This window comes from Artibeus jamaicensis, unplaced genomic scaffold (genome assembly GCF_021234435.1).
Source record: "Artibeus jamaicensis isolate MK-2021 breed Jamaican fruit bat unplaced genomic scaffold, CSHL_Jam_final contig_797, whole genome shotgun sequence".
Classification (NCBI taxonomy): Eukaryota; Metazoa; Chordata; class Mammalia; order Chiroptera; family Phyllostomidae; genus Artibeus; species Artibeus jamaicensis.
Genome location: NW_026521977.1, coordinates 25,309,465 through 25,861,584, shown reverse-complemented (window position 1 = coordinate 25,861,584; position 552,120 = coordinate 25,309,465). Strand labels below are relative to the sequence as shown.

General features: G+C 40.8%; 1 long non-coding RNA gene across 1 annotated transcript; it reads left to right on the top strand.

The window, feature by feature from the left end:
• Positions 1 to 199,653: 199,653 nt before the first annotated feature.
• LOC128628553 (uncharacterized) lies at positions 199,654 to 466,248 on the top strand. The gene is made up of 4 exons (XR_008392966.1): positions 199,654 to 199,738; positions 255,042 to 255,170; positions 463,394 to 463,485; positions 466,178 to 466,248. It is a non-coding gene; the product is annotated as an uncharacterized LOC128628553 (long non-coding RNA).
• The last annotated feature ends 85,872 nt before the right edge of the window (positions 466,249 to 552,120 follow it).

The following is a 552,120-nucleotide window of genomic DNA, read 5'->3' as shown; positions in this document are numbered from 1 at the left end:
CATTCAGCTCTGCTTCCTACCCTCCCCTGAGGCGGTCTATTGTTTCGCTATAATAATCAGGCTTGGGAACCTGTTTTAGGTTTCTTTATTCTCCTCTGATTCTCAGTCCTGAAGAATGGTGAAATCATTTCATATTTTTCTCTATTTCCAACTGGTCATCTAAGCTGGGGGCCTAGAATTTCTCCTAATGAGGATAATGTTAATGACAGTGATGATGATGGTGATGATGATAAGAGTCATTCTAATGACAACCAACACATTGAGCAATGACAAAGTTCTAAGCACTTTATGTGAATTTATTCATAAAAACACTGTGGGCTAGGAAATAATATTAGCGTGTCCACTGACAAATGAGCAAACTGGGACAGAGAGGTGTGAACTAACTTGCTCAGTGTTCGTGTGGCTGAGTTGGGCTTTGGGTCTTGGCAGCTGAATTCCAAAGCCCATGCTCTTAACTATGAAAGTATATCGCCTCTCGTCCCCCAACACTCTCTTCACTTCACCACCAGTCCCAACTCCACACTCTGACTCTATCACACATGCGTCTCTTCCTCACCCCTTCTGCCCCAGCTCAGGTTGCCATCCTGTCCCATTCGAGTGATGTCCATGACTTTCTGAGTGGTTTCCTCATCTCTGGCCTCAGTCAACTGTACATCTTATTGAGTATCTTTCATAATTTATCATTTTTCTCTTTAATTTAACAAGTTACATAAGAATACACTGTAATCATAATACATTCAAACACTACATAAATATTTTATGCAAAAAGCAAAAACTCCTCTTTACATCTCTCTTCCCCAGAAGTCTGGTTTATATTCTTATAGACTTTTATATTGCATGTTTAAATAGCATATGGCACATTTTGTACTGTGTCTTGCTTTTCTTACTAATTTGTTTTGTATTGCTTAGTGTCAAGGTACCATAGTTTATCCATTTATTTTTGGATATGTAGATTGTTTCCTATTTTTCATTATTACAGACTCTGATAAATGGGTGATTTTATCACCTTCTTTGTGCTTTTCTGAAGACTCCAGCTTTTCCACAGTGACTTTTGTAACTTTATATACATTCTCCCTCTTTGTCATTGGATCTATGAATGAGTTCAGAGGTCATTTTGTTAAATTCCCTTTATTCTTACAAAGGCAAAAGTAATTCCCAGAAAAGAAAATCACAGGTGGGCCCAGCTTAGGTCACGGGTCTTCTGTGGTCCAGTTAAGACCCGTAAGCAAAGTCGTGAAAAGCAAACATGGCTGGCAGGGGCCTATACATACGCGGATGGAAGAGGGTGGGACTGGCCCCAGGAAACGTTTAAGGGTCACCTGGATTCCTTTCTGTGAAGCTGCGTGCTTGCCTAGAGGGTATGTTTGGCTCCTTTTTCGGCAAGTATTCACTGAACACCTCCCACGAGCCTGCAGTGGGAGGCTCATGCAGCCTAGCCCAGGAGGCATGACACTTACGTTGTGGTTGGGGGAAAGAAACAATAAACAAAACGTATTAAGTAAGGTATACTTGGTTTACAAAAGTTAGGCAAGAATATCAACAGACAGTACAACCGGCCCGTAGAGAGTTTTCACCTGCTGACACTGCTCTCAGGGTTCGGAACCAAGCGGGCAGGACCTGCAGCCGCCTTACTGGGGAGGTCTCTGCCTTAGCGCTTCCTGCTTTATCACTGATCTGCAGCGAGCGTCGCTTCCCTTTATCATCCTTCCATGACGCTGTTTTTTGCTAGCCTGTATTGCCGTTGGCTTTGGACCCCAGCACTAGCTAGTAAATCCTGGCGATCAGGTACTGCTTATTAATGTTGAATAAATGAAGGAATGAACTCAGGGATACACAGGCAAATCCAAATTTTTCTGACCAGCTTATTAGAGTGTAGCAAAAGTGCCTACAGATTTCTCGGCAGGAGGAATGGATGACCTTGGTTTTATTTTTATTATTTTACTTTATTTTCAGGAAAACCATTCCTTCTATTTACCTCCACCTACCTTTACCTTCTATCTTCCCCCACCTACCTAAAAATCGGCAGCCTTTGCCACAGCAAATTGTGCTGTGACTACCTTTGAATCTGTTTGTTTTGAAACTTTGCAGCTGGGTTTAACTTTCTATTACATACATGGTGAAAGGCTTAACAGACTGTGCCCTCCCCTGTTATTATTAGTTTACTTGGCTCGTACCTTGGACCAGTCTGAGAGCCTACCTTCCGAGAGCTTTTATTTTAACCCAATTTCTGTTTTCCAAGGAAGACTTTTTTAAAAAGATTTTATTTATTTACTTTTAGAGAGAGGGGAAGGGAGGGAGAAAGAGAAGGAGAGAAAGATGGATCAGTTGCCTCTCCCACACCCCCAGATGGGGACCTGGCCTGCAACTCAGGCACATGCTTTGACTGGGACTCAAACCTCTGACATTTTGGTTTGCAGGCCGGTGCTCAGTTCACTGAGCCACACCAGCCAGGGCACAAAGAAGGCTTTTTAATCCTAGCAGGAAAAAAAGATCGTGACTTTCTAGAAAAATCAGAGAAAGATTAGGGTCTAGCCCAGTCTTAATTGAACTAATGATGATAATCATAGCAAATATCCATTGAGTGTTTACTGTATGCTTAAAACCACGTGTGTTAGAATAATAGTCAAACCTTATGGAATGGCTGCCATCTGCCAAGCTTTTTCCTAAATACTTTACATGCTTTACCTCACAACAGCCTTATGTGAGGCAGGTTCCAGCACTATGTCCATTTAAGAGATAGAAAAACCAAGGCCCAGAAAGGTCAAGTACCCGCCCAGGGTCACACAGCCGGTGGGTAGAAGTCTTGGGGTTTATTTCCAGGCAGCCTGGCTTGGATGGCTGCGCCCATAACTACCTCACCTAACTGCCTCTTGGTGCGATATGTTTGTTTCTTAGATGTGTTACGTCATATCTGGAGTCTCACTGTTCCTTATTCAGGCATATCTAACCTCCTAATTTAATGCGGGCCTTGCCAGAAGAGATTTACATACTTATCAGAGGAATCTACTTTATAAGATTATTGTGAAGATTAAACAAAATGATAGAGGTCAGTGCCTAGGCCAGTGACTGGTCTGTAACAAGCGCCCAGTCAGTGTTAGCTTCCTTCCCTTGTACCATCTTAAGATCTTATTCATATGTTTCAAAAATGAATGATCCTTCATCATTGCACGGTGCTTTCTGGAGGTTAGTTTGCTCCCTCTGAATGTATTCCCAATGGTGGAAACAGAGAAACAGCGGAAATAGTGGCAGTCATAACAAATCACCACAAATTCGGTGGCTTCAAACAACAGACACAGCTTTCTGTTGTCTATCAAATCTCTCCTGCATGTCTCTTATAAGGACAATTGTCGTGGGACCTGGGGTCTGCCCAGATGATCCAGGGTGATCTCATCTGTAGATCCTTAACTTAATTGCATCTACAAAGACCCTGTTTTCCAAATGAGGTCCCATTCACAGGTGCTGGAGATTTGAAGGTAGCTGTCTCATTTTGGGGAACACGTTCAACCCAGTACAACGGGTTCAGAACAGATGCTGGGGACTCAGGCAGCCCTGGTTCTGGCTGTGCTACTTAATAAATAAGAGATTCTCAAGGTGCTGGTCTGTAAAAGTATTTTTTCCCCCTCTGCAAATCAAGGAACAGTGATCTCTCTTTTCTCTGCCCTAATGTTGAGAATACGATAACCAAAGCTGACACCCTTTCCCTTAAGTTGCACTGGGCTTGTATTAGGGTTCTCCAGAGAAGCAGACCCAGTAGAATGTGCGTACAGGCAGAAAGAGATTTATGATAAGGAATGGACTCGTGATTGTGAAGGCTGGCAAGTTCAAATCTGAATTGTTGGCCACCAGGAAGGGACCCAGGAGAGCCGAGGGTGCAGTTCCAACCCAAAGGCAGACTGCTGGAGTCTTGGCTCCCAAAGATCCACCCTTCCCAGTATTCTAACCGTGATGTTGACCCCAACCTTCCACATTAACTCTGGGCTTGCTCATGGGACTTGCTCCCGTGGATGAACATCAACAAGCATGATGCAAGAAGAGCCTCGATAAGCACTTGCGTGTTGGGGCTTATGCCACAGCCATGGGGGGGGGGAGATGTGGTCCAGCCTCTATGATGAGGAAAGACCACCAGTTATCCCAGCCGTCCCAACTGAGCCCCTCCCCCAGCTCACCCTACAGCCGCAAGAGGTTGCCTGAGTGAGCCCAGGAGAGACCAGCAGCAGCACTGTACGCAACCACAGAACTGCGCGATGTTAAACATCGCTGTAGGCGGGTGACCAGCAAACTTTTTCTGGAAAGGGCCCCGGGAGGAAATATATCAGGCTTGGCGAGCCATGCAATTTCTGTCACAGCGACTCAAATCTGCCATGGGAGTGACAGCAGCCATAGGCGATATATGAACAAAATAGGTGTGGCTGTCTTCCAAGAAAACTTTATTTTCCAGAACAGGTGGTGAGCTGAGTTTGGCCCACGGACTGTGGTTTACTGGCCCTGCCACAGGCCGCTGCGTTTTGGACAGTTTGTTTGGCTGCAGTAAATGATGGGAACATCCTGCCATGGATTCCATTATTCCAGGTGTCCTCATTCTTGAGAACGTCCCCCCGTTATGACTTCATTCCTGCCGACTCCCCAGGGTGGGTTGCCCTCATTTCTCAGCCTGGCACTAGGAAAGTGAAAAAGTCAGCAGCATGTTTTTAGTGGCCCCGTTGAGAGGTTCTGGGAGGGCCAAGAAGAAATGGTGGGGGAAGCGCCCCTTTCACAGGACGTGAAAAGTGCCAGCAGCCAGGTTCCACAGGAGCAGAGGAGTCTCCCTCCTCCTGGCCCGGACCCCACGGCTCCGTGAAGTCTGAGCAGGGTGACTGTGAGCTGCATAAGAGGCCGTGGAAGTCAGTGTAATGGAAATCGCGCAGCCCGATTGTCTTGTGATGTCATTAGAAAGACTCAGCTGTCCCCATAAAATGGTGGCTTCTGACCCCCTAACCCACGCTTTGCCCAGAAGCCTCCGATTTCCTGGAATTTCTACTAGAATTCCTAAAACTCTAAGTCATGGCTTTGAAAAATCAGAATTACTACCTAATGAATTGTTAATTATCCAGGGAGCAGGAGAGTCCCGCTGTCAATCATGGCATTTGCCTTTACAATTTTTGTGGTGGTTGAATGACATCATCCCTGTACCTGGCACATTCTCACCGTTCAACTAACGTGGCTATTACAGATATGAACTCACTGTCGGTCAAGTCAATAGTTCCCTCCTTTCTGAGATTGTTATGGAATATTTATTCTATTTCCTGAAGTGCCCCCACCTCTGCATCTCACTGATTTGCCTACAGTATTTTTGGAATAGGCAGCATGATAGTAATTCATCTCAATTTAAACGGGAGGAAATTGAGCCTGAGGTGCTAGGGTATTCTTTTTGTCCCCATTATCTTAATTCCTGTCCAACGAAGCTGGTAAGAAACAAGTATACTTACTCCATATCCTCAATTTACAGCTGTACAGAAAAGATGCAGGGCTGCGGGGGAGGGCAAGAAAGAGCTAGCTGACATCACGGTGTTCCAGGATCGTCCCCCGGGAAGCAGACACGGAAGATTTGCATGAGCGGGTTCATGGAGACCAGCTCTCCGGAGGAGGGCTGTGGAGAAGCCAGGGAGCAGGCCTGGGCAGAGGGGAGGGCGGGTGTGACTCGCCCTCGGTCCTTCCTGGGGGAGCTCTGAAGCTGGAGCCACCCCGCGGAGTTGGCCCAAACGAGGCAGTCAGGTCGGGCCTTTAAATCCACACCTTGACCAGTCTTTGGCACCTGACCTTGGGCAAGGCTGCTGTCTTCAGTTGAGAACAATTCCCGGAGGGGACGCTCAGCTGTGAGCTCTCAGCTATCGCCACGGGAGGTTTTGGGGGGATCTGGGTAGAGTCCCACAGTGTCCACAACGTACAGGTTCTGCCGTGTGCCCAGCATTGCGTGATGAACTTTCACGTACGTCATTTCATCTCAGCCTCACCACAACGTGCAGAATAACGAATGAAGAGAGCTATGGTATTTTTAGTGCCTCTGTAAGTTCAGTGGTTTACCAACTGTAGTTCACACAACTTTCTTAAGAACCCATCAAGGTTGGAATGACCTGTAGCATCTGGTGGAAGAGAAATCCGCAGTTCAGAAAAGCCAAGTTGGCATTCAGGGACATCAGCCCAACTTTGTCTCGTATCAGAGAGAAACACCTCCCATTGGGCGGTGCCGGGTTGCTTTATAGATGGGGACCTGGAGGTTTAGTGAGCTGAAATGACTACCCTGAGGTTCAGAGCTAGTCAGGTCAGAGCTGGGGCTTCGCTCAGTTCTGTGCGATGCCCTTTCCCAGGGACCACGCCTGCTCTGTGTAAGTGATAAAGCCGTACACTGGGCAATGGGAGGAAGACCATGATACAGTGGACAAAAAAGGCAGCCAAGATGCAGCCCAACTTCTCGGAACTCTGTTCACTTCATCCCTGGCGCCTTGAGGATTTTTAAAGACTTCCCTGAAAGCTGCAGTTTGTGGACTTCGAGTATCTTACTAGGGCCTGCCCAGAAGGCTTTAGAAAACTGTATCTCTGACTCGCTTTCCTCCACCTTCCTCTACTCCTGTGTCAGCGGTTAGAAGTTGCCCATGACTTTGAGGTGGGTAGCGGGAGGCTAGATCTTACTTTGGGAATTCAAAGGTACGAATGAAGTCTGGTGCCTTTGGCTGTGCTGTTTGCTGCGCTTGGCTTGCAGCTGGGGACCGGTAGATGGTGCTCACCTTCTATACCCGAAGAGGCTGTTCGCCTTGGGCTTAGTTGCCTGCCTCCCTTCTTTCCTGTGTCCTCTATTAACAGTTTTAAGAGCTAAAAGTTATTGGGAGGTTACTAGGGGCTTGGTAAGTTACTATGCTAAGTAACATTAACATAGTTTACCTAAATTATCTATACATAAATGTGGGAGTGACTTCTCTCTCGAGTCCTCCCCGCCCTGGGCCATGGACACACGTGAGTGAATAAATATGGCCAAGACAAGATGAGATCTGTTTAGGGAGGAGAGGAGTGGGCTGTGCCCAGTTTCTCAGGGGAGACAAAGGCCAGCAGCAGCCAGGTTCTCCGAGGAGAGAAAGGCCCCGAGCGCCCTCTTCCATAGCCTTTTATTGGGTTGTAATACACAGGAATACAGGGCAGCAAGGATCAAACAGTAGATAACACTTCAAAGAGGTCTGAGGGCTTCAGAGTCTGTGTCAGTGTCTGTCAGGAAAAGAGTTGCAGAAACTTTGGGAGACATACTCATTTCCTCTGGGACCCTTATCATATGAATGAAAGCACTCTTAGCAGAGCAGATTTCACAGGTTAATCAGCAAGTCTTTGTGATGCCAGATTTTCCCCCAGGGCACGCTCTGGCCAAGCAAGGAGCTGCACCTCTCCCCATCAGGTATTCAGGCTTAAGAGGATTAGAGCCAGGAAGCCCTTCTCCCAGAGAATATGGGGACTGGGGCTTTGACAAAGCTGGGGGGCGAGAGTCCATTGCTCTCTGTTGCAGCCCCCGAGTGCTTCCATGAAGGCCTCCTAGGTGATCAAGTCTGTCTTAGGTTGCCTCCCCCCCCCCCTGCTGTGAGGGGTCTTACCCGTCATTGACTTCCCACCAAGCTTTGGGGGCAGGAAGAGGAAACTGAGGCAGCAGTTTGCTACCAGAAACAAGCTTTGTCTCCTGTGGCTCGCATTCCAAAGGTCGTCTCTCGCCCTTAGCCACAAGGGGTAGAGATACAATTCCTAAAACTAGGCAGAGCGGTCTACAACACATAAATTATTTCATTTAATTCTTACCACAATCCTTTAAGGTAGGTATGGCTATTCTGAATTTACAAATGATTGTAAGTAATTTGCCAAGTAATAAAGCTGGTTCGGGCCAAACCAAACTAGAATTTAAAGCAGGTGGTCTGATGTAGAACTCGGACCTCTATTGTCTCCTCAACCATTACGTTATCGTGACAATTGGGGTCTGTGGCAGTTTGTAAAGTTGTCTTCATTTTAAAACTCCTTATGTTCTCACCAAAAAAAAAAAAAAAAAAAAAAAAAAGTGATGGATGTGTTAATTAACTCAGCAGTGAAATTCTTTTACTATATATGTGTATCATCACATTTTACACTTTATCTTACAGTTTTGTCAATTATATCTAAATTTAAAAACCCTCCTAATATTCTTATGAAATAAGTACTACTATTCTATGTCATTTTAAAAGTGAGAAGATGGAGACATAAAAAGGCTAAATAATCACCAAGATGCTGCTACTTAGTGGGACCCAGAGTGGCGTCCAGATGTTCTAGGCTGTGAATTCCAAAAAGTTCCCCCTTCTGAGGGAAAACAACAGTGAGAATATTGGTCCACTCAGACTCCTTGGGGTGCTAGGATTTGGGAGACACCCTCAAATTCTCTCTCTTTTTTTCTTTTTTTTTTTAAATTTTATTTAGTTATTTTTCATCAAATTCTCTCTTGAAGCACTTTCTGCCACATGGAAGAGAACTCTTCTCAGTGGGCTTAATATGCTGGAGGCAGCCCAGGCTTTGAGTAAAGCCAGGTTCAAAGCTGACCCCTCCCTTTACGGATCTATGTGACTTCAGCTCAGCTGTCCTGCAGTGGAACCTCTCTGAGCGTCTGCTCCCTGGGCTGTAGATACGCGGACGCCACAGTCCCAGTCTCGTAGTGATTTTCAGCCTCGCTGCGAGTCCGAGCTCCCGGCAGGGAAGGGTCACTTGAGGAACAGTGTCCCCTGCCCCTCCCTCTCAGAGCCCACATGGAAGAGAAGGCCCAGGAGGAGCACTGAACATAACTTTTCCTGAGGCATTGGAGTGAAAAAGGACTTTATATTGCGAACTTCGGAGGTAGCGTTTCCAGCAAAAAAAATGAAAGTGGGCTCCGCCACGACAAAGGGGAGACCATTTTTTGAATACAAAAATTCCTGGCACCAGTTCCTAATTAGGCCTATTTTATGTAAATGAGGTGTCCAAATTCATATGGTTCTGATTGGTCAGAATTAGCGTTCTGAGTGGTTGTTAAGAAACAGTTCGGATTGGACATGGTAGGTCTCAGGTCATTGGTTGAAAGGCCAAACCAAACTCCTTTATAATAATCGTTGATGCCTCTGATGTAAGGAAGCAGCGTGTAGTGTGGCAGTTCAGTCAGAGGTTCTTCCCCAGTGCACGTGAGAACATGAGATGACCTTGAGATTCTCATTATTTATAAAATGTGGGCCTTTGATTGACCATGGGGAGTCCATATCAGCAGGTAAATTCTTTCTCAGGGTCCACAGAGCCTTTAAAATGGTGACTCTCTTAGAGCGTCGTTCGGATACACCAAAACTATGGGTTTGGTCCCCAGGTCTGGCCGTGTGTAGGAACCAACCAGTGAATGTGCAAATGGGTGGAACAACAAACCTATGTATGTCCCCTCCCTCCCTCCCTCCCTCCCTCCCTCCCTTCCTTCCTTCCTTCCTTCCTTCCTTCCTTCCTTCCTTCCTCTGTCTCTCTCTCTCTTAAAAACATAAATAAATTTAAAAAATTGATGTCCCCCTTTCTGGAGATGCTTGAAAGCAGAAATTATTTAATGCATTTATTTGTGGATTTGCTTAACACCCTTTTCCCCGTCTAGACCAACACCCTCCAATAGAACTTTTTCTACAGGGATGGAAATATTCTAAATCTACAATGGCCAACATGGTGGCCGAGTCTCATGTGGCTTTTGAGAACAACAGGTCCATAAATAACTTTTTTTTTTGGTAATAATATTGGAGAGATGCTTAGTAACTTAACTCTCATTTATATCAATTAGCCTGTGGTCAAACTGGTTTCGTTACATGTCATTTGGTTTAAAGTTGTAGAAACTATTGGTGGCATTAGGTGAGGACTTGCTATCCTTGAAATACGGCCGGTGAAACTGTGGGGCTAAGTTTTCAGTGTTATTTGGCTTTCATTACTTTAACTACACATAGCCATGTGCAGCAGGTGGCCACCTTGTTTATTGTACAGCAAAGCTCTAGAGGTCCCAGTGATCACGGGCGCATCTTCAGAGCTGGCAGAACAGGTGCCCTTGCAAAGTGCCGATAAATATGTTTCAAACGGGTAAGTGCGAACTTTGTAGCTGTCATTTTTCTGGGAACTGGCAGGGTGGTTGAGGAGAGAGGTGGCTTCTTCAGGTCTAGACGGTTTTTGTTCCAGGGCTGAACTCGGTGGTCAGACGGTTGCACCGATACTTTCCCTGGTCTTTTGCAGTTCTGGAATCCACCCCCACCTCTCACCACTTTCTGGCCCTTCTCAAATGTAAGAGGTGGAATCAATGGAATACATTGTGGGGCAAAAGTAGTTCACAGTTCATATGGAAAATAATACAATAATTAATGAATAATAATGCAAGAATAAACCGTTCTGAGTACTCACAACTGTAAACCTACGTTTGCCCCACCCCGTTTACTATATTCTTACTTTTCTTTCTTTGTCCAGTAGATGGCGATAAGTCTCCACTTTTTTTTTTTTTTAAACCGAGCATTAGCTCTAGCACCGTCTGTGTGGTGCGAGGAGGGCTCAGGGGAGGATTGGAACAATTCACACTGCCCTTTGGGAGGTGTTAAGCACCTCTCAGGGCGCAAATAGGTGTTCATCTCCACCCAGAAGGGCTTCTCTGGAGCTCTTACAATGGTGTTTATCCCCAACACAGCAAGCACAGATATAAACTTGATATTTGTAACAAAAGACCTTCTATTGTGTTCCCGGAACAAGGAAGGAAGGATATAGGGACCTAGTCTTCATGGGTAAGGGGTGAACCCCATCTCACCGTACTTTGCAAGGCCTGGACATGTCTTAGTGAATTTCGGACCACACCTGGGAGCTTCTTAGCCTGGCAGACTGTGGAATCAGACCCGTGGAATCGGAATCTGCATTTTAACAAGCAACCCAGGTGACTCCCATACTCTTTCCGGTTTGAGAAGTTCTGGCCTTCGGGATCTCCGATGGAAATGATTCCTCCCACCAACCCATAAACAGTTCTCTTTAATTCAGTGGGAAATAATACTCCAGCATTGCCGTCCTGTGCCATATCTGGCAGTGTTATTATTCCTAGAGGACTTTCATATAGTTTCCTATTTGGTCGCCGTACCTTTCTAATAATACTTGGGCTCAATCTCATCTATAGCTGAGGTAAGGAGACTTGGAGGTGTGGGAGTCCCCAGTAGGAAGGAGACAAGATCCTGGTTTTCCAAATCCACAGTGATTGGATTTCAGATTAGTAATAGAAATAATAGCTAACATTCAGTGCATGCTATGGGCCAAGTCATATGCTAAATGCTAAATGCTAAATATATTATTTCACGTAATCCTTATCATTCTAAGGGGAGAGTACTATCATTGTCACCGTTTCATAAGTCAGAATACTAAGACAGAGAGAGAGGTCAATACCCTTGCCACAGGCCATGGAGCTGCTAAATAAATAATTGATTTAGAATTATAACTCAAGCCAGTGAGACTCCAAGCCTGAGTGCTTCTGCTCTCTCCGAGGGCTGTATGAATTCCTTGTATGTATGTCATTTTGAAACACTTGACTGTGATTCTAATCTTTGAGTAAATCATTATTTTGAGCAAATCATTATTTTGAGCTTAAAATTGATCATTGTACCAGGACAGTTTCTTTTTCCCCACTGTTTAGCACGTTTTCTTAGTACTTGCATTGGTTTCCTGGGGCAGCTGTAACAAAGTACACAGACAGAATGGCTTAAAACAATAGAAATGTACTCTTCCCCAGGTCTGCAGCTAAGAAGCAGGAAATCGAGGCATCAGCAGGGCCGTGGTTCCTCTGAGATTTCTAGGAGCGAATCCTTTCTGCTGCTTCCTGGCTTCTGGCGGTTTGCTAGCAGCTCTTGGCTTTCCTCGGCGTACAGCTGCGTCCCTCTGAGCTCTGCCCTGTTTTCATGTGGCCCTTCTTCCCTGGTGTTGGAGTAAGGGCCCGCCCCACCCTAGTATGACCCCTGCTTAACTAATTACATCTGTTATTACGCTATCTCTAAATCAGGGCTCATTCTGTGGTACTGGGGATTAGGACTTCAACTTTTTTCTTTTTGATGGAGAGGGTGCACAATTCAAACTATAACAATATCTCATAAGGTAGAAAATGTGTTCTAGAATCAGAGTGTCAAGGTTCGAGTCCTAACTCTGCCACATACGCTGGGTGATTTAGAGCAAATTGCTTAGACTATCTGACCTTCACTTTTCTCCTGTCGATGAGGAGAACCTCATAGGGTCGTCATGGATCAATACACCTAAACAATGTCGTTGTAGCAACGGCTGGTGCCTCTCCCAGATCTCTTTACCAGCCGGTGCATCCGTTCCGAGCAGTGGCTACGAGCTCGTACTAGTGACTTTCTATGTATAATTGTCCTTGGCCAGCAAGACCCACTTTGTTGGAGATAGCTGGGAGGTTGCCCCCTTCTCCCCTGACCCCAGGTGTGCTGACCACGGCAAGACTTTTCTGAGACCACATCCTTGCTCAGTTCTTTCCTGTCGCCGAACTCTCTTCCGGTCCCTCCGAAGAGCATGGCCTCGGTAAACTCCATGCATCCGAATCCCCGCGTCAGGCTCTGCTTGCAGAGGACTCAACTCAACACAAGTGCCAAGGATGAAAGCATGAGATGGATGTTATCATTTTCAGGGAGACAGGAATTAACCTACCAATCTTCCTGCCTTTTTCACAATTTGCTACAGCAGTTGTATTTTCTTTTTCCTGCTATTAATCTTCTAATGCCAGTAATGGCAAAGTTTTTCCTGTTGTAGATTGCTCTGCCTGGTTTTAGGAATTGTATCTCTACCCCTTGTGGCTAAGGGAAAGGGATGAACTTTGGAATTCGAGCCGCAGGAGACAAAGCTTGTCTCTGGTAGCAAATGCAATCTCAGTTTCCTCTCCTTGCCCCCAAATTTGGTGGGAAGTCAATGACTGGTAAGACCCCTCACAGCGGGGGGGGGGAGGCAACCTAAGACAGACTTGATCACCTGGGAGGCCTTCATGGAAGGACTCGGGGGCTGCAACAGAGAGCAATGGACTCTCGCCCCCCAGCTTTGTCAAAGCCTGAGTCCCCATGTTCTCTGGGAGAAGCGCTTCCTGGCTCTAATCTCCTTAAGCCTGAATACTTGTTGGGAGAGGTGCAGCTCCTTGTCTTGCTAGAGCGTGTCCTGGGGGAAAATCTGGCATCACAAAGACTTGCTGATTAACCTGTGAAATCTGCTCTGCTAAGAGTGCTTTCATTCATATGTTAAGGGTTTGAGCAGGAATCCCTAAAACTCTGTTCCTGACAGACTCTGACTCATACTAAGCCCTCAGATTTCTTTGAAATGTTATCTACTGTTTGATCCTTGCTGCCCTGTATTCCTGTGTATTACAACCCAATAAAAGCCCCTAGAGGAGTGGGCTCAACGCCTTTTCCCCCTGAGAAACTGGCCACTGGTTATGGCCTTTTTCCTCTGGGAAAACGGCCACTTCTCCTCCCCAAACAGATCACATCATGTCTCGGTCATATTTACTCTCATCTGTGGCAGCTGGGGGGATTTGCAAGGAAAGTCGCCCCCACATTTTCCCATATACATCTGCTCATTTCTGGGCTGAGGCTGTCTGGTCCACACCCAGGGGAAGCTGCTCCTTCATGCTGGGTGTGGTCTTCACTATATGGACTGTGATGAGCACTTCTTTGCTTCACGGTGTCATCTTGTTTCCTGGTGCTTGCTCCTCTGTCATTTGTATAGAGAGCTGTGTGTTTTATAACAGAATCAGGGATTAGAAATTGTTGTTAGCCTAGTCCAACACAGTTCCACCTGTCTGTCTTCGTGTTGGCTGGGTGTGCCTCAGCCCTGTCTGTACTGTTATCTTCCTAACAGCATAACATTGTCATCATCATCCACTCTGTGAATGACGCATGTGTGGCAGGCAGACAGTAGATAGTATCTATGATAAGATGGATATTAGTTCAGACTTCCTAAGACTCTCTGAAATGGCGAGGGACATCTCATTTTATTAACAAGGTGCAGAAGGTCAGAGAAGCTAGGTCACTTGTGACCATGCAATGGCTGAGTCAGACTTTGAACCTCAATCAGCCAGTGGGGAGCCGAGTGTAACAATCAAGTTCCTTAGGGAAAGTATGTTTTCTAGAGCAATGAAACCATGAATCACTGACTTTCTTCCCATGAATAGCACTTTTAAGAGCTGGTGTTCTGGGCCCTTCCCAGCAGGGCTAATTGATAACTCCATGAACATTTCCTTTCTTGTTCTCTCAAGCCTGGGCTTAAAGTTTCCCCAAATCTTTCTACTTGTACCTGCCATCTGATGCTTCATTGAGCTTCTGCCCCACCATCCCTACCCCTGTCTCATTCCTCAAGTGCCAGGCAAATTCACACATATTATTCACACTTTTCTTTCTGTCCCCAAGACTTTGGTTTCCCTAGCATTCCACTTATGTCACCCAAGTCCCAAAAATTCATGAAATGTGCATTTTCAGACCTACATTTAAGTCAGGGCATATGAGATTCTTGCTTGTCATTGACATTGAGAAGGGGGTATAGAGGTTGTATCATTTCTCATAGTTTATTTATAAGGATGCCTTGGAAAAACCCTCATTAATTAAACTCCTGAACAGTGCCTCCTTCTTTCTGCTTCCTCAAAGCCCAACCATTCATTAGGATTAGATTATTCTAAAATTACCACTTGGTAGCAACCTGTAGCAGGTATCTGAGTTACTTTACAAATCACAGAGGTTCTATGAAATTGTGCAGGGAAAGGCTTTGCAGATGAAAACATCTCCTGATGAACTTATCACTCACAGCAGTTCCTAGTCAGGCACCTTCCCTGATCAGCCGTGATAGCCCCGTGTATCACCCAGTGTCTTGGTGGGTGGGGGTCAGGCTCTTGATGACACATCAAGGGTGAACACCCGGTTAATGCAATGTGAATTCAATGTAAGTCAGCTGCAAAGTAAACCTAGAAATCCTGCAAGAGGTGTAGGATTTCATAAAGTCAATGGAATCGATATTAGGAGGCTGTCTGAGTTACACGCATCCTGTTTGGCAAAGCGGGGTTGCAGAGAACCCACAGTTAGTAGTTGGGGCAGTTGGACAAAGGAGGGGGCTGCCTAAGCTTCTGCAAGAGAAAAATGATTAGAGCATCAAATGTGTAAGAGAATTTCTCAGGAACGTTGGGGAAGACTTTAAATGTTTCCCAAAATGACTCTGATTTCCTCCCGCTGGGAAAGTCAAATATGAAATCAAGACCGCCCTGTTGTGCAATCACAAAGCCGTGTGGGAAATTATGCCAAAGGAATCAATACACGATTTCTTCTTCCTTCTGGAATAATAATGACCGAAATTAGGTTAAATATAAGCAAACGTAAATCAATTTCTGTAACTATTCATTTCAGTTTTTAACAGAGGCCCCCTCTGTAAACCTGTTTGTCACTATTTACTGTGATGTTTTGCTTTCCTCTTCTGGGACACCAAGGTCAGTTACCCTTGGGGACCAGAGAACCTGCCCACAGGAGACTTATGGTCTCACTGGCGAGGCTTTCCTGACACACTGGGGACAGCACCGTGAGGAGAGAGAGCAGGTCCCTTTGCCAGGCTGCAACTGCAGTTTAGCTGGGGGAGGTGTGGGTGGGAAAAGGAATGTGAGAACATCACTTGCCGTCAAGAGCTGCAGAATCCTTAGCCTGGCCCTGGCCTCGCTTTCTCTGGCTCCTGACATGCCTCTTGCCTTCTGCACAAATCTTCCTGCCTGTTGGTAACTTGTTGACAAGGCTCTTTCATTGGCTTCCTGAGGGAGCTCATGAAAAGCACGTTGGGAATTCAGCAAAACACTGGGACTCTAACTGCTCCTGAATGAGACGGAATTAGAAAATGGCTTCAAATTGGGAACTTAATTTTCAATTAGTGTACATTCAGGCAGGAGTGGGAGGGATTAAAGGATGGCAGCTTGTTTGGTTAACACGCATTTTAGAAGACACCCTTGCAGGCTATTAGCGTCCCCCTCCCCTCCCTTCTCACTGCTCTGGGTGCTCTGAGCTCTGAAAAACCGACTGGGACGCAGATGGCGGCAGCCGCAGCCTCAGCCACAGGAAGTGGGGTGCAGCCCGCTGCCTCTGAGACCGGCTTCTGTGTGTCACCCTTGCTGTGGACCCTGTGAGGCCACAGGTAAGCTTGTCACCTCTAAAGATGTGTATGCCCTTCTGATGGCTTTAAAACACACATCCAGAAAAAAATTTTTTTTCTCTCCAACATATTTGATCATAGTATGAGGCTCACTATTGGGCAAACATACTCAGTGTAGGTTCTAAATTTGGGGCTTGTGATGAGAGAGTGGGGTTGAAGGTGGCGAGGGTGAAAGCTACAAGAGAGAGGCGTGAAGCTGGGCGTCGGAGATGGCAGAGGCTGCCTCGTACCAGGGAGGTGAATGTTCTGGTGCGCCCTCTGCTGCCTTCCTTCCTGTTTTTACACAACTCTCATCCTTCCCCCACCTTTCCCCTTTTCCTAATCAGGATACTTCACTAGGCTCAGAGTGTTCTGGCAATCATAGCCTGTTCCCCTTGGCCAGCCCCGTTTGCTCCCAGTGCTTTGGTCCCTGCGATGAGTTAAGCGTGGTGATTCAACGTCTCCAAAGTGCTGCCTCAATTAAACATGTGCGCACGTACCTGGTGTGTTTACAAGCACCGTAACGGAAAGTCATTAATTCAGGCAGCAGAGCAATAACTTCATTAGGAACTTTGTTCTGTCATTAGTAGGCTGGAGGAAGTGTGCTACAGTGATTGAACATGGCACTTCAGACGTCACAGCGAGGCTGCTCTCTTCTTGGCAGGTGCTTTTCATCCTTTCATCTTCCTTCCAACTCCTCTCCGATCCAGCAAAGCTGGCTGCGAACACTGGAAGCAAGTGTTTCATTTTTATAACAGACACGGCCACCGGCTCCGCAGATCTGGCACTTGGGTTTTCCTGACTTCATCCTTGACCTTGGCTCACATCCCAGCCCCAAGCTGCTGGTGACATCTGCTCGCTACAGATTGGCCCGAACGAGCTCCAAGGGCCTTTCCTGAAGGCGCTCTCTCTCGGGGAGTGCAATCCCACGCCAAGGTCTGCAACCCTTTCTCAAAGGCTCCAGTGTCTTCAGTCACCCCTGGTGGAATCCTGCCCAAGGTCAGACTCCTCTCCAGAGCAGGGATCACCATACAGTGTTTCTTCATTAGTCTCATCACGCAGATGAGCCACTTTCGTTAATCCTCTTTCTCTGCCAACCGAGCTGTAGGCATTTTCCAAGAAGTGTGGGACTTTTCTTCCAAGAAGAAAGGAGAATTAGAAAATTAGTGGCTTCAATGCTAACACAAGCTTCCAGACTAACGAAAAGAGAATGGGAGGAACTTTTGAAAAACAACTTCTACTTTACAAATACCGGTGAATCCTGATAGGGCCAGAGGCAACTGACTTATAGAAATGAAACTGAAAACTAGCATTTGGGGGCTTGGGGTGGTCTTAAAAGTCTTGTAATCTTTTTTACTATATGACGGGTGAAGTTATGATCAACTCTGACTTAAAGAGGCTAAAGAGCGTGCCCAAGTAACTCCCTCGGGAAAGGTAGAGCAAGGTCTCCGGCCCTGCCATTCTTCCAGTTTTCTGCTTCTACACAACACAACACACAGCAGGCCCCTTCTTTCCCTTCATGAAAGCAGTTGAGGTTTTTGGTGAAGATGTCAAAGCTCATCTACTTAAGATTTTAAAAAATGTCAGTAGCATTCTTCCCAGGATTTAGCGGCATTGATCCTCATAACACCCCCAGGAGTTCAACCCAATTAAATATTATTTTCCCTTCGTAAATGGAATTAACAACACAGATAGGTTAAATCACTTGCTTAAGTCACACAGCTGGAAAGTGGTGGAGTTGGGACTTGAACCTGCACCATCAGGATTTGTGGCATGTGCACTAAACCATCATGCTATTTCACCTGTGAAAGGTGGCCAGACGCTATGACGGGACTTAAGGAGTTTTGAAAAAACCTGTTCAGTTTCCTCAAATACTTTACCAACCTGTTGAATAATGACCTAGATTGATGTAATTCAAAGTATTGGTTTTACTGTTAAAAATGGAAATAATCCTGGGACCAACATTCTATTAATACTGATTAGTAAATTACCCTTAATTTCAAGTAACGTTTTATAAGTGTCTACTATTTGCTCTAACTTATTTACTTGCTCCATTAGCACCATGAAATGGGTGGCATCAACGCCATTTGACAGGTGAGGAAACTAAGGCTCAGCTAGGCTGCGTGATTGCCAAAGTCGCAGGGAAATAAAGTAGGCGAGCCAGGACTTGGGCCAGGCCTGCCTCGTTAGAACCCTAGTGCTCTCTGTAATACTTCCAAACAACACGAACCCGTCAGGGGCTTGCTGGCCGGCAGAGCACGTTCTAATAGGGAAAGGCCTGGCATTGTCCCTGCCAGGATAGAAGGGGGATCCCCCGAAGGGAACAAGGGCAGATGGGAAGGGCTCTTTTGGAAAATTCCAGCTCTCTCATTTTGCTTTCTAGAGAAAACGGAAACAATAACTTAGCTAACGTTTGGGGAAGCTCTGGCAATGAAGGTGTTAATATGCTGTGTAGTTACAATTACGCCGTACCTACCAATTATGGGAAAACTCATCATTTTACGGTAATGCAATTACATTAAATAGCACCCGACATGTCAGCGTAAAGACTGGGGCAGCCTCTAATTATCCACTGTACCCAGACACCTCAGCCTGGATCAGGAGTAATTGGTGTAATGCAGTTTTGCATTTCAGGGTGGGCCCCAGTTTTCCTCTGAAAAGATGTTCTTGCTTTTTGATCCTCCCCCGGGCGTGTGTGATTCCTCTGGGTTTGTCATCTGGAAGCTGATGCGGTGTTAGCAGGCCCAATGAAGGGGTGACGGCATTTCCCCAAACAAGAAGGTACAGGGGAGGCCAAAGGGGAGGTGGTGGACCCTTTGAAGGCCAGAACTATCTTTCTTCTTTTTTTCTCACCATTGCATGGGGCAGAGAATGAGGATAGCTAACTTTTCCTGCATGTCTCCCATGTACCAGGGATGATGCTGGGTACTTCCCATGTTTTATGATTAATTCTCAAAACAACTCTATAAAGGAGATATTAAAAAGAACTAAGGGCCACAGAGATGAAGCGACTTGCCCAAAGCCATAGAATTTACAAGCCCTACAGACGGATTCATTCTGTTTCCGAAGCCTGTGCCCTTTCCCCTTCTTCCTAGTAGGTGACTAGTGAATATTTATTAAGTGAAGTTTGGAGGGGCAACACATATTTGCATGTGAGGATGGTTGTATATACTCCCTGGTCTATTTCATCAGCTTCTTCAGAATTAAACCTCTAGTCTGGTTAATCTCTAGAAACTCTCCTTTCCTTCTTACCTGAAAATACAAATTCAATTCTTTCCAGTATTTGGAGAATGCCTCCCAGTGACTGGTGTATGTATGTATGTAAATTAAAACAGAAGTCAATCAATTGTTAAGTTAACTTGAATGAATATCCTCCGGGAAGACCCAAGCAAGCCTTAGGAAGGAAAACTGAGCTGCCGAGAGGTGAAGCGGCCCAAAGCTATGATAAAGCTAAAAATGGTCTTATTTTTCTTTTCTCTTGGATGTCTGGATGTGGCAGTGATCTGATTTAAAAATTAGGGGAGTGCAGCAGATGGCATGATTTATATTCACATATAAAATGCTTTTCCCGAGTAATGTGGAGTCCCCGGTGGGGTTTTAAAGTTTGTATAATAGCAGTAATTATTTTATTGTATTTCATAGACGGTGTTTTGGTCATTCCTGATTGATCCCATCTCACCCGAGATACAAGGCAAGAATAGACGCCCCCATTTAAGAGACGGGGAAATGGCAAATGGAGATGATTGAACAGTAGAGATACCTTGGGAGGCATCAGCACAGCTACTGAGGCCCCAAGAGCCCAGCCTGATGGAATTCAGTTTACACTCAACGCAAACAGCCATTATTACAGTGGAGGCCAGTAACTGACAGGTACCAGCCCTGGGATTTACAGCTTCCTGCTGACCGATGGGCCTCGCCTTTTTAAATGAATTTTCTTTGCTTATAGAAAGTCTCCTTGGAGAGGCTTTTATTGGTCTCTGCAGAGTCAGAGAAGTTTAGCTTTTCCGTTCAGAACTTAGGATAGTCAGTCAACCTGCAACTGGGCTTCTTAATTAATATCCAGGAGAGAGAACTGTTACTTTGGGAAACCCGCAAGATATTTCACAGGGAGGGTAAATTGGATTGCTGTGAAGGACCTGCTCTTCCACCCGGAGAAGCTGGGGGCGGGCTGGGGAGCTGGAACCTGGAGAAAAGAGCATTTCTCTCTCAAATTCTCTAAAAACGGCTCTGGTGGAATGGTCCTGGCACTGCTGTGGACCCTGGAATAACCAGATATCCAGATGAAGGCATAAAATTTTCAGCATTAACCAAATTTCCTCTATAGTTTGATCTCAACTGTTGACTATCTCATTCGAAAAATCTTATTGTCTCCCTTTTATCTTCAAAGTCATCAATGCTTGTGATAGAATTCAAACAGCCACAGGCGGTGTATGATAATAGTGAAGGACCCCCTCCCTGTCCCCTAATGCCCCCCCACCACAGCCTTTAGGGCTAAAAATCATGGTTAGTTTCTTGTGTTATCCATCTGAGATCTTTTTAAATAAAAGCAAACATATATTTATATATGTATAAATCTTACTCTTCATACATTTCCACACCTTTTTAAAAGAGAAATTAGCACTTTCCCTGGCTGGTGTAGCTCAGTGGATTGAGCATGGGCCTGCGAAGCAAAGGGTCACCAGTTCGATTTCCAGTCAGGGCACATACCTGGGTTGCAGGCCAGGTCCCCAGTAGGGGACACATGAGAGGCAACCACACATGGATATTTCCCTCCCATTCTTTGTCCTTCCCTTCCCCTCTCTCTAAAAATAAATAAATAAAATATTTAAAAAAATTAACACTATATCTTGAGCATGGTTCTATATCATTAACCATAGATTTAACTGCGCATTTAAAGTTTATTGCAAATCATTATAGATGTACCATTATTTACTTCCATTCCTGTTATCATACATTTTGGGTGGTGGTCAGGGTTATTTTTGTTTCTTCATCAGTTTGAAAAAGTGTTGTTGTCATAGCAAACAATGCTACCCTGCATATTTTTTAGAAACCTGAAGACCAGAGCTGAAAGTATTGTTAGAGGTCAGAAAGTTCAAGTTCCGTTATTTGCAGGTGAGAGAATTGAGATCAGAAGGAAGAAGAGAAGTGATTTCTCAGAATTATAAATCCAGTTATGGTTTAGCTGTCTCTATAAATCCTGATCTCTTTACTCTGGAATCTTCTGTGTTCTGAAATTTCAATGAGTGTTGAATATTCCCTGAATAGGTTGAAGGCTGCGTTTGCCATGCTAACATCATGCAGTCTTGGGGATGCTGAACACAGATGTACATGCTGTGCACTGTGCAAAAGCTCCCAGACTGGTAGGTGAGCAAAGGCTGACCTGGAAGGTGAGAATGGCCATACCAGCTAAGCCCTGAGCTGGGCCTTGGTGCTGCACCTCAATGACTTTCCCAGACTGGACACCCTTCTCAGCATTGCCCAGGGGCACCGTGCAGGCTGGCAGGTTGGGGCATGTTTCGCAATGATACAATAGCCTTCATTTTAGTGGAAATGGAGTTTCAGTGTTGTTTGCACTTTCTCATCCAGTCTTCCCTGGGGCTGACAGTTTGCATTTGATAGATGCTGGGTGGGTGGGATTAAAGCTATTAATAGCACATGGCCATAGGCAGGTGAAATTTTTAAAAAAGTGTATGTATTTATTTTTATCTTTCAACTACAGTTGACATACATTATTATATTAGTTGCAGGTGTGCACCATGGTAATTAAACATTTCTATACTTTATGAAGTGATCACCCTGATAAGTCTAATACTTACCTGACACCATAACTTTTACTACATTAGTATTGGCTCTCTTCCCTTTTCTGCACTTTACATCCCCATGACCTTTTTGTAACTGTCACTTTGTACTTCTCTATCCCTTCGCCTGTTTCACCCCAGCCCTTCAACCCTCCTCCCCTCTGGCAACCATCAGTTTGTTCCTTGTATCTATGAGTCTGTTTCTGTTTTGTGTGCTTATTTTGTTATTTACATTCTGCATGCAAGTGAGGTCATATGATGTTAGTCTCTGTCTGATTCGTTGCACGTAGCATGACATCCTCTAGGTGCATTCATACTGTTGCAGGTGATTTTGTTCTTTTTCACGGCTGAGTCATGTTCCGCCGTGTGCATGTACCAATTCTCCTTTGTCCATTAACACACAGATGGACAGGCAGGGTCCTTCCGTATCTTGGCAGCTGTGAACAATGCTGTGACAAACATAGAGGTGCAAATATGGGTTTGAATTTGTGTTTTCAATTTCCGCAGGAAAATCCCCATAGGTGAAATTGCTGGGCCTTATGGTAGCTTTATTTTGAATTTTTCGAAGACCCTCCATACTGTTTTCCTTAGTGGTTGCACCAGTCTGCATTTCCCCAACAGTGTACAAGAGTTCCTGTTTCACTACACCCTCACCAAGAGTTGATGTTTTTTGGTTTATTGATGATAGTCATTCGACAGGTATGAGGTAGTATCTCATTGTGGTTTTAATTTGCATTTCTCTGATTAGTGACATTGAGCATCTTTTCATAAGTCTGTTGGTCAGATGTATGTCCTCTTTGGAGAAATGTCTGTTCATGTCCTCTGCCTCACTTTTTAGTAGGGTTGTTTGGTTTTTTGGTGGTAAGTTGTATGAGTTCCTTATATATTTTGGATATTAGCCCTTATTAGATGCATCACTGGTGATTGTCTTCTTCCACTCAGTAGGTTGTCTTTTCATTTGGTTGATGGCGTTCTTCACTGTGCAAAAACTTTTAAATTTGATGTTGTCCCATTTGTTTATTTTTCTTTTTTCCCTTACCCGAGGAGCCATCTACCAAAAAAAATTATGCTAAGAACAATGTCAAAGAGTTTACTACCTATGTTTTGTTCCAGGAGTTTTATGGTTTTAGGTCTTACAATCAAGGCTTTAATCCATTTTGAGTTTATTCTTTTTTTAAAATATATTTGATTGATTATGCCATTTCAGTTGTTCTATTTCCCCCTTCATTCCCCTCCACCCTGCACACCCCTCCCCCACCATTCCCCTCCTTTAGTTTATGACCACATATCTCAAGTTCTTTAGATTCTATATTTCCCCTACTATTCTTGCCCCCCCATCTATTTTCTACCTACCATCTATGCTACTTATTTTCTGTACCTTCTCCCCCCTTCTTCTCCCACTCCCCTGTTGCTAACCCTCCATGTGATCTTCATTTCTACGGTTCACTCCTGATCTAGCTGTCCTCTTAATTTGCTTTTGTTTTAGGTGTGGTTCTTAATAACTGTGAGTTTGCTGTCCTTTCACTGTTCATCTTTTTTATCTTCTTTTTCTTAGGTAAGTCCCTTTAACATTTCATATAATAAAAGCTTGGTGATGATGAACTCCTTGAATTTGATCTTATCTGAGAAGCACTTTATCTGTCCTTCCATTCTAAATGAAAACTTTGCTGGGTAGAGCAATCTTGGTTATAGGTCTTTGGTTTTCATGACTTGGAATACCTCTTTCCAGCCCCTTCTTGCCTGTAAGGTCTCTTTTGAGAAATCAGCTGACAGTCTGATGGGAACTCCTTTGTAGGTGACTGTCCCCTTATCTCTTGCTGCTTCTAGGATTCTCTCCTTCATTTTAATCTTCGCTAATGTAATGATGATGTGCCTTGGTGTGTTCCTTCTTGGGTCCAACTTCTTTGGGACTCTCTGAGCTTCCTGGATTTCCTGGAAGTCTATTTCCTTAGCCAGATTGGGGAAATTCTCCTTTATTATTTGTTCAAATAAGTTTTCCACTTGTGGCTGTTCCTCTTCCCCTTCTGGTACCCCTATAATTCGGATGTCAGAACGTTTAAAGATGTCCTGAAGGTTCCTAAGCCTCTCCTCATTTTTTTGAATTCTTGTTTCTTCATCCTTTTCTGTTTGGTCATTTTTTTCCTCTTTCTGGTGCACTCCTTTGATTTGAGTCCCAGTTTCCTCTCCATTACTATTGGTTTCCTGTGCATTTCCATTCATTTCAACTAGTTTAGCCTTCATATGTTCCTCTAATTTGTGACTAAAATCAAGCAGTTCTGTGAGCATCCTGATCACCAGTGTTTTGAACTGTGCATCTGAAAGTTTAGCTATTTCTTCATCACTTAGATTTATTGGCTCTGGGGCTCTGAGTTGTTCTTGAGCCATGTTTTGATCTGTTCATGCCTGTTAAGTACAAGGAGTGGAGCCTTAAGTGTTCACCAGGGCGGGGCTACCCAGGTCGCTGGTTCGCGACGCTGTATGTGGGGGCGGGGTCAGGGAGGTACAATGGCGATCCCCTCTGCCACTTCCCGCCACTGGGGCCTGCATGATCTGTCTCACCGCTTGCTCCTTCACCAGTTTATCTGTGTGTGAATGTGTGACCGTGGTCAGCCCTCAGTGAGTCCATTGCCTTGCACCCTCAGTGGGTCTGCCTCCTACTCCACACCTGGGATCCGCCCACGGCTGCTGGTGTGCCCGGGTAGTGCGCCCGGGTAGGTCTGGTGGATCTTTCCTGTCTGACCCCCGCTCCGCTACTGGCTCTGCCCCTCTTACCGGTTTGGCTGAAGGGTTCGTTATTGTCAGACTTCCATGTAGTTTAATTTTCTGTGTTTTGGCTGCGTTTCTGTTGCTAAAACTTCGTTGTTTTTAAACTTGGTTGTGTGAGAAGGCATAGTACTTCCACCTACGCCTCCATCTTGGCGGAAGTCAGAGTTTGTTCTTGTATATAGTGTAAGAAAGTGGTTTAGTATCGTTTTTTTACATGTATCTGGGCAGTTTAAACTTAATAGCTGAGTGTGGCTGACAGGGAAGTCCCTATGGGCAGAAGGTATTCTTGATTTCTTTATGGTTTGATACTCGGCTTTCTGGAGCTAAAGACATTCCTGACTTTCGAAGCAACTGGTCCTATTTGGGACGAGCCTCCTTTTCAGACAGGGTGTGACCTGGGCCTGCACACTCCTCACTACCTGCTTCCCTGTCTGTTCCTGACTCTGCCTCTGAGGTACTGGTCCACAGGCTCATGACACATGATGACAGTTCAGCTCAAGACTCTTCGCCCCATCAGCCCTTAAAAAGTTATTCTACTTTTCGGGTACCAATTCCTATTTTTGGTATAATGACCTAAAAAATATAACTTTAAAACACACACAATTAAATATCTATAAGGAGTACTATTCCAGTATGACATTTTCAGACAGATATACCAATTGATTGGACCAGACAGTTTCTGGTCAGAGAATATATGGGACCCTAGGACTCATGTACCATGTTTGGGTGACCCCAACATGTTTTCTTTGCACATATAGGCCCAGTGAGAGGAGGGAAGAATTCATATCAACTAGGATGCCTCAGTGTATTAGGTAAGGGCATTATTTCTCTGGGTTTAGAAGCCTTCTTGTGTTTGGACTTTATTTTACTCAAATATAGCTCTCTGGGCTGTAACTGTACTTTGAGTGCAGTTTGATGAAGCAAATGGTGTAAAAGGGAGAATAAGCCTCTCCCTGGATAGGCTCCCACTCACCCTCCTCTGCCCTTCACTGCCTGCTCATTATCCCGTGTGGCATGTAATAAACTGTGCTTGCACTGTATCTCATGTACCAGTTGTGTTTATTTTCAAGTGATGGTTTATTACTTGTACAAACTTGACCTCCCTGTTCAATGGATATATTATTCTATCTGCGTAAATCATTTGGATATCACTGGTCAGAATGAAGTACACTAAAATATTTTTCCATTAAAATGAATGAAAATATTGTTTTATTTAGTGGCAGGACTTTCAGGAGTAAATTAGAGTCATTAATCAAGAGATAGGTGTACTGAATCCTGGCCCACTGCAGTCAGGAATCATTGTTTTTTCACTTTTATGTCAATGGCACTGTATGCTAGCATGTAGTAGGTGCTCAGTAAGTGCGTAGAATGAATAGATAGGTCTACTTTATGAAATTTCAGGGCAGACATTTGTAGGTAGACCCTGCAGAGGTTGTGAAGTGAAGTTTCTTCTTTTCAAAAATGGATATGGCTTTGGGTGTGTGCTTGTTTGAATTGGCCAGAACAATGATGTAAATTTTTAAAAAATGGAACTTAGAAATGTGAATATTTACTTTGCATGGGAATGATTTTTAGTTTTAGGTATAGTTGGTATACGATCTTATATTGGTTATATTAGTTTCAGATGTACAATATAGTGATTCAACATTTTTCATATGTGATCACCCTGCTAATTCTAGTAATCATCTGTCACTGTGCAAACTTATCACAATATTATTCCCCTTCCATTTTTCACCCACCCCACTCTGTCTTTAGTTTCCATTTTTAAAAGTCTGTTTTTGTTTTATTTTGTTTATTCATTTAATTTTTAAAATTTCACATAATAAATGGAACCACATGGTAATTTTCTCTGCCTTACTTATTTCACTTAGCATAATACCCTCTAGATCCATTCACGTTGTCACAAATGGAAAGATTTCATTCTTTTTTTATTGCTGTGCAATACACCATTACATATATTTATACCACATCTTCTTTATCCAAAGTCTGTTGATGGACCCTTAGGTTGCTTCTCTATTTTGGTGTGTAAATAATACTGCAAAGAACATAGGGCATGTATACATCTTTTTGAATTAATGTTTTGGATTTCTTTGGATAAATACCCAGAAGTGGAATTGCTGGGGGCGGGGGGGTCGGTGTATCCATTTTTAGTTATCTGAGGAATCTTTCTGTTTTCTATAGTGGCTGCCCCAGTTTGCAGTCCCAGCAACAGTGAGTACAACACAAGGGTTCCCTCTTTCTAAATCCCTGCCACCACATGTTGTTGACTTTTTGATAATGGCCATTGTGCTGGAATGATTTGATGTTGCACTATGGTTTGCTTATGAATCTTGGGAAAGAGTAATTATTGGATGCTGAGGTGGGTTAGTCCATGAGGAAGGTAAAAGAAAGAAATATTGGGGTGACTGCAGAGCAAGAGGAGTGGAAGAAGCATGAAATGCTGGATAATGGGTGTCAGGAGGGGCTGATCAAAGCTAGGGAGCAACCATCTATTGTAGTGGCCTGCCCAGGAGGGGAGCTAGCCGGTGAGTCAACAGGATTAGGGAGAGCAAGTAACTAAGTAACTGAGGAGTAAGAACAAAGAAATTCATATTAACTCCTATCAGCAGTTCCGCCTTCTTGCTTCTGTAAGCTGCTTCCTGCTTTCGAGCCAGAAGTAAGGGTCCCAGTGACCGACTGCCCCCCTCACCCTATATAAGCCATTACTCCCCGCTGACTGGGGCCCAGAATTTTGAGACTGACTCCTCTGGGTCTGCACGTGTGAAAATAAACTTCCGTACACCGGAAAGCAGCTGAGTTGTTTTCTGTAACACCATGAAAGACTGGAAAGCTCTGGAGCTTCAGAAAGGGAGCAAAGGCATAGAGCAGGGAGAAGAGCTGGTTCTGAGAGATTTTCAGGCAGAAGGGAGAGGAGGGGGTCAGAAAGCATTAACTTGTGGAGATGTTAGGGAGTTGGTGCAAAGGTGGCTCAGCCTGAAGAGGCCGCAAGGTCTGGGCTTTGCTTTTCTAATGAAAAAGAGAAGTGGAAAGAGAGGAAAATAGAGGTGTATAGAGGCATAGAGACACAGAGGGATGGAGAGAGAGAGATACGCAGATCAAAAGAGAGAAAGAGGGACAGAAGGAGGGGAAATGGAAAGAGAAGAGGAAGAGAGGGAGGGAGAGAATGAAAATGAAAAGCAAGACAAGAAGAAACAAACATAACACAGACCAAGACAAAGAGATACTACTCTGATAAGGCAAGGTTGTGATGGAACCAGGAAGTGAAGCTTATTAATAACTTGATGAAAGAGTTGGAGTCCACCTTAATGTTATCTCCTAAGGAGGGGCGTGCCCTTGGCCTCTGGCTGCCTGTTGGTTTATGGCTCTCCATGGGCTGGTTACATACTCTTATTCTCCAACTGACTAACTGCATAGACCTCAGGCTAAAGAGACATAGGCTAACCAGAGGCACTTTCTAGAGATGTGAGAAGCCAGGGAATTAAGGCCCTGGTCATGAGAGGGAAACCGGCAAGCCAGCTAGCCAGCAGACACTTTTCTGATGGAGGTGGCAGGAAGGCCACTGCTTTGAAAATATCTGCAGAACCCTGTGTGATGTTTTCCTGGGTCTTTTGTTTTTGTCCTTGGTTTTTCAAATAAAGCCTATTGTTGTGATAAAGAGGTTTCTCTTTTCTGGGTATGGGTTGGGATGAGGATCTTCCTGTTAGATGTTGGGAGTCCAGGTCCTTTCTTACGCTTTGGCTGCTGAGTGTCTGCCTTTGTGCCTCTCAACAAAGTGATCAGTGGAAAGCAATGTAAACGGGAACAATTCAGTGCTTTATGTAATGACAATGTAGCAGGGCCCTGTGGAGTGGGAGACCCTGCTACTCTCGGGTTTGGTGAGTGGGTGGAATATCTTGCCTCAACTCTGTGCCTAGTGACTCCATGAGACTAGCCTGCAGCTTATTCTGTCTCAGCTGGAGACAGAACTGCTCTGAGTTTGGGGACAGTGACACGAACGCTTTCCGAACAGCTGTGGAGAACTGTATCTTTCATTGCGTCACTTTTTATATCAGAGGAAGGATGGCGAATGTCCGTCAAGTAACCCATTTGTGATTTTGTGACAATGAGCACTTTAGAGTTGAAAGCGTATGTCACTTAGGTGCATCCCTGAGATTGGGCACCAACTGTTAGGCCTAATCTTTCAAGGCCAGCAGACTCCCAAAAGACCACTACACATCGGGAAACAGAAAATAAATATTTGCATTTTTGGGTATGTAAGTGGTGGAGGCTATCTCGTTTTCCACAGACCAGAAATCAGCTAAAGAAAGAGGCCTCAATAGCCATTCACATTTTTTGTATCTTCAATTTCCATTCTCAATTAAAAGACAGTAAACTCTTATCTTGACTAGAAGTGCAATTAGATCCAATAATGAAATCATCAAGTACTACTGAGGTGGAACTTGGCAATAATTAGTTTTTTGATACATAAATACAATTTCCAAGTGCAATTTATCCCTAAACCCAGGCTGCTGATTCAATTCCCCGTGTCTGCTACTACAAGGGTACGTGCAGTGAGGTGTCTTCCAGTTTCTCAGGGCTGCGTCTCTCCAAGGAGAATGAAGTGAAATGGCTGATATCTGAAATTTCTAGTTGGATAGGGAGAGGAGATGCTGTGGAGCTCTCCTGGGGAGTAGAGGTGGAGGCTGTCCCCCAGGATCTGATTGACATGTGAATCACTCAGATCAACCTGTTTTCCAAAGGGCTGTGGAGGAATGTATCTTCCATTGCCTCACTTATATCCATCAGGAGGCAAGCTCATCTCTCTTCTTATGTTTTTGCTGTGTCTGCCTGTTTCTCTTCTCTTCCATGTATGTATGTTATATGTATGTACGTATGTATGCATTCATTCAATCTTTATTGAGCATCAACTATACTGTATTAGGTTCTGGATGTAAAGGTAAAGACAGTAGACACAGTTGCCATCCTCAAAGAACTGTTAATCTAGAATGTGATGTTAAAGAAACACTTGTGCCCTGGCTGGTGTAGCTCAGTGGATTGAGCGCCAGCCTGTGAACCAAAGGGTCATTGGTTGATTCCCACTCAGGGCACATGCCTGGGTTGCAGGCCAGGTCCCCAGTGGGGGGCACTTGAGAGACAATCACACATTGATGTTTCTGTCCATCTCTTTCTGCTTTCCTTTCCCTTGCTCTACAAGTAAATAAATAAAATCTTTTAAAATAAAATAAAGAAACGCTTGTTCATACCATGGTTGTGGTGCTATGGAGAGTCCTAATAGAATGTGAAACGAGGGTTCTACCTAAGTCTGCGGTTCAAGGAGGATTTCCCTGAGGAACTGAAAATGCATCTTTGATCTGAAATGTGAACAGGACTTAGGCAGGGAACTTAGAGAAGACCATCCAGACAGAGCAAACTCCAGAAGGAAATTTAGTGCAGTATGGAAATGGAGAAAATGCCAGTGAGGCAGAAACAGAGGAAAAAAACCAAAGAAGGGGCCAGTGGATGAGAGGAGATTGTGTTTAGAGAAGGGCCAGATCACTCAGGGCTTTGCAGCCCTTTTTCAAGGGTTTAGGTTATGAGTTCTGTGAAGATGATAGAAAATAGAGGAGTGATAGGATTTTACCCTTCAGTCACCAGGCTCCCCTAAAGTTCAATAATGATGTAACTCTTGATGTGGAATCTTGAGTTGATTGTTTTTCAGGTGAGTTTTCACCACCTGTCAACAGTTTCTGAGATTCCAGCTGGAAGAGAAGTGTAGCCAGTGGCAGATCCTCCACCTGTGTCTTGTGATGTCAGAATTTCAATGCTCCAGTGTTATGAAGCCCTGGTGATCCTACTCAAAGGCACTTTAGGCAAAGGTTAAAGATACATGATGTGGATTCATCAGATGAGAAAAAGTCTCAGCTTCTGTGTGAATGAATATATTTAAAAAGCATTGGAAGAGAAATATTTAGGCTTCACTGTCTTCCTAACCTAAATCCACCGAAAAAGTACTTGGGTCATTTTAATTTTTTCCTTTTAAGCCATGGCCATTGAAGGGCCTTATGATTGCCTGTAGGGTTTTGGTACAAAATTCCAGAGTGAAGTATCTGTTACTCTAGTTTTCTAAATGAATGGAGACCATACCTTCAGTTGCCCCAGTGTGTTGGTTACAAGAGGGTGGATTGCTATAAAGGAAAGACCCACCATCATAGCTGTTTAAAGAACAACAACAAAAAAGGCTATTTCTTGTTCACATAACATTCCTGATGTGAGCAATTCAGCTCATGAGAAAGCTCTGCTTGTCTTGGTCACTTGAGATCCCAAGTTCCTCACAAGTTGTTACTTCTCTGTCCTCTGGGACAGTGTCATCAGCTGCATAAATGACACCTAGGTCATTGCTACTTCAAGATACCAGCTGATGAGAAGGTGGACTAGAGCTTTGCAGTACGCAATCTCAGATATCTTAAGTAACGCACATCACTCTGTTCACATTCCATTGGTGAAAACCTTGTTCATAATGAGAACTTAGTCACCCACGATCATGTCTAATGGCAAAGGAGACTATGAAATGTAATCTGCATGGCTGGCTACAGTTCTATTACTGTGGAAAAAGGGAGAGTGGCTTTTGATGGACAGCTACCATACACACAGCATGGTAAATTGGTAGTAAATGGCCCCAATCCTTCACATCTCCCTGTGTTCACATTCTTTGTGGTGTGATATTGAAGCTCCTCCCACCAAGAGATGGAGTCTGTGTTCATCCCTTGAATTTGGGTTGGGCTTGCGTTTTCTTTAGTCAACAGAATACGGTGGAAGTGGCAGTTGGCCAGTCCAAGCCTGAATCTCAAGAGAGTTTGTGCACCCTCCAAGACCCTCATCTCCACAACTAAGGCTACCCTAGGCAAGCTCAGAAAGCTGGTTGACTCCCAGAATTATGAAAAAGCCAAGCCAAGATCCACAGAGCTTCCTACCTAGCCCATAGTTAATATGGGTTATATCTGTGTGTCCAACTGAGACCAAAAGAGCAACTCAACCCATAGACCCATGAGTAGAAAAAAATGCTTACTCTTTTAAGCCACTAGGTTTTGAATGGCTTTAGCTATTTTCTTAGTATCTTTATATAGCCTGTGGATTGGTGAGAAAGGAAAGGTAATGGACATGGTGCCAGTATAAAAGGATGTTAAACTAGAAGTTTTGATTGAAGTAATGAGATAAGACAGCCCCAGTCACCAAGATAGGTTGTGATGTAGATCAACCAGTAAACAGTGTGATGTAGAAGTCCTAGAAATTTAGCTGTTACCAGATTGAAGGCATAAAAGGATGTTGAACAGAGATAGGGAAATAATTTTCAACACTTGTTTTCTTAGAGCTTATTCTCTAAGGGAGAAGCTACAGTGGAGTATCTGTTTCTTCCCTCAGGACTAATGCAAGAGACTTCAACTAGATGACTCCGACAGCCTGACACGTGTTCTCTGCAGTTGGAGGGCACAGTGGGTTAGTGTCTGCCTCCATCTTCCCCTGGAAATCCTGAACGCAAGAGGTAAGTGGTGAGCATTTTGATATGGTAGTCTAGAGACTCACTGTATGTTGTGATTGGTACATAATCCCGAAGTTTGTTTTAAAGGAAACATATGTGGGAATGTTTTGTTTCCCCAATAGACTGGATGTGGACTTCACATGCAAGAGAAACTGTATAGAGTCACCTGAGACTTCATCAGAAGGGACTCTCTAGAGGGCAAGTGCATCGCAACAGAAATGGAACTGGGAGTGGATGCTGAGTGTGTGGGGTAGCACAGGGAGGAAGCGACTCAGATAGAATGTGTAGGCCTAGGTCAGTGGTTCTCAACCAGGGGTGATTTTGCCATGTAGCAGGCATTTAGCAATGTCTGGAGACATTTTTGGTTCCAGCCCAAGGGCAATGCTACTGGCATCTAGTAGGTAGAGGCCGAAGAGGCTGCTAAACATCATGCCATGCACAGGAAAGTTCTTCACATCAGAGAATTACTCACCCCAAATGTCAATAGTGCTGAGGTTGAGAACTCTGGCTTAGGTCAAAGTGATGTTGGGGGCAGGGTGTCTGAAGAATGAACAAAAAGTGGCTACAAGAGAAAGTCAGCTTTAAATACCTGCTTGGCTCAAAGAGCACAGAACTATGTGAGGTGTACGTCGGTCATGTAAGAACATCCCTGACCCCCAACACCTCCTAGCTGCCCTGTTTCCACCTTCCACTGCCCAACCCCCAGCACCATGGCACCGGAGTCAGAAACCTTAATTATCAAGAGGAGGAAGTGCAGGGAAGTCTTGTGCCGTGGTGGTGAGAGGGACCACAGCCCCCTTTTCACCGACAGTGGCTATTCTGCAGCAGGCCCCAGCTACGCAAGGGCAGATTTATTGTTAAATTGGGTTTTGAGTTTGAAATATTGCACAGGACAGGACTTTAGAATTATCGAGTTGAGATTGTATTTACAGCTTAATGTAACCCTAGGACTCCCCGGAGTGAGCAGAAAAATCTTGGGATCTACTTGAAATTTTATCCAGAGCGTTCTAAAGGGATTTGGGGATGACAAATATAATAAAGTTGCCAGTTACATTCCCTGGGTCCTTTTTATATACCCATTACCTTAACAGTTACTGAATAACCACTGTAAAAGCTGGGAGCAGTCATATATATGATCTCATTTGATCACCAGAATTGAGGAGAGGATATAGTGATTGTCTTAGTGATTGAAGCAGAAAGGTTATTTTTACTTCACAGCGGGGAAGCCAGGGCTTAGGGATGTGAACCAGCTCGAGCAACTTGCACATCGAGGGAGGGTTGTTTGGTGGCCCTGGGGGTGGGTGTGCAGCGCGTGGTCCCCGTGACATCTATCTCGTCGAAGCATTCATTTTCAGAACCCTGCTGCCTTAGGGGTAGAGGGCAGGGGGAGTCCCCAAAGTTAGACTCAGGTGTGCAGCAGTATGTTACATTTTCATGTCAATGTGATTGGAGGGCAAGAGTTTTTAACGCAAGACATATCCTTTGGAGGCAGTATTTCTGAGGTGTGGGCATATGAACGGGGGGGTGGGAGTTGCAGAGCTGAGTCCCATTCCAAAAGAGGCTTTTTGCAGCCTGCTGAGTCAGTCAAAGGTGTGCCCTCTCCCCCTGCAGGTCGACTGAAAGGCTTCTTCATGGCACTTCACATAAACCTGCGTAGCAGCCTGTGTTGCATTGGTTTAACATAGTTATTTTTTATGTTTTTTTTTTCTTGCCAGGGAGGTAAGCTCCTTTGACCTGAGGCTTTTTCCCCTTTATTTGTTTTTATATCTGGTAGGACCTAATACGTAGTAGATATTTAATAAGTATGAAATAAACAATTTATTGAGCTCAGATTCTTACCTTCAAAGAGTTTACAGTGTACACTGGGGAAACCTGAATAAAAGGAAGTTATAACATAGGATGAATGGTGTAGTTTGTTTCAATGGACCTTTGTGTGAGTACCTGGACCAAAGATAATGCCTGAAGAACTCTGCATCAGGTGGTTAACAGTGGTTACATTGGTGAGGTCCAATTATTGGAGACTTTTTTTTTCTGCTTAATGTATTTCTAGAAGTAAGCAGAAGTGTTTCAGTCATTTAGTATTTAGTCAGGGAAAATAACAAATTATATAAATAAAAAATGAAAACTGTATATAATGCAAAGTTTTATGTGGTTAGTTTCATTTTCTTTTTTTTTAATACTCACCCAAGGACATGCTCATTGGTTTTAGAGAGAAGAAAAGGGAGGAAGAGAGAGGGAGGGAAACGTCGATGTAAGCGAGAAACATTGATTGGTGGCCTCTTGTGTACACTCTGACTGGGGACTGAGCCTGCGACTTTTTGGCTCACAGGATGATGCTCCAACCAACTGAGCCGCACTGGCTGGGGTGTCTGTGATTAATCTGGAAATGAGTCCAGCATGCAGACTGCATAACAGGAGTCCAGAGGGCACTTGAGACTGTGGACTGGAAAGGTCATGCAAGTTTCTAGGAGAAAGACTCTGAATCTCACACGTTATTCAGGGCTTCGAAATAGATTTCCAAAAAGCAGGCAGATCCTGATCTTCCCATTTGATCCCAGGATCTGTTGTTGCTTTTAGGTGAGCCAATGCCGTGTGCTTTTGGAAGGTGGTACCAGCGCCTGCCTGCTAGTTTAGACTTCTAAACCGCTTTTAAATTTAATGGCTTTATAAAAGGTCTGCAACTCCCTCTGAAGAGTTTAATATATTTATAAATTCAGTTTGTATTGCATTCCAGCATATTGCAAATAATTTACAGTGCAGTCCGGCTCAGGGCATAACTAATGTAGAGGCGCAGCTGTGCAGACGACTTTTCCTATCAGTGGATGATCGACTCTAAGTGGCCCCATTTGGATGTGGGGAAATCGTCCAGATTTTAAAAACTGCTTTGGTGCAACTGGGAGGGTCTACAGCAGTGGCTTCTCTTACCCGGAAATCATTGCAATAGTAATAAATACAGCCAGCCTCATTGCTACTAGTTATTATACCTAAAAAGAGTGAGCTGGTCATGAAGTTTATGGCCCTTTTGTCTGCTTGCATGGACACTTTCCTGAGCAGTTGCCAAACAGTGTGGAAAGTGTGGAAAGTGGGTCAGCCAGCCCAGGGGCCCTGAGGTCAAGAAGCAAGATCTGGAACGACCCAACAGTTGGACTAAGGTTTTGAATCTGGGTCAGTTGCTTCATAAGGATGAAATGTGTAATGGTTATGTTTATGCCTTTTACTTGTGACTCAACCTCTCTAGTAATTTTTTCCTGTATCTCCAGATCCTGGAAATCAGCTCTGTTCTTCCCCAACAAACCAGGAGTGAGGTTCTTGCTCTCAAGGTCATGTTTCTTGTACAAGATTCAGTCTACCTGCACCTGGAGAGTCCTAATTACATTGACTCCATTGGCATTTTGGGGGATGAAGCAGCAAGGCTGTTTGATGCTAAACTTAATTTAGAAACCAAGATGAATATTGTACACAGTGCTCTGTTCAGCTAGGTTGAATGTGAATGTGTCCTCTCTATAATTTTTATCCATTTTTGTCAAACATTAATTAATGACTCCCTACAATGTGCTAAGGGTATACTTGGTGCTAGGGATAGAATGTTATCAAAAACCCAACCAACCAGCCAACCTGTCTTTTGTCTGTCTTGTTCCCTCAGCCTAGAATTCCCATCCCACTCACGACCTTGGTACTTTCCTGTCATAACCAGGGAAAATATAAGCACTTGCTTTTATTTTAAAATTGCATCCTGCAGGGTGCTAATATCTGACAAAGTGCCCAGGAACTGCCGTAGAAGGCAGGGGAGAGAAACCAGGTTGTTAGAGAAGATTCTGGGCTGGTTTATCCCAGTCATCAACATGGGCAGCTCCTGTTTGGAATTTGGAGTTTCTGATAGGCTAGATGATATTGTCTGGGCAAATATTTATTCCCTTCCTCCTTGTGCCTCCGTGGAAGAAGACTTACTTACACATTGGTGGTAGGCTTGGCTATATGATTTGCTTTGGCCAATGGAATGTAGGTAGAAATGACCAGGTGCTTTTTCTAAGCCTAACCCTCAGAGAGACATTACTCATTCTCAGTCACAGGAGAAAATGCCAGGTAGTTTCTTTTCCTCCAGACTGATCTTCAGAATGAGACATGTGAGGCATGTTGCCATAAAATAAACACTTCTTACTATATGACACTGATATGTTTGTGCTTGTTTATAAGGCAGCAGCCAGTGATTGATACACACATCTAGCTGAGATCTCATTTGGAGTGAAGGTTTGTTCATTCATCATTCACTCATTCAAAAAATATTGAGGGCCCTAAATATATCAGCCAGGACACCACTGGAATAGGTAGTTTTTAATATCTATTGGTTTTGCTCATACTTCTGCTCTTTACATTTGATGTAAGAGGTTTATGGTCATTTATAATAAACGGACTGTAAAAATACAATTAAGACCATAAAAAAGTACTAAAACATCAGTTTTAGAAGTGACACAAAAAACCTTATAACAAATTAATATCAATTATGTGCAAAAAATAAATGAGCAAACTGTATATAAATAAAGATAACTGAAAACTACCTTTTGCAGAAGAGGTGTCCTATGATGAGCAGATCGGCTCCCAGCATTCACTGTTCCAGTTCCTGCTCTGGGAATTGTGTGCCAAAGAAATACAATAGGAGTACCTAACAGTCTCAGAGACAAAGGGGCTGCAAGGACAAAGCCAGCTTTCCTCTGCCCTGTGTGACTAGAGCCTATCTTTCAGGCCAGGAGAAGGTGCCAGAGCTGATCTGAATGTATTTAGAATGAATCTTCTTAATGATCTGTCAGGTTCAGTGGAATTGCCAAACCCGGGCTTTAATAATTTCCTGGTTTTTAGTAGCTGAGCCTATAAAGATGATATACAGGCCACAGAGGATGGAGAGTGCCCAGGGTACCGGGGGAAGGAGGGGACAGGGATTGGAGCTGCCATCAAATAGGTGGCACACGCAAACCCATCCATCTGTGCCTCTTGCTTGCACACCTGTGTTTGCAGCTGGAGACAAGGAGATGGAGAGGACTGAGGTGAAGCAGTGAGGGATGAAATGAAGAACTAGACAGAGCTTGTGTGTGTAGGGGGGATCTTTTTAACTGGGAGAGCCTCCCATTCTGCCTTTTGTGAGAGAGGCGCCATCCTGTAAGAATTTCAGATGAACACTCCAGCAACGAGGTATTCCAACGCTGGAGACCAGCACTACCCAATAAAAATATAATATGAGCCACAGGTGTAATTTTAAGTTTACTAGCAGCCACTTTAAAAAATGTAAAAAGAGAGAAGTGAATTCATTTTAATAACATATTTTTATTTAACCCAATATATCCAAAATATTATGAGATTAAGTTTTTATCACTAATTGTAATAGGGGATTAAAATGGAAATGCAGTTTAAAAATCACATTTCTAGCATGCTTAAGTTTCTGGGTCTCAACTGATACCAGCTTTCCCTGCTCTTTAATTTAGCCACAACTTCTATTTTCCGACTTAGTTATTGCTTTCATAGACCTCTCTATTTCCAACATCAGCACTAGTAGTTGGCTTTCTTGTCACCCAGCAATATTTTTCTTTTATAACTCCATGAAAGTCACTGAATACAGAGAAGTGGTGGCCTTGAAATGCAGAGGCTGGATGATCAATAAGCTCAGCCATGAAATGACTCGGTCCAGAACACCAGCTTTGTGACCCATGGTTCACATTCCTGCTGAATGGCCTCAAGAGTTATTCCACATTCTGGACCTTTCATATTGTCCTCAAATATTAAATCTAGAAATGTTCAGCGTCTACTCTGCAATTTTTCTCATTTGAGCCATACCTTAAACTCCCTCCACAGTGAAGAAAGTCAAGGGTAGGTTCAGAAGATTTCAATGAATATTTAAACACAGTTTCATTTTCCCTTCTGAAGGATACTCCCAGGGCTAACACCAACACAGTTCCAAATGTTGTTAATATATTCTAGTAAAAGAATTAAAAAATAGAAAAGTATTCCTTTGCATATCCTTCATTTTCAACTTTATAAACAAACTGCTGGAGTTTCACTCCTGGCATTACTAGGGTTGGCTTTTCTGTAACCTGGAATGAAAAAGGTATTGGTTTATTTATACATGGCATCAATTAATATTGGAATGTAGGTGTGTTGAATTTAATAGTTTTCTTTGACATGGCAAAGCTCAGGGTAAGTGATGAACAGATAAAAGAAGATGTGAACAATCCTACAGGTCTTGTGCTCTTTGTCCATTATCTTATATAAACCTTAAAAACACCCTTTTAAGAGAGTCTTGAAGGGGGTCTTAGAAAGACCCCTTTAGGGCAAGGAGGCCTTATCCTCATGGAACAGTATTGTTTACTAATCATGCTCAGAACCAAACAGGTTGGCTGTGTTAGAATTGTGTAGGCAGCCACTCACTCGCTGCTCAGGATATGTGGGAAACCAACAGAGTAGATCCTCGTGGAAATGGTCCTCCAACATTCTGGTTTTGTGCCAGGTGGGACAGCTTCCTTGTCCTTTGAGACTGACTTTAATGTGCATACGGCATGCATACAATGCTTTCTCTGCTGGGGTAGAAGTGGGGTATCTGCCTGGCAAAGACTTCAGTCCAACTTGGCTCCCCAGCTCAGACCACACCCCTTGCGTGTGTATTGGAATGGGTAGTGGGAATGGGAGGGGCTTTCTGAGATGCTCTCCCATATCAGATCAAGCCACAGCAAACCACCCCAGACCGAGTATGTTCCATCGCTCACCTCCCTCCAGGTCCTCACCATCCCCGCATAGTAACACACACACACACACACACACACACACACACACACACACACACCACCACCACCACCCCCTTTCCAAATTTCCTGCACAGTCGTGAACATCCCAAATCATTAGCATCTGGGGGAGAAAAAACCCTGAATGTTAAAACAAGCAAAACAAAAACCTAGGACCATTCTCATCTCTCCTAGAAGAAAAATATTTATTTCCTTCTGGAGGGTATAGGGAGGCGTTAAGGAATGAGTGGACTGTTCTTTGCCCCTGACTGAGCTGCGATACTATTAATGAAATAAATATAAAGGAGGAGAAATCCCCAGAGTTGGGTTTTCATAATGAAACAGGTTGGGTGATCATATCCTGCTATGTTTTTTAAATTGTTTATATTTTTATGGAAGGAAAAATTGAAGCTTGCTCAGGTTCTTTGTTTACCCAGGACTCCATAGGGAGTAAGTGGCAAAATGCAAATTAAAATTGGGGTTTTTCTGCTTCTCACAGTCATGATATTTTTCACTGTACCAGAGCATATAGCTTTTAGGTCAGCACTAACTAATAAATACATATTGAGAGCAACAGAAAAACAAGGCCATTTAAATTCAGTGCTGAGGCATGCAGTATGCAGGACGTGGAATGTGCTGTGAAGGAAGGAATACGTCCGAATCCCCTCTTTGTTCCTCAGAGCTGTCCCTCTCCTCTCATCTGAGTGAATGAATGCTCAGCCCAGCAGAGCTCAGGCAGCTGTTGGACTTGGGAGGGTTAAGGGGTGTTGACTTTAAAGTGACCACAGCGGAGATGGATTCCAATTCCATTAGAGCTCAGCCTAAAAGCACTTTCCTTTCTTTGAGGGAAGCAAAGATCAAGTGAAAGACAGTTGGTAGACCCTTCACTCGCTTCCTGGAAGCTAATGGACCATGAGAAGAAGGATGTTCATGTACCTGTAGACACAGCCAAAGAAGTTGCTCTTAAATGGCTGCCTGGAGATCACAAATGTCTCTTTCCTTAAAACACACTTTGTCCACACGGCCAACTCAGGGAGTTCACACATCATTTCCATCTTTTTCTTCCAGCTTGATCCAGATTTAGGAATGGAAATGATTGATGAATTGATTCATTTAATGAGCAGCAATTAATTAGCTCACTTAAGAATTTCAGAAGTCCATCTGAGACCCTCCATCTCCCAGATGTGTTCTTATGACAATCAGGGGTGACAGATTGATTTAGTCACTTATTTACCTGTTTTTCCAATCAGGAAGTTTGTGTGCTTAGCAATGTACTAGGTTATTATTTCCAAACACGTGTTTTTTGTAGCTTTCTCTTTTTAACATAGCACCGGGCTGAACATTGTTTAACAGGGTATTGGAAGCTGAGTTAGAATAATGGATAACTATCATATCTCACTCATATTTCATGATTATACTATGTTAAATGTTGCTAAAATAGATAACTAAAAGAAGGGAAATTTAAAGAGAAAGACTAAGTAGACAATAGTAGAAACGAGACTGGGCGCCTGCCCATCAAACGGTGAGCCTTAGCCACACCTGTACCCTCCATGGCACCTAGCACGGTGCCTCGCGCACACTAGCTGCTCAGTACACGTCTCTGCAGTGGACTGAGGCCCTGTGCCTGGCAAACGCACCACTGAGCTGGAGGGTCTCTCTGTTTGGTAGCTCTGACTTTTCTCTCTGGCTTACCACCCGTCTCCAATCGGGAGCTGGGAACATCAGCTTACATTTTCTGCAAGGAGCATCAGAAATTTAAAAATTAATAGCAGTAAAAGCAGCATTGATGATAATAATAATAACAGCAATGGCTATTTATTGAATGTTTCCTATTTTCCAGGCATCATTTCAGGTGAGAACACACATCATTTTCTTTTTTTAAATATATTTGATTAATTATGCCATTACAGTTGTTCTATTTCCCCCTTCATTCCCCTCCATCCTGTACACCTCCTCCCCCACTACTCCCCCCTTTAGTTTATTACCATGTTGTCTCAAGTTCTTTAGATTCTATATTTCTCATACTATTCTTGCCCTCCCCCCCATCTATTTTCTACCTACCATCTATGCTACTTATTTTCTGTACCTTCTCCCCCCTTCTCCTCCCACTCCCCTGTTGCTAACCCTCCATGTGATCTTTATTTCTATGGTTCTGCTCCGGATCTAGCTGTCCTCTTAGTTTGCTTTTGTTTTAGGTGGAGAACACACATCATTTTCTAATTTCCAATCCTCACTATGCCTAAGTGGCATACGTTTCAATACTCTTTTTACTGATGAGAAAATAGAGGCTTAGAGGGGTTAAGATCACTTAGGTACATGTGCCAGAGCAAAAAAAGGAATGCTAGTATATGACACCTTGTACATACATGTTCCTCTGTGTTACACTGTCCATTGACCCTTTATTCTCAAAAGTGGCTCACAAAGCCATCCAAATGCTAATTTGTGCAACACTTAGCTACCTGATTGCTGATCAGGACTGACTGTTTCGGAATGGCCTTTCAAAAGGGCAGAATTACCTCCTGCCACAGCTGGGAAGACAAGAAATTGTGCCCATGCAGCCATCAAGCCTTCCAATTATATTTTTTCACTTCACTCCACAGAATAGAAAAAAGAAAAAAGAAAGCAAAAGGCCAGCCAGCCTTGCGCTCTTTCAAAAAATCTTTGAACTGTGGATTTTCATTAACGCTTCATCCAAGATCTTTAGGATGGGACGCAGGGAGGCAGGAATGAGAAAGACCCACAGAGGTTTGGGAAAATAGGATCATGCGACCATCCACTTGATTGCAAGACACAAAACAAAAATCATTTAGAACTCTGTCCTCCCAATTCTAATGTTGCTGTGCTTACCTTTCTTGGTTATTCCCTAAGAGGTTAGTAAAGGTTCAGATCTTTTAAAAGGATTCTGCAGGACGTCCCTTGTGAGTGAACCACTTGCAACCGGCTGAAGAATTATAGTCCAGTCACTGTGTGGCAACCAGTTCTGTGCAGGCTTAGACCAACTCCATGCAGAGGCAACCTAGGCGCTCCCCTTTTTCATTTCTGGCCACGGACCTACATGACAGCATGATGGCAGCCACCTGTAGGGAGAGGTGCAGTCCTCAAGTGCAAAGGAATCACTTTCCTATGGTGCATCTTATGAGCAATGGCAGACAGGAACTGCTCAATAAAATGCTCCTTCTTCATTTTCCTGGTGGATGGTTCTCAGATGCACATTGGTAGGTATCCAGGAAGGTTTAGTAACTAGTAGGTCACCGTGGTGGCCAAATCAGTAACAAATCCTTGTGTTGGTCTTTCCTTTTATTCTGTTTCACTTCCTCTATCCCTTCTTTTTGCTCTCAGGGATGTTTCTAAATAAACTATGTACACATAATCAACCTTCACTTAAGACTTTTTAGGGGACAACTAGGCAAAGAAAGATTCTAAGAGTAGTAATAATGGAAAACTCAAATTTGCATAGCATTGTACAATGTACTAAGATGTTGCAATGATACCCCTTTCATCTGCACAAGCATCATGCATACACATGCACACACATATGTAGTTTATAGCACATGGACTATTATTATTCTCATGTCCTGGATGAGACAGCTGAGATTCCAAGATGTGAAGCTGTTTACATAAGGGCATAGAGAAGGAAATGGCTGAGCTAGAAGAAGAATTGTTTTCCGAGCCCTTAGTTTAGTGTTTTTTCTACTTTGATCACCTTCAGAGTCCTGGAATCACTTGCCTGGAATTTTGCAAACTGCAGCAGTATTCTAGAATTTTGCCTTTGTCAGCATATTAAAGTGCATGATGTGTGTTGATGGAATTTACCATTCAAATGACTGGGTGTGCCTACTTAAGTGCAGTTATGTAGTTCCTAAGGCTTTTATTTTTTAATATATATATTTTTATTGTTGTTCAAGTATATTTGTCTCTGTTTTCCTCCCCCCCCCCACCACTCCAGCCATCCCCACTTCTCTTTCTTGATCCCACCCCCCATTTGGCTTTGTCTATGTGTCCTTTACACATGTTCCTGGATAAACCTTCCCCCTTTCCTCCCATTATCCTCTCCCACCTCCCTTCTGGTTACTGTTAGCTTGTTCTTAATTTCAATGTCTCTGGTTCTGTTTTGCTTGCTTGTTTGTTTTGTTGAGTAGGTTCCACTTACAGGTGAGATCATATGGTGTTTGTCTTTCACTGCCTGGCTTATTTCACTCAGTGTAATGTTCCATTCATGCTGTCACAAAGGACAGGAGTTCTTTCTTTCTGCTGCATTGTATTCCATCATGTAAATGCACTGTAGTTTTTTTATTTACTCATGGCCACTTAGGTTGCTTCCAGAACTTGGCTATTATAAATTATGCTGCTATGAACATTGGGGTGCATAGGTTCTTTTGAGTTGGTGTTTCAGGATTCTTAGGGTATAATCTCAGCAGTGGCATTGCCAGGTCAAAAGGCAGCACCATTTCCAGTTTTCTTAGAAGGCATTTCTTAAGCAACTGTCCAGTTCTTTTATTTCTATGGGGTGTGATTTGGAGCCAGTCTATCTTATAAGCAGCTGCCTCCTCAGAAAAATAACATGAGACAGCTGTGATAGCAAACATAGCTACCGTTAATTGAGAGTCAGCATTGGCCTATGTATTTTCCATGATTATCCTGATGAATCCTTACAGGTCCTGTGAGGCAGTTACTGTTAATATGCACAATTTCAGAGACTGAAGCCCAGGGAAGTTAAGTAATTTACCCAGGATCACACAGTTGGTAATCAGTGTAGTCAGCACTCCAGGGCAGGCTGACTCCAGAGCTCACTCTCTTACCCATTGTTCTATCTTGCCTAGGTGAAAAGGTGTGTTTACTATTGCTCATGTGTCATTTGCTATCACATGATAACTCTACTGGCCAGTCCCCCCAAGTCTGGGTGAGGCTGGTGAGAGAGAGACCCTCTCTTCTGCCAGAACCCACTTCCTTGACTCTGTTTTACAAAACATAGCAAGCCATGACTATACTGAAGTTATTGCTCTGCTTATAATACTAACATTAAACAAAGACCCCAAGAAGAGGATTATTTTAGAACTTGCTCAAGTGTCTAGAGTCTCTTACAGGCAATGGCATATGATTTTATAAAGAAATATAGGCATTGTATTAAGAAATCAGTTCATCTATTTTGAATCCTCATTAATATGTATTAGAAGTTATTTCTAAAAGGCTAATCATCCTTAGAGTTAAAAATTAAACATCAAACTTTAAATGAGCTCGAGGAATAGGGTGAAGAAATAAAATGAAGTCACTGTGGTCAAGTTGCTAAATTATTAGCTTTAAGTGGGCTGAGGCATAAGGAAACCATTATTCTGGTTTTAACTGACTTTAGGAACTTAAGCTTTTGAACTTTGCAGCACTGCATAAATACCTGGAGGCCTATCAGTGTGTTGTGCACTACTGCCTGGACATGCACTAGACCTTCAATTAGCCATCTGAATGACCTCAAGGAGAAAATGTTCCAATATTTAGGCCAGTGGGCATCTGATGATTACCATTTGGGGCCAATCTGGGGGGTACTGTTTACTATACAACTCTCAATTATGCATATGTACATCTATAAATAAATAAATAAATAAATAAACAAACATGTGTGTATACATACAGTTATAGAATAGCTCCAGGTACATTGTAATGTACTAATAATAATGAGAATCAATATCATTGATTCTCGAACAGGTGGGGGAGAGGTACATTGGAATCATATGTTGGAGGGTTCCTCTTCAAGGTGATTATAGCAATTTGTACTTTTTAAAAAGCCGTATATAAAGGAATTTCCATTTTCCCACATCTTCCATCATTTTGGAATTAGTTACCCAGACTTTGTAATTTTGCAAATCTGACAAACAGAAAACAGATCTTTCTTTTGTTTTCTATGAAATTTCTTAAATTAAGTTTGTTTATGAAATACCTTTTGATCTTGATGGCCTTATTGATAAGTTCACTTCTCTCCTTACATGCTGTCTGCCATTTAGGCTGAGCCATAAAAATTGATGTGACATGAGAGAAGGGAGGGGGTCTACCTGGGACAGCAGCATCCGCAAAGTAAGGATGAAGGAAGGTCGGATGAACAGGTAGTTTCTACCCAGGAGGAGAGGGGAGAGCAGAGGAGACAAAAACTGCTGTTCCACCATCTCCTCAGTGGCATGGCATCACCGAAGATGAGGCTAATTAATATCTCATAAAGATAGAAAATACATGTTTTTTTTCCTGCACATCTAATTTGCTCTGTTTAAAAATGTTGACCCATGCCACCAATATCAACATACCTGATTTCCATCTACTAACTAAATACTTTATCTGTACTGTTTCCTTTAATAATCCAAATGATCCGATGGGTGGTAAGGCAATGTAAGTTCTCCTTTTACAAGTTAGAAACTGAGATTAGTGAGATAAAGGAGCCTGCCTGAAACCACGTTACTAAATGGTGGCATTGCTACTCTAACCAGTGGTGACTGACTGCAGACTGGCACACCTGGCCACGGAGTGACCCAGATTTCTATTGGAGCACCCAGTTGAAGAGTGTAGTGGGCATGAGGGAGACAGGACGTGTTTGAATTCTGTTCCCAGACTGAATGGCCAGATTAGTTTATGGGACCTTGAGCAAGAACTAGTGTCTTTCAGCAAGGGCTTCTGTCATGATTTCCTGGGATGACAATAGCCAGTCCTCACATAGGCAGACAGAGGGCTTAGGAAGCCTTCAGGAATATGGTAGGTTCAATCAGCAGGTGAATGAGTGAGAGGATGATAGAACACAGTCATTAAGAACTTGGCTCTGCAGCCAGTTAGATGAGGTTTTGAGCCCTGACTTCTGTTACATCTTACTTTCCTGGCCTTAGGCAAGCCATCCCTCCTCTCTGAGCTCTTTTAGGATTTGGGAAAATAAAAAATTCTGTATGCTATTAGATTTGTGGGTTAAGTGAGATACTGTAAATAAAGCCAAAGTGCACTGCCAGGTTTACAGTTCGTGCTGCATAATGAGAGTTTTTAGATTGATGAAGAGAAAGCAGCAAGGGAGATCTGGGTGGATGCAGCGACAGGGAATAATGCCTAAGAAAACTGCTCCTGACTTTTGCAATATGAAGTCATGGAGAGCATAGTTTAGCAGAAGTAGCCAATGGACATATGTGGATTTTAAAAGACAGATCTGTCTGCTCAAATATTGGCAAAATTTTGTCTCCAAAGCCACATCCACACCCGTACACCTGGGCGCTTTGTGCTGCTGCCATGCTCCTGTGTCTTCCTTTGGAACGAAGGGAACTGAGACAATTTCTTCAACTTCACTCTTGAGAGAATGTCCCCTTGGAGACCTGTTTCCATGAGCCTGAAGGGGATTCATGGGATTTGGAAAAACTTGCTAGTCAGGTCAGTACTGCTTTGGTTGGTTTGAAGTTTCACTCTTTGGAGTGACATGGTCTCAAGGCTTCTAGGAGAAATTTTCAAAAAATGGTGAACAGAACGAAAACTGGACTCCAATTGGGTGAAGTCTTACGACTTCCTCGTGGGTGGAGAAGTGTATGATATCTGAATGGGGCAAAGAAATATAATGCTTTGTAACAAGGAGCTGTTTTTTAAGTAGATCATACTCCTGGCCTGCTGTTCCCGGCCACACTGGTTGACTCACTTCTGCACTGTTGGGCTGGATCAGCACTGAGTGTCCCACACTAACACTCCCAAGGTGGGCGTGTGACAGCCCGCCTGGGAAATGCCCCTACATCTCTTGGCCTCATTTTTTCCTGGCATCTAACCACTAAACTAAGCTAATCAACACAATTAAATGGCCATGTATATTGTATTGCCCCAGGGTTCTGTGTGAGTATTTTTTTAAAAATGGTTAGGTTCTCTGTTGAGGGCCTAAAAATAAAACCCTCAGCCTCTGAGGGAGCAGCAGGAGAGAGAACTCTGTCGGAAGTGCACTGAGTTACAGAGAACGTGGTCAAGAGGAGGTGATGGTTTCTGTGCTGTCTGCTTGAGCACAGAGCCATTATGATGCATTAACTCGAGAAAGCAGGGGAGACCTGGTGCCCGGATGAGAGATGGGCTGTGAGGCAGCTGCCAGAAAGGTCAAATGCTCATTGTCTTTGTGTCTTGGAGAGCCTGATATTGACTACACAGCTCTCTGGTTTCTTCCTTTCTACCAAACTGCTCTCCAAGAGCCATTAGCTCTAAGCTCTTTCTCTCCTGGGAGGTGGCAAGTACCCTTAAAAATGGTGGCTTTTGTCAGTTTATTGCCCCTGTGGAGTGAAAGAGGGGAGCAAAGCCCGAATCACTGTCATACGTGAGGGGAAAGGGATATGGCACCCTTGTTTTTAGGACTAAAGGATTAAGTGCTTTACCTGTTCTTTAGATATCCATTTCTTCCTTTCTCCTCTTATTTTATAGAGTGGTAATGACCAACCCAGAGCTTCTTTTGGTCTCATCCTACATGTTCCTGTGTTCTCTTTGTCTTTGCTAAATTGATCCTCTGCAGGGGTGTCCAACCTGCGGCCCGTGGGCCACACATGGCCCAGGATGGATATGAATGCAGCCCAACACAAAACTGTAAATTTACTTAAAACATTATGAGATTTTTTTTTTTGTTATTACATGTTGCAATGTATTTACTGTGTGGCCCAAGACAACTCTTCCTCTCCCAGTGTGGCCCAGAGATGCCAAAAGGTTGGCCACCAAGGCCATTCTGGGCCCTCAGATATTTCCTAGCAGTTATTGCCATCAAACCAGAGGAGTGAAGAAATTAGTCTCCATGTGAGAGAGACCCAGAGGCCTTCAGTCAGCAGGTCCTTCTTCGGACAAGTCCTACAAGCCTGTGAAGCGTATTGAACTAGGAGAATCCACTTTGCTGGAGATTACAGAATTTGGACTTTATCTCTTAGTCAAAGCACAAGAGTTGTTCATGGTAACCCTTTAATGAATGCAGGAAAATCATAGAAATCTAGCCCCCTCATGTTTTGAGGTGAAATGCTATGTGGAGGCTCATGAAGTGAAGCCAGGTCTTGGTATTACTCACCCCACCTTCAAAAGTCCCTTGCTCTAATATCAGCATCAGTCGTTCATCCAGGAATCCTCCTCTCAGACCTAGGGTTATACGTGTTGCATGTTGAAGCTTGTTTTTCAAACACCTCTACCTGGGATGGTATATGTTAGCTTTTGCTGTGTAACAAATCACCACAAAACATAGTGGCCTAAAACAGCAACCATTTATTTAACTGATAGTTCTGTTGGTTGGGAATAGGGGCTGGGACCAGCTAGATGGCTTTTCTGTTTTTTGCTGAGCTCACTCAACTATCTTAACTCCCAGACTGTCCTGTGGCTGATGAATTAGCATGGCCTCATTGCGGGTAGCTTATCTTTGCTCCTGTGGACTGACATCCTAGAGGAGGCTAGCTCAGGCTTGTTCAGAGGGCCACTGAGCAAGATTATCATAGAGTGTGGAAGCTACAAGGCTCCTTAAGGTCCAGGGGTGTCCAACCTCAGGTCCGTGGGCCACATGTGGCCCAGGGTGGCTATGAATGTGGCCCAATGTAAAATTGTAAGTTTAATTAAAACACTACAAGATTTTTTTTAGTTTTTGTTAGTATTTGTGTATTTAATATGTGGCCCAAGATGACTCTTCTTCTTCCAATGTGGCCTAGAGACACCAACATGTTGGACATTCCTGATAGGCTCTGGAACCGGCACAAACTCTTCTGCTACATTCTATTGGTCAAAGCAAATCACAAGGCCAGTTCTGATTGGAGGAGAGGGGAAATAAATTCCTCTTGATAGGAGGATCCCCAAAGTCACTTGCAAGAAGTGTGGATAAAGAAAGGGGGATAATTGAGACCATGTTTTATAAGCAGTATTCTATAGCCTGGAGAAGATTTGTGTTTCACTTGGGATAGTTATTTGGCCAATCAAGGCTTAGGTTCTGCAAGCCTGAGGAAACACAAAACTGCTTTTTATAAAAATTTCAAAATATAGGTGTAGAGTTTAGCGATCTCTATGAGGCTGGGTGAAGTACCCTCTTTGTTTCTAATTACCAATGCAGTTCCCAGTGCAACTGGTTTTGGGGGCTGTGTCTTCATAGATGTTCTCTCTGGTCCTGAGGCCATGCTAATATCACTTTTGTTGTTAGACCTTCTATTATTGCAAAACTAATAGCATAAAATATTGCCAAAAGACAACACAACCAACTCTTTATTATCTATGTTTTGATTACATATGTTTTGATATAACTCAGGTCACTCAATCTCTTGCTCTATTGGTATTTCTTTATTCATTCTGTTCCCCCTTACCATGCACGTAGATTTTACCCAAGAGAGTGAAACTCTCTCTATTTCGGGGGAAGTTTGAGCCTGGGAAGCCTGGCTTGCACTGCTCTTCTTGGATGGATCTCGTTGAGGATCTGCTTAGCCTGTGTGTGGGAAGAGATGTAGGAAAGTGCCATGGTCAAGTTGATTGTCCTGAGTCAGGATTTCATATGGAAAATACATTATAAATCCCTTTTCCAGGATATCACATACAACTGAATTCAATGCAAATGTCAAGAGAAATCTAGGAGATTTTGTTAGATTACTCATTCTTTTGTACTGTCCCTCTCTGTTTTCCTCTCTTAGGTGAAGAACTTGAGATTTGGCTGCGTAACACTTGCATGGTGGCTTATTTACGGTTTTTGATAGAGCCCCTTGTATACATCATTGTGTTTTATGAAACCCTAATATATTCAGATGATAAATCTTCCCTTCTTCTTTTCAGAGGAAGCTTCCTACAGGACCCAAACTGTAGTAAATATTTAAATGGTAATGCCTTAAAAGCATACCATGGGGTTTAAGAGTTAGTCTTCCAACAATAAGGGCCTACCATGAGACAGGCACTGCGCAGGTACTTTAAATATACGAATACATAAATAATTTTCATTGTAGCCCTTTCTTGTAGGTGTGGTCATTCTTAATTCATATATGAAGAAACTAAGGCTCATAGCAGTGAAGGGACTGACTTAGAAGAGCATAGAATCAGTACGTCACTAAACCAGAATGGAAACAAAGGTCCACGTGGTTCCAGAGCCAGTTCTTTTTATACTATAACGAGATTATGTTTTAAATTTTATTTTTCAATTACGGTTGTCATTCAGTATTATTTTATGTTAGTTTCAGGTGTTATGTTGGGATTCTTAATGTGTCAGTGGCCTTTGGCTGTTGCATCATGGCTGCCATCATTTTATAGGAATATTCTCACTTTCTCCTGGAAGAAGAAAGGAAATTGATGCCCTCACTTTCCATCTTTATGATTTCAAGGCAAAGCTACGAGATAAAAATAACATTTTTAAAACTTGGGGAATGGCACTGACAGAGTGGGGCTATGAAGTGGGTGGGGCGTCCATAAAGCTGCTTCTCCGTTAGTCTTGAAAGAGTGCATCTTAAACCTAAGATCCATGTTGTAGGAATGCACATGACTGTACATTTGCCCAGCAGCAGTGCCTTTTAAAGAGCTTGGAATAGGGTGGTGGTGAGACCGCCAGCTTCTTCTCTCTTGACCCAGGATTGGATCTTGGCAGTCTTACTAAGTCCTTGGTGATATTCAGGTCAGATTCCAACTTTCTCTTCTTAATGCATGTCATTATTGTTATTAATATTATTGTCCATTGAAGTCAGTTACCCCACAGCTCCTCCTGTAAATCAGGTGATCAGCCCTATGTACGCAGGCCAGCCTCCTTCTGCCATGTTAGGCTTCTAGGAATACCTTCACTCCAGGGCAGGCAGTGCTTCAGTAGTTTGGTTCTGGCTGAAAACCATAGCTTGACTATTGTAGATAATGCTGCCATGAACATAGGGGTGCATCTGTTCTTTTGAGTTAGTGTCTTCAGGTAAGTCCCTAGAAGTGGAATTGATGGATCATAAGGCAGTTCCATTTTTAATCTTTTGAGGAAACTCTGTACTGTTTTCCAGACTGGCTGCACCAATCTGCATTTCTACCAACAGTCCACGAGAGTTTCCCTTCCTCTCCATTCTCACCAATACTTGTCATTTGTGCACTTATTGATGGCAGTCATTCTGATGGGTGTGAGGTGGTATCTAATTGTGGTTTTAATTTTCATTTCTCTGACAATTAGTGAAGTTAAGCACCTTCTCATATGTCTATTGGCCTTCTGTATGTGCTCTTTGGAGAAGTGCCTATTCAAGTCCTTTGCCCATTTTTTTAAATGCAATACATTAATTGTTGACTGTAGGTACAATATTGCACAGCAGATCTCTAAAGATTATTTATCTTATTCAAATGAAACATTATGCCTGCTGATTAACAATAACTTTCATTTCCCCTTCCTCCTCAGCCCCCACTAACCACCATTACAGTCTGTGATTCTGTGATTTCAGCACTCAGATATTTTCCAATGCAATGGGCTGCTCACTATTGTAAAGAGAGAAGAGAATAGTGGTGAGCCTTGAACCTGGAACACTTATGGGAAGCGCATGGCTTCAGGGTGCAATGAAATCACATTGAACAACACATAAAGCTTTAAAAAACACAGATAAAGGGACTATATTAATTATGATTAAAAACTTGAAAATAGCCATAAATAATATTAATTAAAATAAAAGCATGCAAAATATTCAGTGCTTTTAAACCTAATTCTGGACCTAACAATTTCAAAACAGTGACAGTTTTGCTGAAAATAATGTCTTAGATTAAATGGTTTTTATGCTTCTAATGGACCCTGTTGTCAACAGTCCCTAAGAGGAGCTACACAGGCCTCTTTCATTTATGGGGTCTTCTGCTTGTGTTCTTTGTAGAAAGTCTAGAATTCTATTTTCTAAATTAAATTTATTGGGGTGACATTGGTTAACAAGATCATTTAGGTATCAGGTGTACATTTCTATTATACCTGATTTATAATATTGCATTGTGTTCTGTGCCCAGCCTCCAGAATTTTGGATCTGGGTAGGAGGCTTTGGCTTGGGGGGTAAAGGGAAAATATGGGAAAGTAGAGGAAAAAAATTAAATAAGGCAAACTTAAATGAGCAAGGGGACACGTAACCACATATACAAACATAGAGGAAGCAGTAGGCAGATATAAGAATACATGCATCACTGAAGGAAGCAATGATAAAATAGACGTATTGGAACCTCTGCTTGATAGGGGATGATTCAGTTATAATGGGTCATATCTGTTGAAGATAGTCATATCCCTGACTTGCAAAAACTGTGACTTTTAGGCAGTCCTATATAATATTGGAAACAACTCACCAAAAAGTGTCGAGTAAAGCCTTTTTAGTTCTCTATTTTTTAGATATTTTAAAAATTATTTCTGTCAGGTTCCTAGACTCCTATTGCGCCTGGTCTTCTCCGTTGCAGAAAAAAAAATCCTTAGACCAATTGACACCAAATAGTTCACTTATTTATTGATTGACTGATGATTGATTTATTCATTCAGCAAATGCTCATTGAACACTGACTATGCACTAGGCACTGTTCTAGCTCTGAGAATACAGGCACACACAAAATAGATAAATATTTCTGCCTTCATGGAATTTATGTTTAATTTGGAAGGGAGAAGGCATTAGTAAATAAACAAATATAATAAAGTACATGTATGTCAGATGGTGGTTAGTCCTACAGAACCAAAAAAAGGCCAAATGGGCGAGGTGGTGCAGGAGTTGAATTGTGATTGGGTCATCAGGGAGCATGTCCCTTGATCAAAGTCAGGAGGTGAAGTGAGAGCTGCATGGCTGTCTGGGGGCCTGTGCTGGTTGGCCGGGCGGGACCACTGGGCATAAGGAAATGTACCACTCAGAGAAAGGAAATATTAATAATGGCATTTCTGGTGAGAATTAGGGAGATGGTTTTGGTACAAAGACCTTTCTGGAGTCCCACAACTCATACCATGCAAGTCGGTGCTGGCACTGCCTAGGGGACAGGCCAACCCAGAAGAGATGTTTTGAGTGATTTCTCGCAATGGTGAGGGCTGTGCTGTGTGGCAGGTGACAGCCAGTGAATGGATCTGCTGTGAGAGTTGAAGGCCCCCAGCTAGGATGCCAGGAGACATTTAAACATCATCAGGAAAAGGAATAAGACCCTGCAGAGATTCATCCATTTTCTAACCCGTAACTGGTCTCTTTAGACCTTTGACCCTGTTCTGGGTCTGGGCATTAGTCGGTTCTCTGTAGGTCTAGCAATGATCCTATGTCCCCACGAATCAACTCTGATGATAGATGTTGGAAGAGGAAGGAGCTCTATCTAGTTTGGTGCAAAAAGTGAGAGGCAATCAGGAGTGGCTCCAGTATTTCAGATGTGATGATGATCTTGCTTACAGATCTTGCGCCTTTCCTTCCTAAACTCTGGGTACTTATGTCTCAGACACCAAGGTGAGGTGTTTAGTGCTGGCAGATTTCTCTGTCCTATGTGGCACTTGTATGTCATGCTGTATCTGTAAACACTCTTGGTCTGAATGCCCCCATTGGTTTTCCCAGAGTGCCATTCCATTTGCTGACTTGACTCTTCTAATCTAATCTGTGGGACAAGCAAATGTTCCCAGTCAGGGTCACCATCAATGTCGTGCAGATTGTGCCATCCACCAGGGCACCTAACTGAGGCTGCAAATGGGAGCTAAACTCCATCCTATGGTTTCCTCGCCAGGCTATGTGCCCTGCCATGGAGTAGAATCTGGTCTGGAGGAAGGCGTTTTTTTCTACTTTGCCCGGAGGTAACCAGTGTTAGTCAAAGTGCGTTCCGTTGTGGCAGCAATCACCCAAAAGGTGCACCTTTTCTAATTCACACAATGGAAACATCGGGCTTGCGCTGGCCCAGTTCCAGTTTTCAGTGGTATGTCTTCAAAGAAAACCTCTCTCCGTCTTTCTTCCTACATGCACGAGCAGACACACCCATCAGATCTTGTGCATTTGCTTGGTTACATGCACATATACCTCCCTTGTCTGTAGTTAAGAAAAACTCATTTCGTTTCTCAAATTCTGTTTCATCAAAGTTGTGGGCTGGTGTAATATTGGGAACAAGTTGAGGTTATTGTCCACCTGCTTGCTGTGGAATGGGTGATTAACGATCACTGAAGTAAAATCAGACCTGATTCATATTCCTTTTTCAATGTTTTGACTAAATCTTAGGGTTCTAGGGACAGGGAGGGCCTCACCAGGCCACCCCTCCTGTACCAAGTGTGTTATGTAAATCAGGACGAAGAGGGTTGTTTGCCTTGCAGAGGGTCAGGAAAGGCAGTTTGGAGTGGGAGACAGTGGGCGAGCCTGGAAGCCACGCCCCAAGTGGCAGATACATGGCAGGTTTGTTACAGAAACAGCTGGGCTTGCTCCCAGGGCAGGGACATGGACGGCCCTTCCACTGTTGTGCAAGCTAGGAACTGTACTTACTTTATTGTTTTGGGGTTAAGAGCAAGGGCTTTGAAGCCAGATTTCTAAGACTGAAATTTAAATGGTACCTATTACGTGCTGCACAAACGTGAGCAATTCCCTTAACTGCCCTGCGATTGTTTTCTCATCACCATTGTTGACAATTTTTGTTAATCACTATCACCGTCAGCAGCAGCATTATTGTTGTCTTCGTCTAATTCTGGTCCCTGTGTCATTGGTGGCTTTCCCCCACAGCTGAACACTGTGCTCCTTCGGTCTGTATGTCACTCTCTGTATGTCGCGGTGCCTGCCAAGTCCTGCCTGAGCACCAGATTGGGTTTTCCTCTGAGTCTGGGTTCCCCCTGAGTAGGCTTCCTGGCTATCACCTGTGTACAGGCTGTTTCAGTTCAACGGGATCCAGAGTTGACAGACTATGTTCCCTACAGGAGGAGAGACTTAGGGACTTAATGTGTTCAGAAAAATAAATTGGATGAAAAGAAAACGTTATCCTAATAAGCTTTGGACTTACTTGGATTAGGATTTAAAGAGACTATATAGGATTTACATACATCATAAAAATGATAGCTATCATTTTTGAAAATATGCTATGTACTGGGTACAATGATAGATTTTTAAAAATATAAATATCTTAGCAATCCTGCAAGATATGTATTTCAATGAAAAAATACGAGGCAACTGAAATACACAGTAATAACAAATTTATGAAGGGAATGCTTTCTCTGACACAGTTTTACCCCGTATATTGGTTTGATCATTTTTCCTGGCCCCTGGACGCCCTAAATCTGTATGTGAAGCATAATTTAGTCATAGATAGTAAAGATGGCATTTTCAGTTGATGCATTTGATTACTTGCTTACTATGAAAGTAACACATAGTCAGTATACAAAATTTTGAAACAATGGCTGAGTCACACGCCGAAGGCCAAGAGGATCTGGTGGGTGGCAGTCAAGCTGAAGCCTTCCCCCAGGAATCTGGGCTCTCGACTACTGTTTTGTAGGGGACCGTGTCCCTGTGTTGGTTTCCTCTGGCTGACTCACATACCAGGCCAAATTCATTATTATTTAACATACTGGCACACCTCAGTTCAGGGCATTTGCTTGTTCTGCACAGTCCCATCTGTCTTCAGCATAGGTTAACAGTATGGAACTTCTCTCGGCCAGATAAGCAACTAATTTTGGAAATAGTAGCATACTCATGATAGCAAATATAACTGGAAAAGCCAGCGATGCAAATGGAATAGATGTCCGTACATGATAAATGGACTCCTTTTAAAGAATAGCTACTGAGCTGTGAAGCCATGTCTAGCTTGATGACAATGCTGTCATTTTATATGCACATTGATGAGTTTTCTGCATACTGCTTGGCCAGGGTAGGTCCCAGGTCACCTCCTCCTTTACTTCCCCAAACTTCACTCCTTTAATTCTGGGGGAGGGTATTTTCTTTTGTGAATTATATGTTAAGATGATGTTGGATAAATACATCACTACACTTAATTTTCTTGGTAAATATTGTTTTATTTTTTGTTTTAATTAGATTCAGTGTAAGCCCTATAAGGTGATAAGCAAAAATTCCTATCAGGGCTTTAGATCTTTCATCCATAATATGAAGAGTTAGACTAAATCAGCAATTTCCAACTGCAAGAATTAACACAGGCAATACCTGACTATTTAGTTGCAGACACTGACCTCTTGTCCTTTAGATGATCAAGTAAATCAAATGACAATAGCCACTATAACAATTGCTGTTCAGTGTGAAGGAATCAAAATTACACCTATTTTTTGTCAGATCGGCCGCAGAATTTTAGTGATTAGTACATGTGCACCATGTGATGAAAAATATTGCAAACCACTGGGCTAGATAATAACTAAAGACTTTTCCATCTCTCAGGTGCCTTAAAGCTTTTCCTTTGTCACAACAGTGAGAGACATTTCAGGACCTGAGATCATGCTAACAAAAATGTCCTTTTGGCAGGATTGGGTAGATTCCAGGAAAGGTTGCTAATTTATTTATTTTTTGCCAGTTGCAGGAAGTGGAATGTTGTGACCTTCTACAACTGACAGCCCTCAGATAATATTCATGACGTACTTGAAATCATAAGGGGAGGTGGTGTTCAGCAAAGGCATTCAAATGAGATGAGGTTGGGAACGGGCCCCATTGCTCGTGGTTGAGGTGGAAATAAGTGGAATAAAGTACCCTGCCACAATCATGTTCGAAGATACCTCCAGTTGCAACCTGTGGCTTAGGAAAAGGATATTGCATTTATTTCCTCTGCTCTCTGAGTCTGGATGGGAAGGAGACGGGAGTAATGACTGTCCAATTTCGTGGCACGGAGGTGCTCCTTTGAGGAGGTAGGGCAGGCTCAGCACGACAAGCAGTGGGCTGGTGGGAGGGCCGGGAAGACTCCCTTTGATTCCTGGTTACCCTCTCACTGCTGTGTGACCGTAATCATGTTACTTAATTTCCCTGACCCTACATTTTCTCGTGTACAAAATGGAAATAATAAAATGTTCCTGAGAGGTTGGCTGTAAATAGGAAGTTTTAATGCATCTGTTATACCTATTGCTCAATGAATCTAGGTCTCCAGTCTCATACCCCAAATTTTGAAATCCAAAATTTGTGAACAATTTGTGAAAATTGTTTTCTTGAAAGCTTTTTGACAAACCTCAGCTGGTCAATCATATTTCACTTGGTAGAGAAGTTTTACCTGGTCCTGTGAAGCTATTCATGGTCTTTGTCCTGTTCATTTGATTATTCATAGGTTTTGTTGTGTAAGTGTTTATTTGTGCTGTTTCAAATCCTTCTTGGGGGGGCTACATAATGTACAATGTTATATCCTTCTAAAATGAAAAAAATTTCTGATTTTCAAATATACATGGTCCCAAGGATTTCTTTTAAGGGATTTAGGTCTATATTTCTTTACTGCCTTTAAAATGAATGAGTATTAAAAAGATTTTTTTTGGATTGGTTTATTCTTGCTAACATCACACTTGGTCATTAAAATAATTTTTAATGGGCCCTGGCTGGTGTAGCTCAGTGGATTGACCACGGGTCTGCAAAGCAGAGTATTGTGGTTTGATTCCCAGTCAGGCACATGCCTGGGTTGCAGGCCAGTTCCCAGCAGGGGACACACCAGAGGCAACCATACATTGATATTTCTCTCCCTCTCTCCTTCCCTTCCCCTCTAAAGATAAATAAAGAAATAAATCTTAAAAAAATAATTTTTAATGTTTTTCCATTTTGGGGGACAGACAGTTTTATATTTTATTAACTAAGATTTATGTTTATTAAGGGTAACTTCCCTAGAGTTCAGACTTGACAACAACCTTGAGACGTAGAACCCAGTGGGTCTTATGATAAGATAAAAAAGTATTCCAAACTGGTTCAGTTTGGCCAAGTTCAAAGAGGTCCTTTTACTCTCTTAATAAATATCTGGTAAGAAGAGTTACATCCCTAGAAATTGGCACGAACAGTAGGATAAGTGACAGAAGATGGAGGAATGAAAATTAATTGGTTCTCAGCTTCTGTGAAGTTTATTCAATGAGACATCTTTTCAAAAAAGTACAATTTCCGCAGGGTTTAAACACGCTTGGCTCAGCTTTTGGTCTCTTTTCTAGAAAAGTGACTCTTACTATTTAAAAAAGCAAGTCAGATGCTCTCTTGATTCTTAACTGCTCATTCACTCCTCAACATCAGAATTCTTACACTTAGCACTGCGTTTTCTTAATGTACTGCTAGGGACTGGGGAGGCCCCGAAAGTCATCAACGTTTATGTAGTACACAGAGGCGGGAGCCAGGCTCCCTTCGTGGCTCCCTTCGGGCCACCGAGGCCACCGAGGCCACCGAGGCCACCGAGGCCACCGAGGCTGTCCCGTTCTGTGGCCAAGAGCGAAAGGCCCCTGCTGAGCTGTAACAAAACCAAATGGATCAGTTGCCTGAAGTGTCAGTAGCTCATTTAAAACAAATTCCAGGTTTAATTGAGCCTGTATCAAATAGATCATCTTGTATGGAGAGAGTGCTATTGTAGCTTAAGATGTGAAAGAGCGACTATCAGTAATAATCCATATACAATAAGTGGTTGACAGACCAGTACAATTCACATGCTACAAAAGACAAATTATGTTGTAGGCTACATAGTCACTGGGTAAAAACTAAAGTAATGCATTTAATTGTCCTTTGGAGGGCTCTCTACATTATTTTTGTGAATGCAATGGAAACATTGAAAAGCCAAAGGAAAACAGGAAATTATCTTACATGAAAGTTGGCTTATTAATTTTCATGTGAAAATGTGTCTTATGATGTTTACAGCAATGTGATTTTAGAAGCAGTGAAAGTGTCTTAAGTCAGAAAAGGAAGTAAGCAAAGATGGGGTCAGAGAAAACATATTCTGAACCTTTGAAGAGATGAGGGATTGGGGAGGTAGAAGAGAGAAAAGCAGAGCCCATGGTGATGGGAGGAGACTTGACCTGGGCTAGTGAACACATGATACAGTATACAAATGATATTTTTAGCAAAATGTACACCTGCATCCTATGTAATTTTATTAACCAAGGTCACCCCAATAAATTCAATGATAAAGAAAAAAGAGAGCTCATAGAACAGAGAATGGTGGTTGCTGGGACTGGAGGGTAGGAGACATGAGCAGTTGTTAGTCAGAAGGTACAAGCTTTCAGGTTTGGGTGAGTAAATTCTAGGGGCCTAATGTACGACATGGTGACTGCAGTTAGTCCTGTATCGTATACTTGAAAGTTGCTAAGAGTAGAACTTTATTGGTCTCACTATAACAACAACAAAAATGGTGATTATGTGAGGTGGAGGATTTGGGTCACAGGCCCACTTACTGTGGTAAACATTTTGCAACATATGCACACATCAAACCATCACGTCGTATGCCTTAAACTTACACAACATTGTATGTCAATTGCATGTTAAGAAAGCTGCAAAAAGAGAAAGAGGTGAAGGTTTGGCATGTCAAGGTGATTGATTTTGGTTCTCAGACCACTGTTGGTGAAATTATCTTCTAAGATAGAGGAATATATACGGTTAAATATATACAGGGTCTTAGGTAAAACAGGGAGGTAGTGGAAGTCTGTTTTAATGCCTCTACTTTATTCTCCCCCTTTTCCACCTGTGGAACACTGGTACCTTCCCTGAGTCCCTTCACTGTCCTTTCTCAATCCAGCCTTCAAGGCCTGCAAGGCTCCATAGTACTGTGGCCTCTGTGTCCTTCTCCCCCATCTCTGCAGCTCAGAAACACTGACTTTGTTTGGGTTCTTTGAAAACTCTGGCATGGTAGTGCCTAGGTTTTATTCACTGCTCCATGTCTAGTGCCTAGCACTGTGCCACGACCCACAACTATTTCTTAAATGAACAGATGACGAAGAAGTGAGTGACATGTTATTGTCATTCTAGTTAGTAGCTGGTACAAGCTACCCTCATTTCTGGAATTGTCCTTCATTCGGTAAGTATATATTTAGTATTTACAATGTGCCAGGGGCTGCTAAACAAGAATTACACTGTGTAATAACTGAGCCCTTCAGAATCAGGGTGACCTCTCAGGGTAAGTTACAACTCAGGTGTGTTTGGAGACCTAGATGTGCAGAAATGGTGGAGGGTACAGCCACAAAACTCTACCTTTTTGCTGCTTTTCCACCAGACAGAAGATTTAATCTCCAGGGAGGCAGAAGTGCTTTTGAAACAGAATTGAAACACAATGTTCTTTCCGGGAGGAAGAAGTTAATGTCAGCCACTAGTTGTGTTTGAAGAGTGACATTTGGAGATACATGTGTCTTTGCTGCCTTGAGGTTCATGAATGAAGAGACCTGAGGCTTCACTGACTCATCTTCTGCCCCCGACTGTTTCATCCTGGGCATGACAGGAGTGAGGTCGTGGGCTGTTTGCCAAGCCTATTCTAGGTCTGAAGGCATTAGGTGTTTTACAGTGCCGTTTTATAAATGAAGCACTTGAGTGTTCAAAACTTCTTTGGCAAAGAGTGGCAGAATGACCATCTTTTCTTGAGTGTAGTCCAGAGGAAAGGCATTAGGAAGGAGCTAAATTAGAACAGATCAACTTCTGCAGAGGAATTATCATGGAAGAAATATTTCATGTTTCTTTTGGGTTAGCAGATGTGTACCTGTAGCATGACCTGGGACAAAGTGACTTTTGCAGAGAATTTTTTAAAAGTCTTCTCCTTTTCAATTAATAGAAAGTTGGTGCAACAGATAAATATTTAGAGGCATGTTATGCATATGTGTGTTCTGTTTGGTTAACTTCTTTATTTTTTTCTCAAAGACAACTAATGTGAGTGTGAGTATTCTGAATATGCGGTGTTGGTTTTTTGGTTTTTTTTTTTTTTTGCCGAAATGGTACTAAATTGTCACAGGGTTTGTCATTGGCATGGGCACTGTGTTAAAGCAGACATAACTTTGTAACCCCAATTGAGAAGTCAAGTTTTGAAATTTCAGGACAGAAAATTAAGACTTAGGGCACGACTGTTTTTCCAGGAGAGGATAATTTGCATGAAAGTAGCTCTATGATAAGTCACCTCATTTGTTTGTTTCCTGAGCTACACACAGCACTATTTCCTCAAAGAGGCCTTTGTTCTAGTGAATTCTACAGAAAGAAGCCCAAGTTCCTCGTTTGGATGAAGGCCTTCATCACCTGCACCTTGTCATCAGTCTCAGATGATTTCACAGTCACAGTCTTTGAGGCTGTTCTCTCAGCTGAATTATCATCTGTTTAAATAGTGTTCTGCCTCCACTTGACACATCAACAAACATGATCAGAGTCATCGAAGTCATAAGCATAAAAGGCCTCTTAGCCCTCCCTTGCCTTTTTTTTTTATCATCTGGTTATTACATCTGTGGTTAAGTGTAAGCTAATATATTATTTTTTAAAAGAGGTTTTATTGATTTATTTTTAGAGAGAGGTGAAGGGAAGGAGAAAGAGAAGGAGAGAAATTTCACTGTATTATTGCCTCTCGTGTGCCCCCTACTAGGGACCTGGCCCACAACCCAGGCGTGCGCTCTGACTGAGAATCAAACCAGCAAACTTTTGGGTCACAGGCCCATGCTCAATCCACTGAGCCACACCACCCAGGGCAAGAAAACATATTCTTTGGATCATTTACAATCATCTTCCAGTGTTTCCTCAGAACACTAATCTAGAAAGTTGTTCCATGTTAAATGAATTTCCAAACAGGGCATTTTAATTTGGAAAATTCTGCATAAACTACCACCACTCTCAGAAACTCACAACCTAGACGAACAGGTTAAAGTCTGTAATAAATGGTTCCCACTGTGGGAAGTTGGTCTTTTAGTCCGAACTATTGATCGGCTTGGGATTTCGTTCTGGGCATGAGGGTATATGTCAGCTCATGACACATGAGACCTGGGGGTGACGACCACTGGGGTGTGTTTGGCGGATCTGACAGCTTCGGCTGGTCTCCTGTTCCCTCTATGATGCTTCCGGGGCAACTTTTCTATTCCACTGAAGAGAACAGCTTTCGGGGACAGAGGACAATTTGTCTGTTGGCAAGAGCTTAAATGTAGTTCTCCCTTCCTACTAAAATTCAAACATGCGACTAGACTTTGGGGGAACGTGGAATTTTGATTCTAACGTTTGTTTATAAGCTTGTTAGGAATATGAAAGTTGTGGTCCCCTTGCTCAATAAAGTTAAAAAATGGTATAATACTATATATTGTAAAATAATGTATATTATAATGACATCATATAAAAGTATCATATAATGAGAGTATAGTCCTCAAAGAGGAGTGTTTTCACTGGGCAGGATGGCCTCATGAAGGTCAACGTGTGGGCCTGGTCAGAGTGGGGCTGGGGGTGCGTCGGCAAGTGGACACTAGAGAAACCCTTTGAACTGGTCAGGGTATATTCTTATAAAATTTCCGCTTGGCTTCATAATATGTTGAATGTGTTTACAAATCACTTGGTGAATTCATAGAATGTGTTATTCTACTTCAGAAATTTTCATCTTTGTCTTGATTTTTAAAAGATTTTATTGATTTATTTTAGAAAGATGGGAATAGAAGGAGGAGGAGAGGGGGAGAAACATCGATGTATGAGAGATACATCAATTGGTTGCCTCTTGCATGCCCCCAACTGGCGACCTGGCCCACAACCCAGGCATGCGCCCTGACCAGGAACTGAACCTGGGACATTTTGGTCTGCAGGCCAGTGTCTCAATCCACTGAGCCACAGCTGCCAGAGTTTCCTCTTTGTCTCTAATGTGAGTTCCTGGCTGACCTCCATCACTGCCTGTCCTCTCCCGTTTCACTCCATTTCTGTTCCTAACACCTCATCCTCAGGCCTGATGACCACCCCCCCGCCGCTCCCCCAGTTTCTATGGTTTAGCGAAGAATGTAGAGTCCCAGCCGGCTTTTCATCAGAACCTTCACTTTCCGAGGTTGAACGTATTCCCTGTGGTATTAGTAAAATGGAGATGTGTGTGGCTTGCATGACTAATACAGATGAGTCCGGTGCCACCTTCTTCCTCGTCCCAGTTACTGCTCCACCTCGACCAGAACAGGAAGTGGTCAGCCCCTGCTTAGTGGTCCTTAAAATGCCTCTTAGGAAATTGGTTGGCACCTGAGCCAGTGAAGCCACCTAAGGACTTAAACTGGTTTGGGCCCCTTGCAGGAAGCAGCTCACACTGTCAGGTACGAAGGAGAATGGCTTTTCCGCAGGAAGGAGCTTGGATGGCATGAGCAAGAAAAATAGCCCTGAATGAAAAGGTGAATAAAACCCTCGACAGTTTGAATTTCCATCGGAGGAACCTGGGAGTTAAGCATTTTCTTTCTTCTCCCTTTATCTCTTGTCTGTCTCATATTTCAGTTTTATTGCCCCTCTTTTGCTGGGCATGGTGCTGAATTATGATGAGCCCCGACTTCGTTTAACCTTAGCTATTTCCTGACTTGCACTTTTTTTTAAGGTAGGAAATGATGCAGATTACTTCTTTCTCTGCAGTCATGACTACTATTAAATCTTTTACAATAGTCATGCCTAATTTTTTATGATGCTTCCCCCTCACCAGTGCACTGGCCAATGTGTCTGGCGAGAAGAACAGAGGCACCGTCTCAGGCTAAAATAACATCAAAGGCTGGAGCTAAGACCCAGTAAACGTTCTTATTTTGTTGGAGAAGTATGTCAGGGTGGTCCAGAGTATCCATGGACAGCCTTCTCCTTGGCAGAGACCAGGCTCACTAGCCATCTGTTCCACCCCTTCCTCTAAAGTTACCAGCTGTACTGCCTGAAGGTAGTTACTTAATGTTACTTTCATTTGCTCATTTGTCAATTGAGGGACTAGCAATACCTGTCTCATAGGATTATTCTGAGTAAAATATGAGATAATGTGAAAAGTTTAGTACAAAGTCTCACATATATGTTCAATTAATCCTGCTTTTCTTCCCTTCTTTGAATAGCAGCAGATGCTACTTAATGTTCCAGGAAGAGGTCGGTAATTCTTGATGACAGAGTTATGAACTTTGGTTCTTTTCTTATGTTATTTTTTCATGACAGTCTTTCAAGGGACAGTGGCTCTAAAGACCTGATACTTAAGAAAACATATAGTAGTGGAGGAACGCATTTTATTTGAGACAAAGCTGCAGATTGTCTGGGCAGATAGTGGCAGATACAAGCTGAACGACACCTGCCTATTCAAACAAATGTAAGTACAGGTGAGACTGTAATGACCAGTCCTTGGTGGTGGTCCTGGTGGTGGTGGGTTCTGAGAAGTAGCCAGCCACTGATTGGAGTGACTCAGAGAGTTAAGGTGAGGCTCGTACCTTAAACTCGGCTTGGTTATCAAATGCTCAGTACATTTCTGTTTTCATCAGAAGGCTAGTTTCTGGATGAGCTCTAGAAATACGAATGCTGGGTATTGGGGGTGTGAGGAAGTCAAAAATGGAGATTCACACACTTGGAAGCAGTTGTGCGTGTGTGCATGGGGGTGTGTTGGTAGAAAGCGAGGAAACGCTACGCCTATGCTTTGGATGTTACAGAAGCATTTAGCACTCACAAGAAATAGAGTGTGATGGTTAGGGGCTCCAGCCTTGGAGATGGACAGACTAGTATTCAAATCCCAGAGCTACTACTTGTTTTGTCAAATGTACTTACTAGAAAATGCAACTGAGATCAGATGTAAGGATCAAACTATTTATAGTCTTGTACTTTAGGAAATTTTGAAGCAAGGTAGGTTGCAAGCCTAGCACGTCAGGGCTCTGGCTTCACCTCACTATGATCTTGGTCCTGCCCTTCTTAGGCAGCTGCCCTTGGCTCTGCCCTTCTGGGTTTAATTTTCAAGTGGTTAGAAAGAGGTAGCAGTGGTTCTGGGTACCACATTCAGGCATGAAAACTTGTAAAAGAAGAAGAGAGAATTTCTGTGTCTCTTCTGTAGGAATGAAAAACTCCTTTTTTGTTTTCTGGTTATTTTTTTTATTGTTGTTCTAGTATAGTTGTGTCCATTTTCACCCCAGCTCAGCCCCCTGCCCCCCGCCCTCCTCCACCTTCAAACATACCCCCTTGGCTTTGTCCCTGTGTCCTTTATACATGTTCCTTGATGGACCTTCCCTTACTTTTCCCCACTACCCCTCTCTCCCTCCCCCTCTGATTACTGTCAGTTTGTTCTTTTTTTTAAAACCCTTTTCTATAAGCCCAATAGCAAACTGTTCCTCCCTTTTCATTGGCTAGAGAAACTTACATGTTCATTTATAAACCAGTCAAGGGGGGAACAAGATTATTATGATTAATTTAAGCTAAAAAAACCTACTCTGGGTGCTTGAGAGGAGGATCACACTGACTCACCTGAGCAACATTTCTCTGTTAGGAAAGAACAAGAGATGGAAAATCAACAGTGTCTGCTGCTACTTGGTAACCCCTTTGTAATTAAATTTTCCAACTGTATCATACACATGTGTCACTTACTGAGATAATATTAAATGAACTAATACATGTAAAGTCCCCAGCACAATACCTGGTTACATAGTAAATGTGTAGTAAAGTGACAAATAGATTGCAATTGGGAAAAACATGTTCATTGACTGCACAACTGATTCAAAGCTCTTATTGCCTTGTGTGGGTATATGTTCCTGAGAAACTTTCTGAACTTGTTCCGACTGGCTGAGAAACCAAAATAAATCTTGAGATCTAGATAAAGTCATTTAATGACTTTTGGAGGGTCAAATCCAGGTGATAATGTCCCTGAACATGGGCTTTGTTCCATTTTTTAAAAAGATTTTATTTATTTATTTTTAGAGAGAGGGGAAGGGCAGGAGAAAGAGAGGAAATGAAACATCAGTGTGTGGTTGCCTCTCATACCCCGCTACTGGGGACCTGGCCTGCAACTCAGGCATGTGCCCTGACTGGGAATTGAACCAGTAACACTTTGGTTTGCAGGGGCCACACTCAATATACTGAGCTACACCAGTCAGGGCCCATTTTCCTATACAGATAGACTGAGTTCCCACTCATGAGTGGGAAAATTCTTAAACACGGTTAATGTGCCATTGTGGTCATTTGAACATGTGTGTGTGTGTGTGTGTGTGTACATACACTGTGTATGAATAGCTTCAGCTATTATTTTGCTTTCAAGCCGCTTGGCCGAGCACTTTAATTATCTTTAAAGTACCAGTAAAGTATGCGGACCACGGCGACAAAGCAGGATCGAAGAAGGGGGAAGAGCAGGGCTGCTGTGCTCTCCAGCCCCAGGCAGCACTAGTCACAGAAACTTCAGTATGACTGGTGTCCCCAGAACTGTGTAAGGCACAGCTTGGACGGCTCTGTGTGATGGCCCTATCCTGTTCAGAACAGGATTCATACTTTGCAAAGATGGCCTGGGAGAGCAGGGCACATGGCTTGTACACATTTGATTAGTTCTCTTGCAGTTAATTACTCCTGGTGAAATGTGTGCAGGGTGGACTCTTTCTTGCTCAGTCAAAGACAGAACAATTCTCTTATTATTATTTCATCCAGGGTAAGTTTGTCACATGCTAAGGGCACTATGATGCTCTGATATTAATTGCCACTTGGAAGATGTGGCTATACTTACAATTACACATTAATTTGCATTCTTTCTTTAAAAAAATAAGTAGGACAAGTAATTTTTTAAAAACACAGCTTTGAGAACGGTAGAATGGCATGGTGGTTAAGTCCACCAATTCTGCCACAGCTGCCTTGGTCCAAACACCAGCTACCTCGCTACCTGTGAGATTGCTGCAGTCTGGGCGTCACTTTCCTCCACTGTGAAATGGAGAGAATCATGGAGCTGATGAATTAATCTCTCTAGAGACCTTAGATCAGGACCCGGGCTAAAGGGAGTGCTTCATAAGAGTTAGTTGTGATCAAGTGTTAGTGGAGATTTGGAGAAATTGAAACCCTTGTACACCGTTGGTGAAAATGCAATATGGTACAGCCTCAAGGAATGTCAGTGTGGAGATTACTCAAAAAATTAAAAATAGAACCACCACTTGATCTAGCAATCCCCCTTCTGATATGTGTCCAAAAAAATAGAAATGAGGATTTCAAAGAGATATTAGCACCCCATGTTCATTGCAGCACTATTTACAATACCAAAGGTGTGGAAACAAACTAGATGTCCATCAACAGATGAATGGGTAAAGAAAATGTGGTATATACATGCCATGGAGTACTATTCATTCTTAAAAAGAGAAAGAAATTCTGGAATATGTGACAACATGGATGGACCTTGAGGATATTATACTCAGTGCAATAAGCCAGACACAGAAAAACAAACACTATAAATAAAATTCCACTTACATGCAGTATCTAAAATTGTAGGCCTCATAAAAATCAAAGACTGGAGTGATGGTTAGTAGGGGGCATGGGTTCTTACTACACGCAGGTGCGCACACACACACGCAATCATAAAAGTCATCCCAAACTCCACTTGTCAAATTAGCAACAGTGAAACATTTAAGGAAAGGGAGGCATATTCATTATTTAAATAAAAAACTCCACCAGAAAAATCAGTGTTGATGTCCTTCATTGTAGAGGAAAATACATTCTTTTAAAATCATGTTTTAATTGTTACTCTATGACAGTTGTCCCATTTCCCCCTTGGCCCTCCTCTGCCCACTCCCACCCACCCCGCTGCTACAGTCGGTTCCCACACTCTCGTCCATGTCTGTGGGTCATTCATACATGTTCTTTGTCTAGTCCCTTCCCCTTCTTTCCATCATTATCCCCTGGAAAATACATTCTATGAAGCATTTTCAAAGAGTCTGATTATTTAACTTCAACTCATTATTGTTTTTGTTGTAACACATACATAGAGTTATTCTTTAATGAAAAGGGTTAGCTGTGATCATCATCATTATCACACCTTTGTTTTGTAGAATTTGGGCCTTCCTGGATATCTGATGCAATTCACGTTTTAACACTGATATGGCCTTTTACCACGAACAGCATGCTTTTTTTTAGCAGCATTTTTATATCCATTTTTTCTTTGTCCTCACAGCAACCTGTCAGCTGGGTAAAATAGGAATAATTATCTATACTTCCATCACAGTAACTATTTAACTCCATAGCACTTTTCTAATGCTTTCCTCTACTAGATGGAAAAGTTCTCGTGAATACAGTATATCAGTTAGGAATGCAATTAGCTGTAAATAACAAATATTCAATAATGGCAGCTTAAATTGTAATGACATATATATTGACATATGTCATTATATATATAATGACAAATAAATATATTTAGTAAAAGTTCTGAGGTAATATTCAGTAGCTCAATAACAGCATTAAAGATCCAAACTTTTTGCATCATCCCAAGTACATTGATTCCTCTTCCTGGTGTTCGTAACCTCATGGTCACAAAGTGGTTGCCACACTTTCAGGCACTGCGTCCCTAGCCTCCCAAGCAGGAAGGAGGGGAGTGTTTGGGAAAATGTCTCCTTTTATTAGTGAAGAAAATTTATTCCAGAAGTTCACTGGATGTTCTACTATGCTGTATTTACCAGCACTGAGCCTCATAGCCACTCTAGTTGCAAGGGAAGCTGGAAAGAGGATATTTGGCAAAAGAAAAACAAATTATGCTTATCGTTTGGAGCTAGGTACATTAAAGCCTGAAAAGAAGTAGAGTTCTTCCTTACTTCCCTCCCTTCCCTCCTCCTTCTCATCCTGCCCTTCCCCACTCCCCTGCTTCTCTCCTCCTCCTCCTCCTTCTCTCTCTCTTTTTCTTTTAAGTCTTGGAAGACGGTGGTACAGAAAGGCCAATGGCCATGAGAAAGAACACTAATAGTCACAAGCAAGGATTTTTCCTGATCCATTTCTTTTTTAAATTCCTGAGCCTAACACACAAAAGATATCAAAAAATATTAAAATAAATAAAACTCTCTCTGACAGGTAAACTGATGCCTAAGTAGTAAAAAGTATATGATTTTCCTAAAGTTGCACAGCTAATTAGAAGAGTAAGTAGAATTATAACTCACCTATGTGCTAATTTCTGGCATGGAGTTCTTCCTATTAGAAAAAACTGTTTTTTTTTTGTCTCATTACTTATAGAAAAGTTAATGCAACATATTTCTATTTGTTGGATGTTTGATAGAATGACTTAACTTACACAACATAAATGTTTCTCCTGGATCTTAGGTAAGGGTTAGCCCATTCAAATATATTTCCCCTGGTAAGATTTGGCCAACCAGGTTCCTCTGTGGATGCCTGATGACTATGGAGTAAGATTATTAGCATGTAATAACCGGTATTCAAAGCTGCACTAACCTGCGTTGTTTTATTTACTTGTTAAGATGATTACATATGAAGTAGAAGCATTTTACAACCTAAAGAACTGATGTTGTGACTCACTATGTGCCAGACACAGTGCTACTCATTGAAAATATAATGTAAATATTATTCTTTTTGTTTTTCTGATGAGGAAACTGAGTCTTGTAGTAGCTGTGTCTTGCCATAAGTCATAAAGCTATAAAGGGGCAAGGCTGGGATTCAAATCTGGCACAGTTAGACTTTAAAACTTGTGTGTTTCCCACTGTCTCAAACTCCTGTGCAGGCTTGGGTGCTACAATAATCACAGTTAATGAGCACCCACTGTATACCAACAAGTCCTCAGTAGTTAGCTAGAGAAGAGTATATTTCTGGATAATTTTGGGCTTCTAAGTTGTTTGAGAATTAGCATTTTAATGTTTTACATGTAAAAATGCTTTATAGGCCGAAAAGTTTTATGTAACTATCTATTATCATTATCCTTATGTCAAAATTCAGGTTGACATTCTTGGAATTTTAATGTAGGCATTTAAAAAATGTTGTATGGTAGTTTGCAATTTTTTGTATTCACATAAAGAAGCAAAATGTACATTATGAGTTGTTTAAAGATTCCAGAAGCTATTATGCATCATAATGTGTACTGAAGTTAATTCTAAAGCATAGCTGTAGCTTGTTTTATTTTATGCCTTGGCACTTTGCTTATAGTATAGTATATTTATGGGTTAGAATACCTTTAAATATTCTGGTCTTATGTCGTTTTTTCTTTCATGATAAAGATTTTAAATAATATTTACTGTGTTTTTAAAATTTTTTTTAGATTTTATTTATTTATTTTTAGAGAGAGGGGAAGGGAAGGAGAAAGAGAGGGAGAGAAGCATCAAGGTGTGGTTGTCTCTTGAAGGCCCCTACTGGGGAGCTGGCCCACAACCAAGGCATATGCCCTGACTGGAAATTGAACTGGCAACTTTTTGGTTCTCAGTCCCGTGCTCAATCTACTGAGGTACACCAGCCAGGGCAAAATTAATTATTATTTTTTTTGTTTAATCTTTACTGCATATTTTCCATTACCATTTAGTCCCCTTTTTCCATTACCATTTAGTCCACTAGCAGTCACCACACTTTTTCCATGTCCACAAGCCCTTTTTTGTTTTTGCTCAATCCCTTCCCCCTTCCTAACCTCCCCCTTGCACCCACTAGCTGTCATCTGCTCTCCACCTATGGACGTTTACTGTTTTCAGAAACATTGCATTTGAGGTGCAAAGCTGTTTTATTATTTTGTTATAGGTTAGCTTTTAAAAATAATCATCAGTGTCTTACTGACCTGGCTTGTGTTAAAGAGTCTTCTGATTTTATAGTTTTTAGCTTGTTGAGTGTTGGTTTGCACACTGGCCCCCTGTACACATAGGGTGAAAAAAGGCCAAAGAAAGGGCTGCCTGGCATTTTAGGAAAGCAAGGGAACTTACTTATGGGCTTGTCTTGGGCAGCTGCAAGACAAGTAGATCTCTATCCCCACCTGCCAGAATCTTAAAAGTTTATACAGAGGCTTGAATGGGGGTCTGTCACATATTCAGTGCAGATGGTCTTAACAACATCTTACTGGCGTAAGGTGACACCCTTGAAATGGCCCCAGTTAGGGGACTGGTGGAATGAACATAAATTCCAAGAAAGTGGAGGGAGTGAGGTACCTCCAGTTGCCAGAGTCTAGCTCTCCAGTCAACCAGGGGTCACATCCTCTTGATGACCTCCTGTAACAAAGAGATTTGTAGCTAAAATAAACAAAGTACTATGTGAAATTTAAAAACCTTAAGTATAGGTCTTTATCTAAGAGGTATATTCATTAGCCCTATAATATTGCTGTTATGGTAGGGTACCTCTTTACATATTGAAAGTTTACTATTAGGAGACAATTCTCCATAGGACACTTGTATTTTTTAAAAATGTATGAGCAAAGGCATTGACTTCCTTTGTCCTGAATTAGCTTTTCCAAGATGCTTGTATAATGATCACCCTTGGAAGACAGCGGACGTCTGAAAGGAGCAAAGGGGAGAGTGTCCTGTAGCCCAGGAAGATAGAGAGAGTGCCTAGAACACAGGCCAAGCAGCCTTACTGCCCACGACAAAAATGAGGGTTCTGCAGGCTCCGCGTTACTCTCCTCTAAGACACCCCTCTTTGTATTGCCCTGTGGGAACCGGGATTTTTGGATTTGGCACAAATGCTGAGACTCCGGTCTACTGCTATCACTATGACTTATAAAGTCTTTTCTTTCTGACCTAGGAGTCTCATGTCTTCTGTTAGCACACAGAAATGGTGGCAGGTTACATTATAGCAGGGGCATCAAACTCATTTTTAGCAGGGGTCACATCAGCCTCCTGGTTGCCTTCAAAGGGCTGAATATACTTTTAGGACTGTATAAAAGTAACTACTCCTTAACAGTTAAGAGAGAGCTGGGCACTGCTCCCGGGTGGAAACAGGGTGCTGGGCTGGATAACAAGGTGGACGGCCGGATCGGCCCGTGGGCCTTGTGTTTGCCACCTGTGCATTACGGGATAAAATCCCAGAGCCTTCATAGCTTTTGACAATTTGCAAACAAACTATTTGCCCACACCCATCTATAGGAGCAATTTTAAGACAGACTAATTCTTTAAATTTTTAATTTTAAAGAGGATTTAAACTTCAGAATATCTCAGACTGATATAGTAAAAGCCATAAATAAAGGTTAAAATATCATTATAGTTGAATCAGATTTAAAAAAATTCTCACCCGAGAATATGTTTTATTAATTTTATTTTTAAAAATTTTTTATTGTATTTTTTCCATTACCATTTTATCCCCCTTATTCCCACCCTCTGCAATCCCCATGCTGTTGTTAGTGTTTGTGAGTCTTTTTTCCTTTTTGCTCCATCTCTCCACCCCCTAAGCTCCCCCCAGTGGCTGATACCCTGCTCTCTATTCTTTCACTTATATGTAGAATCTAATGAACACACTTATTGATTTTAGAGAAATCTAAAGGGTGGTGGAGAGAGAGAGAGAAAGAAAGAGAGAACATCGATGTGAGAGAGAAACACCTATTGGTTGTCTCCTGTAGGCACCATGACTGGGGATTGGTACAACCTAGATATGTGCTGTGACCGGGGATTGAACCCTCAACCTTTTGGTGTACAGGATGATGCTTCAACTAATTGAGCAACCTAGCCAGGGCTATTGTCATATAAGATTTAAAAACCAAAATAATCGAAACATTGCAAATAAAGTTGAATTCTATTTTCACTATATATATTTACATACTCATACACAAATACGTCATTCTAGTTTGTGTTTTTTTAAAAAAAACTGTGTAATTTGTTTCATAGTGTATGATCTTTCAACCATCTTTTCTCACTCAGGTTTGGTTATCTGCTCATGATGATAAATAATGATCCAGTTCATTAACTTTCTTCTGCTTTATTATATGAATATAATGTTTTGTGCATCTAAACACTATTGGTTAGACATTTGGATTGTTTCAGTGTTTTGATATTACAAACAAGGCTGTTAGGAGCATCTGTGTGTCTTGGCACAATGAGGGCAAGTTTCTCTAGGACACTAATCAAATGTGGCAGAATCGATGCTGTGCCAGTCAGGGCCTAGGAGAGAGAAGACAAGCTCTCCTTCACTCTGTGAGAAAACCAGCCACTGGGTGCAAGATCCAACCACTCTGAAACTGCCATGCCGTCAGGAAGTCCAAGCTATGGACCTGAAGAGGCCATGAAGAGAGACAGAGAGAGAGAGAGAGAGACAGACAGACAGACAGACAGACAGACAGAGACTCTTTGCTCTTCCAGCCATCCTAACTGAATTGCCAGACGTGAATGAAGAAATCACCTTGGAAATGCCAGCCGTAGCAAATGTCACATGGAACACAGACAAGCTGACATGCTGTCCCCACTGGGCCCTACCATAACTGCAGAATCAAAAGCAAAGAAATAATGATTATTTTGAGTCACTAAGTTTAGATATTCAAAACATCCATTTTTCTTCTAGGTATTTTTTTTTTTTGTGTTGATTAGAAAGTATTCTTTATACAGCATGGATACCTAGTACTAGTGTTTAAATGAGGAACCTCAACTCATCAAGGTATAAACCCAAATGCACTTACCCGTTCTATTAACTGCTGCCACTGGTACTATGTTCAGGTCTCCCCTAAACTAGAACAATGTCTTAACATCTTCATTACTTTTCAGCCACACTCTCTTACTAGAACAGATTTGCAGCATTTTCTAAGATTTCTCCCTCTTCATTTTAAACGTAAATCTCTTATTTGATTCAAAAAGCCTCTAGACCTCCCTTCTGATTAGGGTAGCCTTGCAGTGCTAGAATTTTGGAGTGTGTGTGTGTGTGTGTGTGTGTGTGTGTGTGTGTGTGTATGAAAGACATCTCTCATCTTGTACACCGTGGAATGTTGGGCAGGCAGGAGTGGTAAAGTGGGCAGAGTCTGCCCTGCCCCACAACTCCTAAGGTGTTGATGCTTAGTTCTTTCCTTGGTTGGCTCTAACTGCTATTTGACCTTGATGCCTGTGGGTTCTCTAGGGCAAGGTAATGGCTCCAACAGATTCAGCTGATAATGGCCTCCCTTTTAAGCAGCTGCTGAAGGCATTGGGGTTCCTTACACAACTGGCTATGATGCGGACACTGGCCCACAGTGTCTGCACCATTATGGATGAAATGAGACATTCACTCGGACTACCGAGTCCTGTGGAGGAAAAGGGACAGCATGGCTTTTCTCTCAAGGGGAGCAAAAGCTGCAGCCTTTGCTGTGACTGCCTTTATTGGGTTTCTCAGCACATTACATGATGGTCCTCATTTACTATGCACAGGTTGCTTTAGGTGGTTACCTTTCACAGAGAACAAAGGAGCCAATGCTACTAATCCCATCACAGAAGAGGGATATTTGCAAATGAAAAGGGGAAAGTGGTTGGACTGGTTACACTCATCCTAGGAAGGTTTAGCATGGATTTTAGGAAGTTATTTTACAGTAAATGTTTGCTACAAATCTGGGTGAGGGAGTTTTTAGCAAAAAGCAAGACTCAAAGCAGTCTAGGCACATTGCAGGCCAGATTCCCCACAGGAGAACCTATCTGTGGGTGTGGGTCCTGTGTATCTCCGAGGGGGAGCTGGGCCCACACCGTGCAGAATGGTCTCCTACAGGCTACAACTCCCATTGATTTTCAGTTGGCAGCTTTGCAGAGTGCCCCTTTGCCTCATGATGTAGCGATGACCAGCGAGTCTGTAACCCAAAATCTGAGTCCTCTTGGAAACCTGAATTCAGGGTGGGAACTGGGGAGTCCAGGCCTTCCTCCTCTTCGCCCTGCTTTCTCCCACCATCCCAATCCTCTCTTTTACTCTGTTAGTGCAGCAAAGATCATCAAGTTCAGTGACAAGGTAAACGTCCTACCAGGAAGCAATATGACCTTCGAGCAAGTATTGTCAGAGTTTACTAATCACTGCCCTGAGTGTTCCCTTGGTTCACGGGAAAGGAAGCCCCTCCTCCCCTTCCCTCAGAGAGAGCGGAGAGGAAGGGAATAACTGTCATTTAGGGACAAAAGACAACTTATTTTGTTATTTTTCATATTTTTAAATTCTTTTCACTTACTGATTTTAGAGAGAGAGAAAAGCCTGTCAATTTGCTGTTCCACCCATTTATGTGTTCACTGATTGATTCTTTATGTGCCCCGCCTGGTCCTTGAACCTGCGACCTTGGTGTATTGGGATGACATTCTAACCAACTGAGCCACCCAACCAGGTCTGGGAAAAAGACAGCTTATAACTCCCTTCCACCCACATATAGATTAGGGTTTAGGGGTTATGGTAATTACCGTCAGTTCTGCGGAAGCTGCGTCTCTCGGCGAGCTCTGAAGGGAGTGACCAGTCCCAACGGCTGGAGGTTTCTGAGCTGAAACATGTGGTTTTTGGATCAGTCAGGCCTTGCTGTTCCTAACAGCATTCTTTAGTATAATTAATTTTTTGTTACCTGTATTGCGAAAACTATTCCCAAACTCTTGGTTGGCTTTTGATTTCATTTATGGTGGTTTAGTCTTGCAGAAGTTTTAACTTTGATGTGGTCAAGTTTATGTGTTATCTAAGAAATTCTTTCCTGTTCTAAAGACATTCTACTGCATATTTTTTCTAATAGTTATAAAATTTTGCTTTTTACAATGAGGTCTCTTATCCATCTGAAACTTACAAAAATTTGGATATGATAATATATGGATACAATTAATTTTATCATTACAGAGAAAGCCAGTGTTTCCAAAATAATTTGTTGAATAGTCTATCCTTTCCCCAGGAACCAGAAATGCCAGCTTTGCCCTATATCACAGTTCCACCTGTGCACAGCCCTGCTTTGGGCACCTTTATTCTGTTTCCATAGAATATTATGACTGTTAGAAGCCATATGACTTAATTACTATGACTTTATTTTAATATCTGGTAAGACAAGTCTCCCATCCTTTTTCCAAGAATAATTTTGATTATCCTTGGCCCTTTCATATGAATTTTAGAATTAGCATAGCAGTTCTGTAAGAAAATGTGTTGGAATTTTGATTAGCAATGCATTGGATTTATAGATTAATTAGGGTATGGACTAACTCTTTAATGTAAAAAATAGATTAGCTATCTGAATCACAACTGTTTCCATTTAGTGTGTAACTAATACATTCCCCTTACTTTGCAGTGTTTTTGGGTGAAACTTTGCCTGTTGTTATGGTCAATGACTAACACAAAGCCTCTCTCATTTGTGGAAATAATAAATGGATCATTTGTGCCAGCTACTTTGAGACTTAGAATGTGTTTGGGGATGCTACACCATTAGCTATACGTTTTCCAAATTATGAAATTTTCTTTGTGGTTTAGTGTGAGACTCTACTGTGTTAACAAGGATGACTAATTTGTACTTATTAAAGCTGCACTAAGGCAACATTTTGCATTTTGTGTGGTCCTATATTGGTGATCTTTGTATCATTCCGACTTATTTGTTGAGGATGGTGGAATGAGTTATGTCTTTAGATTTTTTTATTTAAACCACTTTATTGAAGTATGGTCAACATACAAAATCTGTGTATATTTAATGTATGCAACTTGATGAATCTGGAAATAAGTATACATTCATGAAATAGCACCCCAATTTATGCCATAAATGTCACCATCATCTTTAAAAGTTTCCTCTAGCCTACTTTATTTATAATAACAATAATAATTATGTTGCAATAATAAGGCAAGGTAGTAAGAAGCTAGGCAAACTCCCTGGCAAATGGAATGAGGAAACTGAGACAAATAGTTAGACAAACAAGGGACAAATGGCCAAGCAATTAGCAGACAGCTAATAAATCACAAGATCTTATCTTCCTTAACCAAAGGCACTTAGGAGCAGGTGGTTGACATCTCTGCTCCCCAACCAGAGAGTGAGTAGCTTAAATCACCGTAGCCAGGGAGACAGATAACAGGGACCCAATTAGCACCAGCCAAACCCAGAAACAGAGGAAGTCAGGGAAGTAAATAGCAAAAAGCCCAATTAGAGCCAGAGAAATCCAAAGTAGAGGTGAAGCTAACCTGAAAATAATCTCATACTCCACTATACTCTATTTTGATACATCAGCCTATTGAGGAACACACCTGGAAAGCTGATGAATATTATGTTGACACCTTCTCTAAAATTCCCCGCCTGCAGAAAACAGATAAAAACCATCAAGACAAAGGACCCAGTGAGCACTCTTCCTTGAGCACACAAGCACCCCTTCCCCTGGGCACCTGATTTCACTTTTTTCCTCCGGAGGTCTAAGGGCCCTCCTCTTTCCTCTGTGACTTTTCAGTGAGCCAAGCAGCCTAACTGTGGCCTGCTCCTATTGCTGGGATCTTGCTTTTTCTATTCTAAGCCCGTTGTTTTACTGTCCCAAGCTTTAACAAACAGACTCACAGAATCACCTGGACTCTCATCTTGAAATCTTTTCTGCATGAAGTAAACAACCCACATATTCCAAACTGTGCTGGGACAGACCCACATTGGCCTGGTCCCTCCCTGGTGACAATACAAATACAATGTAAGAGCAAATTTTCAAGTACACAATACAGCTCTGTTACCATAGGCGTCATGCTACACAGCAGATCCCTAGGACTCACCTGCATAACTGCAGGTGTGTACGCTTTGACTAGTATGTCTCCATTTCCCCTTCCCACCAGCTCCTGGCAACCACCATGCTACTTATTCTCTGCTTCTAACAGTTTAACTATTTCAGATTCCTCATCTAAACAGTATGATGTAGTATCTACTTCTGTGGCTGGCTTATGAATATTTTACTCAACACAATGTCCTCCAGGTTCATGCATGTTGTTGCAAATGGCAGGGTTTCTTTCTTTTCTTAATGCCAAATAACATCCTATCATACGCATATACCATGTTTCCTTCGTTTGTTAATCCACGGGTGGACATTTACCTTGTTTTCACCTCTTGTCTGTTTCACCTCTTGTAAATAAAGCTGCCATACATGTGGGAGTGCAGCTATCTCTTTGAGATCTGGTTTACATTTCCCTTGAATAACTACCTAGAAGTGGGATTGCTGAACCATTTGGTAGCTTTATTTTTAATTTTTGAGAAGCCATCATACTATTCTTCATAAAGGCTATACCAGTTTATAGTCCCACCAAAAAAAAAAAAAAAAACCATTGCCAAGACCAGTTCAAAGGGGGCTTACTGCCTAGTTTTCTTCTAAGAGTCTGATAGTTTCATTAGTGTACAGATTTTTCACAGTCTTGATTAAATTTATTCCTGAGTATAGTGGTACCTTGATCCTTGTCCTTAATTCATTCTGGAACTCACGATGGGTGCCAAAACCAATGAGTACCAAACAAGTGACGAGTGATGGAGCGTTTTCTCCTGAGGGTAGGAGTCATGACTCATATAAGTTCTAGCAAATGCAGTGAGTACCACCAGGTACTGAACCATTTTTTTCTTTTCCAAATGTGATGAGTACAGGGATTGATAAGTTCTGAAAACAAGTATCGAGGTATGACGGTATTTTGGTTTTTTGGTGGTATCTTAAATAAAATGATATTCTTAATTTCTCCTTCTAACAGTTCATTGTCAATGTATAGACACACAACTGATTTTTGTATATTAGTTTTTTACCCTGTAAGACAATAGAAACTTATTGCCTTATACTTTTAGCCTAGAAGTGTGAACTCAAGGTGCAGTCAGGGCCATGCTCCTCATTCCCGGCCTCTCTCCTACTGTCTTGTTGACTTGGGACAGCACGGCTCCAAACTTCACACGATTTCTCCCCGAGTGTTCGTCTGTCTTTTCATATGCTGTTCCTTTTTATCAGGACAGTATTGGCTTAGGGTCCCATATTATTCCAGTATGACCTCATCTCAAGTGATTATTTCAGCAATGATTCTATTTCCAAATAAGGTCACACTCTGAAGTACTGGGAATTAGGGCTTTAACATACAAATTTGGGGGCGACTCAATTCAAGCCATAACACATCTGTTAGAGCACATGTTACATCTTACTATTATTGTGATTACTTTGTTTTACTTTTATTGTGATTACTTTGTTTACACATCTCTGTAGAAAAGAAGTTCCTTCAGGGATTCCTTGTAATCATTTAAAAGTGATCTTGGTGCTTAGCACATTCCCATATGCAGAAGAAGTCAAAATATTAGTTGCATGGTTATTTTAAGTGGTAGACTTTGATAACCCAAGGTCTGGGATTTCTATTCTCTTTTTATTATACTGGCATCTAATATTTACCACAAACTTTGGTTCCTTGGTTGCCCCAAATAAGGTATCTTTTATTTTTGGCAGGTAGTTGATATGACTTTAATTTAATCTAATGAAACAGTGTGACAGAAAAGTAAAACCGGGCATTTCTTTATTGATCATGTTATTTGGTGATGTGACCAAAGAAATCAGTTTTTAAAAATCCCTGAAGGCATTATCATTTAATGTAGGGATCAAGTTAGAGATTGCAGAGACCACACTTAGCCTCAACAGCCCCCATTTTCTGTTACCTTGCTTTAATTTGGAATTAGAAGTGATTGAACGCAGGAGGTCACTGGGTGCATGACTACATATCCTTATTCTGTGAATTCATGTTGAAGCCAGATGCTTAAAAATAAGTTCACTGTAAGGTTTGGATATAGAGTTATAGTACATATTTATCCTTGCTTTATGATCATCCAACTCCTGAGCCCCTTCTTCCTATGTTTGTGTAATCTCCCCTGCCCCCACGTCGAATCTTGTTAGGAGGCTGAGCTGCCTGCTACTACAGAAGGTGAAAGTGCCCAGTGCCTACTTGTCTAGCCTTGCTGCTGTTCAGGTCTCTTGAGAAGCTGTCTGGCTATAGTGCTGCAGGGAACTCAGAGGTTGCAGTGATAATGGTAGCAGCAGTGTTTGGCGCTGCTTGAGATGCAATGGTGTATTGGGTGACAGAGCCAATGGTGTCATCCCCAGACCAGTGGGATGGCATCTTTTTTATGTTGTTTCTGTCTGCATGGATTCAACAGGGCTGCCATATTGCAATACACGACTTACCTGGCCGCCCCTGACCCTGGTTCTTCAGTCATCCTGGTGAGTCTGAGACATACACTATCCTTGAAATAAATTTCTTTTCTTGATTAAATTGGCCTAATTTTCAACTAAGAATCTTTTTAAAAATATATTTTATTCATTTTGCCATTATAGTTGTCCCATTTCTCCCCTTCATTCCCCTCCACTCTGCACACCCCCTCCCATCCACATTCCCCCCTTTAGTTTATGTCCATGTGTTACAAGTTCTTTAGATTCTATATTTCCCCTACTATTCTTGGCCTTCCCCCTGTCTATTTTTTACCTACTGTCTATGCTACTTATTCTCTGTACCTTCTCCCCCCTTCTCCTTCTCCCACTCCCCTGTTGCTAACCCTCCATGTGATCTCCATTTCTATGGTTCTGCTCCTGATCTAGCTGTCCTTTTAGTTTGTTTTTGTTTTAGGTGTGGTTCTTAATAACTGTGAGTTTGCTGTCCTTTCACTGTTCATCTTTTTTATCTTCTTTTTCTTAGATAAGTCTCTTTAACATTTCATATAATAAGGGCTTGGTGATGATGAACTCATTGAATTTCACCTTATCTGAAAAGCACTTTATCTGCTCTTCCATTCTAAATGCAAGCTTTGCTGGATAGAGCAATCTTGGTTGTAGGTCTTTGGATTTTATGAGTTGGAATACTTCTTTCCAGCCCCTTCTTGCCTATAAGGTCTCTTTTGAGAAATCAGCTGACAGTCTGATGGGAACTCCTTTGTGTGTGACTGTCTCCTTATTTCTTGCTGCTTCTAGATTTCTCTCCTTCATTTTAATCTTGGCTAATGTAATTATGATGTGTGTTGGTGTGTTTCTCCTTGGGTCCACCTTCTTTGGGACTCTGAGCTTCCTGGACTTCCTACAAGTGTATTTCCTTTGCCAGATGGGGGCAGTTCTTCTTTATTATTTGTTCAAATAAGTTTTCCAGTTTTTGCTCTTTCTCTTCCCCTTCTGGTACCCCTATAATTCAGATGTTGGAATGTTTAAAGATGTCCTGGAAGTTCCTAAGCCTCTCTTCATTTTTTTGGATTCTTGTTTCTTCATTCTTTTCTGTTTGGTTGTTTCTTCCTTCTGGTCCACTCCATTGATTTGAGTCCCAGTTTCATTTCCATCACTATTGGTTCCCTGTGCATTTTGCTTCATTTCCCTTAGTGTAGCCTTCATTTTTTCATCTAATTTGTGACTAAAATCAACCAATTCTGTGAGCATCCTGATTACCAGTGTTTTGAACCGTGTATCTGATAGGTGGCTATCTCTTTGTTGCTTAGAAGTATTGGCTCTGAGGCTTTGAGCTGTTCTTCTTCTTGAGGCATAATGTTTTGGTCTGTTTACATCTGTTAGGTATGAGGGGCAGAGGCTTATGTGTTCACCAGGGCGGGTCAACCCAGTCTCTGATTTGTGGCTGGGGGTAGAGTCAGAGAGGGAGCAATGGTGTTTGTTCCGCTCTCTCTCTCGGATTTCGGTCCCCTCTGCTGCTTCCTGCAAGCAAATTGGGCCGTTCAGGTGCTGGTTCCTGGGTGTGTGCACTTGTGAGCATCCTGACCCTTGCTTAGACAGGCTTTTATTGCTTTTCTGGGAGCATTACATGGAGGATAGTCCTCATTTATTATGCACAGGTTTGCTTTAGGTGATTACCTTTTACAGATAAAGAAGGAAAGGATGTTGCTAATTACTTCAAAGAAAAGGATATTACAAATGCAAGGGGAAAAGTGGTTGAACTGGTTACACTCCATCCTTGGGAGGTTTAGCACAGACTTTAGGAAGTTACTTTAAAGATAGGTAGTAAACATTTTCTGCCTCAATTCAGGGTGAGGAAATTTTGGCAAAAGCAAGCCTCAAAGCAGCCTAGGTACAATGCAGGCCTGGTTCCCCATGGGAAAGACAATCTGTGGGCCTGGCTCTGGTGTGCCACCTTGAGCCTGCACTTTTCCAAATCAGGGCCGAATTACATTCACCATTGCCATGTGGATCTGTTCCCTGTATTCATAGATGGAGAGCAGGATGACATCTAAGGTGGGGGAGGTTAGAAGGTAGAGGACTTGAGCCAAAAGGAAAAGGATTCATGGATATAGACAACAGTGTGGCGATTGGGAGGGAGTGGGGTTATAAGGGGATATATGGTAACGGAAAAAATACAATAAAATTTTAAAAAAGAAATAAAAATTACAAAAATAATTCTGCAAGTTCACTTATGATAAGTGCTCAAAAGATAAATACAGAAAGGGATGGGTGAATATAATAAATTGACCTGGCAGAGTCTAGAAAGTCCTAGAAGGGTCATGGAAAATTTTGCCAGTAATAATATTAGCTAATATTTATGTGCAGATACTGTGCTGAGTGGGTTACATATGCTCATTAATTTAATCTTCATCATTAACCTATGAGGTAGGTACTTCTACTATCTTGGGATGAATAAACTGAGTCACAGATATTGTAAGCAACATGCTCAAGTGTCTATGGCTACTTACTGGCAGAAAAAAAACACTTAAATTCACTCTTAACTGGAATGAATCTTGATTGCTTTGTCTGCCTACCATTATTGAGTTAACAATGTCCTGATTTTCTCTGGAGGAATTTCTGTTTTCTCATTGTACCTGAATACTCTCCTCTAACTAAGGGTCAGGCCAGGCCCCAAGTTAGGACCGACTCCCCAGCAAAACAAAATGAAACAAAACAAAACAAAACAAAACAAAACAAAACAAAACAAAACAAAACAAAGAGCTGAGGATGTTTCACTTTGCTCGAGCCAAAGAACAGCTTGTCCTTCATTGTCTGTTACCTTAAGTACTTAGGCTCCTTTGGCTTCTGTTCGTGAAAGCTGTGCTTTTAAGCTAATTATTGTTGCTTTGCAGTCTTTGTTTGTGTGAGCTACTTCCTACCTTTCTGATATATTCATTTTTCTGCTTAAGTTTCTGCTGGTGTCTATTGCTTACACCCAGAGCACCCTAACAACAGGGAGGAATCAGCCAGGAGAGGATGAGAGGAGGCAAGCAATTCCAAGGCAGAGCATGGACTAGTGTGTCTCCGAGGTGACAAGCTGCTTGTATTTCTGAGGAGCTTCATGAAAGCTATGTGGTTGGAGGTAATGAGTGAGGCAGGGAGTGGCCCAAGTTCAAAACTTGGTGGGGGCCCTATATGCAAACACATGCCATGGGCGGAGCTGGGACTTTATCCTAGGAGGAATATATATTTTTTTAAAGTAAGACACATACAACTAATATATTTTGCCAGCTGGACTCAGTAGTATAAGCAGAAAGCATTTTTATTCTTTCTTGCCAGTTTCCGTTAAACTTAATCCATGAAGTCCTTTTCCCCCCTAGATTCTGGATGGCACCTTGGCTAGGTAGCATTACTTTTCTGGTTCCTCTTAGATACAAATAAATTGTCTATCTTGTCTAAGTTATGAAATTCTGGTTCAGTCTAATATCGAAACTCTACATTTTCAGCCAATTATAAAATTCTCTCTTTGTCTTAGCCAAGGCAGCCTTCAAACTGGCTTTTGGGGTTGGGTGTGGTCTGGCTTCCCCACATCCCTCTTCTCCTCCCTCTTGTCCATTGGATGTGTGATCCCTGGCTTCTCCAGGGTGGGAGGTAGGGGAGGGGTGAGGCTATCTCTTTCCTGGAAGATTCCTCTAAGTACCTGCAGTTTCCTTAAAGTCAACAGTGTTTCTCTTGCCGGGCACTGATGATCTTCCCAAACCCCTGTCTCCAAACCCTAACTGCTGCCAGTTTACGTACAGCCTCTTTCTCTTTCTGCTGGGCTCACATTCCACCCCAAGTGGTCATTCTGAATGAATCCCTTTCCAGGGCTGGGGGAGGCAGCAGGCAGCCTGCAGGAGGAGACAGACTGGCTGCATCACTGTCCTCCAGGAGCACGGTTATTTCTCAAGCAGCCCCAACGACTCTTTGCTCTGCCATTAATTAGGCTGACCAACTTTTTGGTTTTACATGTTTTCAGTCATGCTTTGCTTAAGTCTGTGCTATCCAAAATTTCAGGGGCTAGTGCCTCATTCTCCAAATGTTTCTTCTGAAGCTCCTCCTTACTTAGGAGTCCCCCCTGAGAATCCACCAGAGGGTTCCTAATCAATCCTGAATTGGCTGGTCCAGCCCATGGGGCTGAGATGTGCAAGCCTCGATTTGGACTGTCTTCCTTGCAAACCTAGTACCTTGTTTTATTGTGTGGGTGTAACCGGCATGTATTATTCTTGACTTCTGGGCTTCGGTCCAAATGGGGACAATAGGAAAAGTGCCATTTTAATATTCTCTTCCAAAGGGATATGGTCACTTATTGTGACTTTAATGAATACAGTATCCAGTCGCATTACTGCCCCAGCCCCATGCAAAACAAGCACTGACCATTCTTATATAAATAAGTCAGAATGTTTCCTAAATTTGACCAGATTTCAGTTTCATGGCTCTAGACGGTATTAAATTACTCAAAGAATTTTTCCTAATATTCTACAGAAAGGCGGGAAAGGGGCTTTATCTTCTTTTGTTTAAAAAAACACCCTTAACCAGCTGTCATGCGCTTGAATGTGGACCAGAGATTTATAAATACTCAGTTGAAATTTGTATGTATTGTATGAAGTGCTGAGCAAGTGCAAGCCCTCTGACCTCTTTCAAGAGGATCCTAGCAAACAGCAGTTAGGAGTACACTGTACTTCCTTCCACTCATTCCTAGCTTTTCAGGACAGAACCTGAGCTCCACTGCAGCTTGTTCCTTCCTTTGCTGTGTGACTGTCAGGACTGCAAGTGATGTGCCTGCAGGAGAGAATTGCCTCCTGGTGCACCTGGAGACGGACTTTAAAAAATGTTTCTTTCTCCTTCCTTTTCTCTTTCTGTTTACTCAGCATTAGGAGACTCTGCTGTTAAACATCTACGGAGGAAAGCAAATTGTTTATGGGGGCTCCAGTGGGATGAGTCTAACCAAGAGCAAGTAGGCAATGGAGCAAAAAAGTGTTCCCAGCATTAATTTATTAAGCACCTATTGGGCCCAAAGAACATAAAACACGGTGACTGCCTGGTAGAAACTTTTAATCTGGTTGTGAGGCTGGGATGTACATGCGCTGGAAGTTGAATTCAAAGTTAGTGATATCGAAGGCACAGTCATCCTATACTGTTAGCCTTCAGAAGGCAAAGCTGCCGCCAAGGAAGTGGTAGAAGCTGCAGCGAGAGAGCTCTGGGCTGAATGTAAGTTTCTAATAGAGGTGACCAAAGACGGGTTGGACTTCAGGAGAGGTAAGTTTCTTGTCATTCGACGTGTGTAAGGCAGTATGAATGAGTACCAGCAGAAGTGTTTGTAGAGGGCCTTACTGCATCTAAAATAACTCCCACGACTTTACCATACTCTGATTCTGAGTCCTGAGGGCAGTGAGCAGGCATGGGCTCCTGGCACACACGGCGGGGAGAATTTACTGAGGTTGAGCTATGAAAGCAGGAGCAGGTGGGGGGTTGAGGGTACGGAAGAGAAGGGAATGCAGGCTGAGGGCATACTGTGAGATTAACGAAAGCTCTGGCACCTTTTCTTGTCCATATATTACAAAAAGAAACTACATTATTTCTTAACCACATTTAGAGGAAAGCTACATAGGAGTTTAGAAACAATGTCTTAATGTTTTTTTGCTGGCTGAACATTTGGCAGCGCTGACCCATAAAGTGAAGCCCGAGGGATGGGCTAGAGAGTTTGTCCAGCTCAGTTGCACAGAACTTTGCTGAATGTGTGCTGGGTTGCAGACATCAGGCATTGGGGGCGCAATATGGAAAGAGACACAGTTCTTCTCTTGAAAAGCTGAGTGTTGGACAGAAAATTTTATGTATTGTAACAAATTAATTTATTATTTTTATTGCTCCAGTCAATGAAAGGGAAACTTTGAGGCCTCACTGTCATGGGGTTGAGGCAGAGGGCTGCCCTGTGGGCCGAGGAGGCCATGGAGACACCTTATTTACTCTTCTCTTGGGACGCAGGTTGTTGGTGTGGCCGCGGTTCTTGCAGCAATTGACAGCACAGGGGTGCAGGCCGGTGTGACCCTGGAGGCACAACATCTCACCGCAGTGGTGTTTTGGCCACCCTCCAGCTGTTTGCCTGCAAAAAATCAGATGCTGCTGGCCAGGTGGAATGCCCTCCTTGTCTTGGCTCTTAGCTTCAACATTCTCAGTGGCATCGCTGGTCTCAGCCTCGATGGTCCTGCCAGTCAGGATTTTTGCAAAAATCTGCATCTCTGTGTCTCCTGGGGAGGCTGCTCTGTCGACTCGTTGAAGAGAAAGAACAGAATAGAGGCTTTCCAAAAGCTCATCCGAAAATGTTGTCAGATGCAGACCTATATTTAATTTCCTCAGAGTTTTATGATCACTTTAATAATCACCATATTTATTGAGTACCTTCTAAGTACTAAATACAGTGGTAGTCTCTTTCCAGTTCTCATGACAATCCATCGGTGGAGACACTATGATTTCTGTTTTCCAAGGAGGAAGCTGAAGCTTGGGGAGCCCAAGTATGCAGCCCAGCCAGTTGAAAATTCAAGCAGTCGCTATATTAATCGAATGGAGAACATATTCTAGGCACTGTATTAGGTCCTGGTCACACAGCATCTTATGGAACTCTCACACCACTACAGAAGAGAGATACTACTGTCACCTCCATTTTATGGGTAGGGAAAACAGGGGCCCGGTTAAATTAAACGAATTTCTCAGAGTCACACAGTCAGTTTTATGGACTGAGCATTTGTGTCCTCCCTAGATTCCTGTGTGGAAATCCTAAGCCCCCCAATGCCATGTTGATAAGAGAGGGGACCATGCGGGTGTGATGGAGTCATGAGGGTGAAGCCCTAAGACTCCTTTACAGACGAGGCCCCAGACTGCTCCCTCGTTTATTTGTGCCCTGTGCAGATGCATCTTCCCAGCCTCTAGAACTATAGAAACATATTTCAGCTGTTTCTAAGCCGCCCAGTCTATGGTATCCTAGCCTAGCAGTCTGGACGGACTAAGACAGCCAATTAGTGCAGAGCGAGGATTCAGGCCCAGCCTGCTTGGTTCCAAAGCTGACAGTCTCTACCACTGGCTACCTCCCTTTTCTGTGCTTCGCAGTCAGCAACTTCACTCTGGCTCTGCTTTCCTCCTCCCTTTATCAAAAAACAGAGTGAATGACAAAATCATTTTGAGCATTTTCTTGAAAGGCCAGGCATGAACTTGGCTGGAGGAGAAATTCCCATTAGAATTCTGAGGCTCAGCCTACAGCAGCGGCACCGGGCACTGGGGAGGTAAATGTGCCATGCTAATTAAGCAATTACCGAAACTCATGATTAAATCATGAGGTTGCCTTTCTAAGAGAATCCCTGGAATAAGTAGTGTTCATTTTGCCTGGGAGCCTGGTTGATTAGTATCTAAAAAACCCACCTTCTTCTCCCAGAGAAGTGATGGAGAAGCAAGGAAGGACCATTTTGTTCATTATATCTTTGGATCCCTACAAGGACCCTTTGGGGATAGACAGGGGAAATTTGGTGTGGGATTTTAGTGGTCAGTTAATCAGATGTCTCCTTCTTTTGAATCCTGGGTCATTTGTAAAATATATACAATACATAGCGTTCGGATCACATGTCTTGTGTTCATGGCCAAATGCCTTCCTCGTGTTCCCCTCACCCACTGCAGCTGGATCTTGGGATATTCATTTGCCAAGCAGGGAAGGGTTGGGCTTGTAGCCAGTGGAGCAGAGAAATGTAGCTGCCTTCCACCAGGTAAATGCAGGTAGCCTAGAAGAGGAAGGTCTTTCATGAAAGGGACCTTCCCCTTTGTACTGGGGGAAGGCTCACTCACCTTCCTCCAGTACAAAAATGTAGATGACTGGATGCTTGCCTTTTACCACTTCGCCTGTTAGATGAATCACTCATACTCCTGGGAGAAGCCAATGAAGGTGTAAAGGACAATGGTTTCTACCAAATGCACCCAAGAGGTATTTTATCGGCTGACAATATCATAGGGAGAGCGGGCATATCATTTTTACTATGCTCACTGATCTTGTTTTTCCATTCCATTGCCCTCTTCTGATTTAATAGGTGGAGAATTTGAGATTGGGAAGGTAAAGATTTGAAAGTGACACTTTAATGACAAAACCGGGGCTGGACTCTTGAGATCTTATCTCACCGCGTGCCAGTGGAAGGGAGCTCAGAGCTGGAGGGAGGGTCAGCCCCTTCATGTTATAAATGTGACAAGTGCCTTACAGAGATGGCAGGTGACTTACCCAAGATCAAACTCCCAGAGTTAGAAGCTCAGACCTTCTGATTCTTTCTGGTGCTGTTTCTAGTGCCTTCCAGAATTCTTCTTAACCCTGTGACATTTGTGCTGTTGGCTTGTGAGCATGGTCTTCAGGATTGCCATCCTGCCCTTGAGTCTTTTTTCTCCGCTGTGAAAGGTAATATCTGCCTCTCCACATTCTTGTGAAAATCAAATGAAGCTGGTTCTGTGTCAATGCTTTGTGACTGTAACATTCTACAGATATTGGCATATTGCTTTTGAGACTGAAACTCTCATTTCTGTCTTCTTAGATAGTCCTCATGTGAGCCAGCAGGGACCCAGGTGGCTCAGAAAGCAGCTGAGCTTCTGGGGAAACAGTGTTTTAGTGTAGTGGTTCTCGAGTCTGGCTGTAGGTTAAAATCTCCTGGAGAGCTAAAATAACAACAACAAACGAAAGCTAACAAACTCATGACTGGGAACTATCCCGGAACCAATTACATCAGAATCTCAGGGGTGGGGTGGGGAAGATCCCCTTACTTACTGATATATTTTCAAAGCTCCCCAGGCATTCTGATATATAGAAAGGTCAAAAGCCATAACCTCGGTGATCTCACACTTGTTTTAGAGCAGTGACACTCTCCTGGAATGCAGAGATGATGGGACATTGCATGTCCAGGCAGATCATCCATCTATTAAAATTGGGAATCCAAATCCAGGTCTTGGAGAGGCCCTGCGTGAGCCCCCTCACCCCACTGATGACACTTCTTTACCTGTGTGCAGGGTTTTCCTTGTCTTGATGCCATTTGATTTTTATGGTAGCCCTGTGAGGTCAATGCTATTTCACAAAACAGGAAAAGCAGCTTCCTACCCAGTCTTTATTAGAAAGCTGATCTCTAGTCTCCGTTCTGACAATGGCAACTTCCCATTTGGGGAATTCATGGGAAAAATCCATTTTGATCAAGTGAACTTGTTGTTAACACCCAACCAGACCTGTAGTTTATAATTGTGCAGGTTGTGCACTGTCCATCCCTAAAAAGTGCCAATTTCATTATAGTTTATGTGACTGGTACCCATAGCATTTGGGCAATACCCTAGCTGGGTGGCCGTATGTGGTGAACCTCTCTAATAAAATGTCAAGGCTTCTGGAACCCCCCAAAACTTTCCTGATAGGTGAAATGCTGAAATAACCTAAAATCAGGGTGACATCTATTTTTTTAACTGCCATTATCTTCTCCAGGCTCTTCATTTAAAATGCACATGTCCTTAGGAACCAGACACTATTCTATTGACTTCCTCTTATGCATTATGGATTGTTCGTTCACATACAATAGGGATTCACAGCCCTCACGTCGTCTCCTGTGATGTAGGCATTATTATTTCCAACTTACACAGGAAAAGACTGAGGTTCACAAAGGGAAATTCGGTCACATTGTGTTGACCGAATTTCCCAGCAATGAAGAGCTGGAACCCATTTTTTCCAGATGCCAGACTTTCCCCCACTATCCCCTGCTAATGAGAGGAGTTTTGATGTTTATTCTCCTTGATGATGTGCTTCTAAGAAATGTGTGCTTCACAACAAATATTTTGTTAGAGGAGTCCTGATGCTGCAGCGTCATCAGCATTAGCTAGTAATGCTTTGGGGTAATTTTTCCCTCCTTCGCTGGAATCATTTATGTGCTGTTTCCTAAATAACCTTTACATGATGGACAAGTTTCTTTTTGTTTTAATTAGTATGGATGCCAAGGCAGTGGCATCTATTAAAATATCTTAGTTTTCGTTGAAAACTCACATAGAGGAACGTGGCTAGACTATGTAATTTCTTCCTCTTTGAAAATTACAGTCTCTGCTCAAAATATTCTTATTCATGCACTATAGGGAGGAGAGAGAGAAAAGAGTACGGGCGTTAGAGTCACACAAGCCGAGTTTGAAGACAGACCTTTTACTTGCGTGCTGCTGATTCAGAGTTTCTTGGTGTCTCTTAGCCTCAGTTTTCTCATTTGTAAAACAGGGCAATGAGACCGACTTTGAAGGATAAATCTAGCAGGGGTGTCCAACATTTTGTCTTCTCTGGGCCACATTGGAAGAAGAGTTGTCTTGGGCCACACATTAAATACATTGTGACATGTAATCACACAAAAAACTGCTCGTTTTAAGTAAATTTACGATTGTGTGTTAGGCCACATTCATAACCACCCTGGGCCTCATGCAGCCTGTGCGCCGCAGGTTGGACACACCGATCTCCAGCATAAAGCACATAAAAATCTTTTAAAAATGTTCTATTTACATCTCTCTTGCATCAAAAATCTATTATCCATTAGGTAAAGTAATTAGTTAGTCTCATTACGTCAATAAGAGGATGGGGAAGTACATTCATCTAGACTGCAGAAAAGCCTTGGTAGATGGGGCTAGCAATGTCCATCCATTTATTAATTCACTAATTCAGTCACTCAGGGTAATCTTTCTAAAGCACAAAACTTATTGCCTGCTCTTCATCATAAAACTCTCAAAGGTTCCCCATTCCCTACTAAATAAAGCCCAAAGTTCTTGGCCTGGCATCTGAGATTTTAGTTCCTTTTCCCACTCTCCCCATGGGCTTCCTGGAACAACCTCATTCCCTGGGCTCACTGGGCTATTTCACACCCCAGGGCTCCCTTGGTCTGCACCCCCCCACCCCACACTTGTTTGTGGCCAGGGGCAGTCTTCCTCCCCTCCAGGCTTTTCCTCTTCGGAGAAGCTTCCTCCCACCTGCGCTGTTCCCCACAGACACAATTCATCAGTGCTTCCTTTGTCTTAGTACATCCCTCAGTTACTGCAAATTCCACAACCTCTTCTAGACTTGAAGCTCCAAAGGACAGGGCTGGTGCCTTTTCATGTCTGATGTCTGGTGCCTGGTGCAGTACCTGGCACAGAGTGGCTGCGAGGGACTAACTGGCAGTGAGGATGCCACCCCTGTTTAACGAAAGGCGTGCACAAAGCTCTCTGGGGGCTCCAAGGAGAAGACCCCCAGCTCCGGGACGTGCTAGTTATGTGACCTGGGAAAGTGATTTACCATCTAGCAGCCTCAGTTTCCTTACCTGTAAAATGACAAACAATAGGATCTACTTCATAGAGCTGTTGGGTTCTATTGATTAAATTAAATGTAATTCATTAATGTATGTGAAATACTTGTACTTAGAACAGTGTCTTCCATAAAATAAGCACTCAGGAAATTGTTGGCTGGGGTAGTTATTCGTTTTTACTAAGAAAATAAAACTTATTATATAATAAAGTTATTTTTATTTTTTTATTGTTACTACAACAAAACCATTTTCATATACATTTGCCTCATTTATGCTACACAATAATCCTGTTATTTTTATTCTTATTTTACAAATGAGGCCATGATGGTTAAGAGAAATGAGCTGATGGGAGCAAAATCACATGGTTAGTAGGTCAAGTTGGGTGCCCTCACTGTAGCTTCCTTCTTGGTTCATGTACCTCGCTGTGACCTACCACTGGGTCCCCAACATTTCCATCCCGTGGGAAAAAGCTTTCTGTCCTGAAGTTTCCTGCTGAAATGTTCTTCGAGGCGGAGTTACCTGCCAAGGACTTCACCTATTAGCATATCACCTGTTAGCACATCACAGCTGTGTTGTCAATGGCTTGAGTTGGATTGTGGTATTAGCTAGACGGTCCCTGGCAAAGCAGAAGATGGCCAGTGAGTCCTGGTTGCAGGTCAGGAGATAAAAAGAGAAGGTCCAGGCACGTCAGTTCTCATCCATCAAAGGCAGGTCTGCGGTGGGTGGTGAGGAGCGAGGGTTCTCAGTCTGACCTGTGAGATCAGGACAATGACGGCTGCTCTACAGGCTGTTGTGCGGAGAAAATGAGGTACCAATAATAACTAACCCTTATTAAGCCAATACCATCTATTTGTATTACCTTCATCATCCCCAAACAACATGAACTAGTCAGTAGTGTTAGCTCCATTTTACAGAGGAGGAAGCTGAGGCACAGAGAGGTTAAGTTATTTGTCTGCCAGCTAGTAGGTGGCAGTCAATTGGAGTGCAGCTGCTGTGCCCTGTGATGGTGTAAGGAACACAGTTAGCTGGAGGGAGATTTACCGTGAACTTTCCCTTTTAAGACACTGGGTCTACTTTGTATTCCTACCCTTGTAGATTTTTCTATAAAAGGACTTCTGAAATTATATAAGCTTCAAACCTGGGTCCACCCGTGAGCCTAACTGGAGTGGGTACTCAAAAGAAGACGGCTGCCTTCTCTCATGGATGGCGGGGTTTCAGGGGCAGGAGGAGGAAGATGAGGAAACAGACAAAGTAAGAAAGTGGGGACCAGCGGTGGGGGTGGCATTTAACCCTCTTTCTGGCTGATCCCCTTCTCAACACAGGTTGTGACTTTTTTCAAGGGGCTCTGCTGGGAGCAGGGACCACAGTTCCCCGTTCCTCTTCCCTCCGGTGCCTTGTGGGCTGCCTGAAAGCTTAGCGAGCTTTTTGCTGACTTCCTGGAGCTTAATTTATATCCAGCCAGTGAGTGGAGCTAAAGCTTCATGAAACAGCTGCTTGTCCAGCACATCTGCTTTGAAATTCCGGCTTGAACGCCTTCCCTCTGTGTTTGTCCGGGTCCCTTCTCACCTCGTGGAAACTGGCCCACTGAGGAGCTTACCTCAGCCAGTGGCAGGAGGGTCACACTTCCGGATAGCCTTGGTGTCACCCCTTTCCACTCCTCTCCCACCCTGCTCTCCTTTCACGGCCCAGACCCCCGGCATTCTTGGGACTAAATCCCCGTAGTATCAGCAGGGTTTTATTAAACTTCCTTACCTTGGAGAGAAGCAGGGCTGAAGAAATCCTTTCTCTTATCCTTTGGCGCAAAGAATGAGCACACACAGACACTTTAACTCCTTAAGCCCATCAGGTTGTTTAAAGCCAGTGGTTGCAAACTCAAATGCCTGCAGGGGCCAGGCAGGAAATGTTCCTGGGAAAGGTGAGCTGGATGAAGACCATGGGGACCGGTGGGGACTGTGGCAGACTGGAGAGCATGCTGTGCTTTCTCAGGAGAGGCAGCAGGGGCAGCTGGAGTCATTGAAGCCTGGTGGCAGTGCAGGCCCGGGGTTGCCTAATTCTCTGACAGTTCAGGAAAGTGTAGAGCTAGATTTCCTGTGAAATTTCCTAAGTTTTGAAAACACTCTCTGGGCTGAACAAAACACTTCTGCACGCTGTGTAGTGTGTGAGCGGGCAGTTTGAGAACCTTGGTGTAAGCTGTGAGGACAAGTCTGGTTCTAGCTACTTTTCCTTCACGACTCCCGGCCACTTGGTCCTATTTGATTTCAATGGAAGTGGCTGTTGATCCGGAGACCTTATGGTTGGTTTGAGGGAGAAGCTATTTGGGAAATATTTGGACCTTTTTCAGCGAAACCTGAGCACAGCATTTGCTTATTCTTCCATTCAGTACATTCATTCATTATTTAACAAATATTGAGGCACTGTTTAGACACATAGCATACTCTAGGGGTACAGGCGTGAGCACGGCACGGCTCTCAAGAAACTGGAAGTCTGGTAAGAGAGGTGAGTGAAACTGGTGCTCTGACTGATTCTGCAGCATCAGGGTATGTCGTAGACCGCTCTGCCTAGTTTTAGGAATTGTATCTCTACCCCTTGTAGCTAAGGGCGAGAGACGACCTCTGGAATACCAGCCACAGGAGACAAAGCCTGTCTCTGGTAGCAAATGCTGCCTCAGTTCCTCTCCCTGCCCTCAAAGTTTGGTCAGAAGTCAATGATGGGTAAGACCCCTTCCAGCAGGGGGCAACCTAAGCCAGACTCGATCACTTGGGAGGCCTTTATGGAAGGACTCAGGGGGCTGCAACAAAGAGCAATGGACTCTCGCCCCCCAGCTTTGTCAAAGCCCGAATCCCCATGTTCTCTGGGAGAAGCACTTCCTGGCTCCAATCCCCTTAAGCCTGAATACCTGATGGGGAGAGGTGCAGCTCCTTGCCTGGTCAGAGCATGCCCTGGGGGAAAATCTGGCACCACAAAGACTTGCTGATAAACTTGTGAAATCTGCTCTGCTAAGAGTGCTTTCATTCATATGATATGGGTCCGAGAGGAAATGAGTATGTCTCCCAAAGTTTCTGCAACTCTCTTCCTGACAGACACTGACTCAGACTCTGAAGCCCTCAGGTTTCTTTGTAATGTTATCTACTGTTTGATCCTTGCCGCCCTGTATTCCTGTGTATTACAACCCAATAAAAGGCTATGGAAGAGGGCGCTCGGGGTCTTTTTCTCCTCGGAGAAACTGGCGCCTGCTGGCCTCTTTCTCCCCAGAGAAACTGGGCACAGCCCACGCCTCCAACCCCAAACAGATCCAGCATGTCTCGGCCATATTTACTCATTCACGTGTGTCTGTGGCACCGGGGTGCGGGGGGGACCTCAAGAAAGAAGTCGCCCCCACAAGGGTATTTAATAGCTGCCTAAGACACATGTAGGGACATGGATGATGGAATTCTTAGCTCTGCCTACGGGAATCAGGGAAGGATTCTCAGAGAGAAATAGAAAGGCATGAGGTGAAAGCAGGGGAGGAGGTGGGCGGTGGATTTGAAAGCGAAGTGAACAGATAAAATAGATAGTGCGTTGGGAAAGCCTTCCAGGTAAGGCGAAGCAGGTGTGGGTTTCAGAGATGTCAGGTAATCTGTGCAGGGAGCTGGTTTGCAGTGACTGCAGAAGAGGCTGGATGTGGTCTAGAGCCAGGCAGGGAATGGCTGCCAGCAGGACTCTGGGGAGCTACTGAGGTTGTATAATCACGAGTGTCCCACGGTCGTATCTGTTTTAGCAAGATCATTGTGGTTCCAGTGAGAAGCATGATTGGTAAAGGCAGGTTAGGGGTGAGTATGTGAGTGTTGGGGGAAGGGGAGTCATGGGGCGGGGTGAGGAGTGGAGAAGGGGAAAGGTCACAATATTGGTTCTTAACCCCAGGTATGATACTTACGGCGAAGCCCATGCCAAACTAGATAATTCAGCATTTCTGGGTTTGAAACCCCACTTTTGGATTTAAAAGCTCTCTAAGTGGTTGAGCATTGCTGAGCTAGGAGACCACTGCCTGGTGGGGGACAGATCTCAGGGAGAGAGCTGAAGGTGTGGGGAATCCTTGTGTCGTGCTTGGGACTGTGAAGACGGTAGCCCTTGCCCAAGCCAACGGCCCAGTTTCATAGATGAGCAACTGAGGCCCGAGAGGGACATTTTCTGTTACGTTAGATAAGGAAGCCTTAAGAAATTAAATAATTGATAAGTACCTTGTATTGGAAAGGGCCTGGGATTTGAAGTTAAATGGCTCTGATTTAAATCTTGCCTGGGTTACTCATCAGCTATGTTGGACAAGTCATTTGACATCTCTCAATTTCATTTCTCATTTTTAAAGGAGAATTAATAATGCATTTTGAAGTTGTGGTGAAGATTGGTTTTTGCAAAACCCCTAGTACAGTGCCTGGCACACAGTGGTACGTGATTAATAAATGCTGCTACTGTTCTGATGATTGTAGTTCTGAGGAACCAACTCCTTGTGTCAGCTATGGTTTCCAGACTATTCTGCTAAGAAGACTCAAGGAATTGGATGGTCAGCTATGAGGAGAGGGATTGTCAGAAAGGAAGCTTATGGGAGCTTTAATATGAGCAGAGATTCAATGGAAGAGTGGATTGGATTTAAAATCCCTTCCACTTCTCCCCTATGCTTATTTTTTAAAAGCATGTGGTATTAGCCACTAAGTTATGCTGCCTCCTCGTGCACAATTGTTTCTGCTGTTTCTAAAAAAATAATTTTGATTCTACAATAGTCTCACAAGAAGTTGCAAAAATGGTAACAATTTTCTGTGTAACTTTCACCCCATTTCACCCCATAATGACCATATCTTATACAACCAGTTCTGTTGTTTATTTATTTCCTACAAAGCTGTACTTATACTGCTATTGTTTGTTACTCCTCTCACTTAATACAATAGCCTACAGACTTCTCCTTTATCGTAAATTTATGGTAAACATGTATTTTAATGTCTCGATGTTTCATACTCTAATTTAAATAAATTCCTTGCTGTTGGCCTGGCAATAGTATTCCAATCCATTGTCTAGGTTGTTTCCACTGTTTTGTTACTATAGTGTTGCCAGAGAGCATCTTTGTGCATAAGGCTATTATTCCATATTCAAGATTACTTCATTAGGATAGATTACTGATGGTGCGGTTGCTGGGTCAGAGGACCTTTGTGGGGAAAGGTTTTTTCATATGTACTTATGGGTAGTCGCTGAAGGAGAGCTGCCTGAAATAAACTGGAGGGGCCAGTGCTCCAGAAGTTGAGGGTGGGAATTCCAGAGATGACTTCGAACTGAAAAGGCTCTGAGTGACTGCATCTGAAGCTTAGTGGAAACCAGAGCAGCAGATTCCCACTGAGACTCAATCATGCTGCGTCCCCTCAACTCCTGGCTGAGAGGCCCAGAGCCCAAGGGCTTTGCTCTTCCTGCCGTGACTGCCTGCTCAGTGCCACTGCTGAGATTCGCCTCTAATCTATGGTGCCCCAGCTCTGGGCTCTGTTTTTTCTTCCCCGTTTCAGACCATTTCACTGAAATCTGAGTAAATGATTGATCACTTTAAAGCAAAGAACAAACGGACTTGCTGGGCAATCAGACCTCTGTCCAGCTGGCGTGCTTTGTGCACTCAGTGGTGGGAGTGAGGCCATCAGCAAAGGATGGTTGGGATTTTCTGTGCTGTGACAGGCAGAGCAATCCCAGTGGTTGGTTTGGGCTGCAGTTAAAGGCTGACCAGGAGCACTCTCGGGGTTGGGATGGGGTGTTTGGTTCCTTAGCAAAGGCAAAAAGTTCCCATGCAGGTAGAGTGGGCCCATCAGGACGAGAGCTCAGGTGGGGGAAGAAAAGCATGAACTGAACTGGTGGCCAATTCCCCTAATTCAGGTTAGAGCCTGGCACTTACTTGTTTTCCATATTGCAAAATGATCCTTTCTTACCTGTGAATAGTGACTACCTGCAAATTACCCCACCAGCACTGCTGCATTTGTTGAATGCCTACTGTGTATGTGCCAGGCACTGTGATAGGTGTTTTACACATGTTAGTTTAATTAATCCTACCACAGTATTTATCTCTGGGGAATGGAGAACCTGAGGCTCAGGGAGGATGATAGGTAGGATGAGTGCTAGGGCCTGAATTCAGGACTACCTGTGTTATTGCCCTTGTGGTCCTAAATTTGCTGTTGTTACATGAATACACTTACAACAAACCCAAGGTGTTTTTTATGAACAGCTGCTCCCTACCAAAATCTGTGTTCCTCTCTTTTTGTGGAGCACACTAACAGACGGCATTCCTAGCCTCCCTTGTGGATAGATGTGGCCATGCAACTCAGTTCTACCCGATGGAAGATGAGCAGAAGTGATATGTATCACTTTCAGTGTTCTTGCATTTGTAGCTGGTTGTAGTGGAGATTTTCCCTGGGGTGACAGAACCCACATGTGAAGGATGGCAGCCTCTGTGAGTGTAGTTCCCTGCATGACTATGTGGAGCAGGACCTCACCCCCATTCCCACTGACAATCCATTCACCTGCCCATTTGGATACATAAAGAACATGTAAATCTTTTGTGTTTAGACATTTTTGGATCTATTTTTACAGATATTAGGCTATCCAAATAATACAAAATGCCAACTCCTTTATCTTAAAAATTCAAGAAGACCCAGCAGTTCCAAATACAGGTCAAAAGGATTTGCGGATGGAGCAGGCCTGTATACATGGCAAGGGGTGGGTGTCCTCCTTTGGATGTGCTTAATGAGGTTCCAGCAGTGCAAAGCCAAATGAACTCAGAGTTACAGGGAAAGTCGATAAAGGTCCTGCCCCCTTGTTCAGAGATTGGCCTATGTCCTTCCCCTTCCCTCCCTCCCTCCCTCCCTCCCTCCCTCCCTCCCTCCCTCCCTCCCTCCCTCCCTCCTTCCTTCCTTCCTTCCTTCCTTCCTTCCTTCCTTCCTTCCTTCCTTCCTTCCTTCCTTCCTTCTCACACAAGACACTTTTCCTAGAAATAGTAAGAATTAGATTTCTATTCCCATTTTGTGAATCATCAATTTTATTTTGTGGTGGCTCAAACTGAAGTTATATTAGATAATAATAATCACAGGATTCTACTTAATTTAGGGCTAGAGGATCCCAGAAATTTCTTTAACCCTATGTCTTTTGAAAAACTTTCTAAGGTATTGAAATGGAGTCAGGAGGTAATTTGGTGTCTCTCTGAATCCTATTGTTTGCTATAATATCGCATAGATTAAGAGTTCTATCTAGAAAAGGATGGTTTTAGAGCTTATGGATTGGATTCAGAGTTGGGACAGTGACTTTCTTATGAGGCAACTCAGGTTCCAACCAGGTGCCTGGCTGGAATTCTTTGGGTATATTTGAGTGGAAGGGCTAACAGTTAGGGGACGTTACACTGTCTAAAGTATGTTGGAAATGAAAACAAGAGCATTCTTTCCTTTGTTTATGCTTATCCTCTGGTGTTCAGGATGGTGTTAGCAGTTGGTGTGATAGTGTGATGGATGATAGAGTGAGGAGAGAACCAGAGACCATGCTAAATACATATGAAAATATTCCAAGTAGTTTTTTTTGAGAGCACAGTGATAATAAAATCATTTCTGTTTTTAATGATCATAATTATACCGTTTTCCCAGGAATTGGCTTTACTGTCATTATCACTTTTAAGTACCCGCTGATAGCATCCCTCTTTCTCATCCCCCAGTGGCAGTTAGTTGTGTGTGTTTGTATTACACCAAGTAAATATGTCAAATTAATTATTCAATTAGTGTATCGACTCAGCAGCAGTTTATTGAACACCTACTCTGTGTCAGGCGCTGCAGAGGACATCAGGGATACAATGATGAATTTGATGCAAATAACTGATAGGCTGCTGGGGGAGACTTAGAAGTGAATCAGCATTTGCAGAGCAGGGTGATGGGTTAGGACTGAAGTATGCCCGCAGGACAGGCATCTAAATCACACCGTAGGTGGTACCCAGGAAAGCCTCCTGAACAAGTGATTTTACCAGTATCCGTGGAAGCATACCCATAAGGAGAATTGGTAGATGGCTGTGCAGAGGGAGCCATTTAAGGCAGAGTAATAGGCGAAGACTTGGAGTTGAGAAAGAGCAAGATGCATTTCAAAAGCTGTTGAGTAATTTTCTTGGAGATGAGTGTTGGGGGAAAGGTAGGCAACACTTTGTAATATTGAGAGTTTGTGTCTGTGTTGCTAGTTTTTTAGTTCAGGGGTCATGCTTTATATATATTTATATCCCTATATCTGGAACACTAAGGGTTGCAGCAAAATTTTCTTGAATGAATGAGGGTTGGTTAGTACTGTGTCACTGATGTCTGCTGGTCTCAATTCTAAAAGCTGCTGGTCTGATGTTTAACCATAGAGACTCTCAAGACAAGATGGGCATAGATTCCTCCAGCTATGAAAGAGCTGGAAGCCTCTTTGCAAATAGCAGAAAAGAACACTAAATATTTAATGCTTAAAAGTTAAATATTATTATAAAAGTAATTTAATATAAATGGCTTTCAGAAAATCCTTATCCATATTTCATGATTGCAATGGGTGTCTGGGTTCTAATGTTTGTGAGGAATTAATTTTAATGGTTATATACTCTCAATTTCCCTCTATTTTTTCCCTCAGCAGACCCAGAGGTCCATCAGGAAAGTGAAGAGTTAGATATCAGATGTCATTGTGGACAGAAAGAGACACAGAGCTCTGAGCTGAGGTCTCCAAATGACAAGTTAATAGGCATTTGGGAGTTGCTGAGTGATACATAAGTAGTGATGCTGTAAAACCCCAAGTATAGTGTTGACTTGGTGACATGATGCCTTTATTCCCTCACTGAATAGATCTCTGTGATTCCGTAATGCTCATTATGTTTCCTTATAGCAGTGATAAATGACTGTGGTGCTGCCTCTCTTCATTGAGTGTCTACTGTGGGTCAAAAACCATGCAGAGGTTATTATAATTTACTGCACTAATTGTGGAAAGTTGGCATATTATACTCCATTTTTCTGATAGAGAAACTGAGACTCAAAGAATAAAGTCACTCAAGTTCATGTAGCATTTGGCTGTTTCTTGTCCCTTTGGATTGTGAGTTCATATCAATGGAGATCTTGTCATGTGCTCTTCTGGAATCCCAATAGCACAGTGAAGGTTACAGAGTGCACAGGGGCACTTAATCAAAACTTGGTGAATGAATAAACAAATGAACACAAGAGTCAGTACTATAAAATTATTTTATTATAGTAAGCACTTGCTACCCCACAAAGGCCTTTTAATGAGAAATCTCTTCTGGGATCGAGGGAGTGGTTGGTTTCCTTCAACAGGAAGGTCCTCAAATTAGTTATTCTCTTGGTGCTTTGCAAAAGGTTTGGAGTGCAGAAGTGAGCACTGTTGCTTCCTCTTCTCTCGCCTTCAGGTTTCATAGTAGTAAAAGGGGAGGAGCAGAGACAAGAAATGCTGACTAAATTTCTTGATTTTTGGTCTGGGCTTATCCTCTTTTTATGCTGAGAAGGGTTGCCCTTTGATAATATGGAAGCCCTAGCTTTCGTTGTAATAGACTGTAGAATTGCATGATTTTTCTGACACTTGCATTATATGTTGTGGGAAAATACTCTTTGGTATTCTATATCTATGACTTCTTTGTCTTGAATAAATGCACCATAGATTGATGCATAATATATGCAAAGTCATGCAAATATAGCCAGCCTTCCTAAATGAGTCATGAGGTTACCGCCCTTTGCAGTTTTCTGCTGAGGGCCCGTGGTCACCTGATAGGAGAGATCCATGTGGCTCTTGTGGGAGGTTTTGGCTGAGTGCCAGAGCACAGCCCGCATTTGCATATCCCGCATTTGCATATGACCCGCATTATGGGTCATATCCCAGTGGGGGGCCTCATGGGTCAGTTTAATGGCCATTGACTGCTTACCTTGGGACAAGCTCTGTACTAGGGGTTGGGAGTCCTTGCTAAGATTTGAGGGGTCCTGTGGGGAGATGGCTGTGGAAAACAGAGAGCGAGGCAGGCAGCAGGGCCATGCAATGCTTCTGAGAACTAATTACTTTGAGGAGAAAGTGTGGGGGGTTGGCAGGGCTGCTGTGGGCAAAAAACTCTTTTCAGAGAGGGACCTGGAATTCCGAGAGGTTAAATAATTCTCTCCATATCCCACAGCTAGGAAGGGGCAGGACTTGGATCAACACCTTGATTTCTCTAATGGACAGTGATCAAAGTCATGGGCTGTGGAATCATAAGACCTGGCTGTGAACCCTGAACTCTCTCTTACTAGCCAGTGACCTTGGTCATGTTACATTACTTCCTTGGGTCATAGTGTTTTTAGCCTCTTGATGCTGCTGCTTCGAAGGGTGGTTATGAGAGTGAAATGATGTAATATTGGTGAAGCAATGATCACCCTGCTGGGTGTCTGCTGAGCACCTAATAAATGGTAGCTTTTAGAGTCTGGGGAATGTTTTCCTTTGTGAAATCTCAGTGAAGTGGTGAGGATTGGGAAACAGGGGTCCCACAGGGGCCTAACTGTGGTGAGCTGTGATAGGACAGTTGAGTGAGGACTTGTGGTTCTTAATCCATTAACATCACTGGGGGAGATTTAAAAGCCTAATGATCTCTGAACCCAGAGAGCCTGATCTCTGCAGCAGCATTATTATTTTTAAAGCTACCAGTGGTTCTGACTGTGCAGCTAGGTTGACAGTCAGTGGATTCGGCAACCATAGGAGGCAGACAACCTTGATGGCGAAGCACTCTCTGCCCCCAGTGCTCCCTCAGTGTGACTGGCTTCCCAGCCAGAGGGTCACTAGTGGCTCATTGATCACTTGAGAGTGCTGACAGTGGAGTCAGGGTGCTAACTAACCCAGCAGCCACTGACTCTGCCCTGAAGGGACGTGATCAAAGGGGCCTTGCTGAGGTCAGGCCCGAGGTTAACCTGTGGTGGCAAGAGATGACGAATCCAATACCAGGTCAGGAGGGGACACCAAAGTGGCCGTACCTACAGGACCAGAAGTGCACACACCCCCCCCAGCTTCCTAGGCTTCCTCTCAGCCTGCTCTCCCCAGATAAACTTCCCCAGAACGGCCGTTCCCAGCCATTACACCATGGCATGCTTGTATGGCCTAATCAGTATGATTCATGTTTTGTTACTCTAATGAAAAACGCAGATTTACAAATGGTTTATGAAAAAATTTAATACAAATATCACAGGGAGATGAGTTTAGCGCTGCTTTTCTTGTTTGCCTTTGCAAGCAGCCAAGGACAAGCATGAGCCGCCGTCTGCCTGCAGCCGCCTCCTTTCTGCTCTTTCGCATCTCGTCTTGCCCCTCTTCTCACTCTCCGTCCAGCAGTCAGAGGAATTTTCCTAACGTGTAAATCACCTTGTGTCATTCTCCTGCTGGAACCTGCTGGCGCCTTCCCACCATACTGAAAATAAAGTGCAAATCCCATTGTGATCCGTAAGGCCCTGCATAAAATGAACACACCTTTCCACTCATGCCTCACTCTCCCCTCCTGGGCCATTACCCCTGAGCTCTAGAAAATACTGAGTTCTTCGCCATTTCTGGGAATTTGTGCTTTCTGTTCCTTCTGCCTACGATTCCTTCATCCCTGCTCTTCATCCATGGGTCCTCGCATGTTACCTCATGGAAGAATGTTACCTCACTCATTTATTCATTCAACAAACATTTATTGAGTACCCCCCATGACCCTTATGCCCTTCACTGTGCTATTTGGATTATAGGGAAGAGTATGATGAGATCTCTATTGATATAGAACTCACAATCCAAAGAGACAAAAACAACCAAATAGTACATGAAAGGACATAGTCCGAGGGCCTTGCTGAGGTCAGGCCCAAGGTTGACCTGTGCTGATGAGAGATGACAAATCCAAAATAGGTCAGGAGCGGACGCCAAAGCAGTCATACCTGCAGAACCAACAGTGTACACATATACCCCAGCCTCCTAGGCCTCCTCCCAGCTTCTCTGTCTGGGCTGAAATAGCCTCCTGCACGGCCGCTTTCTATCATTACCCCCCATTGGTTCCCCCCACAGCAATGAGGGCCACATTTAATGACTTAATCTTCCTTCGGATTTGTGCAGCAGTGTATGGCAGCTATGGTCATAACAGAACCACCACAAGGTCAGGGCCTTGTCTAACTTGTTTATTATTTTAGTGCCAGCACCTGGCACAATATCTGACATGTAATAAATAGCCAATGAATATTTGCTGAAAGGAAGAACGAATAGTTTAGTAATTCTGTCATTGTTACTTACATATTCTGCGATACTTTTTCAAGAGGGAAAGGAAGGGGTGGAGTGATAACTGATTGGCTGAAGGTTGCACATAAACAGAGTAAACCTCGGGCAACATCCACTTATGCACACTGAGTATCTGCCCGGTGTGGTCACTGTTTGAGTTCAAAGCAAGGCACCAAGTAGTTCCCTGCTCCTAGGAGGCTTATAGCAAATAATAGCAAACAACAACCAAAATTATTCCAGCAAGTAGTAAGTTCTACGAAGAACTTACGCATAATAGGATAATGTGGTCAAGAATGATGGGAGGCTATTCTAGAGAGTGTGGCCAGAGGGGGCTTCACTGAGGAGGGGGCATTTACGAAGGACCCCAGGGAATGTTGCCTTCACTACCGATGTCATATATCTCATGTACATGAAAGAAGAAACTTTCAAAGTCACCGCTCTAGGAGATACCACTCAAGTTTTAATTAGAATCCACTTAAGCAAGATGCTGATTTGTTCCTTAATAGTGATTAGCACTGTCTTGGTTAATTAACAGCTTTTAGACTTAGAGGGGGAAATAGCTTAATTATCTGCCTGACCTTGATTTTGTGAGTGCTGAGTCAAAAAGAATGAAAGGGGCCAGGATCTAGCTGGGTATTGGAGGCAGTTGTAGACCAAGTTTGATCTGGCTATGAAGAAATCCAGTGGGCACATGGGGAATGGATTTCCTGGAGGGTGGGGATAATTCCAAGGCTTGGGCTTGTAGGCTTCTAGTGCTTTCACACTTTATGGCATGGTCCAGGCAGCTATTCCTATGCTTTTGCTGGATGCTCTGGACCAAGAAATTGGCATGATACCCACCGGCTTTACTTGTTTGCCTCATCTTCGCCCACTGTTCTAGAGACTAGACTAGAAAGCTCACTGGAGCTAACCTCTTCTCCTTTCTAGCTTCCTGGCTAAAGGGGGTTTGGACACCATCTGAAGCTAAAAAGGCCCCTTCTAACAGAAGCAACAAGCTTTTCACACCCTCATTTCCTCCTCTTCATGCCAGTCTCTCTTAAGCCTCAGACAGTCAGACTCTGGAAAGTTGTGGATGAAAGCGATGGGCTTTTTTGCTAAGTCAGGCAAAGGAGTATGTGTTCTTTAATTTTGACTCCCCGAGTCCGTGTGCTCCTTGCCATCTCCTCCTTCCCTTCCCCTTCCATTCAGGCCAGCTTTGAATTAGAGTTTCAGATCAACTTTCAATTCTCTTTTAGCAGATTTTTAATTATTCTGAAGCCACACCGAGAAGAGGCCGGTTCAGAGCCTCCAGGCGGCTTGGTTCATCTGCAGATCACGTAGGTATAATCTCTATGGCAACTGACCTATGATGGGTAGGAGCTAATAGAGCTTGGAACCAAAGGTTAATTGCTGTTTCATTTCTGTCCCCCCACCTCCACCTTATAATTTCAACATTGTGGATGGAGGTTCTAATTAGAATCAAATTATCAGCATATTGAACATCTTTTTTTTTTTTTTATTTTGGTGGCTGAAAAATTAAGATAGCTGGCTAGGAAAGGGAAAGTCATAGATGGTTTCACTGGCCCTGATGGCTCCTCTTCCCGCCTCCAAGGTGGGCAGACAGCTTTAGATGATCCAGCGAATGACCTGGATCTTTGCAGCACCCAGGAGCAGTATGTTCCTTCATTCTTACTCTATTTAGATATTAAGAATATGAAGAAGATAAAAAATATGAACAGTAAAATTACAACAAACTCACAGCTATCAACAACTGCACCTAAAAAACAAAATCAAAAACAAAAACGAATTAAGTAAACAACTAGATCAGGAATAGAATCATAGAAATGGAGATCACATGGAGGGTTAGCAGCAGGGAGAGGGAGTGGGGAGAATGGGGGAAAAGGTACAGGGAATAAGAAGCATAGATGGTAGGTACAAAATAGACAGGGGGAGGTTAAGAATAGTATGGGAAATGGAGAAGCCAGAGAACTTATATGTATAACCCATGGGCATGAATTAAGGTGGGGGAGTAATGGTGGGAGGTGGGGTATAGGGTGGAGGGGAGTAAAGGGGAGAAAAAAATGGGATAACTGTAATAGCATAATCAATAAAACATTAAAATCAAAAAAATATTACTGAAAAGGTTGGCTGTATATTGGGGATCTACTTGTGTGAGATGAGACACTGTTCTAAGTGTGTATGTAAATGATCTTGCTCAAACTGTAAAGCCATGCCATGACTTAGAGATTCTTAACCCCATTTCACAGACGAGGAAGCAGCCTCAGAGATGTTACATAACCTGCTCACAGTCACGTAATTAGTAGATTGCGGAGCCGTGTTTTTTTAAAAATATTTTATTGTTGTTCCAGTACAGTTGTCTGCATGTACTCTGCACTGCTCCCCCCAACCCCAGCCATCCCCACCTCCCTCCCCGGCTTCCACCTTGGTTTTGTCCATGTGTCCTTTGCATTTCAAACCCAACGTACCTGATTCTAACCACTCTTAACCACTAGCCAGATGCCAAAATAGACTCTGTGAGGCTCTGATTTGATGACAGAGACTGGGAGATTCATAGAAAAGGTGCCTAGGCTTTCCTAGTTAGCTGCCCCAATATGAATGTGCTCAGGGATTTGGCTAAACTCATTCTCTTCCCATTAGTATTCTGAAATAGTAATTATGGAATAAATGTATGAGGGTATACATTAAACCTTATATATAGTTTCTCTGCTTCCCTAGAACTAAAAAATCAATAGAAGGCCTTTATTCATCCTCCCCTGATACATTACTGTTGTGTTCATTTCTCCCCTTCGCTTAGCTCCTCTCCATCTGAGAATTCTCCTTTCCTTTCTCTATATATTATTTATGCTTTTCATCCATGGAATCCCAGTTAAAAACACAATATCCTTCATAAAATGTATTTTCCTTGATAACTACAGCTCACAGTTTTTTCTTTTATCATGAATTCCTATAACCATTCATTTTCTAAATCGTGTAGCAGTGGTTAACAAGTTAGATTTCCGCTCCGATTTCCTGCGTTTGAGTCACAACTCTGCCATTTAACATTTCAGTGTTCTCGGTACCCTCACACAGCCTATACCTTAGAATGTTTTTGTGAAGATTGTGTTTCTACAAGTAAAATGCTTAGAAAAATGCAGTGCCTGCAGTAAGTACTTCTTCATAAGTGCTCGCTGTCACATTCTCTCTTGCTCATTAATTGTTTTATATTATTCAGGGCAGAAACACAACTCCGACACATCTAAGAAGCATAACAGGGGAATTTACTGGCCCCTTGACCAGGAAGTCCAGCGACCTACCTAACATCAGCATCGCTTGATCCCAGGACTAGGAGGTGTCACTCAGCAATGTTCCCTTCTCTGTGCTGACTGGATTCCCAGGCAGGTGCTCTATTTGGGGTGTCTCTCCAGCACTGGGTTGACATCTGCCCACTACACTGCTTCTGCAGCACCACTCTCCAGTTAGCCCCAGCAAAAAAATTCTGGAGCTTGCTTCAGTTAGTCCAACTCAGATTGCATGTGTATGAGGAACCAAAAATGGTAGCCAATGGGAAATGCCCATTGGGTAGGCCTTGAGACAGAATGTTGAGGTAACCCTAGTCACGTAATGTGGCTGAGGGCTTCCCCAAAGTGAAATCAGGGCATATGTCTCCCTCAATATCTGTCATCCATTTTTGTGGTGAGTTCTCATCGGGAGGATAATGTTAGTCCCTTCTTTCATGTTTCACATTAGGCAGAGGCTTAAGAATGACTTTCTAGTTAATAGACTTCATGTGTGGTGTCTGCTCAAGACTAGGCACTGAGCTGCGTGAGTCATCGCTTGGAAGCCTAGACCCATTCAGAGCTGCCTGGGAAGTTAGCACTTGTAAAGGGAGTGGGGGAGGGAGGAGAATGAGATGGATGAAGACAAGACGAGTCTTCACTTGCATTTGTAATGTTTACTTTTTTAATGAAAGGATATCAAGCAAATGTGGAAAATGTTCACACTGGTTAAATCTGAGAGATGGAAATTTGGGTGCTAGAATAGTTAAGTCTTTTCTGCATGTTTGATATATTTCATTTTAAAACAACAAATCAAAGCAAAAAGCAGTAGCTACTTATCCAGGCAGCTTTTTCCCCCCTGCCCTCTGAGTTTTCTGGATACCAAAGGAGACTCAGCATCACAGAATCCCTGGTGGTGTGCTGGCTAATGGCGTTCATGAAAGCCAAGCCTGCCTTTCTGCTCTCTCATCTGATAAAAATCATAAAGTTCAGGGTCATATTAAAGAGAGTACAACCATTTCTGGATATGGCTTGGAGAAAGAGCTTTACCTGAAACCTGTTATAAAAAATAACAATGTCAAAATTGATCATAATCACAGTAATAATGCCCGATTGAGAGCTAACTATTTCCCAGACACTGTGCCAAACACTTAATACACATTATCTCGCTTAATTTTCCCAGCAGTCCTCTGGAGTAGGTATTACTATTTATTGTTCCTACATGGTAGATGAGGAAGCAGAAGCCGGTTAAGTCATTCATCTAAGGTCACATGACTGTAATTTATAGAACTTGGTTTCAAATCTAGAGTTGTCTGTTTCCAGGCCAGTCTTGTCACCGACCCCCAAATTCTTCTCCTCTGTTTCCCCGGGGGGTAGGTCTGGGTACGAAGAGACTTTGGCAGCCGGCATTTTGCCTCCTCAGGGAGCATCGTTCGGAACATGGGCCCTGAAGTCTGAGTGCCTGGCTGGACTGTGCTGCTGACCAGCTGTGGGGCCCTCAGCCAGCCCCTCAGACCCTCTGAGTCCCAGCTGTACATGAGCGAGATGGGGGGGAAGCCAGCGCTCATGTCACGGGTTTTCCTGAGGAGTCAATGGGAATGTGCTTGTAAAGTGCTCAGTGCTGAGCAAATAGCAAGTGCTTAATAAATGTCAACAATTTTTTAAATTAGAAATAAGCCAGGCGGTGAAAGACAAATACCATATGATCTCACCTTTAACAGGAACCTAAACAACAAAACAAACAAGCAAGCAGAAAAAAAACCAAAGACACTGAAGTAGAGAACAGGCTGACAGGGACCAGAGGGGAGAGAATTTCAGGGGAAAAGGGGAAGGATTCACAGGGACAAGTATAAAGGACACATGGACAAAAACTAAGGTGGGGGGGGGATGGGAGGGAGATGGGGAGCACTGGGGGGGGGGGTTGGCTGGGATGGGAGTAAAAGACAGAGAACTGTACTTGAACAATTAAATAAATGAAAAGAAAAAAGAAAATGGCGAGGCCTCACCAGTCCCTTTTATTTTTAGTCTCTTTCATCACAATAGTGTCTCTTAGCACTTTGAAAATTTAATTTTTATCAACAGTTCAGGTGACTCTACATGGCTTAATGAAAATGAGTAACCCCTTCCTCTACCCTTCCCCACCCTTGATATCCACTCCTGAAAGTCAGCCACTTTTGATCTTATTAGGTGTTCTCTGGGATAGTACCTCCTTATTTTTTCAAGTACAGTTTTTTACTTTGAGATAGCTGTGGAGTCGCATGCAGCTACACAAAGTAACAGAGAGACTGTGAACCCTTTCCCCAGCGTCCGCCAACAGGAGTGTCTTGTGAAACCATGGCACTGTGCCAGGACCGGGATAGTGGCGGCGACACAGTCAGGACACAGACAGGGCTCTTCCGCTTCCACTCAGTGGGTCTGTTGCCTCTTCATAGCCACACCCACCTCTCTCCCGGCTTCACCTTTTCTTTAACATCTGGCAACCACCAATCTGTTGCCCTCTCCTATAATTTAGTAATTTCAAGCAGTTTATGTGACTGGAATGATACCATATGTAACCTTGTGAGATTGGCTCTTTTCAATCAGCACGATTCATTGAAAGCTGTTGTATCAGGAGCTCCTTTTTTTATTGCTGAGCACTGCCTGTGGTTAGAGGTCTCACCCAGGCTCAGCTGGGCTTTTCGCATTGACACTCAGTTAAGTGTTCACATATGGCCCCTGCATTTGTTTTTAGGGCCAATACCACTTCCCTTTATCCTCTCCCTCTCTCTGTCAATGCCTGTCAGTCGTCTTCAAAGGGGTGCCTCCCAGCAGTCTTGCCTGTTTGCCTCCTGCTTTGTTATCCCTTTATTTGTCATGCCCCCAGAATTCAAATTGCATTCCAAGAAAATGAAGAAGGAAATCTCTAAGTCTGTCTTTCTATATAATTTCCCACTGGCAGTGTTTTCATTGTTGGGTGCAGAAGTTCTTTTGCATGTTCGCGTGTAGCGTTTGAAGAATCACAAATGACCCCAGTTAGTAAAACACACACAAAAAGGCTTAGATGGCTTGTAAGCTGTGAGCAGCCATCAGAAGCTACCTCTGGGCAGGCAGAGCCATGTCCTGGGGTGCACTGTGGACAGAAACCCCTAAGTGGGTGACATTCTCAGTGCCACCAGGAAATGACTTCCTTGCATAATTGCTCCTCCCATTCAATCTGAGTCACAAACTGTCTAGTAAATCGTGCATGTGTGTGTGTGTGTTTGGGGTGGAGGTAAGGAAGTGGGTTTTAGTACACAGAGTTTCTAAATTAGTTTTCCTCCCTCCTTTTCCTTTGGATTCTCATTGCCTGTTTCTTTGGAACCCCTCCTACTTAGCCCCACCCAGAGTTCTTCTGAAGGACAATGGCAGCGCTATTCACCGATAAAAAGAACCTGTTTTCCCTACTAAAGGTTGGAAACACTTCCAGGGAAAGAACTACTCTTCCCTATTTTTTGAAAGATTTTATTTACTTATTTTTAGAGTGAGGGAAAGGGAAAGAGAAAGAAAGGGAGAGAAATCAATGTGAAAGAGCTTCTCATACATGCCCCAACTGCCCGGGGAATCAAACCTGCACCCAGGCATGTGCCCCAACCAGGAATTTAAACAGTGACCTTTTGCTTCGCTGAACAAAGCCCAACCAGCTGAGCTGTTTTAGTCAGGGTATCTTTCCTATTTTCAGTTGTCATCAATACTGTCATGTAGTAAGAACTCAGTAAATTTTGTTTGCTGTATTGTTGACTCATGAAAGTCTGAATTAAAATGATTCAACTGAGTTGAAATGATTCAAATGAGTTTGGATGTTTGTGGGGCTTGAGAAGACAATTTTCAGATTTGCCCCTTTCTATGTTTAAATAATCTCTCACACTTTGTCGAAGGGCCTGCTGTGTACCCCTCCTTTCTATTCCTAGGAAAGAGTGGCCTGGGAGTCGGAAAGACTGTTTTGAGTCTTGGGTCCGCCATTTACTAACTGCAAGATTTTAAGCATGTTGATTAATCTGTGTAAAATGGTAATAATAATGAATTGTCAGGTTTGCTAGGGTAATCCAGAGCTCAGTCTGCCAAGAATTTTTCTAATACAAACTATATTGGTATTGCCTATTGTGAGGGGTTAGAGCGAGAGAGAGTTAGTTCTACATGTGTATATATAGGTGAATATTCTACAAATGCGGGCCTTGACATTGTTCTTCATTGCATAGGTTTTAGGACCCTTATTAACGTAACAGTTCTTTGGTGTCTTTCGCTTTAATTACCCCCCAAAGTTTGTCATATATTCCCCCGTTTCATACAGCAGAATCTCTTCATGTAATTTGTTGCAATTAAAATTCTCTTGGCTTTCCTGTGGAGCTCTGGGTGTATCGCTTTTTCTTGGGGATCTCAGCGGAGTGCATTAATCTACATCCAAGAAAAATAGAGATTTAATTACATGATAACCTTTAAAAGGATAATTATGTTCTCAATGCTGTCAGCTTTATTGCCAGAGCTGATGTCTGAACACTCCCTCCCAGGCAGGCTTCTAACCGTGCGCCAGAGGTTAGCAGCGATTCCCCCTTGTGCTCTGTGGTTTTCATAATTTGTAAGGTACAGTTGCCACCTCCAGGAAGACATTGGGACACTGAGATGCCTGAAACATTGACCATTAACCCAGATACTACAAGGTGATGGATTGAGGGAGAACAAGTGTAAGGAACGATAACTGAGAAGTACAGTTGTCGCTAAAATGTCAAACCAAGAGGGAGGCCAAATGGTCAGCTATCGTTTCTTGAAAACTAAGCTGGAGGGGAAATAGCCTAGCATTTTTTTCAAAAGCTTATCGTGTGCTATACATTGGACATATTACTTTAAATACATTATTTCATTTATTTTTAATAATTAATACTGTTTTGTAAATGGGGAATTGAGGCTCAGGACTACTGATTACATAGTAAATATAAGAGTATACTTGTAAGGGGCAGATCTGAACACAAATTTGATTCCAAAGCTGATGATCTTTGGAAGTAGGAAGACTTCCTGCCTTGTGGTCTTCCTGCCTTGTGAGCCTAGGAAACAGGCTCACTAGGTGGGGTTGGTGAAGGTGCTGATTTCAGAGCGGGGATTCTGGAAGGATAGCAACATGAACATGACTTTCTTTTTCATTCAAGACCAATCAGCTTCACTGTATCTTCCTCTTTTGAGTCAACTAGTTGGGGCTTGCAGGTTGCTATATGGGAATGAAGCCATGGGCATTGTGGGAACCCTATTGGAGAGAATGGGTATAGTGTTTTCTGCTCCGTGGGTTGGGCAAAGATCTAAATGCTGGTAACAGAGAGGCCTGGAGCAGGAGTTATAAAATGGGCATGCTGAGAAGATCTTGGTCCAGAGGACTTTGGGAAGAAGTTTAATGGCCCCCTGTGTGTGTGTGTGCTCAGTTGCCATAATACCCAAGATGCCAAGGAGTAGCCAAAAATATGGGCTTAGTCATGTTTCTCCTTGAGGAAGAGGGAGGCTCCTGCTGAGTACCATTTTGCCTTCCTCCATTTGTGGACTGCTACCTGGGAGAATATTTCAACAACTCCTGAGTCCCAGTTATCAAGAAAAATCACAATATGTGCAATCTGGACATAGCAAGATCCAGCAGAGCACATAGAAGATAGCCACAAACAGCTGCTGAAGCAGACGTGACAATTTGGTTAGAAAAATAAGTGTACTTAAAAAGAAAGATTCAAGTGCAGTTTGAAAGGGTTTTTTGGAGCTAAAAACACTTCTTACATCCTTAGATGACTTAGGGCAAAACGACCATTATTAAGACAAAAGTACCTGTCATGGAAGAGTAACTGGAAGAAATTTCTCTTCAAGTGCTGAACAAAAATGTAAGGAAGTGAAAAATAGAGGAGAAGTATCAAAGGTTTAGAGGATAGAGCCATGAAACCTAGCATGAGAATAATATGCTCTAGATAAGTAGAAAAGGGGAAGTCAGGGAGCAAATAAATAATAAAATAAATATTTCCTGAAGATCAGGCACACCTGAGTGTGTAGACTGGAAGGGCTCAGAGTTGTGGAAGCATTGGTTGGAAAAGAATTTAAGGGCGTGTGTGTCTTAGTCCATTCAGGCTGCTATAATAGAATAGCGTAGATTGGGTGATTTACAACAACAGAAATTTATTTCTTCCAGTTCTGCCAGCTGGGAAGTACAAGATCAAGGCATGGGCAGATTGGATGTCTGGTGAAAACCTGCATCTGGGTTCATAGGTGGCTGCCTTTTTGCTGTGCCTTCACCTGGTGGAAGGGAAGAATTCTGGTCTCTTTAGATCCTCATAAGGATGTAAATCCCATTGATGAGGATATACGTGACTTAATCTCATTCATTAAGTCTTGAGGGCTCCATCCTCACCTCACAAAGGCCACAAGTCCTAATACCATCATATCTATAGCTGTCTATGTCTGTGTTATATTAAGAAAACAAAGGAACTCTAAGGTTCAAGAGAGTGGCTTTCTTACGTGACTGAGGCCAGTGGACAGGATGGAGAAGGAAGGCAATGATAATACCCTCTTCTGGGTCTCTACCCAAAAAAACTTAGAAACATTTATTCACAAAGCTACATACACCCACATGTTCACTACAGCACTATTCACAGAGGCCAAGACACAGAGATGACCCCCAAGTGTCCTTCAGTGGAAGATTGGATAAAGAAGATGTGGCACATACAGACAATGGGATGCTACTTAGCCACGAGAAAAGATGAAATACTACCATTTGTGACAACATGGATGGATCTTAAGGATATATGCTAAGCAAAATAAGTCAGTCGGAAAAATGTAAGAACCATATGACTTTACTCATCTGGGATATGAAAGTGATGGTCATAGACACAGACAGACAACAGCAAGCTCATTACCAGAGGGGAGATGGTGGGGGTAGTAGAGGGTTAAGAAGGCCAAATCGATGGTGATAGAGGATGATCTGACTTTGGGTGGTGGGCACACAATGCAATGCACAGCTTATGTATCAGAGAAATGTCCTCCTAAAACCTATATGACCCTAGGAACCAATGTCACCCCAATAAATACAATTAAAAAGTGGGAAACATGACAAATAAAATATTAAAAATAGTGTAAGAAATTTAGGTGGTTACACATACACATAGAGACAGCGAGATCTTAAGTTTTTTGACTACATACAAGTAGCTATAATGGTGTAAACAAAGATAAGGGAGAAAAGAAGCCTTTAAAAACAACCATAATGCTGAGGAAAGACAGAGGACTAATATTCTGATATATCCAGAAACCCTTAAAAATGGACAAGAATGGGGCAAAAGATTCTCTCTACCCCAAAAGGGGAAAAAGATCATGAATACATGCATGAGCACAGAATACAAATTCAAATATTCAACAAATATTTGAAAAGGTCAAGTTCAAATGGAGATTAGAAAATTGCAAATTAAAATAGCAGTGAGATATCACTGCCAATGTTCAAATATGGATAAAAAAAGACAGATAGCATTTATTGCTGGTTCGGATGCAAGAAATGGCACACTCCCATCCATTGTGCTGGAAATGGAAATCATTGCGGCCTTTTGACAGAGTCCTGTAACACCATCTGTTAAATTAGAAACATAGAGAGCCTTTGGGCCCAATACTTCCCATGCGGAATAAACTCGCCACTATACCAATGAACTTGCCACTACACAAGCACATACATACAAAGTTATTTATTACTGTGGCACCTGAGGTGGTAAAAAATTTGAAACCTAATGGATTACCATTAGTCAGGGACTGCCCCTATAAAGCATTGTAGGTTCACATTATGGGACTGTTACAGAGTTTTGAGAAGCATGGGTGAGAGCTGTACTTTATCAGTTGTGAAAGAATTTACATGAAGTATAAGTAAAACAAGATATGTGTGTGAAAGTATGTGTATTCATATTTGATGATATGACCATGGAGAAGAAATACTAGGTTATAAACATTCATTATTTGGATGGGAGTAGGGAAGAGGAAGGGAGGTAGAAATCAAGAAAAAATAAAGGAAAAGGAGGCATAAAATATGGAACTAGAAATACTTAGGGCGTACATGAGTTTATATTGTTTATACATTTTTGAAAAGTTATGTTTATATGTTAAAAGAAGTAACAAATGAAAAAAGCAGATGCCAAATTTGAATAGTGAATGCTCTCCCTTTCTGTGCTGCACTATGTCTGTCTACAAGCTGCAGACCCCTTGGTTGCCATGTGATAGCTGCTCTAGCTCAGCGGAAGGTTGCAGAGAAAAGCTCAGAGGGCTGTGCCTTCCGAGGCACTGTGTGAAGGCACACTATGTCAGTGTCAACCCAGCTCAGGGCTAGGTGGTCAAAGGTTCTCAGTGGAAGACCTCCAAGATTTTTAAAAGAACATGACTCAGGATTTATTTTTACTCTTTTGCTTATATTTTTGGACTTGCCTTGTCTTCGAATGCATTAATTCTTACAAGGTTCTTATCTCCAGATCCATGGGACAACTGGAAAGGAGTCCTAGACATGGGTTGAAGTCCTGGCTAAGCCACTTAATTTTTGGCTGTCACCGATGAAGCCAGTAGCTCTCATACGTGAGCAGGAAGGGGATACTTGGAGGGCTTGTTAAAACATAGATTTCTGGGTCTTACCTCCAGAGTTTCTGATTCTGTGGCTCTGCAGAGAGGCCTGCTAATTTGCATTTCTAATAATTTCTGGGTGCTGCTGCAGCTGCTGTTGGTCCAAGGACCATACTTTGGAAACCATTGGATTTAATTATTTAACCTCTTGTAACTTTCTTTTTCTTTTCCATAGATAAAAGTGAAAATACTGATAGGCTTAGGTCTGCTGGGATTTGAAGGACCTTATGAATTTATGTTGGGAACTGCCCTGTCTGGTTTCAGGAGCTGTAACCAACCCATGGCTAAGGCTGAGTGAGTGTCCTTCAGACCAAAAGCCACTACCTTAGTAGAAATAAGACAAAGCTTATTTCCCTGGCAGGGGCACCACCTCTGCTCCTTTTACTTCACCCTGCTTGGCCCCCAATGCTTGATCGGTTAGCCAATGACAGGTAAGATTCCCCAAGGGAGGGACGACCTAAGGCAGGTATGATCATGGGGGCCCCCAGAGAAGGACTTGGGGGCTATAGAAAAGGGGTGATAGATCCTCATCCCTGAGCTTTGACACAACCTGAGTCCTCTTTCTGTCTTTGAGAAGTCTTCTAATCTCTTGGCTGCCTTACTTCTCCTGCCTGACTTAAGCCTGAAAGATGCCTTAAGCCTGAAACAATGCTGGTCGTGGGTGCAGCCCTGTTCTGGAAAGGGCTGTTTCCCTAGGGCGTTCAGGCCTAAGAAAGAATATGTAAAATCCTGTGAAACCCACTTTGTTTAGAATGCTGTCAATTAAATGTTAAGGGTCCAAGAAGGAAGTGAGTTTGTTCCCCAGAGTTTTATGGCCATTTAGGATCCGACCCTGACTCAAAATAGTCCCTCAGAGTTCTTTGTTTATCTATTGTTTGATCCTTACTGCCTGATAATGATTAGTGAGCTTTATGTATATACCCTGTCTTCCTATGCAAATGCTATCCAATAAAAGCCTCTCAAGTCCAGGGTCAGGGTGCTCTCCTCCTGAGAAGGTGGCTGAGGCACTCCAAGGCTTGCTCTCCACTTGAGAGAGAAGTCACGCCGTCCCTTTTCTTCCACAGGACTCGGTAGTCCATGTGAATTTACTCCGTCTCATCCATAATGCCGCAGACACTGTGGGCTGGTGTCTATGTCAAATTTAATCTTTTCCCTTTGTGTACGAGGACACTGAGTCTCCGAGTAATGAGGAGACTAGTGCTTGTTGGCAAAGCCAGGACAGGAACTGGTACCCTGAGCTCCGGGGCAGTGTCCACAGGGCTCTGCTGTTTAACCTGGTCTGGGTCACAATCTTCCGTGGGGCAGGTGAGATAACGCTGATGAGAGGGCTCTGCGCAACCTGCACAAAAAGGAAGGTTATTATTATCATTTATGAATAACAATGTTATTGAGTTCTAACAGGTGAGGGGGGCATTTTTGAGGGGACCTAATAAGCAGCATCCTTCTTTCATGGCTAAATTCTAGTCCGATTGATGAATAACATAAAACATTTGGAGGGTAAACATACCATTTTATTATTGACAAAGCTAGTTTGAAGGATAAAATTTTTATTTATTGGTGAGGGATTTCTTTTTTAATGTTAAGCACATGAACTGGAATGGGATATAAAGATTTTTCTCCCTAACACTGTTAATGTCAGGCACTGTGTTTGCAGGCTCCCTCTCATGTAGCCATTTTCATAGGCTGATGAATAGATCACATTAGTATCACCACTTTATAGCTGAGTAAACTGAGCCTCAGAAGGATTAAGTGACTTGTCCAAGGTGGAGTTTGGATTGGAATCAAAAGGCAACATTCTCAACAACTGTCCACACTTAAATTTTGCCAGTGTTTTATTTGTGAGCTTTTTACCCTGTGCCAGGCAGGTTTTATCAGTTCAGATTTGCTAGGGAAGCAGAACCTGTACAAGTCACATGCACTCAAGGGTTTATTCCTGGGATTAGGAATAATCTCTGTGAAGTCAGAGAAGGAGAAGTGCAGGGAGGCTGTCGTGTCTGCTGCTGGCCATGAGCTTGACGTCACTGTGAGTAGGCGGAGTAGGCAGCAAGAAAGACCAACAAGCACTGAAGTGGGAAGAGCGGAGAGCAAACTAGAATGATGTTCCTCACCTCCATCCCCTCGGCTATGTGGGTGACCCAGGTGGCTGACACCCAGTCTGGCCTGGGACTCAAAGAAGCTGAAGACTGAGCCCAACCTCCAGCACCCAGGGAAGTCCCTCGGGTGTGCGCAGAGGTGCCCAGCGCCCTGCACAGCCCTTCAGAGCCACTCACTGCCTCTTCATTTCTGCTTCCCCAACCTCACCCAAGTTTCTCTGTGACCCATCCAAACCCAGGACCAGGCAGGGTGGGGAATAATGAAAGACGGAGTTCCACCTTGATTGCACTGAACATACGAAACCTCCGCCCTGGGTGAAATGATTTCACGTAGATTATTTTTTATATCTCCAAAGCAACCTTTTAAGGCAGGTGCTGCAGTTTACAAATGGAGAAACCAAGGTTTAAGGAGCTACATAGCTTATCGAAGGTGCGAAGTTGTTTCAGGTACAATCCCAGAAGGGGCTTTGAGCTGAGGTCTGAGTGTCGTTAAGCCTGGGCTCTCACCCGCTGCATGACATTCAACACTGTGTTTCCCCCAGTGCCTCTCAGGGCTGCTCTTATGGACACTCAGGCCACGGACATACAGTACGAGGCTTCACGCAGGACAGCTCTAGGCAGATTTGGACCCGCAGAGGCTTTCCTCACCTTTCCTCATTCCCCAGGTCAGAGCTTCCTAAGCCTGGGCACTGCTGTCGGAGCACAGGCCTGCTTGGGATGGATCTGGGGCAGCAGGAGCCCCGGGGAAGGTCACCTCCCGCTCTTAGTGGCCACATCCCCTTCCCTCATGTGTTCCACAAAGGCTGTGGCCTCCTGGGACATGGCTCACTTCACAGGGATGGAATTTGTTGGCCTCTACAAGCGAATGGAGAAAGGGGGAAACTGATGTGTGGCCTGTTAGCACAAGAGGCACTAACCAGAGTCTGTGGAGGAGAAAACCTTCATGTGACATTATCAGACTGCCACGTGGCAGCCAGGTATCTGAGCTTTGATTTCTGTTGTATAGACATTTTTCCTGCTTGTCAGTTCTCCAAATGGAGCCAAAGTCATCTCCACGGCAGCTGAGGCACAGGCATCCCGCTGCACATGTCAGAGCTGAGGAGACACCTCCACTCCGAAGCAGCATAACAAGGAGAAAAGGAAGGTTTGCTCTTCTCTGAGAGTCGAGACAATACTGAGGAGAAAAAAAAAACCCACATAGTGGAATGTTAAATGGAAATATCCTGCTCTTTTTAGAGCTTCGGCCGAGGCCCTGAAAGTGAGGACATGGATTGATAAACGCTCACACCCTCTGCAGAGAGAATTGTCAATCACGTCTATGCAAGACTTGATAAGATATAGCACCAACTGCTGTCACTCTTAAGAGAATTTCATTATAGTCTAGAAATTCATTAAAACCAGTGAAACCCAAAACTCTCCTTTAGGTTGGGTTCTTCGAGAAGCAGAATCTGAGGCAAAGATTCATGCACAAGTGATTTATTAAGGAAGTGCTCCGTGGAGAAATCAGCAAGGGAGTGGGAGGATGGACAGGGAAGAGGCAGACCACGTGAGGGGGCTGTTGTGGCTGAGGTCCTTGGGTCAGGCTGATACCTGCTGAGCTGTGGGACATAAATTACACCTCAGCATTTGTTCTTTCTTGAGGCAGAGGAGCCGGGCTTCTGTTCTCCCACACAGGGCCTACTCTTAGTCGTCGGATGCCAGCATTGGCGGCCAGGCATTGTGGAGCTGGGGGATGAGCTGATAAAAAGAGATCTCAGGGGACTTAGAGGTGGAGGCAGCAGCAGTGTTTTTCTACAGAAGGTAGTTGCAGAGTAGAAGGTGCTTGCTCTTCCCATCCCAGCCCTTCAAGCCAAAAGAGGGGGTCCTGAGAGAACCACTTGTGGAAATTGGGGGTGTCTGCATGCAGAGGGTCTGGCTCCTTTCCCACCTCTGTCCTGGTCTCGTGTGATGATGGTTGAGCTGGAGGAACTCCTCCGCTCACCTGATGATGCCCTGGGCCAGCGTAGAGTATGGTGAGTTCTGGGAACAACGTGATTTGTGTCTCCTACGCTTGGGTGGGCATCGAGGCTGGAGAAGCCAGAAAACAGCAGCAGCTTGTAAGGACATGGCAAGAGTCAGGTCTGAAGTTGAGCATCTCCCACGGTGGAAGCTGGGTGTGATGGTGAAGGGTGTAGATCCTGGAACTAGACCAGCCATGTTCTAAACCTTGGTTCTGCCAGTTACTACTGTAAAATCTTGGACAGTGGCCTCACCTCTTGTATCTCACTTACCTCATTAGTAAAGTAAGGATAACATTCCTCATGGGGTTATTGTGACTGTTAACAACAGAGTTGACATATGGTAATCTACTATAAATATGACAGTATAGCATGTTATGTTATTATTATATTATTATAATATATGCAATGTACCACATGTCACATGTATTTACATAGGCATGATATACATACATCCAACATATACTTAACATAATACATATATTTATGTAATTATATTATGTTTATATAATATAGAATACACTTATATTTATATATTACATGCATGTCACACATATTCACATACATTACATTATATAATTATATATTATACACATCCAATATACTCCTGTATACCTCTCACATACCTTAGATCCTGCTAAGTGGTTTCTCAAAGTCATTCTGCGACGGTAGACCTGGCGTTCACACCAGGCCCCTGACTCTATAACCTGTGGTCTCCAGCACTTCACTGCACTGACTCTGAATACACAGTGTACTTACTCTAGAGGATAAACTAGTAAACTTTGAGGTCAGCCAGGCTAGATTTAAATCCCAACCCTGCTGTTACTATTAGCCACGTGACTTTGGAACATTTTTGAATCTTTCCAAGATTAAAATAGTATTTCCTTTATTCAGCTGTTGGGATTAGATGGTAACATGTAAAGTACTCGGCAGAGGGTGCAGCACAGGGTGCGTACACGGTGAATTATGACTGGGCTGTTTCCCTAGGCCTGTTCTAGCTCTGCGACCTGCCACGTATTCATTCTGGGTGTTGGTTGGCTTTCTGTTTACGTTGAGGAGCTGCAGGGAGAAGGGGGAAAAGAGACAGGCAGCAAAGCACAGGCACAGTGACTGTGTATTAGTGTCCCCGGAGTTTAAATATCGGTCATTTGACTTTCCTTTTGTGTTTTATTTATTTTCTACACAGCGTCTTCAGGCCCTGAGTTAGGTTTTGAAATGAATGAATCATCCCATTATCCTTGAGGACTGCATCAGGGTCAGAAAGTATTTCCCGTGAGAAACTGACCAATAGAGAGGCCGACTGGTTCCAGGTCACAAAATCAGAAGTAATATTTGTGATCCGTGTGCTGGGCTTTGCCTGTTGCTGCATCCTCAGGTTACAGGCCGCTGGTTGTGTCAGGAGATGGACAATGCTGTCTTTGTAAACACGGAAGAGACAGGGGAAGGAACCTTGTTGGTGGCTCCCCTGCCATGTGCTCTGTGCCGGGCATTTCATATCAGTATGTCGTCAAATTCTCACAACAGCCATATGAACCAACACGTGAGTCACGTTGGAACTACAGTCCCAATATGTAGGTGAGTCAAGTGAGACCCATCCAGGAATTGGCCCTCGTCCTTCTGATTCTGGAATTTGTGTTGTTTTCATGTCAAGATGCTCCTGAATGTTTAGTTCTTGCTTCTCTTTCACAATGATCCCGAAGGCCAGTGTGGATTCCTCTTAAGCGCCTCTCTCTCTTTAAACCCACTGCCCCCCATGTATTCTTTAGCCATAGGGGGCCCCCATTTGATTGCCTATCGTACTCCCTTTATCTTACCTTCAAACCGAGAACCGAAGAAGCCCGAGTGATGTTTTCTAGAAACGACCAACCCTATGCAACCTCAGAAGCCCTCAGAGTGTGGCTTTGGCTGTCCAGTGCAATTCATGTCTACAAATATTTATTGAATCCTTGCTTAGGCCAACACCTGTTAGATTCATCCATTTATTTCTGGAACCTGCCAAAACCAATAGCTCTGTTTTAGGACCACTCAAAGTGACACAGAGTTTAATAATAGTAATTATAATAATAAAGTAATTACCACATGGCAAATACAGTGGTTCATACATAGCTCATTTGACTCTTTAGAAAATCCCAGGAGATATAGCTCCGTTTTCCTAATTGTATAGATGAAGAAACTGGGAGTCAGAGAAATCAAATCAGTTGTCTAGAGCACGTGTCTAGTAAGAAAACAAGCTAGGATTTGACTCTAGGCATTTTGCTTCCAAAATCTTTCCCTTTAATAATTTACCTTCTTATGTCAGTTAGCATTTGCTGCATAACAAACTATTCCAAAGCTAAGAGGCTTCAAACAGTAACCATTTTATTTAGCTGATGATTTTGTGCATCAGCTGGGAGGTTTTCCTGGTTTTGGCCATGTCCGCAGATTTCTGCCGCTCCCTCTCATGTGTTTGTGGGCAGCTGGTGGTTTGCTGGGAACTGGATGATCTGGGAAGTTCTTAGTTACCTCTGAAGGTTACTAGCCTCTGGCTGAGCTCCTGATTCTCCACTACCCAGCCTCTCATCATTCAGCAGCTGACCTGGGCTTGTTCACATGGTGGTGTCCAGGTTCTAAGCACAACAGAACAGCAAGTCCCAATGCACCATCACTTGATGAGTCTCTGCTTACCTATTCCCCGACTCCCTGTTAGGCAGTATGCTGTTGGCCAGAGCAAGTCACATGGCCAATCAACCCACATTCATGGGTGGAGAATTAGATGTCACCTCTTGGTGGTAGAGGAGATATTCATAGCCAGTTCTGTAGTGCACTGCACTTATTTTCTGCAAGGTCACCCAGTCTGGTGAGGTAGCAAACAGATAAGTGAAAAGATATTTTGAGAGATGCTTATAGATATGGAGGCTGTCTATTTCACTGGCTTCTAAAATGCTCTGAGCAACATGGAGCTTGGGAGTTCCCTTGAGTGCATGAGCTTTCTTTGAGAAAAGAGCCAGTGCGGGTCTTGGACCACCTGAATTCTGGGACAGTTCAGTGCAGAGAAGCTATTGTGGCCATGGGGACCTAGCCCTTGAAACCATTCAGATTTTTTGGATAAGACTTTGTGTCACCTCCTCATCACTGCCCCCCACCCCATTCTGAGGACCTGGCCCAGCTGGAAGCCTGGCTGGGCATCCATTTCAGGAAACTCAAAATTAACTTTGTGTCCAAAAAGTGCCACACGTGGCTCAGTGTGGTTTCTAACTGCTCTCGGTACTTCACAGCGCCAGATACAGCTTAGCTGTCTTTTGTCATGTTTGGAAAAATGCCCCTTGTGTACTCATGGCTTCAAGAGGCAGCTTATTCCAGCTTATTTGGGCATGTTTTAGGGGTGGATGAGCAAGGGTGTCTAGGTGAGTGGGCCACACAGTGGGGAGCCCCTTGAAGCCTCAGGCGGGGATGGAGCCCTGGCTGTTCCCCATCTGAATCCAATTCCACTGGTCACTTCCCTTCCACTGCCAGGGGAGGCAGAATAATGTGAGGAAGGTTGTGGACGCCGAGCCAGACCAGGTCCAAATCCTGGCTCCAGTCCTCACTCCCTCTGTAATTGGCATTAATTACTCAAGCTTTTTGTGTCTCAGTCTTTTAATTGGTAAAATGAAGATAATAAAAGTAACAACACCGAGAGCTATTCTGAGGATTAAATGAGCTAATGTGTAAGCACTTTGGTGGTTAGACAGATGCCACTGATATATAGTAAACTATGTGCCTGGCATATAGGTCCATGCACTTTATACACATCCATTCAGTGGAGCTACAAATAATTTTTATATAGTCATTGATTGCCACTGTGTAAAAGGTCATACTTGATTAAACACGGGAAAATATTAGCTATAACTTAGTTTGTTTAATAAATCCATTTAGTTCTCAGAAGATGCAAAACATACGCCCAATCCACAAAAAAGAGGCAAGAACCCTCAGAAGGGTTACATTAGGAGAGTCATGTGGAATTATATAAATGTGACAAACAATTATTTTAGAAACAACGAAACTTAGATGTGCCCTTAATTGAACAAAAATCAGTGGAAGGCTAATAGGAAGAGGTGGCTGAAAAAATGAAAAAAAAAAGCACAAAAGGGACCATACCCAATGTTTTATATACAAAATGCATCACCATGATTAAACTCCGAGGAGCTATAGATATGATCTAAATGAGGAAACTCATTTAAATTGAGAAAAGCTCCTTGATAAATTGAGATAAACGTCAGATAAATTGAGAAAAGCTCCTTGAACAGTGCAGAAGGGAAATGAAACTTAACAGAACATGAACTTTCTCAAAATGGGCTGAACCTGTTATTTTACTTTTGAAGTGCTAGTTTGTTGTTAAGAGTTGTAGGCCGATGTTTCATTATGAGTGGGAATGGCTTCAGGCAAACCAGTCTTCTTGTTCTCGATCTCTCTGATACGTCCCCGCCGCTCCGTCCATATCGCCATTCTCCGTGTTAAAAATGCTTGTTATTCTTAGAGCAGTGGTGTGCAACTGGCTTCCTCATCCATTTTCTGTTTTCCTCATTGTAAAAGGGTTATTATTATTATTTTTTCAAGTAAGATCGGTAGGCGACTACTTCTCTTACACTCTCGCGGCGCGGGCCCATCACCTGCGCATCAAGTGAGTGTGCTGAGCTCTGCAAAGCCTTTCTGTGATTTGTCTTCCCCAGTTTTCCGTTCTCTTGGCCTGTCTCTCTCCTCCATGCAACTTGAATCCACCCGTGATGAACCGTCATGGACTCCCACTTCCACCCAAGAAGGACAAACTGCATGCTTTGAGGGGGAGTTTAAAATACACAAGATCCTGGGTAAATTACAAAAACTAGTATTGTGTAAATGCATTGCTGGAGGCCAAGGGTTAAGGAAAAAAAAGTGAGTTAAAACCTGAAGAATGAATGGATATCTTGACATAATTGGTAACGGCATTCTGTTTCATTCTCAAATGTGTTTTTGTCTGGACAATAAATTATCTGATCATTTTATTAATAGCCTATAGTATAACCAGCTGTTTCATAATTGAAGCTCCGGTTTCAGATCAGTGGGTTCCTACTGTACTTCTCTTTACCTTCTCTTCCCATCCAAATTCATATTTATACATTCCTTACTTCTATTTCTCTACTTCTGGCACCAAATTCTGTAACAGTTAAGAGACAACATTAAAATTCATGCTGCCTTAAATAGTAATGAAGATCTACTGATTTCTACAATAGGAAAATCTAGACACAAGTTTGACTGATCTAGCAATTTAATGCTGTTACTGCAGATCCAGTTTTCTTCTCTTTTTTTTTCATTCTGACCTTTACTGTCTAAGCTCCATCCCGGACTGTGCATCCCTCCTGATGTTAAAAAGGCTGCAGCTGTTCCAGGCTTGGCATCTATATACCAGGCCCTACCAGCATTCCAAGCAAGAATCCTTAAACACAGTAGACTCATTTAGGTCACATACCCTCTCCTGCAATCCAGTCATTTCCTCCAGTTTAATGAAGTGTGCTGATTGGTTTAAATAAATTTCTACTTCTGGGCTGGGACGGAGTCAAAATTTCCTGAAGTACCTGAGCTCCACAAAGGTCTAATTAGGTAGAGGGAAGAAGGAATGAATACTGAATCAACAATTAGCAAGCCTGCAGTCCATGATAGAAGCCCTGGCGTGCCTAGAAAACAAACCCAGCCAAATGACTGGAGCCTCCAACTTGAGACTCATGGTGGTCACGCTGAAGAACTTTTGGATTTGTAGCTGGATGGGACAGGAGAGGAGTTCAAGAGCATTCATTCTGTTCCTGAAGCCAGACAGATCTGAGCCTTGAACCTGGGTATGATGAACCTCTAAACTGACTTAGAATCTTGGTCAAGATAATGACTTTTTTGATCCCCATTTTTTCTTATCTGCAACTTGGGGATGATTTTTCTATCTTATTCAGTTTTGTGAGCAATAAATGAGATCATGCATATGAAGTACCCAGTATAGTGTGTGGCAGAGAGTAGATAAGTTCCCTTTTAGTTTATAGTACTAAATTTATTCTAAAATTATCAGTGTAATGACTTTTCCTTGGGTCATTTAGCCCACCTGCCAAGCTGTGGGTGCTCCTTTGTGTCCTTACACAGGAGGTACAGGTAGATTGGGAAATAACTTGGCTTCTTATTCTCTTTTTTGAATCGTGGGCAAAACGATTCCTTAAAATTTCTAATAAATATAAATGTATTTTAATATTAGTAATCAACATGGAACAGCTCCCCGAATCTTGCTGACCTGGAGTGATTTTTCTCTCCTCCCCGGAAGGGAATCTTCACCTATTGTGTTTGGCCCAGTGTTGATCCTTTCCCCACGTGTCAGGAAACTGTAGCTGTCTCTTCATTTCTCACCCAGACCGAAAGCTATTTTGCTCCAGGGCAGCCCATTAGCTCATTTGAATTAGGTTTCCGGAGTCTAAGCCAAGCATCTCAAGGTCATAAGGCTGTGTGGAGGAGCATCAGCAAACTATTGGACTCATTTTTTCTCTTTGAAAAATTTCAACCCTTATTGAATTACTTCTGTTTGCATAAAAGGGTAATAAATACAATTCTTTTCTTTATCTTCATAACTGGCACCAAAGCTATTCTTTTCTGATTTGAACTTTACTTTTAATTTATCCTTCTTTATTTAAAAATTTTTTTAAATTACAGTTTACATTCCATATCATTTTCATTTAGTTTGCATTGTGCAGCAGAGTGGTTAGCCAATCACATGATTCATTTTCGATTCCTGCTTTCAACACGGGGCACTGACAATGTGACGATGTTTCTGTTCAGTGTGCCCCTTTTCCCCAACCTAACGTCAGCTGACCGGTCACCTCAGTCTTGCAGGAAGTAGCGGCATAAACAATGCTTCATAACCCCCTCCGAGCAGTCAAGACTATGAATAGTTCGTCAACTCCCATGGCCCTCTCTACCCCTGGTGGTCTTACCATGGGCTACAAGTGACTAAACTCAGGGGAAGCCCACTCCCCAGGATAACTAATCTTCCTTCAGCTCCACTGAATTCACATTCTGATTTTATTGTGCCCTTGGGTCACGGGGGTTATGAAGTTATAAAACAAGCAAATTATTGCTGCAGGCCTCCCGCAGATTGTGCTGAAGCCCCTGCCACTAAGTGAAGGAGGTTTAAGCCATCAGGAAGTTTAGTCTGGGCTTTATGATGGGGGGTGTTGGTTAGTTTAGTTTTTAAAGGTGAAAATAGATTTATATTTCTTTCTGATCATAAAGGTTATAAAAATGAGTGTTTGCATATCGAACAATACAGAACATCATAATGAAAGCAGCAAAAGTAACCTTAAATCCCACACGTAGACATTCATTTTGCATTTTTGTGCTATTTAATGCAATCAGGAGCATTTTGCTGCATATGGTCCAGACCTCTTCCTCCTTTTTTTCTTTCATTTTACATAAAGGGAATAATAAATGTGATTTAATAATTACTGAGTGTATCTTTTATGCCCATATATAGAGATCTATATCATTGTTTTTGTGACTGGGTGGCACTGGGTTTCATTTGTGTAGCAGCCTTCATTTAGCCAGTCCCTGCCGAGGACCACCAAGTTGCTTCCGACTTGTTCCTATTAGTAGTTCAGTGCAGGGGGACAACCTGAAACACGCCTGCACACCCATCTGCTCGTCTCCTGAGGACATATTTCTAACCGTGGAATTGCTGCGCACATCAGATGGCTTGGATTCATACGGTTAAACTGCCCCTCGGAGGCACTGCCGTTTACATGTTGCCTAAGGACCCCCGAAAGCAGGCCAACATGTATGTTAAATGGAACTTATTGAGGAGATGGACGTCCAGGCCCTAAAAACAAGCAGACTAGCCCGGGTGCCAGGCAACCTGCTTCAGGTGTCCACCTTCGAGGTCTGTCGATGAGGGAACCAGGTCGGTGGAATGTAGGAACAAACAAAACAAAGTACGAGAAGTCCTGGGGGACTGGAGGCTACCTTGGATGGTGCGAGTACGAGACGAGTGACTGTGGCTAGGGGCACAGGGAAGCCAGAAGCCAGCGGGAAATTATTAGGGATTCATTTTCCGCTCTTTCCCCACGGCCTTAAGACAAATCGATGCCTAATTCTTTTAGTGTTAGGCTTCCGGTACAAGTGACCACTTTATTGGGATGATGGGGTTGATGGAAGTTTGGGTGGACTAACCATTCTTGGGCATTAGCTCCCACCACCACCCCAAGACCCCAGGGACTACTCTCTTGGGCAAACGGGGGATATGCCTCCTCCTATGCTGCTTCTCCTTAAATAAGGGTTTAAACATAGGAAACCTGGCCAGCGAAGTTATCTGTCGAGGTGGCGACAAATAGGAGTGGTGGTTCCAGTGCAGGGTCCTCTAAAACGAGACCTCGCTGCTCCCCACTCTTTAACCTCTGTGGTGGGGACAAAGATCGGGCCTGGCCTTCGGACCTTCCTCAGTGCTCACGGCCACAAAGGCTGGCTGTTACCCCTAGGGAACGTGAGCTCATGAGCCAAAATAACCAAACGCCAGAGGAGTACAATTTTCCCAGAAGAGAGATAGTACAAAATAGGTTAACATTTACCATCTGAAGCAAAAGTATTGGAACAGATGGGGAGATAATTTAACATAAGTATGAGTAATATACTTAAGGAAATAAGGAAGGTATTTGCAATCTTCTAAAACAGAACCAAGTAAAAATATTAGATTTGAAAAATATAATAGTTGAAAAAAGGGAAGCTTTCACTTCCTTTTACAGCAGAACAGGAGTGTGTATGGTTATGTTCTAAAGAGTTTAAGGAGTGGGAAAAAGATGTGTCCTGAGGCAGAGCACCCAAGTGCTACAGTAGTTACTAATCCTTTTGCTGCATTGTTGCTGGTCAGTTTACACAAGGAGGGTCCCCAAAAACCTGGAATTGTCTTCTGGAGGGCAGGTCACGTGTAGTACAGGCTTCCACCACGAGGTGAGAGCATCAGTATCAGTGTACTAGCTGGCGTTGTTGTGAGAGGCTGCGTTCTGCTTCACTGAAGACCCTTTCAACAGCTTTGCCTATTTCATGATGGTTGATTTTATGAGAACACCTGTCCACACTGTGCTGAGTGTTTAGCAGTTTTTGACCAAAAATAGCATGACCCTCCTGACCCAGCCTCCCTGTTCACTTGACATTGCCTGAAGAGACTTCTTTTTGTTTCCCCAGATGAAAAAAGTCCTCAAAGAGAAATGTTTGGCTGACATGGAAGAGGTGAAACAAAAAAATGAAAGAAGCACTAACAGGCATCAAGGTTGACAAGGTCAAAAACTGTTTTGAGCAGTGGAAAAAACATCCTGATAGGCGTATTGCATAAAATGGAGAATACTTTGAAGGTGACTGAAGTTTAAACATGTAAGAATAAATACACCATTTTTTATAAATAAATTCTGGTTTATTTGCATCTCTCCTTATATATCCCTAACTAGAGGTATTCTTAAGTGAGTCAAATACAGTTCTTGCCTAAGTTTGGAGACAAATTGCTTTGTCATATTCTCTTTCCCCTGTTGAACATGTTATTAATATCTCATAATTTTACCTTTTTTAGATATGCTTTTCACCTGCAGTTGTTTCAGATTTGTTTTGTTTCCATTAACTCACCGGTAAACAGGATAACACCTATCTTATCTTTCACTGGTCTTGTGTATTCTATGCATTCAACTAATGTTTATTTGGTGAGTGAGTGTCTGTCAAAATAGTAGCTGGCAAAGATGAAAAGAAAATAAAACATGGCCTTTGCCTTTATGAGATTATAATCTAGAGATGGAGATAAACCCACACACGAATATATCATGACGATGTGTTCAAGGTCACACAGCTGGCTACTGGCAAGGTTAGGACTCAACTGTGGGGTATTTTGACCATTAGACTCTGTTCTTTCTTGGTGAACAGTGCATTGTATGTGTGGCTGTTTCATAAAAGATGTATACATTTATTTATTTCCAGGAACGTGTAACTCAGGAGCAGAAGCCTAAACATGTTTATTGCTTATCTTACCAACTGCAGCTCTCCACGAGGCTCATAAAGCCCCGTGTTAGCAGTCTTTCAAAGTTATGTGCACACACAGAAAGAGTTATTTCACTGCAGGAGTTTCAGAACCAAGGGAGCAACCTTTGAATTCCTGGAACACAAAGTACTCTAAAAAGCCTCTGTACAGTAACAGTAACCTGAGTCCAAGGTCATACACAATTCGGCTGCAAAGTTATAATAAAGTCTCATTATAGTCATCAGTTATTCATGGTGAATGAATTTCTATAGACTGGCGATTGTTAATGTTTTGCAATTTGGAAGGGATTACTTCTGATGGAAGAAGATAACTCTCCTAGTTTGAGATTGGGGGAAAACGAGGGATGATTGGTCCCTGCTGTTCTCTTGTTGCTTCACTTTTATTTGAATTCCCTAAAGTAATTAGCTTCATAGGATACTGCTAGGCTCCCCTGACCCCATCTTTTCAGCATATCCAAGAATATTTGAAACACAAGACAGTCTTACTTCAATATTATATTAAGTGTAACGTGTGGCACTGGTAACATACATTTCATAGCATGTCTGGTTCTCTCTTTTCTCAGGCCTTTCATACATAGTCTCTGGCTGGAGTTGTCATTTCCCCATGTATCACCCTCTTGGCTAGCTGCTCATCTCATCCTTCAGGCCTCAGTTTAGATGCCGCCTACTATCCCAACATTGTTCTCAAGCTTGATGCTCATTCATTCATTCATTCATTCAACACATTTTTGCCTGTCACCTGTTGTAGGCTGCACACCCTTCCTGCTACGTGCTAGAATACAACACCAGGCAAAAGCAGAAGGCATTTTAGCCCTTTTGAAGCTTATAGTAAGGAGAGGGAGGAAGATCTTATGCAAGTGATCACACCTGAAGATGTAAAAGTGCATCTGTAAGGGAACCATGAGGAGAAGGGGACCCATGCTATTAGAAAGAATCAGACTCTAACTTAGATCGTGTAGGCAGAACTTTCAGGAAGAGGTGAGATCAGTATCTTGTTTTTCAAGTTCATGGCCATTATCGGCTGAATTGTATCCCCCCACAATTCGTATGCTGGACTTTTAACCCCTACTACCTCATAATGTGACTGACTGTATTTGGAGATAGGATCTTTAAAGAGATGATTAAGGTAAAATGAGGTCAGATGGGTGAGCCCTAATCCAGTGTGATTGGTGTCCTTGTAAGAAGAGACTAGGACACAGACAAAACATAGAGAAATGACCAGGTGACAACCTAGTGAGAAGGCTAACAACAGAGGCCTCACAGAACTAAACCTGTTGACACCTTGATCTTGGACTTATATCCTCCAGAACTATGAGAAAATACATTTTTGCTGTATTAGCTACCCAGTCTGTGATATTTTACAATGGCAGCCCCAGATAACAAATACAGTGGCACTTAGAAATTTTTAGTTTATTTATTTGTTGTTTGATTTGTTTTGTCTGTTTCCTCCCTGGCTTAAGAGAATTAAATCTGTCTTGTTCACTGTCGTATTTCAGCATACGGTGCAGTGCTGAGCATAGTATTTGCTCAGTAAATATTTGTTGCATGCTGAGAAAAAACACTAAGTGTGTATCTATCACACTGTCGTTGAGAGTTTCTGGTTGACATTAGACTTTATTTTATTTTATGTATTTACTTTTTTGGTTGACATTGGGCTTAAAGTGGCCATTTCCTTCTTCTGCCCACGTGGAGATTGCGTTCCGCCTGGGAAATGCTAGGGTATGTGCTTCACTTGGTTATGCTGCCCGATTTTCCTAAAACTCAAAGAAAAGCACTCACTTCATGTCTTCTTGGAAAAGAAATGTCAGGATAAATCTCTATTAGGGTGAGTTATATTCATTCCTTTTCCAGTTTTTGTATGTAGCACATTCTAAATTTTCTGATTGGATCAATCCTCTGAGTCATCTAAATTTCTGAGAGATCCCAATGGAAGTGCGGTTTCCTCACCTGTGTGAGTCCCGCCCGCAGTCAGTACTGTTGTCTGCTTTACTTGCTTCACTGTCTCGGAGACCACGGGCCACGTCACTGTCTCCAGCTGTCATGTTGCTTTCAGCTGGGGGGTTTGCTTCCAGTTTCCATGCAGAAGAAGGAGACATTTCTTTTCCCTGGAGAATACTCTGTTCCACCCCCACCTTTTCCTTCTGGATATCTTGAGCAAATTCATATTTTGGGTTCTGAAATCTGCCCCTTATTAGGGGTGTGAATTTGATGAGTGGTATGTAATCTCTTTAAGCTTCAGTTTTCTTCTCTTCAAAAGGAAGCAATAATTTTATGAATTAAGAGAGATGGTTTACCTACCAATCTCTTAATGCATTTAACAAGTGATGATGGGGTAACAAGTGTTTTCGGCTTATTTTCTAAAAAATTTTTTTCTCAAACATCTCTGTACTATATATGAAGAGTAAAATAAAACCCCAAGTACCCATCATTCACCTGGCTAGTCTTGCTCAACATTCACCTTCATAAGATGATGTATTTACTGTAGACAGAGAATTGTTTCTTCTTCTCCAGAAACCCTTTTATACTATAATTAATCCCCCAAAACCTTTTGCTATGGTTCTCCAACAACATTTGGATTTAAGGTTTCTGTGTCTTATTTACTTTACTCTTGAACCTGAAATGTAAAGACAATAAAACTTCATTCATTGAGAGAAATTGGAGGAAAGAGGTTGGAATCTAATTTAGTAGGTGCTTAACAGCTATTTAAACACAATTGTGGTTTTATTATTTTTAAAGCCTTATAGTAACTCAAATGAAACTAACTGCTGAGAAGTCAAGGTTTTATGGGATCTATTTTTATGACTGTTAGATATTTAAAGAAATACCTTAATTGTTTATAAATAAAAGGTTGTGAAAAGCTTGTTTCTCTTAAATGAGGAGGTTGAATATTTTCCTTGAAATTTGTGTTGTAGGGAAATGTTGCCATCTCAAGTTGTCAGAAGTACAGAGCCAATGGTGGGTCAAGATAAAGTTGTCTTTCATTCACCTAACAGTTATGGAAACAGTTATAACAATTGCTATCATCTATTGAGCATCTACCATGTGTCAGGGCTTGCCATAGTCTTATTTCATTGAAATTTTCACAAAAGTTTCCTTGAGGAATTATAATGATTTTACAAATGCAGTAAATCAAACTCATAGAGGTTAAGTGACTTGCCCAAGTTTATACAGCTAAGAGAAAGGACTGGAATTTGAATGGGTTCTCACCAACTTCATAGCCTATGTCCTTTCCTCTATTCCTTGCTTCCATCCAATGATATAGGCAAATTCACGGGTGGCTATCATCAAATGTAGCGAGAGCTCTGGGATAGGTGAGTATGAAATGTTATTGGACCCTTGGGGAAGGCAGAGCAGGGTCCCACTGAGACCAGGGATGCCAGTAAAGGCTTCCCAGAGGGAAGGCTAATGAGACTGGAAGGATGACTGAAAATACTAATTTCAAGGCACCACCAGATTTGGTGTCTGATACGGATGGGCCTCCTGGTTCGCTGTGTCCTTAGATGTTCGAAAGGTTGAGAGAACTCTTCTGGGGCCTCTTTTATCAGGTCACTAATCCCATTCATGAGGGCTCTTCTTCATCATCTAACGGCCTCACAAAGGCCTCATCCACATATCATTGCACCTGTGATAGTTTTCAACATAGGAACTTGGAGGGACTACAAACATTCTGTCTAGAGCACCTAGACAAAATTGTGAGAATATTCCAACCAGAACTCGAATCAACGACAGTCCACAGTTTTCAGTTCGAACACTAACTTCAGTCACTTGTGTGGGGCTCGGTGTTAGAGTAATACGTTGAGAGGGATTCCCAGCTCACATCTGGGGCCTGTTAAGAGAGGGATTGCTATGATCAATTAGTAACGCCTCTTCCAGAATTCGAGGTGGAAGGATAGCGTGGGAGTCACACGTGAACGACTTCGTTTTCCACAAAGAGGACTGTCGTGGCAGTGATAAAACATTCCTGCGCTCCTTTGTTTGGCGCGTTTATCTGGTTACTCCAGAAGTGAGTCCTGGTGAGTACTTCTCTGGCATATTTGTCTTTTCTCCCCCGCAGCAAGCACCACCTTTCATCATGGGGTAACCCTCTGCTTTTGCTGAATAAATGAAAAGAAAGCTTTTGCTTTCTCTCCTCTGATTTTCTTAAGGCGAGTTAGTCTTTCTCTACCTTTAGTTGGCACAAGCTCAGATGTTGATTTCCCCTGCAGAAATGGTTATCCAACCATTTTTAGCGCAGAAACCTGAACCCTAATGAAGTTTCATCCTAATACTAGCTGTGCAAAAACACAGAGAGTTCTTGTTTTGGTAGAAAGGGGTGGGGGATGGTCCCAAGCCTGGCCGCCTGGGGCTTCTCAACTCTGTTACTTCTGGAACTGCCCAGAGTCGGAGTAGTTGTGCCCAGAGTGTGATCTGTAAACCAGCAGCATCAGCATCACCTGGGAACTCGTTAAGACAGCAAAACCTCCTCCCTACCCTAGATCTGCTTAGTCAGAATCCTTGGGAATGGGAACAAGTGGCGTGTGTTTTAATAAGCCCTTAGATAATTCTCAGGCATACGAAAGTTTGAGAAGCACTGCATGAGTTTGTTTCAGGCATAGTTTGAACTTCACTGTGCAGAGAAGGAGGCCACTGGCTCCTTCTGATGCTATTTTTCCTTTGTTCACTGTAAAAACATTGTATCATCTGGTGCTAATTGGCCAGGGCTGAAAGGTCAGGCGCAGGCGCAGTGCTGCACCAGCTGAGCTGCAGGGCGGGCAAGTTCCGGAAAGAAACATGGAAACAGAAGCAGGAGCGGAATGTCCGGTGCTCAGAGGCTCTGCCACTGCTTAGAGAGGTGACTTCGGAGGCTGTGAGCCCCAGTGAGCCGACCTGGAGCAGGTGAAGGGTGCGCTGTGTGCTGCTGAAAGGGAAGTTACCCTCACGGCATCTAATTCTTTTTCTGGTAGCCTTTCAGAGTGGGTGGGAACTTTTTTGCACAGTACTTTGATATAAACATTGTCATTGTGAGGCCTCCTTAGAGGTCAGTCTAGTGACAAAAGTGATGAGCATTCAGTTTGAACTCAGAGAGCTCTTTTGTCGCATTGGAGACGAGGTTTCAGGAGGCAGTGATGGAAATGACAAAGTATATATGTTCCCCGCCTGGGAAGAATGATGGGCTAGTGCTCACATTTATATCCACAGTAGTTTCTTTCATTCCAGTGGGTCTTCACTCTCGGAAGCTAGAGCTCTGCTGTAGCAGTGGATCCGAGGAGGAAAGAAAGACCTTCAGTTGCTACAACACTAAATAGTAAAACCACAGAAGGAATAAAAAGCACCTGCTTCAGCAGTTGGAGCCCAGCGAGCTGACTTTTGTGGGGGGCCTTGTGGATGGCAAATTCCCAGCCAAGGTGAGTCCTTAAAAGTGCTTTTTGCTTGAGACCCTGGCTCTGGGTACACACCATGAGCTGACTGACGGCCCTATGGAGCTAGTGGAAGCTTTTATGGAGACCTCTTACCAGGTGTATTAGCAGTTTAAGCTTGGGCTGAGTCCAGCACTTGTGTCTTTCAGCACTGACCCCAAAGCTGACCACAAGGATATGGAGATCTGGCCCGAAGACAGTTTCAGTCTGCTACGACCAGAGGCGTTGGAGAGCCTTTTCTATCTGTACTGGTTCAGTGGAGATGAGAAGACCAGGACTGGGGGTGGGCGAGAGATGCGCAGAGCTTCAACAAGTGTACCAGCATCAATTCAGGTGGCTCTTCTTCCGTCACTAACGTTCAGAATCCAATCCCAAGAGAGCAGACGGAAAGTTGTTTTTCTGAGAGAAACTCTAAGTACATGTATCTTATGTTTTCCGATAACATGGACTTCCTCAGTCTTGACAAACATGTATTTAACACAGCGGGTCATCCCCTGCCCATCCGGACTTCGGTTTAAAAGGCTCAGAACAAATCTTAATCACGAGACTTTTTGGATTGAACACTGCGTATAGTAGAATTTTTATTTTTTTGAGGATTATAGACTGGCAAGGCAATCGCTTATGAATAAAAGTAGTCACCCATTAACTTTTAGCCATAGGATGTGCAGCCCAGCTGGCTGCTAGGAGCCAGACCAGTTTCAACTTTGGATTGAAGATGGCGAGTCCAGGCCCCTTGGAAGGCCAGACACTGACGGGCTTTTCAGGGTAGGTGCTGGTCGGCTTTGAATTCATTTTCATGCATTTCTGTAGGTGGTGATGCAGGTTGGCTTTGGGGTTTGTTCCTGTGTCTGTGCTTTTTAAATCAGCACCACCGCGAGGAAGGAAAAAGAAAAATGCCAGTCAATGATTGATCTATGGGAAAAACAAACAAACAAAAATCTACCAATAACACAAAATCCCGCCAAATAGCTTGATTTGTGTTTTCAGGTAGCTCCTCTGAGGTGGAGCTGCACCGCTGTGGCGAGAGCCCTGCAGCTAGAGAGAGGGTTGTGGGGCTTGGGTAACGGAGGCTAATGGGGAGGTGGAGGCAGGCTAAACGTGCCCCACGGAAGGACATGGCTCCTGTTGAGCTCGGTCTGCTTGTGATTTAAAAAGATACGAAGGAAAAAAATAACCGGTTCCAATTCCGGTGACACTTTCCAGTGTTGTTCTCACTATTAATTGAGTTACCATACTGTGCCCAATAAAGTTTTAACAGAGCGAAGCACTGCAGATTTGTAGGCCCAGCAGGTTGTTTATTGGGGCTGCACAGTCTGGCTTCTGCGATGAGCATGGGATGATGGACTATCAAGTTTACATTCGCCCTCCCGCTGGGCTCGCTCAGCTGTTTGGAAGAGCCGAGGCAGGTGACTGACTATGGGCAATAAGTAAAAGGCACAACCTGAAATCCCATGTGCATTAATAGTGAAAAAAAGATGTTTCATAATGATTTTTTTTAAGTTAGGTACTATTTTAGAACAGTAGAGAGGCATTGTAGGATAATGAATAAGGGTTCAGATTCTGGAGTTGGAGAGACCTGGTGTGCTAGTCTGAATTATTGGTCTGAAAGTATTCTTCCCCCATCGCCCTGTAAGGTGGTACACTTGCCGTCTGCACTGATGTTGAGCTTAGCCATGTGACCTGCCATGGGATGTTAGTAAATGTGGTGGGAGCAGAGGCTTGAAATGTGCAGGTGTGGCTGGGCCTGCCTCCTTTGGTCGTCTGGGAAGGACACGGGCCTGAAAGAAGCAGCTCTTCTTTCAGCCTGGGGTCCAGAGATACGTGGAGCGGACCTACAGTTTGCAGCCTGGAGTAAAGCCACTGAGCAGAGTTTATCAGCTGAATCGCAGTTGACCTGCATATTCCTGAGTGTGAAGATAAATGAATATGGGAGTGGTTTGTTACATGGTTGGCATAGACACTTGGGTACAAATGTTCCTTCTGCTACCAGCTAGTTATAGAATTCTGACAACATATTCCTTTCTTTGGGCCTTAATTGCCTTATCTGCAAAATGGGAAGTACAATAATTACCACCCAGATAAGCATTAAGTGAAGCATTACATGTAAGTGGGTTTTTTTTATACTTTGCCCTCAGTAAACATTAGCTATTAGTTTAGAGCTCTAAGTGGAATAGCAACGAGAGCTACAATTTGTTGAGCACTTACTACTCCGTGCCTGGAGTTAATGCAGATGTTTTGTCTGTTTGATTGACTGATACTTTGATTAATATTCCTTACAATCCCAAGAGATAGTTGTTAATATTTTATTAATATATATTAACGTTCTTAATATAATATATTACCTTGATATTATTAATATAACTAATATTGTGATATTAACATAAGCTTCCCATTTTACAAATGCATGCTCAGAGAAGTTAATTGACTTGCACAAAGCTTCATGGGTAGTAAGTGGCAGAGCTGGGTTGTGTTCCTCATCTGCTTTGCCCTTTGGCTTTTGCTCTTTACGCTGCTAGCCTGCTTCACCCCTCTCTCTGACTACAACTAATGTCAGTATAGAACCCCAGGATCAATGAAGCAGTTTCCCATTAGCACATAGGATCCTTCCAATAACAAAGTTGGACATACAGCAGTGTCACCCTGAAGACCTTCCTTTTTCTTCTCTCCGGGTGCCAGGAAATGGCTTTGGAATCAGCAGTCCCACCCCCGCCATTCAGTAGGATAGGCGTGGTCACTTTAACATCATGTAGGCAGCACCCTTTCAGAAGGGTAAATGCGTGTAGAACCACTGAGGCTAGATTATCTTAGACTGCCTTCTTAAGTCTCTGAGTCCCCACTCTTAAAAGTGTAGACAAGTAGCCCCATATTCTGAAGGCAGAGGCTATAATTATGCTTTTTTAAAAGTTTTGCTGGCATCAAAAGAAAAGCAGAAACTTCACTACTCCAGAAAAAAGGTAGATGGGCAGTTCTGGATCTGAGAGGCGGAAGATAAAGAGCCAACAGTGATCTAGGCAGCACTCCTGGGGCCAGATGGTTCCCTGGAAAGCAGCTGTGCACAGGAACTACAAGCCTTGATCAGTAGATCTGGAAGTGGCAGCAGTCTAACTTTTGGGCTTTGTCGGCTGAGCCTATTTCTAGAGGGGTGGAGACTCACCTCTCTGCAAGAATCCCTGCAGGCTGTGCTAGAATCTGGGGCAGTGAAATATTCTAACTGTGGCCCCACAGCAACTTTAGTAAAAAACCAGCTCTAGCACCAAAACTCTAGCAGCCCTTTTGCTGATCACACTATGTTTTCCACACCCTGGGGAAGAGCAACCTTTTTATGGGAATGAAGAGCTTCAAGAGGGAGATACTGTTTTTATAGCTACTTGCGTTTCGAGAGTTCGTAGCTGTTGGTACCTGTTCTGTACACTTGGGGAAACCAACTTGGAGACTTGCCCAGGGACTTATAGTTCAGAAGTGATGGTGCCAGAACTCAGACTCTGCCTTTTGATTGTGCTACTATTGTCTCCTGCACGGTTCCCTCAATCCACCCAGGTGGAAAAGTCCCGTACTTAGAGCTGTTGCCCTGTGCACATAAGACATACATAAGGCAATGGATAAGTTTAACAAGGTTTATGCATTGAGGAAATGGGAGAAATGTAACAAACCAACTTCAAAGGGAATATTGGATACCTCTGTGTATAAATAGGGTTTGTTTTTTTGCTTTGCTGGGTATTTTTCCACTGGCCACTTTACCTCACTTGGTCCTTGTACCTACACTATTTCCATAGGTCCAACCTACCTTCTCTGTCCCTTCTTTTACCTCTTCATTTCTCTTAAGATCAAGAAACAAATTTCTTTTACTGTCTCATGGTTTCCCCCCTTGTTCCTTTGGCTCTTACACCCATGTCCCCAAGACTTCACCTTCTACCCAAAATACTTATCAAGGTATTTTGCCAACAAAGTCAGCTTTGTTCCTATGAGAACGTGTTACCAATTTTAAGGTACTTCATTCATGCATCAGATGGTGCGTGCGTTTTCCTTATTGAGGATTACCATGCACCAGGGAATGTTGAAGGTCCCGGGAATACACCAGTGAAGGAAACAAAGTATATGCTTTGATGAGTAGAAAGAAACAAGAGCACTTTGGCATGGAAGGTGGTGCAAACACCAGAGAAGAAAAAAAGTGAAACATGTTAGGGGAGTAGGAGTCTTGAAGGAGAGTAGTTGTTTTGTATGCAGTGTTGTATATGAGCTGCCATGTCAGAAGGAAGTGAGGAAGTGGGCCATACCAATAATTTAGAGAAGACTGTTCCAGGAAGAGGGAACATCAAGTGCAGAGACCCGGAGGTAGAAGTCCACTTTGCTGTTACCAGAAAGAGCAAAGAGCCCCATGTGCCTGTAGCAAAGTGAATGAATAGGAGTCGGGTGGGGTGACTGGTGGAGTGTAAATAAATAGTCTTTATAGGACATTGGAAGGAATTTTGCTCTTACTTTGAGTGGAATAGGAGGCCATTGGCAGGTTCAGAACAGAGGAGCGAGCTATCTGATTTATGCCTTTAAAGGATCTTTTTGGTTGCTGTTTTCAAAGGCAGAACCAGGGCGATGAATTGGGAGACAGTTAGGATAACCCAGGTGAGAGATGAAGGGGTTTGGTCCAGGGATGTCATGGGGGTGATAGTGGTAGGAAGTGGAACTTACCTTTCCGCCAGCAGAGTTTGCTGACTGATTACTTTTATCATTAAAAAAGAAGGGATAAAAGCCGCTGGAGCTTTTGGGATGAGCAGCTTGAAGGATGGGATTACCATTGGTTAAGCAGGGAAGACTCTGGAAGGTGCATGCATGGTGGAGGAAGATAAGAACCTTAGTGCTGGGCCTGTTTAGTCTACAGACATCAGCAGGTAAATGCCAATCAGGGAATGGGAGAGTCTGGGATCAGATTCGGTGGGGAGGTAGGTAGAAGCTAGATATATACATTTTGGAGGCATCTGAAACTGATAGCTTTCAACACCATAGGTTTAAGTGATATCATCCAAAGAATGGGTATGTGCAGAGAAGAGTATGAGGCTTGAAGGTAAGGCAGGTAAGGAAGCCAGCAAAGGTGGAGCCTCTTATTGGCACTATATACCTACTTTAAAAAATAGTCATTCATAGAGATGCAAGATGAATATATTACTCACTCTACAAATTCTTGGTGTGTATATGGATTGGTAGAACTTTTGTAATAATTGCAGGCACATAGTAGGTACTAAATAAGTTGAATGATGGGCAAATAAAGGAATGAATGAACCAATCATCTTTCCCACACTGAGGCCCACAGTTGCTCTGCCTATGATTTTGGGGGTGTTTGTTACCCATTTGCACACTGGAGTGCCCCCCCAAACTTCATGAGGAGAATACTGTTCTGCCGTGTGCAATTCCTTATCCCACCCCTCTGTGGACATGGGGTAATCTGTTCGGGTGGATCTGTGCATCAGGAGCCTACTTAAAACTAGTTATATTGCCACTTAGGGCAAATGCTGAGACACATCATTCAAACCATAAAGAGAGAAGGAAGGATTTTGCAGGGAGTGCTTAGGGGACTGAGCCTTTTTGCTGAGAGAGCTGCAGCCTGCCCAAGGCCAGGCAAGGCAAATAGGCAAAAGACCAGATTCACTTCTGACCTCCCAGCAATGGCTCTCAATCTGCCAGTCAGCAGGAGAGGCAACAACTCTGAACGCTTCCCCGGTGCCTTTCCCTTGGGAATGCACAATTGCCCGTGCTGATTGCTTGCCTTTCTTCTGAGTAATATCCTCTTGGTGTTGAAATCATTTGGATTCCAGATGCCTCATCTTATAGATTTCAATTTAGAAGCAAAAGGAAAGTACAATAGGATTCTTATGTTGCAGAGTTTTAAATATCACCGAACAGCCCTCTTCCTGCTCTCTGTCTGGCTCTGCTCTCTGACTGTGTTTGGAAAGCAAAACTTATTTCTCCGTGGGTGCTGGCAGCTCCCACCTGCAATCCTCGGTGAACCAGTGGAGGGGAGACTTGCCCTTTCCTCACACCACCTTTCTAACTCTTCTCACGGAGGGATCATATGCCTCCTTGTCTGTTCCCTCTGAAGGACCAGAGAGGAATCTACTTTCATTTGCCTTACTTCCTTACTTGGCTCTCTCTTAAGGAGGACAAATAACTAGTAAAATTGTTCCAAGTTACCAGCGGGTCCTCCAGGAATTTACTAGAATCAGACGTTGTTCTTTTGCTCTTTCTTTTTTTTTTTTTTTTTACTTTTTTTAATATTAAATTTTATTTAGTTACTTTTCAAGTACATTTTTTTTTCCCTCTTCCCCCCCCCCCCCCCCCCAGTCCTCATCTCTGTGTCTTTCATACTTGTTCCTCAAAATCCCTCCCCCCTTTTTCCCCTTAAGTTCCCTTCCCTCTCCCCTCTGGTCGCTGCCCTCTTGTTCTCTATTTCAGCGTCTTTGTTTTTATTCTGTTTGCTTGTTTGTTTTATTCTTTAGCTTCCTGTCAAAGGTGAGATCATATGGTATTTGTCCTTCAATGCCTGGCCTATTTCACTCAGCATAATGCTTTCCAGTTCTTTCTTAGAGAGCTTGTGCTCAAGGGAGCAGGTTAGTTTTCCTTTCTGGTTTACATTTGGTAATTGACTGAAGGAAGTCTGCTTCTCCATAGACCTTGACTTCCTCTGTTCCAGGTGCTCTGTCTGCAGTTGGGTGCACAAGTCTAGAGCAGAGATGGGAGTGGGAAGCCTGGCCTTGATTCCCAGCCTAGGTGTACCAGGAATAAAGTGGATACCGATGTGATGTTGATTTCGCTCCTTGTGCTGGCCTTGGTTGGTTTGAATTTAGAAAGGGTTTGATTTGGTTTTCTGGAGCCTCCAGTAATGGGCAGTAAGCTTCAGCGCCTTCCTTCTCAGCCACAGGGAATACAACCAGGAGCAGGAAATTCTGGGGCATGCAGGGAGATTGTGAACTTCTCACCCCTGTTAATGGTGTGGGCTGCCAGCACTGGCACTTACCAGAAACAAAGTTTTAAACATGGCCTTCTTATCGTAAAAAGAGAATGGGTTTAAAAGTTTGATCAGAAAGGATATGGCATGATTTGTGCGGCAGAATTCGAGGTGGTTTTCCGCGTGGCTGGGTTTGCCTTTCTCTGCCACTGTGCCAGGCTGCACCTCCCACACTGCGGCTGGAGAATGGGTCAGAGGTCAGATCTACTGTTTGGTCAGCATGGAATGCTGACCTGGGCAGCCCAAACGTTGTGTTTTTTATTGTTTTTCTTAATATCGCAGCTGAATTGGGAGTTGGATGGTGGAGGTGGTGCCTTAGCCTCTTTATTGCCAGCTAGCGAAATCCTCTCTGGGAGACTTCAGTCAGCATAAAGATTCTTTCTAGAAATGGTTGGCATTGGAAGTCACGGAAGTGCAGCATAAATCTGGAATTGGTGAGAAAAGTCGGGAGAAATAATGAGTAATTTGTGTCAGAGATTGACTGGTTGTTTGTAAAACCGTTTTTCTTCTCCTGAGCACAGGTAGATCCCATTCTGAGCCTCCCTTGCAGTCGGTGGGGCCATTTGGCTGAGTTCTGAGCAATGGTATATGGCAGATTGTTGGAGATTCTAGGTTTGGCCCACCCCCTCCGAGGAGGGGTTCTCCATTCTTTGTCCCTACTCAACAGCTGAACTGGGAGGATTCTGAGGAATCCTCAGAACTGTGGATTCCTAAGAACTGTGGCGTTCTCACAGAACTGTGGAGCCCTAAGCCAGAAGGAGCTTGAGTCACCCCAAATGGCCCGTTTCCCCATGGCTAATCCACACTGGACAGTGATGTGAGAAATTACCTGTGGCACTGATGCTTTGGAGTTGTGATAGCGTGTATCATCCTCTGGTTGACATGTAAGTGTGATAAGAGAGGTTATCATAAGCAAAATATTTCCCTGCCGAGTGGTCTCAAACACACGTGGGACTGTCATCTGTGCAAGGCAGGGGCTGGGAGACAGGATTACATTGAACGGGCCTTTTTATTTCCTACACCAATCCCTTTTTATCCCCGAGGAGGAAGTTTGCTGAAAGCAGTTTCCTTGGGCACAAGGGAATGTTCTATGGTTCTAGCAAAAGGCAAGTGGGTATCTTTGGGTATGTGTGTGTGTGTTAAGCACTGAAACAAATCTTTCCAACCATTTTACAAGCTTAAACTTACCTTTCTTTCCCTCCTTCTCTCCCTCTCTGCTTCCCCTATGACCTCTTTCCTTCTTCCATTCCCTTCTCTTCCCCTCCCTTCCTGTCGGTCTCCTCCCTTCCTCGAACAGTTATTGATGCTTAATCTATGCCAGGCAGCAGGATCTACTGGCCTAGGTTCTAAGTGTTTTACACACCAGGAGCCCTTTGTGTTCTTACCAGTAATTATAATACATTGGAGCCAGGAGATAAATAAGAGGCTTTTTGGCAGATAGAATCTTAGGAGAGCTTATTGGCACAATTTCCTCATCCAAGTTGCCTCGGAGAACAAGGCTTTCACAAGATTACATAAGCTTTAAAATTACAATAACTTCTCACTTTTTCATCACAACACCATCCGCATGCACGTCCATATGTCAGGACGTGGGTGTAGGGAACATTATTTCTATCTTGTGAGAACAGCATCATCTCTGTTTTTTGATATCCAAATAGGCTGGGATCAGACTCCCACAGCTTTTCCCCTCCCTCCAGCCCACTGTATCATAGTGAGTTTAATTTCCACGTTTTGGAGAGACAACCGATTTCTGTAAGGGATGCTGGGTACTGTATCTGTATACATTGCATAGATATTTAAAAAGTAAAGCCTTGGGGCAGGGGAGCAACAAGGCCTGATGCTTTCATTTTACAAGTGAGGGAGGGGACTCTCAGACAGAACGGAGAGGCAGCACAGGCCACTGAGGGAACAGGTTGCTGTTCTGGGTCGAGGACTCTGATCCTTTGAACAAGATAGCAGTTGCCCTATGTTACCCCTTTATGGCCCTTTCCTTTTTTGTAAAATGGAGATATAAGACCAAGTCATTTTATTGCCTTGCTCAGAAATCTTTTGTTTTTTCAATATGTCTAAAGTATGTACAAAGACCCTGAAAAACTGCGTGGAGCTGAGCTTTCCTCTGCCAATCAGGAACGTCCGTTCTGAACTCACGCTTGGCGAAGGAACGGACTTCTTCTGTGTTTGGTTTCACAGATTCCTGTCACCAGGTGTTACCTATAAGAATAAGCTGAGCAGGCTGGATTCGTTCTGACTGACCACAGCGATTGATTCAGGGTGTGGTCACATGTTTTAAGCATGAGCCATCAGAACATGCCATGAAACCTGATATGATGCCTTCATTTTATAAACGAGGGCGGGGAGTTTTAGATGAAATAAGAGGTTTTCTGTTTTAATTTGAGAGGGATTGTAAGTTATAGAGGTAATGTAGGTTGGGATTGCTGTGGTATTTCTTATCTCCTGCAAAGAGTAAAGCCGACTCAGAGGAGAGCAGAGGTGAATGACAGTGAATGTGGGTCATGGTACCGTTTGAGCACCTGGAATCACCTATGTGGTTCTATAGACATTCCATCACCTATGGATGTTTATATCTGTAGACCTTACAACTGTGTGAGTTAATTTTTTTCTGTTTATGCTAGTTTGTGTTGAGTTTCTGTCATTTGCAGCCGAAAGAGGCCTGGTCAATAAAACCAGAAGCTAAAATGAAGGTTGTATGTAATTGTAGTACCTTATGAAGTCTTAGAGTCCTTTGATTTTTACTCTATAAGAATTTTTTTTTAATTAGGTGCAATGTAAATAAATGAATTGCTTTTCATGGGGGAATCTTAATTTGGTGAACTCTGGGTTGAATTCATGAACACCTTACAGTTTCTAAATTCTTCAAGTGCCTGCTTCCATAGTAACTTTATTTTGTGTCTTGATAGTTTGAGAGAATGAAACATTTCTATATTTCCTTAAAATGATATGAGCCATGGGACCACCCTTGCAATTTTCCTATAAGCTTGTCACTTTTTAAAATATATTTAATTGATTTTGCTATTATAGTTGTCCCATATTTTTTCCCTTTATTCCCCTCTGCCCTGCCCACCCTCCCCCCCAGCATTTCCCACCTTAGTTCATGCCCATGGGTCATAGATATATGTTCTTTGGCTTCTTCATTTTCTAAAGTATTCTTAATCTCCCCCTATCTATTTTATACCTACCATTTATGCGTCTTATTCCCTGTATCTCTTCTCTCATTCACTTGTCTCTTACTCCCCGCTAATAACCCTCCATTTCTGTGAATCTGTTCCTGTTCTAGTTGTTTGCTTAGTTTTTTTTTAGGTTCAGTTATTGATAGTTGTGAGTTTGCTGTCATTTTACTGTTCATATTTTTTATCTTATTTTCTTAGATAAGTCCCTTTAACATTTCAAATAATAAGGTCTTGGTGATGATGAACTCCTTGAACTTGACCTTATCTGGGAAGTACTTTATCTGCCCTTCCATTCTAAATGATAGCTTTGCTGGATGGATTAATCTTGAACCTAGGTCCTTGCCTTTCATGACTTTGAATATTTCTTTCCAGCCCCTCTGGCCTGCAAGGTTCACTCTGAGAAATCAGCTGATAGTCTTATGGGAACTCCTTTGTAGGTAACTGTGTCCTTTTCTCTTGCTGCTTTTAAGATTCTCTCCTTATCTTTAATCTTGGGTAGTTTAATTATGATGTGCCTTGGTGTGCTCCTCCTTGGGTCCAATTTTTTTGGGACTCTCTGAGCTTCCTGGACTTCCTGGAAGTCTATTTCCTTTGCCAGATTAGAGAAGTTCTCCTTATTATTTCAAATAAGTTTTTAATTTCTTGCTCTTCCTCTTCTCCTTCTGGCATTCCTATGATTTAGATGTTGGAACATTTAAAGTTGTCCTGGAGGTTCCTAAGCCTCTCTTAATTTTTTTTGAATTCTTGTTTTTTTATTTTGTTCTGGTCGAATGTTTATTTTTTCCTTCCGGTCCAAACTATTGATTTGAGTCCCAGTTTCCTTCCTGTCACTGTTGGTTCCTGTACATTGGAAATGTCCCTGTACATTTTCCTTTATTGCACTTTGCGTAGCCTTCATATTTTCCTCTATTTTGTGACTAAGCCATTTCTGTGAGCATCCTGATTACCAGTGTTTTGAACTCTGTATCTGATGGGTTGGCTGTGTCTTCATCACTTAGTCCTATTTTTGGAGCTTTGATCTGTTCTTTCATTTGGGCCTTTTTTTTTTTTTTTTTTTTTTTTTTTTGTCTCAGGGCACCTGTTATGTAGTAAGGGGTGGAACCTTAGGTACTTGTCAGGGTGGGGCAGCCCATGTGTTGTGGTGCTGTGTGTGGGGGAGGGGTCCAAGAGGGAACAGTGACCCTTGCCCAGCTTTTGGACTCTGCTTTCAGTCACTTCCCCCGCTACCTACAATCAAATTGGGCCCTTCTTGTGCTGCTTCCTGGGTGGATGGGTTTGTGTACATTCTAGGACCCTGTGAGTCTCTCCAACAAACTCTCCTGTGAGGCTGGAAGTTTCTCCCACCGCCGCATCCCTCATGGGTTTTTGCAGCCAGAGGGTTTGAGGCTTTCTTTTCTCACGCTGGAACCCTGGGTTGCATGGTCTGTCTTCCTCCCCTTTGTTCCCCCTGGTTTACCCACATCAAATGTGGGACTGCCCTGTCTGTCAGCCACTGCCTTGCCCGCCCTGGTCCTCGAGCTGCTACCTTGCCATGAGTCCTCTCCATTCTGGCCACCTGTCTCTGACCCTCCTACCAGTCTGAATGATGGTTTTTTCATTAACTTCTTGGTTGTCGTACTTCCATAGAGTTTGATTTTCTGGTAGCTTTGGTTGCTTTTTGTTTTTAAATTTGTTGTTGTTTTTCTTTTGGTTGTGTGAGGAAGCAAACTGTATCTACCTAGGCCTCCATCTTGGCCAAAAGTCTCCAAGCTTGTCATTTTTTTTTTTTTTTGGTCAAGGCCTTGAAGGAGCAATAAATTAAACTAAGCAGCAATAAATTAAGCATCAGTAAACATAATTTCCCCCAACTTACATGTCTAGTTACAAGAAATCATTTCTCTTTGGTCTGTTGACAGGTAGCAGGCATGATTCCAGCATGGAATACACTGTAGAGTTATTGATTTTTCTGGGATAATAGTAATAGAAATAAATATATTAAACTATCACCTAGTATTGGAACCTGTGCCTTACTCATAAAGATTACTTTTTCTTAAGAAGGACTCCTAGGCTTCTTGTGAATGTCCATGCTAATTAAAGTCAAAATCTCTTAGCTTGTTTGAAGTTTAACATTCACAATAAGACCTACACCTTTCTTTCCAATCTTATTTCTGTCTTTGTTCTTTAGGTTGAATAGTGTATGTTTCCAGGATATACATCTTATATTCCCACTGTTTTCCTTTTCTCTATGATGTTACTTTTGCTGTGAATACCCTCTTTCTGGTCTCCCTCTGTATGGCCGTAATTGCTTGTCCTCCCGGACCAAGCTGGAGTGTCACATTCTTCACCAGGCCTTTCCTGATGACCTCAGTCAGAATGATTCCCTCCCAGCCGGGCACTTGGAAGCGCTTTGTCTATGCTTCTCGTTCATCAGCCACCTCAGTCACCACAGTGGCCACACATACTTAACCTCCACAACCCCCACAGTCAGCTGTCGTGATCTAATGCTCTCTCACACGGTGACAACTGCCACCACTCTCCCTCCCTGCAAATAAAGCTGTGAACTGCCGGGGCCAGAATTCAACTCTAAGCTATCTAAACCCAAAGATAGTAGTTTAACCACCGTGCTTTACTGTTTTTTTCCTCTGGTATATTAATTTGATACGATGAATGTCTTATTTTCAAGACTGGATTATAAATTCTCAAAAAGCAATATCTTCATTTAATTCATCTTTATAATATTGTAAAAGCTTAGTGGAGAATCAGGCAAATGGTAGATGCTTAATAAAAATTTGGATGGATGAATGGAGATGTACATTTCAGCAATGATATATTTTACAGAAAGTGGAAGTTATTTGTCATTGGTTTTAGAATACTGGAGCCACTAGAAGTCTCTTTTCTAATTGTGATGTGAACAAACACATACTTATGTGTATGTTCATACCTTACACATAAGTATACACATACTTATGTGTGTTATTTCATAATATTGAAATAATCTTTAACTGGAGGTTTGAGAAGAAAAACCAGAACTTCAGAGGGTGTGAGAGGAAAGATGGTGTGACAAGAATATTAGAAACAGAATGTATTTCCTGGGTATGCAGTTAATTGACTTATTTTGTGATAATTTAAGTTAATGTATTAGAAGAGCACATGGTGATAGAATAGACTGTCACATATATATTTATCTTGATGTCTTGGTTCAGGACAAAAGTCCTTTCTCCTTTTTTCCTAAAGCTGCTGAGCCAACAGGTTAGTTATGCTCAACCTGACTTCCTGGCATGATACTACATCGGCCAATCCTCATGTGAACGATCTCGAGTGGGCAGACCATAAGTTCACTGTTCTGTCACTCAGCAAAATATATCAGAAAGAGGCTAGTCAAAGAACATGTATGAATGACCCATGGGGAACACTGTGGGAATTGACTGTGGGAGCAGGGAGTGGGAGGTGGTGGGCTGGGAGGAGGAGGGCAAAGGGGGAAAAATTAAGAAAACTGTAACAGAATAACAGTGAAAAAGAAAAGAGTAAAAACAATATACATATCCTCGGGTGGTAAGGATTTAAAAAGAAAACATGGCTATAGATATATGCAAAGAGAAATATATTTAAAATATGTAAACATAATGCATAAAAAGAATTTTGAGTCCTTATTTTTCTTTTTCTGTATTTTCTACAACAAATATGTATTCACTGCATGATAGGAAAAAAGTAAAATAAAATAATAGGAAGAATAGTTAAAAAATAGAAAGGGGGTGTAAGAGTGAGAATATTTTAATTGTTATAATTATGTTCAAATTCATGGAAAAATCTGATGATTTTGACATTTCAGCCATTATTGATAACAAATGGGGTTGATTCTCTCTTCACAAGAGTTGGGACATGCGGCGACACTCAGAACTTTCCTAAGTGCTTTAAAGCCAAAGTGGGATCCACTTTGTTCCAGGAAGATGCCTGGCCGTTGATGATGGTGTCAGGAGTTGGGTGCATTTTCATTGGTTGAGACTAAGTCCTTTTTTTCCTTAGAAGTAGAAACTGATCATGGGAGGGTATTATGTGAGCTAAAGACCTGAAGGCAAATGAAATGTTTCATTGGGTCTACTCAATATTACATCATGTAGCTCAGAGTTTTGTCCAAATGTGGATGTCAAGGCATGGCCAGTAAGGTTAGACTCTTTGCTGCCCATTATGGATAGCATGAAATTGATTGTAAACATTTTAAAGTCAAGGGTGGGATTTTGTCATTCTTGACTTTCACATAACTACACAGTATAGTTACATACAATGAGAGCTAACACTTTTTAAAATCCTGCCGTGTGATAAGCCCTGTATTGGGTCATGATTTTATGTAATTCTCTCAGCAACCCAATGAGGCAAGTACTTTAATCTACAAGTTGAGGGTCCATAGCAATTCCCCAAATTCCCACACGCAGTGACTACTTTGGATGAGAGTGAGGGGCCATGAGGGAAGAGTGCTGAGGAAGAAAACCAGCCTTTCTGAAAGTGGTAGGAGATTCCAGACACCTGTGAGCAGGTGATTCTGGTGTGAAGAACAGATGTGAAGTCAGACAGACCTGGATTAGAATCTTTCTGAGGTCATGGTCAAATATTTATTACAGTGCTCAGTGCGCACTAAACAATCAATAAATACTAGCAGTAGTAATAATTGTTATTATTATGACTAACTGGAAGTGCTGGGATGAGATCTTGGGTCTGTTTGGTACCAAAGTCTACATATTTTTGTATTATACTATGTGAATTCCTACATATTTTTTAAATGAACATTTCCTAATTTCTTTGAATCACGTATCTTGGCTCTATTCTCTGTGTATGTATCAACAGCTGGGCCTTAGGTTCCTCACTGCAGGGGTCCCCATTTGTTTTTGTGTCCGGTGTAGTTTATTGATTCCTTGTAAAGACTGCATTTTAGAAACTGGGTCCTTGGCCATCAGTCAGGAACTCATAAGGTGTCTCCTTGCCTACCTTTCTGCCTCCATAAATCAGAGACTTGCCAGTTATTGTTAAGCCATCTTAATGAGTTAGTTTGGAGGACCCATGATGTACCTTGCTGCCGACTCTCACTTGTCAGTTTGCTTTTTTGTTCTGTCAGGAAATTAAAAACTCTGTGGTTATTTATCTCTGTGGGTAATAAAACACTGGCACTCTCCCGTATAATATTTTGGATTTTTAAAGACAAACAGCAAGTGGATTTATAGGCTATAAAACTCCTCCTTCGATTCTAACATAAAGCAAAGCGAAATTGATATTGGCTGGTTTAGACCTAGATTTGGTAGCATGGAGAATAATATTCTTGTGTTATGTTTTATATTTGAGTATCGAAAACATTTTTCAAATTTGGAGAAAATGGAGAACTTTTAGATCCTGTGTTTAATTCTTGATTTTTGGTGATTGGTTGGTAGAGAGTAAGCAAGAGACAATATGGTATGATATAAAGAGGAGAGATTTTGGAGGAAGACACACCTAAGTTCTAATTCAGGTTCTGCCACTTAGGAGCTGGACCACCTTGAGAAAGTACTACAGCTTACCCCATGGAAAGTGAGTGTTCTCACTTGTAAATGGAAATAAAAATAGTACTTATCACTTATGATTGGCATAAAACTGTAGCGAGAAATTCTTGTAAAGTGCTTATATAATTCTTGGCAGAAAATAAGTTCTCAGTTAGAAGCTATTGTTATGGATAAAAGCAGTCCACTGTGTATCAGTTGCAATTCAGTACCAGTAACCCTTTAAAAATGAACAGTCACATTCTAGGAGAGAAGCTGGGCCTTCAAGTAAGTGCTAGATTAGCTTCGTTGTCGTCTATCTTCTGCCCCCTGTGTGAGCTTTTCATCTTGGGAGTGTTTCCATAAGGGGTGTGACCATCTGTACTGGTTTGTAGGGACGGAGGGGTTTCCTAGAATGTGGGACTTCTGGTGCTAAAACAGGGACAGACCTGAGATGCCCACTCCATTGCAGATTCTGTTTCCAGACTTCACTGCATCTCGGATGCAGTCCTGTTGCTGTGTCTGTGGTCTGGTCTCTAACCTCACAGCTTCCCCTCAGACTTCCATAGAAAAAGCGGGGCAACGGCTGAAGTTTTTGACTGCCTACCGTTCTCCAAAAATTACCCATGATATTTTTGTGTATAATTATGATCAAATACATTTACATGTATATGGTGTGTCTAAAATAATTAGAATTATTCTCTTTGTTGATCCTCAAATAGCCCCATGTTTGGCCAGTGGAAGCCTATTTAATTTTGCCTTGTTGAACTTTTCTACATGATCCATGACATTGGAAACAAGAGTTTACAATGACAAGACAGAAAGTTTGTGCTCCCCACCTAGATTCAGCCATTTCTCCAAGGATCCGTTTCCTTTTAGTGGGAAATGGTCTTTGGCGACTACAGTGAATACTAGGAGTACTTGTTGCTACCAGTTGGGTTCTGCTTCGGGGCCTTTACAGAGGCCTAGGGAATAAATATTTTTAGTTTTTCAGAGAAAATATGTTATCATCTCATATTGGTGTTTTTAAGTTAAATTCAGGACTACAAGGCTTTTATTTAATCTTATCAACCCTGCATGTGTATATTTTCATCCATAATGAAAATATTGGTTCTCAATGACATCAATATAATAACTTGTTTACTTTATCCCACATTACACAGAAATCAGTCTTAGAATAACAATAACATCATTACCACCAATGATGTGATGACCCAAAGTAGTTAAAATAATTTTGTCTTTTGTCTGTATTTCACTAGGAATGTATAGCCAAGTCATTATGACTTAAAGTCATTTATTGTTCTCTAGTGATTATAGTACTAACTGTATATAGGCTCATTTATTTCCTCAAATTTTGAATTTTAGGAATGGCTTTACTTTAATTTTGTTTTAGAATTATTTAAAATTCTTAACCTGTTCCAAAGTTTAATTTACAATACAGGGTACTTTCCATGAATTTCATCATCAAATCTGTTTCTTTTACTCTATTTTTTGACTTAATAGGTTAATTTTTGTTGTGGTGGTAAAATTCATATGTAAGATTGTATATATTTCAAGAGTATAATAATTATAGATTACACATACATTATAATTTGATATTTATATATACTACATGATGTTCACCCTGAATGTCATTACCATTCATCACCATAGAATTGATTCCCTTTACTATCATTTTGGAGTCATGGGAGAGATAATAATTAAATGTAGGGGGTAAATGTAATTTACCATCTTTAGTTAGAAGTCCCAGAGTTCTTTGGATTTATTTTAAAAGCCACAAGGAAGACAAACTGTTGATTGATGTTCACAGGTCAAAACTCATTTTAACTTACATAGTGTGGCAAAAGTAGGTTTACAGTTGTTTGTGTAAAAATAATACAATAACTAATAAATAATAATGCAAGAATAAATTCTGTGTTTTGCGTGCCCACAGATGTAAACCTGCTTTTGCTCCACCTTGTATATGAGCTATAATCTGGAAGAAAATAAACAGGATACGACTTTTCATCATTTCTTGTGTGGGTCCAGGAGGAGGGCGAGTGAGGGGCAGAGGAGACTGTAAATATGGCTGCGTGAACTGCCAGTCATAGCGCTGGGACCGCCTCCCAGGGGAAATGAACTCTCCACTGTGCTGGTGAGCAGTGAATTTCAAGCCAGTGTCTGAAAGCCGAGCCTCTTTCTTAGTTTGGACTTAGTACGTTGGTTGTTTATCTCAGGCATATAGCAATCGATGGTTCCATTATTGAATATCAATTGCACTTAATGAGTATGAATGAATAGGCTAGGCTCCATGGGACAGTGAATAAAGTATAATTCAGTTCAGTCTTGTTTTATTGTGTCTAAGCTAATTTTCCACTCTCACAGCTGAGACCTGTTGGGACATAGATTTTGTAAAATGTAGCGTAACAGATTCTTTTTTTGGGGTGGGGTGGGGTGGGGCACTTTTTTCTGTTCCTTTTTTTAACTGTGGTAAACTTGTGTTAAGGTTCGGGGTCAAAGGAAGGGTTGGGAGGAGGGAAGTGGAGTAGTAATAGGACTTCGTTTGCCTTGTAGGAGAATTTTAATGCTCGAGCTTTTGGCAACACTTAGGAACTCCGCCTGGAGTCCGAGGCTTTCCAGTAAGTACAACCAGCAAGCCTTGCACTCACCGGGGCGTCCAGTCCGTGTTCCAATGGCCGCGTGTGGCCCAGGATGGCCATGCATGCAGCCCAACACAAAATCACAAATTTACTTAAAACCTGTTTTTTGCTCATCAGTTTTTATTAGTGTTTGTGTATTTAATGTGGGGCCCAAGACAACAATTCTTCTTCCAGTGTGGCCCAGAGACGCCAAGAGGCTGGGCACCAGCAGCATAAGAGTGTACTTACTTCGGAGGTGGGTGATAGAGCTTGAAGCGCGCGGTCATGTGCAGGAATGGCTTCTGGTTGGTAAGACATGGAACGGGGTTCATTTTGTCCCTACATGAAAATGAACACCAGCCAGAGGGTTTTTGCTTATTGTTTTTAAGTCGTTATTGGTCTAGGCTGATGGTAGGATATGCTTGGTAGAGATAATCACTGCTTTGACGGAGACTGATTCTTCAATGGGTTAGCTTCTGAGGGGAATTTTAAAGATAAATAATAGTTTTTAAGGATTTACATGTACCAAGAAGTACCCAAACCTTAAATGCATTAACTAATTTATTTATTTATACATTTTTTTAGGATTTTACTTATTTAATTTTAGAGGGAAAGGGAAGAAGAAAGAGAGAGAGAGAGAAACATCAATGTGTGGTTGCCTCTCACTCACCCCATACTGGGGACCTGGCCCACAACCCAGGCATGTGCCCTGACTGGGAACTCGAACCCACAACGCTTTGGTTCATAGTCTGGCACTCAATCCACTGAGATACACCAGCCAGGGCTACGTTAACTAATTTAATCCATATAAAAGAGTTACCATTTTCCCAGCCCCATTTTACAGGCAAGGAAAGTGAGATATTTAGAGTTTAAATAACTTGTCCATCTCACGGAGTTAGATTAGAAATCAGGGGTTCTGCCTCTGGAGCCTGGGCTCCTAAGCATTTTGTTGTAGCTCCTCTTTAGCATCTAGAGATGGTAATTATCTTATAATAAGATGTTAGCAAAACATCCAGACTTTCCATCCTGTGATATTTTTATTTGGCTCTGATGATGGTTTGAACCTCAGAGGTCTTAGCAAACCTCTCTCTCTATTTTAAATGGAGGAAGATAAAATAGCAGAATGCACATAACATTAAAAATAGTCAAATATACACAAGGTATTTATATGTGTGTCTCTGTTACTGTTATTGGAAGTAATAAATGTATAGTATACTTTTTTAAATTTATTTTTTATTGATTATGCCATTACAGTTGTTCTATTCCCCCCTCCATTAACCCCCCCCGTCCCCATCATTACCCCCCTTTAGTTTATGACCATGTGTCACAAGTTCCTTAGATTCTATATTTCCCATACTATTCTTGCCCCCCCCATCTATTTTCTATCTACTGTCTATGCTACTTATTTTCTGTACCTTCTCCCCCCTTCTCCTCCTCCCACTCCCCTGTTGCTAACCCTCCTTGAGATCTTCATTTCTATGTTTCCACTCCTGATCTAGCTGTCCTTTTAGTTTGCTTTTGTTTTAGGTGTAACCACACACTTAATAACTGTGAGTTTGCTGTCCTTTCACTGTTCATGTTTTTTTAACTTCTTTTTCTTAGGTAAGTCCCTTTAACATTTCATATAATAAGGGCTTGGTGATGATGAACTCCTTGAATTTGATCTTATCTGAGAAGCACTTTATCTGTCCTTCCATTCTAAATGAAAGCTTTGCTGGATAGAGCAATCTTGGTTGTAGGTCTTTGGATTTCATGACTTGGAATACCTCTTTCCAGCCCCTTCTTGCCTGTAAGGTCTCTTTTGAGAAATCCACTGACAGTCTGATGGGAACTCCTTTGTAGGTGACTGTCCCCTTATCTCTTGCTGCTTGTAGGATTCTCTCCTTCATTTTAATCTTGGCTAATGTAATGATGATGTGCCTTGGTGTGTTCCTTCTTGGGTCCAACTTCTTTGGGACTCTCTGAGCTTCCTGGATTTCCTGGAAGTCTATTTCCTTTGCCAGATTGAGGAAGTTCTCCTTTATTGTTTGTTCAAATAAGTTTTCCACTGGTGGCTGTTCCTTTCCCTCTTCTGGTACCCCTATAATTCAGATGTTGGAGCATTTAAAGGTGTCCTGAAGGTTCCTTAAGACTCTCCTCATTTTTTCGAATTCTTGCTTCTTGACTCTTTTCTGTTTGGCCATTATTTGCTTTCTTTTGGTCCACTCCATTGATTTGAGTCCCAGTTTCCTTTTCATCGCTATTGGTTTCCTGTGCAATTCCATTCATTTCAATTAGTTTCGCCTTCATATGTTCCTCTAATTTGTGGCTATTAAAATGAGTGCATTACACTAACAAATGGGCCAGGAATGGGGCTATGGAGAGACAGTATGGTTCCAAAGACGTTATTCCTAAGGGGCGTTGATTAACTCGGTGACTTTGGGTAAATGAGTTTCTTATGGCTGTTGGGCTTCTCACTTACAGAATGAGTGGACTGGATTGGATGATTTACAACAGCTGAGTTAAAACTGTCCTTTAGAGCTCTAGGGTTCTGGGGTGTGTGTTGGTGGCCAGCGAGATGGTCAGAGCGAAGTGGAACTAAACTGTCTTCCCTTCCCACAATCCAGGATTCACTTGGGACTGTGCCACTTTTAGTAAATTTATAAATTGAGATTATGTGTAGGATTCTGGATGACAGAGGCTTTTGTCCTTAAAACAAGTTTAAAAACCACTATACTCCCAGTGTATATGTTCTAGTTCTACAGTGTTATAGATGTATGTCAGCCATCCTGTGGTTGACAGACGTTTTGTGGGCCTTCAGCTGCCCCTTTTGTCACAAAATACACTTGAGTTTTGACTTTTCTCTGTCCGCTGGCATGGTTGATTTTTACTTTTGCTCAGAATAATGAAGTCAAGTAGTTAAAATATTTATTATCCCTGTAAATCTGTCAGTTTACTTAGTACTTTTATTTCATTATTCCCTTTTTATGTCCCTATACATCAATGCAGGAATTTGACTGTACATGTCATGATTATTATCTCTGTTTTCTGATGAAGTAAGTAAAAATAGAGAAAACTACTTTCTGACATTTATATTTCCAATAAGTTGTGAAGCTTGACCAGCCACACTAGGCTGCATTTACTTATAGTGGACCTTTGAAATACCCATGGTTTCTGGTCCGTTGGCCTATGTTTCTGTACTGCTCTGGTGATGCTGTTCCACTTTTCCATATCATCACACATACTGTGATTTCTTTTCTGAATTCCTTCCTCTCCTCTGCTTCATTTGCCTGGGAAGTGCCTATTGATCATTTGGAGACCTGTGCTACCATCTTGACCTTGATGGGACCACCACTGAACTCATGCACATCAAAATCTAATTAACTGGTTGTTTGTCTCTCTTTCCTGCTACACTGTGGCTTTTTAAAAGGGTGGGGCTATTTCCTCTATTCCTAGGAGTTGACATTCAATATGTGTTGAAAAGTCTCTGTGGGTGCCTACTTTTTACTAAATGTAAACTCCTACAGTGATGTCATAAAATCTCATTGTTTTAAATATCCTCTATGTGCTGGCAACAACCAACTTTATTTCTTCTTGCTGTTAAACTCCAGATTCATATAGTTTTCTCTTTACTTGACATCTACACCTAGGATGTCAAATAAACATCCCATACTTAACACGTCCCAAACTTAACATTCCCTGCTAGAATGACCTACTGTCCCAGTTTGCCTGGGAGTTTGGTGGGCCACAGGACTTTCAGTGCTAAACCCAGGGGAGTCCCATGTAAACCAGGATGGGTGGTCACCCTGATCACCCTTGAATGTAACTTCTGCTTGTGCCATATTGTCTCCTCACAGCACCATTCATGGCCCTCTGTCATAGTCCATTTATTTCTTATTGTCATGTGATCAGTTAAGTGCATTGAGTACTTATTACTTCCAATAACCAGTTAGTAGTACATGCACTCATATAAAAACGTGCACGTTTGACTATATTTAATCCATATCCACACTCTGCCATTTTCCCCTCTTCCATTTGAAAAAGAGAAAGGGTACATGACCAGAAACAGTGCAGAAAGACACTGGAACATCAACCAACGTAGTACAATGAAACTCATTAGAGCCAAATGAAGACATCATAGGATGGAAGATCTGGATGTTTCCCTAACATTTTACTGAGGCAGTTCCCATCTCTGGATGCTAGGGCGGAGGCAGAGCTCACACAGACACTCACCACCCAATTGGCACCACTTTTAATCTTTCCCATCTCAACTGGTGGGACCATTCTTGCAGCTGTTCAGGCAACAATTTTGGAGTCATCTGTCACTTCTCTCCTTTCTCATATCCAATTCTTCAGTAAATCTTTTTGGTTCTACTTTCAAAATCTAGATTCCAGTCTGGTTACCTTACTTAAAATTGCCGTCAGCAAACTCTTCACCCAATCCTTTTCTTACCTGACCGTATTTTTATTTTGTTTTTGGGGCATTTCCTACATACCTGTTTATTGTGTTTATATTTATTTTTTATCTCCTCAGTGTTTTTGGCGGTTTTATTTCCTTCCCTGATATAACTCAAGTTTCTAGAAAACTGTCTAGTAGTATACACTGAGGGCTTGATGTATATTTATTGAATGAATAAATCATTCATAAGTTTTATATTTTTTTAATTCTCACCCAAGGACATTTTTTTAAAATTGCTTTGAGAGAAAGAAAGAGGAAGAGAGAGAAACAAAGATAGGTTGCTTTCTCATACATGCCCTGACCGGGGATCAAACTCACAAGCTGGGTATGTGCCCTGACTGGGAATCAAACCTGCCACCTTTTGGTCTATGGGATGACACTCCAACCAACTGAGCCACACAGGCAAAGGCCATTCACAAGTTTTAAAGTCAAATTTGAGGTTACTTTTCTCTCTGTTGATTGAACACATGATTTTTAGCTGCTGTTCTAGGTGCTTTACATATGTGTCATTTTAACCCTCACCATAGTTCTCAGAAGTCGCTTTCATCTCACTGTATGGAGATTAATGGACAGAGACAGGACGTGGTCAAGTCAGGTTTTGAACCTGGGTCCATATGACTTCAGAACCTGAATGTTCAACCACTGTCCTGCCACCCAACACCTATGCCAGCTTGCTCTGACTGGTCAGTACTGCATTGTACGTTAGCACATTTCAGCATCTTATGTGGGTGGTCAAATCAAGATTTTCTAATTAGAGAGGAGATGGTATCACCTGTAAAACCTGTCATTGTGAGGAGCTATTGTAAATAGGAACTAATTAAAAATGCCACAGAGCAAACAACATTTATGTGGAATAAAGTTTCCAACTTACTAAATACTACTACTAATGAAAAATATCACAGTTAACAATTTTCACCATAGTTTAAAACCCATTGAGCACAACAGGACAAACATTTAGTTAGCTAGAGGAAGCTTGAGCAGTGTGGTGGAAAGGGAAACTATTAAAAAATATAACCACGAAAAAAATTCAGTTCGCCTCTCCTCTTTTCTCATCAAGTAATTAAAGTTCTTGACTTGTTTGAAAATGGCTCAGATCTAATTTCATTTTGTTAAGCACCTCAATTTCTCAGCTCAGGAAAAAAGGCTATTAGCAATTTGCGTTATCCATTACAACCTCCTTTATAATACAAAATTTATATGGGAAATGCTAATTGGACGTTCATCATTGTAGAGATAATGATTTCTGTACTTTTGGTGGCGATAATTAAGATGAAAGATGAAAATGATATGGGATGAAAGTCAGATTTTTTTTCATTTTCCACTGCTTGGAGATCAGGGCAGGCATTCTGTGCTTTGCTTCAGATGGGTGACAGTGGAGGGCAGAGCCAGGGAGTCAAGGAAAGCTATGTAAATTACAACTGCCTTCTTGTCCCGGAACTCCTCAATTACCCAATCCCAGGCAATTCATTCAGTTCCAGATGAAGAAGGTGGGAAAGGCCGTGTATCTCAGAGATAGATGTACCTGAAAAGATCTCTCCCATTCCAGCCTGTTGCTTTATGGAGAAGAGTTCCGCCAAGGTGCTCTCACATCAATCCTCATTCCTTCCTCTGGGATGGGAATAGATGGCCAACGTTGACTGCCATTATTAGGAGTAATAGGTGTGATTGCAGTGGACTTTTCCACTGAGCATTCATTCTCGCGTCTCATGGCTTGCTGATGTACTCAGGATTAACCTTTTGGAATTGACTCCTGTGAACAAGGTGTGGTCAGGATGGAAAAGTAGCCCCGTTTTATTTGTCCATCATAGTCCTCAAGTGGTTTTAAGTGAAGCAGAAGCCACTTACTTTTCTATACATAGGGTATTTGATAGGAGTTTAATTTATTGGAACTCAAGGGAAAATGACACAAGCATCCTTTAATTCATACAGTTTTCAACTAAATTAGCAAATATTTATTGGGCATCTACTATAGTGGGTTTACCAATAAAGTTAATTTTGGTTTTCTGTGAAGTATCTTCATCTAAGAAGCTATGATTGATCAAAATTCATTTAAAAAATGTTTGTTCAAGTGCTGTTTTTTCTTTTACTGGTATCACTTTGATTTCCTGAATTCCAGAAATAAACCATCAAAAAGAGATTCTGTACTTTTATTAATTATCAGATAAACATCCTTTGGGCTCCTTGCCTCCACAGTATGCTTTTTCTGGGGTCGTTCATTCATTCATTCTTCAACACATATTTGCTGATGACCCACCATGTATTTCAGGCACTGGGACATGAAGCTGATTTATGCTTAAAATTTGGTGAGAAGCACAACTGAAACTGTCAAATATTTCCTTGATCTATTAGGGCCATTTTAAGTTGATACTATTCTACTGTACTGATTTTTTTTTTTAAGATGCAATGGACCACCAGGCTATAGGTAGTTTTGCCACAGGCTTAGAAAAGTCTTGCCTTGAAAGGGGAGTTTGGGAAACAGGTGACAGGTAGAGTTTTAGAACTTATTGGCATTGAATAAAATGTTCCTTATTAGACACCACATGGCGAGACCAGTGGCTTTACTGGGCTCTGGATTCAGCCCTGACATGAGCACTAGGAAATGACAGTGCAGCAAGATGGGACTTCATGTTGTTTGCCTTGAGGTGGATTTTTAAAGATCCAGTGTATCGAATGTTGTGTCAGCTGCCATGTGAAGTGCTTTACCTACAGCAGTGTCCTCATAACTCCTCTTTCTGTCTTCCTTTCTGTCCCTGCAGCCATTCTCCACACTGCAGCCAGCAACACCCTCCTAAAACATAAGTCAGATCGTGTTGTTTCCATGCTCATATCCCTGGTCACGTTTAGAATCCTGGTCCTTGGCTCACGTTCTGACTTCATCTCCCCCCACGCTCCCCCTTGTTCATTGTGCTCCAGCAACATTGGTCTCAAAAGCACCAAGCATGTTCCTATTTCAGGATGTTTGCATTTGGTGTTTTCTCTTCCTGGACACTATTTCCCCAGGTATTTTCAGGGTTTATTCCTTTACTTCATTCATGTCTGTGCTCACATATCAGTCTCCTCAGTGTCCTTCCCTAGAAGCTCGAACAGCACTTATCACTCTTTCATGTAAAGCCTCTTCTGCTTTATATTTATATTTGATGCTTATTACTCCCTGATGTTCTATGACATATTTAATAGTTTACGTGTGTATTTTCTATCTACCCTATTAGAATGTAAGCACCAAGAGGAGTGAGACTGTTTCATTTACTGTTCTGCTCCCAGCACCTCCTACCTGGCTCATAGCAGGCACGTGACAAGTATCGTAAGCGTTAGTCCTGCTCTGTTTATAGCAGGAGGAGGACTTGAGGTTGGGTGAAGTTAAACGATTTGCTAACAGATGGTGAATCCTGGGTTCAAACTTGAATCTGCCTGCAAAGCTGAATCTCCTATTTTCTGTGCTAGGCCCCTTGTTTTTAGCACTCCTTAAGTCCAGAGATCTGTGTTTTTATACTTTAATGTATTGGTAAGTGCACATTATTTGTTGAATGGATTAGTATCAATAGCATGTATTTCTTGGGCGTTTATTATGTGCCAGATACTCTTCTAGGCGCTTTACATGTATTATCTCATTTAATCCGAGTACGCAGGAGATGGTACTATTGTTAACCCCAATCTACAGATGACAGGACTGAGGCCTAGGAAGGCCGAATAATCTCGGGGTAAAGCCACATGTGTGAGAAGTGGACTGGAATTCAGAGTCTGAGCTGAGGTCCTGTCCTTGTGTCCACTAAGCTCAGTGATTCTCAAACCTTTCAGCATTGCCTCTTAGAAGCCTTTTTAGATATTTTCTTTCCTAATTATCTTATTCCCCATGAGATTTTTTTTTAGTGGCACAGAACTGTATGTCTGATTATGATTGTGTATCTACCTATGCTTTATACATAAAAAGAGTAAGATTTCTTTGCCTCCTCTTCCTCAGAAAAAAATTTACTTCCATGTTCTAGGCTGATCAATACCTCTTGTTCCTAGCAGAGGACTCAGCATGGAGTTCTGTGATTAATTTTATGTATTATATTATTGTCATTGGTTTACTTCTGCCTCCTTTTAATATAGTGTAAATATATTAAATACAGGGCAGGGGCCATCTATATTTCAGTCTCACATTTTTAGAACCAAGTACAGAGTAGGCCCACTTAATGATGTTTGCACAGTGTCGTTCAGACTTCTTCAACACCCTCCTGTAGGTGTGTCCTGTAGGCATTAACCAGCTGCAGGAGCAGAGCCGGCTTCCTCACATGGCTCACGTGAGTGCTGCTCCCTCTGCTTTAACTGTAGATATTGGCATCAGCCCATTATTTTCTCCTGGATCATCTGGGGACCACAGTGATGTAAGTGCTCAGGCACTAGAGTCTCTGCAGGAGGTTTCCTGGCAACAGAAGGAAGGTCAGCAGCCCTTGGAACACAACAGACTTTTAACCATCCTGGAGTGTCTCCTTTCCCCCAGTGTACTGGGATGGGGAAGAGGCTAAGGGTTGGGATAAAGAAATAAATTCTTCTTCTCTCTGGTTGCTCTATCTCTAAGCAATCTTCAGCCCAGGGTTTTTGTTTTTGTTTTTGTTTTTTGCCTGCCATTTGCAGGTTGTCCCTGAAACAGAAGCAGTTTCCAGTGTGGTTCTAGTTCTATTTGGGTGTATTCTTTCTGTGTGTGCTGATGTCTTCTCTTTGCCCCTCCAGTCTCGCTCCTCACCCTTCTGAATCCTGCTCTCTACTTAGCAGACAGATCAGGATGAACCACATTGTTGTTCTCTCTTGCTCTCTGGCTTTTATTTGGGTTTCATTAACGTGAAGGCCTAACAAGAAACCTAAGGAAGGCAGGAGAGGGATTGGGTATTTATTTTCCTGGCTGGTGACCTACATTGTTGTCATCATTGGTTCACCACATACTTTGACTGGGTCGTAGGTCCTTTCAAGGTTTCCCCTTTCCAGGTCATTCTCTGCTTTGGGGTTCTGGTAACCACTTCCTTTCTTGTCCCTTCAGGCCTACAGGTATATATTAATAACATTTTTTTTTTTACTTATTGATGATGCTTTGAAACCTTGGAACCATGTAGACTTGCAGGATGGGGAGGGACTGCCCCTCCCAGAATTAGTTAATTCTTGTAGATAGAGTAAAAACTTTAGAGTAAAAGGCCTAGAGCATGCCTTTTATAAGCAAACCAATGAATACTGAGTCCTCACCCCATCACCTTTGTTTATCAGGCTCCTGCAGCCAGAGACACTATGCCTCTGACCTAAATCACTCTAGGGTCAGGTACCAGGCAATTAGGACTACTCCTCAAATCCCAGAGCCCACCAAAATTACTCAAGCTAGCTAATCCTAAACCTGTTTAGTCTGCTTACATCGTCTCTCCCATTCTTCCTGAGGAAATCACAATGAAAGGTCTTGCCCATGTTTTTCTCCCTCTCTCTCTGCCTCCTGGCTGACCTGGGGCTTCCTCATGTGACCCCTCCCGTGACGGGTCACTCCCCTTCCTCCTGGGAAGAGTGACAACCTATCTTTTCAGTGGCAATCAACCCGGTCTGTTGGTCCCACCATACCCAACTAAACCCCAAATCCCAGGTACATTTTAGAACAGGGTGGGCTCCTTGGTTTCCCTACACACTGCCCGCGCCTGCATTTATAAATTGACCCTTTCATAAAACCTTTGCTTTCCTTATTTGATGTGCTGCCTCTCCCTTGCTGTGACCCTGAATGGTGCACTGTGCCTTTTTCTGGACTCGAAGGCAGAGGGAAGAGAGCCGGGTCTACGTAGCTGGGGGCCTCTGCTTTGGTGTGTTTGGACTCAATCCACTGTCCTTATACTGGCCACGGTCAGTAGTGTCTAGCACAGTGCTTGGAATGCATTAGGGGCTTAGTAGATACTGGAATTAATGTTTTCCCCTTGATGTCCCACTCTGTGCCGTACTGTGCTGGAATATATCACACTTAACTCAGTACAACTCGAATTGGTCATAATATTTTAGAGCTGGAAGTAATGTTAAAGGTAACCCAATTTCCTCTATTTATTCCCCTAGTATACAAATGAATATGTTTGAAGATACAGAAGATAATGGCCTCAGATTAAAGGGAGAGTAGGGGCTAGAATTTTACTCTCCTAATTCCTATTTTTTATACTGTTCAGTGATAGTAATTTAGTGCCGATAGAGTTGTGGTAGGACCTGTGTTAAGATATTCTCATCTATTAATTCATTTAATCCTAGCCCAACCTTTATATGTACCTGTTTGGTACTAGACTTGTTTCACATATGAGCATAGAGAGGTTAAGTAACTAACTCAAGGTCCTTCAGCGAGTAAGTGGTAGAGTAGGGTGCAAATCAGGCAGTCTGGCTCCAGAGCCTGTGTCACTAACCTTCCTGATTTGGGGCTGTACATTTTTTTTACAAATTTATTTATTTTCAAAGAGAGGAGGGGAGGAAGAAAGGGGGGGGAGAGACACATCAATGTATGGTTGCCTCTTGAGTGCCCTCCCCCTGGGGACCTGGCCCACAACCCAGGCATGTGCCCCAACTGGGGACCAAATGGGCAACCCTTCAGTTTGCAGGCGGGCTCTCAATCCACTGAGCCACACCAGCCAGGGCTGTAACCGTACATTATGTACCCTTTTCATTTGGCTTGTCTCTGTCTCTTAGGCAAGAATTGGATACCAGTGTTCTTTTTTCATGCACAGGGTCTTAACATATAACATAGTGGTCACCAGCTATTCAATCACTACTGATCAATTGTTTGCACAAAATCCTCTGAGCTTCTCGGTTGAACTCTTGGATCCGGTCAGTAATCAGCCTTTATTCAGTGGCCCTTCTTTGTTCTTCCTGTGGTTATCCATCAGCTCCAAGTCACCTTCAGTGACTGAGTGCAAGGAGCCTCCCTGGAGAAGAGGGGAAGCTAGCCCACTGATCCCAGCATCTGTTTTCTCCCTGGGCTGAGACCTGCCTTGGAGTCAAATGTGAGTGTAGCTGGAAGGGGTTGTTTCTTCTTGCTAAAGAGGGACACTGGCATTTTCACTTGCCTCGTATTACAAAATTTGTTGCAGTAAGGCAATTTAATTAGCACAGCAGTTTGAGGTTTTACTAGTTACTGTATTTAAGCAATTTTCTGGCACTCCTGCTGTTTTACGAGGCTATAATTTGGATCCCAAATGGAGAAACAATAAGGCCAAATAAAGCAAAAAGATGGCAGTGTTATTCCAGAGGTTAAGCTCCTGCACAGCCCGAGGTAAGGCAACTGTGAAACAGGGCAACCGTTTCTGCTGGCCTCCTCCAAGGACACTCACATTTCCCAGTGTGTTTCTTTGTGTCATTTGCTAAAAATTACATTGTGTGCCTATCGTATCCAAAACTCAAAGAGGCTATGGGACTAGCTAGGACTTGAGTTCAGATCGGTTTGTCTCTTTGTAACCAAACAAGACAAATGTTAGCAATGATGTAAATGTGGGAACCGTACAGTGTCCATGTAGGACAAGATGGTGTCTAGTTTTCCTAGAGCAGAGGATATGGGAAATGTGTGGTGTCCATGAAGGCAGGAGGGGATCCAGCTCCCTTGGTGTAGAGGCTGTGGGACCATATAGCGTCCATGTGGGAAGAGGTGGGGTCCAGTGTCTTGGAGTGCAGAGTGTGGCGCCCTGTGATGCTCATGCAGGAAAGGGTAGGGACCAGTTTTCCTGGTGTAGAGGCTGTGGGAACCATGTGTCGTTAACATGCAAAGGGGTAGAGTCCAGTTCTTCTGGTGTGGTGGTGTCTGTGTGGGAATGGGTGGGGTTCAGTTTTTCTGGAGCAGAGGCTGTGGGAACTGTGGTGTCTATGCAGAGTAGGTTGGGAGACTTTTTTTTTTTTGCAGCAGACAATGTCTGTTTTAATGAACTTGGAGTTAAGACTTGGTGATGAGGGTCTCTCTTGGAAGACCAGATGAGGTGGATAGTGAGAAGCTGGAGGTCTATGGTATCATATAGGTAACTTTGCATTTAGCCTGAATGAGGTGTTTGAGGTCACGATTAGAATCAGGGCAAGTGGCATAATAATAGAAACTACCATTTTTTTGAGCTCCTACCAAGAGCTAGTCACTGTGCTAAGTGTTTGAATAATCTCATATAATCCTCATGACAACCCTTGAAATAGGTGCCATTAAACCCATTTCACAGATAGAATGGAGATTAAGTAACTGAAATACTAACTAAGCACCTGCTGCTCAGTCCAGATACAGTAGTAAACAATACAAACAAATTACTTTCAAATAGTCACCTGGAAAGTAAATGATAGGTTATAGACTCTGATTCTAATGCCTGTGTTAATTAAGATTGTTTTTACTAGCTGTGTGACTTCCAAACAGAAATCTAACCTTAGTCATCAATTTACTTATCTATAAAATAGAGATAGTAATACCCAGTTTGCAATGGTGAGTGAAGTGAAGGTTAAATGAAGTCCATGTATCTGCTGATTAGGAAACAATGGGGGGATTCTGGCCCTCTCCCTCCTCTGCCAGTGTAATGTCCGGGATGCCTTTGCTCCCATTTTCTGGATGAGGTTGGATGTGACAATAGGCAGCTTCCATGCCTCTAGCACTTTTCTGAGGTTCCACTTTGTCTGCATTTTGCAGTCAAGACACATAATGACCTGAAACTCCACTTCTCCAAACTCCACTCATCCCACTGAATTTGTGGAAAAGGTATTTTTTTCCTTCAGTAATTGGCTGTGTGGTAGGCAGATTTCTAAGATGACCTCCAGTGCCCCCCACCTCTTGGTAGTTACCTGCTTCTGAAATCCCCTCTCCTTGAGAGCGGGCTGGATATAGTGGCTTGTTTTAACCAATAGTTTATGGCAAAGGTGATGTGATGTCATCTCTGTGATTAGGTTACAAAAATAGTGACTTTCATCTTTTTAGTCTCTCTATTGCCTAGTCATCTTGCACACTTCAGTGAAGCAAGCTGCCATGTTGGAGAAGTCCATATGGCTAGGAACTGAGGGTGGCCTCTGGCCAACAGCCCTCAGGGATCTGAACCCTGCTACTGCCATGTGAGTGATCTTGGAGGCTGATCCTTCCTTGGTTGGAACTTAAGATTGTACAGTTCAGTGGGCACCTTGATTGCAGCCTATAAGAGACTCTGAAGTGGGTAGGACTGGGAGCCTTGGGCCTCTTGCATGTCTTAGTGTGCCCGTGTAAGCTGTAGCAGACTTGCTACTGGTAGGAGATGCAGGCGTAGCAGACTTAGTTAGCCTCTTTTACTTTGCTCTAGAATTCTCTGTGATACTGCCGTGTGGTTCTTCTATGTGTTTTTTCACAGTTGGTGGCAGCTAGTTATTCCCATATAAATAAGAGACCATTTAGGATGAAAGGGGTGTTTAGGCCCCAGTTATCAAAGGTACTCTGTGGAGGTATTCATATTTCCTGGTTGAAATGTGCTTTTAGAGGATTAGGGTATCACTGGATAAAACAGGACATTTTAATGCCATTGTTTTGACCCTTCATAACTCTTGATTTTGTGCAGTTTTCTCCTTGAGAAACGAATATTTCTGACCTTTGTCACAATGTTTGATGAAGGCTAATGGTACTGATTTTCATTTCTGGTAAAAACAATAAGTTGGAATCATTTTGGCAACTGTCGACAATACCTACTTTATTATCCTAACAAAGAAACCTCCAAAATTTCAGCTTTGACAGCTGCTGTGGGGCCTTTGCTGCTGTGAGCGCCATAGCCATACAGTGTGGTGCTCATTTTACTAACAGAGATTTGTATAGTGCTTATTACGTGCCATGCCCTGTTCTCTGTGTGTATATTTACAGTGATTGACTCCAGTAATCCTCTCCACAACCTTATGCGCTGGGTCCCAGTATCCTCCCCATGTTACAAAGGAGGATATTGAGCCACAAAGAAATGAAATAACACACACCAGGTCATACATCTCATAAGTGGCAGAGCTAGAACTCACCCCCAGGCAACTTGTCCCCAGAGCTTACACTGTGAACACTGTCCTAGGTTGCCTCTCTGATGCACTGAAGAAAGGATGCAGCGTGTACCTGCAGTAGCCATAGGGCTCGCTCCTTGCAGTATCACAGCGAACCAACCAGGTCATTCTTTTCGTCTCAGTTAAGATTCTCAGTTCCTGCCTAGCTGCTCTTGGTCGGTATAAGGACAATTTAAATGAGTGACCTCAGATATTGCAGACATTCTCAAATGCAGAGCTCGATGTTCTAGTAAGATTAAATAATGAGCCCCAGAGATGTCAAAATTAATAGAAAACTGGTCACGACCTAAAACAGCATATGGAAAATTTGGTCACTCTGAAAACATGTCTCTGGTTCGATTGTTGACTGGGCATGGTGGAAAGGGGAGCAAAAAATAAAATCACGGCAGAGTCTTTTGAACTACACTCAAAATGACAATAAAACAGTTGACTCAAGAAGGTGATGTGTAAAAAATCCTCTTGAGTCTAAGGTGGACGGGATGAGCTGACAGTGAGACCTGGCGGGGCTGGAGTAGAGGTTGCAGGTTATAGGAACAGAATGGCGAGAGAGGAGACCGAGGAGGTGGAGTGAGGAAAAATGGGTAAGGGTAGGTTTCAGCTCGTGGGAAATGGGGAGTGGTGGAATGATGCTGAGGGGGAGTGACACAGTTAAATATGGGTTTTAAGGCAACCCTTCAGAATCAGTGTGTGGGATTGATGACGGAGGCAGAAAATTAGTTCTTTTCTACCCTGGTTCTGGGACTGCATCTGGCTTGGTTTGTTGCCCGTAAGGACATTCTTGATAAAGATGGTAGATCCTGATCAGCCCTGCCTTCCAGAATATTCCAGGTAATGTTCTTTGGAGGAATTCTGTATCTGAACAATGCTCGATTTTTATTGATGCGATAGTTTTCTGCCATTATGAAGTGATGTCTATCGACCTTGGGGACTCGTAGATGTGGTAAGTTCAATTTGTTCGAAACCCCAAAATGCCAGGACTCTGCTGGGGAAATAATGAAGGGTCATTTATCCTGTCGAGAGCCTCTTTAAAGGGAATCAATAACCTCGTTGGAAAGAAAAATTACATCATTTTTATGGGGCCCCATTCCAGGTGAGTCATGTTCAATGGGTATTGTAACTGCCATTTATAGACTGCTTCCTCTTGACAGTCTCCAACCACATGCCAAGAGACAGGATCTATTTTCAGTAAGATGGATTTTGTTACTCCTTTTTTCAGATGAGGATACTGAGGACTACAAATTCAACTGATTTCATGACCCATTACACAGTCAGTGAATGGTGAGGGTTTTGAACCTGGGTTTATCAGACACAAAGACCCTACTCTGTACTGATGCGTGTGTCTATAGGTGTGTATGTGTAAGTGTCTCTGGATGCATATGAGTAGGGGAGGTTTCAGAGAGCAGAGTGTGAGTCAGTTACGGACAGTACTCCCCAAAGCCGTCTTGCCCACTGCGAAGCCATCGTATTTCTTAAGGTGGTGGGTTTGGCAGAATAACTTGCTTTGGAATGATTATTAGAATTGTGTTTTGGAAAGTAATCATTTCAAGAGTCATATATAATTAATTCAATTGATTTAACCAGCTTTTGAAGCAGGTTAGAGTGACTGAGTCCTTCTATTAGCCCTCGGCTTTGACACGTATGTCTAGCACTTTAGTGGTACTTATTATGTGCCAGACATTATGCAAGGAAGTTTTCATCTGTTAATGAATTATTTTAATTCTTACAACACCCTATGAGGTAGGCACTATTATTAATCATCCCCATTTTACAGATTAGAAAACAGAGTCAAGAGTGATTAATAACTTGTCCAAGTTCAAATAATTAAGTATCTGAGGTAGGGTTCAAACCAATGCCGTTTGGCTCTCAAGTCCAAACTCTACAAATGCCTCTGTTTATCATTTCCCACCCCAAACCAACTCATCTATCTTGTCCTCCCTTGTACAAGGCCCATAAAGACTGCTTACAAGTACCTATCTCTATGATGACTCTTCCGATGTTTCCCTTTTAACTGGTAAGAGATTTGTCCTATGACCCCTGAAGACCAGGACTGCCTAGGCACATAGTTGCTGCAGAGGGTACCTGACACCAAGGGGGTGGACCTATCTCTCTGCTTTTTTTATTCCTCTTCACAAACCTGCAAGAGCCTGGGTTTGAGACCTAGGATGATGGTAATACATTCTGAGTGGCCCACTGGCTATTCCTTTGCTGTGACTAAGGTGTTTAATGGGGGGTCGCCAGATGGAGAAGAAACTGGTGTCAGTGGTGGTAGGTCAAGCTGTACTTTCTCCACAGATGGCAGCTGGAGTTTGAGGGGACCCTTGCATGCCTTGTCTGTTGTTGGAACATACGCCACCTGAAGGCAGAGATGTCAGTGCTTTGCATTTGTGTGTTCCAGTCGCAAGCATGGTGCTCGGCTCCTAGCAGATGCTTTACAGGTTACTTCTTGATCCACCAGACTTCTGCTGGTCCTTAAAACTCGGAACATCATTATTTCGTATAGATTTTCCAGCTCTCTCACACTTCCTTTTCATCTCTGCAGAACTAATTGTCCCTTCATCTGGGTTCTGACTAATTATGAGAACTTTGGTGAATTGTTTTACTTATCTTTGTCTTAGTATCCTTAAATTGGGGATAAAGGTATGATCCATTTCTCATAGTTGTGAACATTGAAATGAAATAATGTATAAGAAAGGCATTCTGTTAACATTAGCAAGATATAGAAATGATAATAATTTTATCTATTATATAATGAGTTTCCTAAGGGAGAGGGACCATGACTTTACATTTCTGTATCTACATAACTTTGCCAGGAATAACTCTAAAAGAGATTTACAGTTGAAGGTATAAGTGATTTGATTATTTTAAGGAAATAATGGCACAAAGACTGAGGTCCTAGGGACATTTTAAGGGTTCCTCAGTAGTCTTCCCATCAGCCGACATGTGAATAGCCTAAGAGGCCGCTGAAAGGTTAATTATAAGAGAAAATGCTTCTGTTCTCCCGTCGCTGAGTCAGGTTAACATACACTTTCTCTTGGCTAATTCTGAGGTCTGGTTAATTTAGTGACACTAATGGTTTCTTTGACAGTCCTGAACTTGAGGTTCTTAGATCCCCCCTGCCACACCCAGCTGAGGAAGGCAGAGACCGAGGGGATCATTTACCACTCAAGGTGAGACCTGTAAAATTCTCAGCCTTGCAATTAGGGAATTTGCATGTTCATTCTCAGACGCGTGGGGGAGGTGTTGTAGCCTGCAGAAATGGTGTCTGATGGGGGGAAGGGGTCCAAAGCTGGGAGAAACTGTGTTTTCTTTGTTGGTTGAGTCCCTTAGAAATTGCCCTGAGGTAATTCTGAAAAAAGAAATCCAGTCTCATCCTTCATGTCTTGGCCTCTTTGACCCACAGTTAAGCAGGACACACACCCTGATTTGGTGCAATGGCCTTTATTAATAACATGGATAATGGCTACCATTATTTAGAACAACAACTGGAATCATTTGAAAAGGCTCATGTTAACCCGTGGCCTTGCTATCAGCATGGATGGCTGGTCTTTAGAGTTTCGGTCTGGCTCTTCTTGTCAGAGGAAATAGCAGGAGAAAGATTGAAGACAGGAAATAAGCATATGCTAGCTTATTGCACAAGCCACATATTGGCTCTGCGGACTTTCAACTCGGGGGAGTTTGGTAAGCAGTTTTATTTGGCAGTCCTTTAAACAAACCAGCCCCGGTTTAGCCAAGTAATATATGGGACGAAGGAGGAAATATTCTAACACTTTTGAGTGCACCTGGTATCTCATCCCAGGACCACTATCGGTGGAGAAGTAAGTTTTAATTTTCATTTGCAAATGCAGAAATGGGGTGTTAGAGAGTTGAAGGGACTTGTTCAGCGTCATACGGCTGATGAACCAGGCTTGAAACATAGAGCCATCGCTGTTCTTTCCCACTGGGCTATGTTGGGGGTGTGGAGTTCTAGAAGCTACTCCAAGCTCGTCCTCTCTCACTACTTCCAACCTAGTGAATGTGGAAAGGTGGAGAAATAGCAGAGCCGTGCTACCCAGAGTCTGAGGGCTTACGACCAGCGGTGGAGGGTTGGGAGGAGGGGGCTGCGTTATCCGTGGTAACTGTGCACCAGCACCAGTTCAGATGATGTCGAAATAATACACGGGTCCGTACAATTAGGAGTTTTTGCCCCCTCATTCTGCACACTTCCAAGCATAGGTTCTGCCTCTGGGTTCAGAGCTGCCTTTCTTTCATCACTCCCCCGCCACCCCCAGTTACAGGGGAACTGGTGTGTGTAAACACTGCAAACACCTCTTCACAGGCATTAGTTGTTTGTTTGGAGAATTAATATATGTTCCTCCAAAGGAGTATTGATTCGAGTTGGGTGATTAAAGGCACTCGGTAAAAAACCTACTCAATCTATTCACCTGTGTCCCACTGATTATGGAAAGGGATATATCATATCAGTCTTTTCTCATCAAGCAACTCTTCCTTCGCCTCAACCCCTCTTCAGTGCTGCTGCCTTAGGACTTCGAATTGGCTAAGAGACGGAATTCATTGTTTCCTGGCGAGGTGTGGAAAGGAGGGGCAGGAGGGAGGAGGGCTCTGGGAGGCAGACAGAAGGCGGGCTTCACCTTTTAACTAGTAGAAGTTTGGAAAAGAGTAATTGTAGTCTTCTTCCTCTTCCTCTTCTTTTTCCTCTTCCTCTTCATTTTCTTCTTCCTCTTCTCCCTCTCTTTCATCTAATTGTTCTCTGATTCCATATCCAAAATGTGCTTTAAATCAACTCTCTCCTTCCTTGCTCTGGGCACTATCCCAGCTCCTGTCCTCATTTCTCTGCCTGAAGTTCTGTCGTAGCCCCTTGACTGATTTTCCCACCTCCAGCCTGTCCTCCATCCCTCCAGTCCCTCCAGTCCCTCCACCCTGCCACTGAGGGTCTTCTTTCAAATGAAGTTCCAGTGAGATTGGTGATATCTCTTTCTCCCCAGTGTGAAATGCATCCGTCTCCTCAATGCCAGTAAGATGAATTCTGAACTCATTAATATTGTCCATGGTGCTTTTCATAACCCTGACTTAGCTTATATTAGTAGGACTGATTTTTGTCTTCAGCCACCCTCATGTATACTGATTTCTGTCACACTGTATCACCTGTCATTTACTGAGGAGACCATTTTCTCTCACACTTCTTTATACTTTATCCTTTTTCTTGGAAACTCCTATTTATCTTCAAATTCCATCTCAGACTCTCAAATGTTAAGTTAAAGCCTTTGGTGATTTCCTCAGCTCAAGGAAACAGTATCTCATTGGTCCCCCTCCCTCATGGTATTTTGGATGTAGTTTTACTTACTAGTTTTATGTGATCTTTTTAGCACTTTTCTCCCCTGAAATGTGAGTTCCTTGAGAACAGCAATCATGGCTTATTTAATCCTGAAATTTCCAGAGTCCACTGGGGTATCTAATGTATATTAAATGATAGACTGAAGTATTTCTACTAAAAATCCTGCCTTCATTCTCTCTTTTGGGGGGTGGAGTATACTTTTTTTGCCTCACTGACTTTGAGCTTGGCAATATGACTTTCTTAGTCAATGGAATGTGAACAGGCATGATGTAAACAGAGGTTTTAAATATGCATGGGTGGCTCGTAGAGCAGAATTGAACCAAAATGAAAGCCTTGACCTGAGTTTAGCCCAGTTGAAGATCTATAAGCAAGAAATAATGCTGTTGCTTTAAGTCATTGGGCTTCAATGTAGCTTGTTACTCAGTATTATTACAGGAACAGCTGACTAATACAGGTATTCAGTTTGAACCAGTACATGGATGAGTAATACAGGGGTACCATATTTTGCTGCGTACCCACATTTTTGGCCCAAAGGAAAAAAATCTTTCCTTTTAATTTTTATTTCAATTATTTATTTATATTTAAAAACACAACTGATTATTGTATTCCTGGGTATTATTTTGCATGTGGATATTGTTATTGCTTTCTAGAGTTAACACTTTTAGTTCATAAATGTAAATAAAAGAATTGAAAACATTTATAAAGATAGAGAATTAGGACTAACCATGTATAATATGCAGCCTTATTTTTTCCCTAAAAAATTTGGGTACAAAGTGCTCATTATACATGGCAAAGTACAACATAAATAGGTTGATGGTGTGATTCAAATGTTTGTGTCTTCTAAACATTCATAATTTGCAGTCCTGATCTCCAAAGGTGATGATATTATGAGGTGGCACCTTGGGGAGGGATGTGAGTCATGAGGGTAGAGCCCTTGTGAGTGGGGTTAATCTTGCTACAAGAAACCCCACAGGTGTTGTTAAACCCTTCGTCCATGTGAGGACACAGCAAGAAGGTGCTGGCTATGAACTAGAAAGAAAGCCCTCATCAAAATGTGACCTTGGTGATGACTTGATCTTGGACTTGACAGCCTCCAGAACTATGAGGAATAAATATTTGTTGTTAGTCAATATGTAATATTTTGCTGTAGCAGCTCAAGCAGACTAAGACAGATGAGTTAAAAGGATGAGAGAGGAAGAGCTCAGAAAAGGTGAGCCGAATCCTTGCGTATTTATTCTTGGGGAAGCATGGCATTAGGATCTAATGATAACTCATCGTCCACGGGAAGTTCAGGATGAGATTGTAGAAGGTGTGGTAGTATCATAGACTTTAGTGAAAGACATTATGTTTTAGGTCTGTGAGCTTGGGATGGAGGCTGAAGCTTATGAATTTTAAAACTAAGAAAAATTAAGTTTCTCACTTGTGTATTCATCACAGAAAACATAATCAGAAGGTAAATCTTCTAGGAAGAAGTTCACATAATGAATTCCAAATTCTAATAGAAATTAATCTTGGATTATAAACTGTTTTGGATTAACCCTGCCACCGTTCCCCTTCATTAGTGTAGATAATTAAAAGTTAACTGTGTATCATTTTCTTGATATTTATGGATATTGTTATACGAACTGATCTATGACTAGTTTTCTTTTTTTTTTTAAGTTAGGGTACTCAGTGAATTCAGCACTAGAGGATTGAGATTTAAATGGGTTTATGAACTTTGTCTTCATAATCTCAAATGCCTGTCAGGAGGACGTAGTGAGAATGTGTAACTGAACAAACATAGCATGCATTTTATCTATAGAAATCATGTATCATTTAACACATAGTAGGAATTAAGTGTTTATATGAATGAGAGATTTAAATTATGTAGAATAAGAGAAATGGAAGAGGGAGAAATAAATCATCAGTTACATGTGGGACAGACATCCCCAGAGTTCCCATGCCTCTGTCCCTGGGGGTGAGTCTGGCAGGAGAAATTAGGTTTGACCAGCAGAATTCATGACACAGTGAGGTGACACATGAATGGCACACTTGTGCATTGTGCTTTCTGTTCTTGAACTCTGCAGGGGCCAGTTTAAAGATTTTTGAGCTCGGGATTGAAAATTTAAGTTGCTTGCTTAAATATTAATCTTTGAGATGAGAACAATGCCAAGATGTTGGTTTGATTTGGATTAATAAGGTCACATTTGTATTTTGAGTTGAGAAAATTACATGCTTGAAGGTGTAAATTTGTTCTTTCTGTTCTCAGCTCGTTGGGATATTGTGACATTGAGGGATTGTGCTAGTGTATCATTTGACCTGTTCCTCTCCTATTCTCAATATGAGGCTATTGCATCTCCCCTAGATGGGTCTGCTGTTAATTTAGGGCATGAAAGATGCCATGTGCTACCACTGTGATATTTTCTCGATAGTAGTTCTCCCATGACTCTTTCTTCTCTGTCCACCTAGCACATCTCCCCAGTAACCTTGAGAAGGTTTGGGTTCTTTGGTCGCTGGAAATGCCATTAGAAACTTAAAAAGAAAACTGCTGAAATCTGGGGAAAGGGGCGCTTGTAGTAAAATAGGATTTCTTCCACCCAAGAGCCTGATACTTATCCTGTTCCATCAAGATAACCCCCCAAAGCATTATCACTACCTAAATTTAAATTAGGATTGAAACTTCCACTTCTAAGCAGCATTAGACTATGTGCACCATTCGCTCAAGTGTTAGAACTGAATTCACATACGACTTGGTCACTATCTACAGCATCAGCTATAATGCAGGGGAGTTTTGGGGCAGCACAGCTGGATCCTGTGACGTGTCTCTGTTCCTTTCCTGTGTTCCTGGGTTACTGTAAATCAGGATAGAGCTGGGACTCAGAATAGGTAACAAAATGATGCCAACCGCACATCATACAACCGACACGTTCAAATGCTGAGTTATTGATGCTGAAGATGCAGAGAAGGCTCCTGGACAAATGTTAACTCTCTCTCTTTGGGAAATCAGTTGGAAAAAAATTTAGAGAAACTCAGGTTGGTGGAAGAAGGAATTAGCCTCTTACATCTTAGTTCAGAAATTCCTTGATTTCTTCTTTTTGGTACTTTGGGGAGCTGGATACCATTCTCCTAGTATACACAGGACATCAAAAGGGAGTAAACAGCTTTTTCAGGGGCTCAGTGTCTTCATAATAAAAAGTCTGGAGAAATGAAGTAAAATAAATACCTATACAATTGTTATTAGTGCAGGAGGGCCATACATTTCTTTTCAAGCCTTTCATTGTTAATTTCAGCATAAGTTATGGCTTGTCCAAAGCACTCTGAGGTCTGATTATACTAGTAATTGTTCTGTTGCTAAATGTGGTCTAGCTTTCATTATCTTCCTCCCACCACCAGGTTTCATAAATTTGAAAATCACTCCTGACTGGTTAAAGGAGAAGATGGACTGTTTCCTTTGATCCTGAGGGATGGCAGTGAGATAAATGCCATCATTACCTTCTAATGATCATTTTGCTGCAGAAATCTTGCACTGAGATGGTATTTAGGCTCTGTAGGTGGATAAATGTTTATTATACTTGTTTGTATAGTGTGATCATTAAGAGGATGGGATCTGAACCAGACTCCTTGAGTTTGAATCCTTCTTTTGACACTTACTGGCAACATAATCTTGGGTCAGTTAATTCATTTCTGTGCCTTAATTGTTGCACCTGTAATAAGAATGGTAACAGAACCCAGCTCATAGGGTTGTTTTCACATCGAAGGGGTAAATATTAGTAAAGTGTCTGACATATGTGGTGTGTGTTAGTGATGGGGATGTGAGCTGCACAATCTGAAGATAATGTATGTGCTGGATGATGGAAGAGAGAATGTGACCATGAACCCCATCCACCACCAGAGCTGTTGGTTTCCTGCTTTAACTTCTCTTTGGCCTGAGGTTGAAGTGTTTATTCCTAATAGCACTGGAATGTATGAAATGTGCTCACATGGACCTTTGGATTTAGTAGTAGAGGCAATATTCTGAACTAACTGGTTTTCCAGTACTATCTTTTCAAGCAAAGGGGTATATTATGCTTAAACAGATTTTAAGTTATGATGTCTTCCCTGCATTTCTGGCTGTCTTTTCAAAATTTTTTGCTTTTATCTCAAGGCAGTTTCTAATACTGATGTCACCCTTAAATGTTAGCTGAAGTTCACAATGTGATTGAAAATTGAGAGAAGACAAGAAGACTTCCAGGTTCTTGGGGATAATTGTTAATGGACTAATTAGTACTTGGGGAAACATGTTGGGAACTTCAGAAGGAGCTAAAGAAATGCATTCTTTGATAGAGAGGGTTTTAAAATTTTGTAATGGCAGTCTCCAGTATCAATTTAGATCTTCTTAGTAAAGACAGGTGGGCTTGTCAATCCGGTATATTGTTCTCCTTTATCTGAATCCAGAGTTTTACTCCATTTGTCCTGGAATCGTCTTCCTTTTCCAATGTGTCTTCTGGAACTACCACTCCGTTGAGAACCAGTTTCTTTACATAAAGTTTGTTCTTGAATTTTTCTTTTCTTTTTTTTTGCAATATCAAAAAACCAGGCTCAATTTGCATACCTACGTTCATGGCAACATTATTCATGATAGCCATGAGATGGAACAGCTCAGATGTTCATTGACAGATGATAAAGAAAATGTGCCATAAACATACAGTGGAGTACTACACAGCCTAAAAAGAAGGAAATTCTGTCATGTTACTCATATGAAGTATCTAACGTACTCAAAATCATAGAAACAGAAAGTAGAAAGGTGGTTGCCAGTGGTGGGTGGGGGAGGGGGGAATGAGTCTTTAATGGGTGTAGAGTTTCAGTTTTGCAAGATGAAGAAGTTTTAGAAATCTGTTACACAACAACCTATTATAATTTGGTAATTATACCCAACACTCCTGAATTGTATAGTAAAGGGTTAAGATGCTAAATTTAACGTTTTATATGTTTTTAGCATTCAAAAAAGGACTTAAGAAAAACAAACAGAAATAGTCTCTCCCCCGAAGCTCCCTTCATCCCTGTGCTGCACATGGCTGAGTTGGACCAGTCCTTGTTCGTAACTGCTCTGAGCTTCGCTTTTCCTCTCTCTCGAATCCCTTGTCATCTACACCACCCTCTTTCCAACCTCGCGATGTCAGCTGTTCACCCCGAGGACACTTCTTGTTCCCGTGACTGACTTTAGTGGCTGCCTCAGCCTTCCTTTCCCATGAATTGACTTCAGCCAGTTTCTGAACTCTGTGACCTTTAGTATAATAATACATTTATCATTTTAGAAAATGGATAAACAAAAGGAAGCAAAATAAAGACAATGTCTATTCAGTTCAGAGATAACCCATCAGCACGTGTGTACATCGAAATGGGGTCACGCTCATCTGCTGCCTTGTAAATAATATGTTTTTATCTAACAGCGTATTAGGACTATCTTCCCATGTGGCTGACTGTTTTGCTGTGTCGGGTTCGGCCTTCTCAGTTGCAGTGGGATCTCTTTACCAACTTCGGCCACACCTTGGACCTCCTCCGATTCTCGTCACAGTCAGTCTTCTTTCTTCGAATCACAACCTTCTGTTTTTTTTTCCCTTTGTCACATCATCTCACTCTCGCATGTTCCTTTAAATCTGACCCAAGCGGAAGTAGGCTGGGTTTGCTCACGGGTCAGGGCGTCCTCGGACACACGGTCTCCGAGGTAGCGTTGGGATACAGATGTGGTTCCCCCTCTGCATTTCCAGCCATGTTTTTAGTTTAGATCCTTATTCCAATAATATGGTTAGTGGTTATGTATCCAGTTCTGGATCCAATGCCCCAGACTGAGTTCCAGCTCTTCCACTTAGCTGGCGCTTCAGGGTCCTCATGTTGTTGCTGTTAGTGACAAACACAGTGATACCCAGGAAGCATTTGAAACAGGGCCCACTGTAGAACAACCACTTAGTAAACAGTGGTAGCTATGATTTTTTATTTAAATAAAGATTTAGAGTTGATTTTGCTTTCTGAACACCACTCAAATCCATGTTTCTTCCTCATTGATATCATCTTAGTTTAGATGCCTTGCCCTAATAACATTCTAACAACTGCTTCTGTTTGTGCGATTTTGTGCCTCTGACTCGTTACTCAGACTGTAGCCGTGTGAGTTTTCTAAAGTATAAATCTAGTTAGGGGTCTCCTTTGACTGAGACCCTTCAGTGGACCCTCTGACGGGGCACTTTTCTCCTCTTTCTCCCAGGTCCCTCCTACCCAGCTTCACGCACGGGAGGCTGCTACACCTCCAGAAGGTGAGGGCCTCTCCCGTGGCCGCCAAGCCTGGGTTAAGTGCCCTCCCACGTGCCCCCTAGCATCTGCCAGGGGGCTTGCCTCTGCCATGGCGATACTGCTTTGTGTTGTGATATCCTCGCCTGTTTTCCCCACCAATCTTCAGACTTCTCGAGGGCAAAAGACAGTTGTCTTCCACCCTTAGTATCTGGTGTTAGCAGCTGGATCATGATTACTGTTATGAATTAATTTCATTTTTCAGAATCTGTTTTTTCCCCAGATGGTTGATATTAATTGTTATATATTGACTTTTGATAGTTCCAGGGTCAAGGGTGGATTTTTGCTGACCTTGGCCCCATACCCTCACTCCACTCTACCTCCTGTTTTTGCTGCCAGTCTGTTGTGTTCTCCGTAGTCTCTATGTTCAGAACTTTCCATCCTTTCATTTTTTTCTCTTCTCTTACGATACTTTGTCTACTTCTGTACAAGTATACTTATCGCCCTTGGCTGAAATTTGGTGAATTATTCTAGTGTCTTCTTTCCCTTGGGATTGTGAGTAATTCATGGGTAGGGGTGTTGACTTCTCAGCCTCCCACCTTCTATAGTGCCTTGGTTTAGGAGGATTTTGGTAAGTAGTAGTCAATTTAAATCCAAAGCTCCGAGGGGGGAAATACATTTTAGTTAGTCAAAGAAATACATTTTTAGGGCCACCTATTGGGAAGCCCATTATGAATGCAGTAGTTAAACTGGCAATTGTAGGAGAAATCTTATATAAAAAAAGTGCCAAGAAGAGATTGTCCCTTTGGGTAAAACCAAGAGAGGAAACTTCCTGCCCATTTAGGCATTTGTGTCATGTTGAAAGCTGGTGAGCATTCTATGTGACTTTTTATAGAGGAAAGTAGAAATTGAACTGTTTCCAGGAACTAGGTAAAGCTCAAATAGGTAATGAATGCTTAATATGTATTTTTTTATTGTTAATGAGGATGATGAGGACTAGTTCTGAAAAACAGCTCCAGTTCTAGATTTTTCTTTTGTAAAATGGACATAATAATAGTAGGTACCACATAAAGTTGTTTTGAGGATTAAATAAGTTAATTCTTGTAAAGCACTTAGAGACATGTCTGGCATATAGTTAGCATTAAAAAAATGATAGCTATTACTCTGTGGCAGAGCATTTTATATGCAATGAACGTTTGAGATGTGATGTCTTTTTTTATCCACACACTAATTTAAGGCATTTCCCCTCAATTTTCTGAGGCTCACGGATAACCTCTTTAAGATCACACAGCTTTACAGTTGGAGTTTGACCTCAATTTTGAATCCCAAGTCCTCTCACCATGCTGCCTTTTTAGGAGGACAGTCTGGTCAAGGCTGACATTGTTTTGAACGTGAATCTCTCAGTATAGTTGCTCGGATTTGCCTTTGTGGATCCTAGTCTCTCCACATATATTGGAGTTTATGATGTGTAGAACCTGATGCTGTGTAAGGAATGTGATTCCGATCCACGTGGAGTGCAGTGTTGTAACCTTCCCAGTACTGGTGTTTTGGGCTGGATAAGTCTTTGCTGTGGGGCTGTCCTGTGCACTGTAGCATCCCTGGCATCTGTCTACTCACTGGCTGCCCACAGCATCCCTGTCTCCCAGGTGTGACAACAAAAATGTCTCCACACATTGCCAACTAGCCTCTGGGGATCAGAATCGCCCCTGGTTGAGAATAACTGACCTGGAATAAGCCTAATACTCACTACGTCATCTGTCCCTGGGACATTTATGTTTAAGAGGGAGCAAACCTCAAATGAAACAGCCTTTAACAGCAACTCTTTCTAATTTTTACCAGTCTTTTAAAGATGGGCACACCGAGTCTCTTTCCTGTCAGGTCACATTGTTTCGAAGTCACTGAGAAACCCTGCCCTGCCCACCCCGTGTTATTTGCCGGTGCTGACATAACAAAACACCAGGGACTGCGTCGCTTAAATGACAAAAATGAATTTTATTACAATGTGGGCTAGAGGTCCAAGGTCTAGGTTTGGGTTTTATCTGTTATAAACCCTCACCACATCCCACTCTCCTCACTAATGCAATACCTTCTTTTATCTTTGGAAGATATTATATCTTTTTAAAGCTTTACTGTATGGCCTCTTTTTCCTCCAGATTTCTTTAAAAAACATTGTTTAGACTGTTTTTTACCTTAGGTGCTTTCCTCACATGTGGGGTGATCACTGAGTGCCCATTCCAATTATAGAAAAGTGTTTGAAAGTAATCGGACACTTTCCAATCTTGCAGACAGAGTCAGTGAAGGCCGATGAGATGATAACTTGCCATTTTCATTGGTGCATCTTCTGTTGTCTGTCTGTATAGTTCTTTTCTTCTATGTAGGCCAGTTTCCCACCGAGAAAGGGACTTCTATCTCCTGCCTGAGGGGTGTGTGTGTGTGTGTGTGTGTGTGTTATGGGGTATGTTTGTGGGGGGAGAAGATGAGGAGGGCTGCCAGCGTTCTGAGAGCCAGGAAGAAAGAGAGGATAGGAGTCTCGAAGTTAGTACCAGAATTCCACTGGTTTGTTCTCTTTTCAGTGGGGTTCCTTTCTCCTACTGTCGTCCAGACCTGTTGTTCTTCAGATCAGAAACTCCCTTGTTTAACTTCTTCAGATGTTCAAAGTTGAATCTTGGGTTGGGGTGGGGCAGGGAAGCCAGCAGCTGTGGGGCGTCAGTTTAATTCTTCTTTATACCAACTTTCCAACTCTCCACGTTCAACACGGTTGTACATGGACCTGCAAAGGTAGTTGCTCTCCAGTTCCTGAGTGTACTGTAGAAATACATTTTTTTCCTGTATTTTTTGACTCCAGCCCAAAGCCATGTAAACGTGCTTTAGTTTCCTCTGGCCCCTTAAGTCAGAGATACTTGCCTGGCTCCTTAACAGTTTCTGAAACTTTGTTGACATGTCCAGTCTGCTTGTCTCTCCTAATCTGTACTTTTTGGTGTGCATTTATAAATTAAAAACATTTTTGTGGTCCTTTTTCATTTTTTGGAGAGAAAGGGGGTAAATATATGTGTTAAATTTGGTTTGTGTGTCTGTACATTCATTCGTCTTCCGAAATTCTCCACGTCCCCGGCTCCTGTTCTGTCCCTCTGCCCTGATTATCTCCCTCTCATTCTGTCTATTCCTCTTCTTGGCCTCTCATGGGCTTCTCTTATTTCACTTTTCCCCTGAACAGTGGTCTTTTCCAGCCTTTGCCAACTGATTTTACTTTTATTCTTGTGTTACATATTTTGATAAAATGACCTCTGTATTGTGTCATGCTTTTAATAACCCCTGTAGGCAAATAACTCATATTTCTTATTCCCCTGTCCTGATCGCACCCCCCACTTCCATATCCCAGTAGCCAGTTACTGTCTGGATGTATCCAGTGAGTTGTCCTACGAGCATCTTTTAAAACTCAATATGCACGAAACCAAACACAGTATCTTTTCTTCTCCTCACCCCAACTCCTCCTTTTATATTTGCATCCATAGTAACAGAAGTCACAGATGTGGGAGTTATCTTAATCTCCCATCTATTTTTTTCACTCCATAGGTCCAGATAATCACCAAATCCTGCCAGTTTTTCCTCCCACATATTTTCTTGAGTCCATCTCCTCTTTTTGTCTCCATGATGCCTGTGCTCATAACCTCCTTTCTGCTCTGTGCCACAGCCTCCTGACTGCCACTGGCTCCTGCCTTTTCCCTTTTAAATCCATCCTCTTCTCAGGTACCAGAGTGACCCATCTAAAGCATAAATCTCATCATTTAGCCCCTCAGTTGCTCCCCAGTGTGAAGTAAAATCTATATTCCTTGACATGGTATACCTTGTATACATGGTATACAAAAGCTCCTATCACCTGGTAGTAGCTCCTCTTTTTTTTTGCTTCACCTCATTTCACTCCTGGTCTCACATACTCACTCTTGTAGTACAGACTGTCTGCTTTCCCCCCTCCCCTTGGGTTTCTTGCTTCTGCACCATTGTTCCTGTTAATTTCTCTGCCCTATACCTTTTTTCCCCCACTTGAGTGCAAAGGGTCTTATACCTTCTTCTAGATATAACTCATCCTATATATTCTTCCCCAGGAAGTATCTTCTAATTTCTTGGCTTTCTGAAGTGCCTCTTCTCTGTGTGCCTACCTACCTACATATGCATACCACCATCCTAACATAACATAAATAGGGCCGGGCACAAGTAACGCCTCTTTTCATGACAAAATCTTTTGTTACAAAAGCATAAGCATGTAATTCTGTAACATAACACTATCACAGTCAAGCACACCCTATGGCGTTTTAGGTGAAATGTTCAAATTAAAAGTTTAAATTATTACATCTGTATTATTACTCTATCAACCACACTCGGGTGGGTATTACTTCTGCCGGGCCCTGAATATGTATGTGTAGCTTGTTTGTCTCAGTGAGCCTGGTAGACTGCAAGTTTCCCCAGAGAAGGAATTCTTCCCAGTTTTTGATGCTTGGCACGTAGTTGGTAGTCAATAAGTAGAGGTTGAATGGAAATGATCTCACTTATAAATTGCTTCTTAGTGGCTAGAATAGCAAGAGCTCAGAGCTCAGGAAGTGTTGGCATTATGGTTACAATCATGTGACAAAGGTGATTTTTTGGCCTCTGCTTCTCTTGCTACTTTGAACGTTTCAGGTGATAAATATCTGGGAAGGGTATTTTCTGATGGTAGGGAAGAGAGATGGCCAGGAATAGTTTTCATTCTAAGTTGACGAATTGAGAGTGCACAGAAAAGCCCATATGACGTGGGTCATCACCACCAGACTTAGTGCCGTCAAGTGATCTAGAAGGGAGCTGGTGAAGGGTGGACCCCGCCAGTGCCTGGCAAGTGGGACCGGGTTGGTAGAGAGGCAGGCAGGGTTGAAATAAATGAAGAATGTTTTACTTTCACCTTTCTCACATGTCCAAGTTCCCGAATGTCTCTGGGCCACATCCAGTTTGCAGATGGCAGTGGACATTCTGATGTTGCACGTAGGCTCTTCAAGACAAGCTGTCATAAATAGCTCCCATGCCCTGGGAGGTGTGCCAAAATCCATTTTCTTGATGACTGCAGAGATGCTTTGCTAAAAAGCAAACAGCACATTAGTGGCCGCCTTGTGCAAATGGACTGTGAAATTGTGGCTGGATGCTTCAAAGCTATACCTTTTTGTCTCCCTGACGATGATTAAGAGAAGCCCAGCTTGATCTGATTGGGAGGGTGTGCGTGGGTGGAGGTGCCCGCGTCAGACGGGCGGTGAAAGGGGAGGACAGGAAGGCACGGGCCTCCTTCAACTGCGTGCTTCATTTGACCTTCAGGAAATTGGAATAGAGGTCACGGGACTTGACGTGTGCCTGGAAATTAACTGATTCTGTTTGTTCCGGACCCTGGGATTGATGAAAGAGCCAGGGGATTCGGACCACAGAATTATAATAAAGGGAAATGTCTCGAGCAATTACTAAATATTTAAAGAACCATCTCAAAACTAAGTTGTCAGATGGAATGAATGAAATTGAAATGATTTTTAAACATTATCTCTACTGGCATGGGCAGACATTCAGGGCTGAAAATTGCTCTGCGTCACGAAGGAAGTATTCTCGGTTTGTTTTTTGTGACACTGGTGTTTCCGTATCACCTTTCATCCCAAATGTTAATTAAGGGACAGTATGCCCAGGAGGTGGATCAAATGAGGAATCCAAAAAAAAAAAGGACATGGTCAAGGATTCTTTTTTCTTTTGCAGTATCATTAAACCAAGGTGTGCAGAGGACAAGGGGACATTAATTCCCAGGGCGGTTGAGAAATTCTCTATGAAAATAAAGGGAAGCAAGAGCTTTGTTTGCCGTTTCTTTTCTTGTCTAGATGGGACAATATGAGATGAGTAAATCCTAAAATATAGTTATTTATTAGAGATCCTGTAAAGGCTTTTCTTCACTCCTTCACTGGATGTAGCAAGTATTGTGGATTACTTACCCAGTCCTCATTCCCTATTTCTTTTGCTCCCAACCTTGAATTTGTTTAAGGACCCACCTCTGGCAGAGACTTCTAGCTGCCTACCCAACATCAGTTTTTATCCATAGAAATTTTATTTGGTTATGAGAAATGAAAATCCCAGCTAAAGAACTGTGTTTTCAGCTTCTCTTAAAAAAAAAAAGGAAATAGGCTTGGCATATAACACACTAGAAATTTAAAGTGTGTAACATGTTGATTTGATATATTTATATATTATCATATGCTTTCCATTATAGCAGTAAGTAGCACCTTTCTCCGTTCACATAACTGTCATTTCCTTTCTTGTGGTAGGAATAATTATTGGATATTATATCTTCAAACCTTTGAGCCAGTCCCTGATCTCTTTCAGACTTCTTGTATCATGAAAAAACAATGGGTTCTGCTTTAGGTCGCTGTAATTTGGATTCTGGGTTATACAGAGCCAAGCCCAGCCCCTAGGAGATACTTCACGTATCAGAGCGCATCTCTAGCTTTAGCCCATTAGTAAACTGATTAGTCTAAGCCAGAAGAAATTCCAGTCTCTTGAGTGGTTTAGGACTGATCATGTGATATCAGCTGATGGAATTTGACCAATGAGATGTAAGGTGGAATATGCTGTCCTCAGAGAGAAAACCTTCCCTTCTTTTTAAAGGTAGCTTACCCGTCTTTGAAAAGAAAGATGGTATCTTCTTTTGTCGGACAGGGTGTAGGTCAGAATATGATGCCTGAAACCACTGTAGCCGTTTTTGTGACTAAGAGAGAAGCTGATCTGGGACTAAAGGTGACACAGTGAGGATGGAATAGTGGATGTTTGGAAAGAACTAGATTCTTGGTGACATCACTGAACTAACTGCCAAATCCTGGAGTCTCCCATGTTTAGGCCAGAGCTTTGAGAAGTAATCAAATCTTTTGTTGTTTAGACCAGGAGTTGGCAAACTTTTTCTTTAAAGGGCCACAGAGTAAATACTTTAGGCTTTGTAGGGCACTTTGTAACTGTAGTGAGAAAGCAGCTGTTGATAATATGTAAACAAATACAAGCATGTTTGTGTTCCAGTAAGACTTTATAAAAACAGGCAGTATTTGCCACTTAGGTGATAGTTTGCTGAACCCTGATTTCAACAGTTGAGTTGATCTTTTCCACTTCTTAACCTATCTGCATTTTACCCAATACAGATTTGGAGGTTGGGATTCATAAAATCTAATGCCTCTGTCAACTCAGAGATTGAATGATTTGGAGAATGACATAAGAAAAGACCAGCAAAGAGAAACAAGTTAAAAGTAGGAATGATAAAAGAGTTTCCTAGAAGAGCGAGGGGTAAGAAGCTTTAAAAGTTACCTCTCAGATGAACAGGGGAGAGGGAAATAGCCTTGAGCAGCAGAGGCTGTTAGAGGAAAAATATAGATGCATTTAATTTGTGGAATTTCCATAATTTTTAGCACAAGTAAAAGAAATATATTTAAGAAAAAGATGTGCTTATTATCCTAGTACCCAAACATAGATCTTGTTACTAAGATATAAATATAGACTTTTCCTTTTTTAAAAAAAGAATTGCATTACACATGCTGATTTTTAGTTGTTTTTTTTCCCCTACCTTAACTGTGGATTCTGAACAACTTACAAGATTTATACAAGCATTATTTTGAAGGTTGCTTAGTAGCCCGTTGTATAAAAGTAGCAATTTATTTCACTGGTCCTTTATTCTTTCATTTTGGTTGTCCTTCCCTTCCTCACCCCCTCCCTCTTTTTGCTTTTGTATGATAATTTTGAAATGTTCTATTTGTTATTAGGAAGTTTTGTCTCATTCCCTCCCTAAATTCTTGTCAGAGGAGGCCTTTTCCTCTTCCCTGATAATGTCAAGCAGCTGGTAAAGGGCAATTTAAACGTTTCAGTTTGGCAATCAGAGACTCATATTCTCTTCCACTCTGAGTGAAATCCTAATGATGTCGTTTGTCCAGATGTGAAACTCCGAGTCTTCAGGGATTTCAGCAGTGCTTTTTTCTGCTACTCTGTCTCATCTTCTGGATGTACTGCTCCATGTCACACAGGGTCCTTAAGTTGTAGGGTAGCGTAGGCTGTTGATCAGAAGTAGTAATAGCAATGAGCTCCAGGTCTTCCCCTGTCTTCCCCCTTTACCCCCTACATCTGCACCTGAAGATTGTCTGAGTCATTCTCAAGGGCAATTTAGCTTATACTGTTTAAGTCTGGAATTTTATGATCAGTCTGTGTCCGTTAATTAGTGAGTGCTCATGTTCATTAGACCAGATGGAACAGAAAAAACTGTCCTTCATAATTGGAAGATACATAATTTAATTTTCTACAGTGGTATAAATAAGAAACACCATTCATATTGAACTTTAGAATGTAACCCCTGATGCAGAGAGGGAAAGGAACTTATCCAATGATACAGCTAGAGGTGGGGCTGAAGGAGGATCCAAGTGTTCCTGGGGACTCCCCACTGCACTGCACCCCAGTGGGTCTGACCATACCAAAAGGGAAGTCTCTTTGGGGATGTGCTTACCCATTGTCCAAGAGTTGTCCGTGGGGTGGGGAGTGGGGATAATAAGCACAGAACAGCAGATAATGACACAAAGAAGGAAGGTTCTGGGGAAAAAAGAGCAAATTAATAAAATATTTTAGAGGTAAACATTTATTAATATAAAATATCTTTTGAAAATATTTTATTTATTTATTTTTAGGGAGGGGGGATGGGAAGGAAAAAGAGTGGGAGAGAAATATCAATGTGTGGTTGCCTCTCATGTATCCCCTACTGGGGATCTGGTCTGCAACCCAGGCATGTGCTCTCACTGGGAATTGAATTGGTAACCCTTTGCTTCACAGACCCGTTCTCAATCCACTGAGCTACACCAGCCAGGGCCAAAAAAACCCCCAAAAAACCAAAACCAAAACCAAAAAAACCCTACTTTATTTATAAAGTGAAAAATGTAGGTTTAAGGTAACATGTGGAGCATGACTCCAATTTCATTAACAAATGAACTTCAGAAGATCTATCATCTACCTATCTATTATCTATCTGTCTGCCTATCTGTCTTTCTATCAATCATCTCTGCATATTTTTGCCCACCTAAAGAATGTTATTTCAAGGTGTTAACAGTGGTTATTTTGGGGTATAGGAAACTGGAGTATTATTTCCCTTTTATTTATCAACACTATTTTCTAAGTGTTTTGTAATGAACATATATTGCCTTTTCAGTAAGAAGAAAAGTAATAATCGAAGAAAAAGGCAATTATAGATAAAGTTATAGGTCATGCTATGAAAGCGTATCAGTGTGTCACTAGGACATAGGGAGCATTTTCAAATACTGTTTTGAATGAAGACTGTTCCTTTCACTGAGAGCACCATTCCCATGGGATTTTTTGTGTACCATACTTTCTTTTTATTATTTTAAAACTTTATTTATTTATTATTAGAGGGGAAGGGAAGGAGAAAGAGAGGCAGAGAAACATCAGTGTATGGCTGCCTCTCATGCGCTCCCAACTAGACACCTGGCCTGCAACCCAGGCATGTTCCCTGACTGGGAATCAAACCGGCAACATTTTGGTCCACAGGCTGATGCTCTGTCCACTGAGCCACACCAGCCAGGACTCATGCTTTCTTTATAGTCTTTACTATTTCTCATGGCTCAGAGGACAAGAATCTATGTCTCAATTACCTGGTGGTGAGCGGCCTATTAATTTTTAATTTTTTGTTTTTGTTTGGAAATAATGAACCAGAAACTTTAGTAACTTTATCTGAATGTCACCAAGGCTGAAATTGGTCAATAAAAGGACATCAACACAAGGGCAAGAAATGGGACAGTATGTGTAATTCTTAAATCTTGGGGCAAGGGGGAAGCAAGAGGCAAAGTCAGCAATGTAACCCTTCCTCCCCATATCATATATGAAGAGTAAGTCATCACCAGTCTGTTAGTTACACTTCACATGCTTTGGGATTTGTGCTGAGAATCGAGTTGGGAGTGTGGTTGTGAGCTTCCTGCTTTACAGGAGGGCTAGAGACTTTAGACAATGAGAAGGTGAAGGGAGGGAGCTTCTAGAGAAAAGGCAAAAAGAAGAAATAGAGAAAATGGATCAAGGGAATTAAAAAAAAATTCTTTGTCCTAGGCCATGTGTGAGAAAAAGGGTTCTGGTAGAATTCGAGGAAGTTGCTGACTTGAGGCTGGGTTAGATGCAAAGGGACCAAGAGAAATGAGAGAGAAAAGGCTTCTTCTGTCATTACAAGTGTGGTGTGGGTTGGTAACTAAAGGACTAGAAGTGTGCTGTATGGAGGATGGCCTTGAACCACTGAAGGGGAGGGTAGACTCTTACCTTCCTGCAGTGCTTTCTGAATATAGCAATGGTACTATCAATCACCAATTTAAAAGCATCTGATAAACCCTCATGATGTTAAAAAAGAATCCAAGCCTCTTACCTTGGCCTACCTGTAAAGCTTTGCATGGTGTGTCGCCACCCCATTGTCTGCCTTTTTTTGTTCCTTAAGCACCAGCTACAAGGCACTTCTTTCTGTTTCAAAAACAGACTAAGCTGGTCCCCACTTGAGCCGCTGCACTAGCCGTCTCCTCTGCCTGAAAACCAGCCTCTGGATCTTGGCACGCTTGCCTTGTTTAAGTCACAACTCAGTGCACTTCTTCAGAAAGGATTTTCTTCATCTCCCAACCTAAAATGTACCAGCAACCACTTTCTATCAGATCACCCTCTTTATTTTAAAAAAAGCATTTGTCATCACCTGACATTTCCTTTTTAAAAAAATTTACTTTTAATCTCTGTTCTGTGGCAAGGTAAACCCCATGAAAAGAGACATGGTCTGTCTTGTTTAATGTCTAGGATTGAGTATATGGTAGGTACTCAATAATATTTGTAGAATGAATGAGCAAATTTGTCTCACGATCTCCATATCCTTATTCTGGGAACATTTTCATGTCCCCTTTCATGAAATAAGTACCACTGTTATACTTCCCGGGCAGTTGCCGTCTTTGAATGGAGTGTCCAGCTAAGTTGTAAACCCTGACAGGCACCATGTCATTTTGTTTTGCATGCTCAGCCCTCTGATGTGCGCTGGGAACGGCTCACTGAGTGAGAGAATGAGCAAATGGACGAGGGACCGAACCAATGGGATGCTGTGCTGCAGACCTGGTAGATCCTAAGGCAGAGCCTCCGAGGTAGCAAATCTCATCTTGGTGGGCAGGAAGGTCACAGTGACCTACAAAGTTCATCTGACGTGAGTCTCAAGTCACATTTAAAAGACTAAGTTACATGAGAAAATAAATGAGGTAACTTCTAGGACTGGGGATCTGGGTGTTGGTTTTAGAAAACTCCCTGCGTAGACTTACCCGAGTCTTTGACTTCTGTTACATATGGAGGCCGCTCTTCCTCTCTGGCTACCTTAGAAATCTGATGAAATATCAGATTTTTGACTCAGAGAGAAAGAAAGAAGATGGAACCTCAGGAGGTTTCAAAAGGGATATATTTGAAATAGGAGAAGGGAGGAAAATTAGAAAATGTTTCATTCAGTGAAATAGACCTCTTCTGCCTCTGCACTCCAGTGTATTTCCGCGGCTTTAAGACTTAGCTGCTGCCGATCATATTAATGGCCCAGGGCAGCAGGGGGTTCACTTTTTTATAACAGTAACTTTCAAATTTTACTAGATAGTTTCTGCTGAATAAAATTCCAATTATTCATTTTTTTATGAAGAGTTAAGGGACTTGGGGGTTAATGGCGTGGTAGAGAGGAAGACCAGGTAATTTTACATTAGCAGGTGTTTACTAAGATATGGGCTGACACAGCACACTGTTTATTAAAATCTGCCTTGTGGAACAATGGTCCCACTCGATGCTCCATGAACAAAGGATTCTGTAACATTCGTTTGGGGGAAAGTCACTTAATCCTAAAAACTTTTTGGAGATGCACACTTTTGTTAACATGGAGAAAGCTCTGAGAAGATCTGTAATAAAGAAAACTTCTTGAACTAATTTGATGATGGTACCTGTGTGTGTGTGTGTGTGTGTGTGCATGTAGTTTTGAATGTTACTAACACTCTTGGGGAAAATACACGGCACAGGAAATATTATGGACATTGGAGTCAGACTGACCTGGGTTCAAATTTAATTCTCACTACCTATTGCTGTGTGAACTAGAACAACGGGTTTAATGTTTCTGAGTTCTGTTAGCTTTTTGTAAATTGGATCTAATATTTTGCCCAATAAGATTATTATGAACATTAAATAAGGTAATTCAAAGCATGGACTATTCAATAGTACTGGTGACCAGACAGGTGAATGATTATTGTATAAAAAATACCCATGGAAGGTGTGAATGGAACACAAACCTGAGTAAAGTAGTGTGCCTTTACTGAACAGTCTCAGTATAGGTCTGTATATACAAAATGTTATGGACCACTGCGCCAACGCTGTGCCAGGCAGGTACAGCACTGTATGAGCTGGAGAGAAACCCCCATGCTCAGGGAGCTCCCTGGCTGACTCTGGGTGGCATTTGTGTTCTCGTAGCCTCATTCCTGCTAGAACTTGTCCCCTGGTCTTATGTCTAGTTGCCTTAATAAACCCTCCCCCAATATTATCTCTCCAGGTGTATGTTCTGGAGGGGGATAGTTTGCTGCTGGAATGGCCCCCCAAGTACTCCTTATAAATCCATAAAATCTGAAGAAAGTTTCACAGGCGACAATCAGGTACTTAGGAACTTGGTGGGGAGAGGAATTAATTGGCAGTGGGGACAGTACTTAGGAGAGCATTTTGTAAACTACAAACTAGACATAAATTTTGGTTTCCCCTACTGTCAGGTAAAAAGAGAGTCATCGTTCTTCCTGAGTTTCGGGGAAAGTGTTTTTAAATGCTAGGTTTTAAAAATGTCTTTTATTTTAATTCTCACCTGAGGATATGTTTATTGATTTTAGAAAGAGAGAGAGAGAGAGAGAAAGAGAGAGAAACATTGATCAGTTGTGTCTCTCAAGTGCCCTGACTGGGCATCAAACCCACAACTTAGGTGTGTACCCTGACTAGGGGCAGGGGATCAAACCTGCAGTCTTTTTGGTGTGCGGGATGACACTCCAACCAACTGAGCCACTTGGCTGGGACTATCATGATCGTTTTTAAACTTAATTTATAGGAATATTTAGTTCCTGCTGGAAACCTGATTTCTGGGTATAAGGGTTCAAAGGCTTATGAAAGTAATAGTTAACTGTTCTTCTTTGTACCATTGTCCTAGACTTGTTTGGGGGCTAGCTTTTGTATTTATGTGGAGAATGATAGCAAATGCTCAAAATCATCGATAAAATATTTGAGAAGATCTTCAGGTTTTTTCAAAATGGTTTGAAAGACGGAAAATGGTTGCTTATTCCTTACGACACCCTCTTAGTTCCTTTATGTATATGTCTTAAAAACAGGGATGTTTTGTGAGTCACTGGGAATAGACAGCCCCGGGCATGCAGCCGTCAGTAACTTCTCCCGGTAGGGCAATCTTTGAAGGCAAGAAGACTTTCCTCAGAAGGCTTTAGGGGCCTTGCAGCTAAAAGAAAGGAAATGTCAGCTCTGTGACTGCTGAGGGGCAACTTCCTATTCTAGGAAGTGACCTTGAAATAATGTTCAAAGTGCCTTTGAAGGACGCGTGGCTCATTTTGGTTGGAGAGCATGTGGGCTTGGAAATGAACTGCCTTCTGGTTGAACCTGCCTCCTAGCGCGGGGACACGAATGCGTGTCAATGGTATTGCCCACACTACAGTTACTTGAAAAGAGGACCAGTGGTGGCTTAACTATTTCCAATCTTTTTGTCTTACAAAATTATGTATCTTTTTGAGGCTTGGGGAAAGAATGTGGTTAAAAGAAAAGCGAAGTAGGAGTGAGAGAAGGAATCAGATCATTTCTATTTAAAACTGGCAATTTTATGGGGCTTCACTCTGAGCCTGAGTGCTAAATGCTTTATTAATTTTCTCATTTAATCTACATAGCAACTCTGTGACAGATATATGATGATCTCCAATACTGACATTTAGAGAAGCAGAAATGAGTTGCCCAAAGTCATAAAGCTATTAAGAAAAGGAACTGGAGTTTGAATCTGGGTCTGTTTGTGCTGAAAATCAGTTTCCCTTTTAACATACATCATATGCATATATAACAGTTACTACTACAATGAACTACCACTGCCACCTAAACCAACAACTAATGTTGATCGAGTTCTCACTACCTGTCAGAGACTGGGCCAGATTATCCCACTGAATCCTCAGGACTGGACTCTGAGGTGTTATCCTGGTACAGTCTCTCTGTGGAGATACAAACACCGGGGGCCAGAGAGGGAAAGTGACAAAACTCAAGTCACCCGGAAGCAAGTTTAGCGCCTCGCCTGTTCGCCTCTGGGCTCTGTCCTCGCTCACTGCATTACCTCCTGGTTAAGGAGTGTCAGCGTGCCCATGGACCCTGGGCACATGGCTTGCAGAGGGAAAACTGGGGGAATGCATTAGTTTCCTGGGGCTGTTGTAACCAAGTCCTACAAACTGAGTGGCTTAAACAATAGAAATTTATTGTCTCAGTTCTGGAGGCTAGAAGTCCAAAATCGAGTGGTTGGTGGAGTTGGCTTCTCCTGAGGACTGTGAGGGAGGGGTCTGATCCAGACCCCTTTTCTTGGTTTGTAGATGGCTGTCTTCATGTTCACACGGGGTTCTTTCTGCAGGCATGTTGGACTCTGAATTTCCCTTCTTCATCAGAACACCAGGCATACTGGAGTAGGGCCCATTTTGATGACCACATTTTAACTTGATTGCTTCTCAAGGCCCAGTCTTCAACTAAGGTCACATTCTGAGGTCCTAGGGGTTAAACCTTTGATACACGGATTTTTTGGGGGGGATACAATTTAACGCATAACAGGGCAAGTCTAGAGTTGTAAGAAAGTTCTAAAATTTCTTAAAGTTCAAGTGATTGGAGAAGGGCGAGAGAGCTGGAGGGACCTCAGAGTCCCCAGGATGGGCAGAAATGAGCTCAGGGAAAGGCAGTGGGGGTTTCTTTCCAGGAGAAAGCCCATCTTACTGGAGTGCATCCCCTGCTCAGGAATCCAAGGGAGCACGGCAGGAGCAGTGCTTGTTCTCACTCTGCAAACCTGTGTGCTGTCTCCTGATGTCTCCCAGGTGGGTTAAGGTGGGTGTGAGAATACTTCCAACACAAAGGGTGGATTTTCTGTGAGAAGGTAGAAGTAACTCTGAAATTTAGCCATATCTAGTTATGAACGTTGTATGAGAAATACATGCTCCATAATTATATTGAGAGAGCAATACAAACTTTAGGTATGAAAGAGATGTTCGCTAAGAGACGGGTTGAGTTTAAAATTACTCCAGGGTAGTCTAACAATGAATTACTATAAATATCACTCACGTATGCATTCATTTATCCATCCAGCATTTGAAGAGTGTGTATTATGGGTCCTGTGGTAACAGCTGGGAGGATAGTAAGACAGTGTCATTATGTAGGACGTATGCTTACCTATCTTCAAGACAAGCCTATGTGTTAAACCATAGCAACCTCAAAGTAGAAAGTTCACTGCATAACAACTTCCCCTGGATATGCAGAAAAATCACTGGGGGGCTTGAATAAATAAAGCAATTCTGGAACTCGGTTTATATTCATTGCCCTGTGCCCATGGAGGCAATACTTGAGGAAAAATCTGAGACCTACACTGGGACATATTTTGAAATGAGAGGATGTTGGTCCTATTCTTTCCTTGGAGTAGGGCTCTCAGAGAGTTAAAAGCTGTGTCTCTCCTCCTCTCCTCTTCGTCCCTGCCCCTGCTCCCACCCTACCTCCCCCAGCTGGCCTCAGGATCGCGGAGGGCGGCATCCCAGAGTTTTTTTACACAAATGTACCACAGCTTTTCTTCCCAGATGCAGCTCTTAAGGCTTCCAAACGTTCTCAAGGGGGTTAGCTATGGATCAGTTGAGCTGTCACTAGAGGGTTTAGAATGGACCCTGCCTGCCAGGAGCTGTTCTCTGGATGTGCTGCCAGCAGATAAACAAGCTTAGGGATGGCAGAAGGACCTAGAGGCTGTTCCATGACATGGAGGGCCCTGAAGTATTTTGGGAAACCGCTGGGAGAGGACAGTGAGCCAAACTAGGGTCACAGAGATCCTGTCCAGGGACATTCTGTTGGAGGGAAAATACCCTCATCCCAAACATTGGAGGGTGATGGGCTTTTCTTAGACTTCCTAAGAATTGGGCCTGAGGACCAGTAAACTCCCAATACACACAGTTTCTCCTGAGCGTGTAGACTCCGCCTTTTGAAAGAGGGATCTAGTTCCGGAGCAGCACGCTTTTGCATGATGCTCTCCTGAGCCACTTTTCCCCGCCAGCACTTTCTTTTCTGTTTAAGCTGCTACCAGCTAGTGGAGCCAAAGATCCACGTACAAATTCTGTTTAAAAAGTGACTTTTTTTTTCTTCCTGAGCTAGGACAGATCATGAGAACTAACAAGGGAGTCAGAGAGGATTTTTTTTTTTGTATGCACACATGCAGATTTTGGTTAACTCTTTATCTCTTTAATACAAGGAATGTGCTACACCGGAAACATTGTTGTGTGTTTTTATTTAATAAACTAACCCATCTATTTTGATCTTTTACAAACCAACTCCAGTGGCAAAACTGAGTTTCATTTGTAATTTCTCTCGAAGGCCGCTGGAAGTTAGAGAGGCAGGATTTAATGTCCCTCTGTACAGGATTGTTTGCGTGACATTGGGTTCGGGAGCAGGCCGTGGGGTGGGCTTCTGGGGAGCAGTGGCAGTTTTGTCCTCTCTTTGTTCACAGGCTGCTCTCTTAAGAGAAGTGACTGACACTTTGTTTGTTCTGGAGGAGTAATTGTGCACAGACATAGGTAGGTAGGGAAGAGCTCACACCTGTAATTTCTCACTGTTCTCGAAACCCGACTTCAGCAGGAGAGCTGAGGGGCTCTCCGTTCTGCCCCTCGCATTGACAGTCTGGATGGCATTGCGCTCGGTGGGGGAGCGGGACTCTTCCTCTGGCATTTGTCCCAGCGTGGCCTGGCTTGGGGTCAGGGAGGGTGGTTTGCAGAGTGGAGGAGCTGCCTTGCTGGGACACAGCTTGAACCCAGACACTTCTGAGCCTCCCACTGGGCTGATTGACTGCCTGCTCAAATACTGGTTAAGTAGTCTGGCTTTTCTTTTCTTCTTTTTGCTGCTTGTGTGCTTGTGGTGTGTAACTGTTACCCTTCTTGATATCACTGTGTGCAATGGCGGGTCTTACTGAGCTTGGATCCTAGTTTCTTGGGAACCAGTTCTTGACACTCTCAGTCTGAAGTTGATGCCCCCTTTATGTGCCCCCCAGAGGGTCCTGTTCTTCCTCTATTGCTATCTTTATTATACTTAATGTGTGTTTTATAGGGTAAAATTGTATTCTTAAAATTGAGCTAATCCATTTGTCGATTTATTAAACAGACCCTTATTTGTGGCTGCCATGGGCCAGGCACCGTGCAAGGGATGGAGGGTTCAGTGATGGGCAGAACACTCGCCATGGAAGTATGTGGGGTAAAAGTGGAAGTACTCTTTTAAATCTTCCACCTCTCCCTCCAGTCTCACTCCTCCGAAGGAACCTACTTAATAATTTAGAGTTGGTGTTGACAAACTGCAACCTGAGGACAAAATCTGGCTTGTCGCCTGCTTTTGTAAACAAAGTTTTATGGGAAAACAGCTATGTCATTTATTTAAGTATAAAAGCTCTATGGCTGCCTTCACACTAACTACAGAGTTGGATAGTTGTGAACAGAACTGTATATTCCACAAAAAAAGAAAATACTTGCTACCTTGCCCTCTACAAAAAATGTTTGCTCACTACTGATTTAGAGGATGTCTTACCAGAACTTTTTAGGTATATTTTATGCATATATATGTTGATGCTTTGTTTTATATATTTTTTTGAGGCAAGACTATTTAACATGTATTATTCATTGATGTGCACCCCTCCCCCACCGACACTTGCATACGTAACTGTCTCCCACACAGAGGACCTGTTCACTGTTTCCAGTTCAGCCCCTGGCATGTTCTCTGGCACATAGCAGGTGCCATTACATACACATATGTTTAATGACTGAATGAAAAGTATATTATTTGTAACAAAGTTCCAAGTTTGTAAATGATATACTTAACAAATAATTCAGAGCATCCATAACCTTGAGTGAATAGAGGAAGCCTGGTTAATTTGGCAATTTGTATTTTATGGTTGGTGCATGGACTGTATTGGTCCAATGCCCATGGCATTGGAACATGTAGATACGTTTCTTATAAGGTATCTTATTCATGTTTTGTAGCTTGCATTTTTGTTGAGGGATATTGTCCATTAGATAATATGAATCATATATTTAGTTATTGATAAGGATCTGTGCCTTCACTAAAGTGGGAGGTCTGCTATCTTATCAGGTATATTAATCACCATAATTTTGGCAAATCCCCTTTCTTGGATATCAGGGAAACAATTTTAGGTGGCTTTCTTTTCTCTAGATGGCTTTCTAACCTTTTCTTTTTGTGCCTTTCCCCCCTCATGCCACAAACCCTCCCCATCTAACCTCGGCAAAGCATGAGATGCAAGCCGAGCAGGTGTGTTGTCAGGTAAGGTGAGGTGTTGTGGGTACAGGGAAGCCTCGCTGCTGAAGCCTTTCCTGGGCTTCTGAATGGGCGGGAATGTGTGTGTTTCCCACCATCTGGCCTGTGCTTGCTGTTGATCTCTCTCTGTCCAGGCTTTTTTTTGAGGGGTGGGGGGCGTGGTGCAAAGTGGACCTCAGGAGGGAAAGTGTGATTCCAGGCAGATTCTTCCTTAGCAACCAGTACCTGGATGGGATTGTGTTATGGCCACAACACAAAATGAATGCTCATAGTTATAAGGATAGAGACCTTGAAAATCATTTCAAGAAAAACTTAATTATGAGGATCCTGCAGAACCAGAACCCAAACTGGGAAGGTGGGAGACACTAAGGCAACAGAGAAGACATCTCTAAGCAATTTATTGTAATCCATTCACTTTCAAGATCAGGTTGCTGAGGCCCAGAGAATGAAGGGGCAGTTTAGATGTCAAATTATATTAGACATCCATTGACTTAATAATAAAATGGAACCAGCTGTACAGTTACAGGGGACAAACACTTGCAAATTTTGTTTCCTTTTTCATTTACCTCTGGGGAGCTCTGCTAGGCAAGATGGTAATGGTTTTTCATGTGTGCCAGGCATTGCGCTAAGCACTTTATATGAATTACCATATTTTATTGTCATGGTAAGCTTTGAGGTTGGTACTTTTCATAACCACAGCTCATGAAAAAAATAAAGTGAGGATAGGAGAAGATATGACTGACTAATCCAAGATCACATTGAGAGTGTTAGAGCCCCAAATCTGATTGCAGAGTGGGTGTTCTTGACCGGTGCGCCTTCTCTGATGCTTTGAGTGAGACCATTTAAAGTACTTCCTGCAGAAGACGCTAGATGTGTGAAAAGTGGGCAAAATCCCCTGTTTTGTTTCTAGTATAACTTGGCTTCTTCACTGTACCCGGGTGGGTGAGGACCACAAAACCCTAACAGCCCCAGGACAAGATGGGATTCGTGACTGCCTAGGTCAAAGAGTGAAAGGCACAAAGTCCCTGTGTGGGCTTTCTTCACCCCACTCCCCTCTCTTTGGATGTGGTTGGTCTTGGTGTTGTGTTTGGACAGTGGTTGAAGTGAACAGAATCAATCGTGAGTTCACTGTAACTTCAGAGCTCATAAAATATTTATGAAAGCTTTCCTTAGAGTTGGACTTGAACCATTTCTTGATGCCTGCGGCCTGAATCTCACTACGGGGCCAGTAATATTTCTTGAAAGAAATAATATTTCTTCCAACCCTACTCTCTCTGTCTTAATTTGCCTTAATCAATATTACCCCAGGATCCTGAGGGGCACCAGTAAAGAGGGTCTGGCTGGCTGTTTGTTACATGATATGATTCCAATTACTTATCAAAATCCTTGCCATTTCCTGTGGTCACTTAATAACAAATGAACTTTGTAGCATCTGTCTTCATAACAGTGTAAATTAAACTGAAATGTTGCTGGTGGGAAAAAAATCAGCTAGCGGAAGTCACTTAGAAGGAACACAGTAAGAGGAGAAAGACTACAAATATTCTAACAAACATAAGTTAACTAATCTTCCTCCTCTTTTGGATAAATTTGGGGGTTCAGATTAGTTACAGAAAGACTTAGTCTTCAAATTGGGCCAAGAGCCACACAACAGATTTACCCTTATTCCTTCTGATTCAGAGGAGGGACAAGAAAATAGAGGCATTCACTGCTCTTGTGATTATCTGGCTGCCAGGTGAATGAGCAGGAAGGATATTTAGTCCCAGGAGCCCTGGGAAGCTGCTTTCAATAGCTTTTATGGTCTCGGTGCTTGAGACTTTAATTTATTTGACATTTGGTTGTTGAAGATGATTTATTTTCTCTGGCTTGTTTTCATTATCTCAGGCACTTGAGAGGGGAAATTTAGAGAGTAGGACATGGGAAAGCAGTCCTTTAGGTCCTGGCGACACCAAGGGCGGTGTCCAGGCTAGAGTATTACCCGGGAGTTTGTTAGAAAGGGACACTCTCGGGTCCCCACTTTGACCTCCTGAATCAGAATTTGCATTTTAACAAGATACCCAGGCGGTCCGTTCGCATGTTATGAATTTAAGAAGGACTGCTCCACAATGTCCCCTGCTGGTTTCTGAGGTGCTGAAGGAACGCTGTAGTCTGTCTTGGCCTCAGGTATGCTTTTTAAAGGCTGGTGTGATTTCTTAACAGGGCACCTAGTACAGTGTCTGGTGTGACTTCCTTCTCTTCATCACCGCTGCATCATTAATGAACAGCATGGTAACTGGGTGTTTACTGTAAAGCCCGAGCACGGTTCTAAGTGCTTTATAAATACTATCTCATTTAATCTTTAGAACAACTCTGAGGGGATACTACTATTATTCCTGTCTTATACATGGGGAAATGGAGACGAAAGAGATTGGGTACATATTTTTTTGTTCATTGGAATGGAAATCAAAGAGGTTAACTTAGAGAAGGTAGCATGAGGTTAATGGAAAGAGCTTGGGCTTTGATTGGATGATGTGACACCAGTTTAATTTTGATTTGTTTTGCATGCTATTAAGATAATCTTGGGAATATCGTTACAGCCGTCATAGGTTAATTAGGAGGGTAAAAATAATATCATATGCAGATTGTCTAGCAGAATCCCTGGAAAATAGTAAGTACTTAGTAAGTGTGTATCTTTTTCTTCTTTGCTATCTCCTCCCTGCTTTTTCCCTTATCTTCTATTCTGTTATTTTTCTTGTGCTACCCTACTGCTAGCTAACTTCGGTTCTTCACTTCACTCCTAAGCACCACTGCCTGGAATCCCCCAGCTACACAGGACTGAGGTTTTATAATGCATGTATCTTCTTAAATATACTGCTTAGAAAGGACTCAATGTGAAGTCTTAGCTCAGTTGTCATTTGATTAATAAGCATCCGTGTTTTAAGCGCTTAGCTTAGATGGTTCTTAGAATCCAGGTGGTTGCTGTGAAAGAGGTTAGATTCTGATCTGAATTGAAAGCAAGTGCCTTCAGGTGAAATGTGTGGAAACATGCAGATTCAGTGCCTTACCTGGAGTCTGGATGAGTCTCAATCCATCTCCATTAACTGCTATTTCCATGACCTTGGGCCATTCACAAATGAAACAGAGTGGTGCTTAAGTGCACAGCCTCGGGAACCAAATTGCCTGGGCCTGATTCTTGGCTGTGGTGCTGACTAGTATGGGCATAATTAAACCTGGTTCATAAGTTCCTGTGAGGATTAAATGAGTTGATGCATGTTTAAAGCTCCTGGAATAGGCCTGGCCCATGTTAAGGGCTTTTGTGCGTGATATTTTCCATCGTACTTAGCCATTTGAACCCCCGTTTCCTCACCTGTATAATGGATAATCAGCCTTCCAAAGGGCCAGGCCTTAAATGTGGTGGCATAATGGGTCTGGTGCAGTGCCTGGCACGAGCAGATACTCAGTTCATGTTTGTGTCCTGCTGAACTAGGGAGACACGCAGAGTAGCCATTGTTTTGGAGGATTGATCACATACTTGTCCTCTGCACAAATGTGCATGATTTGGGGCTGTCAAGTTGGACATTTTTACTAGGTCCTATTTAAATTACTCATTGATCTTATTATATAAATCTTTAAAAAAATTTTTATTTATTTGAATTTTCTTTAAACATTTTATTTATGTGTTTTTAGAGAGAGGGGAAGGGAGGGAGAAAGAGAAGGAGAGAAACATCAATGTATGTTTGCCTCTCGCATGCCCCCTACTGGGGACCTGGCCCACAACACAGGCATGTTCACTGACTGGGAATCGAACCGGCAACACTTTTGGTCACAGGCCAGCACTCAATGCACTGAGCCACACCAGCCAGGGCTGAATCTAACAGAAGAGGCAGATGTTACAAGAGCTGACAACTACACAATAAAATGATGATGATGATGATGATAATGAAGAAACATACTTAGGTGTTTCCAGAGTTCTCCTTGGAAAACTCACACTCCTCTCCAGGGGTAGTGATAGGGCAGATATTGACTAAAATATCATTTAAATAAGGAAATGCATCCATGGCAACTGAGAAGACTGGGAACGGCCTGGGAGGACTCCACTGGCAGCAAAATGACAGAAATGGTATGTAATGTTCTTCACCAGTCACCAGCAAAACCTGTCATTCAAACTGCCCACGGCAAGAGGCGATCATAGTGGACCAGTGCAGCTGATTTCTTCACAGCACTGGGGCATATCCCGACAACATCCACTGGAACCTTGCGGGTCTTCCAAGAAGTGGGAAGGCGCGGCTTCATATTTTTCTTATTTTATGGATTGGCAAGGTGGTTGTCAGGAAATACTGTGAAGTGGAACTTGGTGCTTCGCTGCCACTTAGCCCTCTGTTGTCTATGATATCTCTCTCTCATTCTGAGGCTTTTTTTAAAAAGAGTATTTCTCTTACCTGCTTATCAAGGTGAGAAGTTTAGATGATACACTATATACCTTAAGATGTTATTTCTTACCTTTGAAAGTCTTTTCATTTTACAATTCCTTATAGACTAAGCCATATTTAGTGACTAAACTATTTAACCGGCCAAACACAATGTGAGGACCTGATGGTATGAGTTGCCTCAGTGTCTGTAGGAGACGTCTATGTTCTGATGTAGGTGAAAGACCCTTTTCCTGCAAAGAACATGTGGTTTATCTTCAGAGCTTGCCGTGGGTTGCCGTGTTTATCCTGGCCCTGGGAAAATCAGCCTCTGCTCTAGGTGAAGTGCTCTCTGTCCTGCCTCTCTCACTCTAGTAGCCCTTGACCTTTAATTTGTCTTTCTCCTCTGTTCAACTTAGCCTGCCTGTGGCTCACCCAGGCTCCGTGGAGCTGCACAGTTGGGTCTGAAGACAAAGTGATTACCAAACTCAGCTCGAGTGAACTGACCTTAGCAAAGGTCTGGAGTTACATCTCGTCTCAGAACATCTACTTGGAGCTATACAGTTAGTTAGTAAAAAAATATTCTTAGGTATTTGCCATTTTTAGTCAGATGCAAGTTAGATACCTTGGGTTTCTCCTTTTGTGTGCGGACAAACCCGGTTCCATGGGAACTTTGAAAAATTGATTCCTGAATACTCCCTCCACCACAATGAATTGGACTCTTTAGTTGGTGGGTGAAGACCAGGAAATCCAGGAATCTGAATGACAAGGAGCAACAACAGGTGTCTATATGCAATACTTACATAGCCGAGGGGCCTCTGGTCCAAGGACAAGTGCTCAGGAAACAGTCCAACACTTTTTAGTTTATGAGTATTGAAACTGAGGCCCAAGAAACTTGCCCAGCCAGAGGGCAAGGCTGTATTGCCTCCCTGACTGGCTTTATGAGTATCTTTAGCCTTTCCTTCCCAGTGACCACTTAGGAGGTGTTGATGGACTGGCTGTGCTTTAAGTGAGAATGTGCCAACATGTTTTTTCTTAACCAGCTGCGTAGCAACTTCCCTTGCAGTTGGTACTCAAAGGCCTCGTCCTATTTCGTCAGTAATGGCTTTTAGTTTTATAATGTTCCACTGGGCCTACTTTGAATGTAAAGGGCTTTCTATTACAGTTAAAGAACACTCCATTGTTGCTTAATTTCCAAATCAAGTGTGCATAAATAATTTATTGACGCGATGTTGCACTCAGACAGTTCTTTGAAATTGCCCTGTGTAACTTTATTAAGAGCAGAACCCAGATTGTTAATCCGTCTGATTGGAAAGGGGGAAAAATGGATCTATATATTATTTAACCATTCAGGTGGTAAACTGCATTGCCCCCTGAAAGTCCTAACCACTGCTTTCAGTCATCGCATTTAAATAATAAATAAAACAGAGTCTGTGCATTAGAAAAACATGCCATGTTTTGTTAGCATAATCAGAAAAATGGAGTTGCTACAAACCCTTTCCCCATCTGCCAGTCATTGTATTAAATGTTTCTGCAATTTTATTAGAATTCTCTGTCTCTGCAGACGCCGGTCAGCTGTGAAATTGAAATTGCAAACAGAAACATTGCATTTTCTTTCCACAGTGGAAACTGAGAAAGTCCATTTTTTGGACAGGTAAAGAGATAGCCTGACCTTGTCAATGGGGTCATTCTCTGTTTGGTTTGAAGGCAGGTTTGGGCTCCTGTCTTGAAAGGGGGGGAAGGAAGGCGGCAATCTGATCGCACGTCCTCCCCTATTCACAGAAGGAGAGCTTTTGAGCTTTCCTGAGTGTAGCTCATTTTTCTTTCTCCCTCTTGCTCTGAGTACAGGGAGGTTGCACTGGTGAGGCTTTAGTGCTAGAGAGCTGCAGAAGTTTCCATGAGATGTTAACTCTATCGTTTTGAGGTTTTCTAGTGGGTAGGTGGGATTAATGGCAGTGATAAGTAGTTATTGCTGGGCTGTTGGAACCTGAGTTGAGCCTGAAATGGGAGTTAAGAATGATAGTTGGATTATCTTTGCTTGAAGCATTCTTTACTTCTCCTTTTCCTGGGTAATTCCCAATCTTTCTTAAATGTCACTTTCACTAGGAAGATTACTTCCATCAGCCTTTTCCACTCACTCAGGACCAGGTTATTTGCACCTGCTCTGAACTACCATTACTCTGAACTACGTGCTGGTTTTGCTAATTTAAATGCCCGTCTCTCTTCATAGATTGTAGACTTTCTGAAGAGCAAGGCTCTATCTGTCTTGCTCATCATTTTATCTCTAGGCTCAGAACTGTGTAGGTCTGTTAGACTCGGATGGGTCAATATTTGTTAAAGGAATGAATGACCAAATAAAAAGTACCTCCAGAAATACTGGAGTACTTAGCTGAGATGTACTGGCAAAACAGGAAATTCAGAACTAGGGTAAGGAATACATGGTGGATTTGTATAGCATGGAATGTAGGATGGGAACCGGGGAAATCATAGTAATCACATAACAGCAAGTCTTTATAACAGTGGTTATAAAATCTGACCAGCGTTCTGGGGTTGGAGAGAAAACGTGGAGGTGGATCTTTTGTCTTCAGATCTTCAGTTTCAGCTGTAGATATTTTGTGGTGTGAAGGGAAATAATGAAGTATTTTTTTACACAGGTACGTTGTATACTCTAGGCATCAACTTGAGTCGAACAGACATGTTCCAGCACTTTAACAATTCAGCGTGGAGTCCAGGGCAGCTCGGTCCCTGCACATTTATGCTGTTCTGTGCCAGGCCTCGACATATGTCAGGTGCTGTGAGCTTGTGTTGAGTGCTTCTCACAAGTTATTTCACTTACTATAATTTTGGACTATGAGATGCACTTTCCCCCCAAATTTGGGAGGAAAATGGGGGTGCATCTTATAGTCCTAATGTAGCTTACCTGGCTCGCTGCGGGGAGGGGGAGGTGGTGGAGCAGGGTCACAGGTTATTAAATATTTTATTACATATTTTGCTTCAAAGTTTTTTTTTTCCTATTTTCCTCCTCTAAAACCCAGGTGCATCTTAGGGTCCAGTGCATTTTACAGTCCTAAAAATATGGTAATCTTCTAAACAGTCCTATGGTTGTAGGTAAAATTTCTATGCCTCTCTTGCAGCTATGGAAACTGAGATGCGGCAGCCACCTTGAGTTGCCCAAGGTCACATAGTTAAGTAGTGTTTAAATCTATGACTAGTGAATTCCAAAGTTCAACAGGCTTCTAACCACAATAATGTACTCCATCTCTCTGCAGACCAGAAGAGGTGTTTGATGAATGCATGTTTAATTAGCGAAAGAAGGACTGTGGGGATACAGACAGGTTTGTTCACTGGAGGAGCCAGATGGTTCCCACGAGGCTGCCTGCAGGTCAGGCACCTGGGAGGTGGCCCCCCCCCCCTCCATGGGAGGGAGTGGCTGTGCCCCTACTTTACGCAAGTTCTCCAGGTGCTGTCAGCTGGGGTGTTTTCAGCAACTCCCCTGAGCAGCTGGCGCCTAAACTCATATGGTTTTTATTTTAGACATGGAAGCCTGTTTCCTGGAAAATCCTGTAAAAAGAGAGAGCAGCAGGCAAGGGGTTCATTTCCTGAAGTACAAATGGTGATGTGTCCCGCTGTGCCCGATGCTCGCAGGTCTGTGGGATGCCACGAGAACGGGGACCATGTGCGCTGTCCGCTGCTGAATTCCCGTTTGAGAGTTCCAGCTTGCACTGTGTGACAGTTATGTGGCCTTTGTCCACCCTGCTTGCTTGCTGAGACCCAATGAAAGGCGTACACATCCCTCAGACTTGAGGCAACAAAATAAAAGCCACAAAATAGACGGCTCTGAGTGCTGCTGCCCCTTTGTTCTTTTTCTGTAAGTTTGTTTGCATGACAGCCTTCTGTGTTTGCTTCTGGTAGCTACCTAAAGCATCTGTTCATTTAATCATCATTATCTTGAAAGCGACTACCATTTATTGACACTTCTACTGCGTGCCATGTTATGAACTAATCACCTTTTTAGTGTATCACTTATTCTTTATTGCTTGGATATCTGAACGTAATCTCTATTAACAGATGAAAAATCCCATAGTTTAGAGAAGCTTAGTAACTCCCCTGAAGTCACTTACTAGTCAGTGGTGGAGCCAGACCACCATCAAGGTCCATCTGACTCCAGAGTCCAGTTCTCAAATCAGCACATCCTGCTGCCACTGTACACACTGGCTGGGCCCCATTAATGACCTTTGTCTTTGAAGTCATCTGTCTGGTGCAGCTTCGAGATGCCCAGTAGCCAGGAAGTGTGTTGATTTAGGCAGGTGGGTAGTTATTTTCTGCTGACAGAACTGCTCCCGTATCTGTCTGTGACTGCCCCTCATCAACAAACTCCATGTACTGCTGAAGGAGCCCAGAGGCAATTACATCGACTTAGGAGCCAGTACTTCTCTGGGGGACGTAAAAGCCGCAGCAGCTTGTTCTGGTCTCCTCTGTAGAGCTAGCTGGATATTTAGCTTCACCAGTGTTTTCATCCCCTAGGCTATAAGCCCAATGGATTACAAAAGCCTCTCTGGCAAAAATCTCCAGGAGGCACCTGCTATTTTTGAACACCGTCTTCCTCTGCTGCCATGGTTCCGGAATTTAATTATGGAGCCTGGATTAGTGTAAGGCCATGTTCCATCTGCTATTGTACTTAGTACCTTTTATCCTCAAGAGAAGATGCCATTTCCATCACGCTCTTCCAATTTCTCTTTGAAGTTGGGCTTCTCAAAGGGCCGCTGTCTGGTGGGTGCCTTTGGGCAGGTGTCATGCCTGCTATTTGCCTGAATGGCTGCCACCAGCCTGGGATTTGCTTTCTGTGTTTTGTCAGAGCCTTGCTCTGCACGCGCTCTCGTTATAAAGTCCACAGAAGACTGCATTGTAAGAAAGGCTGGGGGAGACTGGCTTTCGAAACACTGCCATTTCTCCTGATCAAAGGCCACTAGCGATTGGCAGCACATTTGAAAAGCTGTGAATTGGCATCATGCTCACACCCCTTAGTCATTCTTGGAGGTCTGCTGGCACTGTGGCAGCTCGTGCCTTAAAGTCTCAGTCTGTTCAGAAAGATGACCTGTCTGATGTGCCAGGTCGGGGCTTAGCCCAGCAGAGGGCTGAGCTGCTCTCTGCAGTGTGCAGACCCTCAAATCTGTGTAACCAGGCCTCTTATTCATGAAGTTAGGATTTTTTGAGACAGTGTGGAACTTGGGTTTTGGAAAGTTGGGCTGTGTAAGTATTGGGAAAGGGAATTTATTTATTTATTTAAAATAGGATCTTAGCACTGATGATTTCATCTAGAAACATCTTTTCATCTAAGTGTGATCTGTTGGGCTTCTTAGAGTGGGGTCCACCTGCAACAGGGAGGCGTTCGAGCCTATGGTGGGCCCAAACTGCTTTACCACCCACCCCCCTGCCCCCAGTATCTGTGTCGAATTCCTGGAAGCTGTGAATGTTACTTTATTTGGGAAGAGTTTTTGCAGATGTGGTTAAGTTAAGGATTTCGAGGTCAGGAGATCACCCCGATTACCAGGTGGGTCCTCTCACTGTTCTTATCAGAGACAAGAGACAGAGGAGGAGGAGGAGGAGGAGGAGGTGGCAGCACCGTGACCACATTGGCAGAGATTGGAGTGATTCGGCCATAAGTCAGGGAAAGCGGAGAGCCACCAGAAGCTGCAAGGAAGAACAGGTTCTATTCCAGAGCTTCCAGCAGGAATGTGGCTCTCTGGACATCTTGGTTTCAGACTTGAGAGACAGTAAATTTCTGTTTTTTTAAGCCATCCAGTTTGTGCTGATTGGTTACAGTTAACGACAGGAAACTAATACACTGCCAAATAAGCCAAATAAGTTTTTACATTGTTCTCCTTTCAAGAGAGTTTATGTCTTACTTGCCTGGGCTACAAATTCTTCACCGTGTGCATGTGTTTTAACAGCAGCTGACTGTAAGATACTCTACACTTTTGAAAGTGCTTTGACGACTCTGTGAAGATGAACAAGGTTTATTTATTATGTTCACCGATGGGGTTAAATGCCTCGTTCTGGAGTCCACCTGGCTCTGGATTGGCAACCTGGTACAGTACTTAATAAGTAGTATCCTTCTCTCCCTTCTCCAAACATTACCTTATTAGACTTTTTTTTTTTTCTAAAATGTTGTGAAGGAAGCATAACACTATGGAGTAATTAAGAAGAAGGTTCTCAAATCATAATGGTTGGCTCTAAATTCTGACTCCCTTTCTCACTAGCTGAGCAAATTACTTAACCTTTATGTTTCTTAGTTTCTTTATCTGTGGAATGGGGATAATAATAGTGCCCTTTTCATAGGGCTTTTGTGAAGTTTAAATGACTTAATTCATGTGACACACTTATTATATGTATATAGTAGGAGAAGACCCTTAAATAACATAGCAAATCCTACATAAATGTAAGTCTTAAGCCTTTGTTTTAAAGTCCATTTTGTCAGATATAAGTACTGCTATTCTAGCTTTTTTCATTTCCATTTATATGAATATATTTCTCCATGTCTTTATTTATAATCTGTACCTTTCATTCTGAGGTGGGTCTCTTATAGAGAGAGACTCACTTACCATAGGGTCTTGCTTTCTTATGCATTCAATCATCCAGTGTCTTTTGATTGGAGCATTTAAGCCATTGATACTTAAAGTGATTATTGATAGCTTTGTTGTTATTGCCATTTTTTTCTTTTCTCCCTCTCTTCCTCCTCCTCCTTCCTTTGCTTCTTCCTCTTCCTCCTTCTTTTTCTTCTCCCCCCCCTTCCTCTTCTTCAGAAAGACCCTTTAACATTTTTTGTAATACTGGTTTGGTAATAATGAACTCCTTTACCTTTTTCTTATCTGGGAAGCTCTTTATTTCCCCTTTAATTTTTTGGATTTAATCTATATTGCATTTTCTTCCCATTACCATTTAGTTCCTTGTGCCTCTGTTCCTCCAGCAATCACCACGCTGTTGTCCATGCCCATGAGTCCTTTTGCCTTTTGCCTTTATAGGTAAAGTAGTCTTGGTTGTAGGTACTTGCTTTTCATCACTTTGAATATTTCATGCCAATCCTTTCTGGCCTCAAATGCTTTTGTTGAGAAATCAGCTGACACTCTTATGGGAGCTCCCTTAATAATTGTCTTTCTCTTGCTACTTTTAAGATTCCCTCTTTGTCCTTAACTTTGCCATTTTTATTATGTCATGTCTTTGTTTGGGCCTCTTTGGGTTCATCTTGTTTAGAATTCTCTGTGCTTCCTGGACTTGTGTGTCTTTCCTTCACCCAGTTATGGAAGTTTTCAGTCATTATGTTTTTAAACAGGTTCTCGATCTCTCGTTCTGCCTCTTCTTCTTCTGGTACTCCTATGATGCGGATGTTGTTACACTTCACATTGTTCCAAAGATCTCTTATACTATTCCCATTTTTAAATTCCTTTTTCTTTTGTCTTCCCTGATTGGTTTTTTTCTGCTAACTTGTCTTCCAACTCACTGATTTGATTCTTTGCTTCATTCAATCTACTGCTTAGTCTTTCTAGTGTATTCTTCATTGCATACATTATACTCTTTGTATCTAACTGGTTCTTTTTTATGGTTTCTATGTCCTTTTTCTTATTCTTAGAGTTCTCACCAAGTTTCTTGAGCATCCTTATAACCATTTTTTTAACTCTATATCTTATACATTGGTTGCTTCCATTTCAATTAGCTGTTTTTCTGGAGATTTTTCCTGTTCTTTCATTTAGAGCATGTTTCTTTATGTCCCCATCTTGGTTTCCTCTTTGTGTTTCTTTCTGTGTATTAAATATATCCTCTACTTCTTATTCAGTTTTTATAGGGTGGCCTCATATAGTAGGTGTCCTGTGGGACCCAATGACCCAGTGTTTTTGAAAACCTGAGCTGGGTGCTCCAGGAATGTCCTTACTGTGGGTTACATGGGCTCTCCTATTATAAGTGAGTTTTGATGGCTATTGGCCCATTTGTGCGTGGGGTCGACCTTCAGGCTGGCTGACTGTGAGGAACAACCCTAGCCACAGTGTACACGCTGCTGTGCAGGTGTTGATCACATGAAGTATAACTTACCTTAGAAGGATCTGGTGCCTGCCAAGATCTCCCTTTGGATATGCCACTTGTGAAGCTAATTGCAGCCTGCGCTGATGTTGTCTGAAGCTGGCCACTGGGTGTGTTGGTTCTGGGGCCTCTTGGGAGGGACTCTAGTGCAGCACAGTGTCAGATGATGCCTGTGACTGGCCTTGGGCAAGTCGTTTGGAGCTACAGAGTGATCATATTTTGTGGCTGCCTTTGCTGGACCTTGATGTGCATGGGAAGGATCAAGCTGTGCACCAGTGCTGGCTTTTACCAATACCAGGCTTAGGGGTATTTTAGTAAAGTCGTTAGAGACTCCAAAGACTGCCTTTACTTGTCTCTACCTGCTGGCTGCCAGTTAGGCTCAGTCAATGACTGATCCTCTGGCAGTACTAGAATTGCATGAGGTTGGTTCTCAGTGTGTTAGTAGGTAGGGGCATGTGGTATTCACCAGATTGAGACTTGTTCAAACCTGGTCCCAGTGCTGGGTCTGAAGCTACTCGGCAAGTATTCCAGGTTATACCAAGTATAGCTGCCACCTGCTGGGTACTTGTACACCTTTGTAGTGGGGTGGGTTCTCAGGATGTTGTCAGGGTGAGGCCAGCAGAGTTTACCAGGCCCAAACAGACCAAGATTTGGTCATGTGAAGGGAGGGCTCTCCACTGGTTGAGTATGTGAGGGAAAAATGGCCTCCATCCACACAACTCAGTCTGTTCTAGATTCTGCCAAGAGCCTGATCTCAACAGAGACAGACTGCTGGGAATTGGGAGGATAGGGATAGTTGAACTTTCATAAGAGGGAGGTGCTGGCCAGGCTTAGGAGAAGGTGGGAGGAGTTGCCCCCACCCCAGAGCCATACAACTCAGTCTGTCTAGGATTCTGCCCTGACCTGGGGAGAGCAGAGCAACCAGGAATCAGGAGGGTGGGGCTAGAGGATCTCCTGTGATGGGGATGCCTCAGTCAGGTACACAAGAAAGTGAGCAGAATAGCCCCCAGTCCAAAGCCTGAAATCACTGAAATCACCTGAATCACCTCTTACCTTGATCTTTTGACCCTGGCCCAGGCAGCTGACTCCTCAGCAGGGTCTAAGCCCTGCAGAGTGGGGCAGCAGGGAAATCAGAGAGTGGGGCTATTGCATTTCTTTAGGCTGCAGCCGTATGGAGGGGAAGGCTCCACTCAACAAAGATGGTGTCTGCAGTGTGGGAGTGACTCAGCACAGGTATCATGGTGGGTATCTCTTTAGCTCTGTCCCCAGAGCAACAAACCCCAGTGTCTCCTCATGTGACTCTAATATACTCTGCCCTCCTTCTCCTGGAGCCCAGGTGAGTGGCTGTGATCAAGATTTTGTGCATAGGCTTTTTAAGGGGATGCTTATGTCTCTGGCAGTCTCCTGTATCTCCCTGGCAGGCAGAATCCCCACCAATTTTCACAGCCAGATGTTATGTGGGTGCCTCTTCCTGACTCTGATGCTCTGGGCTGGGGAGCTCAGCTTGGGGTTTAGACCCCACTCTTCTCAGGGGGAACCTTTGCAACCAAGATATCCCTCCAGGATCTCAGCTGCTGCCGTGGAAGCAGGGCCAGCCCATTTGTGTCTCTGGCCTTCCTTCCAGTCTCAATGTGACTTCTATAAATCCTTGGTTGTAATACATCTCTTCAGCTAGTCTTCAGTTGGTTATTCAGGTTGATTGCTCTGTATTTTAGTTATAATTCCAGTTTGGTCCTGGGAGGAGGTGAATATAACATCTATCCACTCTGCTTCCACCTTGGATCCCCTTTAGATTTCTTGTTGCAGTTCTTTCTTACCTATCCGTTAAACTCAGCCTGGCTTGTGGCCCTTCTTCTTGGGTCTCAATTTCTGTAGGGGCATCCCTCTGCTCTGAGACTTGACTCACTGGCACTAATGAGTAGGTGGGTGTTCATGTTTTAATATTATTTCTTCCAGGTAAAATGTTTGTGTTTTGAAAAGAATGCTCACTTAATCATGCCTGAACAATTGTTGGGGGTGTATAAATGTATAAATGTCACCCCGTTTTTTAGAATCTCTGAGTGTGGATCCAAGTGAGTCAGACAAGTGATCACCTTTATTTCTGATAAACTGCATCATGGCATTCATTTTTATATCTGCAGGTGCATGAACTTGCAAACACCTCACTTCGCAATACAACAGACTTACCCACCCAGTCAGTGGCATCACCAGGCTCTTAGGCTGTGACAATGCTTTTAAAATTTCAGGACAGAGAACAGACTAGAATACATGTGCGTGGCAAGAGGCTGATCCCCCAAAGAGAACCCAGAAAGGGCTGGACCTTACTTTCTGCGTCTGTAAATAGAGAAAGTGGAACTAGATAACTTGGAAATGTTTCATCTCTTCCCCTTAGTATTCATTACAATTCAATTAAGAAGATGTTCCATGTAACATGCCCTTGTCATGCCCATGCCAAGTCATGGCAGATTTGGGACTAGAATCTAAGATTCTTGACCTCCCAGTGCTGTTGGTTTTTACTCCACACTGACTTGTCCTTCCCACCCACACCCACTTTGATGGTAGAATGAAAGTCAGTGTCATTACCCTGAAATGATATGATCAGAGATGCCATATAATATTTATAATGCATATTGGAAATGCACAATGTTTTGCCTAGAGATAGACTTCTGATCATTAGACTGATGTAAACAACTGTCCACTTGGGAGAAGTTTAATTACCAACTCCAGATGTTGGGAGAAGCTGGTTCCAGGAATGCAACCTGGCTCGCTCTCTCAGCTAGCAGGTATCCTCCACCCCCCAGTCAGACTTGCACATTGGACATCTCACATCTTGGCAGTGAGAGCAGATGCTTCAGACACTCAGAAATAAAGAAGAGATGACTGGTGATCAAATGTACAGGGGTCCTTAGGCCACACGAGGCTCCACAGATTTTTTCTCCCTTTCTTTGACTTTTGGGAAGGGTCTAAATGACTCTCTTTGAAGTGTTGAAGAAATTGGAATGTTTGGGCACATTGTTCTATACAGCTCCATCTTTTGGTAATATACCTTATATTTGGTAATATAAATAAGAAAATTAATGTTTTTACTTTTTCAAGAGGAATAATTGTGTTAAAGCCCAGTAAATCTTTTATTCAACTGCTAAACATGTTATATGACTGTAGCATGGCATACGTGTTGTTTTCTATAAGGGTGGTTGGCAGAGGCAAAATCTATGATTTATATTTACAGAGGCAGTGTAGGTATCAATCATTTCATAAAATATGTTTATACAAGGTTTGTCCAGAAGGTATCTAGCCGTTTAATATGAAAAATAGAGACATTTATTGAAGAAATTGCAAAATAGAAGAAACATTGTACATAGGACAATAGAACCTCAATTCCATTCATGGTACGTACCTTGGGACCTCACACAGTTCTTCCAGTCACCGTCAGCTGCCCTACCACATTTTCCTAAGTCTCACTGATAGTCTGGAATTTCTTCTCTTTCAAAGGTGATTTTAGTTTTGGGAAAAGCCAGAAGTCACAGGACACCAAATCTGGGCTGTTGAGGAGCTGAGTTACCTGGGTAATTTGATGTCTTGCCAAAAAATGGTGCATGAGATGTAATACATGGGCAGGCACATTTTCCTGGTGAAGCTGCCAATCAGCATTTTCCTATAGCTGCGGCCTCTGAATCATCTGAATAGTTTCTGCAGAGGAATGTTCAAGCTTAATACAAAATCTGATGCAGATTCATTGCTCTACTCACTCAGTCATTTTGAATGTGAAGGCCACACAGTACACATGCTCACTCAACAGCTTCCAGTGCCCCCACTGCCTAGCACAGTGAAGTCATCACTGTTCACACATGTGTACTGCAGTCTACTCTCCTTGTGCCTGGTTATATTGATGTCCTGCAAACTGTTCTTGTTATATTAACAAAGGCTGGACTTTCATTTGCTACTACAGAATTATGTGCCATCTACCTATACTCTGGGTATTCCAGCTCCATGGCTTTAAACACCATCCCTATGTGGACAGTTTCAAGTTTATATCTCTAGCCCGATCTCTTGATTAAACTTCAGACTCAGTATTCAGTTGCTTACAATGTTGTGCTGCTCTACTCCCTGAGACACAGCATCGGGTCAGAGACCCACCTTAGTCTACTGAGTACCAGTTCTAGGACATTAATGGGAACTATTGGAGCTGCTGGCTTGCCCTCACTTAAGAAGAGTCTGCTTTATATTAAACCAACACAAGAGGAAGCGGTGCTGAAAGAATGATTCCTGCTGACACTGTGTAAGTCCTAGATCCAGGCGTGCCCGAAGCTAGAAATCTCTGGGCTTCTTTGTACAGAAGACTATAAATTTCCTCTTTTGCTTAAGCCAATCGGAGTTGAGTTTTTGTCATATTAAATGTTAAGGTCACTGCCCTTTGTTCATATGAGAGTTTAAGGAAATTGAATGGAAGCAGGCATGGACCTCTTTTAAACCACATCCGTAGGCGAACTCCCTGGCAAATGCAAGCCTTGTCTTCCCTCTCAGCAAGGGTGACTGCTGTGCTTCTGGGGGGTTGGTTGTAAAAGAGGGTGTTAAATGAAACTGGAGTCTTGTGGCTCTGCAATATCTGCTGTTTCTCTCTCTCTCTCTTTTTTAACTGAGATCATAAGAATACTATTTGGCAGGGAAATCACAAATGTAGAAACGGCAGGGATTTTCTTAAAGCACAGTACTGTTCAGTTTCCAATTAATTCACTGCCTACCCACCCACTGTCCATTTGGAAATGCTTTTATTAACATATTGAACCTCAGGACTTCTCGAAGGTATAAAGCTTCAAAGTAATTCATGAGAAAAGGAAGGAGAGGAAACCCTCCACCTTCCCCTCAAAACAACTTAATTTAGTAGGACCCGCAGAGTGGGTTAGCATGGGGCACCCAGGTCGCGTTAATACGTTTCAGAAAGCAGGTGGCTTTAAGCCGAAATCTCAGAAGTTAGCTTTTTCATGGATGCCTGCAGTACACTCTAGGAAGCTCATACTTGAAAAAATATAAATTGAAGCCTTGATGTTGCTCCCAAGAATAATTACGGCTGCTAATTCTAACGAGAAGGGCTTTTGTGGTAAGAGACCCCAGATGCTTTAGAACTTCATTTACTTCTCTCACTCTTTATTGTTGTCCTTGGGCTGCACGATGGTTTCTGTAGGTCAGATGTGTAGTGTTTTTCTAAAGTATATGTGTGTGTGTGTGTGTGTGTGAGTGTGACAGAGAAAGAAATTTCCCTGATTCCCCCCGCCCCCATCTCCTTAGATGGGTGAGCATCATGCCCTCTGTTTCTTAATGCTACCAAGTCAAATGGTAACCATCTTTGATATGCACCAGATTTCCATTTCTTTTGAGCTAAATTTCCTCTAGACTGTGTGCTCCATGAAGGCAGGGGCTATGTTTGTTTTGTTCAACCCTGAGTGTTTAGACCTTGGTACAAATAAAGCGATATTGGTTGTTGATGCCAAGTCTCATCTCAGTCCTTCTTTCTAAGTTCTTCCCGATATGAGAGGAATTAAGCTTGAAACTGGACTTCCTTGTCAGCAGGATACTAGTTAAGAGTACATCAATGTGAGAACCTCATGTGAGATTTGGAAGGTGGAGTAGAATGGAAGACACCTTTTCTCTGCCGGGCAGGTGCGTAGGCAGTGGGGATGGCAGGGGCGATGTTTTGCCCATAACTTTTGATCATCCTCTGGAGAATCACCTGCTTTGGCACCGTAGGCAGCTGTGACTGCTGGAGGTAGCTCCCCTGTGATCTCTGAACCTCTGGCTCTCATGAGAGCAGTCTTCCTGCTCTTCGTTCCTGCAGCTTTCTAGTAGGTGTGGAAGTCTCTATTCTCCTGTAGTAAAGCTCTTTCTGTTTTAAATACCTATTGTGATTACTCTTTGCTTGATTAACTCTGACTGATAAATAAGTTGACTGCCTGATCTTAAACTTTTTGGCACATAATTTTAAACTTCTGCTATGAATAATTTATAATGGAAAATGTGTATATTACTAAGTAGTGAGTGCACCTCATGTACACGCCAGTGTTCACATCGTAGGCTGACTTTTTTGGGTAAACTGATGGTGATTGCATGCATAGTAGCTCTCATAGAGAGATGAAACCTTGTTTCTTGGTGAGGTATGGTCCCCATTTAAAAGCAATAGCTCCTGCCTAAAAATGGCAGTGAAAAGAATATAAAGAGTTCTAAGAAAACAAGAGTTATTTGTTGTTCAGGTTTGACTGTGTGACAAACAATCTCAAAACCCGAGTAGCCTACAACAACAAACACTTATTTTCTTGTTCACAGGTCTGCAGGTTGGCTGTAACGGTGCTGGGCTCAGCTGGGAATTGGCTGGGCTTGGCTCCAAGCAGTGAGTTGGGTTCAGGTCAGCTCCGTGTGTTTCTTCATTTTTCTTGGACCAGCAGCTTTCCAGGCAGGTGTTTCTCGTGACTAATCGCAGGCACTCTGTAGGATGAGGCAAACAGGACGTCGAAAGCTGCTGTTCCTATCATGTCTGCTAATGTTCCATTGGCTAAAAAGCAGGTAATATGGCCAACCTCGCCATCAGTAGAACAGGGTAGTCCACTCTAAGCACAGTTGGAGGCATTCCACAGGTTCCTAGCCAAAACAGGGAGCGTTTTGGATAAATTATAGTAAAATGCTCAGTTGGGCCATAGCTTCAATCCATAATGTGGATGCAATCATCTGCTGCTTTTTGAGGAAAAAAAAGGAGAAGAAGCCACTCATGAATCTTTTTCTGGGTAAACAATACTTGTCAAGAGAGATATAACATTACAGTGAAAGTGAGGTGTGAGGAGAATAAAAAAATTCTCAATAAAAATGTGATTTGGAAGAAATCCAGAAGCCAGTATCTTCCTCAATGCTGCATTCCTAGTGCTTAGATCATAATACATGTTCAATAAATATTTGCTGGAATATGAATTACTGCACTAATGGTAGCAGTTGGCCAGTGGGCTGTGCAGAGAAGGGTTCCAGAGCCTTGTGATTGATTAGTGGTGTGCGCTTGGAGAGAGGTGCAGCGGAGGGACATGCGTTTATCGTTTCTGTATTACTCTACTTTTTCTTAGATCTATGGATCTCTTTCAGCCTTAATAGTCTATAAATGAATGACTGAGATCCCCTGAAGGGAAAGACTCAAGTTGACCTTCGAATGCCCCATAGTACATGAGGTGAGAAGAGGGACTGCGTCTCAGTGTTGTGAGTGGGTCAGCATATGCATTTTGAAGTCAGATAGCTCAGGATTCAGCACGCAGCAGACACTTTAGGTCTCACCACATCCGCTCAGCATGGCCTGTTTCCATACGCCTTATAGGATGCTGTATTAAGTGAGAAAATGTGTGCAAGCTCTTAGCACAGTGCCTGACACATAAAAATTCTCACTATTGCTATTCACTGTTTTATGGGTTTGCTTGTACTCATTTATTGCTGGAAAGTTGAAATGGATTCACAGGTCCACTGAAGAGTAGGAAGAGTAGAACTGTCCTGCTGCCCAGGAACTTTGAAGATCTGTAAGAGCTGGTGCCGGTCATTAGCCTTTGCCTCGGAGTCTCGGATAACAGTTCTTCAGATTGCTAAAGCGAAAAATAGAACAACATCAAAACCGAACACTTTCTTAGGAATGCTTGGTGTAAGACTGGGGACTAAGAACAGGCTCACTTAATCACTAAGCTAACCTTTTCTAGCCTCCTCTGTTGTTTGTCCCTTTTCTACCCATCTTGCTATCGAGATATTCCCCACCAAGTAGTCAAACATGTCAATTAGAAAGGAAAGATGGCCAGTTCCCAGGAGCAACTTGTAAGCAATTGGTTCTGTGAAGGTGCATGTGATGTTGCCGGAAGCCTGATGTCTGCAGAGGAGGCCAGTTTGGGATGTTATCCAATTCACACTCCTGAACGCCTGGCCCGCTGAGTCTGGTTTGCCTCTCTACACTCAAGGAAAGCAAAGCATAGAAGGCTAAGTGCCTACCATGCGGATTATAGACAGATGTTTGCAGAGTGCTGTTTTCATTAATGAAAAGCCAGTTGTAGCAGGAAGGGAACTGCTCAGGCATCTTCTTGGTATAAAGTATTGATAAGATCCTTGGTGGAGTGAAGGACTAGGACCCAATAGTGTTGGGTTCAATTTTGGTTCCAGTCAAGAGCTATGTGACAGCAGCTAATTTTCTGAACCACGCTGAGCCTCTTTTACCTGGCTGGTGAAATAAAGACAACATTGTCTCTCTCATAAGGTTATTGGAAGAGTCATGTTACTTTCTTGCTGATAACTCCACAGTAGTTTCTTATAGAAGTTAGAATAAAACCCCAACTTCTTACCCAGCATTAATCCTTATCCTGTTATCTGTTCACTGCTTACCTGTTTGACAACATTACCTACCACTCTCCCCTCGCCTGTCATGATCTGATTTCCCTAGTTTTTTCTTTCTTTCTCTAACATGCCATACTTCTTCCAGTCATAAAGTTTTTGCGCCTGCTGTACACTCTGCCTGGAGTGGTCTTGCCCTAAATTTTTGCACGCCACTTTCTTTCTCAGCTTAATTCAACACCATCACGACCATTCTCATCACCAGCACCATTACCATCATCATCGTTATTAACATTTGCTAAGTACTTATCGTGTGCTCAGAACTATTCTTTAGCATTGTATGTATACTAACTTGTTTAATCCTCATATTAACCTTATGAGGTGGGTTACCTTATTGCCCCAATTTTACAAAATGAGGACATTGAGGCACTGCAAGTTTCAATAACTCACTTAAGGTTACAATGAAGAAGTAATAAGAAGAGCAGGGATATGGATCTAAGCACATACCAATGCTAGTATTCCATCCTTGTGCCTTGATAGCAGCCCACTTTCCCTGCTGTCCACTGTCCCACATTGGCGACAGGCCCCCCACCTCTCGGTCTTCAGCCTTGGAGTAGCCAGTTCTCTGGTTTGTTTTTCTGCGCTATAATGTTCAAGTGATTAATGGCTCGTAGACAAGGAGTGAGCTTTCAGTGTACATTTAAAGGAATCTGTGGTGAGTAATCCTTGTGTTGTAAATAATCACCCAATGATTTATCTCCTTGCAAGTATAGATTTGGAGTTTGTATTAAAGGGTGTCCTTGTAGCAGTATCAAGAGGAATGGAAGGAGCGCTTTTGAAAACCGTGTGGTGGGGGGACAGATAAAAAGGGTATTCAAGGTGAACGAAGTGAGATTATGGGATGTATACAATTATTTGTGGGGGAAGTCTTTTTAATTGAATTTATTGGAGTGACATTGGTTAATAAAATTATATAGGCTTAAGGTGTACAATTCTGTAATAGTGTATGTGGAATCTAATGAACAAAATAAACAAAATAGAAATAGAAGAGACATGGATGTAGGGTGGCTGGGTGAATACAGTGAAGAGATGAGGCAAAACAAACAAACAAACAAACAAACAAACACCCACGTTATAGACAGAGCAGTGTGTTCATTACCAGAGGGAAGTGAAGGTGCAGGGAGGCGGGGGAGGCCAAAGGGGGTGGGGGATAAATGCGGATGGAAAGAGACATGACTTGCAGTGGGGGAAGTCTTGTTACCCTAAAGGAATAAATATCTTGAGCTATTTTTTTGAGGGAGAATATTGGAGGGGGGTAGATTTTTAATAGAGAGGGAAATAGGTAGATTTTTAATAGGTAGATTTTTAATGCACACCATGCACCCAGTCTGCATGCGTATGCGGCAGTCCCCATGTTTGTGAAGCAGAAAACTGTAGTTACATGAAGGGGTCAGTGCAACCTGCCAAAATGTTTTGCATATGAGCAGAGACAGGACCAGCTCTGTGATTTTGGGGGCCTAGTGCAAAATGAAAAGATACGGCCTCTTGTTTACAGATTATTAAGAATTTTAAAACAGTGACAATAGAGCGTTAAACCAAGCACGAGCCCTTCTCTATGTGGGGCCCTCTCTAGGTCACGTGGTCGTGAAGTTGGCCCTAAACACAGAGTTGCTTTTCCTTGTAATAGATGCAGTATCTGTGAAGAGGTATAAAGAATATGGGCTCTGCAATGAGACAAACCTGGGTTTTCACCACAAGTGTCTGCAGTTTACAGAGGCAAGTCAGATAACCTCTCTCCTCCCATTTCTGCATCTGTAAAATGGAGATGTTTCTCTCTAGCTTCAGTATTCCTGAACAGATTAATAATACTTTACTTACCTAGCTTTGTGAGGAGAAAGTATGAAATATGTGGTAGCTACAATGATGGCTGAACAAGTGAATTAAAAAACTGGACACCTCAGTGACAATCACCTTTGTTTTCTGGTGCCTGTGCCTTCAACAGATCTTATGATGTGTATAGACTTCAAGCTTCTTTAAGACTAATTCTGGGACATTAATAGAACCACTACTACTTTCAGGGAGTGGGAGTAGAGGACCAAAGAGTTGCAGACGAGGCTTTCCTCTTCTTGGGATGCTTTTAATTTAGTTAATGAGATAAAGACAAGAATGCAGGTAGCTGTATGGAAATGTAGAGTAAGATAAGTGGTACAGGAGAATGCTGTAACTGTACTAAAGAGACTTAAAGAAACATGAAGCCAAATATGGTTAGAGATTAACTACAAAATTGAGATGGTCCCTTTATTGCTAAAGAGCCTAAAATTATTGAAGATGAAGGAATAGGGCATGCTACAAATCAAAATAGGCTCTATTTTCTTCGTGAAGACAGTATGTAAGATGTACTCTTAGTTCCTAGTTCCGTGGTCCCAATGAACTATGCCTCATAGCATTCATGCACTTACCCCTCTCTTTGAATTTGGATGACCCTGTGACCTGCTTTACTTAATACAATGTGGGAGAAGTAATACTGTGCCAGTTCAAGCCCAAGCCTTAAGAAGTGCAAGCAGCCTTTACTTTTGCACCCTTGGGAATCTTGAGAAACAGTTCTGCAGAGATCATGTGGAATGACCATCAAGAGAGTCTGAGAATTCATGGAGGAGAACTAAGGAGCCCAGCTGACAGTCAGAAATGTGACTCAGATCTATGACCCCAGTCAAGCTGTTGTGCAAAGTCCCCAGATGTTTGAGCTGTCCTAGCCCAGGGGCTACACATGTGAGGCAAGAGGCCATCTAGAATATACAAACCCTGGCATATATCTGCTGTGCCTTGTCTGACATCCTAACTCACAGAATTGTGAAAAATAATATGATAGTTGGAAGTTACTAAGTTTTAAGGGATAGTTTATTTTACGGTGATAGAAAATTGAAACAAAAATTGATATCTATCAGTAGGCTGCTGCTGCTGTAACAAAAACGATTAACTATGGAGCACTGGCTTTGGAAATGGGTGGCAGCAGAGACACCAAGGCCCTAGGCAGGACTGGAGTGGAGACTGGAAGAGTGGTGGATATTGCTGCTGGAGGCTGGAGACAGAGACTGATGTTGTGTATTTGCAGAACAACTGGCCAAACTGTTGCCTTGGTCACGTGGAAGACAGACTGAGTAGCTAATAAATTCATGGATTTGGTAAGGAGCTAATAAATTAATCGATTTGGCTGCAGCATATGGAAAGTGCCAAGTGGTTCCTTTTAGCTGCCTGTCGTAAAGTAAAGGGGAGATCAAGATGACTAGAGAAGGGACTTTTTAGTTTTCAAACAATTTAGAGAAAATATAAGAAAGTTGCTAGGTTTGAAGAAAACTTTTTCATTCCAGGCTTCTGCAACCAGCAAAAGATTTTAAAAAGTTACACACAGTGCTTTATGCATTCGCTTAAAATTTATGACTACAAATCTTTTTTAAAATATATTTTATTGATTATGCCATTACAGTTCTATTTCCCCCCTTCATTCCCCTCCACCCTGCACACCCCTCCTCCACCATTCCCCCCCTTTAGTTTATGACCATGTGTCTCAAGTTCTTTAGATTCTATATTTCCCCTACTATTCTTGCCCTCCCCCTATCTATTTTCTACCTACCGTCTATGCTACTTATTCTCTGTACCTTCTCCCCCCTTCTCCTTCTCCCACTCCCCTGTTGCTAACCCTCCATGTGATCTTCATTTCTATGGTTCTGCTCCTGATCTGGCTGTCCTCTTAGTTTGCTTTTGTTTTAGTTGTGGTTGTTAATAACTGTGAGTTTGCTGTCTTTTCACTGTTCATATTTTTATCTTCTTTTTCTTAGATAAGTCCCTTTAATATTTCATATAATAAGGGTTTGGTGATGATGAGCTCCTTGAATTTGACCTTATCTGAGAAGCAGTTTATCTGCCCTTCCATTCTAAATGCAAGCTTTGCTGGATAGAGCAATCTTGGATGTAGGTCTTTGGGTTCATGAGCTGGAATACTTCTTGCCTGTAAGGTCTCTTCTGAGAAATCCGCTGACAGTCTGATGGGAATTCCTTTGTAGGTGACTGTTCCCTTATCTCTTGTTGCTTCTAGGATGCTCTCCTTCATTTTAATCTTGGCTAATGTAATGATGATGTGCCTTGGTGTGTTCCTTCTTGGGTCCAACTTCTTTGGGACTCTCTGAGCTACCTGGATTTCCTGGAAGTCCATTTCCTTTGCCAGATTGGGGAAGTTCTCCTTTGTTATTTGTTCAAATAAGTTTTCCACTGGTGGCTGTTCCTCTTCCCCTTCTGGTACCCCTATAATTCTGATGTTGGAACGTTTAAAGATGTCCTGCAGTTTCCTAAGCCTCTCCTCATTTTTTTGAATTTTTTGAATTTTTTTGAATTCTTGTTTCTTCATCCTTTTCTGTTTGGTCATTTTTTTCCTCCTTCTGGTCCACTCCTTTGGTTTGAGTCCCAGTTTCCTTTCCATTACTATTGGTTTCCTGTGCATTTCCCTTCATTTCAATTAGTTTAGCCTTCATATGTTCCTCTAATTTGTGACTGAAATCAACCAGTTCTGTCAGCATCCTGATCACCAGTGTTTTGAACTGTGCATCTGATAGGTTGGCTATTTCTTGGTCGCTTAGAGTTATTGGCTCTGGGGCTTTGAGTTATTCTTGGGCCATAATGTTTTGGTCTGTTCATGCTCATTATGTATGAGGGGCAGAGCTCTAGGTGTTCACCAGGGCGGGGTGACCCAGGTCGATGGGTTGTGATGCTGTATGTAGAGGCTGGGTCAAAGAGGGGCAATGGTGGTCCCCTCTGCTGCTTCCCGCTGCTTGGGCCTGCGTGGTCCGTCTCACTGCTCGTTCCTTTGTCTGGTTTATTGGTCTGGATGAATGGTTCATTGTTGTCGGACTTTCGTATAGTTCAATTTTCTGTATTTTGGTTGCGTTATTGTTACTAAAGCTTTGTTGTCTTTAAACTTGGTTGTGCAAGGAGGTACAGTGTTTCCACCTACACCTCCATCTTGGTCAGAAGTTATCTATGACTACAAATCTTAAATGGACACTCAACACTACAACCTGATTTTAATATACTTTCCCAGTCTTTTTTCCAGTTAGCAAGAATAGTTTCTAACTCCTGTCTTCAAATCTCTAGCACCCTCCCCTATCATTGATGTCTTTACTTAAGGTTTCCTAGAGAAAAAAATATGCAATCAAATAAAAATTAATTCAGCTACCCAACACCAACTCCATTAACCTCTTGCATCTGTATCTACAAATTTAACATTTTCTTCCAACACAGGACAAGAAGTGTCCCTGCTCTTGTCTGATCCCTCCATTTGTGCTTCAGTTTACCCTCCTCTCATACACTTAAGGATTTTGTTCCTCTGATGATCTACATCTTCTCTAGCAACATAAAATTCCTCCACTAGACCAGATAGTTCCATTGGCATTCAAGTATGCCTTAACAGGGCTTTAAAACATCTTTCCTTGACCCCTGGTTTTTCACAAGCTTCCCAAGCACTATTTCAGTTGTCTGTTCTCTCTCAACAGAAAAACTTCTTGAACTAGCTGTTAAAGTTCTCTCTACTTTTCCACTTTACATTCTCTCCCTAACTCAATTTTTACTCCATTAAAATGGTTCTTATTGAGGTTCCCACAGACTGACATCTTGCCTAAGTCAGTGATAACCTTGGTCTTCATCTTACAGGTTCTCTCAGCAGCCTATGGCACACTGAGGACTTTTTCTCTGTCTGGACACTTCTTCTCCAGGCTATTGTCATGAGAGATTTAGCTGACTGTTGTATCACCTGAGCATCACTCCTCATCAGCCTGTTTTACTGACTCATCCTCTTTATGAGACCTCTAAACATGGAAGAAGCTCTTCTGTTCTTTTTTGACACCTTTACCTTGGCTTATGAATCTAAATACCATCCATCTACTGATCACCCTTAAAACCCAGACATTGTTTGATGGGGTAGAAGAGTATTTTATATATATCTCTCTCTCTATATCTACATCATTCATTTATCTGCCTGTTTATCTGTCTATCTGTCTATCTATCTATCTATCTATCTATCTATCTATCTATCTATCTATCTATCTATCTATCTACCTGCCTGCCTGCCTACCTACCTACCTACCTACCTACCTGGCAACTGTCCCTAAGTCTTCACTTGGTTGTCTAATAAGAAATATGGTCAAAATAAGAATATCGATTCTTACCTCCTCTATCCACTCCTCTCACATCAGGAAATGACACTATTCTCCAGGAATCAGACACTTGACATATGATAATGCACTTACCCGGACATTTCTCATGTTCTCTTGTTAATTGATCTAGTCTCCTTTTATGAACATCTAGGATTATGATCAATACTAGTTAACTCATCATCTGGTGAGTTAACTCCTATCTCTCATCTGGTGACTGTTCTGACTTTTATTGCCTTCCATTTTACACTTGTCTAAAATAGAAAACCAAGATTAATTTATATCATTGAAATGACATGAACACTCTTTTGGGAAGACAGAATGACAGTAGCCCTCTGAAGTCAGGTCAGTAAGTAACCCTCTTAGCTGAATGCTAGCACCATGAGCTCATTAATGACCACATGGAGTCAGGACCTTTGTTTCCTCTTTTAGAGGCCTGAAGACAGCCAGACTCAATCACTGCAACATCAACAAGGACTCGGGGGAGGGAAGTCACAATGATAAGCTGTTAGTGTCCAAAGGAGAGCAACTTCGGGCTAATTGTCTTTTTACATTCCCAGAATCTGAGGATGGAAGAGGTCTGTGTAGAATGACTACATGCCCTGTTTTTAAAATAGTCATGTTGGTATTTAATCTGTGTTTGTGATCAGTTAGGATTCAGATAACTGTACTCTAACAAGGAAAAGGGGCCTATGTTGGCCAGTCAGAATGATGGGTTCTTTCCTGTTAAAGTAGCATTTATGCCGTATTCTGGGAGAGCAGTTTACATGAAAGACGTCCCTTGCTTGGGCTGTTCTGTGTGGAGGTCATTGACTAATGGTTTGAAATAGAAGGTTTCCATGTTTTTAATTCCACACCCTTTTTTCCTTGCACCCTAATCCCAACCACATTTTAGCTACAGTGGACAGTCTGTGACAAACAGATTGCTCTGGAAATAAATAAGGAGAAGTCCAGCAGTGGGGAATTGGAAAGTTTTCTCACTGTTCACTGCATATCAAAAACAGTGTTTTCTGATGATTAGTGTGATTGAGCATCTTTTTACATGCCTGTTAGTTATCTGTATGTCTTCTTTGGAAAAATGCCTATTCACATCTTTTGCCTATTTTTTGAGTTATTTGTGTTTTTTTTGATAGGAAGTTGTGACAGTAGTTAATAAATTTTTGATGTTAACCCCTTATCAGATGTGTGATATGCAAACATCTTCTTCCATTTAGTAGGTTGCCTTTTCATTTTGTTGATGGTTTCCTGTGCTGTGCAAAAGCCTTTTAATTTGATGAATTCCAATTGTTCCTTTTTGCTTTTGTTGCCCTTGCCTGTGGAGATTAGTCCAGGAAAATATCGCTAAGATTGATGTCAAAGAGCTTATTGCCTATGTTTTCTTCTGGGAGTTTTATGAGTTCAGGTCTTACATTCAAGTCAAAACCACTATGAAATATCCCTTCACACCTGTCAGAATGGCTATTATCAAAAAGACAATAAATAACAAGTGTTGGCAAGGATGTGAAGAAAAGGAACCATTGTACACTGTTGGTGAGAATGTAAACTGGTGCAGACACTATGGAAAACAGTATGGAAGTTTCTTAAAAAATTACAAATAGAATAACCTTATGATTCAGCAATTCCACTTCTACTTATTTAGCTGAAGAAAATGAAACAACTAATTCAAGAAGATGATATGCAACTTTATGCTTATTGCAGCATTATTCAGAGTAGTCAAAATATGGATGCAACTGAAGTATTCATTGATAGATGAATGGATAAAGAATATGTAATTTGTCTGTGTGTATACATACACATAGAATGGAGTATTCCCTAGCTATAAAAATGAATGAAATCTTGCCATTTGTGACAACGCGTATAGACTTAGAGGGCATTGTACTAAGTAAAATAAATCAGGGAAAGAGAAATGCCATATGATTCAATTTATATGTAGAATTAAAAAATAAAAGAAATGAACACACAAAACAAAACAGAAACAAACTCATGGATACGGGAAACAAACCAGTAGTTGACAGAATGAGTGGTCAAGTCACGGTGACGCAGAGTACAGCATAGGAAATGTCATCAATAATATTGTAGTAACTGTGTGTGGTGACTAGACATTGTGGTGGTCATTTCATCATGTTTATAAATATTAAATCACTCTGATGTACACCTGAAATTAATAGGATACTGTATGGCAATTATACTTCAATGAAAATAATAGTGTTACCTTTTCAGCCTGGAGTTGTCTACAGTTGAAGTCAATTCTGTGCCATTCTTGAGTTACGGGAGCGGTTTTGGAGTATGTGTGGCTTTAAGATATGAAAGTTTCTAGCAATGTTTGCCCTGATAATTATTAAGGTAGCCTGTATGGGTACCTTACCTGATGCTGAGTTCTTGTTCTCATTATTAGCCTTATCTTTTGAGTCTTTGTGATCTATTATCCTTTCAGTTTTCTTAGAGGATGAGCTAACTCCTCAAAGCAGGTGCTTTGATTTTTTCCTTCTTTGTGTTCCTACTGCCTTCCACAGAAGGCAGCTGTTGGGAAAGCTTTCTTATTGGCTTATTAGGCTCTTCCATTTTGAGCTCTGGAATAATTAGGATTTGCTTTTGACTGCATGTCAAAACCCCAAATAACAGCAGTTTCATCGTATAAGGGTTTATTTCCCCTGCTTATCAAAAATGCCTGAGAAATCCAGTCATTCCGTGAAGTTGTCAAGGGCTCAGACTCCTCTGTCTCTTCACCCTGCTTTATCTGTGGTGTGATTTTCATTCTTAAGATCACAAAATAGCTCTTTATCTTAGCATCACACTCCCATTCCAGACAGGGAAGAAGGGTTAGGAAAGAAGGAAAACAAAAACCAGTAGAAACAATCCAAATGATTTTGTCTTCTTTTTAAAAACTTAGTATGTCAGTGGCCAGGAGCCACATCAGTAAGCCACAGAATCTGGCACATTGCTACTTTGTACCAAATAAAGTTGATAATTAAGGAAGGAAGAACAGGAGTGTGGATACTGCAAAGGTAATGATTGGGGATCGCTATAGTGTACCCTTGTTGAACAATATCCGTAAATACCCTTCTGTTGAAACATAGGTCACCATCCCTGAACTTTCATTCAGGGAGAACATTCAAATCAGAGTCCCCAAGTGTTCCACAGTTCTTGAGTTTCAGCAATGAATACACTTAATGACAATCGTTGTCTGCCTCCTATACATGAGCATGCACAGTTGTGCAGAAGGAAGAGGGTACTAACAACAATAAAACTACAATTCAGAAAAGAGGAGAATTGGAGACACACCAATTAAGAGTGTTCATCAGATCCTCTGGGCAGCAATAGTGATGCCTTCCTGACCTATTGCGTTCAGTGGACTAAGTCCCTTGGTAGTTGACTGGCAGCCCCTGGCTGTACTGGCTGGGATGACAGTCCTTGTGTGTTATCCTCCAAGGCCAAAACTGACCAGGGCATTGGGAAAGATGTCATTTATGGGGATTCACTGCTTCCACAGCCTATGTCTTGGTTATAGAAGCTAAGAACCTGAGGATTATTTTAGGGGTTAAATAGTGGAAGACTACTGGTGGCTATGTCTGGAGTTTCTTTGGCAAAAAGGTCCCTCAAAATTCTTGGCAGGAATCAAGCCTACTCATTACCTCTGATGGTAACAGCAGCACACATCTTGTTTAGCTGTTTTTAAACCTGAAGAATTTTCCATTACCCGTTAGTCTTTGTGGACTGACTACCATGCAGCCTCTTAGCTTAAGGGCTTCTGTTTTGAGGCAATTCAGAACAGTAGGCTTCAGTGGTGGGACAGTCTCTTAATCCCTTCAATGTCAGCATGTCAGCCTCCTCTCTCTTGCAGAGAACTATTAATAAAAGGTGTTTGGGGAAGGTCTGCCTGCGATTTTATGGCTCCCTTTGTGTCAGCTTTATTTTAGGATCATTGAAGATCCTGACCTTTTCAACTGCAAGGTTTCAAATTGTGGGACCACCAATTAATTTAAATTGTGAACTGAATCAAAAAGCGGGTATTTTTCTTAGTAGATTAGTGTTTCCTTCCTTCTCTCCTTGTAGTCATACTAGCTGCAAACTAATTCCATCTGTTCCTGTCTGAATGTTGTTGGAGGTGGTAAGAAGGACCACGCACACATTCACTCTATTGGACACATCTTATGTGCCAGTTTGGACATTCATGGCCTCTCCAACTTCTAAGACTCTCAGTTGTTAGCTTGACCTCAGCCACCTTCAGGACCAATCAGCCATGTGCGTAGAGTGTTGGGCTCCTCCTCACAATTGTGTATTGGCTTGAAATGCCCACACTGTAGGGTGTGGGCTATGACTTTTTTGGGTGGTGCTGAAGAGGCCATATGATATATCCCAGAAATGTGGGGCAATTACCTTTTCATGGGGGCAAATTTTGTCCAATGGGAAATAGGGGAAGCAGGGGAAGAAAGGCATATACATTCCCTCTCCTTCCTATTTCCAGTGGACACCTCTTAGCCTCAGGTTCATTATATAGCCTGATTGGGGAAGTCCCTACTGCTTAGTATAAATAAGTGCTTAGATATAAGCTGTGGGTTATGCCTCTTCTATACTGTAGTCATTAGTATGAGTGCATTGCATGGCTTTCTGAGCCTCTCACTCAATTCTCTTTTCCTTCATTCTTGACAGAGATTCTACCTGTCAAATACAGTAGCAGAACTTAATCCCTGCACAATCCTCTGTTTTCTAGGAAAACTGAGGTACTACTCTGACATTCTGACTTTTTCCTACCATTTCACATAAAAGTAGACCTGGTTGACGACTGGTCTGCAGTCCAATGTATAGCAGTCAAAAAGTTGGAATAAGTGGTTTTTCATTGTCACGCGGGGGTGTCAGACTCATTTTCACCGGTGGCCACATCAGCCTTGTGGTTACATTCAAAGGTCCGAATGTAATTTTAGGACTGTGCCTGCCACCTGTGGATAGCATATCATCAGCTTTTCTACCAGCAAGATCTGGATTCCCACTTCCCAGAGACCCATGGAGCCTCTCCTCAGCTGGAAAAAGGTGCTTTTAAAGTACAGTGGTCCCCTGAAACTGTGGCTTCACCTCTCATGGTTTTAGTTACCGATGGCCAACCACAGTCCAAAAATATGAAATAGAAAATTTCACTTTGAGCATCCTTTCATGTGTCTCTTAGTCATCTGTATATATATCCTCTTTGGAGAAGTGTCTGTTCAGGTCCTTCGCCCATTTTTTAATTGGATTGTTTAGGTTTTTTGGTGTTGAATTTTATAAGTTCTTTACAAATTTTGGATATTGACACCTTGTCAGATGTCTTGGTGAATATGTTCTCCCATTTTGTGGGTTGTCTTTTTATTTTGTTGATGGTCTCCTTTGATGTCCCAAAACTTTTTAGTTTGATATAGTCCCATTTGTTTATTTTTTATTTTGCTCCCCTTGCCTGAGGAGATATATCAGATAAAATATTGCTATGAACAATGTCTGATATTTTATGCCTATGTTTTCTTGTAGGATTTTTATAGTTTCAGGTCTAACATTTAAGTCTTTAATCTGTTTTCAATTTATTCTTGTGTGTGGTATAAGAAGGTGGTCTAGTTTCATAAAATGGCCATTAGACATATGAAAAGATGCTCAATGTCACTAATCATCAGAGAAATGCAAATTAAAACCACAATGAGACATCACCTCTCAGTAGTCAGAATGGCTATAAATTAACGAACAAGTACAGGTGAGGATGTGGAGAAAGCGTAAGCCTTTTGCACTGTTGGTGGGAATGCAGATTGGTGCAGGCACTATGGAAAGCAGTATGGAGGTACCTGAAAAAATTAAAAACAGTTCTGCCTTTTCACCCAGTGATTCCACTTCTGGGAATATATTCAAAGAAACCCCAAACACTAATTCAAAAGAATATAAGTACCTCTAAGTTCATTGCAGCAGCATTATTTACAATAACCAAGATATGGAAGCAGCCAAGTGCCCATAGTAGATAAGTGGATAAAACAACTATTGGACATTTACAGGATGGAATACTACTTGGTTGTAAAAAAGAAGAAAACCTTACCTTTTGCCATAGCCTGGATGGACCTGGAGAACATTATGCTAAGTGAAATAAGCTAGTTGGAGAAAGACAAATACCACATGACTTCACTCATATGTGGAATCTAATGAACAAACTGAACTAACAAGGAAAGTAGAGACAGACTCATAGATAGAGAGCAGGATGACAGCTCAGTGATGGGGGTCGAGGGGTAGAGGGATAGATCAAAAAGGAAAAAGTACTCATGTACACGGACAACAATGGTAATTGTGGGGTGTGAGGGGGTGTAAGAGGGAAAGATGGTAATGGAAAAATAAAATAAAAAATTAAAAATGTACATAAAACCAATTATGCACACTTCTATACCGATACTTTATAATTACAACAAAACACTCAGATCAGCTCCCTAAAAAAAGTGAAAATTCTAGAAATAATTTGTTTTAAATTGCACACCATTCTGAGTAGCACGGGGAAATCTTTAGCCGTCCCGCTCTGTTCCTCCCTTCACGTGAATCATCCCTTTATCCTCGTATCCACTCTGCCCAATCATTAGTCATGTGCAGCCATCTTGGTTATCAGCTCTGATGTCGAGGTCCCTCAGTGCTTGCATTCAAGTCACCCTTCTTTTACTAAATAATGGCTCCAAAGTACAGGAGTAGTGGTGGTAACAATTCTGATATGCCAAAGAGAAGCTGTAAAGTGCTTCCTTTAAGCAAAAAGGTATGTATGTATAAGAAAAAACAGTATATATAGAGTTTGGTACTATCTACAGTTTCAGGTATTCACTGGGGCGTCTTGGCACATATCTCCCTGCAGCCAAGGGTGTACTACTATTCTACAATACAAAAGTTTTTCCTTTCTTCCACAGTTTCTGTTTTGACTTAGGCAATGTCAGGTTTCAGTGCAAATATAAGAACATTTAACTTGTTATGTGGAATCACTGGGAGTACACAATTTGTATTTCATGACTTGTATATGTATAACCATACATTGCTTTATGATGGGGCTATCTGAACATCATAGTGCCCTTACCCAAACCCAGATGGTACAGCCTGCTACACTCCTAGGCTGTGTGGCACAGCCTATTGCTCCCAATGCTACAAGCCTGTACAGCATGTTGCTGTGTGGGGGCAACTTTGCCCACAGAGTCCCCCTATCCTCCACAGATGAAAGTGAAACTACCAGGACATGATCTGCTTGGGGAGGAGAGGTGGCCAGTCTCTCAGAGGAGAAAAGCCAAGAGTCCCTTCCTCAACAACTTTTATTGGGTTATAACACACAGGAATACAGGGCGGCAAGGATCAAAGAGCAGATAACATTTCAAAGAAATCTGAGGGCTTAGTCTGAGTCAGTGTCTGTCAGGAAAGGGGGCTGCAGGAACTTTGGGAGACATACTCATTTCCTGCTCGGACCCTTATCATATGAATGAAAGTACTCTTAGCAAAGCAGGCTTCACAGGACTTTTAGGATTTCTTTCTTATGCCCAATTACCCTGGATCCTGCTCTAGCTGGCAAGAGGCTGCACTGCCTCCCCCATCACAGGTTTTCAGGCTTAAGTGGATTAGAGCCAGGAAGCCCTTCTCCCAGAGGACATGGGGATTTGAGCTATGTCAGAATAGCTGGGTGGCAAGGGTCCATCACTCCCTCTTTGTCACAGCCCCCCAAGTCCTTCCATGATGGCCTCCCAAATGATTGTGTCTGGCTTAGATTGGCCCCCTCTGAGGGGTCTTACCTGTCTCTATCTGACCATGCTTTGGGGGCGGGGGGGGGGGGGAGAAGCAGATGCAGCATTACTACCAGAGACAAGCTTTGTCTCCTTAGTGGCTCCTGTTCCTGAGGTCACTCACTCAGCCTTGGCCATGGGGGGCAGTTACAACTCCTGAAACCAGGCAGAGTGGTTCCCAACATTGCTGTACTAAATACTATCGGCAGTTGTAACACAAAGGTAAATATGGGTTTGTTTGCACCAGCCTCATTGCAAATGTGAGGAATGCATTGCATTGCGACGTTACAATGGCTACACAGTCACTAGGCAATAGGAATTTTCCAGCTTCATTATAATCTTACAGGACCACTGTAATAGTTGAGGTCTGTCATCAACTGAAATGTTGATATGTGGTGCATGACCATATATATATATTTTTTCTTCTTACCAGAACAGTGGAAATACAGAATAATAGTAACTCAACTGTTTTTACTTTTACCTCTTGATTCATCTATATTCTACAAATACTCTGTCCCTGTGCTTTTATATCCATCTCTCTATTTATCTGTCTTAATAAGAAATTAGCTCATGCTATTATGGAAACTGAGATGTTCTACAATCTGCCGCACGCAGGATGGAGATCCAGGAAATGTAAAGGTGTAATGTAAAGGTCTGAGAGCTGGAGAGCTGTGAGGCAGATTCCAGTCTATGTTTTAAAGCTGGACAGCCAGCGGTGCTGAGGATAGGAGGTGGGCCATGTCTCGGCTCACACAGTCTGGCAGAGCGAATTCAGCCTTCTTCCACTGTTTTGTTCTGAATGGGTCCTCAGTGGTTTGATGGTCCCGATCCACATTGGGTAGGGCCATCTGCTTTTCTCAGTCCACCAGTTCAAATGCTAATTTCTCCTGGACACTCCAGAAATAATGTTTAATCAGATACCTGGACACCCTTTGATCCAGTCAAGTTGACATATAAAATTATACTTTACAAGCTGGGGCGACTCAAAGATGGCCCCACCTGGGACTGCCACTTAGAGAACTGGAGAGAAATCCAGTCTGTGTGGTTGTCTGTGCCTTGGGCTTTTTCTCAGTATGGGGGATGGGTTCTGAGAGAAAATCTTCTAAGAGACTTGGGCAGAAGCTGTATGGCCTTTTCTGACTTATCCTGTAAGTTCATGTATGTTATCAATTGTAAGTGAGTAATTAAGGTTAGACCAGATTCCAGGGGAGGGGAACTCCACCTTTTGATGAAGGGGTGGCAAGGTGACATTGTGGAAGAGCATGTGGACCAGCAAATACTGTTGCAGCCATCTGTCACAGTCGGCTCTAGAGTTCAAGGATCAATGAGGTGGCCATAAAGGTACATTATTGTGTTGGCTGTCATGTGATTTTGATCTCTGGAGGTAAAAGCAGAGCAAGGAGGGAAATGTGGGTTTTTACATGGTATTTTTCCTGGTCAGAAAAAGAAATGCTCAGCATGTAACTAATTGCTAGACTCCTTTTTGTTTGTTTTCTTAAGCTGTTAAAAATGACATCTCATAATAGTCATTGTTTTTGGTGTGTGCAGTTCTCTGAATTTTAACACTTGGGCAAATTCTTGTTACCACTACCACAAATACAATATAGAACAATGTCAAAACCACAGGAATGCTTGTGTTGCCTCCTTGTCTTAGCCCCTCTTTCACTTCTCACCCTTAGCAACCTCTCATCTCCAGGTAAAATTGCTTTGTTTAGTGGTTTCAAAGTATTCTGTATATATCCTAACAAGTGCATAAGATGATCCAAAGTGGGGGGTAAATAACATAATTTACATTTCTATTGCTTTTCTCATCAGTTTGTTTATGTTTTAAAATGTGCATAATACATTAGTGCTGTGGTAACACATGTCATTTATAAATACAGTGTTTTCCCCATATCTGTGGTTTGGCTTTGCATGGTTTCAATGACATGACCTTCAGGAGGCAGATACAGAAATAAATTTAAAATTCAAACGATTGTTTTGGAAGTCAAGTGCACAAAAGATAGAAGAAGAGAGGAGATCAGAGTAGGCAAAGAAACTCTTCAGGTTATGATGAATGGAGAGGGGAAAGGAAGGAGGATTAGGCTGCAAGATCCTCACCCTTCAGTGTAATTCTGAGAAAGTCTCATTTAGCCCAATAGTTGTTAGAGGAATCCTGCACTGGGCAGATATTGCCAGGTTCTAGAGCCCCCGCCGTGTTCAGAGAGAACATGGTGTTGCGCCATATCCTTCAGTACACTGGCTGCAGCTGGGGGCTGTTAACTAACTGCACACCTCCCAGCAGTTGCCTTCTTGGAGAACCGAGAGGTGCATCTCCATGGCTGCTGGGCCTTGTCCTTGGCAAGCATCTCCCTTGCCAGCGTCTGTGGGTATTTTTATACTGCTAATGCCACCCCCAGGGCCCTGGCTTCTCCAAATTAATTTAATGAGCTCCTTAGAACAGAACTGTGGAGCAGTTTTGTTCTCATTGATACTCATCTCAAGGAATGTCATTAATTACCAAGACAGAATTCATGCCATTAACTTTTATTAATTAATTATGGGTGTGTGTGTGTGTGTGTGTGTGCGCGCGCATGTGTTTGTGTGGTTTGGAGACCTGGAGGGGGATGATTCTAAATATGAACTCAAATCAGCAAATGCTAACTCTGACTGTGTGAGTGGGTTGGAAACTTCTGTGATGTGTGCTTAGGGCCAAAGATGTTAAGGGACACAGACACTCGTGCTGTGGGGAAAAGGGCAATGAAGTCACCTGGGATCACCTGGAAGTGTTGTAGTAGCACTTACAGGATGTTGAAGTTCTGAGGAGTAAAGCAAATTGGAAGAGGGTCAGGGTTGGGGTTAGTGTTGACTACTGCAGCTGGACTGGGCCTGTGGAAGGGTGCACTCCAGCCTGGGTTGTGGGTCAGGAGTGAATGGCACGCCCTTCACCTCCACCTAGAAGCTGCCGCCCATCCTGGAGTGTTCTCCTATGGGTCTTGGTAAACGCTCTCTGTTGGCAATGTTTCTTACAGTTGCTGCTTACTTGAGATGCACTTTTAGTGCCTAATTACTCTTCACATTTGACTTTCTTTTTGTCTTTTTTTCCTTGAAATCAATGGCTAAGTTATTACTTATTGTTTTCTCTTTTAGCAGATGCCATTATGGATTCTCTAAAGCAATACACACTTGACCCGCTGGTGACCGGGAGTCCCCCACCAGCTTTCTGACCTTGCCTGAGAAATACATGGATTTTTCAAATAGTGTGCGATAAGTCACCAGAGTGGCAGTGGAAAAGGAAAGAGAAGGGTAGAAAACAAATTGAGTTTAAATGGCGGGCAAAGCAAATGCCACGTTAACTCAAGTGTTCAATATATAGAAGTGGTCTGATTCTGTGATGATTAAACTTTAAAGAGAGGCTGTCTGGCCCCAAGTAAACATACGTAATGATCTTTTGTCCACAGTAAGACTGCTACATGTGATTTCTCTCTGGGACTTTCAGTTTTAAGCTTTCAAGTTCGGAGTAGGTAAATTTGCTTTCCTTTTAATCCATTTTCTTTGCTCAGAAGGAAGTGAGATGACATAGAGGAAAGGAACGTTCATGTTTGCAGTGATAGAGGAGGAGTCTGGGCTAAGGTGGGGTGCTACCAGAAGGAGAAGATGCTTAGACAGCATCTACTCCTACTTCTCATTGAGCAGATGCAGAAACAGAAACTCTGAGAAGCTAAAAAGCAGGAAGATGGAGCAGGATGAACATGGGAGTGCAAAGAACTGAGGGCAAACACCAACTGTGACCTTGCTCTGACACTGGTGCCCTTCCCCCATGACCTGACCTTTCTAGGCTTCTGGGGGCAATGTGGAAAACTAACAGCCACACTTGACTTTCAGAATTATCAGCAAGGTTCCTGATCCTTGTTGACATTGTAAATACCTGTAGGTTATATGTAAATATATGTAGGAATGTAAATATATGTTGGTTACACCCCTTTTGTGTGTTGCTAAATCCCTTGCAGTTTCGGTGTCTTTGATCCCCATAATAGCTAGCACTGGGTTCTAAGGAGAGCTTGGCAAATCCAGTCATGATTCCTGTCCTGAAAGTGTTTCTCTTGATGTTATCATTTGGTGATTCTTGGATGCTGATGTACATGGGCCAGTGAATACTCGGAAGCTTCCATCTGAATTCTTGGCTTTAAAATTGTAAGAACTTCCCCCATACCAAGCACCAATAGGTAGGGCTATACAACAAAGGTAGGGATGGCCAAAAATGAGATAATCTAACCAACATAAAAATTGGAGCTTAATGCGAATGAACTGAGATGTCCTAGATTGATAACAGAATGATGAGGAACAGAGAGAAAAGGGATGGTAGGCCCGTACAGGGCGACCACAGACTCTTCTGCCTTGTGAGGTGGACAGTGATTGTTGTTCACCCCAATGACATTGCAGTCCCCAGAGTATTACGCCCTTTCCACGTATGTGACTTTTCACAGCTGTTGTTTTTTCATCTAAATAGCAAGCATATCCTTCATGGCTTTTAAGGTTGTTGTGAGGATGAAATCGAACACTAGCTTTATAAAACTTAAAAGTGCTATTAAAATATTACATGATGTACTAGCTAGTTAGTAGCGCTGGGCTAGAAGTGGGGATTCCTGACAACTAATATAGGTCCTTTTTTTTATAGCTCTTGGGAGAAAGTTGTGAGTAAGGTTAAATTGTAGTGGAGACAACTAGTGTCTGGAGGCAACAGGAAGTCAGCACGAGCACCATGGCATTCTTCCTGGGAAGTCAATTAAAATGAAGTTTATCCAAGTCATGGTTAGGGGTTTCGAAACCACAGGAGTCTGTGTTTTGAAGGGGAAAGGCAATAAACAAGCCGATCTGTTCCTTGTAAGTAGAGCCATTTACCAAGTCTAGGCCCAGAGTGGATTTGTTTCTTCTCTTTCTTCCAAGTGAGGGGGAGGAGGGGTGACTGTGGGGTACCTGAAAGATTGGGGATGATAGAGCATGAATTCTCAGCAGTAAATCCCAAAGATTTCCTGACACCAGAGAGCAGGATCAACCTGCGAGAGAAAAACAAGATTCTGGGAAATTGGTCTGTTTGCTAATGCTTTTGTCATAAGGAATACTTTCCCAACTTTCTTTCAGATAGCACCGTATTTCATTTTTCTGCTTCAACTTCTAATTCTTTGGAGAGGAACCTGGCCATCCATGTGCCATTCTTTGAGATGGAATGCAGGATGTGATGGTGATCATTATTATTGCCACCGAAGATAAAGATATCTACCAATTTCACTATTTCCTGCTGCCTGCATAAAAACTCAAGCTCTGTCTTGGTCCTCTGCTTTAAGGAACAATATAATGACATTGCTGGGAATTACATACATCTACTTTTTCCAAAGCCAGCAGCTCTCGGTTCAGCTTTAATACATCAAATTCATTTTTAAAAGTTATGAGAACAATGACTTATTACTTTTGAGAAGTAGGGAGTCTTATCTCCATAAAAGTGGGTCTAAAAAGTTCACTGCTCATTGAGTTCCAATTTGTTTCTGGGAAATGCCATATGACTTCTGAATGGTATTCTATCTTATAAAACATTAGCAAGATATTTCCAGGTATTAAATAATTACCCAAGGCTTGTCAGTAGTCAGTTTACTTTATATTTGCTTATCTGGAAAGCCTGAGTGAGTACAATTTATAGGAAGAAATACCATGATCCTTAACTTAATTTTTAGAAGTTTATTTAGTCCACACTCATTGAACACTTTGTGTATTCAAAGCACAAGGTGCAGTGCTGAGTGTAAAAAAAGAATAAAACCTTCTGTTCACACCTGAGTATTTCTAACAGATGAGAAGTGTTGATTTTCCTCTTCTCTTCTGGGTGTGCACAGAGTTTCTATAAATGATGCTTAATTCCCAGAAGTCTTATGTAAAGATTTGGATGATTTTTCAATGTTTCTTTCTATGAGGTTTTTTAAGCCAAGTATCCAGAGGTCCTTGATTCTGTGTGCCATTTGACTGTAGCTATCAGATCCAGAGGCATGCAGTGAATAGTTAGGTCTATGTAATGATAGAGGGTGAATGCTACAGGAGGTGTATGTATAAAGACCAATGGGAGCACAGAAAAGAGAGTTTGGTAATAGAGGAAATGGTAGTTGAGCCTGGGCTTGAAAGGTGAGTTAGATTTTTCTAGGTCAAGGGTGGACAAAGGCATCCAGGGAGGAACAGACCATGTAAAGGTAAATAGGCATGAGAGAGTACGGGACAGTTGTGCATTTTGATAGCAACTGTAGTATGGACATTGGTAGAAGCTGACACAAAGTGAGTAGACTGGGTCAGTTTGTGAAGGGGACACTGTGTCTCTATCAAAGACGTTAAGTCACCTTTGTCTTATTCATTCTCTTCATATCTTCTTGGCTGATGGGCAAACTGAGGAATTGCAAACTTGTTCAAACTCCTCTCCTGGTACTGAAATTCAAGATAAGCATGGGGCTGTAACCATCAGTGTATTTGATATTCTGGATGGTACTCGATTTCCCCATTCTCTTACCTACTCTCTCCCCCATACCTTCTTCCATTCAGTGTTGTTTTCATTTCCTCACGGGCACTGCTTTTATCAGGAATCACATACTCAGTAAAATTGGACCCTGTGAATTGAAGTACCAAAGCAAAAAGAACAAGTTAATACATTTACCAAGTATTCACTAGCAACTTTTTCTCATGAAAGATATGTTGAAGTAAAGTCGTTAAAATGTTGGTAAAAAGAAGTTTCAGGAAGCAAGTTAAAGCACAACTGATAAGATATTTAGAGAGGTTCTTGAAACAAAAGTGCTATTGCCCGACCAAACATGATAGAGCCCTACCCCAATGCCCGCTTGTCCTGATGCTGGAAATTTGTTGTGCCTCCGACATGACTGCAGGTAAATGTATAGTGGAGGGTGAAGTTAGTCCTGAACATTAAGGAAAACTAGATGTACAAGAACTCTTCAGTCTTTTGCAGGGAACACCTGCACCTTCTATGAATGCTGCTGTGTCTCCAGAAGTCTTGTGATGGACTCTAGCTGCTTTCTCAATGTTTTTCTCCATATATCTTTTCATGGAACATGATACAGAATTATCATCGATGGTGTTAATGTGCACACATGTGTATGTGCATGAGAGAGAGAGAGAGAGAGAGAGAGACCGTTGTCTCTCTCAACCATTTCCCTCAAGATTCAAACTTAGATTCCAAAGAACACATGTGTAGGGAACAGAAGTAGGGACACAGATTAAGGATGGATACCAAAGAGTGGAGAAAAGTTGCAAGGATAACATCGACAAACTATGAAGAATCAGTGTAGCTCAATGAGATGTGCTCTACAGAAAACAGAGGGTTTTGTTTACCTATATTTAAAGCATGAAGAACAAGGAAGGGATGGACAGTGCTTGGGCAGAATGTGGTTAGTTGAGTGATGAAAAGAGAGAGAATGATTTGGTGCTATTTGCCTTCCATCTTGTATCAAGGATATGATCTTCAGTGTGGAAGGGGCTGAAAGTCCTCATTACCAACCCGAACTCTTAGTGATGTAAGTGAACATTGAAGACAGTTAACTACAGCAGAGTAAGTGCTCAGCAAATGTGTTAACATTTGCATCATAGTATTTTTGGTAGAATTGCTAGGAATGAAAAAAGGTATTGGATGATCGACACGGGAAAATCATCAATTTCAAGAAGGGGAATAAAGTTAATTCTGAAAAGAACACCTCAATAAATGTGACATTAACTTCTGGTCAAATTCAAGAACAAAATAACAGTAATGTGCCACTGAATGACAAGGATACATTCTGTGAAATATGTCATTAGGCGATTTCATTGTTGTGTGAATGTAACAGAGTGCACTTACACAAAGCCAGATGGTGTAGCCTTACTACACACAGAGGCTGTGTGATAGAGCCCAACGCTCCTAGGCTACAAGCCTGTTCAGCATGTTACCTTAAAGAACAGCATGATTAAGTCAAGTGCAAAAGAAAATGATGCAATCAAAAGACACAATAAGCATGAGATGTGTGACACTGCTGCCGATGTAACACAGCATCCTATCTACAGCAAACTTTTTTATAAGTAAAAAGAGTAAACTCTATAATAACAATAAAAAGCATAGTATAATGGAATACATCAACCAATAATTAATAGTTATTAGTTATCATCAAAGTATTGTGTACTGTACACAATTGTATATAATAACTTTTACATGACTGGCAGTGCAGTAGGTTTATTTTCCAGCAGCACCACAAGCCCATGAAGAATGCATTGTGTACTGCAGCATGAGGGCTATGATGTCATTAGGCAATGGGTTTTTCATCTCCATTATAATCTACGGGACCACTTTCCTGGAGGAGATCTGTCATTGACTGGGGTGTTGTCAGGTGGCGCATGACTGCATTGCTAGATGAACAGCGAGAGCTCTGGGAAAGCAGAGGAAACTACTGAAAACAATGAGTTCCGAAAACCAAATCTGATGTCTTTTGTTCAGTTTTGTCATTGAATAATTATGATTAGAGGAATGTACGAGAGAGAGAGCATGTACAGTTTAGTAAGATGTTGGAACACTTTCCCCGAAGCCATGCTTTCTTCTGCATTTTGCATGTGCTGTACTTTCTGTCCAGAATGCTCTTCCTTTCCTCATCTGTTGACGATTGCTTACTCATCGGAGGCAGGATACTACTTTTGTGATATTAACCAACATTTCCTTTTTTCCTTTCCAAACTTGGGCCTCCTTGAGTCAGCTAGGCTGTCTGCAAACATCACTTTAGGTAAGTGATGACACATCAAAAAAGCAGTGAGAAAAACTCTGTTGTTGGCTTTGAATTCTAAAAGGTTTAGTCTTAAGGAAAGTAGAGAGGACTCTTGGTAAAAAAAAAAAAAGGTTTGGAAGAATACTTCAATGTATGAAAATAAAACCTTCTTTCATGGAGACCAGATAATGTTAAGAGTAGAGAGCCTGGGATGAGGAAGCTATACCACTGCATAGCACCTACCTGACCTTATCGTCCTTTGTGACCTCCCTTAAACAGCAGTATTATCTATTGATAACCCAGTATGAGTGAAGCTGGTGTGTGCCATATCTCTCCCAATGTAGACCACTCTCCCTTCAATACCTATGACACTTGTAAGCCTCAGATCTGGAGGATGGGAAACTGAGAATCTAGAGGGGAGGGAATGGGCCTGTATTTGAGTAAACATTAAGTCCAATGAATCATTTCTCTTCTACACTGTCCTTGCTGTTAGGACCATAGTAATAGCCTATACCTTTTCACACTCTTGAGACTCAACTCAAAAAAAAAGATAAAAAAAAAAAAGAAAAAGAAAAAGGAGGGAGGATTGAAAAAATATCTCACATTATCTGTTGAGGCTTCCTCAACAACCCCTGGTGGAGCATGGTATTCCTTCGTGAGCTCCTCTTGGACTCCAAGTCCCCTCATCATAGGGAGATGCTGTACTGATTCCATGATTATTTCCCCATTAGGCTGTGAGCCTCTGGAGGGCAGAGGACAGATTCTATTGTGTTTGTATTTCTTGGTACACAGTAGAGACTAATCAAGTATTTAGTGGGTTGAATTGAACATTGCTAAATCTGTTGAGCTAGCTGGGTTCACAAGTAATTAAATATATACTCAAAGAATATTGGCTAGTGTATTAGTGTCAACTTGAACTAGCTCTTTATGAGGTACTTCAAGGGTCATTGTTCTCTTCCTACTAATGACTGGAATAAGGATATAACCCATTGATTACGTTTGGGGGCAATAGAAAACTGAGGGAAAGTCAATACACTGGATAATAGTCAAAATCCAGAGAGAGAGTAATAGTTGAAATAATGAACAAAATATAATGATATAAAATAGTACAACTAGGAGAAAAATCAAGTGTATTACAAACTAGGAGAGATATAACTTGAAGTATTTGTTGATGATCTTGCCAGAGCTTTAATTGATGATCTTATTATATAGCAAAGTATAATGAAGCTTTTAGTGTATTATATATTTAGTGCAATTTTGGGGTATTGTTTATATAAATAAAAGGTAGAGATGTACAAATGCAAAGGCCCCACTATATGCCTCACTGATGAGATTATGGCTGAAATATTGGGTACACTTGTCCATGTGGTATTTAAAGAGAAAAATTCTGGAGAATTTAGAATAAAATACTTGAGGAAACTACATTTTTATGAGAATTGAAAGGCATTTGGGCTGGACCATGGGAGAAATGTCCGTACAAGGGAAGTAGTGGTTGGACTTTCTAAGCTTTGAATGCCTGTTCTATGAAAGGATAATTCGCTTAGGTTTTGTAGGTCAATGGGTGGAAGTTATAAGGAAGCATAGGGTGGAGCACTATTCGTGGGAAATTTGTAGCAATTAGACATTCCATCAGTGAAGTGCCAGCTCTGGCATAGTCTTTACCTCATTTCACTGGAAGAGATTAAACTGTGAAGGGGTTTACTGTCGTCACACGGATCCCCGATATGCACAGATGATTGAATTCAGAGCTCTAAGGTGGCCTCTAGGTCAAAGATAGGCACTCTTTCCATGTCTGCTTCGTAGCTTAGAAGGAGAGTAATCTGTGGATGTAGACGGACAGGAGGGACTTTTTTACCAAGTGGCAGAAATGATAGAAGTGTTTACCTTACAACTGAACTTTCTGGATTTCCTTCACCCTTCACTTTGCATGGTGGGCCACATAAAGGCAAAGACCTGGGTGGTTGGAAAGCAATTCATGTGAAAGAGAAGGAAATGACTCCTGGGTGGATGTGACCTTTGGTTAAGAATGATGACGCTACTCTGTGTTCCAGGGCTCTGTACCCAGGAAAATAGCAGGACTTGATCAATGGGAAAGTATGGGGATGGGAGATGGGAAACCAATGATGAAGAGGTAAGTGTGAGTTTCCTCTGGGAGAATGATGATATTTGAGCCCCACGGTTCATGGCTGTGAGCCCAGCAGGTGAGTCTGGGACAATCAATGGCTTCTGACACGCAGGCCCTTGCAGTGATTCTGAGCTACGTGCCATGACCAAGCGGCTCTCACTGCTGCAGACGGCTTCATTACTGTGGGCTCATTTTTTCACTTAGTCTGAGACCTTCTTCTATCAGCCAAAGACGAATGAACGAATCGCCCAGCTCGACATGTTTTTAACATTACCCTCTCTCTTCTGTCCAGACCAGCTTTGGTTTAGGTATTCTGATGCCTCCCCTCTGAACCGCAGTGCAGAAGGTCTTTGGCACCACCCAGCACTCAAATGATATGTGAAGCACAGATGAGAGGCTCTCCTCAAAGAACTTGGCAGATAGGGAATCTGCAGCCATCGAAGAATGACAAAGCGTGCCCTGGGTTGCCGGGGAATAGGCACAAGTTTATTGCCACTTTAATTTATCAAAAACAATTCCAGTCCCCTTCCTGAGCTTGGAGTGAATAGAACATCTTCCAGAAATCAGAATGAATAACTAGCAGTTTAATTTCCTGCTGGGAGAAGGTAAACTATATGCTCATGTTGGAAGCAGCATGAAACGGTGTCCAGTTATATAAGCACGAAGTCAAAAAGTCTCTGTCTTCAAATTGCAGAGAGGTACAGCCTCTGAATATCTCTAAGTCACAACATATTGCAAGTTGTTTTCTTCCTAGTGGATTCAAAGAGAAGAGGCAGTAAGTGCATATAGTAAATGTAAAGCTTATACTTTTTACTGTTCTCCTTTCTGAGGCTGCTGACTGCCTTCCAGGCTGCGCTGCAGCACCAGTCTATCCTCGCATCCTTGCCAAGCACCCTGTGCAGGTGAGAATCTGACCAGAAGCCTTCTACCTCCCAGGTGTACACTGATTGAATCACTCCACTGCTGGGCAGGTAAAATGCCACATTATGGGGCATGGAACCAGACTTCCTAGGTGACCATTAAGGGTCAGATGCCAGAACCCGGAAGTGTGGTAGAGCCAGCTCCTGCGGCATAAACTTTCAGCCATGGCAATGGCAGCTGGCAAGATAACTTACCCCTCTTTTTTTCTCTTGGATGGACTATTCCAAGGCACACTCTCTCCTTGCCAATCTCCTGGAGAAGTCCTGCTCCCAGAGGGGACATACTTGCCATGGGCTGTGCAGGGTCTCTTTCTGGTTGGCGTGGTAGCACCTGCTTCTCACTGTGCCTCATTTTTCCTTGTCACACTTCCCCTTATTTCTTGGGCTAAGACAGAAATAAAGAAATCAGGAAATTCATTCATTCATAAATTCATTAATTCACTCATTCATTCATTCGCTCTGTCACTGATGGTTTATTAAGAAGTTACTAAGTGTTGAGGATTTGCTCATTTCTGAGACATAACGATGGGTAAAACATGATCCATGCCTTTAAATGACTTGTATCTCCTTTAGAGAGGCAGACAGAAGATCAGGAAAAGCTCTTCAAAATTGGAAAAAAATGTTTATTAAAGTACTTGAGGTGAAATGTTCCTGTGTTGGAAATCTGGCTTCAAGAATGCTGCGTATGACTTAATATTGAGACCCCAATGTAAGTAGATCTTTAGTCCCTTTCATGCTGTGGTGCTAGAATTGAACTAAGGCCAAAGTCGCTAACAAAAAGATTCAAGTACTACACCTTCTAAGGAGAGGCCTCAGGAACCTCCATCATTGGGCCAGACATCTCCCTAAAGGTTTTTTTGAGAGCTGGAAGAAATGGTCCTTCTGCCACTGCCTCCACACACAGCTTTGCTTGAGTCTAAAAAAGAAGGGGACTGGAGTGAATGGTCGAGCCATCGAATGGTTGGCCTTGAGCTGAGACAGTTGTGTCGTTGGAGAGAGGCTTTCCCCCGTCCTTCGAGAATTCGGAGGAGGCAAGTGGAGCAGTTTCTAGAGAATTGTCTGTAAGAATCAGGAGTGCTCAAAAAAAGAGCCATCTGATTCCTTAGTGGGATACTCGCTGAGATACAACTTTAGCTGGCCCACTGTGGTGCTCACTCCCAAACACATAGGATGAGTTGTTGGGAGTGTGGACCTAGGCCTTAGTAAACATAACGGCTGTAACTGATTTTGCTACAGGGACCTGGAGGTGAGAGGCCACTGGTGTGGCACAGATCTACAGGCTTGAAAGGACTGCAGTCGAATGTGTTGAGAACATGGGGCAATCCCCACCCCATTCCATTCATTTTTTCCATCAGAGCCTTCAGACTTACTAGTTCCTGGGGCTCCCCAGATGGGAGAAGAATCAGGAGCCGAGCACTGCCCCGTGTGATTCTTGGCTCTGGGAAGTCAGGGCCACAGCTCACGCTGGGGAAGGGGCTGTAGAAAGGTTGGTGGCTGAAATTTTAACCTGGATTGTACTGTTTTAACAATTAAAAATAACCAGAAAGTATAAAAGTCTATAATACATCGACGATACATTCTCTGTATATTGGGTTTTGTACCCACCAATGCAAAATACAGATGATATATCAGAATTGTACCTGGAAACCTATATAACTTTATCAATCAATGCCACCCCAATGATGTAAATAAAAAGTTATAAAATTTGAAAATAATATTGTTAAGCGGGTGCCACATTTTCAAGAGGGGGCTATTATCGAATCATCCAAATGAGGCTCAGAAAATTCATCCTGATCCAAGGCAAGAGGAAAGGCCTCGGATTTTAAGAAGCCAAAATTACCAGATGATATGGGTACAAGTGAAGCAGCAGGGAGACTGGAGTGGGACCCAGCCAGACAGGAACAATAAATCTGCCTTCTATTACCTGTGGCATTGAATGGTTAGCTCTTGCATTTCTTCTAGAAAATGACAGTCATAGCACCCCTGTGACACAGTTGCCAGGATTAAATATTACACTCTGCTAATCCTGGACGAGTCAGCACACACTTTCTTGGAGCCCCAGCCTGTAAACACTGTTGGCTGTTAGAGCAAACAGAATGAGAACCCTGAGTGGTGTCTGCCGCAACCCAGGGCTTCGTCGTTCATGCCGTCGTCACCTCCGCGCCACCAGACTCGTGTCTTCTAAATTGAGCGATGTCCTGGATTTCACAGTGGCTGCCTGTGACAGCGACAGTGCTACCATATTCCAGTTGTTCTCCCTGGACGCACAGGTGGAGGTTTCCAGGCCCCAGGGAAAATGAGGTTAAGGTCATGGCCCTGGGTTCTGGCCCACACTCGCAGGCAGAAAGAGCACGCCACTTCCAGGCCTGCCCTGAAAGTCCCTTGGCAGAGTGGTTTTACATCTTTCAGTCACTGGTTTTCCACTCTGCCATGTTAGTCCTTTTCTACCCCTAACAATATTATTTTCAACTTTCCACATGATGTATATTCACTGTGTCAAGGACACAGTGTTGCCCAGCATCAGAGTTTATTGTTCCATCTGGCTATTATTATTCCATTTGTGCAAGGTCCTGGTGTGTGCGGTTCTTTTTCTGTTATGAGGTCACTGTTTTAATCGTTTAATTAGTACCTAGCTGTATTTGGCGTGTTGGGTAATTTCCTTAATTTGGCTCTGAGGTTTGTGGCGATTGAATACTCACCAGTGTATGCAATTTTGATTTTTGACATATAAAATTGGAGCAGATGGGCCTGGGGTTCAATCATTTAGTTATTGCTGATTAGTTTCATGTCTTGTTCATTTATTGATGGGACTATCGCTCTTCAGCCTCTACAATGTTCTTTTAGTTAGCTCCAACTACTGCTTGATATTAACGTGCTGTCACTTTAACCCTAGATTATCCTTTCCAGGTTTTATGGAAGCTTAGTAAAAACACTTTAACTAATCTGTTATGTTAAATAAATAAACAGAGTCGTAATTAGATGTTGATCCCAAAGCGTGATCTTTTTTCTAAGTTGAAACAGCAATGACACATGAAGTATCTTCCTGGCGCATTTGGAGCTGCCAGTTGGGTGGAGCCATCAGAAATCACTTTAACGGGGAAGGACTCGGGCAGTCTCTGAGTGTGATTCTAGCTACTGTGTTGAAATTGGGAAATTAGTAAAATCAGTGTTGCCTTTCCCTTGGTTGTCCTTAAATAGTGCCCATTGGCAAGGCCCCGTACAAAGTCGTATACCCAAGAAATACGCATCTGTGACATGCTCTCTTTAAGCTGGTCTTTGTGATAAAAAATGAATTCCTGGACCTTTTGAGGTTCTCCTGGCCTTACTGGATGGTGGGTGTATATGAATATAAACATAGTAATATAGTACATACACCATGCAGTGATTGTACAGTTGAGAGAGGATTAAATGGAACAGAAATTGTGTTTCACAAATACTTCATTGACATTTGACCTCTCAGAGAACTGTTTATATTGCCATTCCCTGTGCTTAAATAGTGCAGTAGGGCAATCAGTCACTGATTTTTTCCCTTGATCCCTAAGTCTTTCTCAGGAGGTTATAGGCTGTGTCTTTGGGCTTAGGTCAGCGGAGCTCATCATCAGCATTTGAGAAGCCGGACTTGACTGTGCTTTTACTGTCATGTTTCTTTTTTTTTCCCTACTGGTGCTAACCGTGTGTATAAAACAACTTCTCTCCCACATACAGAAGAGTTCTCTTACTGAGTGTTGCTGCATGTAGATCTTCGAATGGCCAGGAAATAGGAAATTGAGCTCCCTTTGGGGTAATTTATCACTTTACAGGTTGTCAGAACTTGCAAATAGATCAGTCCTTGTAAAGAGTGGAGTGTTTTTATTTCTAATTCCACTTTTTTTTTTGTAATTAGGATACACTTTTTATTAAGAGATACCAGAAACCAACATTTTTCCACCCATAAATTTTGCATCTTATGACACAGTGAGAATTACAATGGTAGGAAGAAAAGGTTCTTGCAAACAAAACAAAGACATAAAATGTAATGAGGGGAAAGCAGCCAGCTTGCAGCAACTGTAAAGAAGAAAAAAACTTCAGGGAGGTCTGATTCATAAGGGATAATTATTATTGGCTTATTTAGAAAACTGGGGCAGCGATGGGAAGCCGCTGAAGTGGCCGTTTTTACAAACTGATTTGAAGAGTCCTCCTCTTCCATGCCATTGTAATATAATGATCCTTGGTGAATGTGTCCCCTTTCACTTAAGGATTTGCAAGGAATTGAAAAATACTGCTTAGATAAAATGATGATGCCTGGGAAACACAGTTAAGCCACTATTTTAAAAGTAAAAGCAAAGACCAGGAGCAGAACAAGGATTTGTATAAAGTTGTCTAAGGGATGAGAGCAAGTGAATGGACCCTGTTCTCAACTCTGATTCCCTAAATTCAGAAATGGTTGTTTCTCACAGTTAAACTTTACATTCTAATTAGGGAAGTTTAATCACAATAGCTTTCAGTTTAAGACAGATCACTCATCCATTATTTAATTCCTTGATTATCATCAGACATTTATTGAGCACCTATACTATGTGGCAGGTACGGGTCGATGGGCTGTGAATACAAGGATGGGTAAGTCATGATCTCTTCCCTCAAAGAATTTCTGTATTTAAAGCGGTGAATTTAAATGGACATAATGAAGTAAGATATACATTTTCCCACAGTGTAATAATGATTAATAAAATGCTTAGATTAGAAAACCTAGATGTTATCTTTTTGTCGATAATACATCTTATTCCTGCTGGGGAGGATAATTTGCACGGTTACTCATACAATGCTTTACTGTTATAATATCAATAAGATATAATATTTCAACAGACCCTAAGATGAAAAGAAATTAAAATAAAAACACCAGAGGTAGTCTTTTATTGCTGGAAAGAACATTGAATTGGGAGTTAGGATACCTGAGTTATAATCTTTCTCTTTTTTATTAACCCTTTATATGAATTAAAACAAGAGATTACACCTCTTTCGGTGTATCCTTCACTTATAGCCTTACTTTATATACTTCATTTTCAAACACAGAGTTCAGGACTAGCTGAAGGGCTCTCTAAGATTACCAATAAATTAAAGAAGAATCAAACAAATGTGTACTGAGCACCAAACTTAAAATGTTTAGGAACTGGGAATACAAAGGTGAATAAAATAGATGGTAAGGTGGGAAGAAAATCAAGACATCGTGATGTTCTGGAAGCCATGTAAAGAAAATGTATCCAGGAATAGGGGCAGAACAATCTCAAATGTAGTCGATAGATTCGGTGAAATGAAGGTAAGAATTAACTCTTGGGTTTTAGCAAAATTTTAACCTTGATGAGCAGTTTCAAGAAAGTGGTGGCAATGAAGGCATAATTGGTGAGTTCTCGGTGAGTGATTAGAAAATGATGAGACATAAAGAAAAATAGAATGCTGACCCACAATCTGTAACAACCAGTCCTTAACCAGCCCAGGAAATCAGCCTACTTTCTACCAGTCAGAGCTGTGGGAAGTCAGAACACTATCTCTAGTCCAGGAAACTAAACAGTAGTCATACTGTAACCAGCCACACAGGACACCTTGCCTCCAGTTACCTACCCACAGCTTTCTCATGCCAACAGCCTCCAATCATGGCATACCCAGAGATGATCCCCTTTTTTTTCCCATAAAGCTTTCACTTTCCTGTGCCTACCATTGAATCTCTACTAAACACGAGTGATGGTGGCTGACTCCTTCCTTGCAGAAAGTTCTGAATAAATAACCTTTGCTTATTCGCATTTGGGTGGCTTTTATTTATTTTCACATAGAAAAAGTTGTGAGGAGTTGGAAATAGAGAATATAAACAATTCTTTTACAGAAAGGTTTTGCTATAAAGCTGAGCAGAAAAATGAGTCAGTAACTGGAGTGAGATTCATTTCTTTTTATGTTATACTGGCAAGGACATCAAGTAGAATGATTAATAGAAGCATTGATAGCAGGCATTGTTGCTTGATGCTAAAAGGAAATCTAGAATTTTACCATGAACATATTTTTTTGTGCTTTTTTGGAAGGTGTCCTAATAAAAGACACCTTCAAATAATGAGAGAGGAAATGGCATTCTATTTCAAATTTTAGAAGAGATTATAGTTATTCAATTTTTTTGTGTAACTGTTAATGAGGGTTGATTTTTTGGCAAATGCCTTTCTGATGCATCTATTAAGGCCATTTCAAGGCTTTTCATCTTGAACATTTATAATCTATAGAACTATGTTAGTAGACTTTCTATTGCTTAGCATCCTGGGTTAAATTCAGCTTGGACATGATTTTTAAAAATGCGTTGCTGATTTGGTTTGCTAATAGCATTTAGGATTATATCAAGAGAAATTAGTTTCTTGCTCATTTTTAATATTTAGCTTATCAGATTTTGATAGCAATATTTTAGACACTAAGCTCATAATTTGAGTTGAGGAATGTTTCCCCTGTTCCCCTACTCTCTGGAAAAGTATATAGAAAAGTATATAGAAAAGTAAAAGTATATAGTACTCTCTGCAAAATATCTGTTTCTTAAATTTTGATAGAATTTACTTCTGAATGTACGTAGGCCAAATGCATGTTTCATGTGTGTGTGCTTTTGTGTAGGTAGTGATTTCATATCTTTAATGCAGTCATTACATACATGTTTTTTACTTTTTGAATCATTTTTAGACCATTTCTCTACATTTTCAAATTTGCTAGCATAATGTGTTTTTTACAATAGTTTCTTTAAAAAAATTAGCCATATCATTACTGTATTAATATTTCTAATATGTTTTACTTGTGCCTTCTTTTTCAATTGATCTTAATTTTGTTCTTTTATGGCTTTGTTTTTCATTTAATTTGTTTATACTCTTCTTTATTATTTCCTTTTTCAGTTTTCTTAGTGTATAAGTTCTAGTTCCTTTTTCTAATATCATAAACTCATTTACTCATTGTTTTTTTTCCCCAATACAAGGATTTAAAGTTATCAGTGTCTTTCTAAATACCATTCTAACAGTATTCTTCAGATTCTGACATAGAGTATTCTTATTATCATTTAGTTCTGAATATGTTGTAACTTTCATTTTTGAGACATGCAGTATTTCTAAAGTTTTGTTTTATATTTAATAATTTACTATTGTATACATTTATAATTTGACATTAACTTTTTATTTAATTAAAATTAACTTATAAAACTTAGTCTATGTTTTGTCCACTTTTTTGGTAGTAGTTTAGACTTGCTCTGTGGCCCAATACAGAGCCATCTAAACAATCTTTAGGTGTTCTTTGTAAAAACCTGCATTTTGTAATTGAATACTTATGTTTTTTCTCTCTACCGCCCCACCCCATTAATCTGTGTTTGCTTCACAAGTTATTGAGAGAAGTAGTTTGAAGTTTCCTCATATTGATGGTGGATTTGTAAATCTCTTAAAATTTATATAAATTTTACTTTATATGATTAGAGCTTATACTATGAGGTATATAGAATTCCTCAGGATATTTTTGACTTAGAATATATAGTTTGATTAGTGTGTTTGTTTTCATTCTTACTTTGTGCTTTGATTTTTACATGAGTCTTTTGTAGTTAGTCTTTGTGTTTTTAATGGGAGATTTAGGTCTTTTATATTTAGGTGATGTCTGTAAATATTTAAATAGTAGCATGTTAGTTTTGTGTTTTCTGTTTTTCTCTTTGCAGTGGGATTTTAAACAGAAATTCACATGAAGGCTGCTTTGGATTAAATCATTTTTAGAGAAGATAGTTTTAAAAGTTTTATTGACGAATAACTGACATACAATAAACTGTATATATTTAAATTTTATAAATTTTGACATTAGGCATATACCCATGAAACCATTACTGCAATCAACATAATAAATATATCTGTGGTCCTGGCTGGTATAGCTCAGTGAATTGAGTGTCAGCTGTGAACCAAAGGGTCGCCAGTTTGATTCCCAGTCAGGCACATGCCTGGGTTGCAGGCCAGGTCTGCAGTATGGGGCGTGTGAGAGGCAACCACATATTGATATTTGTCTCCCTCTCTTTCTCCTTCTCTTCCCCTCTCTCTAAAAGTGAACAAATAAAATCTTAAAAGAACAAATATATCTATAATACTAAAAGAATTCTAATGATGCTTGTAAAACCCTCTCTTCTATCCTTCCCTGCCCCTCTTTATATATGCAGGTGACCACTGATCTGCTTTCTGCCATAATAGATCAATTAGAATTTTCTGTAATTTTATATGAGTATAATAATATAGTTTATATGCTTTTGTCTGGCTTATTTTGCTTAGCATAGTTTTCAGATCGATCTAGTTATTGCATATATTAATAGTTTATTCCTTTTTGTTGCTGAATAGTATTTGATTTTACTAAGGTATTGCCATTTGCTTGTCCATTCGTCTGTTGATGGGAATTTGAGTTGTTTCTAACTTTTGCCTTTTGTATGTAAAACTGCTCTGGACATTTGTATGGAAGTCAGTGTGTAGACATATGATTTCTGGTAACTCCTAAGAAGTGGATTAATTGGGACATAATATTTAACCTTTTAGGAAGTTTCCAAAGTGTTTTTTTTCAAGTTACATAATTTTGTATTCTCACAAGTGTGTGTGAGACTTTAAGTTTTTCCATATCCTCACCAAAATTTGGTTTGGAAGGGTTTCTAAATTGAATCATTATATGGCTTTTGCAGTATTTTTTACTGTGATTTTAATTTACATTTTCCTAATGCCTAATGATGTTGAGTGTAATTTTGTATGTTTATTTGCCCTCTATATATCTTTTTTTGGTAAACTATTTAAATCTTTTGGCCATTAAAAAATTGGGTTGTTTTCTCATTATTGAGTTTTGCAATTTATATATTCTGAATAAAGTGTTTCATTAGGAAAATGATTTGCAAATATTTTATCCCAGTCTGTGGCTTGACTTTTCATTCACTCAACAGCTCTCGCAAAAAGCAGAGATTTTTGATTCTGATGAAGTTTAATTAACAAAAATTTTAAATAAATTGTACTCACTCCCAGGATGCTTCTCCTAGAGTTTTTGATAAATTATGCTGGGGGTAAGGTCTGTGTTTCAAAAGAGCTCTTTAAAGATATTTTTATACTATATGCTCTCATATTTAAGTGGAACTTAATCAACAAAACAAACAAACAAGCAAAATATAACTGGATACATTGAAATTAAGAACAATCCAACAGTAACCAGAGGGAGGTGGGAGGGGATAATGGGGAAAAGGGGGAAATGATTTTCAGAAACATCTATAAAGGACACAGGGACAAAACCAAGGGGGGTGGAAGCAAAGGAGGGAGGTGGAGATGGCTGGGATTGGGGGAGGGCAGTGGTGGGGGGTAAATGCAGACAACTATACTTGAACAACAATAAAATAATTTTTTAAAATAAAGATTTTTATATGAGGTTGAGTTGAGAAACATTGATATAAACGGTAGGCATCCTTCTGAGTTTGATGGAGTTTTGGATTTCAATACAATAATAATTGTGATGGTACTTATTGGACACTTATTACACACCAGATACTTGAAATGTCTCTGTGTGGAGAGCATGTTTGTAACTTTTAAGAAGAGTCCTTTAACCCTATGAGATAAATACAATGATCACACTTACATAAAGAGACTGAGGTCTTGCTCAAAATTCCATAGCTAATGACTGGGGACCTGAGTCTATGCGTAAAGCCACTCAGTGAGGAATAGTGTGACCTAAATAGCGCGAGCACTACTTCCAGCTCCATCGCTATCAGGGTCATCTCGGAAAAGCCATAGAGCTATGCAGGAAGTCTACTTTTCACTTATTTGTAAAATGAGAGGGGATGGAGGTAATTTTCTAGTTCTTATTAGTTCAAAAATAATACTTTTTTGCATGAAAATGAAGTTATCTTTAAAGAAGCATAACAATGAACTAATAGCTAACAGATAATGCATTTGTACACAATTTAGAGCAATATTCCATGGAAATATAAAAATTTAAGTACAGTTTGTCACCTTTTACACGAATCTTTCATTTTATCAACACTTCATATGTACATTTTCTGCTCTAAATATTGAACTGTTACTGTGATGTCTTTTGTTACAGTGGGGGTATATAGCCGTTGGGCTTATCCACAGGTCAGCTGTTCCTGGAATTTAAAAATATTTACTATTTTTCTCTTTTGCCCTTTCAAACTCTTCCAGAAAAGGGGCCTTCCAAGAATTATTGTTGTTTTAAAAAATCTGAATCTCAAGAGGGGTCTTAATTTGTTTTGTGCTCTACTGCACAAATCACTCTGTTCCGTGGGTCAGAAATGGGATGAAATCATTGTGTGCTTGCACTCACACTTCCTAGCATGGTTGTATTTTCTTATAATCAGCGGAATTGTTTTTAATATCTGACTTGCTCTTTCTGCCAAGCTTCTTACCCATGGAAGATAGCACTTGACAGAATAAGGGTGTTTTACTAACACTTCCCAAATTAACCTCAACAGCACTGTTGAAATCTAGTTCTGACTTTTAAGAGTGGTCATCTCCTTTCCCAGGCCTTAGATGTCAAAGCATTTATTGAGAAAAATATATAGTAGTTTATAGGCTTTGCTCATATAATGTTAAATTTTATAATATAAATCATGTAATAATAAGTACATACAACAGTATAATATGGAGTACATTATAATATGAATATATTATATATGAAAATAATATGATATAGTAGTATAATATATGGAACAGCATACTGCATAGTAGTGTAGGGGAGCACACTGAAATCATACATACAGACACAGATTATGTATATGTGTAAATATATGTATAAATTATATTCATAAATTATAAATTACGTTTAATTCAGTGAATGTCAAATATTAATTGTTCTTTTTTTCTAATAAGCTCATGGCATAAACTGTTCAGGAGTATGTCTTCCTACCACACAATGTTTATTGCTGCTTTCTTTCTCTGTTGCAGATGGCATACTTGCTCTGGGGTTCTAGGTTCTGAAATATGGTGAGATGTATCTGTCTGCAGTAGAACATTATGGGCATCACTTTCAACTTAGTGCCCATGGAAAGGAAGTACAAAGAATAAAGAGTCAAGGTAACATTTAAATTCTTTTATGACCTTTGACCAATTTTCTTAAAAAAAATTAACCCCCAAAACCTCAGTGTGCAAAAGTTAACTCTTATCTCTCAAATGAGGAAAGTCTGATTATTTTGGTGATGAATGGCCTTACCAATCATTCCTTTAAAATACTACTCTACGTTGTTATGGCTTTGGAGCTATATTTGAAATTATCATTAATTTAAAAGATTGTTGGGGTCCCACAAAAGTTTACCTAGATACATCACCAGAGAAGCTTTGTGAAAATAAGTTTCTCCTCCAACCCAGTTGGATAAACCTATATCCATCTGTCCCATTTGCAAAGTTTAGCTAGTGTACTGTTATTTTCAGATTGGTGAGAGGACTTGAAGAGACACAGTTGGCATTGGAAAGGATATCTGATTGAACTTTTAGTGTTAGGGTATTGCTGTTTACTTTATTCTTTTACTGTAAGTAGGGCTTCATTCACATAAATTTTCTGGATGTCTTGTGTTGAGTGTCATGGATAAGCTCAAAAAGGAACCCAGTCCCTATCCCCTGAGAGTTTGGTGTCATATGTGTGCAGTGGCCTTGTGTTTTGAGTTTTTAATATAGTTCTGATTTCAAATAGTCTACACCATATTCCCCATAAAAGATAGAAATAATTTAGAAATAACTGTTTTCCACATCCAAACTACTTTCTCTGCGACTTTTTTGTGCTATTGACAGATTTGAAAATCTTTAGGAAAACTTATTTCATTTTTGTGTGTGTTAAAAAAATGTAACCAAGGGAATTGTTACTATACAGTAAGACATGAAGTTGTCAATATCTTACAAGAGGCACAAGTGACATGCTCTTACTTTTCAGAAATAATGTTATCTTGTGGGATCAGGGAGGGCCTTATGGAAGCAATGGCATTAGAAGTAGGTTAAATAATATGGGAAGTAATACTTGATGATTACCCAGCACCAGTTGTCTAACTAGTGTGTGTGTGTGTGTGTGTGTGTGTGTGTGTGTGTGTATGTGTGTCCATTTCTTTTTCAAATCTCATGAAGTAGTTTCTCTCACTCTCCCTATTAATAAAGTGAGGAAAAGGAATATTAAAAAGATATGTGTGCCCAATTGGGGGTGGAACTGGGACTTGAGCTCAGATATGTTTGGCTCTAAGCTCTGCATTTAAATCACTATATCCCATTTTGTCTAGGCGGAATTAAATGTGCAGAGCTAAGAGGGGGAGAAAGAGTATTTGAAATAGTAGGAGTGTCACGAGCACAGACAGAGACTGAAAAGCACAGGCAAACAGTCAACAGAGGGCAGTAGATTTGGGTGGAGCTAATGGTGTAGGGGAAATGGAAAACAAATTTGTCCCTGCCATTTGGGGCGAGATGGTGAAAAGCCCTGGGTGCCAAGCTGGAGATGCTGACTCTTCTCTTTAGGAATAGAGTCATTAGTGATTAGTGCTAAGGAAGGGTTGGGATAAGCATGTAAGATGCCGGGGAAGGACTGATTAGTTACAAGGTGAAGGCTCCGATCTCAGAAAGCTAATGAGGATCTGAGCAGCAGAGGCGACTGCAGAAGGGCCAGGGTGTGTGATGAGCTCTGAGGTGCACACATGGGGCCACGTGACCTAGCGAGTAGACACAGGCTCCATAGGAGGAGAAGCGATTGAAGACAGAGTATCATGACTTCGGACACCCTGGCTGGGACACCAGGGGGGACATTTCTAGGAGGCATTTGAAACATTTTTCCTGGTGGATCACGAGTCACCTGTCCCGTTCAGAGAAGAATGCTGTATCAAGCATTATGACAGAATGAAGGTGAGGCAGAAATAAAATGAACATTTCTCTCTTTCCGAAAGACACGGTTCTAGGTACTTTACTACAATAATCCTATGAGATAAACAATAGTAACTCCATGTTAAAGGCAATGAAATGGCTTAAAAGAAGTTATGATTTTCCCAAAGCTAAAGTATTCGCTAGTAATAGAGCCAGGATTCAAACTGCTTCACTGAGGGGCCTGAAGTCATTGGTCTTTGAAATTATCACTTATTTTTTCATTTACTCATTATTTATTTGTTTATGTAGCATTTATTTTGCATGAAGCATTGCTCAGTCTCCAAGAAAAATTTACTGTGTGGAAATAATCAACATTTCAATAGGCTACTATTTATGTATATTTCAAAAGAGAAACCCACAAAATAATGCTGTATGTTTTCTATGAATATTAATTATTTGTATAATTAAGATTAAAATTTAAAATGGATATCTCTGCCACAAATGGCTTTCCACACAGACATGATTATTATAAAAAGAATTCGAATTAAGTAAATGAAGACATATATTGAGTTTATAGAGGTTATTTAGAACAACTTTTTGTTAAGTGAGAGACATCTTTTTTTCTCATGACTGCTGGTCTCTTTTGAAGAAAGCTGGGCGAGCTTCTATTAACAGCTACGTGAGACACAACCAGTTAGGCAGACCTCATTTTTCTGAGGAATGTGTCAGGCAGTAGGTAGTAGTCCAAGGGAGACTTCCCAGCAGGAGTTTGTATATAACTTGTTCATTCTTATGGTTGGAATCAATAAAAGCCGACTGTGTTCTTTTGTAAGTGTGCTCAGGCATAAGTTTGAGGGTCTCATCTATGAAGCTTCCCCACTGGGGACCTCCTTTAGCCACCTTCAGCCCTGCTCCTGCCCCGCCGTGAATCAAAGCTGCAGTTGTAATTAGCTTTCCCCAGGTACTCTTATTTCGGCCTTACAGATTTGTACTTATACTGTCTTCTTTACTGTGTTTCCTCTTTGCTTTTTAACCCTCCTACCCCTTCACGTCTCAGCTTGAATTTCACTTTCACCAAAAAGTCATCTGCATCCCACCTCCCGAACTGGACTGGGTGTTTCTTCATGTGCCCCCATAGCCCTCCGGTTCCTGCACCACTTCCTTCCCTCCACTCATCTAAGGCAGTTGTCCAACCTGGCTGGGTATCAGAATCACAGTGAAGCTTTAAAAAATGTGACCATATGGGCCTTGCCTGTTGCATCTGAATCTTGAGGATTTTATCTGGGTATTACTTATTTTTATGTATAGTCTCCACCATGTCATTGCAACTAATGCTTCTTGATGTTGAGTGCATGAAGAAGAGAGGCTCCGGTGGTCTGTAGCTGGTCATTTTACTGGTACCGAAAACCTCGTTTCCAACCTCATCAGTAGTTCTGGCCTTATTGGAGTTTCCAGAATAATGTCACGAAGACAGATTGATTTGATTTGCCTCATTGCAGCATCTTTCAGTGGCCGTTTTAGGTCGGCCCTTCCCGTCACCTCATATCTGATATATCTGATAACAGCAGCAGGATGAGGCATGACCTGGACCAGGAAAGGCATGATATATTCACTTTTGTTCCCTGGAGACTCATTCTTGATTTCATGAGATGTCATGCAGCATCTCTCAGTTGACATTTCAGTAGGTATTCTTGGAAGCAGACGCTCCTAATACCTTGGTGTCTAGGATATGGCTCAAAATCAGGTGTGTCCTCCCAACACTCAGTTTCCATAAATCAAAGAGAAGCAGAAGGGTATAGTGTTTAATAGCTCAAGTTCTGGAGCCTGATTGGGGGTCTGGAGGCAAATTCTGTCGTTTCACTGAGCTGTGTGCTTTTTGGTGCTTCACTGTGGAAAAATAGTACGGCGTCTACTTCTTCAAGTGTTAGCAGGATTAAATGGGTTAATATACATGCAGAATTTAGAAGATTGTCCAGTACATTGTAAATGCTTTAAAAATATTGGCTATTTCACTCTTAAAGGTTAGGCATTCACCAGGGTTACAAAGATGTTACAGAAAAATATGAAGAAGATAAAGAATAAACTAATCGCAGATAATATAAAATCACTAAAGATAATGGAGTACGAAATGTCATTGTATACACTGAAGAAGATTTGAAAAATGCGGTTTGTTAGAGAGGATATCAACAGGAGCAGATTTACCAGCTTCATTGTCCCCTTACTAGGCCTGGGAAGGTCTTAGTAATTTTGCATTGCAATTTTGCGTTCTTCAAAGAGTCTGTGTTAAATTGTGTGAACTTTAAGACTGGTAACACCTGGATCTTCTAAATCAAAATGAAAAACACTATTCAGAAAGACAAACCAAAAGAGGAATTCAGGCCAAATTGGTGAGGTAGATATATAAAATATTGACTACCGACTTGCCTTTTAAGCTGGAGCTCATTATAACTTACCCAAATTCCATTTTATCTGCCTTTTAGGAAGCTCTTCTAACACCTTCCTAAAAGAATCTGTTGGCCCCATGTTTGGACACATTAACTCTTATTTTCCCCTTTAATTGCCTTAATGTTGAAATATGAGGAAGATTTAATTAACTATCCTGTTGGGGGAAGAAAAGTTAATAGCAATTTTAATGAGTGTAACCTTAGCAGGATTTGTAATAATCCTGAAAAGATGGCGAAGTCACTTCTTTCTCCACTTGACTCTCTCACCTTCTGTGAATGGCTGTAAGCACCGATTACGGTGATTAATTACCTACTGGAAGGCTTGTCTCCAGCTCATCTTCTTATCCTAAAACCACTGCAGTCAGAAGACTATAATGAGAATTCTCAATGTACAAAGAATAAAGTGGCATTTTTTTTTACAATATAAAGACAGAATTTGATAAAGAACATCTGCCTAGAGCTTTTACAAAGCACAGTGGAAGGCAAATGAGCTGCATTAGTCTGGCCTTAGAAATTTCATCTAAAATGACAGAGAATGTGGTCGCCATGCCATTTATTAGAGAACCTACAAAGGTCATGCTCCAGAAGTAGGACTAATTCAGCCCTAGAGTAAATGATATTCTAGGACCACTCTAAATGCCATGGATGAGACATTTGTACTACTACAAGGCAGTGAATTTTTTTTTTTTTTTGCCTGGAATCACTCTCTGCACTGCAGTGCAGGAAGAACCTGGTGTCATCATTGAACTGAGTATTTAGAGTTCAGAGTTTGGTGCTCATCAGGAAACTGCAATTTATGGGATGGAAGGGGAACTGGAGTGACAAGAGTTATATTGGGAAGGGAGATTTCACTTGGCCCAGCAAAGAACAACTGAAGAAATAAAAATAGGTACTGGGGAGTCATTTGTTGACCTGAACTTGGCAGTGCTGGCAGACATCACGTTCCATCCAGAGAAGGGTGACCTTGCTGAATACCTGGGCACTCAGGAGAGAACCTAGAAAGGTCATGCTCCTGAAGTAGGACTAGGTTAGTCCTAGAGTGAATGATATTCTAGAGTTACTCTGACAAAACAAAGACTTAAAAGGATCAAGCAGGCTGCAAGTATGTGTACTATCTTCTGGAATGAAGCCCACTATTCTACTCAGGGAGACAACAAAATCCAGGTGTACATGAATGCAGCATCTGTGAGGTTTGTGATATAACAAAAATATATTAGAGATGTGAAGCAGAAAAAAATGTCCCAGTAAATAACTGTCTAATAGAAACCTGTACCCAATTGTAGGTATGAGAGAATTTTCATATAAGAATGTTTAAACAATTATTATAAATGTGTTCAAAGTATAAAGGAAAATATATGTACCTATAATTAGGAAAATCATTGTAATAGAGAAGTAAAAATGCAGAAAGGATCCTAATGAGCTATATACATGAAAAATATAATATTTGAAATAAAAAATACCAGGTAGGATTCACAACAGATTTTTCACCATAGAACAGATCACTAGTAAATTAGTAGAAAAGGGCCAAATATACAAAGTGAAGCCAAAAGAAGAAAAGCCGAAATAAGCTGTTCAGAGCTCGGGTGATTTGTCATATTATGCTTGTATAAGGGAAAGATTTTGGGTCAGAAAAAAATGACTTTAATGATATCAAGGTTGAAAAAAATTTGAATTTGAAAAAATATACAAAGCACACATTTATGAATGTCAAAAAAGCAAGAAAAATGAACTCAAATAAACCATACCCATGCACACTATGATCAAACTGCTCAAAGTTGATAACAAAAAAATACTAAGAACAACCAGACAAAGTAGCATATCACACAAGAGCAGTAGTCATAAGAATGATTCTCTCTCTTCATTAGGAAAAACTGCAAGCCAGAAGACAAGCTTAGAGTACTGAAATGACAATCTTAAAGTGCTGGAGGAAAAATGGTAACTTAGAATTTTATGGAGAGTGAAAATATTCTCCAATAATGAAGGCTAATGAAAGCTAATAAAAAGCATTAAAAAAAACAAAACAAAAGTTAATGGAATTGGCCAACAGCAGATCAGCAGTATGTGAAATGTTACAGGATGTTCTTCTGAAGGTAAGTGATACCAGATGGAACCTGAGATCTGTATAAAAGAAAAAAGAGCAATGGGAATTGTTGGTAGGTAAGTTAATTTTTCTCTTAAAATGTATTTAAATGATATTTGTCTATAAAAGAATGATAAAAGTACTTATCGATGCTTATCGTAAGAAGTAAAACACAAGATAATAAAAGAATGGGAGGGTTGAAATAGAAGTCTGCTTTGTACACTTATAATAACTGACATGGCATAATATTAACAGAAGTGATGTAATGTTATCTGAAGGCAGAGTGTAATACATTAAAAACATACATTTTAAGCCTTAGAGAAACCTCTAAACAACAACAGATAATGGCTCATAAAGCATTCCAAGATAAGGTATATTGCTAAATATTGCTAAGTTAATAAAGAAGAAAACCAAGAAAGGAGAGAATTAAAGAATAAGAAATAGGACCAAAAATCTCCAGAATATTAGACTTAAAATAAATCAAAGAAAATATCATTTTTAATAGAAATAAATCATTCCATCTTTAAAAAGATTCTCAGACTGTATAAAAAAAAACAAAACCTAACAACATGCTCTGTGCAAGAGGAGCACATTAAATGTAAAGCTACAGATGGGTTGAATTTAAAAGGATGAAAAACAGTTACACTATGAAAATACCAAAAATAGGAAAGCTGGCAATATTAATACATAAAATATTCCTCAGGAGGATTATTGCAAGAGAGGTAGAGAAATATTCTATAATTATAAAATGGTTAATTTGTTAAGATACAATAATCCAAAAATATGCACAAACCTAATAACAGTGTTTGAAACTCCATGAAGCAAAAGTGTTGGAAAGGAACAGAGAAATAGATAATTTCACTATGATAGTTGTTGCTAATGTGTTTTTTGAAGATGGAAGGTTTGGGGCAACTCTGTGTCGAGCATCTATCAGCACCATTTTCCCGACAGCATGTGCTCACTTACTTTCTCTGTGTCGAGTTTTTGTAATTATCACAACATTTCAAACCTTTTCATTACTACGTGTGATAGTGATCTATGATCAGCGGTCTTCGATGTTACTGTTGCAGTTGATTTGGAGCACCACAAAAACATGCTCATAATTGACAGTGAACTTGATAAATGTGTGTCTTTGGACTGCTCCATGGACTGCCCATTCCCTTGTCTCCTTCCCTCTCCTTTGGCCTCCCCATTCCCTGAGACACTATATTGAAATCTGGCTGTTTAATAACCTCACAATGGCCTCTAAGTGTTTAAGTGAAAGGAAGACTTAGACATCTCATACTTTAAGTTAAACATTAGAAGTGATTAAGCGTAGTGAGGACAGCATATTGAAATCCAAGACAGGCTGAAAGCTAAGCCTCTTGTGCCACATAATTAGCCAAGTTGGGAATGAAAAGGAAATGTATAGAATACTTGAAGGAAATTAAAAATGCTACTCCAGTGAAGACATGAATAATGAGAAAGCCAAACAGCCTTATTGCTGATATGGAGAAAGTTTCAGTGGTCTGACTACAAGATCAAACCAGCCAGAACATTTCCTTAAACCCGGGACTTACCTAGAACAAGGCCAGAACTCGCTTCATTCCTAGGAAGACTGAGAGAGGTGAAAAAGCTGTGGAAGAAGAATTCAAAGCTAGCAGAGATCGGTTCATGAGGTTTAAGGAAAGAAGCGGTCTCTGTAACATAAATGTGTAAATCGAAGCAGCAAGTGCTGATGTAGCAGCTGCAGCAAAGTTATCCAAAGATAATCATTTAAAGATAATGAAAACAACAGATTTTCACTGTAGATAAAACAGCTTCATGTTGGAATAAAATGTTCTGTAAGACTTTCACAGCCAGAGAGGAGAAGTCAATGCCTGGCCTTAAAGCTTCAGGGGACACTCCCTTTAGGGGCTAATGCTGATGACTTAAGTTGAAGCCAGTGCGCACTTACCCTTCCAAAAATCCTCGGGCCCTTAGGAATTATGCTAAATCTGCTCTGCCTGTGCTCTGTAAATGGAAAAACAAAACCTGGATGACAACATGTCTGTTTACAACATGGTTTACTAAATATTTTAAGCCCACTGTTGAGCCCTACCACTCAGAAAAAAATTCCTCTCAAAATATTATTGTTCATTGACAATGCATCAGGTCATGCCAGAGTTCTGATGGAGATGTACGAGATTAATGTTGTTTTCGTTACTGCTAACACAACATCTATTCTACAGCCATTGATCAAGGAGTAATTTATACTTTTAAGCCTTATTCTTTAAGAAATACATTTCATAAGGCTATAGCTACCATAGATAGCTATTCCTTTGATGGACCTGGGCAAAGTAAATTGAAAACCTCTGCAAAGCATTCACCACTCTAGGTGCCATTAAGAACCCTGATTTTACCTTCCTGGATGGCTTTGAGGGTTCAGGATTTCAGTGGAAGAAGTAACTGCAGCTGCGGTGGAAATAGCAACAGAACTAGAATTAGAAGTAGAGCCTGAAGATGTGACCCAGTTGCTACGGTCTCATGATAAAGCTTGAACAGATGAAGAATCGCCTCTAATGGATGACTGAGGAAAGTGGTTTCTTCATGCGGAATCTGCTCCTGCTGCAGATACTGTGAAGATGGTTGAAGTAACAGCTAAGGATTTAGAATATACAAATTAAGTTGATAAAGCAGGATTTGATAGGACTAACTAGCAAATTTTGAAAGAAGGTGGATAAAATCCTAGCAAACAGCATTACATGCTACAGAAATTGTTTGTGAAAGGAGGAGTCATTTGATGCAGCAAACTTCATTGTTGTCTTACTGTTTTTTAATTGTCATCACAACCTTCGGCCACCACGACTCTCATCAGTCAGCTGCCATCAGTATTGAGGCAGACTGTCTACTAGCAACAACAAGAACAAAAAATGACTTGCCAAAGGCTCATATGATGATTAGTATTTTTTAGCAATACAGCATTTTTAAATTAAGACTGTGTGGTTTTTTAGATATAATGCTATTGCAAACTTAATAGACTACAGTGTAATGTAAACTTTACGAGCACTGAAAAAACCAAAAAAATATCCCCCCCACTACTGAGGATCTCCTACAACTGCTGTGATACTTCTCTCCCTTTCTCCCTGTGGTTCCATTCTAATGAGGGGAATGTGAAGGCCTGTGCCTGTGAACTCTTCACCCTCCCTCTGCATGTCTTCCCATGTTCCACAGCCCAGTGGAGATTGGTTTTCTTTTTCTTTCTGCTTTGCAAGGACACACACACACACTCACACTCACACACACTCACACACACTCTTCTGCCTCTTTGCCTGGTTCCTCACTGGCAAAGGAATTCAGGAGGAGATGCTGGCTTACTGATAAAGGAATACCCTAAACGAATATGTTTGTTAGTTATGAAATGGCTTAGGGGTAGGAAAAATCTGGATTGGGAGGCCATTCTGAAAGAAGGCAGAGAATAGATAGTAAATATCCACCTAATACAAGAATTTTTTCTACAATATACCTGACAGGTGGTCGGTCATTCAGCTTTTCCCGGTATCTTTCTAGTGACTAATGTTCCTTCCTTCAAGGCTCTGTCCATTTCAGAGTTGAACAGCTGTATTGATTCTCATGCATTATGTGGCCATAATGGGTCATGAAAGACTGAGAGCAGGGAATTTAATTAATTCTTCTTTGCATCCTCCACAGTAATGGTCCAAAATAATGTTTCATATTTAGAAGTCTCTCAATGAACTGTTTGCTGAAATAATGAACTTTACTGAGGTGCATTCTGCCACTATAAATCATATCTCTTCATCCTGGTTCTGCTCCTCAGTGCTCCTCAAGGTTGGATAGTCCTTCAGGTATCTGTAGGTAGATATGTTTTTAGTGAAGCTTTGGGTGTGTGTGTGTGTGTGCATGTGCAGGCCAAGTATTCTATTTCCTCCATTTGACCTCAAGATGATTTCTACACTATTGGTCATTTTTATTTGAATTCTTTAAAGAGAAAAGCAGAGCATAGCTCTGTGGTCCTATCCAATAGCATGAGCTATTACCATCAGAAAGCAGCTGGGAGGTTACAAGAGAAGAGGAAATATCTTACATATATATTAACAGAAGGCTTGGAAAACTATGTTCTCTAGTACATGCCCTAAAAAAGGGCATGAAATTACTAGAGAGTCCAGAATGTATATTTGGTAATTAATAAAGCATTTGATATAAAGTTCTCATGAAATTTTACTTGCAAATTTCAGTGAAATTAGGTTGGCTAAAAACAGAATCCCATTGTCTCAAAAAAAAATAAAAATCACTTAGAAAGCTTTTAACAAAGGATATGAGAAATAGCAGGGATTCGGGATTAGGGCAGTATCTAGAAACCACTGGGTAGGGTGTGAGAGGACAGAGAGAGTGCTGTGCACAGTTCTGAATGGTTGGAAGAATGGAGTGTAGCACAAGCAAATGCATGGGGTAAATGCTCTTTAGAGGTTCAGGGCTGCAAGCATGAACAAAGACTGGAATGGAACAGAAAGGATGCTAATAAGACATAATTAAAGTAGATAGTCCTGAATTCAAATGCACAAAATGACAGTTCACATTGCTTTGAGATTTTACCAAATGTCAGGACTCAGTACTTTCTACTCTGATTGACGTGCAGTTTAATGGAATAGCTGTTAAGTGAAGGGTATAAGTGTGAATGTCAGAGGCTGGTTCATGCAGATCAGAGCCTACAAAATGGTTAAGGCCAGATGCACTTGCTTCAACTCAGGAGTCTGGTCCTGTGCCTCGGGACTTTTCTGAAGAACTCGTGTTTTGGAGAACTGTTTCTTTCCAACAATAGTTACATAGCTTTCAAGCTGGCTAAAAATTTAGAAGAAAAATAGACATTTATTTTGTTAGAAGATTTGGGATGCTCTTTGCCTGAGATGATCAAGTAATTTATTGTTCAAATTAGGACGTGTTTGAGAGTGAAAGGAGACGCTCTCATTGGAACACTAGGATATTTGGACAGAGGCATGCACCGATGTTGTCCTGGGAAAAGTAAGGTTTCAGCTACCATGTTGTGTGTGGTCAACTGCTTTTAACTAATTGGAGGGGTACCTCCAGATGCTCTGGGGGTTGAACCAGCAGCCATAGGCCCTTATGTTCTGTGGGAAGCTAAACAATTTTTTCTCAGTCATTTGTCTCTGCTTTTCAACCAAAATCTATACCATAAATTACCTTAGGATTTGGAAAATTCTTGTTTGGTTTTCAATTTACAATGTGTTTTTGCTTACAACAGAATTTAAATTGCATACTAACTTGTGTGTTATGGGAGGCTAGAGTTCCAGCAAATTTTCACAGGTGAGTTGCACACAGTGTTACTGGGTTTCTGGGAGATGTGTTCCTGAGGTGAAGGATTGCAGAGTAGGGTACATTTTGTCAAGTAAGATATAAAAAGTAGAGCTTAATACCAGGTGAAAGCTGAACCGCCTGTGTACTGACACATGAAAGAATCTTGTCATAGGAGGGTAGATAACATGAACTTGATTAGTGTAAAGAAATTATTTACTTTAAATCCTAACACAAAGCCTAAGGAATAACCAACTGAATAGAAGAGTGACAATATATTTTTATTTGATTTCCAAATATATATATATATATTCAAAACTGGCATTTGTATTTTAATTCCTCTGCATGTGACACCAAAAATCCTGTATTTTTGGCCGTGAAAGTCATGAAGACACAAAGGCTAAGACCCGTGAATCTAAGGAGTTAAACCAGTTAACAAAGAGAGAGGCTGAAGGCCAAAGAGCATTTGGAGACAGGGCTTATCATGATTTTGGGGCAAAGTTAAGAGTGCGTGACTCATGCCTTTTGACTATAAGGGAAAACAAGCAGGACCTTGAGGGAGACATAAGTCTCCCAGATGCCTTAGAGTTCCATAGGGGCACAGTGATATTTGCTAATGTGTAAAGTGTATTGAGCATTAATTAAAGGGCCTGCTGCATGTACTGAGGCTAGTACGGATGTTCTCACTCTGCAGAAGGGAACATATGCTGTGTGGGACCGTGGGGAGAGCTCCTGGACCCACAGTCTCTGAAGACACAAAAGGACAGTCATTCTGCTCTGACAGCTGCTTTGAGCATAGTCCATGCAGACATGACTCTTACTATTATTTGGATTTTGAGAGGCCTGGGAATTGATGAAAAAATAATTGAATCTCATGTTTAGAAGTACATGATGCTTGAAATCTTTGCATAACACTGACCCCATAGGCCCTTTCTTCTAACCTTATATCAGAGCTTGTTGAAAGGGTTCACTTTCACTGTCTTCATTTTCTTTGACACCTTTAAATCTGGTTTCTGGACTGTCCACTGATTCTTTGAAAGGTCTCCTGGTGGACTTGTTCAATTACTTGTTTATATCTGAATTATTTCATAGACAGTTAGTCCCATGCTGGTAAAGCCTGGTTTTTCCTGCTTATCACCCCATCCCCACCTAGCATTAAACCTAGCTTATAGTAAATGCAATATAAATGCTAGCTGAATAAATGAATGAATAAATGATCTAATGTTATAGCCAATGAATACTGACTAGTCCTTAATCCTTTTCATTGAAACATTTTTTTTCTATTTTATTGGCTTTTTTTAAACCTTGCCTTTAAACATTGGTATTTACAGTGCTTTATCCTGTGACTTTTTGTCTAATTTTATGTACTTTTCTTGGGTGACCTATCCTTGGATAGATACTGGTAAATGGCTTCAAAATGCTATGTGTAGCTAAGAGCTAAGACCTTTCTCTTCTGTGTGTTGAATCAATCTATCCAACTATCTGCTGAATATTTCAACCTGAACAATAAATAGGTTGTCCAATTTGTATTTGGAAACATCCAGTAGAGAGAACTCCTCTGGATTCTTTAGGCTTCTCTATATTTTTGTGAACTATATACATATATATGTATATAGTATTATCTATTGTTCATCCTTACAACTATTCTGGGTATATATAATCTTTTGTCACTTTTTGCCAGCACAGTTTTATATGGTTCTAGTTATTAAACATACATTTAAGATTCATATTTATGAAAATGTTAAAGGTAAAATGGGAGCATCTTAGAAAACATGAAAGCTGCAGGCCTGAGGCTTTGGCTAACTAATATTTTTAACTGAGCTCTTGGTGTGTGTAACAGTGTGCTAAGCACTTTTCACAAAAGCTCTGTGAAATAAGTATTATTACCTGTATTCTACAAGTGAAGAAACTAAGGTGCAGAAAAATTATATACTTTGTCCCAGGTCATATAACTAGAATGTGCCAGTGTTATATACTACATCAGATTGCTACGAGGCTAAGCTCTGAATTCCCCAGGTGCATGTTTCTGGGCCCCTCTGTGTTTAATGAATTCTTTGCATACTTGCAAGCAGTACTTTTTCTTTGGTGAAGCCTCTCTGTTCCTGTCTTACTCTACCATCCTGACTTGTACATTGTTTCTGAATCTCTCTTGCTTTCTCTGACTCTTGCTCTTGAGATCCTGGAATGACTAATACAACAACCTTCATTCAGAGCCAGAAAACTTGTCCATTTCAAGGGCTCTTGGCTCATCACTGAGATGGTGAATGGGAAGCCTTGAACAAGAATATGAACCCCTGGGGCGGAGAGTGAATGGATCTGTTTTGATATAATCAGGTCGCGCTTGCTGTTATGTTGGATTGGCAGGGACCGGAGAGGATAAGCAGATAGAGAGCTGAGCAGTGGCATCATACTGTCATTCATAGTGTCATTCATATGTGTTCTTTGACTATGTAGCAGAAAGAAGAAGGAATTCCCACTTTTAGTGACAGCATGGATGGAACTGGAGATTATTATGCGAAGTGAAATAAGCCAGTTGGTGAAAGACAAACACCATATGATCTCACTTACAAGAGGAATCTAATGAACAAAATAAACTAACAAGCAAACACAGATCCACATGCAATTCTCTACTTAAATGTAATGACAGCATTCTGTTTTTGAAACAAATTGTGATGGGTGATGAAAAGTGGATACTTTTTAATAATGTAAAATGCATGAGATCATGGGGCAAGTGAAATGAATCACTACCAACCACACCAAAGGCTGGTCTTCATCCAAAGAAGGTGATGTGTATATGCTGGGATTGGAAGGGAGTCCTCTATTATGAGCTCCTTCCAGAACACCAAACTATAAATTCCAATAAGTACTGCTTCCACTTAGACCAACTGAAAGCAGCACTTGGCAAAAGGCATCCAGAATTAGTCAACAGAAAGTGCATAATCTTCCATCAGGATAATGCAAGACTGCACGTTTCTTTGATGACCAAGCAAAACTGTTACACCTGGGCTGGGAAGTTCTGATTCATCCTTTGTATTCACTGGATATGGCACCTTTGGATTTCCATGTATTTTGGTCTTTACAACATTCTCTTAATGGAATAAATTTCAATTCCCTGAAAGACTGCAAAAGGCACCTGGAACAGTTCTTTGCTCAAAAAGATAAGTTTGGGGAAGATGGAATTATGGAGTTGCCTGAGAGGTGGCAGAAAGTAGTGGAACAAAATGGTGAATATGTTGTTCAATAAAGGTATTGGTGAAAATGAAAAGTGTGTCTTTTGTTTTTGTAGTTCTCTGTTCTTTCTTTCCTCATGTGATTTGATGTTATGTTTGAATTCTTTTTATTTCTTTTTGTGTATCATAGATTTTTGGTTTATGGTATATATACATATGTGTATGTATATATATAATAGACCTTTTTTATTTATATATAAAATCTCAGTCTATTTCAAGTTGATGGTTGCTTAGTTCAAATGCATTCTAAAAGCACTGTACTTTTATCCCCCATCACGTTTTATGCTTTTGACATTATATTCCCATATTCTTTGTGTGTATGAGAAAGAGTTTGAATCGGGTACTTATTGTAGATATAAACGACTTTATTACATTTGTCTTTTAACCTTTGTGCTACTAGCTTTTTAAGTGATTGGTCCATTACTTTTATTATATGTTTGCTTTTACCACTGAGATTTTTTGTCATATATTTCCTTATTTCTAGTTTTGGCCTTTTCTTTTTTCATTTAAAGAAGTTCCTTTAACATTTTTTGAAATGCCAATATTATGTTGATGAACTCCTTTAGCTTTTGCTTGTCCAAGAAACTCTTTTATCTCTTAATTCTAAATGATAACCTTGCTTGGCTAAGTATTCTTTGTTGTACACTTTTCCCTTTAATCACTTTGAATATAACACATTATGGAAGTCCCCTTAAATATAACTAGTTGTTTTTTTCCTGCTGCTTTTAAGATTTTTAAATCCTTAACTTTTGAAATTTTAAGTATGCTATGTCTTGGTTTGGGTTTCTTTGGGTTCATATTCTTAGAGATTTTCTGTGCTTCTTCCAGTTGGATGTCTGTTTTCTTTTCACCAGGTTAGGGAAGTTTTCAGCCATTATTTTTTCCAGCAAATTTTCCATCCCTTTCTCTATCTCTTTTGAGGTAGAGACCCTGGGACCCTTATAATGCAAATGTTACTGTGCCTGAGGTAGCCCTAGAATTCCCCGAAATGAAAATGAATCTTTTCTTCTTTTCACTGTTCCAGTATGGTCGTTCCTACTACCTTATGTCACAGATCACTAATTCATTCTTCTACATTATCTAAATTGCTATTCATTTTTGTATGTATTTGATTTTTAATTGAATTTATTGGGGTGACATTGGTTAATAAAACTATACAGGTTTCAGGTATACAGTTCTACAACACATCATCTGTATATTATGTTGTGTGTTTAACACTTCAAGTCAAGTCTCCTTCCATCACCATTTATTCCTCCTTTACCTTCTTCTATTCCCCCACCTTGTTTCCCTCTGGCAATCACCATACTGTTGTCTGTGTCCATGATTCTTTCTTTGACTTTTTTTTTGCTTAATACCTTTTCACTCAGCCCCCAACCCTCTGCCCTCTGACTTCTGCCACTGTATTTTCTGTATTCATGAATCTGTCTCTACTTTGTTCTTTTGTTCATTAGATTCCACATAAGTGAAATCACATGGTACTGGCTTTTCTCTGATTGTCTTATTTCACTTAGCATAATACTCTTCAAATCCATCCGTGCTGTAGCAAAAGGTAAGGGTAAGATTTCCTTTTTTTAAATAGATGAGTAGTATTCCATTACTTTATAGATGAGTAAATGTCCACAACTTTTTTATCCACTCATCTACTGTTGGACACTTGGGCTGCTTTCAAATCTTGGCTATTGTATACAACACTGCAATGACCATAAAGGTGCATATATTCATTCAAATTAGTGTGTGAGGTTTCTTTGGATATATTCCCTGAAGTGGAATTGCTGAGTTATAAGGCAGTTCCATTTTTAATTTTTGGAGGTAACTCCATAGTGCTTTCTACAATGGCTGCACCAATCTGCGTTCCTACCAACAGTGTTTGTGTTGCATTTTTCATTTGATTTGCTGTATTCTTTAGTTCTGGTTGGGTCATTTTTATATTTTCTCTCTCTTAATGAAATCCTCACCGTCTTCATTAGTTCTTCTCTTGAGTTTGGTGAGCATCTTTATGACCATTTCTTTTTATCTGTTAGACTGTTTATGTACATTTTTTCCACTGGTTTTATCTTATTATTTTGTTTGGAATATGTTTCTTTTTCCCCCTCATATTGCCTAACTCTTTATGTGTTAGGTAGATCAGCTACCCCTTAAAAGCCCAACTTTATGTAGAAGATGTTCTATGGAGCCCAGTGCTGCAACAATCCCCAGTCACCAGAGCTGGCTGCTTCAGGAGTGATCCCTTTTGTTGTTGTTGGGCTGCAATTGCTGTTGCCATGCAAGTAGGTGGGATGTTCCCGGGCCTGTTTTTTTGTGAGGTGTGTATTAGACTGCTGCAAGTAGCTTGGTAGCCAGGCCTGGCCCCAGCCTTTCTGGTTGCATGGTTGGCTATGATTATTGCGTGTGTGCTGGTATTGGGAAAGACTCCTGGTGTGCCTGGCTGTGATACTCAACCTTGATAGTTGTGGGTGCACTGTAGGGCAAGGGATGGCCCCCCAAGAGTGGGAGGCACTTTGGAGTGGTGCCAGTGCCAATCAAAGATGCTAGCTGGGTGTGGTAGGGCAAGAGCTGCTTTGGAGGTGGGCAGGTTGGATGGGGAAGGACCTCTGGGAGACTTGGCAAGGTCAGTGATAAGTATTGTAAATGGTGTTTGTCAGTGCTAGGCCATTAAGGTGGAAGGAGAGTTTTTTTTAAAAAATGGCTTCTACCAAGAACTGTGTCCCTGGAGAAAGTTCCAGCTTATTCCTATCCTTTAGGCACTTGTCTTAAAATTAGTTAATGTCTTCTCTTTGTACATGACCCAGGTGATTTTCTGCTGCCTCTGCACTGGGTCTAATGCAAGTGAGTTTGCATGCTAGCCCTTAGGAGCAAGTTCTCTGTTTCCTACAGGCCTTTGGCTCTCTTGGACATAGTAAGCCCCCACTGGTGCTCAAAACTTGATGTCACAGGGCTCCTCTTCCCAGTGCAGATCACCCAGTGGGGAGTCTGATGTGTTGCTCAAACCCCTTGCTTCACAGAGGGGACCTCTACAGTTGTGATATCTCTCTCACTTGTGGGTTGATGCTACAGGGATGTAAGTCCTGACTGGACTGCCTCTGCCCTTCCTACCTGTCTCAGTGTGGCTTTTCCTTTATATCCTTAGTTGTAGAAAGTCTGTTCTGCCAGTCTTCATGTTGTTCTCAGTGGAACTGGTTCTATAAGAAGTTGTGGTTTTGGTGTGTTGGTAGGAGGAGGTGAGCTCTGGATCTTCCTACTTTGCCATCTTGGCCCCCTCCTATAGCTAATTATTATTGTTGTTAAATGCTTTTTCTGTGATAAGCATTGTACCAAGACCATGGTATCCTTACCTCCTTGATCATCACAACTCCTAGGCAGAGTATGTAATTTCTTTTGTTTTAAGGTTGAAGAAACTAAGGCCTTGTGCAAATAATAGCAAAACAGTGACAGAGCTGTCCAGAACTTCCATTGCATTGAACTTACTTTGTATTTTTCTTGGAATTGACCAACTTGGTCAAGAATATGCTTCATGCATCCTGGGAGGATCATTTAGATGTTCTCCTGCCCTTTCAGGGTTTCTGGCTGAAAAGCTGGTACTCTCTGCACTGAAGCACTGAAGGCCATCGAGCTTGTGTCTACATTCACACCCGGAGACAGTGCCTTGCTCTCTCTGGCAGATTGATAGTGAGGATACATTATCAGCGATAATAGGAATCAAATAAAAAAAGCTGGTCAAGTGAAACTCTGTAAATTGGTTTGTGTGCTTCCTCTGTCTCTTTTAATATCTGGTGCTGGGGATTTTCATCCTTGTCCAGCCAGGCTTCAAGGGAAAAGATTAGCATAAATAACTCTCATGGCACTTATAAGAATGTAGCCAGCAGCTTTGATGGCCCATTTATTAGCATGACAGGAATTTAAACCTAGGATGGGAGCATTTTTTTATGAAATTACCCCCCACCTCTGGTCTCATTATTCTCTTCATTTTGTTCTTTTCTTGCTGTTTCCTTCTGCCATGCTAAGTTTGCCATTCACTTGTCTCTTTAAGCATGAGCCACAGCATGGTGCAGTGTGAACTGCAAGCCTTGGGTTCTCATCCTGGCTTCTCCACCTGTGTGATCTTGGCTCTGCTACTTCTCTGTGCATAATTCCTCCCTACCCCACTTGGTAAATGGGATCATAACATACGCCTCATCGGTAAATATAAAGGATTGAGAGCAAGGACTTGTGCAGATTTAAGTGGTTAATTCGTGTTAACTATTATTATTGGTGGAGAGGGGGCATTGTGTATAGGAAGGAAGGGTGGTATGTGTGCTTTCTCTATATTGTTCATCTATTCTGTGCAGGTTCACTTTGGCTGTGGGACATGATTTTGTGTTGGAGCTGCCCTAGCTACAGGGTCACTGGGTGACCTAAATCAGCCATTGTCTTCCCTTCAGGCTGTTGATATGTGAGGCAGGCACCTTAGATAAGTTCTGCGTGTGTGCGTGTGTGATGTACAGATGTAGTACATTTGGAGAAGCCCTCCAAGGGGCAGATAAAAGGACACTCAAGCTCAAGGGCTGCTTTACAAAAGCCATATTTCATCTCTTCCTGGGGTCTCTAAAATAATATATATGTGTTATAGTTGACACGGATATAGGGGTCAAGTGTCTTGGACACCTGGATTCTGCCCTGCCTTACTTATGCTCTGAAGAGGTCCTCAAGAAAGCTGAGTAAATGCACGTTTCTCTTTCTCCCTCTTCCTCTATCTCAATGTCTCTCTCCCTTTCTTGCTAGAAATTTGAATAAGATTGCTGCTGCTACTATGAAAATGCTAATTAATATATTTACCTTAATAAACTCAGGTAAACCAATGATTTTTTCCCCTTGAAGCCGTGGACATTACTGAACGGCTAAATAATAGAGGATGTATAAGTACATGCATCCTCATAAAGACTGGGAAACTTCCCCAGTGCTAGTAGAACTCTGGGTGACAACACATCATCATTTTCCACTGCTGTAGTCCTAGTAGCCAACTATTTCTGGCTGTGATGGGCAGTATTCAAGGGATATTTGTTAACTGACTTAATGAACACATGCAGCTTCATCTCTCAGGAAAGATAACTCCTTTTCTTACCTTAGGTACTGATCGCTGTGTACCCAGGACTTTGATTTATGAAGGGACTCTATCTTCAAGGAACTTAGAAAGTCTAATGGAGCAGACATTTAGAAACATATAAAAATATTATAAAAATAAATAAAATGTGTCATGTAGGGGGGTAAAGAAATTCAGACTTCTGGCAGGTGTGAGAGCCCAGAGTATATACACTGAGTTCAAACCATAGAAACTTGCAAACTAGATTCAGCTTGACAATATATTTGAAGATATGGAAAATTTTCAGTGAAATTACATATTTACATGCTTTCTTTAAACACTGGAAAATCTGGCAACACAGGCTTGTGTGTTCCTGTGGGAACTATGGGCAAGAACTATGGAACAGTCCGCCCCTTATGTGGTATGAAATGTGGGCACATCAGTGTGGCGTATCTTGTACCACACCTTATTGTCTGGCACCCAGTTCACATCACTCATCTGTGTCATCTGCCTGTCTTATAAAGAAAAACATTTGTACTTGTTACTGCGGTGTCCATTGTCATATTAGTGGCCAGTAACGAACAGCCCAGGGGTTCAAGAATTTCATGATCCACCTGCTGATCAAAATACCTTTGAAGGGTGTTGAGCATAGAAACAGAAAGTGGAACAATGGGTACTCTAGGACTGTGACTGCTAACCTGATGATCCACTCAGAGGAGGCATATTCTTCTTCCGGTCTCATTAATCAGCTGCATTTGAGGACATGGAAGCGCGATTGATAAATGCTATGCAAGTCCTGTGCTTTGGTAAGGCAGAGAATTTACTGGGGGTGGAAACTTGAGTTGAATATCTGTTCTAATCAGGCCTATTTAATGTGCTTCCTTCAGGACAGACTTCAGTAAATAGACAGGGACCCCGTGTTGCAGAATGGTAGAGCCCTGCCCTGAAGTCGGGGAGTCCAAGTTTGGATTCTGGATCTGCTGTTAAATAGTTGGGTGATATTAGACAGACTACTTTGCATTCCTTGGTCCTTTTACTCCTTTATATCATGAGGAAGCTGGATTAGATAATACCTAAATTTCTGCCAGTTCCAAAAGTATGGATATTCTATAGTATCTTGCTACGTAAGGAAGGAATATGATACAGCAGTCTAACTCAGCCTCTGGAATCAGTTTGGGTATACCAGTTTGGGTATATCCCCAAACTATCTAGGTCTGTTGTCCCACTGTTCCCAGAAATGGGGATCATTGTAGTGCCCTTGTCATAGGGTGAAAGGGAAGATTCAGTGTCCTGTGCTCAGCATCGTGCCTGGCATACACTAAGTACTCAGTAAGTGATAACTTCTTTAAACTTATAAATTCCTGGTTTCTGAAAATAAGTATGTGCTCCTCCCTCTCTTTTTAATTGTTCTCTGCTTCTCAAATTTTTATGCACTGGCTTTACTCACTAAGCAAATTGGTATTGTAGAGTCTGGTATAGAAAGCGGACATCCTTCTATTTAAGTATATTAATTCATTACCAGTGAAAATTTAGAATTTAATAGAGTCAATGGTTGGTCCTAGTAGCAGCAATTAAAAAAACGGAAAAACTAGAAGGTAAGTTCACCTGGCTCTGTGGTTGCCCAGCCCTGGTCTAGCACTGTGCTTGGTGAGTAGTGAGTGGTCAAGAGATGCTACTTTGACTAAATCCGTTAGAGTCTACTGGCAGGTTAATTTTAGGAATAACTAATATTTATTAGGTGCTTAAGTGTGTTCAACAGTCTGTGCTAAAGTTTTATACGTGATATCTTATTTAATCCTCATAAAGAGTACTTCTCATAGAGAAGAGATCATACAGCTGGTAAAGAGACGGGGCTAGAATTCAGCCTCTTCTTTTAGAACTGAAGTTCTTTCCCCTGTACCACGCCACGTGGACACACTCACCTTTACTTTGATCTCATGGATAGATGAAATGATGTGACCAGGAATGGAGCCTCTCCCCAGTTACGAGGCTAGTAGACATTGCAGCTGTTAGGGGTTCAGCCCCTTGAAACTCAGTGTTGTTTTGTAATTGTCAGTGCTGCCATTTATTTTGAATTGCCATTCAGGTAGTCCATCAGATGTTGGTGTAAGTTCTGTGAACTTGAGCAGTTCTCGTGAAACTATCATTGTCACATTGCTGTTCCTGGTAGCGAGGTGGCAGATGATGCTTTGCTTTGAGAGTAGCCTGTCAGGCATACATGTGAAAGTAAATGAATTCCCTCAAAACTCCGGTGTCAGCTGAGCTGTCTGGGAGGGCCAGCTCTCTCCCTCTGTTTTTCAGTTTTTACTTTATTCAGCCATTGTTGGCTCGTCATGTCGTGATGATCAAACACATGTGATGTTTGGAATGAGAGGAAGTAAAGACTCCTCGTGTGCCATGATCTAACCTTTCTTAAATAAAATCTGGCTGGGGCATGGCACAATTTTCCTCCCATTTGCATTAGCCAATGCCACAAAGATTCTCAATATGTCTGGCCTGATTAAGGACACCCATTAACTTTAGAGATCACTACCCTTTCCTTCTCTTCAACTATCTTTAATGAACAAGTATATCTTGTTGGTGTGACATTTAATTTTATACAATGTTAATTTAAGAAATGGATTAGTACAGTGGATTTATTAATGGCTATGTCTCTTTAATCTATTACCGAACTGTCAGTTTATCCCTGAGAATATATTACTGGGCCAGGACCATTGCTCAATAAGAGTAATTTTGCATTGCCAATGTTTATGCCCTTGTTTTGTCAAGGCTATGTTACCACACATTTTTTGTTTTCTAGAAGTCTGTTTTTTATTGTTTTGGGGATACCACTGGTTCAGACTAGATGAAACTCTGCAATTCTTACACAGGTCTCTTTATCATTATTATTTTTGTTGTTTGCTTCTCCTTTGGATTGAAGATATTTGCTCTGGGTTTTTTTGTTGTTTGTTTGCTTATTTTCTGTTTTCTTTCTTAGACCTCAGTTTCAGTGGATTGAGCACATCTCAGTTCATGTCGCATGATTCTTATTGTTCCTTGCAAGACCCCCTCTGTTTTCTTTCTTTCTTCACTTTTATCTCTATTTTATACCTACTCCCATCTCCCTCCCTTCGCTATAGCAACCATCTTCATTGTTTAATTCATACTTCTTTGTTGTACATGTGTCTTCCAAAATGTGCATTGCTGTTTTATATGCATGTGCTTTCAAATTATGTAGGTGGTATGATGTCATATATTTCACCTTCTCACTCTTTAAAAAATCAACATTGTGCTTTTAAGATGTACCCATGTTGCTATGTGGACATTTAATTTTTTGCCTCTAGCTGCTCTCTTCCTTCTACCTAAGACCTTGAAAAGGACATCAGTGTCTGGCATGCTGACCCACTCAGATCTTTCAGCTCAGATGATACTTGGTTGACATCAGATCCAGGTGGTGATGTGATGGTTCCAGAGGTACTCCTATATCGTTTATGCAGGGTTCTGCTCTGTGACAGAGGCATGGATGTTTAAAAAGTTTTTAGTTCCTGATTGTCCAATGATTTTTCTTGCAAGGAGATGACAGAAAACCCTACATTGTCATGGAGGCAATGGAAAAAACAAACTTATTCTGAAGGGAAGCCTCAGTTTCTTCATTAGTCATATGGAGAGGATAATAGTACTTACATTATGAAGTTGCTGAGGTTAATATGAGATAATTTATACAATCTGTTTAGTAGTACTGCATCTGACATGTTGATAAAGGCTTGCAATTAGTATTCTAAGTCTAGTGTTCCATTCACATTAACAGTATGTTGCCTTATAGGACGATTTGTTCTTTCATTAGTGTGGACAATATATGGATTGTCTGGAAGTGTTAGAGAAAACTAGTCAGGGTGCTGATGCTCTGTATTAGGATCTTTAATTGTGAGCAGACACACTCATGCTTCAATGTGCAACATACTGTGAGAGCTGAAAACATGAACTCAGCTCATTGTTGTAATCAAACAAAGTTCTTATCTCCCCATCAATATTCATAACGGTTACCCTGTTGTATGGTCATTATGCATAAACTATAACTGGTGTATGGACACACATCTGTTATTATTACTTTTGCCAGCAGACCATGTTTTAATTTTTCACTTGTTCTTCCAATTATGTTTGCATTTGTAGTGTCACTTGCCTTCATCCACATGGAGCACAGGTGTGCAGGATGAAGGGATGTCTGACACAGGTCATGTAATAAAAGTTACAGCGTGTATTTTAGAAGGGGAATCGTGAATGACGGTGCCTAGGGCACTTCACTGCAGCGCAGGGGACTGATGATCAGAAAAACTGGTGCGTCTGTATTCTCCCTTCTCAGTGGAGAAGACACACAGGCTGTCAGTGGGCTCACATCAATCACGCCTGCTCAGAAGGGCAGTTGCTTGCGGTTGGGAGGCAGTGGCTGCAAAAGAAAGGCAGAAAATATGCCCTCTGGGGCATCTCCCACAAGACTCCCAAACGACTGGGACTAGCTCACCTTTACGCTGAGCCTGGTGGCCTTCATCCCACTGCCTGTTTCTGTAACAAGGTTTTGTGGGAACACGGCCACCACACCCTTGTTTTCCTATTGTCGCTGGCTGCTTTCACGCTACAACAGCAGAGCTCAGTAGTCACAACAGAGACCTCATAGTGGGCAAAGTCTAAAATATATACTACTGACCTGGACACCAAAGATTGGCTGACAACTGCTCTAACTCAGTGTAGCACTTTCCTTTTCACAGATAATTGTTAGGATGCAGTACAGTAGAGTGGTGAGGCGCATGCACTCAGAAGTCAGGTGGAGCCAAGGCTGCAGCTTGGTGCTGTACAACTTTAGGTATCCATCTTTTCCTGTGTAAAACGATAAAAATATGTTATCTCTTAATGTTTTTGTGAAGAATCAGTGTGCTAATACATGCAAGGTGCTTCACAGTGCCTAGAATTCAGTAAGCACTCCATGCCAGGCATTTGTGGAAGTCCAAAGGTTGACACATAACTGAATATGAGAAGTGGAACAGCCCTGGCTGGTGTGGCTCAGTGGATTGAGTTCTGGCCTGCGGACTAAGAGGTCCTCGGTTGGACTCCTGGTCAGGGCACATGGCTGGGCTATGGGCCGGCTGGGTCCCCATTTGAAATGAGCAAGAGGCAACCAATCCGTGTATCTGTCACACATTGATGTTTCTCTCCTTCTCTTTCTTCCTCCCTTCCTTTTTCTCTAAAAAGGGGTAAATAAATAAAATCTTAAAAAAAAAAGAAGAGTGGAATACTGTAGGTAAGATAACAAATCACTCTGTGTGTTGAGAAAGCAGCTTCCAGCTTATTGTAAGGGAATCACTGAAGGGAGGCCTGGATTGCTGGAGGTGAGTTACGCCCAAATATTGCCCAGGGTCTGGCCTGGTCATTTCAAGTGCATGAAGATGCTGACGGGGGCTCTTCACCATCAACCATGGGGTCTGCCCACCCATGCAGGGATCTGCAGAGGACATAAGGGTTTCTGTCAATGAACAGTAGTATCTTTTGTTTGGGGGCATTTGTTGTCCAGCAGTAACAGCCTGTTGTTACCGAGTACAGCAGCCGTTCATTCAGGGCACCAGAAAGGGTGTGAACTGTTCTTCATTTCATGTTAATAATGGGTGTCCAGGGTCTTTCCCACAACTACTAGAAGTCTCATCTGGGAAGCATCTCACAAGATAGGGAATGAGAAAGTAAGACTCCAAGTTTAAAAATCTCTCTACCACTACCGAGTGGCAGTAAGGTCATTTTCTGTCAGTGCTGCTCCAGGAACCATGCTGCTGGCACAGCTGTCACTGAGCAGCGTGGGACCTGATAGTTCAGCTCGAATGTAAGGACCTAACTACTTCCTCCCATCACACTTTTAGTCCATTATCTAATAGGCTTCCGCTATTAGTATGCGCTTGCCCTTTATGATTTGCTGATGTACATGCTGTTTACAATAGGCTCTTAAAAGTGAGCCACTGAGCCTAGCTGATGATGAGGCTGAACAAAATTTTGTGAGCACATCAACTGTTCCAAGCATGGGGTTAACCACTGTGTCCTCATTTGGAGCTTGATCTATATAAAGCGCTTAATAATTATTTGTTGAACAGGGGTTGAATGATGATGAACCAATAAATGTTTTAGATGTAGTTTCTATCTTAATGGATTTCAAAGTGTAAGTGGGTAAAGTAGACATTAATCCTATTATATGGATGATGGTGAGGTAGATATTTATAAATGAATAAATCGAAGCTTTGATAGGTTAAGTGACCTGCTTAATGTCATACACAAGCCAATGGCAAAGCCAGATTTTGGTCCCAGGTTCCACCCTGCCCTCTTTATCTTTAAACTCCAGGGCACCTCACAGATAAGACAGCAGTAAGAGAGACTGATGAGTCCCCCAGGAAGGACTGGCTGTCCTTGCCCCCATTTGTGGTCTATAGGATGACCCTCTAACCTTAAAATAATTCTGTTTTTACTTAAGCTATTTTTTAAATAGTGGGATTCTTTCTGTCATATAATTAGACAATCCAAGACTGAGATGTCATAGAGAAGTTCATGCCCAGCGGGGAATGTGAACATGTAAACAGAGACAATTACAGCGGTGCATGATTTGTGCTACAAAGGAGATTATGTACAGAGTCCTGTGGGAGACCACAGGGCAAGTAGATTTGTATTCACCTTCCTGTCATTTCCGAGCTGGGGACCAGTCTCATTCAAATATTTTACAAATGATGCTCATTAAGACACGAAGTGAAGGAAGCAAAACAGTGAAGTGCCACTGCAGAATTCTAAGCAGGCAGTCACCTAAGCCATATACTATACTGGTCAGTCGTTGCTGTTTTGGGAGCTCAGCCTAGGTTCCCTTTTAATGATTATACTTCTGCTTTTCAAAGTCCTTTGCTTTTGTGGCCCCACTCAGTCTCTCTGTAGTGTTTCTCTCTCCCACTCGAGCTTACCCTCCAGTCTGCGGAAATCTGTTTGCACCGTGTTAAAGTCATGTACTTTCCATTCTGCTGTTTCTTTTGCCACTTTCAATCTATTCTTTCTCTATGGTGTTCCAAATTACGCTTTAAGGCCCAATTCATTCCCCATTCCTTCAAGAAGCCTTTCCTAGTCCAACATACAGTTTCCTTCTTTTAAAAATTATTGTGTGCAGAAAGAAAGAAGGAGCTTTTACCCCTTGCAACAGCATGGATGGAACTGGAGAGCATTATGCTGAGTGAAATAAGCCAGGTGGTGAAAGACAAATACCATATGGATCTCACCAGTAAGTGGAACCTAACCGACAAAACAAGCAAGCAAGTGAAATATAACCAGAGACATTGAAATTAAGAACAAACTGACAGTAACCAGAGGGGAGGTGGGAGAGGATAATGGGGAGAACAGAGGGAAGAGTTTTCAGGAACATCTGTAAAGGACACATGGACAAAACCAAAGATGGGTAGGATCAAGGGTGGGAAGTGGGGATGGCTGGGGTGGGGGGAGTGGTGAGGGGAAAATGGAGACAACTGTACTTGAATAACAGTTAAAAAAAGTTTAAAAATTATTGTATCAGAACCATATTTGATCATTTGTATGTGGCTGGTGCTGTTTTTTCCCAACTAGGTTGAACATTCTTGGAGGGTGGGAGCCATATCTTAATACTATTGTTTAGCAAATAAATACTGAGATATGCATTCATTCAAGTGCTAGATACTAAACTCAATGATGTGGTTAAATAAAGATTGTTAGATGAGCAATATGTTGTATAAAAATTCATACATATAAAAAATGGTAGGCTATGGAGAAGGTAATAAAAAACTGAGGATCAGGATAAGTGGGGGTTTAGAAGAGGTAGAGCTGACTCCTAGTCGGGAGTAAAAGATGAAGCCTCCCTGACACTATGGCAACTGTACTGGGCCCTGAAAGATGGTTAGGATGTGGACAAAGAGTAGAGTTGGGGCAGGAATCTCACTGCACCTCACAGTCTGTGCATCCAGTGACCATTTGTCAAGGGCTGGGATTGATAAACATTTTTTTTTGCAAAGCTCTATATTGTAGGCTTCTGAGACCATACAGTCTTTGTCTCAGTCACTCAACTCTGCCATTGTAGTGTAGAAGCAACCACAGATAACACATAAATGAATAGGCATGGCTGTGTTCTAATAAAGTTTTATTTATAAGAACAGGCAGTGATCCAGGTTTGGTCTGCAGGCTGTAGTACGACACCTTTGGTTTGGGATGTTCCATCATTGTTATGTTCCATAATGGACTATATAATCACATCTTCACCCATGCTCAAAATTAGTGAAAACTGGAAAGAAATTAGTGAAATGTTCACAATAGTTGTTTTTGACTACTGAGACTACAAAAAACCTGTCTACTTTTTTGATTTTTTCCTGTCTACATTTCAGTTTTTCGAAACATTCCATAAGGACCATGAATTAATTTTATAGTTAGAAAGAACACACTTTATTTCAGAATTAAAGTATATACAGCAGGCAGTGTACCTCACCCAGAGCCTGGGACACAGATGCTCAGGACATTCCTGAGCTTGGCTGATTGGAATCACTTCTGCGAGCGGTACCCCCAGCACTAAGGAAACGATTGTCCTTGGAATGCCAGCTTAGACGCGACAGACAAGCTTGCATCAAAAGGGGGCTGCGTCTGCTGTTGCCCTCTGTCCTCAGCTTCACAGAGCCATTATGTTGTTTGAGAAACGTTATAGCGAAAAGGCGGCCTAGACAGAGACTAAATCGATTTTCTGATTCCACCCTTCACCCCCTTTCTTGTGGTCTCTAAAGGGAGCCCAGAGTTCTAAAGTGCTCTGTGTGACACGCTGCCAAGTCAGAGAGGAGATGGCGTAATTGTGGGCTTAGCGTTCACCGCAGATCACAGCGATGTCAATGGATATGGTCAAATGACAAGAGATGTCTGATTAAAAGTGAGCTTAGGAGACAGGCCTTAAGCTTTAAATTCTAAGGTCGAAGTGCTGCTAGTGATAAGAGCTATGATTTCTTGAATAATTATGCTTTCTGTGTGTTTCTTTGACTTTCAAAACAATGCTTCAAGATAGGTATGGCTATTTCCACTTTACAGGTAGGAAAAGTGAGGAGCAGAAACTTACGGCACTTTGCTCAAGGTTATAAAGTGAATCTGTGGTAAAGCCAGGATTTGAACCTAGATCTGCTTGATTTTAAAGCCTGCTTTCTACTTTGCTACTCTGCTTCCTACTAGCTCTACTCGTTCTCTCACTGAAAAGGACATGTACCCACACCGGAATCTCGAAGTAGCCTTGATATGCAGAGCAGTCTGTCTTACAGTTTCCCTGCATAGGAAAGAGGGTATATGACAAGCTAAATAACTATAGATCACACAGTTTAACTGAGTCACGACAACACATGTAGGTGTGGGGGGAAAGGCTTTGGACTGAGCTTGATGAAATTTAGACTGAGAGCAAGAGGACTAAATTCCATAAAAGAGAGGGATAGAATACCTCTTATCTCTCACAAAAATTCAAACCAGTGGTACTGGTTTTCAGAGACACCAGTCATGGCCCCATAAAGCATGAGAATGCCTGAAGAAAATTTTATGAGTTGTAAAGAGCTTGGGGTTGGCTTTGTAATGAGATTGTCTTAATTTAAGTCCAAACTTTTCTAGTTCCTATGTGTTTATGTGTATTAGGGTTCTCCAGGGAATAAAATCAATAGGATGCGTGTGTGTGTGTACACCGGTGTACACACACATGTACATGACAGACAGAGATTTTAAGAAACTGACTTACATGATTGTGGGGCCTGGCTAGTCTGAATTCTGCCAGGAGGGCCAGCAGGCTGGAGACCCAGTGAAGAGCTGATGTTGTAGCTCAAGTCTGCAGGCAGTCTGGGGGGGATGGAATGCATTCTTCCTCAGGGACTCTCACTATTTTTTCTCTTAAAGCCCTCCCTCAGTGGGTTAGATGAAGCCCTCCTTGTTGTGGATGGTAATCTGCTTTACTCAAAGTCTACAAATTTAAATATTAATTTCATCCAAAAATAATTCTTAGCAACATCTAGAGTGATATTTGAGGAAACACCTGGGCATCATAGCCTAGCCAAACTGACACCTAAAATTAATCATCCCACCATGTAAATATCTACAAGTAATTAGACCACCAAAATCTTTTTTGCTCGCCTGTTGAGTGGGAATAGCAAAATCTGCAATATAAGGTTGCTGCCTGGGGGGCTTCAGTGAGGTGATGTATGCGCACTGTGGAATGCTGGCACCTGGTAAGAAATTCATAGGTTTTAGGAAATACTATTGCAGTGAGATTTCAAACTTCTCTTAAGTTTGTCTAGCTCGTATCTTCTAAGAAACATGGAGAAATTTATGCACTGCTATAATTTGCCTTAAAAATACCCTTTTCCTGTTTTGAGGGGACATTGAAAATTATTATGTATTAAATCAGAAAAAGAAAATACAAACCAGAGAGGTCAAGGGTGGAGTGATAGGCTGGAGGTCAAACCACAAGTCAAGTTGGAATAGACCAGGGTTTTCAGCCTCTGTAAGACACTTCCCATTAGTCTGTCATCATTTATCATGTTCCCTTTACTTAGAGATGGAGCTGTTCCCTCAGGGTATTTTCTGAGAAATTCACATGGAAATCCTGGCAGTGAGGTGGGGTTCCTCTCACTAAGATCTGAAATGTCAAAGCAGCTGGAATGGTCAGAAGGTTGGACATGAGCACAGTTGAGGGTAATTTTGATCTCTGTGCTTTAATTTAGAGGATACATTGTTAACTGTCCTGTTAACTGTCTTGTCATGATGAGGAAGAATGTTATGCTGCATTAGACTGTAGGCTCTGGAGCCCAGGTGTGTCTACTGCCCCCACTGAGTAGTACAGTGAAGTCATCATTGTTCACACATGTACATTCCAGTGCACTCTCCTTGGCTGCAAGGTTACATTGATGTTGCATGAACCATTCTCTTTACATTTACAGTGGCTGGACTTTTCCCAGACAGGCCTTGTATATCATCATAAGTACTATAATGGTACTAAAGCAGGGCCTGCAATGTAGCTGGTGTTCACTACAGTTATCATCATCCTCAGTATGCCACTGTGACTGCTACTATTCAGGCAATACGTTCCATGTATAATGTCTATGAAGCCTGGTGTGTAAACCCTCCTAGAGTTTACAGTTTAAATCAGATAGGAATTAGCAAGATTTTCTTGTTTGGAAGTAGCAAAATTTCAACTTAATACAATTCAGAAGTAGCTTAGGGTCAAAGAGGAGTTCATAAACTTGCCTGTAATCAGAAGCAACATCCCTTCAGAGATCGTTTTCTTCCTTAGACTCGATTTTTCCTCTGTGTACCTTCTTTATTTTCTTAGCCTGGCTTATTTCTGGAGGGGAGGACAGGTTCTCTGGAAGCTTCGCTCTCGTATGCTTACTCTTCCATGACCAATGTGGAGAACACTTTCATACTCGCTTTGCTGTGTGAAGCCCCAGGGATGTACTCTGACTGGACTGGAGGGCGATTGGCCCAAACAGGGTCATGTGCCAGTTCCATCGGAAGGGGACAGGCACTATTTCTACTAAATAACTATAAAAATTATTAAATAGAAAAGGGCCTTAGAAGTCATATTTCCCCAGCATTGTCTAAAACTCAAGTTTTCTGGAATCATTCAGTTGGTCAAATGTCTACATTGCGTAGCAATGTGGTTTTGACTTTATTTTCTGTTCCATCCCAATTACTTGCCCATAACATCTTTTAATGGTGTGTCAGGATTTTCGCCTAGGAGAGAGTTGAAAGATCTTCAGAGGTTTTGGAGGCAGGGCTGCATCTGTTTAATTTGAGAAGACCTTGGATTGCTGATTCATGTTTTGGTTGGGTTTGAGGAGGGAGCTGGAGTGGACATAAGACACCTTGTCCCTCACCATCCCCAGACTGAGAACCACTACAGTGGACTCTCCTAGTACCATGACTAATGCAAACCGGTTGGGAGACCATGAATGAGGTTCAGTGAAAAGTGTCAGCTAGGGACTGAATTGTATGAAATGCCATTTTGCAACTCATGAAGATAATTAAAAAATCAATATCAAGTGTAATGCTTTCAGGTAGACCTTCTAAAGAATAAACACTAGTCCTGGCTGGCATAGGTCAGTGGATTGAGCATGGGCTGTGAACCAAAGGGTTGCAGGTTCAATTCCCAGTCAGGGCACATGCCTGGGTTTTGGGCCAGGTCCCCAGTGGGGGCCACATGAGAGGCAACCACACATTGATGTTTCTCTCTCTCTCTCTCCTTCCCTTTTCCTCTCTAAAAATAAATAAATAAAAATCTTTAAAAAATTTTAAAAAAGAATCAACACTAATAAAGCTGTAAACCTTCACCAAGATTATAAAACTGGTGTGTAAAGCATGCCCTTAAGTAAGTAAAACACTTTTATTTTTTTGTAGATGTGAGTTTTGTAGAGTTTTTTTATTGTTGTTCTGTTACAGTTGGCCCAATTTTCCCCTGTTGCTTTCCCCTCCCCTGCCCATCCCCCGCAGTCAGTCACTCCTCCGTTGTCTGTGTCCATGTGTCCTTTATACCTGTTCCTTGACTAGACCCTTCCTTTCTTTCTCCCCTTATTCCCCTCCCCCCCTCCAGTTGCTGTCAGTCTGTTCCTTGTTACCATGCCTCTAGTTCTATTTTGCTTGCATTTTCCTTTTGTTGATTATGTTCCAGTTAAAGGTGAGATCACATGGTATTTGTCCCTCACTGCCTGGCTTAATTCACTTGGCATAATGCTCTCCAGTTCCATCTGTGCTGTTGCAGAAGGCAAGAGCTCCTCCTTTTTTGCTGTTGAACAGTATTCCATTGTGTAAATGGATTATGCTTTTTTTTTTTTATCCACTCACTTACTGATGGGCACTTAGGCTGTTTCCAGCACTTGGCTATTGTGAATAACACTGCTGTGAAAAAAGGGGTGCATAGGTTCTTTTGAATTAGCGTTTCAGGATTCTTAGGGTATAATCCCAGCACTGGAATTGCCAGGTCAAAAGGCAGTTCCATTGTTAGTTTTTTTAGGACATTCCATATTGTTTTTCACAGTGGCTGCACCAGTCTGCATTCCCACCGCAGTGCGCTAGGGCTCCCTTTTCTCCACAACCTTGCCTGTACTTGTTTGTTTGTTGATGATGGCCATTCTCACCAGTGTGAGGTGGTATCTCATTGTGGCAAAACACTTACTTTCTTCAGTAGGTTAAATATTCCCTCTGAGATTTTGTTTAAACTTGAAATTTGCCAAGCAAAAGAATTTTAAGTAAACCAATGTGGAGTGCAGCGCTAAGTCCAAGCCGGAAAGAACTTGATTCTTTAACATTTTTGAAGGTAATTGGAGGAGGGATCCAGGGATTTCATGACACAATATTTAAAATTTCACTTAGTCCACTTGTGCTGAGTGACCCCAATTCCACAGCCTTTTGCATCAGCCTCTTTAGAGAGTAAGTCCCTGTGTTCTATGGGAATGGGAGAGGGTTTGAGAGTGGTCCTGGGTTTACAGTCTTTGTTGTAAGAATATGCAAAGAATTTTGCTTTCTGAACTATACACACCTCCTCTTACAGAGTTAGCTAGTGTTTCTTATTGGGCATTTGTGGGATTTTGTAGCATGCAGCATCTACTTCTAGGGCTCCCCAGGGCCAGCTTAAATGTTAGATTCATTTGAATTACATGAAAGCTACCACATTTTCATTTACTTTTTATCTTCTACAGATCTGTATACTCTCCTATTGTCTTTGCCTCTATGGATGGTTTATTTAAAAATCACTTTATTGCCCTGTTAGTGATGATAACTAGAAGTCACCAGGTTCTTTCATTTAACAATGTATTTTGCAAATATTTTCATGTATTTTGATATTCTTACTTAATATACTTTTTAGTAGCCACATAGATTTCATAATTGGGATAAACTATAATTTTTTTAGTTTCTATATTTTTATGTACATTTAGAGGATCCTCATTTTCACAAATGTGAAAACCCATATGATTGTATCTTGGTTCATTTGACTCTGTTCTTAGGATACAATGTGACCCTGAACAATTGGTAAGTGTGTGAGGGGAGTATGTTCATTCGTCTATTTGGATCCCCCAGGGACACTCAATCACTCTCTTCTTCCAGTTGAAGAGTTTAGATGAGAGTTCGAGAAAAATGGCTCTATGAGACCATCAGGAAATCATTTTAGATTTGCCTGTACTTACATTTTAATAATAAACTCTTTTGGGGGTGGTAGGAGAATCTGTAAATTTTCCAGAAATAAATCATGCTGTTGATTTTTAGAGATGTAGCCCTGAAGTGCTTTTGTTATGGAGTGTAATAGAAGTAAAATTGACATACGAAAGAACTGCACATGTTTAATGTATCCAATTTGATGTGTTTGGATATATGTGCACACCCTGGTACTATTACTACAATGGGGTAATAAACATATCCATGACCTCTAAAAGTTTCCTTGTGCTTTCCCCATTTAAAAAAATATATTTTATTGATTATGCCATTACAGTTGTCCTATTCCCTCCCTTCATTCCCCTCCACCCTGCACACCCCTTCCTTCATCATCCCCCCTTTAGTTTATGTCCACGTGTCTCAAGTTCTTTAGATTCTGTATTTCCCATACTATTCTTGCCCTCCCCCCTGTCTATTTTTTACCTACTGTCTATGCTACTTATTCTCTGTACCTTCTCCCCCCTTTTCCTCCACCCACTCCCCTGTTGCTAACCCTCCATGGGATCTCTATTTCTATAGTTCTGCTCCTGATCTAGCTGTCCTCTTAGTTTGCTTTTGTTTTAGGTGTGATTGTTAATAACTGTGAGTTTGCTGTCCTCTCACTGTTCATATTTTTATTTTCTTTTTCTTAGATAAGTCCCCTTAACATTTCATATAATAAGGGCTTGGTGATGATGAACTTCTTGAATTTGACCTTATATGAAAAGCACTTTAACTGCCTTTCCATTCTAAATGCAAGCTTTGCTGGATAGAGCAATCTTGGATGTAGGTCTTTGGATTTCATGACTTGGAATACTTCTTTCCAGCCCCTTCTGGCCTATAAGGTCTCTTTTGAGAAATCAGCTGACAGTCTGATGGGAACTCCTTTGTAGGTGACTGTCCCCTTATCTCTTACTGCTTCTAGGATTCTGTCTTTCATTTAAATCTTGGCTAATGTAATGATGATGTGCCTTGGTGTGTTCCTTCTTGGGTCCAACTTCTTTGGGACTCTCTGAGCTTCCTGGATTTCCTGGAAGTCTATTGCCTTTGCTAGATTTGGGAAGTTCTCTTTTATTATTTGTTCAAATAATATTTCCACTTGCTCTTTCTCTTCCTCTTCTGGTACCCCTACAATTTGGATGTTGGAGCATTTAAAGATGTCCTGGAGGTTCCTAAGCCTCTCCTCATTTTTTTTTTTTTTGAATTCTTGTTTCTTCATATTTTTCTGTTTGGTCATTTTTTTCTTCCTTCTGGTCCACTCCCTTGATTTGAGTCCCAGTTTCCTTTCAATCACTATTGCTTTCCTGTGCATTACCATTCATTTCAATTAGTTTAGCCTTCATATGTTCTTCTAATTTGTGGCTAAAATCAACCAGTTTTGTGAGCATCCTGATCACCAGTGTTTTGAACTGTGCATCTGATAGGTTGGCAATTTCTTGTTCACTTAGATTTATTGGCTCTGAGGCTCTGAGTTCTTCTTGAGCCATGTTTTGATCTGTTTGTGCCTGTTATGTATGAGGAGAGGAGCCTTAGGTGTTCACCAGGGCGGGGCCACCCAGGTTGTTAGTTTGTGATGCTGTATGTGGGGGCAGGGTCAGAGAGGGACAATAGTGGTCCCCTCTGCTACTTCCCACCACTGGGGCCTGCGTGATCTGTCTTACTGCTAGCTCCTTCGCCTGGTTTATCTGTGTGCGAATGTGTGACCGAGATCTGCCTGCCACCTTGAGCCCTCAGTGGGTCCACCCGTTGCTACTCCACACCTGGGATTCGTCCTCGGCTGCCCAAGCTCCGGGGTTGTATGCCTGGGTCATGTGCCAGGGTTGGATCTTTCCTGCCGACCCCACTCTGCTGCTGGCTCTGCTTCTCTTACCGGTCTGGCTGAGTGGTTCGTTGTTGTCGGACTTCAGTATAGTTCAATTTTCTGTGGTTTGGCTATGTTTTTGTTGCTAAAACTTTGTTGTTTTTAAACTTGGTTGTGGAAGAAGACACAGTGTTTCCACCTACGCCTCCATCTTGGCGGAAGTCCTGTCCTCCTTCATTTTAATCTTGGCTAATGTAATTTTGATGTTCCTTGGTGTGTTTCTTCTTGGGTCCAACTTCTTTGGGACTCTCTGAGCTTCCTGGATTTCCTGGAAGTCTATTTCCTTTGCCAGACTGGGGAAGTTCTCCTTTATTATTTGTTCAAATAAGTTTCCCACTCGTGGCTGTTCCTCTTCCCCTTCTGATACCCCTGTAATTTGGATGTTGGAACATTTAAAGATGTCCTGGAGGTTCCTAAGCCTCTTCTCATCTTTTTGAATTCTTGTTTCTTTATTCTTTTCTGTTTGGTCATTTTTTTCTTCCTTCTGGTCCACTCCCTTGATTTGAGTCCCAGTTTTCTTTCCATCACTATTGCTTTCCTGTGCATTTCCCTTCATTTCAATTAGTTTAACCTTCATTTATTCCTCTAATTTGTGACTAAAATCAACCAGTTCTGTGAGCATCCTGATCACCAGTGTTTTGAACTGTGCATCTGATAGGTTGGCTATTTCTTGGTTGCTTAGATGTATTGGCTCTGGAGCTTTGAGCTGTTCTTGAGCCATAATGTTTTGGTCTGTTCATGCCTGTCACATATGAGGGGCAGAGCCTTAGGTGTTCACCAGGGCGGGGTGACCCAGGTCGCTGGGTTGTGATGCTAATGTGGGGGCGGGGTCAGAGAGGGGCAATGGCGCTTGTTCCAAGCTCTATCTTGGATTTTGGTCCCCTCTGCTGTTTTCCCCAAGCAAACCTGGCCCCCCTGGTGCTGGCTCCTGGGTGTGTGTGTCTGTGCACCCCCCAGGACCCTGTGGGTCTCTCTAACAAACTCTCTGTGAGCCTGGGAGCTTCTCCTGGCACCTTGGTCCTGAAAGTTTTTTCAATTGGTTCTTTTAGGCTTTAATTCCCATTGTTAAGGTCGGGTCTGTGTCACTGCTCGCTCATTTGCCTGGTTTATCAGCATGAGAATGTGTGACCAAGGTCAGCCATCTGCCTTGCGCCCTCACTGGGTCTGCCCGTTGCTACCCCATGCCTGGGATCTGCCAGCCACTGCCTGTGCAGCTGGGTCAGTCCGGCTGATTTTTCCTGCCTGACACTGCTCTGCCAGCCGCTAACTCTGCTCCTCTTAGTGGTCTGGCTGAATGGTTCTTTGTTGTCGGACTTCTGTACAGTTCAGTTTTCTGTGGTTTGGCTGTGTTTTTGTTACTAAAACTTTGTTGTCTTTAAACTTGGTTGTGGGAGGAGGCACAGTGTTTCCACCTATGCCTCCATCTTGGCTGAAAGTCCCTGTTTTCCCCTTTTTTAAAGGTAAGAACACTTTACATGCAATCTACCATCTTAACATTTTAATTGCACAATACTATGTTGCTAACTCTAGATACTACCTTGTATGTTGCCCGAAGGCTTTTTATGCTGAATTCTGATACACTTTAGGTAACGGGAGAAATTTCATTAAGGAATCAGAGGTGGCAGTCGTGTTAATAAAGTAGGCAGGATCAGTGACCAGCCGCCCTCAATCTTACTCAGTCATTATTGGCATAAACTCAAAGAAGTGTACATTCATTCATTTGTTCTCCATTTTATCATCAATTTCTTATTGAGGGTTTATGATGTTACAGACACTGTTCTAGGAGCAAGATCTATAAAATAGAATGAAACAGGCTTGGTCCATATTTGCATGGAGCGTATTGTTTAATCAGAGACATGTCAGGAAGTGGAAGAAATCTCAGTGGATACAAAAAAATTCATCATGTATGGGTATGAGTCCAGCAAGAATTACATAATGATGTTACAGCATTTATTTGTTGACTGCTACTATGAGCCAAAGATTTAAGTGCTCCACATCTAGTGTGACCTTTAAAAGTAAGCTGTGAACAAGGTATTATTATCATATACTCTTTTTAGGGAGGAAAATTCACTTTGAGAGTTCAAGGAAAATTTCTGAGGCCCATAATTAGTAAGTGGATAGTCAGGTTCACCATGATCGAATTCAAGAGTATTCTTGACCATACACTGCTGTCCTCTTACCCCACGGGGTAAGAAATTAGGAAAAGTCCAAACATCTGAAATCCACTGATAAAGACAGTCGTGCTGCTCAGAAATTTATCATGCAGGTGCCTGATAAGTGGCCTTTTGACTGCAGAAAGATTTTATGATGTAGCCACAACCTTCCAAATGACACAGAAAAGGAAGATCAGCTTTTAACTGAATTTATACTCTGGCAAAGGCATGTTGCTAATTCTTGAAACAGTGTTAAAAGCGAAGATTATACCCATTTTACAGATGAGAGACCAGGCTCAGGGGTTTCAGAAAAAGAGAAAAAAAGAAAGAAAAGCTTATTCCTCCCCCACTAACTGCCCAAGTCCCACAAAGTGGCAAAGATTAGACTTTGCCCCAAGATTAGAGTTTGCCTCCAAATTTATACCGCTTCCCATATATGACGATTGGTATCTCAGGAAACACTTAAATACTCAAGGACTGAACAAGTCTGAAAGATCAGGTTTACTACCTGATAGAGTTGCTATATTTAATTGTGTCAGAGAATGGCACATGGATCTGTTTGAACCCTTTATCATGCTTCCAAAAGCTTTTAAAATCCTGTCCCACATGTCATGTTCATCAATAAACTGAGAAAATAGAGTTTAGCTCATTTTACTGTTAAGTACACAGCTGGCTCAAATTGAAAGTATTTGTCAATGGGGCATTATGACGAGAGAAGATACTTTCAGAAGTTCTACTGTAGTATTTAGAAATCCTATTAATATCTTGGGCAGTAGGATGAGTGTGCTTGTTAATTCTTCCATTGACAGCAAGTTGGATATGTTGGCTAATACCTTGGAAACAAAATTGAAATTGAAAATGACCTTAACAATTGAGAGAAGTGCGAAGATAGAAAAAGGATGAAATTGCTGGTGGGAAGAAACATCAATATGTTTCACTGTTTCATTAAATTTATCAAATGGAAGAAGATCTAGGCTGTTGGCCCAAGGGGATATTGCCAATGATTTTTATTAAAAGTTACATCCCGAGTTTTTTTAGATGATAACTATAGAAATCAATGGAGGAATAATTGATTTTCATGCCTGTGCAAAAGATGAGGTGACTTAAACACTGATATAAATTTGTCTTGAATGGCAACCTGCAACTGAGTCACGTTTAACCAAGTCCTTCCAGTGACAATACTTAGGTTGGTTTCTCTATTTTTTCTTCCTCAGAAAGATCCATGTGTCTAAAATCCTAGTAGTGGGAGAGTCCATTTTAAGTTTGGACCTAAGGGAAAATATAAGCTTAGGGATCCAGGGTCATGAGTAAGCCTCATGTAAACATTCGGTTACACATAATCTTAGTGTATGATAATGTAGCAAGAAATGGTAGTTCATACAGCATGAATATAGGCAATGACACATGCCAGGGCATTTCTGACAAGCTAAGTAATAATCTTCATTCATGACTCTCTTTCCCATATTTTGTTTCTATCTATTGAGAAATATAACAGGTTCTATTTGGTAACTGGCCAGGAAAGAAGAATTTTTATTCTGAGGTAGGAATCAGACAGGTAACAAGAGGGGGAATGATGTTCTGGTGTCTGTGTCGGGTCAGGACAACTGGACTGGCTTTGACATTTTATGCTTAGGAAAATTAGGACCAGAGTGTGGTCAGATTCTTGGAAGACCCTAAGTAGATGCAGAGCTTTGTCAAGGCTTCATAACTAAGTTGGGCATAGAATTTAGAAGGGAGCTCCTCTTCCTCCCTTCTGTATGAAGCCCAGAGAGGGTCTGGCACTCCAACAATTAGAGGCAGTGGTATTCAGAATGCTTTCAATGTCAGACACCAATAAATCCAACCCAAACTGCTTAGAACAAAAAGGACATCAGTTAGCTCTCTTAATGCAAATATTCTGGGCTGGATCTTCTAGATTCATACATAGATGGATACAGAGGCTCACATGCAACCATGAGCACCAGGTCCCTATCTGTCCTCTAATCTGGCTTTCTTCTCTGTTGATTTCCTTCTCGGATGTCTTAGTTGGATTCCTTTGTGATGGAAAGGTGTCTGCCAACAATTCCAGGCTTTCAGTGTAATCTCTGATTTTCGCGGACAATTCTTACACACATTTTGGGCCTGACTCTTACTAGTCTCAGTGGGATCATGTGCTGGTGTTAGAGTCAGGGCCTCCCAAATCCCTCACATTGACAGGATAGAAGCATGGTTCTCCATAAGGATCATGAAAACAATCATGTCAAGAAACAAGTGTGCACCAAAGAAGCTGGATTTGGAGGCATATAGGGACATCACCCTTTGCATGCATATGTGACTTCAGATGATGGGTATGGGCTCCAGAGAAGCACAGCTTCCCTGTGTGGTACTGGAGGAAGGCAGGGAGAAAGGAATGCTGTGGTGAGTGTGCTGCACAGACTAGGGTGCTGTGTGTCTCTTTAAGGCCTCCAGAAAAGGGAGTACTTTGAGGGGAAATTAATTTTTGGCAATTAGGCTAAGGGCAGCTGGCACTAGAAGAAATTGATCATTGAGAGACAAAATGCAGCCTTAATTTGCAATTCCTGATGAGATGCATGGAACTTGTATTACAGCATCTTTTTTTGTGGGATTTGGTGTGAGATAAATTGATCATATATGGATTAACCACTGGAAAAGGAATGTATGAATAAGAGACCCAGAAAGCTATTTCCTCTCAAGAATTATTGGTGATGCAATTTGATGCTGTATGAAATCATGCTAATGGTGACACTCAAACCTGGGGGTGATTTGCAGTTTCCTCAGACTTGATCTGAAATTATTATAGTAATAATAGCTCAAAGTTTATTGCTATGGGCTAGGCACTGATCTAAGCACTTTCCATGAATTATCTCAATCTGATTCTCATAGTAACTCTAAGAGTAGGCAGTGTTGTTACTAAGAAGTTATGATGGAGCACTGACATACAGGCAGTTTCCGTCCTGTCTAGGACCAAGATCCCCATGACTGGAAAGTAGCAGGGCCAAGACAGAAACTCCAGGCAGTCTCACTTGAGACCTCACACACTTAACCAAACTATGTATTCTCCAAGAGAACAAAAGAAGTTTGGGGATACAGATCTTCTTAGGCTAGAATGGGGCAGAGGTATGTTCCCTTTTCTTCTCTTCCCTTCCCCTCCCTTACCTCCCTTCCCCTCCCTTCTCTTCCTTTCCCCCTCCCTCTCTCCTTTCTCCCTCCTCCCCCTTGTTCTCTCTGTTTTAACATTTGTTGGCCTAAAAACTCTGGGCAAGTTTTTAAACTACAGGTGTGACTCCCCTCCCACTCCCCATTTATGAAATAGATTTACTTGCTTGGATACCTCCATATTTCAGAATTCTGGATGGGAAGTCTGAAGGCTCATTCCTATATAAAATTAGAGTGACGTATTAATGTACCATGAAATGGGATCATCTTGTTCAACTGCTGCCTTTTGAACTCTTGATGCATTTTGCTATTTTTCATTTGAGGAGGTACGTGTTTTTCACTGTAACTCATGTTGGGGGGCATTTCAGGTTTGAAGACTAATGGGCCCCTACAGCAACCTGTCCATGTGTATTCCAAACACAGGTGCCTTTGGGAAATGCTTGTGGAAAGAGGGGTCAGTGTACTTAAAGGCTTTAAACTAGCACAGTATGACAAGTTGAATGAAAACTCTAACTTCTTCAAAGTGTCAGAACTTCTTTTAAGGCATGAACAGAAGTCTTTCTACAACTGCTTGGTTGTGTGATGTCCAGAGGTTTATCTCCTCAGTTTCAGAAGCTTATGAAACCTGTGTCTGCATTTTGGAGCAGGGGGAGGCTCATGAGAAGAAAAGCAAACTAGGGGTGTTTTTGTGTTTGAAAGCATAAGTGGGATGGTGGTAAGAGCAAAGCTGTGGTCACAGGAAACCTTTAGGAATATTACATGTATATGCCCTTTACCTGGATTCACCAGTTGTTACTAATTCATGCTTTTCCTTTCACCCTCTCTCCTTCCCTTCCTTCCTCTCTTTTTCTGGCTCTCCCTCCACATACAATACACACGTACCTGATGCACACTTAATTATTCATGTATGCATGCTGAACTGTTTGAGAGAATGTCACAGACACCATGACTTTTTCAGTCAATGCTTCAGTAACTGCATCCCAAGGACAAAGACATTCTCCTACATAATCACAATACAATGATCACACTCAGGAGACTCAACAGTGACATAATACTATGTGTAGCTCACAATCCATATTCAGATTTCTTCAGTTCTCCCAATATTGTCTGTTGTATTTTTGCTTTTATCCAGGATCCAGTCAAGAGTCACATATGATGTAGACACATAATGCCTCTTTAATGTCCTTCAATTTAGAAGTGTTCCCTAGTCTTTTATTATCTTTCATAATCATATTTTTGAGGAGCCATGGCTGGTTGTTGGCAGCATGATTTTTTTATTTGACTGTGTCCAGTTGTTTCCTTATGAGTTAATTGTGGTTAAATAGTTTTGACTAGAGTCTTCCATGGGTGACACTATTTTCTGAGTCTGACTTCAGAAGGCTTACAAGGTTCGTTTGCCCTGTTATGGGTGATACTGTTTGACGATTGGTGAAGGTGGTGTCTGTCATATCTCTCCATGACAAATGTACCTTCTGCTAGGAGCTCATGCTTTGAAGTCTGAGACACCTTATTTTGCATTTAAGCTCTGCCTCTTGCTAGTCATAAAGAATTGGTCAAGTTATGGCATAACTCATCTCTCAGTTCTTTAAGTACGCATTGGGGATGGTCACAACGTCTTATAGGGCTACTGTATGGAATTTTGTACAGGCATTATGACACAAGTAGGTACTCATCAAATAGTAGTCATTGTCATTTTGCTAGAAGTACAGTGTGCGTTTTGGAGTTAGGCAGATCTGAGTTCAAATTCTGTCTCTAAGCAAATTTTCTGTAAAGGGCTAGATAGAGAATATTTTAAGCTGTCCTAGTTTTTACTGGCTTTAGGCTTTATTTGGTCTGTGTTGTGACTACTCAACTCTGCCTTTGCAGTGTGAAAGCAGACATAGATAATATAAATAAGCAGGCATGACTGTGTTTCAATCAAACTTTATTGATGGACACTGGAATTTGAATTTCATATAGTTTTCATGTGTCATTAATTTTTTTTACTTTTTTCCTTAACCATTAAAAAACAAAACAAAACAAAACAAAAACCCCCTGGATGGTGTAGCTCAGTGGATATGGCACCAGCCTGCGAACCAGAGGGTCACCAGTTCCATTCCCATTCAGGACACATGCCTGGGTTGCAGGCCAGGTCCCCAGTAGGGGGCACATGAGAGACAACCACACATTGATGTTTCTCTCCCTCTCTTTATCCCTCCAATTCTCTAAAAATAAATAAACAAAATCTTTTTTAAATGTAAAAACATTCTTAGCTTGTAGGTTGTAACAAAAACAGGTGCAGGTAGCAGGCCGGATTTGGTCCACAGGCTGTAATTGGCCAACCCCTTACCTATTTCATTGGGTAAGAATGAAATACTGTGTATTATGTAATGTCTTTAATGTCTGGCACTGGCATTCAAGAAATGATAACAATTGTTTGCTAAAGTTTTTAGTATTTTCAATTGTGCTTAAAGGTTTTGAAAATTAAATTGTGTAATAAATTATAAAAATAGCCATCAATTATTCGTTGGCCAAGAAGTCCACATAGTTTTTTCCATAAAATAAGAGACACATTTTTCATGTTCACCAATAACTTTATTGATTTGGATATTTTGAGTGTGCTGGCTATTTCCTGTGTGTTATAGCATTGATCTTTCTTAATTAATGTCTCGATTTGATTGCTATCAACTTCAACTAGTCTAACTAACCGTGGAGCATTGTATAGTGAGAAATCTCCAGCATGGAACTTTGCAAACCACTTTTAACACATTTGCTCAACCACAGCAACTTCTCCATACACTGTACAAAATTTTTTTTGAGTTTCAGTAGTGTTTTTACCTTTCTTGAAATAATAAAGCATTAATATGCTAAAAAATGTTGCTTATTTTTTTCATATTCAATATTAAAATGGCTACACAAAAATTCACCAATTTTGATAAGCTTTGTAAATGCACCTTGATATGACAGATGTCACAATATAATCTAACAAAATTGTTTCAAATAAAGTTAAAGACAACTAAGTGCTTCTAGAACCATTGTACGGAAAAAATGAACAAAACTTTTTGCAAACCCAAAATTTGTATTTTCTCCCACGAAGAGATTGAGTCTGTTGTTTTTACCCGTTGAATCTGGACTATCCTGGTAACTTCTTTTAACCAATTAACGAGAGCAGAGAGGGTGTTGGGCAGTTTTTAAGCCGAAGCCTTGCAGGTTCTCTGAGACTAACTTTTGTCAGAAAACTCAGTGATCCTGTGTACAAGCTTGGGCTTCCCACATGGACAGTGAGGCCATGTGGAGAGAGGCCCCAGATGGCCTGGCCATCCCAGCTGCCTCATCTGAGGGTATTAGGTATTTGGGTGAGCGTAACTGACGTCCTAAGGAGTGGCAGTAAGTTGTCCAGTCGAGCCCTACTCAAGCCACCAACCCACAGAATCATAAGCAATGAAACAATTAATCATTTTAAACCATTCATTTTTGGACCGTTTTTTTATGCAGCAAAAGCTAACTGATACAAGATGCTAGAATGTATCATAAAGGAAGGTACTGAAGTTGCAATGTGATCAGACACTTGAGCTAAGTCTTTTCCTACTGCACGTAGTCCAGAGGAAGCATGCTGCCAAGCAGGATAGGAATAAGAGGAATGTGTGTTGTGGGAGGGAAAGGCTGTCCAGAGCCTGAGAAGCAGAGGCACGTGTTGACTAAAGTGAGCCAGAGAAACAGACTTTTGTCTCAAGTGTTTGCAATATGACAGATTATGCAGACAACTAGTAAGAGAAATATAGGTAAGAGGAGTAATTTTAAATTTGAGTTAGCACTGGTCATATATTTCAAGACGTGAAAGGGACTGATAACCCGAACAGCTGTATCCGATTTAAAATATGAGTGTCCTGTACAGATGGATTTTTTTCCATTTCATTATAATTTTCTAAAAATCAAACTGGGCGCATATGGGGACTGTAGTCGACGGTGAGGAGATGAGGATTTGGTGGAAGCAGAGGCATCAGAGGTCCAGATGAGGATGTGGAGAATGTATACCTTTGGAAGACAAGAAGGCATTGCAGCTTTTCCAGGGGGAGCACCATTCAAAGCACTGTGGCTCCAGGCAGAGCGATTAAGGAATAAGGTCCCGGTCCAACATCACTAACTCATGTTTCCATGACGTGGCTCCAGGCTGGAAACCAGAGGCCTGGACTCTTCTCCTGAAGCCAGAGCCAACTAGCTCCTCATGGCCATCCTGCTCTTAGGTACGCCTGCTGCCACCTCGTTTACTCACACCGTGGAGTTCCAGGGTTTCTGTTTCTCTCAGTTCGATGATTTATTATATAGAATCATCCAAATCAATTCACGCATTGTTACCTTGAGCTCTTTCATTGTTGAATGCCAATAAAATATTGTCACTTTTCAGGATCAGATACAAGGCTGGGTAGGAGTCTACAGAGCGAATAATAAGACATATTGCTATTTATATCATTCATTCATGAAACAATCATTTCCTGCTTACTAGGTAGTAGGCACCCTTCTTGATGCGAGAAACAAAGAGGTTATCACAGACTTAAGGGACTTGATAGTTTGCGACTCACGCATTTGACAAGTGTTTATTAAACTACTTAGTTCCACGGTTCAGTTCACTAACTGGAATTTCAAAATAGAGACTTAGCTGAAGGGCATAATATGTTCATTTTCACCAAAGATGTATTTTTTCCTTTCTTTAGTGAGATAGGGAGGGTTTTTTTACAACCAGAACTTAAGCTAAAATCATCCACAATAGCAAAACTGCAGAGATTCCTCCAAATCATTCTTCCCTGTTATTTTTGCCCTGTGTCATCGTTCACAAGCTCCTCTCAACAGCTCTCCCCCTGCTGTGTCAGAAACGTAAGACAGACAGCCAGTCTAACCCTGTCTGCAAAGCTGTTTCCCTGCACTCCCCTCAGACTTTGTGCGGCAGTATAAATCTCAGATAATGTGTCCAGGTGAGCAGAGGTACTTAAAAGAGCAGACAGTCAGTGTTGCACATTTATTAACATCATCTATGATGGGGCTGTAATGTATAGTAACTTCTATTCAGTCAAGAAGGTGGGGAAAGTGCTGCTGAGGTTTATGGGCCTGGCTCTGGCCTGATGAGTGAGTCTTGTACACAAATTGCTCTTGCGTATCATATGCTGGAAGCTAATAAACCATCTTTAAGCTGTGCGTACGCTGTCTCCATGTTCAAAGAAAGGGTCTACTATTTCCTTTCTTTGGGTTGACATAATAATGACTACACACACACACATACACACTGACTCACTCACTCCTGATCAGCTTCTGGCTGCTCTCAGAAAAGCTTTTCTGTTCACATAAGACATGAGGTGGGTCATTTAGGGAAGAGGGAACACTTTTTAGGCTGGACAGGAGCTGGGTGGGGAGATGTCAGCAACCAAGGAATTGCAGATCATAAAGTGTCATTTCCATTCCACATCGGTAAGAGTCCTTGGCTGGGTCAGTTAGTTAATTGAATCTGTGGGCGGCAGCGAGGCGGTTAAGCGCCTCATACAACCCAGCACTGTGATTACCTGGCCTGTCTGCCTCCCTCCCTGGCCTTTGAAGCTTTGAAGGCTTGTAAAGCTTTGCGTCTTACGTGTTTTTGTGCTTCCACTGACTCAGAAAATCTGCATATTAAAGAAAAAAAACAACAACTTTGTAACTTACCCTAAATTTTTTGGTTTTCTTTCTTTTTCCCACCTGTGGTGACAACTTCTATGTCTGTTCAATGCACTGAAGAATCCTAATTTCAGTGGGGAGTATCCTGCCTGTAGGAGAGGTAATATGAATATGTATTGACTCAAATAACAGGTCCATTCATCAGTAACACCTCTGCAAAGAGAAGCACCAGTGTCCTTTCCTTTGAGGGTACCAAGAAAGTGGGGCAACTGGTCTTTCTTTCTATAACAATGTTAAGTCCTGGTAATAAAAGCATCAGTAAGAAAGTGCCTTCCAAATGTCCTTGGTGGATGATATTAGTGCAGGAAACTCCTGGGCACTCTGAGTTCTAAGCTGTCAGACACACAGACCTGTTCCCTGGGTTCCTGCCTTCCTTTCCCTGGTTACAGGTTGTAGACAACCTGTGTTCTTCATGAGCAGCCTGTCATGAAATTCTGGTATGTGAAACAGCAAAGCATACAGCATAATAAAAGAGGGAAGGTTATCCTCATCAAAGGTAGATTTTTTTGTACTATAAAAAACATCTCCAAGAAATTCCTATAAGTAATTCCCATAGTATGTTTATAAATTGCTTAATTTATCACAGTTAAATTTGCATAAGACTATACCAAACTTATCAAATGGCTTTTAATATTATCTATTATATGATCCTAAAATAACAGGACCATTTTCTCAAATAAAAAAAAAATAAACCATAACTCAGAATCTGCTCCACCAAATCCTACCCGGCCTGTTACTAGCCTGTGGCCTCTGGTGGCGGCCTCGACCGCCCCTCGGAGCGGAGTCTCACCCTGTGACCGCATCCTTCTTCTCTTTTTGCTCATGCCTGTCCGTCAGGTAATCTACGCGTGTGCGGTGGTGCATTCCCCAGGGTGCCCCAAAGTCATAAAAAGGTGACCGGTGCTTCCGCTGAAATACACTGAAGCAGAGTGGTGTCTTTGGAAATGACTCCCAAATGTTGGAAGGAAGCGAGAGAGAGCACCAGCCAGGGGGAGCTTCCGTTTTCATTGTCACCTCCGGGAGCTGCTCAGGATGCATTTTAAGATTCGACTTTGCTAAAGAAAAAAAGTGATTTAGTAAGTTTACTGAGAATGTCTTGGGCTGAAATTGTTTTTTTCCCTTGACATGTTTTCCCTTATGCTCTGTTTTGCCCTTTTTCTTTTTCAGATTAGATAACAAGTATTGGGTTGGCCAAGAAGTTCATTTGGTTTTTTTCTGAACGACGGCTCTAGTAGCACTTAGTTGTCTTTAACTTCATTTGAAACAATTTTGGTGGGTTGCATTTGGACAGCTGTCCTATCAGTGTGCATTTAAAGAAACATCAAAATTGGTGAATTTTTGTGTAGCCATTTTAGTATTGAAGGTGGAAGAAAATTAGCAACATTTTTAAGCATAATATTCTTTACTATTTCAGGAAGGGTGAAAATGCAGCCAAAACACACACAAAGAAAACATTTGTGCAATGTATGGAGAAGGTGCTGTGACTGATCGGATGCGTTGAAAGTGTTTTGTGAAGTTTTCTGCTGGAGATTTCTCACTGCATGATGCTCCAAGGTCAGGTAGAAAGTTGAAATTGATAGTGATCCAATTGAGACATTAATTGAGCAAATCAGTGTTATACCATGCAGGAGATAGCTGACATACTAAAAACATCCAAATCAATGAAGTTATTGGTGAAAATGAAAAATTGTGTCTTTTATTTTACAGAAAAAACTAAATGGTTTTTTGGCTAACCCATACCAAGTAGCCAATATGTCGGCGTGTTTACTTTTTTAGGAACTTAGCAAAGGTACACAGTGAGGTTCTCAGAGGCGTTGTAGCAGAGTCTTTATATTCTGAATGCAGAAAGGAGGCTTCCAGAAAACTAACTGATTCATTAGGCCTTATCTAAAACAATCCGTTTATAGGGGAGGCTGAGGATTTTTTGTTTTGGCATGTCTTAAAATGGTTCCTGCTTTTAGGAGAAGGTTGTGGTAGGCCCATTCTCAAGCCTTCACTCAGACTTTGATGCTAGAGGACAATTTAGCCTTCAGACAGATATATGGGTGGTTCTTCATTAACTGCTACACGCAGTCAGAGCTGGATCTTTGCAGGTTAGGAGGACCTTTGTTTTCTCTAAGTGGAGGAATCAAGAGTCAGTATTATCAGTGGACAGAAACACAGACTAGAATTGGTTTGGGAAGTTTTTCTGAGACCAGGAGAAGGCTACAAAGAGGCAGGCTGTGTGAGAAGGGCTACTGGGCAAAGATACGCCACATTCTCGCAGTGCCCAGGGCAGTAGCTGTGTTCATCCAAGGAGCACTGTGGTGTAACCAGGAAGGAGGGCATCATGGCTCTCAGCTTCTTTGACAATGACTTTTGGGTCCAGGTTTGAAAGTAGGCATCACCCACGTTCAAGGGACTTAGCAGGTAGGGACCAATGAGGATGCTGGCAGTGACCACTGTGGGTTGAAGACCCCGGGACCTTCTTCATCGAGTCTGTACCTCAGGTTCTCATATGTCACTAGGCGCTTCCCCTAGCCTTCCTTTCTTCCCCAGTGGAAATTGGCTTTTCCTCTAGTGAAGCATAAGCATTTCTGACCCTACTGTTACAAAGTGAAATTCATGCCTGCAATAAATACACATGCAAAGCATTCAGTAGAATACCTAAAAGACAAGTAATCAGTAAATTAATCGATTATTCTTAATAAACTATAGTAAGCTCAAATCCTTTGTAAAGCTAAGATTGAAATATTCCTTTATAAAGTTGTTTTATGAACTCAGAGAAAATTAGGAATGTCTACAGAGCTGATTAATCCACTGTTGACGTACAGAAGGCACTTGATAAAATGGAACTACTCTGAACATATTTGTGTGTATTTCTTTTACTATATTTTTATGTAAGAGCCGATATATAAAGTCCTAGGAAAAAAACCCCACAGCAAACTATGTTGTTAGCTTAGTTTGCTTATTCAATTGTTAGAATGAAAATCCAATGAACAAGGTGACGTGAGTTCTCTTTTTCAGCCGGACGGATAAGATGAGCTTTGTGGTCGAGCTCTTTTCCCTTTCTTGGAGTTAGGGTTTCTTGCTTTATCTGTGGGGAAATGGGTTCTTGGCTCTTTGCTTTTTCCTAATGGTCCTCATGAATATGTCACCAGTATTATAATAACACCTCACAAAAACACTAAGTCCTTTGTCTTAGCCCAACACTCTGGGTTTCGGTTTCTGTAGGCTGGGTTGATCAAACTCAGATTGGGGTCCTGCCAAGATGAAAGGTTTTTTTTAAATGTATATACATTTAATTTTTTTTTGGTTATAGTTGACATACAATATTATATTAGTTTCAGGTAACACAGTCAGATTTCAATGGCTGTCATGGTCATGGGAGGGAAACATCATGGTCGACGGGGTTCACACTTCTGACCCTGAATGAAAGCAATGTTTTTAAGTGGCCAGTGCAAAAGTGACATGATAGAATCGAAAAGTCCTGACTTTGGCCATTGATTTGGGATACCCCTTGTGGGTTTCAACTCCTGCTTTTCCAGTTTGGAACAGACAAATAGACATGTTTCAGATGGAGATGGTTTTGAGTTGAGGCATGGCATGGATGGGTGCTGGGCCCTTTTACTCTCCTGGAAGGTTTTTTTGGCCCACTCCTTTGGTATATCACATCCCCTCACTTCTCATCCTTGGCATTATAATACTGGTTCTAAAGCAAGACAGTATGGACATTCTTATGCTAGAATGTATGGCTGGCAAATGTCTGCAATTTCCTGTGGATCTATTTGAGTGAGAGCTTCGGTTCCTGAAAAGAGAAATTAAAGATTCAAACAGATCAATTAGCAAGTGTTGTGAACATTTATTTTTGGACCAAAAAATGTTTGGTTAATTGTACATTTGGCTATAGCTGGAGTCATTATTGAATGTATCCTGCATAAATTATGCCATTTTCAAAATGTGAAAATTCCCATTTTGGTTGCAGCAATTCAAATGGAAAACTGAAAATCACCAAACAGAAAATTAGCAAATGTTTGTTCTGTCTCAGCTCAGGCAGGTGGTGGTCTTTTCTCCCCCTGAACAAAATTATTCTGGCCTCTTAGGCAGTGCATGTAGCTCTGTTTCACTGCATCCAAGGGGGAAAACATGTCACGGCTACCAATGATTCGATCGCTTATTTAATCATGAAAGACAAGGGTTTAAATAAGAAAGATAAAAATGTCTTCAGAAGAGTCACTGGAGACACCAGGGCTTCGGGACCCTCTGCACGTAACCTCAGCCGCACTCGGTATTCTGAACATCAGTGACTCTGGGATGGAGTAGCAGAGGGTGCACAGGTACCTGCACCTGAGACTCTGCACAGGACAGCTACCTTCCCACCTCAGTGTCACAGTTAGTTCAGTCAGAGGATATCGTGCAAGTTGAACGAGGCTTACGGACCAAAGGAAATTTCTACTTAGCACACCATTTTTGTTTTTTCCTCTTGTACAATGCTTGATTTTCATTGCATAATAGATAATATTTGAATATAATAATAACCCCTCTACCCATTTTTACCAAGAATAGACTGAGCACACCTGAAAATACTACATTTCTATTATTGTGTTAGGTTAAAAAAGTAGGTATTTGAGATAAAAAAATAAGAAAGTTGACTTTTTATATTTTGTGTTTTTTTTGATATTCATATTCATTTTAACTGGTTGAATATCCAGACTGTATTTTTCCATGGAAAACTTCAGCCTTATTCATAGCTGAAATCATCACATCTGTCCAGAGCCTTTTTCAGGTCCTCCTTTACCCCAAGGTAGAAGTGTAATTTCTCATACTGAGGTCTCTCAAGATTCAATTCATTTTTAATGGTGCTTATCACTTCTCACTTTTTATTATAGTTACTGTGGTTATTTATATATACTGCAAATACATTATTTATACACTATGCAACAGGACACTTAGGTTAACTTGTTGATAAATAGTGAGCCCAAACTCACATCTTTAAGTTTTCCTGGTTTCTAATGATATACTTTTGTTGTTTTCTTTCAGTGGTTCTGAATCCTGGTGTTATATTAGAAACACCCTAAATTCTTATCAAAATAACCAACCCAACGACCCAGTCTGGGAACCAAGCATGTCAGTAGCCCAGGAAATGAATTCTTCCCCCTTCTCTCCTCCCTCCCTCTTTCTCCTGGTCTTTCCTCCCTTTTTCAATGCTCAGTGTCTCCTGTGCAGCCACAGTGAGAACAGCTGCCTTCCATCATACTGTCTCCTACTTCAGCTCTTTCCCTTTTTTGTTCTGTGATTGACATGCAACCTTGCGCCTCTTTCATCGGGTTTTTAGATCAAGCAAGGATAATAGCCAGCAAATAATCCAACTGAAGCCACTAGCAACATTGGGTCCCACTTCATAGAAGGTCTTCGGGGTAATTGATTTTCAAGTCTTTTGTTCCCTTATTACTTGTAGAAACCAAAAGCAGAGTGAGAAACCATGTTTCTGCATAATGAATGAAAATATTGGATGGAGAAATAATTAGGTTGCATACTCATAACGATTGTCACCTGCTTGTCTATGTTGACCCTAGTAGACGAACCTGAGGGCTCTATTCCCTCAGCATCCTGCCTGGCAGTTGACAATTAACAAAGCTAATCAAAACAATGGTTACTATTACAGAGATTGTTTTATTTGCTGACTGTGTTTCTAACAAAAGGGTCAAGAACTATGTCAGTGAGCAGCAACATCAGCAAGGCCTGTTGTTTATCTCCAAGTAGACAGAAAGCGGATGTTGTACAAGATGCTCTCTCAGCATGCTGAACCTTCTGTGTCTTTAACACATCCTGTTTCTGACTTCTAGAGTAGATATATTGTCCAAGTGCCTTTGGGATGAGGGGTGCTAAGGAACAAAATTCTTACTCTATCCTGTGGTCAAGCCATGTCATCTCTGCATATCCCAAGCATGGTCATTTTATGAACAAAATAATGTATTTTATGTGTTATATTATTACAAATTACATTATAAGTTATAATTTGTATACCTTTATGAGCACATTATATATTTTATGTCTGTCCTAGCAGAGTGATCCCAAGTTCATAAGGGGTGTGATAAGCAGTACCTATAGTTAAATTTACCCAAACCTCCATATAAAAGACTACTTTCTTTTCCATCTGTTAAAAATCTTCAGAAATTCCTTCTCCTAAAGTGTGGCTTACTCACCTATATGTGCAATTCAAATCAATCCATGTTAACGGAAAGTACCAAAATGCAGGTAGAGTGGGGAGGTGTGTTTGAATCCTGAGATGTAAGGACAGTGGAAATAGAAGAAATTGTAAAAGAAGCATATGGCTGAAAATAAAAACCTTGAAATCACAAGTGAGAATTCAATCCTGCTCCATTAGTAAATTGTCATGTGATCTCCGACAATTGGCTTGGCTTCTTTGAACTTCAAACTTTTAAAATAGGGGCAATATAAATTGCCATAATAAATATGAAGTCATGGTCATCATAAATATGAAATATGTGGAAAACATTTAGTACAATGCTCAGCCAGCATGTAGGAAGTATCCAACGAATGTTAACTTTTCCATTTTATGGATGACATTACTGAAAATAAGAGTATAATTACCTGCTTGAGATCACACAACAAGCCAATGGCATGGGGTCCAAAGCTTCTTCCATTCTATACTGACACAGCTGAGGCCCCATTTGACACTCACTCTCTGAAAGTCAGGCACTTCCTCCGAACTCTTGAGCCTACAGAGAGAGTCCTGGGACATTTAAGCCTCCCTTGAACCTGTACAGACTTTTCCTCTTGCTTGTGTATTGGGGTTTATGGGTGTGAATGGGTGTGTTTAGGTACCCATGACTCTTTACCGCTCCTAGGAGGAGGCAGGGGCCTTTGTTGTTCATGGAATTAAAATCCCATTTAAAGAAGAGAACACGTAGTCAAACAAATTTAGACTTGGCGCTTTCTTATCATTTGAATTCAGAGGCTTGATAAATGCTTTTGGTATGGATCTTACAGAAGCCTGTGTCAGGGTCTGAGAGACTTATGGGAATACCTCCTGTAGAACAGATCAGCAGTTCTCAAACTTGACCATGGCATGGATTCACACAAAGGGCTCGTTAAATCACACATCACTGGGCCCCACCCCAGAGTTTCTTCAGATTTGATAGCTCTGCAGCAAAATCCTAGACTTTGCTTTTCCGGTAAGTCCCAAAGTGTGCTGATACTGCTTGGCTGGTGACCACCCTTTCAGAACTGTTGCTTAGATCCTCACCAAGGAGTACTTTCCAGACTGAAGGTACTGGAAAATACTGGCATTAGGCAAGAAGAGTCCCCAGATTTAGTGTTTTCAGAATGAGTTCAACTGTCCAGAGAGGGCCAGCACAATAGGAAACATATTTCTTTACAGATGGGTCATATACTAGATAAATCATGTGATGATTGACTCTCCATCACTAGTGACGCCTTCGTTGGAAACAGAAGAATTATTTATCAGATGTAGGAAATTCACACCCCATTTTCAAAGGATAGATTTTCTTTAGACAGATAAGAAGAATGTAAACTTGAGCCTTCTGGGTTCAAACTGTGGTCCACAATCTATTTGCTTCAAAACCTTGAGCAAAGTTAATTTCTCTAAACTCAACTATAATAAGGGGAGATATTCATACCTAACTTGAAAGGCTGTTCTGAGGGCTTAACACAGTGCTTGGCTGAAATTAGGAACTGAGTAAAAAGTAGATACTTATGTTGTTGTTTAAAAAGAAGTCACTTTTCTGTTGTTTGACTTTAGAATGCTGAATCAGAGAATATAATTTCATAAGTGTCTCTAGGCTAAACCTCCAAAACATCTTTTCCCTTCAGTCTAGCATTGCAAATAAAATTTATGATTCAATGTAAAAATCTTTACTGATTTAATGTCAAGTTAAATAAGATGAATGGTCCTATACTTCATTCAGTTCAGTGTGCACACATTTTAGACACATGGGTCTGAGAGGGTTAATTCTATGGAAAAGTGTTTTTTTATCATTCAAAGATATGAAAAGCACATGTTGACCAATTGTTGATATTTTTGCAAAATTAAACAAAAAAACTTAAATGACATAGAATTTGATGAAAATAACTTATAGGGGGATCATGTATAAAACATTTTGTATAATTTACGGACAATTTATGGAATTTTCAAGAACACCTTTGCCTATATAATTTTGTTGTCTGCTATGGTGACTTCAGTGCCTAGTGACCATGTAAAAGGCAACTCTGCCTAACTTTACTGACTCGATATTTTGCCATTTAAAACTGTTTTTCATGAATCAATGGCAAATTTGTGTAGATAACTTTCTTGACTGGATAAATGCTCACATGACTTAAATGGTCAGTCTTGTCTCTGATTTGTAAGACTTTATGATTCTTGGAGTAGTATCAGGGTCTATGCCAAGGAATGGTGTTGAACTTAATTTTTTATTCCTAATTAGGTAGCCCCTTGTGAATGATTATAACTCCATTGATTAATGGATTCTCTTTGATAGCCATGACTCTACTCTCAAGGAAAGTTATCTCTGAACTGGATGGGTTGCAGCAATAGTCATGGCATCAAGGTTGGAAGAGGCAACGATAGTAAGTGACCACTCTGATTAACCTCTAGAGGGAGATGGAGAGATCACTTCTCCCTTTGCTCCCTTCATTCAGAGATGAGCAAGTTATGGTATAAAAAAGCATTCTCAGGGACACATGATTGAATTTGAAGTTTAAGAGAATAGCCTTAGTAGAGGAACAAAAGAATTTTATCTAAAACATGAATGTGGCTTTTTCTTCTCTTTCATGTTTTCTGTAGTTGGTGGCTTAGTATTTCTCCTGTAGGACAGAATAGAGAATGGGTCCCTTAAGAGTTGTTTCAGGTCTTCTCTGATTTTTTACTTAGGGTAGTTTGTACACTCCTTCAAATATCTTAGTGCCGAGAGCCAGGAAGGCCAAACCACTCTGATTCTAGAGGAATGATTCCTCTAGATGAATGATTCCTTTAGAGGAATCTAGAGGCCAAGGAAAAGACTGCTTGACTTAGCTAGAATATACAACATATGGCACAACATGTGATAAGATAAAGAGAAGACCAACTTGTGATTGGGGGCGGAGGGTCATTTAATAATAATGGACATCTGTTTGGGTATATACCACTATAGAAGCTTCTATGGTTGAATTGGGGATCTCATGGCCCAATAATGTCCTTCAGTCTCTCTGTCTTAGAGGTAGGGCCCATCAATAAAAGTATCACCTCACTGTTACATGGTGCCTTTGCCAACATTAAAAGGTGTTTTAAAATACGTTTAAATGACTTATAAAATATTTGAATTTATGTAAAATTCTTATAACTGCATAGTAAAATTTTGGATGGCTAAATAAGAAACTGTTGATAATTGTTGTCACTCAATCACTTTTCTTCTGATTACTCCTAGGCTCTGGGACAAAGGAAAGGCCTATTGCTCATTGCACCCTTGTGTGTGTATGTCTGTGTGTGTCTGTGTGTGTGTGTCTCTCTGTGTGTATGCTGTGTGATTTTTCTATTTCCAATAAATGTTGTACACTGAAATGGTCATGGTGGTTATTTGTAGGCTATAGGATTAGAAGTGATTTATTTCTCCCTCACTCCTCTTATTTTTTTCCTCTATTTCCTGATTTTTTTTGCAATGATTATCTATTACTTTAAAACCAAGCAAAAATAATTGAAAGAGATTCGTCTTTTAATCCCCCAAATAACCCTATATTGTGAATGATATTAATCTCTCTGTGTTTCAGTTTCTATTAGGATTAAATAATTTGTCTAAGATCTTATCCAGCAAAACTGGAACTCAAACCTGGTTATCTGACTTATTGGACCATGCCCCAAAATCTTAATTTGTGATAAGGAGAGTGAAAATTAAGTCTTTTAAATGTCCACTCCCCCCAGGGACCTCATCAGTCACTATAGCATTCTGTAATGTTTTCTTCTAATGCCTCATCAGGATGAATCTATTTGAACTTTGTGATGCCTATGAGCAAAAAATTTGGTAGAAAGACCCTGAAAGAAGGGGAATCATGTACCATAGGTACTACCAAAGGTATGACCTTCTCTTACCTACCTTATTCAAGGAATTACATTCTTTATCTTTTAAAGCTGTGTTTCTCTGGGTATATGCAGAGGGATTAGGATGATTGATTAGAATTCAGCCCCTGCTGTCTGCAGAGAGACAATTTACCCATGGCACTAGCTCAGACATGCTTTTTCTAATTCATTAGAAAGGCACTGAGAGAAAGCCAAGGAGTTTACTATTCCCCCGCAGCCTCACTGGTGCTAGTTAAGGTGGCTTTATAGTCTCATATTGACTGAGCTGCTTTCTATAAGGATTTATCAGAGTTTTATAAAGAGGCTGTCAGGCTGAGGTGATGGTAAACCCCAGGTCCAGAACTGAATTTCTTTTTTTTTTTAAAAAATATTTATTTATTGTTACTAAGAGGGGAAGGGAGGGAGGAAGAGAGGAAGAAAAATATTGATCAGTTGCCTCTCATTCATGGCCTGACTGGGAACCAAACGCACGACCTAGGCATGTGCTCTGACCAGAAATCGAACCAGTGATATTTTGCTTTGGTGGATGACACCCAACCAACGAAGCCACACTTGTCAGGGCCCAGAATTGAATTTCTGCTGGTGGATGGATGTAGCTAATCGGACAGGAATGGCTAAAACTTAGGATAGGTGCCACCCTCCTGTCCATGTTGCTGGGGCAGTCACTGCTAAGTGACTCCTTGGCTGATGTTGCATATAGGCTCAGCACCGTATCCCATCACTGCAGGAAGTTACAACCGATTGGCCAGTCTGGTTAAGCAACCACTTGAAACCTGTTTGCCACCCCTGAGAATGAGGTGGGCACAGGATAGCAAAGCGCTGGGCTCAGCAGTCTATGTGTCTGTGGTTGGAGCACTCCTGCCCCCAATTTATTTTATTTAAAGTTTCAGATGTACAACAATTCTAGTCACTTTTCTTGGATTGTGCTCCAGTTTCTTCTGATCCCATTCATTCATCTCAGAAGGAACTATACAGAACACATCATTCCACAGTGACCTGGCTAGGGCAGAGGTGAAGGAGCGGGGCGCTGATTCATCATTCTCAGAAGTGTCTGTATCTACTGATGCAGAAACGTTTACCACTTCCCGTTACCGGTGATCTTTGTCTACTTCATCCTGTAGAGGAGAGGTTAGAATTAAGAGACAATATTTCGAATCCACATGTAGGGTTGCACATTTACCCATATTAAATTTTGCTGTAAGATTGGATCCATTGCTCCACACTTGGTAGTCATTTGAAAGAATTCTGGTAAAAAACATGTTTTCTATTCTCCAAAGCTTTTCTCGCCCACAGGTTTGAGAACAAGTGTCCTCTGTCTTCATTTATAAGGAGCCCATGTTATTTGGTGTCTCTGCATGTCTGCACGAGAGCAGAGTACAACAGACCCTCTTCTTTTCTGATTAATTTTCATCCGTTCTTCAGTTTTCAGCTGCTGTCTTGTCCCTGGAAAGACTCTTTAACCCCCACCTTAGTTGTTTTTCCCAGAGATGAGGCCTTAATAAGTCACATAAATCATATGTGAATTGAAGGATTAAGCATTTGATTTTATCTAAAGTCTCAGGTTGCTACACTGGGTAATTTGTAAACATACTTGATTCATTTATTACCCTCTCCATTTGGCTCAAGGTATCATTTTGGCTTGTCAAAAACTTTTCCTTCCAAATCACTGTAAAAAGAATAGAACTGCTCTTATTTAAAAAAAAAATTTTTAAAACTCACCCCATCATAAGTACTAGGACACTTTATTAAGTCCAAGGCAGGTTATGTCATAATTGAAACAAGGGAGTTATTTGTGGAAATTATTTACCACTTATAGCAAATTGAACCCCATTTATTCTTTACCACCCTCCTTCCTTGTTGCCTTCATTGACTTGGTGACTGCTAAATAATTTGACAGATATAAATTCAGCTCAGCTCCTAAATCAAAATCGAGATCAGTACTTTTCCACCCAGGGGATGGATGAAGCATCACTGAGGATGCAGACAGCAAAACAGCAATCTGGGCCTCAGAGCATAGGTTGGAAAAGAATAATGTACAGTTGTGTTTTTGCTGCTGGCGTTACAGTAAATCACACTGAGTCCCTTCATTTGTTAGGCATGCTTTCAGACTGGGATCAGAACAAGTTAGCCAGGGTATTTTTTTCTCTCTCTTTTGCAAATAACATTTATTTTTTATAAATTTAGGGCCTAGAAAAAGAGTCATCTGCTTAGATGCAAACGCCTTATCTGTGTTTGGACCACAGAGGAAAGCAGGCAGGGTCAGCTGGGAAAGTATGACTTGTGGCAATTGGGGAGGGAGAATAAAAGTCTTTTTTTTCCCCCTTCTGTTTTCAGAAAGCCTCAATCAATACCCTGCTTGTAGCTGCACCAAGGGGCCCAGGAGCAGAGAATCCAATACAAATGCATTAAAACCTTTTAAATTTGACACGGTGCAAAGGTGGAAGTGTTCTGCACAATTGAATTTTTTGGATCATTCCAATCATTCCAAATCACCTGGAATAGAAGAGTTTGTGTCAATCTAGCATTATCCTTTGTCTTCTCAGAATTTTAAAGTGTTTTTTTTTAAAAAAGTTGGTGTCTTATGATTTGGTTGAAATTATCAACAATTATAATGTTGCTTTAGGAATTCTATGGGCCTTTAGGATAGATGCACAGAACTTGAAAATCAACTTGATTAGTATTACCTGTTATAAAAATGAGGATTCGGAGGTTTAGACAGAGGAATATCTTGCCAGATAATGGCTGAGCTGGGACCAGCAAATGCTCTGATGGACCTCAGTCCAGGTCGAGCCTCAGGGTAAGTCATCTTCAATCTCCTTTTCCATCATCTGTGCTTGTGTGAGGTCATCAGCTGTATGTCATTGTTGCCATGGATATTTCACAATTAGAAGAATAGGAGCCCCAAAAGTCTGGGTAACCTGTCCTCGGCAGGAAATGGTTGCTTTCTCAGGTTCAGATTTTCCCGATTCATGGGTCTATTCAAATTGATTTTTTTAAGACAAAAAGCCTCATAAATTAAGAAAGGTAAAAAAAAAAAGGCTTGCAAAGATGAAACAGAGTGACCACTTTGGTGATGTCAAGTGCTTAGACAAAATTCATTAATCGTGAACAGTCAGGTGTTTTTTTCCCTTTGACATTTGTGTTTGTCTCATTTCTCCCCCTTTGGCAATGTTGGCTGTTAGTCTCTGACCCAGAGCAAACGCGAGTGGAGGAGATCACTCACTACCCATGGGGTTAAAAGATGGCTATTTTCATTGAAAGGAAAATTTTCAATGATCAATTCTCTTCAATATTTTATCTCTCTCTCCCTAACTCTTACTCTGCCAGATTCTGTGACATATAATACCAATTTCTGTCTATGTTAAGATACTGTTCTTCTTTGGTCTAATTTGAGAATCAAGTCCATAACCTGAGCATTAGCAGTACTACCTACAGACCAGCTAAGCCATCTCCCGTGTCTTCTTTCTCCACTTTCAACCTTGAGTGAGCTTTCTTGGTCTATGGTTGCCAATGAGAAAGAGCAGTTGAAGTGTCGGGACAGACGGAACAAACCAAAGGAGATTCACAGCCCTACACTCTGTTAGTCCTGGCTTCAGAGATGAAAGGGGAGGCTGCTAAAAGCAGACTCACTGTTCTGTTGGTTACTCTGGTCATGGATGAGCACGTGGCAGATCAATGAATTTCTTCCTCTGTTGTTCCAGTCTTCACCTCCCCTACTTTGCTCTTCTGTAGACTTTAGTGTCATGAAACAGATTTCCTAACACCAGAGAACTGCCTTATTCCCCCCTGAAGCCAGAATCCGAAAGAAGGAGGGTCCCAAACTGAGCTCTGTAGGACCCCTTGCAGTGGCATCCGCACCTCCGTGCTGTCCTCTTCATTATTGAAAGTAAGAGTGCTTCTCTGCTGAAATAGGTACAGGGAGCTGTTGAGAAGTAGGTTTCTGTCCCATTCCCACTGTGGCATTCTGCAGATTCCAGGACAGTGTCTCAGTGGAGGTTTCTAAGGACACAGCCGCACCTTCCACCTGGATTTGGAAAATCATGCTACCTTCTTTCTAACTCTTTTATCAACCATCCATACTTTTGTAAATGAAATTGTAGCCAAAGATTATTTTGTTGATGTCAAAGGCAAAATAGAGAGCTCGGCCATCCTGGCGTTGTTTCGAGAGCTCCAAGGACTGATTAGACACCGTGAAATGCCGTTTCCCTTTAGAAAATGACAACCTTTTGTGGTGTGTATGTGTATGCATGTGTGGAAAATTACTCTGTAAATTCTCCCTTGGCAATTTTCATGACAAGAAAGAGTCATTTTGGAGGAAAATGAGTGACGTTCTTGTGCAAAGTTATCTTTTAAATGTCAGGGTTTAAAAAATACTGGAGATAAATAGATTGAGGGAAGAAGAAACTTAGAAAATTTGTAAAGCATGCAGAATGCTGAAATAGTTTTTTTGCACGTTAGGATTTTGTTTTCCTAAGTTTTGATGTTGATAGTCTGCCTGTGAATGTAAAGACTACTGTCATCCTCTAACAGATTGGGACATATGCTATTTACTGAAATTCATTTTAGGTATGCCCTTAGGGTTGCAAGCAACAGTTCTTTTAGATTATATTTGGAAATAGATCAGCTAATCCCTACTTATTCTCCAGATGGGCATGGACACACATACACACACGCATTTTGCTGATCTCAAGCAAACATTTGAAGGACAATATGACCTCGAAAATGAATAAAAAGAAAATGATATAAAAATCACAAATGCGTTATCAAGTTTATCAAGAAACAAGACTGAGCAATAGGTAGTGTTCCAGAGAATATGTTGTCACTTAATTCTTTTCTGTGATTATTTATTGCACAACTAAAAACACCAGCAAAATCCAGCAGTGTCATCTAAGCATTGAACAAATATGGTGAAATCTTTTCATAGAGAAGATCTGTGATTCATAGTAGTAGCAGTTGCCCATATTTAGTGTTCAGTGTATTACTTAGTATTTATTAACACCATAATAGCCAAGTGCTATAAAATGAGCTATTTTATCCAGATCTACCTTCCTTAAAGTAGGCAGACAGAGAAAAAAGCAAATACCTTCTTTGGAAAATGCTGAAATGATTTTGCAAAGTTCTATGACACCGTTGATTCTGCCCATGTTAGATGTATCTTGAGAATAAAGTACTTTGACGGGAAGGATACATTTTTAGGAAATAATGAATCTTAAGTTTGTATGATGAAGTAAAAACAGGCATCAGAGTCAGATGCCAGGGGTTTGAATGTATTGACTCATAACTCCTGGGGATCCATAGGTGCAGAGTAAGCAGCTTTCTTGTTATTGCCAAAGCTCTGAGTAACTTTTATTCACTACTTAGTCTGACCTGTGCATCCAGGGGGTGTTTCTCAGCTCCTGCCTGAATGCACTGGGTGATACAGCCTCAGCCCTGCCCACTAATACTTCATACCTCAGCCCAGCACAATATAGTAAGATGAACCAACTTTACATTATCAGAGACTCTTAAATACATCTCAGATTCCTTTTCTGTTCCCAACTAAGAATCACATTTCCAATCTTGATGAGACTTACTTTTTCTCTTCTAAGGCTCTGTGGTAGAGATATTCAGTAGTCCTGATTTGCCATCTTCTCTAACTCTCTCTACTCTTTCCAGCTAGCAAATATTTGCTACACACACATATACACACACACAAACATTATTCAGCCTTAAAAAGTAATGAAATTTTCACACACGCTGTAACATGGGTGAACCTTGAAGACATTATGCTAAGTGAAATAAGCCCATCACAAAGGACAGCTATTACAAATATGATCCCACCAACATGAGGTATCTGGAGTAGTAAAATTTATAGAGACAGAAAGTAGACCGGTATTTTCCAAGGGCTGGGGAAATGGGAAGTGTCAAGTTACTATTTAAAGGTATAGAATTTGGATTGGGATGATGAGAAAGTCTTGGAGATGATGATTGCACTGGCCATACAACAGTGTGGATGTACTTAGTCCCACCGCACTGTACATTTAAAATGAAAATTTTTTGTTTTTTATACTTTACCACATTTAAGAAGTGTAATAAAGAGATAAGGTCCTGTGGGGACGAATAAGACATTAATTTTGACTAAGGGTGTGAACCATACTTACTTACTAGAGGAAGCATTGTTTGAAGAGAATTTTGAAAGATTGCCGGTATTTTTAATCAGTATAACCAGAGTCCAGAGCTTACAAACCTGAATGTAATTGTTCAATGGCTTGTTCAGTATAAGGTGAGAGTAGGCCATATTCATTCTGTGTTCACCAACTATTTACTGAGCACCTACACAGTGCCTGTGCTGTGCTAGACATTGCAAATTCTGTAGAGAACAGAACAGCCCAAATCTTCACCATATATATGACTTGCATTCTATTGCATGGTGTGAGGGATTTAGTGGTAAGTAAGCTTGGTGTAAAGGGAGCATGCAGGAGGTGACTTTGAATGTAAGATTAAATAATTTGAACTTTAGGGAAACATTATGACCTTATATGTGGCTGTAGTATAAAATATGAATTGGCCAGATGAGACAAGATCAGAGGAAGACCAGTTAGAAATGACAAAATTATAGCAAGTGAGAAAGCAGTAAAGGCTTGGAGTATGGAAATGGCATTGGAGGGTAGAGACAAAGAGATGTGAAAGATGGAGCCCTGGCTGGTGTAGCTCAGTGGATTGAGCACGTGTCTGTGAACCAAACAACCATGGTTCGATTCCCAGTCAGGGCACATGCCTGGGTTGCAGGCCAGTTCCCAACAGAGATTTGAAAGATAGAATCAAGTAGATATGTCAAGTGGGTAGAAAGGGTGCAGTAAAGATGAAAATGACTGATTTTTTTTTTTTTAGCTTGGATGTCTGGAAAGAACTAGGAATCTAACCTTTAAGTATAGCTTTTTTTCTCTTTTTCTTTTGAAAGACCAACAATATCCTGAAAGAAAGTTAAGTCATTTAAAATAATTGACAAAGAGAAAGCAACATGAAATTCTTTCTGTAAAGTTTAGCATAAGCATAAATGAAGATACCTTCCAGAATTTGGTTATGGGGTTCTATCATTTAACTAAAAGGTTATTTCTTTGACCATATCTTATTAATCCTCTCATGATACAGTATGTTTGAAATGTCTTGAGAGTTTAAATAGAAGGTTGTATTTGATGAAGATAATTTTATTTCATTTGTGCTATTTGGTGACAGATTCAACCAGTGTAGTGGGATCATTCTCACCAAGATGACAGATCAATCCAGGAATTATGTCTGAGTCTCACATGGTAATTAGGTAATTTCTTTAATTCATCTCTGGGAAAGTGTTTTAGATAAGCAAATAGTAAACTCAGATCAGCTATGTTTATGATATCACACAGTGTACTTGCTTAATGAGTTAATAACCATGCTGAACAATTAAGCTCTTTTAAAGAAGTCATGTAAGATGAATTTAATATCGTTTATAATTGCTTTTCAAATATTAGGGAAAATGCTGATTAAAGTTTACATTATGGTTTCCAGTAGAGAGGGGTAGAAATTAAATATATATATTTATAAGTATTTTAATATTATAAACCACATATCAGCAATCAATTTGAGCTGTAGAATAATTATGGCCTTCCAAGGACATTTTATTTATTAGCTTTCTGACCTTGAGCTTGTTTCTTAATGAGTCTGAGCTTTATTTTTCTCACTATAAAAATTGAGGCAAAAAAGTGTGCCAAGTTTACAGGGTTGTTGAACAGATTAAATATGACAATGGAGTTAGGCACTCAAGACTGTGCATGGCACTTAAATGGGGTTAGCAAGTGCAAGCTATTATTAATAATAACATGGAAATTCAAATGCATGAATCTTGTTGATCCTTAGAGTCTCATGCCAGAGTTCTTTTCTAGAAAACAGATCCTAGTCTACAAACTAAAGAAGAACTTATTCCTTTCCCCTACTGTAAATTTTGTGTTTCTTTTTGTTCCCTCCTTCATCCTCACCCTCAGCCATACTACATGCATATCTTAGCCCCAAGTTCTTTGCTTTGACCTTTTCTTAATAAGGTAATTATATTCTTTGACATTAGCCTTGGGTATATGCTGAAACTTTATCTGAAATGAAAGCTTGATTGCAACTATTATCAATATCTCAGGCTGTAAATCACTTTTGAACCATTACATACCAGGAGCCCAATTGATTACTTTTCAGGATTGCTGAGGGTTATCAAGGAGCTATGGCTGAGTGGAAACCGCTCTTGATTTACCCATAATGTCAGGTGGGAGGGAATGAGTGGCATTTCAGGTTGAATATATTTTTATTCCCATGCTCCAGACTCAAGTCTGTCTTTCCTGTATCAGGCAAGGGTATGTTTCTCTGAGGCATCAGGATAGAATTCTGTCTTGTGGTGGATGTCAAAGAATCACTCAGCACGAGAGCAGGGAAGAGGAATCTTTGGGATCATTCATTGTCCCTGACATTCTACTTTTCTGTGTAGGTGCCACGAGGCAAGGGATGGCTGAGGAGCTTGATTCTCAGTTATCTTCTTGCTTTTACCCTACACTTTTTCTGTTTTCTATATTGAAACTGCATAAGGTTTTTTTTTTTAAAGACCAAAAGGTTAGCAACTAAATGAAATGTTACGAAACCTCTAACTGCTCAATGTCTTTTGGTTAAGAGAATTGAGGTCAGAGAGATAAAGCTAGCTGTTTTTTTAAAAATTATGTGACAGATATTAATTGAGCATCTTCTGAATGCCAGACCTTTGTCCAGCTCCTAGGAATACAGTGACATACTCAAAACAGAACAGTTTGCTCTTGGAGATATTGGTGACCTTGCCTGCCCACTTTGGAAAGCACGATGTAAAACCATCCATATTTTGTGAAATATAAAACATATCTTTCCAGTTACACTATTGTCACCTTTCTTAAGAATATAAATTAAGGGAGGGACTTCTGGTCAAGATGGCAACATAGGTAAACATGGCTCACTTCCTCACACAACCACATCAACATTACAGCTAAAATATAGAACAACCATCACTCAGAACCATCAGAAATCAAGTTGAATGGAAGTCTGACAACTACAGAATTAAAGAAACCACATCCATCCAGACTGGTAGGAGGATCAGAGATGCTGACCCATAACCATGTGTGGTGGATAAATATTTAGGAATGATCTGTTGGGAGCAGGGAGTCCCAGCCCAGGGTTCCAGTGCCAGGAAGACAAGTCCCCATGACTTCTGGCTGCAAAAACCAGTGGTGACAGAGTTGATAGAAGAAATTTCTGGAGTAACAAGCAGTTCTAAAAAAAAAAAAAGACCCACACAGACTTACTCAGACTCACTCCCTGTGAGATCCAGCACTGGGGTAGCAGCTTGAAAGATACCACTGGCATACAGGGTGGAACTGAAGTGTCTGGCATCAAGGTGAGAGGATAGCTTTCTCCCAGGTGGAAAGGTGGGCAGAGGCCACTGTCTCTTTTCTGAAACCTCCTCCCACAGAGCCACAGAGCCAGAAGGGGGGTGCATATCTGAGATTCCATCAACCTGACTATACTTTTTGCCCTGCCCTGGAGATGCACTGAGGCTCCATCTCACCCAACTTACAGATCCAACCAAGCTGTAAACAGAGAGCATTCTGGCCCAAGCTGTTAATAGTGGCTTTTCCATATGAATAGCTTCTCTTGGCTCATGCTTTGTATTTCCCAAATCCTCTCAAATAAAAAACAGCTGCCCTCAGTGAGCTCCTAGCCCCTGTACCACTTGCTAAGTAGCTCCAGGCCCAGCACTAGCAGCAGCCAGGTTCATGCTTGGCTTTGCCTGGGGATCTCCAAGCCCAGCACAAGTAGCAGCCATCTCAGATTATGTTATAGCCTGGGTAGGATGGCCCCAGGCAAAACACAGGTTGGGGCTGGCCTGGCCCGCACCACCCAGGAAACCCCAGGACCAGCGCATCTAGTGGAAAGCTACAGACCATGTCAGAGCATCACCACCCTGCTCCTGCACAACTGATCAACCATGGAAGGTGGAGGTGGGTGGTCAGTGGTCACAGCCAATCCTTGCAGCTGAGTGGCCTGGGTAAATCCCTCCATTGACTTGCCAACAACAATCAAGACTCAACTACAAGAGGAGGTTATACTCAGCACACATGGAGGGTACACCTCAAATATCCAGCTTGGGTGGTAGAGGAGGCTGTGCCACTTGACACTCAGGACTCCTACTACATTAGGCTACACTACCTTAGACACAGAATCAAAGCAGCCATACCTAATACATAGAAACAAATACAGGGAGGCTGCCAAAATGAGGAGACAAAGAAACATGGCCCAAATGAAAGAACAGACCAAAACTCCAGAAAAAGAGCTAAATAAAATGGAGATAAGCAATCTGTGCGATACTGAGTTCAATGCACTGGTTATAAGGATGCTCAAGAAACTTAGTGAGGGCCTCAGTAGCATAAAAAAGATCCAGTCAGTAATAAAGGGTTCACTAACTGAAATAAAGAACAATTTACATCAAAACAGTAGAGTGGGTGAAGCTGAGAATGAAATCAATGATTTGGAACATAAGAAAGAAAAAAACTAACAATCAGAAGAAAAAAGACCCCCCCAAAATAAGGATAGTGTATGCAGCCTCTGGGACAACTTCAAGCATTCCAACATTTGCATCATAGGGGGGCCAGAAGGAGAAGAGAAAGAGCAAGAAATTGGAAATCTATTTGAAAAAATGAAGAAAACTTCCCTAATTTTGTTAAGGAAATAGACATGTAAGTCCAGTAAGTACAGAGAGTCCCAAATGAGATGGATGCAAAGAGGCCCACTCTATGACACATCATAATTAAAATGTCAGAGATTAAAGGTAAAGAAACAATATTAAAAGCAGCAAGTGAAAAGCAGTTAATTACTTTAAGGGCAGTTCCCATAAGACTGTCAGCTGATTTCTTAGAAGAAACTTTGCAGGCTAGAAGGGATTGGCAAGAAATATTCAGTCATGAAAAGCATGGATCTACAGCCAAAATTGCTCTACCCAGCAAAGCTATCATTCCAAATCAAAGGGCAGATAAAAGCTTTCTAGACAAGAAAAAACTAAAGGAGTTCATGATCACCAAACCATTATTATATGAAATGTTAAAAGGGATTTTTTAAAGAAAAAGATCAAAACTATGAACACTAGATGACAATAAATACGTGTCTATTAACAATTGAATCTAAAAAAACAAACTAAACAAATAAGAAGAGACAGAATCATGGATACAGAGAGGGTTTTAATGGTTGCCAGATGGAAGGGGGTTGTGGGTAAAGAGGTGAGGGGATTAAGAAGTACAAATAGGTAGTTACAGAATAGAGTAGCCAAAGAATTTGTACATATGATCCATGAGCGTGAACAATGGTGGGGGAATTGCCTGAGAGAGTGGGCAGTGCAGGCTGGAGGGGCGCAAAGGGGAAAAAACCTAGGGAAACTTTAATAGCATAATCAATAAAATGTATTTTAAGAAATATAAATTAAAAATTAATTTGATCAAAACTTATCAGATTTTTTTTTTTGTTTACTTTGTCCTATTCCTTTACTCTAGCTTCTCAGGGAAGGGGTTGGTTGGCAAAGAGAGGTAGTGCTAATAATGATGAAGGTTTTGGTGGATGTGAGTAATTTGAATTTTATTATTATTTTAGATAATTAGGATTTACATTTTTACTTAGATATGTTTATTTTTTAATTAAAATTTCATAAGCTATTACTCAAAGCCAATATAGCATACTTCATTTTTAATTGAATAAAGCAGATCTCTATAACAGTCTCACTTCATTTTTTAACATTTATTTTGATGTAACTTTTATTAAAGTATAGTTGATGTGCAATATTATTAGTTTCAGGTATACAACATAGTGATTTGACATTTATATTCCTTATGATGTGATCACCACAATAAATCTAGTGACCACCTGTCACCATACAAAGTTATTACAATAATATTGACTATTTTCCCTATGCTGTATATTACATCCCTTTGACATTTAAAAAAATATTGGTAGGAAGATTTGATTTAGCAGCGCCTGAGGCAGCCTTGTGGGGAAGAGATTAAAGTTATGACGGACCTAACCCTAGGGAGGATTCTCAGCGCCAAACTAATCTTAATGATATCACATTATTTAAAGTTAATCATGTAAAGTTAATGGGCACAGATAGGGACACCTCTTTAATTACTCCATAACCACTGCCAGGTTTTGATGAAATCCTCAGACAGGTGTAGATAGGGGACATTCCTGTCCCCCTTGCACTCAGATGCTTTTCTTTCATCATCGTGTTCCTAGGAATTCTCTTCTTTGTCCTTGTTCTGTATCTTACTCAGGTTAGTGAGATCTAATTAGTGGGATCTTCACTGAGCTTGATTATTTTACTTTTGACAGAACAGTTCATCTAGTTGCAGAAGGTCCTCAGTATCTCTTTGTAACTATTCAGATTTGGATTGAAAAATATGACATTTATTAACTGACCCTATTTGCTCTCTGTTCCCATCCTACGTGTTGTCAAATCTCTAAGGATGCAGCCTTCAGTTAGGTTAGTGCTCTTTCTGTAGCTGATTTGGAAGGTCAGAGGCTGGAAGGGCAAGAGGTGAGTGGAGAGAAGAAGCGAAGAGAGAAATGAAAAAAGGATCCTTATAGACCATCTTGGCTTTTGGCCAGCAGAAAGAAACCTGAGGTCTGAGGACTGTCATAATGTTTTGTCTTCTTATTACGAAAAACACACAACAACCCTCTATGATTACTTCTTATCTTGCACTCCAAAATGTCATCTCTGTGAGAAGCCACTGGGAATCTGTGGTTGGCTTGACAGTTATGCACATACTATGTGTGGGCTACAGAAAGAGAACTTAGATTTAAAAAAAAAATATATAGATGAAGGTCTAAATACGTATTGCCTCATTCACAGTCTGAAAACTCCCTATTTCTTACATTAGATCTCAGATAAAAGTCATAGCTGGAAGGCTCATCACATGATATAGACAGTTGGAGGCTACACACTATTATAATCTTGTCTTTTTTAGATATGTTTGACCTTCACTTACACAAAAGAAAAAGTCACCATGACAGCTGAACATTAAAACAATTTTAAGACATCGTGATGTGGAGAGTCAAAAAGCAAGATACTAGAGGCAGAATTTGGACTGATTTAATAGTGCTGAGGTCCCAGGGACTGACTCTGCAAGGCAATTCAACAGCTACAGGGATTCTTATATCTGAATAGCAAAGCAGTAACTGCACTGCTTAGAGTCAGTCAGGCAGAAGTCCATCACACACTGAGTGCCAAGATTTAGAGGGATAGGAGATGATGTCCACACTCTGCTTTGTCAAAGGGGGCATGTGTTTTCTCCATTATTATTTTCCAAGCGATTGATAAATATTATGTCATGTCTGCTTTTATCCATTATTTTGAAAACAAATAGATTCTGTTCAAAAAGCAAGAATGCCAAAAGAACTGAAATTTAGTATCTTCTATTACTTTTTATGGTGCTATATCTGTATCTATATTTTCTGTACACCATCTAAAAACTATATGTACAAGAAAGACCCCCCAAAACTGGAATTTATTTATAAAAATTGTGTATTCTTACATGTTTCAACTTCAGTCACCTACAAAATACTCTCCATTTGGTGTGATACACTTATTAAGACATTCTTTGCACTGGTCAAAACAGTTTTTGAACTTTTTGATTTTGATGGCTGTTACTGCTTCTGCTGTCTTGGTTTCACCTCGTCCACATCAGCAAAATGATTCCTTCTGAGGATTTTTTTTTTAACCTGGGGAAGCAAAAGAAAGTTGCTCAGGATGATATTGGGTGAATAGGGATGGTGAGGCACGGGGATCATGTTGTTTTTGGTCAAAAACCACTGGCCATTCAGCATGGTATGGGCAGGTGTGCTTGTAAATCACCCATCTTGAAATTATCAAATGTGTTGAAAGAGTCGAAAAAAAAATTCACTGAAGGCAAATGCAGCCGCTCACAACAACGACAGCTGATACACTGATCCAGATTGGTTCCTAGAATACTCACCTAGTGGGGGAAGTCTGTGCTACAAGTGACCTACCCTCCAGAAGATAATTCCAGTTATTTTTGGGTTCCCTTTCATATGGCTATACCTATATTGTGGGGGGTGGGGGCTCTATCTGCAGGGCTCCCCCTGGCCACCACAGATGAGAATAAGTCTACCAAGACATAATCTGCTTGGGGAGGAAAGGTGGCCAATCTCTCAAAGGAGAAGGGCCAAGAGCCTTTTCATCAATGGGCTTTTATTGAATTCAATTTGCTCAGGAATATAGGTAAAGCTCATTAATCATTGTCAGGAAGTAAGGATCAAACAATACATAACATAGAAAGAACTACAAGGTCTTATTCTGAGTCAGGGTCAGTTAGCTAAAGAGCTATAAAACTTTGGGAAACAAACTCATTTCCTGCTCGGACCCTTATCATTTAATTGAGAGCATTCTTAGCAAAGCAGGTTTCACAGGAGTTTATGTATTCTTTCTTAGGCCTGATCACCCGTGGAGCCTGCCCTTTCCAGCACAGGGCTGCACCCCCCCTGTCATTGTTTCAGTCTTAAATCAGGCAGGGGAAGTAAGGCAGCCAAGAGATTAAGAGACTTCCTACAGACAGAATGAGGACTGAGGCTATGTCAAAGCCGAGGGATGAGAGTCCATCACCCCCTTTCTCTGTAGCCCCTCAAGTCCTTCCCTGGAGGCCCCCATGGTTGTGCCTGTCTTAAGTCATCCCTCCCTTGAGAAATCGTACCCATCATAGGCTAACTGATCATGCATTAGGGGCCAGGAAGGATGAAGTAAAAGGGGCAGAGGTGGTGCCCCTGCCAGGGAGATAAACTTTGTTTCCTTAGTGGCTTATCGTCCCAACATCACTCACTCAGCCTTAGCCACCAGGCAGGGCGGTTCCCAACACTATACTATATCTGTAGCTGTATTTATTTCTGTATCTCTATCCATCACAAGGAAAAGAAGGAACAAGATATGCCAGATATAGTATTTCATCTGGGGCTTTCAATTTTGCCAGTTTAGTAGTTGGGCAGAAATGAAGTTATATTTTTCCACAAAAAGTCTTGATCGTCTGAGTTGAATGTTTTCCATTGCTTAAAGAAATACTAGATTTTTCATTTTATTTTGGGAGGCAGTAAGGTAGAGTCAAATAGGACTGCATGTTTAGGGTCGTCTATACCTGAGTTCTAATCCTACATTATTCCCCTCACTGGATGTACAACCTGGGGAGAACTACTTTCCTAAGCTTCAGATTTCTCATGTATAAAATGAGGTTATTGCTGACATCGTACAGTTGCTGTAAACTTTAGAAGTACATCAGAGTGTACCAGAAGAGAAAGAGGAAACTGCCAGAACAGGGTTAATCAGCCACTAGGGAATTGATGCCCTGAGTCTGGTGTTCAGTGAGAGGCTCAGGTGTTAGGTGTTGATTTCTCTTATTTTATCCAGATTGCTTTTTCTGTCCTTTGTTATTGCTGGCATGCTCAGTCATCTGCCAACCACTGCTTTACTCTTCGCTGTGGCTTTTTGCATTTTAGAACATGCTATCTTTTTTTTTTAGGTGGTTGGAGTTAATTTAAGACAAAATAGCTTCAATGGCTCAGCAAATAACAGGCTACTGAAGAAGACAATATAGTTAGAAAACAAACATTAAAAGACCAAAAAAAAAACCAAAAACCAGACCACTAGAAATCCTTAGTCTGAATCAGGCTGAAGCGGGAAGGGCAACTGTGAAAATACACCAACAGAGTAGAATGCAAAGATGCTCCAGTTGCTGGTCAGAATATTTTAAGTATTTATTTAGAAGTTCAATTAAATGGAAGGCAAGAGCATTCTTTGTGTCAACATTTGAAAGCTTAAAATTTGTTCCATATTCACTTTTGGAACAATGCCTGCCCATTTTATAGCAATTAATTCAATCATTATTAAAATGCTATCCCTCTGAGACAAATCCATTTCTCTAATAGACCTAGAGTGAGAGAGTAACCGGGAATGTGGTCTCAATTTGAAAGAAAGTAGTGATGTGTTCTTATTCTTAGAGAGAGGAGACCTGGTTCCTGCTAACCTGTGAAAGCCAATTCACCGATAAGGGGAACCTAATAAAGAAAACAAACAAGGAACAAAATACAACCAGAGACATGGAAATAAAGAACAAAATGATAGTAACCAGAATGGGGAGATAGTGGGGGAAAGAAGGGGAAGGGCCAAGTCAAGGAATATGTATAAATGACCCATGGACATGGACAATGGGTGGGGACTGACTGTGGCAGTTGGGGGTGGGCGGGCAGGGGAGAGCAACAGGGAAAATTGGGACAACTATAATTGAACATATAAAACTGATTTAAAAATTAATGTTAAATGTATCTTTAGTAATAAAAAAGAGGGTAAATTAAGAAACCAAATCCTTTCATTCTTCCCAAATATATGAAAACTCTACTCTTACATATAAACATCTTTCACATAGGACCTGTTTGTGATTCCACACGTTTTCTCGAGATTCACTGTGGAGAAGAGGGGGATTGTGTATCTTTAAGAGTAGACCACTCCTTTCCAAAACACCTGTGCCTGCCATCATTTCTTCAGTGAGAAGGAAATAGCTCTGTAGCCGCTTCTGTTCCTGTCATTGTCTTGTCATAAGAGTGCGATGGTAATTTAGTACCACTGTCTGTTTCCATTACAGCTCTTGTCCAGTGAACAGATTAATTAGGCCACTTTTGGTTCCTTTTTTCTGTGTGTCAAAATCTGGAGATTGCACAGGCAGGATAATAATGAAACTTTTATTAGGAGTCAGTGAAAACTTATCAGCTTTCATGACAACCATGGTAATGACCTATTGTAATGAGGGATCAGGGCTCAGCCCTTGTGCACAAGTTCACATGAGAGGCCATGTAGCGGGGTACCTGGGGGCAACGGGAAGCATTGTGGGGAGAAGGGCAGAAATAAAATAGAGTGCAGGGGGTGCTTGCAGGTTTTCTCATGGATGAAATGCACCGACTATGTTCCAGATGCCAGAACTAGCACCTGCTTCTCCTCATGAAGATTAACATTAGTCGGTTACCCCCCGACCTCCCAGGCAGTGTTATACAGGGAAAAGATGCAGACTGACCCTATTTCAAATATCAGTTCCAACTTAACTTCTTTGTACCTTAGTCTTTTTTATCTGTAGAATGAAGATCATAACAGAACTCCTGTATTGGCTCTTGTGAGAAGAGATGAGTTACGAGGGTAAAAACATTCGGGAAACTACCAGGCACACAGGATACATTTATTCTGTGCAAGTTGCTTTGCATCTTTGATCCTCAAATTTTCCCTCCTGTAAATTAGATAGTAATTGCTTTTCAGGGTCCTTGTAAAGATTAGCAATAATGAATGTAGAAGGTTCATCCTGGCTCATAATGGATTTAGTAAGTGTAGGTATTAGCATATCACTGCATACAAAGTGGGCATGGAATCATGAAAGAAGGATAATGTTTATGCATGGCCTCCACTGTTAGTCTGTCGACCATCTTCAACCCCCCCAGCTATGGAGGGATAACCGAGGCCCTCCGCTATTGAGTTCCCTTGGCCATTTCTCAGTTCTGGGCTGGTTTCTATGCTTTTCTCTTTGTTATCTTTGTCACTGGCCCTTCATAATGATTTTGAATCTCCTACTACTGACTGTCTTTCTTGGTTGGTCTTTTCTTCTGCAAGCTTGGCTGTAGATAGAGTCAATCTTCATGGGTTCCTCAAAGATAGTCCCACAACTACTTCCTTTTAAATGCTTTCCCTCTGATCCTTGGGAGAAGCCACAAAAAGTACACACGGCAAAGTATTATGGGTTTAGGAATGTTGTACAGTAACACATAGAGACCTGAGTTCTGGTTGATAGACTCCCTCCAAAGCTTTCATTACCTGATGACCCTCATTGGCCTTTTGATTTTTTGTTTTATTACTGCTGCTGGGATTTAGCCCACTAGATCTCTTGATGCTGAGGCCAGGAGCTGTAACCCAGGCACCTGTGTAAGTGAATTCACGTCCTCTCAGGGGCTATTGTGCCCAGCAGGCCATTTGCATTTTTGAGAGCTGGGTAATATGCAACATCTGTTGTTCCTTAAGTTCTTCACCTTATAAATCACCAAATAATTCTCCCTTTGGCTCTTGATGTTTTCCTATTTGGGGAACTTCTTTTCTCTTCACCTTTTTATCTCTTTGGAGGCCATGCATCCTTCAAGGTTCAGCTGAACACACCTCTGTCACAATGCTGCTCCAGAATATTTCGGCCTTATCAGTAAGTGTGGTGCACCTTATGCATTGTGTCTGCCCTGATTATGACTTTTACCAAATCCTAGCCAAATTCCAGCTCCAAAATCCTATAGGATTAGCATTTGTAATCATTAATTTTGAATAATTACATTGTATAGAACTTTCATTTTTCTCAAAACTCTCTAATATTAATGAGTTCACTTTATTGTTCACTATTGGTAACCTTATTTAACAGCTAGGGAGTTATTTTTATTCTCAATCGACATATAAAGAAGCCAGCCCCCAAGGAACATGTTCGTTTATGTGTCTGGGGACTGCGAGCATGTGACTTGGATAAAATCTCATAGCCAATCTGTGGTCAAGCTGGTACCAGATGCAGGGCTTCTTCCCTTCAACCCTGCACTTTACCCCTGAGATCATCCTCCCTGCTCATACTCTATTGTGTCTTTTACATGTTAACCTGTGAATTTGATTAGTTTCAAGTTTCTCCACCCAATACTCACATACCTGCGCATGAAAGGTCTTATCAGTGATCTTGTAACTCATTATAACTCATACAAAAAAGTATTGTGTTTAAATGAAAGGTCCATTCAACATTAAACTGGTGGTGTCCCTAATGTGCATACGTAATTATATACAGTAGATAAATGGAAGATTCATCACACTCACAGAATGCAAACTTCTCTGAAGTCTCAGAGAGAGCTCATCAGAGATGCAGTAGCAGCTCTCGTTACCTTGTCAGTCGGTTAGAGACTGCAAATCGGGGCACATGGGCTGAAGCATCTTAACAGTATAGGAGTTGAAATCTCCACAATTTTTTTTTTTGAGATTGAAACACTGACTTTTTTGCTGAAACACAGTATTTCAGTGTGAGGGCATAAAAAACCGTGAGTAGCAGAACCGCACAGTGAGACTGAGAACATGAGCCTGCTGGGGGACTTGACATTACTTTCCTTTGTGAGAGCTTCACTGGCCTCCTCCCTTACGTTGCTCAAATAGCAGGACTGGGCATATGCATTCTGAGGGAAAATCTGAAATTCTCCTTGTTGATTGTGGTGAGTGCTTCACAATATATGCTTCTATTAAATCATCAAGTTGTCCATCATAAACATATACAAGTTTTAAAAAAAGATTTTATTTATTTATGTTTAGGGGAACCAAGGGAAAAAGAGAGGGAGAGAAACATCAGTGTGTGGTTGCGTCTCACATGCCCCCTACTGGGGACCTGGTCCACAACCCAGGCATGTGCTCTGACTGGGAATCAAACCAGCGACATTTTGGTTTGCAGGCTGGCACTCAATCCACTGAGCCACACCAGCAAGGACCATATGCAAATTTTTAATTATCAATTGTAACTCAATAAAATTTGAAGAAAAAGAAAAAATTATTCCTGTTGAAATTAGGGAAGAGCTTCACCCTCCCCAATTTTCTTAGAGCATGTAGTTTAAGAAAATTTTTTTTTTAGTTTAAGAAATTTTTTATTGTCTTAAGTCCTATCCCTGTCTCTTTGAAATATATGTAAATATTTTTTAAAGTTTGAAAGGCTTTCATTTTGGTTTAAAAAATAAATAGATGTTAAATAAGCCAGCATCACAACCCAGGGATGTCTTTCTCCAGGATCTGAGATCTGTCTCTTTGAAACATAATCAGCAAGGCAGACAGTGTCTCTAACCCTCAGTTTCTGGGAGAGGCTAGAGACCTAACTTGAGCAGATGCCTCAATCCAAGTTGCAAAACTACACTTGTCATAAACATATGAGAAGTTGACTTCCTTTCCGATAAAGCCAGTTAGCTAACACAGATGGCTACCCCAATTACCAAGTGAATTTAGGATAAACTGTGTGACAAATGGCACTGTCAAGTTCTCTTACTTGAGGACTAATTATTGTTTATGTTGAGAGCATGAATGTAATGGGTTTCATCTTCTTGGCTACGTGGAAGGGTGAGATTTCTTTCAGTTTTTTCAGTCTCTTAGAGAATTGCCTGTGATCATGTTCTGGTTTAAGTTCATTTGAGAGTAGCTTGTTTTGTTTCCCCCAACTTTGTTGGAGAGGTTTTCTGGATTAAGAAGAGATTGAAAAATATTTTCCAACAACATATATACTTGAAATGGGCAAAAACTTGTAAGAAAAACGCTTGCACTACATGGCTTCAACCAGCGTATCAGTTCCTTAAGAGCAGTTTTTGTCTATTTTGTCCATATTTTTGTGTGCCACAAAGCACTGAAAATATCATGATGTGTGGGACCCTTAGTTAAATTTTATGTGCTTACCTCTGCGGTGTGCCCACCAGAAGGCTCTGGATAAATACTTCAGCTAATTTGTTATATGGCCAACTTGGTATATAACAAAATAATGCTACGAGGATTTTAATAGTGAGTAGAACATAGCATCACTGAGCTAGTTGCTAGAATTGAAAGTGGATACTGGCATGTACTTGAGAGCTGGACAGTTGAGGCATAAGAGTCAAACCCGACCACTTTACCTTGTGTTGCTACAACCTGAAGAGGAATCATCTGGTTTCTTAAGTGCTGTGAGACTTGTGTTACTGTCTCTGACATATCATATCATCAGTTATATTTGATATCTCTTAAGGGAAGAGGGTTAACTGGCATCCAACTCTAGTTTTCTTTTTTCTGTATTGCATAAATATCATTGTTTCTTCTGTGAATTTTTTTCCTTGGAAGATAGGTAGCTCTGGTCTTCCCTGAGGCTTCTACTCTTTAGCAGCCCCACTGGTTCACTCTCCGTTCTTTAATACCAAAAGGGGTGGCAGAGAAGGCTTGTGGCTGTACACATTTTAATTTGTTGGCCAATTTTTTCAGGGTATCAGAAAAACATGTCCAGACAAGGCTACAGCCACATCCAGACCTGAGGGTTAAAAATAATATCTCTGGTGTTAATGATTTGGGACTTGCACAGCCTGAACTGGGGAAGTGATTTCTCTGTTGGATGGAAAAGCATGAAAAGATTGTTCATGTGGTGGCTCTAAATGACTGAGCAGGAATAATAAGCTAGAAGATTTCAAAAATGCCTTAAACATCTACTATGTAATTCATTCAGAGCATAAAATGTTTCACTGAATTTCACAGCCAAGGAAAAAATGAACTCAAACATAATAAAACATATATGCAGGTCAACACATTGCCTTCAGGACAACTGGGCTAATAGAGGGTGGAGGCCATGGGGAGAATTTACATATGAGATGACGCCGGTGAAATTTGGGCACAATAACACCCTGATTAGTGAGCACAGCTGCTCAGCATCCAGAATTGTTCTGTGTCAGTCTCCATTTCAAGCTTATTGTTGTCTTCCTAAAGTTTGGTGTTTCATCACTGAGCTCCTGAGTCCTGTTCAAAAGTAGCAAAGGGCAAATCTAAGATCAGTACATTCCCAAGTGATTAACTTGAATTTGAGGGGCTTTTTTTTTTTGAGAGGCTTAAAGAGCATCTCATCAGTTTTCTGATTGTGCTGATTTCTTCCTTCTGCTTCTGCTGCTATTTTGATGATACTGTGAGTGTTGAAATGAGTTCTCCTCAGCAGAAGTAGCTCTACCCATGTTCTCTTCTCAGCAACAGAGAGAAAGCAGGAATACTCAAGAGTCCGTTGGGCTTAGAATTAGACAGGTACAGATCTCAATCTCAGTTCCAACCCTAACAGCTGCTTGAACTTCGGCAGTTACTGAAGACTTCTATGCCAGTTTCTCACTAGTGATGAGTGATGCAGGGTTAATGGATATGATGTTTTGGTTCATAGAAGTCAGCGCACAAGTGTTAAGTGAACTTGATCCTGAAAGAGGAAGTGTGGGGATGAAATGAAAAATTTTGTAGATGGGCTAGAAGTTGAACATTTCACAGCAGTGGCCCCCAAGCATGGAAATGCTCCATGTGGATATATGAGAGTATAAAAGAAGGGACATTTGTGTTACTTTAGACATGTTTAAAATTTCTGTCTTTAAAAAAACAAAACACCAGGGAAAAAGTCCCACAGCATCTTCTTAACCATTGGAGAATATCCAGAAGGTATATTTAAAAAGGCAAAATTGGAAAGAAGGGAAGGAGGAGAAAAGATAAGCATAGGGAAAGTAAAAGAAATCAAAAGCACAAAATAAGATGATAGGAGTAAGTCAAAATATAAAGTATATAATAGTAAATGTGTGGATTTCTCAGTTAAAGACAGAATGTGTTATGTTGAATTAAAACAAAAATGCATCAGTTGGCTGCTTATTAGACACAGACTAAAAAATTAGTCTTAAAAGGGGAAAGAATTGAAAATGGAAGAACGAGAAAAGATATTCCAAATAGTAACCTAAAGAAAACTTTGATATGTATGTTCCAAACCTAGGTTTGAAAACTGAAGAAGAATTATTGTAAACAATTCATGGATGAGGGAATAGAATAAATGGGCATCATAAAATTACATAAAGTTTGACTTAAAGAGAAATCCCCCTGTACATGAAACAACTAAATCATCACTATAGTGAGTCCTCAGTAGTTATGCTGGTGAGAAGAAAGACTTGACATTAGTGAAACATGTTTGCAACTTAAAGTTATTGAAAGAAAAGCAGAGTAAACTTAAGAAATGTGGAAGGCTCTAATTAATATATGTGATGGATATTAGTAAGAAAAAAGTACAATAAAGTAACTCTAGGTAATTTGAAAAATATTATAAAAATATATATTTTTGGCAAGGTCAAAAGTAAAAGGGAAGAGTATCTCAATAAAAAATATTAGAAATGAAAAAAATGGAACATACACAAGTAGAGCAGACATTTAAAAATAATACACTCTGTTAAGAACTTTATAAGAATAACTTTGAATGTAGGCACATGGACAATTTCCTGGAAAGCTATAGATTACTGACACTCAAGATCAAATGGAGCTCCGCGCTTTGATTTTGGATTGTGCTTTCTCCTGTCCTCTGTGGCTCTTGTATCCTTCAAAACTGGGTTAGTAGCACCAGGATTTAGCACTGAAGACTGAGCCTTTCCCCTGGGTCATCAGTCACCTCCTCCCCCCCCCCCCCCAAGGCAGAAGAAGGCACTGGCCAGGACCTGACTAATGATCACAAGGTCTGGACCTCCACTAACCTAAAGGAGTAGGTGGAAACGGAGAACTTCAAGATACCTGAAGGAGTCTGCACTACTGAAATTCACAGGTATTATACCACAGAATTTCACACCATAAAACCAGGGAGACAGAACAGATCAATATTAGAAGCTGAAGCTAACAAGAAGAGTCGCACAAACAATGGGAAGATAAAGAAACAATCCCCAAATGAAAGAAAAAGCAGAAACTTCAGAAAGAATGTTAGATGAAATAGAGGCTAATCAACTATCAGATAGTGAATTCAAAGCACTGGTTATCACGAAGTTCAAAGAGCTCACAATGAGCTACCAGAAACTACAGGGGAGCTACAATGATCTCACCGCAAACTATATCAACATGAAAAAGGAAATAGAAACTATCAGCAAGGGACAAGAGGAAATGAAGAATACAATTTCTGAATTGAAGAACACAGTAAAAAGTTTCAAAAGTAGAATTGATGAGGCGGAGGATCGGATTAGCGAGTTGGAGGACAAAGTAGAAAACATCTCACAGAAAGATCAGGAAAATGAAAAGAGGCTCAGAAAGAATGAAGAGGGATTAAGAGAAATGCAAGACAATATGAAACGTAATAATATCCAAATAATAGGGATACCAGAAGGAGAAGAACAAGGGATAGAAAACCTATTTGAAAGAGTAATGAGAGAAAATTTTCACTAATTTGATGAGAGAAAAAGTCACACAAATCCAGGAATTACAGAGAGTCCCAATCAAGAGGAACCCAAAGAGGCCCACTTCAAGACACATCATCATTAAAATGGCAAAATTCCAAGACAAAGAGAGAATCTTAAAGGCAGCAAGGGAGAAAAAAGAGGTAACATACAAGGGAGCCCCAATAAGGTTAGCTACTGACTTCTCAATGGAAACACTCCAAGCAAGAAGAGAATGGCAAGAAATATTCCAAGTAATGAGAACCAGAGGCGTGCAACCAAGGCTACTTTACCCAGCAAGGCTCTCAATCAAGATAGAAGGCCAATTAAAGAGCTTCCAAGACAAAAGAAGTCTTAAAGAATATGTCTCCACCATACCAGTCCTACAAGAAATACTAAAAAGACTGCTTTAAGAAAAGGAAGGAAAAGTGAGAGACAGAGAGGAACACAGGTACAAAAATGGCAATGAATAAGTACCTATCAATAATAACCTTAAATGCAAATGGATTAAATGCTCCAATCAAAAGACGCAGAATAGCTCAGTGGATAAGAAAGTATGACCCTCACATATGCTGCCTACAAGAGATCCACCTTAGGACAAAAGACCATCACAGACTAAAAGTGAAAGGCTGGAAACAAATTTTCCAAGCAAACGGACAAGAAAAAAAAAAAAGCTGGGGTAGCAATTCTCATATCAGACAAAATAGACTTCAAAAAGAGAGCCATAAAAAGAGACCCAGAAGGTCACTTCATAATACTCAAGGGAAGAATCCACCAAGAAGACATTAACAACGTAAATATATATGCATCCAACATAGGAGCACCCAAATATATCAAGAAAATCTTAGAGGACTTCAAGAAAGATATTGACAGCAACACAATCATAGTAGGGGATTTGAACACCCCACTATCAAAAATGGACAGATCTTCCAAACAAATTATCAACAAAGATATTGTGGCATTAAACAACACCCTAGATGAAATGGACTTAACTGATATATATATATAGAGCCCTTCATCCCAAAGAAGCTAAATACACATTCTTTTCAAATGCACATGGAACAGTTTCAAAAATAGACCACGTGATAGGACACAAAACGAGCCTCAAAAAATTCAAGAAAATTGAAATCATACCAAGCATCTTCTCTGACCACAAGGGACTGAAATTGGAAATCAACACCAAAGCAAAAACCCAAAGCACCCAAAATCATGGAGACTGAATGGTATGCTATTAAACAACGAATGGGTCAAGAATGAAATTAGGGAAGAAATAAAAAAGTTTCTGGAAACAAATAAAAATGATCTCACAACAACCCAAAACTTATGGGACACAGCGAAGGCAGTCCTGAGAGGGAAGTTTATAGCAATACAGGTCTACCTAAAGAAGATAGAAACATTTGAAACAAACAACCTAACCCTATGCCTGCAAGAACTTGAGAAACAACAACAAAGACAGCCCAGAGCAAGCAGAAGGAAGGAAATAACCAAGATCAGAGCAGAACTAAATGACATAGAGACTAAAAGCACAATCCTAAGGATCAATGAATTCAGGAGTTGGTTATTTGAGAAGATAAACAAAATAGACAAGCCTTTAAGTAGGCTCATCAAGAAAAGAAGAGAGAGGACTCAAATAAACACAATCAGAAATGAAAGAGGAGAGATTACAACTGATACCACAGAAGTAGAAGGGATTGTAAGAAATTACTATGAAGAACTGTATGCCAAGAAATTTGAAAACCTAGGGGAAATGGATACATTTCTAGAAAAATATAATCTTCCAAAACTCAATGAAAAAGAAGCAGAAAATCTGAACACACCAATAACAGCAAAAGAAATTGAAGCAGTAATCAAAAAACTCCCATCACACAAATGCCCTGGACCAGATGGTTTCACAGGAGAATTCTACAAAGCATTTAAGGAAGAGCTAACCCCTATTCTCCACAGACTATTCCAAAAAATCCAGAAGGATGGAAAACTCCCAAATTCCTTTTATGAAGCCAGCATCATCTTAATGCCAAAACCAGATAGAGACGCAACAAAGAAAGAGAACTTCAGGCCAATATCGCTGATGAACATAGACGCTAAAATTCTCAACAAAATATTGGCAAATTGCAACCAACAATACATTAAAAAGATCATACACGATGACCAAGTGGGATTCATCCCAGGGATGCAAGGATGGTTCAAAATTCGCAAATCAGTAAATGTAATACATCACATAAACAAAAGCAAAGACAAAAACCACATGATCATATCAATAGACACGGAAAAAGCTTTCGATAAGGTACAACACCCATTTGTGATAAAAACACTCAGCAAAGTGGGAATAGAGGGAGCATTCCTCAGTATAATAAAGGCCATATATGAGAGACCTACAGCCAACAACATACTCAATGGGCAAAAACTAAAAGCTTTTCCACTAAGATCAGGAACAAGACAAGGATGTCCACTTTCACCACTTCTATTCGATATAGTTTTGGAGGTTTTGGCCACAGGGATCAGGCAAGAAAAGGAAATAAAAGGCATCCAAATTGGAAAGGAGGAAACAAAACTGTCACTGTTTGCAGATGACATGATAGTGTACATGGAAAATCCTATAGACTCTACCCACAAATTGCTCAAACTAATTAATGAATTTGGCAAAACAGTGGGTTACAAAGTCAATATCCAGAAATTGAAGGCACTTTTATATACCAACAATGAATCAGCAGAAGCAGAAATCAAGGAAAAAATCCCATTTGATATAGCAAAACAAAAATAAAATATCTGGGAATAAACCTAACTGAGGAGGTAAAAGACCTGTATGCAGAAAACTATACAACACTGAAGAAAGAAATCAAGGAAGACACAAACAAATGGAGACATATACCTTGTTCATGGATTGGAAGAATTAACATCATCAAAATGTTCATACTACCCAAAGCAATTTACAGATTCAATGCAATACTTATTAAAGTACCAATGGCATATTTCACAGACATAGAACAAACACTTCAAAAATTTATATGGAACCATAAACGACTCCAAATAGCAGCTGCAATTTTAAGAAAGAAGAACAAAGTAGGAGGGATCACAATACCTGATCTCAAACTGTATTACAAGGCCACTGTAATCAAAACAGCCTGGTACTGGCATAAAAACAGGCACATAGACCAATGGAACAGAACAGAGAGCCCAGAAATCAACCCAACCCTCTACAGTCAATTAATATTTGACAAAGGGGACAGTAACATAAAATGGAGTAAAGATAGCCTCTTCAACAAATGGTGTTGGGAGAACTAGACAGCTACCTGCAAAACAATGAAACTTGAGCACAGACTTACACCATACACCAGAATAAAGTCAAGGTGGATAAAAGACTTAAATATAAGCTGCGACACCATTAAAGTCCTAGAGGAGAACATTGGCAAGAAAATCTCAGATATTTCACGCAGCATCACTTTTACTGATATGTCCCCTAGAGCAAGGAATGTAAAGGAAAGAATAAACAAATGGAATCTCATGAAAATAAAAAGTTTCTGTGTGGCTAAAGAAAACAGTATTAAATTAAAAAGACAACCAACTGTATGGGAAAACATAATTGCCAATGATACCTCAGACAAGGGTTTAATCTCCAAAATATAAAAAGAACTTACATGACTCCACTCTAAGAAGACAAATAACCCAATTAAAAAATGGGAAAAGGACTTGAACAGACACTTCTCCGAGGAGAACATACAGAAGATCCAGAGATACATGAAGAGATGCTCAATATCATTAGCTATCAGAGAGATGCAAATTAAAACCACAATGAGATATCACTTTACACCAGTCAGGATGGCTATCATAAACAAAGCAACAAACAACTAATGTTGGAGAGGTTGTGGGGAAAAGGGGACCTTAGTTCACTGTTGGTGGGATTGCAGACTGGTACAACCATTATGGAAAAAGTATGGAATTTTCTCAGAAAAATAAAAATTGACCGGCCTTTTGACCCAACAATTCCACTGCTAGGATTATATCCTAAGAATCCTAAAACATCAATATCAAAGAACCTATGCACCACAATGTTCATAGCAGCACAATTTACAATAGCCAAGAGTTGGAAGCAACCTAGGTCCCCATCAGTAAATGAATGGATCAAAAAATTGTGGTTCATATACACAATGGAATTCTATGCAGCAGAGAGAAAGAAGGAACTACTACCCTTTGCAACAACGTGGATGGAACTGGAAAGCATTATGCTGAGTGAAATAAGCCAGGTGTTGACAGACAAATACCATAGATCTCACCTTTAACAGGAAGCTAAATAACAAAACAAACAAGCAAGCAGAATAAAAACAAAGACACTGAAATAGAGAACAAGGGGACAGTGACCAGAGGGTAGAGGGGAGGGAATTTAAGGGGAAAAAAAGGGGGAGGGATTTGGAGGAACAAGTATGAAGGACACAGGGACGAGAACTAAGGGGGGTGGAAATGGGAGGGAGGTGGGGAGCACAGGGCGGGTTGGGCTGGGATGGGAGAAATAGAAAACTTTACTTGAAAAATGACTAAATAAAATTAAAAAAAGATCAAATGTAAAACTTGGATAGGTTAAGAAAATTAAATGAGCAGTTAAAGCAAATCTAAAAAATAAAAGGCAAAATAACATTGTTCAGACAACTTTTTATTTGTAGATAAATTCCCACAAACATTTGAAAAGCGCCAATTTCAAGCTTCTTCAAACTGTTCTAGAGGACAGAAAAAGACAGAATGCTTCCCAGCTCGTTTTAAGAGTCAAATATACTCTTGATATTGAGATAAGATGTGAGAAAAACATTAAAGACCGATCTCACTAATATATCAAGATTAAATAGAGCTAAAATTTTAAAAAACAAGCTGAATCCATGTATGTTTAAAAATAATACAATATAAGCAACTTGAGCTTATTTGAAGAAGGTATTAGAAAAAAATTTTAGTGCAGTTTACCACATTAACAGATGAAAGAAGGCACTCATTAAATGCAGAAAAATGAATCGAATAACAACACTCACCCCAAATCTTTTACCAAACTGATCATAGCAACAGGAACTTCCTTAACCATGTGATGGTATATAACAGAAACACAGCACAAATACAATGCCTGGTGGGAAACTATTAGATACATTCCTTTTAAAGACTAGGACACACAATGATGCACATACAAGAACTTCTAATTTATGTTGTATGAGAGCTCTAACCTGTGCAATGACACAAAAAATGAAGTAAAATGTATAAACATTTAAACGGAAGCAGTAATACTCTTGTTTTCGGATTCTATTATTGCCTCCATAAAAAATTCAAGAGAAATTGTGAACTAATAAAATTAGTTAGAGTTTAATACAGTATCTTGATATAAAACCAATATTAAAACATCATTCATTTTTTTGGTACATCAACCACAAACAGCAGATGTAATATAAGAAGGATACTGTTTATAACATCAAAATAAAAACTATATAATATTTTTATGAAGAAAATTTAAAATCTTTGTTGAAAGATGCTAAAGTCCCAAATGAATGGTCTAGAAGTCTATACTCATAAAGATCTTCATTCTCTAAAAACTAATCTATACATTTATATCACTTGCATTGAAACTCCTACTAGGATTTTCCATGAGCCTTGACAAGCTCATTCTAAAGTTTATATGGAGAAACAAGGAGTTAGGAATGGTCTGGAGAATTTTGAACAGAAAGATCAAAATATGAGGTCTCAACTTACGAGCTATCAAAAACCCTTCTATTTCAGTAGCTAGAACAATGCACTATTAACACTGAGACAGAAATACGGGGCACAGTAGGAAGCCTGTAGAGGTGACATTGCCGACCAAGGAGAAAGGAGAGATGGTTTGAGGGACCACTATACCGTATATGTGAAATGGGTGTAAAATAATACTGTCAGCTGTAAAGTTAAAAATTAAAAAAATTTAAAAATAGCTATAAAGAGGAAATAATTCTGGGACAATTAGTTACTTTTAAGGAGAAGTGAAATTGGATCCATTCCTTACAACATATTCTAAGGTCAATTTTATTTGGATTAAACATCTTCACGAAAACAAAATTTACAGTTTTTAGAACACAGTGGATATTACTCGGCCATACAATGAATGAAATCTTACACTTGTGACAACATGGATGGGCCTAGAGGGTATTATACTAAGTGAAAGAGTCAGACAAAGAAAGACAAATGCCGTATGTTTCACTTGTATGTAAATCTAAAGAGCAAAGTCAATGAACAAACAAAACACACAGACATAGATGCAGAGAACAGACTGATGGTTCCCAGAGGGCAGGAGGTTTGGGGGAGCTGGGCGAAGGGATTAAGAAGTACAAATTGGTAGTCACAAAATAATTATGGAATGTAAATTACAGCATAGAGAATATAGTCAGTAATATTGTCAAAACTGTGTATGGGTACTCAAAACATATACTTGTAAGTATATGTTTGGCTAACCACTATCCCATAATCCCATTCACCTGAAACTGACCCATAGTCATATTGAGTGGAAACAGTAATTGGAAAGTAAAATAAAAAATATAAGGGGGAGAAGAAGGATGAAAGGGAAATAATTTTTCAAGTCATTGCTTATCACATATTCCATAGGAAAAGCAATAGGACTCTCAAATAGTTTGAAATAAGAATTAATATTTATTTTAAATTCAAATACATAACTGAATTATATGCTGTGAAATGGTACTTTATTAAATAGACATGAATTTTAACACTCCTCTCAGATTTCCCCTGTACATTGTGCTCTTTATGTTTTTACATCAGTAGTTCACAGTCTCCGTGGGTCTCTCCCATTCTTATATATCTTGCTGGGAGTGTCAAGAATTCGAGGATCAGACCAGTCTTTCCATGGACCATTTCTCAGGGTGTGTGTGCAGTGAGCAGCCTTGAAGGCTGAGGTGGCATCTTCCTCTGCAGCAAAGAGCATTTGTACTTATGGATTCCCATCCGTGGCACAGGCCTACTGTATGCTCAGTGTTCATCTGGGCTCACTAGGTTCTGCTCCTTGGACTTGGGAATGAGAGGAACTCGGGCTGATACTGAAAAATGAATGAGCAGGACTTTGGCACGGAGAAGGATTTCTTTTGAAAATGAAAAGCAAAACTATACAGGCAAACAATGATGAAGTGAACTGTGTTAAATATTTAAACTCTCTGCCTCATATCAAAGTCAGATGAGAAGGTATTTGTCATAGAATGAGAAAAGATTTTTGAAACAAAATTAACAGCTCTAGGGTCCTTGTGCAGCATCCTGAGAGAGCTCCTAGACAACAAGAAGATAAATACCAACAGTTCAATTTAATATGTATAGACTGTAACCAGATAAATCACCAAGTAAAAAACTAAAAAGGTCAACAAATGTGTAAATGCATAATATCAATAGTGTTTGGGAAAATTCAAATTAGAGCTATAATGGGATGTCATTAGTACCAATGAAACTGACAAAATTAAAACAATGAAAGGAAATGGAATCATGGACACTCTCCTACACACAACTGGGAGGAGTGCAAATTGATCCAGCGACTTGAGAGAGCAATTGACAAGACCGGGTACAGGAGCCTCTGCGCTATGATCTATGTATTAGAATGTTCACTGAAGCATTACTTGTAATGCTGAAAAAATTGGAGACAACATAAATACCCATTAAAAGGAGAAAGGATAAATTAATTCTATTATAATTATACAACAGACTCCTTTGCAGTGGTTAAAATTAATGAACTGGAGATAAATGTATCCATATGAATAAATCACAAAAACATAAGGCTAAGTGAGGAAAGCAAATTGAAAAAGAATACTGTGTTAGTGCAGTTCCTCTAAAATGTAGGCACCAAGACAGAATTAGATGTGCAACACATTTATTAGTGGAAAAACCAGTGAAGGAGAAAGGGCGAGGGGCCGGAGAAGTTGGGGAGAGCTTTCAGATGGTGATGCCGGCCTAAGTCTTGCAGAGTAGCCACGTTCACAGAGAGTTTAGGAACCCAAGGTGCCCATTAAAATAGTCCTGCATTTTGCAAGAAAGAGCCTGCATTAGTAACCCTCTTGTCCTCCATCTTGGCTGGGACTGGCCTGTGGGAAGTACAGTGGAAGGCAGGGTGGACCCAGAAGCCGATGTTGTAGCAGTCAGGCAACTGGTCTTCGCTAGAGCAGGGAGATTGGAATGGCACATTTTCATGGCTACCACAAAGACATACAGTATGATTCCAATTATACAAAGTGAAAATCTGCAATGTAATCCAATATACGTTTGCGGATGCCTAGACATACAGGAAAGACATTTGGGAATAAGGGCCAAATTCAGGTTAATTGTTGACTTCAGGGGCCAGGAAAAGAGGAAAATGGGAACAGGCAGGGGACTTCATTTTGTAAATTTTTATTAAAAATCTAGATGGTGATTACATTGCTATTTGCCGTATTAAACTCCCTATATTGTTTTCATTTCCTTATATGTTTTGTAATGATAACACACTACAGGTAATTACTTAAAAAGCAATGTAGTGGATATGAGTTACAAAAATAGTTGGGAAATCTTGTTTTAATGGAGGTCATTGACTGTACTTGAGTGAAAAATCTTTTGACTTTTCCAAGTCTGCAAAAGAACTTAATGGGATAAGTCAACTTGTCCTCTCTAGGCAGTGACTCCAATCTAATTGGTCATGATGGGGACAGAAGTTTGCATTTAGGGAAATGAGATCTGTATTAGGAATTCTACTTGCATGTGGATTTTTGAAAGGGTTTATAGGTACCCCGAGAAGACTGCATGGGTCATCTTTGGGGTAAAGAACAAGAGTAACATAGTGGTTAAACAAGGGAATCTTTGATTAAGACTGCCTGGGTGGGAAATGGGCAGGTTATTTAACTTTTCTCTGCCTCGTTTTTCTCATCCATAAAATGGAATTGATATTAGCTGCCTCATAGGGCCATTGTGATAATGAAATGAGGTAATATAGGTAAAATACTTATAACAGTGCTATTAATATCCTAGACACCCAATAAATATGAGCATTTATTCTTAACACTTGAGAGACACAACTGGGGACATGGAGAGTGAGGGCAGAGTATTTGGAATATGTTCTCAGACGTGTGTTGATTTTTATACTCGTTTATTTCCAAAGACATCCTTAAGGAGAGCTGGGGGTGCACAGATTGTTAGATGAGAGGACATAATGCCATTAAGAGAACATAGCTCAAGGCTTTCCAGGTTCTGGACATGGGCATGGGAAAGCCGTGTTAGATTTTGAACCTCAGTATTTTTTTCTTACAAAAATATTAAACTTTGTTCTTTCTACCCACCGGGTTATCATAAGATGGAATGCTTTATAAATTATAAAGTGTTGTAGCTATGTAACATTCTTTTTGGGAGAAGCTGTGTATAAATTATGGATAAAAGTACTATGCAAATGTGAGGAATTATTACTGTTGTATATTCTGGACATGCCATTCTGATACACGTATCCACTTCATCTTAGTGTGTGTGTGTGTTTGCTGGTTCAGGATGGTGCCCAGTTGTAAATGACTCTGTGTGTGTATGTGTGTGTTTGGTGGAATGAAATGCATGTGAATTGAAAATGTGATGACTTATTACAAGTTGATTATTTCCCAGAGGAAAAGAAAGAAAAATCATCGAGTTCCTGAAGATCACATCATCAGACAGTCACATTCTCTCAGCGTGTCTGAGCCCTGCTACCTGAGAGAGGGCACAGCAGTCACTCATCGGTCAGCCTGGGGGACAGCGACAAGGGGAACGGCCAGTTCTTTGAGCACAGTATTCTCGGGAAAATCATTTCAGGTTTCTGTGTAGTTATCCTTTAAACTGAAATGCTCTTCTTGGGTGAACTAGGAGTAACCTTGACTTGAGACATCAGTCTTGACTGGGGACTATATTCTAGTTGTCCTCTATTTTGGTTTGGGTTTAAGAGACAAATATTTGATAAGTCTGAAAAGAGATCATCTTGTGAGGTCTCCTCATTTTCATAATGAAGCCCACATTTTTAGACTTGAAACAAAAGTCTCAGCAACCTAAGTGCCCACCAGTAAATGAATGGATCAAAAAACTATGATACATTTACGTGATACTATACTACACATCAGAAAGAAAGAAGGAGCTCCTATGCTTTGTGACAGCGTGGATGGGACTGGAGAGCATTATGCTGAGTGAAATAAACCAGGTGATGAAAGACAAATACCACATGATCTCACCTGTAAGTGGAGCCTAATCAACAAAACAAACAATCAAGCAAAACAGAGCCAGAGACTTTGAAATTAAGAACAATGTGACAGTAACCAGAGAGGAGGTGGGAAGGAATGATGGGGAGAAAGGGGAGATGGGATTTCAGGAACAGCTATAAAGGACGCATGGACATAACCAAGGGAAGGGGGGTGGAATCAGGGGACGGAGGTGGGAATGGCTGGGGTTTGGGGTAGTGGTGGGGGAAAAATGCAGACAACTGTACTTGAACAACAGTAAAAAAAAGTTATTCCTTGTTCTTTTTGTTATTTGAATATCTGCTTCTAGGGTTTATACCCAAAATACTAGGGTCAGAATACTGTGTTTTAGTCACTTAAATAAATAATATTGTAATAACTAGGAAAAAAGTCTGTCTTGTTTGGTTCTTGCTCCTTCCTTCAGGCTCATCTGGCTCAGTGTCAGTAGTTTGCACCCCAACCGTTTTTGAACTATTTCAGTTTCCTGAAAAAATCACATTCTCTCTTACTTTGAACACCTTCTGAGCACAACGTTCATGTCTTAAAAGTCATCTCCTCGCTCTCCTCAAGCAAGTCTCCTCCAACTCCCTGAGACTGGATCATGAGTCCCTCCTATGTGGTCTTCCAAGGCGGTCGTTGTGGTGTCTGTCATCTGGATCATAATTTCACCTGTACTTGTCTGTTTTTCCTTGTAGGCTACAAGCAACCTAGGGCAAGGAAATGGATAAATTAAGTTCTGTTCTAGCTGTGCTGTGGCCTGTAGGATCTTCACTGAGACAGCCTCTCCAGTTTGTTTCTTCCAGGGAGTGCTGTTTTAAAGGATTGTTTATTCATCAGCCTTACTTGAGAGATGAGCTTACTAAGCAGCTCCACTGTGGTAGCATCACTTGTCTCAGACTTCAAGACTGTGAAAGGGAAGGACCACCTGATATAATAGGAATGAGGAAGCCTCTTGCTGCTGCTGCTATGCTCATCTTTTTAGAAAATGAAGCTCGCAATTGTTACAGTTATTTTATGATTGGTAATACTACATGCTAACTGTGTGTGTGTGTGAATTTTGCATACCTCACAACAACCCAGAGATCGTTGGTATTATTTCTCTTTCTTGAATATAAAAATCAAGGATGAAAGAGGTAAAGTAACTTTCTCAAAGTCATAAAGACAGGAAGTTGGATCCCAAATCAGGATGGCCTAAATCTAAAGGGCACTCTGTTTCCTCTTTAGTTTGAAAATGCAGCAATTTAGTTAGAAAATGAAGTGGTGAACTCAGGTTCTTCTTACAGCTGAACCCCAAATGGGTCTAGACAGCATGCTTCCATATTGAGTTCAGGTGCTCGTTAAAGTTTCATTTGTGGTTCTGTTTTGGTTTTCTGGGAGTGTGTTGGTTTCTCCATCAGTCTATATGAGGTGAATGATTGTCTGGGCATTTGGATCAAAGTGATGATGGGTTAGAGTGAAAAATTGTTGGCAGCCAGAAGAATTGTTTTATAGCTGTAATTAGGCTGCTCTTGGCTACTCAAATAATAAATGAAATTCATTTTTTAGAATAGACTAGAAAGAACTCTAACTAAGTTGGAGAAATCACTTAGAAAATTTGTCTCTGTATTCTGAACTTTCAGCAAGATGAATTTGAGTAACTGTGAAGAAGCATCCAGGGTACATTTGGGAATTAAAGTATAAACAGTGGGTTTGTAGTTCACTCTAGGGTCACCATATATCCTGGACTAAATGGCATCTCCTCTCCCATGATGTTGGCTGTATCCAGCTCTAAAAGAAAACGCTACTCTTCTGTGCATTTCTCCTTTACTTTTTACACCACGACCACACTCACAATACTTCATTTCTGGCACCTCTGGTCACCAAATATGTGGAGGTTTCTTCCCACAATAGTAATTCTCTATGACACCAGCTAGTGTCCTACAATTTAACTTAATTCTAACACTATCTATCTGGAGATAGTGTGCGATCCCACAGTTAAAGGGCTGTGTCCTCACAGGACTGCTACCACTCCACTTCAGATGTCAATCACAAGCAGTAGGTCCCAGGTAACTCACACTTTGTTTGATTTGGTTATAAACCAGTGGTTCTCATATGACTCTCCCTTGCCCCCTCAGCTTTTATTAACTTTCTAGAGCAGCTGACAGAAGTCAGGGACACACCTAGGTTTACCAGTTAATGAAAGGATGTGATGAAGGATGCAGATGAACAGCCAGATGAAGTGATACATGGAGTGAGGTGCGGGAGGGTTTTGAGCACAGGTGTTCTGTCCCTGCAGAGTTGGATGTATCACCTTTCTACTGCGAATGTGTTTGTCAACTTGGAAGCAATAGAGGCATACAGGCGGCACCCTTAAAACAGAAACATTGGGGGATTTGGGGTTGAATCTGTTTGAAATACGGCTTTCTATTTACTGGCTGAGTAATTTTGAAAGGCTCAGTTTTCTTCTTTGTGAAGTGAGAATTCTAACATTTACTGTCGACTACATCTCTGGAGTATCAGCAAGTCAGATGCAACCACAGGGCAGTAATATTTATTGAGCTACCATCTCCGTGGGTACTTTGAAGGAGAGCACTTAATATTCACAACAAGGCAGCTAGAGATTGGCTGCATACACTAAAATTGAAACTGTAGCGCACAGGATTTCTCTTTCCCGTCTCTTTCTACCTGAAAAGGTGAAGAAGAGTTCCAGTATGAGTCAAGGGTGAAATGCATTTCAAGAAGAGCCAGAATTCATAAATGTGTAATTGACTTCACCATCTATCATGATGGTTGTCATCTCTCAGTGCTATTGTTTTTCACTTCTTTAGAGAGAGATGAGCAGGGAAGGAATTTCAAGGAAATAAAAAGTAATAATTCTTAGCTAGAAATTTAGCTCCAAATCTCCCGTGCTGTTGAATATGAATATAAATATAAACAGATAGAGGACACCAAGACTCCTTTTGCCTTTGTGATGCAAGGTCCGGAATGCCAACCATGGGAAGAGAGCCTACCTGGGAAGGAAGTCACGGAGGAAAGCATAGCTCGAGAGGATAACAGAGAGGAGAGCAAAACTTAATCCCGATGAAATGATCCTACTCCTGAATCCAGCCATGGCTGAAGATACAATTTCTCTGGAGTTTTCGGTCAGTGAGCCAGTAAGTTCTTTTTATTGCTGAAACCATTTTGAGCTGGTCTCTACACTTGTAATCAAAAAGATTCCTGACTAATACTGGCGTGAACAAAGACCAGTGGACATGGATATCCAGATGTGACTGAAATAGCAAAGAGAAAGTTGACGTGATTTCGTCACTGAGTTGCAGTGGAGCTTTGCAGAGGAAAATTAAAATATGCCTTTGGGGTTGGTATTCTGAGTGGTAGAATAATGATAGGAAAGATTGTTTCCCACTGGGCTGGATTTCTGCTTTTGTTCTTCCAGATACACTCTCCTCTTTCTACCTTGCTCCTTGCCCTAGGATCCTGACCTATGTCATCTCCATACACAGACAAGGGAAAGGCTCCCATGTCTCCTGACTGTTGGCAGGGTGGAGTGAATGGGGAGAAACCAGAATACATCCCTCTGGTTCCTTTACTGTGAGGTCACCTGGGGTTGGTTGACTGTCTGCGAAAGAAGATCTTTGCTCATGGCTGCCTAGTCTTCATGATTCGGTCATTCTGGATTCCTTAGGTTACCTCTTCCCCCTGACATTTTTTTCAGTCTTAGAGTAATGCCCTGTATGATGCTACTAGCCTCAAGTTCCCAAAGTATCCCTTGTGGTTCCTCTACTCCTCCTCACACCTTTGTAATTAGTCTCTTGATAGATCAACACCCCCCACCCCGGAATTATTCCAGTTTGAGTGTTCCATTTGTTTCTGCTGGCTATAGCAAACTGATGCACCTATACCTTTGATAATTAATTTATAAAAAGACATGTTTATGTTAAAACAGTTTGTCCATCTAGACAGAACCTTTGACCATTTTCAAATTTTCATTATTATAATAATCTCATACGGTAGGCAGGTCAGGTGATGTTATTCCCATTTGGAGAAGGAAACCAAGACTTAAATAAGAAAAAATGTCCTGGTTAGCCAATAGGCTACCCTTAAATCAGTATCTTCTGACTCCAGTTGCTGTATATTTATTCTGTCATACCTTTACTTATGGGAAATGAATTAATTTGATTGCATTTGACTCTTTCTCTTTAATTATTAAACCAATAGCAATATAATTGTTCCTATAATTCTTATAGGAATAAGCATTAACAAGTGTAATTCTCCATCAGGTAGATGCAACAGACATATGGAAACTTTAGACAGAGAAAGAGAAAAAGTGTGGAAGTGGGCAAATAATGAATCTAGATTTTGCATATGAAGACCCACCTTATATAGATTGCAAAAATGGGGGTCAAAATATTATAGGTATATTTGTTCATCTTAAAACAACAAACACTTCAGTATGATTTATGCATTTGAGATAGGCTAAAACCTCGCTAGTATAATAGCTGAATCATTTGTCTTAGCAAGTATCTTCTTATTGGCAATCAATAATGCAGCTGAGATGACTGATGGATTTGTTTTCTTGTGGTGCCTCAGCTGGTCTAAATTATTTATTTGACATATTGCCTCTTGGAGGATGTAAGGAAACCAATCATAATATGTTTGCATTGTTTGGATGTACATCTGAGAGGGACAAAAATGGGCCTTTTCTTTCTGTTTTTGACCTTTGGCATAGAATTTAGGTTGAGATATGTTTGTAGAATTGTTATGTCATTTGCTGCATGTATTGGGAAGAAGGAGGCTGTGGGATTTTTTAAGTGGTATTTCTGGTCGTCCTAAAATAGAGTAAAGTTCATTACTGTCAAGAGCACGATTCATTGGCAGACATCTGACTTCTTCCTAGGGCCCAGGGCTCTACATACCACACTGTTGTGATTTATTTCTTAAGATGTCTTTCTTTCTCAATAGACAGGGAGGTCCTTGAGGACAGGAACTGTGTCTTATTCATCTTTGTAATCCCAGTGCCTGGCACAGAGTCCGACACATGGTGGTTACATAATAAATTTTTGTTGATGAATGAAAGACAAGAATGAATGAACCAGGCAAAGCATTTATAGCCTTTTCCTTAGGTTTAGAAGTAATTAACTTTATTCAATAAAGTACTGCTTTCGAAGGAGGCATAACTAGAAGTTAGATCCTTCTTTTTGAATGTCAATAACAATGGACAATTTATTTAACCAGTTTGAGCTTCAGTTTTCATTATGCAAATGGGGAAAACAATACTTTAATAGTTTTAGTATTGGGAATTCAAATGTAATAATGGACTTGAAAACATCGTAAACTCTAAATGACTGTATTAAGAAGACATTTATGTGAATGTAGTGGTTGACTGCTAAACTAGATTTGTGGGAAAAAAAAGGTCTGATTTGTAGCATTTACCAATTTCTATGCTATACATATTTCCATCGTGACTGATTTCAAATTAACAAAAGTTTTGAAAACAGCTCAAAAAAAACTGGTTCTTTTCAGCTGGCTTCTAGGCATCACTGGGTGAGAGGAGGGGAGTTGTCTAGATGAGTAAGAAATGTGATGCCCTTAGTATTTGGTTAACATGTGGAGGAGTGTTGTGTATTTCAAGAGGGCAAAGACACAACACAGTTTCTGGCTGGGATGGATTGAGGCTTCAAATCTGTAATAAGTCGAGCACTATAGCACTGTTATGGGGATGATCATGGTGACAGAGTGGTGGCCAGAAATTTTTTCACCCTTAACCAAGAATTCACTCAACACATATTCATTATCTTGAGGGGCAGAGGGGTCACTGCTGGAAAAGTACTAAAAATGGAGACTGTGTTCATTAGGTGATCTGTGGTTTAAGGAATAGATTCACATTAGCCTTGCTTTGAGGGTAGGAGAGGGGAGGAGGGTAATGGAAGACACCCTGGATCTGACCAGGAGACTTCGGAACCTGGGATGGCTCTGTTGCTCTCTCCTCTCTTGGTCTGCATAATCTCTCATGGTGTCCTATTTCTGTCCACTAGTCTGCTTCATCTTTTCTAAACTTTTAGTAATGCAACAGATGTATGGTTATGGGCTATAGGTCACAATTCTGTCTAATGCACTTAACTCTTAACCATAATCTGTATTTGTAGGGGCATATCAAAAGTTTAGTCAGACTAAATTAATGTGTACAAGTCAGGAAGCAGTTCTCATCCTTCTCTGTGCATTAGAATCTCCTGGAGAGTTGCTGACAATCAGATTCTGGGAAAATCAGAGTCACTATGATTCAGTATCTGTGGCGGCGCCCAGAAATCTAAGCAACACTGATGACTCTGTTACAAGTTGGTTGGAAAAAGATATTTGGAAAGAACTTGCCAATTTTTTAAGTACCCTATCTTTTATGGTTGGACTTGATCTTGTAGGTCAGTGATTCTCAACGTTGGCTGTATACTGGAATCACTTGAGAACTTAAAAAAATACTGAAGCTTGACAGCCCCCAAATTCGGATTTAGTCGATCTAGGAGGGTGTGGCCTGGCATCAGGATTTTATAACTGCTCTTTAAGTGACTCTAATGTGCAGCCCAGTTTGAAAATCATCATGCTGTGGGGAGCCTCAGAAGGTTTTTAAGCAGGTAAACTGTTTAAGAGCAAGATAAGTCAATTTTGCATTTGAATTACTCTTAACCGATGAGTGAAAAAAGGAACTGAGAGCAACACAGGTAGGAATGAAAAGATAGGAGGTTGGGACACCACTGTAGTTTCCTCTTCTTCAGGGCACAGGGCACGGTTGCACTTTCTATCCCTTTGTAATGAATGGTGGCCATTCTGGCTTGCTTGGACTAATGTGACGAATGAGGGGAAGTGATGTGTGTTGCTTCTAGATGGAAGATTTAAGAGCTAGTTCAGGTCTTACTATATTCCTTTCCCTCTGCCGTGGCTACCATGGCATTTTAAATCCAAACTCTGTCTCAGCCTGGGATCCTGGCCCAGGGCTGTCCTGCTGGTCTTTGATACACAGGAAGCAGGAACTAGGACTGAACCTTTGGGTTTTTTTAAGCTCTTGAAATCTGAAATTTGTTTCTTACCTCAATGTAACCTGGCTTGTTCTGACCGATAACAGAAATCAGTGTCTCAAAATGGCGCCGCCATAAAAATGTAAATATATTGCCTTTGCTCGGGCCCTGAGTAGTAAACAATACAAGGAACTGCTTCAAAGGTTGGAAAAGTAACCATCTAAGGTATTTTGTGCTAAAGCATTTTGTAAAATTGTCACTTGAGGTGACTTGGGAGGCAGACCATGGACCAATGAATGTGTAAGTCCAGGGCAAAATTTCAGAGGACAAAGCTTTAGTATCCTGTGTTAGTTGTAGATGGCTATCTTTGGGGAGAAAAGACAAATTTGTAAGCAGGAATGAAGGGAAATAAAATATATACACAAAAAATGCTTCACAGTTAGAAGAGTGAACTAGTCCCAATTTCAACAGAAAAAGATATAATTGAGAAAGCTTTGGAACAGGAAAGAATAATTAAAACAGCATTGGAGCAAGCATCAAATGGAGAGTATGGATGTCACACTCATTGCAGATTGGGTTGCCTCAAACTAAAAGTCCAGCTAAGAATATGTTGCCCAGTGATGTGGTACAGTATGGCACAGAGATCTTGCAGATATGATTGCTACTGCCAGTATTTAGCTAGAAAGGGGGAGCAAAGAGAACCAGACATTGAATTTAATAGACTGGGAAGCATGAACTTACTTGCTTCACCAGGAAGCTACAGCTTTTCATACCCAAGGGGATTACAGCATTGATTTGCCAAGGTGATTAGCACTCCACCCTTCCCTTCTGTGATACCGAATTGCTGGGGGGTGTCAAGGGACGAGCTGGACCATAAAGGCCTGCCAGTCTAACTAGGGGGTGTAAACCTGTCCAAAGCCTGGGAAAGTTTGGGAAGTTGGTTCTTTTGGGGAAGCTTCTGATCTGTCCCAAACTCAAGCTAATATCTGGGAACAAAGAAGCTCTCTCTCTCTCTCTTGTCTGGGTGACCTGCATTCATCTCATGCACTCATCCCATGTACTCTTGAATCCTTTCTCCATAGCCATGTGGTCTTAGCATCCATGTGCTCATGACCTTGGGGATTCTACGTCCCCAAGGAGCCTGAACACCACAGCACAGCAGTGAACTGCAACTGAAAACACATGCTAAGGTATCAGGATGCTGGACTGGGTCGTTCTTCAGTGTGGAGCAGAAAGTCTGAACACTGGTTTTCGTATTGGCCTTACAGAAGACAGGATGGGACTTTTTCCATGGCGGGACAGTTGGAGATGGGTCATTGGAAGGTCAGGAGGGTACTCCTTTAATTTTACATCATCCATAAACCATAGCACAGAGCTACATATTCCTGTGTTGGTCTCAGGAAAATTCTTTTTCTCAAGATATCATGAGAACTTGTTTCCACTGATAACACGTCGACACGCTATTCTAGTTTGCTGGGACTTTCATTGCCCAAACCGCAAAAGTCCAAGGCAAACTGCAAGAGTTAATCACCCTACCTGTGGACTATGTGGTGGACATTTTGCCTGAATGGGAAATAAACCTTTGTGGTTTTAAGCTATGACCGTTTTGGCATGGTTTGTTACTGCAACATGACTGTTTTGATTGCTATAGGAGGAATGGAATCACGGGATGGGAAGAGGAATAGGTGTGTGGAGCTGACCAGAATACTCCATTTTGACTCCTTGTAAGGTAACAAGGCCAATGGGATTAGCTAACCCCAGAGTTCTAATCAGAATCTGGGTCAAAGTCTTGTCATTGACACTGGATGCTGGAAGCCTGTGTAGCCAGAGGGCATATTTACTTTGGCTTTTTTTGTTTGTTTTTTAGGTGAACTCCCTAAGGACCCTTAAAATAATTTAATCCACTCCTCAAATTCACATGCAAACTTTTTTTGTAATCCTCACCCCAGGATATGTTCACTGATTTGAGAGAGAGAGAGAGAGAAAGGGAGACGGGAGGGAGGAGAAACATGGATGTGAGAAACACTGACCTACTGCCTCCCGTGTGCATCCTTACGGAGGATCAAACCTAGAACCTTCTTGATGTACAGATGATGCTCCAACCAACCAAATCACTTGGGCAGGGCTCACATGCAAACTTTTTGATGCTCATCTGTTGCAGGGTATGTGGTATTGTTTCCCTGTGAGTTGTTTTGGGTCTTAGCATTGCACGTAGGTGGGTAGAGGTTTCTAGACCAGTCTGAACTGCTCTGGTAAGTGTAAGTTGGTGCATTGCTACTTTCCCTTAGGAGGATAGCCTTAGGCTCAGAATTACAGTGATTGAATGTGAATGAGATCTGGGACATTTTATTTTTATTTACTTTTCTTGTTCCAATGAAATGAATATGCATTGTACTGGGAAGGCAGACAGGCTATTACCAGTGCAGCTGAGAACAATTAGTTCTTATTTGCTTAACACTGGTTCTTAATGTGCAATTGTAAAACTTTTCACAGGATGTTTTAAATGTAATCAATTTTTCATTGCTGTTCATAATAATTCAAAGAGCCTGACATTTGCAATCAAGCCAACTGTGGTCGATACCCATTTTCTCTTAGTTAAATAGGAATTTAACTCAGTGACACAAGTGGTGGCTTCTGGAATTGATTCTGTGTATTTATTCTTTTGTGAGCACTACGCCCAGATTCATGAGTTTGCAGAAGGGACAGTCAAGTACCACAGGCCCACATGGACTCACTGAAGAGCAGGGCTCATCAGCTCGATCAGCGCTCACAACCTGGCCATACTACTCCTAGAAGTGTGCACTTTGGCAAATTGCTTCTCTGTACCTTAGTTCCCTCACTTATACAATGAAAAAAGAGTTTAATTCAAGATTGTAATTAAATGAAATCATATGTTATTAATCAGAGTGTATTACTCACTCTTAGCTGCAAGGGACAAAAACCCAACCCAAACTAACTAAAGTTCAAAGAGAACTTAGTGGTTTGACAGATTTCAGGACATGCTACACCAAAATATAGCACCTGGGTATATGCAATATTTTAGAGAGAAGAAACTTGAGAAACAGCAGGCTCAGAAAGGACTTTCAGATGTTCTACTGAAGCAGGTCATGTGGCCCTTCTGTGGGGGGTGCCTTCCTGCCACCCAAAGGAAAGGGGCACCCTTATCTCCAAAGATGGAGGGTTGTCAAGGGGAATTGAAATGAAGAAGTTTTACCAAGTTTACTATTCTTAGCACATATTCCCTTGTTGTATCATGGCTTTCCATTCCTCACCAGACCTAATACACTCTGGTTTAATTATTTCTTTAGGTTTTCATTTCCTTGTGAATACTCCCAGGTCACATAAAACTTACACTAAGTAAACTTGCATGCTTTTCTCTTGTTAATCTGTCTTTTGTTACAGAGACCCGGTCGAGAACCTAAGATGGGTGGGGAAAACATACTCTCCTCCCCTACAGGCTCTTGTAGGAAGCATATCCATGGTTTGCTTATGCCAGGGACAACTGTATGCAGGTGCTCAAATGATGTCAGGATTCTCTTCCTGCTGTTTGTATCGATGTGGGTTGGTCTCATTCCCTTCCTTTTAGATCCATGTCCTAAATCAGGGGCAACAGTTCTGGGGTCATGGGGAAGAAAGAAGATTTGGGGTGTGTAAATATAGAAAAAAAGTGACAGCTGTAATGAACTTTTTCAAAAATTATCATTTGCTTGCCTTCACACTACTAAACATATTTTCATTATGTCTGAAGTCAGAGATTGGCAAACTCTGGCCAGCCAGTGGAGCCATATTTGGCTGCTGCTGGAGTTTGTAAGCAGAGTGTTACTGGAAGACGACCACACTTGCCCATTCACGTATTGTCTGTGGTGCTTTCCTGCTGCAATGGCGTTGCTGATTGGCCATTGATAAACATTGCAATCATTCTGGCCATTTACAGAACAAGTTTGCTGGTTCTCTGCAGATAAAGGTTTAAACTAGTGGTTTTTAAGGGGGCTTGTTTACTAGGTGGTGTGCAAGACAACAAATCGGAAAAGCAAAAATATATTTCAGCTTATATTTTTCTCAATTTTTAAAAAAAGTCTTCATTTAAAAAAATTATACCTTCATTGAGATATAATTGACATAAAATTGTAAGATATTTAAAGTATACATTGTGATGATTTGATATATGTGTATATTAGGAAAGGATTCCCTCTTCTAGTTAGCTAAAACATCCATCACCTGACAAATTTGTCTCTCTCTCCCCCTCTTTTTTTTTGTTGGTGTGAGAAGTCCTACTCTCTTAGCAAAAGTGAATTATACAATACAATGTTATCAACTATAATCCCTGTGTTTTTGATGAATTCCTCAGACCTATTCATCCTACACCTGAAAGTGTGTCCTCTTCCTCTCCATCCCCTAGCCCCTGGCAACCACTTTGTACTGTGTTTCTAAGAGTTGGACTTTCTTTTTCGCGTCCACATAAATGATGCCACGCAGTATTTGTTTTACTCTGCCTGGCTTCTTCCACTTGGCATAATGCCCTCCAGCTTCATCCATGTAATCACAAATGGCAGGATTTCTTCTTTCTCATGGCTGAATAATATTGCATGGTGTGTGTATCACATCTTTATATCATTTTTTTCCCTAAAATATGTAAAGAGTAAACTTTCCTAATATTTACTAGACATCTTGACAGTATTTCGTGACTGTATGCAACAAATACATCTATTTAATATAATACATATGCTTGTTTTAGAATATATGAAACATGTATTTGTATTAAATACATTTATATATTTAAAGTAGCATGTCAAATATAAATACATGTATGCATCTATGTATATATGTATATTTATATCTATCTATTTGTTTACTGAGAGAGAGAGAACCTCAGTTTTTTGCACTGCTGGTACCTCATTTTAGGATAATGTACAAGTACTGACTCCACTTTCCTTCCATCCCGGCTCGCTGTGTGTATCCCCTGTGTCCCCCACCCCTGCATCATGAGTGTGATGTGCTGTCTCTAAATGTTCAATGTGAATGAATAACAATAGTGTGGAAGGGGGGGTAAAGGAGGCAGGCTGGGCCCCTGACTATTGAACCCAGGCACATTGTAGGAGCATCAAAGGAATAACCAATTAGACGTCTTAGTTCTGAATTTTAAAAGAGAAGGATATTCCTATTCATCATTCACATCACCTGGAATTTGAACAAATGTGGGATTTCTGGCAGCAATGATTGATTTTTCAATATTTATGGAAAACAACACATGTTCTGTCAAATGTGATATTTGGGAAGGGAGGTGAGTTCTGTAAATCCAGAGGACTGGCAAACATGGACCACAGCAATTTGTAAAATACGTTAGAGCTGATTAATGAGAACCAGACACGTCAGTGCGTCACTGCAGCGAGACAGTGAAGAGGTGTCGGAACGCTTGGGAACATCCGAGGCTCGGTTCCCGCAGTGCTGGCTGGGCTCGGAGCAGGGGCGCCTGGGCCAAGCCTTCACCCTCCTGGAAAGAGTTGGTTATGGGGCAAAAAGTCTTTCCCAGGGGAGCAGTAGGTGTGTGTGTGTGTGGGGCATTTACTGATATTCTTTCTGTCAGTCTGGCCCTCTTTTTCTGTGTGGATTTGGTGTTTGAATCTGTTGGATTTTTCCTTCACTTAAAATACATAAATGTGAGTGAGAAAGAAAAAGTGATGCTATGTGGAAAGTTTGTTTAAGAAATGTGGACTCATTTGCACAAGGGGTTGGGAGAAGGGATGCAGAGACCCTAAATCTTAGATGAAAGGTTTCTGGAACCTCTCGGGGTGAGTGGACTAGGTAAATTCAGACCAAATCCCTGGGGCAGGTATTGGCCCCACGACTTTGGCTCTACAGTCTCCACTAGAGAGGAGAGACGGGGCGAGCAAAGGCTCCTGAATTGGATCCATTGAAGGGGGGTGGGGCATGAGTAAGTCTCTGTCTGACAAAACGACAGTCCAGGTCCTTCCCTATCCCTGCACACCTTCCTGTGCAAATTTATGCCCTGAGGGAATGGAGAGAGCCGCCTGATTAAAAGTCGTGATACTGGAAAACCAGGCTCAATCTGGGGGTGGGTCAGAGGGCACTGAATCTTACAAGTGAGGAAACTTTATTTTCTTATACTTTGAAAAATATTTGAGTTCTTGTCAAGGAGTGGTGTGAATATCGGGGAATAGAACAGGGGTCTTGGCCTTAACTTCATTGTACAGATGAGAGAGGCAGCCAGAGCAAGTAGCTGGTGGTTCTTTCCCAAGCAACCTATTTCTTATAGTTGTCGTGGGATGTGCTAGCCACAAGGGGGCAATACTGAGCGGCGGCTTCAGTACTTGGGCAAAAGAAATTAACCAGCTTTGTTGAGATTGGGGATTCTTGGATAAGCAGGGGAAGAGGATGCTACATAGGGCAAGACTACATTTCTTGCTTATGTGGTTAGGTGAGGGACATGAGTTGAAGCCATACTTGTAAGCCATTGTTTCTACCCCATTTATAAACAGTGACAGTCTAATTGTATTAAGCCATTATTCTGTGCCATTTAGTGCTATGCTAGCCTTTGAGGACATCGAGATGGATTAGACATGGAATGTGAGTCATGATAGGCTACTGTAGGGCGCAACAAAAATAGATAAGATGAGCGCATGATTTTGGGACAAGGTCAGAAAGGGCTTCCTGGAATAGAAACGTTAGAACTGAGTCCTAGCAGGAGGTCAGGGGACTGGGGTTGTCTCTGGGCAGAAAGTCCAGTTGTAAGAAAGAATAGCAGTGTGACCTGGGGAGCGGCAAGCCATTTAGTCCCATTGGGGAGAGAGTCTCAGTGAGGCAGAGCAAGATCAGAGTGGCAAATGGAAGGCCTTGCATGCCAAGCTGAGAAGTTTGGATTTAGACAAAATGCAGTGAGTTACAACTAAAAGACTTTATAAAAGGCTAATATCACAGCATTCTTATTTCAGAAATCTAATTTTGTTATGAGTTAAGGTGTAAAGAAGGAGGGTGACTCTAGAGCTGAGGTAACCATGTAGGTGAGAATTGTCGTAATCAGAATTTGTTATCAAACTATTATGTATACTCTCTGTATCCATTATCATGTAACCTGGCAAGTAATTTGCTCGTCCTTACAGATAATGCCCTGTGCACCAATCTTAGACCAGATCATTGTGATAATTTAGGTGTGAAATCTAATATCTTTATCTTCTTGACCTATTCAGTTCTCATATCCTTTCTTCTCAACTACTCTTTTGTCCCTTCACTCGTTGTAAGAGATGAGTGGGTCCCAGAGTTCAGGGTAAGTCCCAAATGTGCAGTGAATGATCTCTTCTCTGCAGGAATGAACATGATTCCTCTCCTTATGCTGGAGGAGACTGTACTTGCAAGTCTTATTTATAACCCAGTGCGTCCATTTCTTTCTGGTCAGTCTGTGAAAAGCTATTTTCTGTAAGTCTAAGACACTCACAGTATATATTAAAACATCCTAAAAGCTCACTCCGGAAAGTCCTGCAGGAAAGAATCTTGCTCTGCTTTTTCACTCAGGATTTCTCAAACTTATCAGACCAAAAGATTTCTTATGTATCTGTAATATTTATTAAATTCGGAAGAACCAGTGTGTTAAATAATATACTTTGGGACTTTCAGTCCTACATGACTAAATTTATAATTAAAATATTAACAAAAGTGCCAGATACTCAAGGGTCAAGTTGATCTTTTTTGCATTGAATCTCTTGGTTATTCATTAATTCTTCGAAGTTCTTGGGTACCTTTGAGCTCTCTGGCACCTAGGAAACAGACATAAGGTATTCTGAATAATTGAAGCCAGTTCCACTCTTACAGAAATGCAAGTGACAACATTAAGCATTCCTGACAAAAGCCTGAGAGCTGATGACAAAAAAGAATGCTGGTTTGTTGATGGAGATGAGGAAGAGGCACAGACTCTGAGGCTCGGTTTTGTTTTCTTGCCTACAGACTCCGAACCATGTGGGCCTGGTTGTAGGTACCCAGGATAGGGCCCCTGCCTTTTGAAAGCATGGCGGTGAAACGCTGCTGAGCTGAAAACATTAAAAATGCAACCCACAGACATATACTTATATCAAAGTTTGAGTAATACAGGGTTCAAAATCATATACTTTGCACCTAGACTGTCCAGGGCCCCCAATTATTAACTACGTGACCCTGGACTTGTAGATTACCTTTTGTGTGTCTTAATTTCCTTTTCCATAAAATGGGGCAAATTATAGTGCTTACATGACAGAGTTGTTAGAAGGACTGAATGAATGAATGGAAGGAAATTTCTGGAGATAGAAATGGCACATAAGTACTCTGTACATGTTTGCTTCTATTTCTGCTTGATACTGCGTGAGGTGGGAGGGATGTAAAAATGAGTGAAACATCATCCCTGGCCCCAAGACCAAACTGAGTCAAAATACAAGTGCGTTACAATGATTTAGGGTGAGAAGTAGATTTCTCAAAGCGTGCAGGAGAGAGGTAGTGTCATGTTTGTTGAAAGTAACTTCCAGGGCCAGAAATGTGGGTTTGAATCCTGGCTCTGCTACTAGCGACAGCTTAGACAAGTGACATGCTTTCTGGGCCTGATTTAATCATGTGGAGAATGACAAAATGCTGCAGGGGAGGTCACGGATGCTAGTTGTTATTCTTATTATCACTGAGCCAGGACAGAGCAGGGAGATGGAGATTTGTGGAGGAGATACCACTGGATTTAGCCCACCTGCCTGTTCTGAGGCATTCTTTCCAGCAGGGTCTGGATATACCCGCCTCTCTCCTCACACAGCGAAGAACATGAGTTTGGTGGTGTGGAGTGTCTGCTGGAAGGGTGTCCCCAAGTTGGTTCCAACACTCTCCTCTAGGACAGGAGAGCTTGAGGTCATTTCCTGTAGGTCCTGCATTTTCAGGCCCTCGAGGCCACATTCAGCCCAGGAATCCACCTGTGAATGATCTAATGGCTTCCTGTCCCATCTCTCCCAATCCTGTAACGCTCTTCCTGTTGTAAGCAGGGCAGATGTGGTTTCAGGTCTGAGGCAAGCTCAGGTTGGCAATTTTGCGTGAGGTGTTGGGCAGATCCTGAACATCTGGACCCCCTGACTTGGCATTTGGAAGTCTTGCCAGGTGGGAGACATCTGGCTGAGCCATTGCAAGGGGCCTATGGAAGGGCAGGCCCGGCCTGCAGCTTCGAAGGGGGCCAGGAGGCAGTAAGCATTTTTTTTTTAGCCTCTCCATATGGAGCCTGAATAAACAGAGCTCTGGCTGTGTGGCTGCTACCCTCCCCTTTCCTCACTTTGTGAGAGCAACTTGACCTTGCTTTCGGTGCTATAGACTGGGGCCTGCCTTGGTGGAGGAAGCTTCTGAAATTAACCAGTATCCCAAGCTGCTGATGTGAACAGAAGTGTCACCCGAGGGGAAGAGAGGACCAGTGTGGACAGAGCTGTCTCCTGGAGTTTTCCACCTCTCACTCATCCCTCTCACCCTGGGCCTTGCCGACCAAGAATCTTCTCCTTCCTGCTCTTCACAGATGAAGAAGGGAGTAAAGGCAGAAACTATAAATGCAGAAACTGTAAATGCAAGCTTCTTTTTTGTTAAGTGATTTTTAGGCTCTCTTTGTGGATGTTTTTACTAGCTTGTTTGTTTTGTCGCTGACTCTTTTGGGGAGGATAGGCTTTCATCTAAGGAGAAAAACCTTAGCTTCAGGGATACTGCTGGCTCTGGCATAGAGAAGACTCAGTTGCTACCTCTGCTCTCGCAGGGCTGAGCCATTCACTTGTCGGGCCCACCTCTCTCCTATGGAGGTGTGGGGGCCCTGATCCATTCCTGAAGGTGCAGATAGACATTCAGGGTAGAAATTGGGCAGCATGCCATCAAATAGGTATACTTGTGCCTTATGACTCAGCACATCATCCTCTGAGTAGATACTCAGAACTGTAGAGGGATGTGTTTGGGGATATTCTCGTAGTGTTGTTTGTAGAGGTTTGGGAGCAATCTGAATGATCCAGATATTCATCATTGGAGAAATAAATGGGTACAGAGTAGTAGGTTCCATGAAGGAGCTCTAGGCAGCATTTAGAAAGTCGAATAGGTGTGCAAATAGCAACATGTATGTTAAAAACGCAATACTAGATTTTTTGAAAGTAGGACACAAATTGAGATTTATAGTATAACACTATGTACAAAAGTACATGAAGAGACAACAATGTTACACATTTCTGTAAGAACCCATACTGATAGAAGGGTCAACATCAAATATATTAGACTCTTTGGGAAGAATGAGAATAAATAAGACAGGGAAGAAATTGAATGCAAACCAATGATGATGGTGTAGAATGAAGAAAGTATTAACCCTCCGAAAATGAGATTAAAAATACCTGATCAAAATTCATTAATATGTATATGACATCACATCCAGTTAGACGAGTGAAAAACAAGATGTCCTTCCCACCTGCCCCTGTAAATCTGGCTGTTTGAAGCACTAATTCACAGCTGAACTCTCTCAGTTCAAAACTGCTTGCCTTCTGAAAACCCCTGGGATGAGTAGAAGATGTCACTCACAACATTTTTGAATTCTTTCTGAGATCGTTCCAGGTACATTCTAGTCTTCTGTGGTGGCGTGTTTATGGTCATTTTTATCTCTTCTTTCTAATATGCTTTTCCAGAAAAGTGGTCATTCTCTCTGCACCACGACCGACCCCACCAGCCCACGTTAGCTTTTATCTCAGGTCTGGTCAGCATCCCTTATGAGATCACTCATACTTCTATCATTCCTGTCTTTGGTTTTCAGTGTCCACACTGCTGCATGGTAATTTCTTCTTTTACATGATAATTGTATTAATTGAATACGTGTTTTATGTAAGCCTTGGGTTATGTTTTTTAGGGGAGAAAAGGACAATAGAAGCTGTTAGTTTACTGTTGCTGCTGCTGCAAAAAGATTAGCATAAACTTGGTGGGTTAAAACAACGCAAAATGTATTATTGTACTGTCTAGGAAGCCAGAAGTCCCAAATCACTTTCACCAGGCTAGCCTCAAGGCATCAGTGGGCTTCTGGAGGTTCCAGGGGAGAATCTGTTTTCTTGCGTTCTCCACCTTTTAGAGTTCACCTGCATTCTTTGGCTCATGGCTTCTTTCTCCATTTCTAAAGCCAGCAGCTTAGCATATTCTCTCTTTTTTGACTTCTACCTCCACCATTACCTCTTCCGTCTCACTGTGATCCTCCTAACACCCTCTGATAACTCCTTTGGTGATTACTTTGGGCCCATCCACCTATACCAGAATCATCTCCCAATCACAAGGCCCTTGATTTAATCACATCTACAAAGTCCCTTTTGCTATGCAACATATTCAAAGATTGTGTGGGTAATTATTCAGCCTAGTACAGAGTCCTTGCTCCTAGGCCATCCATAGCCTAGTGATGGATACCAACCAAAAGACTGATAGGCAATTTATTGCGAAGAGGGGTGAAGAATGTCATGCCCAGAGAAGTCCAGGACAAAAGAAGGACCCTTAATCTAGTCTAGGTTTAGGGCTGGCTCCCCAGAGCTAAGTTCAAGACAGATACGAACTGCCAGGGTGTGTCTGTGCAAAGAGAAGTAGGGCTGAGCACCATGTGCAGAGGCCTGGGAGTGAGAATGGGCAGAGCTGGAGCTGACCTACTTCCTGTTCTCTCTACTCTTTCTCTTGTTCCATCTCATCGCCTTTGCTTATCTTCTTACCTTTATTTGTCACGCCGCTCTCACCACTCTGCTTATCCACTGAACGTGCCCTTCAGAGAGTCTTCATCCATACCCCACAATTAGCAATTAACCACAGTGAATTCCTATAGCTTTTTATCTGGATTCAGCTTACACTTTTTAGCATATAGGTTACAGGCTCTGAAACACTTGCTAAAAGTGTTTTTTTTTTTGTATTATCTCTTTTTTTTCCCTTGTAAACTTGAGGCAAGTATCAGTAGAAGACTACGAATTCTTCTTTCCCATAACCCTTTCCCCTTCCAAACTGTTTACACCAGCAAACATAACAGATAGTCAGCAAACACTGAATGGTTAAATGGCCAACAGCACGTCTAAATCCAACCATATGTTGGTTTCTCTAATTCCAGCCAGACTGGGCAAGCCCTGAGGAGCTCATGGCTGCTCACATGGAAGAGGTTTTTAATTTTGTTTTTAAAGTTAAGACACATTAAGTCAAAGCATCCATTTATTTCTTTAAAGTGACCATTGTGATGAGCACCTAGACAGAGCTAAACAATATCCTTTATGATAATGATCAATTGGATTAAAGTTGACCGAATATTAGCCTGAGGTGGTATATGTATGCTCACTGTTTTGGTATAGAGATAAAGAGGAGCTAGATGGTGGACCATGGGATGGGGGGAGGAGCACAAATTTATACTTATCATTATTTCTCATTGTGTAGCTATGATTCTGATATAAAATTTAAATATCAGGTAAGGTTTATTGAAAATATTTTGTGTGAAAAGAATATGGAATCTCAGTTACACACACCATGACATAATTTCTACCTATATGTGATCATACTTTTATCATCTAGAGAACAAAACATATCTGTTTAGGTCCTTCAAAAACATCATTTTTGAGCAAATATGCCAGTGTGGATAAAACAAAATTTACATTTCATCCAAAAAATAAAATAGATGTAATATTTAGGGAAGTTTTTCATCAGATAACTTTTGAGATAACTTTTTACTACACTTTTTTCAAGTTTTTCTTTGTTTTCTGTGGGTATAATCGGCATGTTCCCAGCAGTTTCTTACAGTCGTTGAGACTAGACCCTACAGTGGGATCTTCATACCTCCTGCTTCTCCTCCTCCAGGAGAGTCCCCTGCCTGTCCTCCCTCCACCTTCAGGATCTGCCTTTCAGGAGCTTATCTGGGGAACTAGCTGAACCCCTACACCCAATTAACTACTTAAGTTCACTCTTACCTGAGGTGGCTCCTGTCTGTTCCTTACTCACTCTGACAGTTTTAGGATTTAAGATTTTGCTATTGGTTCTACGCTTTTCATTCAAATATTTTGGGCTATAATTATTTGCCTGTGTGAGACTGTTATGAAAATCCAATAAGGATTGTCTTCCCTTTTTACTTTGAGCATCTTCAGATGATAATGGCTTCTCCAGATAATCTGTCACCTGGTCCTGGAATTGAGGCTAAGAATATGATGAGAGAAGCCTTAGGAAATGTAAAAAAAGTTGAGAATATCACTGATTTACAGAGTGTGCAGTTTTGACCTCATTACACAGATATCCAGTTGTTTGCTTGACCTCTCTTGGGTATTTCAAACTACTTCAAACTTGAAAGGTCTGCAGTCAACCCACGTCTACCCTTAAAACTTGATCCTATACCCTTGTTCTTATTTAGCAAATAGCACCACCATCCATCCAGTTGCACAGGTCAGAACTCTCAGGTGAATCCTTGGACCCCCTTTCCCTTTCTCCCCACAACCAGTACGGCACCACCTCATGTTGATCTGACCTCCTAGATGGGTCTTGAATTAATCATCTTTTTATATTATCCACTAACACTCTAGCTCAGTCTCTGAGCCTTCCTATGTGAATGGTTATTATCACCCTCTCCCTAGCTATTGCAATAGTTTGCTAAAGTCTCATCCTTTATCTTTCCCTTTCTTTAATTCATTCATTAATACTTAGTCAAAGTAGTCTTTAAATGGTGTAAGTCTGATTATGCAAGTATCCTCCCTAAAAATTATTGTGACTTTCCACTGCCTTTAGGATTGAATAAAATGCTGACATGGCTTATGATGACCTGTGTGGCCCGGTCACCTCCTACCTCACACCTTTCAGTGCCCTCACTCTGCAGACCACCACCACCTTGCTCTAGCCACGCACGAATTTCTGTTTACCTTGGTCCCTCCTGGTTCTCCACATATGTGTGACTATGTATGTTCTGTAAGCAATACCCTTTCCTCCCTATTGACTAGCTTTATTATTCTTCCATTTCTTATCACTCTCTAAGTGAAATAAATTCCTGACCTCTCTGAGTGGGTCACACCTTCCTACATGGGCTGGGAGAGCGTAGTGAAAATCTTCCTAGTACTTCCTAGAGTTGAAATTTTATATTTTTTGCCTAAATATGTAACTGGTCCATTTTTCTTACTAAATTGTAAGTTCCATGAAGGCAGGTCAGCGTTCATTGTTTCTCTTCCTAGAGTTTGGTGCAGAGTAGGAGCATAATAACTATTTGTTGAGTGAATGAATTAAAGTCTTACTCCCAGCCAACTCTAGATGACTGCTGTCTGAAATAAAATAGGATCTACTTCTGAAAGTGGTGAACAGAGTTCCTGCATGTTTCAAAATGCAGAACAACATATAACTGACTATAGATATGGGGAAAGAAAAGTTAAAGTGGATTAATTCACAATGAATTTTTTCCCGCTTTTTTTAACAGTACATTTTTATTATTGTTTATTCTACTACAGTTATTACAGTTTCCCCCGTTTTCCCTCCTCCTCCAAGCCCACCTCTGCTCCCACAATCAGTCCCCACACCATTAGCTTTTTTATCCGCTCATCTTCTGAGGGACACTTGGGCTGCTCCCAAATCTTGGCTGTTGTAAACAGTGCTGCAATGAATATAATAAGGGTGCCTATAGTCTTTTAAATTAGTGTTTTGAGCACCTTTTGAAATTATATATATATACCCATGCAGTATGTAGTATTAATTTTTGCATGGCTCCTTTAAAATAGCAAATTCTATATTTTATTTTTATTTTAATATTTACTTATTTATTTTAAAACAGTTTCTGTTTAATTTTCTTTGATATATATATTTTGATATAATCCAAAACTCCATCAAACTCAGAAGGATGCCTACCGTTTATATCAATGTTTCTCAACTCAACTTCATATAAAAATCTTGATTTTTAAAATTTATTTTATTGTTGTTCAATTAATGTTGTCTGCATTTTCTTTCCTTACTTCCCCGCAACCCCAGGCAACCCACCTCCCTCCCTTGCTTCCACCCTCCCCCTTGGTTTTCTCCAAGTGTCCTTTAGTAGTTCCTGAAAACCCTTCCCCCCATTACCCCCTCCCACATCCCCTCTGGTTACTGTCAGATTGTTCTGAATTTCAATGTCTCTGGCTATATTTTGCTCACTTTTTTCTTTTGTTCATTAGGATCCAGTTAAAGGTGAGATGATATGGTGGCAGTGAGGCACAAATACCACAGTGAATTTCTCAAGGTAGCCTGTAACAGTCTGGTTTGATCGGGAAAACAGAGAGACTGCCAAAGACATAGAAATAAAATTCAAATACAGAAATTAGCATGTGCGCGGATGTCAGGGGAGCTGGGGAGTGAAGGCTGTAGAGGATTGCAAGAGGACTGCGAAAGCAGCCACTACTTAAATCAAAGCCCTTGCATGCGTAAAAGCGTGGGACCTTTGAGGGAGTCTGAGACATCACCTGAGTCAGTGCTACAAAGAGGGAGCCCGTGGCCGGTCCTGCTGAGCTGCTGTGCGTGAAGAGTGGGGAGCTTCTGGGGAAGTGTGGAAAACCTTGTGACCTCTTGGGACTAGTGAACTCAGCTTCATTTGTCCTTTCCAAATCTCCTGTGAGTTCCTTTCATTGGCAAACCCTAAAGGGATGATTCTGGGAAGTGCCCGAAAGTGATGGAGGTGCAGATAATTTGGCAACAAACCTCATGGCCCAGGAAGACAGTTGCTTGATTCCATTCCAGGGCTTTCTGTGGGCACATCATTTTTAACTGGAACTACTAAAGGCAAATCGAGTCCTGAGGCTCACTCCAGAATTCGACTTTTTTGAGGGGGAAGTCTCATGGTTGTAGATGAAAATAAATATAAGTTTTAACATGTGCTGATTAATCTTCAAGTGGAGTCTAGATTTTCTGGTCTTCGGGATGGTTTTCCAAAAACCAATAATAAATGTGTAATCTGCATCTAAAGGGTCATTAGACAATCTGTGAGCCTGACTGGTATTGTAACTATGTGTAACCATTTATCCCCTTCAGTCTGGAGCTCTCCCTTTTGTGAAAGAAACGGAATCCCCTCCTGCATGGCACCAGAATGGCAATACTTCCAGTGCCTGTCCAAGGAGTGCTTATCATGTGTCCAGTTCAGTGAGTTATGTATATTAGCTTTTACCCATGAACTCACCCAGGAAGGGTGAGGATACAGAATCAGTAACACATTTTGGGTTGTTAGGAGATTTGAATGAGTTATCTGTTATGCATCTCGAATATTGCCTACTAGAGAATTGGCATGCAAGAGACCTGCTCTGTGGTCATTTTGCAAGTAAATGAGAGTATAGAGATTCCACACGTTGTGTATCACACAGATTTTTTAAAAAAGGTACCCCTTATTTTATAATCCTCATAAATAAAAGTGATTGACTATAAAAAGAAGAAAATTACAAATGCCTTTTAGTGTTTTTTTGGTTCTCATCTAGTTTTGATATATTATCTATCATTGACATCTTCACACACAAGTCAATAATGGATAATAGAATAGCATACTACCCTCCTTTTTATAGTTGATGCTCATTTTTCAAAGTCTTTTCACACATATAATCTCATTTTATCCCCTCAAACACCCCGTAAGATATGTTGGTCAGTAATTATCATCTTTATTTTATAGATATGGAAACTAAAACTCTTGGCTTGTTCATGAAGAAAGAAGAAATTATATTTATTGGATTCTTACAATGTACAGGGAAATTTTAGTCTCTATTACAGTTTCCCTTTTCAAAGATGTAACATAGAGTCATAACTTAAATAAATAAAGTTATACAACCGGTGAAGACATGCCAATCTGGTAATTTAAATTCAGGGTCATCTGGGTTCAAACCTGTTATTCTTTCCATTCCATCTTGGTACTTGACTCATAACCACTGAAGGACACAACCTAAACTAGTACCTTGAACTCTTGACCCTTTTCCAAACTGGTAATCTAGTGAATGAGGTATTTTTCCACCAAAAACTCTAGGTGTAGTAAATATTATGAATTTAACCAGTAGGAAAAGAAAACAGTACTGGTACTGTACTGGCATTTCATGAAACACTGTTATAGAAAGGAGGCTACTCAAATGATCCGACGTAGTTCTTTTTCTTCAAAGAAAATATTAGATAATATAATCTTAGTTATTTTACATTTACTTATTTTACTTACCTTTCTGTTTCTTAACAAGGTTCAGTTGTGTGTGTTGTGTATGTGCACAAACGTGTACAGCACACACACAGCTATACATCTAATTGGGCTCTATCTAAAAAAGAGTGTTTGTGTTGTATGCTCAGTTTTAGCTTCAGCGGATTATGGGATGGGGATGGTGATTGCCTCTGCCTTGCATCTGGGAACAGAGACCATTAAAAAAAATCTCAGCCTCTGGAAGGGACTGAGCAATTTCTCCTGATCTAGAAGGGCAAGCAATTTACCTCAGAAATAGCCCTCGTTTCAGAGCTCCATGAATTAATTTTACATTATGTAAGGATCACTTTCCTTTGATCTAAACACTGTCATAGTCTTGTTTTATGGGACAAGGTGAATCGGAGCACACCATTATTTTTATATCATGCTCATTATTTTATATATCTTTATCTCATTTCCTCTTAGTATTCCTTTTTGCCTAGTCTCTTAAATCATATGCCACATGCAAATGCATTTTAAAAGCTCTTTGAAAAGCTAAATTGCTCTGAGTTTAAAAATTGGCATAAACACTATTGATAACAGCTTTCCATATTATAAAGAAGTCTACCTTAACTGTGGGCAGACACAGAATGAAGAGCTTAAAGTCACAGAAGCTTAGTTAGAAACCATCTTAAAAGGATATTTTCTATGGGAGCTGGTTAAAAAAACGCTTTTGCACTTGGAAATAAGAGTCTCAGTGGTCTCTACTGAGAGAACAATTTGTGTAGACGGTGCAGCTGAAGGCAGATTCCCATATACTGAAGAGGACCAGTGGAAGTGAAAGTAGAGATGGTTGCTACACTGTATTTTCAAGGTATTTAATACAGAAGACATTGCAGCTTAAAGGAAAATTAGGGTTGATGGAAGGAACTTGAAATAATTCGAAGGTGCATCTGCCCATTCTTAAGCACATCAGCATTATTTCATGAATGAAATATTTTCAGTACAGTTATTTGGTCATTTACTGATTCGCCTAAACAAGCTACGGAATATTTTTAAAATCCCTTGACAACATATTTCTTCCCTCCCTTCCTCCCCCCTTCCTTCCTTCCTTTCTCCCTGTCTGCTTGTCTTCCTCCCTTTCTCTCATTATCATATTTGTTGAGCCCCACTATATTCTTGCAGAGTATTACTCTCCCACAGTACATGATGGGGAAGGCATAATTCATGTCCTCAATGAGTAGAAACACTGCTACAATACCATGATTTATCAATCTAAAACCACCTGTCTAAAGAGGAAAAGAGGAAAGGGAATCATGACTTTTAGTTTTTAGTTAGTTCAATTGCTTCAAATGATCACTAGTCATTTTAAAATGCTTCAAGCCATATTCTTAATTACCTGTTTTGCAACGATGCTTAGGATAATGATCGGGCTTACAGGTTTGCAATTTTAAAATCCACTGTGGTGCGGGAGAGCTATTTCCCTACCTGTAATCTGGCGTCTCTCCAATTGACTATGAATGTTAAGAGATTTCAGACCATGACACTGTGAATATATCTGGATTTCAGTATTCTGTTGTCTGATTCATTCTGGCCCAGAGACTTACTATCTTTATCTACCTCTATTTATTACCTTTATCTAGCCTCTATTTCTCAATTAAGTGTAAACAGATTAAAAAACAAGAACAAGGCAGAGAAAAAATTACAATAGTATAATAATTTAATTATTTTTCCTATTTTGTAAAAACGCTTTTAAGCTTTAAGAAAGGTTGCAAAAAGAATTCACAGAATTTTTTTTCCTGAACCATTTGAGAGGAAGTTGCACTCATGATATCTCAGTACCCTTGAATACCTTAGTGTCTAATTCCTGCAAAGATCTACATTCTCCTACATCTATAAACTTCAGTGCAACTGCCCAAATCAGGAAATTAACATGGAGGATTGCTACCAGCTAATCCACAGAACTCATATAAGTCTTGCCAGTTATCCCAATCATGGTCTTTAGGATATAATCAAATCATGTTTCATTTACTTGTCATAGCTCTTGTGATGGTCTCTGTGAATTTGGAAAATTTTCTTTATTTTATCCTTGGCTTTTTATAACTTTACTATTTTTAAAGATTACAAGGCAGGTATTTTATATGTTTCTCAATTTGGGTTTTTCTGATGCTTCCTCATGATTAGACTGACGTTATACAGTTTGGGATAGCAATATCATCTTTTCATTTTGTCTCATCAGGTTGCATACAATTTCAATTTGTCTAGTTATTAGCAATATTAACATCATGCTAAAGTGACTCTTTTGTTTGTTTAATTATATTTTATTGATTATGCAATTACAGTTGGCCTGATTTTTCCCCCTTTGCCCCCCACTCCCAGCATCCCTCACTCCCTCAGGCAAGCCCCCCACCATTGTTCATGTCCATGCGTCATGCATATAAGTTCTTTGGCTACTCCATTTCCTATACTGAACTTTACATCTGCATGGCTATTCTGTAGTGATGGATTCCTTTAGATTATCCTTGCCTTGGAAGCTTTGTATCAGCTCTTCAGTTCTAAATGATAGCTCTGCTGGGTAGGGCAGTCTTGACTGTGGGTCCCTGCTTTTCATGTCTGAATATTTCTTGCCAATCCCTTCTAGCCTGCAAAGTTTCTTTTGAGAAATCTGCTGACAGTCTTATGGGAACTCTTTTGTAGGTAACTCACTTATTTTACTGCTTTTAAGATTCTCTCTTTACTTTTAACCTTTGGCATTTGAATTTTGTTGTGTCTTGGAGTGGGCCTCTTTGCATCCATGTTTGGGACTCTGTGTTTCCCAGACTAAATAAGTAGTTTTGGAAGGTACTATGAGACTATGTAAATAACCCCATCTGCATCCAAATTTTATCCACTAGTTATAGCATCTTTTTTGAGGGGTTAAATTATGACTATGATGTTTGCCAAATAATGATTTTCTACAATAATATCATTCCTTCAACATTTATTGGTTGACATTCCACTATCAATAAATAATTTCTCTTCCCATTGTTTAATTTGCTTATTTATATCAGTTTTGACTCATGGATTTCCACTTTATGTATATAGTTATCATCTGCTTATTGTTACCAAAACAACCTTGGTATCATCCTTTAATTGTTTTCTTTTTCTCCTTATACACCATAATCTAATCTGTTATTAAGACTTGGTAGAAGTAGCTTCAAATTACATTGAGAATCTGTTGATGTCTTTCATTTTTATTACTATCTAATTGTTCAAGCTATCTTTATCTTTCTTATTTATTTAGTGACTTTTTGACTGGCCTCCTTGCCTGACCCTCCTTGCCCCTCTACAATCAGTTATCACACAGCAGCTGAATGATTATTCTATAGAGCAAATTGTCATGTGACTCACTTCTTTGCTTAAAATCACCCAGTGACTTCCTGTTGCCCTTGGAATAAAACCTAAATACTTCACCATGGTCAGTTCTACAGAAGCCAACCCTGCCTACCCCTCTGACTTCAGTCTATTTATTTCTGCCCTTTATTTGTCATGCTTCAGCTATCTGTAGTATTAAACTCTCTGTGATACATGCCCCATTTAACTTCACCAGACTTTGAACTTGCTGATCACATTTCTTCATTTGACTCGCTTCTCTTACCTTTTAGGCAGCAGGTTCAGCCTCATTAGAAAGGTCTGCCTTGACCACCGAAGTTAAAGCAGCTTCTGGTGCTGGGTTGTGACACACTGCAGTTGTTTCTGTGTCCCCAGGAGCCAGCGATGTGCCTGGCACAAAGCAGGTGTGCAGTGAGCATTTGTTGGGTGTTTTATTGATATTGTCTGTTACCGTGACACCACTCTCCTTATTTAGATGAGTAGTTCTTTCTTATTTTGTTTAAATATAAAGGAAAAGAAATAACAATTATAAATTAAAAGTAGTATCTGTTGTCTTTCGCATTTTTAATAGGCTCAGGTTTTTGAAAGCTATGCTCAAAGATGGCAGAATGGGCCCATTATCAATGATATCAATGCCAATAAGAAATCTTGGCATAAAGCTGTAAGAATATGTGGAAGACTGAAGCACGTTATACACTGTAGTGAGGAGAATAAAAGAATTCAAGGGAAATGTTTGGTTTTTGACTTGAACAAGTGACACTTAGTTTGATCATCACCAGAATCACTGTTTATCTAGTTCTGAGACTCTCAGAGAATTTTCTGTGCACTCATAACTATTGCATAGCTGGATGTTCACTTTATCTTATCTCTTATGAGTAACTTTTCTCTTGAGAGTTTCTGACCCTAGGATCATATTCTTTTTCTTTGAAATTTAAAAACATATGCCTTCCTAAATTCTAGGTTAAGTATCTATTAATCTCGTATTTTTCACTTGTGTGTTGGCTGGATAACCTAACTTACAAAATTCCACAGCTCCTGAATTCCTGTGATTTAAATGTCACCAATGGTTTCCTCTCCATTCAGTCTTCTCTGATTTCCAGAAGATGGAATGGCCAATAAGGAAGGGAATTGCGGAGCAGTTATAGAGAAGGTAGCTTACAGCAGCAAGACCACTCTGTGAAGTACATGGTTTTCTAACCACATTGCTGTTTGTCTGGAACTAATACAGAACACTACTGAATGTAAACTGTAATCAAAAAATTTTAAAAATTAAAAATTGAAAAATAAAGGGAAATATTAATCAGGGCTCTGCTTCTATGGGAATTAGAGTTGCAGGTGTTAGGAGAATTGATTTTTGATTGCAGTTTATACATTTCTGGATTGTGCCCATTGGTAAAGCCTCTGTGATCAGAAATTCACACAAATATGCTATTCAGATCCTTTTCTTTCTTAGTAAGCAAAGTTTGTGAATTTGTTGAGAATTCCAGGTGTGTGAGGTGTCTTTGTGGTTTGAGTTTTCTCAACTAGCAAACATTAGTAGTTGTGCCTAATTAATATTGGGCTGTACATGTCTTTTAATAAATTATTTGTAATTTCCTTTTGATTTAAAATATATTAAAATATTTTGGCACATGCATACAAGTGGATTCATAAAGCATTCTGCTTACCACCCTATAACATTCTTTACTAACTAAATTTTTCATTTATTTTTATATATTAATTATATAGGCACAGAAATGATAAATGGATAACCTATTTTAAAAACATTATGCCTTTTTTTCTACAGTACATGCTGGGCAGAATATATCTTCATATTTTAACTGAGTAGTAAAGTTATTTCTTGACATAAGTACATTCTGCCCTTTGAATTGGAATGACGAAGTGTTGCTGTGGGAAATTTTTGAAAAGAACTCTGGTTGTTGGTGCAGGCACAAAGGTCAGTTGGGAGGTTATTACGGTCATCCTGGTGAAACAAACCGGTGGCTGGGGGTAGGATGGTGGCACTGAGGGTGGAGAATAGTAATGCTTTCGAAGGGCTGCCAATTAACATTATTTATGGATTGAATGTGGGTGCTGAGGGGAAAAGGGGACATGCTTACAGAAATTGTTAAAAATCATTCACAAAATACATGTTACTCCTCCGAATGGTATTCTAAGTTGAACTCCCATTTTGCTCGGACATCTCATTTAGACATAAAATAAAGCAAGTAGTTGTTCATGATTCATAATCAGGTCTCCTTGCACAATTTAGATCAATGCATCTGCTGAAACTGTTTTCAACTTATGTAAGTACCTTCACTAGGAAGAAAGTCCACAGCTTTTATCATTCTAAAAGAAGTCTTTGAGTACACTCAGATTAAAAGCTTCTAATAGTCCATCATCCCTCATAATGCTATGTAACTAACCACTCCTAAACTTAGTGGCTTAGACCCCCATCCTTTGTTGTCCCTGACATGCTTCTGTGATGATCTCAGTGGACTGGGCTAGACTGTGCTCCAGGTCATCTGTTCAGGTCAGATGTTTCCTGGCGTCACTCACCCTTCTGAATGTACTGAGCCGCTTGGGATATGTTGTCTTCATGACAGTGGCAGAAGTAATAGAGTGAAAATCCAGCCCTGCAAGCACATTTCAAGCCTCTTGCTTGCATGGCTTCTACTGACATTCAATTGGTCAAAACTAATCACGTGACAGATCCCAAAAACAAAGAGTTGGGAAGTTCTTGGCACCTCTAAGGGGGAAGCCCTGCAAAGTCACATGGCAAAGGAACATGCAAAAGTCACAAGGCAAACTGATACCTTGTTTGGTTTTGATTTTTTATTTCCCTTTCCAAACTTGTATTACCAGAAAAGTCAGTTGGTATTATTATGTAGAATGAATATACCAGTTCCTCTCATTCTTGCAGCATCTCCTACCTGGGCTTTGTACTTGACATCTTCCTCAGCTAATGCCTCGATCTTTGGATGTAGCTTGATGGGGACCAATGTGAGATACTGAAGGCTTATCTTTCTAAATGACCTTAACTCAGTCTGTAACCCTAGGGCTTGCTAAGATGAAAGGTTTTTGCCCTAGTGACTTAATGCTTCATGCTGACAACCTGTAGTTTGACCTCAAAGAAACAAAAATTCGGTAAAACCAACACACACACATGTGCACATGCACACAATCCATAAAGAGGCATTCCTACTCCTTGCAATACCATGTCAGTTCTCCAGAGCTAGGTGTCCCCTGGAGCTGTTAATAAAGGGTCTCAAAACTCAGAATGTCTTTTCTTTTCCTCCAACTTCAACTCACTCCAAAAAGGAAATATTTTACCCTGCATCTTTTGAATGAAAGTGCAAGCAGTGAGATGATTTACACCCACAGTCAGCTCGTGACTCAGTGTTCCCGTCCCCCTCGGCCAGTAGCCTTAAAACTGTTCTGTGGAATGAGGAACTCCCTGTAATTACAGCCAGACAGACTTCAATCAGAGCTCAGGCATACGAAAGCCCGTTGGTTTCAGATGTGTTTAAAAAACGTTGCCTTTCATTCTTTTGAACTTTCTGGAAGAATAAACTTTGCATTTTCTTGAAAGCATCTCCTCTGGTGTCCACATGCAGTTTTTAATCTTTTCCTCTCACTGGGGCAAAGACTGAAGCGATCTGTAATTACCGACTTGAAAAGTATTTAGCTGGATTCAAGGAAAGAGATCCAAACAGTAAAAAGCCCCATGGAACTACATGTCTCCTTTAATTGAAGGAGTGCTAGAGAATCTGCAGAAATTGTGAAGACACAAAGGCAGCCCTATGGTGACTCATATAGGGATATGGAGGCCTGCTTTTTAGTGGCTCTCCTGACACTGGTTACAGAAGCGAGATGGCCTAAAGGTGATCAATAATTAATCTTGGGTGTTTAAGGCATGTTTTTATTTGGTGGCAGGGGACTCACCTAGATGACCTATTTGTATCTCTTCCAATTTATTCCAAACTGAGTTGACTTCATTAAATAGGATCTCTTTCTCCTTCAGAGTTACCTGTGTTTAGGGAGAAAGGATGTACGCCTATCTCTGCCTATTGATTTTTTTCCTTGTAGACAGTGAAGGAGAAACATCTTGCAAAGTCTGTTTTTGGCATAGGAATAGGTAGACAATTTATTTTAAAGGCATCAGAACATAATGAGACAACTGTGGGGCTATGGAGTTAGAACAGTTTGCACTGAAATTCTGACTCGATGCCATATTTCTTCTGTGGCCTTGGGGTAGTGGCTAAACTGAATTAATAATAGTTTCCTTCACAGGTTTTGGTGGGGATCATGAGCAGTGGTGCAGGTATAGTTCATTCTCAGGCTAATTCCTGCCACAGAGTAAGCATTTAAAAACTTTGTTTAATAATAAGTTGTTTTACTTATTGTCTTTGTTTAAATCTTCAGAAATAAGTGGTAGTATGGGCTATAAAAGTGAGTGAAATATTAGTTTAGTTTGTTGATCAAAAATAACATTTGAGGGGACTGTGAAAAAAGGCTCATTCTACCTCCTGGGTGACATAGAATTTTCCAGTAATGGCTTTCTAATGAAATGCTACCCTCAAAGCAACTTGTCAATAAGTACTTGTCATCAACATCTAAGGGAAGAAGGAGAATGGGGGTCACGTAGTCAAAAGGTGGTCAGTTAGGTGAATTAGCCTTTAGATGGGTTCCTAGAAGGGAAAAGTTTAGAACTAGATTTTAAATAGGTAGAAAGGACCAAAGAACATTTCTTCTTTATATTACTTATCTTTTATTTTTTCTTTTATAGACCAGGATATGTGCCCTATCCTGCTGCAATGGGGGATCAAAGGTGAAAAGATCAGGTCAAAGAGCAGGTGGGGCTCGGGCCTACTATGTGCTCATGTCAGAACTTTGTGCTCATGTCAGAACTTTGTGCTCTGTGGAGAATGCCCGAAAATATGTTCTCTCCTGGCAGTGAGGGCAAGGGAGGGGTTGGATGGGGGAATCAAAATTGATGCTGCTGATCTGGGTGGAAACATCACAAGAAAAATTTTACAAGTTATCTTGAGAAATTTGAGGAAAATTCAGTAGGAAAAATAGGTTATTGATTTTTTTTTTTTTGTAAAAATGATGGAGTGATCAAAGTTGTAGTGAAGAATGCTTACTCCAGCAGCTGTAAGTTCACTTGATTAGATAAGAGAGAGAATGGGGTTAATTGGATCAGGAGGTTGCTACAAAAGTTGCTTCCGATAATCTTGTTCACATTTTCCAACATCTGAATTTATCACGGGTTATTTCTCTGTGCTTCAATTTTTACTTTTGTGGAAGGATATGAAAAAAGGAAGTGATGAGGGTCCCAGCTCTAAAACGAGGATGTCTAGTCAGCTCACCTATTTCCAGCATGCTTCAGAATCAGGGCCCATCAGAGAAGCCGATGTTCAAGTGTATTATAAACTAAAAGTGAGGTTTACGTTGCAGAAATGGAGATGGCGTGAGGTATGAAAAGTTTACTGTTATTCAAACACAGATGAGTTAATGTTTTATGGTTTCTAATGAATTTCTCAGAAAGGCAAATAGAGTTTTTAAAATTTGGAAGTGCTATTTATAATATTATTATATCAGATATTATCCATAATACCTCTTTTATGTCTGTACTGTGTCTCTCAAAATTCATATGTTGAAGGCCTAAGCCCGTAGTTAATTGAGGTTGTAACAGTAGGGCCCTAGTTCAATGAGACTGGTGTCCTTTGTCAGAGGAAGGACACCAGGGCTGCACGGGCAGTGAGGAAAGGCTGTGTGCGGTCACCTCATGAAGGCGGCCATCTGCAAGTCAAGGAAAGAGGCCTCAGGAGGAAGCAACCTGCTGACAGGCTGATCTTGAACTTCTAGCTTCTATACCATAAGAAAATAAGTTCCTGTTGTTTAAGACTCCCTGTCTGTGGTATTTTATTATAGGAGTCCTAGCAGACTAGCGTAACTTTTATATGGAAAACATAAATGTGGTATTTGAACGTAATATTACAATGTCTATTTCACATTGTTCTTCAGCAAAAAGCCCCTGTGGAGCAGCTACTGGGCAGCATTTTATATGCATTGTTTTATTTAAGTGTCATAGTTTCGTTATGTGATATTCTTCCTTCCTATAGCCCAATAGCTGGGAAGGAGCAAAGCTGGGATTCACCCTTAAATCTCTGTTTACCAGTGTAATTATTTTCCCACAATTCTATGCTACATTCTACTGAATGGAGTCTAAAAGTCACCGCATTTTAATTCATTACCATTATTGTACGATCCCTGGAGGATGAATTATCACACTGTCCCTTTAATTCCTTTTCTTCAGTTCAGACACCAAACTACCACCCCATAGCGACATTGATCAACTGAAATCAGAGAGCATCTGGTTTTGCTGCAGGCAACAAGCCTATCACTTTCCACGAACACACGTACTATAAACTCATGATTAGAAAAACCTTGCCTCGTGTTTCAATTTAACGGCAGTTATTTTTGTTCAAAGGTCTTGCTGTGTGTTCCATTTTCCCTCCAAATGTCAGAGGCGAATGGGAAATTGAAATGCCATAAAACACTTGGAGACTTCACTTATTGCAGATTAATTAGGGAATCAAAGGGGAGGAAGGAGCAGGATTCCAAACCCTGGGGAACTAGTGTGTAGCAGAATGGACTAAATAGACACTAGGGATTGAGATTTTTATGTGTGTGTGCAGAAAAATAAGGTTTATAGGAGCAAGACTGATGAGTGTGAAACTTAGAGTGTCAAGAACGATCATGTAGATTAGGGTAATGTAAAGACAGGAATATGTTCACTAAATCCTGAACCTCTAGAATGAGGAGTTTTATGAAACTTTCCAGATAGCACGGAGAGCCAGTTTGGGAGTTTTATCTCAAAGATCTCTCTAATTTCCAGAAGCTCAACATTCCAATTGACCCTGTCTTTGACTACAAGGTTGTGAGCTTCACCTCAATGCAGTTCCAATCCCTGTCTCCAACACAACAGTGACAGTAACAGAGGTAGGCACAGACAGTAACAGGGGACCTGTTTTCTCACATTGTTTCCTTTCTCAGCCACTGGATCGTAACTAAAAGCTCAAGGCCTCACTTCTAAGAGAAAAGTCCACATGAATTGCTTCCAAACCACTGAACTTTTCACACAATTAGGAACACACTGATGACTTCCTGATGAACTTGGAACTTCTTAATTTCTTGTTTATTTTGAAGGCTTAGCATATGGTGCGTGAGGAATTGGACTTGGACACTCCCAGGCACTGTTTCTTTGGCAGCATTGAGGAAATACTGGAGAGATGGCAGGAGGGGGCGGCGGAATGTGCCAGAAAAGGTTGGTTACAAGATCCTCTAGGTCTGTCATCTTTTGCCTTTGTGTCGTGACTGCTGTGAGATTAGGTGGACATACCAGTGACTAATTTTCATTTGACACGGTGTCTTTTTAATTTTTTTTCTCATGCTCTTATCTTCAAATATTAACAAGTAGTTGCCTTTGGATTCATGAAAGAAAATTTTACTCAAGGAAGGGCCAAAATGTAGCCTAAAAAGGATGCCAGATTAGCATCTTGGGGTAATTTGTTGGAAAGGTAGATAGCATTTTTATTTCTGAAGACATGGATCTCTCGCAGCTCCAGAAGGGGTGTGTGTTTGTGTGTGTGTGTGTGTGTGTGTGTGTGTGTGAATCCATTCTTTTAAAAGGCTTCAGACCTATATATTATTTGTATAGGAATAGAAGTTCACAGCTTATACAGTGCTTTCTATGTAGATGATGTCATTTGATTCCCATAACATTCCTATGACATAAATATTACCCTAGACTGATAGATGAGGAGGCCAAAAGGTTAACTGGCTTGGCCCAGCTGGTGGTAGGTGGCAGAAATAAGGCTGGAATCTATTTTCATGCATTCATGGTGCTCTTGCAATGGTGCCACACTGAACACTTACATACAGGTGGGGCAAAAGTAGGGTTACAGTTGTTTGCATTGAAAATAATGCAATAATTAAGAGAGAATAATAGAAGAATAATATCTCTTTCACTTATGACTGTGACTCTACTTTTGCCACACCCTGTGTGGGCTGACAAGGCAACTACGTAAGCCACGGAAGACAGTACCCCTACTTGTGGGTACTTACTTTGAAAGATAAAACAGTTAAATTTTGTCTCTGAAAAGTAGTTATGATGAGACCCATTCATTAAAATGGTAGGTTAAACCATTGTAATAGTAGTGACAATGGGATAGGTGATTATGGTCTGTGGGTAAGTGCGATAAATGACAGCAATGTCATGAGGAAGGAGAGGGAGGAATTAGGAATATTGTTCTAAGATACTTGCAGTAAACATGAAGTGGTATAGTGTTACTTCAAAGTTTAATTTAGAGTAGTTAAAATGTATATTGCAACTCTATAAAACCACTAAAAATTTTGAGAAGTATATTTGATATGCAAAGAGAAAAGACAACGTGGAATCATATAAAGTACATTATTAAAATCCCAGAGGGCAAAAGAAAAGGGCTTGGGGAAAGAAGGAAAATATACAAACACGGAGAATTTTAAACCAACTATATCAATAACAACTTACATACGAATGGCCTAAATATACTACTTAAAAGACAGGCTGTTAGAACGGATGAAATGGCTGATGCTGGCTCTTGGGCAGGAAGGTGTGAGGCAGGAGCATCTTTCAGTACCAAAAAGTAAAGAACTGCTCTATGAACAAATTACCCCTGGTGATGTGACATGCCAGAGGGACAGAGACATCCACTGAAGAGCTCCCAATGGCCAAAGCTAGAAAAATTTCAGCCACAACATAGTGTTTGATGAGATCCCAAGGTATGAAGTAAACATCCATGAATGCATGCTCTTATAAGTAAATGATTAAATCAACCCACAAACAAATATATGGTGGAAATGAAACAAATTCCTGATACAGAATTCAAAATCTTTTGTGTAGACACTTCTCTTCAAGGAGGTGGAATGTCACCTCTCACTCTTTCCATGCAGGCTGCTCATAACGACTTCCTTCCAAAGAACACTGTACGGGAAGGGGGGCAAAGAGTATCAGTGTAGTGGAGAAGTGTGATAAAGTCTTCCTCCAGTCAACACTGATATGTTTGTTGATAGTTTACACTCTGGATAGGATGTGATAAAAATGACAGTTTTCTTCAGTGGTCTTTCTTTCCAAAACAAACAACCCCAGTCTAATCTAGAGAAAACTTCTAACAGATCTCCACTGGGAGATGTTCTACAAACCACTTGAGCAATATTCAAAACAATCAAGCTCATCAAAAACCTGTAAAGTCTGGGAAACTGTCTCGGCCAAGAGGAGCCCAAGGACACATGATCATTAAGTGAAATGTACTATCCTGGATGGGATTCAAAAAACAGAGAAAAGACACTAGATTAAAGTATAAGAAATCTAATTAATGTATGAATTTCAGTGAATAAAAAAGATAACATATAGTTATTTAAAATTATAGAAAACACTGAAAGTATGAAGAAGAAAATTTCCCTACAAAATGAACATTTTTGTAATTTCCTTCTATCTTTTTATATCTGTGGATATTTACATATTTGAATGCATACCAAACATCTATCTTTTCCCTGAAATAATATCAAATGAATGTCGGACACACACATGCCTACAATTTGAATCATACTTTTTAATAGTTAAGTATGCTACTTTTCACTTATCTTAATACTCTTTACGTGTCATGAGGTATTCCCAGAAGAGATTGTTTTAAGTTCTTCATGGTACTTGACTGATCTATCATACTTTATTTGATCAGACCATTCTCTTTTGCTTGCTAGTTCTGTGTGTGTTTTAGGTGAGCAGGTTCACTGTGCCAGGGTGGGTATCCTCTGCATTTAGGCCCCTTGGAGGGGCCACGTTGGTCAATCTGGATGGCCCTGCAGTCCCTGAGTCTAGGTTCTCATCTCCACCACTGAACCATGTTCTAGGGCAAGACCCTTCATTTTTCTAGGCAGCAGCTATCTCCTTCACAAAGTTGTTAAGGATGAGAGAAGGAACATGAGGATTCTTAGTATAGTAACTGGCATATAGAAGGTGTTCACTGAATGAGGGTCCCCCACTGCCACTTCCTAACTAGATAGAAAAGGCCTCTGCTATTTCCCAGGGGGCAAGCTTCTGGTACCCGGTGACTTTGGTTGAGGCAGAAGATCAGAGCTTATGCATCTTTAACCCCGTTCCTTTGCTTGGAATGTCATTGGGAAGGTGCTTAGAGATGCCAGTTACTGTGTGTCAGCTATCATGCTAGGCTCTCAATATTCAACATTGACTATGCCCTCAAACTGTCTAAAACGTCATTATACCTTGTCTAAACTAACACTGTTATGGCAGTGTGAGTCCTCTCAGGGTGCTGTAACAGGATACCACCAACTAGGCAGCTTAAATAATTAACATTTACTTTCTCATAGGTATGGAGGCTGGAAGTTCAAGACTGGGTTCCAGCAGGGTTGATTTCTGGAGAGACCTCTCTTCCCAGCTTGCGTATGGCTATCTCCTTTCCGTGTCCTCACATGGCCTTCCCTCTGAGCACATGTGGAGAGAGGGATCTCCAGTGCATCTTTCTTGGTTCTTAATGATACCAGCCCTCTCAGATTAGTGCCTAACTCTTATGGCCTCGTTTGACCTTAAATACCTCCTAAAAGGCCCTATCTCTTATTACAGTCATATTAGGGGTTGGGCTTTCAAAATATGGATTTTGGGGGAACACATTTTCACCTATGACAGCTCCCAAGGGATAGAGTCCAGGTTGAAACACGGTTTCAAGTACAGTTTTAAAGCCTCACCTATCAAGTGGCATTGCTTGTAATGGGAATAAAAACATGCCATTGGCCAGTGTCACAGGTCGTCATTATCATCCTCATCTTTTCAGAACTGACGAGCATTTCTGCATCAGCAGCCATCATTTTTTTCAGTTTCTTTTTTTTCTTTGGGCTCTTTTTAGATCCGTTTCCTGAAATGATGTCAAATGAATGTCAGAAGGAGCTAATGAATTGTGACAACAGACTGAAAGGAGCTGCCTAGTAGTGGGAGGGTTTCATGGTTTCCAGCTGTGCACATCCCTGCTAATGACACCAGACGTCTGATCCCCGGAACTTCCGTACAGTCAGTTAGGGTCTTTAAATTCTGTTGTCTGAATGGTTGGGTCATTTGGAGCTGTTCTGAAGGCGAATGTTTTATTTCCTCTTATCCTTCCATGGCCTTGGGTCAGTCGAGGTCCTTGTCTGCTCTTCACTTGGTTAATCCCCACCCTGTCTCTCTCTGTCTTTTTTTTTTTTGGTATCAGGTGCAATTTGTAGTCTTGTCTGAAGCCACCAGCTCACTTCACAGATGGTGAATTGCCGTTGAGAGTAATGGGCCTATTCGGTTCAGCCCAGAGAGTATATTAGTGTCTGATAGCCTATAACTGCTGAACATTAGACATCGTTTACACTGCTCCAAGGTCATCTGTAGGGCTGCCTCTCCCTCCCTTTCTTCACTTTGTTCCATATCCCTCAGTATGTCTATCAGATAGGAATTACATGGAAAGTCATGAAGCCATTAGGAGTTCATCCTGGGACTGTGGAACACTGAGTCTTTGTTACCAGTCTTCTCAGTTTTGTTCCAACTAACCAAGAGGACTGGCCAAGCACTTGAAAGAGCACTCAAACAGTAAAGCCAAGTTTAACTGCTAAGAATATGTGGATGTTCTCTTGGAGAAAGTACCAGCCCATGCTCTAAAAGGCATCATTTCAAATAGAAAACAAGAAATCCAGCAGCTGGTGGAGTATATCAATATGGTGCTGGAAATTTTCATGCTACATTTTGGGCTTCGTCTTCATTAAACTAAGTATGTGAATGTGCCCAGCCTAATGCTTGGCACATAATAGTGTAAATCTCCCTCCCTCCCTCCCTCCCTTCCCTGTGTCCCCTTTCTTTCCTTTTTCAGTTCTCCCCTTTCTCACTTTTCCTCCTTTCGTAGCTATCATAGGCACTAGGGAACACTGAGTAGCTGGGAAAAATTTTTTCATAGTCTGAGCCATATTTGAGAGGTGGCTGTGCATTCAACCGTATGTCTCTAAGTTTCACAGCTTTGACATGTCTTCCCAAGGAACATTGAGAATCTTTTAAAATATTTTGAAATTTGGTTATTAAGATGGCCGTAGTACGAGAGCTGTCAAATCATAAGAATGCCTAGGTTCAACTCCAGCCTGGAGGGTTGGGTTGCATTTTCTCTCACGTCTCAGAGAAAATGAGAAACGTGAGAGACCTTTTAGCAACAAAAGGGTGAGGACAGAATAAAGGGAATGGTGTGATTTAGAGAAAGCAAGAGGTGTGTCTCAGTGACAAGCAAGGGATCCCCGGTGGTATAAGTTGTCTACCTAGATTTTGAGAATTATTAGAAAAAGAAAGGAAGGAGAATCCAGTAATTATCAAAATCAATCAATCCAATGGCAGCTGGACTGGAGACCATGTAATATTGAAGCTGAATAGAACATGGAAATCATCTACTTCAGAGATTGAAATAACTTTTACTTGATTTGTTCTTATTTCCTCTGAGAAGAGGCAAAGTTGACAAAGGCAATACTGAGATTTGAACCCAGGTTTAATGGACCCTCGTCTAGTGACTTTTTTTTAAAGAAATATTCCACATGGACTCTGTTGAAATATCACTCTCTGGCTACAGTTCCAAACTGTTTAAAACTTTCCCCCCTTCCCCACCTATCCAGGGACAGCATTTCCTATTCGATGGTAGAGTTTGAGGTGGCTGGATAATAAGTACTTTTGTTTCTTGAATTTCGATCCAGTTGAGATACAAGACAAAAGGATAGGTAAAGGGAGACCACCTGTACATTTTATCATTTATTAATAGAGCTGATATAGAAGATTGAGGATGAGGTATGAAGCAACGGTGACCTCTGTAATAATGAGTTTTTCCTCTAGAAATCTCAGCAAGCATGTCCCGCTCTAGCTCTAAGGAAGGTGTAAGTTGACTGGAAAAGAAGCCAAGAGCATTTAGGAAAAATTATTTTTATGGAAACCAGAGGATTGAAGATTAAGTACCTTCCTGCATACCTTCCTGTCTCTTTCTAAGCACTAAAATAACAATCAAAGCTGATGTCAGAATATATTGTTTGATAATAGAATGTAGTTAAACCTGCCTGAACCTTAGAAATTCAAAGTAATCACCATGTTTTTATTCTGAGAGTTCTCAATCTTTATCCACGTTCCAGAGCAGAATGTGTTCTTTTTAAAATGACAGTAAATCAATATGATACATTTATTGTGTGCTAATGGTCAAATCAGAGATGATCATGAGTGAAATGCATGGTTTTGAAGGGTTTACACTCCTTTTAAGAAACCTTAAAAAATAATAGCTTTTTGGAAATAATGCCTGTGCCTCTAGTTGTCTAACTCAGAGTCATCATAATGCATCAGGGGAGGCTTTTGTTGGAATTAGCGAGCTACTTGGAATCTTAGATAACAGTGGCCTGGATTGAAAGTCTAAAATTTCTGCCTTATGTTCTTCAGACAATTACATTTCCCAATTACATAGTCACTGATGGAAAACTCTAGGGCCTTTGGTCATGGAATACTTTGTCTTTACTTTCCCTCTGGTTGATTTGTAGCATCTGCTTTTTTGTTCTCAGTTTTTTGATGCTAAAACCATCAGGGAAGTTTCCAAGCACCAAGATGGCAAAATGGATATCACAGGATGCTAAGAGCTACTTTCTTGAAAAACCTGGGAGAAGACCTTTCAATACAAATATCTCCAAGTTAGGGTGAAGGTCAAAGGGGCAAGATGTGGGAAGCAAGTTTTTATTTCTGAACCAAGATTTGTTCAGAATGTTTATCTAAGAGGTGAATGGGGGAGTGTGCCATCGATACCACATCCTATGGTTTTGCCTATCACATTTATATTAGTATCTATTGCTTTATTAAGTTAATAAACCATTAAGTATCTATTATTTTGTAATATCAAAATGTCACATAAAAGGAGTTATAGAAAAGGAAGACTTTACACCAATAACAAATGATTATAATTTTAAAGTTGGTCATAGGAAAGAACAGTAGAGTGATAAGGGATTTGATAAGATTTTATTTGAGCAAAGGAGAGAGTGGTCACTGAAAGGACCACATCATTTTACTTAAGAGGGACATCAGTCCTCAGAAATTTTAGGTCCTATAGTGGTTTAAAACCCAGTTGCTGTCATCAATTCTTTTTTATTCAATGTATTCATTTATTTTTTAAATTTTTATTGAATTTATTGGAGTGATATGGTTTAATAAAATTATATAGGTTCCAAGTATAAAATTCTATAATACATCATTTGTACATTGTATGGTATGTTCACCACCCAAAGCCAAGTCTCCTTCCATCACCACTTACGCCTTTTACACACTTTTCTACCTCCCCACTCCATACCACTTTCCTTCTGGTAATCTCCTTATTGTTGTCTGTGTCTTTGAGGTTTTTTTCTTGTGGCTTAATTCCTTCACTTTTTTAACCCAGCGCTCTAACCCCCTTTTCTCTGACAGCTGTCGGTCTGTTCTCTGCATCTGTTTTGTTTGTTAGTTTATTTTGTTCATTATATTCCATTTATAGGTGAAATCATATGGCACTGTGGTACTTACCTTTCTCTCACTGGCTTATTTCACTCCAGGTCCATTCACATTGTTGCAAAAAAATAAGATTTCCTTCTTTTTAATGGCCAAGTAGTATTCCATTGTGTAAATGTACCACAGCTTTTTTATCCACTCATCTATTGAGAGACACTTGGAATGCTTCCAAATCTTGGCTATTGCAAATTGCACTGCAATCAACACAGGGGTGCATGTATTCTTTTGAATTAGTGTTTCAGGTCTCTTCAGTTATATTCCCCAAAGTGGTACCAGTGCACGTAAGATGGTTCCACGTTTCATTTTGGGGGGTAGCTTCATACTGTTTCCACAGTGGCTGCGCCAACCTACGTTCCCAGCAACAGTGCACAACTGTTCCCTTTTCTTCACATCTTCACCAACATTTGTTGATTTACTGATGACAGTCATTCTGACAGGTAGAAAGTGGGATCTCATTGTGGTTTAATTTGTATTACTCTGAATATTAGTGACATTGAGCATCTTTTCATATGTCTATTGGCCATCTGTGTGTCCTCTTTGAAAGTGTCTATTCAGGTCCTTTGCCCATTTTAAAATTGTGTTTATATTTTTTGTGTTTAGTTAGATAAGTTTTTAATAAATTTTAGATATTAACCCCTTATCAGATGTATCTTTAGTGAATAGGATCTTTCATTCAGTGGGCTGTGTTTTCATTTTGTTGATGGGTTGCCTTTGCTGTGCAGAACCTTTTTATTTTGATGTAATCACTTTTGCTTATTTTTTCTTTTGTTTCCAATTCTTTAGCCTGTTGAGTCTCATGGTCAACTCAGGTCCTTGTTCCTAAATTTCCACAGTCCCTGCTGTGGGGATGTCCCAGCTCTGGATTCCCATAGCAGGGTGGGTGGTAGATCCAGAGCCAGGGCTCAGCTTCTTTGGCAATTTTGCTCACTCCACATAATCTTGCTTTTATTTATTTAATATTTTAAAATTTTTAATTGTTCAAGTATAGTTTTCTGTCTTTACTTCCATTCCAGTCCACCCACCCAGCCTTCCCCCCTCCTTACTACTTCCACCCCCAACCTAGTTTTTGTCTCTGTGTCCTTTATACTTGTTCCTGTAAACCCTTCCCCTTTTCCCCTGAAATTCCCTCCCCTCTTCCCTCTGGTCACTGTCAGCCTGTTCTCTATTTCAGTATGTTTGGTTATATTTTGCTTGCTTGTTTGTTTTGTTGTTTAGGTTCCTGTTAAAGGTGAGATCATATGGTATTTGTCTTTCAACACCTTGCTTATTTCACTTAGCATAATGTTTTCCATTTCCATCCATGCTGTTGCAAACAGTAGGAGCTCCTTTCTTTCTGTTGCATAGAATTCCATTCTGTAAATGTATCATAGTTTTTTGATCCATTCATTTACTAATGGGCATCTAAGTTGCTTCTAGCACTTGGCTATTGTAAATTGTGCTGCTATGAACATTGGGGTGCATAGGTGTACCCTAATGGTACACCTATGGATTGGTATTTCAGGGTTCTTAGGGGTATAGTCCTAGAAGTGGTCAAAAGGCAAATACATTTTTAGTTTTCTGAGAAAATTCCATACTGTTTTTCATAGTGGTTGTATCAGTCTGCACTCCCACCAACAGTGAACTAGGGTTCCCTTTTCTCCACAATCTGTTTAACACTTGTTTTTCATTGCTTTGTTTATGATGGCCATTCTGACCGGTGTAAAGTGGTATCTCATTGTGGTTTTAATTTGCATCTCTCTGATGGCTAGCGATATTGACCATCTTTTCATGTGTCTCTGGATCCTCTGTATGTCCTCCTTGGAGAAGTGTCTGTTCAAGTCCTTTGCCCATTTTTTAAAAATTGGGTTGCTTGTCTTCTTAGAGTGGAGTCATGTAAGTTCTTTATATATTTTGGAGATTAAACCCTTGTCTGAGGTATCATTGACAAATATGTTTTCCCATACAGTTGGTTCTCTTTTTATTTTAATACTGTTTTTTTTTAGCTGTGCATAAGCTTTTTATTTTCATGAGATCCCATTTGTTTATTCTTTCCTTTACGTTCCCTGCGCTAGAGGACATATCAGTAAAAATGTTGCTGCCTGAAATAGCTGAGATTTTCCTGCCTATGTTCTCCTCTAGGACTTTAATGGTGTTACAATTTATGTTTAAGTCTTTTATCCACCTTGAATTTATTTTCGTGTATGGTGTAAGTTAGTGCTCGAGTTTCATTTTTTTTGCATGTAGCGGTCCAGTTCTCCCAACACCATTTGTTAAAGAGGCTATCTTTACTCCATTTTATGTTACTGCCCCCTTTGTTGAATATTAATTGACTGTAGAGAGTTGGGTTGATTTCTGGCCTCTCTGTTCTGTTCCATTGGTCTACGTGTCTGTTTTTATGCTGGTACCAGGCCGTTTTGATTACAGTGGCCTTGTAATACAGTTTGGTATCAGGTATTGTGATCCCTCCTACTTTGCTCTTCTTTCTTAAAATTGTAGCAGCTACTCGGGGTAATTTATGGTTCCATATAAATTTTTGAAGTGTTTGTTCTATGTCTGTGAAATATGCCATTGGTACTTTAATAGGTATTGCATTGAATCTGTAAATTGCTTTGGGCAGTATGGACATTTTGATGATGTTAATTCTTCCAATCCATAAACAAGGTATATGTTTCCATTTGTTTGTGTCTTCCATGATTTCTTTCTTTAGTGTTGTGTAGTTTTCTGCATATAGGTCTTGTACCTCCTTGGTTAGGTTTATTCCTAGGTATTTTATTTTTCTTTCTGCTATATCTAATGGGATTTTTTTCTTGATTTCTGATTCTGCTGTTTCATTGTTCGTATACAAAAATGCCTTTGATTCCTGGATATTGAATTTGTATCCCACTGTTTTGCTGAATTCATTTATTAGGTCGAGCAGTTTTTGGGTGGAGTCTATAGGATTTTCTATGTATATCATCATGTCATCTGCAAACAGTGACAGTTTTGTTTCCTCCTTTCTGATTTGGATGCCTTTTATTTCCTTTTCTTGCCTGATCCCTGTGGCCAAAACCTCCAAAACTATATTGAATAGAAGTGGTAAAAGTGGACATCCTTGTCTTGTTCCTGATCTTAGTGGAAAAGCTTTTAGTTTTTGCCCATTGAATATGATGTTGGCTGTAGGTCTCTCATATATGGCCTTTATTATGTTGAGGAATGCTCCCTCTGTTCTCACTTTGCTGAGTGTTTTTATCATAAATGGGTGCTGTACCTTATCAAAAGCCTTTTCTTTATCTGTTAGTACGATCATGTGTTTTTTGTCTTTGCTTTTGTTTATGCGGTGTATTACATTTACTGATTTGTGAATGTTGAACCATACTTGTATCCTTGGGATGAATCCCACTTGGTCATGGTGTATGATCTTTTTAAAGTATTGTTGGATGCAGTTTGTCAATATTTTGTTGAGGATTTTGGCGTCTATGTTCATCAGTGATATTGGCCTGAAGTTTTTTTCTTTGTTGTGTCTTTATATGATTTTGAGATTAGGATGATGTTGGCTTCATAAAAAGAGTTTGGGAGTCTCCCATCATTCTGAATTTTTTTAAATAGTCTGTGAAGGATAGAGGTTAGCTTTTCCTTAAATGTTTTGTGGAAATCTCCTGTGAAACCACCCAATCCAGGGCTTTTGGAAGTTCTTTTATTATTGCTTCAATTTCTTCTGCTGTTTCAGTCTTGCTTTTAAAGTTCCCCCAAATAAGCCTTCTTCATGAGACAAGCTACTTCCTTATATGGCAGCTTATTATCTTTCTGGTTCTACACTGGAGTCACTGGTCTTTTGAATAGGTTTCCAGATAATTCATGCCTTTACCAATTGCCCCTTTATTTCTCTTAAGGATTGAAATCTCACCCTTTGAAGACAGTTCTCACATCTACTCCTCTACTATCTGCTGGCTCTAAGGCTTCTCGTCTTATGACCCTGCATTTACTTGCCATCCTCCATTCTTTCTCTCTTCTCCCTCCCCACTTCCCTGTGTGATTCTCCAACCGCTTTCTTAGAAATGTGACTCAATGTATGTTGGCTTTATGTGACTCTAGAGGTAATACAGTCACAGACCAGGTTTTCTAAAGCAAACTCTAAAACTGGGGATTATGTGCAGGAAATTTGTTAAGAACTCCTTGGGGTAGCATGAAGAAAACAGGATTGGATGGAGTTGAATTGTGCTCCATTCTCAGCAGTCTTAGCCAGTTTTTCAGAAGCTTTGATGGTGGGAATTCTTTTTAGAGTTGGGATGAAGGGAGGCAATGGAGGCAGGCTTTATATGTTTGCAGCTAGCCGTCATTGGGAGGAGAGACTCTCCTGATTGTTGTCAGCTATCGACACTCTGAGCAGCTGCAGAATGAGTCCTAAAGGGGGGTCCAGCAGTACACACAACACTCATCATACAGGGTAACATGAAGGTTTGAGATAAGATGAGGGAAGCCCATCAAGTGCACTTGAAGCACTTTTCTTAGGTTATCTCATTCAGTACTCACAACGACCCTGTTGAATAGATATCACTATTATCATTTTAATTTTGTTTTGTGGTAAGAACACTTAATGTAAGATCTATCCTCAACACATTTTTAAGTGTATAATACATTATTTTTGACTGTAAGTTCAATGTTGTACAGCAGATCTCTAGAGCTTATTCATCTGGCCTAACTGAAACTCCATCTCCATTTGTTAATAACTCCCCATTTCCCACTGCCCTAATCCCCTGGTAACCATCCTTCCACTCTAATACTCAAATTCTAGGAATTTGAGTATTTTAGATAACTCATATAAATAGAATCAGCCAGTAATTTTCTTTCTGTGACTGGCTTATTACAGTCAGCATAATGTCTGCAAGGTTCATCCATGTTATACCATTATCTCTACTTGGCTAATAAGAATACTTAGGAAGGTTATATTATATGAGGGAATTCCGTAGACTTTGACTTGTGAGGGTGTTTGAGGACTCAGGGGTTTTTGTAGACTCCATAACTTTTGGGAACGCTGCAGAATAGTGTGTGTATCATTAATAATGTCCCCCCACCCCTCACTCTCCACCAAGGATTAACTTCATACCAGAGGACCTCAAAGATCTGATCTAGCCTGGAAATACAAAATCTCGTGTTCTGTTTATTATTATTGTTATTATTATTAATTATTATTATTATTTCAAGAGTTTAGTCTATAATATATTCGGGACTACACTTTTTTTTTAAAACTTTTTTATTGATTATGCCATTACATTTGCTCTATTCCCCCCCTCCATTCCCCTCCATCCTGCATACCCCTCCCCCACCATTTCCCCCTTTAGTTCATGAACACGTGTCTCAAATTCTTTAGATTCTGTATTTCCCCTACTATTCTTACCCTCCCCCCTATCTGTTTTCTATCTACTGTCTATGCTACTTATTTTCTGTACCTTCTCCCCCCTTCTCCTCCTCCCACTCCCCTGTTGCTAACCCTCCATGAGATCTTCATTTCTATGGTTCTGCTCCTGATCTAGCTGTCCTCTTAGTTTGCTTTTGTTTTAGGTGTGGTTGTTACTAACTGTGAGTTTGCTGTCCTTTCACTGTTCATCTTTTTTATCTTCTTTTTCTAAGTCCCTTTAATGTTTCATATAATAAGGGCTTGGTGATGATGAACTCCTTGAATTTGATCTTATCTGAGAAGCACTTTATCTGTCCTTCCATTCTAAATGCAAACTTTGCTGGATAGAGCAATCTTGGTTGTAGGTCTTTGGTTTTCATGACTTGGAATACCTCTTTCCAGCCCCTTCTTGCCTGTAAGGTCTCTTTTGAGAAATCAGCTGACAGTCTGATGGGAACTCCTTTGTAGGTGACTGTCCCCTTAGCTCTTGCTGCTTCTGGGATTCTCTCCTTCATTTTAATCTTGGCTAATGTAATGATGATGTGCCTTGGTGTGTCCCTTCTTGGGTCCAACTTCTTTGGGACTCTCTGAGCTTCCTGGATTTCCTGGAAGTCTATTTCCTTTGCCAGATTGGGGAAATTCTCCTTTATTATTTGTTCAAATAAGTTTTCCACTGGTGGCTGTGCCTTTCCCCCTTCTGGTACCCCTATAATTCGGATGTTGGAACATTTAAAGATGTCCTGGAGGTTCCTAAGCTTCTCCTCATTTTTCTGAATTCTTATTTCTTCATTCTTCTCTGTTTGATCATTTTTTTCTTCCTTCTGGTCCACTCCCTTGATTTGAGTCCCAATTTTCTTTCCATTACTATTGGTTTCCTTTGTATTACCATTCATTTCAATTAGTTTAGCTTCCATATGTTTCTCTAATTTGTGACTAAAATCAACCAGTTCTGTGAGGATCCTGATAACCAGTGTTTTGAACTGTGCATCTGAAAGACTGGCTATTTCTTCATCGCTTAGATCTATCGGTTCTGGGGCTCTGAGTTGTCCTAGAGCCATTTTTGGTCTATTCGTGCTATTAAGTAATCGGAGCGAAGCCTTAGTTGTTTACCAGGACTGGGCGACCCAGGTCACTGGTTTGTGACGCTGTGTGTGGGGGCATGGTCAGAGAGGGAGCAATGGCGGTCCTCTCTGCTAGCCCAGCCTGTCCAGTCACACCACTTGCCCCGGGCTTGTTTATCCGATCGGAATTGTGCGAGCCTGCTGCCCCGCGCAGGCTTCCCCTCTCACTGGTTTCTCTGCTCGCAGATGTGCGACCGACCTACCGCAGACAGCCCGCCGCGCCTCTTCCTTGTGCGCTCCCATAGCTAGCTCTCGATCAGCGCCTTCGGCTGCTTGTGCACCGAGCACCACCCGGGAATTTTTTCTTGCTACCCTGCTCTGCTGCTGGCTTCGCTTCTCTTACCGGTTTAGCTGAGCATTTAGTTGTCTTTGGACTCCGTATTGTCGATTTTCCGTGTGGCTTGGTTGTGATTGTTGTTAAAAATAGTTGTTCTTAGATTTGGTTGTGCACAGAGGCAAGGTGGTTCCTCCACCTATATCTCTATCTTGGCGGAAGTCCTGGATTACACTTTTAATAAAACTGCTCAGATCTAAATACAAATTGAAAGCATGAGGTCTTAGTGTTTGTCACTTTCTTGCCTTTATCCAGAGAGAACAAAAGTATGAATCATCATTAATTGATGTCACATATTCTCTGGTACAATCAACTTGGAAGGACCTAGGAGTGTCTAGTGTTTTGACATGCAGCTGATGAAGGTTAGGATTTCCTCCTGTGTAGTTAGGACATGAATCTCTGAGGAACACCGGCTTGTGTTTTGGTGAGGCCTACAGCTGTCTGCCTCCTCTTTGCCTTTCTTCTTTTTCTCTGTATTTCTCTCTCCTTCTTTCAATTTTTTTAAACAACAGAGACCTCAAATTGCTGTAGTTATAAGCTACCTGGAATTGATAGGGACATTTAAACAGTAGTAAGGCCTGCAAAGAATTTGCCTCCTGACACTGTCAGCAATGAATAGGGCCTAGAAGGTAACCATGTAAAACTCCCTCTATCTGCAAAAGAGTGTAGAAAGGGTCATTATCATCCTCTTCAGGTGTTGCCTGATCAGCTTCAATTAAGTTGAAGCTGGACAAGTTTATTTCATTTGTCTGTGTAACTTTTGCTAGCATAGCAGAGTAGAAACAAGAGACAGAATCCAGACACAGAGTTCAGACCTCTGTGAAGTGCCAACTTCACAGGGCCCGGCACTAGGTAGGGCCGTGTGATGGATCTAACACGGCTGTTAATATCTTATAAGTCTGAATGATATTTGAACAAAGGGTCTGGTGGCTGGTCCTAGTTAGGGACCTTGAATCATTCATTCACCAGGAATTTAGAGCTCTTTGCATGTAGTTTCAAATCCCAAGAACATCATTCTCTTCTTGAAAATATGATAGTTTTCTTTTTCTTTCCAGCTTTATTGAAATATGATCGACATATACCATTGTATAAAGTTAAAATGTGCAACATGATGATTTGATACTTGTATATATTGTGAAATGTTTACAGTAATGACATTGGTTAATACATTCTTCATCTCACATAATTAGCATGTGTTGTCATCATGATAACATTTAAAATCTACCTTCATAGCAAGTTTGAAGTATACAGCACACTGTTGTTAGCTGTAGTCATCGCGTTGTACGTAAGATCCCCAGAACTTATTCATTCCTCTTATAACTGGAAGTTCCTACCCTTTGACCAACACCTCCTCATTTCCTCTACTTCTCAGCCCCTGGCACCCACTGTTTCACTCTCTGCTTCCATGAGTTTGGTGTTTTTAGATATCACATGTAACTGAGATCCTGTCATATCTGTCATTGTCTGAACTGTTCCACTTAGTGTAATGCTCTCAAGATCCATCTATGTTGTCACATGGCAGAATTTCCTTTTTTATGGCTGAGTAGTTTTTCATTGTGTATACACAACATTTTCTTTATACATTTATTCCTTCATAGATACTTAGGTTGTTTCTATGTGTAGGCTATCATAAATAATGATGAGATGAGCAAGAGAGAGCAAATATTTTGTTGAGATAGTAACTTCATCTTCTTTGCATCTATAACCAGAAGAGGGATTGGTGGATCAAATGGGGGTTCTACTGTTAATTTTTTCAGGAAACTCCACACTGTTTTCCATAGTGGTTGTGTCCATTTATATTCCCACCAATAGTGCACAAGGATTCCCTCTTCTCCATAGTCTTGCCAGCATTTGTCATTTTTGTTTTTTTGATAAGAGCCATTCCAATGGTGATGGGATATCTCATTGCTGTTTTAATTTGTATTTCCTTGGTGATTAATATTGTCGAGTACTTTTTTATGCACTTATTGGCCATTCATATGACTTCATGGGTGAATGTTTATTCAGGTTATTTGGTCATTTTAAAAATCAGATTATTTGTTTTTTCTGTGCTGTTGAATTATATGAGTTCCTTATATATTTTGGATATTAACCTTTTATCAGATATACGGTTTTCAAATACTTTCTCAACACATTCCATAGGTTGTCTTTTCATTTTGTTGACTATTTTGCAATGGAGAAGCTTTTTAATTTGATGTAGTTCCATGTGTTTATTTTTGTTTGTTACTTATGCTTTTGGTGTTACATCCAAAGAATGATCATGGAGTTTGATATCAAGGAGTTTCCCCCCTATGTTTTCTTTTAGGATATTTATATTTTGGTGTTTTATGTTTACTCTTTAGTCTATTTAAATTAATTTTTGTGAGTGGTGTTAAGATAGTGTTTATTTTCTTTCTTTCTTTTTCTATGAATATGTAATTTTCCCAGCATCATTTATTGAAGTGACTATTTTTTCTTCATTGAGTGATTTTTGGCTTCTGTGTCAAAAATTAGTTGACCATATATGTATGGGTTTATTTCTGGGCTATTTGTTCAATTCCATTTTCTATATGTTTGTTTTTATGCCATTATTATACTGTTTTAATTATTATAGGTGCTAATATCATTTGAAATCAGGAACTATGATTCCTTCAGCTTTGTTTTTTTCAAAGGTAGCTTTGGGAAAATCCCATTTGATCATAGTGAATGATTCTTTCAATGTGATGTTAAATTTCATTTGCTATTTTGTTGAGGATTTTTGCATCTGTATTGACCTGTAGTTTTTTTGGTTTGTATCCTTCTCTGACTTTGTTATGAGTGTAATTTTAGCCAAATAACATTTGAAAGTGTTCCCTCCTCTTTTTAAATTTTTTGGAAGAGTTTGAAAAGCATTGGCATTAATTTTTTTTAAGAGTTTGGTAGGCCTTATCAGTGAAGTCATCTGACCCTGGGCTTTCCTGTGTTGGGAGGTTTTTGATTACTGATTCAGTCTCCTTACTTGCTATCAGTCTTTTCAGATTTTCTGTTTCTTCATTACTCAATCTAGATAGGTTGTATGTTTTTAGGAATTTATTCATATTTTCTAGGTTGTCCAATTTGTTAGTATATAATTCTTCTTAGTCTTTTTTATGAACTTTTTTATTTCCCTAATATCAGTTATTTCTCACCTTTTATTTCTAATTTTATTTATTTGGGTCTTCTCTCTTTTTTTAAATTTTTTTGGTGGGTTACCAGAAGCTGCTCTTCTTCCCACTGTGTGGCTGATATTAGTTGCTCTTGCCCTTCTTCTTTGCTCCTAGTGATTTCGATTCATTTCAGTTTTGCTGGTCTCTGAGTTGGGTGAAACCAAAGTGGGTCTTTCCTGCTGTGTCCCCCAAAGGCTGGGAAAATTGATTGCTCACACGTCTCTCTCTCTCTGTCTTTCTCTGTCTCTCTTGGGGAGGGTAAAGCTTTGTAGCAGGGGAGCTCCCTCTTGCTACTGAGGGAGCACCAGCCTGCAGGGTGGCATGAGGCAGACAAAATGAAGCTCTTTTCTCTTCACTTTTTGTTCCACCGTATTGCTGAGACCTCTTAAATGGACTCCTCAGATCTCCCAGAGCTGGCTTTGTTCATGGCTAGTGGTCAGATGGTTGATTTTTATGGAGGGATGGAAGCTTGGTCTCCCACCTTTACATCTTGGGGGTGGTAATCTCAAAAACAGGCTGTTGATTTTTAATTGTTCAGGGCAAGATAGTAAGAAAAATAATGCTGAGAATTGTCTGGATTCTATGTGACAAAACTCTCAGTTAACAACCTGAAAAAAAATGTGAGTAAGAGTAAGACACCTAATTTTTGTTGAGCCTCTGCTATGCACCTGACATTATAGAACTGTTATATTGTTTAATCATTACTATAATTTTCCAAGTCAGGTATTTTACAGGTAAAAGTTAGTGAGGTGAAGAAATTTATTTAAGACCACACAGTCAATAATTGACAGAGCCTGGAATCGATCTTATATCTTTCTAGCTCTAAGTATGGGCAGATCCATTATGTGCTGAAAATAGCTGAATAATGGGGATTGGGCTTAAGAAAGGTGAAATGATTGAATGGAAAAGTCCTGTCGAGACCTGGGAAAGGGTGTGGTTTAGAATCTCAGCTTTGAGAGAGAGCTGAAGAGGTCATACCTGTAACTAAAAACTGGATGTGACAATATGTTAAAGCAGGAATGTTACAGGAATGCTAAGATATTGCCACCAGCATATTCAAGGTGTAGTGCAAGAAACAGATGCAATTTTTAAAGGCCTACCCAAAAAGCTGATTATAAAACTCTTGGGACCCCTTCCCACATTAGAATCTATAAAACAAGCCAAAAAATGGGAAAACAAGGAGAAGCTTTGTAAAGAGGAATTCTGGAAAATGCTCGTTGGTGTGTGGTGAATCTTGTCAATCACACCAAGGAAGATGGGGAAGGTCCCTTCCTTGTAACTCAAACTTGATGACTGGCTTCAGTGGTCAAGGTTTAATCAGTGTCCTCTAGTTTGGAGGACACAATGTCCTGTTTCTAAAAACTGCTTGAGAAATGTAAAGGGCAAGACCTGAGCCACGTGCTTTGGGGTGAAGCAAAGGAGTGTTACTGTAGCATAAGAACTGTACCAAGGTTTGAGAGAAAGAATGAGTGAGTGTTTCCCATGGGCCAGATGTGCAAGAGCAGCTGGAATTCAGTTCAGGTCAGGGCTGCACAGGGAGCTGAGCATTCTTTATCCATCATGAACTGGCATTGCCACCAGATTCCTAGGGATTAAGTGACTACCTGAAGTGAATTTATTTGTCATGGTCAAGGAGATTAGAGACAAGAAAATTTCAGTGGTGAATGGCATGGCTTTGAAAAACTTTTGCAGGTGTCTTCTAGAGAGTCATATCTTGTATATGTTGAGCCCACAGAGAACAAAGAAACCTACCAGAGTACTGGCTGAATACAAGCATTCCTAACTTAACTTCTGATCCCTTCACCTCTTCTTTCTCCTTAGCACCAACTTGGGAAGAGAAACCAACCACACTTCCATTCTCCAAATTTAGGGATCCAAGCTGAGGAAGGGGAGAGTTGAGTCCCAAACTTTATAGAAAATGTTTAATTTTGACTGTTGGCTAACATATTTTAATTTTTAGTCTGCCTAAAAAGGGCGAGAAAATTCATAGGGTCTACCTAAGCTTGCAATTGAAAGTGAAGTAAGCCAGGTGGTGAAAGACAAATACCATATGATCTCACCTTTAACAGGAACCTAAACAACAAAACAAACAAATAAGCAAAATATAACTAAAGACACTGAAATAGAGAACAGGCTGCATGGGGAGAGGGGAGGGAATTTCGGGGGAAAAGGGGAAGGGTTTACAGGAGCAAGTGTAAAGGACACATGGACAAAAACTAGGGGGGTGGAAATGGGAGGGAGGTGTGGAGGGCTGGGGGGGGTGGGCTGGGATGGGAGTAAAGGACCAGTTGTTGACTGGTACTTGAACAACAATTAAATAAAAAAATATATAAAAAAAGAAAGAAAAGATCTCCCCACTGAGCACATTTAAACAGGAGAGTTACAAAATAAAATTGCTTTTTGATTACCTCCTATGACTCATACTTGTGCCCATGCTGGCTGAAGAGACATGTTCTCTGACTCTGGCAGGTGCTGAAGATGTTTGGTACCAAGCAGTACCCAAGAACACAGACAGTGGGTGGCGTTCGGAAAGTTTATGATGAAGGTGACAGGTAGCAGTGTGGGCAGGTAGCCAGCAGGGTAGTTGATTACTTGACTCATGGGTAGAATACAGTGATGGGTACCCGGGAAGCCATGTTTCCTGCAGCGGATTCTTTTGGGGGTCCATCCGGATACCCTCTGCCAGGCTGGTGCACTCATCTCCCAGTTGCCGAAAATGTTGGCTGATAAACGACCTACATCCATTTCCTAAGAACTTTTCATATCTGACATGAGCCTCTTTATATAGAAATATTTGAGGGATTATGCCCATGCCCTTGGGGTGGTTCACAGCCAGTGCCTGACAAAAGTGGAGATTCAAAAGTCTGACCACTTTGCCTCAAAATCGAACAACTTTGTAGGTCTGTATATGTTCTAGAGCCGTCCAAGAGATTGCTCTAAAGCTGGATTTCAGCAAAATTACGTATTTGCTTAGCTCCTTTCCCTGTTCTATCCTGACTTCCTATATTTCTTACAATTTTCTTTTGAGAACATTCTCTCAATAAATCACTTGCACAAAAATTCCATCTTACACTCCGCTTCTAGGGAATCTGACATATGATCAGAGTGATCCTAGAAAATTGATTTTGAAGAATGAGCTTCTGGAGTTGGATCATTCACTGGCTGACTGGTAATGAGGTCCCTGCCCCTGGTAAAGTACTGGTGATCCGCAGCACGATGCTGCAACAGTGAAATTGCTTTGGTTTTCGCCTGAGATGGTATATGGGTAGAAGGGGATCCATTGGCTAGTGAAACCTCACTGGATTTTATTGCAATAATAATTAGAGGGATTGTGGAATTGGATGGTGGTGCAAAGCACCACTGACATGTTGAAGAGAGAAAATGACAGCTTTGCATCTGTTAATCACTAACTTGAAGCAAAATGTGAAATTCAAAGGGCTTCCTTGGCAATTTTTCAAGAGATAAAATCTCCTGAACCTGGAGGGCCAGATTACCAGGATTCTTAATGTTTTAGAAGTAGCATGTTCTTTAATTGTAAATACTGCTTTCATCCATTTATTGCATAATGTTGAAGGCTACTTACTTTGAGTGAGGCTCAGAGCAAGAAAATCCTCTGTAGCAGATCCAGGCTGTTGTTTTGTCCCTCGAGCCATATGGCTCAGCTGATCCCATGTTTCTAGAGGTATCTGTACTGAGCAAAGATGCATGCAGTATCTCTGGCAAGCCCCAATTGGAGTTACAGTAAAGACCCCTCAGGTTCTGGAACAAAGCCATGCCATCTGCAAAATGCAGCTACTAGAATTAGTACTGGGTCCTGGTAGAAACCAGTTGTCTGACCACGGGGTATCAAGGGAATTTGTAGACAGCAATGTTTATCATGAACTACAAGTTCTTACACCCACTGACTCTAAGGTTTAAAGGACCCAGCCACAGTCCGCTGTAAGATTTTATAGTACTTCTGAAATTATGTTTAGAGGTCACAGGTAAGCTGCATGAACAGATGGCCTTGTCACTCATTGTTGTTGCCCTGATGGTCCTCTGAAAGTTTGTACCTGTGGTCTCATGGGGAGTTCTTTGTGATCAGCTGATGGGAGAGGAAACAAACAAACAAACGAACTGCTTGTTTTATGCAAAAGTAAGTTCTGATATATTCATGCAAACCAAAAGTAGAGTGTGGTTTCAGGACAGCCCCATTCATGGGTGACGCTCTAAAACAGGGGTGAGTGGAAATCCTCCAAATGGGAAGAGTGAAAGGGCTTTAGTTGCTTTGCTTAGTCATCTACTTTGTATGAACAAAGAAGTGGACTTAATTACACAGACGCATGCGCATTTATGGGTGGCTTTCCTGGTTGGTTAGGAACCTGAAAGGAGCAAGATTAGAAGATGCTGAGGAAGTCTGGGGGAGAGTCTGTATAGACCTATGGGAGTCGATACAAAGTGTAGGGATTTTTGTATCACACATTAATGTTTCCCATGGAGTATCCGTTGAATAAGATTAAAAAAAAAACACCTAGTATACAGACTTACTTGGCTAGTAGATGGTGGCCAGTTCTGTCCTCTGTCAGTCCTTGATTACACAGTGGACTAATGAAGGAAAAAAACACATTGATGTAAATGGAGGCTCTACCTGCATTTCCAGGCATTTTCATTTTCAGAAATGGAGGGCAAAAGGTTGGGTTCCCTCTTACTGAAGATGATCTGGTTGTTGTCATTGCTGAATGTCAACTTTTCAGTAACAGAGACCAAGGCAGGCTTCAATACTGTACGTTCCCTGGAGGAGACCAGCCATTCATTTGCTATCAAGTTAATTGTGTTAGACCCTCTTATCATTCTGGAAAAGGTAACAATTTACCCAGATTTGGACGGACACATATTCTAGGGGTGGTTTGCCTTTTCTGGCTCCAGTGGTCAGTCAACACCAGTGTCCAAGAGCACCTTTAAAAAAAGATTTTATTTATTTTTAGAGAGAGGGGAAGAGAGGGAGAAACAGGGGGAGAGAAACATCAATGTGTGGTTGCCTCTCATGTGCCCCCTGCTGGAGACCTGGCCCACGGCCCAGGCATGTGCCCTGACTGGGAATGGAACTGGTGGCCCTTTGCTTCATAGGCCGGCACTCAATCCACTGAGCCACACCAACCAGGGCCCCAAAGCACTTCTAACATGAAATTCTGTATAACTTCTTCTTGTCACTAAACTTAATGTTCCCACTGTGGTCTTGTCACTTTGGGCTTCTCATGCTTACAGATAAGCAGGCACAGAGCAGAGTTACCAAACTGGAAGGGGTAATTGAGCCTTGATTGCCATGAGGAGGTAAAGCTTCTGTTATATCTTGGGACAGAGAAGAATATATTAGACATATCCTTGGTTCTACCATGCCAAGTTTTAACTGTAAGTAGCGGGTATAGCAACTCTGATCGGATAAGGGCATGATAAACAAAGGCTCAGATCCCTTGGGGATACAGTTCTTGGTCTTTTACCCAGGTAAACCACCAGCAGAGGTGAGGGAGATCTCTGTATAGAGTGTGATGAGTATTGGTTACCACCTCAGAACCGAATTCAGTAGTTGAAACTAGAGTTCCTCCCACTGATCACTCCTCTGTTTTAAATTTCCTCAGACATTGTGACAAACCGGAATTCTAGAAGACTCTGGGTCTAGATGGAATAAATTTAATGTAAAATAAAAGCAGCTTTGAATAGTGCAAGATGTTGAGGGTAGCAGACATTCTTGGTGCCTTATCCAGATCCCCATTACTGAACTGGTATGGCCACACCCCAGCTGTTGATACATTGACTGCTAATGGCTCAAGCAGGCATCCTTCTTTTAGGAATGTCCCTGAGTGAGCAGGGAAATGGTACTCAGGGCCTGGAGTATGGTGACGTAAGCAAGGCACCCAGAGAACAAAATTTAAAAAGGCCCTCATTATCAGAGTGGAATAAGCACTGAGTCAGCCTCTAAGAGTGAGTGCCTCCTTAAATATTGTATCCCAGGTCCCTTCATTGCCTCCCTCCACTCCTGGTTCTCATTTACTCTCTCCCAGAGGTTGCCTGTGTCCAAAGAATTACTGATACAGGGATATAGTACCCTGGCCCCTTCCTCAAAGTGAGACAACTCTGGGGAACATGCATGCTTCAGCTGTCTCTGCAGAATCAGGCAGAGGCCAGTCTTGATCTGAAACCTTCTTTCTCCTGCTTTTATGTCACTCACTGTGGAGGATAAGTGACTGTCCTATTTGAACTGTACCCACGTGATTTTATGTGTCCCTGTTAGATATCAGACTATTCTACACAAACTCTAAATGTTGTTAAAGTCCATTGAGCTACTTTTGTAAGACGCTGGGGCAGACTTGCTCCAGGTGTCACAGCTGCTAAGAGGAAGAGTCAAGATTCAAGTCCTGGCTTGGGTAGCCCTGAGCCCATATATATCGCTTAGCAGTTGAACTCTGTAGTGGACTAATACATCGTTTGCCTTGGTCGTCAACTTTCTCATGTCATTTCTAGTTTTCCGGGGTAAAGATGGCTGATGTGGAAAACACTTTTTTCTCATTTCTTGTGTTTGTAAAGAAGTGCGTTTGCTTCACCACTTAATAGGAAAAACTATTAGAAGAGTTCCTTGAAGATTCTTTCTCTTCTGTCTCAGTTATTCCTCCCTGTAAGAGGACTGATTGTTATTGTTGTTATTATTATTAAAGCTGGTTGGTGAGAAGTGTAGAGCCAGTTATCTGTTGGGTAATGTTAATGGCAGAATGTATACACACACACACACACACACACACACACACGCACACATGCATATATAGACATATACGGGGTCCAGCAGAAGTAATGCCTGCTTAAGTGTGGTTGGTAGAGTAATAATATGGGTGTAATACTTTATAGTTTAAATTTGAACATTTCACCTAGAATGTCATGTGATGTCCTTGAGTGTGATATTACTATGTTATAGGAATTACATGCTTATGATTTTGTAGTAAAGTATTTGGTAATTAAAAGGCATTATCTGTGCCAGAAGATGTTATGTATATATATTCACGCCAAGGCAGTGTGTGTGGAGTAAGAACAGAGGCTGAGAACAGATACTTTTGGAACCTTTAGGAACATCGACAGTTAAGCAGAGAAAGTGGACACTTAGCAAGATGCCATGGAAACCAAAAATGAAGAGGTTGTCCATAAGGTGGTGTGTCAGCAGCTATCAAGAAATGGGGCAAACTCTGTGTAGCTTCTCAAGTACTCTGTCCCATTTAAGTGATACTCTGTCTGCCTCCTGTACTCTTCCCATTTCGTCTATTGAAACTTCAGGTTCCCTTCAAGTCAGCTCAAGGGCCGCTCTTTTGGGAAGTTCTCCGAGTCCCACTGGTACTTCTTTCGTCCTTGGAGCGCACTTCATCATGTTTCCATTTGTTTTGATTCCATTTGTTGTGTATTAATACCTTACAATAATAGGTATTAATACATAAATGCTAACTGATTAGAAAAGACTATTTTATATATATGGGTGAGAAAATGGTTAACTTGTAGGCTATATATTCACTTTGCATCATAAGGAGTTGCTCACGGACCCAGCAATGTCTAGATACATGTCAGCAGGTGTCGAAAGGCTGTGGGTGAGAAAGTTCCTTCTCTTCCTGGGTGATTGGAATAAGGCACGAGACACTGCACACAGGAATTTGACAGAGGATTAACCTGTCTCCTGTACTGTAAAGCAGTAATGGGCTCCTTTGTTACCCGTGGCACTGCCTGTTACCACATCGAGGGGTTGGTCACACAGTTTCCAGCCCACTTGCCCAGGGGCTCTGACGAAGTAGCTGAAAATGGACATGTGAAGGTGGAACCTAGACGTTGGTCCCATTTTGAGGCACCAGCCCATGTGCCTTGTGGCTCATTAAACTCTAGGTACATAAAGGAGAGTAGATGACAGGACCGGAAGTCATGCTTCTCGTTCTATATTCCTTTCTTGCATGATTTTCATGGTAATTCATGATCAGGGAAACCTTGAGGGTATTTGCTATAGAGTTTTGGTGGAACAGGGAGGGTTATTCATGTAACCAAATGGAATATATGCTCTAGTTCCTAGAATAGTACCTGATGTGAAAATAGAATCAGGACCTTACAATACTAGGTATTAATACATAAATACTAACTGATTAGAAAAGACTATTTTTATATATGGTTGAGAAAATGAATAACTTGTATACTATATATTCACTTTTGCATCATAAGAAGTTGAAAATGTTTAGCATGCCAACCACAGAATCAGAAATATATATATTTTTTAACTTATTAATATTTTCCTTTTCTGTTGGATTCATTAGAGTGACACTGGTTAAGAAAATTATAGTTTTCAGGTGCACAATTCCACACCACTTCATCTGTACACTGTATTGTGTGTTCATTACCCCAAGTCAAGTGCCTTTCCATCACCATTTATCCCTGCTACATCCTCTTCCACCTCTCCAACCCCCTCCCCCAGAAATGACCACACTGTTTCCTGTGTCCCTGAGTTTTTTCTCTCATTTTTCTTTTTTTGCTCAATTCCTCTGCTTCCTAGCAACCCAGCCTCCCTACCCCCAACAGCTGTCGGCCTGCTCTATATAAGCCTGTCTCTATTTTGTTTATTTTGTTCAGTAGGTTCCATGTATGAGTGAAATCACATGGTACTTGTCTTCCTCGGACTGGCTTATCTCACTGAGTATAATGCTCTTCAGGTCCATCTGTGCTGTTGCAAAAGGTCCATCCATGCTGTTGCAAAAGATAAGGGTTTCTTCCTTTTTTATGTCTGAGTAGTATTCCACTATGTAAATGTACCACAGCTTTTTTATTCATTCATCTATTGGATAGATACTTGAGTTGCTCCCAAATCTTGGCTATTGCAAATAACACTACAATGAACAGAGGGGTGAGTATATTCTTTCAAATCAGCATATTGGGTTTCTTCACATCAATTCTCAGAAGTGGAATCACTATGTCATAAGGCAGTTCCATTTTGAATTTTTTGAGGTGACTCCATACTGCTCTCCACAGTGGCTCCACCAGTGTGGATTCCCACCAACACTGCACAAGGGTTCCCTTTTCTCCACATCCTTGCCAACATTTGATTTGCTGTTTGTTGATTTATTGATGATAGATATTCTTACAGGTGTGAGGTGATAGCTTATTGTGGTTTTAATTTGCATTTATCTCATAATTAGTGATGTTGAGCACCTTTTCATATGTCTATTGTCTATCCATATGTACTCTTTGGAGAAGTGTCTTTAGGTCTTTTACTCATTTTTAATTGTGTTGTTTATGTTTTTGGTGTTGAGTTGTATAATTTCTTTATACAAATGAATAAATGCAGTATACTTTTGCATATTTATAAATATTGCATATTAACCCCATTATCAGATGGGGGAAGGTATATGTCAGAGGGGAGAGGTTGGAGGGCTGGATGAAAAGGTGAAGGGATTAAGCAAAAAAAAAAAGACAAAACCCACACATAAAAATGAAACAACTCATAGACACAGACAACAGTATAATAGTTACCAGAGGAAAATGGAGGTGGGGGAGGTAGAAGAAGAATGGTGATGGAAGGAGACTTGACTTTGGGTGGTGAGCACACAATATACAGATAATGTGTTATAGAATTGTACACCTGAAACCTATATAATTTTCTTAACCAATGTCACCGCAATAAATTTGATTAAGAATAAATAAAAATAAATAAATCCCAAACTACTAAAAATGAGATGAGAAAGAGAATAATTTCAGTAGTGAGATTACTGAGGAGTCAAGGGAGAAGAGGACCCAAGGCTTCTATAGGAGTTTGGGGGACTCCTATCAGAACGGTGAAGGTGATGACATATTTGTAGATTCTGTAGTGATATGTGTGATAATTCATGGTTAATAGCTTATACTTTCTCATGAAACATGAGATAAGTTGTTAATGTGAAAGAGGGGATTGAAAGAGGTAGAAAATGCAGAGAGTGGAGAAGGCATGAAATCATAATTGCAGGTAATAAGAGGGCATGACAAATACCAAACACAAGACCTGGATTTGGCACTCTCTAGAACTCAAAAGAACCCTTTGTAATTCTCCCCTCGTAATTCTTTTACTGATTCACTGAACTTGTGTTTTTCTGTTCCACAAAATTTGAAGCAACAGTATCTTCAGAATTTCCCTTTTCCCACAATGACATCTCAGCACCTTTGCAAATTCTGGAGTCTTATTATTAGGAACTGTGGGACACTCAGTCTCTGCTTTTCCTGACCCAGTGTATAGAGGACATGGACTGCTCTCTAAGATTCTATCAGTGCACAATTCACTGTTCTGTTGTTCTTATTCCTCTGCCCTCTTTAATTTGCCTGTTTCCCTTAAATGTGCAAACAGAAGATCAGGAAAAATGAATTTGTTTGTTAACAGAATCATTGCCTGTTAAAACCTGCTGTGGTTCAATGATGGGTGAGGTCCTCAAGTCATGACACATGGCTCTCCACCTCGTCCCTCCCAGCTGTCTCCATGATGCTTAAGGCGTTGAAGGACACAGTCTTTGAAACGCTGCTTCAACTTTTTCTGGCTTTGGTGTAGACATTAAATTTTGGTTCTTAAATGATTTGAGAAATTTATACCATAATTTCTTAGAGCTTTAAGACTCTCTTCAAACTAGTCCCCTATTTCATGCATGAGACAGTGGAGACCCAAAGAGGTGATGTGATTTGCCTTTGGTCACTCAGATGGTATCAGCCCAAACTATTTCTAAACTGGTGCATTTACCACCATAGTGACCTGTTCTTAGGCTCAGGGGGTACTTGCAGAAGATCTAATCTTTGTGAAGATACAGTGGAAGCTATGTTTACACTCTAGAAGAGGCATATTTGTGCCAGCTTGTTTCTTCCCTAGCACTGACACTGTTCATTTAATTTGTTCAGTCTAATACTTCATTAGCCTTATCCTATGGTGGGGCTGGCCCATTTATCCCTGCTTAAAATTTAATCAGACATTTCACTGCTCATCAACACTTTAACGGGACCATTTAGAGCACAGAAACTCCACACGTCTCTGCTTAATTGCTGCTAGCTGACAGATGTCACTTTCACTGTCCTCTCTTCCCTGTCTCTTCCAGTTGCACAAACCTGAAGGAAAGGCTTCTTTTTAAAATAAGCCTTAAAGCAAAAAACCAAATCTGAGATTCAGGGGGGAAACACCAATCTCATGTTTCTACCTATTTGGAATCTAGTCATTTGGGGGAAGTCAAAGGTTGTAATTGCTACCTAGCCCATCAGGACTTGAAGCCTACTTTTAATTTTTGTTGTTGTTGTACAAAGTGGGAGGATCATGGGAAGTAGGAAGGGTGCAGAGTAAATGACAAGGCTCCCCCATCTGCCACGCTTGTCTTGCCTTTCTTAGGATACTCTCTGCTCATGCTTGTTCCTCATTGAACTGTGAAATTGGAACTGCAAGAGGAATGTTGCATTTTCGTTGCCAAGACTTTTCTCATGATGGAGAACAAGGAAGGGGGACTGCTTTTGGAGCTGGAGAAAGAAACGTAGCAGGTGACAAGCACTCTTGGCATGTAACAGTAGGTCCAATTTATTTGGTATTATGAAACTGTGGTTCTCTCCAACCACACACTCCCTCTCCCCACACACATATAAATGCTGTTGTCAAGGGCACCGTAAATATTATTGCAGGAAGCCTCTGAATATGAAAAATTCATTTAAGCTGAGCTGCTAACAGTCCATGCCCCCTTTCCTTTGAAACAGTTGTAGACTAGGGCCATATTGGATGCTTTGAAAGTATGGAAGAATTTCAGATGACTAATTGCTATTCTTGGATTGAGTAAAATAGGATTTCCACAGGCTGAGTCTGATCTGCTGTATCAGTTATCTAGTGCCACAATAATGCTGCATAATAAACAGTCATAAAATTTCAATGGCATAGAGCAATGAATGTGTTTGCAAGCTTCAGCTGCTCTGACCTGGCTCAGGCAATGTCATATGGGCTTGCTCATGAACCTGCAGTCAGCTGCAGCTTGACTGCGTGGTTTGGCTGTTTGGGGCTAGGCTTGCACATATGTACTGGATAATGGAGTTGATCTGTGATGGACTTGGCATGGATGATTGGGTCAACTTGGCTCTTCTCCATGTGCCTTTTATTTCTACAAGGCTGGATCAGGCATGTTTTTCGTGAAATAAAAGAGGGCAAGAGAGCAGTAGAAATGCATATCCACTTTTTCCAAACTCTTTTTGAATCACACTATTTAAAACCCCATTGGCCAAAGTAAGTCACATGGGTAGATCCAGAGTCTGGGTGGTAGAGTACCATAAGTTTATACAGGAAAGGTTGTAGATACTTTCCTGTAGAAAGGGCAAAGGACAAGAAAGAGTGCTATAAATCTACTGTGCCTGAAAGATGGAAGACTGAATGCTTTCTCCCTGATATCAGAAACAAGAAAATATTTCTACTTTCATCACTTTTATTTAATGCTGACCTGGAAAACTGTACCAGTGCAATAAGGTTAGGAAACAAAAGGCATACATACTGGAAAGAAAGAAGTAATTTTTGTCTTTATTCAAGATGACAGGGTCAAATACATAGAAAACACTAAGGTATTCCTTAGCAATTAGAATGCACAAAAGAGCTCTGAAGAAAAGAATAAAGTGGAGAGACTTATACTGTTTGATTTTAAAATTAATGATAAAGCTACAATAATCAAGATCATATGGTTTGAACAGATCTATCTTTCTTTAAAACAAACATTTCTTTTTATTTGATTTTAAAACTAATTTATCTGTCTATCTGATTTTAAAAGTAAAATTATAAAGTCACAGTGATCAAGGCCCTATCATTTTGACAGAAAAGAAGACATACAGATTGATCTATTTGAGAACTCAAAAATGGAGTTATACTCCTATGATGAATTGATTTCTGACAAAGACGTTTTGTGGTCACAAAGCCAAAGGCAGATGGATCTTCTTCCAATTAGTAGGTGGGATGATGACATTCCACACACCAGGGGGATTTGCGAGGAGACATTAGTCACTCAAGAGACTCCTGAGGAGTGGAGGTCAAGCACAAGCAAGCCCAGGCTGGCTTGAGTGAGGTGGAGAGAGTGCGTTAGGACTTTGTCAGAGCCGGGTTAGCACTGGGGAAAAGTGTCTACGTGCTGCCTGGGGCTTTGGAAAGTCTGAATTTCCTGTTGGTACTTGTCTAGATGCGGGGCAGACTGGGAAGAGGAAAGTGTAGCTTGAAAGCCGTCAGCACTTAAATATAAAAAATGAAGTCAATCCCTAAACTGCAGGTGCAGAAATAACTTAGTGTCAAAAAGATCGTGTTTTCAATATATAAAAGGACTTTTGGCATAGCTATACTATGGAATTTTGTGTAGTAATAAAATAGATCACAATATTAACGCTCATAATATACATTTCAAAAACTTGATTCTACATGAAATATTATTGATGTAAAATTAAGTACTGTGTAGTGATTTCATTTATATGAAATTCTAGAAGGGGCAAAACCATGGTGACAGTGGATCATTGGTTTCCTTGGAGGATGGGAGTTTTCTGCAAAGGGACATAAGACAACTTTTGGGGTGATGGAGGTGCTCCAATCTTGGTTGAGGTGGCAGTTACATTACTGTTTATATTTGTCAGTACCCATCAAACTCGACTTATAATTGGCCAGTTTTATGAATTATAGTCCAATAAAGCTAAATAATATATTTATGTTGATAAAATTATTTTCTGCCATGGAAACAAAGAGAAGATCCAAAGTCCTTTATATGCCTTCTTACAGGTCTCAGCCTACCAGGATCTATTGCTGTCACGATTTTCTTGTTCTTAAAGGTACAAAAGGGGGACATATGAGGTTCATGCACATCCCCATGGTTGTATGGGTACACAGGCTGCTTCTTCCCCAGAGATCTGTGTTCATCAGGATACTCTTCTTCCGCAGGGTTTGTGTTTGGGCCACATATGTTTTATTGTAGAAATATTCAATGAAAAAGGGCTGCAGCCCTGGCCAGTGGGTCAGTTGGTTGGAGTGTCATTCTGTAGGCTGAGGGGTCGCTGGTTTGATTCCCAGTCTGAGCACATGCCTGGGTTGCAGGTTTGGTCCCAGGTCGCAGCAGGTACAAGAGGCAACTGATGTTTTTCTCTTACATTGATGGTTCTCTCCCTCTCTTCCTCTCTTTTTCCTTTCTCTAAAACCAATACACATATCCTCAAGTGAGGATTTTTAAAAAGTGGACTATAATCCTCTGGTTTTCTAGTGCCAAAGAAAATCATCTAGTACCTATAGGTAGACCTGTCTAATAACCAAAAGGCCCAGCATTGAGCTGAACAGAACAGTAGGAACATGTTATGTCATCTTTCCTTGCTTTGCCTTATTTTGCCATTTCTTGCATTTTCTTTTCTTTCTGAGTTAACTATACACAATTTATTTATTGATAATATTGTCTCTTTCATTTCTTGGCACAGTATCTACTTGAGACGGGTTTGCTGGTGCTGCCCGCATTGGAATCTGTACTTTGAGATACAGGGAAGTGACTACATCATAACACTTACTCTGTGGATGGAAAGGAGAAATCTGTTGATTTTTGCAAAAGTTCTGGTTATTTTATCCAATAATTAGAGAATTACCCAATACTAATTTGCTCATCAGACTGAATTTAAATGCTATTTGTAATGTCACAATTTGTGTTAAACTGTTCACTACAGTGCATGGGCAGGCGGTACCTAAAATGCACCCCTTGATAGTGGGGGAGATGCTGAGAAGATGGGCTCGTACCTACAGCTGGTTGGTAAATGCAGACTCACATGATGTAGAACCTATACTAAAAGCATCCTAGAAGTTGTTTAGCCTAAACTCCCAGTATGTACATTGGGAAAGTGAGGCACAGCAGAGTTAAATGAGTTGTCTAAGGTAACAGATTATGCTAGTGATACATGGGAAACTAAAACTGATGTTTTCTGACTCGTATTCTAATATTCTTGCCACTATACCCTGGTATATACTTCAAGGCTAATAAAAATTCAGATATCATTTTCAGTAGAGAGGACGTTCTCTTAGTGGAGGGTGGTGCCAGGGCACTACATTCTAATGCTGGGTGTTGATTCAGCCAGTACCTGTGGTGGTCAAAAGGACTCCTGTGTGCAGGCTCACAGCAGTATTTCAGTTGGTAAAAGGCAGAAGGTAACTGGGTGGAGATTTTAATAGCTTCTGGTAGTAAAACAGAGTGACAGCCTCATAGAATTCGATTCTGTTTTCAATATTTTATAACAAGTTCACTTTATTCGAAATGAATGGTGGTTCATGTGGGTTCCAGGATGAATTTCTTTTATAAAGGTTCTTATTCTTTAAGAAATATAGACATGACCATAAAAACAATTCAGTCTTTTACCTCATTGCTTCCTTCTTCAACTGGTAATAAATTGTTGGCTGAGGCTAGATAGGCACATAATAGGCAGTGGGAAAACCCTCCATCAGTGAAGAAATTTATCTCTGAGTAGTCTGAGAAACATTCTTTTATACAATAAATATTGGAGGTGGGAGTATGGGCCAGCAAGGAATGAGCAGACTATAAAGAGGCATTTGTCAGGATGATGGTAAATATCAACCTTCAAAAAAAAAGCAGAATTCTCTAAACCACTGTCAGTATCTAAGTTTTTTATGTGCTATTTTTTATAGGATCTGCCTTAAACATCTCCTTAAACAAATGTATTCTAAACTTCCATAGAGAGTTTGCCCACAATACCTCTCTGTATCTTATGTTGAAACCTTATTTCTATGTAAAATTAACTACATTTTGTGGTAATCTGATGTATTTCATTAGTTCAGCAGAATTCTTTTCATTTTATTTCTTGTACACAATACTGGCTCATGTGCTTACCCACATGGACAGAGAATTTCCAGTTCTTTCTTCAGTAAAGTGCTGATTGCGTAACAGGTACTTGATAATTAACTACCGATTGCTCTTGGGAACCGACTGCTCTCCTTCCTCAAAAACTCTTGACTTACTTTTTAAATATTTTCAAGATATTACTAATTTCTTGGGAAGTCTTCATTACAGATTTATATGATTCTGTCTTCTCCATGCTATTTTGTAGCTCCTTACAGCTTGGAGGAGACCCCTGGTGGACAAGCACCCTGCGTATTTTGTATTATATTTCTAAAGATCTGCTCATTTTACAGTAAGTACAAAGACCAAAGCTAGGCCTAAATAATGGACGATGCAGTCTGATTCACTAAGAACTATATTCTGCTTCATCATTCATGTGATGAGTACTTCAAAGTATTTTCTTTAATCAGAAATTGAAATTGTGGAACATCAGTGGATTTGCAGACATAACTGCTTACTGATCATCTTAACTTTATATGAATACAAATAATTTGAAGTTGGTGCTAATAAGAGATTTGGACTGTACTGTTTCTCTAAACATTTTTGTTTCCCATTTTTGGGTTATGGAATAATAGAAGTAGAGATTGAGGTAGGAATTGGAATGGTGGGGGGGGGAGGAAAAAAAAATAAATAAAAAGGGTGGAGGGAATTGTAATTGCAAAAAAAAAAAAAAAAAAAAAAAAAAAAAAAAAAAAAAAGGGGGGGGGAGGGGGAGGGGGAGGGGGGGGTTTACCAATGTCAGGGTGGGGGGGGGGGGGGGGGGGGGGGGGGTAAGATAAGTTTTTATACACAAGTTATGCACTCACCGGCCCCCAAGCCCCAACTCTCACACACACTTATCCCCCCAAATTAGACTTTTAACTTACCCAACTTAAGTTGGAAACCCTCAATTTAAATAGATATTTCTCCAGCAAAATGAATTTATTTCAGAACAACACAAAATTGCAATTTGGAACATGCAGTCTAAGGGTTAACCATGTGCAAGTCCCAAGAAACAAAAAAGAAAAAACTCTTCTACAGAGAAGAGGAAGCTGGGAGGCTACTCCAAAGGGGTCTTCCGGTTGAGCTCTGAGGTCAACAGAGGGTGCGAGACCTTCCCCATCTGGCCTCCTGGCTTAATTTTAAATGAGGCTTCTGTATATTAATTTTTATACTTCTGTTTTTAACTTAGTAGGTTAATTAAATGAGGCAGGATCAGTATATATGTACAGCTAAAACTTATTATCTACTTACTATGCTCCTGATAGTCTGATTAGCATTTTACCTGCAGTATTTCATTTAATGGTCACAGGAATCTTGAGGCAGGTACTTCTGCAAAAGTAAACCACATTTGGTAGCTAGGAGAATTGAAATTCAGATGCCTCATGTCATTTGCCTGAGGTCACCCACCTTGCAGCAAAACTGGGACCTGAATTTACACTTGCGCCTAAAGACTATGCAGCATCATAGCTGGAGGCTCTGAAGGGCTTCCTTCCCCTCTGTGTGTCCACCCAGCTTTAGTGTCAGGAAATCTGGGTTTTGTTCTCTTTACGCCCAGGAATTGGCAGCCTAATTGGCATTTTGTTTGTGCTCAATAAGTGTTTGCTAAATGAACACTTGCGCGAAAAGGGATGTTCTTCCTCTGGGTTTTTGCACTGACCTTGGATGTTTTCTTGTTTCACTTGTTAAAATACAGGTAATAGTGCAGGGGCACTTAGAAGGACAAGGAGGACCAATAACCAATTCAAAGTGTTTTATTCCAAACACTACTAACACAACATTGGAGTGAAAGTACTAAACATAACAGATTATTTGTCCTCCTGCAAAGAGTACAGTTATTCATAAAGTGAAGGACAAAGCCATTTTGTAGTGTTTTTATGAAAGAGAAACATATATCAGAGGGCATAATGAAATTTTTGATAATAGAGTTTTGCCTTTCTTCACCAAGCCTATCTTGCAACATAAATTCTTAATGAAGGAAAAGATCAACAAGCCACAAACAGATCTTTTTCTGTGAAAGATAAGGCAATTAGAAATACAAAAGAAAGAAAAAAAGCTCCAACAAACTGGAACAAGTACAAGCATTATAAGAAAATCAATAAAATCAAACCCACTCCTCTTAAGGCAACAAGTCTATTCAGGCATTGTTACAGAATCTGATCATTACAAAGAAATCTCAGCTTGGAAGATTACAGGGGAATTAAACAAAACTGAAAATGTTAGGAGTGAGCAAATCATGCAAGAGGCAGCTTTAATGTTTAGCAAGGAGGTCACTTCATGAAATATTTCCTCATTTTAAAGCAGATCTGTGGGTCCTCAAATTAACTGAATCAGTAGGCTAGACAAGGGTTGGGACTCACTTCCTTTCAACAGAGTTACTGGTTAGTTATTTCCGTCTTATTCAAAAATCAATACTATTGAGTTACAATTCGAAGCATAGAGCTGTGCTACAGAATGTAGGAAGAAACTGCTTTTTAAGAGCTCTGTCCTCTGGTTTGGTTTCAAAAACTGTCACTTGTTCCTCAAGAATCATTTGAAATGCTGCCTCCTCTGGGACATGGTCCCTGACTTCTTTAGATAGAGTGAATCACTTCCTTTTCTGGGTGGGGCGGCGATTTATTTGGTCCTGAACTCTGCCCTGCCGACTCTTAAGCCCTTAATCATTGTATTGTTCTGGTTTGCTTATAGCTGTCCCTTCAGATTAAGAACCTTGACAGTCTGCATAGAGTAGATGGTCATAATTTTATTGAGGGATGAACAAAGGAATGAGTCTAGAAAACAGAAGGGTTTTCTTAATCTGTGCCTGTTAACCCATGTCCAATGATTTATATTAGCCATTTGTTCAACGAGTACTTCCCATCATATTCCAGGCACCTTGCTGGTCATACAGAAATAAGATGATACCTCAAATCAAGGAGATTTCAGTTTAGAAAACTGATAAACTCATTAGAACAACTTTCCCCTATGGTAAATGAGATGCTAGGTTTTTTACCACAACAAAATATTTAACTCACATTTTATCTTTAAAAGTTGACAGACAAGGAAAAGCTGAGGAACTGTTTGTTTCATATGGAAGGAGATAGATGAGAAAGCCACATTAACACAACGATTCTGTACCTGTATCCTTTTGCTGTAAAGGAGTTTTTTGAAGAACTTGTTAGAATGGGTTTTGAGAATTAGATGATAGTAACATATCAATGGTGGTATTCTGATTTTGATGGTGGTGTTGTGGTTATATAAGAGTGTTCTCATAGGAGATCTTTCGGACAGAAAGCAGACATTACCAGATGGAAATCTGTACCTGCATAAAGAAATAAAGCTCACTGGAAACTATATATATATATATATATATATATACACACATATACACACACACATATACATACACACACACACATACACACACATACACACATATACATATATATGTATATATACATATACACACATATACACATATATATGTATATTAAGACACACACATATACCTATAACACACATTATGTCCCCACAGACTCTCACAGAGATGTTTCGAAGTCGGTAACTTCAGTGACTTGATGTTACCACTGGAGGGAAGAGTTGTGTGTGTTCTGCTGGGAGAATTACTCTTCATTCTTTTCACCATCAACAAAATCATGATGTGTGCTGGAACAGACCACTCTGATTCTGTAAGAACCAGAGTATTTCTCTGAATATCATAGTTTCTTTAGCTTCTTGAGGCAAGAACCAGGCATGAAGTTTGACTTTGTTCCAGAGAAGGGCAGGGTCCATTGTTTCTAAGGAACATCATTGCATCATCACCTGCAGAGGCATGGGGAGAAAGGTGGATGTTTTATACTTTCATTTATAAAAATAACTGTATATATGTATGTACATGAAATTATGGAAAAAATGTAATATTATTTATAATAACACCATACCAAGATAATTGCTTTCATGCTTCAATGTAATCCTATCTTTTATTGTACATGTGTATGAATTTAGCCCTACAGCTATATGAGCTGAAACATGATATGTTTTTATTTCTCCAAGTCAAATTAAATGAATCTTTGCATTCATTTTGCTGTGGTCTCCATCATAGGTTCCCACAGGAATTCTGGGGATTCACATGGTATGCCACAAAAGAAAAGGCCACTAGTCTTTAATCCATCGCAATCCAAACTGCGATGTTTACTGCCCACGCCCTCTTGACCCACCCTCCCTACTGCACTATTCCAGGCAACTCGGGCCTCAAAAGCTACGGCGCTCACTACTATCGCTCTTAGTGTTGAGGTTTCCCACATCGATAAGCTACTTGGTCAAAGGACTTTTCTCCTGGGCATCCTCCACTCATAAATCTCCCCCAAATCCAGAATTTCCTTCTACCTTAGGTCATTTCCTTTTTTGCTGCTGCTTCTGCTCGTATATCTTAGGGCAGTGTCCTCCAGCCTGTGCATAGACTGCAGCTTTGCTTCCCTCCCAGTCTTGGCTTTTAACAACAAATCAGCTTGTCTTGTGGATGTCTCTGGACTTAATGATACAAAGGCTTACACCTTCTCCCTAGGGATGAATGTTAGATATCTATGGCTTTCTGATTCATCTGCAGTAGGAAAAAAGCATCATAATAAATGATCCTGCTACACATTTTATAATTTATAGTAATTAACCCTTTGAAATAATATCAAATAAGTATTTGTTGAGCATCTGCTCTATGAGAAGAAACACTGAGGAAGACAGTTTGAAAAAACTTCATGTTGAAAAACTCATAGTTGGGTGAGGAGACCTGGGTCCCCAAGTGGCTATTTATTCGACAACCGTGATAATCTAATGACTACTTCTGAGAACGGGTTTCCCTTTTCCCTGTGATGTTTCTCTTTCTCTCTCTCTTCCTCTCTTCTCTGTCACACCTAAGCACAGGAGCAAGTTACTAGCATCTGTGTTGCTGCATCGGAAAGCCATTCAGCTGTTCTCTAGGCTTAGTAATGCCGAGAACCATGGGTGTGTCTGATACCTTCCTTTTCATTTGATTTCAAATTTTTACTCCTCTCTCTTTTGGTAGGAATGGGAGTCATTGGTGCCCATAGACACCTGCTGGGTGCAGACATTAGCTTCAGATGCTGCTGTAATGTGTAGTTCACTCAGGCAGAAATACTCCTCATTAAGGCAAAATTCCACCAGAATTGCTTACCTGGCTTTCCCTACTGTGTGGTACCTGAATATAGACTGTGATTCTTCCATTGAGCTCACCCAGTCCTAACACTGCCATCCTGGGACCGGTTGTTTAACTGGATCTTATGAAAACAACAAAGTAATTACTTTAAGGTACCCACATTTGCAATGAACATGTTATCAGTATAGCAATATAAATAACAGCGCAAATAGATGGCATTTACTGAACTTACATAGGCATTGTGCTAAGTGTTTTAGGTTGAATTAACCCATTTAATTCTCATCACTCTATAAGGTAGATGTCATTTTCTTTCACTTTATGTATAAGGAAATGTGAGCTTTGAGTGTTTGTACCCAAGGTCAACAGAATGAACAACTGACAGAATTAAATATTCTAGTCTCAGCACCCATGCTCTTAACCCTGGGATCTTACTGCCTCAGAAGATGGGTAAAACCTGTAGATGATATTCAAGGCAGTTCTGACTTTAAATGATTAGTTACTTTTCATGTACAGAAAAAAATGCCCACATTCTTGTCTTTACGTGGTCTGCATCAAAATTGCAGGCATATATATTTTAGGGTAAGTTTTTAGATTTTCCAGAACATTTTCGTTGTTGCACATGCATTTGTTCTTCTACCCATCATGGAATCCTTATCAACTAATTTCCATGAAAATTTGCTCCTGCCTCTGCTAAATGTCTGTGGCTCATTACTCATTGTGGAGTGTGTTAGTTTCCTACTTCTGCTGTAACAAATTACCACGTAGTTACTGGTTTAAAACAACACATGTTTGTTGTCGTATGGACTTCTGGGATCAAAAGTCTGAAATGGGTCTCACTGCGCTAACATCAAGGCGTTCACAGGGCTGTTTTCCTTCAGGAGGCTTTAGTGAAGAATCCACTTTCTTGTCTTTTCCAGGTTCTAGAGGCTCCCACACTCCTTGGCTCATGACCCCTTGCATCAGCAGTGACTGGCCAAGGCTTTCTTCTACTGCCTCATTCTGACACTAACACTTCTGGTTTTCTCTGCCACTTTAAAGGACTTTTGTAATTACCCTGTGCTGATTTGAATAGTCCTGGGTAATCTCTTAATCTTAAACTGAGCTGATTAGCAATCTAAATTTGTCTGCAACCTTAAATCTCCCTTGCCCTGTACTGTAACATTCCCATAGGTTCTGGGGATTAGGACATGGGTGTCTTGGGGGCTGGTCATTGTTCTACCTACTACATGGAGAGATAGTTTTACCTCCTGTTGTCTGGAGTTTCTACCTGCTCATCTCTGCACTGTGATTTGAAGCTCTCTTGCTCTTCCCATTCTCTGCTGTGCTCTGATAATGTTAGAGGTTAGATATCATATATTAGGGGGAAAATACACTTTTTGATTGGGAGTGAACTAAAATTAAAGTCCATGTTGGGGAAAATTAAGAACACTTATAACCTTTCCTTTGTAACCCTAATACGTTATCCCCCTTGCTGGGCCAACCAGTAGTCATTTTTGCTTTACTGTTACCCATCCAGTGTGGCATGAGTTAAATTATTCAGGGTCCTGGGGGGATTTAAGTAGATAGAAGCTAAGACCTGGGACTGTAGGATTTGCTAGGTATTGAAAGCTCCAACTTTCAATGGATATAGGTTCATTTGTACAAAAGCATTAGCTGTAATCATGGATATTCTTAGTTTATGGAGCTTTAGATAATCTAGCTGAAATCTACTCATTTTACAGGTAAGGAAACCAAAATCCAGAAAGATGAAATGGCTTGTCCAAGGTTCTATTGCCAGTAAGTCACAGCCTTGGAACTGGAATTCAGATCACTACTTTCCCAGTTCATCACATTTCCTGCCATTAAGTAGTGGCCCCTGTTACACTGGCTCTGTTTCCTTCCGAGACTTGTCAAGGGCCAGTTTCCTGTCCTCTAGTTCCCACAGACGAATCCTTCAGTGTGGCACCCTTTGGGATGTGCTCCAGCTCTGGGTGGGGTGTTTCACATGTGTTAGGGGAATCGTGAGCTCTGAGTAACTGAGTAACAATAAGGCTCTTTTTGAACACTTCCACCGGCCAAGGCAGGCACTTTGCTGACCATGCAACTGCCTGATGCTTCCCCTTGGCAAATGCCATTAAGGTTTGTCCACAACATGTTATCTATTTCCACCCAGGCATAAAGAAGACTACTTTTCAGTCTGTGGTGGAAGAGGTTGTGAGGTCACGAGCCAGTTCACATGAGTAGGAGGGACCCACTTGACTTCCCTGCAGGAGACCAGGTGACATCTTGCGCAGTCCTTCAGGCTCTCCCTCTCTCCTGCCCCTGTGGTGGTGAGGAGGCTCTGGCTTCCTGGCAGCTGGACCATGGCGTGAGTGTGGATGGTAGAGCCCCTTGATGACTGGTGTGGGACATACAGCTTAGTGGCAATACACTTTTTGTAGGTATATCCCCTGAGCCTGCAGGATTATTGCTAACCTAGCCCTTGCTAATAATATGAGTAAGCATTATTTTGTCCAGTTTTAACCGATGAAACTGAGGGGTAGACTAGACAAGGTAAGTGATTGCTAGTAATGGACAGAACAGGGAGGCAACACATCCCTGACCACCTGACTTCAGAGCCTGTACTGAGAATCCATAGCACTGCACTTGGGGCCTCCTGGTAGAAGCCAAGGGAAAGGGGGAGGTGTCAGCCTGAAGAATAAGCTGCTTTTGAGGAAGGGTCTGCCTGTTTGTACAGCCAAGTCTTCTTTGGAGTCCTTTTCACTTTGTCTTCAGAGCTTCCTATTTCCCTTTACTCCCGTGTTCCTTTCTTTATTCTGAGCCTGTGCTCTCAAAACACTTGAAACCCTTTAAAAAATGAAGCACGGTTTTAGCTTTCCCTCCACACTTCAGGGCATTTTGCACATGCCCTTGAATGATTTTCAACTTTAAATAAGTCCTCCATCTCTCTCCCTCTCTGTAGTCCCTGAGAAATGTGTCTGCTTCCATCCCTTTTATGGAAGAAAACACTTTGTTCTAAACAAAACAAACAGAAAGACGTGAGCAGGCAGGGAACAAAGATAGCTGCTTAGCTGAGACCGGGAGCCAGGTAGACCTGTCAGTTAAGCTGGAGTGGAGAGAACAGGCAGGAACGACAGGGCACCTGGCGACGTGATCATTTCAGACTTGCTTTCCCCGGGGGGTCCATTGGTGCGGCATTGTCACCCTTCAGGCTGGGGAAGCTGTGGGGAGGAAGTCGCTCTGTCTTTGACCATATTCCAGGGAATGACTGTGGTTGAGAAAAGTTAATTATTGGAAAACAGGCTTGGCCCTGATCCTGTGCAACCGGGCCTTTCTAGTTTAAAACCGGATCCAGCTGTTTTGCATAAGCCTGATGGCTGTGTGCATTAAGACAGCAAGAAGCTGCTTCAGTCAATGGTTTTAAATATTGTTTATTTATTTATTTAGTGGGAGAAGGTTTTTGGCTAAAAGTGAGAGAAGTCACAAAGTGATAGGAGTGAGAGATGAACTAAAAGAATTTTCTATCTTTATTCCCCCCTGGAAAGAAGAGTCTTGGCAAGATTATAAATGTTTAAGAGGCTACGGTACTGTTTTGGGAACAAAACTTTTGTATGGTCCAGGAAGGCAGAATGAAGTCCTATGAGGGACAATTTTTAGGGCAGCTTTCTAGGAAAAAAAAATACAAGAGACTATTCCTAATAGACCTACAATACACGCAAGGTATCATAATGGTAGTAAGTTTCTCCTAATTGGAATGAGTTTAAACAAAAGTGAAGAAATGTTGTAAGAGGAAACCAAACAACTTACAGGCAGAATTTTCTAAAAGGTGCCCTTTGGCTGACCTTCCGAATCAACTCAGGGGCTTGTTAAAGATGCATTTAAACGCAGACTCGGTGTTTGAGAATGCCTTCAGTTGGCTTCCGTGACCTGAGTTCTCTCAGAAAATTTTAATACTCTGAGGACCACTCTTGGATAGTTGTGCTAATGTTGTTGGTGGAAATTAAGCTCTTTGATGGGATTGCGAGGAAAGCAGTCCAAGGAACCATGCACTGGACACTGTGGTGTGGCAAGGTAAGGTTTAGTCAGGTGGCAGTCTGCCCCAGGAATTCCAATTTCCCGTCTCCCTCTGTCCATCCGTGGAAAAAGTACAACCATGTCCTAAACCAGGCTGGAACAAAAGCCGTGTTCTGAGTTTCTGCTTCATGTTAAAGCTGGTCCTTTTGGAGCCCATGCCTTGTGCTGTGGACTCTGGTAGCTGCTAGGGTGACATGGCACAGATCCCTGGGTGAGAGAGCACATCAACAAATGGGGCTAGTGCACTCTCAGGTGGGGGAGACAGAGAGACAGAGAGAGCGCAAGTGAGCTTCTTTGCCCCCTGGAGATATTAGCTGGGGTTTGGAATGAACCAGGTGCTTTTTCAAAAGAACCAATTACCTTGCCAACCTTTCAGGGGCTTTTTATAGGACCATCCCCTCGTTAGATGGACAGGCCTCATTGGTCAAGCACGATCCTCTGGTACTGGAGCAGGGAAGGAAGGTGTCCTCGGTGGAGCAATGCTATCATCCCCCGGAGTGTGAAGCTGTAGCTTCCTGGTGAAGGAAACAGGCTCATGCCTGTTTATTCAGCTCAATGTCTAATTCCCTTTGCTCTTTTTAAAAAAAAATTAATAATTAGCTAACTACCTACAATAACAGTGGGATGATTTTCCAAGGTACTTTCAAATCTGAGAATTTGTGACAAGTTCTAGAACTGCTTTTGCTGTTGACAAGCTAGAGGACTTTTAACAAATCATTTAATCCTTCAATTTCCTCATCTCTCCAGATGATCTCAGATACATTTGGGATCTTAATATGTATTTTTGGCTCCTGGTCTTGAAAATTCTGATTCTGTAAGTCTAGGGTAACTTGTTTGGTCAGCCAGTTTGAAAACCAATGAACTAGATTATCTCAGGGATTTTCTAGCATCAGAATTTCATGAGTCTACATTATTTAAAGTTATCAAAAATGTGTTATGCTGTATCTTACTCCTGTCTTCTCCAGTGAGGATGTTTTAGGAGTTGGTTTTTTTTCTCCTGGACCAAACATGTTTCAATCATTTATTTGTTTTTCTAAATCACAATGAGGTAGACATTATTCGGGGATATGCTTCCCCCACCCTTAGTGAATGTGGAATCAAGGCGCCATGGGACCAAGAGATCCCACAGCGGGGTTGGGGGAAATGTGGGTCCAGTCATCATCTCTGCTGTTTGTATACTTTGTGGACTATACCCATGGATTCTTACAGAGTTGGTAGCTCTTCCGGTCCTTTTTATTTTCTCTTACAGAGCAGAAATTAGGGGGCACAGTTAATTTTAATCACACCACTCTCTACCTTACTTAAAAACACCGTGGGACAAACATTTCCCCAGTCTTTTATAGAAACATACACGTCAGGCAAGTGTGGCTTCTTAACATACAGGGAAAGGGTAAGGGGGGAAGTTTTTGGATTATGCCTGCTATTCTAAGTACTGTAGATATGTAGCTAATATTCTAGAAAGGGATAAAAGAATATAGTGCATGGAGGTATGAAAAACTACAGTTATTCAACATATCTATTCTTGGGAGAAGGAAAAATCATCACTTGGTGCTTCTAGAGGTCTCGGGACTCCTAAAGCGAAGTTTCCCAAGTGTTTCCAGTCACACAGAGTTTGAGGGTTTCTGACAGAATAGTCTGACCAACTTTCAGGTGAATTCCTAAGTGTGAATCCATATGCTAGTGACTCTGTCCTAAACAAAGGGGAGATAGATGTCCCAAAATAGCCCACATCCTGAGCCCATAATTATCTTGAAAATCATTTGGAAGAGAGTCCCAGCCTGATATTGGGATACTAAATAGCTTCTGACTTCATCAGCTCTACAGTAAAATGTTTATTTTTGATGCCTTTGATTGTCCAAAATAATTTTTTTTGTTTAAGAATTTTTCTGTTCTAGGACAAGCAAATGTGTATTATGACCATAGTGAGCCCTTTGAAATTGGAGCAATGCTTTGCTTGCCTCTGTCCCTCAAGTCAAAGAAATTTACAGTGATCCTTATTCTTAGTGAGCACAGGATGTAAGGGGGTGTGGAGGAGAGAGAGAAGGAGAGAGAGAGAGAGAGAGAATGAATGTGAAAGAATTTCTAAAATGAATTTCTGAGTGGGTGGATGTAGGTCAGGGATGTGGCTCAGGAGTTGGCGGCGTTTCAACAGCAACCCTATGCACAGTTCATTTGGGGGGAAGCAATCCTCATTCTGTCTTGGCCATAAACATGGCTTGTGAGTAGAATGAGGCCAATGTTCACCTCTGAGTGACCCCTAGACATTGTGTCTGCACGCTGATGGCCTTGCTTAGAAACACAACAGAAATACAGGCTATACGTTGAAAATAGTTACAAAGGAAAATCATCTGACTCTTAAACACGTGAACCTAGAGAAGGTTGCTTGAGTTTCAAACAGATTCAGACAAAGAACAAATTTGTTATATATGCATCACTATGGAGACTTAAAAAAATTTAAGAGGTTAATTTGAATAAGGGTAATTTTGAATAAGGACAAGGAAGGGAAAAACAGAATCTAGCATACAGTTGATAAGTTGGATTTGATAAAGTCCTATTTATACAGTGACTTGACTTAATAATTATATGGTGTTGTTTTGATGTTTTATTCCTCCATTTACTTACTATTTCTTGAGAATATACTACATATGAAGTTCTGTGCAAAGCGCTGTCACGAATTTGAAACATCACACATGATAGTAGCTTTAGTTGTTAAAAATGTAGTAGGAGATTCAGGAAAAGTTCACTTATGAAAAGTTAAATATTGAATAGTAACACAACACATGAACAGTGTCACTAAGCAGTGTATGATTAAGTGCCAGGCAGGCAGGGCAGGTGTGTGTCAGGATGTACCTGTCCCTTGTCCACCTGATACCTCCTACTAGGCAGGTGGAACCAGTTTCTCTGTTCTGTTTGCCCTTTGGTGTCAGGCCGACCCTAACGAAAACGTCTTCAGAAGACATCTGTTTCATAGAAGCTGTCTTAAAATCAAGGTCCCCTCTGGCCCCTCAAGCCTGTTCATGTGGCCCTTAGTTTGACATTTCTGAAGCTCATGCATCAGGCCGTGTTGGCAACATGCTAGGTGTTTCGTTCCATGGACTTACCTTGCATGTTTTTCAGGGATGGTTTTGTTGCTAGACACAGGAACCTAATCTGACTCAGGTGTGGATGAACCCAAAGGTTAAACTATATCGACCGTTCGCACCCACTTCTCAGCTCTGCTCTCCCTTCATTGGCCTGGAACAGTAATCAGCACTTGTCCCATGGTGGTGAAGAACGTGTGAGCACCAAGCTCACCTGCATTCGGTGCCATTATTTCCAAGGGAGAGTGCTTGTTCTCACAGTTCCAGCAAACAGGCTGGGAGGTAACCCAAACTCAACCCAACATGATGATCTCGGTGGTTGGTTTTGTTTTCACTCCTGGAACTGGTGAGGGATAAAACCCCAAAACTTGCTGGGCAGGTAGAAATGGTGACATGGTCCCTGCACCTTGCCCTTCAGATCCTGACAAAGAAGTATAATTTCATAAATATACTTATAGCTTTTATTACTGTATGCCTTCAGCCTACTTGAAAATACAAATGTATTCTAATAAGTACATGTCTGCCTAAATAAAAAACTCCCCAAATAAAACACAACGGTTCTCTGATGCAGCGGTTCCTGATCTTTTTGGCATCAGGGACCAGTTTCATGGAAGACAGTTTTTTCCATGGACCGGTATGGAGGGGATGGCTTTAGAGCCTGCTATCAGATGAAGCTTAATTGTCACTTTACTTGAATACTCTAAATTGCTATGATTATTGGAGCAAATGACTGCCTTTTAAATTTTTTTACATTAGTACAACCACCTTAATTCTATTATACAATGTAAAAACTGCCATGTGTTATCTCTTCATTATTATTTACTGCTGACAATAATTACTTAATAGGAAATAAAATATTGTCCAGAAAATCCTGTAATCACCAGTTTCAAAAGTACATGTGAACATGAATGGGGGAGGAAGTAATTATAAGTAAATTCACGGGTGGTCATCCAGTGAATTTGCTTTAGGAGAAATATACTTATTTTTAAAATTCTGTTAGAAATGTATCAGAGCTATATTTTACTCTTGTAATTGAGTTATCAACACATGTCCCTGTGGATATTCAGAGGATCTTCTCACAATACAGTGACTTTCAGGCTATAGTATTATTTGAAACTTAGCTCTATGATCAAACTCGAGATGGGCAATTTATTTTCTTTTTAATTTTTTAAATGTATTTTTTAAAGATTTTATTTATTTATCTTTAGAGGGGAAGGGAAGGAGAGAGGGAGAGAAATATAAATGCATGGTTGCCTCTCGTGCATCCCCTGCTGGAAACTGGTCTGCAACCCAGGCATGTACCCTGACTGGGAATCAAACTGAGATCCTTTGGTCCACAGGCCCATGCTCAATCTACTGAGCTATACCAGCCAGGGCTGAGATGGGCAATTTATAAAAAAAGAAAAAAAAAAACTTAAAGAGTTTGTAAGGGATTCAATGATCTGGTAGGTCAAAATTAACTGAAGAAGTTTTCCATTTATTTTTTTTGTCCCTTAATGGGATGTCCTTCAGATATCTTCTGTGAATGATCACCCGAAATATCCGAAAGAACTGTGGGTTATAGTCGGACATTGATTCAAATCTTGCTTCTACCACCAACTGCTCAAGTGACTCTGGCAGTCTTAGTTTTCTTATCAATTTAATGGAATTCAAGAAGATACTCCATAGTATCAATAAAAGCATTAATGGATATAACATTCTTAAAGCATTTATGCAAAACGTAGACACCCTGGCCATTTTCATTTCCTCTGCTTGACTTGGGAGCAGCAAGTTCTACACCAGAAGTGGTCTAAGGCGTAGACAGAGGTGTAGATTTCTGTAGTTATCACCTAACTTCTCTGAGATGCTTCCTTTCCTAGATGAAGTGCTAAATGGACATCAGGAATGATGGAGGAAAGAGGCCGCATTACAAAATGATGCTGGTTTTGTAGAGGGTCCATGCAGACCCTTTCATGTACAGCACCCAGAGTGACAAACAGAATGTGAGTCTGCCTCAGCCCTCAGCCTCCTTATCTCTAGAGGGAGAAGCAATAAATGGAATGCTTTTGAAAAGGATGGCATGCTGTATTTGTTTGATCTTTCATCATTAAGGAAATATTTCATATTAATAAATATGAAGTAGATAAGTGTGGAAGGAATTCATTCATTTATTCAAAATATATCTGGTGCCTATTCCAGATCTGACACACATTATTTGAGGAATTGGACCACAGACTGAATTAGAAAGATAAAAATTTCTGACTTTATAGAATCTGCATACATGGGAGGAGACAGACAATATATCAAAAAGGAGAAAATATGTGGTATGTCAGATAGTGATAAATGTTAGGGAGAAAAATGAAAAACAATGCATAGAAGGTGGATAGTTAATTCTGAGAGGGTGTTGCAATTTAAAATAGAATAGTTAGGGAAGGTCTCGCAAGGAAGGTGGCATTTTAATTAAAGAACCAAAGGAAGTGAGGGATGGAGGAAGAAACATTCTGGGCAGGAAAGAGCAAGTGCGATGCTTTAAATGGGGCCTGCCTGTGGTGCTCAGTGAACAGTAAGAAGGCACTGCTGCGCTCCAGTGGGCTGAGCCCGTGAGAGAAGCAGAGAGGATGCGATTAGGGAGGTGAAGTCTCCTAAGCCATTGTAGGCACTTTGACTTTTACTTGGAGTGAACTATTAGCGGTTTTGCATAGAAGAGTAACATAATTTGACTTACTTTAAAAAGGTATCCCTTTAGTTGTACTGAGAATAGAATATAAGGGAACAAATCCAAAAATTAGTAGTTGTGTGAGGCTAATCCAGGTAAGTGTGTTAGATCAGGATGGTTATGGTGAGTGTGATAAAAAGTGTGATAGGTTTCTGGATAGACTGGAAAGGGCAGTCCATCCAGATCTGTTACTGGGTTGGATCTGGAGTGTGAGGTAAAAGGATGAAACTAGGGTGATACTAAGGCGTTTGTTGTGAGCTACTGAGTGATGATGGCTTGCCATTGGCTGATAGGGATATGAAGAGGAACATATTAAAAGTGGAATATTGTATTTTATAAATATGGATAGAAATGGGTATATATTAAATTCCAGATGCCATCCAAAGGAACATGTTGAGTGAGCTCAGTGACTTTGGAGTTCAGGAACTAGTAGATCAAGACTGCAGAATACATCTGTGAATGTATGCAAATGACAGCGAAAACCACAAGATTCAATGAGCTTATCCAGGGAGCAGATAGAGATAGAACACATTAAGAAGCCCAACAGGTGAGATCTAAAATACTCCCAAATTTAAAGGAAAGTTTGTTGAGGAAAATTTGGTAAGGAATGCCGAGAGTCAAACAGGTAGGAGGAAAACCAAAGGAGTTTGCGATCCTGGATGTCAAATGAAGAATCTGTCTGCTAGATTTAAAAGCAAGAATGCCACCGGTGATCTTGACATTATGTGAATAGAAATCTGATAAGATTTGGAAATTAAGCTGAGCTTGCCCCTGCTCAGTGATAGAACTCCAGGTGGACACATGGAACTACATGCGGGGACACAGAGAAATAGGACATGCCATCAGAAGCAGTACCCAGCTATACTGGGCAAAGTAATGAGCAATTAACTCGGGGAGCTCACTGATGAACAGAGGCTAAGAGGATCACTGTGCTTCGATTGCACTTCATTGCACATCCTGGCGAGGCAGTGACAGCTAAAAACAAGCTCACTTCTCACTTGGTTGATACTGAGAGATTTATAAAAAAATTAACTATTTATATTCTTTTATTTAAAGGTATGGCCTATATATAATTCTATAAAGGATGTTTCTGAGTCTCATTTAAGCTTTTAAGATACCTCCCTTATGTCTTCTCAAAGCAGATCATTTTAGGACTCAGCATCCAACCACTATCTTGATAATTAGTTTTATTAAATGAATTAGTGAATGGAGAAAACTGTAGTCATTTATTTTTTCTCTGGGGCAATCTTAAACTTCAGCATATTCTGCATATTCAACTTTATTCATCCTTAGAACATAGGATTTTTTTTTCAGCAAAACTGATATGATCCTGTACTACTTCCTGTGCTACTATTTAAATTGCTGGGAGGTATCTGTAGAAAAGAAGGGTCAGCTCTCTAACTGTCTGGATTATACCTGAGATATAACCCTTTTCACTTCCAATTATAGTAAATGTTTGTGCTTAGTGATTACCTACGGCCACTAAAATGTCTCCCCTCAGCCTTCCCCAGGGTCCCCGGCAGTTTGCAGCTATGATGTGTGTCTTTCATTATTAGTGACAGTAGGCACAGAATTTAACCTTGGGTGTTCTCTGGAATCGGGTTATCTGTTGGGGTGCCGCTGGGATCAGACACCAAGGAAGAAAGGGATTATCTTATTATCGGCAAAGAAATGAGGATTCTATAGTGTTAGTGGAGCTACAAAAAAAGGAGGGGTTGGAGGCTTGGTGAAAAAGGTGAAGAGATCAAGAAAAAAAAAGTCATGGTCACAGACCATGGTGATTACAGGAGAGAAAGGAAGGTGGAGGGGCAGAGGGTGATGGGGAGGTGAATGGTGATGGAAGGAGACTTGATGTGGGGAGGTGAACACACTATACAATGTGCAGAGGAGGTATTACAGAATTGTACACCTGAAACCTATATGACATTATTAGCCAATTTCACCCCAATGAATTCAGTTAATTTTTTAACAAAACCAAAACTACTTTGACCATAATATTCAGGATGACCAGTTTCCTAAACGGCTCTGTGTCCTTTTTTTCTCTTCTTTCAACCAGTACAATTATGTCTCATTAAAATTTTATTAAAAGCCACACATTTTGCACCTAGAGTGAACAATATTACCTTGGTAGCTACAAAAGCATCACTGTGCACTTTTCCCTGATGGTGCCTCTATGGCTCATTCACTCTTCAGAAGCAAACGTGTCAGTCAAGTAAGAATGATATCAACATGGTTCCCAGATCCAGTCTTATAAGTTTGAAGATAGAAGTGAGATTTTTCTCTGCCATTTTTGACTCTGAGCTAGACATTTGTTCTTTTAGAGGCTTAGCTTATTCCAAAATGGAAACAGCATTCACCTCCCACAGTGCTGTGCACAGAGGAGACGTTTTAAATAAATGGTAGGATTACCCCCTAGAATATTTTACATATTCTTAATCTTCCCCCAAGTACCAGACTCAACTGGAAATCATAGTCAATATTTTCTAGAAAATAAAATCCTCTTTTAAGGGATTTGTCTTAACAATCCATTAAAAAATGTGTGCCATGAATACCTTCTGTTTAACACTCTCATTTATATAACCTCTTGGTGGACAAGGTTGTTGACTGTAGTCCTTTCAGATACGGGTGTTGAAGCTTCTACCTTGGACCCCACCTTGACCCGTACCCCCTCTTTCAGAATACTCTTGGTCTTACTGTTCTTGGAGCACTGCAGGCAGCCATTCCCAAGGGGCACCAAGATCGTGGCAAGGCTGTCTGCCGTGTTGCTCTTGCTCATGGGGAGGGCGTGGTGTGGACAGAAGAAGATCTTGTCCATGCGATATCTGGACACAGGTGCAGTCCTATCAGTTTGGCTGTCAGTGACATGAAGTAGTGCTAGAGTATTAGTGAAGTGTGCATTGTGTATACAAACATATGCTGCCCCCTACAACATACACTCATTAGATTTATCCTCCTGGAGCACTTTTCCGTCTCTGGTCTCCTGGAGCTTTCCTCTGCTCCCTGCTTCCTTCAGACTCTCAGCTCCCCATCTATATTCTTCCATTATTCTTCTGACCAAAAGCTCTCCCCAACCCTCTCTCAATCTCTTATACAAAAACACTCTTGCATAGTAGCTTTTAGAGACCAACAAAGAAGTGTCTGAGCTCAAATCATTACTTAGCTCGAGCTATCAACCACAGAATACTCATGAATGGTTCCCCTTTATGCCAGGGTCAGCTTTGAAATAAAAAGTGACTGCCTGACTATCTACCTATTTTATAATAGGTGGGAGTATTTTCATCCCATCCCGGAGAAGGTGGCCTTCTTCAAACGAATGTATCTAATGATTTATTGTCATGCATCATAGACAAGCATAACCTTGGAGTTTTCGTGTCAGAATGTAGGTGGAAATTTCATATCCTGCTGCATTTACTGTGATTTACTGTCCATGAGGGAAAAAGAAACAACAACAAAAAAATTCTGCAGAATAAAATACCTCTCGTGTATTATTGCTGCCTCGATCTTCTACAGCAAAGCTTTGGATTCAGCATAATTTTTAGCCTCAGTCTTCACTGAAGAATAAGACAATGAAAAATATTGTTTCTGTATTAGGTAAATAATTTCTAGACGGAATATATTTGCCCGCAGGGAAACATCAGTAGTGTCTTGAGCTGTCTGAAAGAAATGTGGGAAAATAATGCAGGAGAGAAAATGGCATATTGACTTATCCTGGAGGTTCATAAGAGATTCACACCTGACATCTTTTTTTCCCCTACAGCTTTATTCACAGATAACCCAAATGCTGTACAATTTAATGGTTTTTAGTATATTTACAGAATTATATAACTATCACTATAATTAATTTCAGAATATTTTCATTACTCCCTCACCAAAAAAAAAAAAAAAGAAGAAACCCTTTCCCATTAGTCTTATTTCTCATTTCCTTCCTGTCCCAAACCTTAGGTTCACTTTCCCAAACCCTAATCTACTTTCTGTCTTTGTGGATTGGCCCATTTCGGACGTTTCATATAAATGGAACCATGCAATATGTGGTCTTTTATGTCAGTCTTCTGTCACTTTATGTACTGTTTTCAAGGTTTATCTATGTTGTAGCACATACTAATGCTTCATTCTTTTTCATTTCTGAACAATATATTATTGTATGGATATACTGTATTTTATTTATCCATTCATCAGCTTATCAACATTGGATTCTTTCTAATTTTTGGCTATTGTGAATAATGCTACTATGAACACAAGTGCACAAATTTTAGTGTCAACTGTGCTTTCATTTATACTAGATGTATGCCTAGGAGTTGAATTGACAGGTCATATGGTGACTCTAGGTATTGAATATAATTTTTTGAGGAACCACTAGACTGTTTTCCACAGTAGCGGCACCAGTTCGCAATGCTACCACCAGTGAATGAGCATTCAGATTCCCTACATCCTCATCACTGTAGCACTATTTATCTTTTGAACTATGGCCATCCCAGTGGGTAAACTGATGTGTCATTATGTTTTATTTATACTAACCTGCTAACTCATGGTGCTGAGCATCTTTTCCTTTGTTTATCAGCAATTGATGTATCTTCTTTGGATAAATATCCATTCAGATACTTTATCCATTTTTAAATTAGGTGTTTTGTCTTTTATTGTTGAGTTGTAAGAGTGCCTTATGTATTCTAGATACAAGTTCCTTAGCAGGTATGTGAGTTGCAATTATTTTTTCCCAGCAAAATACCGTCCTAATTTAAGAAATTGGCTATGTACTTACATTTATGCATAAGAAAAATGTGAAAATAGCAAACAGTATTTTCTAAATATTGTTTATAACATAGTCTCATAGAAAGTCTACCATTTATAGTTGATTTATACCTTTAGCTTTAGTTTTATCTAAATTATTGTTTTTCAAAATGTATAAAAGCAAGGAATTTATTAAAATATTACAATTATGTATATGTGGCCAGTAGGCTTATGGGTTTTAAAAATTCATTTTTTTCCATTTGCTAGATTTCTGCAAATTAAAAAAAATAACTGCTGTAATTTAGTTGTGACTTATAATCTGGCAAACTATGGATCTTCTCACTGCTGTGCCCTCAGAGCCTGGCACAGGGCGTGCAGACTGACGAAATGAACGAAAACAGTGAAAAGAAACTGTGCTAACTTTTTCTTACACAAATTGTTTTTTTAATCATCCTTTAACACGAAGAAACTTTATTATTATAATTATTTAACAAGAAGAAAGAAACTGCAGCTCAGAATAGTTTAGCGAGTAAGGAACTGACATTTAAAACCATTCTGTCCCATTATTATGATAATGGATGTATTTAATTTTATATTAGAAACTCAATATTTCTGGAAGTGTAACAGGGACTCGTGGGGAAGGTGGGTGGTATTGATTTTTGCTGGTGGCTGCCCAGAGCCAGGTCTCCCTCCCACCTAGTCACCAGAACAACACATCAGATGGTCCAAGAGTGTTCTGGAAACTTTGCTTGTGAGACTTGGAAATTTGTGCCTAGATGACTTTTAATTTCTCTGCTTAGTTTTTTAACTAAGCAAAACATGTCCGCTTGTTTTTGAAAATTAAAAAAAGAAAGGAGAAAATAACTGCTAAGTTGTTTCCTCCTCCCAATCAGCATTCTCCTGTAGCAGCGCAAGGCTGAGGACACCAGCGGGCCTCTGACTGCCGCCCCCTAACTGACTGTGCTGTGTGCTGGGCTCTCACTGGCTTTTCCACTAAGGCATGAGTACAAGCCCCAGATGGTCCCTCTAGAACTAACATTTGTGCTCCAGGCCTTGGCCAGTCCATCTGGCCTTTCATGCCTATTAATAGATTTTTCACCTGGGCCCTGGAAGTCAAGAATAGAAATGTGCTTGTTTTATTGGTTCCTGTGTTGCCAAGAGATAAATCATTGAAGACCGTTGGAAAGATTTAAAACGAGCAGTGTCTTTCCCCAAAGATACCAATTCCTGGCTTCTTAGGATTATGCTAATTCCCTTACTTTATATTGCTAAGCAGGACTCTGAAAGAGATTCATTAGACCATATTTTAAATTTCTTCGTTTTCACTCTTCGGTCAAGCTTCGCTGATTTTTCTCTACTACTTCTTCCTTTCCCACCCTTTTTTCACCATGATAATGTTAAATCTTTTTTCTGAATATTTTATTTATTTCTATTTTAGAGAGAGGGGAAAGGAAGGAGAAAGAATGGGAGAGAAACATCAATGTGTGGTTGCCCCTCCTGCCCCCTACTGGGGACCTGGCCTGCAACGCAGGCACGTGCCCTGACTGGGAATCGAGGTAGCGACCCTTTGCTTCACAGGCCCGTGCTCAATCCACTGAGCTACACCAGCCAGGGTGATAATGTTAAATCTTTCGAGTCACTTGCTCTTCAGTGGACAGATGTTACAGAAAATAAATATCGCCTCCATTTTATAGGTCATAATATTGTGTCTAAGAGAGAGCAACTGACTTGGCCACTTAACACACAGCTGTTTTTATGGCAGATGCAGAATATGAACTGTTTCATTATCAAACCCATGCTTTTAAAGAAATATGCCAAGTCCTGTTATTAATATCCGTCATTATAGCTATGGCTCTAGCCATAGACATGATTCTTAGTATTTTATTAATCGTTTGAACCTGACCTGGCTTGCAGCAAGGGGAATCACTGGCAGACTGGGAAAAGCAAGATGAGGGGATGCTGTAGACGTATGCATCTGAACTCTCCCAGATACCCACTAAAGTGCCAATGCAATTAAAAGTTTAAGAAAAAACACACTCATGTCAACATGCGAGTCACAGAAGGATTACAGTCAAAGCAAGAACAGACAAACAAAAGCCGACCAACCAAACACAGAAAATATGTTCCAGCCAAATAAAATGACTTGGAAATTTGCCGTATTTTTATCATGCTCTGAAACACATTATATAAGAAGTATCTCTATTTACCGATGATACGGGTTTCTATTGTCTCAGCCATCTCTCAGCTCTCTGATCACACATTTATAGTAAGGCACTTTGGAACATTTGTCCCATATGTGACTACCCAGGGTATAAGTTTTGGATCGCGTCCTCACCTGCATTTACCTGCTAGTGGTAGGAGCACACCCACTGAACATACATTAAATATTATCACAGCACACCCTCTTCTCCATTATTTCACATGCCAATAAATATAATAGTAGTGTTAAGATTTTCTTCCCACATCCTATTGATTACCTTGTGCACCCACATATTGTTTGTGTACTAATACCACCCTTAGACATAGATAATCTGATTTTCTTCTGCTTACTATTCTGTCTCTGCTTGACCCTGATTAAGTTGCAGCAAAACCCATGCCAGATGGAGGAAGTTGAATAGCTGTCCCGAGGGTCCTGATGCATCCAAGGATGTGATGTAGGGAAATGGTTTACGTAGAGTGACATATACCCTTCCTATACCGAGGCTTTCCCCAGTGCCTTCCGAGGACCAGTTACTAAAGGCTTTTCCTTTCTCTCTGAGTTTCTTAAGGCTAAACAGAAACCACTGATTTGAAAACTAATCAACTGGGCTGCTAGTTTGTCTCAGAAATTTGTTATAAATGATGAATAAACACACTAAAAAAACATTCTGTAGGTTCATATAGCAGACCATTTTATATATATATATAAAATTTGGCTGGCTGTAAAATCTATCAAAGTTTCTCAACAGCCCCATATTTTTTACATGCCTTCACTGCCACCAGCAGCTGCCTGTACATATGTTCCTTGATTTTATGGGTGCATTACAACAGCATCAAAGCTGTTGTAACATTGCAGGCACATTTTTATGGGGAACAATTTCAGCACCCTGCCATGTGTCTGGCCCACCCCAGCCTTCTGTTGCTGGAATGGAATGGCCAAGCCATTTAATGAAGTAGATAAGGAGTAAGATTGAGAGTGGGTGGCCCAAGGTATATATTGCCTTTGCTTTATCCTGGGGGAAGGGGCTTGAAAATGCCTCCTTTGGCATCTCAGAGCAACTAGCTTCCTTAGAGATGGCCAGAAAGACAAAGCATTGGAACATTGTCATTCTGGGAGAAAGAGACCATGGAAGAGCAACTAATAACCTCCATAATGACAGCATGATGAGTGTCTGTGGCTACATGAGGGTGCTTGCATTACAGTAGTGTGGTCAGAAAAATTACTTTATAATTAGCATTGCATTTAATGATTATATAAGTATGTCATTGATATTGAACACTGAGTCTTTATCTATAGGGGGATGTACCTCTAAGTATATTGCGTCTGGGGGCCCCGATTTTCTTTTTCCTTAGACTGAGATAGCAAATGAGCAGATGGTGTGTGAGTGGTCTTATATTCATGTCCTTAAGGCCTTCAGACACCATCCCTCCCCGCCCAGACTCACCTCGGCTTTCTCCATGGGACCCAGGCTTGAACTGATCTAGCCTGTGCCTCGTGATCAAGAGGTGCCAGGCACTGAGGCTAGGGAGGAAAGATGCAGGGATGTGTGTGGGAAAGATGAGCGGAGACTTGTCTTTTGGCTTAGAAGATAGTAGCTCCTGATATCATCTTTATGACTCTGAACAGGGACTGTTTTTTAAAAGAATTGAGGGCAATTCTTGTGTTCCTGGGAAAGTGCAAGAGTTCCTGGGTCTGAGTTTCAGTCTATACTGGTTGCAATGTAGTTAAAGCTGATGTCTTTAAAGTGATCTTAGGTTTCATTTTGAGCATTGACTAGACCTAATTCGCTGATTGATGTTAATTCTGAAGCATTTTATTTCCAGGCATATTTTCTTATTCAACTTTTACTGGTCCAGGCTTTATGTTGGGGGCTGCCTGGCAATTTGCTAACTTCCTGATGCTAATCAGTCTTGAATAACTTTTACAGAAAAGACACACAGCATGCATTGGTGCAAAAAGGACCTCAAAAATCATCTGGTGCACCCTCACTCCATCTTCCATCCTGAGCTGGGGCGTAGAAAAGGGAGAAGTGATTTGTTCTGGGAAAAGGGCTGAGCAGAGAACAGGTCAGAAGTGAGATCTTCTGATACCTTTTCCACTGTATGTTTTCAGAGTTGCTTTTAACTTCAGGCTTGGACATCAGTGTCCGTATCCTGTCGGTCGTCACTTTTGATTTGCCTTTTATGCACTTAGTCCTTTTGCAAAGGACGTGTGTTTGGGATATATTTTCCCAGGGGCAGTGATGGATGGACACTGAGCTCACTGCAATATTTTCCTCATGTCTGTCAAGCAGGACCCTGTCTTCTGAAAGGTGTACCCCTAGATGGAGAGTCGTGTGATCTTTCTGTCTCTTTTGTGCACCTTCAGAATACTTGACATTCTTCTCGAATGGTCCAAATGCTGTCTCTCTGGCTTCATTTCTATGAATTTCTCCTCTGGCATTTTAAACTCAAAATGTACCGAACCCCTAGGATCCTGGTTTATCTGCATTATGGCCCTCTCCATCTCTTTCTCAACAGTATGTAAAAAAATCAGAATGTGTATTGTATGGGCATTGTTTTAATTATTTTTGCAAATTCTTTATTGCATAAGGGAAAACTTCTGGATTTTTCTTTGTATTTCATCAGTTCACTTGAGATACCTTCTTTTTATAACAGCCATTCCTCTCACTACCATCTTGTTATAAAAATCAAGAATTAGCAGATTTAACTCATTTGCATTTTCCAATGAGAGCCCATGAAAGTGAAAAGAAAAAGAAACTTTTGGAAGTTTGTAAAAATAAAGATAACTCAAGAAACAGTCTCTGTGCTTGGCACTTTACAAACAATATTTCTGAACTTTACAATCAAGTTTCAACTTCAGTGCTACTTGGCATTTGATAGATGAGGAAAATGAGACTCAGGACGCCTGAGTTACTTGCACAGATTTTCCCAGATGAGCGGCGTCATAGCCGGGACTCCTCCTTGCCCACCTTGCTTCAAAACTCATGTTCTTCTGCTGCACATGTGGCTGGGATGCCCGCTGAGTCCATTCACATCATTTCTTTCATTTAATATTCACAGCGACACTCTGGGACAGGTGTTTTAAGTGCATTTTACAAATAAGGAAACTGAGGCTAAGAGAGGTTAAGTGACCTGTTCAAGGTCACTTGGCAAAGAAGTGGAAAAGCCAAGGTTCAAATTCAAGTTGGCCTGACTCCAAAGTTTATGTTCTTTCTATATGATACATAACCATCTGCCTTTTTGACTGACATGTATTTATAGCCTCCACTTGCTCTTACTGCCAGCTCTCAATTATTTATTTAGGAATTAAACAGCACTGTATATATATATTTTATTTCCAAGATAGTTATTTAGATACTTTGAAGTTATTTCTCCAATCTCCGTGAGCCGTGGTAAATAACTGAAGAACTGTGAAGGATATGGAGGTGTCTAGCCAGAAAAGTGGCAATGAAGAAAAGATGTGAATGAGATTTACAATTTTTTTCAAGGGTTGCCATATGGAGAAAGGATTAACTTTTGTTCTAAATGACTTACCAGATTAGAATTATGACAAGTGATGAATGTAAGCTACAGGGAAATATTTTACATGGGTATAAAGAGAAGCTTTCTAAAAGTCAAAGCTGTTTAAATCTGAATTGGCTGCCTTGGAATGTAGCGATGTTTAGAAGCAGGACAACCACTTGGCAAGTTCGGTGTCATTGGGATCTGATGACTTTTAAGGTCCTTGAGATTGGATGATTTTCTGACATGGCTTTGCATTCCTGCATATTCATCAGTGGATGCTTGCCTGCTAATTCTGCAGAATCTGGGATGTGTCCCAGCTAACAGTTGGCACAAGTGGCTGGGAAATATGGAGAGCCAGGAAGGGCGGATCTCTCCCTCAGCCTTCATCAACCCGGGGAGTGTCAGCCCTCGACCCGAAGGAGGGAAGTACATCAGTGCTAAGCATCATCAGTGGGCCTCTGTCAACGTCCTAGACAGAGGGAGAAAGGGGTGTTGTTCGCAGTGCCCCTTCCATGTCTTCATGTCACAACAAGCAGAAGAGAAGAAATGATACACCCGGGGCGGTGTTTTTAAAGGCGCAGAGTAGTTGACGAATCAGGTTTCGAGTGAGGTTACCATTTGCAGCATTGATAGCGTTTTTTTTAAGTTTAAATGGCAATCACACAATTATTATATATAATGATAATAATGATAAGATTACAATGATAATTATTGGGGGATTACTATATTTTCGATATTATTATTCCTAATATCTTACAGCTGAACAAAGTAAGGTATATACAACTAGTGCAACAAGGTCACACAGCTACAAGATGGCAGAACTAGGGTTCAAATCCAGGTCCACCTGATTTGATATTGGAGCATGTTTTCTTATTTTTGTCGCTAATAATTTTCATCTCCTATCCCTTTATATAAGGGAGTTTTTTTTCATTTTTCTCTATAACTGGTCTTTTTGGATGAGACGCTAAGAAGGAACCACAGTTGGTCTCTTTTGGGTGTTTTACAGCCAGGTGGCCCATCCATCTATAAATAAGGCAGTGAACAGAACATTGTCCTTGGTGCAGTTACATTGTTTTCTTCTCACCTGGATTTCTTTGTCTTTGAACTAAAAGGGTGAGTTAGCTTGTGTTCCCTGGAAGCAGAGCCTGAGATAAGTACTTGGGTGGAAGCAGTTTTGTAGGAAGCAAACATAAGAAGCGAGAAAAGCCAATGTGAGGGAGCTTCCCTGAGGTCACTTCAGTCGACCACAGGGTTCAGTTCTTCTCGGGCTCCTGAGCAGCGCACGGGGACATGGCCCAGAATCGACCACCTGAAAAATGAGAGACCGGAGCCCTTGCCGACCCACTCCTGTCGCCGTTTTGTTGAGGGTTCAACCCAAGGGCTGTGCTTGCCTGATGCTCATTGAGCTAACCCAGGGGCAGAAGGTAGAAAGCTGGGCACTGGCTTGAGGTGGGCAGTTGGCAGCGTGAAGGAAGCATGACCATTCATGGAACTGTCCACGCGGCAGCTGAAATCAGAGGTGGGCTTAGGGGTTTCGGTGTCTGCTGCAGAGCATTAGAAAAGATGATCTTTAAAATGTCTTTCAACATAAAATTCTTACATCAATACAATTTTTTGCATCTGGAATTATATGCAATCATTTAATCTAACTCCATTTTCAGTGATGGGAACTGAGGTCCAAAAAGAGGAGTGATTTGTCCAACTCCCACAGTGAATTAGAGGACGAACTGAGTCTCAAGTTCACAACCCCCTGAACTCTGGCCACTGTACCTCTTGGCCCACTTCTTAGCTGATGCTAATTAATACCTAATTAATGACGGCCTCCTTTTTTGTGGCCTGGGAGTCCTGAAGATTATTATCACCTTTGGCTTAGTTGAGCCTTTTGCAGGAGTTATCCCGGCAGGGTTGCCTCAGCCTTGTTGCCTAATTCCTCTTGAGACTCCAGGATAAGAGGGATCAGGATGATAATTAGGGAGAGGCAGGCAGCTCCTCGTCCAGGACTGTGCATCTCTCATATCGCTCATCTCTACCCCCTATAATCCTCTGCACTGCCTGCCAGTTGCATTTGCATACGTCTGTTGCGCACAGCAAAGGCTCGGAGAGTGAGGAGGAGGGATTGGCAGAATATGAAATCCAATAAGGGTGCTGAGTTCCATCTTCTGAACTCAGGAGCCTGGTAATTAAAGCGGTATTTACAATGCAATAAAGGCAAAGCTAATTACTGGCAAATGAGATTGAGGCGATGCTCTTTCCCAGTGAAATTAGACCAGGATCAGCCTTCATTATAAATCCTCTAACTGTCTCCCTTGTTAATTATGATCTTCCTAATTCCCTTGTTGGCAATATTTCCCTAATTTATTGTTACTCAATAACAGAGGATCAGTGGAAACTGAGGTAGAAGTGATAGAGCTCTGGACAACCGGATGGGTCCCTGGATCGTTAACAGAGCAATAAAAATCTGGAGGAGAAGGGGGCTACTGGTGGCAACCTTAAAGCAAAATGAAGGCATTGTCTTGAATAGCAGTAAGATTTAATTTTGCTAAGGTACACGGGACTTCACCTTTGATAACTATTTCCAGACCACAGACAGGTGAGGCACGTAAGGAGCGGTTCGGTCATCATATACCCCAGGTTGGGGCCTTTTGGCGCGGTGCTGTGACTAATCAATGCTTTCTAAGGGGAGTTGCATCCCTGATCTCTCAAAGTGCTTGAAGTACAAACGATCCCTGTAGATGTCAGCAGGCTTTTTCTGTAAAGACCCAGGTAGTGGATGTTCAGGCTTTGTGAGGCTACATGCCAGCTTGGTCACGTGCCTTCCTCCTCCCTCTCCACCACCTCTTCCTCCTTTTCCTGTTTCTTCTTTTTAACAACACTTTTTAAAACGAAACAGCACCAAAATCATCTTAGCTTCTGGGTCCTACAAAAACGGGGCGTGGCTGAATGTGGCCTGCAGGCAGAGTGCCGACTGCCGCAATGCATTGTGTACTCGTACAGTCAGCCAAAACGTCCCTGTGAGGCACAGAACCAGACCACCCAGCAGGGGTACCTTGTCCCTCTAAACCTGTCGAGGATTAAATTTGGAGTTGAAGCAAGATGTAGAATAAGGAGGGCACAAGAGAGACAACTCTAGGACAATGATGAACAACAGTTTTTGCACGATGTTTATTTCTTTATTTTCTTGTTCTTTTGCTTTTAATCGTAGTAAAATTGCACAACATAAGATTTACCATTTAAGTTTGTTTAAAAATCAAGAAATATATATTGACAATATGGATAAAATTTTTGGTTTTACTCCTCCCATTTACTCTTTTCTCTTCATTATTTATTGTTCATGGCTAAAATTTTAGAAAATATCTAACTGATACTAACTTCAGTTTCTGAGACAATGCTGACATTTAGTGACACCTTTTGTGCAGCAGGAGTGTGACGATCTGAGGGACTGTGGGGCGAGGTGGTATTTTGTCATCAGAGTTCAACCACAGGCTTGGGACCGAATGCCAATCTCTGGCAGTATTTCCAACAAAGGAATTGGTATTTTGATACTTTGTGAGACAGTTTCACATACCACTGTTGGATTTCTGGTTTCCTCCCACTAAATGACAGGCCAGATCTCCAGTCCATGTGACTGTAGTAGACTGCTCTGCCTAGTTTTAGGAATTGTATCTCTACCCCTTGTGGCTAAGGGCGAGAGACGACCTCTGGAATGCCAGCCACAGGAGACAAAGCCTGTCTCTGGTAGCAAACGCTGCCTCAGTTCCTCTCCCTGCCCCCAAAGCTTGGTTGGAAGTCAATGACAGGTAAGACCCCTCACAGCAGGGGGCAACCTAAGTCAGACTCGATCACCTGGGAGGCCTTCATGGAAGGACTCGGGGGCTGCAACAGAGAGCAATGGACTCTCGCCCCCCAGCTTTATCAAAGCCCGAGTCCCCGTGTTCTCTGGGAGAAGTGCTTCCTGGCTCCAATCCCCTTAAGCCTGAATACCTGTTGGGGAGAGGTGCAGCTCCTTGCCTGGTCAGAGCATGCCCTGGGAAAAATCTGGCATCACAAAGGCTTGCTGATAAACCTGTGAAATCTGCTCTGCTAAGAGTGCTTTCATTCATATGATAAGGGTCCCAGAGGAAATGAGTATGTCTTCCAAAGTTTCTGCAACTCTCTTCCTGACAGACACTGACTCTGGTAGCCCTCAGATCTCTTGGTAATGTTATCTACTGTTTGATCCTTGCTGCCCTGTATTCCTGTGTATTACAACCCAATAAAAGGCTATAGAAGAGGGTGCTCAGGGCCTTTTTCTCCTCGGAGGACCTGGCCGCTGCTGGCCTTTGTCTCCCCTGAGAAACTGGCCACAGCCCACTCCTCCTCCCGAAACAGATCCATCATGTCTTGGCCATATTTACTCATTCATGCGTGTCCATGGCACCGGGGGCACCTTGCAAAAGAAGTCGTCCCCACATGTGACCATAGCAACACTTCCCGCACCTCCAACACATTTCCATATCCTATCACCAAACACCACTACCTGGGGGATAGGAGGTAGGCAGTATCTTCCATGATTGAGAACCACTGAATTTTCCAGTTCTTGGGTACTAGGGATGCAATGTGGAGAAGTATCTCACAGATCACTGAGCATATGGATTCAGGGAGAAGCCTGGAAATGATGGACGCAGAGTGGTCTTCTCCTAACTTATTCCCCTTTTTCATCCCCACTCTGTATTACAGCTACAAGAGGATACTTTTGCTGCAGTCTTCCTTGGAAGAAGAGGAGGCTCAGTTCTCTTGTCTGTGTGCCCTGTCATCCATTCTGTCGTATACTAGATGAGCAGGGTTTGGAAAATCATATCACGGATGGCCTGTCCATCACGACTCAATCCAGGGTGGCCAATCCAGTGGTATACAGGTGGGAGAACCACCTGGAATCAATGGGTGACTTTCACAGTGCACGTGAAGTGTGAATGAACTACATGTCGGCTTAAATATTTTTGGTTTCGTATTGCTGAAAGGGGATCACCTTCTCAGAGCTAGATGAGTCACTGGTGGCTGATCTCAGGCATTCCAAATTCCATATATGATTTTGTGTCTTCTGTTCATTGGCAGAGGACAAGTCTGTCAGTGCAGTGGACCTTCTATCCTTTTTCAGTAATGCCTCAAGAGTAAGTGCTGTGAATAGGAGATGCCCCTTATGATTCAACACCAACAGGAGCTTTGTATTTGAAAGTGTTGCAGCAGGATATGTTGAAAGAGCATGTGTTTTAGAGTTAAGCAACTGTATATTTAAATTCCTTATCTACCACTTGCAGTGGTAGCAGAGGAACTCAGTTGCTAGCAGAGGAACCCTAGCAACTTTTTTCTGATTCTCAGGGATTATAATGCCTGTCTTGCAGGGTATGGGAAAACATGATTCACTATAAATGAAGTGTTTAATGCAAAGCCCAGGGTATAGTAGTTGCTCAATTTCCCATTGCTATTGATAATAATACTGATAATAAATCAGTGATGCTATGCACAAAACGTGGTCTGTTGACTATTTATTGTTGACTACTGATAATCAGTGGAAGCTAAGGTAGGTATTCTTCATGCAGGTAAGAGTGCTGGCCCTGTTTGTGGCCGTCATCCTTTTGCGTGTGCCTTTAAGCTCAGGCAGAGTGGCACAGTGTGCAGGAGAAACCTAACTCTGCCCCAGGTCTGGCTCTTCCCAATTCTAAACTTCAGTCTTAATATACTTTTGCTCCTTATTTGTAAGATAAAGTTATCTGAACAGATCACTCTGGGTAATCGTGAGGATTAAACATGACTACACTTCACTGGCTGTAGCTTCTAATTCACTTGGGTTGCTCAGAATGCGTAGATTTTCTTTACCTTCCTGTTTGGTGTTTGTCCTCGGCAAGATTTGCAATAGACAACATTTGTCTTTGACTTGATTTCCTTGCTTCTCTGCACTTTTCTCCTTCACTGTGTTGAATTTTCTGGTCTCCGAGGTACCCAGCAATAGCCCATTCACCTTAAGGTGAAGGTAATTTCTTACTTTGCTGTCTCTTTCCACTTGGCATATAGTGGGTGAACCCTGCCTCCATTATGAAAGAGGTATTATGCAGTTTATGATCACCAAAGTGGGGACAGGGTATCAGGGCCAGGTTTGAGAGGTAGCTTTGACTATTTGGAACCACTATGGGGCACCTGGGTAGGTCAGCCCCAAGTGGGGAGGGACTGGAGGTGGTCCCATACATGCAGCACCAATAGTTCAAGGCCACATTAAGACAGCACAGCCACCTGCAACAAGTTTAGCATAAGACACTGAACAATAAGCCGCAAGACAGTAAAGAAACGAAAGGTGATAGCATCTGGGAATGTCAGCAGGGTTATTGTACTGCCTTACAGGTCTATAATATTTTATCTAAAGCTCTTGGGGACAAATCTGTTTTGGAACTCGGAATTTTTCAGATTCTAGGAAGGCGACTGCAGTACAAATAGAGTGTATTATACAACATCCCCACCCAGGTCCAGGGCAGCACCCCATTATCCAACACAGTATGCATTACTTTCTCAGCAAAGCGGACGCATATTCACACTACTTACAGTAAGTAAAGATTAAAAATAGCCTTATGTCAGTCCAAGTCAGAATTTCTATGAATGAAATCAAGTCAGGTAACATTTTGACACTAGAAGAGTTAGGAGAGTACTTCCGGTTTTCAGAAGTTTTTGTATTTTGGCATTGCTAACAGTGAACCCTGAACCTGGAGCAGAAAGTAGATAGATAGAAAAATCATGGGCAAATAGGTGTCAAGATAACGAAATGCACATTTTCTTATCCGCGTGCCAGAGTTCATCTACCTGCCTAATAAATATTTATCGAGTGGCAGCAACAACATGCCAGGCACTGGCTGTGCCAGGGAACAAGAGAGAAAAAATCTCGGCTTGGGTCCGTCTACCAGAGGCTCCAGCTCCTCCCCTGTACGCTCCGCTCCTCTGTCTCCTTTCTTTTTAGGCAGAGGAACTGTTTGCTTTCTGTCGCCTGCCTTCTTCTGTTTCTGTGAGATCCCCTGGCTCTATCCAGGAAGAAAAAGTAGCTTCTTCATCCGCGAGCCCTCAGGTACTTGGTACATAGCCCGACTGTAGCATTTGGAATGTGGTTACTCTCTTTTATCTGACTCTCCAATTAAACTCTGAGCTCTTGAGAAGAGGAAGTTTGGAGCCTCCTGGATGTCTAATTCCCTGCACGCAGTTGGTGCCCATCAAATGTTTAGTGAATACACACCTGCTCCTCTGGATGACTGAAATACCTTCAAGTCTCAATTTTATTGAATTAGATGGGAAGAAATAGTGATTTAGCCACTCCTTCTTTTCTGGCTGTCTTATTGATTGGCTCCTTTTTTCTTCCGAATTGTTAAGGTAGGACCAAGTAATAAAGCATATTTTTAGCATTATCTACCAGCAGTGAATCACTAATAGTGATGATAATTTTAACCTTCCCTTCTGTCTTAGCTATACAACATTATTACCTTTTTGTATTACTGGATATTAAAATCACATTAATAATCAGGAACTGATTAAATTGTCTAAAGGTTAAGTAATATAGTAGCACATTTGAATGTTAAAGGTACCCGTTAGGTATAATTCACCAAGAACAAACTTAGCTCCTTCTCTGGAGATAAAACAGACCATATTGTTTTCCGGGAGATTCATTATCATTATGCTATCTTGGAAAATGCAATAAAATGAAAGTCAGTTGGCTGACTAGACTTTTCAAGTTATAAATTAGAAGTTAAGATGATGGAATCATTCACCAGAGGTAGGGTATAAGAATTGGTTACTTAGAAGGAAATCTCTTCTTGCTTCCCACACTTTTCTATTGGTTTCTTTGGTATGGTTATGAATAAGGGTCTGAGAAGGAACTCAGGCTAAGTTCTAGGGTCTTGCCTATCCACATCTGACTGGCTGGGCATCCCTGGGCACTTAACCTCTGTGGGACTTGGTAGTGGAAGAGAAGTATCTTCTCACTCTTTTCTCTTTCAAAAATGCTGTGAAGTTGAGTGTGGTATTTTCTGAGAATTTCTTTTCAATTCTTGAAAAGGGAGGTATGTTCATTCCGATATGGAGTGAAGGGACTTTGGGGTCTTTTCTGATGCTCATTGGCTGTACTGTCTTAGGGAAGAGTCTTAACTTCTCTTTGCCCAGGTTACTTAGAATTACTAAAGAAATGGCATTTCTTAACCCTCTCTGCCTGGAAGGGCTGTTAGAAAGCACAGTTGTTTGCAAAAGCACTTTGTAAAATATAAGTTGCTAAGCAACATGTACATATATTTTTTGCTAATTATTATAAGGGAGGGTTATTCAAATTCCTACTCTTTATGAGCCGGAGTCATGGGACCCAGATCAGGGTCTGTGTTCATGGGGAGAAGTTGATTCTTTCACACAGGAGGTGATTCTCTGGGGGACCTTGAGACCTGAAGACCACCTGGTCCCTACAAGAATTCACATGGACTTTAAGGGTCTGGTATATGAATTATGTCATCAAGGATGTTAATGATGCATGGATGTGAATAAAGACCTAGTTAGCACACTCTCTGGGACTGCTTCCAGCAGCATGGTTGTAATAGAAGACACTCGGAACTGGTGGTCTGACGTGGTTTCCCATTAGGAATCACGGGCAGGATTGGCCTGTATACCTCAGAAAGGAACTAATCCAGAGTCCTGAGAATTCGAAGCTAGATGAACAGATTGGCTCAATGAAAAAAATAAGTAACGGAATTTTTTAACTTATTTTGAAAATAAGTAACTGAAGTATCAGTTAAAGCACAAAGGAATAAATAAAAGAGAGGAAAAAAGATTTGGGGGAGGATTAAGAGAAATTGTCTTTCCAGAGGTTTAATATTATGAATATTTACAGTCATTTTGAATCTGTCTCTAAAACCCTGAATTACAGAATTTGGTAAATTGTTATGTAGTATATCAGAGGGGAACCCCTTTGTCTGTCAAGAAGGTACATTGGCTGATGTCTCCTGTGGTCTTTAGGAGCCCAATGCTCTTCTAGTTGTTGGTGAAACTTGGGGAGAACATTCTGTTTTTCAGATTTTCTCTTGCCTGTTGCATGTATGCTATGCTGTGCTGTCTCATTTCATGCAAGAAACTGTTGTTGAACCTGCATTAGTATGGAAGATGTGGAACTTCTTTTGCATGTCTTTCAGGCCCTACTGGAATGTATTATGTCCGTTTGCCCAATACTGGGGATCCCAAATTCTAGCCATGATTGGTTCAATGGGAAACAAACAAAACAATAAAAAATTCCACCTTTTTGGAGATATGTATCACTGTAATTTCTGGTTAGGTGATGCAGACAGAAGTCAAAAAATGCCAACACATGATAATCATAAAGCAAAAACTTACAGTAAACTCGTAAAAGACAAAGAGCAGGGAGTATAGCATACTACTAAAGAAAGCCATCAAACCACAAAGGAAGTGAACAAGAGAAGAAATGAGGAACACAGAGGAACTGCAAGAAGAGCCAGAAAACGATGAACAAAATGACAGTAAACACACACCTACCAATAATTACCTTACATGGAAATGTACTCAAGTTTCCAATCAAAAGATGAAGAGTAGCTGAATGAATAAAAAATAAACTGTGACTCATTTATATGCTCTCTCGAAAAACTCATTTTAAATGTATGGACACACAGACTGTAAATGAAAGGACGGAAAAAGACATTTCATGCAAATGGAAACTCAGAGAAAGCTGTAGTAGCTATACTCATATCAGACAAAATAGACTTTAAAATAAAGACTGTAATAAGAGGGAAAGAAGGGAATTACACAGTGATAAGGAGGTTAATCAAACAAGTTATAACATTTGTAAATATTTATGCACCTAACCTAGGAGCACATCAATATATAAAACAAATATTAAAGGGAGAAATAGCATACAATAAAAGTAGGGGACTTTAATACCTCCCTTTAATGGATAAATTATCCAGACAGAAAATCAATAAGGGAATATCAACGTTAAATGATGCATAGACCAAATGGACTTAATAGATAATATGGCACATTCCATTCAAAAACCAACAGAATACACATTCTTCTCAAGGCACATGCAGCATTTTTCAAAATACTGTATTTTGCTGTGCACAGTGTGTTCCTGTGTATAATGCACACCCACATTTTGTGCGCATTATACATGGGAATGTTATACCCATTATTATACTCATGATGTATCATCATTATACCCATGTATAATGCTCATCCTTGTTTGTCCCTTAAAAATTTGGGAAAAAAGTGTGCATTATATGTGGCAAAACACAGGTAATCATATGTTAGTCCATAAAACAAGTTTCATTAAGCTTAGGGTTGAAATTATATCAAGCATCTTTTTTGACCACAGTGGTATGAAACTAAAAATTAACTAGAAAACTCACAAATATATGGAGATTAAAGAACATGCTACTAGACAACAGGTAGGTCAAAGAAGGATAAAGAGAGAAATAAAAAATATCTTGAGACAAATGAAAATGGAAACATAACATATCAAAATTTATAGGATGCAGCAACAATAGTCCTAAGAGGGAAGTTCATAGTGGTAAATACCTACCTCAAGAAACAAGAAAAGTTTCAAATAAGCAACCTTTCTTCATACCTCAAAGATCTACAAAAAGAAGAACAAAGCCCGAAGTTAGTAGAAGAAAGGAAGTAAAGCTTAGAATAAAAATAAATGAGATAGACACTAAAAAGGCAATAGAAAAAATCAGTGAAACTAAGAGTTTGTTCTTTGAAAAGATAAAAATCAACAAACCTATACTCATGAAGAAAAAAAGAAAGGACTCAAATAAATCAGAAATAAAAGAGATGTTACAACTGATACCACAGAAATACAACTGAAAAATACTATGAAATACTTACAAATAGAAATATTAATAGAAATTTCTATTTATAAATAGAAATAAAATAATACTGTAAAATAAAAATACTGTGAAAAATTCTGTGCAAAAAATTGGACAACATACAAGAAATGGATGCATTCTTAGAAATATATGACCTACTAAGAGTGAATCATGAACAAAAATATGAATAGATCAACTACTAACAAGGAGATTTAATCAGCAATCAAAACCCTGCCAACAAATAAAAGTCTAGGACTGGACAGTTTCACATGTGAATTCTACCCATTATTCAAAGAAGAATTAATACCATTTTTTCTCAGTCTTTTACAAAAAGTAGCAATGCGGGGAACTCACAACCTAATTATAAAAGGTAACGTTACCTTGACACCAAAACCAGACAAGGATGTCACAAGAAAAGAAAATTATAGGCCAATATACCTGATGATCATAGATGCAAAATTATCAACAAAATATTAACAAATCAAACTCAATAATATATTAAAAGATCAGATACCATGAGAAGTGGGATTTATTTCAGGGATGCAAAGATGGTTCAAGAACTATGAATCAGTCAGAATGATACACTACCCTAGCAAAATGAAGGATAAAAATAATATGATCATCTCAACAGAAGCAGAAAAATCATTTGACAAAATTCAACATTCATTTATGATCAAACTCTCAACAAAGCAGATATAGAGGGAATAGAAATCAATGTAATAAAGGCCATTTCTCTAATCAGGAACAAGACAGGGCTGCCCACTCTCATCACTTTCATTCAACATAGTATTGGAAGTTCTAGCCAGAACAGTTAGGCCATAAAAAAGACATAACGGGCATCCGAATTGGAAAGGGAAAACTCAGTATTTGCAGATGACATAATTTTATATATAGACAACCATAAGAATTTCATTAAAAAACTGTTAGCATTAATGCATTCAAGTGAAGTTGCATGATACAAAATCAATACACAAAAATCTGCATTTCTATACAATAATACATATCATAAATAGAAATTAAGAAAATAATGCCATTTAAAACTGTATCAAAAAGCAATAAAATACCCAAGAACAAATTTAACCACAGAGATGAAAGATCTATATGTTGAAAACTACAAGACATTTATGGAAGAAACTCAAGATGCAAATAAATGGAAAGATATTCTCTGCTCGTGGATACACGCCCTTTGTATTATTTGATTTATAAATAATCATTTAGATCCTCTAGTCCTTCTGTACCAGTGCTAGATTTTTGCAGTTGCATTGTCTCCTTTCCTGCATTCATCTTTCAGCCTCTTTTTGAATGATTCTTACATTTTCAAATTCTAGCTCCCACCTATGTTGTGACAATCAGCAGAGAGAGAAGAGGTAATAGCATGGGGTAACTAAATTGCTTAGGAAAAGGAGTCAATAGGCTTTGTTTATTGCATGCTAGCTCTTGCAAAATGGAAGTGGTGTTTTGCAGAACTAGGTTGAGAAGTATTTCTGTAGTCAGTGGAAAAGAGTACCATAATTGACTAACAATGTGTTCCTTGCATACGTGAACACAGAAAGATTACATTTGGGCAGAAATATACCATTCCTATCCTAGAGAGCTGAGGCTGGAAATATGAAAATCAGAACCTTGGGAGGTTCTTTCGTTAACAGGTGTGATGGCCACATTTTACATGATGGTGAGGCCATGGTGCCCAACTCTTGAGTTAAAAACTTGTCTAGTATTGCTGAGAAAGTATTCTGTAGATGTCATTAACATCTATATTATGTCGATTTTAAGTAATGGAAATTAACCTAAAAATGTGAGTAGGTCTTATCTAATCAGTTGAAGGCTTCAAGAGCAAAAACTTGGGTTTCTAAGAAACTTAACATAGAAATCTTGCCTGAATTTTTAGTCTGCTGCTGACCTACAAATTTTAGACTCAAGACTTCTAACATTTATCTGAGTTTTTAGCCTGGCAGTAGGTGTCAAATCTGCCAGTCCCCAAAATTATATGAGCCATTTTTTATTGTTGTTCAATTATAGTTGTTCTTATTTTCTCCCCATAACTCTCCCCTGCCTGTATGAGCCAGTTTTTAAATTAAAAATTGCAGGGTCCATCCTTAAAGAGTAGATCAAGCTAGTGTATGGTAGGTCTAATTCAGGTTATTCCTTTAATGAAAGACATAGTTACAACTGTTAGTTTGAACAACACGAGAAGTTTAGCATCGACTAAACTTCAAGAAGCAGCAACATTCAGGGATGAAAGTTTTCTATTCCACAAAGCTAAGGTGATACCATGTTTGATTCCAAAGACATGGGAAAATATATTGAGCCAGAGTGGTTTTGCAAGTGCTTCTTGCTGTTGTCTGTGCATCCAGGACCAGTAATATTAGTGATAAAGTTCAGAGGTGTTGTTTAGGTGAAATATGACAGATGGTAGACTTCCTTCCCTTCTCCATAAATGAATTTCAAAAGACTTAAATACCACTTGGTTTTTCCAGCAAAGTTCACCATTTTCTGTTACTCAGTCATATTCTTTCCATGTGACCTGCAACAGCTGTTCTTTCACCAATTACACCACTTCTTCCTGATAAATTAAAAACTACTCCAATTAAATGGTATAATGAAACCATCAATCTATGTTACTGAGGCAGAACTGTAATGTAATTAGTTATTGATACCACAAAGCAGGGCTTTGTTAGGATGAGAGTAGGGTGGGTGGCTGGCTCTAGTTCTTGCAAGGCACAAGCGTTAGTTGTTGCGGAGACATAAGTGATTCATCTGGTCGTTTTCCCAAAGGACATTTGTTATGTAAATATGGCCCAAGGGAGCATTAGAATCAGTGGTTGTTGAAATATAACACAGCAGTTTGCAAGAGGACCCAAGAGGCCTACAAGGACAGAATAGATTATTTCCCATGAATAGTCAGTAATAAATAATTTCCTAGGAAAGAATAATTGATTTGAGAAATGAATGAAAGTTGTGGAAGTATAGTGAGACCTTCCACTATACAATTTTTATTCCAAGGAAAACGTGATCGTGAGGGCTACTTGATAACGTGGATTGTCTCCTATGATTAATTTGGTGCATTTCATCTTTGCTGCTTGCTACACATAGAAAGTAGTCAGTAAGTGCTCACTGAATGAATGCCGTAGTGTTTAGAGTAATCCCGTTAGGCAGCCCAGTTTCATCTTCCACAGATGAATCATCAGTAATAAAAACTATACCTGTAAATACCTCCTCCTTTAAATAACTCAAAAATACATGCACCAAAAGTATATATGTGAAAAAAGGAGTGAAAAATATGTTAATGTACTAAGATTAGATCATCATATCTCTCAGGCTATATAACAAATGCCGAGTGTTTTAAATATTTGGATTTTTTCCCCCTGAGAATGTTAGTAACGGTGCTAACGTGTCAATATGAATGAGATTGTTTTTTTAAACATGGAAACATAGTACTATATGATTAATTATTGATTTGTTCGGGAACTATTAAAGTATTTTGCATGGCAAACAGCATCTAGTTTAACCAGAAAAGGAATTTTTTTCAGAAAAGGAATTTATAAAAGGTTACAGTAGGTCCTCTAAATGATGTCTTTTCATTCAATGTCATTTTGTTGTATCATTGGTAAGATGCCAAGGAACTTAGCTCTAATTTATACCAATTAGGCTATGGGAAAATTGGTTTCCTTACACATTGGTCCTTTTGCTACGGTTCCAAGAACCTATCAATGACATTAAGTGAGAACTTACTATGTTCTCCAGGCAGGCTTGAGAACCAGATTCCTGAGCCACAAATTCAGGGACAATAGTTAGCCCAACTAAATGGCCTTCTGTAGAAAAGCACCACCCCATCAGTGTCTGGCCTGTGATACTGTATGATATGTGGGTCTGGATTCCAGAAGTTTCGTCACTGCTACTCACAAGAAGCCAGGTGCCTCTTGCACAACAATTGCCAGAATATCCATCCCAAATGCACAGAAGTGTGTGTCTGTCACCCCCTCTAAGCCCTAAATGTGCTCAGGTACATGTGAGTGGCCAAATCCATGTCACATTTCTGTGCTCTCCTAGCAGGGATGCCTGGTGATGAACGTCCTCCAGCTCTGCCTTGGAATGGAAAGAATCCTTAAAGTAGAAAATGACCCAAGTCTACGGAGACTCTTCAGGATGTTGTGGGGCCACAGGTGGTGCATGTCCACTGCGCAGAGGCAGGTGGGCAGTTTGTCCACAATGTTAGAGGCTTATGAGCTTTTGAAATGTTTGAAATATTTTCAAATAAAAGGGAACATTCACTAATCGATAACTTACAGCTTTGTCAAGCTATTTATAGTCCTCCCCGACTAGTGGAAGTTCGGATTTTTATTGTAATAAAGGTAGAACAAAATGACCTAGTCAATAAGAAATTTCCAGAATTTATGAGGCCAGAGGCACCCACAGATATTGTCTGACTTCTACTGACACTTCTTCGAAAAGGCATTTATCAGTTCTAAAGGAAAATAGCTGGATAGATTACATTGGTTTGGAAAGGATTAATTTATTAAGAATTTTGGAAAGAACTTTATCTGAATGAGTTAGACACACATTCAAGGGCAAGCTCCATATGACCAGTTATTGGTGTTGAATATATTTCATAGAGGGAAATGTTCAACTTGTAATAATGAGGCTACTGAAGAAAACAAAGCTTTATCTGCAAAGATGTTTCAGAGTACAATACAAAGTCTATAGAAGACCATGTAATAGGAAAGGTTACCTTGTTCCAAGTTTTTCTATTTGAAAGAGATTCAAAGTTCATTTCTATAGAATTGCTTGGAGGCAAATATATCAGCAAAATCAGAGTATTTTATTCTAATTTATGCTAATTTCTTCACCTAACCTCAACTTTATGCTAATTTTCTTCTATATAACCTCAGACATTTTTCTATTTTCTGGAAAAGTTTTGAAATATTAAACAATGTTTTCTTCATCTCTTCTGATAATTCCATCCTTCTGAAATTTCTTCTTATTCAAACAGGGAGGGCATTCTGGGCCATTGCCTCAGGAGAGGGATGTGGCAAGCCAAAAGGAAGAAAAAATAGCCTGCCAATCCCTTTCTGGCTTTGCTTTACAGCCCACGGCACTTGAAGAGAATTGAGAGGGCTCCAAGCCCAGACAAAACGTTTGGAGAAACATAATGAGACTGAGGAGAAAAGTATTCCACGCACTCCCCCACCCACTGATTCTACTACACATTCCACAGTCCCATCTCGTGATTACAGTGACCATCTTTTCCAGAACGGATTCACCTAAGCTGAACTCTAGGAAGCAGCAGTATTCTGAGAAATGGCTGCTTGTCAAGTCCAACCCTGCTGGGTCTTCCCAGAGCCTCAGAGTGTGTCCTCGAGTGACCGAGAAGCTGATTGACTCCTGCAGTATCAAGCATTTCACAAAAGCAGCAAAGGCTTTGTACCTGTAGGGTTCATGTGGATGGGAATCTGGCGTGTCTGTGTAGCGACCTGTGTGGATCTGTGACCAAAGACAAAACAGGGTGATGGACTTACCAGTTGATGCCTACACGCAGAAGAGAATTACCATCCTGATTCCTCAGCCTATACAAACCCAATATGGAACTTGGAAGCTTCCTCAAGGAGCAGGAAGGAGAAAACTTCAAACTGGCTGAGATTTCAGGACATTATTCAGAACTTGAAAGATAAATTATGCTTTTACAGAAAAATATAGAGTTCCCTTTGTATGCCTGAAGTGGACAGAGAATTGGAAGAAATAATTTTGTTGAATTTCAAATGCAGTTGTTTTGTTGAACACAAGTGTATTTGCCTGCTACTTATAAAATTTGGATTCTACTTAGATAGTAATATATTTTGTTATTCTTTATACTTTTCTGGGGGTAATGTGATTTTTGTACTATTTATTTATATGGGTGGAAGCAAACTCAAAGGGTAGTATGTTTTTACAATGTAATTATAATAGGAAAACTCCTAAGAGTTTTCCATGCAGTGGTTTTTTCAGTACTCGTTGACAGGATATTTTTTCATGACTAATATTTTAGTGTCTCTTATTTGCTTATCACTATTACTGTTCTCTTGCTTTATACTTTATATGTGAATCTGGTTTCTTTTTTAATATAAAAGAAGGTAAAATAAATAATACTACCACATTTTTTAGTATAAATGTATAGATTTTGAGGATCTCAACATACTATTTATATATTTTAGAATTAGGTTTGAATAAAACTGATGAATAAGGTACATCTTGCAACTCATATCTCACTAGTATTGACTTTTCTTAGTCCAGATTATCTTGTATTTAGGATAAGCTACTAGGCTTGATAGGAATACTTTGCCAGTCAACACAGTATCTTTACACCCCAGCTCAGAAGCCTTTTTAGGACTCACTCATAATTCTGTCTCTTATTTCTTGGGATTTTAGAGAAGTTTTATATAATCATTCTCTCTCTGTCTCTCTCTCTAGCTTTTTTCTCTATATTTCAATTTCCCTACCCCAAAAACAATAATCAAGAAACTCCTTATTTTTCTGTTTATAACTTGCTATGAGAAAAGTGATTTTTTTAATTTGAAAATACTCTTATCATCTTAACTTTCTCTTATATCTTAATTAAGCAAGTAGAGTGTTAGAATGAATTTCATGACGTCACCAACTGCATAAAATACTGAGATCTGGAAAAATGGAGCACTTTTTAAATCTCTCCATAGAACTAACTTGCCCTGATTTCCCTCTATTCTTAATGCTACTAATAGCTTTTAAGGATAGTAGTTCAGTTAATGAGTATGTTTATATGAGTGAACAATTGAGTTTACATGGAGAACCACTTTCCTCACCTAAGTTTGAGCTACAAGTCTTTATCAACTTCTACAACTTTCTTCTAACTGAATCTCCTTTAATAAAAGAAAAAAAGCTTTCTGTTTCCATTCAGGTTTACCCTGCTTTTGAAAAACACACTTAAACATTTTTTCATTTTAAAAATATGTATGGAAGTCCCAATATCTGCAAGCTACAAGTTATGTCATGTCTGAGATACAAGATAAACAAGATCCATCCCCTCAAGGAGCCCACATTCTTGTAGAAAAGATAAGACATACACATATAATCATAACAAAAGTAGCAAATAATAAATTCTGCAGCAGAGGTAGAGATAAATTGCTATGGGTGTGAGAAGCTAGGGAGATTACAGAACATAACAAGGTTTTAAAATAGGAATAAAATGTTCCCTTCAAAGTGTAAATACTATAAAACCATGTTTATATTTACTCAGTATACCTCTTGAATTTATGTGACTACATTAATATTCTCTTTAGTTTGCAAAGATGGTCTTCTGATGCTTTTCTTTGACACAGAGTTTGTGTTTTCATTTGGGAAAGTCACTGCCATATGAGCCCAGGGCAGTGATGGCTGGAGATACTGCTGCACTGTGCCAGGAAGGGGTCTTCATTTTGATGTGCTTGGGGAGCGTGATCCCTACCAGAACACAGATTTCAGTAATGGAAGGGGTGGTTTTCTGTCTAAGGTATTCTTTAGGCTTGATGAGGACAGGAGGGAAAATAACTTTTTGTTATGTTGAAGCACAAATCTCTTCTCCAGCCTGTGAGGAAACTTTTGTAGTCTGGTTTAAGACTTTCTTTCCTGGTTGATGTTCATCAGAATTCTATAGTTTCTGTTTGCTTGTTGAACGTGAGCAATTAGAACAACTTCAGGAACTGAGAGACTCATGGCACAGAAGGGTATTTGAAACATACAGAAAAGAAGGCCTTTCCAACAGGAGGCAGATGGGGTGACTTGTCCTAGTGGGGCTGTGTGTTCTCGGCTGGCCTAAGTCTGTGTGTGCTGACTCCCTTTGCCCATTAGTTTATACTGAAAAGAGATTTGTTTTCAAGCACAAGTCAGAGGGAAGTCATTGGGGTTAAAACTCAAGTTTGGCATCCATGATTTGTGCTTGCAACAGTTAAGATGATTTCTTTTTCACAGAAGCAAAACTTGGCTCAAATCAGCTAAATTGAGAATAGGAATTTACTTGCTTACATATTTGGGGAGGACAGAGTTCAAACTTATTGACATGTTGATCTAGGGGCTCAAACATCACCATCAATTCTTGGTATTTTTACTGTCGTCCAAACTGGTCCTTGTGTTAGTTAAATTTGCAGGCTGCACATGGTAGCTTAGGATCTAACAGGAAAGAGGGAACTCTTACCCTAGCCTTGAGATGCGTTCTGGTTGCTCCACTGATCCTAAAGCACTTACAGTGGCAAGGGAATTCCTTCTTCAGTGTCACTGGGATGAAGTGACATGCCCCTTATCTGGAAATAGGAGTGATACCCCACCCAAAGTTCATGAACTAAGAATGGGGAAATGTTGGCGGGTACTCAGAAAAATCAATGTCTGCTACAGTGCTCTGTGGGCTTTGCTACTTTTTTTTCTGGATCAGATGCTTGCCATAGCAAGGAGGTCTGAAGACATGTTTATACAAAGAAGCAGAGTTATAAGAACCACAAAAGCATGCAACCCTAGAAACAAAGTATGTAGATATGTTTGTGTGTGCATGTATATGTGTACAAAAGGGGAAGAAAAAACATGCACATATATTTGACAGGAAAGTTCTGGAAGAATATATTGAGAATATATATATTCTTTCAGAAAGAATATATATAAAAATATATAGACATATATGTCTCCCCGATAATTTAAGTAATAGTTTAGTAATACTAAATAGTAACCAAATATTAAACAATTTAGTAATACTAAATACTAAGTAGTAACATTAAACTATAGATATGCATATATGAAAGATTATTATTCATGTGTAATTCATGAAATGATTTAATGTTGTCATTTAAATTTTGCTTTTAATTTTATTTATCTTAATTTTCTAAACTTTCTATAATCTATTATAATGAAAAGAATAACTAAGTATTTTAGAATTATATAGTTGAAATAAAGTGTTACTAAACAGTTGAAATAAACCATTTTTCATCAATTTATTTTCATATAGAAAAGCAATCTAAATCTGAGAGTCAGTCTGGATTAGACCTCGGAGATGGTGGATTGAAGACACGCCATCCTGAGTTGTAGTCGTCCCTCTGAAGTCTCTACTGGCTGCTTTATTAAAGGGAGGAAACTAATCTCCCTTTTTCTCCTCTAAGAATTCTTTCCAATAACCAGGCTTATATTTTGGGTTTACTATGTACTTATGTATATTTTTTCTCTCCTTTAATAAATAGCAATAAAAGCAATGGTGATAAAAACGAGAATAATAACACAACAGCTGCCATTTGTCGAGCAGTTCACAGTGTTCCAGGTGCAGAACTAAGAGCTTTGTAGACATTGTCTAATTTGACCCATTCAGTAACTCTAGCATTCATGTGTTTACTTAATCAAGAGATCTTTATTGAGCACATACTACCCTGTAAAAAATGATCTGAAAGGTGGATATTGTATTATGAAGCTGAATTTTTTTGTTTTATTTTTTTGTGTGTGTTTTTTTAAATTGTTGTTCAAGTATAGTTTTCTGTCTTATACTTCCATTCCAGCCCCCCCATTCTCCCCACCTCCCTCCATTTCCACTCTCCTTAGTTTTTGTCCATGTGTCCTTTATACTTGTTCCTATAAACCCCCTTTTCCCCTGAAATTCCTCCCTCTCTCCTTTGGTCACTGTCAGCCTGTTCTCTATTTCATGTATTTGGTTATATTTTGCTTACTTGTTTGTTTTGTTGAAGCTGAATTTTTTTTAAAAGGAAAGCCACTGAGAAATGGAGAGTGGTCCATTCTAAGATTGCGATGGGTTCCCTGGAAGTATAGCAGGGTCTCAAGGGCTAAGAATGATGGGGACATGTATCCAGGTCCAGGCAGCTCCTTCGAGGTAGCTAGTAGGAATTCCAATGAAAGAGAAGAAGGTGAGCGTGCTTGGGGACTGAAAAGTCAGTACCATGCTGGACTTTGTCCAAGAGGGAAATAAAGAGGAACTGGCATTTGTCTATAAGAGCAAGCCCATGCTGCCTTTTACCTAAAGCCATGATCACAGTGTTGTGCCTCTCTCTTTCTGCCATTAATTTAGCCAGTGAGGATGAGCAAATTGTCCTTTCTAGTGTACCTTTGAATTCTCTCCCAATAACTTGTAGATTACTAAATTTTTCCTCTAGGTTTTAGAGGAAGAAACTAGGAAAAAAATTTTTGAAGCAAAAAATGTGGTAAAATATTTAATAACATAAATAACATAGGCCACTGCCCCCCTCCCCACCACAGAGAGCCAGGTACACTACATTTGCACTATAAGATGCACCAACATTTTACTCTCAAATTTTGGGGGAAAAGTGTGTCTTATAGTCTGAAAATATGGTATGGTACTTGCTTAATATTTAAGAGTGAGGATACCGCTTTTGAGAGAACTGAGTTTAAAGCACAAATATGCCACTCAGTATCCAAGTGATCTTGGTGTAATAACCCACCCCCTGCAAGGCTCAGTTTCCTCATTTGTAAAATTGCCTTAATGTAGTTGTTAATAGCGCTTGGAAAGTGACCGTAGCAGAGTGCTGTACAAAAGTGGCAGAGTTCAATGGATATGTCACACACTGGAGTTAGATTGCTAGGTTCAAATCCTGGGTCTGCCTCTTACTAGCTGTGTGACCTTGGACAATCTACTTACAGTTTTTTTGCCTTGGTTTTCTCATCTGTAAAGCGAGGACAATATGAGCAGTTCCTATCTCATAGCATTAGTGTGAGGATTGCATGAGTTAAATGATGTAAAGTGCTAAGAACAAGGGGTGAACTCAGTGAGCACTGTGTCCATACTTAACATACTAGTACTTATAAACTAGTTGAGAAGACTAAAAGAGTGACTGTTAAATTTAAAAACCAGCATAATGCTTCTACCCCTTAAGTGCTCTGTTAACTTATATTAAGGTTAAGGACCATACCATTGAACAGATGAACCCAATATTACAGGCTGACCAGCACACTCCAGGGTTCACTCGGATTTCTCTTCTCAAACTAGGGATTTGATGGTTTCAAATCATAAAGCAGAGTTGTTTCAATGATGAGATAACTGCATGAACAGTTCCTTTGGTAACTTCCTTAAATGTGGCAGTTTGTTTCAGGGTGTTCCTGATCATCCTGTAAAGTATTTGTTTCAGCCAGCGTGCAATACTTTTTCTCAGTGTTTGTGGATGGTTATTTCTCACTATGTTCCTTATTTGTCCTATATTTTAGACTCTGACTACAAATGTTGGGCAGTCTTGTCGTTCTATCCCAAGATATTTTGTCTTTCACTCGAGTCTCCATAGATGCATTATTCCAGGCCTACGACTTAAATGCCATTTAATAACTAAGTTCATACTTCTAAACTGTGTCTCCAATTTTGGCATCTCCCTAGAACTTCAAACGCATACATGTTATCTTCACATATATGCCTGATAGGCATCTCAAATCAAGTCGAAACAAAACTCTCAGCCTGAGCCTCTTCTGTGCACTCTGTTCTCAGGCTGTCATCTAAATGTGCATTGAGTCACTCGAGAGCAGAAAGTAAAGGAGGGGGACAGATGATCTTTTGTTTCTCTCTCTTCCTCATCACATTTTCCCCACCAGTAAGTTCTGTCAAACATATCATTTATGTATTCACGAAAACAACTCATTTCTCTGCATCCCCGCCGATCACCATTTTTATCTAAACCATCATTATTTTTCTATTGGAATACTCCAAACTAGCTAGCTAGTTTTCTTGCCTTTACTATTAGGCCTTTCTACAACTCACCCTCAGTAAACCACTTTCACGTAAACTTCCATTTTATAGTTTGCTCCCCAGAGAAGGGCACCTAGGAAACTTTTGCAAACCCCTCCCTCCCTCATTCCCGGTAGATGTGGGCTTTCCTTTCCCTGAAATCTTCTGCCACGGGTGTCCAACCTTTTGGCATCTCTGAGCCACATTGGTAGAAGAGTCATCTTGGGCCCCACATTAAATATACAAACACGAAAAATGATGAGACAACAAAAGGTTTTAAGTGAATGTATGATTTTGTGTTGGTCTGCATTCGTAGCCATCCTGGGCCGAAACACATGGCTTGCAGGCCCTGGGATGGACACCCCTGAGCCTTTCAGATATTATGGTCTTGATGCATGTCTGCCTTGAATTTTCTATTCATGTTGCGTCTTCCTTATTACACCAGCAGCTTTCCAGGGACAGGATCTATGCCTGATCCCTCTCTACATACTCTCCAGTTCTCAGCCTTTTGCCTTGCATGTATAACGAATACCTGCTGCAGCAATTAAGTGCAGCTTGCAATATGAACTGTCATCTCAGGGCTATTTCAACAACTAAATTTTAAAAGTGTGATTATGAAGCACCTGGAGAAAAAGCATCCTATTTTAGGATGATATTATGTCTGCACAGATTAAAACTAGGGTTTCAAGCTTAATTACCTCTAGGATGAACAGCAAAAATAAATAGGAAATGTGTAGTAAATGCAGGAAAATGGGTAATTGGTGAGCTGTGTATGCTGTGCACAGAAAAGAAGAGAAAGCCACTAATACTCAGATGCGGTCAATTACTGCCAAGAGGGATAAGGGCTCCGTGTTGCCAAATCCCTCTGTTTTTTTTCAAGAGAATATGGAAACCCAAAGCTTATGTGAATTTTTCTAATCTTTCAAACATGTTGCAGGCCAAGCAGACAGCATCTCTGAGCTGGATTCAGTCCTGGGGGGCTGCAAGCCTGGAGCTCCTGGGAAGGAACTCAGGTATTATACACCTTTGGTTTTCTGAATTGCGTGCTATCTGTCTAACGTAGTTGTATTTCACGAGAGGTGATGAACTGTGGTTACTTGGAAGGTCACTTTTAGCCACTGTGATGTACTTGTATTTGTCACAGAGAGAACCAGAGTCGTGCTGAGCAAAGGACTTGGACCATCATTTCCAGAATGTGTTAAGAGCCTCAGAAGAAAGGTGCAGTACCACTCGAAGGTAACTATTGTTGTGGGGTTTTGAGGCATCCTTCTCTGCCTGTACGATAAGCCTGTGCAATGGACTAACAGTCTTGCTATTTATTGAAAAGGGCAGCCAGGTCCTTTGGCGCCAGCACGATTGCATGTGTGTTTCAGAGACACATAAATAGAAAATGCAGACCCAGTCCAAATCCTTTCTTCTACAATACAGAGAAATATCTCTCCTTATTCTGCTATCAGATCACTCCTGACATTTCTGCATTAAATATGGGTTAGATAAGGGTGCAAGCATTAAATTTCTTTTAACTCATAAAATAAGCGTATTAGTGTGGGTAAGGAAAGAAAAAACCTTGTTTGTGCACACACAGCTACTTAAGGGTGATATGGTAAATGAAGGAGGTGTGTGTGTGTGTGTGAGAGAGAGAGAGAGAGAGACAGAGGGGACGAGATAGAGAATTACTGAAGCTCAGAATATGGGTTGTCTGGGGGGGTGTGGGCACGGTGCAGCATTCTTTGGTGCAAATGATGAGAAATTCAATGACCTACTGTGCACAATGCTAGGAAATCCTAGTATCTTGCTAATGAGGAACTTCACTCAAATAGGTTTATGATTTATTTGCTAAGGAGAGAATTATTAATTTACAATCAAATTTACTTAACTGGGAACATTAGGGTGGACCTAAGGAAAGGAAAATGAAAAGCAAATAAATATCAAGATTTATGATACCCTGTTAAAATTGTCTGTGGAGCCCTGACTAGGGTGGCATTGTCCTGCAAAGCAAGGTTGCCAGTTTGATTCTGGCTGAAGGCATATGCCTAGGTGGCAGACCAGGTCTCCAGTCGGGGGTGTGCAGGAGGCAGCCAATTGACATTTCTCTCCCTCTTTTTCTCCCTCTCTTCTCCTCTTCCTAAAACAAACAAACAAACAAACAAATAAATAAATCTGTCTTTAAAAAATTGTGGAAAATGCACAGAAAAGTCCCAATTTAAGGCATGCTCTTATTTTGTACAATGGAAGAAAAAGCACACGTTATATCAGCTGTTACCATCTCCCTGGAGTTAGATTATGGCTTATGAACATCAGCTTTAGGGAGACGTAGGAAATCAGAGGTGAAGGACAGGTATGTCTTTCAAATCAGTTGTAATCACACGTCCATGTGGATTAAGAAGTCCTACCGTCAATAGACAGAATTCAATAAACAAAGTAAATTTAACATATTATCCAAAGGTGTCCTTCAACTTTACATATTGCTTTGCAACATGGGGATTAGGTCTCAGTCACTATCCTTTAAAAACCATTCTTTATAAATAGTTTTAAGGTATTAATTTTAACAAACAGGATTTTAATGTGTATGACAAAGCTATTGACTTGACTCTAACTAGTGGCCATGCTAAATGTCCTCACTTGTTTCATATACATTGTCTTTGACTTTGAAGGGGGACAATATAAATATCTATGAAATAAATCTGTAGATGTTATTTGTAATGGTCTTTTGAAAAGCGCCAAACATTTTACCTCCCTGGGGTTTTACTGAGTCGTGTTCTCCAGTGTAGTAGGTGGGGAATGGGCACAAAAGCAAGCATTTTGCAGCGGATGATGACTAGGACCCCTCCGCTCTTAGTGGCCTTCCATTTACTCTGGCCAGTGTCCCTTTGCCCTGTGTGGTGTTTCCAAGCAGCATCGCCGACTGAGTAGTGTTCTCATGCAAGAAAAGCCCGTCTTGTCCATGAGTGTTTTTCAGTGAACAGGAGCTGAAGATTGGGCTGAACTACATCAGATTATCTCTGACCAGAGTCCTTGTCTAGACCTCAGGGTTTCATATAGCCTTTATAAAGGGGGATCGAGGCATTTAGTTTTAGTTCTCCATGCCCCTTGTTTTATTCCAGACTAGCATGAGGTCTTAAAGGTATGCCTCTGTCTGAAGACATGGACAACAAGGTACACTGGCTAGAGACCAACAGAAGCCTTTCAACTTCTGAAGGGTTTGTCCATTTATGTCCAGGATTTCTGTGTCGGATGGTGATAGAAACACATTGGTAGCAATGACTGCCTTGGATCATGTCAGACGTTGTTAAATTCGGGGATCTTTGAAACATTCCCGCTTACTTAGTCCCATCCTACTGGTGCCCTTAACTAATCTGGACGTTTGTTCAGACCTTCCCCTGAGGAACTACAGCTCTTAGCTCTCAAGAACTTACCTGACTCCTTCTCGATAACCATGATTTGTTCTGAACACAATGCTGAATCATTATAACCACTTTTCCCCTGGATCAGCATCTCTAGCATGATAGTGATCAAATTTTCTCACTGAGGTACTCTTAAATACAGAGGAGAGTGAGCACACATTTTTAAATAGTATGGGAAAGGAAAATCAGAGGAAATTGAGTGCCCAGCATAAAAGGTAATGGTAATGATATTTGAAGGTATTTCTCAAGCCCTGGTTTTTGATAATTTTTGTAATTTCTTTTATAAATCTCCATCACGATTTAACATTCTATCCTATGATTTATAATACCAAACTATATAATACATTAAGTAATTTTCATATGTGATACAATTTAATAATGTATTAATATTGAATTTATTAGCATTTTAAATAATGATTCTTCTTGGTTCTCTATGACTTATTTCATATAAGTATTGGAGTTAAAATTTCTGTCCATGACATTGTGATAACTTCCTTCAGTGCTTTCTTCTACTTTTCTTGCAGATTCCTCCCCAGACTCAAGTCTATCACTGCCCAGAGGTGTAAGGAATACGTCACGGGAAATGTTTGACCAGGTATGCTGACTAGATAGCTCAATATTGCCTTAAATGTTTATTCAGAAGCCTGGCATTTTACATTTTTATGACGTTTTTACTTTTAATGTAGCACATCCATTTCATCCCTTCCCTGTTCAAAAACTTCCTATTCAGAACAACGAAGTAAGTCACAATTAGGAGTGCTGTCCAATGTCATTACCCAGAATTGGTGGGCAGGAATAGGCATAGATAGTCCTCAGGAAGGGTTCTCAGAAGTGAGCTACTTTATCTTTTCTTAAACTGTCTGGAGGTTAGAAATCCATGAAAAATAAGAAAGTAAATCTAAAAGATAATAGGATATAGCTAAATCAATATTGATTATTTAGAGTGAGAATGCTTTATGGGAAACAGTAAAATCTTTTAGGATCCTGGGGGGGAAATATGGGTATAAAAGTAGAATAAATTACTACAGTTTAATCACTTGGTAAGTAACTAAAATACTGTTGCTGGATTTATAGAGTCAGAGAGCAACCTCCTATTAAGTATAGAACCGGTTGGTGATTCTGTTGTGATGGATTCCAGAGAAATGGTGTGAAAGCCATTGCTGTCTGTACGGCTTACCTTTCATGTTTCTCTTCATTACTCTTCCCTGCATGTGAGTCCATTTAAAAATGTCCTGTATTTGTAAAACCATACATTTTTATTTGAAGGGGGCCTTACAGATTCTGAACATTAACTTAAAAGCCTTACTTACCTGTGCTACTCACTGCTTATCATTTTCATCGAAATCATTTATGACTCTAGTTTGCTTCCTTCATTACAGCCAGGGTCAGCCTTTTGGCTTCAACCCCAGAGCTGTATTTGACTCCAAAGTGTTTTCAGGTGACGGCTATAGTTATAATTTTGTACAAGGTGACAAAATCAATGGGCCTTTGGATATTTAACATTTTCCTTCTGCCACTGGCATTACAGTGATAAGGCATTGATGTGAAGACGTAGAGACACCGGGTTTGTCATAGGGCCACTTGTCAAAACCATGCATTTGGGCCCTGACCAGTGTGACTCAGTTGGGTATTGCCACAAAGTGAAGGGTTTCCAGTTTGAGTCTCGGTCAGGATACCTGCCTGGGTTGAGGGTTTGGGTCCTCAGGTGGGGTGTGTCCAAGAGGCAACCAATAGATGTTTCTCTCTCACGCTGATCTTTTGCTCAGCTTTTTTCTCCCTCCTTTCTCCTCTCTCTAAAAGTAAAAAAAAAAAAAATGCTTGTGATAAAGTTAGACTTCGCTCCATGAGCAACAAAGGTAACACATTTCCATTTTCCATTTCCCCGAAATACTTTGACAAGGTCTCTCTTTCCTGAGCAATTCTGAAATTTGAAAACTTTTTGTTAGCCTTCTTGTCAAAATTTGTCACCTTTGTCCCATTTTTTATTAATTGAGTAGAAAATAGTGGCATCGAGTAAGTCTCACTAAATAATAATTAACATAATACTGCTTTGTGATATTTTTATTTATGTTACATATCCAGGCATTTATATTAAAATAACAAGTATAAGGAAGTGCAAATTGTTAAGAACACAATGTACAGAGAAAGAAATATTCAGTTATAATACAACCACTTCTATTCATTTTACAATTTTTTTTCTCATTTTTGGTTAATTTACATTTTTCTCATATATGAGATTACCTTTGCCAGATGATCTTGTATCAGTTTGACCCACGTGAGATGGCCCATATCTGAGTGAACCATTGGGGTTCAACCCAGAAAAAAAGAACCTGTAAAAGATATAAATTAAGATATTCACTGCCCGTAAGAGTTCCACATCACAGAGCAGGCGGCCTGGAAGGGCAGGCTGGACCTGCCAGCAGGGCCTGAAGCTGCTGTTTGGAGGCAGATCCCTTCATTAGGGAAGCCTCAGCTCATCCACCCGCATGATCTAGAATAATCTCTCTTCCTTATATTAACTGATTATGGACTGGATTCACATATATCAGATATCTGCACAGAAAAACCTGCATTACTGTTTGACAGAATTTTGTAGGGGTAAAGGTAGGGAGATAGTCTTGCTAAGTTAGAAAAGGAAAGTAAATGTGGTTTGACTTAATAGTAAACATGGCATCCCACATTCTTCCTATATCTATGTGACTTGTTTGAGGACTTCAGAAAATCACTCTGAAATTACCTTGAACTCATAACTGGGAAAACATTTGATACATTGTTAGATTTTTCCAAAACTCACGAATAATATTAAAATGTTACTATTATTCCACATGAAATCTCATTTATTGTTTGAAGGCCTGCCTTTTGTTACTCCTTTCTTCCAGAAGTGGCCAGCTTCATTATTGGGTTCTCCGTTTTTTCTATTTCATTCCCAATAAGATAATAAAATAGTATTTACTGAACACCTTACGGATAGTCCAGTGCACCTTTGTTATAGAATTTCTTCGCCCCTCAGCCTAGGAGTACAACAATAAAAAAAAGCAATAAGTTCAATTATTTTCTAGTCTGTAACCAATCAGATATCAAACTCTTCTCACAGACACAGAAGGACTTACAATTTTTTTCCTTTTAAATAAACAATATGATGACTTGGCCGTTTTTTTTAAACTTTATTTATCTTTGGAATGGAAGGAGAGAGGGAGAGAAATGTCAGTGTATGGTTGCCTCTTGTGTGTCCCCTGCTGGGAACTGGCCTGCAACCCAGGCATGTTCCCTGACTGGGAATTGAACCATAATCCTTTGGTTCGCAGGCCCGTGCTCAATCCACTGAGCTAGTTGGCTGTTCTTATAAAAAGAAATTATAAACCAAATCTTTGACTCAACAACAGGGGCAGTGACCTGCTGCTTCTTAAGTGAGGGCAAGAGGTACAGTGTTGTGCATTGCGCTTTTCCCCGTCCTCAGAAACTTGGAAGACCTGACTGTGCTTCTCTGGATTAAACAAGCACAGGTCCCAGTTTCACTAAGCAGAGCTTGGCGAAAATGTCAGTATGGTCAGTGGAAAATAGCAGTTTTAAACTTCAAAATCTTAAAACAGATGTCGTAAATATGTCAACCCTGTGAACAATTGATTGCCAGGATAGTTTTACCCTATACACTTGATCACTATGTTTCCAGCATCATTGATGTTATCAAACTTGCAGAGAGTAAATCTGCATTATTTATGGTCAAGGTCGCACCTGTATTATTTTTTTCCTGCCATGCTCCAGGATAAATCAAGTCCCTTTGTACTCTGAGTCAGTAGAAGTCTTACTGGCTTTCAGTCATTGATTCTCATTGCAGCATTTGCAGGGGAAAGTAGTATCTGTGTCTAGAAAGCCATTTCTTTCCTGTGAATTTGGGGCACTTAAACACCACCATGTCATGATGGAACCGGTGAGGACCTATCTGAGGACCCTGAGCTGGGACACTGAGGTGAAAGAGGAAGGTTATTGAATCTTCAGAATTTGCAGATCCAAGTAGCTACTTTAGAACCAGGGGTTACTCAAGGGGGGAATAGACAGATATAATGCTTGACCATCTTTGGACTCATGATGACGTGGCACTGTTTGCCAACCTTCTGTCTCAGTGATAGTCGGCAGCAAACTTTACTTCCTGTGGGATATGGCCAGTTTCTTTTCAGAAATGAGTAGAGGCAGTACGCTAAAGGGAAATGATTTTTCTTTAAGGGACAAACCAAGAGTCATGGATTAATGGGTTCCAATAATAGTAGTAATGTTGAATACTATCGGCTATCAAAATTATTGATTTTTTTGAATCTACTGTTTTTCGAAGCTACCATTATCTGCTTTCTCCACATAAGGGAATTAAGGTCCATAGAATTTAAGGAATTTGCCTAAAGTTATGAGCTATTAGGTGATGTATTGAAGACACAGATTCAGGTGTGACTGTGGCCCTGCTTTCTATACTGTTTAATGAAGCAAAGGGAAAATGGCTTCTCCAAACCACCCACCAGCTCAGAAACTCCCTTTATTCCAGCTGTGAGAATTATTGGAGTCTCCTCAATGACATCATCCTGTCTTGTGTATCCTGCCCTTTGTGCTTACCTCCTGCCTTGTTTAAATGACTGCATTCCACTGGTTCTCAAAGGATCAGTTAAACACATCTTCCTGAATGCCTTGTCATTATGTCAGGTTCCCTCTCTATGGGCACCTTTAGAATCCCAGGCTTATGTCTGGTGTAAGACTGATTTCTTATTGATGTTCTCCATGAAACTCTGAGCTTCTCAAAGACATAGGACTTCATGTTTTCTGTTAAATCTCCAGGACTTAGCAGAATCCCTAGCATCTAGAAGATACTCAGGAATGTTAGTTAAATGACATGAATTACCAGAGCCATGACCAAATCCTTCAATTGATATGGATTTCTTTCCTTTTCTACCCTGGGAATATTATATATTTTTATATACAATATATATTTATGTATGATGTATTTGCATAATATAGTTATGTATAATATTATATATTTGATATATATAACATATATATATGTTTGATATATATAACATATATATATAACAAATATATATATTTGATATATATATAACATACATATATATCAAATATATAATATTGGTTGGCCAAAATGTTTGGTTTTTTTCTGCATGATGGCTCTAGTAGTGCTTAGTTGTCTTTAATGTCATTCCAAACACCTTTGTTAGACTGTGTTGTGACAGCTGTCATATTAGCATGCATTTTTAATAAAACTTATCAATATTGGTGAATTTTTGTATAGCTACTTTAATATTGAAGATGGAAGAAAATATGCAACATATTTAGCATATTATGCTTTGTAATTTCAAGAAAGGTAAAAATGAAGTGCAAAAAAAGTAAAGATTTGAGCAGTGTATGGAGAAGGTACTGTGACTGCTCAAAAACATCAAAAGTGGTTTGTGAAGTTGGAGCTGGAGATTTCTTACTGGATGATGCTTCCCTGTCAGGCAGAGCAGCTGAAGTCGATAGCGATTAAATCGAGTCATTAATTGAGAACAATCAGTGTTATACCACATGGAAGATAGCCGACATACTCAAAATATCGAAATCAATAAAGTTGTTGGTGAAATGAAAAAATGTCTTTTATTTTATGGAGAAAACTAAGTGGACTTTTTTGGCAACCCAATAGTATATATTATATGTCAATATCTACCTATAGCTATATCTCCTCAGTGTCTTACTCTTTGTTTTGGTTTTGCTAACTGCATGAAAAGGCATCAGATGAACATGCCAATTAGTTTTTTAATGATGGCGAACCACAGAGAACATTATTTACCAAAGAGTTCTCTTTCCTTTTCCATGTTGATTCCAAGGAAAGGCTTTTGTGCTCTCTTCTTGGCTGCCAGGTATCCTTCTTACCCCTGACCACTCCCCTTTCTCGAGGCTGCCATTGCTAATCCAGCCTGAAGATAAAACCCTGATGAATTGGTGTGTCCAATCAGTTTTCCTCACACTGTGTAAACTTGGTCATCGTTTATTAATCAATTCATCACTCCAGTCAAAGGTGCCGATGTTGCCACTCTTGCTGCCACTCCTGGTGAACCAGCAAGGTCCTGGCCAGGGTGCCCGGGGACCTTGGAAGATTTGTTAACAGAGGTCTGGATTTAGAAAGTCAGTGGATTAATGATGTGCCAGGAAACATCAGATAGCAACCACTGTTGCATACTCTTCCCTCTTCTTAACAAAATGCCTTGCTTTACATTTCGATTGCCATTGACCTGATTGGGAATTGTTCTTCGAGCATGAGATGCTCTGTGTGACATTTCATGGTAACTATGAAGAAACATATTTAGTTTAAAAATATATAAATGAATACATAAATAAATATATACCATACACGAAACAAGTGAGCTTTAAACCTTCCTTGATTTAATGATATTTATGAACCACAGCTAAGATTTCATTCCTATTGATTGACAAGACACTTTCGTGTATTTTGGTGTGGGTTTTTGTTTGCTTGTTTGTTGGTTTTCTGCATCATTCAAGGAGTGTTTGGATTTTAAATGTGCAATCAGATGCTAAATGCTAAAAAGTGAGAGCTGAGGAAGGGGTCCACAGTGAACAGAAATAGCAGCTCATTTACTTCTGGGCTGGAAGGTGGTCAGAGGGAAGTACCACATTCCTACCTGGGTGTGCACATCAGTGTCTAGTGCACTCCACTCAGAACGCTGGCATCTCTGAGACTGGGGTGAATGGGTGAGACACCAGTGGCTTCTCTACAGGCTTTGGGTGGTGTTGTGTCAGCTGCTTGATGGGGTGCCCAGTGCCAGGGCAGGGAAACCTTGGGAGCAATGAGGCACTATTCACAGGACTTTATAAGTTTTGGGTGAAGTAATAAAATACAATTTTATATCATCCAATCATTATTTCTGCCAATAACAGAATAACATCTTTCTTGGGAAACACATTACTAGAAACCACCGCTGGCTTTGTGTGTAGGGACCAGAGATTGAATACAGGTAATTATAGCTTACAGGTAGTAAAGATAAGTTAAATTTATCCAGTTTAACTAGATAAGTGTCAGTAATGATATTCACTTGGGACATGGATTGCTGAAGCAACTGCCAAGCTGCTTGTCTGGTTTTATTAAAAAGTAGTTGTCAAACCCTGAAGGACATCTTACCTTCCTTTTGTCAAAATAAGACTGGATTCTTTCATCATCAATGCACTACTTATGTCTCCAGAGCTGTCTGTTGTCTAATTATGTATTATTTAAATATTATCTTGACGGCATAATTAATAGGTGGGCAAATTGCTTTGGGGTATGTTAATGTCAGAAAGGTGATATTGATCACCGCTTCCTGGATGTGACTGAGTCTATGTGGTGCAGAGCTGGGGAACACAGCATCAGTTTTATTACTTGATGCATCCCAGAATTTCAGAAGAGGAATTGGCTTCCTTCTCCCTGATTTCCTTTCAGACTCTCACCTCTCTCTCTCTCTCTTTCTCTCTCTCCAGTATATCCTCATTGTAAAAAAATTTTGAATATGTTTATTGAAGAAACTTGGAAAATAGAGGAAGTCACATGAAATTGAAACCACCCATATTATCCTATCCAAATGCCTGTACCTATAACATAACATTCAGTGAGTCATCAGATGTTTACTAAGTCTTCTAGATGCTGGGAACACACTGGTGGCCAAAACAGGGAACAGTCCCCATGCTTTTAGGAATTCTGTTTTAGTGGGTTGAGTCAATGTACAAAAAAGTAAGTAAACATTGTGCTTGTCGGATAGTCTCCACTTAGATATTTTCACACTGCCCTGTTGGAGAGTGAACTTAAAGGACCACATTAATCACCCCCTTCATCTTCTGATTCTGGTTGGCTTCAGAAAGTGGGAGGCAAGAGAGGCCGGCATATTTATTCCTTCTGGGCCATGGGTTTGAAGTGACTTTGTTCCTATACCCAGGCTGTGGCTCCTGTCCAGCAGCCTCTTCTGCAGTTCCTACCTCTTTCTCCCCCAGGTTCTGATGACTGCTCTCTCCCCTTGCCCTTCATTCCCAGGGATAGCACTGGCTGCTCCTGGTGTTCCTTCTCCTCCTTCTCCTCCTCCTCTGACTCAGAATAAGAAGGATATTTTCTTAGACAGCCCATTGTTGCTCATTCTGGTATGCTTTGCAGTGTCTTGCTGACTTTCCTTAATTCTGCTTACACCCTTGTAAATAGTCCGTGCATTGAATTCTTTTTAATTACTAGACTCTGAGGCCCATCTGTTTCTTTTCAGGACTTTGACAGATAGATTTCTTATGCTACAGAGTTATAAATGCTAAGGAGAAACACGAAACAGGGTATGGGGATGGAAGCATTTGCGGAGAGCTTGGGCTTTTAGTAGAGTGTGCAGGGAAGGCTTTGACAAGAAAGTGAGTTTTGAGTGAAATTGGAAAGATGAGAGTGAGGACATTCTATAGACAGAGATGGGGAGAGAGAGAGGTGGGAGAAAGAGAACATTCTAGGTATATACACATTAATATATTGCAAGAATAGATCCACATTGTTGCACTCTGTGTCTGTAACTTAACTCTGCAGGAGCAGTTCCTGGTGCCTTGAAATATGCTTTTATTTTCCGGTGGTAATGACTGTACAGAAATTTGTTTTAAGGTTATAGCATACTTTACTTAATTGATCTGCTGCTTTTAGACAATTAGGTTGATTTTACAACTCCATTCTTATAAATGAACCCTGTTGACAGCCCTTACTTTCTGAAAGCATTTAAACCAATTTCCAGTGCCTATTGGGTCATCTTTCAGGAATCCCTGTTTTTGCTGTTTTGTAAAATGGCAGAGTGGCTTTAGGGCTGAAAGTTGTTAGTGTCAGTCTCTGGGACGGATCCATCACTGGTGCACAAGAGAGCAATTTTGCAAATATGTGTGGGATGTCTAATTACCATATTGAACAACATCTGCAGCAAGGGCCAAGATAACAAAGGAGTGACAGTTCTTTTTCTCCTAAACGGTAAGCTCATGTGGTAAAAAGGAAGTACAGTATTTATAATTGCCGTTCTCATAAACCTGAAGAGTCTTTCCTCACCTACAAGGTCTCTCTTCCTCATGCTGATCAAAGAATGAAGAAGCTCCTGGACGTGGTAAACAAGTTATGTGGCTGACTTTTCTCTTTGGATAAGATCGAGGCACACACAGATGGTGTCAGCACACATGTGTGTGCACTTGGTTGAATTTGAAGACGGAACGGTTTCACTCCCAGCCATGTTTGGAGTCTTCAGTGAAAGATGAGGATGCTGCTTTGTCTCACTTCCTCACACTAGCCTTGTCACGCTTGCCTCCTATGCCCATTTAGTCTCTGGGGACATGGATCATCCTCAGAATCAGGTTCTCAGAGAAACATAGCTTTGCCAAGACCCTGAATCTCCTGCTTCTAGTTTTGTTCTTAGACAGATTTTACTCTGTACTGTTCTATTGCTGAAAAATAAGAAATTAAAAAAGATTCACATAGCTATTTGATAAATATTAGTTGAAGTTATATGTGAACATATTTGACATCCTTTAAACATTTTCTTTCTCTTTTTCCTCCTTTCTTCTCAGCCATGATACTCCTCCTTAGTGAGATTATGCAGAGAGACATCTCAAAAGTTACTTAGAAATCAACCCAAAGGGAAGAGACAAACTCTGGCACTTGATCTGGCTTTCAAGAGTTCTGTTTTCTCTGGTCTCTTTTCAAATCTCAATCATACGTCCTGAGATTCCAAATGCTGCTATAAATACCAGTACCATTTGTTCAGTGTCTCAGACATTGCACAAAGTGAACCAATAATGGCAGCCCTGACCTACGCAGACGGGAGGAAACTTAGAGAAAACCTCTGATCCGAACTTCATTGTGAAGCCAAGTTTGGGTCAGAGGTCCCCCCCCCACGGATATTTGCTGGTTTTTGTCCAACTTCAGAATGGATTCTCATGACAGCTCTTGGGTGTGGAACACTGGAAGGGTTCCTGTAATTGAAGAAATCCCATATTCTCCTAAGCATTATCTTTGCAAATATTGTTATTGCCTATTCACAAATAAAGAAAGCAGGGCTCAGGGGAATCCAAAACTACACAGCTCTTAAGTGCTGGACATACAGAGCATTCACCATGACAACCAGAAATGTATGTGTTCCATGTTACATTGTGATGGCTCCAGGAAAAGTTGTAGAATTAAACCCCTTTGAAAAGTTGCACAGGTGATCCAATAGGCATGTGTTAGGGCTACCCCATAAATACAGAAAATATTGCCAAAAATTTTAAATTAAATATGTCTAGGTCTGACTTTTATACACCAGAAAACAAAAAAATATATATAACCTTTCTGAATGTAAAGTTTACTAACTCTTGTCATAAAAGTGGATGTTCTATGCTTTTGTCTTATTTTAGAGCAGCTCTGTAGAGACTGAAATAACATACAACCTGTCATTACACTAAATTATTGAAATCCTTTTAGTTCCCTGAATATTCTAATTCCTTCTTTGCTCCTAGACCTTTTCCCATGATCTCTGTGTTTTTGGATGATTCCCTATGTCCCCCATTGCTCTTTCATGACCCCCCCTTATTTATACTTCCACATTTTGCTTGATTAGTTCCTATTTATTTTTTAATTCTCAGTTCAGGTCACCACATTTAAGTGGAGCAGATGTTTCTCCTCAGTTCCCACCACAAATTTGACCCACTGCCACCCTTATCACTTAATGATGTAGTTGTCTATTTACTTCTCTGTATTTTCCATTAAGTGGGAATTACATGAAGGTAGGAGTATTGTATTCCTTCTGTGGGGCTGAATCTGTAGCATCTAACGTGGGGTTGGTACACAACGGAGGCTCAATAAATTCATTTAGAATGAATACATGAATGAAACCATGAATGAGTAAATAGACTAAGTCGATTAATTCTTTTAGCAGTTAAAGAGTTCATTTTTAACCCTTTGCATATAGAATCACTAAGTTCAGGTCACTCAAGTGCTTGAAATATTTGACCGGTGCAGTTGTAGAATCATAACTCAGAAGCTTTAGATCCCTCTTCATATTACCCACAGCCATGCTTTGGTTCTGACTTTAGAGCGCCTGCCATGCTTATTTCTTGAGATGACTGCACAACATACCACCACACAGAATGGAATGGGCGCCCACTCACAATTTGGTTCAGATGTCAAGACTGCTGACACCCCACCACATACCCAAGAAAGAAAGTATGAAAATCTTACTTAGTCAAATAGGAAACTTTTCTAAGGAGGCCACAGTGGCCCCCAAGAACATTAATAATGGCTTGATTTTTTTTTTTTGGCATTTAGAGGGTGGGGCTGGAATGGGGGCTTCTATGCATGGCTGAAGTAGGTGACCAGGTTGGAGAAGCCCACATGGCAAAAAACCTGTTGGCAGCCTTTATGAATCCAAGTGGCCTCCACAACCTGATGGTGGCCTCCACCCACAGCATGGCCAACAAGAAGCCAGGTCCTGAATTCTCTGGCCTCAAGGAAGTGAATGCTGCTAATACCCGGTATGAGTGTGGGGACAGATTCTTCCTCATTTACGCCTTCAGATGAGAACATAGCCAAAACAGTGCCTTGATTAGAGTCTTGGGACACTGAGCAGTGGATTCACCTAAGCCATCCCTAGACTGTTGACCCACAAAAACTGTGAGATAATAAATGCGTGTGTTGTTCTAAGCTGCTACATTTGTGGTAATTTGTTATGCAGTGATAAGAGATTAAAATACATTCCAACCAAATAATCTGTCACATGATTCGTCCAGCATTGCCTTTTCAGCAGAAGTCATGCCGCCATCACGAATCTCTGCCACTAGTTCATCGTCCAGAATCACCCAGGTGTTCCACTGCTATGGTGGTCTGGTACGGCACGTGAATTTCTCTCCAAGTCTTCAGGGCTGACCCAGGATTATATAGCAAGGTAACTGACACGTTAATAATGCCTCATAATTATTAGGAGCTTTTCATGGCCAATGCTTCCCAGAATACCTTTTATCCATTATCCCATTGCTTTCTCACAATAAAACTATGAGGTGCCTAACATCATTTTCCCCATTGCACAGATGAGGAAATGGAGTCATGGACTTCGAGGAATGTGTAAGAAATAATCTAGCTGGTCGACTTCAGACCTGGAATTGAAGGCTGGGTCTGCACTGAGTACACACATTATTTCTTTCCAGTGAGAAGGTTTAGGCAACTGGTATTCCCTGGTGATATTACAACTTTAAAATGTACCTTTTAAAATATTTTTCCCCAGAACCACTTTTTTTTTTCTTTTTAATCTTATCCCAGCCCACCCCCCCCACCCAGTGCTCCCCACCTCCCTCCCATTTCCACCTCCCTTAGTTTTTGTCCATGTGTCCTTTATACTTGTTCCTGTAAACCCTTCCCCTTTTCCCCTGAAGAGTGGTTTCCCCAGAACCACTTTTATTTATAATACATCTGGGCTTCCAACATTCAGACAAATCCACTGACATGATTAAAGTCCCCAAATCAAGAGCATGGCCTCTCATTCCCTTAAACCAAGGTCAGAGTTGTTTTCATCTCGCTGCCCTAGAACTTCCAAGTTGTTGCTCTGGAAAAATCTGCGTGTGTCCACTTACTTTCTGCCCAGTGACCTGTTCTTGTGACTTTAGGATATAACGTGTCCCACTTAAATAAAAATGTGAAGTAGAAGCAAGCAGAAAAAAAAATAGCAAGAATTATTCAAGGAGACCAGCTGGAACCAGAAAATTTGGGGGCAGATTCGTTTTTTCCAAGCAATGTCTAATGCTAATTTACCCCTGGGCTGGGTGTTTATCTGCTAAGTAGCATTAGTGCAGGAAGATAATCTAGGTCTCCTCTCGAGCCCCTAGGAAGTCATACATGTCTTTGTTTACACATTGTGTAAGTAATTCAGGCCTGAACTGTATTAGGTAAGGGGTGGAGAATTTAAAAATAAAAAGGGTTCAGTAATTCTGGGAGCATGCATTTATTATTGTGGTAAAAAAAAGCTGTCTCTCCCTGTCAGCACTGCTGCTGTTTCGGTGCCTCTCATCTCCAATGAATCCCAGAGGCTGGGATGTGGTCCCTCCACGGAGTGCAGTGCCCGAGAGGAAAGGGATGCTGCAGGCTGCCTAACAGAGCTTCCGGCTTGGCTTCCATTTTTTGACCGTCATCTAGAATGTGTATCGTCTTGTGAAGGGCTATCCTTTTCCTGGCCTTGGCCTGACTTCTACTCAAGTAGAACGTATGGGTTTTTCCTAGTATTCCTGGAAAGAGGCTTGTAAAAGAATTATATCATCGCCATCCTAAGAAAAAGTGATACTATAAAAGTAATCATATTATCAACTTTCTTTCTGCCCCCCATCTTGTCCTGTTACTCTGCCCTTAGGGTGCTTCAGGTGCTTGGTCTGCAGGTATAAAAAACCACGTGGTCCTAGTTTTTGCATCCCATTCTTTCTCCCCACCCACCACAACTTTTCTTCTATGAGTGGGTGGGACAGGAGTATGAAAACTCTCTCTTTGCAAAGGAGAGGGGAGAACATGGCAAACTTTGAGGTACAATTTGTATTCTAGTCTCCTCCTTCAGGATTAGGCTGAAATTGTGACTTGTCCTGAAGATGCACCTTCGCTTGGCTCCTTTTCTTTTCCTGCCCTGCCTCTAGGACCCCCTTCTGATTTTCTCTTAGGAGCACACACCTTCGTTAAACACACATTTTACGTTGAGCATTTACTATTGCCCAGTCACATTAAATTATTTGAGTCTCACAAAAAGCCTTTGCAGTAAATCATTATCCTTGGACCACAGAAGAACACATTAGCCAATTTTCCCAAATAGCTAATAAGCGTTGCAGCTCAGATTTGAACACAGCTTCATGCAACTCTCCAGCCTGTTCTCTGAATGTGCAACATATGCCTCTCCACCAAAAACGTCTGTAATCAAGGGTCAATAGTTTTATCATAAAATAGTAGCCAAGGAACCGATTTACCTGTCAGAGCCTCTGGATTCCCATGACCCTTTTAGTTGGTATGTGCATTTAGGAAAGTTGCTTCTTTTTCTAAATATTCTTCCTTTATAAAACCAGAGAATCTAATATCGGCTCTCCTACTCTCACTTTTAAAAAAATTACACAGAATTATATTGATAAAGGTATAAGCTGCTTTGGAATTTTAAAATATTAGAGGAAAGGATGTAATCTTTGGATCCGGACTTGGTGCTGGGTTTAGTAACTAACTGGGAGTGTGGTCTTGGGTAAAACAATCACCTCTGGGAGCAACGTCTATTTCTGTAAAGGGGGGGGGAATTATGCCTGCTTCACATAGGTGCTAAGATAGGATGGGGTAGGCGCTCTGCACTGCCTACTGGGTGGGAGTTGGTCCCACCCAGTCTGGCACAGGGCGGTTCCTTGATAAATGGTGTCCACTGTCCTTTACACCTATTCTATAGGTAAGAATATTCTCCAAATACTGTGAAACTAAAGATCTGGGGTATTTTCTGTAAGAAGCCAGACAATGAACATTTATGGCTTTGCAGGCCACACACGCAGCTTTGCATTGTGTGCAAGCCATCATCGACAACATGCAATGAATGGGTGTGTCCATGTTGTGGCATACCTTTATTTTCAAAAACAGAGGGTAGGATGGATTTGGTCCATAGAACTGTGTCAACCTCTGCCCTGCAGTGATTAGGAAGGATAACCAGTATATGAATTGAGTTTTTTTCTGCCCTGAGAGCCTATATATTTTGCACTAGTCTCTACTCTCTTCCTAATAGGTTTTGAGATTAGAAAGAAACCCACCTATATGCAGGTAGATGGCAGCTTTAAGTTTCCAAGTTGTAAGGAGAATCCATGGCTTATCAGCTTATACAACAGCTTACTCAGGAGCATATCCTTGAATTAGAGGCTTTTGTGTCTGGGAAGAAAAAAAAGTGTTGTGTCTCTCAGACAGGCCTTGCATGATTGAGCCTATTGAATGAGCACATGCATGGCACCAATAGGGCAGAGGCACTCTGAGTGGTCCTTGACCTCTCTAGTCTGGGCCATGAACCATATCAATGCTTTGGATTTACTCTGCAGATTCCAGAAGGGGTTTTCTCTAAATCACTCCATGTCTCCCTTCAAGTAGGCAGGGAGCCTGGCTCTACCCAAATGTGAAGAAATGACCCAAAGCAGGACCTGGAGCAAGTAAGAAGAATCTAGACATGACTGATGCCTGTTAGTAAAGTCGCATTCCATTGGCCTTGAAAAATAGCCCAATTATCTTCTGTTTCAAGCGTGCAGAATAATGAGGCAGCAATGTGACTTCATACTGTAGACCACACACCCATCGATACTCCCTATGTGATTAGCTGTGGCTCTAAACTGGTCTCATCTAAGGGAAAGAAATAGTCAGTTCTATCTGTCACCTAAGGAAGACATGAAGCAGTGACAGAATAAGACCATTCCCTGCTGTCTCAGCCATCAGAGAAGAGAAAGGTTGGGTTTTTACTTTAGTGAATGTGCTAGCTGTCAGAGCACTTAAAATAAAGTGTAACATAGTGATGGGAAGAACCCAGCCATATGTAGTTCATGGACATGATTTGGTTAGCTTTAAAGGGTAAGAGAAAAGGTCCTGAAATTCAAAATCTGGACACCTGGCTTCTGTTTTCATGTAGGATCTTAGGCAGTTGTGCAGGGAAGAAGAGTTCTGGACCCAGAATCAGATGACTTCATTGAAAGTTCTAGTTCTCACACTTATCAGCTGGGTGGTCCTGGCCAAAGTCACTTCATGTGGTAGAGAAGGCTCTATCTTTATGTAAAGCCATTCTCTGCTGTTCCCAAGCACACCATTAGGCTACACTAGGCTCCTCGTAGTTGGTTTGGCCATGTGCTGAGTTATGATTAAAGGGATATGGGTGGGAGGAATAAAGGCCACTTCCAGGCATGAATTACCAAACAGAAACAAATAAGCAAAAGAAAAACCTCCCCTCATTCCCTCTCCCTTCCCTTATTTATAGGCTACATATGTGGCATCCTTCCGGGGACCTGAAAGCCCTTAGGGCTGATGGAGGAGCCAGTTTCCCGAGTATAGTGAAGCTACTTTATACCTCTGTACTCCCCCCACACCCCCCAGCTTGCCAACTGGACTTTATATGGGTGGTTTAAACAACTGGGACTCCGGGACTTATCTGTCACGTAGTGTTAACATCTTAATAAGAATGGTGATGACAGTAGTTCTTACACTCCTTACATTAATGTAGGCATTGGGCCCCCTGAAACCATCTCTTACAACCCCCAAACAGTGCTGTTACGAGTTCTATTAATGTTCTTACTTCAGAGTTGAAGTTGAGACATACCAAAGTGAGACACCTTGTCTGATCTCACCCAGTTGTTGTGGTGGAACTGGGATTGGCTTGAAACTGCAGTCCTCTCTGCATAGTGACGGTGGTCTGCCCCCTCCACCTGTCACCTGTCACACGAGTTCAGATGTAGAAAGGCGCCTGGAGCACTAAAGGCATCATATAAATGCTATTATTTCTGGTAGCATCATTATTGATCTTTTTGAGCCTCAATTTCTATAGCTATCACATTTTTTCCAGTTAATCACGATTTTTAACACAGTAACACGAAACATGTATATGTTCCATGGAGGCAGGTGGGCACAATCCAGCAGTCTTTCTGTGTGAGTGGTATTTAGTGCTAATAAATGGAAGAGAGAGCAAGGAGCATGAGAGGTGAGTCTAAGCAGAAAGATGCAGCAAAAAAGAAGGCACTTAAGTTTTCTCTTACCATCTTCTCCTCTACTCCCTCCAACTAAATATTCCCCCTGGTCTGTTGTGTGGCATGTAAATACTAACTGCTGGATGGCATCCTAAGCAGCCCCATTATTTCTCAAGTGGCCGATATAATATCCAGGGTAGGACCGGTCTCAGGACCTAAGGAAATGGGGGATATCAGCTTTTACGGGTTTTTCTTTAGAGAAAAGACAGGAAAATGCTGTAGCACATGCTCACTGATACTCCTATGCAATTCTGATGTAATTCTCAGTGTAGGCCAGATGTTAAGACATAAAGAAATGGGAAGAATCCAGTTTTATGGCTTTTCCTTTGGAAAAAGAAAACCTAAACTATTATACCATCCATGAAGAAGTGTAATGCACAGTGAGAAGGGAAACATTCATGCCAGATTTTCGAACTGCGTTTTAGCTTGTCTGCCATCTAAGTTTTAACTCAAACATGACAAGCTACAGGGTTCTGATCTGTTTCTGACTTGCATAAATGTTTTGTTCACCTCCCAGAGGGGCATCCCATGTAGCGTGATATTGGAATCACGAAACCTCTTACACACACTCAGTGGGGAGGATCTGTGTGGCAGTGTATGAGACCTGGAAACGTTGAGGCTGTGTTCTGCGGGACGGCAGTTGCTTGGAACTGAAGGGCACCACGCCCAGACAGGCTGCCCACTCTCCACTTGGCCACAGTCACTGCTGTTCTCTGTCACTTCTCAGCATGGCAGTGTCGGTTCCCATGTAACCTCTTCCGTCCCGACCGTTTTACCTCCTTTACACTGATGTTCCGCTCCCTGCCCCGAATCTGCTGCCTCTGCTTTAGAGTGTAGCTTTTCTCGGAAAATTGTATTTAGCACTGTGAATAAAATTAGACCCTTCTCCTCCCTGTTGTTCTGAAGCACAGAGAAAGAATGTAGCACTTGCTCTGCCACTAAGTTAAGATTTCCAATGTCTGTCCAGGTACTTTTTGTTTAGCATAAAAATCCTCCCTTACCATTCCTTCTCTATTTGAATATCCTCTGTTTACCATTCAAACTCATCTCTAGTGTCACCTCCTCCTGGAAGTCTTCCGTCATCTCAACCACCCCAACAGACTGGGTTGGTTTTTCTTGATCTGTTTGCACATGGCACCATCTGCTCACTTCCGTCACAGAAGTTGTCATCACGATTGTTCATTGACTTTTCTACCTGTTCCACTCAAACGTAAACTTGGAAGAGTCATCACCCCCTGGATGTGTCTGTCATACTTTGTCCAGTCGCCATTTCTTTGCACGTGCTGTTGCCTCTCTCTACGACGCCACTGCCTATTGTCAGCACTCTTCTTGGCACAAGTAAATACTATGGATCTTTTAGGGTTTCTCAAGCATTGCCTGGCTTCCCTACACTCCCATAGTACAGTTTCAGACGTGGTGCCTGTCTTAGTGGGCTGTGCCTCTCACACCAGAGTGCCAGGAGAGTCTTGAAGTAAACAAAGTCTTTAGTCTCAATAACGTTAGCGTTAAGTAGTATGCCTGGACGTAATACCATATATATATGGTATATAAGTATATAAGTATATATACACTTATACACACAGAAAGGATAAAAAAGGAAGGCAGGAAGGAAGGGATTTCTTGGTGACATAGTAGACTTATTTAAGTTTCCAGTGTTCCTCCTCTTTCTTCTCTTCTGCTCCAAGTCCACCTGGGCTGCCGCTCAGTTGCTCATTGAATCCCACTGATATGACTTGGCCTGCTTTTCTTCCTCAATTGTCTAGTAGTTTAGGAAACTATTATGCAGTGTTTTATTTGGTCAGCTTCTCAGTGGATTTTCTCATTGTCTGAGTTTCCCTATCTTGCCTTTTGGAAAGGTCCTAGGTGAATGTCTGCAGTTCTGTTGTTTTATATATATATATATAAATGGTCTCAGTTCTCACAGAGCTTACAAACTAAATGGGAAATAGGATGTTTGAACCAGTGAGTGTTGCACAGAACCGGTCTGTCTATTCATTTCCGCAGACATTCACTGAGTCTGTAGCACATGGCTATGCTGGACTGGACTCCAAGAGTATAAAGATGGATGGGAAACTGCTGTGATTGCTATGATGGTCTTCACAGACTGCCACAGGAGTCTAACATATAAGTAGTTCATTTTAACCTAGAATAATTCAATACTTTCTGACAAATCTCTGTGGAAGGGAAAATACCTACATGAAGCAAACTGTTTTAAAAGAATCCAGGAAAGACAGAGAGTACATTTGGGGGAAAAAAAGCCTAAATAGAAAGAAGCAATGTTATCCCAGTGGACGTGGCCGGAACAAAGCTGCGGAAGCAGGAAGAAGACAGAGGATGGATTTAGAAAGTGGTGGCAGGCAGTCAGGAATCTTCAGAGATGTGGGAATGTAGGTGGGACTAGTTTATGGCATGTTAATAAGTTAAGAGTTTTCTGCTTTACAATGAGAAGTAATTGCATGTTTTTGTAGGCAATGCCATGATCAAAATACATTTTAAGTGGTTAATTAAGAGAGGGACTCTGTCTTGGTATTCCTGCTGGAGCAGGGGTTGGGTACAATTCGGGGGGTGGAAAGAGACAAGGGTCTGCTTGAAACCTCCTGCATCGGTAACTGTTTTCTCCCTGTCTATCACATTTCATGGCTCTTGAGGGACCGAACTTATATTTCTGCTCTCTGTGTTATCATGTTTCCAATTAAATTGGAGGTCTTGGAAATCAGGGATGTTGTTCTGTTGCATTCCCTAGAGCCCTGTTTAAAGTGTGTTCTAAATAAATAGAGTGGATGCAAAAAATTGATAGATGAATAAATGAGTGAAAAAAAACCAAATTGTTCCAAGAGAGGAATTAGATATCCTATACCATGAGTGTCCTTAGCATTTGTTCAAATCTTGAGCCTCCTAAGGAGAGCACACGTCGCCGCGCAAATATTGACTGTTTCTTTATAAATGTGCCAACTTGTGTCCGCTGCTCTATTTCCCGAGCCTCGAATTATTTTTCCTGCTGAAATGGGGCTAATAATTCCCACTATCTCCCAGTGGTAGTGTGAAGATGAGAAGGAACACTGTTTATAAAGCACTTAGCTTGTTACCTGCACAAAGTGAGAACTCATTAAAAGGTATGGCTTAATATGTTTTCAATAGCCTGCTGGTGGTAGGGCTAGAAATGGACTCTTACCTCTCCTCGATCCTTTATTTAGTCATTCATGCATTTCATATTATGCCCATTATTGGGCACTGAAGGCACAGAGTGAGAGAGGTCCAGTCCATCACGCTCCTAGGACTCACCACCTAATGGGGAACACGGGAAAGTTAATGGGCATTTAGAACACAATGGGGTATGTGCTAATAAAGGGGAACGCATTTGGAGGATGCACTTTTTGAGCAGTCAGGGCGAATTCAAGGAACTGTGAGAGATTCGTTTGGCTGGTGCTTCAAGGGCAAGGAAGTGTAGTCATGAGGATGGAAAAGCGAGTTAAGCAGAGCCGCGGTAGACTTGTCAGCTTTTCAGGCTTTGAGAAGGGAGTCCTGAATTCTCTGCTGCACACCCCAAATATTCAACCCCAACTATTACTTAGGGCAAGCTCTTTGTTTCCTTTCTGACTCCGCAAAGTAAGCCATGCCTTAGGAAATATAGGGGGTTCTCAGAGAACCCTGACTGCATGGCAGATTGTCCTTTGCAGGAATCCAGGCTGCCTCTTTGGGCTTGCCATTCAGCCAGAGAAAGGATCCCTCGGGGGCTGAGAGACAGCTTGCAAAACTCATTCCGCACACGTAGATGTGTTCTCCGAGAGCTGACGAGGAAGTCCTTCGCTAGTGGTGTTAAAAATCAGTATCTGTCAGTCTGTTAGAATATGGGAGGGCGGGGGCTGGATGTGCAATGACAAGCTGGACAGAGCAAAAGAATCAGGGGCGCCCCCAGGATTCCCTGAGCATGGGGAGTCTTTAAAAATTAAAGTTCTGTTTTTCTTTTCTCTTCAAAGTTTCATTTTTGTTCCCGGAACAAAACCTTTGTTCTCTGTTATTAAGGACAGGGAAGACAGAGTTGCATTGCTGTATTTCGTGGTCCACCCTTTTACCCCCTACGATGTCACAGTGTGACCAGTTTGGCACTGCAGAGCCCTTCATTTCATGCTTTCTTCCTTTGGAGTGCTTCCTGGGGGGAGTTGCTATTTTTTTTTTTCAGAGCAAGTGAAGTAAGCAAAACATGATTGGTCAGAGAGTGAGGGGAAGAATAAGAAATTGCTTCACCAGACTCACCTTTTCAGCCTGCTGGAAAGAGATGAAAAATGAAGTCCAAATTGGGATGTATCCACTCTGATGCTTTTCCTGAGAAATGGCTATTGTCCTCTGGCTGGTCACACTGAGTCAGCTCTGGCCACACGAGTCGTCTTTGCCAAGTGACATTTATTTGCAGGTGGATATGGTCATTAGCCTCTGGCCACCCAGCTTCAGTATTTTAAGATACGCCTGAAATAAGGCTGGGCAAACAAAAGCTCGCATTTTTCATTCTGGACGCCTCTGCTGGGAGCCCATCTGGCTGAAACACACCGGAAGTAGAGTGTATCTTCCAAGATGGTAGCTAGTCAATCTGATAAAGGGTGGCTGATGTATTTATTTGGTACTTGACCTGTGCCAGGGGCTTTACCTACAAAGGTCATTTAGTTCTCACTACCATCCATGTGGTAGTGTTCCTCTTTTATGGGATGATAAAGATGGCTCAGAGAGGCCAGTTGTCTGTCAGTAATCACAAGCCGGTACATGGGAGCCGGACTTAAATCTGGATTTATTGGTTCCTCTATCTTTTTTCCAGAGCCTGCCTGTGTCCTTCCGTCTTTCATCTCTCAAGGTCTCTCTCTGTCTCTGTGTGTCTGTCTTCTTAGTGTCAAGGGCCCATCTTTTGATTCTGTAACTCATTTCCTGAGCCTACTTTGTCTATGGCTCACTTCTTCTACCTCTGTGGCTTTTTAAACAAACTTTCTCTTATAGCTTCCGTCTTGTCTCTGAATTCTTTCTTAGCCAGAACTCAAGTACCGAGGTTGCTGAACCAAGGTCTAATAGTGGGTGCCATTTTGCTGCCAATACATGAGCAAAAGGTAGGGAATTCAGTTTGCATTCTTGTCAGTACCTTTCTGAGACTGATGGCCTTCTCTTCCATGTATCTATAGGAGTGAAAAGTTTGGAATCTGTAAGAAAAGTGGCAACACGTGGGGAGCCTGCTAAGAGGAATATTGCGATAGATAGATATCAGGGCTGATCTTTCTTCACATTTTTCTAGTTCTGAAAAACATTTTTGGAATGAGTCCAGGTTCAAATAAATAAACTAGTAATTCCTCCTCAGTGCTCAATACACTAGACGAAGATCCTGGAATCTAATAGCAACTTGAGACAGTTGAAACTTGCATTTTGATCATAAGAATGGGTTTTGGGTCCCAGTTGGATTTAGGTTCCATATTCACATAAGCGTTTTCTTTTTAAAACATTTGTATTGTATTTTTCCACCACTATTTGTCCCACTTATACCTCCCTTCAGTCACCACACCGTTTTCCATGTCCACGAGTCCTTTTTCGTTTCTGCTCAGTCTCTCCACCCCCTGAGCCCCCTACCCATAGCTGCCGTTCTGCTCTCTATCTATGAGTCTTGTTAGTTCAGTTTGTTCGTTAGATTCCACATATGAGTGAAATCATATGGTATTTGTCTTTCTTTGCCTGGCTTATTTCATCTAGCATAATGTTCTCCAGGTCCATCCATGCTGTCAGAAAGGGTAAAATTTGCTTTTTTTTATGGCTGAGTAGTATTACGTTGTGTAAATGTCCCATAGTTGTTTTATCCACTCGTCTGATGATGGGCACTTGGGCTGCTTCCATACGTTGGTGATTATAAATAATGCTGCAATGAACATAGGGGTCCTTATGTTCTTTTGTATTAGTGTTTTGGGTTCCTTCAGATATATTCCCAGAAGTGGGATCACTGGGTCAGTTCCACTTTTAATTTTTGAGGTATTTCCATACTGCTTTCCATGGTGGCTTTACCAGTGTGCATTCCCACTAACAGCACCAAAGAGATCCAAAATTTATAAAAAACTTATAAGACTCAACAACAACAAAAAACAAACAGTGCAATTGAAAAACTGGGTAAAGGACCTGAATAGACACTTCTCCAAAAAGGACATCCAGATGTCCAATAGACACATGAAAAAAAATGCTCAGTGTCACTTATCATCAGAAAAATGCAAATTAAAACCACAATAAAGTAATACCTTATGCTGGTTAGAATGGCTGTCATCAACAAATCAACAAATAACAAGTACTGGTAAGGGACCCTTTTATAAGCATTTTCCTGCTCTGTTTTCCTGGGCAAGTTGCTGCATATCTCTGAATCTCAGATTTTTTGTTTATAAAATGCTGATATAAGGTTACTTCCCTGTCAGTTATTTTGAAAATTTAATGTGATAATTAATGTAGGAGCTTGGCACACAATAGGCTGCTTGTAATAGTAACCATTACTATTAACTTGAAATCAGAACATTTGAACTCTGACTTTATTTGCTTAGTTCCATAATTTTATAGGCCTAATCTAATGTAAACCAATGCAAAAAAAAAAAATCCCTCAAAGGACAAAGCAAAACAGTAAATAAAAACAACTTCATAAAAGGGGTTTGAATTAGTTTCCAACATTTGCGCTGCCAAGTGTCCCTTATTTTAATTCTCACTAGTACTTGAACTGCATTTATTAATACTTCATTTGTTTTCCTATTAATTAATCAAAGATATTATATCTAGGTATGTATATCTGTATCAGCGCAAACAATAAGTATGAAGCCAACCAGAGGAAGACAGAACAGAAACAAGACAGTAGTAAATGTTATTAATGTGTCCATGTTTTCATTACCAAACGAGGCCTTGTTTTGTGTAAATGTTCAATTTTCAGTAGCTTTTTTTTGTATATCCACAATAACTTTGAATCCCCAGTGATTTATTCTTAGATCCCAGGAGATTTCGGTAGTCCAGGTTTGGCATTAATAGCCTTGTATGTAGTCCTTTTAGCTATATTAGGTTTTCAAACCCCTGGGCCTGTCCCTAAATATTAAGGTAGTTTCCCCCTGATTTCTGCCTTCTAATTCTGCTTAACTGATTCATCATCAGCATTCATTACCCAGCCCTCCTTTTTGATAATAGAAATTTTTAGCTGAAGGGTGTCACTCTGGAACCTTGCCCCTCAAGGTATGGCCTGCAGGCCAGCACCATTGGCTCTACCTGGCAGCTTGTTAGAAGTGCTGACTGTTAGACCTCCCTCCAGACTGACTAAACTTGAACCTGCACTTTAACAAGGTCCCCTAGTGGTTTGCATTTACGCCGAGCTTCAGAAGCCCTGGATTAGAATCCATATTAGAACTGAGCAAGGAACAAATCCCTCATAAATCCGGATTCCTGATCTCTTGCCTTGCACAAGCCATTTAACTTCCATGAGCCTCAGTAAACTAAGGATGAAAGGGCAGCTCATCTTACCTGGAAGTTTTGCTGTTAGTTTCAAGAAAACAGTCAATTATAAAATATTTCATAAGCCTGTTAACTGAACTACATATTGTTTCATACTTATTGCATAACATCTTCTTTCTAAGAATCAGAATGAAAGCAGGCCCTAAAAATTGTTTCTAGAATTCCAAAAAATACTTCAAAATCCTGTCACCATGTCCCTGCCTTTCCCTTGGGTTTTGTAAATACCCCCTATCAGTTGTGTCCAGATTGAATTAGAGCTACCCACTTACCGTCTGCCTCCCCCTGAGATCTGTCAATTCCTTGACATCACCGCTGCTCTCCCTCCTTCCTTCTGTGGGCTCCTCCCACTCTTCCCAGTGCCTAGAGCAGTGCTGGCCGGTCCTCCATATGGGCTCAGTGAATGAGCACATAGATACAATACCACTCGACAGCATCTCTCTGAAAAACAAAATGCAGCCAGTGCAGTGGGTACCTGCACCACCTGTTTAATAGGGTTGTTAAGAGAATCAAATGAGACTGGGCATGCGGTGGCCCTATGTGAGCTGTAAAACACTGGATAAAATGAGAGAGTATTATTAGGCATATGTAGTCTGGCAGGGTCTTACAGATGGCAGTCACCTGTCGTTATGAAAACTGTCTCCAGCCAAAGCCAAAACGGTAGTGACTTTAGAGGCCCTGGAGGCGGTGAATTAGTAGCTGTTGCCTCTGCTGCATCCTCAGCCAGTTTTCATTCACCGCCTGGGTTGTGTTTGTACCGTGGTGCCCTGGGAGCATAGCCGCCTTGTTGTGCTTGTTTTTGGGAGCTGCGGGTGGCCTCCTGGGGTGCTGCGTTTGGTTGGCGAGGGCTCGTCCTGTGCCATGTGCTCGCTGTGTTTACATGTTGTGTGGCTTCATTAGGGAGACTCACTCAGACTGTTTTGCTAGAAAACAGTTAGGGCCACACTGGGATAGCATTGTTGAATAGACATTTATCTTCTTACAGAGCAAATCAATGAGTAATTTTCTGGTTCGAATGCTATATTTAATACCATCTGGGGAAATGCTGTCAAGTGTGTCCTAGTCCAAGGTGGCTTTATAAAAGAGATTGTAAAAATATATATTATTTAAGATTTCTAGAACATTCTTTTTTTTTCCTTTGCCTAAACATTTCCGGGGAGTAGGTGCTCCCCACACCCTGATCCTGATGGGCAGCCCTGTTAGAAGTGGGCTGCGAGCTGGCGGCAGGCACATGTGCAGGCTTGGTCTCCTTGGACACCGTGAAATTGAAAGGCAGACGGGCTTTTTCCTACTGCAGATCCAAAGCCAAGCTCTCTCCTCTACTGCATATCACAGGCAAGGATGGGAAGACGTTTCTGTCTGTCCACAACTGCCCTGCTGCCCAAAGCAAAGCAGAGCAGTGGGTCAGGGGCCGTTCATGGCCAGTGTCCTGTGTGTCATGAGCGGTGGAGTTAGTCCGGTGGACCAGATTCCCTTTCAGCAACCAAGTCACTTCAGTTTGTGCGCTGAGAGGTCTTAAGTTATTCCAGCATCCCAAAGCTGGATTATTTCACTCAACTTCATCAGTGTGCAGACAGACAAACAAACAAACAAACAAACAAACAACAAACAAACAAAAGGCTCAGAGGGGTCACACAGCTAGTGTTGACAGAAGTGGGGTGACATCTTCTTCTGGGGGACCGGCCCCATTGTCTTCATGCAGAAATAGCAGGATCGATGGAGCCTGGGAAGGCACATTTATTTTCATTGATAGAACCAACGTTTGAGACTAATTTGTAGCTGTGGGTCCTTGGAAGAGCTTAGATATTTTTGAAGACCTCTAATCTGAATTACTCACATCCATAAAATGAGGGCACCAGTGGTATGTATTACAGGAATTTGTGTGTATCAAGATAGTATTTGTCAGCTCTTGGTAAAGTACAGGAACATTATAGAATTGTAGAGTCTCCAGACAGACCCTTCCATTCTCATGTGTTGGAATTTTCAGATGTACAAGTAAGGGCTGGTAATTCATTATGTGTTACCAAACATCCAAATGTTATGCAAAATGCAAACTTGGGAATACAACCACCTCACATTAAAGCTGAGATTTTCTTACATTGAATATAGCAACATAGAGAGTTTAACACTGATTTTAGAAACTCTTTGAGACTGTTGTCAAAGAAAGGTTCAGTTGAAGGGCAGCAGCCTCTTCTGACTGGGTCAACTGTGAATAATATTGGGATAGGCCATGGTTTATGCTTCAGGGACAAAAGGATCATTCACATGATTTCACGGGAATCTGTTCTTTGTGACATATTCACATTGGCACTAGCTTAACCTTGTGCAAGCCGACAGGCTATAGGTTTTCGTATCCCTGTGCTACGAAAACCAGTGTCATCATAGCTCCCTGGCCAGTGCACCGAACTTGCTAAAGCCATTGGATTTGTAAGTGATCTGATGATTTCTGGACACTTCCTGCAGCTTAGTGACTCTCTCAGAGTAGTTCTCACAGTTAGCTGAAGGTGGCGATGTTGCACCAAGAACCTCCTCCTCAGAGCAGGGCAAGCGGAGGAGCACCCAGCTGCGGCCTGCTGTGGCTCAACTCTGTGAATCCTTTTTTAAGTACCTCCGGTTGGTCATAACCCAGCAGTTCTCCTCCTGGGCCCCCTGCCTACCCATCATTCTCCACCTCTGCAAGCTGGGAAGGAGGTTGTCTCCCCTTCCTCCTCCCTCCTCCCTCCTTTTTACAGTAGTCTGTGATTAATGGCAGCGCCAGTGAACAAGTAAGAGGGAGAAAGTGCTTCTGTAATGGAACAGCAGACAGATTAAATGCAAGCCGGTGCCAAACCTCTTTAGCGAGAGAGAGCATCCTTGCAAATTTGTTTTCCCTTTCCTTCCACAGTGGCCCCCTCTTCAGAGCGCAGGCAGGAGCAGCGACTTCATTAATCAAGGCGCTTTTCAGGGGCTGATGAATTTTAACAGCAAATTGTCACTTACAATCCTTTGCTGTCTCCTGTATCCCTGAGCACTGGTTATTTCATCCTCACCAATTAGTCAAGGCAGCCACAAAAGCCACCCTGGAGTTTATTAGCAGAAAACAGGTTTTCTTTTCCCTAGGGGCAAGCTTTCTCTGTTATTTCAAACATGAAGAATACCTTCGCTTTAGGTTTTTTTTTTTTTTTTGGTTTTGGTTTTGAGACACACCTATGTTGCTTCTTAACTTCCTCTCTTTCTAAGATGTTAATTTCACAGACCTTTCCCAAGTCTTTCCACATTTCCTGGCTGTAAGGATTGGAGCACCTTGAATGAAAGGTCAACAGAAACCAACCTTTGTTAAGATCCCTTTTTACCAACGTTTCTGACACCTGTCTGCATATTAACAGTATTTAGAGAGCTTCTCAGAAAACACATCAACAGCAAGCTCTCATGGGTTTCTGGAGGTGTGGTCCAGGCATGGATATTTTAAAATTTCCTCATGTAATTTGTAGACTGGATTGACAACTGCTTTAAAAGTTCCTTGCTCACCTGGAGTCAGTATGTTCATTTATAAAATGAAAGACTTGGGTCAGTGATTTTTATATCCATAGCATAATCCTCTTTAATTTCCAAAGGAAATATTTTGAGGAGCTGCCCTGGCTGAAGCAACAACGTGTTGGTGGGGTTTCAAAGCTGCCTTAACGGCCCTTTCCCCAAGACAGAGCAGCTTTTGTGGCCAAATATTTGCATAATGCATTTCTTTTGTTCTTCTGTTCAGTCATTCGTTTGGAAAAACTTCTATTGAACATTTTCCTCTGAAACAGATTAAATCTCTGTCTTCATGGATTTCAAAAATCAACAACTACACAAATTACATTTCATTACAGTTATGATAAGCAGTGTAAGAAAAAAATGCAGGGTGCCCTGGAGCATCTGATGGAGAGGTTGGGTCTAGCCTGTGGGTCCCAGAGGGCTTCCCCAGGAAGTGACATTTAGAAGAGGCCTGAAAATTGGCAGGAATTAGCCTGGTGGGAGATGGGATCCAGGGAGTAAGGGGGTTATAGAGGGAGGGATAATTTGTGCAAAAGCCCAGGAGAAAGGGGGTTATTGTAGGTATTGAAAGGAAACCCAGGGGGACAAGGTGGAGTTTGAGGCCAAGAGGGAGAAAGGTACCAGATTACATGGGGCTTTGGGGTCATTCTGGGGACTTTACTTGAAAGTTAACAGAGGCTATTGTATAATTTTAAGAAGAAGAATGAAATGCTTAAACTTGTGCTTTTAAAAAGGTTACTTTCAGCAGGGGTGTCCAACCTTTTGGCATCTCTGGGCCACACTGGAATAAGGAGAATTGTCTTGGGCCACATATTAAATACACAAACACCAACAAAAACTGATAAGCAAAAAAAAAGGTTTTAAGTAAATTTACCATTTTGTGTTGGGCCGCATTCATAGCTATCCTGGCCTGCATGTGGCCTTCAGGCCCTGGGTTGGACACACCCGCTTTAGGGGAATTACCAGAATGGCAAAGTAAGAACGTCGGAAACCCATTCCTTCATAAAAGCAAGTGGCAAGAACTGACAAAATCAACTTTTTCAGAAATTATCCAAAGGCTTTAAAAAATTGAGAATTGTTTTTTGTTTGTTCGTTTGTTGTTAAGAAAAATGGTTGAAGCTCAATAGAACAATGGGTTTGTGGTGTTTTAGCATGCCCTGTTCCGGCCCGCCACTCCCCAGCCCTCCAGTACTTGTGAGCACGTGAGCACCAGCAGCCTTGGAAGTATAGTAGCTACGAGATCCACATGCCAAACAGCCACTGGAGGGGGGTTTGGAGCCTGTCAAAAAGCCTTCTCCCCAGAGCATTGTCACTCTTTGACCTGCGTGGCAGCTTCCTGGCGAAACCCCATTAGTTTGTTTTCACTTGGTCTGACTCAGAGATCACTCAGTAGGAAAAGCCCTTTAGCAGGGCCTTTGCTGACAATCATTGGCAATTGTTTAACATCACAAATATCTAAGGCAGGGCTGCCAGGTTAGGCAAACAAGAGACTGGCCAAAATATCTAAAGGAAAATCTGGGGACTGAGATACTTACAGGGGGGTTTGAAAAGCTCTGCTGCCTTCCTAGGGATTTAATAGGCCATGCACATATGTAGGGCTGTTTATGTACAAAAACAAAAAGAAGAACAAAACAAAACTAAGAAGGCCCTAATTTTTTACCTCTGGCTGACTTGGAAGGTATGTGCAAGCAGACAGTAAAGGCTAAGGCCCTTGCAAACTTTGGAGTCTTTAAGATGTGCCCCAGCACACACACAGACCCCCATAGAAGGGTGGGGGACTTGTTATTTCAAGGAACTTAATAAAATCTTTGTCTAATCATTAGCTAATAACTGAGCTAACCAAGCAGATTCTTGTTTCAGTGGTCAGAGGTAACAAGGAATACAGAATTTGCAGAATTAGATCAAGAAATTTATTAAACAAACAAATAGCAGCAGCAGCAACGACATAAGGCAATGGCATGCAAACCCCGCAGGGGCTTGGGGTTCTGACTTCCAGAGCTGCCACAGTATATTACTTATAATGACTAGTGTTAAACAAAAAATTTATAAAACATGCAAAGAAACAGAAAAGTGTGGCCTACACATGGAAAAAAAGCAGTCAAATAGAAACTGTCCCTGAAAAAGTCCAGAAGTTCGAATTACCACAAATACTTTAAATGAATTATTATGGATATATGTTCGATGAACCAAAAGAAGTCATGTTTAAAAAAAGTGTGAGGACAATGCCTCTCCAAGTGGAGACTGTCAATAAACTGTGAGAAAAAATGAAAAAGGGCCAAATGGAAATTCTGGAGTTGAAAGTATAATTGAAGTAAAAAAAAAAAATCACTAAAGGGTCTCAATAGCAGATTTGACCTGGTAGAATAAAAAAATCAGTGAACTTAAAGATAGGTCAGTTGAGATTATACATCCTCAAGATCAAAGAGAAAAATGGATATGAACAAACAAAACAGAACCCTGGAGACATGCAGAAAATACTGTTACCCACACGAACATACCATTACCCACATGGACATGTGCATCATAGTAACCCAAGGTGAGGAGAAGGAAGACAAAGGGGTGGGCAGGAAAAACATTTGAATAATGCACAGAAATCTTGTAAGTTTGATAGAAAAAAACAGCTTACACATTCAAGAAGTTCACGATCTCCAAGCTGGCTACACTCTAACAGTTCCACTTCTAGATATATCATATTTAAATTGCTAAAAGCCAAAGACAAAAGAATCTGAAACTGCAAGAGAAAAATTTATCACAATTAAAGGATCTTTAGTAAGATTAACAGCTGGCCCCTCTTCAGAAACCATGAAAGGTGAAATGAATGATATATTCACAGTACTAAAAGAAAAAAATCCTACCAAAAATTTATATCCAGGAAAACTATCCTCTAGAAATCAGTGTGAAATGAAAAGTGAAGGCCTTCTCAGGTACCCAAAAAGTGAGAGAATTTGATGTCAGCAGATCTATTCTGTAAGACATACAAAAGAGAATACTTCAGGTTAAAATGAAAAGACATTAAAGAGTAATTCCAATCCACATAAAGAATTATAGTATACTGATAATGGTGAGTATGGTGGTAAATATAAATGACAATGTAACAGTTTTTCTGTTTTAAAATCTTTTATATTTAATTTAAAAATAACTTCATGAAGCAATAACTGATATAGCAGCAATATCAGTTTTGTGTTTTTGCTAAAACACAAAAAAGGCAATAATGAAGGAATTGAGGAATAAAAAGCACATAAGACATATAGAAAATAATTAGTATAATACCAGAAATAAATATTAAATGATCAGTAATTACATTAACTAAAAATAGAGTAGACACACCAACAAAAAAGGCAAAGATTAAAAGGGGAACTTAAAACAAATTTTTCAGCTGTATGTTTTCTACAAGAGATACATTTTAAATTCAGAGACACAAATAAGTTGAACATAAAATGATGGAAAAAGATGTCATCACAATAACCAGAAGAAATCTAATGGCAATAATCATACAAGAAAAAATAAATATATGACAAAAGCTGTTATTAGAGACAAAGAAGGATATTTCATAATAGCAAAGGGGTCACTCCATTAGAAAAAACATACATATTATAAATATATATGCACCTACCAAGAGAGCCCCAAAATACATAAGGCAAAATTTGACAGACTTGAAAAGAAAAACAAAAGTTGGCTTTCTGAAAAGATCAACAAACCTGACAAAAACATTAGCTAAACTAACCAAAATATGAGGAAATAATAATTAGAAAGGAATGTTTATAATCAGTGAAAATGCATACAAGGGTTGCTACAAAAAATGAAGCAACTATGGGCTGATGTCATCAATTTGAAAAGTTTTGAGTGGTTATTATTAAATTGGTATCATGTAAAGTTGAATTTTAGAATGAGAAGGGGACACGGGGTTATGTACTCCAGTGATTACTATACTAGGGTGATTAGAATCCTGGAAATGCAGAGAGGGTCTATTGTAATCTATTTTCTTTTGTTTAAACATAGTTTTGTTCTATTAAATTTCTCTTCCACAATACAAAACAACAGCAACAACATCAACACCACGCCTGTATTTGCTGAAACTACTGATAGAACATAAAGCTATAAATAAATGAAATGCATGCCTATTTTCATTTCCTCCCCAATCATAGCAGAATTTATAAATATGTAGAGATACATGAGAGTTCATTCTTTTCACAGAATAGCATTATGTTTTACATGTTGCTTTGAAACTCAGTTTTCTTTCTTACTATGTCATGACCATTCTTCCACATCAATAACTATAACTCTAAAGCATTATTTCAAGTAGCTGCATACTTTTTTATGGTACCACAATTTATCAAACTATTTATTTATTCATGTTCATTTTCTTCTCAGTTTTTCAAACAATGATAAAAAACTTCTCTTAATACTTGGCTTGACAACTCTACTTTTATATCAGTAAGGTAGAGTCTTAAACTGGTATTTCTATATCTATTTTAAATTTAAGTGAATAGTGACACCTACTTTACAAAGAGGTTGTAGGAATTCATTTACATATCAGCAATATTTATAAGAATAGCTATTTCTCTGTGTCCTCAAGTGTGTTTCCCTTTAAGTGTGCACATGTAATTTTATTACTACTTTGTTTTATTCTGTTTACTCACAGTTTAATGTATTCTTACATGTTTATTTTTAATTAAAGCTTTTTTCTTTTTGAATTTCACATTTATATTTCATTTTCATCTCTCCATTGATTTGTCTGTCTTCTGATTAATTTGGAAGACTTCATTGCATATTATGGAATGATAATTATTTCTGTTATATAAGTTGTGGATTTTTCTCCAGCATAATATACAAGTATGTGAATATAACTTTTTCTTATTTTTATACACACACTTGTAGTTATTTTACTATTATATCTATACTCTTCCTTTATAACATTTGAATTTTTGTGTTCTGAAAAATTTAGCAAGAAATAAAACCCCAGAGCTTATCAGAAGCTCTAATTTTGAGAGTACACACATAATTTTGATGAATAGAGAATTATAAAGTGAGATAATTGCTTAATAAATGGAGTTTTCATCTTTCAAAATATGGAGATTATGGTGTCTTCCACAAAAGCTGTTCTTAGCTGTAAAGTATTTGCAAGTTTCTGGTCCAAAGCAAATGATTTGTTTTATTAGAGAAGCAAAACTGCAGAATAGTGCAACGGCTCATCTCTGCTGTTGAAAATAGGCAAATTTAATGAATCTGTAAAATAAAATATCCAAAAATACATTTAATGAGAACTAGGTGGAACTGGCTATAAATACCTTCCTACTGACTTCTGCCTGGCTACAAGCTTCTATCTGCATTCCACTTTCCACTTTACAAAGGAGAGCTAGCCCAAAAACTGGTGGCGGGGAGGGCAGACCCTTCATAGACCTCCAGTGACATACCTGATAAGATTTCTCTTAATCTACACTGATTCTTTACTGTTATCACCATAGTAGTGTTGTCCCAAGATTAGACAATGGTATTACAATAAGGAGGAAGAGAATAAAATGGGTTAATAAGCTAACGAAAGCACCTGCAAGACTTCTGGCACCAGAGACCTGAGTGTTATCAGGATGGTCCAGAAAAAGGAGAGACACTTATGAGTGGTAAATGTCAAGAGGCAGTGACGACCTGCACCTCCAAGTCCTTAAGGAGCATGGCACTTAGCTATGAAGTTATACATTAACAGCACAAGAGTAATAATAAACAGAATGTATTCGAAACGTTATTGCTCACCTTGGACAAGGTACATTACTATGAAAGAATCAGTAGGCCCTAGCTCCCTTGCCTGATACCTGAAGGTTTGAATCAGGTGTCTGAGATCCCTCACCTACAAATTACAAGTGTACAGACAACTCTGCATGTCCCAGTGGAACAGGCTAAACTTGAGCATAATGAAAAAATCGGTAGGTGCTTTTTTAAACATTTTTTATTGATGTTCAAGTACAGTTGTTTCCATTTTCTCCCCCGAACAGCCCCTCACCCCATCCATTCCTGCTTTCTACCCTCGATCATACCCACCTTTGGCTTTGTCCGTGTGTCCTTTATAGATGTTCCTGAAAACCCTTTCCTCTTCTCCCCAGTTATCCCCCTCTTACCTCCCCTCTGGTCACTGTCAGTTTGTTCCTAATTTCAATGTCTCTGGTTATATTTTTCTTGCTTGTTTGTTTTGTTGATTAGTTTCCACTTATAGGTGAGATCATATGGTATTTGTCTGTGTAAAGACATCAGAGTTTTGAGAAGAAAATGACCAGAATTTTATTTTATTTTATTTTATTTTATTTTATTTTATTTTATTTTATTTTATTTTTTTTTGTTTTGTTTTGTTTTGTTTTGTTTTGTCTAGTCTTGTCTTATCTCATTTCATTTTATTCTTTCAAACTATAAGAGCAAGTTTATTTAAAAAATGGTAGTAGAAGTGAGCTAGCTGGACTGTGTAGGCTCAGGAATCAGGTTGCAGGATCCAATCACCTCAAATATCGGTCCAACACCAATGACCATTCTCCAAAGTACCTGGAGCCTTCACAGAATGTCACCTGATTATGAGTTACTGCCCTGTAGCACATCTCTCCCTTGACATGATCTACTAGATGTGCTCATATAATCGTCATAGACTCCACTTCCAAAAGTGGACTGTAATGTTCAGTGTTTTTCATGTCGAGAGACACCGTTTCATCTTACTTGACTTAATTGAAGTTGCTGTGGTGGTTTTGTCAAAATCCAAATCAGTTATGATGAAGAGGAAATATAATCTGGTCATAGTTTTTTCTCCCACTAAAGAGTATGTCTCTCAAATTTGTCCTGACCTCACCTCACTACCTCTTCATAGCCTACAAGTAACTGTTTTGGAGTTTCCATTCCCTTTCCTCCATAGGTTACTACAGTAGCCTCCTGATCTTCTCTTTCATGTTCCTGTTACTTTGCCCACAGTGCTGCCAGGTCAATATTTCTAAAATGTAAAGCTCATTATGCTTAAAATATTTCAAGAATTTCCCAGGCACACATTCTTATACAGTTTGAGCTCTTTGGGGTGTCATTCTGTAATCACGGGTCTGACACCATTTGCTGATGTTTGACTACTGACACCTTTTAAGCCTTAACCCTGCCTTTTGCCTTCCTCTCATATGTGGGCAAACTTATAAGAAAGCTTGGGTGCTCCTGTAACTGAACAGCAAATGGTGTCCTGCTGCCTGCCACCACTCTCTAGGCAAAAGTCTGAAGGCAAAGTTTTAGTGATAAAGGAAAGGAATCTTTATGCAAAAGCTACACAATTTTGGAGTAATAGCTTTCACATGCATCAGTCACTTATAGTTTTAAGCACTCAATTAAGCCTATCAATTAAGGCTAAAATCTTTAACACCCAAATTCTCCTATTCTTTCTATCTGTTAGTTTTTAAGTATCTTATTTCTACAGGATCAGTTAATAAACTAAAACAACAAAAGATACGAAAGCTACACAACTTTAGAAGAATGGCAGGCTTCAGCCCCAGAGCTCATCCCCGCTAGAACATCCACAGAAGAAAAACCCTACCACCCTCTGCCAGGCCAGCCTCATCCTCGGCTGCACCTGGAGATTTTTCTCCCACCCAAAATCCATCCAAAATACCATCCTTTGTGAAGTGCAGGCAGCTGCCACAGGATCATCCAGGCCTCCTGGAGGAAGAGAGCCCAAGAGCCAGTCTTTGCCTCTTTTTATTTAAAACCCACAAGCTCTGCAGGCATTCAGCTTCTCAGCTGATCCCACCTTAGACTGTTTACCATGGCCTCAGGCAACCTCTTCTGACGTCCCCTCCCACCTCCTGATCTGATCAGATCTCTGTATCCTGCCCTCCTTCATCCTACCCTCCTTCAGTGGGGTGAGATTCAATCCATCTAAGTCTCTGTCTGTATCCTAACTAAAATTAAAAAAAAAAAAACAAGTCAGTCTCCTTTTCTTAGTCTCTCCAGCCAGTTTTGGACCAGCTCAGGAAGTCTTTCCTGTTCTTCCCCAAAGTTTCACTATGTAAGTAATAAACATTTCCTTATGACGCAGACACTGGCCTGAAGTGTCTGAGGCATTATGGATGAGACCTGAGACAAATTCACACAGACTACTGAGTCTTGTGGAGGAAAAAGGACGGCATGGCTACTCCCTCAAGGAGAGAGCGCCCCGACCCTTGGCTTGACAGGGTTATTTTGGGTTTCAATGTGCACAGTAATACAGGTAAAGTTCATTAATTATTGTTAGGCAGTAGGATCAAACAATAGATAGCATACAAAGAACTATTAGGGCTTCTTCTTCTGAGTCAGGGTCTATCAGCTAAGAGGCTACAAAACTTTGGGAAACAAACTCATTCCCTGCTCGGACCCTTATCATTTAATTGAGAGCATTCTTGGCAAAGCAGGTTTCGCAGGAGTTTATGTATTCTTTCTTAGGCCTGATCACCTGGGGAACCTGTCCTTTCCAGCACAGGGCTGTACTGCCCTCTGTCATTGTTTCAGGCTTAAGTCAGAGAGCGGAAGTAAGGCAGCCAAGAGATTAGGAGACTTCCCACGGACAGAATGAGGACTGAGGCTATATCAAAGCTGAGGGGCGAGGGTCCATCACCCCCTTTTTCCATAGCCCCCCAAGTCCTTCCCTGGGGCCCCCTAAGATCATGCCTGTCTTAGGTAGTTCCCCCCTTGGGGAATCTTACCCATCATTGGCTAACTGATCAAGCATTTGAGGCCAGTTATGGAAAAAGGAGCAGAAGTGGTGCTCCTGCCAGGGAGATCAGCTTTGTCTCCTTAGTGGCTTATGGTCTGAAGGTTGCTCACTCAGCCGTAGCCATGGGGGGTTTACAGATCCTGAAACCAGGCAGGGCAGCTCCCAACATCCTTATCTACTTGGTGTGTGTGGGGCCTCATCAGTCTTGATATCGGAACCAGATTTTGGTTAGAGGTCCACTCTCTTTATCAGTGTGGCCACAATGTGGATCAGGCTCTTCTACCTATTGCTTACCTCCTCCTCCTCCTCCTCCTCCTCCTCCTCCTCCTCATTCTTATTCCCTACTTCTGTGTTCTCATCAACCAGCAAAAACTTACTGAGGACCTACTTTATTCCCTGTACTTTCTAGGGTTTCAGGAAATGGTAGAAAACAACACAAATAAGGCCCTTGTACTTAGACATTATATTCCAGTGCAGTGAGACAAACAATAAGTAAACAAATTAGTGAATGAACTTATTTGGTGATAATTTCTACAAAGAAAGAAAAAACAGTGTAATATGACAGTCTGGGCGAAGAGGAATAGACTGGATTGTTAGGGAAGGTTTCCTTGAGAAGGTGGTATGTGATTTAGCAAAAAGTTCTCAGCCATGCAAGTATTTGGGATAAAGTCATTCCAGGCAAGGAGAATGGCAAATATAAAGTCCTTATGTTTGGAGAGAAAGAACTTGTGTTTTAGAAATAGAATAAAGGTTTCTGATACTGAGCATAGTGAAAAGGGGAAAGAAAAGGAAGAGGTAAGGGCTGGAGGGATAGGCAAGGGCTAGATCACAGGATCTTGTAGGTTGTTTCAAGGAAGATAGGTTTTGTTCTACGTTCAGTGGAAAGCCAATGAAGAGTTAAGCGTGATCTGATTTGCTTCTCAAAAAAATAATCTCTGCTGCCAGGAGAATGAGTTGCACTGGGCAAGAGTGGAAACAGACAATGATTAGTGTGCTAAGGATTAATTCGGGTCAGAGACGAGGGAGCCTTGGTCAACAGTGGTGGCATTCATGGGGGAAGATCTCCAAGCGGATGGATTCGAGTATACGTATTCAGGAAGGAGAATAAAGGTTTACTGTTTAATTTACTCAGGGTGGCAAGCACTCATTCTTTGGGCATATGGAACATTATACAGTTCATGAACACTCTATGATTTACCCTTGACGGTGCCCTATAAATGTCACACTCCCTGCTGAGAAACCTTTTATGTGAGCTTCATGAGAAATCCTGTGAATACTTTTATCAGGGCTCTTATCAGAACATATCATAATTGTTTCTCTCCCAAAGTAGGAAGTTAACCCAGTGGTGAATACAGTGCTGTGTTTGATAGTGTCAGCATTTCATACATCTCTGTTGAATGAATCAGTGAGAGTGTGCCTTATGAGACACTGGGGTGAAGGGGTGTGAGTATCACCTTGAGCCTTGCAACTGCCCTAGCATTTGAGGAGTACTGCCAAAGGTCAGGGACTCATCTGAAGATTTCTTTTAGTTACTTCAGGAACTCTCAAGAAGAATGATCAGGACGTCTTAAATGGTAATGATCTGGAAAATGGAAAGGGGCTTGCAAATTGGAAAATGAAAATAGTAACCTCAGACGGTACAAAATTAGCTTAAAAGGCAAGCTAACTGGAGGGAGGAGAGCACAGTCATCCCAAGAGAAAAGATTAAATTCACCTGAGTGAGGTCAAGTCCTGTTATCTAATACATTAATCTTGCAGGCTTTTTTTTTTCATTTCCAAAAATTACTTTTTAAGCCCTGATTGATATCCTATTATTTCAAGGTATATTTCATACTGGAAGAGCCCCACAAGAAAAATAATACAGTAGTAGAAATTTTTTTTTATAAAAATGGGATTTCTGATGCAGGTCTTGTCTTCATCTTGGTCTGTTGAGAAAGTAGATCCTGGGGACTCAATCTCATCATCCATTAAAGGAAAATAAGAATACAACAGCGTCCTCCCCACTCTTCCTTACTCTAATATTTCATAACTTCTATGGCATTTATCAGTTTAGGATTTGTCTTACTGGTTTGGTAATGCTGTGATAGGGAGCAGAGAACCCTAATTCCACTTAAAAATACATAAAACGTTGGTGGAGGTTTGCTAAGTACAGAGAAGTGTTGTGGGAATTCCGTTGAGAGCACAGGCGCTGTGAGGTGTGCCTGCTGGACCGTCTCTGTGCTTTGCCTGGATGTGTTACGTTGGGTTTCTGGTGAACACTTTTACTGTGTATGAAGTGCTTCCACCTCTATTATCTAAGCGTACTTTTAAAACATTTGGTTCCTGTACAAAGTTGTTGCCGCCAGTCCTATTTTAGAGATGAGTGCGCTGAATCTAACCCATATATTTTATGAAGCTAGACAACTTCCATGGAACATAACCAAGGCTTGGACCTAGGTCTTCTGGCTCATAGTCTAGAGTGCTTTCCCTAGCTCCAGAAAATCTCTATGGCTAAGATTTCACATGATCAGTCCTGTGATATAGGTAGTAACAGTTCCCATTGTCAAAAGAGAAAAGTATAAATCTGAGAAGCTGGGTAACTTGCCCAAGAACTCAGAAATATGAAGCAATTGAATAGAGGTTATATTCAAGATCTAATTCTAAAGACCACCACAAAGGACTGTCTTTTCAACTAGTGAGACAAATAAGTGCCAGATTCAATTAGGGAATTATAAAAAAAAAACCCACTAAGTAGATGGTCAGGGAGGGAGAGCAGAGTGGAAAATTGTAAGGTAAATTGTAAACTCAGGATTCTTCATGAGATGACTGGGATGAGGCCTTTGGGGGATGCATTTGCCATGGAATCCCATGTATTTAACTCCGCATGTCTGTAGAACAGAGATATCTGAGTCTAATGTAGTACTGCATAAAAGCCATGGCTGTGACACAGAGTCCATAATATTTTATCTTTGGAGAATGCATCGTTCCTCCCAGGAAAAATCTGCAGGTATGTATGGTTATGAAATATGATATTGTTCCCCAGTCTAAGGTTTTTATATCCTACCGTTTCATTGTTAATCATCTATCACATTCTTGTGAATAACCTATGAACTTTATTCCTTAACTATGTAGATTTTGGGGTTATGTCTCATTTCTTCCTTTTGCTATGTACCAAGATACCATTTGAACTTAATTGCAAGTGATTTACGAAGTTCATTCATTAAGTTCTTTAAGACTCAGAATCATCTCCAGACACATGGCTTCTAAATTCTGTGCAATTTAGCCTTTACATACCCGCAAGGCTACCTATTCTTTATGAGCACTAGCACCTTTGTTTGAAGGTTTATTTATCTTTAGAGGGGAAGGGAAGGAGAGAGGGAGAGAAACATCAATGTGTGGTTGCCTTTAGTGCATCCCCTGCTGGGAACTGGCCTGCAACCCAGGCATGTGCCCTGACTGGGAATTGAACCTTGATCCTCTGGTTTGCAGGCCTGTGCTCAATCCACTGAGCTATACCAGCCAGGGCTTGTTTGAAGGTTTATTATTCCAAAATGTCTGAACTGCCATTCTTTTCCTGTTGAGAATGGGCCTTTAAATAAAGCAGTTTAGAGACAGCTTTTAAGTGTTAGTAACCATTCCTTTTGGGGGATGGCAAGCCACTCCTTTACCTTTTTATGTTTTAATTTTTTCTGTAGCCCCACAGATCATGTCGTCTCTTTTTGTTGCCTTCTTAGACCCTTGACCTCCCCTTTAGTTTCTAAAGGATTCAGGTTATGAAATCATTTTTCTTGTATATTTACTAACTTCTCTTACTGCATCTCAGAATATCAGAGAACAACAACAATAACAACAACAACAACAAAACACTGCACGGAGGGGAGGTAATTCTCTATTTTTGCTTTTGGGTTAGATTTATACCTATTTTATTTTTACCTAAAGAGATATAAATGATACCGATTAAGCAAATGGTATATACTGTGAATGAACTTTAGCTAAACTGAAGAATACTTATAGTAGCTTATTTTTCTTCCTTGAAATGAAAAATCTAAAGGAAAATATGAGTCACATGCATGGAGCTTAAACATTGCTTACCTAGTGGAATTTGGGGAAAATTACAGGGTTTCGAGTCACTGTTATCTGGATTCAAATCAGGAATTGATCAAATATCTCTGTAACCTTGAACAAATTTCTTCTGTACAACTCAGTTTCTTCCATATCATGTTGACCACAAAGAGTTGCAGAGAGAATAAATGAGATATGTATGTGAAAATGTCCACCAGCATAGTCTTTATAAAGGATTTCCGATGTTTCCTTTTTGACTGTTAAGCTTCAAACCCTTGCCTGTTATCTACCTGATTTCTCTTCTGGGAGATGTTCTCTTAATGTGCTGTCTTGGTAGGAAGGGACATCCTTGTCTCTGCCTCCTCCTGATGACTCACTCTGTGGAAATGGTAGGAAGTTTTGTCTTTTTTCTACATATTCTATCAGGCAATGAGTGAGGGATGTAAGCTTGGCCAAATAGTCTCTTATCTATAGGACATTAAACATTGAGTTAGTGAAGTCCATGAGGAAATATGTGGGGTTTAGGTTAATCACAGAGTTAGCAGAGCTCTATCAAACTCTTTCTGTGTTGTGACAGCAGTAGAGTATCTTAATCTAGAAAAAATCAGCACTACAGAGATTTCCCATGGAATTTAAGTGTCTTCTAATAGATGGAATTAGATGGAGTGTAGCATGACAGCTAAGAGAGGAGAGAGGAGGGCTAGAAGGATTGAGTAAAAGGAAAAAGGATTCATTGACACGGCCATCAGTGTGGTGATTGCTGGGGGGGAGGGGAGTATAAGGGGATTACATGGTAATGGGAAAAATACAATATAGATTTTTAAAAAGTCAAGTTTAGAAATGGTACAAAGCACTTGTATAGGAAGCAGTGTCTCCAATACCTTGGTAAGTTCCTTGACTTCTATCTCTGGAAGGGAAATAATAATATAGGCCATGTTGATGTTGTGAAATTCAAATAAGAAAACAGGGCTGAATGTCTATACAGGAACAGAACGTGACCTAATGCTTATTTTGTTGGTATAAACATGAGGATCTGAGAGCTGAGAGGAGTAAGAGTTTTCCTTGTGCAGTTTAAGAGGCTTACTGAACATGGCAAACCTAAAAATAGGGAGTTTACCTGAAATAAAGGAAATATGTAGTTTCTTTTTGACCTTGCATGTGAGGAATATGAGGACTGTTCAGAAAGTATCTAGGCATGTACTATGAAAAATAGAGACATTTGTTGAAGAGGATAGAAGATACAAGAAACACTGTAGATGGAGTAAAAGGATAACGATATATTTCCCCAGGCAAGTATGAATAACAGATGCAACCAAATAAAAGGTAGCTTTTGGATTTTGATGACACCAATTAATGCCATCTAGTTAGCTTGTATAATTTTCATATTTCTTTTTCTGCCTGGATGAAGGAACTGCATAGCTTTTTTCCAATGCCTTAGCCTACCTCAGTGCTTTATTTCTAGTGGGATTTCCTCACTAGATGTATTTTGCATACTAATTATTGCCATGTTCTGTTCTCTTTCATCACTAAATCTGTGTATCAGTGAAATACCACATTCACGCAAAATTAGAACAAAACAACAACAAAAGGATTCCCACCTGGCTTTCTTCCCTGGAATTAAGAATGACACTAATGAGATATTTTTCGCAGGTAACAATGAACTGAACAAATTCTGCTCTGGGTCTCTCCAGGTGGAATGTAGCTACTCATCCTGAGGAGAGTGACCCTCTGTGTGATGTAGATGGTGGAGTCTGAAATTATAACTTGAAAAGTTCTGGGATATTAAAAGCTTCTGAGAAGATTCCATTTTGCAGTTCCCAAATGTAAGTTAGTGGGAGATGGTAAATGCAGTCTTTCAAGGTGGCAGAATTGTGCCCCAGATTATGGTGAAATGAGCTACCTACACCTCTTTAGGAAGAGTCACTTTCATCTTCAATTCATATGCACGTGCAAAAATAAATGTGCATCGCAGTGGTCATCAGCAGTCATGAATACAACCTACGCCTGTGGATGGTCCTGAGGAATTAGCTGCAGGTGCGGGGTGCACGCGCACTGATTATGTAGGCAGGAGAGTATGTGCTTTTGTGTGTGTGAGATGCTTCGTAGCTTCCATTACATGTTCAAAGAGCTGTCACCCATATTCTTTCTTGTTCTTCTTCCACTTAATAAAAAATGGAAATTCAAGTCAGTGGCAGTTGATATAATGAATGGGATAACCTTGAATACATTCTAAATATTTTACTCACGTGATGCTTGAACTGTTTCTGATGACATACCTCAAAATTGATTGTCAGCTGCCATGTGTATGCACCATGTTTGAGAATTGCTGCTCTACTGAGCTACTACACAGCTTCAGAGAAGCACAGACTTTCAGAGTTGGGTCTCAGAGTTTATTTAGAGCAAATATTTTTCAAATTTATTTTCTGTAAAAACTACAATGCAACCCCATTCTCAAACAGAGTACTATGCAGAAATCCCAACACATAAAATGCATACACACACAAAAGAAACTGCTTTGATCAAAGTTGTCTCAGACCTTGAATTGTTGCTGTTCAGCATCCTTCTCACTTTACCCTCAGCACAAGGATAGACACACCCAAAGTTTTAATTCCTTTACTATCAGTTATTTTTTATTCTCTGTTGTGATTATTTCAATGTTTTGTTAGACTTTTGAAAGGATGCATTATGCATTGTAGCTTCTTATGAGTTAGGAAATTGAGGTCTTTCTTGACTCCCTGTTAAGTTGGCTTATATTGATCTGAATGCTTTCAGTGTTGATCTTGTTGAATTTGACATGGAAGCATGGTTCTGTCATTTATTGGCTGTGTGACTGTAGGCAAGTCTCAGAACTGCTTCATGCTTCTGTTTCTTTATCTGGGAATTAGTGGATAAAAATTAAAGTAGTTACATTGATATGCTAATAATTCCAATAATAATAATAATAATAATAATGTAAACATATACCTGCAACCTTGCTGTGAGGTTTAAATGAAAGTGTATTCATTTCAGTCATTTTCTTAATGATCTAAATTCATTTTTAATAATTTTGCCTCTGACTGAAAAGACATTAGATATAAATATAGTTTTTAAATTTTAATGGAAAATTATTATACTTTTGATCCAAATCTAAGACAATTTTTTAAGATAGAAAAAATATATGAATTGCATCATGTAGAGAGGTTTATATAAGTAATAAATGAATACTTGAAATTAAAACAATATGATTTATATGTAAAATTTAATGTAACAATAGTTTAATTACTCACTGAAAGATTAAGGGAAAGGTAGATAATGGCTATAAAAGAAAATTCAAAGCATTGTTCCTTAGAAGTATGTTATCTTTATTTTTATTTAGTTACAGTTCATGTTTACTGAGAGATAGTTGACATCTAGCATTGTAAGACATTAAAGTATACATTGTGATGATTTACATGTGTGTATGTGTATATATACACACACACATATATATTTACATACACATATACCCATATATAGTGAAAGGATTCCCCTATCTAGTTCATTAACATGTCCATCACTTCATAGTATTTATCTCTTCATAGTATAGTATTTATCTCTTTTTGTGGGGGTAAAAACATGTAAGTTCTATACTCTTAGCCAATTCAGTTATATAAGTCAGTATTATCAACTATAGTCACCATGTTTCATGTTATATCCTGAGACGTTATTCATCTTATAGATGAAAGTTTGTACCCTTTATCAACCTCTCTCTATATTCCCCTACCCCCAGGCCTTCCCAACCACTTTTCTCCTCTGTTTCTATGAGTTTGACTTTTAAAAAATTTACATTCCACATATAAGTGATTCTATATGTTATTTGTCTTTCTCTGTCTGGCTTATTTCACTTAGTAAAATGTCCTTAAGTTCCATCTATATTGTGAGAAATTGCAGGAGTTTCTTTTTTCTTGTAGCAGAGTAATATTCCATTGTACATATATGCCACATCTTCTTTATCCATTCATCCATTCATAGACACGTAAGTTGTTTCCATATTTTAGCAAGTGTGAATAATGCTTCAGTGAACATGGGGTGTAGATGTATTTATGATACTCTGTTCCTTATGTCCTACTTGGAAATACACAGACACACACAGGGTGGGGCAAAAGTAGGTTTCCAGTCTTGAGCACATGAAACTGTTTTTTCTTATATTATTATTTAATAAATATATTGCTTTTCACAAGAACCTCTGTAAACCTACTTTTGCCACACCCTGTATATCCAAGTTCATTATTTTAAAACAATTTGCTTCGAAATAATTTCAGCTGTTTTTGGCTTGTGGTTGTCATGGCCTCAAACAACACTTAATAAATTTGTAGCAAAGAAAAGAACTTCTTCATACCTAAATAAAAGCTACAAACATGGTGCTTTGAAACACTTAGGAACAAAACATGCAAAGCAAATGGAAAAATGTCAGACAGCACGCCCTTGTCATCACACTTGCTTGGCATCTACACACAGAACAAAGCCATTTAAGTTCATTGAAAGTATAACTCATTCAGATTTATTCTTTACGAGATTCTCTAGCTGGAAATTTGGGTGTCAAGTAAATTGGTGAATATGTCTTTGCCTGAAGCCATAATGTTGAAATATTACCTTCTATACTGTATTTATTTAATGTGTTTGGGAAAAAAATTATCATACTGAAAACAAGAGAATTAGTGTCCAAAAAGCACTGTTACTTTTTGAGATGGTGCTTATTCTTTAACTGAAAAGTCATTATGTGTAGTTAAGTCTGTAATTCACATAGTTCTAGACACCAGGGCAGGAAATTAACAAATCTAATTGTCTCTGTTATTTCAGCATATCCTCTCTTACTTTGTATGTGTCTTCATCTCTAAATACTACATTTGAAACTTCAACTTCATAGAAAACTCTAAAAGGGCCTGCGATTTCTATGAATCACAAAGCAATATTCATATCTCAAAACCATGCAAAATGATGTCTCGCCTCCATCTCTGCAATAACTCAAGCTGCCTTCAGATTTGCATCTAGGCTGTTTCTTTTTCCTAAGAATATTGAAATACTTCGTTGGCATGTCATCTTGTTTTCCAACATTCCTGTGAGATATGGTGATAAATATGTACTCTTTCAGATGAAGCAAACTAGCGAAGCAAAATGAGCGGTCCCTGTTTACAAAAGCTGGATTCCAATGATGTCTGTATTTCTTGGTTTCCTCATTTATGCTTCTCTGAGTGAGCACACTGAAGATAGACAGCAGACGTTCAAATGCCTTTCCCCATTGGTATTCCCAGCCTCAGAAGTTAAAATTACTAGAAGCATCTGTTTGATAATCTCACATTACAAACTTACAATTTATTGCTCATTCTACAGTCCAGTCTTAGCGCATTCACAGATTCATGTAAGCAAATATTCACACCTAGGGGACCTTCATTTTTACCAACGCTATACATTTGCAGGTACGATTATTCTAGTACTGGCTCATTCCCGTTATTGTATTGGAGATGATGGGTGAAGAGGTCCTAATGAGCTGGGGAATTATCATTTGAAACACACTGTAGCAGCAGTGAACATATGCTTTGTAGACTTCACCTTCTGGGACCATAATGCCCCCAGCTATGCACTCTGAAATCCACTAATGGTTTTTAACATGAATTCTACGTGTATCTTCCAGCCAATGACTGAGGACATCGATTCCTGGGAGACATGCCTCCTCTGATTGCAAACTTTTCTTGGACTGTAGGCAAGACTAGAATGCTTCTACCCCTTCTTCCTTTTCTCTCTTCTTCACTTTGAGGCAGACTTCTTTTCCAGTGTGATGACTGTCTCAGTCTAGCATCAAAGAAAAAATAAATACAGACTTAGATACAAAGAGCCTTATTCAAAAAGACTATTTTATTTAGGGGAGGGAACCATTGAAATCAGATCTCTCTACCCAGAGAGAGTTTCAAGCTCAGGCAGAAAAGGGTTTTTCTTTTTACAGGGATGGTTAAATAAAGCTAGAAACAACCAGGCGTGGGCAAGTGGGATGAATGAATGGTGTGATTAGAAAATTAATCGGGGAATATTTTCCTCTGAGGTCACTTGATTCTTGAAGGGGCATTCTAGATAGGTGTTGTTCTATGTTCCAATCTTCAAGGGCAAGCCAAAGTTCAAGGACATGGAGAGTGTAAAGAGGCCTGACTCAAATTTGGTTACATTAAGTTCATGGGCATTTTATCCAGTTGGACAGTGGTATCAAGCAGTTCCACCAATAATTCATGAGACACAAAGTGGGAATTTCTAGTTTGTGTCATAAATAAACAAGCATTTTATCTGCCAGGCTTCTCTAAGTCAGGGGTGGTTTTTTGCAGTAAGCTATTTTTATGGAACATAAAATGGGAGAGTTTATTAAGCATCACTTTGTTCCAAGAGCATGGAGCTCAGGTGTCGTTCAGCATTGCCATTCGGCTTCCTCCCCATTCCGTCTCCCAGGCTTTTCCCCAAATAAAATTTCTTGCACCCTTAATCCTATCTCGACTGGCTCTCAGAGAACCTTTACTAACATATGTTTCTTATATGTCTTTCTTTGCCTTTCCCACTAGCTTAATGCTCTTTATGCCAGGCGTTCTCAAATTTTATTATGCATAGAAATGATATATAGAGCTTGCTACAATGCAGATACCTTAGGTCCAGTGCAAAAAGATCTCATAGATCTTGGGGGGAGCCAGAAATTAGGCACTCGGTTGAGTTAATTATGAGAGGTCTTCTTAATTAACTCTCATGACCATGAGAGGTCAAACCACACATTGAATAGCACCGATTAAGTCAGTCTGCAATATAGGAAAGATTTATATTAGTATGTGGATAGATACTTGTATGTTAATAAAACTTTACAGTACTTTTTATGTCTCATAGGAATGTCTGTCTGATACATTTCCTCGACTGCAGTTATTTGAGCTTTGCTGCTACTGGTAGAGTAGAATCATATTTTGGAGCCTGGGCTCTGGACTTTGAGTGCTCGGGTTTTAATTTTAGCCCATGCTTTCTAACTTTGTAACTGTGGGAAAAATTGCTTAACCTGTTTGTAAAACACCTACCTCGAGGAATTTTTATGAGAATGTTACTGAACAAAAGGAGATTTGTCTGCTTGTGCACATCAAAGCCCAGTAAACCCTGGCTGCCGTGGCTCAGTGGATTGAGCACTGGCCTGTGAACCGAAGGGTTGCTGGTTCCATTCCCAGTCAGGGCACATGCCTGGGCTGGGGGGCAGGTCCCTGGTTGGGGCACATGGAGGCAACCACACATTGATGTTTCTTCCTCTCTTTCTGCTTCCCTTCCCCTCTCTCTAAAAATAAATAAATAAAAGCTTTAAATAAATTTTTAAAAATCCCAATGAAACATGAATGGGAGTTTGCAGCAAAGAAAGTAAAGGTTTATTTAAGAACATGGTACAAAACCCAAAGTCACCTTATTGGTTTAAGACTGGGTACCTTTGATGGCTTCTGGAGAATTGGTTATGTAGGGGAAAAATTGTTAATTATGGTGCCTAATAGCATTAGAGACATGGTCAGGGTGATGGTCTCTACTGATTAGTCAGTGCTAGGGTAGGGGGGTCATTGGTCATTGCATCTGGTCCCGATGTCAGATGTCAGCCATGGCATCGCTATGCCTGGTTTCACTAATTTTCTGAACCTGAAGCTGAAACACAACTGAGGCCTAGATGTTATCTCTAGTTTGACCAAAACTCTATCTCTGGGGTCAACAGACCTGAGGTTTTGTTCTTAAGACAATTTGATGTTGATCAGAAACTCGTTATGCTGAGGACTTAGTGATGAAGGAAGTGGTCAAAGAAGGTAGAGGGAGATGAATGAGTCAGGGCATTGGATGAGGCCAGTTTGGATCAAAAGGAAGGAAAGGAGAAAAGGTCATATTAAAGAAATGAAGATTCTGCACAGTTACAATTGTAGACATGTTATCTTAGACATAAAAGAGCTGAGGACTTAGTTTGCCTTATTTTTTTTTTAAGAAAACTGATAGTGTTTTAGCATTATGCTTCAGCTTACATCTGAAAGGGCAGAAAAAAAAAAAACCTTTTTTCTACCCTCCTAGGTTCTTTGGCTGATCTAATAATCAAATTGACATAAGTCAAAGTACTGGGAGGAAAAACAGATTTAATTTTGTACATACTGAAGCCTCATAAGACTATGGGACTCAGAAGACAACTAGGTAATTGAGGTTTCTATAACTTTTCAAGCTTAAGATAGGGATAGGAGTCTGGGGATACAGGGAACAGGAAGGCCATTCACAGGAAGACAGAGGAGTTGTTTCAGAAACAAAGGTCCCCCCTGCAATGCAGATCATTTCCTTAGGTAAAAAGTGATCTCTGTTAATAGCGCTATTCCTGGTACAGGCCCCCCTCCAAGGTAATTTTAGGCAATTAGGGGGGGAGGCAAAGAGCTTTCCTTGAATCTGCTGGTTCTTGATTGTCTTTAGCTCAAAATAATCTTTATGTCAAATGCATATTTTAGGGTGACGAATTCTGTTCCCCTTTACATTAATACATAAAACTGACAAAAAAATAGAGCTTAATTTTGGTTTCTTTGCTGTAAGAATACTATTGAAAATAGAGGCCATTATTCAACACAAGACTCCAAGGGAGAAATCTGACTCGGGAAATCTCAGGAGAGCTAAAAAGAAGGAACAAGTAAGACCAACTGCTTCGTTTGAAGGAAAGATTTGTTTTTGACCTATGGATTTTGTAATTAGCCATGTCTGATTCATTTTTTTTTTGCTATGAGTCTTAAAACAAAATTTATAAATCTTTTCTTCTTACATATGTACTTTCCTTTGTTTTTCAGGACTTTCTGTCTCAGGAGGCTCTTACCTATAAGAGGTGTTTTTGTGTGTTTCTTCCATAAAAATTCTTTTAGGTGTAGCTCTGTTCTTAACTGTGGCTAAAATGTGGCACTACAGAAGTAGATTTGAGTTTGCTTGTTCTACTTTGGGAGGAGTTTTATCACTGAAATGTTTCTTAAACTATGTTAATCCTGATATGAATTGTACAGATAATTCCCTGACCTCGGAGAATACTTTGGTACTGTAAGTGAAGAATCACTCACTCTGTACTCTAAAAATTTGTATCATGATTAGTTTAGTTCATGATGGTGTGAAATTTAATAGTTACACGCCAAATTGAATGAGTTTATGGAGTAAAAATATTCCACTTTTTTTGGGTTAGGTAAATCCATTAGATGCTAATTCAAGAAATCCAAGTATTCAGATTAAGATATAAGTCCCAGCAGGAAGATAAAATGAGGCATCCACTTACCATAGAATTGGGAAGGCTATTAGATTAAGAGAAACCATTAAATCTCCAGGAGGCGGTCCTAGGGTGACTCAACCATTAGAGAAGAAATGACCTAAGTCAGGAAGTTCTACACTCACCCCATTTGAGTTAGACGGCTCCTCAACAAAAGGCCACAACTTCAAGGTGACAGATCCAAAATAATAGACCTATCAAGGAGTTTATTTTGATGTCTTGTTTGGTCCTTCTGCTTCTGCTCTTGCATTCCTGCATTTTATTCTCGGTTCAACAGCAGGCAGAGAGTTTACCTCCACTTTCTGCTCAAAATGTCTATTACCTCCCTATATTACTTAAAATAAAAGTCAAAATCCTTACCACAGGCAGCCTCTTGCTTCCTTGGTACTTTATTTCTCTCCCTGTCTCAATTGGGATCTCTCAGAGGAATGCATATAAATCTACAAAGTTCCATAAAATGTTAGGTAATTGTCATCTGATAATTTTACGTTAGCTAAAGTTTTAATTTTGTAAAAAAGGATAATGGGTGATTTTTACTCCTAGGAAGTCCTCCTTTATTAGAATCATCTTTCTTGAGGTATAAATTCAAGCCAGAGGTGACCATACAACCCAGAGTGATTGTATTGTTTTAGCTTTGCCTTTACAGATATTCTTAAACATTAAGGGAGTGCCCCATGACTACTGTACATCATTCCATTTAAATTTCATTAGGTAAATGGGTAATATTTTACTCCGAGGATGACTTCCTGATTAAGTTGATATCCTGTGAGATTCTTGCTTATTATAGGAGTGACCATCAGTAACTTCTAAAGGTCACTCTATTTTAATCTCATTGAAGGAAGAGTTGTGAGAAGATGTAATCATTTTTTCACCTGATTTACTAATTTGGAAAGTATTAAAGAGGTTTATAAAATAGAATGGTCACAGCTACATGCTTAATTAGCATTCCAAATGACAACGATGAACTGCTTGAAAGTCAAATTGAAGGGGAGAAGTGAATATACACAATGTAAAAAAATATCCCTTTTTTCTTTTTAATCTTGATGTGATTTTTATCTTGCAGACATTATTTTTTCTCCAGCATTAAAATTTTGACAAGGTCAGTTCCTCCAGCTTCCCAAGGTCCCCTCTCATAGGTTTCAACAATTTGAATTCAAAAAGAGATAGGCTGATGTCTCTGTTCCTTCATTTGCATGCATGCCCTGGGCACCACATACAAACTCCACTGTGCCTTCTTCTGTGTGCTTCTAGTGCTGCGTCTTCACCATTTCCTTTCTCACCCCTGCCAAGAAGTTTTTTCTATATTAGGGGGCACTCCCTTACTTTGGATTGATATCATCATTTTTCTCAAAAGAATATCAGGACTTTTGTGGGGGGCATTATAGCTACATTCTTCATGGCATCTGAAGAAGGAACCTGAAATTAAAACCAACTGCATTTAGGAGTTTTCAACTTTTCTATTTTTATCAGTCATGTTACATAAAAGGAAATAAATGACACTTTAATTGTGCTCTCAGATGATGCTGGTGTTGCAAACTACAGGAAGGAGAGGAATGACACCATAGGAACTACCAAGGTTTAGGTACACGGATGGGTAAAACGAGGAGAACAAAAATGACCCCAGAAAATGTCCCAGTAATTTAAAACTACCCTGTGCTTGTGTGCATATGTATGTATGTGGTTTTCTGTGTGTACCTGTTGTGTTACACTATTTACATGGGAACATATAAAATTGCATGGAGAAAAAGCAAGCCAGGACTTGCCATAATAATCTAGGGTACTTACCCCTTTCTTTCTACAGTGGTTTGCATTGGGATTGGCCTGTATCCAATAAGAAGTTCCATTTTCTTATTTATAAAATGAGGAGATTGCATAAAATTTACGAGCCCTCTGGCCTTTACAATGACATTGATACATACTTGAGTCATAGTTTCTATGGCAAGTAGGGCATAGAACACATAGCCATTTGGGCATAACTCAAAAATTAACCGAATTTTCTCTGCTGATATTCTTATCCTTCAAATGAGTACCCCTTATGACTTCTCTATAACATCCCACTTTTCATCAGAAATTATCTTTGTTCAGGCCCAATCCACACAGGTGACTTCAGCCAAAAGGCTCACATATATTTTGGCCTCAAGATACCCATGGGGTAGAGGGCATTCTTGTGCATTATTTTGAAAAAAAATTGAGCACCAAAGTCAATATCCACAAACTGACCTAAGGATGACCTACTTAATTGTAGAAAATTTAGCTGAACCCTGGGGAAATTTGATCATGATAAATGTAGGAAGTAGTAAGTACCAAGATGCTAATTACTTGAAACAGATGAGAACCAAGTGTTTAGAGAAAGTAAGCAGAGTTTCTAGGACACTAAGTTCACTGATAGACCGATTCACGTGCCCCAGGAGGGTACCACCCACAATACACTCAATATTTACATCTCCCTTTTAGTCAGAGCCTGATGAGGTTAGGACAGATTAGACTATAAACAAGTGGCTAGGGTTGCAGTCCCAAGCCTGTAGTTCCAGACAGTAATGTCATGGGCAGTCATTCCTTCCCCTGAGTTTCAGCTTCCATGTCTATAAAAAGGAAGAAGTTAGTCTACAGTTGTAGTGAGCTCTCGTCTCCAGGGTCCTGTTGTTCAAGGAAGGGACCCTTGAATCCTTATGTGAATGAGGATGTTTGAGGTTTTGCCATTGGGTGAGTAGGAGGATGACGGTGCCTTTAATAGATGTAAGACAGTGAAGAAGAGGAATGAGTTTCAGGGTTCAGAGCGGTAGAGAAAATAATACTCCTCAGTTCAGAAAAATACTTGAGTTTTTATACTGAGTCATTTACCACTTATTTGCATAGTGATGTATTTGAACCACTATTTTCTCAACTGCTACACGAGAATTTTATTATTAGGATTGTTATAAAGATGGGATTGGAAAACAGCTATAAGAAATTCAGGGGTTACATCCCAGGCAATTTGAAAATAGGTTAGTAGTGTCTACTAGTGCAGGAGTAAAGGAAGAAGATGCATAAGGAAAGGCCCTTACGGTGGATGCTGGAAAGATCACCGGTGACTTTCAAGTATACAATTGTGTTGGTTGTTTTAGGTCTCAAGATCTTAGTTGACTTTAATTCAAGGTTAGGCATGAAGGCATTCCCTTTTCTTTAAATTAATAGACTTTATATTTTGAGCAAATAGTTTCACTATAACCCTTCAACCCTCCTCCCTATTTCTTCTATTACCAACATCTTGCCTTACACAGTGTTAATTAGGTAACATAATTCAGATCTCAAGAAAGTGAGCAGCGAGAATGTATAGGAAGAATAGGCTGCTCTTTAAGGTTACCGGTAGTAATTAGAAGAACCAAGAGGAAATGATGATCAGATATATAGAATTGCAGGCCAAACTGATTTTCTGTTATTGGTAGTGTATGTTTTGACTTTTCCACCTTTTGTAATTTTGGTTATGGGTTGGGTTAGGGAATTTATAAGTCTGTTTGAAATCTGAAGAGAAGTAGCCAGGGAATGGGGCCAGGAGAAAGAAGGAAGAGAAAATAAGAAAATGAGAAAAAGTGTTGAAAGAGTAAGAGAAGTCGATACTGCATTTATGGGGGAAGAATTTTCCTTGAAACTGAACAGAAATGTTTGGAATGCTTTTCCTGAGATTGTGGGGAAGGAGGAGGGTTGTAGTAAAAATGAAAAGTTGTATAGGTGGGGGGCAAGTAGGAGAGTGTTTGATTCGGTGGGCCTTGATTTTTGGAGTAGGAGAGGCCCACTGAACAGGGGAGCCTATGGAGAGCGGGGTGTGGTTAGATGGGAAGTGCTTGACTTCTTTGAGGAAGCCCTTGATGAAGATATGCTGGCTGGATTATATTGTATTCAAAGGCAAGGGGGTGAGCAGTTTTGATCTTCCAGAAAATAAAATCCAACTGAGCTGTGTGTGCAGATGGGGACTTGCCTGCCAATGGGTACACAGGGCTTTTCAAGAGAAATAGTTTGAATTTTTCCACTTTCTTCCTGCATGACCTGTAGGAAAGCCTACACAGAAAGAGCTACCCATCTCGGCTAGTGCAGGGGCTGACAGATGATTACTGCTGCCTCCTAGGAGCTGGAGGAGTCTCAGCATCTGTTCCATCAGGGCTGAGAGGGATTGTCAGGACTGTGGACTTGGCAAGTCCATTGTTATCATTAGGAACTATTTTGTATCTTTCACAGGCTGAGAGGATCCGGAAAGGAATCTGACATATTCAAGCTTCTCTCTCTTTTTTTTCTTGCCTTTTCCTACAAGTAGACTCTTGTTAACACTTAGTGGGTTGAGTCCATCATCTCAGGAATTACTGCTTCATTCAATCCCTTCACACAGTATCACCTGAGTAGCCCATCAGGAGGTAGCCTGACTCTTTCTAAGAGACCAACTCAGGAACTAAACTTAAGACTATTGCCCTAGTTTAGAAAGGGTTTTGGAATATCAATCTCTCTGTTTCCATTTTCTTTCCATACCTCTGAATAGTGCTATAGAATCCCCTGTCTGTGACCAATAGAAAGAGTGGTGGAGAAATATGTTCTTACTGGCTTATTAGTCTGTGATGCTTTTCAGAGCAGATATAAAATAGAGAGCTGTGGTGATGGTGATAATGATCATGATGATAGATAACTGTTATTGGCTACATATTATGTGTGAAGCACATCTTATTTAATACCCATAACAGCAACACGCTCAAATATTCTGGGGAGCTGCTCTTTCCACTTTACACATTAGGAAACTAATTTGATTTGAAGAAGTTAGTCAAATTTTCCAATATCACACTTTCTTATTTTCTAAGGATGATTCTGATCTCAGATTGGCAAAGGGGAGTTTATTGGCTCACGTTCCTGAAATATCTATCGGTCATGTCTGCAGCCCAAGATGGATTCGGAGGCTTAAATAATGCAAGCAGAAAATACTTTCTCTGTGTATCTTGGTCCAATAACCTCTCTGTTGGCTTCATTTTAGTGCTGACTTTCCCAATATGTGGTCAGTAATGGCCAGCTTGGCTCTAAGCTAACATTGTGCTTCCATCATGCAATCATGGGAAAACATAGCACCTTAATCTTTGTAGCTTCAGAAAAAGCCTTGATTGGCCAGGTTGTAGTCATGTGCCCATCCATGATCTGATCGCTGTGACACAAGTAGCGTAGTACTTTGATTTAGCAGGTTGTGGGTACCTACCCACTCTGAAGGAGGTTAACCTTGCACTTACACTTAGTGAATTGTGTTCCCCACACACACAAAAGGACTGTCCACAGAGAAAGGAATAAAGGGGGGGGATGCATGGGGCAGTCAAGATTTATATGTTTCAAAGTCCTTTACTCCCAGTCAGATGGTATGAGATCCAGGATTTGGATACAGATGATCTGTCCCTGGACCCAGCACTATTCTGAGGAGGCTATGTGCTGGTTGATTTGCAGAACTCATCTCATTTAATGCCCACCAAAACTATGGGGAGCAAATATTATTAGCCACATGTTACAGGCAAGGAGCCAAGGTAAAATGGCTTGCCTGATTCTAAGAGACCAACCCAGGCGCTAAACTTAAGACTGCTTTGCTTTGCTTTTAAATTTCATTCATCTGTCCATGGACATCATGACAAGCATCTGAATGATTTTGAATGTCAAGAAGGGACTGGGGATGTGGCCCATATTAATCAATTTTGCTGTTTAACAAACAACCACCATAGCCCAGTGGTTTACAACACAAATATTTATTTTCATCCTTCATGGTCTGCTGGTCGGCTGGGCAGCTCTGCTTCAGGCTGAGGATGTAGTTAAAGTTGGCTCCATCTGTTGCATTCTGGAGCCTAGGCTGGAGTACCACTAGCTAATCAGGGGAAGCTCTTTTCATAGCGGATTACTGAAATGTCAGAAGGCAAGTCCACTCATGCAATCTCCTTCCAAGTCTCTGCTTGCATCCTGTCCACTCACACCCCATTGGCTGAAGTGAGATATGTGGTCCAGCTCTGTATCAATGGACTGGAGAAGTGCACTCTGCCTGCAGTGGGAAGAGGGGAGTAAATAGTTGCTTATAACCCAAACTATAATGAGGTACTTTGAAGAAACTGGAGGAAGGTCCTTAATTCAGACTTGCGCTATTTTTTTTCAAAGCACAACCTCTTAGAAAAGCATTGTCAATCAGTAAAACATAGAGGTTACAAGTCAAATTTAGGAGATTCTGTTATAATGCTGAACCTATGAAATAGTATTATTTCTACCACCCGTTGAAATCTGGGTAAAATATTTTTACATATTACTATCTAGCATGGATGTTATAATCACAATACTCTTTATACATTTGGGGGACAATATAGTAAACCTTGTTGCAATAACTTAACCTCAAATGAAGGAGATATGGAACTCGGGAGTGAAAAATGACTGTGACCGTTGACAGCTTTGGGAGCTAAATGCAACTATTTGTCCAGGTGTGAAATAATAGCTATTAAAATCTTTTTATTCTAGCAGCGGTTCAAGGCAGCGGGGCCTCATGGATAAATTTTGTTCTACTGACTTTAGTCCTAACAGTTAAAATCCACTTCATGCAAAAGTTATATCTACTCATGAAGAACTACAACCTGATTTTCCTGTCAGCGGTATTTTCCCATCCTACCCTGAAATCATGAAAAGCCAGTAGGGGTGATTCTGACATTATCTGTGCAATATTGTTTGTACAATTGAAACTGCAGACACTATTATCAAGAGGAAAAGGGTCAGAAGTTCAGGTGAAATTGATATTGAATAGTTGGTTTTATTATTGTGTGGGAGAGATATTGAATACATTAATTGTTTGTTCAATAAGAGTAAACACTTCAGTGTACCAGTATGCTTAGTATAATTATAGGTACTGTGGAGAGGCCAAGTAGAAAAGCTTGAAGGTACGATTTCCAACCACAGCAGAATGAGTATGCCCAAAAGGAAAGAGACTTTTGATCAGAATCAGAAATTCTGGAATTCTACTATTAGCTTTTGGACTGTGAAGGAATAATAACAGCTTTCTAGTTCATTGCTTCTTTACCTTGAGAATAAGACAAGTTGTCTCCATTAACTTTAGTGCGAGCCATGGTTCAGACATGGTAGAATGCTGAGGAGTTTCCTACCTGATCTGAAAGACACAAAACGTGAACAGGTCACGTGGTCAGTTGTCATGTGTTGAGTGTCCATCACTTTGTGGTGAGCTTTGTTCTCAGTTGTCTGGAAAGAGTCCCTAGTCCTGGAGAGCTTACATCTGGTGGGAGATAGTCACTAAACAAGTAACAAATAATCACATAAGTTATGTAATTTATTAACTATTAGTAAATTGCAAAACTCATGTAATTTGTTAAGTTATGTAACTTAAATCACATGTTTATTAAGTTGCATAACTTACAGTAAATTACATATTATTAAGCATTAATAAATTACATAACCTGTTTATTACATTAATAATTTATTATTACAGCTATGTAAATTTTTACACAATAATGTAATAAATATAATGTGAATAGTGTAAAAATGTAATAAATAATGTAATACATAATTTATTACATTGATAAATTACATAACCATAATTTATTAAGTTATGTAACTTAAATAACTTATATAATTTATTAACTATTAATAAATGCAATAAAAAAACCAAAACAAGCTAAAGGGAGGGTGACTGAGAAGAATTTATTTTCAATAATAAGGAAAGTTCTATCTCAGGAGGTAGTACTGGAGACTTGAATTAAATCATAGTATTAGTTTTGAGAGATGGGGAAAAACCATCTCTCTCGCACATGCAATGAGCCAGAGGTTGGGAGGTATGTGGCGTGTGTAAGGAGCAGCAAGAGTAATAGCTTCATTATGCAGCACAATCTCTGTGGGACAAAGTGAAATGATATAAACTGCATTCTCTGACGTAATGGAAAGGCATGTTGAATTAGTAAGAAGAGAAGGTGAGCTGAATGAGTCCTGTGATCCGGACGTTGCTTCATTTTTCTTGTTTTATTAACCACCACAATCCAGGTATTTTACCTTAATTTGCATTTACCCCTCATTCCCACTCCCATATCCAGTGTTGAACTTAGGTGGACAGTTGCAAAGGCTGTTTTGAGGCATCCTCTTATCAAAAAAGTAAAGCTCATCACAGAATTATGTATGTCTATGCTTCCCTTCGATGCTTCCCTATGAGATCGAGAAAATAGTAAATTCAGTGTTTAGCAGAGGACTTTTATGACTTGTCCCTGACTGGGTAGCCTCTTCTATTTCCAAACTTTCCTCCTTCCCTTAATTCGACAACCACATGTCGTAATACTTGCTGTTTCCCAGAATGCCCTGTTCCCCTTTTCTTCATCTATGACTCCTACCCTCTGTTTAACTTCCATTGGATGCTTTAGGGACCAGCTAGGGTGTATCTCTGCCTGTATTTTTCTCTTAACCCCAGTCTGTTTCTCTAGCAAGGAGCGTGCTGCGGCGGAATCCTCTTCTTCATGACCTCTTTGCGCCACTGGGTTGTGAGTTCCCTGAGGGCCTGGTCAGTGTTACTGTTTAATCTCTGTATTTCTGACATCCAGTGTAATGCCTGGCACCAGGTTCAATACATGTTTCTAAAAATGATGAATGTGGGGCATAGCGTATGGATTATTTAATTTTAGTGTATTTAAACCAGCCCATTATTTCGTCCAACTTGTTTCTCTTCCCCCTTTTCTGCCTTCCATACCTAACTTCATGTTTATACATCAGTGCAGGTGACTACGGCAAAAACTGGCGTCTCATGCAAAGGGAGGGAATGACATAGCATGTGAAAGAGTGGTCTTCGTAAGGTTGTACTGAAAAAGAATAATTTTTAAAGTGTACCCATAGATATCTCATGTGGTCATCATAATTGCATTACAAGATCTTTTAGTCATTTCCATCCCATTTCCTTTGAAGAACAATGGATTAGCCCTGGCTGGTGTAGCTCAGTGGATTGAGCATGGGACTGTGAACCAAAGGGTCATGATTCTATTCCCAGTCAGGGCACATGCCTGGGTTGCAGGCCAGTTCCCAGCAGGGGACCCACAAGAGGCAACCATACATTGATATTTCTCTCCTTCTTTCCTTCTCTCCTTCCCTTCCCCTCTAAAAATAAATAAATAAAATCTTTAAAAAAAGAACAATGGATTATTTTTCTCACTGAGGTAAGCAGTCTTAGATTAAGTTAGAGTAAGAAAAGCCTCATCATTTATTGGGAAGCTTTTTAGATTTGTATCTCTTCTTTGAGCAGTGGACATTGTTTTTCCTTTTCCAAGAAGTGAGACAAAGCAACTGAGAGGCAGCCTGTAGGTCCTTTTTCCTGTTCTTCAAACTAGTGCAGTGAGTGGCATTATCTCCGTTTTTCCAGCTGACAAGAATAAGTGATTTGTCCGGGCAGCCAATTGATAGATGGGGTAGAATTGAATCCAAGTCTAATAGACACAGAAGCACATCTCTTTTTACTCCACCATGTCCCATCATTAAGGAATGATCTAACCAAATGATGATTATGTTCTAACATATAGTACCATGTAAAAATGGAAACACATGAAGATTAATTGCATTTCCTAAATGGCAGAAATAGCGTATTGGGAAAGTTTGGAAAGCAGCTTTCTGGTACTAGAGTATAGGCAAAGGCTCTGACAACTTCCCCAGAGACACTGCTCATTCCTGTGACCCACGTATGAATTCATATTGACAACAGAAAGCAGATTTAGAAGCGTGCTGTAAGCTGGAAGAATGAAATGAATGACTTGTTTTAAAACGACCTTTCCGATTCATTATTTATAATAAGGAAACACACGGCAATCCTTGTTTCCGGCTGAGTCAACAGCGCTTGGTGGCATCATCTTTGTCAAGATTTCATTCTTGAGTAAGAGATTGGTAATGAATATTCTAATATTTAGCATTGATTGGTAACATTGAATGTCCCAGGCAATGCATTAGTGTTTATTTATATTCATTATTACCCTATTCCTTAAAATGGGTTGCTATTAGCTAACAAAGTAATTGAGCATTAAAAAGTTAACTAACTAGTCCAAGGGTGTACCTGCTGGAAAATGGCAAAGCAAAATTTAAATCCAGTTATCTGATTATGACGGCTGTGCTCCTAATTTGTCCATTCTTTTGAGTTCCTGAGGATGCATTTGGCCTGGACTCTGGAAACTGGCTTTTGTCTCAGGTTTAATACTGACAAGCTGTGTGAGTTTGGACATGTGGCTTTCCTTCTCTGAACCTGTTTACTCATTTGTTGAGAATGGATGACCAGAACAAGGATTTTCTGATGTTTCCTGCAACTGAGAAATTAAATAATTGAAATGCCAGAAATGGGAGCTCATTGACTCACAGCAGGACATAATTTCCCAAGATCATCCTGGCATAAATATCAGTACTTGCTGCCCCACAATACTTTTTAAATTAAATTCTAATTTTGCTTAATATTTAGACTCTACTCCTTATTATTATTTCGTGTAGAATTCCATTAGAGTGCTGAGACTCCAAATTCCGTAGAGTGTGGAAATATATCGATTTTTTAAATGTCAGAATCTCTAGATACAGTTCCAGTTTCTTGAACATTATTTTTGTTCAACTCTGCATTGATGTATTTATACTGTACTGCATATTTTTACTATGTAATTATCCAACTTGTAATGTTTCTGACTTGAACCAAAATTAATGAAAAGCTGAAAAGGAGTTTCTGAGAGTGCGGAGACAGATACTAGGTTTCGTTTCTGGTTTTTTTAAGAAACAAAGGGTTCACCTGATTATATTTTAAGATGAACTGAAATATCCTCACCATATTCATTTTCCTTCTCTTCCTCTGTATCATCTGGGCAACAATGTGAAAAGGACTGCTCACATAAATCACTAACTTGTACCAGTCTCCCTAGAGAATCCTGCTACAGATATTGTTTTGTTAATTCTTCACCATAATGCTGATAGGTAAATATGATTTTCCCCATTTTACAGATGAGGACACTGGCTCGCAGGAGATAAAAGAATGTGCCTAAGAACACATAGCTGGCTGGCCCATAAAAAAATCAGACTGAGATCCCTGTGACTTACAAATCTGTGGTCCTTCTATGGGGCTACATTTTCTGGGGCCTGAAACATTTTACATCAGCATAATACACTTGCTCTCTTAGGAACATTCTTCTCTGCAGGCACCCTCCCAGTTGTGTTCTATAACACACTTTATATATTTTTATTGAAGTAATTATCTCTATCTCATATTGTAATATTCACAAGGACCTTGTATCTACAGCTCAGTAAAATTTTGTAAAGTCAACCATACATGTAGTAAACATGCAGGTCAGTATATAGAAACTGATCAGCGTCCCTCACAGCCATTCCCTCCCCAGAGGTGGCCATGAGTCTCACTTCTATCATCAGAGACTAGTGTTACCTGTTTTCAAACTTGCAGTGCATGGAAACATGAGTGTGCACCCTTTTGTGCATGATTTCTTCACTTATTTCCTTACATCTATGTTTCCCTCTGGTAACATATTTCACTGGCCTGCTATATAGTAGCAGTGGTGTTTGAGAGGCCCCTAAAATCAATAATGTGCTAGAAAAGCTCACAGGAGTCAGAAGAATGGTTAGAAAATACTCGTGGTTATAGCTGATTACAGTGAAAGGACATCGATTAAAATCAACAAAGGTAAAGGTCACAAGCCCCAAGTCTAGGAGAGGCCAGGTGCCAGCTTGCAATTGTTCTCTCCCAGTAGAATCATATGAACAGTGTTCAATTCTCCCAACCGTGATGTGTGACAGAATCTGCAGAATATTGACAGCCAGAGAAGCTCCCCGAGCCTCACTGGTCTGGGGTCTTTATTGGGGGTGAGTCAGTAGGCAGGAAGCAGACATCTGACTGACCTCAGTTACTCAGTCTCCAGCCCGCCCAGAGGTCAAACTGATACAGTGTGGTTCAGAGCCCTGCCATAAGTCACATGGGTAGTAGAACTATTAGGGCAGGCTCAGGACTGCAGGTGTACAGAGACATGCTAACCCAGTAGAGTATTCCAGTCTCCCAGAAGCCAAACCTTTCTTTGGGATGTGCACAGCTGGAACCCACTCCTGCCTGATGAATTAACTGTTTACTGTACCATGAGCGCCCCATGACTGGCGAGTTAACCCTGCATTCAGGCCTCATAACAATGAATTTCTTCAGGTTTTGTTTACCTGAGAAAGTTCTACTTCCGCAGAAGTTGTTGACTTCTTCCATATTTTTGAAAGATATTGTCTGGATATTGAATTCTGGGCTAACAGTGTTTTCTTTTCTAGACTCTAAACATATCATTCCTTTGTCTTACCTAGTTTCTAATGAGAAAGCTACTATAATTTGTATTATTTTTCTTCTGTCATTATATTTTTTCTGTGTGCCTTAAAGATTTAGAAAAGGTCTTTGGTGTGATGATGATGTAGCTAGCTGCATGTGTGTGCATGCACTATTTACCCTGCTTGGAATTTTCTGAAATTGTTGAAGTAGTATCCTCATCTGCAACCTCCCTATGTCATTGATTGCTGTGTTTTGTTTTTTGTTTTTGTTTTTAGTAATTGAATATGTGTAGATGTTTTTTGTGTGAATATATACACTTTTGGGTTCGTAATGTGTCTTGAATGTGTGGTTTTACCACTATTTTATAGCAATTTCATCATGCTGTGCTTTTATTATCTTTTCAGTGTGTATTCAGATTGGGGTTTGCTGAGCTTTTTGAAACAGTGGCTCTATAAATTTTATCAAAGTTTGAAAATTTAAATACATTAGTATCGAATGTTATTTGACCTTTACTCCCCTTTCTCTTCTTAAGCCCTCGGGCTCATGTTTCAAACCACCCATAAGTCACCAAGACTGTTAATTTATTTCCACATTTTATCTCCCATCTGTCATTTCAAATACAGTTTCAAATGTCTTGTTCTGAAGGTTCCTGATCTTTTCTTCTGCAGAGCCTAACCTGCCATTGAGCTCATTTGATGATTTTTTAATTTTATATACCATGTCATTTGGCTTTGCATGTTTTTTTTTTGTTCTTATAGTTAGCATTTTTTCTGTCTGTTAGATTTCATGTTTGTACTTTACACCTTTGAACATACTTATAATAGCTGTTTGAAAGTCCTGCCTGGTCCGCTACTTCCATTGTTTCTATCACTTGAGGACCTGTTTCTACCGACTGATTTCTCTTTGTTTATTGTTCACATTTTCCTGATTCTTTTCCTATTATTTTTTTATTGAGTACTTGACATTGTGAATATGTTCACGGGGTATTTTGGCTTCCCTTATACATCGCGTGAGTTTGTTTTGACATTTTGACAAGCAGCTGAATTTAATTGCAGTTCAACTTCATACTCGCAAATGCTCCTTTCTGAGCTCTCTACATTTATTTATATAGTAGGTCTACCCGTGTCCTATGAGAACTTTCATGATCTGGCTTATAACTCTCTTTTTCTTCATATCCTGAATTCATTTTCTTTTGCTCCATCTGTTTCATTTGCCTTTTTGCTCTTCTTAAGACATGCCAAGTTTGCTTCTGGCTTGGCTTCTTATTCTTGTTTCTTCTCTGCCTGGAATGTCCTCGTTCGACATGGAATTCTAAACCCTCACTTCAAGAATGTTCAATTGTCATCCTTCAGAGAGTGCTTTCCCGACTGCCATTTTAAAAACAGCTTTTTATCTCCCCACCTGACCACAATTTTCTTTCCCCACTTATGTTCTCTTCATAACAAATGTTACTATCTAATATAATAAATTCATTTACCTGAAGTACCCTGCCTGTAATATGCACTCCTAAATTTTGTCTTTTGCATAAGCATCCCGAGTGACTGACAGAATGCCTGACACACACAAAAAATGTATGTTTAATGAGTTATTAAGTGATTCCTAGTTCCTTGTGCATCAGTTATTTATGATAATCCCTGCCCTGGAAATCTCGTTTATTTTTCCTGAGTTAAATGATGTAATGTATGTGTTATGCACATTTGTCATTTTTAAAATGCTCTTATTATATTTGGGGAAATCTTTGGTTTACATGTGTTGGGGGGATATAAGGACCTACTTATTGCTGTTGAAAATAAAAGAATCCGATGCTCATGTTCCTAGCTCCCTTAGCCGGGGCTCTCACAGCTCTGGTTTGACCGGGGCTTACGGGTTTCTGAACTGGGGACTTTTACTGCGTGTTTCCTATATGCGGCCAATTCTAGGCTATTACCTCAGACTTTGATGATGTGGTGGGTGATGTAATGAGGTCAGGGAGCATTTATTACGTCCGTAGGAGGGATCCCATGTCCACGTGCTGTGGTGGCAGCAGCAGTGGTGTCTGGTGTGCAGTGACCGTGATGTTCAGACCAGTCTCACCCCACAGCACACTCTCATGAATTAAACCATCTAGTTCCCTACTGTTCCTCCTCAAAGTCTCCCTTTTGGTTAATGTCATAAAGGGGAGTGTTTGTCGCTTGTAGGCAGGAACCCTGGATGATATACTCTTGAAGCAATTTAGAAGATGGAAAACTGCTAAAAGATATAAAAGCATACATTATCATTTTTTATTAGTGCTGAGCAGAGCTCAGCTGAACGTCTAGTTAACTAGTGAGAAACACCTGCAAATATGAAAGTTTTTGCTGAAATGGTTATTGTGTTTTAAAAAGTTTGATTATAGCAAATCTTGGGCTTTGTAGGAAAATCACTTTATTTCCTAGTTGTTATACTTGTTGTGTTTTATACAAATATGTTTTCATAGTACAATAGGTAGAGATGAGTTTAGTCCCCTTAAAACATGAAGGCTGTTTAGTTCTCTTAAAACATATATACATGAGCCAGTTGAGGAGATCAAATATATTTTAAATGGCAAGGGAACATTAGTGTTGACTAATAACACAGCTGTGTCTACAGGGGCAAGAAGAAAAAGCTCATCATAGAATTTCCTGTACTGGAGGGGAGAGTCTTCTTACTATGCAATTTTATCTGTTCTGCTTTGTTGCAAAGAAGAGCTTAAAGGACTTTTTAGAGGGAGTTTAAAATGATGTGCTCATTTGTTAGCTTTTGACATACAATGGACAATCATATAAGCTTGGTGACTTATAACAGAAAGTGTTTATTGCACATGTATAGGTATTCATCCTGGACTGAATAGATGATGGCTCTGCTGATCTTGGCTGGTCTTTGCTGGAATGACTAGGGTGACTCAGTTCTGTTCCTTGTGTCTCTTGCTAGCCCAGGGACGTTCTCGTGGTGATTGCAGAAATGTAGGAGAGTACACAGGAGCAGGCATGTCTTCTTGAAGCCCAACTTTGGGACTGGCACAGGTTCAATCCCACCTCATTCTCTAGGGTTAAGCAAATCACATAGTTAGGATCCAAATCTAAGACAAGGCAGGCTGCACTGTACACAGGCAGAAAGCACTGAAAAGTTCATGGCAAAGGGATGGATCCAGAGAAAGTTGCAGAATTTGGGTTATCATTGCAATATACCACAGGTGCTTTGTACCCTTTTGGATAAATAGAAGTGGCTTATTCTAGGCAGTGATTTAAAGAGAAGGTAAGTACTATCACGTTGCCTAATGTTTCCATGACTCTGCCAATTTGTGTATCCTGCATAAGTTACCTTGCGTTCTTTGTCCCAAAGTTCTCTAAAGGAGAGCCCTGCTCAGTCACAGTATCCATGCTTAGCCACCCCCTGTTATCTCTTATTTATTTCTCCTTCCTAGTTTCATTTGGCCATAGAATAAAACATATCTCATTAATGTAAATTCTGTGTAAACCATCTTGTTAGTTTCTGGGACTAAGTGGTGCAAAAGATCAACATGGCGCCTACCCTCACAGTCTTTAAATTGTAGTAGTGAATAAGGACACTAATAAGTAATATGTACAATTAGAGTTCAATTAAAATTCCTTCCATTTTTCCCCTCACTGCACTCTTCTGTTGCTTTACAACAATACATGCACTTTCTCTGCAGGGCCTTTGCACTTACTACTTCTGTTTGGAACAGTTATCCTACAGATCTCCATATGGGTCACTTCCAAGTGTTGCAGCCCCCTCACAAAAGTCAGAGAGGCCTTCCCTACCCACCTGTTTAGAATGACACAACTCCAATCATTCACTTTCCCTAATGTTTGCTTTAGGGGTCTCTTTATAGAGACTGTGTGTGTGTTTATCATGTTTCTCCTCACCCCTGCCCAGGTGATATACTCAGTGAGAGCAAGGACTTAGGCTGTTTTGTTCGCTGATCTTTTGTGATGCTACTTTCAACAAGCAGTAGCATTTTGTAGCCTTCCATATTTTTAAGATGGCTTATGCCCATTTGACATCATTGCTAAACTTATAGAACAACATATTTTATTTTTATTTTTATTTTTATCCTTATTCACTGGTCAGGGCTACTCAGTTTGTGAGGTGCCTACCACAAGGTTCCTTCTTTGCTAAAGTTTTCTGAGTATACAAGTAATAGTCAAGAAGTGACTCCCCAGCCTGGTTGCAGGGTCCTTGGACTTTCTAACTTATACACTCAACTTGATTAGCTATCTATGTTAGGATATCCTGGTGTATCAATATTAAGCCACTGAATTGAGCTATATTAGAACTTCTCCCTCTGATTCATTTGGAACCAGACCTTCCAGCTAACAGTGAGTGGAAAAAGAGCTTTGTGAAGATTCTTCAGTCTTCTAAACACTTCAGTGAGCCAGGTATTCTGCTCAGTATGTCACTGAAATAATTTAATCCTGACAACATCTGTGTAGTTTAGGAACTACCATGATTCTACTTACAGATGAGGAAATGAAGTTCAGAGGGTTAGCCAGTTATTCAAGGTCACGTAGTTCTTAGGTGGTGGAGATGGTGTCCAAATGTAGACAGGGAAACTCTGCCAGGGCCAGTAGTCAGTCACAATGCTAACTACTCTCTTTGTGTCCAAGGAAGGAACACCAATCTACTTCAACATGGTTAAAGCTCATTGTATGAGTCTCTTAAGACTGGAATTAACCAATCAACCTGAGGAAAGTAAAGTACATTGAGCAATGAAACGTGGTAATTGACAAAGTATTGGCGCATTGTGACCAAAGGCATGACAGCAAAGGAAAAATAGACAAATTGGACTTTATAAAAATTAACAACTGTTATGCATCAAAAAATATTATTAACAATAAAAAGGCAATACACAGAATGGGAAAAGTATTTATAAATCTGATATGAAATTGATATCCAGAATAAATAGAAAACTTCTAAAACTCAACAAATCTCATTTAAAAATGCATGAAAGACTTGAAGAGACATTGCTTCAGAGAAGATATGCAAATGGCCAATAAACACATGAAAAAGATGTTCAACATCACTAGTTATTAGGCGAATGAAAATCAAAACCACCTCACACTCATTAGGATGGCCATGCTCAATTTTTTTTCAAATTAATAAACAACAAACCAGAAAATAACAAGTATTGACAAGGCTGTGGATAAAACATTAAATGGACTGTTTGTGTGCTGTTGATGGGCCTGTAAAATGGTGTAGAAAGCAGTGTGCCATGCGCCACAATCTCTGCATGAATTATCTTGTTTAATACAAAAATCCTGGGAGGTGGGTGCAGTTATTACTTGAGAGAATGTGAAGTGTGGGTGCAAAATAATTAAGCCACCTCACCAAATCCATGTAGCCTTTAAGAGTGAGGATCTATACCCAGGCAGCTGGGCTCCTTGTCTTGGGCTAACACAGCCCCGTTGTCCCTATGGCCCTGCCCAGGAGGCAGGGTGGAGCAGAGACCATTATCATCATTCAGGGTGTGTCAAAGGGCCAGGGACCTCTGACCTAGCATGGAAGTCAGGAAGACCTCAGACTCCCACCATAAATCTATTACTAGTTCATTTTGTTGCATTCATCTTTTAATTCTTCTGGGCCTCAACTGCACAGTCTCTAAAAAATGGGTTTAATAGTCCCTACCTAGCACTATATGTGGGAGGGTTTAACAAGACATTGAACAAGATCACAGACTTCAACATGGCTTATGCAATATAAAGAAAAATGCGTGTTTTGTTTTTGCTATTCTTAGGTTTAATACACAGCCAGATGCAGAGTCTACGAAGGTATCGATGCTGCTGCTATCCCATCCAGAATCTTGGTTTCATTGGTTTGTTTCCAGTTTCCGCCTTTCCCAGGGGCTCACTAAATACAAGGCTGACAATCTAGTTCGGTTTCTCTGGCGCCTCAGCCTCCATCTGAGTGTTACACTGTTCTCTGCTCTTTGTAGAATCTCTACCTCTTGGTTCATGTTATCTTTCACTGTCTTATTATCATCTGGAGGCAAAAGGTGGGCAAGGAGGGGTGCCTAGAGATGAGAAAATTAATTTTTTACTTAAAGCAGTTTGAGTCAGCAACGTGGAAGTCCGGTTTGGCTTGAGGTCAAAAGGTAGTCTTGAGAGATGCCAGGTGGAAAGCACTGGAAGGCAGGGAATGTGGAGCTGAGGAGGCAGGAGGGTGGGCGGCAGGATATAAGGTCACACTTACAAGGTGCTGGATTCTAGGCTGAGAACGGGGAAGGCTACAGTGACACTAACCTCAGCCCCCTCTTCAGTGCGTGGTGTCTGCTATGAGGAGGGAAGGTGTGTTTAGTGTGGTTTAACATGAACTCCACTGGGCTGGGCTGGTGCCTAATAGAGGCTTAAAAAGGGGCCATTTGAATTTTAAGGGAAAACGAGCCTCATGTTAAAGTGATGAAGGGTGAGGTTTCACTTTCACACCAGGAAGCACGTGTCACTAGACATCTGCCTTTCCCACAGTCCCAAAATTCCACCCAGGGTTCCCGGGGTGGCCCTGCCCGTGGGTGTCAGCTGTCAGAAAGCAAGGGCCCCGGATGATCAAGCAGAAAACTGAAATACCCTCGGGTCCAGTTAGAACCCTTCCGGTTTTTCTGCTGCCTTATTTCTGTGGAAACAAACTCAGGATCTTAAGAGAGTTTTCCCATCTGCTCAGCTGTATTCAAGCTAATGACCTTTCGAGTCTGATTCCTAGCGAACTTAACTCATCCTTCCGAATAAGCTTCAGTGTGAGATCTGAGAGCATCCTGGAATGTGGATACCTTCTTCACTTTTATTATGTTCATTAGAAGGTTCTATAAGTCACTGGGGCATCCAAATTGTCTTTTAATGATGAACTCCAGTAACAAAACCAAGAAACAGTATGTGGAAAGGGAACGGAAGGAAACCATGGGGTTACTGTCTGACATCTCCACAGAGTCAATCATTTACCGAAGAAAGACAACTGCGTGGGAACGAAACTGTGTGGCTGTGCGTGCCTGAGAGTGCAGATGCTAAAGTCAGAGAGATTGGATTTGCAGCACTGTTGATGTGATCCTGGGCCAGTCCTTAACTTTCTTTAATTCTGTTTTTTTTAGGTATAAAATGGGAATTATAACATGATAGTACCTTTGAAACTATTACTTTTGCTCAATGTGCCTAAAGCATTTAGTATATTTTCTGCACTTTAATACATACCTAATATATATCACTGATTATTGTTGCTCCTGACTTCTGGTTTCTCCTTTTTCAAGTTTGTACTCTGCATCAACTCGATTCCTCCTCTGTCACCACATTGTATCAAATTATGTCAAATGAAAACTGAATCCTTCTCCACCATGAGAGGCATTTTGGTACTGAGGAGCAAGTCAGTACATTTCAGGATGTGATATAAATCTTACCTAAATCTTCAGTCTGATTAAAACACGAATTATGAGGCTATTCTTAGGACGGGAAGCCTGACCTATCTCTGAAATGTGAATTAGGGCTTTCAAGAGCAAAAGGAATTTGTGTAAACCAGGCTAAATAACAGACCCCGCATCCCCACACAGCACGATGACACCTACTTCTTCTCTTTACGCATGCTCTTCTCTGGGAAATTAAGACAAAATCTTTTTTATTTAAATATGTTTTTCGGTAATAAATCCTTGCTGCTAGGAATAAATGAGATTATAGAGGTAATGTAGAAAGTACACATATTTTCCTTTTCAATGACAGTTGTATTTTCTGGTTGTCATTATTTTAGTTCTGCCTTTCGGTCAACCCAGTCGTATGGAAGTCATTTTAACAGTTTCCAAGGTGGCTCACAGAGGGCCTGAGAGACAGCAGCCACTCAGATGTATCTGCCTCTGCTTCTCTCTCTGAGGCGTGTCACTATGGGGCTCGAGAGGGAGAGAACTGGTGTTTGAAGTCAGAGAGAACCAGGTTCCGCTCTGGCCTTCAGCACACCGTGTAACCTTTTGTTTGATGTCCTCTCCTGTGAATGCTGAACAATAAACCTGCACGGGGAGTTGGGCCCAGGAGAGCCCGGCACAGAGTAATCCAGCGATTGCCATGAACCCCAGTACTTGTATTTTTTAAAAATACAGGTGGTTCTGCTGAGAACCTGGGCATTACATTTATATAGCATTAATTCCCTTTATTTTCATTTAGGATGAGAATCTAGCATTCTTTTTCACAATAAGGGTTAATTTATTTTAATATAATCTCAGAATTTGAATATTTTTTAAAGGTCGGTGTTCCAAAAATCCTTTTTGATTTATGATTTGTTTTTACAACTGTATTTGACATGTGGTCTTCCAACTTTCCTTTAAATGCCTCCAGTGATTAAAAACCTACTGGTCTGTCACAATTACTTTTATTGCTTTCTGGTTTGTAATTTGATCAGAGCTCCCTTTTCAGCCACTCAGAAAAAGTTGAATCCCATTTTTACAGGTAATTTTTAAAAATGTATTTGAATATGGCTATAAGGTTCCTCTAAGTCTTTTTTGGTTCATGGTTAGTACCCCCAAAAAGTGACGTCCAAATTGACTGATCTTTAAACCTCTAAGGAACCTAAAAAGTATACAGCTTTCTGTTGCTGTTGAATTAGAATTACCACAGTGGATCTCTGGAGTGAATTGTTTTGAAATAAGTGTTTTAGGTGATTCTGTGAGTATAGGAATCTTCACTTTCCAGGGATTTCATCTGGGGGCAATGTTACACCCCAGGGGACATTTGACAGTAGCTGAAGATGTTTTTTGTTGTTGTTACAACTAGGAAGGGGTGCTCCTGGAAACCAGTGAGTAGAGGCCAGGGATGATGCTAAACATTCAAACATGCACAGGGCAGCCCCCACGATGAAGAATTAGCCAATCAGAGAAGCAGTACTGCTGACAGTAAACACTTATTCCACTCTCATCCGACTTAGCTTTCAGGCTCCTCCCTGTCATTCTCTTACCCACTATGTAAATGTCTCCAAAACGTAATGCATTGAACACAATGAAGAGTCAGCATTTTTGTTTTCAAAGAGGAGGTGGTATGTCCCATTAGAGGATGATTCTCTCATAGAATTTCAGTACAGTAGTAGGAACTGAGATTGATTTCTCCAGGTGCCATTGAATATCATATAATTTGACTTCAGCAAAAATGTTCATGACCCTAGGATATCTGTGCACACTGGAAGAGCGCAGTTAATCATATTGGCACAAAGCAATACAAATATATGTATTAGCTCTCCCAGGGGAAACCTGCAAAATGACTTTTCATACCAGGAATTTAGAGATATTTTTTTCTCCCTTTGTGAGCATTGACACTCTAGGGACTATTGTCTCTGTATGGATTTACAAAAATTAACTTAAAAACTTGAGCAATAGCTTCATTGTCCCAGTCTGTATATGCACCCTTTTACTGAAACATTTACATGTCATGAGATTTGGTGGAGGAGTTCCAAGTATCATTTACATAAGAGAAATGAAAACTGTAGAATCGAGAGACTCAATACATGAGCCCTGGGGAAAAAGCCCAGCTGTTGTTAATAAACAGTTTTTGCAACATTGATGTAACCTGGCAGCCAAGGAAGGTGGACTGAAATGTGCATGTGTGAACAATGATGACTTCACTGTAGTAGTTTGACTGAGCAAGTAGAGCAACAAAAGTGCATCAGATTTTGCATTAAGCTTGAAAATTCCTCTGTGGAAACTACTTGGATGATTTAGAAGGCTTTCAGGGACAATACACTGAGTGCAGCTCAAATAAAAGTGTGACACAAATGCTTTTGAGATGGTCAAGAATCTGTTGAAAGCAATCCATGTTCTGGAAGGCCAGCAGCAAGCAGAACACCTGAAATGTTTAATGTGTAGGGTCTGCACATTGGTGCAGACAGTGCAAAGATTGGTGACTGACAGTATGAGAACTAGAAGTTGACTTGGGGATTCCAAAAACTACTGTGTCCAAGATTTTGACACAGGATCTTGGCATGAAATGTGTCATGGCAAAATTGGTTTCACGGCTTCTACAAACATTGTGCTGTACTTGCTAATGACGTGACTCAAACCACTACCAAAGAACCAGATTTCCTCAAGAAGCTCATAATTGGGGATGAATCGTGGGTCTACATCTATGATCTGGAAACGAAGGTCCAGTTGTCCCAATGGAGGTCGCCTGGTTTTCCATGCCTGAAGAAGGTACGGCAAAGTCATAGCAAGATCAAGACCATGTTAACTGTATTTTTTAATTGGAAAGGTGCTGTCCATCATGAGCATGCCCCTCCAGGTCAAAAAATTATCAAGGAGGACTACCTCAGTGTTCTTCAGCAGTTGAGAGATGCAATATGATGAAAATGGCCACAGCTCTGGGCAGCTGGTGATTGGCAGCTTTATTAGGACAATGTGCCTGATCACATCTCATGCAGGGTTTTTTGGTGAAACATCAAATTACCCAGGTTACTCAGTCCCTCTACAGCTCAGATTTGGCACCCTGCAACTTCTGGTTTTTCATAGCACACAGCTGGACGCTTTCTGGACAGACCTCACACAAAGAGACAAAGGCCCAGGCCCAGCCATATATAAAAGTGGAACTCCGGTAAGTTGGACCACTATCTCTAACAACAAAGCTAGAAAACCAAACAGTAATCCCTGAAATAATTGGCTTAAAATGGCCTGGACTTGATTGATAACTGACAGTTTCCCTAACTTCGTCTCTGTTTCCAATTTAGAAACAACCAGAAACAACCAAATATGCTCCCGTAATTAATCATGTGGGATGCCCACTTCTGCTTCCTCGTGACAGCAGCCTTCAATCCGGGCACACCTGAATCCCCCTGCCTTTTTTTTTCTATAAAGCTTTTCCATTTTTTGCCTGCCTTTGAGTCTCTAAAAACCTAGCCCGATGCTTTAGAGAGAGGAAGCTCCTAATAAGTAGCTTTTGCTTATTCTCATTTGGTTGGTCTTATTGATTTCCATAGGAATTTAATATTTTAAGTAATATGCTTTCCCCAAAGTTCCCATTATTTTATTTAATCCTTATGATGACATTAGAGGAAGGTTACATTGAACTCAGCTAGATGATGAAGAAATGGAGGCTTATAGTTTTTAGTAAAAGTACCCAAAGTCTTATTATTAGGTAATAGTTGTGCTGGGGTTTGAACTCAGAACATATGACCACCTCTCTTCCCCAATATGTGCCTCACACACTTGATTCCCCAGCTTCTAAATTCTGGTTTTGTATCATGTTTGTGGCTCCATTTCCTCCTCTACGTTTGAAGCATGGCCTTGCTTTCTCTCTAATAATCTCATATTATTTGCCCCAACCTAATTCCCACCAGTGCGAAGTTATGCTACAGCTCAAGCTAGCTTCTTGTAATGCTAGGTAACATGACGTGTCCCCTCAGACGGGTGGGGCAGGTGTTATGTACAGGTTTGCCTTCACCCCAGGCGGGAGATGGAACCTCTTAAATAAAAACAGCCCAGCAGGGATGTCCAACCTGCGGCCCAGGATGGCTATGAATGCGGCCCAACACAAAATCATAAATTCACTTAAAACCTTATGAAATTCTTTTTGTGATCATATGTTCTAGTGTATTTAATGTGTGGCCCAAGGGAACTTTTCTTTTTCCAGTGTGGCCTAGAGATGCCAAAAGGTTGGACACCCTTGTCTAGAATATCATGGACAACACACACACATGCATGCAAGCACACACATGTGTATCTGTGTGTGCACCTTCCTGGTTTACTGGAGGCCGTCTGGGAGGAGGTGGCTCACTGAGGGAAAGTGTCAGCCTGTAGCCTGAAGTTCTGGGATAAGCCGTGCAGAGCACGCATTTCACAATTTCACGTTAATCACTCTCCACCCAACACCGTTTTGCTCAGCAATGTTTACTGTCACGATAAAATCCGTAAATGAAATGTCAGTTGCGGAAGCTTGATCTGGGACAGAGACGGAATGAACAGAATTGTGTTTCTGAAAGATGAGAGACGGTGGCAGTCAGCAGGGAGAGTGAATCAAAGTGGAAGTCAAAGCTGAGACGTGTCCTGGCATGTCCAAGAAACAGACACTGGGGTCCACGAGATGGAAGAGGCTAGCAAAGGGACGCCCCTCTGTGGCTCCTGAGAGGAAATTTCTTTTCGTGCTCTATAATGATATGGGAATAGATCTACATAGGCAGGCTCGTGCTAGGGAAGAAGAATGGAATGGTGAGCTTTCTGAAAGATCACAACTTTTTCAGTTTATAGTCAGCCCCCAGGTGCCTCTCAAACTCATTACAATGCAGCAGTCTTGCCCTTTAAGATATTTTTCAGTGCTGATGGCTAAACTTGACCTTTCATGTAAGCACATGTGAAACTGCCAGGGCTATACCGCTGTTGACTAAAGGAATAACAGAGATGGGAAAAAGAAATAGATGTACCTTTAATCATTTTGCATTTTACAAGCTCACACAATAAAAAATGAGACCATTCTTCAGAGAAAGCACACCCTGGAAATAAGGACTGCATTAAGGAGTAAATATCACTGGTTTTATTGGACTCCAGCTCTTGTTACCATGTGGTTCTAGAGTCAGCCTCAAAGACAAGACTTTGAAAACTGTAGCGTCTGCCAAAGAAACTCAGTGGCTGTGAAAAAATTCAGAGGTGTTGTGCTACCGTCCGGAGGAATCTTCTTTTCTTTCAGGTCAGATCAGCAGAAATGGGAGGGAGGCAGACTTATGGCATTTAAAAGAGAAGTTCAAAGACACAAAAACTGCCCTGCTGTCAAAGGTTTGCCTTCTCTGTTTTGATCCCAGATCCGTGTCTCTTACCATTTAATAAATGAACATGTCAAAGGGTTACTGCCATGTAGAAAGGTTATAAAGTTGAGATCTCATCCAGAAGACTATTTTGAGACCACAGAGTGCTTTGATTACTACAAATGATTATTTTAAAACACCAGATAAAGGAAAAATCAACTGGAAAAATAAGAGAGTGTTTCACATGGTATTCAGATACAGGAGTAACTGTGGTTTATTGAACACTCACTATAGGCCAGGAACTAGGCCAGACACCTTCTGTACATTATACAGATTGATGTCTTTGTGAGTTCATGTCATAAATCATCACTTAGCACATGTCTACTGCTCTGAAATTTCAGGTCTCAGGCAGAGATTAGTGAGCTGGCTGGTATAACCAAGACAGTAAGTTGTATAACCAGAAGTAGAGAAAAAAAATAAATAAATACAATTTGGAACCTGGAGACTTGAGTTCTAAACAGTTCCAACTCATCCACAAATCACATTTTTCTGTGCTCACTTGGTTTACTTTAGAGAGCTGAGGAGAGGATCATACAAATGAGCACATGAAAAGTGCTTTGAAAGCTTGAAAGAGTAAAGAAATATAGGGTATATATTTAATTTCTTAGATATTAACTTCACTGACTTGCGTACTGATTATTGCTGAGTTCTATATCTCTGCCTATGGATTCCTTATTTTCTTGTTGCAGGCACTTAATGCAGGCACACAGACCTCAGAGATGTTGCAGGTTCTAGATCTCTGCAATAAAACATGTATCGCAGTAAAGTGAGTCACTATTTTTTCTGCTGCCGAAACAATCTTGCCTTCAATGTGTAAAAAACAGTGCCTGTGAAGTGCAATAAAGCAGGCTCAGTAAGACAAGCTTTGCCTGTATATTTTGATGTTATATTATTAATGCCTAATGGGTTCCCGATTACTGCATCCTTGTATTCATTGACCTTTTATTTTAATGCTAATGGGTGCCCCCACTTCTTGTACCAATTTCTACATGTACTAGAGTTTGGGGTGTTGTTTTGGAAAAAATAAGAAAACTGTCACTGTTTTGAGCAGGAATAACAGCAGCAACAGCAACGAAAATGGAAGAGTAGGAAGTAGCTGACAACATTAGAGGAAAAGCTCTCAAGGACCGTGTTTGGAGAGGCGTAGGATCAGGCGCTTGAGACAATTCAGTGTTAGAAATAGCAGGGTACCAGCATCGGGGGATATGAAAACCAAATGATTTTCATTCTTATGTCACTCTTCTCATGATTTAAATTCTAAGGGGAAAGCAATTTATTGGCCCCGATCAAGTAAAATACTCACCTCTTGGCCACTTGCAAATGGGTCTTTGTTGACAGTTGAAGGATACTGTGTCCAAAGAACGACAGGTGAAATCTTAAAGAAAAATCAGTCTTTTATTAACAGGAGGAGAAATGCATATAGAAGAGGCTCAGATCATCACAACTTTGGAACTACTAAATGTTACTTACCTGCCAAAAATTATAACTGCATCATACAAATTATTTAAAATCCCAAACCTGATTATTAGTCAGCGTGGGTGCTATAAGAGACTGACTGGCTTGAGAAATAGAAATTTATTGCCTCGCAGTCTGGAGTCCAAGATCAAGGTGCTGTCTGACTAGCTTCTTGGTAAGGTCTCCTTCCTGGCTCATAGAGGGTTGCCTTGTCCTCACGTGGTCTTTCCTCTGGGCCCAGCCTTCTTCTTATAAGGCCACTGGCCCTATTGGATTAGGACCCCATTCTTACTGCCTTTAACTTTATCTCTTGAACACCCTGTTTCCAAACACAGCCCCATTGTGGGTTAGGGCTTCATTATATAATTTCTGGAGGGGGGCAGGGGACAGAATTCAGTCCACAGCAATTACATTGTAGCTTTTGGAGGGAAAGACAGCAGGGAACAGTAATATGCAAGGATGTTACTAAGATTTTCCAGGAGTACATTTGCCTTTTAAATCATTCATGCTATTGTTAGCTTGCATATAGGCTATATGTACTGCAGTAGATTATAGATGGATGCAAATTCTTAGCTACCCCTCCCTTTATAGGAGAGTATCATTCTTCTTTCCTTGAATCTTATTGGCCTTAGTAACTTGTTTGAACAATGGATTTGGGAGGAAAGACATTCTGGAACTTCTGAAGTGCAGCTCCTAGAAGGCTTTTGGAACACTGGTCCTAGAGCTTCTGTGAAAGAAGTCATAGATGTGGAAGCCAGTGTGCTGTGACAAGCCCAGACCACACAAATGGACTCTGGACAATGAGTCCCTATGTGGAGTAAGATAAGCTGAGTAAAAGAAAGTTGCCAGCCGTGTGCATGGAGAGGGCCTCTCGGAAGAGAAGCCGGCCAAGCCCTCCCCAAAATCATGAGAGAAAACAATGTTTTGTTTTTTAAACTCAATAAGTTTGGGGGTAGTTTGTTTTGTGACAATAAGTAAACAAACCGGGCCCCAAAGCCTTATGAAAGATACCTGTGTGAGAAAAACTTAAAAGGGTTATTATTCAATTTCTAAACATTTTTTAATAATGAGGTTAAGTCTAGAAGAGCTCCAAGACAATGGTGTCAAGTTAGAGTCCCATTTGAGAATTATTGGATCTTGATGATTTTCAAGGTTCCCTGTGTTTATGACTTAGCACAATGGGGGAGGTTATCCCAAGGTTATTCACTGGTGCAGATGAGTGAAGAACCAATAGCCAGTGGTTGCTGTGAAAGTTGCCTCAGGGGAGAGGTTTTGCTTTCACTAGACTCGAACAATGGAAAGAAGCTGGAGGGGAAAACCCAGAACAAATCTATATTCTCTTTCTGAAAGGCAGTTTCCTCCCTTTTCTAAAGATGGATTTCTGCAAAGAGCCGGAACCTAGGTCACGCCTCTCGGATGCCATTACCGAGAGCTGTATCTGGCATCAGATAGAAAAGACTCTTCTATGCAACGTAGCTGCTCATGAGTTTACATTTGGCAGTTCAAACACACAGTTCAAAGTTAGAAGTTTCATTTTATTGAAAAGAAAGTAGGAACTGGAGCTACCCTTTAACAGGATAATAACAAACATGCATTTGCCTCATAGTACTGAACACACAGGGGCTGTAAATGTTCTCTTTACTAGGCCTTTTGAATGGAATATTTTGAAGAAAACAAACAGCAATTGTAAGATTGTAAAGAGAAATTAGCATTTTACTTGAAATAAATGGCAATTAACAATGATGACAATGTGATTTATACTAATTGAGATTAAGTCAGCCGGCATGGCAACATTAGTAATCATTTGAGTGCTGTATTACTCATTATTCTGTGCTTTGTAAACATCTCTCTTGAAATTAAAAAGTAATTAGTAGCATTTTAGTCATTTAATTTAGTCTAATTAGGATTTTAGAAAATCTACAGACCTGCTGTTGAAAGCCTTCCCATTTTGAACTGAGAAAACACATAAAAAAATCTTCCAGCACTAACTCTTGATCTCTAGTCTCCATAAAAAAAGAAGAAAATGGTATAATTAGAAGCACTATGTAGGAATTTACTTGAATTGGGCTAAATTAAAAATTTTAATGCATCATAATCTGTGGAAGATGCATTTCAACCTAAATTCTTTTTTTATTCTTGGTGTGAGCCGAAAGCATGTTTTGTCTTGCCTAAAGGAAGAAAGTACAAATTTTTTTTGGTCTAGTCCAGTGGCACCTTCAGAGTATGTCAAAAGGAAAAAAAGCTTTAGCCAGAGTTGTTATTTGGATGGCATTTGAAATATAGAAAATTAAGTTTATCACCAGGCCTTTATGACTGGTGATAACATTTGCTCTTTGTACTTGATGAAAGAGAAGACTGAAACCTCACCCTTTGGGGCATTGTACATGAATGGCAGGGCCCGGGAAGATTGCCTTTCTCTCTGTTAAATGCTCTGGCAGAACTGAGCACTTTCAGGCTGGATTTTCTTTTGTGCTGCTGATGCGAGTCGTAATGATGGCAATGTTTGTTAGAAATTATGGGAGGTGTATTCCTTTCTTATTGCTCTTATAACCCATTACCACCAAATTGGTGGCATGAAAAAAACACAAGGTTATTACCTTCCATGTCTGGAGGGCAGAAGTGCCAAATGGGCCTCACTGGGCTGACATCAGAATATGAACAGGGTTGTGTTTCTTCTGGAGACGGAGAATGTGTTGTCTTTTCTGATTTGTCTAGTCCACTCCCAGTCTTGGCTCATGGCCTCGTTCTTTCTTCAAAGCCAGCACCTGCATGACTCTGGCCTCCACTTTTATTGCTATATCTCTTTCTCTATTAGTCTCCTCCTTTCCTCTTTTACTTCAAGCCTCTTATAATAATATTGCGCCTACCTCAATGATCCAGGATAATGTCTTGCATCTCAAGTTAATTAGGAAACTTAATTCCATCCGTAGCCTTAATTTCCCCTTGCATGTCAACGTATTCCTAGGTTTCAAGGATTAGAATGTGGATGTTGCTGGGGACTGTTCTGCCTATCACAGAAGGACCAGAGAACGACTGGACGGGACTGAGGCCAGGAAAGCAGGTGTTCCTAGATTCTGCCCAGATCTAATCTATGCCTGTGAATCTCAAAGTTTTCTAAGGATGCTCTATACATCCCTTTAAGCAGAGCGATAAATGGGGAAAAGAAGAACTATTTTGATGGGTGGACATGGGCCCCAACAACCACTGTTAAGAGTAGAGTGGGCTGAGCAATAGGGAAACATCCCATTTTTCTTAATGTGGGGAAGGAAAAAAAATTCCTCGTACCTTTCTCAGTTCTTCTGGCTAGCCTAATAAACTGATGTGAGACAGATTAACTGGAGAAAATGACCAACTTTATCACAGAAGGACATACTGGGCTTCCAGAAGACCGTGAGAGAAATCCAGAAATCGAGCTAAGGAAAAAGGGGTTGGGGGAGGGTTACGGTTTTGTCTACCGAATGCAGGAGGGCAGTTCACATGCAGATGGAAAAGCAAGTGTTCGGTGAATAAATATCACAGGGGCATCTTTAACGAGCCTTGGACCCAACAGTCCTTGCCGGTTGCTCCCTGTCGATCACACCTCGTTCATATTAAATTACAGTTATCTGTGATCATCTGCCCCCCCTGCAGCAGGTCCTCCATCTGAATTCCTTTTAGGAAGTTAGGGGTGAGCTCAGACATTTTTCTCTGAATCTTTCTTTTCTAACAAATAACTAGCTTAAAATAATATGCCAAAGAGGCATATTTTGGGATGGCAAACTCTACTTGCCTCACTAACTAGTTCGAAATAGCTTTATGTCAAAGAATATATTATGTCAATAGCCTCTGTCTGTCTCTTCAATCACCTACCACCTGACCCATGCCTAACTCTGCACCCATTAGTGCCACACTCACGTACGTGTTCACTCCCTCTGTAAATACTCACTGGGCGCTTGCTATGTGTTGGGCACTGTTCTAGATTCTGGAAATAAAGCAGTAAGTGAAATGGACAAGAAAAACCTTGTTCTCAAAAGCTCACATTCTAGTGTGTGCGTGGGGTAGCAGGAGATACATAATAAACTAACAGAGAATGTAAATGCAACTTTTGTAGGATGGTAGTAAATGAAGCAAGGATAGAAGCTGCAGAGAGAGGGTATTCACATTTTTAATGAAGGCGCAGAAAGCTCTCACTGAGAAGCTAACTTATGAGCAGAGACTGTAAGGCAGTGTCAGTCGGTCGGTCACGTGGATATGCAGAAAGGGAGCAAATCTGAAGGCTCTGACGATGGGTCTTTCATGGTACATTTAGTAGAGAATTCAGCATGGATAGAGGAAGACTTAAAGAAAATGAGATCATAGAGGTATCTAGATCAGGTCAGACATTACAAGGCCTGTAGCTTTTCCAAGGGAAATGGGAATTAGAAGGTAGCAGTGATGACATCCTCTGACCTAGCTTTCAAAAGGATCACTCAGGGGCTACGTTCTAGAAAGACTGTGAATGCAAGAAAAAATAACAACAACAACAACAGCAAAAGAAAGGCTCTGAGATACAAGAACAAGAGAGAGATGAGTTTAGAGCTATTGTCTAATCCAGGACAGAGATGCGGTGCCTTGAATCAGTTTCGTAGAAGAGGAGGTGATGAGAAGTGGTCACAAGAAAGAACCAAACAGAAGAGAGCTGAAAGTGAGGGTAGCCACTGGGGCTGATGAGAAAGCACCAAAGCTGGAGCTATATAATACATCGTTATCTGCCTGCTTGTAAAAAGACCTTAATCGATGCTCAGAAATCTGATTGATTTTGATTAATGTTTTTCCTTCTTGAGGGTTGATGAAAAGAAGCAACAGCATGAAAGGCATGGTAGCAGAAGAAGACTAATACACAGTAAATTTCCACTCCAAGTTTGTAGGATCTATTTGGAAGCTTTTCCTGGTGCATCCCTGCAGGGCCGAGCCTTTGGATGTATGTACCTGCCAGTGAATGAGCAAGACGAATTGAGATTATTTACAAATGTGAGAGAGGTGTGAGATGCCAGTGAAAGAACAGAAACTTACAGATCAAAAACTGTACATTTCCATTCTGATATACTCACTAAATGAAAAAAAGATTTTGCAGATTTTGTAGCATCTTGTATTTTCCAAAGATGACTTCACAATGTCTTCCATCTCCCATGGTTCTCCTAGATTTCCAAGAGGTGGTATCTCATTTCCCTCGCTTTGAATCTGGACTGTTACAAGTCAATGCGACCAACAGGATGTGCCTCATATGACACTATGTGACTTTCAATAATGCGTTATAAAAGATGATGCAGCCACCACTTTGATCCCTGGAGCTCTGAGCCAACACATACATCCCGCTGTTGTGGGGCAGCCCTGGTGTGGAGCAAGCCCTGGCCCCACAGAGGGCAAATGTAGGTGTTCCCGCCAACAGCCAGCTGTAACCCCTGGACTCGTGGGTGAAGGTGCCACTGGATTCTGTCCTCCAGCTGTCACTCCTGGCCTTCGGGCCTTCCCAAGCGAGGTTCTGAACTATGGAGTACACGTAAGACTTCTCTGCCATGCCTGTCCACAATCCTGATCCAGAAAACCTGTGAATATAATAAAATAAAATGACTGTTTTGTCTCACTACTTTTTGGGGTGATTAATGCAGAATTAGCCAACATCTCAGTTCTCTTCTACATTAAATAAGGATAATTTTGCTCCCTTCCTTGTAAGCATTAAAGCTGGTATGAGTATGTTAAATTACTTTGTACTAGTAAAGCTTAAAAAAAGAAAACATAAGGCTTACTGAGTGTTCATAATGAACACTTTAGAAACGCTTTAAAGCATTTTGCATGTATTAACTCTTAATCCTCATGACTGACCCACTTTAGTTCCAATTAATAAACTGAAACTCAAAGAAAATAAGTAACTTGCCTGAAGTCTGATCGCCAGTAAGCAGGTGTGCTGGAATTTGAACTCCGGTAACGTAACTCCAGAGAGTGAATCCTTAACACATAGCACATGCAGTTTCTGGAGTAGAAATAAGAGGGTGGGAATAATTTTTCAAAGCTGTAAGCTGAGTTAAAAATTCTTCCTACCCATACCCTGAACATGTGGTGTGGAATCACTACACTCAGCCTCGGTTTCCACATTATTTGAACTGGGAATTGATTGTTTGAACCTCTGGCCTCACTGGGTTTTGCATGTGGCAGTTCTCTGGAGTCTGTGTGAGCTACGGGGTCCTATTAGAGAACCTGGCATGTGATGCACTTGGAAATGGAACTTGAACTTAATCTGAGGCAATGCTACCCTTCCTGTTCTTCTGATGAGTACACTGTGTATTGTTAAAAATCCAGGATCTCACAATTTTATTTAGGGCTTTTCTCTTCATCGGAGATGGCTTTAGCAATATGCCCTCCTCCATGTCAAGAGAAGAGGTGGGCCTTCTTTTACTTTCTCCAGCACATGGAGTCCCTGTTTCTCAGCTCTGACCGTGTGCTCTTCACATGAACCAAGACATCCATTCAGCAGTTAGATTCTGAGGAAGGAGGCTGAGCACCACGCACAGTCCTGATGGCAGCAGAAGTCCTTACTTTCCCCACCAGACCTCAAAGCTCGCCTTGCACATTCTGCTTGGTTCTCAAATTTCTCTGCCTCTTCTTCTTCAGTGCCACCTCTTTTACAGGGGTTCTTCTCCCCGTCTTAGGTACTGATAATAGACAGCATCTTTGGTTTAATTCTAAGTACGTTTTAGGATTGCCACTCAGTTTTAACCATTCAGTGAAGTTCCAGGTTTCTTTCCATCCTTGGAACCCGCTTGCCAACTAGCCAGGATGGCTGGCTCTACTCATCATTTCAGCTCAGGATCCTCGTGTGGGGGCATCAGATGACAGTCTGGGTAGCTCGTCCTTCTTGTCAGAGAGAGAATAGGATGGGCAATGCAATCTTCACTACTGTCTTTGTCATTTTAGTTTTAATAAGACTGTGCTTGTTAGTTGTAATTAGATGTCAATTTTATTAACTTCATTGTTGAAACAGGATAGCAAAAAGTGAATATATTCTATTAACGCTCACTTTTATGGTGCATTATTTAGATCTCCTAAATAAATTAAGGCTAATATATTGAGTAGTTAGTGAGTAGTAGAAATGAGAGAAGAAACAGTCAGAGAGAATTAGAGGGACTTATAGTTACAGAGGAGGGGAGGAGTGTAAATGCAATTTAACCCAGTTAAATTGGATTTTAAAGACCATAAAGAGATGGGTTGGGGCCTCGGGGAGGGAAGGAATGTAGTCCTCACAACGGTGAAGAACATGAACCCTTTAGATACAGCAGGAAAAAAGCTTGGAGGTGCTGTGGCAGAGGAGTGATGTAATTTGAATGGTGAGCACAAGGCATGCAAATAAAGAGCCTAGTAGTGGTTGAGGAGAGAGTGGGAAGATTTCCAAGGAAATCTCTGTGTGTGTTTGTATGGCTGTATGTGCTTTCAGGACATTCTCTTTAAGCTCTGGCTGGTGTGGCTCAGTGGTTAAAGCCTGTCCATATACTAAGGTGTTGCAATTTGATTCCTTGTTATGGCACATACCTAGATTGTGGGTTCATCCCCACCCAGGCCCATATAATCCCCAGTCCCAGCAAGGTTCCCATGTGGGTGCCTAAGAAAGGAAACCCATCAGTGCTTTTGCATCAGTGTTAATCTTTCTCCCTTACTCTTTCTCTCTAAAAAAAAACACAACAACTGAAAATGTCTTTGGGTAATAAGTATAAAAAAATTAAAAGAATGTTCTCTTCAAGTTTCTCTGAACTGTCGCAGACCATGAATTATTGGATTCCAGAAACTAGCGAATACAGCAAGGGTTCTTCAGTCTTGGCACTGTTGACATTTTGGGCCAGATGATTCTTGGTTGTGGGGACTGGTTTGGGCACTGGGGATGTTGAGCAGCATCCTGGCCCCTGCCCGTGAGTGCCAGCATTCAGCATTCCCCGAGCTGTGATAGCCAAAAATATCTGCAGACATTACCCAGTATCCCCCGGAGGATAAAATTGTTCCAGGTTGAGAACCACGGGATTAAAGAAATAAACATTCTCAACATCACCCATCTTCTGGGGGGTCTGCTTTGGGTCAGCCACGGCTGCAGGCACTTCCCTTGTCTTAATCCATGTGTACTGGTTTCAGTGTGTTTTTAGAATAGATTACACAAATTAAAGGTGCTGTGTGAAAGGACACACCCCTGCAAATTTGGTGCTGGAAAATTCCCATGAACAAACACTATGCAGGTTTGTGTTCCCACCAGCTTTATATGAATGTCTTTACCCCCAACTCTCCTTAACTCTTTTTAAAGTGGCACCTCATTGTTGCTTTAACCTACATACAATCTTTTTATGGAGGGTGTTAAGGATCTTATCTCGGACTTACAGTCTATCTTCTACAACTGTATTCTACCTTTTGGGGGTCCGTTTTCTTTAGAATTCCATGATTTTTTCTTGTTTCACTTCTAACAATGCTAACCTTTTGTTTTTCATTTAAATTTCAAAATTTTTTTCTATTTTTTTATTTTGCCCTGACATTTTCGTGTCCTCTGGTTTTTATTATTTTCTGTGATAAGATTAAAAAATTTTTTCTATGTAGTCCCTAGACTTAATGTCATACTAAAATTGACCAAACTCATCTTGAGATCATAAAATTATTCTCCAGTATTTTCTTTTATGATTTTTAAGGCTTAATTATTTTTTTGTTTGTTTTTAAATCTAACATCTCAATGGGCTTAAAATTAATATCTGGCTAATTTTTTCCTCAAATATTATCACACCCAAATGTAATCTATTCTAACCTCCTTTTTTTTTATTCCATTATGTTTTATTTCCAAACCTTTAAAATTACTAATAGATCATTTTTAACACTGGTAGAGATGGTGCTGATTCATTAGGCTTATTTTTTTTTAACATTTTGAGTGTATTTCTGAAACATCTTTGTAATATACATATGAGAAGACAGGAAGGTTTAATAAGGCAGATGGAATCAGGAGCCTAACGTTAAAAATTAATGATTTTCTAAAAAAACGATTCTGCCGATTGTACAAGGTAGGATGCATGTGGTGGCAAACAGTTGACTTACTCCCACTCTGTGCTTGCGGAGTGATTTGAGTCGTAGCCTATGGGGACACTTCTGTATGGTGCTTCACCGTAGCAGCCTTTGCTGCAGGTCACAGGGCAAAGGGGCCAGTAAATCAGCAATTCGATGTTGTATCTGAACTTACAGCTGCTGCTGTTGTTGTTGACTTACAGTGGTTGAATATCAGTCAGCGGCTCCAAAAAGAGTCACGTGACAAAGTGTCCCATTCCAGAGTCATGCCAGCAGGCTGGAATAAGGGTGGGAAATATGACCAAGGTTTGGTTGCCATGACAGCTTCAGTGGGATTCTTTGCATTAGGCAAGGCAGAACTAGTGGGCACAGTTCAGGAGAACTAAGTGAACAGTCCAGGTGGGAATGCCTGGGATCAAGGTCAGTGTGTTTTGGATTTACTTTTGAAATAATGTCATGCTAGGGTAACCTACTCTTTGATGGACTTCACTTTGAATGATGAGGGACATGTGTGCATATTTACAAGGCTTTTCTTTCCTTCTTTTTTTAATTTGGATGGTCTTAAAGGGACAACTTGTTTTATTGAAGGTAGACTTTCAATGCATGACTGCAAGAACATTCCCCAGGAAACTATAAGGGAATTCCATATTGAGCCAGGCCTCACCCTTCCTTGTTCTGGTTGGGAAATGACCTGCTGATTTTCTTCATTGACTTGTGACTTTCTACGTAATTTTGAATGTCTGAACCAGTCCCTGCCTGCTATTGTGCTCAGTACCCTGACCTCTAGGTACTTTATCTCTCAAAGTACCCTTTGAATCAACTTTAGTGCTTTTATGCCCCTGATGGAGCCAGTGGGTTTGGATCACTGAGGACTCTGAAGAATCAGTGGCTGTATATGCAGTGATTGCTTCATCTCAGCTGTTGTTGAATGATTCCTGCTTGTGCTTCAAGTTTTGCAAACCACTTCGGGATCCCTCTGGGCTGAGAAGGGCTAGAGTAATATAACATATCACCAGCAAAGGTAATAACCTTTTATTTATCAAACACCTTGCTGCCAGGGAGCTCGCTCTTGTACTTATCTCATGAATCCTCCTGACATCCCTCTGAGGCAAGGAGCAAATGCTCTGTGATCATGGAAAGAAAACCAGTAGGAAGAAAGGTA